The sequence below is a fragment of the Tachysurus fulvidraco genome, chromosome 11 (assembly GCF_022655615.1).
Source record: "Tachysurus fulvidraco isolate hzauxx_2018 chromosome 11, HZAU_PFXX_2.0, whole genome shotgun sequence".
Taxonomy (NCBI): domain Eukaryota; kingdom Metazoa; phylum Chordata; class Actinopteri; order Siluriformes; family Bagridae; genus Tachysurus; species Tachysurus fulvidraco.
The window spans coordinates 14,186,835-14,697,905 of record NC_062528.1 but is presented as its reverse complement, the minus strand read 5'-3'; the positions used below and the strand labels follow the sequence as shown (position 1 = coordinate 14,697,905).

The 511,071-nt window shown below is 37.2% G+C and overlaps 18 protein-coding genes and 2 long non-coding RNA genes across 51 annotated transcripts in view; 10 read left to right on the top strand and 10 right to left on the bottom strand.

The window, feature by feature from the left end:
- Window positions 1-2,376: 2,376 nt before the first annotated feature.
- rab4b (RAB4B, member RAS oncogene family) lies at window positions 2,377-10,669 on the bottom strand. 2 transcript variants are annotated; one of them, XM_027148152.2, is made up of 8 exons: window positions 10,473-10,669; window positions 5,550-5,630; window positions 4,750-4,864; window positions 4,605-4,667; window positions 3,774-3,928; window positions 3,410-3,505; window positions 3,086-3,248; window positions 2,377-2,416 (listed from the first exon to the last, which is right to left on the bottom strand). In XM_027148152.2, the coding sequence occupies exons 1-7, from the start codon at window positions 10,486-10,488 to the stop codon at window positions 3,133-3,135; spliced, it is 642 nt and encodes a 213-aa protein (XP_027003953.1). In that variant the 5' UTR covers window positions 10,489-10,669; the 3' UTR covers window positions 2,377-2,416; window positions 3,086-3,132. The 2 variants fall into 2 exon arrangements, with proteins under 2 accessions (XP_027003953.1, XP_027003954.1); XM_027148153.2 differs by lacking the exon at window positions 10,473-10,669 and adding an exon at window positions 7,178-7,332.
- Window positions 10,670-45,361: 34,692 nt separating this feature from the next.
- rhoub (ras homolog family member Ub) lies at window positions 45,362-50,565 on the bottom strand. Of its 2 annotated transcripts, none has more exons than XM_047820857.1 (3): window positions 50,174-50,565; window positions 48,861-48,916; window positions 45,362-46,977 (listed from the first exon to the last, which is right to left on the bottom strand). In XM_047820857.1, exons 1-3 carry the CDS (start codon window positions 50,370-50,372, stop codon window positions 46,522-46,524), a joined length of 711 nt encoding a protein of 236 aa, XP_047676813.1. In that variant the 5' UTR covers window positions 50,373-50,565; the 3' UTR covers window positions 45,362-46,521. The 2 variants fall into 2 exon arrangements, with proteins under 2 accessions (XP_047676813.1, XP_027003850.1); XM_027148049.2 differs by having other exon boundaries at window positions 48,861-48,919; window positions 50,174-50,561.
- Window positions 50,566-51,725: 1,160 nt separating this feature from the next.
- On the bottom strand, window positions 51,726-68,087 carry rtn2a (reticulon 2a). Of its 2 annotated transcripts, XM_027145665.2 has the most exons (10): window positions 67,888-68,087; window positions 65,486-65,539; window positions 64,414-64,893; window positions 63,452-63,640; window positions 57,145-57,352; window positions 56,903-57,041; window positions 55,931-56,000; window positions 55,159-55,205; window positions 54,766-54,824; window positions 51,726-54,661 (listed from the first exon to the last, which is right to left on the bottom strand). In XM_027145665.2, exons 1-10 carry the CDS (start codon window positions 67,916-67,918, stop codon window positions 54,586-54,588), a joined length of 1,353 nt encoding a protein of 450 aa, XP_027001466.1. In that variant the 5' UTR covers window positions 67,919-68,087; the 3' UTR covers window positions 51,726-54,585. The 2 variants fall into 2 exon arrangements, with proteins under 2 accessions (XP_027001466.1, XP_027001477.1); XM_027145676.2 differs by lacking the exons at window positions 63,452-63,640; window positions 64,414-64,893; window positions 65,486-65,539; window positions 67,888-68,087 and adding an exon at window positions 60,704-60,859.
- A 1,591-nt stretch (window positions 68,088-69,678) lies between these two features.
- On the top strand, window positions 69,679-75,385 carry ppm1na (protein phosphatase, Mg2+/Mn2+ dependent, 1Na (putative)). The gene is made up of 5 exons (XM_027147981.2): window positions 69,679-70,475; window positions 71,674-72,245; window positions 73,909-74,026; window positions 74,256-74,370; window positions 74,465-75,385. Exons 1-5 carry the CDS (start codon window positions 70,058-70,060, stop codon window positions 74,574-74,576), a joined length of 1,335 nt encoding a protein of 444 aa, XP_027003782.2. The 5' UTR covers window positions 69,679-70,057; the 3' UTR covers window positions 74,577-75,385.
- A 2,011-nt stretch (window positions 75,386-77,396) lies between these two features.
- si:dkey-202g17.3 (4F2 cell-surface antigen heavy chain) lies at window positions 77,397-88,805 on the top strand. The gene is made up of 8 exons (XM_047820745.1): window positions 77,397-77,765; window positions 78,484-78,648; window positions 82,757-82,827; window positions 83,026-83,103; window positions 83,219-83,274; window positions 83,420-83,615; window positions 85,387-85,494; window positions 86,288-88,805. The coding sequence occupies exons 1-8, from the start codon at window positions 77,399-77,401 to the stop codon at window positions 86,708-86,710; spliced, it is 1,464 nt and encodes a 487-aa protein (XP_047676701.1). The 5' UTR covers window positions 77,397-77,398; the 3' UTR covers window positions 86,711-88,805.
- A 1,934-nt stretch (window positions 88,806-90,739) lies between these two features.
- ptgir (prostaglandin I2 receptor) lies at window positions 90,740-119,592 on the top strand. Of its 3 annotated transcripts, XM_027146814.2 has the most exons (4): window positions 90,822-91,336; window positions 91,749-92,614; window positions 113,573-113,707; window positions 114,049-115,145. In XM_027146814.2, exons 2-4 carry the CDS (start codon window positions 91,778-91,780, stop codon window positions 114,052-114,054), a joined length of 978 nt encoding a protein of 325 aa, XP_027002615.1. In that variant the 5' UTR covers window positions 90,822-91,336; window positions 91,749-91,777; the 3' UTR covers window positions 114,055-115,145. The 3 variants fall into 3 exon arrangements, with proteins under 3 accessions (XP_027002625.1, XP_027002615.1, XP_027002603.1); XM_027146824.2 differs by lacking the exons at window positions 113,573-113,707; window positions 114,049-115,145 and adding an exon at window positions 119,450-119,592 and having other exon boundaries at window positions 90,740-91,336; XM_027146802.2 differs by having other exon boundaries at window positions 90,833-91,336; window positions 113,573-115,144.
- A 2,440-nt stretch (window positions 119,593-122,032) lies between these two features.
- Window positions 122,033-129,100, bottom strand: calm3a (calmodulin 3a (phosphorylase kinase, delta)). 2 transcript variants are annotated; one of them, XM_047820458.1, is made up of 7 exons: window positions 128,972-129,079; window positions 128,908-128,938; window positions 125,488-125,518; window positions 124,997-125,140; window positions 124,748-124,854; window positions 124,352-124,487; window positions 122,033-123,154 (listed from the first exon to the last, which is right to left on the bottom strand). In XM_047820458.1, the coding sequence occupies exons 2-7, from the start codon at window positions 128,908-128,910 to the stop codon at window positions 123,126-123,128; spliced, it is 450 nt and encodes a 149-aa protein (XP_047676414.1). In that variant the 5' UTR covers window positions 128,911-128,938; window positions 128,972-129,079; the 3' UTR covers window positions 122,033-123,125. The 2 variants fall into 2 exon arrangements, with proteins under 2 accessions (XP_047676414.1, XP_027002640.1); XM_027146839.2 differs by having other exon boundaries at window positions 128,908-129,100.
- A 388-nt stretch (window positions 129,101-129,488) lies between these two features.
- On the bottom strand, window positions 129,489-133,102 carry si:ch211-261a10.5 (potassium channel subfamily K member 13). The gene is made up of 2 exons (XM_047820732.1): window positions 131,753-133,102; window positions 129,489-130,829 (listed from the first exon to the last, which is right to left on the bottom strand). Exons 1-2 carry the CDS (start codon window positions 132,111-132,113, stop codon window positions 129,877-129,879), a joined length of 1,314 nt encoding a protein of 437 aa, XP_047676688.1. The 5' UTR covers window positions 132,114-133,102; the 3' UTR covers window positions 129,489-129,876.
- A 100-nt stretch (window positions 133,103-133,202) lies between these two features.
- Window positions 133,203-139,846, top strand: slc37a4a (solute carrier family 37 member 4a). Of its 3 annotated transcripts, none has more exons than XM_027147849.2 (9): window positions 133,203-133,337; window positions 134,189-134,475; window positions 134,858-135,090; window positions 136,352-136,595; window positions 137,679-137,837; window positions 138,034-138,119; window positions 138,210-138,323; window positions 138,587-138,725; window positions 138,890-139,846. In XM_027147849.2, the coding sequence occupies exons 2-9, from the start codon at window positions 134,328-134,330 to the stop codon at window positions 139,054-139,056; spliced, it is 1,290 nt and encodes a 429-aa protein (XP_027003650.2). In that variant the 5' UTR covers window positions 133,203-133,337; window positions 134,189-134,327; the 3' UTR covers window positions 139,057-139,846. The 3 variants fall into 3 exon arrangements, with proteins under 3 accessions (XP_027003650.2, XP_027003651.2, XP_047676689.1); XM_027147850.2 differs by lacking the exon at window positions 133,203-133,337 and adding an exon at window positions 133,757-134,030; XM_047820733.1 differs by lacking the exon at window positions 133,203-133,337 and adding an exon at window positions 133,952-134,055.
- On the bottom strand, window positions 139,585-142,928 carry trappc4 (trafficking protein particle complex subunit 4). Its single transcript, XM_027147851.2, has 5 exons — window positions 142,717-142,928; window positions 141,547-141,721; window positions 141,322-141,425; window positions 140,355-140,481; window positions 139,585-140,259 (listed from the first exon to the last, which is right to left on the bottom strand). Exons 1-5 carry the CDS (start codon window positions 142,925-142,927, stop codon window positions 140,181-140,183), a joined length of 696 nt encoding a protein of 231 aa, XP_027003652.1. The 5' UTR covers window position 142,928; the 3' UTR covers window positions 139,585-140,180.
- A 3,358-nt stretch (window positions 142,929-146,286) lies between these two features.
- sgcg (sarcoglycan, gamma) lies at window positions 146,287-155,555 on the top strand. The gene is made up of 8 exons (XM_027147606.2): window positions 146,287-146,690; window positions 149,925-150,119; window positions 150,236-150,337; window positions 150,982-151,069; window positions 151,446-151,562; window positions 153,475-153,547; window positions 154,073-154,196; window positions 154,727-155,555. Exons 2-8 carry the CDS (start codon window positions 149,925-149,927, stop codon window positions 154,892-154,894), a joined length of 867 nt encoding a protein of 288 aa, XP_027003407.1. The 5' UTR covers window positions 146,287-146,690; the 3' UTR covers window positions 154,895-155,555.
- Window positions 155,556-156,781: 1,226 nt separating this feature from the next.
- sacs (sacsin molecular chaperone) lies at window positions 156,782-181,343 on the bottom strand. 3 transcript variants are annotated; one of them, XM_027147567.2, is made up of 11 exons: window positions 181,088-181,343; window positions 179,561-179,815; window positions 177,867-178,017; window positions 174,723-174,813; window positions 174,262-174,347; window positions 173,340-173,451; window positions 173,096-173,242; window positions 171,499-172,984; window positions 171,255-171,346; window positions 170,642-170,668; window positions 156,782-169,237 (listed from the first exon to the last, which is right to left on the bottom strand). In XM_027147567.2, the coding sequence occupies exons 2-11, from the start codon at window positions 179,581-179,583 to the stop codon at window positions 157,680-157,682; spliced, it is 13,773 nt and encodes a 4,590-aa protein (XP_027003368.1). In that variant the 5' UTR covers window positions 179,584-179,815; window positions 181,088-181,343; the 3' UTR covers window positions 156,782-157,679. The 3 variants fall into 3 exon arrangements, with proteins under 3 accessions (XP_027003368.1, XP_027003385.1, XP_027003377.1); XM_027147584.2 differs by lacking the exon at window positions 170,642-170,668; XM_027147576.2 differs by lacking the exon at window positions 181,088-181,343 and having other exon boundaries at window positions 179,561-179,927.
- A 1,776-nt stretch (window positions 181,344-183,119) lies between these two features.
- Window positions 183,120-198,476, top strand: tnfrsf19 (tumor necrosis factor receptor superfamily, member 19). 2 transcript variants are annotated; one of them, XM_027147791.2, is made up of 10 exons: window positions 183,120-183,276; window positions 183,889-183,998; window positions 184,288-184,398; window positions 189,339-189,517; window positions 190,140-190,225; window positions 194,576-194,737; window positions 195,290-195,415; window positions 195,534-195,636; window positions 196,217-196,470; window positions 197,635-198,476. In XM_027147791.2, the coding sequence occupies exons 2-10, from the start codon at window positions 183,897-183,899 to the stop codon at window positions 197,637-197,639; spliced, it is 1,128 nt and encodes a 375-aa protein (XP_027003592.1). In that variant the 5' UTR covers window positions 183,120-183,276; window positions 183,889-183,896; the 3' UTR covers window positions 197,640-198,476. The 2 variants fall into 2 exon arrangements, with proteins under 2 accessions (XP_027003592.1, XP_027003591.1); XM_027147790.2 differs by having other exon boundaries at window positions 195,531-195,636.
- A 1,394-nt stretch (window positions 198,477-199,870) lies between these two features.
- Window positions 199,871-219,230, bottom strand: mipepa (mitochondrial intermediate peptidase a). The gene is made up of 19 exons (XM_047820624.1): window positions 218,392-219,230; window positions 217,066-217,239; window positions 216,638-216,726; window positions 216,460-216,546; window positions 215,390-215,453; window positions 214,786-214,968; window positions 214,177-214,333; window positions 213,979-214,027; window positions 213,278-213,338; window positions 213,137-213,189; window positions 211,000-211,153; window positions 210,788-210,865; window positions 210,282-210,486; window positions 209,813-209,922; window positions 209,623-209,697; window positions 209,406-209,522; window positions 205,662-205,783; window positions 205,258-205,331; window positions 199,871-200,969 (listed from the first exon to the last, which is right to left on the bottom strand). The coding sequence occupies exons 1-19, from the start codon at window positions 218,539-218,541 to the stop codon at window positions 200,869-200,871; spliced, it is 2,103 nt and encodes a 700-aa protein (XP_047676580.1). The 5' UTR covers window positions 218,542-219,230; the 3' UTR covers window positions 199,871-200,868.
- Window positions 219,231-221,028: 1,798 nt separating this feature from the next.
- On the bottom strand, window positions 221,029-229,658 carry LOC113643136 (TRPM8 channel-associated factor homolog). Of its 13 annotated transcripts, none has more exons than XM_027147226.2 (11): window positions 229,495-229,658; window positions 228,027-228,141; window positions 227,337-227,537; window positions 226,513-226,640; window positions 225,331-226,029; window positions 224,241-225,238; window positions 223,230-223,324; window positions 222,904-223,117; window positions 222,227-222,466; window positions 221,773-222,110; window positions 221,029-221,455 (listed from the first exon to the last, which is right to left on the bottom strand). In XM_027147226.2, exons 5-11 carry the CDS (start codon window positions 225,948-225,950, stop codon window positions 221,213-221,215), a joined length of 2,748 nt encoding a protein of 915 aa, XP_027003027.1. In that variant the 5' UTR covers window positions 225,951-226,029; window positions 226,513-226,640; window positions 227,337-227,537; window positions 228,027-228,141; window positions 229,495-229,658; the 3' UTR covers window positions 221,029-221,212. The 13 variants fall into 13 exon arrangements, with proteins under 13 accessions (XP_027003027.1, XP_027003034.1, XP_027003075.1 ...); XM_027147233.2 differs by having other exon boundaries at window positions 225,331-226,026; XM_027147274.2 differs by having other exon boundaries at window positions 228,027-228,138.
- Window positions 228,824-240,794, top strand: LOC113643187 (transcription regulator protein BACH1-like). Its single transcript, XM_027147290.2, has 5 exons — window positions 228,824-229,051; window positions 231,119-231,373; window positions 232,606-233,805; window positions 235,341-235,547; window positions 238,028-240,794. Exons 2-5 carry the CDS (start codon window positions 231,134-231,136, stop codon window positions 238,397-238,399), a joined length of 2,019 nt encoding a protein of 672 aa, XP_027003091.2. The 5' UTR covers window positions 228,824-229,051; window positions 231,119-231,133; the 3' UTR covers window positions 238,400-240,794.
- A 2,935-nt stretch (window positions 240,795-243,729) lies between these two features.
- On the bottom strand, window positions 243,730-405,742 carry cadm2b (cell adhesion molecule 2b). Of its 8 annotated transcripts, none has more exons than XM_027147669.2 (12): window positions 405,317-405,741; window positions 307,236-307,262; window positions 284,953-285,102; window positions 269,300-269,452; window positions 268,545-268,682; window positions 261,505-261,666; window positions 259,313-259,403; window positions 257,797-257,975; window positions 251,757-251,780; window positions 246,606-246,728; window positions 246,378-246,483; window positions 243,730-245,926 (listed from the first exon to the last, which is right to left on the bottom strand). In XM_027147669.2, the coding sequence occupies exons 1-12, from the start codon at window positions 405,375-405,377 to the stop codon at window positions 245,821-245,823; spliced, it is 1,320 nt and encodes a 439-aa protein (XP_027003470.1). In that variant the 5' UTR covers window positions 405,378-405,741; the 3' UTR covers window positions 243,730-245,820. The 8 variants fall into 8 exon arrangements, with proteins under 8 accessions (XP_027003470.1, XP_047676789.1, XP_047676788.1 ...); XM_047820833.1 differs by lacking the exon at window positions 405,317-405,741 and adding an exon at window positions 334,128-334,210; XM_047820832.1 differs by lacking the exon at window positions 307,236-307,262 and having other exon boundaries at window positions 405,317-405,742.
- LOC113643417 lies at window positions 374,303-378,662 on the top strand. Its single transcript, XR_003440786.2, has 3 exons — window positions 374,303-375,314; window positions 377,137-377,264; window positions 377,344-378,662. It is a non-coding gene; the product is annotated as an uncharacterized LOC113643417 (long non-coding RNA).
- Window positions 405,743-435,924: 30,182 nt separating the features above from the next.
- Window positions 435,925-511,071, top strand: part of gbe1b (glucan (1,4-alpha-), branching enzyme 1b) — a 96,623-nt gene continuing 21,476 nt past the window's right edge. Inside the window, exons 1-14 of one of the 2 annotated variants that reach the window (XM_047820499.1) lie at window positions 435,925-436,104; window positions 446,702-446,871; window positions 447,974-448,089; window positions 452,493-452,618; window positions 453,775-453,910; window positions 456,623-456,713; window positions 458,936-459,145; window positions 475,259-475,374; window positions 475,758-475,885; window positions 479,382-479,480; window positions 488,508-488,618; window positions 491,127-491,298; window positions 501,118-501,302; window positions 501,993-502,082. In XM_047820499.1, coding sequence (XP_047676455.1) covers window positions 435,944-436,104; window positions 446,702-446,871; window positions 447,974-448,089; window positions 452,493-452,618; window positions 453,775-453,910; window positions 456,623-456,713; window positions 458,936-459,145; window positions 475,259-475,374; window positions 475,758-475,885; window positions 479,382-479,480; window positions 488,508-488,618; window positions 491,127-491,298; window positions 501,118-501,302; window positions 501,993-502,067 — 1,896 coding nt within the window. In that variant the 5' untranslated portion in view covers window positions 435,925-435,943 and the 3' untranslated portion in view covers window positions 502,068-502,082. Of the gene's footprint in view, window positions 436,105-446,701; window positions 446,872-447,973; window positions 448,090-452,492; window positions 452,619-453,774; window positions 453,911-456,622; window positions 456,714-458,935; window positions 459,146-475,258; window positions 475,375-475,757; window positions 475,886-479,381; window positions 479,481-488,507; window positions 488,619-491,126; window positions 491,299-501,117; window positions 501,303-501,992; window positions 502,083-506,924; window positions 507,056-511,071 lie in introns of those variants that run through there. The other variant, XM_027146689.2, reaches the window with a different exon arrangement.
- Window positions 510,188-511,071, top strand: part of LOC113642908 — a 2,886-nt gene continuing 2,002 nt past the window's right edge. Inside the window, exon 1 of the long non-coding RNA XR_007144342.1 lies at window positions 510,188-511,071. This exon is cut by the window's right edge and continues 766 nt beyond it. This is a non-coding gene — a long non-coding RNA (uncharacterized LOC113642908).

Genomic DNA, 511,071 nt, shown 5'->3' with positions numbered 1-511,071 from the left:
TTCAAATCTGGTGAGAAATTATAATATTTAAAGCTAAATGACCTAATTTGACCAGAAGCTATAAACTGTACAATTGTTACTATAATAATAATTTTCTTTTGCTTTAATAGAAAGGTGTGTATAAGATTGTTTAATTTTACTTTGTCCACAATATTTCCAATTATTTTTTTTAAATAAAATAAATATTAATAAATAATTTGTGACTAAGATAAGCAATAACAACTAAATAATAACTGTGACTAAGATAAGCCCAAGAGTTGTGCAACCTTTAAAGTCACAAATGGCATAACAACAAAAAAAATGGACAAGAAACGTACTCACTGTGTAACATAAAAAACAAGCAAACTTTACTTAGAGTAGTTGAACTTTAAAATTTAACAAGCACCCTCCCCCCAAAACAATCAAATAGACAAGTTCATTATTATTTACATCATGGATAATTCAGATATACAGTATTCATGGGTGAACAAAAACCACACTGGTTGCTAAGCAACACATGAATTTCTGCAGTACATGAGCAAGTCTTTAAACTCCAGAGTGAAGACAGATGTAGTCAGAGACACGGCTGACAAAATCAACAAAAATAAACCAGGTTTCATTTTTTTTGGTTAGCAGTATGTGTTTTGAGCATTTAGCTGTTTGATTTATGTATAAGATCGTTTCATTTACAGCAACAATCAATCTGCTGAAGCATGTGTGCTAATTTACTGTTGAGAAATGCTGCGTGTCAAGTGATTTATTGTCTGTAAATACCCAGCTACAGTACAACATTTCAGAACAGGTTAAGTCGAAGTTGAATGGAACCCCACTGAATGATTTCTAGCACTCGAGTCACACACATCTAGTCGGTGAACCAGGGCCTTGCAGGCGGTGTGAAAATTTAATTTAACTGCTTTTGCATTTGACCGTTTTCACCAACTACATCGGTTAACGACAGTATCATAATTTTAGACCATTTGCTGGACTAAACTTGATCCTTGTTTAGTAAGTAATGATTACTCCTTAAAATAATTGTCACTATGTAATAATTAGATTACTGCAATTTTTACAATTCTATAGGTACAGTATATTAACAGTCAAAAAGTGCACTTGCAGAGAGAGAGAGAGTGTGTGTGTGTATGAGTGAGGAGAGAGAGAGAGAGAGAGAGACCAGCACATCACAATATTTAAGACACAGAAGCTGAAAAAAGATCAGTGTGAGAAAGGAAGAACAAACAAATCTAGCCATTCATACTGTCATTCCCCTGGTTGAGTGTCTTAGTGAAATCATCTGGTCTTGTGAAGATGATTTCTGGTCCCTCTGGTTGCGTGATGGCTCTTGACTGCCCATGCAGGGCAAAAAGCTTCCTAAATCTTTATTCTGCATTTTTCTACATTTCTTTGCCAAATATATATATATATATATATATATATATATATATATATATATATATATATATATATATATATAGATATATATATATATTTTTCCTTGCCTTGTTACTTCATATTATAGTGCTATATTTTGGGGCCATGTTACAGCTTGGAGACAGTGAACTATAAGACATCAAGCTGTTTTTCTATTTAAGGATAAATCAATAAAATACAATAAAATCTATTCTATATCCAAAAGGTCAGATACATCACACAGTAAAGCAGATAATAATGCAGTGTAAAGTGTGAAAACCTACACAAGCCGTTCTGCAGTAAACCGCTGATATGCACTAGATAATGATCAACAATCCAGGACGGGCAGATCAATCATCTTCCCTTTGTGCTTAAGAGTTCTCAGCTGCAATTTTTTTCTTTTTTTAGGTGCATAGGTGATGCAATGATCTATAGAAAATAGAATTATATAAGGCTAAGCGTACATTTACTGCCCCGGCACTAAATACACAGATTTTTCCGTATGAACAAGATCATCTCAAAGCCAGGGCAAGGATGCAGTATTCATGGAAACAGTAAACTTTCTCCAAAACTGGTCTGTGCACATAGAATAACTAGTTTAGCCTGGATCCAACCAGCCACCCTGTTGTTAATATCTCCTAACATCTGGATAAGCCTTAATTTAAACAGGGGACACGCAAGTCAACTAATGCGCTGATGTAGGTGACACTGTATGAAATATAGAGAATGTAAATCATCTAAACTTTAGCCCAGTGCACAGAGATTAGGCTGATGACTATGTACTCTACATGAACAATGTGAGGAATCACAGGATAAGGTTAAATCTGCAAGAATCCTCCGCACCACCTTTACCATCCCTCTAGTTTGTCTGAGGTGGTTTCCATGACCTCCAAGCAACTTGCAAAGCTCGGTGATTGCAGATTCAGTTTGCAGATGGACTCCATAAAAAGTGATCCAGATGTTTCTAGGTGTCTCAGCAGGGTTTTTTTGGGGGGGTGGGGGGTGGGGGGGCAACGACACCCAGACACACCTGGAGCAGAGAAAAAAAGACAATGAGCAACTGAAAACCCATCATAGACAAGTGATAACTGTGCAGATCAGTCCTTTGGGACCCAGTGTGCTCTGTAGCTGAGGCTAAACATTCAGGTCTCAGGAGCAAGTAATGATGTTTTGTAATTTTGTTTTGTGTGTGTCCTGATTGCGGTCCATAAATAGAAATATATATCCAGGCTTACCTTTTTTATATATTTATATATCATATTGAACACAATAATAAAAAATAAAGTAAAAATCTAACAACACTAAAGCTTAGAACAGCTTTTATGACATTAAATAAATTATAAATATCTTTGGTTGTTTCATATGACTGGAATTATTTATGCTATATCAGAAACCTGAAATTGTATTTTTAATTGATAAAGGTGTGTAATAGCTGATGGTGTGTAGGTCATTTATTATGGTTCAGTTTAGATCTTACGACCTACAAACAAATTCTCTCCTATCAACCAGAAGGTTGACCATCACACGCTTCCACTGAGACCTTCTAGGATGGCACTTTTCTGCCATCGGACTTTGCAAAGTGTGATCGCAGTTTGATTGCAAATGTACATCAAATGTTTAACTGGAAACAGTAATCTGGCCATATGGATGTTTTGAACATAAGAGCGAGATGCTGGGTGTGAAAAATCTGTGACCTGACCTGAAGCAGGAGAGGTTGTGTGTGGAGAGAGGGAGTGTGTCCCATCCCTAGCAGTTACATTGCTGTTTGGTCTGTGCAGCAGTGCCACGTGGCTGCCTCAACTGCCTCAAGGATGCGTCACCATACTGGATACCAGAGCCCATTCTTTCAGGGTCAAGCTCACCTAAACACAAGGACACGAACAGACAAGAGTCAGACAAAACAATACACTTCATATACAACACAATAAACTGTCAATTTTGTAAACACAAACACTAATGGATACACAAGGATGAACCTCAGTACAGAATTTCTATGCAGATATTTTTCAGACTGTTTGCTTACCAGACTCAATCTTATTAAGGATCGTGCGGGCACATTTGAGAAAACCCTCTTCAACATTCTCCCCAGTTAATGCACTTGTCTCTAAAAACATCAACTCTAAGACAGAGAAACAGGCACAACCACAGAATGAATGATATGAGGCACATCAGAAGGCTGTCAAAGGTCAAGAGTAATGCTAACGCTAGCCACAAATACTACCAGCACTATGCTTCACTGTAGAGGTGATGTTCCCAAGGTGATATGCTTAGCTTCATTTTAATATTAGAATAACTCTCTTTAGGATAAAATGCTGGCAAATCTGCCTACTGCATCCTACCAAATTCCTCAGAAGTAAATACATCTTAGATAAAAGCTGGAATATTACCATTCTCTTGGGCAAAACGAGATGCTTCCAGAAAGGTGACCTCACGGTCTGCATCCAGATCTTTCTTGTTTCCGCAAAGGATGATGACAATGTTGGGGCTGGCCAGTGTCCGAGCATCTGTCAGCCAGTTAGTCAGAGCATTGTAGGTCTCTCGACTGAGGGGTAAACAGACCACACAAAATAGGAGCCAATTCATAAGAACTGCATTGAGACACAGGAAACTAAATGTTTGTTTAGATCAACAATAATCACAATACCAAGTGGCACAATGCACCTCCGCTTCCGTGTGGTTCTTATTACTAGCTACTAGCTAAGCAACAATTAAGTATGGCTCATCTTGCATGGTGCATCAGTAAAGGTATTATGCTTTTAAGGTATTATAAATTCATGCATATAGGGGAATATGTGAGAATCCAAGAGAATGTGTGTTAGAGGTCTTCCATAATTGTAAGAGGTCCGTAGAAATGCTCAATTAAAAACCGATTGCTTTACCCAAAAACACAATCCTATTAGTTTCTCTTTTACCACCATCCATTCATCTGGCACAAGCAATAAAGCCTAGCAAACAACTAGATCTTTGAGCTGCGGTCTTATGCACTTTATTACAGGCTTGTCACTCTGCATCACACTGTTCTCTTCACTGCTATTACTGTGACAGCATTGTGGCACCCTAGAACAGAGCGCTGCATTCATGCTCTCTGTGAATTACAGGTGTAGAAGCAAACAGCTGAGTAAAGCCACATGGACCAATAATTATGTTTTTTGGTTATGATGGTTAATAATAATAAGCTGGAAGCAAATCAAGGATTCTAAATCAAGTGCTCAACCTACCTTGTGATGTCATAGACAAGAAGAGCCCCAGCGGCACCCCGATAATAGCTACGAGTCACAGACCTATGAGATGCCATGAACAGGTGTCATTCAACCATCAACAGAACCCAGAGTTATAACTGTGTTACCAATCAGAAGCTTTAACCTGAAGCGCTCCTGTCCTGCTGTGTCCCAGATCTGCAGTTTGACTGTTTTTCCACCAACGTTGACGACCCTTGAACCAAATTCCACCCCAATGGTGTGATTGGAGTCTTGTTTGACTGGAACATTATACATCCAGTTAGAGTAAATCACATTTGATAGCGCAGATGTTGAGCTGCCAAAACTTTTTTTCAGACACCATGTAATAAATGTGCATAAATGTTTGCATAAACCAAACCAAAGGTTTCAAAAGGAAGATTTCTTATTTCTTTGCATTATTTCTTATTATTATTTCTTATTATTTTCTTTGCATTCATGAGCACCGACGCGTCTTTCAGTTAAGGCATTTGTTTATGGTTTAGAGTTATATACGGACAGACCGGCCCATAATGATTTTTAAATAACGAATTTTAATTGTCATAATGAATAGATATGTGTTGGCTTGCTATCTTTATTTTTCATATGCCAATTATATTAAGCAAATTTCTTCGTCCCTGGCCTAGTGGACTAGCACGTGGATACGTTTTTTGGGAGAAACTATGGAGCATTTTTTCCATCCAAATTCTAGGTTTTGAAATTGATCTGTAAAGTGTATAAACACTCAGAAACACTGAGTTTTCAGTTTTTTCCTGAAAACCAAAGTGTGTTAAAAATTTACACAGAAATTTGTGTACCCAGCTTGATAAATGCCCATCACTGTCACAATTTTCCTCATTGTTCTTGTCAGAAGGTCAATATGAATATGAAAAATATAAGTGTTAGAATGTGGTTGTAAGAAATCATTATTTATTATTAAATACTTACACTTGTTCTCAATAAACTGATGAAGGAGGCAGGATTTCCCAGTCCCTGCACTGCCAATCACAAGGAACTTAAACAGGAAATCTGAAACCACAAGACAGCAGAATACATCCAATATAAGAGAGGAGAGAAGAGAAAAAGCAAAGGGTAATGATGTCATTTTTGTAATATGACCCAGCAGTTTCCAAATGTGCAGCTGGACTAAATCAGAGCTTGACCCTGCCTACGCAGATGAGCACCAAGTCACCTTCAACCTGCCTGATCACATAATGTCCCAAAGGCTCTTTTTCCTGGAGGAGTAGGGGGTCTACAGACTCGCCATGGACACAGAGACCATTCAGTCTGCCAGCGGATGTGAACAGACCCAGTTTAAAATCAACAGTACAATCTTAATCAGAGAAATGACATTTTGTATGACAAGTTTGTTTTTCCTTCTAGAAGCTGATTTTGAAGCTAGTGTGTTGACAGAGATAAGAGCTCCCCAGACGAGAGAAGAGCAAGCAGTTCTTATAGATCCTAAACTCTATTTGGATGACATTAGATTGGCATAAGAGAGCAGGGGAAATATAACCTACTTTGTGATTCTTAGACAGGGATTCTGGGAGCCAACCATTCTCTTGGGCAAATCAGGATGCTTCACAGAAAGTGACCTTTTGATAAATTGAGCAGTCCTCTGATCATTTTAGTCCTGTTAAGATACATGTCTTGCTTTGGGGGAAAAGTCCTACTTGACTGATAGAAATGTAGATGTCAAAGCTTTTACATGTGATGCATGCATTTCCAGGTTCCTAAAAATATCACAACTCACTAAATCAGAAGGTAATATCCATCTGATGGAGCTTTATAAAATAGGGTAAGTGAAAATATTTGTATTACAGAAATCACTTTCAGTACTAAAATCCTAATATGGCTCAGTTTAAAGGGGACAACAATAAGTATTTTATAAAGACTGGGAAATCTTAGATACATGAATTACCATTATGCCTCACATTCAGATACTGCGCACACACACACACACACACACACACACACACACACACACACACACACACACACACTTTTTTCTTTTGTATTAAACGCATATTTGCCCCATGTCTTACTTGTCTTACCAAATCAGTCAAAAAAAGGTAACTGAAACTCTGCTCATCTGCTCATGAAACTCAACAGAAAGTCTGTGGTGTGTCAGAGCACTTATCTGAAGACTTCTGCAATATCAGTTTTTTGAAAGGCCCAGACTGTAATAATGATCAACACACCGTATCATGTTACGTTAAGATTGTTGCTCTGGGAGACACAAGATTGACATTGATTTTCTTCTTTATATTGTTTTGTGCCATTTCCACTGCTTTATTACAACCCTGGTACACAGATGAAGCATTATTCTGAGCTGTACAAAATCTGTGATCTAATGTGTACAAAAAAGACAAAGAAAGATAACTATTCTTTTACATTCCTAATTTATGCTCTATGGTAATATTTTCAAATTCCTTTAATCTCTAATCCCTTTCTTCAGCAATGCAGAAAACTTAACCCCAGGGTCACCACATTATAGTTTTAGAACTGTAAAACCTTCAAGTTACTACTTGTTTCTGCAATTGTGCATACTGCATTAAAATAAGATCTTCTCTTACTGTATGAGGGATCCATTACTGATCCATGTTTGTGATAAGCCGGGAGAGAATCTTGACTAAAATCACTTAAACAGCATTATTACAGAAGCGATCTATTCTGTAATGGATGTTCTGTAACGTATGCTAGGTTTACATGGATGTGTACTCTAACAACAAACCTGAATGTTCATGGAAAATGACGTTAGTCATACCTCCTTTCGTGTAATACTCCTACTCAGTACACACTGCAAAACAAGAGTCAAGAGGGGGGTTTTTCTTGTGAATCTGCATCGTGGAAACACAATGCATAAAAACGACAACCCAGTAAAATAGAAATTAGCAGAGTGTGCTTACTAAACTTTTAACTTACTTTAAAATATACATAGCTTGGGTCATCAAATTTAATGTAGTATCACTGACGATGGATTTCTAACAAAAGCCTGAATAGCCGTATACTACGAACATGGAGCCTGTACATGACCCTGGCAAAACTAATGCTTCATTAACTTCTTCTTTCCCCATCTAAGCTGTGACTGCTGAAAAGAAACTCAACCAAGAAGGAGAGTATTTACACAGCTGCTGTGCAAACAAAGAGATTTCCGTGTTTTAACTCGATAAAAGCACCAAGGTGACAGTCAAGCTTATCAAGCTTACATAACCAGCCTAGACTGTTCACCACAAGCGATTCTCCTGTGATAAATATATCTTCTTTCCTATACTTTAGTTAGTTCCTGTACTCTAGTCCTAAACTTTTACCTAATTTAGTAAACAAATGTAAAATCAGTAATAAACTAATTTAAGAACAATTTTATAATATAATTTAATTATTTCTTAGATAAACATGACATGTTATTGACAATCTTTAATACAAGATGTTTTCTGACGTCCTGACATATCCTGTAATAGTAATTGAGTTTAGTCAGATTTGTGTCAGGGATGCTGGGTCAGACTTAACAGGTAATTTGTATTCATCATACACCAGCTCAGATAAGGCAAACATCATTACATATCTCACCAACTTTAGGTAGGAAAATCGCTAACCACATAGCAGGCTAGAGCAAGCAGCCAATCAGGAGAAAGACAGTTCACAAGATAAAGAAAAGGATGGAGTTGAGCAGTCTATACCCAAACACATAGCCACTGAACAGCTAATTTATCCTTAGTGGAATTTGTGTCATATCAGCAACAACTGACTAACTGGAGGTGTTTGTGTATTTTTGTATTTCATACTTGTTTATCAGGTGAGAACGAGTCATCTGAGACGTCTGATCAGCCTGCATGGGAAACCTAGATACAGCTCTGTGTTTTGGCTTGGATGTTAGCACTACCCTCATCCTGAAGATGTTTTTATGGGGTGGAGAGCAAAACCAGCTTAAACACCACAACACACAAAGAACACAGGTTGATAAAATACATGTGACCAGATATGAGGGTTTTGTCCTCTGCACTATATTTTGGTTTGAGTTAGTGAGCTTGTTAGTTTTTTAATTAGTAGGTTGTAGGTTTATCTATTAGCATCACAGATGACTTTGCATGAGATTGCAGTGGTGCAACCGTAAGGTTGTCACCGTCAAACTGATGTCCGCAATGAAGTATTTGTTCTCAGAATTTTTCTATAAAACTGAGGAAACTGCATCACTTATTCACACCCTTAAAGACCAAAACACTTGGGCTGCATTCAAAATCGCATGCAACTGCATAATAGCTTGTCATAACACAACTGGAGTCAGAACCATTTAGGCACACTACTTAGTACACATTGTTCAGACATGAATCATTTCAAAACGTGTGCACTTGCAGCTGAGAAATTGCAGCGAGTCACAAACCACGTTATGAAAATGTCTCCTGAAAGCAGCTTACAATAGCATTTTTCTACAAGTGAGGATAAAATCCCAAACCTTAAATCCAGCAGCGTTTCCTTTGTTCAAGACAGTACAATGCACAACAAACAAACAAACAAACAAACAAACAAATAAATAAATGTAAAAATTCTCAAGTCACACACTCAAGCTACGAAAGCGATGCATGCTTCATCTGGAGAAGTGAACTAGCTAAAGAAATCAATAGGACAATTACAGAGCCTCAGTAAGATGTACATCATTCCCTGTAGGTGCTCGATTTCAGCAGGGGAGGAAAAGGATGGGTCTTTATGCAAGCTGAAATGGACACCTACATGAATATTTCATTATAATACAAATACATGAAGCAATAAAACACAAGAGCTTTCGGGATGGAACGTGTGAATGTGCATAAAATTAAAGACAATTAATAAAACTCGATATGACAGACGAGTTACACAAAATACAACATGAAATCAAATTGTACCTGTATTAAGTTATTCATATTTTTCATGTTAAATCGCTATGGACTCGTGATCTAGAAGCAAGTTCCTGTTAATCTACTTTCCTAATGAATTCAGTCCCAGTCCTAATCTTACTGAGCTGATCTAGATAAGAATGTACACTGAATATTTGGAATAGATGTGTGTTGGCTCGCTAAATGAAGGACGAAAGTAAATATAAACGAGCATGATTTGTGCTAGCTAGTACAACTAAACCCTAGTACAACTAAACCCCGGTACAACTAAACCCCGGTACAACTAAACCCCGGTACAACTAAACCCCGGTACAACTAAACCCCGGTACAACTAAACCCCGGTACAACTAAACCCCGGTACAACTAAACCCCGGTACAACTAAACCCTGGAACAACTAAACCCCGGTACAACTAAACCCTGGAACAACTAAACCCTGGAACAACTAACCCATTAAACCCTTGCAAAATTAAACATCAGGGAAACAGACACTTTCAGAGCTTGGAGGTGGAGACAGTTGAGAATGATTATAGTTCCAGTTTTATAAACATTACTCTTCTGCTGTCGTGACCTTCGCAGTATCTCTAATGTTTATATAACTAAGGTAAAAGATGCAGCTAGGCGTTAACAGCTGTTACACCTGCTAGCTAGAAACTCATCAGCTTTAAACATCAGCTTTATCCTGACAAACAAACACGAGCCCATTTATATCATAACTAAAGCTTTCAGTTTGTAAAGCAGACAAACTGCATACAGCAATAACACTGTCAGGTTAATCAGGAGTCAGACATTTGTACTGTTTTAAACCGAGGAGACTTTTTATGCACACGAAGGCAGGATGTTTGTTGTCATATCTGGTATATATCTAGCTGTCAAAACCCCAAGAGGTTCCTGTTGATGCATCAACAAGCTAGCTGGATAACAGGACGGGTTGCTATAGAGAGCTACATAACTGTTTGCTAGCTTGCGCGTATGCTAACTGGCTAAAGTGTATAACGTTACCGTATGTCTCTGACATGGCGACCACACGTTTAAACCAAGCTGAACTCGACGGCGTGGCGACAGCTTTTCCTCCGAAACTACTCTGTTGTCACTCCGTTTGACGGCACTCAGTCTCCAATGACGTTAGCCACAATGCTAGCTACTTTCCTCTACCGCCACACCGCTTCCTGTTTTACAACCAGCACAGTGCGTCCACGCGTTGAATGCGTCATTACGCACGTTATGGCTACGGCGTCAAGGTGACTCGGAATCAGTTCAATTTGACTCAGACCTCATAATAAGAAACTCGACTTCGTAACTCTCCGTCCTGTGAAACATAACCTGTGATCTTTACGCGTAATCACGGATTATACTCCCAGATTATCTCTGTATACTGTCTGTTTTATACAAACATCTTAAAAGTGTAACGCGCAAAACGATGTTTTTAGTGAATCGAATCATTTAGTTCTGAACACTGAAAATACCTGATTTTTTACACAGCAATTAGGTCATAAATTATACAGTAATGTTATTGAGTTGTAATGTTGACCGTGTCACTACAGGTTTGTTTTATTAGCAAACAAAAAACAAACAAAATCTCAAATTAGAAAAATAGACATACAATTAATTTGCTTAGATTTGACCAGAGGTTAAAGCTTAAGTATTGAGCATAAGTATGTTGTGACCTGACCTGATTTTATGTCGTACAGTGTAAATACACTATAATATACATTTCCAACGCATGCAAGCTTACACTAGACAAAACACAGTGATAAGGAACATTGGAATCTAACTTTGTTTTGTTGAAATGCAATGTAATTGTTCGAATTATTCTAAATGATATCAAATGAGCAATGTGTTTGTCTTTCATTAGATGGCCACATGGTGGCAGTTAAAGTATTGAAAATCATTCTTTTTCCCAACACACACACACACACACACACACACACACACACACACACACACACACACACACACACACACACACACACACACACACACACCACCAACACGATGCCTCACATTCAGATACTGCACACAAGCACGCACACACACACACACACACACACACACACACACACACACACACACACACACACACACACACACACACACAAACACATAGAGAGAGAGAGATCTGCATTACTATCCCCATCTGTCTAAGTCCCGAAACGCCCCTGCAATCCCAAAACCCAAACCCCCAGTGAGTTTGAGAAAGATTACTAAAACGATAATTTCATCAGATGCAATAATGATTGTGCAAAAAATCTCAAGATAACAGTTAGACCCACCTGACAGTTTAACTAAAATGCATGTATTTAGGATTGTACTAAAATTGCCTAACTTTTTTGTTCTTTTATTGGAGCAGATTAAAAACAAATGGTATTCCTCACTAAACTTTTTCCTTAGCTACTTGTCAAGACTGCTTGGTGAGGATGACAAAGAAACAGATCTTATGTTATTGCTTCATTCTTCTCTCTCGTTATCTCTCTCTCACTCTCTCTCTCTCTTTCCCTCTCTCTCTTTCTCTATCACACACACACACACACACACACACACACACACACACACACACACACACACACACACACACACACACACACACACACACACAAACACACAAATCTTCTGAACTCCCGTCATGCAGGATTGCCTGGAGCAACAGGTGATAAATTACAGCCTTCTACCGCTATCTCTGTGGTTTCCTCCCTATCTTTGTTCTCATGAGACAGAACCCCCCTCCCCAAAACTCTTTACTTATTTTTAAAAGCTCTTTTTTGTCTCAGAGATTAAAAGGAGGAGGAAGCTTCGTGTGAGGGCAAGGATGTTTTCTTAAGGTTGTCTAAACTACGAATAAAGGAAAAGAGGGGTGATTTTGCTGTGGCCTCCTACTCTGGCATACACCAAACCCATACGTTACAAGGCTGTTACACCTTAGGGCCAATATTGTTTAGACTGCAGAGGAGCCTAGCAGTTGGCCTTGGACACACTCGTTAACACAGGAGAGACAGATTAGGGTTAAGTGGAGTCTAATTCTGAATTGCACACACACACAATATCAGCACACATATACACTGGAATGAGAGGCATGTTGGGACATGTAGCTGAAATGACCTCATAGAAGCATGAAAAATGAAGACAGAATGTGTGTTTGGAACATTGATCTAACTTTAAATGATGGTGTTAAAACAATGAATCATTTCCCAACTTGAATCAGGTTACAACAGTGAGTCACATCTTCATTGAGAGATATGACTAATCTGTGTTGTGTTTGTTCAATCTTTCTTAAACGAGACTGGCACAACCTGTCAGCAATCAAAGAAGAATGGGATAAAGAGGTCTTTCTGGTTTAACCAACATATCAAATAATAAAAAGGTCCAGCAGACTACATTTTAAGCCTTTGAAACATTATTCCTCAGATTAACGCTTCACAAAACAGTCTCCTTGGTCTGTATGCTGTGTTCGGCTTCCTTCTCAACAGACTTTTGAAATCTTCTGTAGGTCAGGAATATCTTGAGTTGGAGAAGTTTGGAAAAGTAGCTTTCTGAAAAAGAAATGTTTAAATGACTCGGTTTTCTGCTACTGCAGCATATATTTGTATCCATCCTGTATGCATTTCCCATCAGTGTAAAAGAAAGAAGTAACTGTAGCTCCAAAAGGAGTAGGTTTTCGGTGACCCTGCCATCTCGTAGGGGCAACCAGGTCCGGCAACTGGCCTACAACATGTGGAGTAAGTCTGCTTGTCAAAATGTTTTGGAAAAAAAAAAGTGCAGGTCTAATGCACAGTCATCATTCATGGTTGCAAACCTCACTGAGACTCACAACTTCTTTGAGAGATAAGGCTAATCTTTTGTGTTTGTTCAGCCTTTCTAAAAGGAGGCTGGCACAGCCTGTCAAGAGTGAAAAAGATCTTTTTCTCATAAAGAAACAAGAATGGAATAAAACAGAAAAGGAAGTCATCCTGATTAACATTCATTTCAAGTTATTTGAGAGTGTAGCAGCTCAGACGATACAGAATAGATCCTCTAATTAATGCTTTATAAACCATTCATTCATTCATTCATTCATTCATTCATTCATTCATTCATTCATTCATTCATTCTCTACCGTTTATCCGAACTTCTCGGGTCACGGGTGCTTTATAAACCAAATATTAAAAATCTTCTGAAAGTGAAGGAAGTGTAGTGAAATGTAATCTCTCCCAAGACTGCTGTAGATTTGCAGTTTTGTGAGTCGATATTGTCTTTCTCTTTTATTTCTGCAAAGGCTGTCATTTAATTTAAGTTTTTCATTAACATAATGCACACTTTCACCTATTCCTACTTGCTGTTTACTGCCCCACCCTTTTTATTTGATGGACATCCTGCTAAGAGCTAAACACCTCCCATTGCAATTATCCAGGCTTTCAGGCAGTTCTCAGAAATACTTCTGATGAAGAATAAACCAGGCTTATGATGTTCTGGCCACTGGTGCATTATTATTGGTGCATTAAGAGATGTTTGGTATGCTTAAAAGAAATAAGGTGAACTGTTGTGTAACACATTTAAGCCTCTCTCTCTCTCTCTCTCTCTCTCTCTCTCTCTCTCTCTCTCTCTCTCTCTCTCTCTCTCTCTCACACACACACACACACACACACACACACACACACACACACACACACACACACACACACACACACACACACACACACACACACACACACACACACACACTCTCACTCTCTCTCAGCTTTATTCATTGCTTTCAGTCTCGTTTTATGCTGGCATTTCAGTCTAACCTCAGGCCAGCAATTCACAGAAGCCTGACACAAAGGCAAATCTGCATCAGGTCTCTGAATGAAAGAAATGGTCTGGAAGTCCATTGGCTGAATGAGGGGCATTCTGGAGCAGAGTGTGTGGCCAGTGAAAGGTCTGCTGGGAAATAAAATGCTTTTCGCTTTGTGTCACTCTCTTTTACTGCTTTCTGTAGCCTGTGGGGGGAAAAAGGGGAAAAGGCCAATTCGTTCTCACATCACTGCCATTCACACTGTTCAATGGAAAACTTGACTTTCACGGGGATGCAAGAGTGTGCAGGGGAACTACTCTCAATGGTGTCTCTATAAGCACTATTATGAAAAAAATTTTCTCAGAGTAATGACTGGACATAGACTATAGAGCGATTGTAGAGGATGTTTTGGAAAAAGACTACTGATAGTAGTCAATGTCTGAGATAAACTGGTATGTTCTTTTGTAAATGAAGCCAGAGATCATGGCTTCTTATAAACCTTACTGTATTTTAATAACCTGCTGTATTTCAAGTGTGAAAAGATCATGCTGTTAAACCTTTTGTCACAGAAAGTGTCTAATAAGGCATTGTATTACATTATTCATTATACACATTTCCACAGTGTGTACAGCTCAAATCTAGGAACACCGGGTGGGACACCAGTCCATTGTAAGGCTATATTACAAAGAAAATGCTAAACGGCTAGAAGAAACACAGAGACCAGGACATTGGCTAGAAAACTAGTGATATTAGCAGTTAGAAACATGTGTAATAAATAGAAATGGAGCTAGTTCAAATAAAATATAGAAATATTAATAAATATATTTATAGATGTATTTCTAATAATGCAACTCTGTAGACACTGCAATTGAATGTTGACCTTGAAAGGCACGATTTAGCCAATTAGCTATTATGAGCTATTTTAAAGAAAGATTATTCCAGATACAATTATTCAATTAAATAATTATATTTAACCATGCATCATTACAAATGATGAACCACACATATTAAATATGCACACAGGGATATATCTAAGTGAAAAGCATTTCTGAACATCACTTTTATTTGTGTGTTAATGTCTTAAGGGCTTTGTGATATGGCAAAAACTACAATATTTATACTTGACAAGAAGATACCGAAGGTACTGAGTAAGCAACACAATATTTAGGTTTGGTAAAAGTTAACCAAAACCAGCAAGCCCATGCTTAAAAATATACATATATATTATTTTACTTATAGATTACGGATTTAGACATTAAATTTAAAAAACAAAACAACAAGGACAGTTAACATTCAGTGCAAAAACATAAATCAATATTCAGTTAACTACTCTTTACTGAACGTGCTGATGCTGATGATACATCTAAGATCTCAGAAGAAAAGCTCTCATTCACAGGGACTTGTATGCTTGTATGTTAGATGTTAACGTAGTTGAATTCTAATGATAATTAGATTGAAATAAAACAAGGAAAATCGTGCAGTAATTGTTGTATGATATATCCTATGTTAGTGCTTAGAAACAGTCAATATGGATTTCCACCACAAGAGAAGAGAAGTTTGCACTTTCTGCTATTTGGTAACATGGCAAGAATTTCTTAGATGGTTACATAGACTATGGTGAGACTATAATATAAACAATAGGAACTTAGAACCTGTTTTACACTTATTTTAAGAGAAATAGAACTAATTCAGGGAATGTTGTTACTGGAAAATAATCAGCTTCAAGGTGATTACTATTAGATTTTATAGATTTTGATAATCCAATATAATAAAATGTTGTATATATTGTAAACATGAGGTGAGCTTGAACTATGTGCTAAAACCCTAAATCTGAGAAACATGAGAAAATATCTGTGTGTGTGTGTGTGTGTGTGTGTGTGTGTGTGTGTATGTGTGTGTGAGAGAGAGAGAGAGAGAGAGAGAGAGAGAGAGAGAGAGAGAGAGAGAGAGAGAGAGAGAGAGGAAATGGAAACACAGAATCTATATGATATTGGACTGAGTGGTCAGTAGATCAGTGGGTATGGGACAGGCCAAGCCACGTCCACTGCTGGAAAGAATGCTTTCACCTCCTTACAATCACTCATCGCTATCTGATCTTCTGCAGGCTTTTTTGTCCCAGTGATGACTTATTGGTTGGAAACTGCATGACTCCTCCATCCTCCCTTCAGGCCCTCCCCTAAAGACACACAAACAAAAACACACTCACAAATCTGCTTTCCGTTCCTCACACCATGCTCCACTGCCCTCAGGGGAAAAGGGTTGATCGGGTCAGAGGGCCAAAACAAAGCACAGGTTCTGGAAAGATGTTCTCGCTGCTTTGGCAACACAACTTTGAGTCACAGTTGCTTGCTTACATGAGCCAACTGAATAGAACTGCAAAGTGAAGAACAAGCATGTCACTGAGAGCAGGAGCGGAAATAGAGATCTCACAAATGACCATGAGTGTTTTACTTTGAAGAGAGTACGGCTATAACAGAAAAAGTGCAAGAATCAACAGCGATACACTTCAGTCACCTTTGTGTAGTGTTTACTTCAATCAGACGTCCTGCCAAAAATGCTTTTAGATCTCAGCCGTGCATGAAAGATTGTGAAAGGAAAGGAAGAGGATCTGCTGCAGGAACACAACCCTGATGACATTATACATCTCTTAAACACTGTTTATGCTAAGTTAACAAAGCCAAAAGTTCAATTCAATTTTATTTGTGTAGCACTTTTAACAGTAAACATGGTCACAAAGCAACTTTAGAGAAATACGGCTGTAGATTTAGATCTCTTCATTTGACACCTTTAAAAAAAATTTAAATAACTAAGACCCACATTTAATACCAGAATACTTTAGAGCTGTGGATTAAAAGACCACTATACAGTATGGCACCTCTTGGCTTGGGAGTTTGATCCCTGCCTGGAGTTTGCATTTCCTCCTTGTGTTTCAAGGGTTTCCTCTCAAAGTCCAAAGACGATGGACACACAACCTAACTGACTATATTCTAATTATTCTTTATATCCCTCTTTTGTTTTACAAGCACACTAGACTGCACAGATGTGTATAAACGTGTCATCTGAACATCTGCTTCATCGATGAGTTCAAAATTGCAAATTTGTTTCAAGCTTAAGAGTAGATGAATTAGTTCAATATCTTGAATACCGAATATTAAAGATATTGCCTTCTTTGTTTTAAAATTTTCGAAATTCCAAAATTAATTTTAAGTTATTAATGAAAAAATCCCGGATTTTCAGTGTAGCCTCAGACATTTGGAGCTCACTAATTATTTATTTTCTATACAGGGTGAAGCTAAGCACACACCTTAGTGTGCTACTGCATTCTGAATAATTTCATAACATGCTGTATGAGTGGTGGTTGCATTGCATAGCAACTGAGAAAGAGCTGCTTCCAAAACATGTTCTCTTAGAGAACAAATGTCAAACCTGGGAGTCAAGAGTCAAACCTGAACGCAAGCTTCAGGGCACACACCTGCACTGTTTCCTTACCATATTACTGACCACAAACAATATTTATTGCTTCCAAAGACAGCTGACCTGTTGACTAATTGCTGTTGTGAAACTCATGGTTTAATCCAACGATCTCAATTAAAACCATCCATCATCTTCTGATATCCTCCCGACAAGCTGGTATTGACTGAACGACTGGATGCAACTTGTAGAGGAATCCAGGACTGATGTCATGTGTAGAATGTAAGGAGTTTGTGCAAGGCAGAGATCATGTTTCAAGCATATTGTATGCAATAACATACAGTACATTTCTCCATCTGCAGCATGCAGGCTAGAGCTGTCAGAGTATTCATGTCAGGACACCACATGCTTCCAATTCCTTTAAATCTAAAGGTGCTACAGTGCACTTTATACAGAGATGGTAGTGTCATAGATCTCTCAACACTGTCTTCAGCGGATCTGACTGTCGGAGTTATATGATTTACTTATCACTTATCGTAGAAACGTCTTTGCGCATTTTGTGTCAGCAAGAATTTTGCTCCATTTAAATTAAGTAAACATGGCATTGTCTTGAAGTGATGGTAAAATTAAGCTCTATCTCTCTCTCCATACCAGTTCTGTAAAATAAATGTAAAAAGGTGTGACAATCCCTAGGCAAGAATATGTTTTTTTCCATCTGACATTTATCCTTATAGAAGTTAACACAAAAAAACAAAACAAAAAACATGCACTCACAACTCTTTCTGTATCGCACCTGTCAGTCAGTAAATCTGTGAATAAGTCCCTGCTTTTAGGGAGTTTATTTCCATTTTTATGAATAGAGTCATTCATTCATTCATTCATTCATTCATCTTCAGGTCTATCCTGAAGATCCTGAAGTCAGTTGATCTGGAGGATGTTAAGGAGTACATCCTTGATTGGGATGCCAGTCCATTACGGTGCACTTCACACACTTACAAGCCCTCATTCAGAACTAGGTGCAATCTAGAGTCACTATTCAGACTGCAGGCATTTTTTAGGAGGTTGTAGGAAACTGAAGAACACAAAGGAGATCCACATGGAAACGGGGCAAACAGGGGAATGTGGAGCTGTGAGGCAGCAGCTATATCTGTTAGGGGTAGCATCTTGTTCAAATTATGCATTTTAATAATCCAAATAGCCTTCTCTCAGTCATACACTTTTTCATTATTCTTTTTGTTCTTTTTTCATGAATCTGTTTCCGCGTAATTATTTTTTTCTGTAGATAAGCTGTCTAACTAAACATGATTTGTTCTGTTTTTTTTTCCCCAGTTACTGTTTTTAAAAGTACACTTTCAAAATTTCTAATGCTCACCCTTTTATTCAACATACATAACGTTTGCACACTGACGGCTCAATGGATTGATTGGAAGTAGGACTGATTTTTTAGTGTGTTTAGAGCAAGCCTTGAATATGAAATGCTTCATAGTAACCACACTAGCTTCAGATGTAAACTCAGTGGTCTGACCCCAGTTTCCTCTATCCAAAAAAAAGCCTCCTCTAGATGGCTAAAAAGTACATAAAACAGAACATTGTGTACGTGTGACGTGTGATAGCAGTATTTTAGTGTGTTTGTGCAGGTGTGTTATTGTGAGGAATTGAGTTTGCTTAATCAGGTGGTTGCCTGTGTGTGTGTGCGTGCGTGTGTGTGTGTGTGTGTGTGTGTGTGTGTGTGTGTGTGTGTGTGTGTATGAGACAAGTTCCTGCTTGAGGCAGCACGTGTAGAAACAGTTGACCTCATAGTTTGATTATGAGATAACACTAGTGAGGACTTATTGAAAGACTTCAGAAATAAACGTGACTCGACGTTTGCTAAATTATTTTTGGAAAGGCTGATTTTTAATTGTTATTCTGGTAAAGACATTTTAATAAAAGTAGAACACGTAAACATTTGTACTTTTAGGGATGCAAAACTGGTTTAAAAATTCCCAAACTGAAAATAAATGCCATGTACCATTCTGAAATGCAACACTATCAAGAAAAAATGATACACAAGGAATACAATCATCTAAAGTCCAGCAAACTAGACTTTTAACTATAGGATTAAGGTATACACCCAAATCTCCAATCATGTGCGTCACATACATTGTGTAAGTCATGTGTCCACACTGGGGACTTATGTGAGATGTAGTACTATTAATACACAGGTCTATAATGGAATTTATTTATTTTTAATAAATACAAAACCAACTAATAGCACTTTTATTGAGAATTCTAGCTCTTACACATCATCATCACATCACTTTATATCTTCTCTATAACAAAATCAACTGCATTTCTTTTCTTATTCACTTATTAAAAGGAAAAAGAGGCTGACAATGATAACAAGCTGTTATTTCCTCTCTCTCTCTCTCTCTCTCTCTCTCTCTCTCTCTCTCTCTCTCTCTCTCTCTCTCTCTCTCTCTCTCCTCCTTTTTCTCTCTTTACCTGGTTACACAATTCCACTTAACTATATATTGTTATAGAAGCTAAATTATTTATAATCACCCTCTCTGCTGTTACCCAGATTAAGATGGGTTCCCTTTTGTTTCTGGTTCTTCTCAATGTTTCCTCCTAATATCTTCTCATGGAGTTTTTCCTTGCCACTGTTTCCTCAGGTGTGCCCATTAGAGATAAATATAAATACATTTTGTTGAATTTTCCATGGTTGTTCCACAGCATTATGGGAATTAAGTGTAATTATAAAGTAAACTCATGTGTCAAAATGTATGGATGATTTGCTAATTACTGGAAATGTAATTATTGGTAATTATCTGTAGTATAAGAGGAATAGTTTTCTACATGATACTGTTGTTACATCATGCCCGCATTTTCCAATTTAAATAGATTATTAAATAAATGAATTAAATATGCTATTATAGAACATAAAATGATATGTGCTACAAAATATATCATCTAAGATATGTTTCTAATATTTTGTCCCTATACTAAACAGTATCTAAATTATCTACAGTTTCTGTTTAAAATTTCAGCGATAAAAGTTCCATATGCATATAATTATAATTCCTCTTTATTAGTTCTTAACAGACCAAATGTCATATCAACAAATATCAGAGAGCAGGAATGCAGAGACACATGTCTCAGGATATTTTATGTTGGTCCGTGATGGCTTTTTATCAATATGATTGGTTTTTATCACACAGCAAAATTAGAACAAAAATGTGTAGTCTAATTTCATTTCGATGGAATTTATGTACACGTAATTGATAGAAATGAACAGAGAGGTCTTAGCAGGATGGTGGAAAATATTTCTAAAATGGAAAAAACCCCACTTAATCTGCTTTAGTCATACAGATGTGGAATCTATTTAGGATTTGACATGTATAATGTTTGAGACATGCTTGATATGTGAAGCTAAAAGACATGGACGTGCTTGTACTTGTGACTGATGATTTGTTGACACCTCTGTCAGATGTTATCAAAGAGGGTAAGTTTGATGCTTCTGTTCACGCTGGAACATTCGACACTGAAGTATTTCACAATTGCAGAGTGAATATGGCTTCTCGATTGATTAAACATTTTTGAATGTTTCAAACATTTATTTCTAGTAAGATGCGAGATAAAACAATTTCAAGTTTAAACTTGCATTTAGAAAAAAATGTGAGAAAACTGGGTTAATAATCTTGTGATAAATGATAACAAATGAAACAAAATTCAAGATATTTTCCCTTGAGACGATTTGTGTGGTGATATTATAGCATGAAATTCCCATCAAGTATTTTTAACATTGTATTTTTATTTGTAACAAAGTATTTGCAACATTGTTTTTTTCTTGCAAAATCCAGCAATATATTTTTTAAAGGAAATCATGTGTATGCAGTTTTGCAGAGCTTTGTAAGTGTGGGCTGTTGGTTTATTTTAACGGTGCTGCTTGCATAATCAGGCTTTTGCTACACTAAACAGACCGCTCCAGATTATCTCAACACTACGTACCTCTTTGTCAGATACTTTGTGGGACTTTTCACACACACACACACACACACACACACACACACACACACACACACACACACACACACACACACACACACACACACACACACACACACACACACACACACACATCTTACTATACTTTCTGAATGTATGTAATGGCTCCGGCATGTTCTCGTGTGTGTACGAGAGAGAGAGAGAGAGAGAGAGAGAGAGAGAGAGAGAGAGAGAGAGAGAGAGAGAGAGAGAGAGAGAGAGAGACGTGTGGCTCACTCCACCGCCGATATCTTCTCTCCACACTAATGATGTCATTGTGCCCCAGGTGTAGCCCACCTGGACTGCATGCTCAGCCTGCATGTTTGGACCCGAAGCAGAAACCCCCCCAACCCTCTTTCCACACAAATTGCCCACTCACTCTGCTCTTACCTTCAAAGGGCTGCTAATGTCCTCTCCTCCCCTTAATCTTTCCTTTTCCTCTCCTTTTCTGTGCCAGAAGATGACTACAGCTTTTATGTGTTTGAGCATTGTTGCTATTATTATTAATAATAGTGATCACGGAAGTGTCATCACTCAGGCCTATTATTTAAAAAAAGAAGGCATTGATGGTGTGTCTGAAGTGTGTGTCACGGGTGTGCTCTTGACTCTTTATGTTCTTCTGTTTTTTTATGTTCCATTTTTACGACTATGTTGCCAACTGTTCTTCATTACCTTGCATTATTTACCTGGTTTTGCAAGCATACATACGATCTGTTCCAACTGACTAATTTCATAATTGAAAACTGCATTGTGTAATTTTCATTATGGGAAATAAATTTTTTTGCAAGCCTGTAACAATAATTCACAGTCAGAGCTGTAAATGTTGTACACCATCATGGAAACGTCAGACATCATCACTCTTGGCACTCTTGGTAAATTGACAAAATTGACCACAAATTTAGTGTAAAATTAGTCAAGGCACAGTTGGCTTTCAGTGTGAGACATTTGAGCTGTTAAATGCTTCTAAACAACACATCTGGAATAGAATATGTAATTTAGTTATTTTATTTTTCTACACCTTCACTGAATAAATCTTAAATAGATATAAGTGATAAGGAATCTATACATTTTACTGAAGCAAGTGGACTTGCTTCAGTAAAACAAAGTGTATCAGATTTGGGCTCTGTAGGTGGAACATATGAGAATTAAAAACTCTAATTTCTATTTTCCAGCATTAGTTATTTGTATCACTATGGTTCATCCTATTGAAGCCTACCTGAAGTCAGTGGGGCACAAGGCAGGGGACACCCTGGATGTGGTGCCAACACATCACAGGGCTCAAATACCCCCGAACACACACACACACACACACACACACACACACACACACACACACACACACACACACACACACACACACACACACACACACACACACACACACACACACACACACACACACACATACACACACACACACTCACACACACACACACACACACACACACACACACACACACACACACACACACACACACACACACACACACACACACACACACACACACACACACACACAGGGTGACCTTAGGACTAATCAACATAATTACAATCTCACATATTCATAAAAGAATTCAGAATTCATTACTAGGAAATTTAACAAATGATGAGCTTCTGATTCAGTCTTCACTGGATATATAACCTTACAGATTGAAAAAATCTAATACATTACCTCATTGTATCTCACCTACTGCATAGTTATCATAGTATGATCCAAATTCAATTATCAACTGAATTCAACACACTCCATCCTTATTCTTTGTGTTTGGCCTGTAGTTCTTTTCCTGTGTGAAAGCTTCAATATGTGCTAAGTAACAGGTTGGTCTAAAATCATGCTTTTAATTAAATCCTGAAGGCCTTAAGCACTAAAAGCCTGGGGTTAGATTAACACAGTCTCTTCACCCTGAGAGCTTTGCTGGTGAGCAAATAAAATGTTGAAAAGACAATGGAAAGAGGAGAACTATCATTATGACATGGGGAGGGTTGATGTGCTCTTTCTGACCCTGAAAGGTTATTATTTTGAGCTCTTCTCTTCTCTGCCATTTTAGGTGTGGATGTCCCACACCCTCCGAAGGCAGCTCAACACATCTGCACTATTAGTGGCAATTCAAATGAAAAGACTTGGACAGGTTGCCCATTTACCTGTCGACTATCCAGTAATTAAGCCATACAATGAGCCAGTGTAAAGTAAATTAGAGAGGGGAGAAATAATGTCATAAAGGATTTTCTATTATTTCTACATTTCTATCTAAATATTGCCTTTTCTTCTTGAAATAATTTCACACACTCTGTTACAGTATAACTATTATTTAAAAAAGCTTAACACCAGAGAGAATGTCCTAATGCCCTGGCTTTAATTACCCCATACTGAGCACTATGGATGCTATGGGGGGCCTTGAGGAACAAACACAGTGGGATACAAAGAGAAGTTTTTGAAAAAACGGCTTTGTTGCCTTCAGAATTATTTCGGGAAATTTCTAGTGCTTTATTAAAACGATTTCCATGCACTGGAATCTATAGGTTATGCGGTTATGTATGCTTACCTGCAGAATAATGTACAACCATCGCACTCTATGTTATGATATCAGCAATAGCTCATTTCTAAATAGATGCACTAAACTGGGTTATTTATAAATATCTTTGGAGTATGGATGAATGGTTTCTACATCTGCCTTTAGGATTTGTGCTTTCCATTTCATTTCCAGTACAGAAAAACATTATAAAAACTGGAATCTTCTTTTTTTAGTACTGTGGCATTTTACAGAATGGAAAAACATAACTTTAAATGAAACCTTTCCAAACAAAATGGCATTTTGCCCAACCCATAGTTTAGCTTTATAAAAAATCTAAAGAAACAGCTCATTTTGTAATTATCAATTTACATCAAACACTGACCTTTAAGAGATTGTTCATTAGATCATTTCTTTGATTGTGTTATGTTCAAGTACACATTTTATCCTCTGCATATACTTCTGTTTTGAATCACAGACCAGAGACCACCAAGGAATTTGTATTCTGTATTAAGATGGAGAAAAAAACTGAAGTAATCATCTGTGGAAAAGAGGAGACAGAAAAAAAAAGCTGTATGGCACATGTGCATGAGCCTCTGGGACACTAATTTATCAGCATTTCAGAGAGGTGCGGCTTGACTAAGTGATTAGTGGGATGGTTTGTGTTCTTTGTGCTATGGTGACAGGAGGGCCAGGGCTTATTTTTGTGGCTTATGCCTGCAGGCATGGCGATTCAGCTTCTGCCACTTGAGAAACTATTCAGAGTTTGGTGACCAACCAAGAGAATGAAGTCTTTTAATCAGCACTCACTTCTACGCCCTGCTCAGTCTGTACCTTCACCTCAATCGAGCTGACAAAAGCACAATATCATGCCCTCTCTCTTATCTCTTATCTAACCAACATTAAACACCAGAAAAGTATCCTTCTGTAATAAACCATCAGGCGAAACAAAACAAAAGAATAGTAGATTTACAGTCATCACATCACAACATATTAACTCCTTTGTTGGTCCTCAGAGTGAGCAATTGAATAATTTGTTTGTTTTTACCTCTTAGTAATGTTAAAAAAGGGGCAAAACATTTCAGGGCCACATGTGCACTCTCCAAATCCTGCCTCCTGAAAGCCTCCCTAATTACACAACCCTTAAACTCATACACTCAACATAGTGGGATGACTAGTAATGATCATTTTTTTATTTTTATATATGCTGTGAGAATAATTTCATCCTGTATCTGCTCATAACCTGGTTTACACAAATGTAAGTAACAGAGAAAACATTACTTACACTTATCATAGCAGTTCAGTGTTATCTGGAAACTGGAGCCGTTCACGTGTGTGTCAACTAAAAGCCCTACCTGGCACAACAAAACAGTTTGAATGAGTCTGAGAGTAAAGTGTTTAGTTTGTGTTAAGCCCATTATCAATGGATAAAAACCAATCCTCCTGCCTCTGGCATCCTATAGACCTGTTGTACAACACTGTATATAACTATTGTACAACACTGGATTAACAGAGCGCCTTGTATCCTTGTTCTTGCATGTGTAACAATGACTCACTTACTGTATTTTCACAGTCGCCAGGCGCCTGTTGTCTCTATGCAGATTGCTTATACAATTCTTTTAGTGAGACAATCTTGTGTAAAACCTTCCAGACAAACCCGGAAATCCTCAACCAGAGATTTGTGAAGTCATTTCTGTTTATATATACACACGTGATTCTTTAACATTAAGCCTTTCAAATGACTCATACGACATGTGCAAGAATCAAAGAGCAAAACACAAGCAACCCATTAGGAAGTTAATCGCAGGAAGTTTTTCTTTATATTATTATCTATTAAATCCTGGACTCCAACCACTTCACCTATTGGTTTAGATCATTGACATTTCTGAGTGAATAGAATCATGAAAGTATACATTAACGTATAAAATAATTGCAGTTCTTACAGCTATTATTAAAATATTTGTTTTAGTGACTTAGTTCGATGTAAACAAAGTAAAAGCCTGTGAAATTACAGGTTTGGTGGAGTCTGCAATCATCTGCACCACAGATATTCTCAGTTTGTTATGTTTTAGCTCAAGGCAAGCACTGTACACTATATAACTTGTTGAAATTTTAAACACCCTGCCAGAAAAAAGGGCTTATTTACCTGTGTATCTATGTGCATAGGCCATGGTAAGCACCAGGGAAAGGTGCCAGGGAATGAAACAAAGATCTGTTGTGTCTTATGCGTCCTTTCCACTATGATCATATGGAAACTTTTGCATCGAATTTTTTTTATAACACAGGAACTCCTTTATGTTACAGAATTGTTCAAGTGAACAAACGAAAATCATACTACAACTAGGCCTGTTACTATAGTAACAACTGAGTGAGAGAAAATCCCTGTTGATCAATGGTTCATAAAAAGTACTGTGACAATACCACAACCCTCCGGGAGCCAAATAAGGAAAGGCATTAGTCTTTCTCCTCTATAAATCACAGCAGCACTAGCTAATCTTGGGCTTCAGTGAGCTCATGTATGTGTAAGAGGGCAGACAGCGCTTTCCTCTGACTGGGTTACTTAAGATAGTACATGATACTACAGTGACCCAAAACTCTCCATAAATGTAGTTAACATCCGCTACATGTCTATGTTATTCCTTTATAAACACACACTCAAGAGTCGTTACTCCTACTCATGATGAACTCGTGTTAACACATCTAGTGCATCATAACCTTGTGACAGCTTCCTGATCCAGCCACAATAGTGATTTTGATTTTGAACTTTTTTTTTTATGATTTCTCCTATGTACAGAGACTTTTAGCACACCCTGTAGTATTCCAACCAAACTTGAGAATGTTGGGTGATATGGATATAGCACAAATGTGACTGGCAGTGAAACACAGCTGTTCAGCTAAGCTGGTTGAAAGGTCCTTGGGTTTAGGGCAGCGATATCATGACCAAACTATATCTATCTTAGCTGATATGATAGGAACTGTACATTAAATGTAGATTTTGTAGAGAACATCGTCTCTGTGAGGTGAAGCATGTTTAAAGCTTCTGAGAAATCTGCCACCTGTATTTAGCTATTAATAACTTGTAAATTGCACTATTCATTCTTGAATTGCACTATTTTTAAATCATAAAATAGGAACCTCTTTAATTATATTAAGAACAACACACACTTTACTATAGACTGAAATGCTACCCAGGCTCTAACACTGATAAGTGCTGACCTCTATGGAGGGAACTCTAGGGCATGTGAATACAACATGTAAACACACACTCTGTCTATTAAAACATTATTTGTGTTCTACAAACCCCATCCCAATGCATTAGCTTTATAAACACATCTATACCTCCTGGATACATACACAGACCTCTGCCTGACACAAGTGATCATCCAATTAGATAAACTACAGGGTTCATGGAGGGGAAACCAGTGAGTTGGCCTCTCTCTCAAAACCACTGTTGCACATTTCCCATGCGTATGTGGTAACCTCTGACATTTGACCTCCAAAATGGCTAGGTTAAGCAGGACCACCCGGGCTAGGTTAGACAGGGACACCTCAGGGGAGTCGCTTCAATCTGGGGACAGAGGGCTTCTCAATCGGGTGGTAAACTGAATACGGTTGTGGCAAGGGGGATGGTGGATATTTTGAGTGTATATGGGATCTGTCTGCTTTCACTGGGTACTTGATCTCTGGAAGGTTCATGAAGTGCTACAGGGAGAGCCGTCAGTTCCTAAATAGGGACATCTGGTTCTGTGGGCTGGTTTATAGCGGTTTAGTGCCAGACTGCAACAGAGGATGAACTGACTCTAACAAAAATGGGACAATAATGAGGTGCTGAAGCAGATGATTTGGAACTTCTTAAGGGAGATTTAAAATTTTTAATTAAAGGGTACATGGCATACCAAATGCTATAATGCATTAATGTTCTGTTATTATGCATAGCAATGTGAACAATAAATTAAACAATGTTTCAAGTCTTGCAGAAATGATCACAGTTGAACGATTTAGCTGTCTTATGTTTCACTCAGTATTGATGTATTCATTGATAAACACACTTGTACTTCGCTCTGGATAAGGGCGTCTGCTAAATGCTGTAAATCAGATAACCACCTTTTTTACTACACAATATTCCTGAGAGACATTGCCATCCTAAGAGAGAGATCACTTCTACACATATTTAAACTGCTAGCCTAGCAATGCTGCCCACTTGGAGGAGACGCTAACTGTGAGTATCTCATGAATAAACAAGAAGAAAGAAGAATAATAGATAAACTCTACCACCCAGTGACACATTTTCTGATAGAAAAGCCTATAAATAAGCTTATTGCATAGTTTGAGGACAGGGAGCTGTATATGGTAGACTAAGGTGACTAAATCTGAAGCGTTGTGCTGTAAATCTTAGTTTTATCACCTGTCATAAGATACTCTTACAGCCATCTCACAGTAGAGTTAATATCCTCATAAAGCATGTCCCACAGTGCCAGTTTGTTAACCCATATTGCCCAGTTATTCCAGCACAGCACAGAAATTGACCTTTTTTATGACCTTTCAGAGGCAGACTGACTGTTACAATTTACAGAATATTTAAAGAAACAGCAACCGTTCACATTCACAAACCATATCAAAGCTTTAATCAGTCCAATCAAACCAACAGGGGTTACAGAGAGGAGGAGGCTTTCTCTGTAGGGGTTTCACATGAACAATGGCACAGGTACAGGTGATGACAGATGTTTGTGAATAGATCAGATGTTGAGATGAATGGAAAGCTGACGACAGGATGCAGGAATGTGAAGGCAGGTAGAAGAGAGGCCCAGGAAACAGACTGAGATGGAAATATCTGCGTCTTGGAACAATGGAAGCCGTTTGTGGACAAGGAAGGAAAAGCCTTAAGGGGAGACTGACAGAGACAGACAAACCCTGCCTCGTTTACCTCCATAATAGCACATTCACAGGAACAACACTCACACTGCATTTGAGTGTGTGTGTGTGTGTGTGTGTGTTTGTGTGTGTGTGTGTGTGTGTGTGTGAGAGAGAGAGAGACACACACACAGAGAGAGAGAGAGAGAGAGAGAGAGAGAGAGAGACAAGAGTGAGAGAGACACTTCAGTGCATACCATTCATGAAGGCAACTGAATATGTGTATACATGCACAGTCTGCTTGTGCTTGAAGGGAAGGCTGATTAAATGATGCCTAGATGAGGTGAAATGTCAATCGCAATCTGAAACACATAAACATTTCAAACTACACAGGATTCAGCCTTTAGCCTGCTGCTGCAAAGGGTAATTTAATTCACTGTGGTTAATTATATGGTAAAATGAGCTTTGTTCATGACATACAGTAGCAGAAACAGATAGCAGAATGCCAGCAACCATCTCAATTACGTAATGAATAAAAACAGACCATAACCATAAGTGGGGCAACATATAATCTCACTGAATAAAGATAGTTTGACTAAACTACAATTTAATACATGAGTATTAATTTATACTAGCAAAATTACATCTTTTGCCATGTAACCAATTAGTTTAGTTTTATTTGATAATTTTGAGTATACCAAATATCAAGTTGGGGTGTGAATCCTACCTCCACCCTGTGAGCATGTTCTATGCAAGTTCTTCCTGATCTTTGGAGGTTTTCGCTGGGAACTCTGGTTTCTTCCCCAGTACAAAAACATGTGTTGTAAACTGACTGGAACTTTTAAATTGTATGTAGTGTGTGTGCAGTTGTTCCTTGTGATGGTTTGACCATTCAGGTTGTCCAGGATGTCCCGTGCCTTGTGCCTCAAGTCTTCTGCCATTGGCTCCACCAATGACTCAGACTAGGATAAATAAAGTAGAAAATTAATAGATGGATATATTTAACCCTGTGTAGAATAAGATTCAAATACACTTTATTTGTTTAAGTTAATTTTACACTGCAGCACTTTAGTGGACATTTAAGATAATCATGCTACAGTGTGACATGTAACTAACCAGCGAACAAAAGTCAGTATTTTAAATCCAAATCGCAGATGGAACAAAGATGAAATGTGTGACCTGACTCCTGATGATGCCACAGCCATACTCTCAGACCGGGAGACTTCATCCAATGAGCCAGAGCAAGCTAGACTTTAGAAATGATATGACTCATAAGGCAATTATGATATACTGTAATTAAGATATGACATGATACATTGACATGATGTGATAGCTGATATGACCAGCTACGTTGAGCTTTTTAGATACACCCTGGACGAAGTGCCAACCTATCGCAGGGCACACACACACTCTCATTCACTCATGCAATCACACACTATGGACAATTTTCCAGAGATGCCAATCAACCTACCATGCATGTCTTTGGACCGGGGGAGGAAACCGGAGTACCCGGAGGTAACCCCCGAGGCACGGGGAGAACATGCAAACTCCACACACACAAGCCGGAGGCGGGAATCGAACCCCGACCCTGGAGGTGTGAGGCAAACGTGCTAATCACTAAGCCCCTGTGCCCCCCAGGATTAGTTTAATTTATTCATTATTTCCTTATTCTTTCATAACTGCTTTATTCAGAGCCTATTTCCAGAAATGGTGAGGAAGGAATACTGGGATCCCAGGCAGTGGAACTGAAATATGGCACTATTTTATTTTTCCTGGCTGGAGTGTGCAACTGATAAAATCACAAATCAGATGTATTATGGTGGCCTTTCTGACTATCAAATAGATTCAGCATTTACATCATTGTGACTGGTTACTTGTGGCTATTATAACTATATACTTTAAATAACAAGTTAAGGTAACTGTATACTAACTGTACTCACTGTATTACAGCTCTTACTGATGATAAAGATTTCCGCTTCCCAAATCCGAAGCTTAACCATTCAGCGAAACGTTAAATGTGGGCTCAAATCAGCAGAACAATTCACTTTCCGCTTAGGGGTCAGGAGTGTGTGTGAACTGGCAGGGAGCGGTAGTCAGCAGGGGTTTAGGAGGCTTTGCTGTTAAGGAAAGCAGCAGGTCATCAGTCAGTCTCTAATGGTGTGTGTCTAACGCAGCAGATGGGCCCGGTGTAACATGAGAACGCCGCTGGATCTCTCCCGCGTCAACACTTCCACTGCTGACCTCAGGGCTGTTTAGTTCAGTCAGTGGGAGAATCACAGATGTTGCAAATGTTTATGCAGTTTATATGAAGATAACTTACGCGTATGATCCACTCAGGTCGGAGTTTATGCTGTTTGATAAAAAGCAAAGTAATGTTTTTGGAGTGCAATTTTTGGGTTTTGTTAATTGTGTATTGGCAAAATGTTAATGAACTTCAAGGCAAAATCTCATGGATTGCTGCCAATATGGTGAATCTTCACCCATTTGCAGTGTACATATCTGACTGGGTGAATTCTGAGTTTTACAGGAGAGTCTTACCTGCATTCTACTAGCAGGATGAACTCTCCATTGTTTTTAGTGCACTGTCTTTAGAGCTTTTACATTACCTGACAGAGAGATGCCGTTTATTATCTGTTAAAATAGAGAACTGAAAGAGCGAATAAACTACAAGTGACACAAGCTTGTTACTAATGTGTACATAGGGTTAATGGAAGTCCCAGAGAGATTAACTATTCAGAAACACTGATGTCAGTGTTCACACATGAATGTTTGTTCTTAGAATTTCAGACACATCAAGTCTGTTAATCATGAATGGATACAAAAGGGTTCTTTATGATTCTACTGTTACAAAACAGAAGTATGTATCGGACTGTGTGAAATAAATTGTCACCTCTTATCACAGCTGAACTGAAAAAGATTTCCCATGAGAACTGTCAAAGTTCACAGTCACCTCTTCTTGTACAAACTTGATTTGAAAGTATAGTTAACAATCATTTTTTCTCAAATGGAAAATTAATTTTACGATAAGACACATTCCAGTACAAGAAGAGTGCTATATGGAAATGTCTGATATCTTTCCTTTAGCATTCCTTTTGCCTTTTCTTCCATTATGTAAGCCCATTTTACAAGACCATCAACAATTCCTGGGAGAAAGATATATGTCACAAGTCCCTGACACATTGAGCTTTCATAGCATGTATCTGTTTCTACAATCAGTCGTTTATGAACTCACCCCCTGCCTGTTCCCAATCTCGGGAAAGTGTCCTAGAAAAATGAATGCGTCTGTCTGGATCATTGAATGATGTCACTTCACAGTCAGGCAGTTGAGCAAGGAAGGGTAAAAGAACATCTGCTTTCCTCTGGGCTTCATTCATAGACAGTTGTGGTCCCTTGGTCATGTCTTGCAGTAAACATGAGAACTAAGTTGTTGTAAACTGCACAGCCAGAAGCATTCACAAGGAAACTAGCTAGATATGGGGAAGGCATACAGTAGGCATATTGCAAAAGTCTCAGGCACCATAAGTTTTTAATTCAATTCAATTCAATTCAATTCAATTTTATTTGTATAGTGCTTTTAACACAATGCGCATTGTCTCAAAGCAGCTTTACAGAACATAAGAAACATAATACAAAAAGGTTAACTTTATACAAAGATTAATATAATACAAAAATTCAAGATTAATATTAGACTTATATTTAAATGTGTTTGTATTTATCCCCAATGAGCAAGCCTGAGGTGACTGAGGTGACTGTGGCAAAGAAAAAAATGGAAGAGGAAGTAATCTTGAGAGGATCCAGACTCAAAAGGGAACCTCATCCTTATTTGGGTGACACTAGAGGCTGTGATTATAAATATACAGTCCAGGAATTGTATATTGATTAAGAGGTTGTTGTCTTCAAAGGCCACCTGGAGTTGGCATCTCCACTTAGAATGTCTGAATACTTCATGAAGCATTGAGCAAGAGTCCAACTGGAGCTGGTACATCTCTAGATGCCTCAGGATCCTCACGGGTTGGCTTCTTCTCAATGAAGGTCCAAACATTAAAAAATTATTTTTAGGTATTAGGTATAACCTACAAAAACAGTAGTAAATGTGTGTCAAAGTCTCCAGAAGAACTGTGGCAGGTCCTCCATGATCCACAACAGCCAATATTCACAAAAAACTAATTTCAGTGTGCTTGAGCCTACACTATGGAGAAAAGCAAAATATTTACTACTCTAGTGTTGTGAGATGCTCTTTCTAGTAGAACCTTATGTAGAAAACATTTAATTTTGCTATTTTTAAGGCATGTTTGTTTTAAAGCATTTCTTATAACATGCCTAAGATTTTTGCACAGTACTCTAGACGTTTCAAGCTATTAACACCTGATAGGATTTTAAGCTCAATGGACCTGTAATAATCTATAATTATACCATAGGCGCAAAGTTAACTTAGAGAAATCCCATTCCTGTTTCCCTGTTTGATTAGCTATAGAGCATGGTTATATTGTATATTCTAATATTATATACTATTATATAAATTATCCTACAACATATTATAATGTCAGTATAGAGTCAGATACTGAAACCTGTGTCATGTTTAAATATAAATGGTACAATCTACCCTACTAACAGATATTTAGTTGGCAGGATAACAAATGTGGGTAATGTTACATAATTAGAATCCTAGTGAAATAATTTTCCATGCAGTTGTGTCTTTATAAATGACTTAATATACAAATATCAGATACGAAAACCTGCGTATCAGGGATGTGATTGGAATGGTCATGAGTTGGAATCCCAGGTCCACCAAGCTGTTACTGCTGGGCCCCTGTGCAAGGCCCTTAACACTCAATTGCTCAGTTGTATAAATTGAAATAAATTGTAATTCACTCTGATAAAGGTGTCTGTTAAATGTCGTAAATGTAAATGAGCATTTATAAAAGCTAGTCTAATAGCAGTTGTGTACTGTATACACATAACTGTTGTATATAGAAGGCCTGCTAGATTATTAAAGTAATGATAGTGAGTTTAGTTCATTGGAGATAGTAGGAGGACATAGAGGAGTTTGCAAATGGATGAATTTTTATACAGGACATTACAGTAGATTCATGGGCAAAAAAAAAATCACAAATTAATTTATCAAAATAGATAATATTGTATCAGCATAATATAATATATACTTTAAATAGCAATTTAAAAGGCACAATGAAGCTTAAGCAGAAGAATGGGTTCGGTTGGAATTGGGAAGGCTTTTCAGACTTTCTGGCAGCAGAAAGCTCTTAAAATGACAAACTACTCCTTAAAGGTTCACACAAGTACATGTGGACACTATGCTGATGGCATATCTATGGAAATGACCTCTTCCTACTAGGTATGGCTTAAGACAAGAGTGCTCTTTAGGCTGCACCCAAACATTACATTGGGTGAAGAGCAAATAGACTCCTGATGTGAATGTCAACATGATGCTGAAGGTTACTTTGTACAAACAGTGTCCACAAAAGGCTGTAGACATTTCTGTCTGGGAAAAAGACAACAAGAACAAGAAAAAGATTAAGCCATATGTCTTCTATTCCCTAATATCTCCTACTGTTGCTAAAATTGTTTGCTTGGATGTCTGGATATCTAGGCGTGTGGGGTCATGCTTGTTTATAAAAGTTTCTGTCTGGCTATAAGATTCAGATGTACAACCAGCTTGTAAATATTTGAGTTTCAAAATGAAATCAGACACTACAGTTCTGGAGTATCCAGGATATTTGTATTTATGAACACCAGTATGTAGGATAGCAATGTATGTCAGTGTGGGTGTGGACGGTCTGGGTAAATGTCCACAAATTCGTGCAGGCACATGAACAATTGTCTGAACGTCTGTGTTGGTGCGGTTTCTTTGAGTTGATTATGCAAGAGTGTAGGGTGAGGTTGTGGGTGCTGCGCTCCCTTTGCTCTGACATGTTGGATGGAGGAGGCTTTTGTTGTTGGCGCCCTCCCGCTCCTCTGATATCAATGGGCTCCATTGATACTCACAGAGGGACACTGTGTTCCTAATCACTGTCGTCCTCCCACTGTCTCCAACTAGCTTTCGTTTGGCCAATTCTGAAATACTCCCTTAAGTTCACCTCTGAGTTGACGTCATGATGTGTAAGCACAGCACCGTATCAGGTCGCATCAACTATTCCAGAAATGTTTGCATCTGAATTTGCATCCAGATGCAAATTCGTGCACATGAGCTCATTAATACAACTATAGGGCTCATGTGACCAAACTATAACCTCAGCATGCCCTTCTGAAATTCAAAAAAGACTCCATACAGTGACAAAACCTCTTATAATAGATCTGTTAGGACAGTGTATTACCTCACCATAATGAACAGCTCATCACAAGATATTAGGGGTAATAAGTGATAATGTTCTAGAGGGTCACATGATACAAGAACTGCATCAAATCCATTTTAGTCTATTGTACCGTGCCCTTTATAGACACTGCATTAGATCAGCTATTTGAAAAAGGAATATGACCATGTACACAAACCAAACAAGGCAGTTGTGTCTATATATAAGCTGCTAAAGTACAACTCAGTTGCTAGGTAGATATTTACAATATATCTATCACTATGACAAAAAAAGAAAATCATATTCCTGAATAACGTGATGACAGATATGATTACTGTAGGAATCCATAAATCATTCATCAGAGATATTGTAGATCTATCTCTGCTAAAGACTTCATGATCTGAATATAATTATCAAATAACAACAGCCTGTTATCTATCTATCTATCTATCTATCTATCTATCTATCTATCTATCTATCTATCTATCTATCTATCTATCTATCTATCTATCTATCTATCTATCTATCTACTCAGGCATATGGCAGAGGAAACTATAATTTCAGTCATATATCTAACTGTAAAACCATAAAGCAAATAAAAATACAGCTGATGGAGCAGTTTGGAGATGCTGACTTAAGTTACAAATCAAAGAAAAGAGATAGATAGAGAGATAGATAGATAGATAGATAGAGAGAGAGAGAGAGAGAGAGAGAGAGAGAGAGAGAGAGAGAGAGAGAGAGAGGTTGTAAATAGAAAAAAATAAGGCTGAATATGCACTCCTGGGACAATGTCTGAACCTGCTTTTGTCGGTCAGGCTTGTAAAGAAAGTCTAATGGTCATCTACAGATAGCTAGCAATCTAAGAGACATTGCCATAAAAGACAGCCTAAACAAACCATTGAAACCTGATTCAGAAGCCTGCTATACTAAAACCTGAGGAGTTATATGTGTGGGCCAGATCCTGTGATTGTGAAGGAGCTACAGAATTCACAATCTTCATTAGTGTACTTTACAAAACACTCAATATAGAATTTTAAGTTGATGAAGTAGATCCAGGGTAATTACATGTTTTACATAAGAGTGGGAACGGACACACACGGCGCACATTATCTCATGGAAGACTCATTTGTTTGCAGTCGAGTCTCTTTACACAGCTATGGGCCACATGTGAAAGGCCAAGGTCAACATACCTTCTCATAGAAGGAAGTTCCTCGCTAATGAGGCTAATTACAAGACGGGGTAAAAGGGAGAGTATGAAACCCTTTGCTGTTTGTTTAACCAGCATTCCTACTCATTCTTAGTCTTTCCACATCCGTTTTTCTCTAACCAACAGTTAATAGTTATCCATATTACTATTCTACTTACTCATAGAAAAGTACAGCCCATACAGGCAAGAACACGATGTGAACACGTCAACACACCCCTTCTTCCTCACTGTGCCTTTGAGCAAGAGGCAAATTATAATAGCAAGCATTAGCGTCATCACCACTTACACATGCTTAAACGGCACTAATTGAACTTCACCTTTATGTTGTGAAAACAGTTTTTTTTGAATACCTCACCCAAAGTTAATCACTGTAAAATTTTGGAAAAAAGAACACTTCCTATTGAGCCTGTAAAGCCAATTCAGCTAGAACAAAGTCATTTCTTTTTCAAATAAAGGCACGTTTAAATACCATCTTCCTTCATCTAATCAGTATTTTTTCCCTTAATTCCACAGGGACACATCAGATTCTCTAACGTCATGTGAATTGGGCATGATATCTTGGACATATTATAACTCATGTGTGGCAAAATTACACCAATATGTATTTTCATATACAGTATATAATATAATATAATATAATATAATATAATATATGTGTGTGTATATATAATATTATATTTATTGCATATATAATATATTGTATATATAATCTTTCTGATTCTGATTCTGATAAAGTAATAGAGGAATGTATAAAATTGCTACTATCACTTCAGCTGATGTTAACATTCTGGTATTTACTTGCTTGTGCTAATGCTAAATTCACTAGGTTAATAAATAAATGAATGAATGAATCAATCAAACAAGTATACTTTCTTATTGCTTTCTTAAATATTATTGCACTAGAACTTTCTAATGCAGATGTCTAAGCAAAAGAGCTTAGCACTGCGACAAAATCAGAGCATTTTTGCAAACTAACTAGCGTCTAACTGAATAGTTGAAAAAATGTATACCTAATAAAAAGTAATTACTGTTAAAGATAATTATTTTAAACCACAGTAGAAAAAGTGATGGATTTTGCAACATAATGGGTAAAAAAGAAAAAGATGACAATAAAAAAAACAACAATTAAGTCTCCACTTCCTCTTTAAAGATTCAGTAAGGCATTAAGTCGTTGTGGATGATTTCATGATTGGGGTGTTATTTTTGTCTCACTGATATTACATTTACATGTATGGAAAGTAAAGAAAAGAGATATTTTAAACATAGGTAAAGTGTCAACTCCCAATGTTGTGCAGGTTGTAGATTCATTTACTGTAAATAATTTAATTTAAATAATTTAGTGTATATACAGTAAATTATTTAGATTAAATTATTTACAGTAAATGAATGATGAAAATGAGACGATAGATCAGAATATCAGTATTCATTTCAAATAGCACACGAGGATGTGATAGCTTAGCAGTTAAGGTGTTTGGCTAATGATTGGAAGGTTGTGAGCTTGAATCTCAGGTACATCTCAAAGTAAATTATTGTGTTATCCTAGGCGCTAGCTGACCGCTAGATAGTTTTTATGATAAGAAAAAAAATCAATGCTGTTTCTCATTTAAGAGCAATAAAAGCAATGAAATGAAGTTTCCTGAGATGGGTTAATGTATTCTTTAAGAATCTTGAAGAAATGTTTTCTTAGTTTTAATATTCAAAAATTCACCAGAAAAAAGCCTAAGTGTTAATATTTTAAAGAGATGACAAAGCATCACTTTAAATGATGAAAGTATTATTTATATACAATATTGTATTTCAAACACATCTATCAGAAATACTGCAAATAAATGTTGAGTTTATCACCTAGCTACAGAGTACAAGTCTAGCACACTGATAAAAGTCTTTACAGTCACATAAAGTTCTTTCCTGCTTGCTAAATTTAAATCCAAGTGAAACACAGCAAAGGGAAAGTCCAATGTTCTTCTATTGTAAATTATTGTATAGCCCATAGAAAGCTAGAAAGCTCTCTCTCTCTCTCTCTCTCTCTCTCTCTCTCTCTCTCTCTCTCTCTCTCTCTCTCTCTCTCTCTCTCTCTCTCTCTCTCTCTCTCTCTCTCTCTCTCTCTCTCTCTCTCTCTCTCTCTCTCTCTCTCTCTCTCTGCTCACGTCTCATCCCTCTGTGAGGTTTCACCTGACCTATGTGACCCACACTAATCATTGTTTTCTAGAAAAGGAGAGATGGGGATAATCTGACAAAAGAGATCAACCCACAGCTTTAGCTTAGTTGCAAACAGAATGACTATAACATAAAAGGAAAATAAAATATGCTTAAGGGCCTCTCTGTGAAACTTTTCTCATGTCCGTCAGGAAGCTAGGAAATGATTCAAGGACTCCCCTAATTCATCTTCAGAATATAAAAGTACATAGTAAATTCAGATTGACAGTACAATATGAAAATGTGAATGAATACCTTTTGTAGCACAAAACACAATGCAGCTGTACCAGTGCTTTAGAATCTTTGTTTCTGTAAATATTTTTAAGCTTTGGCCCACCGTCAAAGAACAAGTGGGCAACGAAAAGCGAATGGGAGATATAGATTTGCACCAGACACTCATATAACTGCACAACAAGGGGACAAGTGAATTATTTTCTAAGTACTTCTCTGTCAATGACTAGCAACATTCAGAGCCTAAAACTAAAACGTGGGAGGATTATGGAGAGGGGGAGTTTAGGACAAAAGCATAGAGACAAAAAACATACTTCATTTATAATGGTGCTAAAGCACTGCACAATCAGTCAACTGAATCACACTTGGAAAAAAAAACATATTTACTGAGAAACATACAAGCACACACATTTCTAACATGCAATGACCATGAGTGAGATGATGCCAGTCATAAGTCAAAAGAAAAGTCCTGTCTTTTTTCCCATACAGTGAAAGTCACTGAAAGATAAATGTACTTTGAGGAGATATGTGACAAAAAGAGAAAAATGTAATCATCATCAAAATTGTTAATTAGAAATTTAATTAATAATAACAGCATAATAAGTAAGGGTTCAGTACAATGTAAAAAAAAACATAATTAAAGACTTTGAATCATGGTTTAGACCTTAATTTTCACAGCCGGTAGCTTAACTCTGACTTAATAGTGCACATGTGCAACACATATCCCTGAAGGCATGTTGTGAAAATGTTACTTTTACCCTATGTAGGTTTTCTTTCAAATAAAGGCCAGAAAAACTGCCCCTTTAAACGTAAACAGACTCTCCAGTCTTTCCTTAACTACCCCCTTTTCCTTTCAATTGGGTCCCAATGGCTTAAAACAGACATGAAGTCTGGACTGCGTCTCTGACCACAGACATGCTAACGGACAGGGAGCATCCTGTCCAGGGGGGAGTGTAGGGTTTGTCCTTGGGAGGTTCAGCAATGAGGTCAGAGGACACAAGCTCTGTCCTCAAGTTTCAAAGGCGTTTGAACAGGGCAGTGCAGTGGGGTCAGTTAGCACCGACCCCTATCGAGGCATGGCACTTCTTAACCTGACAATGCACACAGCTAACTAATGCCTTCCCCTCTTATAATGGGCTGTAAGTGGAAACGATTAGCTTGCTCGTTTTGTGGCATTTCAGTCTTCGTCATAGAGTCCTGCTGTGGAGACTTTGTACATGTGCACACACAAAAACACAAAGCTTAATTTGGTTTAACAGCAATAGGAGGAGCTGGCAACCCTTTCATCAATCAGTCAGCACATTTCACCTGCACGTTTGACCTGTATAAGCAAACAAGGCCTCTGTGGAAGTTTACCACAGGGCATTGCACAAGTTAAGCCACTGGCTGTGGATGTAATGGCTGTTAAAAGAGCACTGGATCTGTTAGTTCAGGAATCAAAGAGGAGATGAGAAAAGAAAAGGACATTGTTGAAGCTTTGCATGGTGGATAATTTCTAAAGATTGTGTGGTGAAGCTATGTTGAGGCCAAATGAAGGGTAAATTAGGCTAAAGGTAAAAGTATTGAATGGCCATAAGAGTAAAAGAGGAAAATGGACAAATTCAGGCATGCTTCACACAAAGGTTAATTTGTGAATGTGTTGTGCACTTTCAAGGATAGTTTACTCAATAAAGGATAGTTTATTAAATGTGTCATGTTGTTAGGAACAGTTGGGAACAATCAGACAACTAGAGATTCTCCTGTATTACCAAGTGTTCTCTTGGTGTTTCTTTTATGTAAACACTGCCAGGTCTTTTTCCAATCTTTAACTACCCAGGTTTGGCGAGTCTGTACCCAGTGCCCAGCTAAAATGAGTGGAACTCATTGTGGTCTTGTACAGTTTTAGTCCATGTTCCTCAAGGTTTGACATGTTGTGTATACCCTATTTCCATAATTTTCTGTTGACCGGCAATCGTTCCCCAGAATACTCCACATTTATCAAATGCATTAAACTCTGGAAAAAAGTGGTTTTAAAGCCGGCTATGAGGATTCCCAGACAGTGTGGTTTTTAATTATTTTATATCCTAATGCAAATGTATGACATATTCTCTATTCTAAATTTGTCAGAAAGGTTCAGATTAGGACACTCTTGTAATAGAAATAGATATAAAAAGGTAATTCAGCATGCTGCGAATACAAAAATACACAGTGCCAGTTTGGGCCCAGGATTTGTATATAATGTATATGTATGTACTTACAGTATTTTGTGTGTGTCAGTTAATGGTTGGTTCAGAGAGATAGTCCAGTTAGCACCAGGAAGTATTAGGGGAAGCCATGTCTAATGTCTGGATCAACATGAAGAACAAGCACCAGTTATCAGAATAAGGTTTAACTGCTGTGAAGTTCACACATATGTGTTATGTAGATCAGGCTGGGATAACTCCATGCTCTTGACCATGAGAGTTAAATTGTCCTTACAAATATATTATAACAACATTTACACTTACAACACTTTTAAATGAACTATATTAGTATAAGTAAACGTTTTCTACATTTCCCTATGACGGACAAGTAAACTTTTACAGATAAAAAGACATAAAAGCAGCTGCTTTAGTCACACAAAAAAATACAATACACAAAATGAACATCTTTATAACCCACTTACCGACTTTACAATATATCAATTGTAGCAGAGTACTGATTTATAATCCCACAATCCTCAGCCATTTAGGGATATAAATCTACATCTAGATCCGGATTTCAGTAAAGCTGCTTTGTGATAGTGTCTATTGTTAAAAGTTCTATACAAATAAAACTGAATTGAATGAAATTAAAATATGGTCAGATCATACAAAGAAAATATATAAATGACTCAATTCATGGGTTCTTTGCATCTTTTGTGGTCCTTAGCTTTTGGCAAAGATTTGCCTGCTGATTGGCTTGTTTGTCTTAAAAGACTTCAATACAGTCTCAGACCTGGTCTATGAAAGCCGTTTATGTTTCTCCTGTGCAGATTTGTACATGTGAAACTGTACATGATCTCTCTAAACTTGATGTGTTGACTGTCTATCTGATTTACAAACAGAGGAGAATGCTTTGATGGCATGAGATCTTGGCAGAAGTTGATGTTCTATCTTCCATCATCTGAGAGATAAAAGACAGCTCGTTTTTGGCTGTCAAACAACGAGGACAGAAAAGCCAACAGTTCCACCGGAGGTTTAGAAAGAGAGAAAGGGTAATAAAGAGAAAGTGTATAAAAAAAAAAGGAAGAGCAAGGTTTGCATAAAAGCATGCAGCATGACATGACATGATTATTTTAAGTCTGTTAATGATTAGCTTAATATGGCAAAATACTTATATCAAAATGTGTATATACTTACATGGAAAGATAGGCTGAGAGAAAAACGTGAGAAGAGAAAAGAGTAAAAATCAACTGCTTGTAAGAGAATGCATGTTTTCTGTAAGAGTAATGTACATATCAAAGCTACACACAGAAACATACATGAATACTTACATAAAGACACACACACAAAATGCACATGCACACCAACCCTTGTATGGTCACAAAACACGAAGCAGTCTGCATACTCACTTAGGATGAAGCAAGAACATGTCTCACACGCCATCCAATAGTTGCAGAGCATTTACAGAGAGGTTTTGTTAACCGTAAACCTTATGTGGTTGTCCTGTGAACACAATGAGCATAAACACTGTAACAGTTCTGCAACTTTTTTCTATCAATGCAATGAGACATCAAAGCAGTGACTTAATCAGATAGAACACAGACTAGTAAGAGACTAGTTAGCTTGCAATACTGTCCAGTAATAAACCAGTGTAATGAGACAGACTGTAGGTCAAAGGCTGTGTTATTGTCCCTTAGGGATGGGAGGAGTGGAGGACACCACCTGTCCCTTGTATAGCCGTGTTTGTTTCTGAAAAAAATAACGGCGTGAAACCGCTGTACCCTCAAAACTGTGACCATGTGTTGTGAAACCAAACCCAGACATGATGTGCGTCTAAGAGGAAAGCCACATTGAGCGCTGTATCATTTGAAACCAGATTTGTTTCAGGAGCAGAGCTTCACACATGTGACCCACTTACTGCTGGCCCTAATCTTACTAACAATTCTAGACACATCACATTCACGTCATGCCTACGAAAATGCAGACTAATCCTAAATTCACCTATACAAATCCACTCTGTGAGATCAACGTGACTCTGAAGAACTTGATTTCTTCAATCCAGGCTGTGACAGCAAGAATTACTAGAGGTAACATCAGTGCTAAGGATGGATTACATGCTGTTACATATACAAAGAGATATATACTAAATATATACAAATGTACTAGAGACAGATGTTCATGAAAACGACTTTTTCCTACAGTAACTGTGTGAACATTACCTGGAGCTTTTGACATATATGAAAATCTTTCTAATTAATTCTCCAATTTAAACAATAAAACAGTGTGGATGTGCTTACTTAGTTTCTGTTACAACTAATTTATAAATCTAGCTTTAAATTGTAAATCTAGATCTATAATTTCTAGCTGAAACAGCTGAACATTTTATGCTACTGTAAAAACAAGAAAATCTCTTGTACATGTGTAATGGTTTCTTGAGGTTGAGCCCATCTGTCCCTCTGCCTGTGTCGCTTCTCCTGCCCATCTGCCTCTCACTAAAAAAAATGAACGGGGGACAAGTGATTATTGTATCCCTTGTAAAAATCCCTTTACTCTCTACATGAACTTGAACTCTTGAACGGTTCAGCATAAATCGAAGCATCTCCTGTTTGTAGTAATCACATATACACTACAAATATCGTATAGAGGTTACTTTGAAAAAATGTTGGAATACTCCTCAAAGATATTTGAATATTGGTTACGGTGGGTATCTCTGGATGCTTTACAAATCATTTCTATTTCATAATGCTAAATTCTTATTAGAGATTTTTACTGCAATTGGATTGCTAACTAAGCAAAAGCAGTTCATATAAAAATGGCTCGCTTGCTTATGAAAAGCATTCATTAAGATTTTCCTGCATCTTTGTTTGGCCTTGAGAAAATACACACTATATTGTTTTAAGTTGTTCTCCTCTGCAATTGGCTTTTGACTCAGACAAAACAAAGCCCCGAAATTGCTGGTGTAGACATAATCACAATGGAAGTGCTAGCCACGTAGTCGTCTTAAATTAACGCTCCGTCAGACAGTCAGACAATGCAGGGGCTGGGTACGGGCCACTCGTTTCAATATAACAAACTTATAAAGGTTTGTTTTCTGAGAACAAAAAAAAATGTCATTTTTACTATTTATAACAGCCTCCAGTAGAGATGTTTGAGATTGATTATATAATCTTATATAATATAATCTAATAATATATAGATTATAAATATAATAGATTATATAATCTTAATCTTATATAAGATCATTATAAAAAAAAGATTTCAGGGTTGAACACAAAGTTTAAAAAAAGATGTCATTTTCAATTTTAGTTCAAAGAAGCAAGTTTATTTGCCATAATAAACCATAACTGAAATGTGTACCATAGGGTGTGATCATACACGAACAGAAAGAATTACATAGTTATAAAAATGTATAAATCTACTTGGATTTATAGTGATAAAATTATGGCACTGACACATATACTGTACAAACTAAGCACAGTCAATGTCATTTTAACTGTTTGATAAATCTTTGCTGTACGGTTTATTGCTATAGGTCTTCAAACATTTCATAGAGAAAATAAATGGCTTCTGAATAATAAGAAGCAAACATGTCCCATTCATCGGATAACCAACACAATTACATTTAGACCAAAGTGAGAAAATGCAACATGGGAACTGCATATTTAGGCTGGTCACACGTCACAATACCTCACTGAGCATTAAAGCCTGTTGTACCACAATGACAAATGTTAAAGCCAGCGTGTTAACCAATAAACCACCCAAGAGCACGACCATGACCATGAAACTGAGGTGACAGAACCATGACAAATAGTCTGGTGCTGGTCAAATAAACCTGATCCAGTCATCAAAGATTTAGTGAAGATACCTGCAAAAATAAATTATGAAATAAATGCAATAAAACACCTGATACATTTTCCTTGACATTAGAGAAGAACTGATAGTTTGAGTGATCAGTAAAAATGTTCCCGGCTAACGTCCTATATGCTGATGAGGTGACTGAAACGAAACATATTCTCAACACTACAATGTTTTGTCACATGAGAAGCACTTAACACTCCCAGAAGTCTTGACTGAGTGGCAATTAACAGTAACAGCTGTCAAATCAGTAAAGGTGTAAAGCTGACATCATGGTTCCATGAGCTCAAAGATGTGCAGTAAAGAAGTTTAGGGGTTCATAGTGTGATACTAAGCAAAAAGTAATATATATAAACACAATGAAAACAGCTCAGAGATCCAGTGTTGAAATGCAAGTGAATACAGTTACATAAAACAAAACAACACATTCATTCACACATTTAACAGACATAAATAGAATTATTTGTGCACTTGATGCTGTACACTACCATCCAAAAGTTTGAAATCACCTCAGATACATGGATAAAATGATTCGTCTTTGACGTTAGCGCTATGGAACTTTAAAGGTTTTCATTGTTTATGAAAAAAAAAGAAAAAGAAAATTTGTCCTGAAATGTGACTAGAATTGTAAATGATTATTGAGACTACATTATTGAGTTTCTTATTAATAAAATTCATATAAAAAAAGATGTGGATATTATGTGGAAATTCTAGTATTAGGATCAAAAACAATCAAATCTTGACGCTAAACATTGTTGTAGGGCGCTAGGACAGCGTCAATGTCGTAATAAAACATAATAATAATATTAATACGCTTTCCTTAGAATATTGCGAACACCATGGCGATTTTATAATAATGTCCTGCTCCGTGATTTGCCATAGTAATCACCCATAATGCAAAAAACTTGTGTCTTAATAATCCTCTTATAGATTTGGCTGCCATTTTATTAGACAATTGTACATCGATCTATATTGTAAAGTTTTGTAGTGATATAATATATTTTTGCTATATCGCCCAGCTATAATATCCATCACTGCTGTCAATTATGCATCATTTATTGATTAAAATACTTCAATGCTTGTTTGGTTTATTACTCAGGTCTAAACATATTTCACATAAAATAATGAATGTTGAATCAAATGTAATTTATTCTGAGGGATTCCAAACTTTTCAACCGTACTGAATGGCAAAAAAAAGTGAAGCGTAAAATTTGTCTTGATTCTTTTTTAAGAGATCAACACTCGCTTTAGCTCCAAGTTAAATTATTCTTGGAACTGGCCAGAGTTCAGAGTGGCAGAGATAGCTGTAACTATTCAAACAGCTTATCGCTGAGACTTGATAGCTAAAGCTGATACGAGTAATGCTTCAGCCCTCACTTTGGTGAAATAATCTCGCTGACTACACACTGCTTTCCATAGACACACACTTTACACTCACACCTCTGTGAGAGCAGCTCCTGATCAGTCCATCTGCTTGAGGCACTGAATGAGTCAAGAGTCTGTGTCACTTTGTCCATGTGCGTCGATGACTCACAGCTTGGCTCGTGTTATTGGATACACACATATTTCTTCCACCAGGCCTTGGACAGCATCTTCATCTTATCGGCTGTACTGAGAACCTTGCGTTCCCGTCTGGCGCGTCTCTCAGACTGGCGCAGGCCAGCAGAGATGGCAGCGTCAAACACATCTTTAAGGTTTTTCTGCGTCAGAGCTGAGCACTCTACATATGTCACGGCGCCAATCTTGTCAGCGAGGGCACGGGCATCCAGCTCAGGTACAGGCTGTTCACGGCGCCTGGCTAGCTCGATCAGCACCTTGACATCCTGGCGTAGGTCGCACTGCGTACCCACCAGCAGGACAGGGGTGAGCGGACACCGCCGACGGATCTCAGGCACCCATTTCTCATACACGTTCTGGAAGGAAGCGGGACTAACCACGCTGAAGCAGAGGAGCAGAACATCTGTGCGGGAGTAGCAGAAGTGCCTCAGCTTATCAAACTCATCCTGAGAGAAAGACAAATCATGAGAAATTAATATAACTCTATTGTAAAAAGTGTGACTATATCTAATATATGAAAATATACTTCAGTGGTCATTTTTTCTGTAGCGATTACTCAAGCCATGCAACATCAATGTGTCAGGAAAACGGGTGGGATATGCAAATTTGGGGGCATTTCTGCTTTGTATATTTATATAATCTGAGTTTCAAAGTCAAGGTAAATATAAAATGATCTGTCTAATATTTAATACAGAAACAGAGACAGGTGCTGTAAAGATGTCTTTAATTTAATTTGGTTTAAAACTTTCCCACAGTTTTCCCATACAAATCTTTACATGTTCTATTGACAAGGTTTCAGAAAAACTGTAGCAACCTCACGATTCTGATGTAATCCTAAAACCTATGTTGGAATTGTAAATCTATTAAATATATCCATCAACAGCACGTTTTAGAAATTGCAGAACCAGTTAACTCTAACCTATCAAGTTGGCAAAACCTGAAACCTCCCACAAGAACACGGTGTTCAAGCAGCAAGTCTTTTAAACCTCTGCCAAGGCGTGCAGCTCTGGCACACCCTACACCTTTCCTTTATACCGTGCCAATCAAGTAAATTAACACTATAGGTCCACAAAGCTTTAAACAACAGGGACTCTTAAATCTTTAAGAACACCGACTTAGCCTGGCTCTGACAAAAGTGCTTAACCCTTCGCTTTCCGATCTGAAATGCCGCCATTTATATAAATCATCTTGCACAAACTGGTTTTGGTGGACTTACCTGAACTAACATATGAAGTAATCTTATTAAGGAGGACACATTGTTTTTTAGGACACCATTAATAGTATCTTTGATTTTCTGCATCCGCACTTTCGTTTTTTTCCCCCTTTCCTCACCTTTCCTTTTCCTGATACCTGAGAATGTAAAAGTTCTTATCTGCCAACCGTGTTTGCTAAAGCTTGCCTTCCTTTACTGTACTGTATTAGAGGGCAGAGCCTTTTATTGGTTAACCCATACATCACACAAAAGAAAAACTGTTTGCAGAGTGAGATAGTTTCAAGACTGCAAATGAAGAGATTTAATGCAGTGGAAAAAAGGCATAAAGGTAGTAAAGGCATAAACCTGGCACGAGGAACTGAGCCTGGAGGCAAAACTGGTGGTTGAACATTTCTTCTTCTAAGCCTGTACAGCTCATATACAGAAAGGTAGAGAGAAGAATGGGGACAGCTGAAAAGCCCCCCCCCCCCCCATGTCTCTGTGCTTGCCACACAATACGGTGTGCTCTCTAATCTATTTTAATTACCTTAATTACTCTTGCCCTTAATCACTTGTCAACCATTTTATATACCCTCCACATTCTGTACTCCTGAGCTAGAAAAAGTTAGGAGATTGCACCAACAAGGAACAACAGAAATGTGTTCTCGAAGGCAAAGCCTAGGAAAATATATTCTAAAATATGTGCATCAGTAGATCTTCTAGGTTTTGAAACACACACTATAGAATTTCAAGGACATGCCATTAACATTAACCACACCAATGTACCTTAAAATTCTTGTTTAGTTCCTTTTTCTCCGAGAATGTGAATAGTATTACAGAGTCTGTTCGGGGTCAGTTGGAAAGTACACTGCTTCTCCAGGTTTCACTAGCAGTCAGTGCTTATGAACCATCCTTTCTGTGGCCTTGACAGCCCTGAAGTGTCTATAGGTAAAACACTGCACTCCCTTCATGAACAAGTCTGCCCCAGACAGGGAGGGTGCACATACATTCAGGTGAAGTCTGAGGGAATCACTGAGCAGTGCTCCTGTCTGAAATGTCTGAACAGTCTGAATTGTCTGAAGATATGATGCACACATCAGTGTGTTTGAATACAAAGGGCAGTGGAGATGTCTTTACCTGTCCAGCCGTGTCACAAAGTTGCAGTCGTAATGGCTGTCCATCAACTTGTACCACTGCTGCAATAGAGAGACAGAGAGGAAAAGAAAAAGAGGTGAGGCAAATTTGCATCCCATTGACAGACACACACACACACACACACACACACAGACAGAGAGAGATTTGCATGCACTGATTCACCTGACCCAGTAAAATCCAGTGTGCTCGAACTTTCTGCAATAGCTCAGCTAAGGAAATATTCAACCTGGTGAACTGCCTACACACACAAAGAGACTTTTCCTACAGATACAAAGTAAAACCCGCCGGCTTTCTCAGTTGGCAGGCTGCATTGTGTAATTGTGCTCAAATCCCCGTCATCTGATCTGCCTTTGATTGTGCCCTTTTCCCTCTGAAGTGCCACCTGTGCTATTGCACAAGTGACGCAGTTTCGAGATGTCAGATCTGGTTTGAAGTCCTGGACAATTACATCACTCTTAATGCTCGGGGTCACAAACTTTCTGCACCCATTAAAGGTAAAAAAGACAAAGAAACAAAGAAACAAAAAAAAAAAAAACACTGCCACTGTTCAGATATTAAAAGCAATCAAACTGAGCAACTTATTCTTGAACTTTCCATCATGAAAAGCCAAAACAATTCAAAGTGTTAAATGATTGAAAGTATTTTAATCGTGCAGCACTCTTCAGTTTATCTGAATTGCAATTTTGCTCAAATTAAGGAGAAAATTAACTATTTCTTATATTAATAGTATTGAATAGTCTTTAATGTTATATATACATTACATACAATACATTGCATAGACAGACAGACACAGAAAGACAGACAGACAGACAGACAGATAGACATACAGACACAGACAGACAGACAGACAGATAGACATACAGACACAGACAGACAGACAGATAAATAGATAGACACAGACAGACAGACAGACAGACAGACAGATAAATAGATAGATACAGATAGACAGACAGACAGACAGACAGATAAATAGATAGATACAGACAGACAGACAGACAGACAGACAGATAAATAGATAGACAGATAGACAGACAGACAAATAGATAGACAGATAGACAGACAGACAGGTAAATAGACAGACAGACAGACAGACAGACAGACAGACAGACAGACAGACAGATTTAAGGCCAACATGTTCACTGTAATTGTTGTGGGCTCTTCATTAAGGAGAACTGCTGATAAATGAAACTAAACCAAATTTGAGTCAGTGTCACTTTGTAACACGCATATTCTACATTCACATCCCAACACCTGCTTTATAACATCCCTCATGTCATAACCACACGTTTCCTTACCGGAGAAGTTATCGAAGGCAGTCGGCACGTATCTGGTGGGATATCCGTTAGTGGTGTAACTGACCACCAGGCTCGTCTTGCCCACAGCTCCGTCCCCGAGCAGCACACACTTCAGCAGCCGCTCCTGGGAGCCTGATGTCCGGCTGCACGGCGGCTTGTGTGGCGGAACCGGAGGAGCCATTAAAGGGTTATAATCCATCTTTACACACGAAAGTCTAATGAAAATACGGACGATCAAAGCCTCAAAAAGACTCAGTGTAGCCGAATAATCATGATTCCTCCAGCATTGATTGCTTTATCTTGATATTATTCAGTATTTAAATCCAGACAGTAACAGATCCATGTACACCACAGTGAACTACATGCACGCGCTCACTACAAGGCACTTTAAACTATTGCTTTATTTAAATATCCCCACCCCCCGTGGCTCTCCGCCTATCACAAGCTTTAAATCGAGTCTAATTAGACTATCTCCTCCCATATTGTTATGTCGCATGGTTTGAAACGAAGCGCGTGAGGTGCTGTTTCTTTACTGGCAGATAAAACGTGTTAAAAGGCTTTTCACTCGTATCAGAAAGATCTGAAATGTAACCTGTTGAAAGTTTGCATAAATACAGGACTGTTTTGCAACTTGTTTCCAAAGAATTATTAAGAAGTGCAAGGTTATATCATATAGGTTAATTTGCGTATAATAAAAATCTTCAGAATCAGCTTAATTGCCAGGCATGTTTTCACATGCGAGGAAGTTTTTGTTTTAGTGACATAATCTCCACAAAATTGTGACAAAATTATATGTGTAACACACACACACACACACACACACACACACACACACACACACACACACACACACACACACACACACACACACACACACACACACACACACTCATAAGTGCATGTTTGTTGATGAGGATCGTAATAAGGATCTGCTGTTAAATAGAATAAATATACAAACATTACCAAATATACAAACATACTACAGAGTTATTTTCCTGCCACAATATGATTTATTGTCTGTAAAAACGATGGCTCTTTTTAAAAGCACTATTACAGAAGCTAAACTTTATTAAAGGTAATTACATGAAACGTGCTGTTTGGGCATTTACTTGTCATTTACTTTGTAATTATTTACTATTTGATTCGTGCTCCTTTGTGCATCACTTCATTTCTTTCTAATCAGGATACAAATTTGTTCGTGCAAAATACTGTAGATCATGTGTGTAGGTCGTAGGACATTTTTGTTAAGAACCTATTTGCTTTAGAGGTGTGTGTGTGTGTGTGTGTGTGTGTGTGTGTGTGTGTGTGTGTGTGTGTGTGTGTGTGTGTGTGTGTGTGTGTGTGTGTGTGTGTGTGTATGTGTGTGTGTGTGTGTGTCTCCATCTGGTGGAGACTCTGAGTGTTTTACGTTTGGTTTATTTATAAATTAGATGTAGAGATGAATATTTTATATCTGCAGAAACATAAACATGAGGGGAACTTATAACAATACTTTGACACACAATAACACACACAAACTTGTATTGCTGCATGTATGAGAAAAGACCACTCGTAATTTTAAGACCACTTTAATGTGTATTTCCATCATATTATTGCAAGAATCAAGATTTGTCTTTGCTTTTTGAAAATACAAAAAAGACCATGTTTAGTATTTTAGGATAAAAGAAAAAATACGGAGGTGTTCATAGAGCAAACGTCCTAGCATTTATACAGCATGGTATCTATTTCCAGCCCTAGATAGGCGCATTTCAGTAAAGTTGATTGATTTTCATGATCTAACACACATTGTGGTGTCTTAGAACAGGAAATTCACAAATCCATGCTGTCTTCTAGATGTAACTATAACACTGCTGATTTTGCTGTGCAGGATCTGGTGAGATATAGAACAATTTATTATTTGACTAAGTTAAATACTGGTATCAAATTTTTGTTTATTAGTTTAGGAGAATATGATGAACGTGTGAAAAACAGTGCAGAATGGTGGAACTTGTTTGGGCACAGCAAGCAACCACAATATCTCTCTGATTACATTTATAGCACTCTTACAGTATATGAATTAAGATTACTGCATTCCTCTATTAGGCTTCCAGTAACAGATAGCAGTGTCTGTAGAAAGCTGTCCAAAACCAGGCCCAGATATTTCCCAAAACAATTAAGATCAGGTTTATAAAAAAAAAATAAAAAAAATAAAAAATAACAAAGATAAGGGCCTAATTTAAGGTTTGAGGGAGAAGCTTGATCAATATGCAATCACAAGGACTTTGTTCTGACACTTTGTAAGATCATAGAGTTACAACACCGTAGAGTTACTACCTCTGTTCTAGATCACATCTGGCACTAAGTGAGTGTTATTAGCATTGCAGCAACACTGGATGTCTATTCCTAATAAACTTTATTCTTTAAGATTAGAAACAATTTCTTTTAGAGACATCATATACACTGTAATCCAAACCATATGACTGGAGTCACACACATCAGGTCTCCGGTCTAAATGGCAGCAGTAACACAACAGCAGTCATACTGCTTTCCACTTTCTGTTTGGATTAGAGCTCACATGTCATCATGCACATCATGTGCATTACCTAGTGATGAGCTTGAATTTCCATTTGAATTTAGAGCTTTGTGTGTATACTTTGGAGGTACAGCATTCTCATCACTATTTTTATGCATGTAAATATTACACCGTATTCTTACACACATCTGACGAGCATTAGATGAACAGAGATGTTCATTTAATGTACTTTATACTGAAGGGGATGTGTTATCGTAGGGAAAACACTAAATTGTGCAAGACAGGTGGTGACTACAGGGCTTGTGCACTAGAGAAAGGTGAAAAATATACACTTTATGCTAAAAGTAAGTGGACACACGACCTTTACACCCATATGAAAGCCAAACTGTTGGAAGCACACGATTGTATGGGTGTGTCTCAGTCAGCTTCCTAGATTAGTAATCATGGCACCGTTCAGATAACGGGACATTTTACGGACTGTATTAATCGTAAAAGCCTTCCAGTGCACCAGAACCTTTACTCTTTATATAACAATGCCACGAAGCACCGCATGAACCAAGTAACATCAATACTGAAAATGACTGCATATTTTCTGAAGCTTCTCCGACTTGTAAAAAACGATGGACGAGCTCTCAGCCAATTTCGATTACAAATTTAAGTAGATTGTTATCATATATTTAAACGATTACTTACGTTACATTATTATTTCCATTTACTGGAACTAAGAAGCCTAAACCTGTTCCAGCATGATAATGGGCTTGTGCACAAGGTGAGCTCTGTATGGACAAGTTTGTCGAAGGTTGAGATGGAAGAACTCAAGTGGCCTGTTACAGATTCCTGACCTCAACCCTGCAAAACACCTTTGAGATGAACCGGAACACTGACTGCACACCAGACCTCCTCGCCTGACATCAGTGCTGACTAATGCTCTTGTGGCTGAATGAACAAAAAATCCCCACAGCTATGCTCCAAACTCTAGTAAAAAGCCTTACCAGAATATAGGACAACAGCAAATTGAGACTAAATCTAAAATGCTATGTTCAAAAAACACACATGGGTGTGATGGTTGAATGTTCACATACCTTTGGGCATACAGTGTATCTCAATAAAGAAAGTTTCACTTGAGGGATTCAGAAAGGTGTTAATGTAAACAGAGTGTGTGTCTAATACAGTGGAGATATTAGAACCATTTATTTAACCATAATAACCCTCAAGGAACCAATTTATTTAAGAGACAGATGTACATCTGTTCACTATAGCTATATTGTAATGTTGAAAGAAAAACATAATTTTCTTATTTTAAAGAGGCATTAAAATAGCACAAAGAAAATGTTGGAAAAAGGAAATGATACAGGAGTTTTAATAGATCTCAGATCTCAGGATGTAACAGGATAAATTCGTAAGATCTTAACTGCACATATGTACGTGTACACAGATATACACATGACATTCTCATTAAAAACTGTCAAATGTGAAGGATGATTCAGTAAACTGGGCCTGGGGTTTCTTGAATTTGGCTCATCATTATGCAAACCCCAGTCTCTTATTTTTAAATGTTCTTGTGCATCACCTCATATGTTCAAGTTTGTAGGTTCGTTGATGTCGTCAATTTCCTCTTTTCCAGACAACTTTCAGAAATCCACTGATTGATTTCGAGGCCCTGCTACTTTTGTTTGTCGTCCCGCGGAATCTCATCATGCATCAAAAGAGTCATTTTAGACTCTTGAAAAACCAATGCTACCTTCTCTCCTCTAATTCACTCTTTTTTTACACAGTATCTTATTAGTCCCTGTTCTAGTAAATCTGAAAGTGGCGCTCTGAAAAACAGAATTGATTAAGACATCATAGTGACAGCCTATTGCTCCACCCTAATTTTCTTTCACTCCACCTCCAAGACGCCTCACTGGGATTTGGGTTTGGCGCCGCCTGGGGTGGGATCAGGGGCAGGGCCACCACCCTGGGCCAATCGATTCAGGCTGCATTGGAAAAGAGATACGCAATACCATTGCACAAATTCACTTAAGTTGTTGTTAAGCGTTTATTTTTTGTAAAAGAGAAAAAAATAAATATGAAAACTCACATGTCCTTAATGTTGTCAACATGAGCTTGAACCTTTGCAACCCAGTTGTCCACTTTTTCCTAAGTGGGAAGTGATACATGATAAGACCACTCTGGCAGACCAATAAGTGGTTAATTACAATAAAAATAAAAATAAAAATAATAAAAAAACAGTCTGCATGGTCATAGCTTAAAGCTAAAAATGCTGTAATATATAATATTTCTGTTATATTTTAGTGTATGCACATGATATAAACTGCATACAGGCACGCATTACATCACACACTCTGGCTTCTTAAACAGGGCACAGAACAGAATATCTGAGTGGATTAACAAACTTTGTGATTATACACCAAACAACTAACATATAATATTTGGAATATGATAAGTTAAATAAGAAAAATATAATTAATACCTGGTGCCGGTTGTAAAAGAGAGGGACAGAGAAGATAGCAATCACACCTATGGGAAAAAAAAATCCAGGCAGTACATTAAATACTGTGGTGTTGTAGCTTTGATTTGTTTTAATCCTCATTGTTACCCTGCAAATTCATTTGTAATTAATGTTTGCGATTACTAGATCACATTTAACAATGAAAGCGACATTCATATTTGTGATAAAGCTATAATTTGTGTACTAAAATACACTATATTAAAGTGGCATAAATCTAAATCTAAATATACTTGGTGGCATAAATCTAAATAAATAAATAAATAAATAAATAAATAAATAAATAAATAAATAAATGCACCTCCCAAAAAATGAATCTTCCAGTGTGGAAGATTTATAATAAATGCAAAACGCTTTCAGTAAGAATATAAAATGGGTCAGATTGACCTGAACACCACACAAGATTTAAACATTACACAGTGTTTTAATAAATTGTTTGGAGAACTACAAATTTGAAATGAAAGAGTCATTTGAAATTAGAAATGTAGAAAAAAATAGTACTAGCGTGGAACATTCTACAACACACTAGTGACAGTGAGCAGAAGATTCTTCTTCTATGTAGAATTTTTCTCTAGCATTAAAAAGTAGGATCCACTGGGTAGCATAGAAAATTTTCCATATTTGTTTTTCCATATTCTACACTAGTAATTACTTTTCTAAAAGGAAAATATGGAGAGAACTGATTTCTCACAGCCTTAAAATATTGTCTGATGTAAAAAAAAACGTGTGCACATACCGATAATAAGCAAAGTAAGGCCATTGCAAAGAGCTCCCAGATACGTCACCAGATACATCAACAACAGGAACTGCAAATAAAGAAATCATTCATTTAACGAATACACATAAATGTTCGAAGAGACACTCAAGGCTCACGTTACTGTCCAACTATGACCAAACCCTGGTCTTTGGAGGGATTTGTGGTGGAAGATGATATTATCCACTGATGAGCCTGTCAATCAACAACAGGAGTCTCACTTAATATTAGTCAGTGTGTTTATTCCAGTACAACCAACTGAAACTAGAAACCTCTCTTAACCCTCTACTTTTGGACTGCCCCATGACACATACCACTCAGGTCAGAATGAGGACCCAAGGATTCTGTGCTTGCTAAAAGTGTTCCTGTGCCTGCTGAACACAGTACTGGGTGCAGAGATTTAAGTTACTGTATATATGATGGCTAGAAGAATGGCAGTCTCTTAAAATGTTACGAGTAATCAACTGGACGTTTAGGACCCTGGTTTTTATGATCAAGGATTAAAAATATCTAGTCTAAGAACAATTCTAATAAGGCTATATTAACATGTTTGGTTTACCCATTCAAGAATTTTACAAAAAAACAAAACAAAAAAAAACCAACTGTGTATATCTGCAAAACATGTTGTGAGAAAATAACTTTTTCAATGAAATTATATTCCTTTGGGGTGGAATTGTTATGGCTTCACAGAGATGTAATATTTCGCCTGTGCTCAGAGGGGTGTTGATAGGTGCTACATGGAGTGGGTACAAAAATACAACTACACAGGCAGTTTGAATGTTTCAGAAATAAAACTGGACATAATGGAAATAAACTGGTCTACATCCAGCCAGACTTGTAATACACCATGGTTAGCTAACATATTATGCTTGTTATGACACTAATTCCCACAGTCTACAACCAAAATGGTTATCGCTCCTTCTTGAATAAATGTTTTCTATTCATGAATCTCACCTTAAGAGAGTCAAACAGGCAAGCTACGAAGATGAGGCGCTTCAGTGTGTCCAGAGCAGCAAAGCACAGGAATATAGCTCTCTGCATATAGTGTTCAGCTTGTTCTCCAGACAGACCGATGTCCACTTCTAGATAAGATCTGTAGAATATACATACAAAACAGATTCACGTAATGTAGCCATTCCTTATTACAGTCCCGAAGTGATTGAGACAGAAAAAAAATGAGAAAGGGTCATACTCACTGGAAGGGGTGTGCCCCATCTCTGAGCTGAAAAGCATGCAGCAAGTTGCAGTAGATTCGCACAGAAATGGTAAAGCACACAATAGCCAGCGAAAGAGTGGAGAGCACAGTGATGATACTGAGCTGGAAGAGAGACAGCAGGCCCACCACCAGGCCGGTGAACACCATGCCTGTCCGCTCAGTGTCTTTCCAGTAGATCAGATCCGTTACTAAGGAGAGACAAGAACATGGACCACTGACCAGACCTTGTGGTGTACCACAGCTGTGGCAGTGATGTACATAGCATGAGTGGCATTATAGTAAATGTTGCACTGATAAGGATATGAGATCAGACACCACAGCATTGCTGGGGAATTTTATAGATGTTTTACCTAACAAGCACTTTATTAGAGCCCAACCTTGATGGACTACCTTTTAGATGGCCACTTTATCACTGTACAATTCAGGGAAATCTTCCGCTAGCCTTACATCAGTGTCAACATTTCAGTCTGTACCGACACTGTGGGATGCTTTTTTTTGTTGTTGTTGGTGAATTGTTAAACATCTCATATGTGACACTGTGGTGATTAAAAGCCCAAGCAACAGTGATCTACCACTTGTAACAGGGCACTAATAAGGCAGGACTAAGTTAGTGTCACAGCATTATACGTAAACCAGGAGGGACCTTTAAGGTGGTAGTCCTGTGGTAGTATCTCAGTGTACAGTATAAGGTATAGCAGATGAGGGCTGACAAAGTGTGCAAAAGTAAATAACTGCATATCAAAAAAATGACCTAAATAGTAAATGTACATGATAAAATGACTGGTGTATGTACATATAAGCTAATATGCAGGGATAGCAAACAAAGTGATACTTAATATGCATGAGTAATACAACTGTGAAAACATAAAATACTTAAAATTTCCAAAAATCGATTCTGCTTATTCTCAACACTTATATTTCTGGTAAATATGGCAGAGTGAGCAAGGACAGTAAGGACAGACTTTAGGGTTCTCTGGGGCTAAATATAGCCTCAAGAAAAGGGTGGGAAATTCAGAATTTAACTATAGCTACAAAAGCACCTGTTGACAGAACTCTAACAGCATCTAGCCCCCTGTCAACACCTCGCCTGTCTCAGAGTTTCCAAACTGAAGTCTGGTGGCACAGTGCAATCAAGATTTGCATTTATAAAGTGACATTTCCCCTGTTTTCTGCATCCTTAGATTGATTAACTCATAAAAGGGAAATCTTGGGTGGGACTCGTAAGATATTGCAGTGATTATGATTCATTTATCTTTCAACTCGCTCCTTTTGAAGATATTAGCTTTCGGATTTCAAAAGAGGCATGCACAATGTGTGAATGTTATTAATTGCCTTCTAACCACATTTCCTTGTCTGGATGGATTACAGAGGCTCAGCCAATAGACGACATGTAGATGACATCTCGGTAATCTGTTGCAAATTACATCAGTGGTAATGCCGTTCATGCCTGGCCTTCAGACGTGAGTGACGGAGTGCAACAGCAGATTGAACATTTATAATCAGCTACTGTAAGACCTGTAAGACACTGAGTACACATACACCTGCCTGTTGTCTAAGCAGGTGACCCTGCAGACTAATTTCACGTGGCTCACTTTAGTCACCACACACTCCCTTCCATCTGTGCATGTGCACGTTAAAGCTAATAACATGATTGGTGTTTACCTAACGTGTTAAATGTTAAAATGTTTAAAACTATTGAAATACACAATTGGTCAACAATATAATTATTCTCTTCTTTAATTTAGTTTTCTAGAATCAGTTATGTTTGAGAATTTTCTATTAAGTATTTAATATTATTAAATAATACTATTTTTTCTCCTCTTTTTTGTTAAATAGTATTTTTTTTCTATAAAGGTTAACAATAAAATAGAAATATATAACAACAGAAAGTACTTTATAGTTTTGTTTGTTGTTTGTTTGATTCTTGTTATTTAAATGTAGGACTGCTATTAACAAAAGATTGATATGTGATACAGAATATAATGATTGTTTATCATCTGTTATTGGCATCATTATGGACATATTCCTGTCTTGTATTCCAGGTATAGCTTTCAGATCTGCTCTATGACTGAATACATTATCGTGCATTATGACAAAGTCTTTAAATATGTGAATTGCCGTTACACAAACTTTTATATACTTAGATATAGACAACTTAATAAAATGATTATATCACTTATTTGTTGGCCAGATTTTGTTGTTGTAACAGAAGCTTATATAGTTCATATATCTTATCCCAGTCAGAATCCATTGCATATGCATATGTACGATTCGTTAATGCATCATTATAAGTGGAAACATTAATTATACACTTTCTAGATGGTGAGATTTATCACGTGATTCATTTATTAGAGCTTCAAAGATAACAAAATATTGTTTTAAATTCGGATAAATTTTAATTCTGAATATAAGTTACAAATGTTACAAATAATATAACTTTAAAGATTTCAGATTGGTCACATATAATGGACATTTTTCTTTTTTATTTAAAAGTATATGATTTTGCACTGCTGTGAATACTGCTAAAGATTGCTAATTTTCCTCAAAGCATTGTTAAGTGTTCTAGCAGGTAACTGCATTTGGGAAACTGGACCTTGCTATATTAAATAAATAAATAAATAAATAAATAGATAGATAGATAGATAGATAGATAGATAGATAGATAGATAGATAGATAGATAGATAGATAGATAGATAGATAGATAGATAGATAGATAGATAGATAGATAAATAAATAAATAAATAATGCATTACATTCTCCAATCACACTGCACAAAGACCTAATCCCAAAGGTTCGAATTTTGATATTCATTCTCAAACATCTGCAAGCTCGTGTTCTACAGTATATGCTTAGAAAACAGCCAACTTAAGATGTCAAGAATAAATGTACTGTACGTTAAATCAAACCAAGGTGCAGTAGATAAAACAGTATGATGCTACTGTGATGAAGATATTAGTCGCAGTAGGACAATATAACAGTGTCCTGCTTTTTATTTATTTATTTATCTATCTATCTATCTATCTATCTATCTATCTATCTATCTATCTATCTATCTATCTATCTATCTATCTATCTATCTATCTATCTATTTATTTATTTATTTATTATTGTGCACTTCCATATTTATTGCTTAATGACATGACAGAAAGATAACACCAAGGCCAGATACAACAGATACAACCCTTAATCCTTTTAAACACGCCCATCAAGTCTTCACATACACACATGTGCACACGCATACACTAATGAGAAGTTCTTGATGAATTCTTTCATATTTGGATTATTTCTTAGCAGTATAACACACTCCTCCTCTCTAACTAACTGTCTGAAATGAGCAGAAAAAAAACAAGACAAGCCCAACTGCAAATTCTGCAACGACACTCCCACAGGAGACCAACGTTCTCAAAGCAAGCATAATCAGTAGAGAGCTGAAACTAGATCAGAGTAGTCCAGGTTGAGACTTACAGATTTGTTTAGGCTTAATTTTTTTTGCAGCAGTAACAACATTAAGTTTTTGGGTACTTTCAAGATTCCTCACCTTTGCTGGCCATTTCGTGGAGCTGCTGGAGGTTGAGGCCTTTCCTGCTTGTCTCTGCCTCCTTGCTCTGCTCAGACCAATGAAGCTTTTTTGGCCTGCACTCTGCTAAAGACAGCCCCCCATCCCACCAGCTAAAAATAGCTTAGCTCCATTATTACCGTCCAAACCAAGAAGACAGTGGTGGTTTTATGTGCACACAAGAGGGGGACAAAGAGGCACGCTTATGCATACACACCATGATGGACTGACAGTGAGAAACGCCAGATACAAACAAGTATTCTGTATCAATAACAAACCATACAAGCAAGGTCTTCATGACATGTAGTATGTCAACTGAAGACATGCAGATTATGTCCATTTGTTTCGTACAAAAGAAAATGCCTATCTGGCTATAGAATGGTGTATTTATTGCATAGTTCAACAGGGCAAAGTAAGCGTTCATCCTTGTAAGAAGAGAGTGGAAGCCATATTGAATATTTCACTGCTTACTACTACCTCACATCTGCCTTTGTACAGCCACCATGCTGGATCTGGCATGTGTATACTGTGTGTACACACTCCATCTCTCTCTACTGTGTGTGAGTGCAAACATTCAAGCAAGCAGCAGGACCCCAGCATTAGAACATCATCCCAGCAATCTCTAGGGACTGTTGCCACGGAGACCCAATTAAGCTTTGTTGGCTAAAACATATTCCCTTCCAGCTAGTGTTAGGAATCTTGAAAAGAATCCTGTCTCCTGTTTAGTGTGCTGACTTCATGATTTTGGTGCTTTGTGTAGATCTGGGTCTCCAGGCTTGTTCACAAAATGCCGCCGTATCTGCAGGATTTCAATCAGCTGAAAAGAGCTAGCACTAACAGCCAGCTATGATTAATTAATAAACAAATGCAATCAACTGTGGCTCTTGCTTGGCTGGAAGGCAGATAATATTTGACAGCTTGTATATCTGTTGAGTATATCTGACTAAAAATGATGGACCATAATGATACATTACATACAGTAAAATTGGTCAAATTAGTCGAAGAAATGTGAAAATAATAATAATAATAATAATAATAATAATAATAATAATAATAATAATAATAATAATAATATATTTTGTTAAACAGTAATTCTAACAGGCATAGTCTTGAGTGAAGTGAAGAGTAACTGAAACATATGACAAGACAGGCAAAACCAGTTTTCATAAAGCATCGTCTCTCTATTTATTTACTTTTTTATTTATTCGCTTTGAAGTAATATATGGGCAACTTGCAGGCAAAACCAGTCAAACACAGAACCCCTTACACACTGTAGTGTATCTTCTCTCCTCTTTAATTATAGCAGGTTTCAAAGTAAATGTGGCAAAAGACAGCAAAGGGAGACAGGATCTGTGTTTGACTGAAACAAAAGTACTTAATTTCATACTTCATTTTAAATTTCAATTCTTCAGTCACACATCAGTCAGCTACAGATTTCATAACACCAATTTAAAATCAATTTTGATTTTTGCGTTTAGATTGAAATTTCCAATAGCATGTTTCTCAGTTCATCTATGAGATTAGGCTGGGCATTATGATGATGTAAAATCGATATTGTCACAATCACAATCACATGGATTGACAGTACTCGTTATTGTCAGGGATCAGCCCGGACTTTCTGGCCATGTGCTACTGTTGTTGTTGTTGTCACGTGTCTGCCCCGCCTTTGTCTGCTCCTCCCTGTCTCCACACCTGATCCTAATTGTGTCATCATTGTCTTTCATATATAAGTGAGCCGCGTTGCCGATGGCAGCGCGGAATCATTAGTTACGTTTAGTTACGTGTACCTTAGTCATTGTTAAGTGTCGTCATCTGTATTGCTTTAGTTCTCGTCATTTACTGTCTTTGTCTTTATCATTTGTTAAACCCCATTCATTTGAAGCTATCCTGTGCATGGGTCCATCTCCTTCCTTCCCTGGTTGTGACAGTTATAACACAATATTAATAAACAAATTAATACAATCTCTGATTGGAAGTGGCAAATTAATTGATACAATTATATAATAAGACAATAAAAATAAAAATACTGTTTTTTTTACAGTATTTTTTATGCAACACTCCTATTTTATTATATTTTTTTTACCAAACCTAAATCTTGTGATATACTGCATAACAAGGTATCATAGAATGAGGCGATCAGTGCTATGAGAATGCCGATCCATTCTGAGACGATCAGTGCTATGAGATATTTCATCTGAAGGCTAAGCCATTGGGTTTGCAGCAGTCACTTAATATATTGTGTGTTTAATTGTGACACCCAGGCTACTTTATTACACAAACATGATTGCATCAATTCTATTAACCTCACCTTGAATGTATGTTTGTATGTGTGTATAATTGTATGTTTTATTATATACTACATTATCTTGCTGTAGAATATGCCTGATACAGTATATACTACTACTACTACCACTACTACTACTACTACTACTACTACTACTACTACTACTACTAATAATAATAATAATAATAATAATAATAATAATAATAATAGTTATAGCCTTTGTTAATGGGGTAGAAGTCATATTTCCTTCAGATTTTTTAAACTAAATTTACTTTTTAAGCTAATGTAATACAGTAAAGAATATTTAGGAGAAAGTCACCATCAGGAGGATCCTAGATGACCTTTCAGAAAGGCTCTTTAAACCCATCAAAGTGCCCTGTGTTTGATTCATTACTTCAGAATGAACCACACTGACACTAATATTTAGTCTATATTTTTAGTCTTACCTGCGATCTGGATGTGTATTGTTGGCCACTCTGATAGATTAAGTGTAGAAAACCACTGTTCCCTGGTGGGCTCTTCCTGAGTGTTTTGATCAATGGGATTTTGTGATGTTTGTGGCGCGTCTCCCTCAGTTTGCGATGTGGCTGTGGATTCTGTGCCAACATATGGCTCTGATGACTGAAGCCGTTTAGCTGTGGAGATGATAAAAAGGTAAGCTACCACTCTTTAGATGGAATTCATCCCTAGACTGTAACTACAAAGGTGGAATCATACAATTGTACAGACTTGTCTTTTTGAATGCTTTACAATTTCCATTTACTGCTAAGCGGGATAAACAGGAACACTGACTGTACCCCAGGCCTTTATACCTAACAACGACACTAATCGCCTTAATACGTGTTCCGAAATGTATTGGAAAAGTCGTCCCAGAAGAGTGGAGGTTGTTATTAAAGTCTGGCATAGGATGTTCACCAAGCATATATGGATGTGACAGGTCAGGTGTACACTTACTTTTGCCATATAGTGGTACTGATCTTACTAATGTTTGGTAATAGTAAGCAATTTAAGTAATATACTGTACAATTGTATCAAATATTGACATACACTGTTTACATATTAAATTTTTAATAATTGTTTGATTTTTATGGCTGTCCTCATGTTGGTTGAGTAAGTGTGTATCTGAGGGAGTCAGATGAAGTCATGTAATTAGTTTTACACTGTAGTGAGTGAATCATATCAGATCACCAGTCAGAAAGCATCAGGCAGCTTAAGTGCACATACACATATTCATACACACATATCTATATATCATAAACATTTTAAAATAGCACATATTCCAAGTTTTATCAGCTGATCCTATGTTAAATGATACCTTTATACATTATACATAGAGTCTAGCATACTAAATTATTTATATATATTTTTCCATCATGGTCTTAGTGAGGACTGAGGTGTGATATCGTACCTTCACAACTCTTTGTAACATAGCATGTCTCCTGTAATGTGATCTCCTCTATTTCGCACTGTAATTCATCATTAGGAGCGTAGTCTATACCCTGAGCAGAGGACTCTATAGTTCGACTGTGGCTCTCCACTGATTCAGGAAGTTGGTTTTCCACAATCTGCTCCTCCTCCTCTCCACTCATGAAGGCAAGGGGGTCCCACTCGACAACGGGGGAGTCTGGAGGTAAAAAGGTTTCCACAGTGTCCATACGACGTAATGAGCCTTGTCTTCCTCTCCCTCCTGTTCTCCGTCTGCCTGAGTCTCTCCGTCCGGAGCTCTCGCCCTCGGAGAAGGCAATGTATGAGAATGTGAGCTCAAAGGAGTTCTGCCGGGGGGTACCCCACATGGAGGAACTACTAAAGTCATCTTCAGGGCCTTCTTCATCCTCAGACCACTCCCGTGCTGTTAGGAGCTCCGGGAAATCTGACTCCTCATTACCACCTAGGGCAAAAATGGGAGCAGTAATATCAGTGCTGGTGTAGGAGTAGCAGCATAGAACAGAAGAAAAGGTCTGGACATGATGGTAAAAATCCACTATATAATTTAACAATTTGTTTTACAAACCATCCTAAACAGTCCAGTAATTTAATATAGCTTAAATGATGACAAGTACCATGTTCAAATTAAATGTGTCGCTGTTACTACTGCTTGGTTTTAATTTGTAAGCTAACATTAGCTGACTTGCTGGAGAGGTAACGTTAACTAAACTAACTACTTAGCTGGCAATCAAAAAAATGCACCGCATTGATAGCACTAAGGAAAGAAAAGTGAATACTGAAATACCACAAAGAATGAACAAAAAACAAGAAGTGTTCCATAAATATATTTTCAAACATCTTCACTCAGCTACTTTATAATTTGGTAGGTCATTGTGTGCACATACTTGTTTAGCAGCATTAGCTAAGCTAGCCAGCTGCTATAACCCAGCACAGAACTAGGGCTGCCAGTTACATAGCTGACTGAGCAATTGCTAATTGGTGTCTAATGTTCATAAAAGGGAGACTAAGCCGCTAGAAAGTTAAGTAATCCTTACCATCTGTACAGGGAGGAGTAGAGTCAGGTGTTGAGGAGACAGAGCCAAACTCCTCTGAAACAGAAGAACATAACTTATTCCCAAATCCCTTACCAGCACACAAACACTGCCATGCTTATTTGAACCAAATAACTCATAATGTACCCAAACAACTCATACTGTACCCGCATAACCCATAATGTACCCAAACAACTCATACTGTACCCACATAACCCATACTGTACCCAAACAACTCATAATGTATCCAAATAACTCATACTGTACCCACATAACCAATACTGTACCAAACAACTCATACTGTACCCACATAACCAATACTGTACCTAAACAACTCATACTGTACCCACATAACTCATACTGTACCCAAACTACCCATAGCGTACCCAAACAACTCATGATGTATCCAAATAACTCATACTGTACCCACATAACCCATACTGTACCCATATAACCCATACTGTACCCATATAACCCATACTGTACCCAAACTACCCATACTGTACCCAAACTACCCATACTGTACCCAAACAACTCATGCTGTACCCAAAAAAAATTGTGCTGTGTATCCAATCATCTTATATCAGTTTACAATTAATATAATATACACAAATAATAAAAATTACACATATTAGCTTATGAACATGCAGATATTCACATTGAGCATGTAGTTAGATTATAAAAAGTAAAGACCTATGTTGGAGTAAAACACCTTATCTACATTCACATCTGCATTCACATCTGCATTAACATATTTGCTATTATTTGAATCTGAAAAATATGTCCACATGTCCATCCTTTACAATGCTAGAGGGGTGCAGGGAACCTGGAGTCTATCCCAGAAGACTCGCTGCCCAAGGCAGGTGATACCCCGGACAGGATGTCAGTCTATCACAGGGCACAATTGCATACACACTTTAGATCATTTAGAGATGCCATTCAACCTACTGTACAATGCACATCTTTGGACTGGGGGAGGAAACCAGAGTGCCTGTAAGAAGCACCTGAGCCACACACATGGGGGAGGCAGAAATTGAACCCCCAAACTTGGAGGTACAGTATGAGGCAAATGTGTACTCCGTACTCACCAAAATATTGCAAAACATTTTGTCCATTAAGATTGGGATAAAAGATAGTGTGGACTCTTATTCTGCATAATTACTGTAAAACTTTTTCAGTTAATATTTAAAGCTTTCCTGGAAACACTTTCATGAGACAACAGAGAAATGAGAGTGGATTGATATCATAAAATAGTTTCAAGCTTCATATTTATTGTCAGAATAATACTGATGTATTTAACTCATTTTCTGGAGAATGAACAGCGTGCAAATTGGACACAATGTCACTTTGTCACTTTACAGGCCTATGTAACATAATCAACATTTAAAGCAATGATGTCTTAAGTAACGTGCATAATTCTGGGTTTAAATTACCCTGAAAGTTACCCTTAATGTTCTTTGTGTCTACATAAGACAGGTGTTACACTAGGTGTTACAGAAACTGAACTATGACCAGAAGTTTAGCTATGACCAGACGTTTAGCTATGAAAATGAGGTTTCTGACAAACCTATTCAGTAATAACAATAAAATGGTAATCAGAACATAAATGTCACAGATTGGGGAAAATGGTCAAATTGTTTCTCAGAAAAAATAAAACAGTAGAGAAAAGTAGTGCTATAAACTGTATCTTTTCTGGTTGCTTGGATTGGGGTGGAAAGGGATGAGGCTACTATAAAGGGTACACTTATAATTCCCTTTAACTCGAAAGGGGCATGTACTGTAATGCACCTTTAAAGCTTTACTCTAAACAGTAATTATGTCTTTTAAATATATAAAAATGTACTATTCTGCTATTTGATTATATCATGTTGCTTAAATATGAAAGGCTCCAGTTAATATGCACTGTTCTGTACATTGCATGCATAGGAGAGGCCTTACTGTAAGTGAGACAAAGCACACACAGCACCCATGGACCCACCCGTAAGTGCAGTTCAATGTGAATTATAACAATAATAAAATACTGGGACAGCACAAAGGTGGGAAAGCACACAGTCTGCTATCAATGCTATTAATACATGTAATGTACTCCTAACACATGTAGACGTTGTACAGAGGCAAACATCAGCACCAGAGCATCAACACAAACAAATTAGCCAAACCAGGCATCATTATTAGAGGAGGAATAAGAAGAGGATGATGATGTTTTATACATTTTCTCAACAAAGACAGCTGGAAACGAAAAGTTGTCATATACAACCAAACCATACTAAATAACATGCCTTTTTGCGCACTATATTGCCATATTAATTAGTACTTTAGTATACACTGCTGTATAACACATAATGCATGTACAGGGAGGAGAGGATGCTAAGATGCTGCTGATGGAAAAAAACAAAGATACTCACTGCAGTGGGAGAATCCTAAAACCTGACCCATGCTCCATCAAGGCGCTGCTGGGCCTGACCGCTCCTCTCTCCCCCCTCCAGCGCCCATCAGTACTCACTCATCCGCTGGATTTCCTCTCTTCTTTTCCAGATCCCTCACATTCTGCTGTTCCGCTCCTCCTTCACACTCTCCTCCTTTCCACCCATCCTATAACGCGCCTCTGGATCGCGCTACCTCCTTTTGGTTATATGGGTTGCCAGATTGGTACGAACTGCTCGTTCTCTCTCTCTCTCTCTCTCTCTCTCTCTCTCTCTCTCTCTCTCTCTCTCTCTCTCTCTCTCTCTCTCTCTCTCCCTCTCTCTGTCTTTGTGTGTGTGTGTGTGTGTGTGTGTGTGTGTGTGTGTGTGTGTGTGTGTGTGTGTGTGTGTGTGTGTGTGTGTGGTGTTGTGATTTGTTACAGTCTATGGAGTACTTTGGCACTATAGTGAAAATACAGAGGATAATTCTTTTACCATTTTTATTGTTATTCCATTCAGTTTGGGAATCATTTGAACCAAATGATCGAGATAATCTAGAGTGATTCTTGTCCTTTTAAAGGATACATCCAGAAAGACTTGCATATCACTATAATTACAATTAACATGTGGTCATGCAAGATTTATTAACGTAATTGAATTCAGATTTTACATTTTCGGTTTAACCATCTTCAACAAAATGTTCTTCTATTTTTATTTACCTAAACAGTGTGATGCAGCAGCGCTTTAGTCCCTTAGTCTATCCATCTGTCTTAAATTCTTTTTCATATACTCTACTCACATAGAGTATCTAATTCTTAATGCCATAATGTTTGTCACCTAATAAATAACTGGCCAAGCTGAGCTGAATCTCTGCTGTAACACCACACACTGTGTAATATAGCTGCATTGCATTATGGAATCTTGAGTCCAGCATTTGTTGTCTACATTACTTTTATGCAAATATTTTGATGTATATAAAATACATTCTCTTAGTTCTGGCTGAGTTTATATTCCCCCCTTTATGTTCCCAATATGTATTTACAATTCCATTCAATTTGATTTTCCAAATATATTACATTAGAAAAAAGTATTTTTTTGTTTGCAGAAACTGAAAAACAATATGCCTGCTTGTGTTTACAAAAATAAATAAATTGGAATTGCTGTGAACATTTGATCTTGAAAAAAAACCTCTCAAATTAAATTTTTGATTAAATAAACATAGTCTCTGTGCTGGGAAAATAATGATCAAATAAAACAATGACCTCTGTAGCAGCACCTGAAGTGTCATTTTAGGCTTAAGTAAAGCTCCAAAGTTGCCTAAAATAGTTTGCACAAACAATGCAATTCCATTAGATGCACATTTAATAGCATGCTGATTTTTCTGAATATTTTCACATTTATTCTTTACATTTTTGTATAGTGTCATGATGCGGGTCACATTACGCATTACTTGTTTTAGCAGGATGTGTCCCAACTGGGTTTATAAATACTAAATGGCATTAATACTAATAAATACTACATGGCATTAAAATAATAATATATAAATAGTGGCATTTTTCCAAAATGCATTTCAGAACTTTGCATGTTTAAGATTGCATGGTTGCAGCATCTCAAGTAAATCTATGCCATATATGTGGCTATGAAATATTTATATACAAAACATTCATCATACACTATATCTGCATTCTGTTTTACTGTCTGGGCACATTATAAAATGCTGACATGTTCATGAAGAGCAGGAACATAACCTAATCCAAGCGCATTACTGTAGAAGGGATTATCAAGAGTCCAAAACAAAGAATGGGAGAGACAGGGCATACAGGGGTGAGCACATTGAGGGATGAGTGAACAGAAATAGCCTGGACACAGCACTTGGAGCAGAGAAGAGAGCCAGGTAAGCTGCCCAGGTTCAATACTGTAAAACTGACTTTGACTATATCTACCTTCTGCTTTATTCAGGTACCAAAAGACAGAGTTAAAGATTGTGTATTACAAATGTTCCCCAGCAAAAACTCTTCAGGTTTTAGAGACATTTCATATAATCATTCTTCTTCAAAACTTAAAAATCATCAAGCTTCAGGCTGAAGCACTGGACCTGTTACAGAGGTCTAGAGGGAGGAAACTAAAGAGTAGAAGGAACAGCAGGAGGATTAAGAGAACAATCAAGGTAGCCATGAGGACGGCAAGGCGAGCTAGCACCGTGGAGGTTCCCTCCTTCCTGCGACAACTGGTGAGGGAGACTGAAAAGATGGTCACTTTCTTTTTCAAGGGAGGCCAGGTGGAACAACAAGCAGAAGACGATTCAGACTCTGAAGATGATAATGATGATGTGGAGGAGATACCCAGCCCTTATCTGGAGAGGCCAGTGCTACAGAAGCATACTGCTGAGGGTGAGTCTAAGTGGGGCATTAGCTATGCCTTGGCTAGCATGCAGGGATGGCGTGCGCAAATGGAGGATGCCCACACATGCATGCCTGAGATGACTGAGGGCTTGCTGGATTGGAGTTACTTTGCTGTGTTTGATGGGCACGCTGGAAACACTGTGGCTCAGTATTGCTCCACACATCTGCTTGATCACATCCTTACGACAGGTACATATTCTATTTTATAAATGAAGACACCCGTCACACATAAAAGATCAACTTGGTCTCTTAGAGAAAATTAATTATTTTTGAAAATATTGTGATCATTTTGTGATCAAAATGTGATCATTTGAGAGTATCTCCAAACCAGTATCTCGTTCTCAAAACTGGTTGTCTTTTAAGGAAAAGAGGCAGGAACAAACAGTTCTGCTTCAGAAGGTGACAGGCCTAAATTCCAGACGTGAAATTTCTAAATAGGTGAAGTTTTAAATAGAAATCTAAAAAATAATATGAGTAATGAACTGCTGTGAAATATTGTGAATCAATTTTTATGACATGTTCTTTGTAATTATATGGGAATTATAGGTCTAGTGTCTTTCAATTACAGACTGAAACAATTGATAAAATGTTTCAAACCCAATTTACTGTACCTACTAGTGCTTCTGTAGAATTAACCCCAAAGATTGATTGTATACAGTATATATTAAAAGTCTAGAAAGTACAGTTAAAATTACAGGTCTTTGTGATGTAAAAAAGAGGCCAAAACAAATCATGCCAGATCTTATTTCCCCACATATTTTATATGATATAGGAGCCCAAACTATTCAAAAATCAAATAGACACATTTAGGTGGAAACAACTAACCTTGTTTTCTAATAAAGCTAACTTTATAATGGAGCATGTGAGAGCATTCAGGATTAAACAATCACATTAAAACTGAGGCTCAGAATGGATTATCATATACTTGACTAAATGCATGTAGTAATTGTGATAACTGCAGATAAAGATTAGCTGTTTCTGTAGGTTCTTGGTTTCATCCAATTGCTGAAGCTGAAGTGCTGACATGATTTACATTGGTTTTAATTTGTTACATTACAAAAACCTGCACACAACAGCGGTATGCAAACTTTTTATATCCACTGTAGATCTTTTTTGTGTAACTTGCAGATTTATTAGCATGGCATGAGAAAGTACACAAGAACATGTGTTCTAAGGTTATAGGTTATAAAGGGTTAGATGTTACATAAATAAGCTTACTAATAAGTCTTCAAAGATTATATTCCAATCAGTACATTTTAATGTCTATTTTATATTGCTGCCAAAATGTATCATTTTCTACATGCGTTGAAAGACCTCAAACTCCTTGATTAGGATTATGAAGTGCTTCATGTAAAAAATACTTCATGTGTCTTTTCTCCTCCACCAGGTGGCATAGCTGCAGAGGAAAATGTGGAGCAAGTGAAAGACAGCATCCGAGATGGGTTCCTAGGCATTGACCGCCACATGCATCAACTTGCCCGCACCAGTGGCTGGGACCGCAGTGGCTCCACGGCAACAGCCGTCATGATCTCTCCAAGAAACATCTACTTTATCAATTGTGGTGACTCCCGTACCTTTCTGTGTCGCAATGGCCAGGTGGTCTTCTATACGGAGGACCACAAGCCCTGTAACCCACGGGAGAAGGAACGCATACAGAACGCAGGTGGCTCAGTCACGCTGCAGAGAGTCAACGGCTCCCTGGCTGTGTCCCGCGCCCTAGGAGATTTCACCTTTAAGGAAGTGGAATGGAGGACACAGACAGAGCAGCTGGTGTCCCCCGAACCTGAGGTCTATGATCTGGAGCGCTCGCCTAGCGATGAATTCCTAGTGGTGGCTTGTGATGGAGTTTGGGATGCCATCAGTAATGAAGAGCTGTGTGCTTTTGTGCACAACCGGCTTTCAGTCTGTGATGATTTGAGGGAAGTCTGTTCACAGGTCATTGACCTCTGCCTCTATAAGGTTAGAAAAAAAACTGTCATAAAAGACCAACAAAATTAGTGAGCAAGCAAAAGATGCTTGCAATATACATTTAAAGTGATTCTATACGATGTTTTAAGGTGTTTATTGGGGTGTTTATCATAAAATCTATGGGATCTGCTTTTTTAAAAAATACAGTATTAACATTTTTAAGCTCTGTGCTTTTCTAGACATCTAAGATTACAAGAAAATATATTATATAGTAAAATAAAAAGTTAGTCCAATATTTCCTATTAAAAGTGATTTAATATATAATGTTCTTGGCTTATTTCATGCTGACTCAAGGAAGATTAAAGTTTGTAGGATAACTACAGTTCCAGACCTCGGGTCTTTAGACAGACTGATCAAATCACTTTATTTCAGCTCAACTTTTGTCATTGTCAACATGCTAGACTATTAAGCTGACAATAATCATCAGTGGTGTCGCATTGAATTTTCACTCTCACCAGTAATGTAGGAGAAATTTATTTTCTCTACATTCCTGCATCCGTCTATGACAATCCACTAATTAAGAGTCTAACTATAATTGTTTTTAGTTTATTTTTGTTTTAGATGCATCATTTTATTTCAATAAGAGCGTGAACGAGTTCAATGTTGTATTATAAAAGAAAAAAAAAACGAATAAGAACCAATGATTTTTGATGTTTCTTGCTCAATATTCTTTTGAAAGGCATTTTGTTCTTGAATTTAATTAAGAGCTAATGATTATTATGATTCATTATATTGATATTATGATTGTATTTAAAGCTTGCTTATATCACAGGAAAGTGAGACACCAATGGCATTTGTTCTCCCTAGTGGCCATATAGAGAAAATGCATGTATATATTGAGAAAGAACACATACTGGGTAATAACCCCTACGTGCTATACATGCATACTGATATATGCCCACTTATTTTTTTCCTAATAATTCTTCTGTCATTTAAATGGATCTTCAAAGTTTTGACCCCTTACCAAACCAGCATTACTATACTAAACAATTTGTCAACATTATTCATATTATTACTATTTAGGTAAGATATTTACCGTTTGGCCATTTGGGACACAGCTCTTAGTCATTTAGGACACAGCTCTGAATTCTCTCTGAATGTAGGCACTTAGGTGAGATAATAATGAAAAATAATTCAGCACAACCTATGTTAAGAAATGTTCTTTCACAAGTTGCTCAACTAGTGGCTTCCTCTAATTCCTCTTTTAACTAGTGGCTTCCTGTAAATTCTCAAAGTTTTAATAAAATTGTTTTATGCAGTCACATCTCACAGATGATAAGTAGCAAGTCAAGTCAAGTCAAGTCAAGAAGCTTTTTATTGTCATTTCAACCATATATAGCTGTTGCAGTACACAGTGAAATGAGACAACGTTTCTCCAGCATTTGCTAATTTGGTTTTATAGTTCACCTCATTTCACCTCATGTCAATATTCAACATCGTTCAATTGTTCAGTTTTTACACAAACAGATTCTAAACTCTCGTGTTGTTGCTGGGTCCATACATACATTCCACACACTTGTACTGGATCGTTTTAACTGTTACTTTCATTTTAGATACATAATACATTTTAGACAAACAACTGAAATACCATTTATATAGTAGATATACCTGTGGCACGTCAGTTACACTGATGATATTTTCTCATAAATTACAGGGAAGTTTGGACAACATGAGCATCATCATCATCTGCTTCAGTGGCTCACCTCAAGTGACTCGTGAAGCACTGCAACGGGAAGCAGAGCTGGAACAACTCATAGATTGTAAAGTAAAAGGTTATTTTCTCATTCTGTACTATAAACACACACACACACACACACACACACACACACACACACACACACACACACACACACACACACACACACACACACACACACACACACGCACACGCACGCACACACACAAACACACACACACACACACACACACACACACACACACACACAATAGCAAAACTTTCAGTTAAACATCTCAAACATCTTCTTATCATCATATACACAGAAATCATTGAAGTGATCAGGACTCAAAATGAGGAGCCTGACCTGCTTCATCTGATGAAGTTTCTGGCAACTGAAAACATCCCTGGACTTCCACCAGGAGGTGGCATCACAAGCAAGTAAGTGTATTTATGCATTGACACATAATGGATGATTCTAAATTATTAGAGAAAAAATTAATTGACTTAATGTCTTATTTTTTCTCCTTCTTAGGAGAGACTGCATAATTGCTGCATACCAGAAATATTCAGCAGCTTTCAGGACTGTTCAGGACCGAGCGGTACGCCCTGAACCGACTGAAACTTTCATGCATACTTCTACTTAGAAATAAGACAAACATTGAAACTTCTATGTGCAGAAAATATCCAGTCCGAATAGTCATTTTATTTGAGATAATACTGTTTAAAATTGTTGATTACTTGTATAACAATATTGGTGTGATATAAAGAACAGATCGATCAGCAACACCACGTTGATATAGGCAGAGTTGCTGGAGTTTAATTATGGAGTTATATGTCATTTCTTTTCTTTACTCTAGGATATTGGTGGCTCAGAGGATTCAAACTAATGGTGGTTGCCTTGGAAACTACATCAAAAGCCTCACTTTCACATAGCAACAGACTCTATCATGAAAAACATGACAGATGAACTTTAATATGATAAAAACAAAAAAAGTTAAAAAATAAATAAATAAATAATAGCTGGGAATGTAAAATGCAGCCAGGCCCATAACTGCAAATATCTATATCTATAAGCAGGGAAATAGGCATTTCAGCTGTCACTCTTTCACTGTAGTGACTGTGAATCCCTGATTATGCAGATTCTTCTTGTATATACAGTACAGCAGACAGAGAGCAGAATCTATATAATGTAAATATTACTATACATTCTGCAAGAAATTATAAACATTCATATGGAGGAATTTTCAGGCATTCTGCTTTAATATGGACCAGCAAAGATACTATACTCTCCAATATTACAATATGATAAATTGAGATTCTGGAAAATGAGTTAATGTCTGAATGTGTAATGTGCACCGGTGGAGAAAATACTGCGCATGACTACAGTAACATTCACATCAATGTGACAAGCATAAGGACAGAGACAGAGACAATGACTCACACCCAAGAGAACTAAACAGACATTTTATATATATATATATATATATATATATATATATATATATATATGCTAAATGAAAGAACTGATATGATATAAGAATAATTAATGAATAAAGGATCACAAACTTTATTATTTTATATCTTAAGAGTATATAATTTTTATCCCTACCCTAGTACACATTTCATATATAATATGTTTTAATATAACATGTACTGTATATGTATAGGATTTGTTAGCTATTATTATGCACTTGACATGTTTTTGTCATGTTTTTTGTACAGTATATTAATTGCAGATTTAACATTTAACAAATTAGATACACAAAAACATTTATACATATAGTGATACATACAGTTGTATTGAAATGATACCATAGACTGTGTGATCGCCAACAAATATATCACATTTTGAATTATCTGTTCTAAATAAATGTATTGTTATTGACTCATTTTTTTATTTGATCCCTTACTAATAATCTTACATATGGTTTTGCAAAGGAGTTCTAAGCCGAATGCTATTTTGTCCATCACTTTATACTGCATCTAAAGCATTAGTTTGCATACTACACCTAAGAATGTATTGGAAGAACCAATGGAAACCAGAAAGCTGTACACAGAAATCATTCCTACAGTACAGAATATTTTCTTGCTAGCAGTGAAGCTTTTGTCGTGTGACACGAGTTATTCTTAGACAATAATCTCTTGCATATGGTGTGATACATCATTAGCTTGTAATCTACACCTGCAATCGGATTATAGTGCGTTATTTTTTATATACATTATATATATCATACTATACATCCTATATACAGTGCATTTTCAAGCAAATGGATATTCATTCAATATTACTCTATGCAAAGATTAATAGAGTTTCATACTATGACATTGCATTCTTACATACACTAATTTCCCCTGCAGGTTTTATTTATGTTTAGTGTTTAATTTAATACTCAAAAAACTATTTCATAAGTAGAGTAGGAATACTTCCTAGAGTAGGAATACTTTATTAATACTTCACCTAGCAAAATATCTACAAGCTGCATCCTGTAGTTGTTAGTAAGTAAAATAAGGAAGTAAATAAGGAAGAAAGTAAGGAAGGTAGAAGTATTCAAATAACAGATCAAGGCCCAGTCTCAGAGTTGTGGGCCGCACATTTGACACTCCTGGTCTAGAGCCAACACTTTAGTGTCTAATATCTATAGAATGTGTTACTGAAGCATGGCATGTCTTGTCACCTCTGTACTAATTACCCAAGCCATACCTTTAGTGCTGCTTCTTTTCATTTGTATTAGAAGTGCAGCAAACTAGAAAGGAAATCAGAGGCACAGTGAATGCACAGAAACATTCAGTTAAGGAAAAGTACCATAAGTAAGACACACAATAATTCTGCTGAGAAAAGAAATACTGTCATCAAAGAAGGTAAGTAATGATGAGCTTTCTTTTCTTATTGCAGTAGGAAAATGCTTTGTGTATATTTGAAAGCTGAGTGTAATTAATGTGTGTAAATGCCTTCTATTCATGAGGATGAAAAGATGAAAAGCCTGTTTTATACACATTATTTATATATAAAAGCAGCTTGTGTTTAATTTTTTGTCATTTTATCCATTTTTGTCAAAGATTTCCACTCAAAATGCCATGAAATCTCAAATTTAATAAGAACATACAGTAATGCCTATGTGCTTATTATTAACTTCTTATTTTTGTTTATTAAAATCAGTGGAATAGACTGTATGTGTGTAACTATTTTTAGGGTTTCAGGAGAGTAAACTTTCTTTTCGAAATGTTTTCGTTCACTTCTGAATGCCCAGAAAAAGTAAGATACGAACCCGATATAAAAAGGGCAAAATAATCAAAATAATACAAATATTATTTAAATACAACTAATACACTTCCCCTGTACTCTGGCTAGACAACGATAATTGAATTCTGCTGACGTTCATGAACTTTGGTTATAACTCTCAATCCTGACATTTATCATATATAATCTTTTTCATGGTTACCTGTCTCTGTGTCTCATTAAAGCACAATGCCATTAAAAGTAGAGGCTGGTTCGGTCTATGGACGCATGATTGGCCCCAGCCTGGCAGTCAGTCTGGGGGCTTCAGAGACACTTCCTCTTCTCATCCCAGAAGATGAGCCGGAGCAGAACTATTTGAAGCCCCTGACCAGAGCAGAGCTGGAGGCAGCAGCTGGAGGACCAGGCTGGAAGAAGTTCCGCTCTCGCCTGATTCTTCTCTTCTGGCTAAGTTGGCTGACCATATTGGGTATTGCTATCACCGTGATTGTACAGAGCCCGCGGCCTGTAGCTCATCGCCTGCCCTGGTGGCAGAAGGAGCTTTTCTACCGCTTACAGCCTGCCCTGTTCATGGATGCAGAGACAAGTGCTATAAGCAGTAAGTAGCTGCATGCCAGAGTGCGACCAGTTACAGAGACATAATAACCATTCTTAATGTATAACCATACTTTATTGTTTAATATTATGAATATAGTATGCATGATACATATATTAAACCTATGTGACAAGTTTAACTGCTAACATTCAGTCTTCATTCATTCACTCACCGTCAGGAAAGCACATTATCTCGCATATACACACAATATAGGCAAAATTTTGTGGACACCTAACCATCACATGCCATCACATGTGATTCTTCCCTACAAATTCTTGACACAAAGTTTGGAAGCACACAACTGTATATAATCTTTGTATACTGTAGTATTACAATTTGTGTTTTATGGAACTACTATACAGTATATTCTGTCTTATAATGTTTTATTCTCTAGCCTCATATCATGCTAAATGCCCTAATTTAGTCATTGATAATAACAGCCAGTGATAACTAGCCTGGTTATGCTTAGCCTTAGCCAACCTTTAGCTTAGCCAAGTATTTTTTACACTTAGTTAAAAAGTGTAGCTCTTTCTCTGAGGCTTTGCTGTTTCACTGTTTACACTCTGCAGTGAGTCAGGATTGCTTATACCAGCCTGTTTCAATGGCCAGTCTGTGTGCACTGTGTCTGTACTTTGTCAACATGTTCCTGTGTTTGAAATCTTGGGTTTATTAATTATATTTACAATTGCAGCATTCTTCGTTATATTCTACTCCCATACAGGAGTGTCTGAGAGGCTGCCATACCTGAAGTCTTTAGGAGTTGGAGTTATTATACTGGAGGGATTATTCAGGCCGGATGTCTCTGTCTTAAACCTGACTCAGATTGAACAGAGACTTGGAACATTATCTGAGTTCCACCAATTCATCACCAACAGTCACGCAGCAGGTATATAGGAAATAATTGAAGAGCGGAGAGGCCTTAATTATTATTATTATTATTATTATTATTATTATTATTATTATTATTATTATTATTATTATTATTGGTAATGTAACGAGGTGGAGTCGTAAGGATCCATTTGCAGCGTTTATTTAAATAGGCAGAACAGACAGGCAGGGTCAAGCATGGCAAACACAATGTCAGAGAAAGGCAGATCGGAGTCGAAGAACAGGCAGGAGGTCAGGGCAGGCAGCAGAGAATCAGAGAAACAGGCAATAGAAACACGATCAAAACAATCAGAACAGACAATCGGGAAACGCTCGGAATGACTGCTGAAGCAATGAGATCAAGTTCGTTTCCTTATTTAAGCGTGTCAGCTGATGGGGAACAGCTGGCGCCATGATTAGGTTGAGCGGAGTGTAGTGGGAAGTGTTGTCCGGGAGCGCTTAGTATTCCGGAGACAATTCTCTCCGTTGTGAGTGCGGAGGTGAGGCAGGTGCGACGTCGAGGTCTGCCACGAGACCGGGGAGCGGGCCTGTCCGGGTGTCATAGGTGGAAGTCAGCTGTGAGTGAGAGGTCCAGGATGTCCCCTGCCTTGACCCAGGAGCGCTCTTCCGGGCCGTACCCCACCCAGTCGGCTAGGTATTCCAGGCGGCCCCGTCGGCGCCTGGAGTCCAGCAATTCGCAGACCTGGTATGCCTCTCCCTCATCGACCAAGAGGGGTGCTGCTCTCGGTGGTCCCTCCGCGGGTTTCAGCAGCGAGGCGTGAAAGGTGGGAGATACGCGGTATGACGGGGGCAGTGCCAGGCGGTAGGAGACCGGATTAATCCGTCTGATGATTTGGAATGGGCCCACAAACCATGGGCTGAGCTTACGACAGGGCAGATGGAGGCGGAGGTCGCGCGTGGATAGCCAGACCCACTGTCCGGGTTGGTAGTCGGGGTGCTCAGGGCGGCGTCTGTCGGCCTGTGCTTTTCGCCTGCGAATGGCTCGCTGTAGCTGCCGGTGTGCCGTGCTCCACGTGTCCTCGCTGTGACGAAACCACTCGTCAACGGCCGGTAAGTCGGAGGGCGTGTCGGACCAGGGAAACAGAGGAGGCTGAAATCCTAGGACGCACTGGAACGGGGTTAAGGCTGTGGTGGGTTCGAGGAGAGAATTCTGAGCATACTCATCCCACAACAAGTATGTGCTCCAGTCGGTCTGGTTATTGTGGCAGTAAGAGCGTAGAGACCGGATGAGGTCTTGGTTCAGCTGTTCCGTCTGTTCGTTGGCTTGCGGTTGGTACCCCGAGGTGAGACTGATGTTCACGGTGAACTGGGGACCCCGGTCGGACACAATATCCTCGGGTAGGCCATAGTACCGGAAGACAAAATTGAACAATGCCTCCGCGGTCTCGAAGGATGTGGGAAGTTTCGGCAGGGGAATCAGACGGCAGGCTTTGGAGAACCGGTCGATCACGGTGAGGATAACCGTGTGGTTGTTGGAACAGGGAAGGTCGGTGACAAAATCGAGTGCAATGTGGAACCAGGGATGCTGAGGCATGGGCAGAGGGAGCAGTAAGCCCGCAGGGAGCTGATGAGAGGGCTTAGAGGTATTGCAGATCGTACAGGCTCGCACGAACTCGCGCACGTTTGTGGCTAGATTCGGCCAACAAAACTGGTTCTGAGCCAGGTGTATGGTGCCTGTGACACCGGGATGGCCAGAGCTGGGGTTGGAATGTAGGAGCTCCAGGAGGCTCATGCGCCAGTTGTCGGGCACATAGGAGAGGGGTTTGAGGGTAGTTAGCAGGTGGTGGTGTGTGGGCGTTGGCCTGGGTAATCTCGGTCATGATGTCCCACTGGATGGGCGCGAGGATGTGGGCCTCGGAGATGATGGACTCGGGGCTCGCGTCCGGGCCTTGATATTCTTGGTCCCTGGCCTATAGGTCACCGTGAATCAGAACCTTGTGAAGAACATGGCCCACCTTGATTGACGGGGATTCAAGCGTTTGGTGGCGCAAAGGTACTCCAAGTTCCGGTGGTTGGTGAGCACGGTGAACGGGTGTACCGTGCCCTCTAGCCAGTGCTGGCCTGTTCAGTGTTCTGACCTGTTTTGCCTTCCTGTTTTTTGTTTTGTTCATTAAAATAGTAAAACTGCAATTGGATCCTCAATTGCCTTTGTCTCACCGTGTCACATCGTGACAGAACGACTCACCCCATGGATCCAGCAGAAATACTGTGTTGTCTTTGTCAGGAGGACTCCCCGGTCGAGGAATATACGGAGGTATTCGTGGACCTGTGCAATCAGGTCAACTTCGACGAGAAGGCGCTCAAGGACATTTTTAAGCATGGACTAAAGGACATCCTGCGGTATTTGATGCCGTCTACCCGAGAGATAAAGACATTCTCAGAGTTTGTCAACTTGCCGTTGCTCCTGGGCGGGTCCACGCTAACCTTGAGCAGTGTAGAGACGGAAGCCGGCCGTAAATTTTTTTTTGGTGGGGCAGCGAGCATCGGGGTCCGTGGGCTACAGAGCGGAACCAGCCGAACCGCCCGGGTCAACGGAACCAGATGGGCCAACCGGGTCGAGGGAACCAGCCGAACCGACCAGGTCAACGGAACCAGCTGAACCGACCGGGTCGACAGAACCAACTGTGTCGATGGAACCAGATGGGGCAACTAGGTTGACGGAACCAGCCGAACCGACCAGGTCGACGTAACCGCCTGGGTCGACGGAACCGCCTGGGTCGACTGAACCAGATGGGCCAATCGGGTCGAGGGAACCAGCTGAACCAGGTGGGCTAACCGGGTCGAAGGAACCAGCCGGACCGACCGGGTCGACAGAACCGAACGGGTCGACGGAACCAGCCGATCCAACTCCCTGAACTCTCTGCCTGGCCTGAACCTATTAAATGTTCCCCTCTTATCTGTCCTGCGTTTCGTTTCGCTGGATTTGCCAGCCCTTCTACCTCCTGTCCCGGTTTACAGGCTCAGAGCACCATCCTGGCCGCCAACTCCGTTATGGTCCCTGGCTCGGCCTGCGGCACCACCTGGTCTCCAGTCCTGCTCTGGTCTCTGACTCTGCCTGCGGCACCACCCTGGTCTCCGGTCCTGCTCTGGTCTCTGGCTCTGCCTCCGGCACCACCCTGGTCTCTGGTCCTGCTCTGGTCTCTGACTCCGCCTCCAGCACCACCCCAGCCTCCTGCTCTCCCGGCTCCGCCCTGGCCTCCTGCTCTCCCGGCGCCGCCCTGGCCACCTGCTCTGCCGGCTCCGCCCTGGCCACCTGCTCTGCCGGCGCCGCCCTGGCCTCCTGCTCTGACGGCGCCGCCCTGGCCACCTGCTCTGCCGGCTCCGCCCTGGCCACCTGCTCTGCCGGCTCCGCCCTGGCCACCTGCTCTGCCGGCACCTCCCTGGCCTCCTGCTCGGCTGGCGCCGCCACTACACGAACCCGATGGTTGCGCCTTCGCTCCACCCTCCTGGAGGGGGGGGGGGGTTCTGTAACGAGTCTGTCTGTGTTTCCCCTTGTTTCTGTCTGCTGTCATTTCCCTGCTGTTAATTGTTGACCCCGCCCACCTATCTGTTACCATGGACATTAACTACACTCATTCTCTTCCCCAGGTGTCTTGTCTTAGTCTGTGATTGCCTCTGTCTTGTGATTGGTTCTTGTTCCCTATATCTACTGTTTGTTCATTCCCCTGTTGTGAGTCGTTGTTTGTTGTATTCTATTGTCTGTTCCTGTTCCCTGTCCTGTTCAGTGTTCTGACCTGTTTTGCCTTCCTGTTTCTTGTTTTTACATTAAAATAGTAAAACTGCAATTGGATCCTCACTTGCCTTTGTCTCACCGTGTCACGTCGTGACAAGTAAATTGCTGACATACATTTGAGGCTACAAGTGAGGCTATAGAAGATACACTGTTTTTCTGAGGACCATCTCTTTCTACATGAAAACAAACTATGCACATAGATATTAAACCATTACTGTGCAGTAGGTGGCAATGTTCGGCCATAAGTTAACACACCATAAAAATTGATATCTGTGGTTGCCTATCATCAGTGAGTCTGTAATGATCGAATGTTATTGCATAACCTAACTGATATTCAGTGTAAGTATATATACTGTGACTGCATTTAATTCAGGTATGAGGGTCATTCTAGACCTCTGCAACTACAAGGCAGAGATCATATCAAATGCTTCAGATTATGTCCAGGTAAATATGCTTCAATCATTTAAATGTGTTTACTTTGTGTGTGTGTGTGTGTGTGTGTGTGTGTGTGTGTGTGTGTGTGTGTGTGTGTGTGTGTGTGTGTGTGTGTGTCTGTGTGTCTGTGTGTCTGTGTGTCTGTGTGTGTGTGTGTGTGTGTGTGTATTACTCCACTAATCTGTGTTATTCACTTATCTCTCCTAGGATTCATTAAGGTACTGGCTCGAGCAAGGTGTGTCAGGATTTGAAATCTGCAATGTAGGCACTGCGTTTACTGAGAAGGTAAAATAATTCTAAGGATTAACTGGCATGATGCGTTCATGGTGGGAAAGAGAATATCTATAATTTGAGTGCAACCAGAATACAAGTAGTGTGTTTCTGTAATTGTGACTTTCAGACACTGCAAAAGTGGAAAGAAGTGGTCAAGGAGTTTAACACGGATGGCAATGAAAGGTCTTAAGCAGTCATTTTAGACCTCACTGTAAAATATCTACATTTGTTCAGAAAAGGAAAACTGCAGTGCATTGCATTTACCAACATATGAATTTTCCACATATTGCTGTACATAACTGAGTGTATCTCCTTTTTTGTTTTACAGGATAACGATGGTGAGAGAAATAAGTGATTCTGTTCCAGGGCTCAATATTTCCGAGTCAGCAATAAACAGCTCTACGTTTGAGTTAGTATCAAAGTTTCTGATTCCTCCATCCTCACATCCATTATCAGCTTCTGAGATAGCTGAAGAAATGGAGTCCATGTTGAAGAACCTCCATGGAGAAAGGCCAAGCTGGAGAGTGAGTGGATTCCTTGTTTAATATTCACAACCAAAACAGGGCCATGCTTAGTTCACTGGTTTTAAGATAGATTTCATAACATGTGAAGTAATGTGAATGATTTTTCTTTCAGTGTGAATATCCTGTACTGTATTTTTGATATGCCATTCTCTTTACATATGGTATACTTTATACAATTTGTAACATTAAACATTCAAAATGTCATTAGGGGAAAAAAAAGGTTTGTTCACTTCTTGAACAGGAACTGCACATTGACATTGTATTCTTCACTTTATGGCATGGTTCAGTTTTAGAGCATTACAATTCTAGGAAAATGGATAATTCTCTTAGGACCCACATTGTTTGATGTATGACTGATAGTTAAGGGGTCACTTTCCCAAAAGCAGCACAGAGTAAAAATCTTTTAAATGTACCGAGGGAGTTTCACATCAAGAGCTTTTGAATTAAGTGGAATTAATTTTTTTTTTCTCATCATACAACAATACTTTATACAGCACAAGGCCCGTATAGCACTGTACATATACAAAATACACAAAAGTGTGGGATTGAACAAATAATTAGATGTAATATTTATTTATCTAACAATAAAAACACGGAGTAATACATGACCTTTGCTGAAACAAATAGCAACAATGCAACAATAGCAACACTATTTTTAAGGAGAGAGGAACTGCAATTAAGAATTAGAAACAAAATGCCTCAAGTTACAATCTAATAAATACAATAAAAACTTATAATTTTTTTATCATCAGCTTTCAAACCCAACACAGTATTTTAGCTGACTGGTTACTTGAAAAAAATACTTTGGCAGAGCTGATTAATGTATGGAGGAAAACACATTGCAACTTGGGTTTTCTAAATTTGAACCAGTGCATCTTCTGTAACAGATTGTTGTGCTTTATCGAATTGCTTGTATTTATGTAAATGATTTGGCTGAAGGCAGCTCATCAGACAAGAAACCTGCTAAAGGGCTAGAGCTTAGGAAAGGGGAACATTTTCACAGATAAGAGAAAGTATGAGTTAATTTTCTGCAAGTCAGATCCAAAACAGATGTATCACATGAAGCAACTATAAAACAAATGACTTTTTGGTCTTTTTTTTTTTTTTAACCATAAACAAATCATTACGCATGAAATGGTTAACTGTTAATGGTCCTTATCTGGAGCATTGCAAGCAGAGAATTTCACTGGACCTTTAAAAATTGTTGCATACCCCAGCCTTAGATAGCATGCTATGTAGGAAATACTGATTTTACTGGACAACAGTCACAACATGCAGCACCTTCATATATATTTACATTTCCAGCATTTGACAGACACCCTTATCCAGAGCGACTTACATTATTTCTTACTTCTATCTCATTTTTATACAGCAGAGCAATTAAGGGTTAAGTTCCTTTCTCAGGGGCCCAACAGTGGCAGACCTGGGATCAAACTCACAACCTTCTGATTGGTAGCCCAACACCTTAATCACTAGGCAACATCATGCCTAAACTAGGCTACCACATGCCCATGCATAACCACAATTTTGATTTTGCTGTTAAATATGTTTGTACTGTATTTTCTGCCAGACAACACTGGGGTAAGTCATCTGCAAGCTGGTGGTGTTTCTGGATACAACATTCATGCTAATTGTTTTCAATTGAGATAAAATTGACCCTGGCGATGATCTCAGCTGTTTACATGATCCGCTGTAGGGTTTTGCATTATTAGTAAGTGAAGTGATTTCATCTGTATGTGATTAGGCGCCCCGCTGTTTGTGTGTATTCCAGGTAGATGGGCCTGTATCCTGGAATCTGCAGAAAATTGTCATGGTTCTGATGATGACCCTGCCTGGAACTCCTGTTATCAGACATGGTGATGAGATCAGTCAAGCTCCAGTAAGCATGCCGCCTTTAGCCAACTCTATGCTGTCAGTATCAAACAGGGTCATTTCTGAATTTATATGGGTCCAAAGTAAAGGGGAAGAAATGGGCAAGTCTTGTTTTGATCTTGGTTTAACTAACCAAAATTCTATCTCTTAATACATACCCTATTTTTATAACCTAATAATCTAAAATAAAGTCCAAATGAGTTATATATAAATAAAAGAAACGGAATGAGACAAAGTAGAGACATGAGATTTTACATGCAAGCGCCAGGTACACTGGTACACTGGGTTGCATTGTAGCCCTATAGCTCCAGGGTATTTCTAATTCAATCTTGAGGTTGTGTTACTGTTTGTGTGGAGTTTCACATGCTGTCTGTGTGGGATTCTTCAGGGTTCTCAGGCAGAGACAGAAAAATCCCTTTTCCTTCTATTTCATCTCATTTCTGTCTAATATAAACACAGATGGTGGTGGCTCATTGATTAAGGTGTTGGGTTACTGACAGGAAGCTCTTGAGCACAAATTCCAGCCCCATCGATCTGCCACTTTTGGGCTTTTGACCACTTAACTGCTAACACAACTGCTCAGCTGTCTAAAAATTGTAAGTCACTTTGGATAAAAGCACCAGTACAAGATAATGACACTATAGTGATGATAATAATAGATCTCATTTTGGATTTATTCTTATGTTTCCTGGCCCACGTGTCAGTTCACATTATAAACCTCAGTGTTGAATTAACACACACTTAAATTTACTGCTACAAGAAATTTTGATTTTTCTTTTTTTTTTTTTTTTCTTTTGCAGAACCCACATCACCCAACGCATTCCACAGCTCTGTTCCACTCTCTGAGCCGCATACGTTTTCATGAAGAAGCTCTCCTTTATGGCACCTTCACCTTTCTCACTTTCAATACCACTTCCCTCAGTTTTGGTTCCACAAACTCCACAAACTCCACAGCCACATCACCTATGGCATACCTGCGCTCATGGGGGTGTGTTCATTTCCTGGTGCTGTTTAACTTGGGTTCAGAGTCTCATGCTCTGAACTATAACTGGACATTGAGTGTTCCTGAAAGTGGAATGTTTGTAACTAGCACAGGTCTGAATCGCGTTGGTCCAGTGACTCTTCAGTCCATAACACTCCAACCTTACGAAGCCATTGTCATTAAGCTGTTTGAGACAGACCCTGATTTCCGAGAGGCAGGAAATAAGTACTCTTATGAGTAGCTTGAAATACCAATGGAGTTTATTGGAGTATGTTTATAGTATGTCTATAGTTTCTTCTTTTAACCACATGAGGTCACTCTATTGTACCTGCTACAGTATATCTTATGTTTCAAACATTTGGGTGTGACAGAGTTTTAAACAAACAGGATTTTGTGGTTTTTCACTTTGTGACTTCTCCATTTCCCTCAGATGTACCGATTATTAATGACGATGTGAATTCACATTATTCAGAATATTGACCTCAGACAAACCACCATGGCCAATACACATTCCCTCATTTCCTGAAGAGCTCACTTTCATTCCCTTATTCAGAAAAGATCTGTTTTAAATTATTCTGTTGTGCTCATATCCCCTGGGAGTTAAAAACCACATAAAACAAAAATTCATTAGAATACCACAATTGCTGCAAAAACAGATTTGCCTCTCTGTGGACCTGCATGACCATGGTATTGAAGGCAGATTATATTCAGACGTCATTTATACACTTGTAAATAGACTTTTCTGTTCACAATAGGAACTCAAACCCCCTTTTCTTTCAATTAATGTAAAATATTTCAAAACTATTGGTTTGATATTGATTTGATTGTTTTTGATTATTAATATTCTACAGACTAGAAAATTGTGTGAGGTTGTGATGCTTGGTTGTGAGGTTGTTTCAACGATGCACAGTTCTGCTTATCCACATCTTCAGGGTTTGCTAATGAGAGTCCTCAGTACATTGTCAATAAGACTGTATGAAAAGTTCAACACTAATGATACAGCATCAGATAAGTCAGTTCCTGTGTCATTAATGTCAGAAAAATGTCTCAGACTTTCATCTACTGTCTGCTGGTATTTCTCAGATTATACACTGAATATTGCATTATGTAAAAGGCAGATCTATAAAGCATGGTCAGCAAAGTAAAGGTATCTGTTTCAATAGGTTTGCAACAGTCAATATATCATTGCACAGACAGAGCTGTTCATACCTGTGCTAAAGTTAGAATTCACAGACAGTCTGCAGACTGACTATGGCATTACACCATGGTGACCAATTTATCGATTGATTGGGTGATACAGTAATCATTTTTGTCTTTTAAATAATTAGAAGAATAAAGCCAGAGGGAACAAGATGTGTATTGTGACAGGAATTGCTCAAACTATTACTTTCCCATGTGCAGAAATTATGAAATTATGACTACGCCTAAAGAAGAAGTGTGAAGTTTCCGTTCTCTTTATCTCTTGTGACATCTATTGGCAGAGTAAGTGTTTATAATTATTTTTTTTATTTACTCTTTTTATTTTCTTTGTGAGGAATAAATATATCTGTACATGCTATGTCTGCTAATGAAATGAATGCTATCTTCATACTAATGAAACAAAAAAGTCTGCAAAAATGGAAATTCTAAAGCATGCTTTATTCCAAACACAGATTCTATATTAAGGTAAATTCCAGACAGACTTAGCGGTAGTGAAACTCAGATTTCATCAAAGATGACAATAATGGGTTGTTCACTTCTCTAGTAATAATCCTTTATTTTGGCCAGAGACAGCAAATTGTTTGGGTTTTTTAGTGTATTAGTTTTTCCTTCTATGTCTCCAGTCTGTTTTTAAGATCTTCATATTTCATCATCTATGTAATCCTGTACCTCTGTCAAATGTACCAAATCTACCAGAAACCTAATTAAAGAATACACCATATCTTTTAAGAAATCATGCAGGTAATTGTGTACCTGACCTATCTGATTACAATCATAGCATACCATTCTGATTTTCTTTGTTGTTTTTTTTCTAAACAAATATTTCAGACCTACTAATGGAAAGTGAAGGACATACTTTACGTCTGAAAAACCTACCGTTATTATGCAGTGAAACTGCTGTTCTGAGCTCCTTTTTTTAAGGGTTAAGACCCTAGATCATTAATCTTAGTATAAGAAATTTGATAAATAAGTGGGCTAGAAATAGCACAAACATTTTCTTTCATGGACACTGCAGTTAGTCCAACTATATTCTGTTCACTGCCTGAATAAACACACAAACATGGGAAAATGGAGCAATTGTTGTTGTCAGGAAATCGGGAAATGAAGAAAAATTAGATCAGTTTATGCAACTGATGTTTCTGCAAATCACACAAAACAACACTGAGGAGAAGTACAACTTATATCATTACACATTGAAATTGTTGTGATATTTATTTGGTTTCCTGGGATTCTTCAGCCAAGTCAATCTAGCCAACTATTCAGCTGTTTATTTAAAATCACTATTCTGTTTTGGTCATTGGGATATGCAGCCATAAACCATCTATGAGATTCACCAGGGGTATAGCAATTTAATCAGTAGTGTGTTGCTGACGGCCAATTTGAAAACAACAAAAAACCTTTTTCATATGTTACTCCATATAAGTAAGCCTTAAGATATTTTACTGTACTAATTCAGTGTATAAGTAATGACCTCATGCTGAAGTGGAAGATATTGCTTTCCAAGAAAAAAATTGGGATTTCCCCTAAGAATCAAGGGCCTAGACTGATGAATAAAATGACACTGATCTTATAATGGCAAATTCTGAAAAAGCATATAACTTAGTATATCTATATATAATCAACCACCACCTCAATCTGAGTCATGAGAAAATGAATGTGGGTTGAAATTAAACATGCACCATGACCAAAACTAGAAGACCGACTTGTTCCAACATTTAAGTCTACAATATCAGCAATGTCAGTACCATAACTAAAAGAAAGTTTTCTGTGATAAATAGCATTGCAGTCTTTTCAGACAGCAGCACTTCCACTTTTTTATGTCGCTTTTTTTTATAAGACCATTTCCTCGTTTACAAGCAGAGATGAATGAGGAATGCTGTATGAGATTTTACCATTAGACCCTGAAACCAAGCTGTCCTTTTATTGTAACCAGAAACACGTGTAAGTGTTTGCAATGAGCTGATAATGTGGGCCATTAAACCATTTCAAAATTAAGAACTAAACCAACTTCCTGTCTAAAAAGCAGCAGCACTCTTCGTTATCTGCTACACCACAAATTTGAAATGCATGCTTATAGAATATGATGATGACCATGAGAATTCAAATAGATAGCCATGGGAGTATGTGTACATAAACCCTGTAAATGGCAATGGGTCACATACACACACAGGCATTTACACCTTTTTATCAGTGGAGTAGCCAAAGAGAGTAAACCATCAGTTGTTCTGTACAATTTGCCAGCCCCGCTTTAACCCATATGCAGCACAAGGGACCACTATAGGACCACTACAGGCTATGTGTTATTTAGGGGTGAATAGGGGTTGACATGTATGAATGTATCAGATGTTGCACAGCAAGGTTTGCTGGGTTTTAAGCACGGAACAATATTATTGCACACATGTACCATAATGGTCAACCTTGGATCTTCATTGGTCCATGAAGGGTCCACTGCTACATTTATTTATGAAAACAACACAAAAGTAAGCCAATTAGAAAACTATTTATTGATCAGGAAGCAAGAAATTATTTACTTGCTGGCAAAGACTTATTTGATGGTCTCTGAGTTTGACAATCTTGGTCTGTTTTGGCAGCTTGTAGATGCTCAGACTAAGCTGGATTTATCATCAATATAGGAATATGCACTACAACATCTCTAAGAAATCTAAAAGGTCATTTCGTCATTAATAGCAAAGACTGTAGGACATTTAGCTACAGTAGCTATCACATCGGTGAATTGTAGCACAACAAACAAACACATGAGCAAACTTTTTACTTTAACAGTATTACTGTAACTCTTTGGAAGCATAACACAGGATTTCTTCAGTCATTTTTGTTCCTTGCACGAAGACAAACAAATACTGTAATACCATTTACATGTTGATGGAGAAACCATAAAAAGTATGGGTAGCTATATTTTTAAATGCATGCAGTACTCTGTTACACCTTTGATTGCCACCCAAATAGTCATCTGATATACCCTGGTCATCCGAGTGTAAAAAAAAAAAACCCTAGTGATGGTTTAGATGAATGAAGAATTGAAGGTATGAGTACCTCGACAGAGAAGTGTAGTTGAGATATATGAGGCAGGGAAAATGTTTGATAGTGGTTAGAGACAGCAGTAGTTAAAGGCAGTTACAGTCATTCCCCATTACGCAGCAAAATAAGCCATCTTTAGGCTGTTGTAACCCACTGGTTCCTCTGCTCCGTCTGTCCCTCTGACTCTGTTGCTTGTCTCTCCTCCCTGTTTCTCACGTCTATAACACACGACTCATACAGACAAGCAGTCGTTAGAGCGAGACACAGGAAGCGGCGCGCGGCGGAGTTTAAACTTTAATCACGACCGAACTATAGCGTCATTATCGTGCGTAAAAGCGCTTGAACCTGTTTACTTGCTTTTCTTGGAGTTACTGTATGGAGCTGCTGTTACAGATGTTGGATAAAACTTAAATGAAGAGGAAATTACACTCAGTGCCGGATATTGTCAACACCATCTCGTTTCTTGTATCGACGGGGCTTTTTTTTTTGTTTTAAATGTATTTATTTCTTGATTTATTTTTCTGTATAAGAGGTTTGATGGCCGACGCATCTAGTGTACAGATGTAGAACCGACTCGGCTGATGGTCACAGTTTTTTTAGCAGAGATATAATAATGAAATTCCGCTGACAGGTGCGTGGGTTAACTTCTTATTTTCGACTGTAACGAAACACAAAACAGCTGGATACGAGGCTTATGTCCAAATGTATATGGTTCATTATTTTGTAGTAGAATTACGGACTAATACATAGTCCTAGTTTGAATATGAATATTGCTCCTCTCATTCTGTAACCTACTGAACTAATTTATTACCATATATCCTAATATTCTTCAGGTAAAGAGTTCATTTTAGACCTTTATAAAAAATAAAATAAAAAAAAAATAAAAAAAAACGATTCTTATCATATGATTCAGATTGACTCTTTTATATATTCAGAAGTTGGCTTGTGTAATACTGTACTATATAATACTAAAATTTGCTGATTTAACACTGCTTCCTTTGTAGCAACTTGACTTGTTAACTCTATTCCACTCTATTCCACAGTCTTCTATGCTCAGGGTCAGAGCAACTCAATGATGATCCTAAACGATACATGTGAAAATGTCACGGACATCGAAGTGCAAAAGAACCCTGGGAACCTGGTGGTCAGTGCCATCATGTTTCTTGCTGGTGTGGTGGGCAATCTGATAGCTCTGGCTATTCTTGGGGTCCACCAAAAAGAACGACGAACCAAATCCTCAGTCTTCTGCATCTTAGTAACAGGACTTGCTGTAACAGATCTGGCAGGGACGTGCTTGCTCAGTCCACCTGTGTTTGTGTGTTACACTCATGCAATCTCTCTAGTGGGCTTAACTGGTGACATGCATCTCTGCAGCTCCTTTGCCTTCGCCCTGACCTTCTTTGGCTTGGCATCTATGCTGATCCTGTGTGCCATGGCAGTGGAGCGCTGCCTGGCCATCAGCCACCCATATTTCTACTCCAAGCACGTGCGGAGGCACTTCGCTAAGGTTGCGCTCTTCCTTATCTACCTTTTCACAGGTGCCTTCTGCATGCTGCCCATCTTTGGTATTGGCCGTTATAAGCAGTACTGCCCTGGCACATGGTGCTATATAAAAATGGAGGCTGTTGGTGAGGGTGAAGAAGAGGAGAGACGCACGCTCGCCTTCTCCCTCTCTTATTCCCTTCTCATGGGTCTGCTCATTACTGTTGTGTTTGTGTGTAATGGCTCAGTCATCATCAGTCTGTGCCGTATGCACCGAAGCCAGATCACACGCCGAGGATCCGTGGTCTCGACAGGGCGCAAGAAAAGGCTTAGCACCTGGTTTGGCCAGGGTGAGGAGGAAATGGACCACCTGGTGCTGCTGGCATCTATGACTATCATATTCGTCATTTGCTCCTTGCCTCTCACTGTGAGTACATGAGCTGTTTAGATCACACACTAATTTACTAGTTAAAGTGAAAGAAATGCAATGGGACATGCAGCAATATGTTGATACATAGTTATGCACACTCTATTCAAAGTGTACAATATTATAGGAAAGCTACTATAGATAAGCCGGTAGGCATTAAAAGAATTACTTGAGATATGTTATTTTAAGCACAGAGCTTAATTTCCTATTTTCAGTACCTTTTTTAAGGGACCAGATTTATAAATAAAGCTGAACATTTGGTCAGTTTTGTTAGCTGTAAAAGATTGTCTTTTGTTAAGGTGATAGTAAATTGTTACCAGTTGTGAATTGTTTATTCTGTGAGCATTCAAGTGAGATAAGTCACTCTTAACAGTGCATATCATCTCTGGATATGACAAAATGTTAAAATTCTCAAAAACAACCAAGAGGATTCAAGAGCAAATGGTTTTCCAATGACACAAATAATCATCTCAGAGTTTACTATTTATGTTACAGTAGGTGTAGCTCAATGTGTTGAGATATTGCATAACTGATGCTAGAGTACTTGTATAGTAGGTCTAACAGCCTGCTGTTATATCAGCTCTGTTTAAGTCTTTCTTATTACTGAAAGTTTCATTACGTGTCTGACAAGCCTAGAGGGGTGGAGTTCTAGAGGCTCGACTTCTAAAGCGTCTCCGTGACAAACATGTATAGAAATCCTATATTAGGAGTAGGCCAGGTTTTCATTTCACTGCATGTTCCTGAATATGTGAAAAATAAAATTTTGAATTTTGAATCTAGTGGCTTGAGTATAAAATAGCCTCTGTCAGATTCCTTCCCTGTGTATATTTCAACTCTACTTTGTTAGAGAAGAAAAAGGATAAGGCTTTTGAATTATGTTAGTTAGAAATAGATTTCCTGTTGAATTTTCACAGTGTTGACTTTTATTTGATCATCACTGATTATCAGATAGTGAAGTGAAGGGAAGCACTGCACACACAGATGAAGAGATGGCAGTGCTGATTGCGGTTAAGAATAAAAGACACAGGGATTGTTATAACGTACATGTGCCTTGGGCATCTTATATAGTATTTTTTTTTTTGTATTTATGCTAACAATTATTGACTATAGAGCATCTGTTGCAGTGCCAAAATGTTCCCCGCCCTGGATTCATATATGCATTGAATTGGACCACCAATGATAAGATAATATTTAGAAAATACATCTCTCTCTCTCTCTCTCTCTCTCTCTCTCTCTCTCTCTCTCTCTCTCTCTCTCTCTCTCTCTCTATGTATTTGTGTTTTGACTGCTTATCAATGTATGCCAGGTAACTAATATTGTTGCTTGTTATGTAATACTTTGCAGTAAATGAAACACAAATCGGTTCAATCAATATGGGTAAAGCAATACTTGCACCAATAGTTGGGATCTTCCTTTGTTTGGGGAAACACTATAGCCTTACTATTATTATCCTGTAAGCAGATAGCTGCCCCTTTGTAGTCCCTTTTCAGACACCAAACACACACATATAAACCACTCATTCATGAACTCTGGAAAATGTTAGTACCACACTCTGGACATTTATGCACATCACACGAATGCCAAAATAGCATCTAGTGTGTGTTGATGCAGCAGTGGAGCTTGAAATATTATGCTGTTTAACTTCTCAGACACTAAGACTGGAAACTGAGCTAGAGGTGACTAGAAGAAGAAGCCCTTTTTTGTCCAAGATACATTACAGAGCAGTGAAATTCTTTTCTTTGCCAATCTCAGCTTTGGGACCCAGGGCCATTATACTAGAGCAGAAAGAGTTTTGCTCAAGAGCCCAACAGCAGCAGCAGTTCAATCGATCATGTGGCAGTGACACAAAGCATAAAATCATTCATATAGGTTAAAAGTTTCACTTAAAGTTCACATCAAACATCAGAATGAAGAAAGGAGAAACAAACTGGACAACTGAAAATAAGAAAAAAGAAATCACCAGGTCTTTTTTCCAGTCTTCAGCAGTAGTGTGAGTGTGTGAGTGTATCTTATTGTGTCTTATTATCTGTTTTACCATGAATTATTCATGAGTACATCCGAGATCTATTAACAGAATTGCTAAAACATATACAGAATAAGGATAACTTGGAATCATGCTATGGTAGGATAAATCCCTCTATGGAGTGTACTGTACCACCAACAGATGTGCCTGCTGACATGGGAAAATTCTACCAGAGACTAGAAAATATAGAATAGTTAATGAACAGTTTAGGAAATTAAAAATAGTTTAATGGGTAATGGCTTTAATAGGCCATGCAAGATTAAGACTTAGATTAAGTCTTAGATTAACCATGTCAGATTATGCAAAGAGTCCAGTACATAGAAACAAGGTGTCAGATGTAGCCAAGGGGTGTACTGAGACCAAGTGACAGAACAGCAGAGTTACACACAAAGATAAGCTAAGATTCTAGGTGGTACACATACAAACATTTAAACAAATAAATATAATTTATCCAGAGATGGTAATAAGAGATAATGACAGCAGAAGATAGCAGACAGATGTGTCAAGCCCATTTGATGCAACACGAGAAGCTGAAAGACTTTTGGGGAACTGTAGAGAATGTGGAAAGTTAAATGTAAGAAGAGAAATTTTAATAAGGAAGTATGGTTCCAAATGATAACATTGAACATTGCCTACACATACTCATGGGCCACTTTATCAGGAACACCTGTACATTTATCCCATCGGCTAGTTATATTATAGCAGTGCAGTGCAAAAAGTGAATAGAATTTTAATAAAAATGTTCACATCGTGCATCAAACTCCGTGGATCAAATCTGCCTTGCATTAACAGTTCAGAGTGGTAGTGGTCCTGGTGTAGCGGTGTGGGGAATATTTTCTTAGAACATTTTGGCCTTTTAATAGCGATCAAGCATGAGTTAAATGTCATAGCCTATTTGAGAATAGTTGCTGACCAAATGCATCTCTTCATGGCCCCAATTGATCATTATTGTCTTATATTGACTGCTTCCAGCAGGGTAATGTGTCCCCTTACAAAGCATACTGTAGGTCATCTCAGACAGGTTACATGATAGTAAGTTCAGTGTACTTCAGTAACCTCTCTAGTCAATGGATCTGATTCCAGCTGAGCACCTTTAGGATGTAGTAGAGAGTGTTTAATGTAGAAGCAATGGCTTGTGTTAGACATGTTGTGTTCTTGGCTATAGTGAAGCAACACATGATGAAATTTACCATGACAGTATAATTAAAAAAAACGCAGGTAATGAAGATGATTGCTTTCATGTGCAGCATTTCAGACACAATAGGACCAAACATTTTGTATATTTTTGCTCTATACTATAAATGAAAATACTTACCAAAGAGATCACATCTGGACAGAGTGCGTTATTTTATATAGCAAACACAGACAAGCAGTATGATCCAAACAGCAACATGTACCAGTGCTTTTATACTAAATATCAGTACTCTTGGTACACTGCTTGTCCAATCAAATTAGTTCACCATAGCATAACTGTGGCCTTCTTCTCTGATATCTGTTACCCAGCCTTATGGAAACTCTTCTGGCCAAATGATCACAAATCCATATGATCACTTTTAAAAATCTAAAGAAAAGTCTTCTTTGATAAACGGAGACTTTATCTAGGAGCAAAGAGGGCATGAACTCCATATTAATGAACTTAGATTAAGAAGCTATTTTTTTTTTCTTTTTTACTTTTGTCCATATAGTCTATATAGATTTATGAGCATAAAAGGCATCACAGCTGTCAGCCAGTACAAGATCATGAACAGACAATTTTTTAAATACACTAATACACTTTGTAATACAATTATTTGCTAGTTATATTGAAACAGTCAGGATCTACTGAGAGATCTGTCACCATGAAACGGTCATGCGGGTTGATTCACACCTTTTACAGTCTTTTAATGTGTCTTTATACCTGCTGAAGTAAATATGAAGAACAGTTCTGCATTATGCAGAACATGATATCACTTTGACCTACAGGTGTTTTATTGCAGCCTTGAACATTTGTCATCTGAGCTTAATTTATAGCTCACGCACTGTAGCAATAGCTGTTTGCTTAACAAACGAACACCTACATTAGCCTTGACTCTTATTGCACAGTGTCATGTACTGTTTATTATTAATTCTTTGCAACTGGGGGAAAAAAATAATGGACAACGAGCCACTAGTAAATGTCACCTGTTGTTATCTGTTTATTTTTTCTTTTTTTTCTTCTTCTATCTCTAAGCTGTACATCTTCTAAAGGTTAAACGTGCACGAAAGGTTCATTAGGACAGGTGGCAGGGTCGGTAAGCCTTTTTCCATTGCAGAGGCGAGCACTCATTATTTTCAACTCACTGTTCTATGAAAAAAACACCATTCACAGATTAGATTAGTCTTCTTATATATTGTCTAAATACATGAGCTTGCATGTGGTAAACAGCATCTTTTCCAAGTCATGTCCGCAAAGGATGCAGTGCACAGCGTGCTAACAGATAATAGATGTTTGTACAGGTGATACTGTACATAAGACAAAATAAATTTGGATTAATTAATGTGATGTTTAACTAAAAGACCAAGCCTTTTTCTAACATTGATGATCAACAAACCGTTACCTAGGAGCCAAGTGTTAGATATTATTAAGATGTTTTAGTGCAACCCTTTGTTGTTTATTAAGTTCCGAATATATTTTGAGGAAGTACTGAGTGAGGATGTTTTTAAAGAGTGTAGACATGCATGTTTTTATAAGAGTTGCATTTGCAGCATTCGATATTACTGTGATTAGTGTTCTATTACGCTGTAGAAGAAAAGCAGAAGCCAGTTTCTGTACATGGTACAACCTTCCACTTCATGATTAATAACTTGTAATTATTAACTTATTAATTGGTACGTTGACTTAAAGTGGCTACTAAAGATGAGTGGTGAGTGAGTGAGTGAAACTTCAGTTTTTACTGACCTGTAATAATATCTAGACCACTATTGTACCATTATTCACTACTTCCACTCATTCCATTTCTTACTTGCAACACTTAGAAATGCTTGTGATGGACTTCCATCCCATTGAGGTTGTATCTCTGCCCTTCTGCTCAATCTTGCCCAAGATACAGATGCAACCATGCCCAGGGTAAAGTGGTTAGAGAAGATCAATTTTTCATTTTTCAGACTATAAAAAGTCCCACAAGGTTCTATTTTAAACCCTATTTCTATTCCTCTTATATACATCACTATATTCCTCTTATATACATGCTGAAGATGCAAAGTTATACTTATCAGTTGGCCGGACTCAGCAGCACAACAATCACCATCACATCAACAAAGTAGCTTTCACCATCAGGCTGCTTTCTTTTATTAGCTAATACACTGCTCTTTAACCCTATTAAAATTGATCAGCAGCTCTTACCGGTGGTTCTTACTAACTGTTGTGTACTTTAAAGAATATATAATCAGTAAGATCAATATCAGAGTAAATGCATTAGAGCATAAAGAGCTAAGTATGATATAGACTGTGAATAGTTATATATGAAGTAGAAGCGTTAGGCCTTGTTACCTGTTATAGGAAATGTATTACATGAACTGTGAAAACCTGAATTCAACACTGATCTTCCTGAATCTTCTTGTTGCCTAGTGAATACATGAATGACTGAAGAGTTCATCGCTGCAAAGCCGAAATCGGGGTTTTAAATAGAGAATGTAGTTTAAATGGAAAGACCTTTTAGACTGCAATCAGCTATTGTTTGTTGATTTGACATCTTGCTCATTAAGGTACCCCAGAGAAAGGACTTTATAATGATCGAGTAAACTGATTGATTTCCTTTGTCTAAATAAATAAATTGATTCATGGCATTTGATCTGCTTTTACAAATAAAAGAAAAAAAGAAAAACAACATTGAGAGACACATTGGTCCAACATCAAGCAGGGAAAAATTTATTTTTTCCTGCCCCAAGGGAACGCCTGTTCTGTTCCAGACCTGTACATTTCTGTTGTATGAGTTACTTTGCAAAATGACTGTGTTGAATGATGATTTGCCATCTGGCATTGATTTAAAACACGACACAGTTGGATACGGTTTCTATGAACATGCAAATGTTCCATTTTTCCAAAGCTTACAAAAATGACCGTTTGTCTTATTCATCCATCCATAACTCTTTATTCATATTGCATGGAATAAAAGTAAGTAATAAAAAGAATGTGTGAGAAATAAAACATGAAGGAGGTTGTTATCATAGGAAGATAATTAATGGTGGAGTGGTATGATGAAGCCCGACGTGAGCATGTGGTTATGGTGTTGGGCTACCAATCGGAAGGTTGTGAGTTCGATCCCAGGTCCACCGAGCTGCCACTGTTGGGCCCCTGAGCAAAGCCCTTAACCCTCAATTGCTCAGCTGTATAAAAAAAATAGATAATGTAAGTCACTCTGGATAAGGGTGTCTGCCAAACACTGTAAATGTAAGTTTGTTTTCTACAACAACATGCCTCAAATACTTTTATTCTCGCACAAGATTTTGTGAACTAACTGATTAGAAATGACCATACATTTTAGCCATTTATAATTACGTTTAATGTAAAACGGTTATAAGTTCCTGTTATCCAGTCATTCCCTAATATCCTTTTGTTTGAAATGACTGAGAAAAATTCCACTTGATACCAAGAAGAAAGCCTAAAGATACAGCTTTACATATGACACTGACACTGGAGGCTCCTGTCGTTAACAAATAACAAATTATATTATTTATGTTAAAAATAAACAAATCACCAAACATCACTATACTATGATAAGCAACATTTTGAGAGAAATAAAAATAATTACTGTCATTTTTTTGTTCATCTGAAATTATGTTTATTTATTTCTGGCTTTATTTAACCACTTCTCCAAAACCGAAGAAATGTCACTATTGGTTGAATTGATTGAATAAAATAGTTAAAAGTCAGGGTTGGTGTGGATGACATGGTTGGTGTGGATAACCGGAGGCATTCAATGAGAACCAAAAAAAAATATTCAGAGCTGCTCACTTTCATTAGTAAGTAACTTCAAGTAAGTTCGTGTAAATCCCAGGATATCGATCAGCAGTTGTGACTAATTGGCGATTGGTGTGTGGTACAGTAATCGTGTTTCCAGCTCGATAGAATTAATCAAAGAAACTGAAGCATGAAGGCTGAACTGTTGTTGAGGATAACAGGAATGTTTTAATGAATTTTGATTATGTGGATGTTATGGATGGCTGGAAGGCAAACTTTCATGGACCAAGGCCCAATTACACAGACACAGACACACACACACACACACACACACACACACACACACACACACACACACACACACACACACACACACACACACACACACACACACACAAACTCAAACACATTCACGTGCCACTGTGTGAAACGTAACTGTAAACATTATTAAAGACATGAAATACATGAATGAAATATATAAATGTTATATAATATATAATAAAAAACAATACATTGAACCCACAGAATATCTTTTCCCTTCAGTTTTAATGGATTAAGACTGTGAGAAACATTTTTGTCATAAAGTACTGCACAGGTTCATAAATAATATATTTTAACTCTCCATAAACAATGGTTATTAATGTGAGACATTTTTATGACTTGCTGAAGATTTACAAGTGACCAAGCATTTATATTTTATACGTAGTTGATAGATAATGGGGACGTTTTAAAATAGTTGACGTATTTAATAAATTATTTTGTTTTAAGTTCTAAATATAGAGTCAATGTTACATTTCTGTGGATTTATATCATACTGCCCATGTCTTGTTTGCCAGCCAGATAAAATGTACTTTTATAGTCACATAATGAATAGAAAGTGACCAGGTCCCAGAGATTTCTCTTATCTGAAAGGAGTGTAAAGTGCCTGTTTACCTTATTTAATGTCTCCTAATTTATGAGTAGGCCTTTATCTTTCTAGACGTTTATTATGTCCTAACCTACTTTAAATGTTTAAGTATTTTATATCTCTAAAATGTTCCTTTCCTTTGATAAAACAGTTACTGAAGATTATTTACCTTTATTTTTCCAGGAAGTCTCATTGAGATTAAAATATCTTTTACAAGAGAGACCTGGCCAAGGTAGCAGCCATACAGTTTGACAACATATTAAACACAAAAATAAAAAGAAATATTAAAACATAGGATCCTCTCAACAAAAACAATCACATGCATTCATTACCACTTTCTTTACGATGCCTTTAAATTCACAGATAGACACCAATTTCTCTAATTTTAAATCTTTTTGCAAATTATTCCATGCCAAAGGTCCAAAATAGGAAAATGCAGTTTTCCCCAGTTCAGTAAAAACTCTAGGTACATTTAAAAGCAAACTGAAGAGCGCAACTGGTAACTGCCAGAACTAACACAAAGAAGAGTAGATTTATAAGATGAATTAATTTCTACTTTTTATAGTGTTTGTTTTAATTTGAGGCTTGAAATACCTCATTTAGCTATATCTTGGGACCCTATTATAATTTAGTTTTGATTTTTTTTTTCCGTCACACTTCAACTTCCACTTCCACTTCAAGCAAGCATCTTCACCTCTCTTCTGTTGAAAACTCCAATCCACATCATCTGTATTTGAGGTAGTTTAGTTGCATTAAAACTGTGACCATTGCATTTCGATGCACTCGCTATTTTTAATAGACATAAGTGAAGCACAAACACCCAAACATTCAGTGCAATTGCACACTCTATGTGCACATATAATTGCACACAGAATCGTCTGTTACGGTAATGCATTCTGTATGGTGCTTATCTGGAAATCTCGAAGATGTTTTTATTTAGCTGTGTGTAATTACAGATGCCCAACTACAGCTGTCCTCATCCCACATTAGCAATATTTTTTGTATGAATATTAAGTTTATTGATAAAAATAAAGCATGCTGTTGAGCCGGTAGTACTGTCATAAAATATGAGGGGTGGATTGAGTGCAATTTGTGCACTGTGAATCCTTTGGGGTCAAAGACAGTGTGAACTATCGAGGAACTGTGGATTAGATGGTGTGTGTTTGTACATGTACAGCTATTGTGCAATGTGACAGCTGCTGCTACAGAATTTTACTGGCAAATCATTCCACTGGCAGTTCACTCCAGAAAGTGGACAGAGCTTTAGATTTGTTCAACATGTTGTTATTAATACCCGTTGGTGATGTGTTCAAATTTGACTCAATTGAGTCTCCCCAGTGGATGATATAATGATATGCCAGACAGTGTAACATCTGGAAACTACATGTTTCTAAGGAAATTCCTCTAAAACCAGGAAAGGCTGACATTCAATATTCTGGAGTCAATATTACAATATTACAAAAAAAACTGTTGGGAATGAAGAATGACTTTAGACTTCTGTGGTGGTGTTTAAATACTTCAGACCACAGAAGTGCTCTGTTCTGGAGCCAGGCAGGATCTAAAGTGGCAAATCCTTTTCAGAGGTGTGTCCATATGTCAACCGTTTCCTTCTCCTGTAGGCTATATAACAGGTGTCTACATGTTCTGTTTTATTTTTTTTATTATTTTTTATTTTTTATTTTTTATGCCTTAGAGTTTGAAATTGTACGGCACAGTTTATGCCTCTCTTTTATGAGACAGCTGTATATTTATTCAATGATACATAGATAATAGGGTGGTTTATATGTATATATATATATATATATATATATATATATATATATATATATATATATATATACACACACACATATACTGTATATATACATACGTACTGTACATACATATAGTCTTTCCTATGTTTATGGCAGATAGAAATGTTCTGAATTATGTGAATGTTACACTCAAATGTTATGGAAAGTTTCTGTGAATAACATCACGTTATAACTGGAGCAGGGATTATTTGTTTACTTTTACTTTGTTGTATTGTGTAACCAATTATATTTATTTTGCATATACTGTATACACAATAATGTATATGAATATGAATATGATCAGTGTAAGGGCAAACTCTAATTACAAACATGAAATGCATGTTAAACATGAACATTGTGAGTTTGAGGTTGAACTGTGTTTGAGGTTGAACTGTGTTTGAGGTTGAGACTTTTGATCTCCTATTTGTAGTCTAGTGTTGACTTGGTGGTATGAGAAATCATCCAACTTTGACCCTGAAAGCATCTCAAGAGTAACTGAGATTTATTTGGAAGTAGTCTGAGCGTTGAAGCTTTAGGTTGAGGTTTGTGTAAATTCAAACACAAAGTACCCGACCCTGTACTCTCAATAGTAAGTAGCGGAAATGGTTCTTTAGAGCAGTACCAAAGAAAAACTATTTTTTGCATAGGACTACATTATAATGATATTTCCACTGTAAACCAAAGCTACTTTAGGGGATTCAAATCTATATTGTAACAAATAATTCATAACAATTATTAACATAACATTTATTAAGTCTCTCTGTTTTCCAATACTGTATATTCACTGTTATAATACCGACCGACAAGTTTTAATCCGACATGCTCTTTGTGTGGCCTTGAAGCGTACATCTAAATATATTAAGTGCTAAAGATGCACACGACTGTCCTTCTTCATAATTGACTGTCTGACTTGATCAGACTAAATATGTGCAAAGCCTGCTTCTCTGATGTTCATCAACACTTTGTTGGTCATGGATGTGTCCGATACAGAAAACCTGTTCGGCTCATTAGATGCATCAGCAAATCCACTTCCTCTCTGAATTTACTGTAGGCTAAGATAAGGTTAGAGCTATTAGCAGATTGGTTTTTAATTAAAAATGTGCATGATTTTAATATGCATGAAGCGTTAATTCCGAGACTGATAAATATAACTTAACAAATACAGTGTTTATTCCGTTCTAAAAGAATTCACATAAATGTTCTTTGAAAAACTGAAACTCTTCCATGTACGCTTAAAATTTTTAGCGCATATCAAAATAGTGACCTGTTCTTTATTGGCTTTGTCAATATTTGTTGTTAAACAAATATTCTGTAAAATTTATTGCTGGTGTGTCTTTGTGATGAGTAACGAAAAACAATCTGCATATAATTTAGCCACAAACAGCAGACATCCATAAAACTTTTTTGATGATGTTACTCCTTATACAGTATGTTCTACCACTTGATCAGAAAAGTTACACTATCTTCTCGTGCATTCTTTTATTTTCCCAGAAAGCAATACTCCACACCACAATCGCTGGAAGCTTTCTCTTGTCATTTGTAATGTCTATACCTACGGTATACCAGTAGCAACACCAGAGTGAATGAAATCCCTAACCAAATTAGAAGCCATAAATGTTAATGATCAGCATTTTGAATCCATGGAAAGTACCTTAGCTGCTGAAAATCCTCCAAGTCAGCTTTCTTTCCTAAAAGCATATTGGCTACTGGACTTATTTCCATTTTGTAACTCCATTATCATATAATATGCATTTGGCTCTACAGACTCTTCCTGCATGGAAGCAGAAGGTGATGCTCTGCCTAGCCACACTGTCTTGAAAAACAGACAGGCAATAGTGTGATTGGCCTGAGCTGCTCTGGCCTGAGCACATTTCGGTTCATCCTTCTACTGAGACCCAGTTTCGTGTGTCCACACTGTCTTTCTTTTGGCAATTAAGACACAGAGCCAGCATCTATGCTGATCTGGTTGTTGTGCTCTGTGTTTCATATTAATATCCTCTGTGGTTGCAGTTGGAGCAGTTTTGCTAAGCACTCAAAAGTCAACTACCCGAATTCGAGACTGTTATGACACTCTTGTGTTCATATTATGTTATCATTTTATTACCACTCTGGAAAAAAAATTCATCATGCTCCTCAAACCATTTTTTTAAACAATTTTAGTAGTTGGCAGGTTCTCCTGTCAGAGCCACTGCTATCAGGGAACACAGTTGCCATGAATGAGTGTGTACCTGGTCTGCAGCAATGTTTATGTACTGTAGGTGGTACATGTCAAAGTTACATCAACATAAATGCCAGGATCTAAGCTTTCCCAGCAGAACATTTTCCAGAGCATCACACTTCCTCTCCCAATTTGCCTTCTTCCCATAATGCATCAGTATCTAATTGATTGTTTTCTGTATTCGTAAATCATTACAGGTATTCTTAGACTTCTTTGTAAGCTGAGTAATGATTAATTGTAAGCTACCCTCATCTCAGACTAAAACCAGTCTGGCTCTCATCAACAAGGCATTTCTGCCTACAAAACTAGTGCTCTCTCTGTGTTCTTTTTAAAGTATCGAGACTGTTGTGTGTACATGTTTGAAAATCCCAGGAGATCTTTCAGCACTTTCGGCACCAACAACCATGCCACAGATCATTGAGATCCTGTCAACCAAGAACAGGCATGTAAGGCCACAGTAGACACAGGCTCACCAAAACTGGGTAGCTACTGTAAAGACTGAAAAACAAAAAGATTATTTTCCATAGTCAAAGTTACTGAAATGAATATTTTTCCAATTCTGATGTTTTTTGTGTGATTATACACTGAAACTTTTGTCCAATATCTATGTGAATTTATTTATTGTGTTGCTGCCACGTGATTGGCTGGAACATCAATGTCCTACTTTCACTTCTGTAGAGTACGTGCAAGCAGTTCACTTTAGGCTCTGAGACAGGCTGCAGGATGTAGACTATATTTGATTACAAGCCAGTATCTTTGACACAGATTAACACTCAGCGATCTGGTCTGCCTTAAAGGGTCATTTGCACATCGTTGCCAGGAAGTGGCTGCACTTGGGCCAGGCTTGGCATAGCACAGGAGGAGGGGTACGTTAAATAATCACAGTTGCACGCATTTCATAGGGAACTCAGTAGATTCCACAGTGAAATGATACCAGATTTAGGTACAACTTAATGTCTTTAGAACGTGGGACCAGATAGAAAGATAAATTATAAAATACACAAGAAATGATGCTTAATGTAGAATGCCAATGTGTGTGCAAGTTGGTTTAACAAAGGAAACAAGAAAAGATGTGTGAATGGTTTACCTCACCCGCAGGTTTTTACAGAAGTGTGACTGGCTTGTGTTGTGTTGCTTTGTATTCTTAAAATGTTCAGTTGCCTGCTGAAAATTGGCACACACTGTGTACAGTTCAGTAACACATTAGCTCTATTTTGATAGGAAAAAAGCAGTGATGCACATTTTCTAGTAGTTCATACATGAAGTTAATTACCCTTTTTTTTGTTCCGGACATTACCTCATCCTTATTTATACTATTACATTTACAAGTAGATTTAATGATCAATTATCCATTATCTTTGTTGGAAGGAAGAGTAAAACTGTTTACTGGTTACACACTTTATACACAAGGATTTCATTTTAGAGTTCTTATGAAATGTTAATATTCATATTATAGTGTAAGACTTTTCAGTTGAAAGAAAGGTTCTGAAGTAGTTGCATTGCCATGTGTGCTGAATCGACTCAAATAAAAACGGTAAGTGCTTGTTGGCGCTTAATAATGCAAGACAAGAAAAACAAGAAGGACATGAAGGCAAGAGCGTTAATTGCCATCTTTTACAGGGAACAAATATCTGTTACGGGTTTAAGAGCACATTTCACAGTTCATTCCTGTCTAACTGGTACACTTAACACGCCTTATAGGAAGTGTTTACTACAGTTGCTCTCTTGTATGTACTGTATCTGCCTTTAATTTTAACCCTGTAATCTTTCAGGACTGATCACTAGGTGCAGAATCGCATTCTCCATTCTCATGAACACATACCTGTCTGTTTAGTCTTTATATAGTTACTGAATAAGATACTTTACCATGAATAGTTCTTAGATTTAGATGGTTTGGACAAGTACAGAGGAGTGAGATGGTTATTTTGGAAGAAGGATGTTGGAGATGGAGCTGCCATGTAAGAAGGTCAAGAGGAAGGCCAAAGAGGAGATATATGAATGTGTTGAAAGAGGACATGCAGGTCATTAGTGTGAGAGTAGAGGATACCGAGGATTGAGTTGATTCGCAGATGATTCGCTGTGGTGACCCATAGCAATAAAAAATATATATTAATTAATTAATTATATATTTTTTAATTTAAAATAAATAAATACCAGCAATACTTGTCCAATTATATTAACGTCTGTTGTATAACATCAAATATATTGCCTCGCTTTTATTTGTATGTGTGAATGTAGAGTATATTACAGCACTATGCAAAAGTCAGAGACCACCCATCAATCAGGGCCATTCAGTACTTTACTGTTAATTATTTGGTGCCAATCAATGTACAGTACATTTATTCCATTTTCAGTAAAACATCCTTTCATAATATCTTTTTGCAGGCTATGTTTGATCTTACAAATAAAATATGTACAGTATGTAACAGTACTCTTTGTACTGTTGAATAACTTACATTACTATCACATTTGCGTGCCTTGTTTTACCTCCTTTTTTATTTATATTTTTTTAAACCCATTGTATGTACCATCAGTGGTATTGTGGCATCCTAGGCTTTCCTTCTCAATGTTATCTGTTTAGCAGAACCAAGTAACATGTCAGCTGGGTGTTTTTAAACTGCCTTCCTGACCTGGGCACTGTACCAACTACTGTAACATCATTACAGAACTGACCCGGTGCATCAATGTTCAATTTATTTCAATATCAACCCTAATTCATAAGCAAGCTAATCCAATTGTACAGTGTTTATCACTTTTTTGTGGCTGGACATCATGTGACATCATGCACCTCATCATACCAGCACTGTCTTATGAAATGAAATGCACCAAGGTCATAAATATTGTAACATGCAGTTAGAATACAGTGGCTTCTACAGCATTAAAAGAGTACAATTTCCCTCTAGATTGAAAAGATGAATCTTACATGAGACTTCGGGACCTGAGTGTTATTGATTGGTCTTTTTTCTACACTTAAATGTGGATTCTTTAACCACATTATTCCATTTGTAACCAAAGCCTGGTGTTGTTTCTTGGAACAGAGTTTGTGTGTAATTTTATATTCTGTGGAGTGAGCAGAATTCAGTGTGCAGGAACGTCTCAAAAAAAGGCCATCACTGCCTCAACTAGATAGCAGTTCACCCACAGAACAATTTCCTTGCTTCTGTGATCACCCTTTAAGAGCACTTTACATATTTAAAGCAATTGTGGGCTGGGGCCAAAAGCACATTCTTCAGATTGCATTACTTAAGTATGCAAGTTATTGATTGCAATAATCTGTTGATCTCCAAAGTGTTTTGAGCTGACTTCTGTAAAATCTAAACATAGAGCTTCTCCTATTGTACCTTCCTATACAGCTAGTGCACAAAGTCCATATTAAAAATATCTGCAAAAAAAAAATGCTAATTATGTCCTAAATTAATTTATACTTATTAAGAAAGTGACACGTGACGGAGTGATACAACACCTGGAACCTATTGCGTGCAAATTGCAATTTCAGAAACTGATATAAAGGGTTTTTTTTTTTAAATACTTATTTCTTACACTAATTCACACATATAATTGAAGCATTCAGGATATTCTTTCAACCCATCATGTGATTGGGTTGTGATTTGTCTTGACTGAATCGATTACGTAAGGAAAACATTTTGATGTGCTTTTATAAGAGAATAACGCATGGTTTGCGCAACAACCCACTAACTATTTAACACTTTGCCAACACTAACACTTTCTATTTATATTTAAACAAATCAACTAATTATTGGCAATAATGAAATTATTCTGGAAATAAAAAAGAAGACATGAATCACGATGGGGGTTTAAGATTAAAGCAAACTACATCAGACTACTTCAACTGTTGTAAGATTGTAAGAGTAAATCTGTCTGGTGAAGTTGATGCTAAAATCTATGGAATAAAAACACTGTCAATAATAATCGTACGTAATTCAAAGCATTTGTGTGTAATTTTTAATTTTGCGGAGTTGGATCCCAAAATTTACGGCCACGACAGTTTACAGATACGAGATTTTGTGTGTTTGTTCAAATACAACTCCAAAATGTACGACTATGACAGTTTACACAAAAAACGCTTGTTTTCACAACACCTTTTTTTCACACATGAAAACGGTCTGCAAAACAACTGTCAAAAATACGTCATCACGTTCACAGACATTACTATCCGAGTTAAGATGAATCGATTCCACGAAGTGCGTATGCGCCCGCCCTCTTTTAAACCACTGCCGCCAAAATGGCGGATCAGCAGCCAAGCGCTCACTCATCGTCAGTGTTGTATAAAGTATTAGAAAGCAATACTTGAGTAAAAGTACAAGTATGATACTAGAAAAAGACATTGGTAGAAGTGAAAGTCACCTTTTAGAATACTACTCAAGTAAAAGTCTTAAAGTATCTGATCTTTACTGTACTTAAGTATCAAAAGTCATTTTCTGATATTTAATGTACTTAAGTGTTTGAAGTAAAAGTAAAAAGTAAAATTTCAGTGATTTTCGGTAGGCATAAGAGCAGGGGCGGTTCTAGGGTTTCATCTTTAGGGGGTTTTAGCCCTCAGTAAGAATTTAAAACAAGAAGAGTTTTATATTATATATTTTATGACTACATATTAAGCCAAAAGTTATGGTATTATTTAATGGCAAAAGTGAACACCAAAATTTTATGCATGATGTAATGATGCCAGTCTTGACTCAAATCAGTTCATGTATGTGTGTATTCTCTACAAACAGTGTGTCCAATGAATGCAGTCATTAGTAAACTTATATTCACAAAGACCAAATCCATAAATGTTATTTTTATTTAGTATTGTATAGATTGTTTGCATTAATATTTTGTTTGTGCTACAACTCTGGTAATAAGAATAGTGACATTTCACTGCTTTTGGTAGCTGTATTTGCAGCTTTCCGATTAACGTTATACATTAACGCCTCCAGCTCTGACTGCGCTTGCACGCTGCGCGTACCTGTGCTTCTCTGTACAGCGTGCAATGCAATCTAGGAGCAGTGATTCACCAAACCTCCCTTATTGCAGTCACACACATTTCTTCTGATTTTATTTTGTAGTAACTAAGATGCTTAGTGGAAATATAATGGAGTAAAAGTATACATTTTATCTAGGAAATGTAGTGGAGTAAAAGTGAAAGTTGACATAAATTTAAATAGCGAAGTAAAGTACAGATACGTGACATTTCTACTTAAGTACAGTAACAAAGTATTTTTACTCCGTTACATTACAACACTGCTCATCGTCTCAGGTAAGTTGGTTTTTCCTTCCAAATTCGGACATGTTTAAGGGTTAGTTATCACTAATAACAGAGAGGAGTAATATTACAGAGATAGGTTAACTATAGTAAGTAAGATTAGCTCTCAGAGTAAGGTTACATTAGGTGCTTAAAGAATACAGCTGTTTAGGAGGTCATCACTGCAGTCTGTAGCGTGATGAAATAGGCCTACATAAAAGAATTAGCAATTTTAAGTGTTAACTTACTAACAGCTGTGTACATGCACTGGAATACACAGGTCATGCAATATAAGTGTTCACTGCTTAAGTGTTAAAGTCATATTTTATTGTTTATCAGGTTCCATTAGGTGACATCTTGCACTCAGCCCTGAATCTGGTGTCGATGCTGACCAACATCTTAAGTGTTGGACAACAGAAAATGGGGAACCAGTCCAATATCAGTGGACAGTCAGCACAAGAAAGAATGTCCAAGTCAAATGGGCAGTCAGTGCAGCAGGAAATGGCTAGGTGTGAGGTGTGTGTGTCTTTTATGTAGGCCTATCTCATCACGCTACAGACTGCAGTGATGTGCCTCCTAAGCACCTAATGTAACCTTACTCTGAGAGCTAATCTTACTTACTATAGTTAACCTATCTCTGTAATATTACTCCTCTCTGTTATTAGTGAGAACTAACCCTTAAACATGTCCGAATTTGGAAGGAAAAACCAACTTACCTGAGACGATGAGTGAGCGCTTGGCTGTTGATCCGCCATTTTGGCGCCAGTGGTTTAAAAGAGGGCGGGGCCCATGCGCACTTCGTGGAATCGATTCATCTTCCCTCGGATAGTAATGCCTGTGAACGTTACGACGTATTTTTGACAGTTGTTTCGCAGACCGTTTTCGTGTGTGAAAAAGAGGTGTTGTGAAAACAAGCGTTGTGTCTGTAAACTGTCATAGTCGTACATTTTGGAGTTGTATTTGAACAAACACACAATCTCGTATCTGTAAACTGTCGTGGCCGTAAATTTTGGGATCCAACTCCGCAAAATTAAAAATTACACACAAATGCTTTGAATTACGTACGATTATTATTGGCAGTGTTTTTATTCCATAAAATCACTATCTCTAATGTTGTACTTCTACTTGTATCTGACTCAGTTGCACACTTAAACCTCTAACCTTTCCCCCAATGGATGAACAAAGGTTAGTACAACCAGAACAAAGTAGGTCACAAACGCAAACACGCGAAAACAAGAACATGTTGGATGCATTTAAAATAAATGTTCAAAAAGCCCTAAAGAAAAGACACGTGTAAATATTTGGTTGTTTTATTATTATTACATATCATTTATCATGTTTTTGGCATTTAGCCAAAAGTTAACTGCCGAAAAAACCTACTACATTGTCTGAAGGGAATTTAATGCAAGTCCAACCTTGTTCCTGAAAATCTACTTGCCATTCCAAATATAACAACACACCTAATCCAACTAAGCAAGGTGTTCAGAAGCTTTTGAACACTACAGAAAGGTGTGTTACTTCAAGTAGGGTTGAAACCAAACTGCTGAAGATTCCTGATCTACTGGTGACAGCACTATAATTACAAAATGCAACTTTATAAAACTATATAAGATGGTTTCACTTTTGTGGTGTTCACTGAAATGAGTGTTGTAACTCGTGGATTAGGCACATTTACTTCACTTCTTTATAAGCCATAAAAAAATTTTTTTTCTGAACAGAACATTTGAAATAAAAACTTATCTAAAAAACTAAGCCTGTATTCATCAGCTTTTGCTTTGTACATTCAACAACAGATTCTGGCTGTGTGCAATTTTCTGGTCTCTTCTGGTTCTTTGTGTATGTTACGTTATATGGTGGGTGTATGTGTTTGCAGTCTTGTGGCTTTATGCTCAACTTAGAAGACTGCTGACAGAATTCCCTAAACAGGCTCTCTAACTAATTTCTTTTCAGTGAACCACACTGTCAATTTGTTAAAAAAGTGCTTATTTAAAGAGACCTTGAATGTCCTATGGTGCCCAGGCAGTCTTGCCAGAACTTGATTAGTAGGCCGCAAAAGGATAGAGAGCTTCTGCTCGAAGACCATATGAGGCCAGGGAATGTGGTAGGGCATGTTTTCTGGAGTTGTTTTGACAACGTACAACGGTGACAATCACTGGCTTCTTGTAATGTCACACAGATGAGTTGGTAGCCACTGATTCTGTATTGCTGAATAGCTGTCAGAGCAGCGCTTTGTCCAAATGGTATGACACTTTACTGACAACGTCATTAACATCACTTAGTGGCTTATGGAAATTTGTGTAGCCCCCAGTCGATGGTAAAGTGGAAGTAATTGATTGTGGTACTGAAGTATGGAAGTAATTGATTGTGGTAGGTATACAGTGTTCCATGGTGGTACGTTTCAGTCATTCTTCTAGATCTTATATGTCTATTGCTGTTCCATTTGAAGTACTATAAGGTGCCACTGACATGTCAGCGATGTTATGTCAGCAATGACCCACACCCTAAATAACTGCATTATGATTCGTGAAGGTGTAAATAGGATTCTAGCATACATTTAGTCTGGCATACATTTCCATTACATGTTCCTGTAAATGTCAGGTGTCAGTGATGTGTCATCAATTCCACCGTGTTCTTGTACTAAAACAAGCAGTGCCATCAGGAAAGAAGCTATGCAGGCAGATTTATGCTTCTAAACAGAAACAGCATTTGCAGCTCCTGATGGGATTGGTGGAATTGTGTATCGGATTTGAATAAACAAAACAGCCACATGTGCAGGTGCTGTGGTCTGGAGAAGGTAGTCATGACCTATGCTATCTATGCAGAACACAAACTGTCCAGAAAAATAGACTTCAGCTACCATATGGACATTTAGATGTTTGCTGTGTGACAAGACCTTTCCCAGAAATGATATATGTCACCTGTCACACTGCTACAGATGAGAAGGCAAACAGCAAACTCTTAGAGAATTGTGTGTCTGTATTTTCTGTATTGACTATATTATTACTGCTCGGTTTTGTTTTTAATTATTCTTTGTATCTTCAGGCATAGCATGTGTACTCTGTCAGGTTGTTGAAACTTATGACCATCCCCAAAAGAACAGTCCATGCCAAAAGACTAATTAGTATGAGTTAGCCAGCCAACAATCCCCTTTTCTCAACACATGTATCAAATGCTGCTTTGTATTGGACTGGGAATCTAAACTCCTCTGTTTCAGAACAGAGTCAAATAAACCATATTTAGACCAAACCAACCTTGCTATGTCCATTTGTTTTATTAGCTGTATAACAGACATGGTTATGGAGCAGATCAGATCTCAATGTGGCTAAAGATATAAATCCGGACACAGTCGTAATTACTGTAAAGATTAGCTGGATGACAGGAAATATACAGGCAGTAATGTTAATATTACCATATTATAGATGTTTATGTTTAAATTGTGTGTGTTTCCAGAAGCAGAGATGTTGTCCTTACCACAATTCAATACTGTGGATAGGTTGCACATCCTGTTCACGATCAGACTATAATAACACAGATTCATCTTTATAATTTGGTTTTCCTGACAATACCCGTCTCATACAAGTCAGACACAGTTAAACTGGCCTGTCAAATCATATTATTGTACAGTGCCTTGTCTCACCTTACACCTGCCAATATGACATGTTTGGCAATTGCAATCATCCAGAACTGTACACAAGATTTGAACGTTTACAGAATAAACATTGAAGTAATTAATAATAGTTAATAAAGTTTCCTAGACATGGAGAAGTTTAAAAGAGGTTCAGTATTCAGTCATTTTAAAATATCTTTCACTTTGCAGCACATCCGAACTCATTTTTTTCTCTTTTTATGTCTCTTAGATTTTTGGTTTTGTCAACGCCATCAGCCCAGTAGGCAATGACCAACAGAACCTCCTGGCTTTCCGTTTCTCTGCCCTTAACCCTGTGGTGGACCCTTGGGTCTTCATCATCTTCCGCAAGTCTATCTTCCGGCATGTACGTTCGCTATTACAATGCTGCTTCAGCAAGGCAGCAGTGAAGAACACAGCCCCAGAAGCCCTCACGCCCCGCTTACAGAGCAATGTGCCTGCAGAGTCCACTGCTCTCCAGAGCAAAATTTACTCTAGCATGCCTCAGTGAGAGCTAACAGCAAACCACTTTATCTTGCTCAGGGCCACAGTGGACTCAGAACGTATTTCAGAAACACTGGGCATTATGTAGGAATACACACTGGATTAGATGGCAGCCCATCACAAAGCATCATCTAATTACACACATGCATTCTCACAAACAGGCAATTTTATGTCTCTAATCTACCTACTGGCATGTTTTGGTAGGTGTGAGGAAACCAGAGCACCCAGTGGAAAGCCCTCATGGACTTGGGGAGAACATGCAAAACTAGAGCTCAGTAATGGACCAGGACACATTGGTGTGGATACAGTGAAATGGCAATGCTTCACACTACACCTCCGTTTTTTTTTGCACTATTAGGAGACTTCATGTAGAATACATACTCAGAAACTACTATATAGAATAAAAGCAGTTCTGTATAGAATGGTGGACTGTATGTACAATAAAATAGATGTAGGAATAGGCCTTCTTAAAGCCTATGTGTGCACAAACCATGTTTGAACTAGATATTACTAGATATTTAGAACTGTAGAAAGTTCTGTATTGTATCATTAATAAACACTGAAGATTAATAATAAATGAATACATAAATATTTAGCAGCACTCATCTGACATTTTATTAGGGACACTTTTACCCCTGCTTGTTCATGCAGTTATCCAGTCAGCCAATCACTCTGTGGCTGCACAATAAATAAACTTATACAGATAAGCCTGCCATAGTCAGTCACTGATATGACATTTTTTCCTCATTCTGATGTTTGATTTGAATATTAACCAAAGCTCTTGAACTATATCTGCATGATTTGACGCTATTTCTATGAGATCGCTTGAACATGTAGTTTTACAGGTTTTCTCAGTTACAGTGAGTGGGTGTATATTTCCGTTGATCACTTTAATAATATTTCTTCACCTTTAAGACATTACTTCTGTGGTATTCCTCTGTGCCCTCATTTCATAAACCATAAGAATTCGAAACTCTTAGACTGGTGATTGTCTTAATGTGCATTTGTATTTCAAATAAAAAAAAATGTAATTTTATTTGTCACATACACATACTGTACATTCAGAGTACGACATGCAGTGAAATGCAGTGAAATCCTTGCACTTCCCTGTTTCCAAAGTGAATGTACGTAGTATTTTTGCATTGTCTCATTTCATTTCAAGGCTACAATCACAACACATCTATTAAACACCTGGAACAGGTAAAAAGTATCATGTGAGTTTTACTAGGATCGAAACTGTACTCTGCATTAAGCTAGAAACCAAGTGAAGTGTTGAAAAAAAAAAAAAATATATATATATATATATATATATATATATATACATATATATATATATGTATATATATATATATATATATATAAATATATATATATATATATATGTATATATATATATATATATATTGGTGAAAGCAATGTTTTTTTTTGTTTTTGTTTTATGCATTGGTCGTGGAACAATAAATTACATTGAATTGTAATATAAAATCTCTATAGAGTTATAAAGGCCCTGCTTCCTATTCTTAGTTTTTTTTTTATATTTAGCTCCAAAGACTTGACTGTCTGCAGTTCAAACACATTAACTTCTCATTTGAACTTTTAAACAGTATTGTGTACATCACATCCATAAATATTCCATATCTTCTTAATCTACAAATTTATTCAAAAGTGGCAAGATATTATAATTTCAAAGCACATTTGCCCAACTTCATTTATTGAAACCAAATGTTAAATGTTTTTCGGTGGTTGTTTTTATTCCTGTTTCTCAGCACAGACAAAAATTTGCACTTTCCGTTAGCTGGTCACTTGGTCTCTGTGGTTCGTTGTTTATAATGTGACAAAGAAAAGATTTTAATACAACATGTGTTATGAATAATTTATGTTGTTTAAATCTTGAAAATCATTTTTGTGGTGTTTGAACCATCTCAGTTTTGTCTCCTGAACTTCTCTTATAATTCATAGTCTGTCTCAGACAACGTGCTGTACAGATGCTTCAAATGCTGAACCCAATGCAAAAGCTCAGAAAGAATCACAACTACAAAGCATGATGTAAACAGGAGATACTTTTATCTTCAATATTTGGCTGTTGGAACATTTTTCACAAATGTGTCTTGTGGTTTTTGTACACGCAGCGGTTCAGGAAGTACTAGCATTGGTACCGGCAGTGGAAAGCGTTCAGCTGGTCTCCTGAACGTTCAAAACAGACACATCCTACACTGTGTATACAGTAAAGGTTTTGTAGATATGTTTTTAGCGCAATATAACAACCACTTGCTGTGACACATCAATGTAAACCTGGTTATCTATGAAATATACTATTGATGTTATTTGATAAATTAATTTTTGTGTGTTTGTTAAGGAAATCCTAAGTGGTGTATATAGCAGTGAAGTCTTTGTATGTATAATAAATGCTCCATCTGTTCTGTGTTAGTTTTGTCTGCTATTCTTTTTCTGATTTCATTTAGTGCAAAAGTGAGATTTTACTTGCTCAGTCATGGAGAGTTGTAAAAATAATAAACACTTCCAAAAATTATGCAGTGGTCTTAGTCATTTACTGAACACATCAGTAAGGATCATTTGAGTTTTGATTGATCTGGTTGCAGTATTCTCCTTGCAACATGTGGAAATATAATGGTCCAAAAACATTTGCAGTCAGTGTAAATAGTTCATCAAAACCTCAAAGAACAACCACAATAAAAAAAGTGACATTAAAAACAAGTAAAATGATTGTTCTATAGAAAAAGAAATTTCCACATATCAGCAGTAAACTCTACATCAGAATCTGAACAGCTTTCATGTATAAGCTTATATTCAACTTCAGGATTTTTTCTCCATTGTTGTTTTTTAAATATTCCCTCGCTAGATTATGTGTGACTGGCTCAGACACGGCTCCTATTGTCAAAGTACTTGTGAAAGCAGGGAATATAAAGCCCTGAACACACAGTACCAATTTTCAAAATAATGGGCTGGAATCCGTCAGCAGTCCTACATATCTGTCAGAAATTATGAATCAGACTGGTTTGTAGTTCTATCATAGCCTGCCAAATGAAAACAGAGTGACTTGAATAAAAGCAGTGACTTGATGCCTCCAGCAGGGTGGTACAGAGGTCAAGCACCAGCCAGCAACTGAGGAAAAGCAAACAGACATGAAACAAAAGAATGCACAGCATACAGGAACTGGGCTTTCAGGCAAAGTCAGTTATGCCTCTGACAATCACAAACAAAGTTTTTTGTCCATAGCACACCACAAATACGCCGGCATGACGGGACATGCTTCAACAGATGTACAGAATATGAGCAAGACAAAAATAACATCTGCTTTCATTAAAGCAGCCCGAGTTGCATCTGAATCTGCCAACAATTCTGTTCAGCTTTATTGACACTCTGTTTGAGGTCAGCCTCAGTAGGAAACATGTCACTCAGTCACAAACTTTATGAAAAATGTACACCATGGTGACCACAAAAAGGGAAAAACTCCCTGGAGAGGAAACTTTAAAAGGAACTACTTCTGGGTAACACCAAGTAACAGTGCAATAATAAATCATGATGTCTTCTAACTGCATAATGTATTAACTGTTAGTGTGTTGTTCAGATGTTCAGAATCAGTGTCATAGTTAATGTAGCATCCACAAGAGGTTAAGGTAGGTTTTTTAAACCCTGTCTGACAATTGAGCTCCAAACAGCAACACTTTTCTCCTACAAGTTTTTAATTTTTTAATTTTATTTTTTAATGTAATCTCAAAGACCTGCTAACATTATAGTACCAATGTAACTGGAAACAATCACAAAATTTCCATACACACAAAACAGAGCTGACATTATGGCTATCTATTTAGTATAGGCTGAGCAATTTAGAAATAAATCACTCTTAGGAATCAGTGCTTGACTTTCTACGATTCTGAGAATTCGGCCGTCTTAATAATCATCAGATCTGTCTGGATTGCAAATGACATTTATGCAGGTTGTTCCAGCCGGTATTGTAAACCAACATGCCCTTAAAGTAAATTTAAAAAAAAAAGTAAAAAAGACTTTTACATTAAACTTCACAATGTATTGGCAGGAGAAAGACTGCAGCTGTGGCCAGGCGCTAAGGGAATAACGTTTGCCATGCATCTGGGTGGGAGGGTTGATATACTCTCTCGATCCTGTCAATCATAGCAGCCAGTGATGGGCACTGTGAGTTCATTTATATGAAATAGGGCAGATACTGCTTTCCTCTGAGTGTGTTACACTGCCATGATGCCACGTGATGCCACGTGAGAAGCAGTTCAAACAGACGCAGAGGTAGGCTAAACATGTTCCTGAGAATGCACACTGAATGGTATCCATCGCGTTATTTTGTTTGTTTCTGGTGAGTTAACTAGTGGGTTTTTTCTAAACCAACTTGGAAAGCAAATGGGAAAAAATGTGTTTGCCATCATCTGTACAATGCAAAAAGATGTGATGGTGCAGGAGAATCACATATACTTTGGCAGCCAATATTGGATTACATAGCAAACAGCTTGATGGACATGACATTGCAGTATTTAGCTTTAGTCAGACTGTGTTTACCCACATGTGTGTTAAACTGGTTTACCAACAGGCTCTTGGCAAATACAGTGCAATATTAGAATGTTGGTTAAAAATATTTTAAATATATCATTTCCAGAGTTCAGGTTTGTGTAAATGGTAGGAGATGTGTAAAAAAAATCAAAGAGGTCATCATCATGTTACAATACATTGACAGTTTAAGTTGACAATGTTCCTAATAGGTTGTATTATAGGTTGACTGCATTATAAAATAAACAGTGAATCAAATTGCAGACTCGGCAGTTTCATAAACTCGGAGTCATCCTTTAAAAAAATATATATAAAAAATCTTGATGTCTCCCACAAAGATGCGTTCTGAGAACCGAGAAATCTTCAACCACATAAAAAGTAAACTTCTAGTTACAGAGAACTCTAAAGAGCTAGAGACAGCCTTAGAGCAGTATGCCGTGGTTTCCCTTAACGTAAGTGATGTTCTCATATTGAAAGTAATGTGTGTGTGTGTGTGTGTGTGTGTGTGTGTGTGTGTGTGTGTGTGTGTGTTCTGTGTTTTGACTTGTTTTCTCCACCATTTGCAACAAAAGTCAATAAAACCTGACAGCAGCTTTGAGAACACCACATAGCCTACATAGATCTTTTCCCCACAGTCACAACAGCGGCCTTTACGGTTCAACATCAGGGAAAAATTTACTCTTTTTTTCCACTGTGATTGTGGGTGGCCATATTATGTGCTAATTTCCAACCTTATTTATTATTTCCAGGTGTGCTTGGATTTACACTTTCTAAGTGACTTTGCATCAGCTTTCCTGTAATCTGTGATGGTTCCTTCTCATTTCTCTTGTAGAGGTTTTTCCTCACACATATAGATCAATTGTTGTGGGTCCAAACATGTCCTTTGCTAGCTAGACCTACACGAGAGAATCCATGTGCAGAAGATATCTCTCAAATAGTTTACTCCGTCTGCACAGGATACCGAAAATTCTGGTTAGATTTTCACAAAGTAAAGCAAATGAATTAAAAAACATGGTGGACTTGACTAAGCAGCATTCATTTATTAATTAATCACTTTTTTTCTGGACAGATATGTGCTGGATCCAGAGGCAGATGGTATCTCGGGGCAGATGGGATGTCTGTCCATTCGCACCTCACCACGTTGGCTAGACTAGAAATATTTTTCAAGGTTGATGAAAGCTGGAGAACCTGAGGGGAACCTATATATAAATTCCACACAGAGAGTAAGCTAAGCTCAGGAGTGAACCTGGGACATGAAGCTGTGAAGCAGCCGAGTAAAGCCAAGTAAATATATAACATATATCCGATTGTACATAAATTGAGTAATCGTACTAGGTTATTATACTTAAGAATTGTTTTAGCATGCTTATATGTTTCTTCAGTGTTTTGGAATACTTGTAATTAATGAAGCAAAAACTTGTTATTTCTTGCATTCTGACTTTAGTTAGATCTTGAATACTCATTAAAAATGTCAGAGATCTCAGAGGTCTCCTCTTTTGATAGCTTACGACGGTATATTGTAGAGAAATAGACCCTGACTTAAAAAAAAAAAAAAACTGCAGTGACCTGTCTCACTACACATTGTGGCTAACAATAAAGTCATCCTTGTCAATCTGAATATCAATAAGTCACATAACTGCAGTGAGGATGAAGACTCCTGGCTCTATCCTAATTTTTTTTCAATTCAACTTGCTGGAGTAAACCACACCTGAGGGCTCTCATTTAACACCCCTAAAAGGGATGAACTCCATGTAATTTGGAAAAAAGCATCTTCTGGAAAGTTTCTCTAATTCGTAACTTAAGTTTAATGGCTATATTTTGCTATGGTTATTTATGATATCATATTTCTGATGAATTTATTATCAGTAAGTAGTGTTAGTCTTACATGTGAGGTTGGGGAAGGTGTTCAAGCAAAATGGCAGAGTCGCTTTAAGATAATAATCAACGTCTATCGGTTTTAAGTAATACAAGTTCTGTTAAATTAATGTGATTCTTTTTGTGTGCCTGTTTACCTTCACTTGTGTACATTTTAATCTGGATAGTTTTACTTATGACGTATAAAACGTATGATTGACCTACATATACAGTAAGTATACATTTCTTTTAGGTATAAATTCCCAGTAGTTTTTCCAAGCCTTTGGAAATTATACTAATTCTGAGCATCATCATCACTTAGAGTGATAACTATATCTTGTCACTGATAAGAGGAGATACAATTCTGTACATAAAACTAATAGAACAGCTCCCTCTGGTGCACTATGTACAAACATTATTGCCAATATTGAGCTCATAACTGGAGTAATTAAATCATGGTTTTGAGCATCTAAACCACGTTCAGACAGTGCTTGTCTCAATAAGCTGGAACACTTGTTTCATTTAGCTTTTATCTAAAGCAATTTACAACAAACAGCTTATTGTCTTGTCCAATCGACTGAGGGTTAAGGGCCATGCTTGCTAAAGAAACCAGTAGTTCCTTTCAGTAATCCTTCAGTCAATGTCTGAGAGACTTTCAGCCACTACTTCTTTGTATGAACCTACAGCTAGTAACTTAAGTTTATTATGTATATAAAATAAACAGGCTAAATGTACACATTTTTCATAAAAAAAAAAAAAATTTTAAACCGTAATAATTCACTTTATTCTGCTCATTTTGTCAGCGTGGTTAGTTCAGCTTCTGGGTCCCTGGTTCAATTCGTGGCTTGGGTTACTCCCACCTTCAAAAAACATGCATCTATCTTTGCTAAAATAAAGACGGATTTGCTTTGTGATGCCCCGTCACTGTGATGAGCTGCAGATCCACAGTAACCCGACCCAGACCAAACAATTGAAGATAAGGTAAATTAATGAATGTGTGGAACATCCAAGAAAAATCCAAGCTGTAGTTTTGTGTCCACTATAAACAAGTGAAGAAGCTGGGAGAGGGAAAAAGTGCCCCTATCAAGCTCAGATAATAGTTTAATCTTGTTTAATATGAAGAAAAGTGCACAATAGTTGACTGGATATTACAGGACCAGAGATTTCCACAATAAACTGCAGAAATTCCACTATTTCTCTTTTGAAATGACAAAGTTTCTATTGAGAATAGTAATAGAAATATAAAAACCTCCATCAGGATATAATCCTTAAGAAAACTTATTTAAACTTCTAAAATTTCCTTCTGCACACAGTGAAAATAGGAAAGCATCTTGTGTCATATTTGGCTAAACATGCACAAGTGCACCGTGTCTTGTCAAGACTCTGAGCTTTTCATTTACCACGGCTCTCTAGTGAATAGTACAGCTTAAAAAAGTAGACAATCCAGACAAACAAAGGAACTGCAGAAAAGAGACAGTGAAAACATGAATGCAAGCATAAAGTATACATTTATTTTTTTTTATTGGAAAACATTATATATATATATATATAATGTGCATATTATTCATACACTTTTCACATGTTGAATCTTTGATCCTCTATCATTTGTACACCTGGACAAAAACCATTAAAAGTACCTCTCTGAGTAGAACAGTATAATTCTGCATCACCCACAGTAAGATCACTGGAATAATAAAGACCCTCAAAGCCAACATTACTTAGTATAAGTGATACTAAATCAACTTTGTCTTGCTCTAATGGACCCTGGTTGTTGTTTTTTTTGTTGTTGTTTTTTCCCCAGTCGTACTGCAAGCAAAGCGCAGATGAGATTTAGAGACTGAACAAGAAGCTCTGACGAACCCACAAAAGCAAGAGACAAACGATTAGTTATAGGAGTGGCATCTCCGTCTGTAAATGAACATACTTTTTGTTTCAACACCAAAATGCAAATAATTTTGTGTGTACATATTCATCGGTTTATATATGTCCTAAGTCACTAAAAGTTTTGAGAGAAGACTGTGGTTTAAGAGTATATGGCACATCTCAAAACCATGATTAAAACAAACACACAGATCATGCTATTACAACAACAGGAGATGCAAAGTTCACCAGACAAGCACGGTGGAAAACGTTACATTTAAAAAGCTCAACACTGATAAATAGCATTGATGACTTAATCTCCATATTTTCAGTCACACCATTTGCATTAGTCAACCTATATTCAGCTCTTCAGTCCATGTACTTTATACATCAGTGCCTGTGTAAAGTTTTGAGCCAGCACACACAACCGCCCATTACAACAGACCAACCAGTCAAATCTAGCTGCTGGCCAACATGAAAATTCTGCTCAGTAGCATCAAACTTCAGTGATACATAATCTGAAGATGTTTTTTTTGTACACATTATGATGTATAATACAGTATCTGTGTATAAACATCCAGTTGTGCTACCTTTTAATTTTTAGACTGGATCAGTGCAGTAGAGATAAGAGTCGAAGCATGACTTCACCACAAAGGGCGCATGCAATTGTTATCTAATTGAATGCAGCTTTTATTAAGCCGCAGTTTATTCGGTTATTTGAAACGTTTTTGAAGAGAAACGTTGACCACAGCCTACACATGTATGTCATTTCATTTTTAAGTGCTGCGGTCTTCAAATTGTGGCAGACAAAGAAGTCTGTTCCGAAATGGCTCATGCAGTTATGCTTGGTCCATTCACATCTGCTGCGATTTTTCTCAACAAATTACACTAGTTTTATTTCGGTTGGTATCTGTAAAATTTGAAATTCTGTATTTTCACTGAAGTAAACTTCTGATCAGTTATTTTCTAAAGACAAAGTGATCTTAGTAGGACAAGCGATGTAAAAAGAGAGACAAAATGGAAAACAGCCTTCACTTTGCAGTCATCATTTGCACAAACTCTGCAAAATAAAAAAAATAAAAAACAGAAAAAAGCAACAGATTAGTTGTGTGATCAGTTCAATGGTTTCAAATTTGTTTCCACTAATGTTATGATTTAGTGTTATGATTAAATTATCAGTGCAAGTATCCAGACAATCAGATTTTGATCTAGCATAATACAAATCAACATTTAAGATACATACACATCTTTCACATGGCTTTGACAAAAACGAATTCAATCGGTGTTAAACAAATACAAGTCAAGGAATTAAACTTCTGATGGAAGATAAGGTCATGCAAGACTTGTTTCAATACAAAGAGTATTGCTTGAACTTATAAGTCACAGACCTCAATTCACCATTCATTCTTATGGACTTTGGAGGCACAGCTAACCTGGCTGAGAGTTTGTAATTTTGGGGCCAGCAGATCTGCTCTAGTAGGAAGTCACCATGGTGTTCCAGGTGTAGGTGAAAGCAGATGCACAACACAAAATCTTGGTGGCCCTATTTTGACCATGAGAAAGACACTGTGGCTTAGTTGCTTAATATTTGGCGATGTGGGAAGAATCAGTGGTGCAGTATGAAACCTATATAGAGGGAAGTGAGATTTGGTGGATGATCGCAACAAGAAAAAATTTAATTCGGAGCTCATCTGTGCCCCAGTGAAACCACAATCCATCCAAGCCAGTAAGGGTAGTAATCCATAAAAATCTCTCTCTCTCTCTGATAGAGCTCCTCTTTTTTTTGTTAGAGAAGTCTTAAGCTCAGATGGAATCTGTGTGTCTGTCACTGAGACATGTTTCTCTACGTGGTGTTTGCGGTCCTGCTCTATGCTGTTTCCAGACTGTTGGAAAGCTTGTGTAAGCTTAAGTAAGTTAGCACTGTAGCTTCCAACATCAATTCTAACATAATCTTCGTGATGAATCTTCAGATGAATCTGATCACCAAGCATAACAACGTCTGCCAACTGCTCAAATTAAGATTCAGTAGTAAGGAGCGTGTCTAAATTCACCATAATAGAAAGATGGCTGTAGAACAGTTATTTATTGCAAATACTGTGCCATTTGCCACTACATGCCTGCCTCAACATGTGTGCACAAGTACAAAAGAATATCTAGGTGATATTATGAGAAGCAAAAGTGAAGTGACAGGTCTAACAACTAGTGTTCACTGTAAGAAAAGGTCAGAATCCGTGTGTGCCAGATACAACCAGCTTACCTTCATAATTCACCTGCCCATCACCATCAATGTCAGCCTCTCGAATCATCTCATCAACTTCCTCGTCTGTCAGCTTCTCGCCAAGGTTAGTCATGACGTGGCGCAGTTCGGCTGCACTGATATAGCCATTTCCATCCTAGTAGACATGGAATGGTAAAAGATAAATCAAAAGCAATTACAATTAAAACCCAACATCGACAAAACACATTCAAATGTTTAATAAATAACTGGTGAGAAGGTGACAAGCTTTAACTTGTTTAATTATATTGCTCTCAAATATAACCATAAATGAATCTGATGCTGAGAGAGACTTTACATCATCTGCAGTAAAGTACTATAAGGCATTTTCAGGTTAGTGAGATAAATCAGCCTTTTAGCTAATTGGTATTTACTCACTTTGTCAAAGACTCTGAAGGCTTCTCGAATCTCCTCTTCACTGTCGGTATCCTTCATTTTCCTGGCCATCATGGTCAGAAACTCTGGAAAGTCTATTGTTCCATTGCCTAAGGAAAAAAACATACTTTGTTGTCATAAGGCAAATCTAAACAAGTCATAAAAAATGATGTATAAAGCTGACATACTCTAGATCTTGCCAGCTTAATGAAGTTAGCAGGTAAGCATAAAACTGCTGTACTGCAGTCTCACCATCAGCATCGACCTCATTGATCATGTCCTGCAGTTCAGCCTCTGTGGGGTTCTGACCAAGTGAGCGCATCACAGTTCCCAACTCTTTGGTGGTGATGGTGCCATCTCCATCTTTGTCGAAGAGGGAAAATGCCTCTTTGAACTCTGGTGGATTAGATCAAGTCTTTAGTCTCAGTACCAGCAAACAAATATTTTGTGCAGCCTCATATTGATACAAACGTATAAATAAAATCAACAGATTTTCTAGGTACAAATAAAAAAATATTCATTTGTAAATAGCACGTTTATGTTAAAACAAAGAAACAAAATTGCTTTCTATTCTGTTTGCATGGAAGTTTAAATATGTTTAAATATTTATTCTATACATTTATTTTTATGAAAGAAGAGGGGGGGGGGTGTGATGTTTGTGTGTTCAAGGAGAACAGAGGTCTTTTAGGCACATCAAAAATATTAGTCATGTCATGGCATAAAAACTAAAAGCATCTACTTGCCTGCAATCTGTTCCTCAGTCAGCTGATCTGCCTGTAGCAATGAGAAAATGATAAATGCAGTGTCATTATCAGACTCCAGTTGTGCTGAACTCCCACACACGTACAACTCTGAGTGTAATGAAGGACATGTATAAATTCTCTCCATCTTGAAATAGCCACTCTGAGTATAATTAGCGAGTGCCACTAAAAGGGTCACCGATGTAGCACACGTAAAATTATAGCACTTCTCTACGACAGTTCATTAATCAGCTTCTAAAATTGGGTGGCTTCACTCTGTGCTTTACTTAGTTACACACTTCTATGTTTCAGCCCAAAGCAACATCATGTTTTTTTCCCTCCGCCATCATCTAGACACCTCTGACTGTCTCTTTGTGGTGTTTCAAAAGAAGTGACTTGTGTTTTTGCTGATGTTCTTTTACAGAAGGGCAAATAAAGGGTATCTATTGTAGAAATAACTGACATTGTACCTCCACTCACACAATGTCTTCTCAAAAAACCAGATCATGCAAAAACTAACCAGATATGACTGAACACAAGACAAATCCAAATATACAATCTGTATACATCTGAGCAAGTATTTGCAGTATCTAAGCTATTAAGATTTAAATAATGTAGCTTTCAAAGACGATATGGATGTTTACTGCGCATGCGCCATGTAAAGGATTGTGAGTAAATAGGAAATAACATCTCGACTGTTTCTGTTCCCTTATACAAGCCAGATGTTGATCAAAGACTTTAAACAGCGTCTTAATGACTGAATCCTGACGGGTCTCAGGCTTGCCTTTCAGCAGAACGTGCCTGTATTGCAGATGTAGACTGTGAACTTAAATGTACCTGGCAGCATGGAATTATCAGCAAGCTCACAATTAGCTCTGGTCCAGTTTTTTTCCTGCACCCAGCTAAACATGGCTAGCCAGTTTAAAATCAGTGACAGCTCAAAACCAACCTAGAAAAACATAACGCACCTGTCTCACATGCCACAAACAGTGTCGTATCAGATGATAGTGCTCTTCCACACACGGCATTTAATCTGCATGCAATCAACTGACCAAACATTTGTAGCATCTTCACTATGAAGATCCACGCAATGGAACAATGCTACAATAGCCTTCTCGTATATATAGCTATAAACTCTCTATTCTGAACGTTTGGCTCATCTGGAAGGGTACTTTCACACCTTCTCTGAATATACGAACAAATTCATATTGAATTTTATATTATGTCTCATCTGCTGGCAATAAAATTCTTTCTGCCATTGTGAAACTTGAAAAAAGAAAAAAAAACAGCAAGAGACGTTCAACCAATTCTGTTGTCTGGAACCGATCACCATCTTCAAGTAACTGGAACCTCAAACCACCTTTTTGAGGAAGACAGCCAGGTTGATACAAATTCTGATCTGCTGTATGTTGTATCATGTGCAGTTGCTCTCACTGACAACATTTGTTTTTTCACATGATCACAAGACAAAATTTGAAAGCTGTGACCAACACACTTGTATGAGCAGTTATGTGCTCATTTGCACACAGGAGCAGTAGTGAGACCAGGCAGTGATGTCGGACAAGGAGGCCTGGTGTGTAGACGGTGTTCCAGATCATCACAATGTTCATTGGGGTTGAGGTAACAGCTCTGTGTAGATCACTGGAGGGCACTGGAGTTCTTCCACTCCAACCTTGGCTCTTCATGGAGCTGGCTTTGTGCACAGGACCATTATTAAGCTGGAACAAGGTTTAGGGCTTATTTCCAGTAAACGGACATTAATGTTATAGCATTTGGCTACAACGTGTTTTCCATTTGAAACAATACCTCAGCATGTTTAAGTGCTTGAATATTACCCAAAACAGCCAACAGTGTTTCAGAGAACACAGACTAACATGTGAACTAGCCAATTACAGTGAACCGCTATGTTCTCTCACCCACAACTATCCAATAAGGATAGTCGTTTCCTAGCCAATGAGATGCCATGTGTGTTTGGAGTTACACTATGCACATTTGAGCCGAGGTCATCCATGAGTAACAGACAGATGGAGGGTCAGAGGGAGAAGGTCAGTGGGGAGGAATCTGAAACATCCGAACGTTAGATGAAACGATATCACACACTCTTAATGAAGGAGACGCCTTAATGTCACAAAGCCAGAATAATGCTACTGATAAACTGTTATGTTTCTAAACACAAGAGAGGGCTGGAAAAGGGAACAGTGCACCAAATTACAGCCAGACACATCGACAAACCATATTTGCTATTAAGCTGCTCATGTAGAGCAATACATGGGACAAACGTCCCAGAAAGTGTTTCATTAAACAGACACAAGACTCGTACAGGATGACTCATCAAAAAATAATAAATAAATAAATAGTTTCCTTTAATATGACAAGCTATGAATTAAAAGCAGAATATATCCAAGCTATTGATTTATTCCATTAAACAGGCTTCCAAGACAACAGATTCAGGCGTATTTGAAACACCAGTATTTATTTTTAGGAGCACTTAATGATGGAGAGATGCTACCTATAATGTACACAAGTGTGTAGGCCTAGGTTTGATGGGACAGACCTGACAGTCCATTTAGATATGAAGATCTTGTTTAGGTCACACTGTAGATTAAGTGAAGTCAGATCCATTTTTAATGAGTTAACTCGTTCACTTCAGCCCTAAAAGGCAGCTGCTTTATTCCTCTGTTTATTCCTCTACTGCAGATCCAGTGTCAGGGTGCTGCAGATGATTTGGTTCAATGCAGAGGAAAGGAGGAGGAGAAGGAGGAGGAAGAGGGGAGGCTGCCAGCTAGCTCAAATCACATTTGTATGCAGTTTCTAAAGCCATTATATTAAAGTGCTGTGCAAAATGCTTCACTTTAAACAACAATTATATATTTTAGTAACTTTATCCGGGATTAATAATATCCTCTATATATCAGAAAAAACTATTAAATGTTTTATTCATCATAACTGCGCGTGGGGAAATTAGCCAGCGCGTTAGCATTAGCATGTAGCCGGTGGAATTTTCTAGAAAGCTAGCTCGTTACCTAGCAATGTCAGGGTCGGGTTTGTTACCTCAATTAAACTGCTAACCCGAGGAAGCTAACCCGCCTGTTATTAATTCGCACACCCAAAGGAGACGAGTTTACAGCACGTAAAATGAGCAAGCTAACGTAACGGTTAGCCAGATACGCTAACTGAGTCACGTTAAGACAGTTTAAGCGAGTTGGTTAACTAATATCTTCCTCCCTAAGATGTCGTCTGTACTGGCTGGTCCACAGCAGCCATATTTAAATTCTGTGTGCGCAGCTCAACGTCTCATTGACACAGAGTAAACAAATAAAACATTCATTACAATTAGCGCGTTTTACAGCTTAGTTCTGTGTCTGTGCTGATGTTTTATTTACTGAATTACTGTAAGATAAAGCCGCAGATCCTCTTACTTACCATTGTGTTTGATATCCGCAGTAAATACAGACCCGGGTTTATCAGACTGAGATAGGACTCTCTATCCGGTCAGGTGTTAAACACAGCTCTCGGTAAACTTAACGTCTTAAAATATCGGACCGGAAACTGAGGTGAAGCTCTCTAACTCCTCTAACAAACCGCAAACCGGGAGGAAGAAAAGGAGGAGGAGGAGGAGGTGATCCGCCCTCTTTCACACTGTATCCCTCCGCTAAATGACGTAATTCATTAACAAAAGACAACTTTAAAGATAACAACAACAACAACAACAAGAAGAAGAATAATAGTTTGTTGCATTTTTTTTATTTCTTTGCATGACATAGAACAGCATTCGTTTTCATTCATTCATTCGTTAATTAGTTTATCTTTATCCTGGTCAGGGTTGTTGTGAATCTCAGATGTACAGTACTCTCTCTCTCTCTCTCTCTCTCTCTCTCTCTCTCTCTCTCTCTCTCTCTCTCACACACACACACACACACACACACGCACACACTCTCTCTTTCTCTCTCTCTCTCTCACACACACACACACACACACACACACACACACACTCTCTCTCTCTCTCTCACACACACACACACACACACACTCTCTCTCTCTCTCTCTCTCTCTCTCTCTCTCTCTCTCTCTCTCTCTCACTCTCAATCACACACACACACTAAAACCCAGATTGTTACAAATGTAGTCATCAATATTACATATTATATAACGTATATAAGTTTTATATATAAGTGTATATATATATATATTTTTTTTTCTCTTTCAGTTTTTTGAATCTACACTCCATATTCAGAATACTGATATCATTTACGACTGAATGAACAGACTGGTCATGTCCCTCTGCTGCAGAAACAGTTGGATCGAAGTTATACAGTCTAGAAACTGGAATAGTTGATGAAACTGTTCAGTAATTCTCATATCTGAATGTCCTTAAATTGGAGAAGTAGCTGATTAGACATTACGGCTTGTCTCTTGCAGGTAGTTATTTAACATGGCTATGCCACCCATCACCTCAGGTAGACTATTATGTTGACAACGTGGACAGCTGCTAGTCACATAATGTGAATTTTCTGTCACATGATCCATTGGCACCTTGTGCTCCCAGAAATGTATTTTTTCTGTGACACGCATTTCACTTTGGCACACAGTCGGTAATGTAGAACCAGCACATCTGCATTTCCCTTGGCTTCGCTTTACCACATGGCAGTTCCAGTGTTGGCTGAAACAGCCGGCAGTGATTGGAAGCTGTTGAGAATGAGATGTTTCAACTTTAGGATACATGAAGCAAGTGCAGCAGAGCTGAACAGGCTGGTGTTTCTTAAAAATAGTCCCCGAACAGCAATTCAAACACAGCAGCTTGCCCAAGATCCAGTTCAACATTGCTTTGATCATTATTGCAATAAGGTTAAATAGAGAATAGGTACAGCAGACACCAAGAAAGATTACTAAGATGTTGGAAATCTGGTAAAAATAGTTTGCTTTGTAGTGCCCTCGCTGTCCGCTCACCATGTCCCCAAAGCCCGTAGTGCTGAAAGTCACAAAGCAGAAGTATATCGACTCCAGGTAGCTCCAACCTTCCACAGCAGAGTAAAGTCCTGATGCAGCACATGCTACCAGAAACCAAACTACCAACAAAATTAGTGCTACATCATAAACTGAAGGCTTCCAGCACTCCTGCCCATGAGATGTGCCACCTGGTTGTATGGTGAAATGAGAAGTAGCAGTATTTTGCCTACTGCTCCACAATTTGCGCTCATGGCATCTACACAACACATGTGCTACAAGAGTGATGACACGTTCCAGAAAGAGATTAAACAAGAGGATGGCTGCTGCACATCCTACCAGCCCAAATATAATGAGGAAGATCTTTCCATAGGTGGTGGATGGCGCTGCCAGTCCATATCCTAAAAACAGTAATCGATAATCAATAATCAGAAATCTGGTATAGAAGGGACTTTCCCACAAAATATCAAACATAACAATCATTACAGTACTAACATATTACTATAAATCATGACCCAGTGTTGAAGCAGAACATTCAAACTGAACGTTATGCTGTTCCATTTATACACATTCACATCTCGGGGCAATTTTACATAGCCAGCCTGCCTACCTGCATGTATCTGGATAGTGAGAGAACCTGAAGGAAACCAAAAAATCACACAAAATTATTGTATTTTGGCCCAACCTGTTGTATGCAACTGTTAGTGCTCCCCTTACAGAAAGGATTGGCTGTTTTAGAAAGTTCCCTTTAAACAGAACACAATCTAAAATTTCTAAATCGGTAATGGATCCTTAAGATTATATACCTACAGCAAATAAACTGTCTTTAAACAAGGAATCTTATAGCCCTGGTTCACAGACTTAGCAACCAGATGAAGGAAAGATAAAGCTGGAATTATGTGAAGAAAATCAACATGAAGCAGTGTAACCAAAGATAACTGCTTTTAAGACATATCATGTCATCAATCTTGACTTGACAGAGTTTAAGGTTGATGGTATCCTAAGTCTCTAACCAAGTGAACCAGTATTGATGAGAACAGAGACAAAGCACTTCTGTATGTCATTCAGTATAGGGCATCTGCCAAATGCCATAAATGTAAAAGTACATGTATTGCACACAAGTTTTGGTCAGTAAACATTTAGTAATAAAACTTTTATTTATAGATGATAATTATATATTAAAAGTATAATTATAGTAATTACATTTGTAGGAACTAAGACATTTGTAGGGACTATCTCACAAAAAATTTCATAGGACATTGGTTTTTTTTCATAAGCTCCCATAAATAATATGAAAGAATATGTACATTGCACTACTACTTACCAATGGTGGATATTACAGTTGCCACAAAGCATAAGGCTCCAGGAAAGTTCCAGAAAGTTCTCTCACCTTGCACCCAAACCCCAGCATTATTAGCTTCCTCATAGTCCTTCAGCAGTATATGTAGGTCTTGCAGACTCACTCTGTGCTCCTGTGCAAAGTCACCTATTTTCTCTTCCCATATCTTGTGTGCTACAAGCTCTGATGGTCTCTCCAAGGCTGAGAAGACAGCAGCCCCAAAGAACATGTACAGGACTAGGACTAATCCCAGTAACAATATGCGGGCGATGTCTATATTGACCCACGGCCACAAGCAACTACAGCAGCTGCTCTCCCTGTTGAACTTCGGTGTGTGCACAATCATTGCACAATTAAAGATCAATTACAGAATACAAGATGGAAAAATTCAAAGCTGTATAAATAATATTTAATTTCCAGCACTGCCCTCAGTTCTATCCTCAAGTCAAGGGTCTATATTTATCATTACCTGTTAGAAATACAGTGCAGATAGCAGAAAGTCACACTGAGACACAGCTGTGCAACACATGTTCCTACAGTGCTTATGTACATAAATGACGTTTATTAGTCTTACAAGCCCACAATTAACCTCAGCTATCCATGGTTTATGAGGCTTATTTTACAGTTATATTGCAGGTAACAATATTAAGGCTAGTACATCATCTCTGTAAAGGTGTTTCTCTGATCCACAATAACACTGCTTCAGTTAGAGACCATCTCAGAGATCACACAAATATCAAAAGCTTTCACAAATACATGCTCATAATGAACATATGCACTGTGTCGAACATTGTCACAAATTGATTAGGCCTTATAGAAGTTGTGGGAAATTTACATGCAAGGTTTTTAACATCTTTCAACAACAGACTGCATTTATCACAGTGTAATTGTTTCCTTACATGATGTCCAGTAAAAATAGAGGTATCAAACCTTCCTTTTTAATTTGATCTATTTAGAAAATGTTATGATTGATGTTATGAAAATGGGAGTTTGTAAATTAGTGGAGAAGGCGTTGGACTACTGATTGGAAGGTCATGGGTTCAAATCCCAGGTTCACCAAGCTGCCGGTGTTGGGATCCTTAGCAAGGCCCTTAACCCTTAATTGATCATTGTTGTATAAATTGAAAATAAATAAAAATGTAAGTCACTCTGAATAAGGGTGTCTGCTAAATGCCATAAACGTACCTTAGGTAGTCGAAAGCTATTCTGCATTTCACAAATTATTTTATTTAATTTCATTTAAATTTTTTATTTACAATTTAATTGTATATAATTAATGAAATAGATGTATATGTTTATGTTAATTTACAATCTGCTACTATTCAAAACAGCTATGAAACCTAGCATAATTATAACAGGAATTGCTTTTAGCCCATGACGTCATAGAACTACATTACCCATGATGCATCAGCTCTGTATGAAGTGACAGGGCGACAACATTGTAGCAGCTCAAGGAACTTTTATTGTCGTTTGAGCTTCAGGACCAGATTCTGATAACACAAAGTTTATTTATGACCTGAACGTGTTAAATTGCCGAGGAGTTTTAGGGTACAAAATGTCTGCTTTTGAGGTAAATTTTACTTCCCGGAAGTTTCCGATTCCTAAACTACTATTATCTGGGTGTAATAGTTTTGTTGTTTTTTTTTTTTAAACAACATTATATATTTATAATATAATTCATTAGATGCAACCATGTGTTGTTGCTGACAGTCCTTTGCCTAACAGATGTGATGATTTTTTTGATACGTGAAACGTGATACAGGCGTGAAACATTCATTAACGTTGAAGTAGATTAACTTTTATTTCATTTTATGCACAATCACAGTCATTTATATCACATACAGTTTGTCACGTGTCCTACCATTAAAGGTAAAATCCACTCTGAACAACCTGCATATTAATCTTTGTAATTACCTTTTTGTTAAATAAATAAATTGCATTTTGACTGCATTTTGCATTTACGTGCATGAGTGAGTGTGTGCATGAGCTCAGTCATGTAAATATTATCAATAAAACCTAAGAAGCAAGCAGCTAAGATTAGCTACAGCCTTAAAACATTCCCACAGGACAAACTGTGACCTTTAAAGCCAACCTGACTTGCTGGTCTGTTCACGCCCCAGAGATCAGGCCTATCTCATAGCAAGACTGGACCCCAAAGTAAATCATTAAGCTCCTGAGCTGTAGCTTATTGTTAATACGAATCCATGTTGAACTTTAAGCCTGCACTAAAATCGGACAGCATTTCACTGCACGAGATGAAGAGGTGAGAGTGTGTACAGTAGGAAATAGTACGTTCATGCTACATTCATGTTATGTCTGATATGACTAAGGATTTATTTCAGAATCCATCCTCCGAGTGAGACAGTACACCTCCAGGTTGACCATTAACCTCTATTGATTGCAACTTTTTCTTCATTCCAGTGCATTCTGCAGTGCTCAGTGGATCCTGATGCAAAGTTCATCTCTGTGTGCTAAACGTGTTGACCACTAACATTTGTATTTGGCTAGAAACAGTTCTGAAGGCTCATTTGTCATTGTTGCTGGATAATTCAAAAGCACTATGGCGAAGTCTGGATATGGCTACTACCGGACTACTATTTTCCTTGCCATGTTTGTGGGCTATACACTCTATTACTTCAACAGAAAGACCTTCTCCTTTGTAATGCCTTCAATAATGCAAGAGATCAAGTTGGATAAAGATGACTTGGGTAGGAGCACATCATTTTATCAAACTAGTTATTCTTACACTAATGTTGTATGCATCTTATCGTTCTCAGCTTGAGTACATCCACAATTATCTGGTAACCTTTACCTAATAAGTCTATAGTAAGTTGAGAGTGGGGTTAACTTTCCATTTTCCACCAATACAATCAATCTCAGACCTTTGGCTTTGTTGTAGTTGTGCATGTTGTATGGTCGGCACTTCTAATTATCTTAAAACAAAAGTTGACATCAGTTAAGCCAACCTGAAATGAGAGATGACATCGTTTTCTCATATCCTGTCTCGCACATTTCAGAGACTCATTATTATATATAATGACTCTCCATGCCAGAATAAAGAATTCTTTGTTTTACCTTTGAATGTCACAGGTCTTATCACCAGCAGCCAGTCTCTGGCCTATGCTATCAGCAAGTTCATTAGTGGGGTGCTCTCCGATCAGATAAGTGCACGATGGCTTTTCTCCAGTGGCCTTTTCATGGTGGGTGGCATCAACATTCTGTTCTCACAGTCCTCCACTGTGGCCATGTTCTCTGGGCTCTGGTTCCTGAATGGACTTGGCCAGGGATTTGGATGGCCACCATGTGGGAAAGTGCTTCGTAAGGTATGGACTTATTATCAGTAATAAACTGCTAAACCTCTGCTGTGGCTGCATCAGAATCTTAAAAAGTATGATAATTGTATGTAGGTACTTAACTCACCATGTATGGAACGGCATATTAATTTTATCAAGCAAACCTACAATAGGCAGGGTCTCAGTAGAAATTTTGGGGCCCATCACAAGTAAAGCATTGTGGTTTCTGCCTTATTCAATTTTTTTATTATTGAGGAGAATTTTCATCCCATAGATTTCCATTGGGACTCTATGGACTATCCCCACTGGACATACTGTGTTAAAAAACTAAATGTAGCCCATCTGTTGTAATACACAGGGATGAAACAATACAAATCTATTATCCTGTGAACAGAAAATGTGTTCTAAACATATACATACAGAGATATGATTAAATGGTGCACTATTTATATTTTTTGTCTTTCATCATAAGATGATAAACGCTTCCTTAGCGATGATTATTCTGGCCTGGGATTTTGTGTATGATTTATCTAGAGTGTAGCTTTGTTGTGTTTGTTTTTTTTATTGTTATAAATGTTGGCCATCATTATTAAAAGAAAATCTTAAACATACAGGCATTATAACAGGTGGGGCATAGTGGTAGGGTTCACATGTAAAAATAAATAAAAAATTACTATCTATACCAGCGGTGTCCAATCTTATCCACAAAGGGCCAGTGTGGGTGCAGGTTTTCAGTCCAACCAAGCAGAAGCCACACCAAAGTCTACTAAAAGCTAAGAACAACTGATTAAACAGGTGAAATCAGGTGTGGCTTTTGCTTGGTTGGAATGAAAACCTGCACCCACACCGGCCCTTTCCAGATAAGATTGGACACTGCTGATCTTTACCATACCTCCATTTTTCAATGCAGATAAAGTTGTTGGAGTAATGTTAGGAGCACAGTACAGATGGAGATATTGGCAATGGTCTACACCGTTACTATACACAGCTTGACAGAACATTCTCTACTCTTAATAAATGGAACATGTTCACCACTGCTCAGATATTATTTATGTGGTTGATCATTTTTAGCACAGCAGGGACACTGTACATGCAAAATGCATGGTGGGTGAAATTACCAGTTAGTTTAAGGGATAAGGTTAATTACCTGGAGCTTTAGCCAGTGTAATAATTTGAATGCTTTTCTTGTTTAATGTACCAAAAGCTATGGTGCTCTTGACAACCATTTATGAGTATGACTTTAAAGGAATGATTGAATTTACCATGAATAACTCTGTATTCATTTCCTCAGTGGTTTGAGCCCTCTCAGTTTGGGACGTGGTGGGCAGTGCTGTCCTGCAGTATGAACCTAGCTGGTGGACTGGGGCCAATCATTGTCACGCTTCTGGCTGACAACTACAGTTGGAGGTCTACTCTATCCATCTCAGGCCTGACATGTTTAGTCATATCAGTCGTCTGTCTACTGGTGATCCATAATGAGCCTAAAGACGTTGGACTGCCCAGTATAGAGATTAACGCAAAGAAAGGCAAAGCAGGTTTGATCATGTTTGTCTGTTTATATAACATACACAAACAATCTGTGTTAGTATGCTTTGCTTGCATTAAGCAGTGTTCCAGTTTTTGCTGATTTAGGGCATTTCAAATCTTTACAAGCTCTTAGTAGAAATCAGTTGATAAGAGCAGCTTGCCACCAGAACATGGCCACTTCCTGATACTTGATACGTTAGAAAAAAATATGAAGGTGACTGAAAGATTTTATAGACAGTCTACTTTTTGTTTGTTTTTTCAATGAGAAAAATGCCTGCTCTTGGACAGTTGAGTAATTGACTCTGTACCAATGTATCCCTCATGTGAGGTAAACATGGACAGCATTGGAATCTGTGTAATAGATCAGAGTTAGTCTGTTGAAGGTCACAGTAAAATATACTCACTCATAGAAGCTGTATCAAAGCAGATCTTTGTTTTGGTCAGAGTTTAATTCAAACCTTGCTTGGTTACTCCTCACTGTGATCAGCTTATTGTCAAAAGTAAAAAACTGTTTCTAAGAGTCACTTCAGTTGCATGCAGAATTTAGCAAAAAGTCACTTGTTACTGTAGATTTAGACCCACTGCATTCACTGGAATACTAAATCTGTAGCATGTGTCATCTTACTGCAAGCAAAATTCTGCTGTGTTTTTTTTGTACCAAGACAGCAATCTATCCCAGAACATTACTCCATGGTAAACATCTATGGAAATGTACATAGCACATTTTCATAGCTCATTAACATTTAATGCTTTAAAGAATGCTTCAGTCGTCTTCTCCTCCTTTTCTTTTTTGTAAATCTACTGTAGCTCCAATTCTGAATTATTCATTTTCATTAATGGGACTACTAATATGAGAATCTGATTCTGAGTCTGATTCGGTGATGTTTAACAACTCTGGAATAAAAATTAGAATTACTTTTACTGTGTGTCGAGCCAGTGTTCATCACACAAGCATTAGTATGCCATTATCTCATGACATGAGATAATGGCATACTGATGTTTCAATTAAAGAGGATTTTAGTTCCTCTGTTCTGAGGTTCTGCACATAAATCAGTCATGTTTTAAAAAATTATATTTTTGTCTGATTTCAGTCTCTAATATGAATGAGAGCACCTTGAAGGAGTTCCTTCTGTCACCCTATTTGTGGGTATTGTCATTTGGCTACCTGGTAGTGTTTGGAGTAAAGACTGCTTGCACAGACTGGGGACAGCTCTTCCTCATCCAGGACAAGGGCCAGTCAGCACTGATGGGTACTGTGGATTGGTTTATTGAGGCATCTACCTTGCTTAAAATATTCAGAATACTCAAACGCTTTTTTACAGATATTTTTCAACTGCTGTATTTGCAAGAATCAAAATATGCCATACTTTATTTTAACATGAGAAAACAGCCCTGATATTAAGGTTTCATAGCTTGAAGTGTGACATGAATCTGACTTTTTCACAGGCAGTTCTTACATGAGTGCCTTGGAGATTGGAGGGTTGGTGGGCAGCTTAGTTGCTGGATATCTGTCAGACAGGGCTGTAGCACGGGTGAGTTCAGATTTTCAGGCTCGGAGACATTATTATTATTAAAAATAGTCTTGAAGAAAAGTGTTCTGTATTATTTTTTGTAATATCTAGCAAGGACTGCGTGCATACGGTAATCCACGGCATGGTCTTCTACTGTCAATGATGGCAGGAATGTATGTCTCCATGTATCTCTTCCGAACCACTGTCACTCAGGAAAGCTCAAATGTAAGTTTAGGACATTTTCAGTCATTTAAAACAGAGATTATATTTCTACGACTATCACGTTCTGAAAATGCATAAATCAGTATATGTGTAATGCTGCATTTGTGGTTTTGCAAATTGGACTGATATTATTTCACATGTTTGACATGTAGGACTCACACTTACTTGCTTCATAACTTATTAAGTCTGAAACATGGAGTTCTTTAATTTATTCAGCCAATATGGAAAACTGCAGTAACATTTGACTTGTTTAAACTACCACACAGATTTGGATTCTCTCTCTGGGTGCTGTTTTTGGCTTTTCTTCTTATGGACCAATCGCTCTATTTGGAGTCATTGCTAATGAGAGCGCTCCTTCCAACTACTGTGGAACATCACATGCAATCGTAGCCTTGATGGCAAATGGTAAGTTCTTGCAATGAAACTACTAAAATGTAAATGACGCTCATGGGGCTTGAACTCTTAATATTTTCTTTCATAAATATGAATATTCATATTAAACAAATAGCTAATGAATATTTTAGCAGAAACATTTTAAAGATGTGTTGGTGGATTTGTTTTCTTGCCAGTTGGAGGTTTTCTGTCTGGGTTACCATTTAGCACTATCGCAAAACACTATGGCTGGGGTACAGCATTCTGGGTCGCAGAAGTAACCTGCGTCATCACTACGGTTAGCTTTTTCCTTCTTCGTAACATCCAGACCAAGATGGGACGTTCTCTGAAGAAGACTGATTGATCTTTGATGATACTGGAGCTTGTCTTGAATATAAAACTCAATTTGTTGTTAAAAACTCACAATTTCCATAAACCTGAACAGCGCCGGTATGTTCAGTGTAAAGTGTTTTGTTAAACTGTAAGTACAGTTTAATGTTTTATGCTAGTATTGTAAAAACAAATAATTGTATCATCCGATGAAATTGGTTATTTCACTTTTTTTTTTCTTTTTTTTTAAAAAAAACATTCTTTTAAAGGGAATTCTTTTCTTTAGGGAAACTTGCTCTCATCTGAGGAAACTGGAAGAAACAAATACATACATTTAAACACCATGTCAAAGTTTATATACACACACTTTGTTTTGTTTAATAGCAAATTAAGGGCTTACAATTAAAAAAAACAACAACCCCAAAACATTCCTTTAAACAGAATTTAGGATGCATAATTGTATGTATAATTTGTATTTAATCCTCTAAATAACTTTTCTACTTTCAACCCATAGTGAATAGTTTGAGATGTAATTATAAAGTCAGTATTTTGATACAGAACAAACAGGTGAAAAGGTATTTTATTATTTACATATTATATTTAATCATTCCAAGTTTTAAGTCAAAACCACTTCCGGCATGTCATGACTAACTTGTCATTTAGATAACTGTGAAAGAGGCTTTACAACTCCAACTGAATTGAGGCAGTTTAACATGGTTCTACCTCTTTATTGTTACTATAATGTTGTATGTGGTGTTATGTAACTGGAAGTTTTTCAATAACACAATGAAAACATTTATATTAAATAAAGATGTTAAACACCGGATTGTGAAGTTTGATTTCAAATCTTACAGTGGAATGGCATGGTAACTTGGAACAGAAAAAGTTGGAACATACTGTACAGTATGGTGCTAGAAACACAAGACAGTTTTTGTTTTTTTTTTACCAATAAATAAGTACTTTGTTTCTGCCATTCCAAAAAATCTGGTCCATTTGCTGTAACTGCTCCCACTGACTTAATCCATTAACACACATCTGGTTTATCCACCTTTTTTTTTCAAAGATGCTTTGGGTATTCCACATAACAGGAAATAATCCATTATATACAGTTGGTTGTCGAACCTAAACAGTGTTACATCAAACATGTAGCTCTTCTGCTCATGAACCTGTCCCAAAAGTACCAGCCTTCTCTGCAACTTCCAGAGCACTCTTTAGATTTTGGTCAAAGAGTTCACATCTGAAATAAAATGAAACGATATTCATAAATACTGCTTTTGGATGATAATGGTAATGCCAAAGAATAAACTACATATGTAACCCTAAAGCACCAACCTGATGGGCATCTCCAGGGAGTAGAAAGGATTCTTTAAGGCAAAGTCTGAATAGATTTCATAGATCTTTCTCAGGAGCGCATCGACACCAGACTGGCGAGGGTCTGCTAGCACAATGAACTTGATCCCTGTGAAAGTGAGACTGAATCTAAATTATTTATATTATTATTATTAATAATTTGTCCTAACTCGTCTACCTCATCTGTCTGAGAAAAGGAAATACTATTAAACAGATTTTTTTAAGGTGTTTGGTAAATCTCAATTAGAAGTGACACTGGGTACTGGGTTAAGAAACAGTCCAGTAAACAAATATTACTCATAGAACATCCTTTCTATTGTTAAAAAACTGGCACTTATAATGGGCTGGAGGATTTTCCTACATCACACTCCCATGTATTTTATTCCTTACTTATTTAATATTTACATTTAATGGCATTTTTCAGACAACCTCATCTAGAACGATTTACATTTATTTCACTTATATGCCATGCACTTCAAACACTTTACTGCCTTTTTATACACCTCATTCTCTATATTGTACTTACATACATCTGCACTATTGTATTTATGTGTACCTATGTATACACCCTACTGTACATTCTGCATAATATTTCAAATTCATGTATGTGTGTGTATATATGTTTAGTAGACTTGCTTATTCAGCTTGCACCTTTTTTAATGCCATAAACTTATAACCTTCTACTTGTTCTTTTACAAAACTGTCTGCACAATTTTTTTTAAATGCCATAGCCTAAGAACCATTTACTTTAGCCTTTATATTTATTTACTGTACATATATATCTATATTACATACTGTACATTTATCTGCATTTTTTTTTTAACAATTGCTACTCTTTGCACTTCTGGTAGATGCCAAACTGCATTTCATCGCTGTGTATCTGTACTATGCAATCACAATAAAGTTGGATCTATCTAGCTATCAAATATATATAGTACATTATGCTTACCTGTGAGTGTCTGAAAACAGTGTAATTTAAACACATCTGTCTCCAGCATTTCGATACCTGAGCTGCCGGCCTCAGGAGACAGCTGTGACCCAATGGCAAATAGCCTACAAACAGGTTCAGTAAAAATAGGTTACGTAAAAATAGACTTTGCAGCAACAGTTTTTAAAGTTTACCATGTCTTGACTGGAAAATAGAACATCTTGTATGGTAATTAAATGTACTTACGAGTGGAACATTGAAGCCAGCATGAGTTTCTCATTGGAAGTTAGTCGTGCTCGGCCAAACTTGATAGAAACAGGATAGTTTGATGGATCCTTCAAGTATTCCAGTATTTCCTTCCCTTCTGCTGTGTATTTGCCATTCACATCCACTCCATTGATAGAAAGCACAGCATGACCAACTGCAGGAGAAACAAGACGACGACAAAAAAAAAAAAAAGTAATTCATACCTGTACAATCTGTTTGACCGAAATGTACAAGTGGATGACAATTAAAAGTCGGCAATAAACATATGGATATATAGCTAAGTTAGCCTGTTAGCAATAAACACCTGAATATACAGCTAAGTTAGCCTGTTAGCAATAAACACAATAAACACACAGCTATACAGCTAAGTTAGCCTGTTAGCAATAAACACACAGATATACAGCTAAGTTAGCCTGTTATCAATAAACACAAATATACAGCTGTTAGCCTTTTAGCAATAAACACATGAACATACAGTTAAGTTAGCCTGTTAGCAATAAACACAATAAACACACAGCTATACAGCTAAGTTAGCCTGTTAGCAATAAACACACAGATATACAGCTGTTAGCCTTTTAGCAATAAACACATGAATATACAGCTAAGTTAGCCTGTTAGCAATAAACACAGACATACAGCTAAGTTAGCCTGTTAGCAATAAACACCTGAATATACAGCTAAGTTAGCCTGTTAGCAATAAACACAATAAACACACAGCTATACAGCTAAGTTAGCCTGTTAGCAATAAACACACAGATATACAGCTAAGTTAGCCTGTTATCAATAAACACAAATATACAGCTGTTAGCCTTTTAGCAATAAACACATGAACATACAGTTAAGTTAGCCTGTTAGCAATAAACACAATAAACACACAGCTATACAGCTAAGTTAGCCTGTTAGCAATAAACACATAGATATACAGCTGTTAGCCTGTTATCAATAAACACACAGATATACAGCTGTTAGCCTTTTAGCAATAAACACATGAATATACAGCTAAGTTAGCCTGTTAGCAATAAACACAGACATACAGCTAAGTTAGCCTGTTAGCAATAAACACACAGCTATACAGCTAAATTAGCCTGTTAGCAACAAACACATGAATATACAGCTAAATTAGCCTGTTAGCATCTGCTCACAGCCCACCTCGGATTCCATCCCGCTGGCCAAACGAAACCACCGCCTTCTCGTCATGAATCTTGAGTACTATATCAAGTGGAAAGCTAAACGTTTTCTCCACTTCTGACCGAGGAACATAATTGTCATATTGGTAAATAAGTCCACCGGCCTTGTTCACAACATAAACACTGAATATCGCCATCTCGCGATTCAGAATGAACAGCTGATGCGGACACATATCACGTGACACGCATCACGTGACCACGCTGCAATTACAGTGTCAAAATAAGATAACACCGAGGCGTTATGCAACTTCTGATATTTTTTATTGTTTTCTTTTATTTATTATATAATTTAAATACAACATAAATTTTGGGTTTGGAGGTTTTGCACAGTGTCTTAGCTGTACCTAGGACTACATGTGTCTGTGCAGAGACCTTTAATGTTGTAACTGGAATCTGCTGAAGCTACTCTCACACCCTCTATTACCACTGTTGGGTGGGATTGATATATATACTGAATATCGTAGGTGGGGGACTCAAGTCATACGAGACTTGAGACTTGCTTGACTAATATTAAATAAATCACGTGTCGCTTACTCCCACCCACCTCTGATATATATATATATCATACTGAATATATATATACACACACACATATATTTTGGTCTCTCAAGGTTTGAAGACAGGCAAGAGTGACATTCCCAAACCCCCAGCAAACCAAAAAAGAGATAATGTAAGTCATTCTGGATAAGGGCGTCTGCCAAAATGCTGTAAATGTAAAATAATCCTGATTACACACACAGGGTCCTTGGTTAAATTCTGAGCTCAGGTTATTGTGTGTGGTGTCTCACATGTTCTTCCCATGTCCACTGGGTTTCCTCTAGGTTCCCATTTTTCCTCTCCCTGTCCAAACAAATGCTGACTTATTGCAAATAATAACTGCCACTAGCTGTGAACGTGTGTGTGATGCCCTGCGACAGACTGATGTACCATCTGGGAATTCTCCTGTTTCATTCTCAGACTACAGCAGGGTATATTTCTAATGAAAGCCCAGTTGATTCCTGATTAGAATATTGGTAAATTTCTTTATTAAATTAAAATCCTTTTCAGTAAACAAATAATGTAACAACAAATTCTTTAAATATATTAGAAATTAATTAGAAATTAGAAATATATTAGTATCTGGCCAAACTGATATAAAGTGACTTATCACAAACATTTGAGAAAATGTTTTGGAAAAACTTTTTAAAAATTGCTAAAAACATAGAAATTCTACAGCACTCATCTTTTTGCCATTAATGAGAAGCCCCAGCCCACTAGCTTACCTTTTTAATAAGCTACATTTTGCACCATTGCACATGTTCGCTTCGCATAAACATTTGCGCATTAGGTATGTCCATCCTTCAAGTTAATCTGACTATACTACTGTAATATAGATATAGATTGATTGACTGGGGTGATGCTTAAATTTCTATTGGACTATTATCACTATATAGCGTTTACACTTTACATAAACGAAGCATTCTTTAGCCTACATGATAAATATAAGCATGAGCGTAAGCCTATTTAAAGGCTCATACTGAATTGGTACTACTTGATACTCTGAGTCAGTAACATAATTTGTGACTTAGGCTGTTATGACTTTTTAGAACATGACAGCAGCCTTTGTATCTCAGTGTACTTCTGCTATGTAGTAGTCACATAATGGTAAGAAACAAGCTGTGACTGAGGGTAAGAATAAACAGGCGACCATAAACACATTTATGATGTCATAGTATTGCCAGTGGTTTTAACAAAAGCCCTCTAAGCAGTGAAATTATTTATTAAAAAGGATAATATTTTTAATTAAAGGTCTGAGAAAATATACATAACTCCGCTATTATGGACATTAATGACACCATACCTTCACTCTAAATGTTATAGGTTTACATAGGTTTAGCACCAATGATGGCATTATATAGGTGTCATAGGTAGGTCTAGCTGTTTAGAATAATTGTAATTAGTTTTGGACCCAATAAAAGCAAATTTTTACTATAATCATTACATTCATTTGTTACTTACTAATTCAAATATAGGAATAATCACACAAATGTGCAGGAACTAAACTCTATTATTTCTTAAAAAAAAAAAAAAAGAAAGAAGAAGAAGAAGAACTAAAATTAAATAATGTCTTATAAGTTATAATCATCATTAATAAACCATGATTGAATATTGTGTGCATCAGTAGCATCTTTATACAACATATTATATACTGTACATGTAAATAGCTTTTTAACTTTTGAGAGTTAGTGTTGAAATCTAGAGGATGTTTGGTCTAAAAGGTCCTCATTAAGATTTCTGAGTGTATTTGTTATCTTTAGCTGCAGGCTGCGGTTGACTGCTGAATGTCAGAGTCCCGTAAACACTGTCTTTATAACTTACAGACAATCCTGAAAAATAAAGCTTGCAGCCAAGGCCTTCAATTGTTCCTACTGCCCCAGGCTTGGGGGTCTGGGTACCACTGAGTGAGTCTGAGTGATAATGTGTATAGTCAACTATTGATTGATGTTTTAAACTCTTCCACTTGTCATTGCACAGCAGTACCTCCAGTCTTACTGGAAAAGCTTTCACAGGATGCACACTATGAATGCATCCTTTGCCTAATAAACATCCCCTCCTGCTTAACAAATTCACATGATCAGCGTTCACACCACAAGCTCTCAGAATATATAAGACATAACACTCTAAGTGTTATGGTTTTGGGACAGTTAGTGGAAATGTATTTTGGTGTTTAATATTCAGAAAATTCAGCTTACTTCATAAAAACTTAAATTTAAAAATAATAAAAACAAGGAATTATAAAAATAATCAAACAACTATTTTCTTGTTTATAGCTTTATAGATATTCATTCATTTTCAGCTTCTTTATAATTTTCAGGGTTGTGGTGGATTCTATCTTGGGAAAACTGAATGGGAGGCAGGAATACACCCTTGGATGGGACACCAGTTCACAAGGCACATCCTCATTCACACATAGAGGCAATTTAGAGTCATGTTTTCTGGAGGTGAGAGACTGGATGGCCAGGAAGAGCCCACATAGACCCACATGGACATAGTGAATATCATGTGAAACTCTACACAGAGAGTAGCCTGAACTCACTATAGATACATGGACACTGGAGCTTTAGGGCTACTTTAACACTACTCTGCCACCCAAAAAATAATAAAATACTGATGATTGTGTTCAGCATTACTTAAATTCAATTGAATAGACTTAACACATCTTAGTTTATGCATGGTATAACCTACTCATGCTATAAGCCTTCATCTAGTATGTTTTTTTTCATCTGACAAACTTTTCTTTCAAAGTGCTGCAACAGTTTTGACAGTGTGTGGGAAAGAAAATTCAGACTTCTGCATGAAAGACAACACAAAGACACCCTCTGCATAACAACCCGCCTGAAGCCACCAATACTATCCCTGATGCACACATTTCTATTAATATACCCACTAGTTTTAGAATGACCTGTCTCGTCATTCACCAGCTCTCCCAGTGGGCTGGCTCTTTTCTCAGGCTATTTGGAAGACCAGACTCTTATTAGAGATGCACAAACTTCACTTGCTGAACCAGAACTCCTGCTTAGAGAGTGACTCCCAGATGTGTCTGAGCCAGAACAGGGGAATGTATCTGACTGTTCTTTTCCCTCTTTTTCCACTCTCCTGTAGAGCCACTCACTAACAGTTTCAGTACTGACAGCACACAATACTGAAATGGTCCTCTGTTGAGCTGTTATATAGCTATAAGAAACTGATTCGTAATCGGAGAGGAGAATGTTGAGAGGAGGAAGTGGGGGTGAGTTGCTTCTCTTCATGTTTGGCTGGAGCTGATCCAGAATCAGATTTATGAGAGGCAGCTGCTGAGGGCTTGACGGACAGACGAGTGCAGGGATTCCTGTGTTGCTGCTGCCGCTGCACAGAGGACAACCAGGCTGTGTGTCAGTGCACAGCACAGTAGCAAGGGTAAGCAACGTTTCCATTTTCTCTTCTTCTTATACTTAGTGTGGCTATAAAATAGTGTTTCATTGTCTGGTTTGGCTCATGCGACAGTGCTTAGCTGAAAATGATATCTGTCTTGGATTTCTTTTTTGAGTACATGTATTAATGCATGTATTTAAATACAGTATAAGTAGTGTTTAAATATTAATTATTTTTTTATTTCTTCCTCTAGTAAGCTTTGTTACCATAAATGGAAAATAGTGCATTTAATTTATTAAAGAATTGTGGAATTGTGTTTTCTTGGTGACTGTTTGCTTAAGTGCCCAATTCACTAGACATTACTGTAAACACTTTCTATATGTTGTTCAGTTTCCTTTAACATTAGGAGACCAGTCTAACTGACTATTTTTAGCAGCTTTTGGCATTACAGTGTAGTGGAGTTATGCAGACATGATTAAACCAAGGGGGGTAGAAACTTCATGGAGCTTGCTGTTTACCCTCTGTTTCTTTCCATTAGCACTTATCTCACTCTCTCTGTTGAGTGCAGTTTTCTCTTCTCATTACTAGTATCCTCCAACAGCTCCACATGGACGAGAGCAATTTAAATCTCCACAAGCCTTCATGGTATTTCATCAGGTCAGGATTTTACACCACAAGAAGTCTGGAATCTCAATTAATGTTAGGACTCAGTTTTTCAGAAGACAGTGTGTAGTGGGTGTTATAATGTTCTTGTCTTGGCAGCTATAATGGAGTGAAGGAGAAGTAGAAAGCACATAAGAAGAAAATTTTAATGGAAAATCCATGATCGAGGGATAGAAACAGTATGTTGTTTGCTTTGTTTTTAAACAGGGTTAGGGAATATACTCAGATGTTGGAGTTGGATAATGTGAATTTGATCTATTTGCATATACAAGGGGATATCCATCTATTAAGCTCTGAGGAAAAAATGGAAAAAGTGAGAACTTGAAGTCCAAAACAAAGCAATGTTTGGATATGTTACCATGGTAAGGTTGGTTTTATTTGTAGATTCCAGTCCTGTTTAAAAAATTTTTCCCACACCACATTGCTTTAATTTTAGACCTTATCACATTGTTTCATGCCTATTAAAAAACTTATACAATTGTGATATGGTACAGAGGAAGGCAATTTCTTGGCAATAGGTTGAGTGGTTTGTTTATTGCAGATGGTCCTCTCCCTGAGGAGATCCTTTTTTTGTGTGTATTGTGAAAAAGAACGTATTTATCATTACTGGGTATGTAAAGCATGTGTGACAGATCCTGAGGAGAGCCTGGATTCTGGTTAGGAGAGATATTTCATATCCAGTGGTCTAGTGGAATTCGTTTCCTGTGTTGTCTAGAATAGCCAGATATGCAGTTTTCTGTGCTCATTTACTTGATAACATGTATTGTCCCCTCTAAAACATCTCTACTAGCAGTTAAACTGGGGAAGACACAGACTGCAAACATTTCGGCTGTAAAGAACCAATTTCTGTTATGGAGGAAGACTGATAAAGCATCTGTTCCTGTCACAAGAGAATTATGGGTTTACAGTTTAAATGCTGATGGTGAAAAATGTGTTTATTGAGATTTCCAGAGGGAAGGAGACTTTCCAAAAAGTCGGGAAGTTTCTACAAAACCTTTTTAAAAATGTAGGGACAACTAAAAGTAGCAACATTTTTGCTGAATCTTTGACTGAATAAAATGTTGTTAATTATAAAACTCCCAACCATTGAAGACCTCTGAGATCAAAGATATTTGAAAAAATGAATATCGAAGGACATACAATATTTGATTAGATTTCTATCTTTAATTTGCTGATATTTACATCTAAATGTGTTAAAATGTAAGTGAAAAATGCAAGCTATATGTGACTTTGGTATATGACAAATAAAATTTTATTTTGACAGACAACCTCATTTTAAAATAAACAAAAGTATATGAACAAATAACCTTAACAAACAAACAAACAAACAAACAAACAAATAAATAAATATCACTTTATATTTTTGCTTGCCAAAGCTAATATCCAGCCAAAGCTGCATCAAGCTGGTGACATACTGACATTATCAAACTGTTGCGTTCTTTTTTTTGTCATGCTTTTCTAGACATGTACCACAGTTTCTTTAGGTTGTTTTTAGGGGGTTCTCCTTTCAGTTTCCTTTTCAGCAGATGAAATGCTTTTTTAAGGACTGGTGATTGACTCAAAAAGTCTAAAACCCTCCACTTTTTCCCATGTTGAAGTTGGCAGTGTGCTTTCGGTTATTGTTTTGATGCATGATAAAGTTTCTCCTAATTAGTTAATTTATCTCTGAACTGGCAGGCAGAACATTTCTGTAGACATCTGAATTCAGTTATATCATCAATAAATGATTTACATCATCAATACAGATTAGTGAGCAGCCATGGAAGCCAAAGTCATGACACCACTGTGCAAGTTCAAAACACAAAATGACTAATTTATAGAAGCAAAACACAGGCACACTCTAAATAAATAAATCCATAAACCTTAAGGGATCTCTGGGCTGTCCCTTTGAGGGAACTCTTAAAAGTTCTATGAGCTGTTGAACCATTTGCCCTTAGTATTTGATGAATAAGATGGTTTCTTCAGGTACAACAGCTAAATAAATTTCTTCCAAGTAGCTTTTTGTACAAGTGCTGCCAAGTGCTCCTGGCAACCCACCTTTCTACAGAGATTTATTTCTAATTTTAAAATATCACACACCAGGTCCAAATAGCCCTTGGAGACCTCCTATTAGGAAAGCACGTTGCTGCATGTCTGGAAAATGGTAATTATGTTTTTTTGGGGTCATTCTTCTGAATATATATTTTAGAATGTAAGGAATATGAAATAACCAAGCATGCAGTTTTTGGAAAATAATAAATAATGAAATGGTATGATATGGCACAAGGAGAAATGGATTTTGCACACTCTGAACCCTCCAACATTAACAAACACCAACTTATGTATATTTCATCTGTATAGAGACAACTCAAAGCATTCTGTCCTGGAGACTTTACCATGTTGCAATACTTAAAGGAACAGCTTTTACTCTGAATGGAAGCTATGTATTTGAGTAATCCAGCCGAGGTTGAGGAACTGTCAGAAACAGAATTCAAATAGAAACACATAGAGTTACAGACATGGATATTTGGAGCTCTTCCTGTTTCAGATACAGATAATGTCATCTCATAACACCCGTACTACGCATGCACTACACATACAAATACACAATTTTTTTTAATTAATATTCCTCTGCAGATGGTCCGTGAACAATATATCAGAACTACAGATGAATCTGGTGTGCCAAGGCCAGCTACTGACTCTATCTATAAGATTGGTATATATGGTTGGAGGAAACGTTGCCTTTATCTGTTTGTCCTGCTTCTCATCATAATCCTGGTGGTGAATTTTGGACTTACAATCTGGATCCTAAGAGTGATGTGGTTCAATACTGTAAGAAGCATTTTATAATTATTATATATAATATGCATTTTATACCACACTATAAGCCAAGACATACTCATTCAGAAACAGTATAAGATTATTATATGTTATTTTATGTTTTTCAGGAAGGCATGGGATACCTCCAGGTCACAGAAGATGGGGTGAGATTGGAGGGAGAGTCTGAGTTTCTTTTTCCACTTTATGCTGAAGAGATTGACTCCAGAGAGGTATCATTAGTCTTCTGCCTGTACATGTGTGTTTTGAAAATGTGCTTGTTGACTTTATAACCTAATTAGAAACATGTGAGACAGGTCTTTAAATGCAAAGCTGAAACAGGAAATAGCCATCTTAAATATCATTGTGATTTTACGTAAAGGTCTCAAAAATGTGAAGGTGGAATTATAGAGAGACTTTTCATGAAAAGAAAGTGGTGTATATGGCATATGGGGCAATTCTTTACACAGAAAGGGGATTATGTACATCCTTTAATCTCACCTCTTTCCCTCTCTGCTCACGTCACTGCTTTTAGGAAAGGGTTTATGGCTTGTAGCAGCTGGGAACATTTATTGTTTGTTCCTGTGGCTAAACGGCTATGGTTTCAGCATGTTCTGTTTATCTTTTAGCGCACTTTTAATTAAAATTTGAGAGTTTGCTCTTTTGGTAAGACAAACAGCCTCACAACTTTCAATGAAATTAAAACTGTTCCAATTAATTGAATTATGTGTTCATTTACGAATGCAAATGATTTACCCTGTTTAACTGTGTTTCTGTAATGAAATGAAAACATTTGCACATAATTCACCTCTTCACATTTGCCAGTTACTAAAATAACTGTTATATTTGATGTTAATTTTACTGATGTTTCTTTCAGGATTCACCTCTTTTGGTGCATTCAACTGATAATGTGACTCTCAATGCCCGCAATGAAAACGGAGATGTAACTGGAAGTGTGTCTGTAGGTATGAAAGTCTTCCAAATTCATTGTCCTCCAGTTTTTTGTATTGTGTTGTTTTTATATACTTACATTTTTATTTATTTATTTTTATTACAATTCCACATCTTGCTAATACTTAAAAGTCTCCTATTTCCTATTTAATTCTAAACTATATTTGGTCTTTTTTTTTTTAACCGTTAGCAAAGAGAGCTGAGTAATAATAGACTAATACAGTGAGTCATATAAGGGACGTTAGTTAGTTAATTATGTTATTACACTATAATAATACATTGTGATTCAACATACAGTGTCAATGAACTGAAACTTTATTATTTATTAAGTTAATTAAGTTTTTGTGCAGTTTTCTTTGTCTATGCATAAAAAGACAATTTCCATCTCAGGTCCAGAACAAGCAAAGGCCTTTGGGCAACATTTTACAATCAGCTCAAGCGACAAGACTCTATTTTATGCTGATGAAAAGGAAGCAGTTGTGGGAACAGGGAAACTCAGAGTTACAGGTACTTTTGGTCATTTTAAAAAGACACAAATGTAAAGGTACTTTGCTTCCACTTTAAATGTGGTACTTGTGCACACCCTCCCTATCGTCATCACAGTCCATGATATCACAGTCAGCACCGATAACCTTACATATTACAGTCACATATATTTTGCTACTAATCTAAAAATGTTATGGTGTTATGTTGTAAATGTTTATAGCTGACTTATTTTTTTAAACATCATGGTAACAGAACAGTTTGGCCTATCAAATGCTACTTGACTACAAATATTAATTTCTTTTTTCTGTCTTGTTGTTTTTATGGCTTTCACACAGTTCCTAGGTTTCAGTTCTATTTCTAGCTTATTTTCTTGGGAAAGCTCTTTGCTTCTTAAAGCATGTTAGAAAATAATAAATGTATTCCTCTAAACACACATTTGTCAAAATGCCTTCTTTAGTATTCTCTTACATACTTTGCTTCAGTTGTAATTTGGTGTAACACAGAAAGAAATTCTGGAGTTCTTTAAATTCTAAGTCTATAAATCATATCAATAGAATGAAAATATTCATAATAGGTATTCATAATATTATAATAATTAATATACATAATATACAATTCATAAATGGTGCTGACCACAGATTCTATGTCAAATCAATCTTTGCACACAGTAATTCACCAAAACACCAACTTTACTGAATTTTCCAGATGTTTAGAAAAGTCATTTATGGACAATTAAATTTAGCATGTAATTATAACAGCTTCATTCATTTAATTTATTATGGTATTGTTTTATTGTCATGCACACCCTCAGTTCTTCTGTTCTCCTTGCCAACCTTCTCTCTGGAACCCTTACTGGGTAGCATAATTTGTGGATGGTGGCTCAGACAGCCTTATAATTATTAGGTCACACTTTACAATTCTAGCTCTTGACTGGCATGAAAAGTTTCTGAAAGAAAGGTTGCATCCAGCTGATATACAGCTATATAATTACAAATGTCTATCATGTACTATCCTTATTTGCTAATCCAAAGTATTCATGTTAAGGCAGACTGCTCAGTGCATAAAAAGAATAGTGCTGCTGGGCTGTTTTGTTTTTCTTTCCTAGCATCCATCAGTCGAGTTCAAACACTAAATAAGCCAGTCTCAAGGCTCCAGGCCTTAACAATATCCATCTTATATCTCATGACACATTGTTAGACCACATTGTATATCAATATCGCATTACCATCCAAACAGCCCTGAGCTAGTTAGCCTTTTATTCTCACTATGTTACTTTAATAACAGATGAAAGCCCTAAGCATGCTCATGACTCTAAGCAGGCAGGCATCACCCAAGTTTCATCAATCACATATTATTAGATACCAATGCAATTTACCCCATAAGTGATACTAGAGGACACAATGGTTCAGTGCTTTAGTGCCAAGCTCTAACAAAAACAGTTAAGCTGTCGGTGAGGAAAGATTGTGATTCGTAACACTCACACAGACCTAATCATTGTAATAATCTTTATTATATAAATATATAAATAACTTTATTTTCGAGTCCAAAATCTTAACATGTTTTAAATTCATTCACTGTCAGTTAAGAGCTATATCATGCTCAGGGTTGTGGTGAATCCAGAGCCCTGGGAAAACTGGGCATGAAGCAAGAATACACCCTGAAAACCATGTGCACACACTTTGACACATTCATTCACATCTTGTGGCAATCTTGTGAGTCCAATTCAAATACAAATATATATCACTGCAAATCTCGAGGGCTCTTACATCCTGAGCTCAGGGTACTATCTGTAGAGAGTTTAAAAATTATTTCAGAATTAACAATTTATTTCTGACTAATAAAGTTACTACAAATCTAGGAAAATTTATGGAATCATATATGAACATATGATCATATATGTTATTTGATCTAAACACACTGTTTTATTATTTAGGCCCACAAGGTGCACTTTTTGAGCACTCTGTTCAGACGCCATTGGTCAAAGCAGAGCCTCTGAGAGATCTCAGGTGAGTGTGTGACAACTGACTGAACATGGAGCAACCTTTCATTTTTGCAAATGTTAGGTTTAAAGTCTGTTGAAAGTGGTTGGAATTTAAAATTGATGGTTGCTATTTTTACAACTAAAAGTAACTGGGATTCTGAACGGGTTTACTTAGAAAAAAGTTATAGTTATTTGTGGTAGATGATGACTAAGAGCTTTTCTGTGTCATCTGGAAGTGATCTAAGCTGAAGGAAAACTTTCATTTTCCATAAAGGAACTTCTAACCTAAATGTTTTAATAAAGCATAGCTGATGAGGATTGTTATGAATAACATTAGTATGGCAATTTCATTCATTAGCATCAGTTTTAGTAAGTTTGTACTTCTAGATTCTTGAAATGCAATATGCATATATTTAAATTATAGCACGCTATCTGAAATGAACAGCTTTCTGATGTAAGGCATGTTCTTGCTATGCATTCTTTGACTTGATGCCACCTTGTGTTTGAAACTTGCACTAATATTTCCTCTAATGGCTGCTGTGTCTCTAAGGTTGGAGTCTCCTACCCGGTTTTTGAGCATGGAAGCTCCCAAAGGAGTCTACATCAAGGCATCAGCAGGGAATATAGATGCTGAATCAAGTCTGGATGTTATTTTGCATTCAACTGAGGGTCTTGTAAGTGCACACTCATGCAATTTAAACATATCAGCTAATGTCATGAACATTTTGATTTAATGAGCACAGTTTGAGTGTACAGGGCTCTTAACATTCTCATCTTCATGAGTGCTGTCTCAATCATTTTTGTTAACTGTACTTTGTTATGTGACAATAGAAGAGATTATGCATACAGAAAATGTCTGTACAAAGCAGTTAACATGGTCAATATCACAAATTTAATTTTAACATTGAAATAGAGACCTAGAAATAATGCAGAATATTGAATATTATAAAGTAAAATATTGAAAATATATATATATATATATATATATATATATATATATATATATATATATATATATATATATATATATATATGTTTTAAATAGTTCAAAATTCTAAAACCTCTTTGTTTCTAAATGAAAAATGAAATCCCAGAATTTCAACATAGTCTGACTTTTTGACCCTGCTGTTTATCTGAGACCTTTGTAAATATTTAACTTCAATGGAAAAAAATTCAAATCCTCATGGAGTCACATTTTCTGCAGCTGGTTTTAGATGCTGAGACCATTCGTCTTCCAAAGTTACCCTTGGGTGAAGCAGGACCACCAGGTGACTCTCCTGGGATGTTTGAAGTCTGTGTGTGTCCCAGCGGCAAGCTGTTCCTCTCCAGAGCTGCTGTTTCCTCTACCTGCAGTGAGAGCCAAGAGTGCTGAAGTCCACAGCATCTGTAGACTGATATTCACATAATCTCCTGCAGAAATCTCTTGTTGCAGAATTCTCAGGTGGAGTGCAAAAGCACAATTTTGCTACTACAGTGACTTTACAGAAAATGAGAAGAAGCACATCATTCTCAGGTGGTGAAAGCTTCAACCTGAATACTTTACGTACCTGGAATACATCTATTTCAAGGTCACCAATATAATACCATTGTTTGTGAGTGAAAATTATCTTTCACTTTTATTGCCTTTTTTCTCTTTTACCAATCTAGGCTGGGCAAAAGGGGCTGGTCACCAGCGTACATCCTATGCAATATGATTTTTTTAGTGCAATACACAAAGCATGTGCAGTAAATTGGATTACTTTTAAAGAAAGAACAACAGCAAAATTAACGTTTGTCCGCAAACAATCAAAATTATCTTCCATAATATGGGCCTACTGCAAATATCAAATTCCCAGTCATGATTTGAGTAGTGTTGAGATTTAAATAAAGTAATATGAATAAAATGATATTTTTGGAAATAAAGATGGTCCAAGTAAATCCAGCCACAACATGTACTTTTGGTTAACTGATCAAGTAGTCTTGGATGGGTTTTTGGTGTTGATGTGTGATAGGTTTCTTTTTATGTTAATAAAGTATTTGATCTTTATCCTGAATGACTCAGACTGCCAATGGCTCCACATTTTCGATTCGTATTACTTGCACATATCAACAAATGCCATTATTTTCTACATAGGTGATCGACTATAGTTTTTTTGATGTAATTGCAAGTAAAACACAATATAAAATGTACTGTACTGTATTCAATCTAATGCTTTCTACATCTTTATATGCAGATGATGGCACAGGTAGGCCTACATCCATATATCAGTGGCCGTCTAGACTAAGAAATAAGCATTAATAAATTGCCTTGTCATTTACCGCCTTCATGTTACATTCAAAGTGTGTGATGATGTAGCTTTACCTTTTTTAAATGATCAACAAATTCTGGCTCAGAAAAATGCATGCTTTTTTGGAGAGGTCTACCATTTTTTCCTTTGTATTAGCTCTGGAATTAGCACATATTTTCATGTAAATTGTAGCACAATCAAAAGAATCATCACTAATTTAATGCACTATTCAAAGTTTCATGTAACATCTCATTGAGACAAACATTACTAGGAGGATCATTTACGTAGTAAAGCTGATGTTATTTATTAGCTGTATGGCACTGTTAAGATACACCGTATTATAGGATATACATGAAGAGAGCTAAAATCAGTGGTCTCTGTGATTGATTTCAAACAATAAGCTACAATAAGGCATGAAATAGGTACAAAAGTAAGAAATACAGACAGGAGATCAACAAAATGCATATGAATCCTTATCCAGTGTTTTAGTTGCTGTGGTCTTTGATGAAAAACACACAGGACAAATTATAGCTTTATTCTATAATCAAAAGAAGAATCCCTTAATTTGCAATAGGTTGTTTCACAGTGAATGGGAGAAGGAAATAATCCAAAGAATATAGACAGTGTATTAAAAAAAAAATAAAAAAAAATCTACAATCCTATACCAACCTCCGTTTGTGATTTTAAAGATCATATTACTAACGTCATATGTGTTGAGACTTGTAACAAGCACGGAGGGGTTTAATGGAAAGCAGATCTTTCAATCATAACAGACTTGTACTTTTTAGCAAATACAATGTTGTTGAAGCAGTTTTACACCGTGCAATTATATATGCTTACTACTTACTAGCTGGCAAAGTAAAGTAACTATAATAGCTTTAGTTGTTGTCTACACTAAAACCAGATTGATTGTACTAAAGTGAGTCTTGTTTTTTTACATCAAAGCATTTTATTCTTACTTTGTGTACTTATGAACTGCTTTGGCCAGATAATTTTTCACTGTTAAAAAAAAAACCAACAACAACAACAACAAAAAAAAACAGAACATCTGATCATTAATGAAATTTTGAGAAAGACATGTTGAAAAGCTATTGGAATGCAGTAATCCTTTGAGAATACTAGATACAACTCTGGAATATTAAAAAAAAAACTGTGGTGCTACAAGTATGGGACTAACAGAGTATGTTATAGTAGTCTGGTTAAAACATATTGGTTAAATTTTTACTGGACTAGATTATCTTTATATTAAGAAATTCTTATAGACATTTGTATGCACGCTATGGTAATTTCTATACTGTACTGAAAATGTATACATCCTGAGTTGACAGGACAATTAGGCCGTTTTTTGCATTTTTAATGTACCACTGTTAAATTCACAACTCATTTCATGTGTAAGTCTCTGCTCAACTATTTTTTCCCCTCAAATTTCAGCAATCTCACAAGCGTTCCTTAATCAACAGTGCTGTGCAAATGCATGCAAATTTCCGGACAGTCGAATAGATAACTGTGGCAAGAAAATACGTTTATATAAAACATGAAGTAAAAACGCAGCATTTTCTCGTCGATTCTGTACATAGGATAACACAAACTTTATAGTAAAAAGAAAAATATTGCTATGCCTTTTAGCGTTATGTACACTTGCATGTCAAAAATGTTCACACTATAAAGTAAGTCAGAAAAACAAAAATATTTTCAGGCTCAGGCATCTGACTGGACATATACAAGCAAGATATGCAATAAGCATGAGGATTTAGCACCATTATTGGTACTGTGCATAACTATCATATGATTTTGCTTGAAATAAGCAAAAGCAAATCCATTCATACTTATTGCACAAGGCCACCATTTGTGTTGTTTCTTGATGTAAAACTCAGGTATTTTTCTGATGCATCATATTTTTTGCTGCACAAAGCTTTCTAGTTTGACAATTATTCGAGCTGTACATTCCATTACTCTCATTGCAACCTCTGAAGTATACCTATCGTTAGGAATCTGAGGAAAGGGCAGCAGGTCAGGATAACGGGTTCTGAGGCTGTCAACACCATAACCTTCTAAGATGTTGACATCCTTAGTCAGTCCATTTAGCTGAGTGTTGTACTCTTCTACCTTCTGTGCCAATGCCGTGGGTTTTACATCTTTGTCCGATTTCCCCCTGACTGCATAGTCTGCAGCAATTAATGCTAGCTTGGTGGCCAGATAGCACTTGAAGCACACCCACTCATTTGCATTTTTATGAAGGTCATTTCTTGCAGCAGAAAAGTTTGCTCTGGCTTGCCTTAGCCATCTTCTTGCTTCCACAGGATTTCCAACTGACTTAAATGAAGGTGGCACAAAGAAACGACCAGAATGTGATGATCCAGAATAACTTGCAAACTGATCTCGAAATTGGTGCCTTTCAAATTTATGGCTTGTTGCTTCTTGGTTCCATGATGTGTAAAATCTTTGAAAAGAGAATTTCTCTGACTGAAAACGAGTGGATGATGCAGAGAAGGTTCTTCTTGATGTTCTGTCTGTTGTTTGCTCTGCTTGTGCTTGCTTCTCCATCCTGCTGATCTCATTTTGTAAGTGTTTGAAGACCTCTGTGGCAACATCAAGGTTTTCTGCATTTTTGTCTGGATGCCACTTAAGATACAATCTTCTGATAATCTTCTTTCTTTCAGTTTCAGCAAGTTTCCAAGCCTGTTCTACAACTGAAGTAACTTCTTTCAGAATTTCAGGTAATGCATTAATCCTAATCTTTTTAGGAGACATCTTTTTTGGTGGAGGTATGCGATTTTCTTTGCCATGAAAAGTAGGTGGTGCCATTCTTGGGCCCTTAGAGGAACTCTCTGATGGGCTTGTTTGTGTTGCTGGTGCACCATCTCGAATGTTGGTGCTGTCATCTTGCCTGGAGAATTTATATAGATCAAGGGAGCTTACAATTTTGTATTCGCTATATCCAATGTCAATTTGAAAACATTTGCCAAGAAAACCTGGGTTGTCATCCTCTTCTCTTTCTACTTCTTGAACAATAATGGCATATGTGTAGGTTGGCTGATAGGACCCTAAAATATCTCCTCCTTCGGAATCAACTAGATAGCCCACATATTCTCCAGGATAGAAAACATTCATTGGGTCCATTAGCAGTAAATGATGTATCTCTGCAGGTATTGGTGTACCAGGAAGGGGAAGCTCAAGCTTTGAGGGCTCGGTTGAGTCATACTTTACACCAAGATTGTCCAGCTTTTCTGTTATCCTGTATATGTCATTGCAGCCAAGCATAGCAATAAGATAGGAAGTGTCAGAAATCAGATTGTCCGTAGCAGACTTGATAGTCATTGCAAGAGCAAGAAGAAAATTTATGTCTTTGCTATCCGAATGCTGAATATAGAGGTGGATGACGGATGTACCATAACGCTTCAAAAAGGCCAGAGTTTCACTACGGCTGTGTTGAATAGGACTGCAGCCTTTAACTCGCAATGTTGTCTGTAGCTTTTCAAAACAAGATACCTTCAAGCCCTCGCAAAGTGCTTTGCAGAGCCGTATGGCTTTTTCCTCATTTACTAAGTATGCATTGTCATTCTCATGCTTCATTATTCTGATTAGTCCTGTGATAAACTGTTCAGAGGAAAGTAGCAGCTGAAGCCGACCCTGAAGTGAGCAAAGTGCTCCAAACTGGCACATTTTCTGTGATGATTCATCCAGTTGTTCCTCTAAGATACTACTTAAAAGTCTTGGCCTCATTTTTTGTGGAAGTAACATAATGAGCTTAGTGTGGAAAGCATGGTCTTTGCCTAGGTAGCACTGGCTCATATCAACAAGCATTTGCACTCCAACATTACCCTGTATTCTGCTCTTATAATGTGGTGCATCGTCAAAGACTAAACTGTTTGACTTGGCAAGCCGACCATCATGACTTGGTAGATAAAACGTAAAATCTTTGAGAGTCTCTAGATCTTTGCGAATCTGTACAGGATCATTCTGGAGACTTTTGAAGAGTCCGGAAACTGCTCTTTTTACTGTCCTCATTTCATTTGGGTCAAGCTGCTTACCTTCAGAACTTCTGTATATGCGACACAAAACTTCGACATATTGTTTTGTTGATACAATGTCCTCAGTGCCCATTAATTTGAACAACTGGTGAAAGGTACCAAGTTCAAGTGGAAGCTTGTACAAATAAGGCTTGAAGTCTGATTCATTGTCCAGATTTATCACAACCTCCTCTGGTTTTAGAAGTTTCCAGCCCTCTTCAACCATAACAAATGCAACCCCTCGCAACTGATAACGGAATTCCCGTTTATCTGCGTTTAGGAATTCATAGGTTCTCCTCAAGACTTTATTTCTTGTTTTGACTGTGTCATCATCCACGTTTGTGATGCTGCAAATATTTTTGCAGTTGCTAATGACCTTTTCCAATGGTGGATCTGAATTGACATTTAACATAGTCAAAACCTGTTCAAGCTGCTCTTGGCCTGAAAGGGTGGTACCCTCTTGCTCTTTTATGCTTGCTGGGGTAGCTTTTTCTGGTAAAATAGGACACGATGTCCAAAGTAATTGCATGACATCTGTTTGTTTAAATTTTGGATTAACTTGAGACCCATTGAAACGAATTAGAGGAAGAGTGCCACTGATTTCTTGGTGTTGAGGATGCAGTCGTACAAGTTCTGTTGGTGCACGTTCTGGACATAAAAATGAGATCATTGAGAGTTCTTTGAGAAATACACCCTCATACAGATCTGTCCTCTCACTGAAAATGTGATTCAAGAGAACTTCAACTAGGGCCTGAACTTTTTCATTAGACCAGTTCTCTGTCTGTGCCTTGATGCTAATTTCTTTTGCAAACTGAAGAACTTGTTGCTGAGACACAATATATTTTAAACCTATTTTGCGTAGGAATGTAATCCATGATGGCAGGAGTGAAGTTCCATTTTTTGGTCTCAATACTTGCTCAATTTTCTTGAAGAAGTCCACAGGGATGAAAGATTTTGGTGGAAGCATCACTTCAAACACTTTTACAGTCTGGTCAAAAAAGGCTTTGGCAGGTTTTAGTCTGTTTGTTGAGTCAAAAATAAATGACAGATTTTCCAGTTTTTCATAGAGTTGATCCTTTATGCAACATGACTCCTCCATTGTCAATATCCTTTCCTTCAAATAAATGAGGTGTTGGATTTTGCCTTCATGTGACAGAATGTCAAACTTTGGAAGGAGGTGCTTCAGGTAGACTTCCAGGTCATCAATTGGCTTGCACTCAAGAAAGGTATAGAGTTCTTTCAGCTGTGGATTATCAACTAGAAAGGCTGAGGATGTAGTGTGTGCCCATTTTTCCATGTCAATTGATGGAATGCTTTTGGTCAGAATATTACAAGCTCCAAAGTTTGCTATGCTAATATGCTGTCCACTAACAGCTCTATAACATGGGAGCAATTTCAGACGTTGCACATCATCCTGACATAAACTTGTCAAATTAGAGGTAAAGTACAACAAGAGTGCTTCACAGTCTTTGTCAGTCAAGCTCCCAGCTCTGAAAGTAGACGTCTGAATCATGTACTCAAGGGTTCTTAGAATGCTTGAAGGATTGTCTATATTTGCCGTGTACTGAGCTAGTAAAGACAATATGGGACTCTCTTTTGCACATATTTTATTTACTGCTACTTGTAGGCATCCTGCTTTCATCAGGGTGTGGAAAACCTTTTCATTTTGCCCATTGGGGAAAATGCCAGCATATATTAGGCTGAAGGGTAACAGAGCATCATGCTCTGGTACAATTAATTTATTGCTTGATACCATAAACTTGATCCCTGGTAGTAAAGCCCAATCTTTAAGGATCTCTGTAGCTGTCTCAAATTTTGGCTTGACCTCTGTTGGGTCATCTTTGATGCCAATATTTTCACTAATGAAATGCCATGCACTTTTCAGCCATGATTCACTTGCATAGTTTTCTCTCCACTTCACAGGGATCCTGGTTCTGTACTCTCGAGGTAAGACAGATCCCAATAAATCTCCAAAACTGCTTATGTCAAAAACCTTCGCCACTCCTGCTTTAAAGAGAATGTTGGTATATCTCATGTAGAGTGTTTGCATGAACAATTCTGTCCTGGAGGAGACAAGTTCATGATGGCTTGTTAGGAATTTAGGACGTTTAGAGTCAAACACTTGCAGGATGTTGTCCATTGTCAAAAGCAGTGGTAGACCCTCTATTTTGATGTCATCCCCCTCTATATCTTTAAAGCAATAGTCCACAAGCAGCTTCAGACTGTGGAAAAGCTTATAATTTGACTGTTGAAGTCGACAAGGCAGTTTTCCAACTTGACAAGATGTGTCTGGGGATGAAAAGGTCAAAAGGAAGCATCGGACATCATCCGGTGTCACGTAGCTTACTGGAATACCTGCATCTTCCAAGCAGAAGTAGAGACTGGCTGTTTCATCACAACTGTAGATTAAATTGAAGCCTATATCCAGAAGCATGGCCTTTAGCCTGTAGACATTTTCTGCCACTGACTTACGTGTGCTAATATTGTACTCTGTATTTTTCAGGTGCTGCAACTCATCTTGTAGCAAGTTGTCAAAGAATGCCCTGCCTTTAGATGAAGTTGATGTGTTCACCCAGGAAATGTATAATGCCGAGTGCAAAAGATCACTGTTATCCAAATGTGGTGCCCTAACAACAGGCAGAAGTCTTTTCAGTTCTGCATGAATACACTGATAGATTGCCTTCACCAAACAGTACCAGTCTGGTTGAATGTCCAGTCTGTTTACTGGAAAGAAAGACAAGAACTTCCGCAACATATCTTTGACTTGGTGAATTGGTGCTCCCTGTAGAACTGTCACTGTGGGATCATGTCCAGGGAACATTCGCCTTTTCAGTTGAATTAGCAGCTCAACGTAGGCAGAGGCTATTAATAACATCATTAGATTATTGTTCCAGTCACTCCTTACCCCAACTCCATTATCATCCTTCCACAAGTTTCTTCTGGCAGAATCCAAGGCAAAATGCCCATTCACATGAAATGGCAAGCCTGTCTCAAGTGCAAGTGGAAGAAAACAGAAGGCTCTATGAGCCTTTTTATAATTGTGACTAGTACATGCTGCCACCCCACCACGGGGAAAAAGTGTTATGTCCTCATTTTTGTGGGCCGACACTACACTTTTTGAAACTTTTTCCATATCAGAAAATCCTGTTCTGTTGCATACCAGCCAGTTTGTTGAGTTTCCATCTGAGTCTTCAATAACCATTGTGTATGTTATTTGTTGTACTGGGATTTGATTCAGCTGCTTTTTCTTTGTCACACTGTCCACTACACTGGCATGGAACTGTTTACGCTTCAAGCGATCACCATCTGTGATTTTTGCAGTGACGGAATACAGTGTTTTAAATTCTCCCGTCCGATATTCTATTTCACATATTGAAATTTTTTCCATGTGATTCAAAAACATAAGTAGTTCTGCACCATCTGTCCGTAGTTTGTCCAGAAGATTTTGTACCATTCTATCTGACGCAGGTACTGAGCTAATCTCAGAATGTTTTGCCATTTCTACAGTGCGAATAGGAAATCGAAACATTGTGCTGCGCTCCAGCTTGAAATGATTCCCCAAATATAGGTTCAAGACATCAGAAAATTGAGACCTAAAGTCAGAATCCAGATCTCTGAACATTCTTCCTGGGCTAACAGTTGTTGCTCCAGGTGCAAAACGTGCATGTGGGTCAAAGATACAAAGGATGTCATTATTTGAAATGAAAGATGGACAATCAGTGATGTGGTATACTGAATTGAATCCAATACCGTACTGTCCAGTTTTGCCAGGGTTTGCCTCTTTGGTACCTCTGCCAAGATTCTGAATACCTCTGATATCATCCTCTGTAAATGGTTGATTGTTGTACACACAGAGAGATGGACCTTGCATAGGCACCCATTTATCATCAAATATTCTGTCAGTTGGATGGGTCCTGGGATCGAACACAAAGTATATCTCTGTTGCTTTGGCATCATCTGCATTTTGTAGAAGCTCTTTTAGCATCTCCTTCTCTGAGGGGTATGCATTGAGGATGCTCTTGATTCGGCTTGTGAGTCTCTCCTTTTGCCCAAACTCACTTCCAAGTGTGGTGAAGCAGATATTAGAAGCATACCTTTCCAATGCTTTATGCCGTTTTGGAATGGCACCTAATTTTACTGCCACCTCTCTTGGGATATCTCCATGACAATACTTCACAGTTGTATCTCTGACCTTTATCCAAGGGCAGTCATTGTAGCACAATGATCTGGAAGGTTGCAAAGTGAGATTGCTATCTGGTAAAAGTATCTGTCCATAGTTGCTTTGGCAGAACTCTTGATTTTTATCTCTAATTAAACTCCATATTCCTTCACTGATGATTCTACGACATAGCTGAAAGTTGTCCTCTGAGAGACCTCTTCTCCCACATTCATTTTTAATAAGTTCTAGAACAGCTGAGAAGTTTTCAACTGTGAAGTTTGGAAGAACACCCACAGTTTCAAAAAGCTCACGACAGCTGTTTCTGTACTTGTTGGGAAGTTGGTATAGATATGGAGCAGCATCAAAATTCAAATAAAATGCTACTTTTGATGGATTTACATATGTGTTTTCCACTAGAATGGAGCAAAATGTTTTTAGATCCTCCAGAATTTCTTCCTTAACATCTTTGGTCTGCATCATCTCTTCATATAGATATTTGTAGCAAGCATTTGTTATGTTTTCTTGATATAGTGTGACACCATCAAATGATTTTGATAGTTCTTTAAGCTGACTGATGACTAACCCAACAGATGGCTTTTTTATCAGTCCGAGATAGTCTTTCACAGCCAGACACATGGGGCCACACCCTTTAAAAGATGGAGAGTTTTCATTCAGGATTGGCTTCATCAAACATACAGTATCCTGATGGTCTGTTGTAAAAAGTTCTGTTGCAGAAAACATTGTAGACTGTGGGAAATTATTTCCATACCAGGGAAGAGAAAAGCCAGCAGGCTTAGTCAAGAATGGAAGGAAGCTGATGGCTTGTAACTTTGCAACATATTCATTTGCCCATGGGTCTCTCATTTTGAGTTTTTCATCAATCAAACTAAGCAGTATACTGCTCCTTTGGCATGCAGCAGTATGATCAACTTCATTAAGAACTATAACCGATTCAGCACGCTCTGTCAGGTCTTCCCAGGAAAGGTCATCTTTGACCATGCCCAACTGTACTAATTTCACCAAGCATATTGGATTAATATAGTCCTTAACAGTTCCTTCAGGGAATCGCCCATCATCACTGTTGTACAGTTTTGCAACTCTTCCTTCTGGATGTATCAGCCGAGATGGCAGAACAAGACTGTGTGATGGCCCTGAGCAAGGAATGCAGGGGGTTTCTCTTAGAATAGTTGCAAAATCCTCCAATTTTTCATCGAGGACATAATGCATCAGGGGGTCACGAAGGTCTTTGTCTATGTCTTGTATATAGGGGAAAAATACATCTGTGAAGAACTGTTTCTCTGTGAGAGTGTTCTCCAACAGTTTCCCTTTACAGCCAGCATCATCAAAGCCTTCTTTGACCCAGTCTGGCAATTCTACAGCACAGAGATTTTGCGAGCCACACTTTTTCAGATATTTCATAAATATCTGGAAAGCAGCAGGTCCAACATCAGGTTTGCAGAGCAATGTGTCATCCAAGAACCTAACATACTTGATTGACACCCAGGTTTTGCCATCTGAGAAGACATTCGAATTGTCTTGATCCTGGCCTTTGGCAATTTCTTGGTATACTCCTTGGCAAATCAAATTAAAGTCATCATGCACAACTCCAGGGTCAGGCCAAGCTGCATAGTAGTGATAATCAAGGAGTTCCCCATTTTCGGACATGGTACGCAACATATTAAGTGCAGCCATGTATGCCTGCACGATCACATGTCTCATGAAAATGGAGTTCCATTGTCCTTTTGTGTCCGTCTTCCATATTTCCTTCCGATTTGACGTAACTGCAAAACATCCATTTATATGTACTGGTAGTCCAGTTTTTATTCTGAGAGGTAAATAACAGAACACCTCTCCGATTGGGCTTGCATTTGTCCGCAATGTCCATTTTCGATTTTCTTCTTCAGAGAGCAGAACTGCTATACCCCCACATGGCACTAATCCTAGTCGTTTTCCACTTTCACTCAGAGAAAATTTCAGAGCTTCAGTCACATCCATACATGAAGAGATGAGCCAGGTTGTGGTTTCGACACCCTTCTGAGGAATTTCATCAGTAAGTCTCCTGGTTTGAGAGCCTTTGGCTGCCATCTCAAAGTATGCAGATGGATCTTCTTCTGAACCTCTGAAAAGTGGCGACTGTAGATCAAGAATACGTCTGAACACATTGTGGTACTCCTCAACCACAATTCTGATGATAGAGCCAGATTTAGGAATATCAGCAGGTACTTTGTTGGTGGTTGAAACTTTTTTCATGACCTTGGCTGCAGATTTCAGAATACTAAGAGGGCCATATGTCGCTTTGGAAGACCACACACTCTTGTTTATTGTGACTACATCCTGTGCAGCAGCAGGATTCGACTCCTCAGATTTCAAATACTTCAGGACCATTGTCCCAACATGCTGAGTGAAAAGAATAAGCCGATGCCCACAGATGCTGAACTCATCGACAAGTGAATATATATCAGTGGTGTTGTAGTATATACTGCTAATTTCACTTAAAGCTGCTTCATGTTCTGTTCTGAAAGGAAGTCTGAAAAGAGTTCCATCATACTTGTAGGGGGACTCTTGGGACAGAGGAAGCTGGCAGTTGAAGACATTAAGAAAAGGCTTGAACTGGTTAGGAAACTTTCTTAGTCTTTTCTGTTGTTTACTCCAGTTGATTTTGATGCCTGGGTTTGACTTGTCCCTGATGTGTTTGCTAATGTGATTGATGTTTGGGTCAAAAATAATCATAAATTCTCTGCTCATGATAATAGGTATGTCTGTCACATGATATACAGAGTTGAACCCTAATCCAAATTTGCCTACTTTGTCTGCTTCACATCTTTTCAGGGATCCACCCAGTCTCGTTATATTGAGGAAGTCTGTGTCTGAGAAAACAGCATTGTTATACGACCACAAAGAAGGACCATGGGAGATAATCATTCCAGGGTCCAGTAGGTTCTCTCGTATATCAAGATTTTTTCTCATGTCAATCAGAAAACTGCATTCAGTAGCATTTGCATCATCAGCATTTTGCAGGAGCTCTTTGAAGATATCTGCAACAGATGGATATTCCTCTAGAATGTTTTTTATTCTTACTGTTAGAGGTTCCCGCTGGCCTGATTGTTCAAAGCCAAGGTTCTCTGGATTTATTAGTCTTGTGCTCAAACATGGAACTCTTAACCACTCTGCAGTTTTCATGGGAATATCGTCATGTACAAGGATAATTGGCTCTGAAGTATCATCAAGTAAGTCGTTCAAATCATCGACTTTGATATCACAGTATGCACATTCATGAATTGGTTTCATGATTAATTTGCTTGGATCTTTGTAGCATAGAATTGGCACTGGCATGTCAATTTCCACTGATATTTGATTGTTGTACAACCACCGTAAGATATTTACCAAGAGTAGGATATTATGTTTAGATTCTTCCTTTGTCATTTCTTGTTCACTTCTGTTCTTGATTGTTGTAACCACATTAAGCACATGGTTAGGGTCAATTTCATCAATAGAACCACATAATTTGAAAAGTTTGTGGAACTTTGCAATGGTTTTTGGTAGTGAGTACAAGTAAGGTTGTAGATCCAAATCTTGGACAGGATTTAGAACTGTGAATCCAGGGGAAGCAAATGTTTTTCCAGTCCATACCCAATCAAAGGACAGAGACTTCACTGCTTCTCTTGCATCCTCTATGTGAACTTGCATGAAACCATAAATTTCAAAGAGGATCTGTTGAAACTGATACCAGTCCTCTGTGGTAAATACCTGCGATTTGTGCCAATCATTTACTGCTTTTAAATGTTGGAGCACTTGGTCAACTTGAGGCTCCATGGATAGCTTAAGGGCTTTTTTCATGCCACCAGATATTCGTTCTACCAGTGCTATTGAAGAGCCAACAAGCACTGCATGAGATATATTGCACATGTCACAGAGAGAGGAAATATTACAAGAGTCTCCTTTCCAGATCAGAGACTTAGGATAATTTAAAGGCCTGTCCTTGCAGACTGGTACCCATTTCAAATTTTGGAGGGATGCTTGAATTTCTGATGACTTCACTAATTTTGTTTGTTTGTTTAGGATAGTAAGTAGTGTTTTTGCCTTCTTCAAAATAGATTCCCATTCTGGATTAGGGCTTCCCCCTAACTCTTCAATTTTCTGGGCAACATGAAGTACATCTTTTTCAGTAAGTTGCACCTCATTCTTGAGCCCTATCTGTCTTAGTGAATGAAGAACATCAGGAGATGATGTGTAGGTGTTTGGTGGAAATCTTGTCTTTTCCTCCATGTAGAACAGGTCCTGTAGTATCTCCAGATCAGGATCAAAAAAGTCCATTGCTGCAAGAGGTTTTCCACTAGAGGAATACATAAAATTAAGAGAGGAAAGCCATGAAATCACTGCTTTGTTTTCATTTTTAAGAAATGATAAATGAGTTAGGGTCCAGAGCATGATGCTTTCCATTTCTTCTTTGGTGTAGAAACCTTTCTCAATGTCCTGAATAATGACCTTCAGCAATTCAGTGGTTTTTACCTGTTCCACATTTAACAGTCGAATTAGACGAATCGCAGCCTCATCACTGCAGTCAACCACATTAATGGATAGTTTAACATCTGGAGGGTGTTTGGCAGTATGTTGCAGTGCTTTAGCACCTTTAAGGAAAGTAAAAGATGGGGTGTCTTTGTCTGAAAACTTGCCCATTTTCAAAAAGATGGGAAGCTCCTGAATTATACGTTTCTCCTTTTCAGTTACATCGTTAAGACCAGCTAGAAAGCCTTTGAGGGCCACCTTTTGATTGACAGTGAGGGATGAAACTTGGCTAGCCAGTCTCTGGGACGAGGTCCTGTCCATAATTTGTAGCACAGTGCCTGGAGATAACGAATGGATGTAATTTTTCAGGAGTGGGTGTTGCAAACAAGAATCCAAGTTTTGTAAGACAACCCCTCCAACTTTCTTTATCACTTCCAGCAGGTCCTCAGAAAGTGCACTCTCTTCTTCATTCACAACAATGATAGGAGATGGAGTCTTGAGACGCAAGAGCTCCAAGGATTCCATACTGTCATTTAGTGGCACATTTGGAATCAGAGGCATGTCTTCAAACATACTAAGGTCATCAGCAAAGTTAATATACAGATGTTTCCAAACCATTTGCAGCCAAGATACCAAGGGATGCTTCTTCTCTTCATCACCAGGATACCACTGAACAGAAAAGTCTCTGGAAGGCCATGTTGTGGTAAGGACTTCTTTTATGAGACGTGCTGATTTTTCTGGGGTTAGAACATGAACCTGAGTACAGGGCCTTCCTAGAAAAATCCAAGAGACAAAAAAAATCCAACTAATTATTATTGATGCTTAGTACAAATTCTTTAAAACAATGATGCTTATTTGGTCCTTATGTCCTGTGAGCAGCTACCTGTGACTAGTGGAGTTATATAACTTGGAATTTTATCATATTTGCCAGCATAATTTGAATAACTGCATGCTTACTCAAAACATTTATGAGATTACTGCCTTTTTAATCATCAATCCATGTTTGTGTTGTACATATTTCAAATCCTCTGACTACAGTTGCTAATTTAGTACAAAGCATACCACTGCAGTAAACACCAGGATGTTTAAAAATAATGGAAGCATCCATGGAATGGTTAAGTTATTGGCTGATTTGTGTTTAGATTTAGCAGCTTGCACCTATACATCTGCACATACAGTGGAATATAGTGATTCGGTGTGCACAGGTTCACTGAAACTGCACATATTGGAAAAACAAGCATCACCTCGTCATTTTCCAGTGTTCATCTGTCCAGTTTCTGTGAGATTGTGCCCAAAGTACCTCAGATTCCCATTTTTGGCTGACTAGAATGGAACCTTCTGCTACTGTATATCAGACCATATGCTTTTGTTATGTTGTACATTTGTACCTGCTTTTCTGTTTACCATGGTTATAAATAGTTTAGAGTTATTATAGCTGTCCTCTGATCTGTAACCAGTAAAACGATTCTCCTCTGACCTCTCTCATCAACAAATTATTCCTACCTGCTCATTGGATGTTTTTTGATTTTGCATCATTCTGTTTAAAATTTACAGACTGTTGGGAGTGAAAATCCCAGCAGAGCAGCAGTTTCTGAAATGCACAAACTAACCTGCCTGGCACCAATGAACACATTCAACATGAGATGGTCAAGCAAGGATCACATTTTTACCCCATTCTGATGTTCGATGTGAACATTAACTCAAGCACTTCACTTGTATCTGCATGATTTTGCTCCCACATGATTAAAACTATTTCAGGAATGTGCAGATGCATAGGTGTTCCTAATAAAGTGAACATTTCAACAAAAAATTACGTTTATAATTATTCAACTAGCATTCAATTCAGTAGCATTACTATTGAAAAATGCTTCCATTATTTTTTATTTGATATAATACACATTTCAATAAGTACACACCATAGTTTATACAATCACAGGTTAAAGCACAATATACAAACAGTGAAAGTACATGTATCATGCACCACATGCTGTAATCATACTAACACGTTAACACCGTACTGTTTTAATTATTATTTTTCTTCTTTTGGTCTTCACTTTTACATAGTATAATAATTTACAACAGTAATGTAAAATTTGTTAGCACATGGAAATTAGTTAGTTTAAGGAGGAGAATTAAGGATTGTCCCACTCCACGGGCATGACACAACATTTACTCACCTGAACAACCCCAGAGATACTGCTGAACTAATATTCAACATCAGGATCAAAATAAAAACACAGTTACTCTCACAAAAAGAAAAAAATGTAAATTAAAAAAAGTGAATTGTATTAATTTTCTAAAAGGTCAATATAAAAGAATGATTTAAATTTTACAATGTAAATGCAGTATAAATTCTGTGACAATGCACTCAGATGAGAGGAATGCTGTTCTCTGCCAACACATTATCACCTAAAGTTTGTGTCAGCAGCAATTCCTGGAAAAAAATGTTGGCTGGCACCAAAGGTTATCACGTTTCTTTTAACAGGCTTAAAATAGCTAATATGTGATTAACACTACAGAAGGTAACCGCATGTAGTACTATATTCTGAACTGTGTACAAAGAACATATCTGTTCTCAGAAACTGAGGGGACCACAAAAAGTGCAGTAATTCCTAAACTGTTCACCTAACTTGGGTGTACTTTCAAAGTAAAGCTTTTTTATTATTATTATAATTTCAACCCAAAATCAACATTTTTGATTATTTTAATCAGGTTTAATCTGGCTCACTCATTTTGGACACACCGCCATAATAAAATGGTGTTTATGATCATGCTCATTTATATATTTACCTCTACTTTTGGCTGCTTCTTTCAGGCAATTCAGGACTTCTGGGGAAATACTTTCTAGTATAAATCTTCCTTCCAAACCAGGGTAAAGGGACCTGTTGAGGAATTCAAGAACATTGTTCTATAAAATAATAAAAAAAAGGCTTTCAATTAATGTAAGTCTTTGCTGAATGTTCAGGTAAAATGTCACTACACATCTATCTGAGCAAAAAAAAGCAACGATCATTAAAAAACTTTAACATCATACCTTGGATACTCTTCAGAGGCAATATACACAGCATCCTTGTCACTCACAGAGGAAGAAAATGCAATAAATGTCTCATTTTGCAAAGGCAGCAGCTCTAGTCCAATAAGGTCACTGTAACAGCCATCACTGAGGATAAATTCAAGCAGAAGTAGCTTCTCACTGGATGACCCTTTATGCCCAGTTTTCCTTAGCATCTGCCGTGCAAAAGAAGGAGTCACTCTTTTTAAGCTGTCAGATTTGGTCAAAAATGTGGTCAAGACAGCAAAAGTACTGGCTGGTACTCTGGCCAGCATCATCCCTGAGTTCTGGAGGTATGTGATTACTGATTCGATGCTGTCGTTTGTACTATCTAACTCTAAAAACACTGCATCATCCACTTTGACCCAAGAGTTGCTGAGAGAGTAGATGACTGGCTCCTGGAGCAAGTCATGAAACAGAGACTTGAGAATGGGTCTCCAGTGTGATCGTATCCTGTTGGGATCTGGCCAGGATTCATAAATATTTTTAGGAGAAATTGAAAAATCTTGGTCTTTCATGGTCTGAATTCTACTAATAGTCTCCATAATGAGCGTGTAGTATGCCTTTGGAATGACTGTTGCAACAAGGAGTTCATTCCAAAGGGCTGCTGGGTCCCTCCACTGGTCCACCTCCCGCCATTTGATACTCCTACGGTTATCAGTCAAGCCAAAAAAACCACTGACATGCACTGGTAACCCTGTCATACTCTCTTCTCCTAGGGGCAGTGGAAGAAAGCAGAATGCCCGCCCTGAGAAGATAGAAGTTGCTCCCTTGTCTTCATCATCAAGAAGCTTCAGTGGTAAAGCTATGCCGATAATTGGGATGAACTTTAGATCATCTGCAAGACTGTCCAGTTCGCTACACATGCCTCGTCCTCCCACAGCATTACAAACCAACCAAGTGGTCTTCTGAATTTCTTTTGAAGTTTTATCCTGCACCTCAATACTGAGCTGGTATGTACTGCAAGTGACATAATTAACTGGAACACCATTATTATAGCTGTCAATGGCCTGGCATAGAGTTTTCAGAGAGTTTGTCTGCTCAAATTTGTGTTCAGAATTCTCACCTGCTGAGACTTGGAAAAGCACCCGTTCAGTACCATCTGACTCACGGACATGCAGAGAGACCTTCTGTACGCTCTTCAGGAAGAGCAGAACCGTGTCCGCATCAGCTTTGAAAGACTCAAACAGCTCTAGAACCTTCTCTTTATTGTACACATTGCTGCTTAGTTGAGAAGCCTTCATACGGAGTGGGAAGCGAAAAAGCGTTCCTGGAAAGTTGCCGTCTTTGATGGTCTTTTCAGAGTTGCCAAAAATGCCAAAGTACGGTGCAAACTGGTCATTCAGCTCCGTTATCTCTTTTATGTCTGTCTTCAAGTTCCAGCACTGTCCAGACTCATGGACTCCAAACAGCATCTGATGAGGGTCCAGCATCCCAATTTGATCCCCACTAAATATACTCGGGACATCTGAAAAGGTCAGGAAATTCATCTTTATTGTGTGAAATGAATAGTACCTAAAAATTATATTTTTCAAAAGTCGGTATCTGATATATGAGAATTTGACTGCACTACACTTACCTGTTATGTGGTAAACAGAGTTGAATCCAATCCCAAATCGCCCAACTTTCAATGGGTCCTCTCTTTTCCTACTCCTAGCAATTTCTTGAATCCCATTCCAGTCCTCTGTCGTAAAAACTGCATCGTTGTACACGTACAAGGCCGTTCCTGGTAGAGAAGATTGCATTACAATAGAATAATAAGCTTAGTACAATGAACACAGATTCTGTACATCAAATATCAAATTAAAATTAAAAATATTTACCTTGATATTGGGCCATATCAGGTGACCAAAGTGACTCGACCCCATACTCATTCTCATCATACATAAATTTAACCTCTGTGGCTCCTGCATCCTCTGCATTCTGAATCAGTTCCTAAAAGAGTTAGAGATCAAGAGCCAAGAAATGATCATTAGAGCTGGTTTATTAGGATAATAATTAGAGTATGTACATAATGTTTGCTTTAATGCTATTTTTCTAAGCTATTAAGTCAATTACGCAAGCCCATTTATTTGAAGACACTGAATTCTCATTTTAAGACTTAGCAGGGAGAACTTATGACCACAGTGAATACGACACTGACATATTTACAATTTTATAAATATTTCAAATCAAAATCTAGGTAGATTTCATGTGGTTTTCAAAAAAAGTTATTTACAAATGGGTGACAAATTAAAGGAAAGGCATGAACCTTGTAATGCTGTAGGGGCATTAATTTTGCTGGCACAAATCCACGTGTCCATTTAGAGACAAACATCACTGCAAATCAATACAAAGCTCTGCCTGATCCCCTTTATCCTATGATAAAACATTTCTATCCTGATGGGAGTGGTCTCCTCCAGGATGACCCCACCCGTTCTAAAGGGATCACTGAATAATTGATGAAAATTATGTAAATCATACACTGTGGCCTTCATAGTCACCCGATCTCAATAGTAAATAATTATCAGAGATTTTGGAACCACATGTGAGACATCATTTAGCACCACCATCAGCAAAAAACACCAACTAATAGAATATCATTTAGAAGTATCATGTTCATCTCTCAAGGACAACTCCAGAGACTTGTAGAATCTGTGCTAAGGGTAGTTGAAGCTGTTGTCATTGCTCATGGCCCATCAAATTATATTTCATTTCGCATGTCTAACATTAAGTAGATTTGATATTGATAATCACAAAACCTACTTTCAGTATTTGTCCGCCTTCTGGATATCGCCGTAAAATGTCTTTAAGAAACTCTACCAAAGGTGGAGTGGTTTGCCCAAACCTCCCTGTAAGAGAGCATTTGTCAGGTAAAAATATTTCTTAGATGGAATAAAATACAGGAATGCAAAAGTTTACATACACCGACTGCAAAAGTAACAAGATGTTTAATGGGAAAGTTACAGTAAATAAATTGTATATTACCAAAATATACATAAAGACATTATTGTAAAACGATCAAAACATCATTTTTGATTGTGATATACATTTATTCCAATTTTTTGCAATGTATTTATGGCAGGTATTTTTTGTAACCTAGGTTAATGAAAATTAGTAAGTACTAATAAAAAATTGTATGAATACTAAAGCCATCCTAATTCATGGGAATATTTAACTGTATTTTTATTATGCATGTGTTATCTATAAACATTTTCGTAAGTTACCACCGCCTCGTAGCCCTCTTCCATGCAGTGTCATGGTTATTTCTGGACTCCCTTGTAGTACCAAAGATCCAACTACAACTCCGTCCTTGATCTATAATTAAAAAAAAAAAAAAGCAGATTCTCTCAATATCATGTCATCAGTAGAACAATGTATTGGTAAAATTTACAGTAAGCTTATACATATGTGGATTGATTATCAATATTTTGGAAAGGGAGTTTGACTCTCTTTGAGACACTGGCACTCTAGTAGAGGGTCATATATAATCTCAGTATCATTTAACTGAGTTACAAAGCTCCTCTAGTTCATTTTGAGCATCTGATCACGTTGGGCAATCCCACTCTGCAGCAGAAGGGCATGTAGCTAAGTGAAGCCCCAAGGTATAAAATCAGCAGAAGGGTTTAGGAAATCTTCAATATTCTGTTCAGACAAGTCAAAAGGGCTACAGAATGTTTTCAAAGCAAGCGTTTCTTCTACCTCAGCCGCAATGCTCAACATGTTCTGGCACACACAGTTGCAGCCTTAAAAAACTGATCAGCAAATCATCAGTGTTCCTCCCAAGCAATCTGTTGCTTATTATATATTTCTGAAGAGATGCTGACATAGTGGCATCAAATTAATATAATGAGGTAAAAAAAAAAGGCCACGAGTAAATATTTTGAGTATTGGCCATTAAATATTATGCTGTGACCATGAAATACCAATATATAAATATCATACTTTATACATGGCCTCCAGTTATTTAGCATGAATTGGCTAATAATATAATTCATTTGATCTCATTTTAAAACGAATAAATGCCACACGATACACATTATATTGCCGAAAATATGTGGACACCTGTACAATCATACTCATATGTCCTTGTTGAATATCACATTATAGATTTAGTTAAAGTATTCTTTCCACAAGATTTTGGATTGTAGGCTATGGGGATTTGTGTTTATTCAGCCACAGTGCATTAGGACAGAGTAAAGACACTGATGTCAGAAGAGGAGGCCTGGTGCATCTAACTTTGCTTATAGTGTTTGGGGAAGAGTCACATATAGGTGTGATGGTCCACAAACATTTGGCCATATAAGTGTTTTATTGCCTTAAGAATAGATCTTGAAAAACTAGGCAATATATTAAATTATGGCTTCGCTTTATTACAAAATATTCACCAGAGATGCACTTATTTCCAGGGATTTCAGAACAGCGTAACAGATATTGCGTCATCGGATAGGCGTGCCCTATTTGATAATCTAACCCTAACCCTAACTGTAGTTTTTGGTTGTTTATTTGTTTTCTAAATAAATCTACCCGTATGACTATTTTGTCCTTCATAGTATGCTGTTGGTTTTTTTGGAAAGAGGTCGTTTTTCCAAGACCTCCGGAAACACGCCCACTTTACATCGTGGTAACGAAACCCCTGGAATTTAGCGAATGCCATATTCACCATGTTACCTAAAATCCTAATTTTTTTTTTTAAGCTCAAATCTGATGCTACTGTTGAGACTTCAAGTGCTTAACCCACAAATTCTCAGCTCTTTGCTTGGACTGTGTCTCACTTCTATCCCACGTTGGGTAAATAAATTCAATCTTCTAAAATGTGATACTGAAAAGAATAATTGCAATACCGATGTAAATCCATAGTTAATTTCAAACATCACTCTGAGTACTTAGTCTAATACTTGAATGAATAAAATCATTATATGGTGCCATTACATTCAGTAACACAGGGCAGCTTACGACTGCTGAGCAGGTTGTAGCCACAGAAGACGTTTGCATGTACAATCTGAGAACATCTCAGACAGTATTTACATCATTTTTGCTGACGTTGTTCTTTCCATTTTATTTTCCCTGTTTCACTGCTCGGCAAGTTGGGAACTTGTCACAGCATCTCCAGCAAGAATCACCACAAGCAAAAATTCCAAAACTTATTACAGATGCTGGCTTATCGCCAGTATCAGAGGGAACTGTTTATTATCTAGTAAAATGCAGGGATATATGAAAAACGAATCAAGAAATATGAAGTCAAGACTTGCTCTGGCAGTATTTGAGTTGAACTTTAACTGTGAATGGAATCTCAGCCTGCTCCCAGATTATCTGCTTGGCTGTATCTAGATCTACAGACTGCTTAGGCTGTGATTATTTTTTGATTGTGACATAAGTAAGCTTCAGGAGAGCTCACCCACCTGTTCTTTTCAATCATAAAGGCTTCCCTGTTTTAAGGTCGCATGTTATGGCAGTCAAGGCAAGCAGTGAAAATTGCCTCAGGTCATATAGTCTAATTCACATCATAGTCTGTACTGTATTCCTACAATTACTCAGACCTTTTTATTATTTGGACATAAATTTATTATCCAGTCTCATATTTATGCAAACTATTTGCATTGGTTTAATTTCGAACCACATGACTAGTCCTTAAATCAGTTGAAGTCACTTCAATAATGTAAGATATACATTTTTTTATTTTATTTTACAACTGCAAATATTAAAACCTGCCTAAACCATTACTTACCTAAACCAAGTCATATTATTGTTTTTATTTCAAGAAGGATTTGAGAAACAAGCTTTAAAAGTGCCTTAAACCTGACACATAATTCTAACGATTTATGACTCTTACAGCATTCGAATAACCTTTTATATACAAAAGTTAAAGTTCAGAGCTCTCCATCAATTTTCTTTCACCTATTAGAAACATTACTCATTCACATACAAATAACTGTAATCAAATGTTTACTACTGTGTGTCAGAGAACAGAAAATTGAAAATATTCTGGGAAAAAAAATTACAGGCCACATTACAGGCAGGAACTGCTCCACCTCTCAATTAATCAGTTATAGAAGATTATAAACCTAATTATCAGGCTGCTGAAGTGGTCAGCTTAGTTCAATGGTGTAATATCATAGTTATAATGTAATAGTGTAGAGTGAAAAAATATAGGTTTTCAAAAAATAAATAAATAATGGAATTACAGTGAAACTATAAAATGAAAACTCTAATTTTAACACAAATAGAAAAACACAAATAAGATAAACAAAAATGCAAACAGCAATGATATCCTGTACTTTTAAAATATCCTTATTATTCAAGTAAAAGCTTTTCCATATAGCTTCAGCAAGCATTTTTGCTTTAGAGTGTGCTCATTGATTATTACTCACCACTTTTCCATTATGAATCAGCTGCTGCTCACATACAGGAAAATTGGTTTCTTGGTATATAAGCTGCTTGATTTGCTGGACTGCTGTGGACCAAGGGACTTGGAAGACCCTTCGGCCTAGGTACTCATGTCTGACTGTCACCAACAGCAACCTGAAATGTGTAAATAAAAAATTATATTGGTTAAAAACATGATATTTATTTAATGATAATATAGAACATAAGTTTGTAGAACAAAAATGTATCATATCTTGTACGAGTCAGTGGTCAATTTAATATGTGTCTGTGCTTATGTTTAGACAAAAGTATTTCATTTCAAACTAAATATTACGGGAGGCCCTTTTAATCTTATTACTTTTTTTGCTGAATAGTCACCACTACATTTTGCAGGCTTGACAGTAAATCGTTAAGCATACCACTTGATAGAAATGAATGACTTTCACTATGACATTAGCTCTTATACACAAATTCAATTACCCTGGAAGTCATTAAGGGAAAGCTCCTTAGAGTTGCATGTGAAGCAGTTTGCCTGCATGGTAGGGCTGTAAAGAATGGACAAATTGCTGCATTACAGTTTAATCTTAATATATTGTAGTTTTGATATGTCTTGAGATATTAAAGTATGCTGGTGAACATGATTCTTGATTTAATCAAAATTCAAATATTAATCAACTAAACAGGCACAGAAACACTTGTATACACCACAGAATGCAGTTATATACCTGCAGAAAGCAATTATAATTATTATTTTAAACCAAATAGTAACATGCAAAGGCCAGTAGCAATTAATACGCATAAAACTGCATCTCTGCCTGATACGCATGTCTCCAATAATGCAAATTCTAGTACAAGCTGATGCTTTAAAAAACCTACTTAATAACCATTAACCCAACCACAGCAGCCAGAATTCGAACACATAATCTTCTATTTTGTAACTCAAAGCCTTAACCAGGGAGCCACCATAACTATTGCCAATAAATTCAACCATGTCTAGTACTGAATTAACTCACTGAAATCTCAGAACTACTCTGAATCTGTCAGCATAGATGTATATTTGTTTAGCTGCCATTTTTTGTTTGTTTGTTTGTTTGCTTGTTTGTTTTGTACAAAAGTATATCTTATTTTATATTATGTAACCCTATAACATACTACAGTATTTTAATAATAATACATTGAATAGATTTTGCTGTGGTTTTCCATACATTTCATTTCATCCAGCACTTGTCTGGCAACCCTGCTGCCACTAATATCCTGTCACATTAACAGCCGTTTTTCAGTGTAGAAAGTATCCAGTTCATACAAAATATTGCCTGAATGTTAGAGTAAAGGACATCCAAAAGTTTTTAATCACATGAGCACAAAGATAGAGGGCTTTAGAGAGGGTGCGGCTTTCAGATGCATGATAGCTTTCTTATTATAGTCCTATCAGGACTGCTACATGCCTGCCATGTTATTCACACTGCACTGTTCTGCTATTTCTAACCATTATTTTATTTTATTTTTTTTAAAAAGGTGAAAATAAATTCTCATTCTTCCTTGATGCTTTGTTTTCTCATTAGACAGCAAGCATTAATGGACTTGACAAAAAATATATAAATAAATAAATAAATAAATAAAAATAAAAATCACAGATATATCCAAACGCAGCAAATAATAATAATAATAAAAAAAATATTGTTTTATTTGATGTAGTTACCAAGAGTCAGGACAGGTTGCCATCTCTGTTCTGCTCCTATTCACTCTGATTCATTCATTCAGTTCAGGTCTTCTGATGAGAAAAATAAAAACCTCTGTTTGTGTCAGCCCATGATTTTCCAGTCCAACGAAAGGTTCATGTATTTAGCTGTTTTTTCCTTTGAGACCCGCCTCCCTAGAGGTCCTGATAAGTTGTCATCTATTCCCAGATCAAGTACAAGTTCAGCACCGGTCCATTATCATGTTTTTCACGGTCCTGTGAAGAGAAACATACAGCATATGTGAAATAAACACATACTTCCTCCATGGTTGCTCATACACACCGTTTCTATTAATGGAAGTCTGCTCCCTAAACCGTCCTGTCCCTGCTACCCTACAAAAGAGTGTGTACATCACTGAGCACTACATGCTTCTAAGTCTGCAAGTGTGCAGTTTGGAACACAGCCCCAAGTACCAAGCTAACTGTCAACGCGTCTTTATCCCGCTAAGCATGCTGGGACTTGGAGTACAATTAAGGCTGAGCGCGTTTGCTTAGGAAAGTTTTAACGCGTGAATGCGATCATTAACACCACCTCCAGAGAGATGTCAGAAACAGCACAAAACAACAACAACAACAACAACAACAACAACAACACCACAAATAAGAACAGACATTCAAAATGCGTATACATGCACTGTGCAAAGCATTAATGCTCAATACAGGACAATAAGTGGTATCTCCCATTTGTGATTATTATACACGTATTAACCAAATACAGCATATTTAAAATCTTCTATTGTTATATATGATCAAGTGTCTCTAACAAAAATAAAATAGATCAAGTAAGCAATTACATCTGCGCTATTTTTATTTATGTGTATCTCTGTATATACACCTTACTGTACATTCTGCCTAATATTCACACACACACACACACACACACACACACACACACACACACACACACACACACACACACATATATATATATATATATATATATATATATATAGCAATGCAGAGCACTTCTTGTAAACTCCTGCCTCTTAATATATGCTCTGCCTTTATATATATTCACTGTACATATGTTTACATATATACCTATATGTTACACGCTGTACATATGTTTACATTATATATATACCTATATATTACATGCTGTACATATGTTTACATCTATATCTGCACTTGTCTATTTGCACAATTGCTACTCTATTCTATCTATCTATCTATCTATCTATCTATCTATCTATCTATCTATCTATCTATCTATCTATCTATCTATCTATCTATCTGGCTTATTCTTTCATCTTTGTATAGACTATTTGGTGTGCGCGAGAATCTATGGCGCAGTAATGATGCTCTCATTTTTGATGACATCATCTAACCTTAGCACAAGGACGCTTAGCATAACATCTATTAATAACTTTGTTTATCCAGAATCACAATCTTTACTGTCATCACTAGTGTAAAATATGCGATGAATAAACAAATATAGCAATGCTAGGGTTATAGCTAGCACTGTACTGTATGATATTGCACACTCACCACATCCTGCTCCATACAGCTTCAGCAGCAGCATCATTCTCCTACAGCCCTGCAGATTTCACTCCCAGGTTTACCTCATCATCTAATGCGCATGTCACGGGTAATTTGAGGCCAAGCACAGCCAGTTTGTGGAGGTCGGCTTGTTTAATGAATTTATAGCTGGCAAGTGTAGGCTGTGATTCATGTGGACATGTACAGTAAATCCCCAGAGGATGAGGCTCATTCTTCTGCATCTCCTGCATCAGTGATCCTTGAGAGCTCTTAAAGAGGCAGGAGTTTACAAGAAATGCAAACACACAAGCTAGCACATAAATATTACACACACACACACACACACACACACACACACACACACACACACACACACACACACACACACACACACACACACACACACACACACACTTCTAAAAACATACAAACCACTTAATAAAAAAATCCCAGTTCTAATTTAGTAGCTAATTTTATTTTGTTATATAGGCTAGGTCTTGTCTTTCATAGAAGTTATCTGAGATAATCTAGAGTTCCCAGTCAATTAGCATCAGCTACTAGTCATTTTTGTGGCTAATGGCTAGAAATGTGTGTAGACGGTGTTGCTGTTGTTGGAATGTTCAATCATATACAACTCCAATACATATGATATGTATGATATGAATATATATTTGTTTCTGGTGTGCTAATTTGTTTAGTTGGATTGGTTTCATGATAATCAGGCAACCAGTAGAGGGCAGTATAAGCATTCACATGACTACAATAAAACTAATACTATAAAAATAAGCTAATTATCTAATTAGTGCTGCTGCTGCTACTACTACTACTACTACTACTACTACTGCTTATTATTATTATTATTATTATTATTATTATTATTGTTGTTGTTATTATTATTATTATTATTATTATTATACTAATAATAATATCTATTTTTTAAATATAAAAGTTCATTTATTAATTCTTCCAGTAAAAACTGTAAAGATTGAACTGAAAAACTGTATAAATTATTTCTATATGATTATTATAAAATGATTTTATTTGGATTTACTGTTCTATGTTTAAACGTGTGTTGTTAGTATTAAATGAATAAAATTACATTTTCAAACTGTTCAGATTTCTTGATTTGAGTTTGTTTTTACTGCTTTTACCAGCATGAAGAAAAAGGAATGTGTTAGTTGCACCAGGGAAGTGGATATAATCCTCTCCCAAAATTTCACCCCTTCTCTAATCTCATTTCACACTCCTGTATAAGTTCTGCAGACTGACTTAATCATATTTATTACATGTTGCAAACTTCTCTGTATATTAGGATGATTAGAAGACCTATTAATCCAGTATAATAGTGCACCTTTTGGTTGATTGCACATCAAAGTGCACGCGGTCAGCCAATCGCCTGTAGAGCGCGCAGATGAGCGAGGACTTCAGAGCTGGAACATCACACTGCACACACACACACACACACACACACACACACACACACACACACACACACACACACACACACACACACACACACACGCTACAGAGATCCTATGAACACCGAGCTAGGATCTTACAGCACACACACTACAGGGATCATATGAACACCGAGCTGGGATCTTACAGCACACACATGACTCGTCTACTTGCGGTTACCATGTTTTTAGGATGAAAATTTAGGAAAAGGTGCATCAGTGAGTTCAGTGTGAAGGGCGTTTTGGTCTGGTTAAAGCTTTGATGATCGGAGATCAGATTATAAGTGGGGTCTGATCGCGCTGTCTTTGATCTGAACAAGGAGCAGGATCCGGTGCGCGCTCTCTCTCTCTCGCTCTTCTCTCTCTCTCTCTGTCTGTTTCTCTCTCTCTCTAGGAGATAGATCTCTATCCTCTATGCTCGTCTCTCTCTCTCGCGCTCTCTGCTCTCGTCTCCTCTCTCTGTCTGTTTATCTCTCTCTCTCTCTCTCTCTCTCTCTCTCTCTCTCTCTCTCTCTCTCTTCTCTCTCTCTCTCTGTCTGTTTCTCTCTCTCTCTCTCTCTCTCTCTCTCTCTCTCTCTCTCTCTCTCTCTCTCTCTCTCTCTCTCTCTCTCTCCCTCCCTCCCCCCCCCTCCCTCTCTCACTGTCACTAACACACACACACTACAGAGGAATATACTGAAAGATCCTCCCGGACTACATTACTGATAAACAGACCCGAACTCAGGGACTCTATCACTTATGGTAAGACAATAAAATCTCTACAAAACTCTCTACAACAACACTTGAAAAGACACTTGCACTGTTTTAATTTTTTTTTTTTTGGTTTTGTTTTTGTTGAACCTTTAGGATGGAAATTGTAAAATGATCACTTTTAGATTTACTTTTGGAAACATTGCTTTGAATATCTATGAGTGCACAATAATGATCAACATGTGTTCGTTTTATTTATTTTGGTGGAAAACAAGGTAAATTAAATCATTTTAATATCAGCTCATCTCTTCTGTGTATTCTGTGGCTCTGGATAATAGTTTCAGCCACATGAGGTATATGAAAATGTAAATAATTAATAAATGTACACATTTTTATTATTGTATATATTTCATTGTTTTTTTTTTTCCCGGAAACCTCTGCTGCAAAAAATGAAATGAAATATATTTATAAAAATCTTTAAGTTTAATAGAAATGAAATGAAAACACATTTTTCACATCTTTTGACTATGCAAATATTGAAATTGGCATTACTATACATGTTTATATACATGTTAACATACATTGCACATATATTGTGTGTATTACGTGTATATTTATGCTTTGTATGTTTTTCTTTCATGTGGCGTTCTTTCATAATTGGAGTCGTGTTAATGTTGGATGTTAATGTACATGAGGATAACTTCAGCATGACTCTGGCATCAAGACTCAACCGCTTTCTTCTTCTGAAGACACTTTTCCTGCACTTATTACTAGTAGGTTTCACACACATCCCAGAAACTCTGATGTGTATGTGTAATAAATGTCAATAAAAGTCCAAAACAAATTAATTAGATTTAGATTTGTATGAAATATAGATTCATTTTTGATGCATGTTAACGGAAAGGTATTTGATCCTGACTCAAGATGCAGAAGTAAGTGTCATGACCATATTCCTCTAGGATTTAGCACAGCATGGAAATGATCCATATAATGGCTTTGATACGCTGTGTTGAAATGCTGGAATTCTTAACCATGGGAGATTGTGTTTTATATCCCTGTAAGGTTGCCATAATGGCAGAGGAAAGAAGAGCATGCAGCGAGCAGGAATACAAGGATCAGTTCGGGAACTGCATTGCCTGCAGGCAGTGTGATGCAGGACAAGAATTATCAAAGGTTTGACGTGTTTTGCTCTGTTTTTTGGCCTGTTTCATGTCTCTGAGATAATGTAGCAATATTTTTTGAAATAATTTATTTGCTTATTAGAAGGGCTTTAAATCACTAGTTGACTTCAGCTCAAAGTTTTTTATACGTTAAACAAAGTTCAAAATGTACAGCATTACAGTAATAAGATATAAGATGTAAGATATTGATATAACAAATTAGATATATTACATTTAAAAGAGATGAATTCGCCAGATTAATGTCTTGAAGTTTATGATGTGTCAGAAGCTTTACAAAAGTGTCTCTTAATAAATAGGCTCATTGAAAAAAATATAGCTTTAGAGATAGGATGTTGATGCTTTGAATAGTGTGTCCTACTTAATTATTTACCGCTTCCTTCTTGAAAAGAGAAGATAATACACTGCTGTCCTTTGTAGATTGTTGGCCACTCTTTAAACAGTTACACCCATACGCCTGGGTCTCATCTGATTCCTTTGCTTTTGTCGGCATTTTGAAAGACCCTTTTTAATTATTATTTTTTTTTTTATAAGGCCATGTTTTTTGTGAAGAGGAGCTGCTGTTCCACAGGTGTTAATTCATACACTTGTATTATAAACTTAAATAAGGGACATGAGAGTGACATAATTAGACTTTTTTTTAAGACTTTGGTACTCAAAAATGTGCACTTTAAACTGTTGTCAGTTTATAGCTATAAATAATATGGCTAAGATCAGTAGGTAGCTTCATTTCCCCATGGGAATTCCAGCTGGGTTTGCAGATCAGTATTATTTTTATGCTTCCTATAGTTTCCTGAAAATAGGCTTTTGTGTTTATTTGGTTTGGGATGAAACAGGGTAATTAGTTATATATTGTTTAAGATTAAAACGTATATGATTTTTACTGGGCAACACAGTGGTGCAGCAGGCAACATCACAGCTACAGGGTCCTTGTTTCTAATCTAAGCACAGTTTATTTTCTTTATGACGTTTCTGTAAATGTTCACTCTGTGTCCATGTGGGCTTCCTCTGGGTTCTCCAGTTTCCTCCCACATGCCAAGCTATGCCAAGTTTCCTTTCGGTGTGAATGGGTGTATGAATGGTGCCATGTGATGGACATGTGTCCCATGCCAACTGTTTCTGGTATAGGCTCTGGATCCACAATGACCTTTAACTTCCTTTACGTAATGATAAAATGTTTTATAATTTTCAATAACAGCAGCTCTGACAGTAATCCATAATGTGTGTATTCTAATACTTTATTGTTTCTATAGTAAAACAGTACGCAGCGACTTGCATGGCAGACCTACCACATAAACAGATTTAAACAATGTGGTATTACACAGTGAATTCAGTGTCAGCACTTTGTAACAGTCAGAAGTAAAGCTTTGCCTTTAGGATTTCAGACACTGCAAAGGCTTCAGGACAGCAGCTTTGTGGTTTCTTGGTAACATGACAAGCTGCATTTTTTCATCTTATTAACTCCAGAAGAGTGGGGAAAAAGAGAGCCTGGTCCGGGAAAGAAAGTTTTTAGCTGCAGTCATATATTACCAGAAACCATTTTCCACAGCAATGAATTTGAACGAAGTAGGGTAAAATGTACAATGTTTCATTCCTTAATAAATAAATCATAGTGTTGATAAATTTCTGGGTCATACAAGGAATAAACACTGAGACATGTTGTTATAGGAAAATAATCTCCCCATCGTAGATAATAGTATTTCCTGTTGTTTTATTAGTCTTGGGTATAAGATTATAATTTTGCTTATATACTAACATCATATACAATTTTTTAAGATTTTAAGATTATTTATTTAACCCTCAAGGGGAACTCTTAAAGGTACTGTGTTGAACCGTAACATTGTGTGTCTCTAACCCTTAAGCATACAAAGAACTCTTTTTAAATTGGAATAAAGTTTGGAAGAACTCACATTCCTCCTGTGTTTCATCAGTCCTGCAGATGTTCTGATTAGAACTGTTATTATCTAACATCTTCCATAAACATTTTTTCATTCCTACATCCATCTTGATACATCCTACTCCTAATCTTCTTACTAAAAGATTCACCACTGAGGATAGTTTAAAAAACAGAGCTCTACTTTTAATTCACACGTCATTGTGTCTCATTATGATAGATTAAGATCAAAATTAAAGCCATAAAAAAAGTCCTGTAACTCGATCAAAGTTCACCCTCAAGCTCTTTGAGAAGGCGTGTAAATTGACAGGTTTTTCAGTAATTGAGGGAGTTGGAGAATTCTGCAGGGCCTGAATAAAAGCCCTTTAAACATCAGTGTGTCTGAACACGCTCATGCTTCACCCAGTTTTCTCTTCAATTGCCCTACTTCCCTTTTTTTTTGCTTGACATCTTCACTACAGTCAGATTGCGAGATAGGAGCAGAATGATATCTTGTGGGTGCTGATTTAGAGAGTGCTAAGATTGTTCAGAGCTCATAGGTGGTGTTTTAAGTGAAACTGGCTTTTAGTTGGAGAACATTTTTATGCATCCTGACATAGAGCAGGTTTTTTTTATCATATGATATCGTTGTTTTTATTTTTTAGCGATTTGCACAAAATATCTACAGGTGGCAGTTTGAATTGGATGATATTGGATGATACAAATACACATGCACCTTAACCAAAAAAATGTTCTACATCTAGATTAATTAACATTTAATTTGGAGGTCAATAAACTGTCTAAGCCTTTTCTCAATGCAGCAAAAAGTCTCTAAAAAGACAAGTTAGCGTGGTTCCAGACTTGCTGCCGTTTATCTCCCCAGACATGGCACAGTGCCCATGAACAGAGCCAGGCTATACTTGTTTTCTTTCCTCTCTGTCTTTGTTGTTCAGCCCTCCCTCCCTGTTCCACAGTTAGCTGAAATGCCCCACTGAAGACAAGGGCCTTATATGGGACAGGCAGGCAGCAACAGCTGCCATTGTACTTTAACACCTCCGCCTGTGTGTTTTGCTGGGACAGTCTATGCCAAGAAGGCCAAATTGGGCTTCTTGGCTTCAGAGGCTGAAAAATGTCTGATTCCTGGTGTTCTGGCGTGGGTTCAGGGCAAATCTCCCATCATTTACTCTATCTGACAGGCCAGGAATCTGTGCCCACATTCAGAGCCCTGTGTGTGTGTCCAGGATGGGAAACAGTATCTGGGTGGAGAGAGAAGGCCACAGTTTGACACTGACCTTCAAGTTAATGATATATGATCCTGTGTGTAATGCAGCTCTGTGTGGTGGAAAATGTACTCTCACTAGAGAAAGGGCAGCTGGATGAGAAGACGCTACTGACTGATGTCATGCCACAGAGATCCTTTTACTTTCTTCTCAGCTATTCACATCCACTGGAACATGAAAACTGCTGCCTTTTTTATGATATGAATTAAGTGAACTGTATAGTGTATTTTTTAAGGTATGACGATCATTCACAGTTTGGAATCACAGACCAAAAGACATTTAATTATATTTTTTAAGATGTTCTCTTATATCTCTTATCGGCATGTGATATTATACAATAGAAACTAGGGACTCACAATATATCCGTCCTTTGATGAACTATATTTTTTTGCAAAGGAAACAATTACCCTAGATAAAGAGAAGATAAAAATGAACTCAATTATCTGCTAGATGTCATTAGACTATACAATATTTATATGAACTATAACCTATTATACCACAAACTGTGAACTTTAAATGGTTAAAAAATATGACGTGGCAAGCCGTACTGAATGCTCTATGTTCTGTTAGTTACATAATATGATTATTTCTTTACCAATATTTTGAGAATTAGCAATTCTATAACAATATGGTGATTAATATTGTATGTTTTGAATATCAACATTTGTTGTCACACTATAGTAATTAGGTTTTACAGAAATGTGTGAAAGCATAGTTTACCCATAAATATGGATCATGATTAATGCTAAAATGTAAAGACTAATTTGTACAGCAAATCTGGTCATTTAGCATTTGGAAAAACCTGTGCTTTTTCATGAAGCAGACAAAATACAGTCTGTTTTTTACAAACTGTGGTAGAAGACACTTAGGGTGCCATGTCATGATCAAGCTGCACAAATTATTGTTCCATTATAAAACAAAAACTAGCTAGGAATATGGCAAATATTATATGGAATGAGGGAAATGTTCTGCTCATTCAGTATTATCAGTTTGCTCACAAAAATATTACATGCAAATAAATGCCCTTTTGTAAACCTTAAATCCTTGGGGATTTTTTGAGTTCTGAATTTCCACATTTCTAAACTTCAAGCTAGTTTTAAAGTGTAAAATGTTGGAACGCACAAGTGCTACACTTTAGAAAAAAACATTTCCAGACATAGGAAAGATATTTACCTTTAACTATGATTCTATTGAGACACTATGATAACCACAGAACTGCACAGTTACTCTGTGAACCTTGATAAATATAGATCTTATATCCAGAAATATATCCATGAGGTTTTTCAGCTGTAGGCTATCTGCCATTAAAATAAATCATCAGACATGTTTTAGAGATTTTCTTAAAATGCTAATGTCACCTTTGATGTATAAACAACCATTCCCTTGCTCTTTAGTGTCTAAATCCTCCTTGTCAAAGAGACTTTGCTTTAGATGAAGGGAGGTCACATGCAGAAAAAAAACCCATACACAATAAACTCACACTAAACCAACAATAGACATCCCCGTGGGCCTTTCTCATTATAATGCCTAGTCTTTCACTGGCCCCAGAGCCGAAGGCTGCCCATGGATCCTAAGAGAGTCAGGGAGATTATTGCCAGTGTACGATGGAGTATGAAAAGAAGGACGGCTTTTGTTCGCTTGGAGATCTCGCGCACACCGGGATCATTATTTCATTGCTGACTCTTGTTAGTCCACATTGACGCTTTTTTGTAGTCTCCAACCCCCCTTTCTCCCTACACTGGCCTCTCTCACCGGTGGGATATCTTCCGTTAATCCCTGCAGGAATGTGGCTTCGGCTATGGAGAGGATGCCCATTGTGTGCCCTGCAAGGTTAGCCGCTTCAAAGAGGACCAAAGTTCGCAGAAGTGTAAACCATGCCTTGACTGTGCCAACCTCAACCGATTTCAGAAAGCCAACTGTTCCAGCACCAGGAACGCTGTGTGTGGTGAATGCCTGTCTGGGTGAGTCTTCTTAAATTTTTAGACTGATCCGATTTCCCCCCCCCAGATGTCTATATAAAGACACTAAAAACATTCAATCCAGATCTATATGTTCAATTAACCCATAGGGAAAAATGTCTTTTTCACATCTTTGTGCTCCCTACGAATTATCTCTGCCTCATATAGTAAAGTGTAAGAATCATGTAAATGTAGTGTTCCCTCAAGTGTTCCCTCTCTGGTCTGTGACTATCTGCAAGGTGGTATGAGTGATTGCAAATTGTGATTGGATTTTTTTTCTGAAAAGCTCTTTAAGGCCAAGAACTCACCCTCGAGCTTTAGCAAGGCATATAAAAGCCTTTTGAGGTTAAAGTTAAGGTCAGAACCAAGATACTAGAGTAAAGGAAAAGCCCAGACATGCACACAATGCTAAAGCATGTTAGACTTTTTACAAAGTAGTTCATAATGGTGCAAATATATCTCATCCCTCTAGAGTGCCAGTTCATTGCTGATTACCCCTAATTAAGTCAATTTCATGTCCACTTGGAGGAACTGTTCAGAACTTTTTTCCTCTTCTTTCTATATTGTAAAAGGTCAACACACATAGATGCTTATTCAATTCTGTACATGTCCCTACACATTGCAGGTTTTACAGGAAAACAAAGCTAAGTGGATTTCAAGACATGGAGTGTATCCCGTGTGGAGATCCACCACCCCCTTATGAGCCACATTGTAAGTACTCTAATAGAACTTGATTTATAAATCTCTCAATTGTTCTCTAAGGATGAGGTTTTCATTATATGACCCATCTGCACGATATATAGCTCTATTTTCCCCAAACATAAACTGTCAGAACTATCAAAGAACCTTATTTTGAGTTTCTTGAAATCTGCTTTTACATCTCAGCAGCATTACACTGACCTTACTTTCTGTCATTTCTTGTTATCATCTGCTCCTTTTAGACATCGATGTGCATAATGTGTCATTTAATACCCCTCAGCTATATAAAACATGCTTATTTATTAATTCTTGACCTTCTCACCATTGTGAGTTAATAAATTGTGATCCAAATCTGCTGTATCAGTGTGTTCTCAATTAACAAACGTACTAAACATTGTTCCGATATTGGCTAGCTGTTTTTGTGCTAGCTACGTTGTTCAGTCACACGCAGCTTTACAGAGGAAATCAATCAGTCGTATTAAAAGAAAATATACAATTACACATCAACAGTATTTATTCATTCTTTAGAGCATCATGCAGTAGCGCTAATGAGTCTCGTTGTACCATAACTGAGTTACAATGTGGAATCAGGTGTCTTTCATTGCTACAGGAGATTTGAACTATGTTAAACTCCTCATAATCGAGTGTGACTTCCTGAAGGCTCAGGAGTGAGCAGCTGCTTCTTGTGCAGATTTTGGCAGTGTGTAAGAGAGAGAATTTGAGCCAGGTTTAGCAAGCCTTTGTTAGATACATAGGCTAAACCACAGCACTCTTGCTTCTGAACTTAATGTAAGCTGTCTCTTACAGAATCTTATAACTTCATGTTGTGTTGACAGAGGTTGATAAAGAAAAATGTAGTCAAGGTACCAGATGCACATTTGTGGGAGTTTGTCTTCACACATGCCCGATTCTAGAGACTCACAATTCAATCGAAGCCAAAACAAAATCACAGAGGATGAACAGCCCACCTTTACTTTTCTGCCCTGCTATCTGACACAAAGTGGTGAAAACGTAAAGGCCAGATTACTTTAATCACAGCGTGCAGGCCTGAGGCTAGCACACAGCTGCGCACATAGGCCTGTTTTTAGAGATCATAAATCTGAACCCACTCCAGTCTCTCCATCTCAGGAACAGGGGGAGGAAAACAGAGAGGCATTTTATGGATTCTTCAGGCTGCTTTAATGTATTGCATCTGCTGTTGTCTCTTCTTGTCACGAGAGAACTCTAAATATTTGGCAAGACTCGTATCCAGTTGTCCCGTCTAGCCAAATGAACCGATGTTAAGCCAGATGTGAAGCCAGTGGTTACATGAGACCTATGGTTAAGGTGATAAGATGTAAAACTAATAAAAATAGGCATCGAATGTCTTTATTTTCGTGTTCTAAATATATATATATATATATATATATATATATATATATATATATATATATATATATATATATATATATATATATAAAGACAAGACATGATTTAAAACTGTTGGAATGAGGTCATGTTTTGGAATAATGGTTTTCATACTTGAACAAATCTGAATGAGTTCACAAAGGCCTTGATACTGGGAACATGAACAGTGCAAAGCAGAGATGTTCTCTTGGACTGTAAAACATTCTGTTTCCAAATATGTTTTAATAATGTTCTTGGCACATTTCAATTGTCTCTAATAGAGACGTTCATGCTCCTTCATGTAAGCTCTCATCCAGTGAATATCTGATAAACACTGAAGCCTGTAACCTTAATATACAGTACAGAATGCTCACAGGTATAGATGGCTAAAACAAATGAGATAAAATAACATCTATTTTACAAGTAAAATACTAGAGATGGTTTTCCTATTAATAATTAATCTGGAGTGTCATAGTCATCCATTGCCAGGCCTTCATTTGGACATTTTGTCAACCTCAAGTGCATGTGTATGAGTTTGGCATTCTCCAAAGTCAACAGCCGCAGCGCACATATCAAAAGGAGTAGTCTATTGGCATTGAGGCCAGCTGATAAGATCAGCAGGTGAGATCTCTTCAATGGGCCAGCCTTTGTCTGTTTGCTGCAGCTGTGTGGGAGCTGATAACACTGGGAGAGGTTTGGATTTAGAGAGAGGGAGAGAGAGGGAGAGATGGAGAGAGAGGGAGAGATGGATAGAGAGAGAGAGAGAGAGAGAGAGAGAGAGAGAGAGAGAGAGAGAGAGAGAGAGAGAGAGAGAGATGGGGAGGGAACTGAGAGGAGAACAGCTGGGACAGATTTGCTGGGACAGAGAGACAGCAGTTTGGACTGAAGTCCCTGTCATTGTCATGCCTGTTTAATAAGCAAACATTTACGTAATAGGCGAAGAATTCCTATGGCAGTGAGAGAACAAAACTTTTCAGTATTCTCTACTTCTGTTCCTGGCAGCGTCCCTGTGTATCTTTTCCCCCTCTGTTTTTCAGCATCTTTATTTTACATATAGTTTTCTCATTCTCACCTTTTATAAATTCTGTCAATATACAGTAGTGTTCAGTTTTGTAGAGATAACAGTCTCCCATTCCTTTAAAAGTCGAGACAAATGAGTGTTTAATTAGACATAAAGACATAAATAAAAATGTTAAGATTTTACAGATGTACAAATTTTAATTGAAGCTACCGAGATTAGCTTGAATTAATTAATTCATACTAAATTAAACACAGGTTTAAGGATTATTATCTTGAATTAGATTGTTTTTAATGGAGCACATTGTGTTTGCATCTTTGAGAAAAAAGCTTAAAAAAAGTCTATCATCAGGAGGTCACAAGTTTAAATCCTGACATCTAAGTTTAAATGTATTTACATATTTATCTACCAGCTAAAAATGAAATGAGGATACATTCTGTGACAAAATCTCAGAAAGAGAATCTCAGGTTTTGAAAGAGACTGTTATAAAGGTACAATGTTGTTGTACTTATTATATATATATATATATAATGGAAATTGAGGTATGAAAATTTATTTAAAAAAATAAAAAACACTTTTTGTCATGACAGTGAATAAACAACTATGAACCCTTACACACAAAATGTTGATTATACAGTACATATATTTGTCTACTAACATTTTTTAACTTTTCTATATACTTTTTCTTTTTAACTCCACATCATATTACCTTTGAACAGATTGTGTATTGTTTACAGTTCTATGTTGAAAGAGTTTGAATTTGCAAAAGGCCAAGCCCAAATTTACTCTGTGATTAATGTGTTCAAAAACAAATAAAGAATGGTTGTGTGCATCCATTGAAAATCCCTTAAATAAATAATCGGTTAATATTTAACCTCATTAGATACCGACAATAGTCTTACACAAAGCAGCTTCAAAGCACCTTATCTTTTTCTATCAAATGCATGGTTAATGCTTTGAAACACTGAAGGCGGACAAAATGATGGAAATGCCACATGAAAGAAGGCTACATTATGAAGGGACTGAAAACATACAGTATTCTCTAATATAAACAAGAATTTCAAAGCTTGTGCAGAGAATTGATGAGAAATGATGAGAATTGCTTACGCTGCAGGTGTACGACAGCCACAGCAACCAGAAGCAGTTTACTGTGTTAGGATAGACTGTGAGCAGAATTGTAATGCCCTATTCAGAGAAGAAAAAGTGGCCTTGATAAGAAGAGCAGAATTCACTGAGATGGATACATACATTTCCTTAAATGATCAGAAATTTTGCATTTAAAAACAAGCATATTTTTGCTGATAAACTGATGTATCGGGTCTTCTGACACAATAAAAATTACCTAGAGATGTTACGATGTTGGCCAGAATGTCTTCAAAGAAAGCTCTGCATTTTTCTAGAGCATGTGACAGGAAAATTATGCTGTCAATCAAATATTGTGACCTTTCTTTAATTGGTCTTGCTTGAACTGAATTCTAGATTTGACACAAAGGTATTCATGTAATTCGGGCGTTTTCCCCACTGTTTTGCTCAGAGTAATGATGCGTACGGTTATGGGGAAGGGAAAGTTCTAGAGCATGAGGACATGGAGGGAGTGAATAACATGTGGCAGATGTTTTCTAATGTTCTGCGTACATTCCCTCACTCTGTCTGTACAGATGCTTAATAACTGAGTCGTCAGACCGGCAAGTAAAGGCCCGACTGCCCTGGGGTTAGGGGTGAACACTCATCTCAGACTAAGAATGTGCTCCCCCAAGTCCCCTAGAGCTTAATTCATAGTCTGAATTTTGAGAAGAATGAATCATGAGCAGTGGCATTATAGGAGCATGCATTTTAACTTGGATATAATGTGTCAAATAGATATTTAAATAGAAAATAGCTTAAAATAGCTTAAAATAGAAATTATTAAATACTTGTACTTAGAACTGAAACTATTTTTGTTTTCTCATGATTCTCAGGCATTGGACGTGTGAATCTGGTGCCCATCCCTTCAACAGTGACGAGCCCCAGAGACATGGCACTGGCTGCAGTCATCTGCAGCGCTCTGGCCACTGTCCTCATGGCTCTGTTTATCCTTTGCATCATCTACTGCAAGAGACAGCTTCTGGAAAAAAAGCCCGGTGAGTAAAATGAACTGACAAGACAATTCTTCTGAAAACATTTCTAAAATATAGACACTGAAACCATTTCTTAGTTAGATTTATTAACTTAAACCTATCGAAAAATAATTTACATGTGAGATTTGTAAATAGTTACTTTTCTGTCCTGAAAGGACCCATGTAAACACATTTTCAAAATCTGTAACGTCACATGCATGACTCACGTGTTGTAAAAAACGTTTGCAAGACTATTATTACAGTTGCTGTGAGCTGCTCATGATGAGGGTAATAAGGCTGTTGTTGCACTTGTTACTGGTTACTCCTTACTGCTGAGAGATACGGACGAGGACGGCAGTGACTTGCACATATATCATGATCTGTTATGTAGGAAAAAAATGATGAAATCTGTTATATATTATATCGGAAACAATTTCTTTTCCGCCACACCTTCAGGAGTAAATCTTTATGCATACAGTAAATACAATAACTGAATATAGAGGTACAATTTTAGATATAATTCTAGTCTTATGTGGATTATAGTATTGTAATAAACTCTTTAATTTAATGTTACAGCATCGCTCAGATCTCAGGATGGTTCCTTGATTGGAGCTGAGTTGTCGTATTTGGATCGACGACAAGCACTGGACTTTTCCCAGCGGTCCTGCTGCTACTGTCAGCACATCCCTGAGCAAACGTGTGGTGAGTTGCTGTGATGTACACAATTACCACAAAATACTGTGTAGTGAATATGGCTTTAGCTTTTGTATGGCTGTCATATTGCAATATAATTGTACAATATATTTGTGTTAATTAGCAGGTCCTGTGCATCTGCTTCCCTCCGTGTGCTGTGAAGACACATGTGGCCAGAGACTTGGCCGAGACAACAGTCCCTTTCAGTCACAAAGCAGTCTGAACGAGAGGTATGAGGTTATAAGAACCAGTCGTGTGTGATACAGAATGATTGGTTATCTTTAACCTGATTAGTTTTGTTGTGGCATCATTTCCATGGTTTATGGTTGATTCCATTGATGGGGTGATATTGGTAGGACAATATGGGATGACAAGCCTGTTACTGATAGTAGAGAAGAAAATTATTGATTTAAAAATACCTATATTAAATTGTCCTTATTGTCTGTATGGATGCATGATTGTCTTCTAAACAACTAACCTGATTATATTCAGCCCTGTAATTCAATTAAGCTCAAAACACAGCCATTGTCAGCAAAACAAAACAAATATTAAGCTTTTGTTGATAAATATGTACTGGTTAAATTCATGCTTTACGTTACATGTTTTAGATTTACAATGTCTAAATGACACCTTCTTTATGGTGGAATCACTCAGACACTGCATTCAAGATTCATATTTGATTTACGGGTTCTCCAGAAATCCAGTTAATATCCCGGTTTTAAACAGATATTAGAAGACTACAGATCTATACAAATGCATTTTCCTGTCATGTTTCACATGCTCTTACACTTCTTTCATTTTTTATCCCAGACTTGTACGGCAGTCAGCATGGAACAGCCAGTGTGATTTCGAACAAGCTGCTGAACCTCTTCCTGTGGAGTTCTCAGAGGAATTACCACTCATGGAGAAGGCAGTGGACAGGACTCATCTCAGGCTACAGCCCACAAATAGCAGCAACTCTTCCTCTGAGGAAGATATGGACGAACTAAGCTCCACTAAGCTCTCTTCCGAGCTTTTACAGGATGGCAGCTGTTTGGTAGAGCAACATCTGTCTACAGTGGAAGGTAATTGCTCCATGAATGCACATATTTCAGTCACATAGCTATTTGCTAATAGACAGTAATGGGAAGCTACCTTGCAATTGCATCTCATCAATCTACAGCCAAACAACCATTTTGATAAGATAGCCAACATTTCAGTTACATTGACCATTTACCAAGCAAAAAGCAACTTTATTTCTATATATTTCTACAAAAAGCAACTATATTTTGACCATTTTATATTTATTGTCTAAACAGGAATATACCTGTACTTAACACCTAACACTGTCACTCCTGATTAGAAAACTGTTGAAAGTTAGCTTGAAATAACTCCATAGCTTCATTTTACCTCTTCAAGATAACCAGAAAATTGAGCTTTCATCCTCTGCTTCGTCAGCACAGTTTGATGAAAGTGCACCTTTAATGCGAAAATTATTTTCATGGTAAAAGAGCAAAATGGCTGTGTGAGAGCAAAAGAAAAGGAGAACAGTAGACAGAGATCTTTTGAAAGTTAAGAGCAGAGGAGAGCGTATTTAACAGCCATTCTGTCTGGCCACTTTGACAAAGTGCCTTTGGCAAAAAATATCAAACACCAAAGTAACAAATGATTAAATTTTCCCTTGGAAATAACCGTTCATTTGAAGGTGTGAAACATCTTGGTTTGTAAAAACATCACATTTCATTACAGTTTCTTTCATTCATTCATTCATTCATTTTCTACCGCTTATCTGAACTATTCTCGGATCACGGGGAGCCTGTGCCTATCTCAGGCGTCATCAAGCATCAAGGCAGGATACACCCTGGATGAAGTGCCAACCCATACACACACACTATCATTCACTCACGCAATCACACACACACTACGGACAATTTTTCCAGAGATGCCAATCAACCTACAGTACCATGCATGTCTTTGGACCGGGGGAGGAAACCCTCCCTGCAGCACGGGGAGAACATGCAAACTCCACACACCCAAGGCGGAGGCGGGAATCGAACCCCCAACCCTTAGAGGTGTGAGGCAAACGTGCTAAACTACTAACCATGGAAAGAATCCCTAAATTAACTCTCTCCTAGAAGTGTAGTGTTATATGTGCATTATAAAAGACTAAAAACTTAGGAATTGTTATTATTCTAATCAGGTTTTGTTTTCTTAAGGCTTTTTCATGAATATTTGTTCTTCCTCTGTAGAGTGACCTGGCTTTATCTAGCTCACGTTCATCCCTGAGAACTGCCCTGGATGTGAAAAGGAGGCACCGAGGAAGATTCCAGCTCAGATTATATGAGGCCACACACACACATGCACATCCTGAAAGCCAGGTGATGTGGTCTATCTCCCCAGCAGCCAGTGGCCCATGGTTATCCAGCTTAAATCAGACCAGACGCTGTACATAAACATTATCATGACCCATAAAATACCCAAAACAGACTGGGGAACCCAAACAATCAACAGAAAAATCTTCCCCACACTGAATTGGACGTGACCTGTAAAGAGTTATGATATGAAGCTGAATCGGATTTTTTTTTTTTTAATTGCAAACAGGACTTTCTGCATGGAAATATTTTGAAGACCCATGACTGTAAAAAATCTGAACACAACTGAAAGACATTGCTGTGGCATTTTCTAGTTTCTTTACCCTCTTGTAGATACTGTATTATAGAAAATAGAAGGATAATATTTTTCTAATGTAGATAGTCCAAGGTCACATTTTCATAATTACAGTTAACGAGCACTTGAATTCATTGCTGAAAGTAAGGAACTTTATTGCTCTTCATATTTGTAAATAAATAAGCAATGATCACGGAATTGAACAAGAGTCATACATACATGAAAATCTATTTTAAATTTAATAAACTTTTACAAACATAAATCGATACAAAAATGTGAAGCTCTGGAATTTACCTGGAATTTAATGTTGTTGGTTATGGTCTGTACAGCAGTCTGCAATCTACAGCAGTTTCTTTTTTTATTAAGTCTAAAGGATTTTCTGGAAATCCCCAGAAAATTCTCAACAAGAATATTACAATAAAAAGAACAAAAAAAGTATATATATATATATATATATATATATATATATATATATATATATATATATATATATATATATATATATAAAAACAAAAAAAAAACAACCAACCAACCAAACAAACAAAAAAAAATAATTTAACCCTTTCATACACAGTGTTAATACTTATGAGCAGTCAATTTAAGGCTGTTTGGAGGAAAATATTAATGATACAGTAAATTATACCTTATAAAAAAAAAAAAAGGTACAGTAATGGACTTGAGACCGTTACTGTAAATGAACATGAACGATCCAGCCTTTTTTCTCTGGTTCATCTTTACAATCTTTATACACTAAATAATCCCAACTTAATGGAAATGGATTTTATTATCACCGTAGATTTTATTTAAACAACATTTATTTTTTTTTTGTTTGTTTATTTGAAGATTCTATTGCTATATTAATTCCAGGTCTAATACATATTTTTAAACAGCTTGTGCATGAAAGGGCTAATAGGTGCTTATTAACTTTAATGACACTTCTGAGGTATTTAGGGAACATTCCAGAGGTGCTTTGTAGAAGGGTGATAAAGCTAGTATGGAGTTTGTGATCACATGTCTGGGGCTGTGAGTTAAGGAGGTGACCATGATAATGATGAAAGGATGGAGATTATTTAACAAACAAACAAACAAACAAAAAATTAACAATCACAAACTTGACCAGTTGTTAATTGTGATAAGTCCCTTAAATTCCACTAGGAATTTAAAACTGTATATCAGGTTTTTGGAAGAAAAACAAAAAACAAACAAACAAAAAAAAAAAAACACAGACAGGGCAGTACCTGAGTGACTAAACACGAGTAAACTATTAAACTGATCAGTAAGTATTGGGTTTGCTTCTCTGAGGGCACCTTGGAAACCATATACTGTCCTCTATGGAACCCACAGCCCTCAGAAAAGGTTCCAGACCCCTTAGAAGAACCCTTAGGTCAAAATGAAATCTTTGAACAGTTACACATCTCATAGAAAATGAAAATTAACTCATGCAGGATTTCCACTGGAAATTGGTTCTCTTAGGGATTTAGATGTACATCTGAGTGACTAGTAAATGAGACGTAATTTGTGCACATTACGCGTGCGACAGATGGATTCATTTCATTCTAATTATTCGGTTCCTTCGCTACCAAATGAAAGCACTCCTAATTTAACTCATCTAATAACAAGGCGTTTACAGGCTGAAGCTGTGGTGCAGTTCATTCTGAAGTGATTAAGCTTATACTGCACATTTGCCTTGATTTCAAAATATACAGTATGTTCAGTGGTGGTTTGGTAAAACCCACTGGATGTTGCTGTAGATGAATGCTATTTTACCAAAACTAGGCTGTTTTAATAAATCTTAAAATATTCTCCCTTTTCTTATGTGGGGTTAGCTAGACTTTAAATGGTTATGCCTTTATTTGTGCTTGAGACAAATGTAAAAGGGCAAAAAATTATACAGCAAAACATTTTTTGGACACAAGACCATCAGACCCATATGTGGGTCTTCACCAAACTGAAACCACAAAGATGGAAGCACACAATTGTATAGAATGCCTATGTATGCTGTAGCATTAATTTACTGGAACTGAGGCACCCAAAACATGTTCCAGCATGATAATGGCCCTGTGCACAAAAGCAAGCTCCAGGAAGACATGGTGTGCCAAGATTGATGTGGAAGAACTTTAGTGTCCAGCACAAAGCTGTGACCTCAACTCCACTAACCCTGACTGCATCCCGAGCTTTCTCGTCCCATATCAGTGGCTGACCTCACTAATGTGCTTGTGGCTGAATGAACAGAAATTCCCACAAGCATGCATCAAAATCAAATAAAAAGTGTGGAGCAGGGAACTAAATCTGCAATAGGATGTTCACAAAGAACATAACGGTGTGATGATCAGGGCTCCATATAGTTTTATCCATTTGGTAAATGTTGGAAAAACTGATGGCTATTCTGCTTTGGATATTCTTTACACTAGTAATAAAAAGCCCTAATAAAAAAAAAAGCCAATTGTTGCACAGTGGCATGTTAGTGCTATGCTACATGTTTTGTATTTTATTTGCTGCCTCAATTAACACTAAGATTTGTATTGCTAAACATGGCATAAATAGTAAATGAAATGGCATCTCTGCTTAGTCAGCTTAATGTATGCTTGTCAGTGTAAGACTCTATAGAATTGTGTTCTTAGTGGTCTTTAAATTCAACACCTTCCAAGAAGCAACCGATCTTAGTGTGGACGGTGTAACCTCAATCATTTCAGAATGGACTGCAGTCTTGCTGTATTAGAGAATGTAAGGCTGTGACCCTAGCCGTTCACTCCTTCCCTAGACAGCCTGAGGTGAGGACCTTCCTTTATTAAGAGGAGGCTTTGAGAGGTAGTGATTTATCCCTCTGAGTCCATGAAGAACGTCTCAAAATCTGGGTCCAGGTCAGAGACGAGGGCATCGACAAAATCCTCGATGGATGGGCTTTTCTGCAACATGCCTGCGTGACAAAAGTAAAAAGAAAACTTAAAAAGAAAAATAATTTATATATCAGAACTAAGTATTCCTGTATTAATACGTCCTAAGAACATACAGCAGTGTAGGTCAAATGGATAACAATACGAGGAAAGGAAACAATTCACAATGTACAATATGCATTCAAACTATTGATTTGAGTACAGAATTTCCTCTTTCTCTTACACACACACACAAAGCAGCTCCCTTACAGCACTGCTGTGACTGTATGTGTGTTTCTGCAGTCAGCCTTCTGCCTCCTGAACTGTGTGTGCACTCATTTTACAATTCCATGGCTCTCACGCTTTGAAGTCTGCTCATTTCCCCTTGAAGGATTGCCAATGTAAATAGGCCCTCATCCCCACCCCCTCTTTCCTGCATGGGTCACCTCCAACACACACAGAGATCTGAACCTACAGGCGCACACTGTTAAAGACACCAAAATCTAAATATCCAGAATCACTTACACCAAAGAACCCAAACTAGGAACGGTTTCAGACTGTCCGTGTTAAACTGACACAATCCGTAAAAACTCGGCTTAAAATGACATCATCTCAATCTTCTGTGGAAAATCAACCTTATCTAGAGGACCATACACACACAGTAAAGAAATTTATAGCAATATATCTAATCAGTAAATATTTCAGTTGACTCAGTAGACTCCTGAGTGGGTTTTAATAAGATTGATATGCAGAGGGCACTAGACAGTCTGGTGTATCAGTGCAATAGACTCAACTTCAGTCACACCTTACCCTGGGGCAGATGACTGACACACACATATGTATGTGCACACGTGTGCACACACACACGTGCAGAAAACTTTAATTCCCAGAGCACAAGCTAACGTCAGTTAACATTATGTCTGAAAACCGTAGTCACTAAACATAGGAAGTGTGTTTCTGAGTCATCAACAAGGCTATGTGTCCAGGGTAAGAATGACCAGCTGAAATATTAATAAGTGCAATGTTGAACACTCACACTTTAATCGGAGGGTGAATCTGAATCAAGTGACCTCTATTTAGATGATTGCTGTCTCTTACATCATCATCACTTTCTATAATAACTGCAATTTCCTGATTTTGGTCAAGATGGGTCTAGTAAGCAAGATTTAAGAATTTCTTTTCTCATTGTAGACAAAACTCAAATTATTACCAAAGCCCCACCACAAAAATCAAACAAAAAAACAAAACAAAACAAGGGTTATTGTTAGTACAATGACTATAATACAATGACTTTTGTAAACGCTGTGATGGTACTAATGATTTACAGAAATAGGAAGTTAAAAGCCAACCTCACCCATTCAGAATATTTTTATTCTTATTTTTTATACGTCATTTCAGAGTATCCTATTTTTTTTTTTTCAGTCACACAACTGACTGAATTTCACATCCAACACAATTTGCCAAGCACATTTCCTACATTTGGCTGAATATTTATTTATTTACTGGCAGAGCAGGAAGATGCTTATCTCTGTGATTGGTCCAAAGCTCGACAGCTTGGTTTAATGATGACTCTTGGGGAGTAAACTCACAATAAAAAAAAAAAACAACATAAAAACTCGACATCAAAGTGTGAGCGAGAGCCATTTTTTCTCAATTAAGCTCCATGTAATAGCATGGTATCACTCCAGCAGGATCTGCCACACCTTTAGCTTTTCGATGTCTACACTGTGCTGAGGCTTAGCTGGGCATAATCAGGCATGGTATAACATGACTAGGGTTGTCCTGCTTTGACTGTGTGAAGTGAATAAAAGCAAGGTTTCAGTAAAAGCACACTTTGTGATCTAACCACTACAAAGTGGCGACCTGGTCATTCAATACGCTGTAAAGCTGAAAGACCCAGCTGAAGGAGGTGTTACTGATCAAATCCTCTGAACATGAGACACAACTAACAACAGTGAGTAACCTGAAACATGTTTTGTAACTGTTTGAATGTTGTTTCCTCTAAATGCTGGGAACAAAACGTCTTTGCACTACTGAGAGTTCCTAATATCACCTTTAATATATAGGAATATGTACTGGGAATAATGTGGAATTACTGTGTTTCTCACGTTCATTGATTTGTCTCCACCACAGTTAAATTTGCCTACATTTAAAACATGTCACGAGTTGTACTCCATAACATCATATTCCTCCTAAAGGCAAACTACTTCATCACAGCTTCTATAATTATGGTTCAGAGATAAACCAGCTTCAAAGGAGTCTAAGAGCGGAAAATGGGCGTGCTATAATTCATAATTATGTTCAGAAGAATCAAGTAGGCTTTTGGAAAAGACTTAGGAGATGTAATTAAATTATTATAACTTATGCCACACATTGCATATCCACTTCATAAGCTACAAATGCAAATTGAAATCTTGTCAGAGAGGAAAAGTGAAACATGGGTTATCATAAAACTCCACACAAAGAGAAACTAGACACAGATACTGTTCTTGATTTAAAAGGGGAAAAAAGCCAGACTTCTTGCACACAGCTCTGCACATACAGCTCTCTGTGCTGCTGGCTTGGGAACACAGGGCTTCAGTCATCATGGCAGTCAGTCGATCGTTTTCTGCTCCCCGAGCTGCCATCTAATCTGTCCTGGACTTTTCAGCACCAGGAGCCTGAAAGCCGGTCAGGAATTGGTGCATAGCCAGCGGCGGGTTTATATAGGGTTCTAGGATGACTGATTCCACTCGAGCTGCTATGGAAGCCAGGCCCAATGGAGCAGGGTGAAACTGAAGAAGTCTCTCCACTCAGCTATACATGGACAACAGTAAATCCTGACAACGCTGAGGAGGTTTGATTTTCTGTCTGTCTGTCTGTCTGTCTGTCTGTCTGTCTGTCTGTCTGTCTGTCTGTCTGTCTGTCTGTCTGTCTGTCTGTCTGTCTGTCTGTCTGTCTGTCTGTCTGTCTGTCTGTCTGTCTGTCTGTCTGTCTGTCTGTCTGTCTGTCTGTCTGTCTGTCTGTCTGTCTGTCTGTCTGTCTGTCTGTGAATGATGCTGGCTGAGGACCAAGTGAGTGAGTAAAAATATTACACAGTAAATACATGCTGTGAGCTAACAGCTCTCTGAGCTCTGAGAAACCTCTATATTTTCCACAATAAATCCATGTTATGATCCATTATGCCGGCAAAGGGAATTAAGACTTGCTGCAACAAGTGCTGCTTAATCTATGACCACAAGTAGGAAAACAGTCGTGACTCAATTTACAAATGTAAAATTCAATAATACACGTACTGTTTTATGACCGACGTACTTCCTAAAAGGTAGTCACAATGATGTCATACTACTTTAGAATCTTTAGAACCAGTATAGCCTGTGGTGTGGTTTAAAAAAAAAGACACTGCTGTTTTCCTGACTCTAAACCACATGGTTTCATCTTATGAACTTTGACAATCAGCCAATAGAAGTTAGAGTAAACTGTTCATTAAGGTGAACCAGACAACTTGATTTCTTTGAATGCAGCTACAGTACATAGCTTTTAGAAAATCTACTTAACCAATAATCTTTTTTCATTATCAGTGATTTTTTTTGCACTGGTTGTAAGCAGCACTGGGAAAATGGAAACAAATCTAAATTGTGCTTATTGAACAACATTAAACTGGCCAGCTAGGGACTTAAGTATAACATTATTTTTTACCAAGATACCCTCATGTTGGATAACTACTAAGTCATTTGCTATTTAATTATAATGTGAAGTGATAAAGGCTTTTTTATTACTATTGTTTGTAATTAACCCAAGTAGCCAGGTTTGCTAGCAAACTAGCCATCCTTAAACCAGAGGTGTGAATTGGGACTAGAATCTTGAAAGTCCAAGAAATACCACAAGGTTTAACACAGCAACGTATTCAACATTCCTTGTCCATTTACAGCTTTCAGTAAACTGCGCTTTACTTGGGTATATCACTTATTCATCTTTAGTATCATGTTTTGAGATTTCTATGAATTGACTTGTATAAGTATTTATTGTACAACATATATGTACTTCAATGACATGTATATATGAATTGTTTTTAAACATCTTTGTTTAAAAAAAAAAAAAGTTTCTCTGAAAGACTTCTTTTAAGTATAAAAATTATTTCTGACAATTCAACGGATCTGAACGGATCAATTCCAAAATCTATTCAGTTTGTCTGCTGGTTGTGATGATAATTCCATTTAAATCCTACATTTAATCGCTCGTTTTTGAGACACAGCACTTGGGTGAACCTTGGACACATAGACAAGCAACCAAAAATGCAATACCTCCACAATTTAGTGGCAAAAGGCATAAAAACAAAAAATAAAGACTCACCTTCCACCATCAGCATAGGCTCCTTCCCTCCCCCATGAGCCAACATCTCTTGGCGGTAGCGCTCTCCAGTTTCCCTGACACAAAACCAAGCAGACATTTTCAGATAATAGAGCCAGCATGACCAGCATCGCCAGCAGGCCATGGCCTTTAGAACAGACTCTTCAGAATAGTTCAGTGGGAAAAAAAAAACAGGTATTAACTGACAAGTAAGCTGAAAAAAACTAAACCAAACCATTTAGCAGGAATGGGATAAAATCCAAACAAAGCCATGGTGGTGTTTTCTGGAACTGATTAATGATGACATTTCTGCTATGGTGGTTGATTTTCATGCAAATTGTACATAGTACATACAGACTTCAGGTAAACAACCTTTATCTCTGGTATAAACGAATGCACAAGCACACCTGTTTAAGGGGTCCTTATGGAAACACTGCCTCCAGACCATGGAGGCTACAGCTCGAGACATCAGGTAAGAGTAGTACTTTGCCCCATAACCAATGAGGTGACTGAATCTCAGCTGCCATGCCTGTATTTGCAAAACAAAGAGAACTGATTGAGAAATTTGCTGTCAAATGCACAGTTTCAATCTTGGATAGTGTTTATGGTTTGTTTTTATGTGTTGTCTGGGAGTATGTTTCTATACTGTGTGCCTGATTGCATTCAGGCCAGGCCAAGTAGCAATGTGAAAGTAAAGCCCCATTACCATTCAATGCTTTGAATGGCTCAAAGAAACATTTTGGCATGTTGTTTTAAACAAGGCTAAAAAGGCTTTTGCAGAAAACAGTGTAGCATTAAACAATGTTCCAACATTTGATGGGGATTAACTGTTTTTAGAGGTGAGGAAAAAGCTGCAATTTAAATCCAGCCCGTCATGAACCTGTTGTGTTCAGAAAAGCTCTGCACTGCTTTTTATTAAATCATTACAATACCAATCCGCTCTGATATTATTCTGGCTCAAACGTGCTCCTTTGGTTCTTCTACCTTTTAACATATGGATGTTTAATTACATAAACAGAAAACCTGCAAAACCATTAAACCCTTTTGCAACATACTTTGTGTTCTTCGTGTTCTGTGTTCAATGACCACTTCTGAGATACCAAAGTGTTTACACAAATTTCCCAGTACGTAGAAGCTTTCGGAAAGTCCGGAAAAGTATCTAATTTAAAGCGTTCATTTCCAGATGCGGGAAAACTTGTGGAAATTCACAACACATTTAAACTGTCTTAACATTTCCTCATTCTTTGTGCATAAATATTATACATTTTACGTTTTCAGGATACAGTTCATTTTAAGCATTTTAACATTAGCAATAAAAGTGAACAAAATACTGGGAAAAACGAAAAAGTCTTAAAAAACAAAACAAAAAAAAAACCATATTGTTCTTAATGACAAAGAAGAAAGAACCATGTAATACTCGTCTGCATTACAAAACATTTTTAAAGCAGGACTGACTTATTTATTTTGAAGTTTAGCCCCTGTGATGTCCCAGTTATATTTTTAAGAGCTTAGCAGTTCAAAGGCATTGCTGAGAGACAGACACAAGCAGAAACATCCATTACACTGCAGAACAACAGGACATTTAATCCCGTTTGAGACGATGGGAGATCCATGCTTAATGGCAGGCTATACTATTACTAAACACGAGATCTGTGTGCTATGGGAAAGAGAACTATACTCTTAAAAATAAATGTTTAAGAGACAGTAGTGATGCATACTTTAAACAAGACCATTTTATTCTTGATACGATTGAAAACTGATCTTGAGCAAATTAACAGACTAGCAGGAACACTATAGTTCAGCCAAGATCCTCTACGGTTAAAATGCTAACAGGTTGTTTGAAAAGGATGGGCTTATTCAAACATTGGGAAGAGAGTGGGAGAGAGTGCTGTAGTCACATGAAATGTACTCAAGCTGCAGAGTGTCAGGCTGACGACTCCCATCTGGCACATAATGACTTTCAGAAGTGTAAACAGCACTCAAGGCAGGGACCTTAACATGAAAAAACTAAACTCTAGCGATAACCTAATGATAAAACTTTAGATGATCAAACAGTAAAAATGCTAAGGCACTCTTAGATCAGCTGGGTTTTGGACATTTACTATTGCGAGCTGGCTTAAATACCAATGTATCCCAAGTCTGCATATTATACATACAGGGTGAAGACCCTGGTCAGAGTCAAAATGGATCCAGAGCCTATCCTGGTCCTGGATGGGAATCCAGTCCATCATAGGGCACCATGCACATACATATGTACACACTTATTCTCACCTAGGGTGAATTTAGGGTACTTTTCACACGTATTACTTCATTAGCTGAATTTAGCATGTATTGTTTAATAAATTTATTGTAAAAACTTTGATATGATAAAATTACTAAATGAACTGAGTAGCACATTTTTGAGAATAGAATGTTTGAGAATAGCTAAATTGCGGTATTTCTAAACCCTTTTAATTTTTGATTCAACAATCAAATACAGGAAATATCCTTTAATGGATTTCCCTTCTCTTGTAACATAATTGAAACAGCTGTTGGAAACCTTATTCTTTTTATTTCAATATCTTTAATTGACAGACTTAGGAATCTATGACTTTAAGTAGTCTGGTCTTATAGTATTTTATAAAAGTAAGCAGTAATGAAGTGTAGAATTAGTGGTCGAAGGGATTTTATCCATCGTAGCTTTGAAGGAACCACTGACAGTCTCTTTTATTGTTGCAAAATATGCTTGCGAGAGCAAAATGGGAACAAACTATTATCTACATTCCCCAGAGAAGGAGACAAAGAAAAGTCTGGTGATTTAAGAGATGTTAAACACACTGGAGCAATTAAAGGAAATATTTAGTGTGAGAAGGCTCTAATTCCCCATGGTTTCATATAATTACAGACTAGGAGAAATTTTAAGTGCCAATCCAAACTCAAAAGCATACTTCATACTACCGGCCATCTCTATGTTTAACGTTTACTGCTAAGGATCTGCAAAAAACATTTTCTTTTTTAAATTGCTCCCAAGTAAGCTTGTCAAATTCTTCCTTTAGGGAGTTTTCATTCATAGTCTAACAATCAAAGTGTACCACTGCTTTTACAGACAAACCTAAAAAAAAAAAAAAAATACAACAAAAGGAAAAAAGAAGAGAAAGAGGAGAAGGAGGAGAAACATTTTAATCCTATAAATGCTTGGGTATTAGACATAAAACCAATGCTCGACAGTCCAAATTCTCACCTCTGATGCGCTTTTTGAACTCTTAAACTGAGCACATGTGTAAGATGTTATTAAAGATTAGTCAGGGAAGGAATTCGAAACATTCATTAAGTTAAATAGCTGTAATGGATCATAAGATTTTAGACCACCTGTAGTGTGGATAATGTTAAATGTTCAGTCACTGCGTCATTAACTGTCCAATGTAACTATCCACAGACAAAACTTGTAGTCTTGCTGTTTCAACATGTAGATTGCGAGAAAAAAAAGAGCATGCAAATCTCCAGGTTTTGACAAATAATGGAAAAATCAATAATGAATTATGTTAGTAAGCTGTTGGGTGAATAAAAGCCTACAGAACAGCTTGAGGCTTTAGCCTCTGGAACTGTACTAGAGACAAATGTTATTTTCTTAACTGGTGTTTTAATGATGGAGAGCACGGTCACTGTCAAATGTCACTCCAAAATGTCCCAAAGATATTAAAGAGTGTTGAGAACTGGTAAAAAGTGAAAGAATCAGTATATGATTGACATCATTTTCAGGAAATTAGTTCATGAGCCATCACAGCTTGTGGATGGAGTGGAGTCTCCAGGAAGAAACCCCTTCCATCAGGTTAGAAATGTTTCATTGTAGAATAAAAGAAAAACCTTTGCAATGATTTGCAGTATCTCTCTACCCTAAGTGAACACAAACCACAACTGGTATCCCTTTAATTTGTCTCTCATATCTCTTCCTGTGATATATCTGAACATACAGTATATACTTTTTAAAATCCAACACATTAAATTCCAGCATACAATATTATCAGTGTGCTTTACTGATAATGGAATACAGATTATTCCTTTCATGATAACAATTATAGAGTTTTAAGATCAAAATCATCATCGTGTGTGTTCGCAATTCAACCATCACTACCTCTACCTGATGAACTCTCATTGAGCTTGTGAGTACTTACTGTGTTTGGAACATAAGGTAAGCCGTAGTATTTCTGTTGCACGTCTATCAAGGTATCGGTTGTTGACCGTTTTTGGGGTTTGCCATGATAAACCTGGTCCAAGGCTGCATAGAAAACCTGAAACACGGATTTAATGCAACAGTGTGTTGAATGGGATAATTATTAGGTGAACCATGAATAATGGCCTCTTGTTTTTTAAATGATGTTTCAGAAAAACCTGAAGTTGTGTATCAGCAGCACCACAGACTTTCTTGGATTCACAAAGTCGTGATACCATGCTCTCAGGCAAAGGCTAGGAGGATATATCCAAAGGAAAAAAAACAACAACAAAAAACTTATAAGGATTATGCATAAGGATAAACATCTGTTCTGATAAATACTGCATGTGTATTAAGTAGATTTAGTACCTGTCCTGTCTGATAGTGGCGAGCGAATTGGTTGATCACACGGTAATCAGTGGCAAAGTACTCCATTAGAATAGAAGGCACCTCAGCGAAATCAGTGGCACACCTCGTTCCTGTGAAGTCAGAAAGAAATAACATTCTAATTCAGAATTTCTATGATAAATGTCAATTTGCACCGCACAAGCAGGCCTTAACTTGAACCAGTCATTTCAGTTACCATGAAGTGGATCTTTATTTAGTCATTCAAATGAGTGCAACGAGTCACACTAAGAAAACAAAACAAACAAAACAAAACAGAAACCAATGGGGATACAAACTTCTGTGCAATTCTCTTTTCTCATTAAATGTTAAAATCTATTTATGTTCTACAGTAGTAGCTGCTTTTCTCCCCCTTAAAAAAGTGAAAGATCTACTTATTATCTACTTAATATTTGTAACCAGGGATTGATGTGTGTTACTGTATGCATCTTACCGGTCACATGCTGGTAGTGTGTGCGTGCAAGCATTGAGTGCATGGCGTGACCCATTTCATGAAAGAGGTTCTCCATCATGGCAGGTGTGAGAAGAGTAGGTGTACTCTTTGTAGGATGAGGCAAGTTCAGCATCAACACCACCACCGGCAACTGGTACTGCCCATCGTCCATCCGCCGACCTCCACGGACTGTAAAATGGCAGTCCTGGGTATCAGATAATAAGGTCAGATTCTTTATGCTAGCATTAGAACCTAAGCTAGAAACATAAACATGGCATATGTGTTTAGCCTCTAAAGTAATTATTTAATTATAACTATATTATACTGAATTAACTTTAATCTCAAATTTGGGTCTTGACATTTGTACAACACACAATATTATTGTCAGTATCTCTTATGGATATGTCATATCTGTCAGTGAAGTGAACTTAATATGGCTCGGTTTTTTATAGCCTGGAAACATAAATGGTATATGAGATGTAGAGCGTACGTAAGTTATACTTCACCTGATGAGGTTTGTTTGGCCTATAGAAGAAGTCACAGTAAATGTATCCCAGCAATCCTTCAGATTCATGTACCACTGCCTGAGGGTACAATTTAAAATGACAGGTCGCTGCTCAGCATAATAAGCATTAAGGAAAGTCACACTATGCTGTCTTTTGTATGAAACTTTTTCCCAGTCACCTAATCTAGCCCGCAGGTGCAGTGTATTGCTTACCAGTTTGCGCACATCCTCGCTCCACACTTCTCCTGCACTAGGCTGTTCAGCCAAAAGCGACACACCAAAGAGCTGTGTAAAAAGGCTGTTCAGACCTTCCATACAGGCTCCAAGTGAGAAGTATGGGCTGTATAGGCTCGGCTCAATGTTAAACCTGCAACAGACAACAAACACTGTTCAACACGATGGAAAAAAATACACATTCAGTTCCCAAAGCGTAAAAACTGTTCACCTTAAATGTCAAAAAAAGACAGAAACAAATAGAGAAGAAAATAATAGAAAACGCCACTTTTTAGACTTTTAGTGATTTTTGTCACACATGAACCGTCAATCACGTCCTGGTATGGTGAACATTAAGGTAAGTCCTCATGACACTGGACACATATTAACCTTGTAATACACACTTGTGCAGATTTGAGCATATGGAATAATGTCTGAACATATGTGTGCGATTCATGAAACACCCTATGACGTCAAAACGAGTGGTGATTAGAACATGATTAATAAAACAGCTTTAGCATGAAACAAACACACTAGTCTTTTTTACATACACGTATTTTATTATGTATACGCCATGCCAATATGTATCCTTATATACATCTAAAATTATTTATTTTTTATAAATAATATAATATATTTATTGCCTAATTGATGCAGCTGATGTGACCGTAAGCCAATACAGAAGAGCATTAGGTGGGCTATCTAAGATTTGATGATGAGAAAAAGAGAGTAATTAAAAATGGGCGAGTGATTTCATGTTAGATTTGCTTTTGTCCAAGTTGTGGCAAAATAACATTTACAAAAATGCGCTCTTATAAATATTATGATTATTTTTATGATTATTATATATACACACTTTTATTATTATTATTGTTATGTTATTTTTATTATTATTTATACACTACTACTATTACTATTATTAAGTTGTTTAAGATTGGAAAAAACTGACCAGATTTCTAATCTTACCTGCAGCTAGTTGTTTACTCTATTTGTATCCAAGAATCTGATCTGGTCAGATTTATCATAATTTCAAGTCAGAATTTTAATTTTTTCTTTCTTCTTCTTTTTTCTTTATTTATTTGAATAAAAAATAGGTGAGCCAAGGACACAACCGAAAGGGGGGAAAAAAACAAAAACGAATAAAATAGCAGCAATGAGTCATAAAGATCATATAAAAGTAAAAATGCATTTATTTATTTTATTTTATTTATTTAAAGTGTGTTCATTATATGAGCCTTTGATTATCCCAAGACTTGGTACCTTGTGTAAAAATGCACCTATTGCTCAAATGATGTATCACTAAATGACGTGTCACTATATAATATCTCGGTTGATCAACTGTCAGTTTAAATTCACCCTCACTGCAGGTCAGTACTGAAAAGTACAATTAATTTGGCAGGTTATACCAAATGCAAAGTTTGTAGATGACTAGTTCTGTTGAAATGGACCCCTGTTAAATTCTATTACATTCTTTACAGTATATCAAATGAGCTTATTCGCTGTTTTATGTATACACTCTGTATTAATGTATAGTTCTAGATTACCAAGTAGAATAAATACGGCATGAAATGTATCCCTTGATTTATGAACAGCTCTTCATGTTTTGGAAATATTTCAGTCTCGTGTAGCGGAAAAAAATTAAGAAATTGAAAGAGTCTAAAAAACTCAAGAACACTTCCTTTCCTCTCTCATTCAGACAAAACTGCTGCCAAAAGCCCCATGTTGGAAACAGCTCAGAGGTCCTAAAAGCAAGAATGCTTGCAATAAAAGCCTGTTAACATGTCTGCCAGTGTAGCAGAGGCTCTAGTGAAAGACTGAACAGTGCAGCCACAGCCGAGTTCATTAATAAACTGGAGACAAGCACGGCTATACAGTCCTAAATCTCAGAGCCAAATCTCAAACAAAGGGCTTCAGCCACCGTCAGCTCTGTTAAAAGAGGACAGATTTTAAGACAGATCCCAGGGCTGAACTCTAACTGTAATCATCTCAGGATATATAGATGAATAGCTTTTAGGATTAGTATTTTAATTAGAATTTTAACCAATAAACACAACGCAACACAACAGTGGAAAAAAAAGAGAGATGTGTTTCTTTATAGTACTGTTATAAAAAGACTTCAATAGCAACCTAAACTCACCTCTCGGCCCGTACAACACCACTGAGATAAGGGTGATCCCATGGCATAAGGTCCTAAAGTGCAGAGACACAATGCACTGAATGTGATGCAGCTACAAAATCATCAAATAAATAATCGAATAATAAATAATTAGCTGCTTACTGTATTCCTGGGGTTGAATCTGGACTTCATGTCTCTCATCATTTGAAAGTCTTTTTCAGTCCTAGTGAATAAACATACACCAGAATGTATCTGTCCCACTCGAATGTGAGCATGATCAGTCCTGATTTAACATTTAGTGCATACTGTCACCTTGTGGAGAACATTGGCACTGATTTGTGCCTGTTGCCAATATTTGTAAAGAATGAACGTTAACATATAAAAGATTTCTTGGAATACTTACACTAGTATATATTTAAATAAGATCAGGTACATCTCCAATGACAAGAAGCCCTGAGTGTGAACAGATGCCTTATGTACTACTATGATGTTTAGATGATTATTTATTCTATGAGAATTTTTCAGTCATTAGCACAGCAAAGTGAAAATGGGACGAAAAGCTTCAGTTTCAGAGGTTTGCAGAGGTGAAAGCGATAACAGACAAACTCGAACGAAATTGTGAATGTAAGCAACCCAATAAAACAGTTTAAGTAATTTGAATGACAAAGCTGAATCATTATTTGCTATCTGACTCCCAGGCTCAGTTTAACATGAACTAAACCCAAGGCATAATCAACTCAGCCTAAGGCACTAACCACTGCTTTTTATTGCATTTTATTAATAATATCTAAATCAACTGAATTACAGGTAATTATTTTATAGTGTCTTAATCTTAACCATCTGGTTTGGCTGGAAAGCTTTACCTGTCTTTGAGTTTGTCTGTCAAAAGCTGCAAGAATTTCATCACAGTGTCTGTGGAGAAAGAATAATAGACTTTAAAACAATAAGCTGAGTTTATTCAGAGTAATGTGTTTTTTTTTTTAAAGTATATGAATAATTAAAACCATAAAACGTTCATTCACAAGTAGAAAGATCACAACCTTTACAAAGGATTTTAATACCTGGGCTTTTGGCCATCGCTCCTTTTAAAGCCCTGTGTTCATAAGATTCATATCCGACCAACTTAGCCAGTTTATATCTACAAGACAGCAGTTCCTCAAGGGTGTGCATCATTTCTTCATTTGGGTACAGGAAAATCCTGTAGGCAACTTCCCGTACCTGAACTCACAAATACACAAGATATAGTCATGCATCACTGCAAGATATTAAATGCCAAATGTTTCTGTTTCAGATCCAGACGGCTTCACTTTATCTTAAAGAAATCTAAACTGGATTTACGATAGAATTGTTCATATATAAAAAGTACAGCTTATAGCTCCTAATAAGGAATATTCACATTTAAATTATAACGTTAATAATGTTCATTTTGGGAAAATAGAATAAAAAAACAACAACAAATTCATTAAAAACAATGAAAAATCGTATAGCAGCTTTAGAAATTTAGCAGCGAACAAACATTGTGAAACGTTTTCACTATATAAGGTGCTTGCCTACACTTCTTAGGCTGCCTTACCTTATAAAATGTGTCCTAATGTTTTTTTGTCTTTCCATATGAGTTATAAATAATACTAAGTGTGATAAACACAGTCGCACTGAGTGTAAAACTGTACCAGATCATCAGGTGCATCAGCGTGCAGTCCTCCAATCTGGACGTATTTCCCTTCATTAGTAAATTGCTGGATGATGTGTTTAGGGAGAGCTTTCATGTCTATTCGGTTTGGCATGTGGCATCCCATAAGAAACTGATTATTAAGATCCAACAGCCGAACATTCAATTTGACTGCTTCTTTCCTCTGTCAAAGAGAAGAGATGGAGGAGGGGAATAAAAGAAAATGAACAGAAAATACATAAAGAAAATACCCAAAATAAATAAATAAATAAGTAAAACCCGAGAGGTCATGCTGTTATAGGAAAATAATTAATGACTGGTGGTGTAATGAGCCCAGTACAAAGCTGCATTACAGTTACAACCCCAAAGTTGAATCTAAAAATGTCATTTATTCTTCTTTTACAATAGCAGTGCCAAATCTATCCTTGTTTATGTGTAGAATAATTTCTATCTGTTCATGGCTACATTAAACCTTATGGAATGTCCATGAAACCAGTTCCTGTTGTCAGGTGTAAAGAGCTACACAAGGAATCCTAGTTGTAAATGATTATTCATTCAATAGCAACAAGAAGTTTCTGATTTAGATGAAACTGGGTTAAATGTACCTGTTTTTCATCCAGGTGAATCCCACTGATCTCAAAGTCAAACAGGAACAGCTCAGCTACTCTCCTATACAGAACAAGTGAGAAAAAGTGTTCAAATTCTGTTTACATTCTCAAATAGAATAACTGATACATCATACTTTTTTTTAAATAGTGTATAGTTTTATGCAGGGGCGGTTCTAGGGTTAAATCTTTAGGGGGTTTTAGCCATCAGTGAGAATTTAAAACAAGAAGAGTTTTATATTATATATTATATGACTACATAGTAAACCAAAAGTTATGGTATTATTTAAAATGGCAAAAGTGGACAATACAATTTTATGCATGATGTAATAATGCCAGTCTTGAATCAGATCACTTCATGTATGTATGCATTCTCTACAAACAGTGTGTCCAATGAATGCAGTCATTAATAAACAAATATTCACAAGACAAAGACCAAATAAATAAATGTTATTTTTATTTAGTATTTAATGGATTGTTTGAATTAATATCTTGTTTGTGCTACAACTCTGGTAATAAGAATAGTGACATTTCACTGCTTTTGGTTGCCGTCTTTGCGGCTTTCCGCCGGTTAACGTTATAGATAAACGCCTCCAGCTCTGACTGCGCGTGCACGCTGCGCGTACCTGTGCTTCTCCATTCTAATAAAGCAGACAGCTGAAGACGCACTTTTGAAAGACTAAAACACACGCATGTAAAAGCAAAGTAAAAAAAATCGCTCTTGGATCAAACTGATAAATAATTTTCTTTCCCATCGACGACATGTCCTGCATTTTAACGTCATTTTTATTGTTTATTTATGAAAGTAAAAATTATACTTTTAGTTTCAGGGTGTCTGAGATCACAGACAGGGGGCTGAAGCCACATTATAAAGGGCCTAGAACCGCCCCTGCTTTTATGTCAGGTTAAAATATTCATTGCTGATGCCTTTTTCTAATCTTGCAATAAATATTTAACAGACAATATTATCAAAATGAGCAGGTATGTTGTTGTTTTTTTACACTGACAATATTTCCAGAGATTGAAGAAAAATTTTATAAACAAAAGAGTCACGATGTGAAAAACTGCACCTTGTTTCTGGATCCAGTTTGGCCCTCACATCTTCGTTATCCAGCAGCTTTTTTAAACTCTTACACAACTCGACATTCGTATTAAGCCTGCGAAAAAAAAGACCAGTAGACGGTTTGTAACACAAAGCCACGATCTAGATTTCTCTGAATAAGTGAAGTGTGTTAAAAGCAGACGTACTTCTCCACTGTGGTACCGATCTGTATGCAGGTTTTCTCTGCTGCTTCTCTGTACTGTGGGTCAGGATGGGCCACTTTGATAAAGTCTGCCTATATATATATATTACATAAAACAAGAGTCATTGTAATTTGTATAAATTTACAGTTAAGGCATTTCTGATTTACGTTGGTTCTTTAACGCACTTTATCATAAACACTTAGCCCTGTCTGTAAGTTATTAATGCAAAGCAATTTGAGATTTTGAACTTGAATAATCAAAGTGCTGTATATAAATACGTGATTACAATAATAATGATATTCTAGTTAGAATATTTACATTATATATAGCACAGCCTTTGATATTTTATTGTATGTTATGTGTATATGATTTCAGTGTTCCTGTATAAATAAAACAATGAATGGATGAGTAAACATATGAGCCAGTGTTACCAGATCAGCTACTCTGCATAAACTGTCCGAGAGTTTATCGAAGGTCTCCACGGTCACGCGGCCGGGCGGTGTGCTGCAGGCTTTCTCCACCAGTCGCTCGGTCTCCTGCAGAGTTTTCTCTTGGATCACCTCAAATCCCTCTGTGCAGCTCAACTCTGGAACGCCAAACAAACCCTACACCAGCATAAAACATACATGAATTAAATGTGGATTTAAAGTTGCAGGCTCACATACAAACTTTAGAGAAGAATGATTGCAAACAATATTCAATGGTTTACAAGAAATATTTACTCCACACACATGTACACTGCATTACATTATCTTTCAGGTCATGTTTACGGCAACACGTCTATTCAGAACTAGACTGAAAAACATATATCAATTTTATTTTATTTCTATACAAAAGACATTGTCGCAAAGCAGCTTGACAGAATATATAAATACAGGACATACATTGAAAATTTATAAAAGTATCACTTTATCCCTAATGTGCAAGCCAGACTTAAAAGTGAACCCATCCTCATCTGGTTTACATGGAATATCGTGACGTGACGTAACATACGGCTAAGTATGGTGACCCATACTCAGAATTTGTTCTCTGCATTTAACCCATTCAACGTGCACACACACAGCAGTGAACACACACACACCATCTGGAGCAGCCATTTATGCTGTGGGCAGCCATTTATGCTGCGGCACCCGGGGAGCAGTTGGGGGGTTCGGTGCCTTGCTCAATGGCACCTCAGTCGTGGCCTGCCCGAGACTCGAACCCACAACCTTAGGGTTAGGAGTCAGACTCTCTAACCATTAGGCCACGACTTCCCAATAGTGTGATTATAAATAATTTCCTTCTATAACTGTGTACTATAGGATCATAAAGTGTAACCAGGAAAGTCATTGCAGTTTTAATATGAACTGTTCACTGTGACAATTGCAGCCATAAAGCTATCAGAGCAATTGTACAAAAAAAGCATCTTCATGGTTTCTATTTTTTAAGATTCTGTCTACAGTAATCTCATGTGTCTGTATGCTGTCCATATGGGGGGGGGGGGGCGCATCTTCAGCAGCAGTGAAAGAGGAAGGGGTCAGAATCACTGGAACAAAGATACTGGGACACTAAGACTGTGGACACTGAGACTGTGAATGCTACGACTGTGGACCCTGAGACTGTGGGCACTAAGACTGGACACGGAGACTGTGGACAAGGAGACTATGGACACCGAGATTGTGGAGACTTAAACTGTGGACACCGAGACTGTGGACACCGAGACTTTGGCTACCTGACGTAAGGCTGTGCTGCTTGTGAATGCAGGTCATTTTCCATACCACATTTTGTTGAAGCAGATCCAGTCTTCTGACAGCTTTGGCGTTGAAAGCAGCTCCAACAGGTGACCAGGTGGTGACGTTTCTCCTCCACAGCTTTAGAGCCACTCTGTGCTTTAACACGCTCATAAACACAGCTTTAGGTGCTAACATGGCTGTATAGAATGAGTCAATACACTAACATGAATGGGAGTCTAGCCACGTTATACGACCTGTCCTTAGTTTAATGCGTTTTATTATCAGCATTCACTCATCACTCATCACCACAACTATCTTACTATCTAAACTTACTTTATTTTGTATTTATTAACCTCATCAGTAACTAAAGGTTATTCATGTGGATTCCTGCCAGACTCCAGTCTACATCCCCAAACGCGTGTAATCAGACATTAAGTGCACTACATAAGGGAGCACAAGCCTCTATTGTAAACCACGTGTAAAGCGCACTACTGTAGGCAGGAATGAGACGTTTAGGACTCCACCCTAGATCACGTGTGGTATGGATTTCTTCTTCGTATATTTGCAAGTGTGAAAATACTTTCAGACCGTCAGCGTATAGCGACGCCTAACGACACTCCAGGCAACAGCAGCTTCTTCAGGTATATTGGTGAGTTTATCAATAATCTACAAGCAGAGGTATTCAACTAAAATTTAAAGAGGTCCAGTAAGAGAAAATTTCTTGACGCAAAGGTCCAGATCATAATGTCTAACTAGTTAGTGTGATGTATATTTAAGCCTAGTAGTTGTATCAACATCTGCAAGCAATCAATACCTGACTGTCAAATCATATAAATTCAGTACAATTCAAAAACGTTTTGACAATATTTATTGTCACGTGACAAAGAACTGAACATATGTATGATTGTAGATCTGTATAAAGTTCTCTCATTCAATAAATAAAAGTAGGGCTACATTTCAATATAAGAGAAAATAAATAAAATGTGAAAATATCGTGTATGTTTAAATAAAGTGCTTAACTTTCCCCTTTATATCTCAGTGAGAGAACAGAGCTGTAGCTTGGCTTGGGTTAGGGTTGTATGTAGACCTGGGAAAGCTGTCTCAGGGACGCTGTCTTCAGATTTGATTGGATATATTTGTTCAAATTGTTTTGTCTCATAATGGCGTTTCACATTGCCACTTTTAATAAGTGCCACGGTTTCTGAACATGAGACACACCGGTTTAGTGTGAACAGAAATGAGTCTGTCCATTCTGGAGTAAATGTTTTCGCTGTCCACTTGTCTTTTTTTGGAGAGCGTCATTTGTTCTTTATTCTCCCTTTCTCCGTCTCACTCGTCTGTTTCTCTCCCTTTCTCCGTCTCAATACGTCTGTTTCTCTCCCTTTCTCCGTCTCACTCGTCTGTTTCTCTCCCTTTCTCCGTCTCACTCGTCTGTTTCTCTCCCTTTCTCCGTCTCACTCGTCTGTTTCTCTCCCTTTCTGCGTCTCACTCGTCTGTTTCTCTCCCTTTCTCCGTCTCACTCGTCTGTTTCTCTCCCTTTCTCCGTCTCAATACGTCTGTTTCTCTCCCTTTCTCCGTCTCAATACGTCTGTTTCTCTCCCTTTCTGCGTCTCACTCGTCTGTTTCTCTCCCTTTCTCCGTCTCACTCGTCTGTTTCTCTCCCTTTCTCCGTCTCACTCGTCTGTTTCTCTCCCTTTGTTTTCTACATGTATCGCTATCTGCCTTTCATGTGTAACTTTATTTCTCTCTCATCTGCCTTGCGCTGTTGAGTCCCAGTGTTTACTTCAGGAATGCACAGATTTGATTGGCTAAGTGGTATCACGTGGGAAGACTTAACTCGCATGCAATTGGTCTGTGCGTTTCCACTACCACTATTGTAAAGATTGCAAAAGCTGCGCCGGTTAAAATAGAAGCGTCCCGTAAAGTTTTACATCGTAACCTTTTGTTTTGGCTCTAGGTCCGGGTCCGGATTGGACAGCTTCTGGGCCCAGACCCGGACCGCGGTCCGCCTGTTAGCCTATGATCTACAGTATATCAATGATTTCCCCTTACTGATAAACTTAATTTACAATTCTGTCATATTTGTGTAAATAACCCCTCTCAACCCGCACCCGCACCCGCAAATAATAATAATAAATAAATAAATAAATAAATAAATAAATACAGTCTCACTATCATTGTGTAGTTTATAAATTCTATTCAATCTTCAAAACAGGTTTTACCTTCTATAATCTTTACTGTTAGAATTATTTATTAGTCATTGACTATCTAGAACACTGACTAAATGCAAGCATTGATATACTAAAATAATGAGTTATTTTGAGCTTAAGACAAAGAGGGATGAAGTAAAGTTCCGTTTAAACAGGTATTTTTTTTTAAACAGTTTATTGGTGGCAATATTTTCCTAAAAACACCAGTTTTTAAATGACCCTTTTTGTTTTTCTGCTCGTAGATCTCACACTAAATTAAAAATAATTCACTTAAAATCTAAATGTTTACTTTTGCATTTATTTATGTTTGGGTAATTAAATCAAATCTAACAATGACTATAATTATATTCAATTCAAGTTTATTTGTATAGTGCTTTTACAACCGACATTGTCTCAAAGCAGCTTTACAGAAAATAAACATAGAACAAAAGGTTAATATAAAGAATAATATAAAGATTAATAGAATACAAAATTCAAGATTAATATTAGATATATTTATTGGATTTAGTTCCATAATAAATCAATTGTTTTATTTGCAAACAGCATGAATAGATCTGGCTGATTCTACAGGATAACATGTTAAATACAGTGCATATGTAAGGAAATTAGCTACAGTATACGCATGATGGGAGTATAGCATACTGCAGATGGGGCAGTTAAGCATACTGGGCCATGGGATGGTCGCTCCACACAGGCAGACTGCTGAGCGTTTCCTCTGTGCCGGCCTGAATGGGCCAACCCCAGGCTTTGAAGAAAGCAGCCAGATTCATGTTCACTACCTTCGAGAATGTTACAGCGTACAAGTTCATCTTTCCAGCTTGGTCATTTGGCACATTACTGATGCTGTGATAAGCTGCAAACACTTTCTTGAATGCATCCCAGCCAAATTTTTCTTGCAGCTGCAACAGACAATAAATACACATGTGCAGAACAATAAAACAGACCGAATATGGACTCTAAAAGATTGAGTAGTTCAGTAGTAATCATTTAGCAGCAATATTGGCAATAATTTACATAAAATGTTTCTGATGAAGCTGAATATGATTTTAAAAATATATTACTAGTTAAGATGTGGCTTCATGCCTGCATATTTGTTAGCATTTTCATGTTTAATTTTGTATGTAGAAAAGGTACGTAGGTTATAATTAGATTTAGAGGCACAGATTGGGTACAGATTCATTTAAACACAGTTACTGCATAATGTGCAGTTGTTTACCTGCATGTATGTTTCCAGGGCTGTCCAGACACTCCAGTTTTCCAGTTTCCTGCCTTCCTTGGTGTAACTCTCAGCTCGTCTCTTTCTGTTTTCTGGAGTCATGTTCGGATGAGCTTTTGCCCTGTTCACCCCCAGCACCTCCTCATGCACATACACTGACCACAGATTACAGGTGCACTCAGTGGTAAGTGGAGGGAACTCCCACACCGAGCGCTGCTGATTATGGCCTAATTCATGAATAGCTCCCCAAATACCATGTGTACGAGCTGTCTCTGGGTTCACGAGTTCTGCGACAGACTCGGAGTGAATCATTACAGGGTAGCCAGCATGCATGTAACCTGTAAGAAAAGGACAAGGGATTGGGGATTGAGAAGTTTCGTTAGTCAAGCATGCTACATCTTTCTCAGTAGCTTGAGTCAATATGTTGGTGCTACTGGCAGATTCCAGTACAAACCATGAGAGATCTGAACATCAGCAACAAAACGTTCCTTGCGTGGAAACTTGGCAGGTTTTGCGGCTAAATCAGCCACACCCTTCATGATGGAATCCCAGAGAGCCGCCACCTCATCAGGACGGTCCAGTTTACGGATGAATTCAGAGTGTAAGGTGATGATTATATTCTCAAACTCCAGTTCTGCCCAAGGAGCTGGTGCGCTACGGATCTTCTGCACCCAGTCTTTTACACTGGTTTGTCCTGATGGAAATGTCACATTCACTAATGGCTTTAGTGCATAGAAGTGGCATTGCAACAGACTACTGTAAGTGACGCATGTACGAGGGAGTTAATTAATCTGGCTATCCATGCTAGGAATGTTAAGTTTAAGCTAAAAGAGTGACAGACAAGTCACCTTGTTAACCTAACCTTATCCAAAAACAAAAGCTTTTCCATTAAACTGTATTATTTACAGTAGGTCTGATTTGCAAGACATTTCTGCTCAACGGCGCTATGAAAATTGATCAGTTGTGAAGTCATGTCTGCATATGGAAAATATGACAACATTAGGCTTTTTTTTTCTTTCTTTCAGATCACCATCAGCTAGTCAGAGTGTTTGATAAGAAACGCTATTAGCAAACTCCTGTTTTAGTTTCAGTCATTGTTGGTGTTACGAAGTAAGTGACAGTGGCATTTACCAGACTTGTAGTACGGTGCTTCTATGGCTGTTTGTACAATAACCTCCGCACCATCCACTTTGCTATGGGGTGGTGCGATCAGGTATAAAAGTCCACCCCATAAATTCCAGACCTGCACCATGTCAGAGTCCAATGCAAATCGCTCGTGCACTACAGGAGCACGTTTCAGAACATCTAAATTTTCCAAGCAATCTGTCTGACATCCAGTCTGCAGCTGTAGACATATAGTGTAAACATGAGCGTTACATTATGTCTACTTTGGTGTTGTTACTACTTAAATGATCGTGAGGAATATATACATACTACATACTGAGTAGTGCAGTTACCTGCCAACCTTTGCCTTTGATTTCAGGAGGTACTGCAATGTAGGTTTTCATTCCAGGGGAAAGATACAGTCCTGTGCTTATCCATTCTTCACAACCTATAACAATTATCACAGAATATTACACAGTCTCATTTAGCTCATTTGGATTAAAATGACCATAAAGTCAGAATCTCTCGGGTACAATCACGGATGAAAAGCTAGACTCAATGACACAGAGGTCCAGACGTCACACTTCATATTACACATTATGTAGAACTCTACCTGACTACTATAAACTAACATCGGCTATGATATACATATGCATGTCGGTTTATGTGACATTTTATATCAAATTGTGTGCATTTGAGGGCAATTAGTGGTTTTTAAAATAGAATTATTTCTTGATATCTTTATAGTTCTTGAAACACGGTGAGTTAAATAAGCTTGTTAGTCACAGTAACATTAGCTCATCGTGTTAAACTCCAACCTTATTAGCTGGCTGTAAATAAATATTTAATGTTTACCGTCAAATTTAAGTTGTTATATTGTGTAACATTCGTCATTAGTTACACACTGAACATGAGTGCATTATTTGCTCTTGAACTGCAGCCAAAGTCTCAAGTAATGCACTTTAAGTATGATCAGCACAGGATGGCCAATTTAGATTATTCTCTCAGTAAATATTCTCTTTCAATCAGAAAGATTTCATTCTTTCTGGAATCAGAGCAGTTTATATAACAACGGAAGGATACTATAACAGAGATTAGCTAACGATTTGGAACATTGTGGAATTTTGATCATGGTTATGACTCTGAATGTGCTTTATTTGGACTGTATGTGGTATTTGAATAATTGTTCAATTTAATTACATGTTTTTGCCTTTAGACATTGCCGATTGCAATGTTTGGATTATAAGTGAGGTTATTAATGAGGGGTCGATTAAGCTAGTTGTAAAACATGTAATTATATAATCAATAAATACAATCTGCTAAAATAATTCATCTGTTATTATTACAGAAAAGAGAATCTCTACCAGATGTATCTGCCTTGATCCTGACTTTCGCATTGGAAACTGTAGGCAGATCGGGTATATCGGAGATGATGTACGGCAGAAGTGCATCAGGATCTCTGCACACTTTGTACACCTCACTTCCCACATGAAGCAGCAATTTATCTTTGGTATTTTTCACAGGACATGTATCGCACACCTGTGGAACTCCTGCCTCTTTCACCATATTTGTGAGCAGTGAAACCATTGATGTATAGGAAGAGCTGTCATGAGCATTCATGCGGAGATAACTTGTGCAATCATTTCTCAGTTTCTGTAGACGGTTCTCATCATGTTTGGAAAGATCCTGGCCCTCGATGACATGGCTAGCAAAGCGCTGTAGCGAGTCACGGAAATGGTATGGTGTAGCACTGGCCCCATCTCCTGTTAATTGCTGGGCTTTATACAAGCCACCGTGCAAGGTATTACCCATTAGGCACAATCCCATTTTATTGAGGATACGGTTTCCTGGGCAGTCAGTCATCACATTGAGGTGAGGGTGGCACTGGGCCCAGTACCAAGCATGACCTCCAATCATAAGACCTCCACCCTCAGCAACAAACTCCTTGATCTGGTGACGTTGGGAATCATCGTAGGAGGTACAGACAAAGACACTTAGGTCTTCCCTAAAAGTGCTGAATTGACAATTTAGCCCTGACTTGCTCAGAACACGATGGGCATCTTTAAGTTGGGGGATGATTCCGATTTCCCCTTTGCGTCCTTCATCAAGCCAGTTGATAGCGTTGATCAAAAAGGTAGACAGTGAATCACGACCAAGGTAGCTTTCATGGGTGGCCACGATTATTCTCCCCTGTCCATAGTAGGCCCCAGCAATGAATGTTCTACCACATGGGGTAAGTGCAATAGGGAAGGCTAAGGGTCCATGTGCCATCACTTCGGACGCTAAAGCCCCACCTTGAACATCAAACTCCGAAACACCTTCTAGTAGGAACTGTAGGTCATCTTTAAAATCCTTTCCAATCCTGGGAATAAGCCAATATAAACAAAGTGTGATATTTGAAACAATTGCACAATTTTTTTAAAAAAAAGAAAAATTTACATTTGCTTTACTTACGAAACTGCCAGCCAGCTGGAAGGAATTTGCATGGGAACAGGAAATTTGCCGAGCTCAGCTGGAAGTTCTGAGAAATAGATTCCTGCCACACTGCACACTTTGTTGCCTGGGAAGCAGAGTAATGTATTTTCTCCTGGATGGGATTGAGCCCAACTGCAAGCCTGACCAGCAATGAGCAAGCCTCCCCCAGATTTCAGGAAGGTCACTAACTCTTTGGCACATGAATCGACACTGTAGGCATCAGTCACATACACTGCTATCCCGACATTTTTGAAATCTCCCATCTCAGTTTTCAGAGAGGAGTAAGATAAATTCTTTGCAAGGGAAATGAGACTCTTTTGAATGCCTACAGTTGTGTTTTCAGACTCAGTTGGCATAAGCCAATTCAAGGCATTCTCCACCAGGACTGGGAAACGTATTAAATACTCCTCATGTCCCAACACTACTATTCGTCCTTGGCCATAGCGAGATGCAGCCATTAGGACCTGACCTCTTGGATTCATTGACAGAGGAAAGGCATTGCTGCCTATTAGCACAAGGTCACTTGGCTCTGCAATCCCTTGGAAATCAAGCTCTTGAATGCCTTTCATAAGGGCATAGTAGTCAAACTCACGTGCCATTGTGCTTTAATGCTGGAATGATTAATCTTTGGTACTTCTGCCCTGATATAATCTATGAAGTTGAAGAGATGTAGTACTGCTGAAAAAAAATAAAAAATAAAATTAAGAATGGTCACAATGTATTTCAGCCCTAGAGGTGTTACAATCTAGAGATTTGGATCAATGCATCCATTTAAAAAGGCAGCCTTCAAATTACTCAATGCAACAATCATAAATCAGTTATTATTTAACAAAAAAAAATATTTGTGATGTGTGAATAATACACATTCTCTACATCATCACCTTCTTTACATCACATCATTCATGAATTAACAGCAGGCCTGAGCCAGAAGGTGAATAAAGTACACATTTCAAGCCGAGGATACAAATATCAAATACTTTCACAGCAGGTTTAGTGTAACCGTAAATCAAAATCATGTTGTAGTTCTACCGCCTGACAGCCCATGATCTAAACTGAGATAAGACTGATTACATATTAAACAAAACTTGTAATACAAGATGACAAGTAGTACGGAAAATAAATGACATAAAATCCTTTATACCGAAAGGGACATTAACTCACCTAGAAAACGAGTACAGACTGCCTCTCCCTGCTCTTTCAGCTAGAACGTGTTCGCTAGAGCATTAATAAGGCTATTTAGGAAGGGCAAGGGCACTGCACCAATAGCTGATTGTTTGTTTTGCCAGAAGCTGGGTGGAGTAACGGAAACATCTCTTAACATCACTGTATTTACAGCCTTTCCTTAAAAGGTCCAGTTAGTGTTTTTTATTGATATTTCCATGAATGCTAATCTAAAATCACCAAATGGACTAGTTTGAGTATTTGGCTAAAATTGAATATGATACAAAGCCTCTTGATGCAACAATTTTTATAGTGAACATCAGAGATCCTACATCACATCATTTGATTTAAATCATGTTATACATTTGTCATTTACCCATTCATTTACTTGCCCTGTTCTATATTCAGCCAATGAATACAAGAAAGTAACCATCTGACTGATGTAGTTTTTTAATAATAATAATAATAATAATAATAATAATAATAATAATAATAAGCAGAAAAAGAATAGCAAGTATATAATTTGGATGGACTGCATTTCTTTAAGCACGTTAATCTTTGAATAAATTAAACCGTTTCAGTTAATTTGTTACTTTGCAAATGTTTGCTTTGGTAAATGTTTGTCACACAGTCTGTAATGAGTCAGACTGCTGCTGAACATACTAACGTTGAAACAAAGGTAGCTTAAAAAAAACTGGTTAACAAACCAATACATCCAGTTTGACCTTAATCCCAGAGATCTGAGCATTATAAAGTGCACACATTTTACACCACCCATCAGTATACACTTGATTCAGGTGTGTCTCTAATTACAGTATACTCACCTTGTAGAAATTAATAGCAGAGAATGTTCACAGAACTGTTTTCTTTACACTGTGAACAATCCAGAAGACGAGCAAGAGCAACACAGCAAGCTCTCAGAAAGAACCAGGAAGACACGTCTGCATGACTATGAGCATGTGAATAAAAGCCAATCATGCGGGTAGAAAGAGAGGTGGAGTCTGGAATTTTCTAAATGTGGGTGACTTTTGTTTGGTAGGGAGAGAAAAAAACATAAAAAAAAATGTCTAAAAACAAATTATTAAAAAAAAAATTAAACAAAATGAATAAATATATGTACAAGCCATACATGTAGATCTGCTTACTTAAAAACAGTATTGAGTACATTGACCATTTCCAAAGGCATTAAATTGATGTTAGTATACTTATACTTATACCTATACTATATTTAGTATAGATATTGCAGCTCAATAAACAATGCAATGCAGAAGTTCTACACAGAATACTGTAATATAGATATTACATCTACTATAGAATATTTTTTCTGTCTACACTGTAACTACACTGTAAATATTAGAAGTGTATTAATGTAATGGTTTGGACTGAAGCAACAATTTAAAACAATTTAAAAGGCAAGATTTGCAATTAATTGAGGCAACAATGAGAAAACAATTATTATATTTAATTATATCGATCATTATCAGAAAAAAAGTACAGACAGCTGTTGGTATTACCAAATATTGAATCATCAATCTCTTCTCAGAGCTCCCTTCAGGGACACGTTACCGGATCCTGAGGACCAACATAGACAGACTCAGGAGGAGCTTCTTCCTCCAGGCAATCCAGCTACTGAACAAGGAAGAAAAACTTTTGCACATGACAGTTTCTGTTTACATATCATACACTCTATAACATTCCATTTTATTTACATTACATCATTCTATAGACTACTGTTTTATTGTAAATCTTTTTTATTATTATTATGCATGTATTTCTTGTGTTTGTTGTTGACGGTGTTTTGTTGCAATGTGGGAGGAGGAAGTACAAACATGCATCACTACATTCCATCACATGTATGTAACCTGTGTGATAAATAAAAAACCTGAACCATCACTTAACAACGTAAATCATACTGTATTGTGTGGAATGCTTAGGTTTACACCCCAAGACCTAACATAGCATAAGACTATAACTTAAGACTAATGTAGACCCATGTTTTTTGCTCAAACAGGCAACATGAACATTTGGTTTTATTAATTCCTCATGGCTATCAGTGATAGAAAGTTTTCTCTTTACCTGTATCTTTCTGATTAAGCAACTTCTTATTATTATTTATTTATTTTTTGTATTTGTAGTAAAATTGTTGGTCTACTTTTCCAGTATGAATGTTAATGTTTGGAAATATTGCATTGAAAAAAATATAGTTAGAAAATACTAAAATAAAAAGACACTAAAATACATTGTATAATGTAACGTTTGTAATTATTACGAGAGATTAGCTGTTATTAATGTTAATAATGATTATTACATTTAAAACGGTGAATATAGAGTTTAAGTCCTGAGCATGTTTACATTCTCCCGATCTGGCAACCACGTTTAATCACATGACCCCTACGTCTTCGTAACTTGTTCAGCTAGCTGGCTAGCTAATGCTTTTTATTATTTTTGTTGGTTCTGTTCATTTCTGCATTAATGAACACAGTATTATGGCTAGCTGAGGATTTTATATGACATTTTCTCATCTCAGGTGATATGTCAGGTTAGTTATTACCGTTTCCTTTTTTTTTATTGTGCTTGTTTAATGAGTAATGCAGAATATACGCAGGATTGTTCCTGTTAACGGAACCTTCCTAAAGAATTGTTTTATCTGACTCGGAGTTGATTCTGTTAATATTCTCACTGTTCGGTTTGTGCTGCTTATAAAATATCAAGATATAGTTACTCGGGAACCCGTTAGATCCCAGCAGAATCATTTAGAAAGTGAAATATCGCAGTTTTTTCGGATGGTCATCGACTAGCTCATGCATCTTAGCTAGCTGTGTGCATTAAATGTACAAAGGAACCGAATTCCTTGTGTGTCAACTCACTTGGTCAATAAACCAGATTCTGATTCCGCAAGGTTTTATCAGACCAAAATAAAGTTATCTCGCCATCATACTGTATTGACTATACAAAACCTGAACTTTACTCTAAACTATTTACCTTAAAATCCGCAATAATGCCACTTTTCCTACTCTTCTAAGCCAGCGTCTGGTTTTCAGATGTCCGACAGCAGAGCGGATATTAAACAGATGACTAATTTATGTGATCAAAGGTGTGTTAAAACGGACGGTTGCCACCGAGGCCTGCGTTTTACTCAATTCACACGTGATCCAATTAATTAGCAGGCGTGTTGTCTCAAGGAGGTCACTGCAGTCCAGATCTACATCAGCATTAGGAACTATTTACACAAGCAGCATGACAGCTACAGCATACACAGTATTTTTCTCGGTCAAGTCCATCATGAGATAAATCTGCTGTGTTAGATCAGGGATGCATCAATACAGTTACATGCATTTCACAAACACAAACACACAAACACACACACACACACACACACACACACACACACACACACACACACACACACACACTCTCTCTCTCTCTCTCTCTCTCTCTCTCGCTCACACACACACACATAGTATTAAGCCATTAAGGGAATTTTGATATTTTGTTTAGCTTTTTATTACTACTAATGCTGCTAGCATTAAACTCCTCGTGATGGGTTTTATGGTTTATAGAGTTTCGTTTAAATAAAGAGCAGAAGAAAAGGTAAACATGTGCACAGAGCTGTATCAGGGAGCGGTCATTGAAAAAACGTGTCACAAAGTGTAGCCTCTGGATAAAGAAACGTATAGTGCATGCATGCACATGAATATTTTTGAGTGAATTCATGGCACACTTTGTTCTATTTTTTAACGATCAAACTTGGGTCGCACAGCTCTGTACTCAGGTCAAAACTCACACTAATATGTTTTGGTTTACTTTAAATATAAATGCTGTACAAAGCTGTTTTATTTATAGGTATGAAACACCATGCTGTTGAATTCTTGATTAGAAGGTTGTTTTTTGATAAGAAATTTTGTGTAACAGCAGCTCTGAAAGCAGTTTCGACTGCATTTCAAATAATAGGTTTTTATTCATGTTCTTGTTATATTTCTATGTTTCTTTTGTTAGATTTTTATAGATACAGCTATGAATGATACTTGGCATAAACTGAGAATATTGATCGATGAAAATTCTGTTGCTATAACAAAACAATATGCTGAATAACTTACAGTAGCAAGCAGTGTCTAGGTAAATGGCAAGCTGTGCTTTACTTTTTAATTAATTAATTTCTTATTATAATTAAATCACAAGGAAGAAGAGAGACTAGTTCGAGAATAAATGTTAACAACCGCAGTAACATAAGTGATAACAGGAACATATTTAAGGCGTTCACATCGTTAAGCATAACTAGACTCGGTAAAAAAAAAATGCATTAATAACCTGCTGCCCATTCATTTATTTTAATAAGTTAAAATAAGTAATCATTGGGAAATTGCTTGAGGAATAAATCCACCTTTGTCAGTTATTTCACATAACTTCCTTCACGTTACAGTCCTAATTTAATTCCGTATTACATTAAGATTCACTGTTTAATTAGCCACCTAATTTTGCCCACATGTTGAATCCATTAACCCCGTTATGCCAGGTGATCTGTTAGCAATAGCTGTTCTTCTTCTTCTTCTTCTTTTTTTTTTTTACATCCCTGTTCAGTTTATTCCTATTTTTGGCTGTTCTGCAGGTGAAATTCTGCACCATGTCTGTGGATGGCTCCCGGACGTCAGTGTTTACCTTCCAGTCAGCTGTGCACAGTATGCATGTCCTCCGCTGCCTGGATGAGCAGAGACAGAAAGACATCTTGTGTGATGTGACGGTGGAAGTTGAGAGCAGGAGCTTTCGAGCCCACTGCTCAGTACTGGCTTGCTGCAGCTCCTATTTTTACACCAGACTTCTAAACCACACGGGATGGAACTCGGTCATCACTCTGCCCGAGGAAGTAATCATTTGCTTTAGTAATTACACATGCAGCTTGATAAGTGGATATGATATAACTTATGATAAGCTCCCTGAACAAAAGAATTAGTCATGTCTCATTTCTTTGCTAATGTTGGTTATATAAGGAAGCAAAACACGATCGTCTCAAGATAGTTCCTGTCAGTTTTAGTCCACATTTACACTGACAGGGTGTCTGTTTTGAAGTTTCGCTCGGGTTTCCTACATATCTCACAAGTTTTATATGGTATTATGGGCCATAAATGGCTGCCTATGCATCCTACTGGACATACAGAGTGACACATTTGTGTCTTACTAGTTAAACTCAGAGTAACCAACAACAGGCAATGTGGTTTTAAGATAAATTACCTTCATCCTGGTGTTCAGTAGATACAAATCATTTTCTGTTCTTTTCTTCTTTGAAGCTTATTAAAGGAAAGTGTTTTAATAACTTAAAGGTAGGGTCTCCATTTGTTTGAAATCTAATGTTGACATTAGAAATCACCAAAACAAACACGCCCCTAAGGGGTTTGGGTCCCACCCCTGTATCGATAGCTCCGCCGACACATACATACATAATCCAGCTTTATCATAGCTGAAGGGAAGAACAATACGATTGCAGATAAACAAACAAGCAAAAATGACACACAAACATAATCATGCAAAGGACGGCATATATTAGTTCTGTGTAACAAAGCAAACGCTCGGCGACTTAAGTAAAGTTGAATTTCCGGAGTCAATAACTCCTGAGTTAAACGCTGTTACTAGCAAAACGCGCTTGTAGCTGCCTTTCTATATTACTACGATAGAAAAGAGGTGTTATTTGTGTAGTAACAGTGTTTAGCTCAGGAGTTATTGACTCGGGAAACTCAAATCTGTGAACTTCCCGCTCCAGTTCTCTCCAGCGCTGGAAAGCTGATCCTATATTACAGGTCCTACTTCTTGCCTTATCGTAAGCCTTTCTTCGCTTTCTTTCTTTGTTTTTATCCTCCATGTCAATGTTAAAACCGCTTACTGCTAATGTCACACATGCGCACTGAACACTCTCTCCACCCATATTGACAAGACCCGCCCCTTTCTGCTCATTGGCTACAAGTTTGTTTTGTTTTTGTTTAGTTTGGTGGCCCAATGCAGTTTTCTGAAGCATTTCTCAAACAAAGGAGACCCCACCTTTAAGTCTGTTGACACGATTTACATTATTGGATGTTTACTCCATTTATGTTCTTAAATTTGCAGGTCACAGTAGAGGGCTTTGTGCCTTTGCTGCAGTTTGCCTACACTGCAAAACTTCACTTCACCAAAGAAAATATCCGGGAAATTCACAGATGTGCTGAGCTATTGGGATTTCACAATCTCGACAAAGCGTGCTTCGAGTTCCTCATTCCCAAGTTCTCTGATGGCAGCGAAATGTCTCAGGAAGCCAAGAGGAAGAGCAAAAACAGCAGTGAGAGCAGAAACTACAATGAAGAGTCACCAGCTGCTAACAGAGCCTGCAACAGTACAGACGAACAATGCACTAACACCGAAGGAGATGGGGTAGCTCTGGAGTCTGGAGCACAGACAGAGCAGAATGTACCACCTAGCGATATAGTGTGTTCTAATGAAAGTCCTTCTGTCACTTCTGATAAGAATATTTTAGATTTACCTTCAGTCTCATTCCAGTCTGCTACTGACCACCAAGCAGAACTGTGTTTACAAAACTGTGGGCCACAGCTGGTGCCATCTTCATCCATACCTTCCGCTGAAGTGTGTCCCTTTCTTTCATTGCCATGTAGCAGTGAGAGTGACAATGTGCATCCTGTCACAGCTGGCTGCGATGGTGGCATTTTGAATGGACTGACAATGGATGATGTTCAAGGTGAAGTTTTAAACATGCCAAATGTTGCTGAAGGCCAAATTGAGCAGCCTGTAACAGATTTAGAGCCAACGTCGGAGTGCAGCCAGTTGTGTCCCCTGTCCTCCAAGGAAACAAGTGAAGTCTTGGACAGCATAGCGTCAGTGAGCAACTTGGAAAGCATCGGGAGCATCAACACAGAGACTTTTGACTCCCCTGAGCAAATATTCCCTAACTCAGGACACAGTGATAGCTCCACAGAGAGAAGCACAGTAGAAAGGGAGGTGGCTGAGCATCTGGCGAAAGGGTTCTGGCCAGACATGAGTTCCACTTTGACAGAGCCTCCAGAGCACATGGAGCAGGCAGCTGCTGGAAATGGCCCTGATTTCCACTGGCTCAAACACCTGGATTTAGGTGCCGCACCCGATGACTGCCCATTCCTGAGAGACCTCAACTCCAAGGAGGATCCACCTTCATTGTCGAACAGTCCATCCAGAGAAACAAGCAGAGAGAGTCCATTTGTGTCTCCTATAAACTCTGGTGACAATTCTGAATGCGAGCACGAGGACGACTCTGTGGTTAGCAGCGAGCCATCGTGTGAGGTGAGTTGGACGATTTGCGTTGTAGGTGAACGAAATCACACGTACAGCCGGATATTTAAAATAATACCTAAACACTGACCCTTTGTAGCTTAGGTTTGGGTTTAATATGTTGAGAGTGCGTTTTAAAAAAAATGTTAGAAACAACAAAACTTAGCATTTTGATATTTTCTCACTAATAGTGTTTATTTGTTGTACATTTACATAAAACCCAATCAGGAAGGATGCTGAAGGAAAATAAAATATTAGAGTGGGAGGGGAAAAAATAATAAACCAAAGCGGGGTTCAAGGAGCTACATAATATAATACAATCTCAAACAAATGAAATGTAAGAAAATTAAACAAATAAGAATATAATAAATGAAGAAAATGAAATGTTTCCCCTATGATATTACTGGCAGATATAATACAATATATTAGAGTTTCTCTCTACAGGTTTACTTTAATCAACAGTTTGTTGCTTATTTGCAATTGGTAATTGTTTGTAACTAGTACTGCTAAAGAAAATATCAAACCAACCATGATAAATATTTACACAGTTTTAGGTGTGGAGCGGTAAGGCAAGGCCTGGGAAGCAAGAAGCAAAGTCCTGGCTTTTTCCAGCTAGTGTATTCTTCTACACAGCTCCCATTAATGGTGATCAGTCAAATCTTTTTTCCTGTGTGATCGATATAATACACGCACAGACCAAGGGCAAGCAGCCAGACATGCATTCAGTTTCATAACCCAGATTACCTAGTGTCTAACACTCGTATCTACCTGTGACAAATAGAGGTTTACTAGCAGTTATCTTCTCGTTTTAGACTAGTCAGATATTATGCTGTTCAGGATGGCAAGAGTAAATGGACATGCTTACAAATTGCACTTTAATGTATATTCATAATCCTGGCATTTCTAAAAGTGAAGCTGTTGATGTTCCTATGCCCTTACTGATGCCCACTCCACAGGACTGTGAACTTTACTGCCAGACAGATACGATACCCTTCACACCCTGGACACAACCTCTTTCAGCTCCTCCCTTTCAAGGAGCTACATAGGAGCTTTCAGCTCCTCCCTTTCTTTCCCTAGGCAATCACATTGATTAACAACTCACCATAATTATATTCCCTGCTTCATATCTATAAGTACTGTATTATCAGAACCGTCAGTCATCACATCATCCGTATACGTTACACACACTACTGCTGCTGCATATTGCTCAAAAGCATAATATTGCACAATACTGTTATTAGCACTACCATGCACTTCTCACACTTCATGTACATAACTGACCAGTCGTATATTCTGTATTCATATTTAATACTCGTGCTGTCTATATTGTATCTCATCGTCTGTATTGTATTGAATAGTATTGTCTTACTTTTGAGAGTCACAAACAGCTGGAACCAAATTCCTTGTGTATGTCAACATCAACACACTTGGCCAATAAACTGATTCTGATTACTGGCACACTTCATGAGCCTCTCTCTCTCTCTCTCTCTCTCTCTCTCTCTCTCTCTCTCTCTCTCTCTCTCTCTCTCTCTCTCACTCTCACTCAGGTGGACTTGCCGTTCCCTGTTGAGCAGATCTCGAGCATGAGCAGGCGAGCTTTCCTGCAGATTCTTAAGGAGCAACGGCTCACACCCGAACAGCTGGAATTTGTGCAAGACGTCCGGCGGCGAAGCAAAAACCGCATGGCTGCACAGCGTAGCCGGAAGAGAAAGCTAGACTTCATCTCTAAGCTTGATGGAGAAATCAAGAAATTGGTACATTTTATGTGTTTGATAGAACTTCAAGTATGAGTGTATTTGCAAGAACAAAATTTAAAGCCAAACTTCTAACTGGAATATGCCTAAACATGCCTAATTCACTCCATGGTGACTACTTAGGGAGATTTGCAATTTTATTTCATTATTGAAAGTCTATTGTAGAATATCTGTTGAAATCCCACAATGCACTGCAATAGATAAGTATCCATACAAAGTTGCGTAATAGTTTGAAGGGTGCGGTGCACTCACATTGCCCTTTGCAGAAATAGGAAGTAAGTTTGCTTTCACATTTGGTCTTTTTTTTCCCTCAAACCCCAGCGCAGATTTTACACATAATCCTTTGGGAAGTGACCATGCGGTGGGTGGAATGCGACTGCTTTTATAGAGCGTTGCTGCCTGTTTATTTTTGGTCACAGTGGAACGCTTCCAAAATTGAAAAAAGTTCAACTTTTCAGAAGAGCACCGGATGACGTCAAGTGCTTTATCTCCGAACAACCAGGTTGCAAGATGGGAAACAAGCGAGAAAAACAAACATGGAGTCTTGTTAGTGAGAGAATATACGGAGAATTATGACATGTAGAATGGGAAATATTTCAGATTTCTGTGTCGCGGTAGAACTAAAAATATCAAGTTGGTTATTGTGGGGAAATTCATCATTACATTATGTGACATCCCACTTAGGCTGCATACAGTCAGGTTACACAAGCAGCTCCTCTTCTCTCTCACAAAGCTACAGCAAAGACAGTCCACGCTTTCAGTGCCAGAATAAAATGAACCTTTATTTAATCTTGATTACTACTGATGATAAATTTAATACAGGTAGCAAGCTAGGTGATTTAGCAAGGATTGGTGAAAACATTGTTGTAGTGACATTGTGTTGTAGTGGCTTTCCTCCCTCTTTTTCATTTCAGCACAAACAATGCTCCAGGCAGCACTTTTTTTCTGTCTGTGTGAAAGCAGAGTAAGGTGACAGTTTGGATATGGAGCAGGTTTAAAGGAGTCGTATACATCATTCCCACCTCTTTCAGTAAAGTCCAGAAGCCAGGTGGCAGCATTCAGTAAAATAAAACTTTTGGATAGTAGCGTGTCAGCAATAAATAAGTAAACTTCTGTAATTAACTGCACGACCTGTACCTGATGCCACAAACTTTTTTCAAAAGCAAAAGGTTGTCATACCAAATATTAACATTTAGCTTTGCTGCTTTTTCAATTGTATACTATATTTCTTCAATGTTTAAAAGTACATACACACAGTGTCCTGCCAGATGTTTGTTGACACCTGGCCATCACACCTTTTTAGGTGTTTTGTGAACATCCAGTCCCAGATTTAATCCCTCATTTGCTATTATAATTATCTCCACTCTTCTGGGAAGGCTTTTTTAGGATTTTGGAGCGTGGCTGCGGGGATTTGTGCTCATTCGGGCACAAGAGAATTAGTGATTCAGGTACTCCTGTCTGGTGAAGATGCCTGGTAGGCATTCAGCATTAAGATTTACCTCCGAAGTGTTCAGCCAAGTTCTCCCACTCCTACCTTAGTCGACCGTGTCTTCCTGAAGCTGTGTTCCTGAACAGGTGTATTATGCTGGAACATGTTTAAGGCTCTTGAAGGACAAAAATAAAAAAAATATAGATTAGAAGGACAGAAATGGGTGCAGCTGAAACGTAAATGTGTGTAAAAATGTATAATAACTCATAACTTAATTATTTGACTCAGTTTGCTATTAGTTGCTATTTACTATTAAGGTTTACTATTAGTTAGTGAAAGTAATAAATGGGATTATTGTACAAAAGCCAAATACATGATATAAGGAATGTAAAAAGACTAAATTAATTAGAATGGTGGTTCTGATGTTACATATATATCCTCCTTTATATATATATATATATATATATATATATATATATATATATATATATATATATATATATATATATATATATAATATAAATCTCCATGAATTTTAATTAGTTTCACGAAAAGCTAATCTAACCTAAAATTTCAGAGTTTTTAGAAACAAAGACAAAAGGTCTGTCAGGTAGCCCAGGGGGACCCAGTATCTATATGTGTATCTCAATATATACTGTAAATATTGTTTCCTAAACTTGACATATTTAAGATGTCACCATTTTGTTCATGATAATATAAAGATTAGATGAATATCAAACGAGCCCTAAAGGATATTTTAGTTAAGCACAGTTTAGATGACCAGTTTTTAATTAGTCTCTGAGCCACATTCCTGATCGCTTTAACATTGATCGAATGAATCCACTTACTGCCACAGTTTATAAATAAACCCTGTATCTCCTGTGAAAGACATTTAGACAGATACAGCCTAGGATGAAAATAGTGTAACTATAAAATTCTAGTTAATGAAATCCAAATAACTGTAGTTGTGCAAAATAAACTCTATTTATTTATCTGATTTAATAAAATGGAACAGTTGTTGAATTCACTTTTGTGTTCTTGTGTTAAACAGAGGCTTCAGAAGGAGAAGTTGCTGCAAGAACATAACCAGCTGAAGCAGAGTATGGAGGAGATACAGCAGTCTCTCTCAGGTCTGTGTGAGAGTGTGTGCGCTAAATCCTCTATGCTGCCAGAGCAGCTGCATATCTTAGCCAGGTATCTGTCTCCAGACTCGCCCAGCTCGGTGCTCCTCACACCTACTGCCTCCCCAAACCTGCCCTGCCTCGAGGCCTGGGGCAGTGAGCCAACTCAGCCTGAAGTGAGCAGCGAGCCAGGTCAAGCTAATGGAACAGCTAATAATAATAACAATAATAATAGTAATAATAACAATAATAATGTTCATTTGGGCACTTTTCCGAAGCCCAATGATGATCCGCAAACATAGTCATAAAAATCAGACAATACAAGGAGCCAAACACAAGCAAATACAATACAGGTTACAGGCACTCTAACATAATTAATGCTGAAATACAGACTCGTGTATCGGAAATTTCTGTATATAATTTTCACATTTTCAGTATTTAGCTTTGTATTGACTAAATTGATCATGAAGACATGCAGGCTGGAAAATCAGCTGTTTAAAGGAAATGATTTCTCTGGGTGTCAGCGTTGAGACCTAACTGCCAGTTTGTATGTAGTGAAGTTCCTAAAAAAGCAACAGTGAGCAAAAAGGATGAAATGAAATCCAAAATCACAGAAGGTCATCCGCTTGTGAGTTAAGGTCAGGATGTTAAGTTGATCAAACCAAGCACTTGGGGGGAAAAAATATCTGTATGTCATATTTAAAAAATATATATATTTTTTACATTCAGTACTTAATTTCAGTAACATATTCTCTGTTGAGGTTTGTTGCAGCCAACCACGTGAATTTATGTCAGTTAAAAAAAAATGAAGAAAGTACCTCACAAAGAAAGGAAGGAGTTTTCACAGAATCGCTTTGAATGTAAAACAAAACATAACCACTTCAAACTGACGTTCCATTTATTAATTGTGACCTAATCGTTAATGCTTATTTATTAAAAGATAATTATTATAACCATTCAGTCATGCTGGTCACTTATCCGGTCCTCTGTATACAAAGAAGTGTAGTTGAGTAACCGTTTTATGAATTCTGCTCTGTGTGGAAGAATAAGATGGCAACAGAATTTCATAGAAATTGCTTTTCTTCCTTTTGTGTGCAGTAATAGGAAAGGCTTCTGTGAAGAATTGTTTTGAAATGTCTGCATTATCTACACAGCTGTGCAGACTTTTCTGTAGTGGCTATAACACAGCAGATAAATAGTAGAGTCACTAAACCAAACGTTCCGTTGTAAGGCAGATGATAAGGAGGTACAGTAAATATCAACTCAGGCTTAAGCTGCATATGTACACTGATCACAGGCAAATAAAATCAGCAGTGTAATAACCTTATACACTGTGCCTCCACATTTGAATCAAATTAAGCACATTATTTAAACGTGTGTCATTCACAAATCTCAGACATTACTTTTAGAACCATGTGTTTAGATTGTTGCAGTGTTTTCGCCCGCATTTCGTGACGCACTGCACAATTGAATGTCATTAATTTCTAGTCATTCATTTATTGCAATTGTTCCAATATAACTTAGAAAATGAATAAAGAGCACACGGAAGCAAACTGGGCACTGTTGTTCATATTCTTATATATGGTGCTCCACAATGTTACCGACATTGGTACAAGTTTGGTTTGGTGTGTGACTTCATCCTCAGTTGTGCTATTAAGCATTAAACCTAAGAGTCTAACTCTTATTAGGGGTCTAACCAAAATAATTGCGTGTGTGTGTGTGCGTGTGCGTGTGTATGTGTGTGTGCTATTTCTCTGATTTAAATGAAGGTAGCTAGAAAGGAATAATGATCATAAAGTTGTAAACTTTACTGCCAGGCTGTATACAGTGTAGATCTTATAAGAACTTTGCATGACTTTTCAATATCATCAACATTTCAAAAAGATTAAACAAAATCCCATATAATCAAAAATCTGCCTTCAGTGGTAGAAGTATAACACTGTTTCATGTGAATTGCCTTTTTTGTGCAATAATAAACCTCTGTCATGACTATAAGAATTAACCTTAACATTATCTCCATCCTCACAAGTTTAGTTAGTCTTTATTTTCCCTTTAACTGAAACGAAAAGATCTGTAATTACTGCCAATGTATTTAATTTTCACCCATGAATTCAATACTCTAGTGGTCCAGTAGTTTTCACTCAGGAGTAAATGTTTTGGTTGTGTAATAATAATTCTGTATATTTTTTTTAGCTCTTTAATTCTTTCTTATTTTTTTCATAATGTTTATGAATAAATGTATAGAACTAAATTTGCACTGTTACTTAACTTTTCAAATGAAATTTTAGCATGGCTTAATAACCGATATTTGTATTGTATGTGCATGAGCCAAATCATATTCAGAGGTAAGGATTCTTAATTATCTAAGAGTCTGCATTACAATTTGGAAATCTTAGTGTTATCAGCACATCCACCTTATGCACTTTGTTATACTGTACAGTAATTACATTCCTTTTAATTATGCTTGAATTTCGATTTTCATAATGTAATGCATCCATTCAAATGTAGCACAATAGTCTCAGCACTAAAAGCATAACATGGTTACTAAATATAGTGTTCACTTGTGCAGATATACTCATTAACAGAGGGATTTGTTACAGGCTCTAAAATAACTGCCATGTATGATTATATGCTTTATGCTTATGAGCGAGCAGTGTGTAAATGGCTTGTACTCAATAAAATTGAACCTGTAAAACACTTTGTTTTCATTATTTTCTTCTGCCAGGTCACTGGGTTGCACGGTTACAGTGAATGTAAAAGCTGGAGAGGGTAAAAGCCTCTGGGTGAAACGCCAGTCGATCACAGAGCAGCAAACACACTTAGGGTCAAGTTAAAGTTGCAAATCCAGGGAGTGGCATGTGGGTTGTTTGGGAAATGGCAGGACACAGGCAGCACACAGACTATAACCTGAACCCAAAAATGACACAGCAAGATTATTTGTAACATTTGTTTACATCATGGTGTCATTTCCACAGTCAGGAAGTGGCAGAATATGTGTGATGTCACACTATATTTAAACATATGTGTGTACATGTATGTATTTCTCTCACAACACACAAATAGTTTAATAATAGTTATATTTTATATATAAATTAATATATAATTTATATACTGTAATTATCATTATATATATATATATATATATATATATATATATATATATATATATATATATATATATATATATATATATAATGTATTTGGGGTTTTGAATGATAAAAGTAAGCTTTTTTTTTTAGTTTTAACAAACTAATAGAATAATATGTTAAAAAGCTTTAAGTTATTATCAGCAGCTAGTTTTGTATTTACACTCAGACCCAGATGTTTTACTTCATTTATATATTAATATTTTAGAAAGCTTGCCAGAAGGGCCGAGACTAGAGACATGCACTGTGACTGTGATCCTTCATAGCCTTAAGAAAAAAAGTCATATGAGCAGGAGGTTTTTACTTTCACACTGTGCCAACTGGTCAGATATTCTGTGTGTGAGAGTAGATATAAAAAGTCAACACAACCCTGTTAAAATTACAAGTTATGCAAACTTCAACTGATAACCAAATCTAAATTGTTTTTTGAAGCCTTAGACTTTGGTTAGAAAGATTTGTGCTTTGTGTTGTGTTGTGTTGTGTTATTTTTCTCACCTTCAGCTGTGTCAGAATCAGAGATGGGGGACTCGAGTCATATGACTTGACTCGAGTCAGACTTAAGTCGCAAATTTGAGACCTGAGACTTGCTTGACAAATATTAAAAAAAGACTTGACTTGACTTTGACTTGACATTCATGACTTGAGACTTACTTGTGACTTGCACATGTATAACACTCCCACACCTGGTCTATAAGCATCGCTATAGATCTTTGTTTATAGATACATCATGATCAAGGTTTAAATAGTGTACAGTACTGCCTGTTCTGGGGAAACTAATTTATACTCTTTAATTTCATTGTGCAAGCAAAGCAAACTTTCTCTTCCTACTTTAATTGAGTTTATACCACGGAAGTTAGTTTTACGTATAGGATCAGAACAGGGTTTGTGAGCATGGATTTCACAGGGTTTGTTGCTTGTTTTATTTTGCTTGTTGACCTTTACAACCTCTCATAAATTTTCCAGGCAAAAAGGTCTGAAATACAGTTTGGTTTAAGTATTTTTCCGTAATCATAAAGTTGTTAACTAACTCTTAAACACTGCCACACTGTGCTGATTTAATTTCTCTTCAAAGTCTGTAGTCTGTTCTCAATTAAGTTCAAACTAATGGGGATCAAAACACTATTAAAAACTCAATCGCTTATCTTTAAATGTGTAATTGCAATGTGTGCTGCTAGCACTTGGGGGATTCCAGCCTCTTACTTTAGATGACTTGTCAAGGTGATCTCATTCATTTGCCTGTCTGATGTATAATAACCTCCGCCTCTTTTTTTTTTCCTTTAATGAAGTGTCAGTCGCATAAAGCCTCAGTTATCCTAACATATATGTAGACTTGTGCAGATGTAATGCTGCACTAGTACCACAACGTCCACCCGGATTCGTAACTGACTATCTCCATTACTGTAACTTTTAATTAGATTGATAAAGTAGAATAAGAAATGTCAAATACCATTTGAGATAAGAATTCCCCCTTCACTTGGCTTGATTATTATTCCCCTCACTAATCAGTTCCTTCCCAAAAACACCATACATTCCAGTACTGTGACTGTGTTTATCTCATACTAAATAATCTATAGCCATTCACTCTTTCTCAGCGGGTCATGGCTTTATGATTATGTATCTTCAAATAGCAAGAGCTTTTATCCACAGTAACTGAGGCGGAACATTTCCCTAGCATAACGAAAAGCACTTCAGGGTTTAAAGGGAAACTCCACCAGGTAATACATTAAATATGTTTCTTTTAAATTTCTTGTGATGTGTTTAGAGACTCTGGTACTAAGCTGTTACTGGAGCTGTCTTTTTATCATTCTTGTGAGACATCAGTAGACGTGAGACTCAATCACTTTGCAGGGTAACAATACTATTAATACAGTTAAAATGGTGTTTTAGATAGCAGAAAATATAAGTGATACGAGTCAGGTTTCAGTGTTAACTCTTGAAAACAATAGAGCAAGATGTTTCTTTTTCACTTATCAATTTTCTTCATATATTTAAAGCCATATTAATGAGGAATCCAGAGTAGGAGTAATGTAGAAAGCAAACATTGTACTCAAAGTACCAGTAAAGCAATGCGGTTATATGACAGGTACACTGCATTACTACAGAGACTTGACTCAGCTATTTAGTGATCTATGAGATGATGAACACAGTGGTATTAGTGGTATTAAGGTTAAAAGCAAAGCTTTGGAAGCAGGCCTGTGTGAGCAGCTTGTACAAAAGAGGAGCTGAGACAGAATAAAGCTCTGCCGCTTTGTTTGTCTCCTCAGAAATCTTTTTCTTTAGGTAGAGATAAACAAGGACTAAATGCCTTTGGTGATGCTGTTGGCATGTAGTTGAACCAAAGTAAAAATAGACCAGCTTGGTGATAAAATATGTTTTAAAATATCTTGCAAAGAGTCCTGAACACAACCTTCCTCTCCATGCAAATGTCCAAAATCTTCCAGAAGCGCTCAGCTAAACACTCAACAAACTGGAGAAAAAGTCGCAGAGAAAGCAAAGTTATTTTATTTCATAAATGTTTAAAAAGCAAACATGGACAGAGGAAAAGGTCTGTGTTGTATTAATTACTTGCTAAGATTTGTGTGTAGAAAAAAACTATTCAGAGTAAGTGTAAGTTTTGTAAGTCTGGCATTTGGTATGTACACATTATGTGAGTCCTGTGGTAAAGTATTATGCAATAGTGAGATTGCAAACTATACAGATGAGAGTGGACTAGTGTTGCCCTTTATTTATTATACACACGGAATATTTGTTTTCAGTCGGCTAAGGATAGCTTACCACTTCCATGACATTCTCCTTGAAACTGTTATAAAACATGATGATTGCCTAAACAAGAGTGATGTCGTGTAAAGCTACAGAGGTAAAAACACATTACTGATATATGTGAATGATGAAAAATATTACAATTGGTTCTTTATGGTCATTTGAATTATTGATTGCTTTGACATCTGGAGTTGGTGTTGATTTGTGATGTATGGAATGTTTCATCACTAGATGGCAGCAAAAAGCCAAACTAGCTAATAATAATAATAATAATAATAATAATAATAATAATAATAATAATAATAATAAAAGGTAACCCAAATTTAAATACTTTCCTGTTGGTTTTCTTATCTGGGTCTGACTGAAGTGACAAGACGTCTACACACATTCATCTTTGCATGAAAAAGAGCAGATATAAGTGCATTTTACTCTGAGTACCGTTTTTTTTTTTACAGTGGCATAGTTCATGTAATCATGTAAAAGCAAACCTCACACTTACTTTGTAATACAGTCAGAAAAATGGAAAACAAAGAAACAAACAAAAAAAAAGGAACACTAGACAAAGTACATTTTCATACAAAATGTCTAAACTCATATGTTATAAACAGTGAAATAAAGTATGAACATTTGAAACATGTTTTAAAAACTGCCTGATACCGAGTGCTTCAGTGTGTCATATGTTTCATTGTGAACACAAAGGCAATAACGGTGAATGTTTTGACCTTCTAAAGAACTCGTCCTGTTTACTCACACGCCTAGAAAAGCATAATAATAATAATAATAATAATAATAATAATAATAATAATAATAATAATAATAATAATAATAATGAACGTGTACTTATCCATCAGTTTTGTAAAATAATTAAATAATACAGAGGAGAAAAAAGTACAAACGTGAAATTTTATGAAATGTTTGTAACTTAAAATAGGACAGTAAGGAGGAATAAAGATTTAAAATTCAGTTAAATAAACTACTAAATACTGAATTATTCACATTATATACATGCCTTATACTAGGGGAAAATGTTACTAATGTGAATGCATTTATAAAAGTATGGACCACTTTAAATTACTCTGAGCAGATTTTCTGGACACAGAATAAGTCAGATATTCGGTGGAGGGAGAATCCCAGCCTACAGTGTCATATAATCAAAAGGCTTAAACAATGTCCAGAAATTAGGCTGTGCATTGTCTAATATACAAATGTTCATATATGGGATCCCATATTTTAACAATATTTTCCACCAATAATCACATCAGCAAAGTAATGTACAGCAATATTAACAAGGGGAAATCTGAAACTACATCATAAATTTATCAGTTCCCATATTGGGAATGAAATGATCTGTGGTCAAGCAGACAGACAGAAATTTTTAAAAAATAACAAAAAACAAACAACAGCAACAAGAAAAAAGCAGCTATGCTCGTTGTCTGATCCTGAGACTGTCTACACCAATGATATTTAACAATGAGTTTGTGCTTATATGTGTTACATTTGTTTTTCCACATTTAAAAATAAATTAAGGGCCAAATATGAAAAGAGCAAAGATATACAGACATATATAATAACACAATAAGCTATATGTTTGTTTCATTAGGCCTGGAACAATTATGAATTGTGCTTTCAATTGTTATCACTTCATTTTTCATTTATTTTGTCAATATTTTGTTATCCATATATTACATAAATGTCCATGTTCAGTCTTTAATCTTTATATAACATTCTTGTAATGGTGTACACTTCAGAGGACACTCACTTTCACAATGTAAAAAAAAAAACTAAAAAAAAAAAGAAAGAAAAAAGACAATAAATATTCACATTATGCAGCGCACATATTCTTGCCTTAAAGCGTAATTATTGGCAAAGCCAAGGTTTTCCGACTTGAGATGAACCACATTTCTTGCCGCTCCCTGGTAATATCTGCAAAAGGTATATAACAGGCACAGTGAGGGGGGTAACGAAAGCAGTATTCAATGGGAAAAATAAGTTTACAAAAGCACAACAACGAACACAGAACGTGTCTGTATATTTTGGCACTTGGCAACTCAAACAAACTGATTTCTATGAGAGGATGGCGAGTTGGAGGGAGGAATATGATGGTTTGAGCCTAAATGGACCTGGTTGTACAGTAACAAACTCAACGGCTTTTTGTTTTTGGTGATTAGACTGGCGTTATAAAATGGCAACGCTCTCTGGTGTCAATTTTGCCCACATTAGAGGCTAAGTAAGCTCCTTTAGGAGTTTGAGGAGGGAGACCCGGAGCCCCAGCAGGCTGCACCGAGTGACTTAGCGCCCTCCCCGGGCCGGCTAGCAGCGTTGCCATGACAGTTACGCAACAGAAAGGAAGAAACAGAGGTGCTAAATGAAGTACTCTTTCTTTTCCTCTGCATGTGCGTAGTTCCCCTCCGCATTGATGATGGCCGTGTCTGCGTCAGGGGCGTCCTCCGCTCCTTTGGCCTCATTGGTTAAGTATGTCCCTGTCCACACAGTCCCACATAGGTCACAGACACGTAAGGAACAGCAGTGGACAATGTTCAAGCATTTTAGCACACTCTCTAGGCCTCAGGAGAGGGCCATGGAGAGATGAGGCGATGCCTACCTTTATGCCTGGCCAGATAGCGGCCCAAGACGATGATGAAGCACAGCGTGATGAAGACCACCACAGCCACCACTCCTCCAATCAGTGCGTGATCAGGACCATGTTGAGTCAACGCATTTGGGTCTGGAGGACAAAAGAAAGAAGAGAGATGATCTCTGAAATAGTACATTATAATTTTTTTTAGCTTTTGAACTCGTTTGATTTAAGAGTTCATGACAGCATTTCTGTTTTGCATGTTAGGGCATGGTTTCTGACAGGTTAAAGCAGTGTTCATTCTGGTACACACTTTTCATTGCAAGTCTATTCAGGACACCACTGAGTGCTTTCCATCTGACTTCCATCCTAAGTACATCTGGAGAAACGATCTGAAAAATGTGTCAAACATTTTTTTTCTTCTCTATCCTATGAAAAAATAGGCTTTCTAGGAAGTCTTACTAAATTTACTGTGTTATCAATAGCAGTGCTGTTTCTTCATTAACTGTTTGACAGATTAAGGTTGTGAGTATGATTGGCTGATTTTTTAAGTTACTGGCCTACTTTGACATTTTTATGAAGCAACTTTCATGGGTATTTGTAGAAGTTTACAATTACAGTTAACTGAAAGAAGTGCAGTTTTTGATAATGGGTGTTAATTTACAGTGCTTATAGAGTTTTTCCCTTTAGTACAATGTCAATTCATTCAATGCTAGTTAAATACAGACTTCTAACTACTGCTATTAATGCTGTAGATTATAGAGAAGAACACGGGGAACCGGGAGCCCTAGTTATTATTAATCGTTGGTCATTGATTGTGCTTGTATCCGCTTTTCTTTTTTAAACTTTTTTAACTTCACTTCCTCTGAATCACAGTATCTTTGACACAATATGGCATCATTATGCAACATATCAACAAACCCAGAATGACTTGGTTAGGCTGAACCATGTAGTTTTGTTACACCACTCAGCAGCGCTAGCCACTAGGCTTTTTGTAGAAGTGCACGATTTAGATCATTCATCTAACACACACACACAAAAAGCAAAATGTATTTTTACCGGGTTGAACTTAAATGCACCAAAATTTTAAAAAGGCAAATCGCTCAAAAATGAAATGACTCAAATATTTATCTTGAAAGTTTTCTCTTTACTTTCTGTTTCAGAAATAACTCACAAATCAGAAATGCATGACACTGCTGTGTTATCTGGCACAGCTCTCTATATACACACGCTGAGTGAAACACTCGGACGGCTTATACAGAGGCGCGGCCAGGTGCAGCACGTACAGGCTGATCACCTGCGCGCCGTGTGTTGCATAGCAACCAGTGTCGAGGGGGGGTCTGTAATAAAACCATCGTGCAGGTGGTCACGGATTTGTCTGAGTGGGCGTGTACGGTGTCTGAGTGGGAGCTTATGTATATATATATATATATATATATATATATATATATATATAATTATTATTTTTTATTTTTTTTTTTTTTTTAAGAAGGGCCTTTGATTTATATGTATATATAGCTTTATTTACATAATGGGATGTTTAAGCAGGGTCAAATCCTAGAAAATCAGAGAGCCAGAAAAAAATCCCAGGTCATGCTGTTAACGTTGAGCATTCTCATGTTGCCTATCAGTGCTAATAGATGGTCCACCTTTTTTTTTTTAAGTAGAAAGCATATTAAAAATGGCCTCTGCAAATAAAAAAATAGACTTCTGCTATAACATTTCCTCTGGTCTGACTCAGCCCTTAAAGAAATATGACCAACTTTAAAAATGTCTGAGCTGAGGGTTAATTTGTCTCTCGGGTTTAACTTTGAGCGAGCGGATGTTGGTGAATTCCGTCATCTTTGGAGCTGTGTTGATTAATTGTCACCTGGAATAATGACTTTCCTTCCCTGCAGCGACCACTGCAGCAGAGATAGCCCTCTAGTGCCTCTTGTGCACTCGCTGCCTGTCGTGTTCGCCATGACCTCTACCTTCTAAGGACGCTATGAAACGTCTGCTGGTCATTTGGTTCAGGATGTTGTAGGTGTTTGGCACCTTTGGCCCTGTCCACAGCCCGAGCGTACTGTTTCAGTGCTTATGTGAGCGTGTAAACTTTAACTATGTGTCTTTACTGCGGTGCTCGCGCGCTCTCATTAGTTCATAGTGATGAATGTGTCCTGCTGCTGCTGCACTTGGCAAAGTGACCCTGAGAGATGAGAGGAAAAATGGCTTCTGCAGTGCCATATTTAACACCCATATAAACCCATTTACTCTAATTAACATTTAGACTTAGATTTGAAGATTACATGGTGGACTGGACATTGTTTAAGTAAGTGCTGATGATTTTGGGATGTTTTAGTTTTTAGTAAAGATTTTACAAATACAACTTTTAAATATTTTGTTGTATATATTGATTTAAACAAATATACTCAATCTACATATTCACCTGATTATATATTATTTACACATATACATTATATATTATTATATGTAATTATAATAGGATTTCTTCTACACTTTATCCTAGTTAAGTCATTTTTCCATTGTCCCTCCCACCAATTAGATCTGATGACAGCTAGCAACTGGGAAAAGTGAACTCTAGCATGAACTTCTAGAAGCCAGTGACAGCATATATCTAAACTGCTGAACTGCTTAGAAAAGTTCTAACAATTGATTGTTGTTTTAAAATATATTGTTGAGTATGTTCATCATTTGGCAGACCAAGGTAATGATTTGACGTGAATATAAGCCTAATCCTAGGTTATTAATAATGCTTTTTAGTTAGGTATATTACTTCAGGCTTCATTTCTTATCATGCTTACATATATATCGTCTTACTGTTAATTCAATTAGCACTGTTTATTGCTGTTACACCAAAACATCTTGTGACCTGTAACACTGCATGTTGATATAAATACACAAGTTATGCACAAGAACAAACTCAAAAGCTTTATGTGCTAAAATATGCACACTGTGCTCCTTCTCTTTGTTCATTTCCTTAGGTGTAAATAGAAGTGGAGCACTTGAGTAAAATCCAAATCAAATAAACGATCTGCTCTTTATACCTTCACATGCATCTACCCTGGACATGCTGTTTTATCTACAGTATATGTGTAATTGCACTGTGTTTATTGCCATATCTACATTATAAGCTGACCATCTGCTGTCATAAAGACAGTGTTCAACTATTTTTAATGTCAAGTTGACATTATAACCAAGGCAAGTGATGGATTTGTACATACACAAGATTGTATTATGATTAGGGCCAACTGGTACACACAGTCATAGTTGGGCTAAGTGCTCACAACTTTAAAATGTGGCTCAATTTTTGTCATCTACGTGGCTTAATCTGGATCATTGTTTACTTTTAAGGAACCAAAAACAACAGCAACAATAATACAGTGAAGTTGAGCCTGATTTCTTTCTAGCTCAGAATGTAGATTAATGCATGGTACCTCTGACCAGTTCAGTCAAGTGATGCATGATAATATGTCCCATGGATTTGATGGGCTAATTTACTTAGACCTACTTCTTATACACAGTGAAGTTACACACTGAAATATATTAGCAGCAGTATTATAAAGAATCTAGGTGGCTAATTGATTTTTATAAAGCTTTTGAAAGCAAAAACTGTAAAGCTTAAGATTAAGGGAAAACAAAACCCATAGGTTTTAAGTGGTTTGAATGAAAGGCTCAAAATGGTTTCATAATATTTAACACAGAGTTACTAATAAACAGTAAGACAATTTAGCCCATTGATTCAGTATCATCACCAGACAACACTGGTTCTGACAATTTCTCAGTTAAATGTTCGTGTCAACAGACTAGATCAGTGTTCTTCTGGTACATAAAGAAGCATCATATAATAGTAATGTGATGTCAAACAAAACATCAAAACCAAACACACTTATTTGAATTCATTTGAAAGTATGCTTGCTTTTATAGTAACATTCATACATTTTTATCATGATATAGTAATAAAAGAAATTGCCATAAAACAAAATTTATATTAGTAAATGTAGGCATCAACTTCACATCAAAACTGACAGATCTGAAGCCTGTTGGATAAAGCCTTTATGAATATTTATGTAGATTTCTGTTAGTGTTTACAAATGGCTTATGAGGATTAATGTAGTTCTGTGAATACTGGCATTATGGGAAGTGAAATCTGACTTTCCCTTATCAACATGAACTCATATAGTACAATATTAATAAAGTTTATAAAATGATTTCATCTTAAATTTATGCAAATGAATATATTTTTTATTTGAATTAAAACAAATTATAATCGTATAAGATATTGCCAAGTAATATACTAAAGGGAAATGTAAGCAGCTTAATATTTTGTTTCCATTCAATAATTTCAGTCAGGAAAAAAAGATCTCAAACACTCATGTATAACATAATAGTCTCTGGGAAATAAGGTGTGGGTGTGATTAGATCCTAAAAGCAAATTAGAATTTCTAATTATTTAAATAATTTCTCTTCACAGACTAACAATCTCTACAAGTAAGTTCCAATAAGATAATTAGACCAGAATATACCAGAGTTCTTGCCATAATGTAAGACATAACACATACACAAACATGGTAGAAATAAATGACTACAGGGAAACATCAATGGACCAGAACAAAATACACGTAATGCTGCATATAGCAGAACAGAATCACTTTTTCAAGGACAGTGCCATGCACACGCTGATGATATGAAAACATGCTGTGACTCCTACATCATTTTTCTTTGTGTTTCACCAACATCATTTTATAGAGCTTGTTAGCTCAGTGGCTCCATTTCAAGTCCTAGTTCTGAGCTTATTCCATACTATATGAAATGTAACAAGACAACATGAAACTGTTCCTGCTGGGGAAGTCTATGGAAGCAGTTACTAGATACAAATATTTGTTTTATGTATACAAAACATTTAAATTTCTTATTGAAACAATCAAGTCATGATTTTTGGACATCCTTTCATAGCTTAAGCAAGTGTTAATCTAGTACAATGGACTGATTTGCTGGTGGCAGAAGCTTCTGAGTTTTGAGGGCCTCTCGTGGGAGTGATTGGAATGGAGCACCATGGCCTTTCTTTACGTCACCCCAAGTGCTCCCATGCAAGGCAATGACCCCAAGCTCATGCTATGAAGAAGGTTGAGTTGCCACGTCTCGCAATGACCATACACTGAACGAGGCGATAGTTACCTGAAGTACCTGGTAAGTTTTTGGCTGTTGCCATGGATGCAGACAGAGAAGGGCAACAAGGGAAGACGTGGGTGAGGAGATCAGGAAATCAACAGTGGTGACACACACACACACATTAACACACATAAACTTAAGAATACTAATGAAGACAGTAAATATTAGCATGCTTTCAGAGAATTAGAGAGCACGTAGCAGGCTGGGACAGTAAAGAAACTACAAGCATGTTGAAGAACCCTATACAACACATTGTTATTGTAATGCTTACCTACATTGTTGGTGACAGTTTATAGCTATATTATGTACATGTATGCTACTAGATTTGTGGTGAGTCCTGTGAACAGCTTTTCCCATGTGAGCTGTGGCTCTCTTTAGCTCCTACCCAAGTTACCCATGGCCTCTAGGTTGCTTCTCTGATTAATGTCCTCTTTACCCAGTCACTGACTTTTGGTGGATGGCCTCCTCTAGGCAGAGCCACTGTTGGGCCTTTAAATTTTTAATAAATGCAGGATAGTCAACGTTAATGTCAGTTTTAATTACCAAGCCGTGACTGACACCTTTCCAGAATTTTCTCCATGACTTGTTTGACAGTTCCCCAGTCTTCATGATGATGCTTGTTTCGTTTTTTTTCTAACAAACACATGGTCCTTCTTGTGTGCTGCTGGACTCCAAGCATTGCTAGACTTTAATTATTAATTAACTAATTATGTGACTTTGGATGCCAAGTGGTTTCACAAGAATGAATATTGGAGTTTCACAGCAAAAAGGATAAAATAATAAAACATTCATTATTTATTACTTCAGTGTGATCCCAGTGAAGTCCATTTCTTGTGCAAAGGTATATATTCTTTGAGAATATAAGATGAACTAGATGAACTACAGAACCAGAAGGACTGATTGTTTTTATCTCTTTTATCTTTTATCTTTTACATCTAAGACAGACTGACACCTGGAAGTTTAGCTTTTATCTCGGTATAGTGTCACTAAAAACCTTTTAAACCAATTTATATGCTTAAAGAAAAAGAAAGTGTGATGTTAAAAGGTGGAGGTGAAGAAAGGTGGCAGCAACCATAGAGACAATGTGAGAAAAGAAAGTGTTAGAGAGAGAGAGAGAGAGAGAGAGAGAGAGAGAGAGAGAGAGAGAGAGAGAGAGAGAGAGAGAGAGAGAGAGAGAAGGGCGGGAGCAGCTTATTTGATTCAAAGACACTATACTGATCCAGACCCATTTGCTCTGCAGACTGTGTGTCTTCCCAGCAGTATTAGTCTGAACCTCTGAGCTTGGCTTTACACCATCTTGCACACACTCCCAAAAGTATAAGTTTACTGAAACAGTAATATTCGTTGCCTCTTTCCCGGTGAGGGATGTCTAAAATGCGCAGCTCCTCCATTTTTAATGAGGATGGATTTAAGCAAGTTTCCCTGGCTTAAGTTTCAAATAAGGTACATTCAGTTCATTGTCTGTTGTGTGTAGTGTTCTTCTGGGATTTTCCCTTCATTCAGGTTACCTTCACTTAGTTCCTTAAATATCTGGATCTTGTAAAAAAAAAAAAAAAAAAAAAAAAACAAACAAACATAGTTTCATGCTCTTTAGCTATATTTTTTGTGTGTGTCTAAACACCATAGAGATGTAACAATTTTTTTGATGGAAAAGGCTTTGTGTGAAAACAATTTTCTAAACGTTTGCATGCCTCTCAGTGCAAATATACATAATTCCTTTTAGGCTATCTCTACAGTCTAATTAAAAGATGTCTCTAGTGCAACTGAGTGAGGACATCAATTAATAAATATTTCACTGCTGAAGGCAATTGATGCACTTCTTTTTTAACCTCCCAAGAGATATTAAATGCTGATGCTGACTTGGAAAAAAAAGTTCAAGAATAGTTTTATACACATATAGCAGCACAGTTTGATACATCTAATTTGAGGAAAATGAGCCTACTGTTCCTGCTGAGACTGTTATATGATAATGAACTATATTACAGATATATAACCGATCCTTTCTGTCACAAGTTTTGTTCCTTATTATCCCCAATATATACATATACAGCAATAGGCTTCAATAATCTATGTGATAAACATGGAAATGAAGGGGATACAGAGGAGCAGAGATTCATCTTTGTAAACAAAAAGAGTTGAGTTAGTCTTATGGTAAAGTAAATAATTTCTAATACAATCTTAAAATCGATTTAAAATCAATCGTACAATCTATTGCATTATTCAGGGTGATAAATCACACCAATAAGCAACCCCAGGCAGCTAAAGGAACACTCCAAACCCCTCTGCTTGTAAACTTTCATGATTATCGAATTCCCTTTTCTCTGCTTTAGTCACAGTAATTCCCGGGGATTCTGTTGTGCAGCCAGAATAAATTGTCACTACTGAGATTGCTAGAAAAATCAGACATAATTCATACAGAGGTTCTACTGTACATCACGTGAGGAGATTACTGTATCTTTGAAACCTCCACTCATCTAGATCTACTAGATTTTGAAGCATGTGCAAGCCATTGATTTCTTCCACTCCAGCTTTGGCAAACCATATTACAGCATCCAAAGAAGCCCAACTTTGTCCAGAGTTGTTCAGGCAGCCCACAAACATATAGTGTATCTAGCTTTCTGTGTAACAATGTGTATTACACTTGTTAATCTGTAATTGTATTGCTAGGTACATTTATTAATCTGTATGATCTACATGGCTGTGTAAATTTTTTTTTATTAATTTGGACAATATATAATTAGTTCCCTGTATGGCTGTGTAATTACTATACACTAAATGTGATTATCTGAAAAGTTGAGTGAAATCTGAATGGCCAGCGGTAATGGCTATTAAATGTTTTGTTTTTTTTTTAATGATTTTTTTTTTAATGAACAAGAAAACCATTTTGTTCACTCTAGCTAGTACAGCTTTGTGCTCTGCTTTTATAATATTACAAACAGACACAGTTTTGTCATTTAGCTGTACATTATAATGTGACACAACACAAACTCACCAACAAGGAACCCTGAGAAACTAAGTCTAATCACCCAGTTTAACACTTTATGACATAAACCAATAGAGCGATGTTGAGACCTCCACATGTAAACTGATCTCTTTTCACAATGGGCCTCATTTATCAGTTCATCAAATCATTTAGTAAAGTAGTAAAATGTTTTTATGGGCTAAACTAAAGAAAATGTTCCCACCAGCTTTACAAAAGTTTACTGCTAAACCTTCTTCATAAACAAGTACATCTGTTAATAAATTCCAAACAAATATTAATACATGGAATATTAATAGCACATCTAATTTACTTTTAATGACATAAAAAAATCCAGAAAAATGATCGTGCAGTAATGCAGCTCAGCCGCTGCCCCACAGCAGCTACCACCTCCTTCTTTAATAGTTTGTCACTGACTTCTTTATGCATTTGTCTATAAATTGCTGTTTAATTTTATTACCCTTTCGTGTGCAACAAACATAAATAAATAAGTTAAACTTGCCAATTATACGGCTCAATGCCTAGAAGCTAAGTTCTACAGTTTAGTCAGTTTCTTTCTAAGTAAACTTACACAAAGGAGTTTAAAAATATGACCCGGTGTTGCCAATATCTCAGTTTACCCCCGAGTGTTGAACATCAGACTGCAACATTCATGTTAATGTGATTGGAAAATTCATGTTTCTGTGATATAGTACAGCTGCTTATTTGTGATGAATGAAAACTATACTCATCAGGCTTTTTAATCCTGGGAGGATGGATGAAAAACAAAGAGATGGCAATCAATAGCAAGTATCTAATTTCCAAGACTTAGCATATGGGTCATTTGGGAGTAGGTAAAGGAAAGACAATCCTATCCAGATAACACATCTTACCATATTGCATATGTTGAGTGTTCAAGGTCCAATTTCTGTGCTTCTCATTACAAAAGGTTATTGGTATTTTACATTGTCCTGGGAGCAGTTTCCACATGGAAGCCCTGTCATAAATATCAGCTTTAGGAAGCTAATGGTGCACAGTTTGGGTTTAGATTGAGTCAGGCTTCAAATGAATGCTGGCATCTAATTTTCAAGCCATCATGTGCTTGTCCCTCCTTACAATGATAGTCCTTTCCTTTAAAATATTCACACAGGTGAATGCAAAATCTTTCAGACGAACTGTTTATAAAAATGTTTCTTAAAATGCAGAACTGGAATTTTTTTGACTCTTTACTGTTTTATCAAATCAATATAGCAGTTAACGCTTAAAAGATAATAAGAAACAGAATTTAAATATTTTAAATTTAATCAAGATTTTAGTAATTGCAAAAAATGTCCACATGATGTTGCTATGATTTTGTCATATCATATAATTTCCATCAGTTTACATGTCTAGATTGTGAAGTTCACGATTGGTAGGCACATAAAAATGCTGAAATGCTAAATGGAGATGAATAGTGCCTGGGTGACTTCAGATGACATTTATTGCCTCTTAGCAGTCATGCCATTAGCAAATTATCTTCATCCAAAGGCGACTGTGTGTGTGTGTGTGTGTGTGTGTGTGTGTGTGTGTGTGTGTGTGTGTGTGTGTGTGTGTGTGTGTGTGTGTGTGAGAGAGAGAGAGAGAGAGAGAGAGAGAGAGAGAGAGAGAGAGAGAGAGAGAGAGAGAGAGAGAGAGAGATGATAAATGTCTCATTGGCACACAGAAAGACATTCAGATGAATTAGAAGCAAAAGTAATGTTTAATGTGAGTGAGGGTCTCTCTCTCTCTCTCTCTCTCTCTCTCTCTCTCTCTCTCTCTCTCTCTCTCTCTCTCTCTCTCTCTCTCTCTCTCTCTGTTTCTGCCTGTTGAGCAGACGATAAATGCAGCTGGATGTGCTGGCTGGTGGAGGTTTGATGAAGTCAAGGGTGAATCGTTTTAACTTTTACAGATCACTGAGATGTGAGTACACTGTGCTGCTCTCCATTAGTGAAAATAACCTTTGGCTATGACCTTTGCTGGGTTTAGCTTTTTTTGTCTGGTCCCTTCACTTAGCTATATTATTCTACACACTTTACTTCTAGCAAGGTTCATTTATTGCCAAAATGGAAATATTTATTGTGTACAAAATGAAGATCCTCATCAATATGATCGAATAATAAAATTCATCATTTAGAAGCAATATGCAAGGAGGATTTAAAAAAAAATTTAATTGAAACCTTTCATCATTTGTGACACTTTTACAATTTCACTTAATATATCTGTCTTTTAAATGCCTGAGGTTTTAGTTAAATTCGTTGAATTGATTTATTGGTCACATTACAAGAGATGGTACAAATGTACCCTAAATAATAAGAGAGAGAATTTTTAGAGAGAGTATAAAACAGATATTGCTTGCAATTCAGCCTGAAATGTTCCATCTTTTAAAAAAAAAAAAATACTGGGAGAAAATCGCACCTCACAGAGAATGGTCTATGTCACGAATAATTACCTCACAGAGAATAATGACCTTTGACTAAGATATGAAATGGAAAATGCAGTAAATATATTAAATCCTCAGCACAGACAAATCGCGAATAATTCCTCCACCTTTGCATGACTGCCTATATTGCACTGGCATACTGTATATGATTGACCCAGTCGCTGGTCTGTGGCTGCTGATTTGAAATCTTTGTCCATGGATAATATTCTTTACCTACGTCCGATTTTTATCTTGACAAATGTTTGTGTGTGTTAGTAGCCTTAATTAAACGTTATATCTCACACAGCACCGTCTGCAGCTGAGGATCAACTGATATCTCAGCCTCACCATTAAATACTGCCTCCGACAGCACTTTTCCCTTTTTCCATATAACAACACTAAACTGGGTCAAAATGAGTTATGAGTTATGTGTGTATTAAGGGGTGTGTGTGTTTGTGTGTGTGCGTATATATCTTTTTTGTGTGCTGTGATCGATTGAAAGACTATAAGTAAGACAGAACCAAAGTAAACAGCAGAATACAGAAATGACAATTGAATAAGAAAAAGTATGAAAACACAAAGATGCAAAATGGAACCAAATTTTTGTCAATACTGTATGTAACTGTTAGCATTTTTTAATAAGAACTCACCATACACAAACAGAACATATTCATCACTGTTGGTCCCAAGATGGTTCCTTGCCTCACACCGGTATGTGCCATTGTCTGTTTTATTGAGGCTTGTGATGATTAGTTCTCTGCCTTCCACTATCATTCGCTCGACATCAGGAAGCACCCCGCCATCTTTTGTCCATAACACTCGGTCAGGTCTACAACAATGAGTATTAGCACATTTAGCACACACTCTTTCATCATAAGAAATGAAATGTATTACTCTATACTGTATATTAATAATATTCTTTACTCTGTTGTGGTAAATTCTTTCATGCATCTCAAGTCGTTCATATCTTATATATTTTAGCAAAAATATTATATTTATATTATATATATAGGGGAGCATGAGAGGATATACCAATTGTGTAGCAGGAGTGCAACGCATAAAGCCAGTAACATGGGAACAGATGTCATCTCAGTGTCTCTGGGTGTGGCATGTTTGTTGGTGGCAGATGGTTAAAGAATGAAAATGCATCATTTGGTATTTTTACAGTCTTCAACAGTCTAGTTTTATTGAATCTGTGCCCACTGTTGCCTCTGAATGCTGGCTTGGTTAGATGAAAGTTCTGGAACCGAATGTCATATTCAGCTGTTGTAACTCATTCACCTCTAAATCCGACGTGTTGTACATTCTAAAGAGTGGTGATTTGAGCTACTGAAGCCTTCCTACCAGCTCAAATAAGTCTGAACAAATAATTATGGCCACTTCTCATCAACATCCCCCATTAACAAGTTGTTTTCATGTGCAGACCTGCAGCTCACTGATTTTTTTTCTCTCGCACCATTCTGTGCAAATCACAGGACATAAGCAGTTTCTGAAACAGCTAAACTATGGTCACTGTGATCACATTCTCCCCCTATTTTGATGTTTGGTGTGAATAATCTAATCTATATTTATATCAGTTGACTGATTAGATATTTGCAAGAATGAGCCAGATGGTACTGCTAAATTCTATATAACAATGTCTTAAAAAAAAAATTTAAAAAATAAAATCTGTGCATTTCATTTAACAGTCATTAACATTGTTAGTTGTTTCATTCACGTTTGTTCCAAATTTTACATTAGAAATATCATTAGCTGTACTAAGTCCTGCCTTATGAAAAGCAGTGCATTACTGAAGCAACCTGAGTGCTTGGTATAATAAAAGCTTGCTTGTTTAAGACCTGCATAGGTTTGATATTTAAAGCTCCAGTAAAAATTACTGTCTCGCCCTTTTATTATTTTTTTGAGTGAGAATCTTTTAAAGGTCAGGCCTGTGGCTTGGAAAGGTCACAGAATTCACCATGCTTATACAATATCTCTGTAATTATTTAAGATTTAGCAACTAACTATAGGTCTCCTAAATATCAAGGTTTTATGATTTATTATAACATTTTTCATGTGGTGGAGAAAAGCTCCTTGTCATTTTCTGGAATTATTTGTACTCTTTAAACTGAAAACAGAAAAAAAACAGCCAACAAATGAACAGCCTTTCACTAGTGATTGACTTACAAGGGGTTGCCTTTAGATGTACACTCCAGTTTGAAGTACTGTCCTTCCTGTGGCACGATTAAAGATGGAACAATCTCTACCTGAGGTGCATCTGTGATGGAGAAAAACAGTTCAATTGGCAAGTAAGAATCGGGGCAGTTGGCAAACGTGGACCTTAAATATTTTATTCATACCTTCAATTAATCATGGAATAATGTTTATTAGATAAAATATGAAACACCTGCAGTACAAATACATGTTAAATTAGATGGAAGATAGTGTTAAGACAATAAATTATGTCTTACATTATTTGATGGTTGTGAATTATTTTTCCAATAAAGTGTATATATTGTAAAGGATATACTTCAGATTTGAGAAACAAATGGCCCATCAGATACCTAAATCTGTCACCTACACAGCTAGTCTTAGTTTTCACATCCAAACCACCCCAATTCCATGTATAATCAAAGAACAATAGTCGAAAGAAAAAGTCTAAAGGTTTTGATCCTGTTGCACCTGGAACACTCAAACACTGTGCTGATCAACTGTCTGCCATAATTACGGACATATTTGACTGCTCATTGCAGCTAAAAACTGTTCCTGGCCAAGACATCAATCATCCTCCCAGTCCCAAACAATCCAAAGATAACTTGCCTTAATGATTACAGACCAGAAGTCCTCACCTCTGTTATTATGAAGACCTTTGAATGACTGCTGATGAGATTTCTCAAACTCAGGGTCTTCTCAATCCAAGCAACAGATCTCTAGTCAATGCAGTTAATACTGGGTTTCACGCCGTATTAAAACACCTACAGGAGTATACACCCTTCCTACTCATCCTTAATAACTCATCAGTGAGCAGAATGACTTCGTTCAGAGAACTGTGATTGCACAGGACCTGAAAAGGGAGATGCATCCATGATCCATCAAGAAGAAATCTCAGCAAGAATGTATTTCTTTCAGCAATTGGGAACGTTCCATCTACTCCAGGCTATTCTGGTGCAATTCTGTCCTGCCACCATAGACAACATCCATACGTCTGCCGTCACTATCTGGTTTGGTGCAGACTCCTCCAGAGAAAAGAGGAAGCTGCAATACACTATCAGGTAAATCACAGGCTGCGGTCTGTCACCAATTGAAGTCCTGCACATCGTCAGGACAAAGAGACGAGCAGGTAGAATAATCAGTGACACCTACCTCCCACTCTGCTAATTACCTATTCCAAAAACTACCATCAGGAAAGTGATTTCACTCTCTGTTAACAAAAACTGCATGCCATTGAAGCAGCCTCTTTCCACTGACAATGTCTATTATTACACAGGCTGCAGCTAGGCAGCGTTCAGTAATCACTACTATGTTGACCTGCTAGTAACAAGCAAGCTCACACTAAATAATTGCATTCCTAGTTCTCGCACTAGATTCTTATGCTGTTATCATTATTACTACTTTTTTATTAATATTGTAAAATATTACTTATATTGTTATTCCAATATATCTTTGCTATTACATATTACATCTCATTATTATTACATATTACCTATTAGTACCTATTACATTATTATTATTATTATTATTATTATTATTATTATTATTATTATTATTATTATTATTATTATTATTATTATTATTATTATTATTATTATTATTATTATTGTTATTATTATTATTATTATTATTAGTAGTAGTAGTAGTAGTAGTAGTAGTGGTGGTGGTGGTATTAGTATTAATATTGTCATATTAGGAAGGGAACTGTATTGTTTTTGTCTTGCGTTGTGTTGGATATACTGTGTTGAGACCAAACAGCAAGAAAAATTCATAATGCATGTAAATGTATATGGCAATTATAAATGATTCAGAATCGGCTAAAATATATGGTTAAACGTATATGATTAAATAATCAATAAAGACCCATTCATTTATTTATAATATTATATATTTATATTAAAAAATTTAATAAATCAATAAATAAATATGAAAATGCAAAACATATTTTAGACTGCAAATTTCCATCTGGTGCTAATTTATACCCAATTATTTTTTATATACTACTCTAATGTTTTTGCAACATATTGCATCATGGAACTGTAAAAACCTGCTGATTAAAGTAGAACTTTAGCTGCTTATCTGAAATCATTTCTCATCTAGACGGTTATTATATTGCTTAGGGACGTTGGAAGGCTTTCGGATCATCTCTGTCCTAAGATGTTACTCACAGTAGACCTCCAGCACCTCTGTGACATGGTGAGGAGTTGAGTTCAGGGCAATGTGCTCCACGCTGCAGGTGTATGCAGCTCCATCATCTTTCTGGTCCACTTGGAGTTGTATAGTGCTCTTCACTGTGAAAGACCTGCCTGTGGCATTCACCTCCTTCACACCTGAAACAACACACACCAATGAGAGCATGTCAGAGTTCTGCCCCAGTTTATAGCACTCTTTCTTTAGTGCCTGCTTTACAGACCACATTGATTTCTATTCTCTTATTTCTTTTGTCAGCAGAACAAAGCAGCAACTTGCAAGTCTTACAAACCAACTGGGTCCTGGTCTGAAGCTTTTCAACATTCCAGTCAGACATTTCTTGAAATGTATTATAAAGCCAATGGGTGAAAAAGGAATGGGAGTAAAGCACCACTGACAATTTCCCACTTGTCAGAGGGGTGTAGAAAAGGACACTGATACAGAACCACTGTCCAGGATTTACACCAGAGACATTCCTGTCCACTAACCATGAAAGCCATGGCTCAGCAAAATGGGTCCGTGCAAACATTCCCCTGGAGGGTCTTTGCCAAACAGTTCACTGCACAGTACTCGGACTTGCCCTCCCTCTCTCTCTTTCTCTCTTTCCTTCACCCATACACACACACACACACACACACACACACACACACACACACACACACACACACACACACACACACACACACACACACACACACACACACACACACACACACACACACACACACAAATCTCCTCTGTCCTTGAAATTGTCATCCAAATCTCGTTTTTGCCATCTAAACAAAATATTGATTTTATTTCCGTCTTTTTCCCCCCCTCCATACTCTTGACATCTTTCGCATCTAGATAAGCATTGGTAAACAAGAGCCGGCCAAGTTTGGTTCTGAGTGGGCAGCTTGATGCCTACATGTATTGATTCACCTTCTATCTATAGGTTTCTTTAACTGGTTTCTTCAGTTAAATCACCAGCAATTTGTCAAAATATATTTGTCGATATTTCTTAAAAAGATAGCTTGACATTTTAGAAATGAATCATTTAATCTATGCAACCACGGACGTATTGAACTCATAATGATGTTTGGTTCTATTAGTGTGCACTGCCTGACTCAGACGTAATGATTGAACATTGACCTTAACAGGAATATGGCTAAAAACCTTGAATATCTTTAACGGTTAATGTTCTGTTTATTTATTTGCATTTTAATGATCATTTGTGATTAATCCATTTATTTCAGTAAAGACTTTAAAAGTTAACTGAAATCATGATTTAAATCCCTAAGAAACCAATCACATGTGATCGTGCCAAACAAAAAGACTCACTGAGAATACACAGGGATCAAACTCTGAAAGAAATCAAGCTAATAAGGGAACTTTAAAAGCCAGATGGTTGGATTGTCATTACAGTAGACAACAGAGAAAAGTCAACCAGTATTACACGTGTTGAAAGGACGCAGAATGTTTCCAAAATGTTGTTAGTACGGATTCTGGGATGAGCTTAAGGCAGTCTTTATGATTCTTTACAAAGGTTATGTAATGGGGTAGAAAGTGTAGGACGACAGATTGGGTGGACTACAAATCCCAGGAGTCAAGATGGTATAAAAGGAAGTCAAACTTGGTGACTTCCTCTTTGTGTACCATGTGCTATGAAAAGCTGTTTGGTGTTTTCAAGGCTGTGTAATAGCAGATGAAAAGACCAATTTATTAATGAACAGTATAGCAGTCTAGAACTGAATTGTAAAGTGTCCTCATGGGAATAGTGTTGAGTGGTGACTCTGAGAATTAAACAGATATATTTAAGAGTACAGATGATGCATGATTGCCGTTTATGTTTACTTTTATTGAAAGAATTGATGGCTTAATGGTTATTTGTTTTTTTGTTTTGTTTTGTTTTTATCTTGGACCAACTGATGACCGGGGATGGGGGTTGTGGTTTCCTTATATATGTAGTGTAATCTGTTAATGTGGGGGGAAACAACTTTTTTTGAGGGTTTGAACAACTGGTTTGAGGGTATGATTTCCTTTTGCTGTGGAGTGTGGATTCAACAGGTTTTGGTTTTACTTTTAATTTGAACTAGTAAAGCTCAATCTTAGCAAAACTGAACTGCTGTTCATCCCAGGTGATTCATCTCCAGGTCATGATCTTGCTACATCCTTACACAACGATCTGATCTCCCCTTCAGCCACAGCTCACAACCTTGGGGTAACCATGGACAACCAACTGTCCTTTTCCTCTCATGTTGCTAATGTGACTCACTCATGTCGGTTTCTTTTCTACAACATTAGAAGGATTCGGCCATTTTTGTCCACACAGACTGCTCAGGTACTTGTTCAGTCTCTTGTCATTTCTAGACTGGATTACTACAATGCACTGCTGGCAGGTCTACCTATGAACGCAATCCGTCCTCTGCAAATGATCCAAAATGCAGCTGCCTGGCTTGTTTTCAACCTGCCAAAGTTCTCGCATACCACCCCGCTGCTGCGATCCCTCCACTGGCTTCCGGTAGCTGCATGCATCCAATTCAAAACACTGATGCTGGCCTACAAAGCCAAAAATGGACCAGCTCCCTCTTACCTCAAAGCCCTCATCACTCCTCGCACTGCACCCCGCATGCTCCGATCTACCAGCACCGCTCGACTGGTACCACCATCTCTCAGGGTAAGAGGCAAGTATACTACAAGACTCTTCTCTGTTCTGGCACAAAGGTGGTGGAATGAACTTCCCCTAGAGGTCCGGACAGCTGAGTCACTGGCTGTTTTCAAGCGACGGTTGAAAACCTACTTATTCAGGAAACACTAGCACTTATTTTCTTATCTTTTGCAAAAAAAAATAAAAAATACAACCTTTGACACTTTTTCATTGTAACTTTGAACAAATGTTTTAAACTCATGGTATCTTAAGTATGTAACCTAGTGAACCAGCATTAATGTATTCGATGTTAGAGATTTAAGATTATGCTGTAAATGTAAATGTAAAATGTAAATGTACTAGTAGATAGGCTTGGGAGCCCTGTTGTCTGCAATGGTTACAAGATAGTTCTTTTTCTTTCTTTGTTTTTGTTTGTTTATCTGATCTTTTTGATTCTTTCTGATGCTACTTGGAAATGTTGTAAAATAAACATTGTCATATTTGCAAAGAAACACACTGTAGTGGTTACCCTTAAATTTTAAGGTTTCTCCTCATCCCCTTGTGGGATGATGAGGTTACAGTTAGATTAGTCATTGAGGCAGGAAGGTGACTCTTGAGCATTAAAACTCTTAATAAGATAGAAATGTATAAGATAGAAATGTGTACCTTCTCTATTTTTTGCATCAAATATACACAAAACTCAATTCAGAATGAAAGCTTTAAATAAATGTGTGCTATTTCTTCTTGATATCTGCAACAAGTCCGGATCTCGAGTAGAGGCAACTGAAGCTGGAGTATAACAATGATTAAAGGCAGTGCTATCCATTGAAAAATAGTTCAAAACATACAGTGACTTTAAAAGAAAAGAGTGTAGACATGAGTGTATATTTAGTTAATAATGTAAATGTGAATGAAATTCTTTTCACATGCTCTGTTAGAATTCTGTCAGCATCAGAGAAGCAAACTTGCAGTTAATATCTAATAAGAAATCAAATTTATTCAGCAATAATGAGTAAAAAATAAGTCATTTTGAGAACCATTCAGTCATTGAGACAACAAAACAATATTTCTGCTACATTTACTCATTAATCAAACATCGTAAATGTCATAACTGATGGAAACAGGCTTCTGGTAATTTAATACCTGCCCTTTGGTTGTATTCATTTAAAAGTTTCATTCCCGAAGTCACTTGTAGTCACAGTAACTTGCATTGTTGTTGCAAAATTAATCATTTAGCATAAACACCACCCTTCATTTTGCATCTAAATGTAGAAACACCCAAATTTCTTCTTCATCATATATGCTACTCAAGCATTGATATCGGTGTTACGGAGTAGACTCGATCGTCTACAATAGATCTAAACACAGACAGAGATTCTTTTAACAACATAAACCCTTTTGGAATTTAAGCTTTTGCCATTGAATCTCTGATTATTTGAGGAGACCTAAAGAAAACAAAACCAGCTGGTATAATAATTTATGTACTGTTTGCATCCATAAATCTATTTTCTGTAGCCTGGAGCTTCTCCCAGGGGACTCTGAGCACAAGACAGTGAACATCCTGGATGGGTGCCATCACACACACCCATTCACACACACACACACACACACACACACACACACACACACACACACACACACACACACACACACACACACACACACACACACACACACACACACACACACACACACACACACACACACTCACATTTACACTTTACAGACAAATTTAGAGATGCCAGTCAGCCTACAACATGTCAATGGTTGAAGAAAACCGGAGTACCTAGAGGAAACCCCTGATGCACAGGAAGAACATGCAAACTTCACAGGAAGAGTCACACAATTAATCACAGACAGGAATCAAACACCCAACTCCAGAGCTGCAAGGCAAATGTGCTAACCACTGACACTATGCCCCCCTGCCCTGGCATATTGTATATTAGTATATAAGAGATGTAACGAGAATATTCTGCTTAAATTAAAGAAGTAAAGTTGAAAATGCTGATGCTAAAGTACACAAAGTTGTGCAAATTCACAGCACCGACATTCCTTCAGCGAGCTGTTAAAATCTTTTACTCAATAAACTTATTTATCACAACTGATATTTACACGTACATATTTAACAAGTCTGTGCATTGTTCAAGTTTGTGTTTGTGAATATTTATTCATCTCATGCGATGTGGTTTATTCTATGTACTGTGAGCAACTGTGGAACTGTCTAAACACAAGCTGCAATTTTGCACCCCACCTCCGTAACAGACGGACTTCACACTTTCTATTTGAGGATGGATGTCTTTGAGGTCTTCCAAAGTGTCTTTCATTACAATATCACCACCCACTGTTAGGATTTACACCAGATGACAGAAAAAAAAAACGTGTGGTCACTTTCTTGAATGTGAGAGAGGGAGAGAGAGAGAGAGAGAGAGAGAGAGAGAGAGAGAGAGAGAGAGAGAGAGAGAGAGAGAGAGAGAGGGTGCACAGTGTCTTGATGGCTTTTCCACGGAGCTGTTTTAATTAAATACAGGAAAAATACCTTACAGGACAGTCTTGTATAATAAGCAAGGTAAAACTGGCACAACTAAAATTAGCATTCAGGAAATACTCATCTAATTGTGTGCTTCTCCCATTGGGACCCATCTTGAGATATGTTAAAAGTTTCCAAAATTGCTTACATATACTGCACTGCAAGTTTGACCAAAGTTTCAAATTATTCTAGATATCTAAGCACAGGATGTACCTACAGTATCTTTCTGCATCCTTCTGTGTCAAATTTATTTAGGCTTTGCCCAAGGTTCTACAGATCATATCCTCTCCTCTACACCAGATTTGATCACGGATTCTTTTGAAAACTAGTGAGTGACATAGAGGCGGAATGTGATGCTGTGCTGCAGCATCGTGCCGGCATTTTACTGCACGGTACGTGAACACCATTTCTGAGTCAGGAACTCTTATCCACGTCTCAGGCCATCAGTTACTCATGCTCCATCAACCATTCGCCTGCTTAAACCCTTAGTGAAATACCTAAACCATATTTCGCCATCTCTGCAGGGTGGATGTGCCCATTGAAGTGAAAATAATTCCTATCCAGTGCCTTCAACTTTAGTGTAATGCACTAAAACTCTGCTGTAATTTGACTCATAAACTCACATAAATGGATCAAAACTTATCCTTGAACATGTGGCCGAACGTTTAAAAATATCAGAGTTAATCTAAGTAAATCACAAATGCCATCCTGGACTCAACTATGCAATGTCACGCTTCTCAGACTTTATAGTATTTAATATTATTGTCCTCAATAAAGCAGAAACAAATACAGTGGGTTCCTGGGATAAGGCCTTAATTTAATAAAACCCCAAATAACATATTCTAATTTGCATGTGTGTATGCTGTTAGTGGGAGTGCTGTAGGTCATTTTATAGGTAGGTCATCATTCATAATTGAGGTGACATGAAAAGTATGAGGAGGAAAACTATTGAAAAATATAACATGTACCTTCCATTGTGTGTGGATTTTATTCATACTGTAAATGGAAATTCATCTAATCTTGTTGGCATCAGAGTACACAAGGACAGTATAGCATTGTAGTGATTGTGCCAAAATCGATACTTGACTATGTTACCCATCAGCTCCTGCATGTCACATGATCCTTCATGTCAAATTTCCCCATCACCCTCAACTGTGTACAATTTTAGCCTGATGACTACAGGGATACACACAGGATACACTGTCCTCTGAAGAAGTCGTGGCCTAATGGTTAGAGAGTCTGGCTCCTAACCCTAAGGTTGTGGATTCGAGTCTCGGACTGAGGTGCCCTTGAGCAAGGCACCGAACCCTGAACTGCTCCCCAGGCGCCGCAGCATAAATGGCTGCCCACTGCTCTGGGTGTTTGTTCACGGTGTGTGTGTTCACAGAGAACAAATCCTGAGTATGGGTCACCATACTGAGCCATATGTCACGTCATGTCACGTCACAATCCATTGAAAGCTTTTTTTCAAGTGTTAAATCTGGACCTTTAGAGGTGTTTTGTATGTCTGAAAGCATACTGGAGAATATTCAGTACACTCATTAGATCGCACAATGTACTAGATTGTATTTGTTATACCGATGATAAGCTCTCTTTTCATTATTATATAAGAATAATGAGTAGGTGACCATTTCTTGACAGCTGTTACACCAGTTGATTACATGCTGCTAAACCCCAAACCCCAAGTTTTTCCAACTGTCCTGTCAAAGTAATTGCAATTTTTTGGTGTATATTGAATTCATCCAAGTGAATAAATGTCAACCTTTTTGTTCAGTGCTCTCTTAGGACCAAGACTGGTGTGAAAATGTGAAACTGTGCTATGTTTCAAATAGGGCTGAATTGTCAATGACCCTTTCTTTATATACCTTGCACCTCTTTATCATTTCTGAACCATCGGATGTCAGCGGCTGGTTTGCTTCCAGATGTTGTGCATGTGAGCGTGACATCCTCTCCTTCCACAGCAGGCTTTGTGAAGCCAGTGATTTCTGGTTTCTCTGGCACTCCTGGAACAAAAATGATATTGTATAGTGTGTTAGCAGAAACCACTGTTTGCTGAGTTATAAAGTACCACTATAAATTTACTTTCTGTTTATCAGAGTATATACATGCATTGTGTCCTTGTGAAGGACAACCCAATGTGTCTGTGCCAACCTTAGCCTCTTTATTCATTCTGAGCCATATATGCTGCTACTCTTATTCATGTATTTTAGCCCTTGCCCTTACTCTTGACTACCTTTTCTTTGGATAATGGTCTTCTCTGTGCTTGACCATTGCTTATATAGCATACTTTACAGTCTAGTTAATGGTACACCACATGCATTTTCCTATGCGAATAATGCAAAGCAACCATTTAAATTATGCCTCTTTGATGGAATGATGACATTTGTAAGTGTGTTTTTGGCAGTAGTCTTTAAGGTGATAGAATAGGTAGTCAGATTACTGGCTCCATATATATATATATATATATATATATATATATATATATATATATATATATATATATATATATATATATATATATATGTCCCTGCTGCTATAGGAGGGATGCTTCCATCAAGAGCCATTAAGCTTGACTGAAACATACTGATGAGTATGTGAACTACAGTATGAAAACATTTACCTAGAACAGTGAGGAAGGCCTTGGAGGTCTTGATGGGCATGGTGAAGAGCGAACACGTGTATTGTCCCTCATCAGAAAGAGTCACTTCAGTGATGCTGATGGTCAGCTCCTTCCACGAAGCTCGAACCAGCTCAATTCGGTTGTCCCTCAGTGCTACAATAAACAGACACACAATTGTTATTGTTTGACATTGACCAATTAGTCAGGACAGTGTCCCCCAAAACAGGGTAATGTCTTGAACTGTCAGAATAGTTTTTAAAACACAGCTTAGGCAAAGAACTGTACAAGAATTAGTATTACTAAAGTCAAACTTTACAAAAAAAATGGCTAATTACATATTGAGCACTGCTATACATGTATTGTTATCTTTTGATAATTAAATATGGTATTTCCAATCGTTGCATAATCTGCAGAGAAAAACTCTGTAGTAGTTAATTTTCATCAAGGCATCTTATCATCAGGGCTGCTCAGTTTGAACTCCTCCACATTCCAATTTTTTGCAATTTAGCCATTGTGAATATAACAGCACATATTCTCGAGGGTCCTCTGAGGCTGAGGAGTCCTACTGATACAAAAAAAAGACCAGCTGTATCCTCACTCTAGCTCAAAAGCATTATCATGTGCTTGTATCGTCTGCAGTTCAGAATTAAGAGCTCTTATTTCGATAACCTATAATTTCATATAACCTCATTTCAGCTCCATGTTGTGTCCAACAACTCATTGAGATTTCATCCTATGAAATGTATTGAATTTCAAGACACAGCTTTGTTTAATTGAGATTCACTCTTTCACGATGTTCAGACATTCTATTGCTGAGGATATCTGTTCAGAGATGTTCATTTCCCTGCCTGCATATGAAAAAAAAGAAAAAAAGTAATTTGTGCAAACCCTTAAATAAGGATTAATGCTGTATCTTAAACACAGCAGCTGAATTTAAAACGACGGCTTTCGGAGGGATGAATCTGAGGGATGAGTCTGCTTGAATTCTGCCTAAGAATAGATGGTTTATGTGAGATGGCAAGTGCTGGAGGGGGTTTTGGAAGCAAAGGCAGCCTAGGCAGATAAAGGCGAGAAGCAAGGTGATCAGGTGTGAGTTAGCTCAGCACAAGACAGAGCAGCATTGAAGCCCAGAGAGACAGAAACAGAACCCATCAAAGCCTTGGAGCAGATGACACACTTCCACTGGCCCACATCCTTCTATCTCCCTCAGACACAGAGAGACAAGGAGACAGATGAGAGAGTAGCATCCCTTGTTGTTTCCAGAAATCACACAAACACATGCATACACACAGAACAGAAAGTTGATGATAAGCCTAGCTGAGGCTCAAGTTGCTTGTTTGTGCTGCAGGCAAAAGATAGCAGCTAAATGTTGAGGATAGTGGAAAAGATGTAGCATTTTATTTTATTCAAATAACACAAAGATAGCATGCTGGGCAAGTGGTTTAGCAGAAGGTACAGGACTTCAGATATTTAATAGAGAAGTGCCTATAGTAAAAGAAATGGTCTTTGGATTTTGTCAGAATTCCATGAACAGCTTAAAGATGTACCAATAAATGCCAAATCTTAGACTGTCTTTTTTTGACTCATTGGGGTTAAGCTCAGATCATAATTGTAAATCCATTGATGAGGTATATATACAAAGGGTTTAAATAGCCCTAAAGACAACTGTTATCAATTCAAACCAGGCCAAACATAGCCGGAAAAAAACATTCCTCCCACTATAAGGATTGAAATGCCCAGACTGAGCCGTGATCTGTCATAATCTCAGTGAAATGCCAGCACCCGACAAAGCTCATATTTTTTTTTACAGAGCTTAAAGAAGTCAAAGTGATGAAATGGATGGTATCAGGCATGCTCCTGATTTCCTCTGTGCCATTTACTGCATTGAGAGAACATCATAAATCCAGAGAGCTGACCTTGTGTACTCTACCTCTGTCTCGCTGCTGATGAAGGTCTCAGTAGACTCAAATCTGAGCCTCTGATACTTCTGATATCTTGGCTAACAGGAAAACTACCTAATGTTGAAGCAGCCATGCAAATATAACATTATTTTATTCCATAAATGGCCTCATAAATGTTTTCCCTTCTCAGAGATTAGACATATTGATTTTAATAAGTCCAGCACTGGATGAAATGCAAAATGGTGGAGAATGATATATCTATGACATGATTGTAAGCATTTAAAAAGGAAAAAATTAGATTACAATCATAATAGCAAATCTGATATACTGAACCTTATCATCTTGTGCAAATGATGAACATCTTAGATGAGGGGTGTCAAAGCTTCTCACTTTGGAATTTGGACTTGATTCACACTTATGCTGCCAAAATCACACCAAAAAAAGAGCCAAAGGAGGGAGTCCAGCAGTGTGGTGGTGTCTGTTCCAATGCAGCTGGCATATTGGTCTTGATACTAATGTGTTTAAAGAAGCCAAGCTCTTCCCTCTGTGCAATTAGACTGCTTTAACTGCTGGCTGCAGACGGTCAGTGTGTGTGCAGGAAGTGATGATTACTGGAATCCAAGCTTGTTTCTTGCTGTAGACAGGATGTCGCTACCCTAAAACACTTACAACCAGTCAGCACTTTGCTGCAGGTGGTCAGTGATTATAGGATAAACAAGATCCAAGAACGATGATGTGTATATCGGAAAAAGGATCTTCAAATAGATAAATATGACACACACATGTATGTACACACACACTGCATATACATATTTATATATATATATATTTTTACAATATTTACATGTATATTGATTGGCACACAGAAAAGTATCCATTAGGTATGTACTAAAAGTATACGCAACTTGTGGGCGCAGTGAGCATCATTGCTGCCTCACAGCTCAAGGTGAACCCTGAGCTCTGATTACTATCTGCACGTTTCTTTTGTTTTTTCCATGTTTGCATGCCAAGTGCCCTGCAATGAACAGGCATATAATCCTTGCATACACAAAGTTGCACGGATTATTTCTCAATCCATCATGGGATATCCGAACTACCTCGGGTCACAGAGAGCCTGTGCCTATCTCAGGCGTCATCGGGCATCAAGGCAGGATACACCCTGGACGGAGTGCCAACCTATCGCAGGGCGCACATACTCTCATTCACTCATGCAATCACACACTACGGACAATTTTCCAGAGATGCCAATCAACCTCCCATGCATGTCTTTGGACCGGGGAAGGAAACCGAAGTACCCAGAGGAAAACCCGAGGCACAGGGAGAACATGCAAACTCCTCAAACACAAGGAGGAGGCGGGAATCGAACCCCCAACCCTGGAGGTGTGAGGTAAACATGCTAACCACTAAGCCACCGTGCCCCCCTATTACAAAATCAATTATATTATAAGTTTATTTAACATTGTTGGAAGGAATCTGCAGTGTCTGTACTCAGGAATTATGTTGGATTAAAGCTGTATATTTAAGTTTTTTAAAAGAAAAGTTTTCATGGCAGAGAACTTGTCCTTTCTGTTTTCTTTCTAACAAGCTGCATTTTTATTGCCTTATTAACTCATAGAAAAATGACTGGGAACAGGGAATGACTGTTCTGTTTCATGTTGGGCTGCATTACACGACCCCTGGTTGATTATTTTCCTCTAAAAGCATGCCTTGTCATGTTTTATTCCTAACTTACAGTGCGCCGGTAACAATAACTAATGCAATAAATCTGACATATGCCTCTGAATGCACTTGGGACATTCAGAGCCAGCAGTTACGGGAAGAAAAAAAATTCCTGTCCCTTCTCCAATGTAACTCAGAGGGTTTAAATCTTTCCCACTGAACATTAAAGTTTTTTCTTAAACATGCTTTTGAACATGGCATCTACATCTGTGTCATTTATGTCATGGTAGTTAGAAAGAACTTGACTACGTATCTCCAGATATGTGAAGTCCGCAATTTGAATTAGCATTCAAGGTCCTGGGTGCAACATTTTTTGGACATAAATCATTGAAATCATTTTTGAGAGCCAAAGCTGAATTGATCCCTTAGCGGCTATTCTAGAGAGAAATGAATAGATTCCTTTTGTTGTGGCTCTTCTCAAAATTTCTTTCTTGTGTCATCTCAGCAAGTTTTTCTGGCTTACTCATTATTGATGTATTTTGCATTTTGACAATCACTACTGAACTCTCTACAAATAAAACTGAATTGAAAATAATGCATATAAGTTTTATAAGACCACCACCGATCTCAAGTAAAAAATGTGGTATGTCCAATTTAAAATAACATGGATGAACCTCAATATATTGAGTGAGTTAATATTTTCTCCCTGGCTAACCTGCCGTAGCAAATAAAATATCATAATCTATCACTGTATCATAGTATTCAATGTATCACTTGCTAATATATATGCCTGTAAGCTATGTACACCATGAGAGGCTGCCAATTGCTAATAATATACATGCTAGACAAGCAGAATGTTTATTATACATAGGATGTTATTGCTAATTTATCATTATCATGTATGACACTACAATTTTAAATGCAGTTTTCAGTAATTTATTACGTATTATCCAGTGTAGAATCACAGTGTGTCCATCTAAACCCATAACATTTGTATGATATTCTGAATACGGCTCTTTACAATGTTTATAATGTATTATCCATAACAATTAAATTAATAATAAAGTTATCCCAAACAATTATCCAACCTAAAATGTAATGTACAACAAACTTTTATTTGCTGCAAATTTTAACTTGCTTTTTCTAACAACGCCTCTACACATGTTTAAATCCAACACTAATAACAGACTTATAAAGAGGCTTTTTATGCATTAACTCATTACCCAAATATAGAGAAATAAAGCTTCAACAAACTTAATGGAATTAAGGTTTCCCTTTCTTAATGACTGAGTTAATGCTGTTTACCAGAAGACTTTTTAAATGTCATACAGCTCTATATATTTTATTTGTCTATTGTTAATGGTATAACAAGTCCATTAGGAATCCATTTAGCTCTGTGTAAGATAGAGAGCTTTAAAATAGGCAATTACTGTCAGTGTGAAAGGAAGAGGTAGGCCGTGATGGTGGTTTTAAGGTGTTAGATTCTGAAGGCATGTGAACAACCGAGGCATATTTTACTAATTTTGTTGTTGCTGACTAGTCAGAAAAAAATTGGACATACGTTGTTGAGGTAATTAATCAGGTGCTTTATAGAAAGCAATAAGCAGTATGAGGCATTTTAAGGAATGCTATTGTTGCTGTCCCTTTACAAGTGCTTTTAAGCATTGTTCTTTAATAGCAGATAGACTGTGATGACTTGTATAAATGTGACAGCAAGCAGGGCAAAGGAAAGTGTATCAGTGACATATAATCTGAAGTGGACTCCAAAAATGGAACCCTATATTTATGTTTATCTTTAAAAGAAAAAAAGACAAAGTCATAGATAATAAATAGACATAATTTTAAGATTTCATTTTTGGCCTTATAATTAGATTCTTTGATATTTCACAAATGTCTGGAAGAACGTTTGGAAGAAAAATATACACAGAATGGTATGGAGAAGAGAGGCTTAGGCTGATTTCTTTCTAGTTCAAACTGTAGATTCAGGCAGATTACACAGGGTAAAATGCCCCTAGATAGGATCCTCATCTCACTTGCTATTTTTAATACCTCACTCATAAATCAATTGTAGTAATTTGAAATGTTTGCCTCACACAATTCTTGGTTTGTCATTGATGAGACCTTGCAAAATAATGCTTAAGCATTACTAATATTATCATTATAACAGTATTACTTTTGAGAAATATCAGATTTTACCCTCTCATCTAAAATCATGACCAACCATCATTACATATAATTAAGAAATACATGTCTGACTTCACTCAGTCCAGGGTGTATCCTGCCTTGATGCCCGATGACGCCTGAGATAGTCACAGGCTACCTGTGACCCGAGAAGTTCGGATAAGCGGTAGAAAATGAATGAATGAATGAATGAATGAATGAATGAATAAATGAATGAATGAATGAATGAATGAATGTCTGACTTAGAGTCAAGCTAATATATTTGTAAAAATGTTCATATACAATACATATATTCCTTCTTTTGTTGATTTCAACTCCCAATTTTTCTTCCTCTAATGAGACATAATGTACCATGGATCTTATTAATTAGATCATTCATTAACCTCATCACTTTCTAAGCATTTTGTTTTGTCATAATCTCGTATAGCTCACATAATTTAACATTGCAAATGGCACCATATGATCCCATATAACATTTGTTAATTTGCAAGTGCAATGGAATTAATAGCGCTTGCAAATGGTGGGCACATTGCTGGTGATAAAGAATAATGGAGTAAATTACATGCCAGGTCAGGGGAGGAACAATATGTAAACTTTGCGTGTGCTATTTGTTCCTTTAGCCGTGGTGAGTTTAGGTCTCTAAGGGACTCCTGCAAAGGTAAACAAAACATGAACCTTGCCACAAACACATAATTACCAGTCCAGTGTACTGCCAATTAAAAGCAGTGAGAAGCATCAACAAACTGTTCAAATTGAATATTAACACAAAATAAAAGAGTTAATAACTACCTCTGAATAAAATCCTTTTCAAAGCCTCTATTTAAATGCTGTTGGCATTACCAAATCTGTTATTTTGATCACGCTTTCTTTTGTAGACCATCAAGTAAATCGGTTTAGATTTTTTTTTTAAATAAAGTTTACATGATTTACACATCCAAACCTTTAGTAACTCAGTGCTTTTCCTCCAAAATGGTGACGGATGTCAGTAACAAACAGCATTCAAATTCTATGTTATAGCAATAGACCATGCTAAAACAATCCTATTTCTCTGATCTTAATCTCTGCTAATGCTCTGGTTATCTTCTTTCCTTTTCTCCTGACATTCTTTCCTGATGATGCAGAGAAAGGACAGAGTTTGTTTTTAGGGTTACTGATTGAGTTGTCATGGCATTGGAACATAAATGTGTTATTACACAACCTTATATGACTTGTCTTAGGTTTTTTTAGCTATTTCTTTCTTTAGCTGATCATTTTTGGAAAATGTATATGTATGTTCATGTCATTTCTCAGAAAGGGTTTATATAGGTGTCATTTTGCACTATGAACAATTCACATAAGGATTTAGTTACAATTTTACAGAAGATATTGAGACAAAAATGAAGATGATGGTGGAATATGGTTACTCCAGGTATATTAGCTTTGAAAGACAATGTAGTTGCACTTTTGTCCTTGCCCTAAAGAGCTCATTGTATGCTAATTTTTGTTTTGCATGATAATTGAATTTTTGCTCATAAAATCTAATGCACCGTCCATGGCTGTCTGAATCTCCTTGGCTAATGACCAATTTAACGAGTCCATTAATGCAGTAATTTTGAAGATAACAACATTCTAATTGCCCCAGGCCAATTAAGAGCCCACTCTGCATTTGACCTTTACCAGTTGTGAGCTGAATGTTCCTAATGAATTCCAGGAAGCATTTGAGTGGCATCAACATTTGAGGTATGCTTTTAAAGCACAAGTCTTGACCCAGGTTCATTCAGTGCAACTATCCTCAATTAGACCTGTACGGATTCATCCAATGACTTTGTATTGTGTTTCAGACCTTTTACATCACATCTTAAAGTGTAGGTATTCATCTGCCTTTACATTTACCTCCTTCCATTATCTCAGTCTTATTTCATCGTAAAACTGCACATCAATTATTCAGTACCTATTATACTCTGCAATAACAAGCACTTTACATCTCTCATTAAAAAAGTGTGAAATGGATTTCGGGCAGGTTTTGCAGGTGTTGTTTTTCGCCTAAACAGGACACGAACAGACGAACCAGTAAATCACACAGTGTTGTGCATCGGTCTAATTTGTGTTTTTTTTCTGTGTGATGAATCATAAGTTGGTTGCACATTAATAGCGGAACACTAAGGGATACATATGGAACGCATTGATTTTTTTGCACTGTGGTAACTCATCATGGGGGTGCTTCTTTCATTGTTCACCTCTAATGGCTGTAAGGTAAGATGGATGTGTGTGCTCTCGTAATACACACACAAACCACAGCGGTCGACAGTACCATGTCTCGGGCAGTCTGCAGACACCACAGTATGGATATCCTACCTATACATAATTCATGAGTACAGACAGAAAGGACCAGAGAGCAGTTTATTTGTCTCTTCGTCTGATCAGCACTATGACCAAAGAGGCTTGTAGCTAGGATCGATTTTAGTGCAAGTTTCAGAGAGGAAGAACACCTCCACATGTGTTTTGTAAGGGACACACGTACATGCATACATCCTGACTCTACACTTTGAAGCTAGCACTTTGCTGAGTAGGCTGTTGTCAGATTTAGACCTTGTGTGGGTGTTGCCTCACGCAAGTTCATGAGTTATAGTCAAGCCAGAAGCAAGGTAAGGGGATAAAAGAGAGTGAACTAGTCATCTCGCTCTCATCTCAACATTACTATGTAACAAAAGAGCTAACACTTTACATTAAGCCTTCTTTAACTGATTTATTCAATTCTTCAAATGATTTAACACGAGTTACTACAGACATAGCATGACAAAATATAAGTTAATAGAAGTGACTTAAATATGAAAAAATATGATATACTTGCATACTCTGACATTCGTATTATTGATGACGATCAACATGAACCCAGACTTTTATTAAATTAGCAGTTAACTTGCAACATTCACTGTGAGGTTCAAGTTATAATATTTACAGATGGAGTTCAGCAACTTAATTTGTAATATTCTGCAGTATACATTTGGCAAATTGTAAGGACAAATTAATTATGGACTGAACATTCATCGCTAGTCAACTCTGTATTTTATTAACGTTTTAACAGGGTGGAAAGTGTACTGAGACATTATAAAAGTGAAAGTTCAAAAACATTAATACTTTTAAGAGAAGAGAGCTTTGTTATTCGTAATGAGTACTTTTAAAGTCTAAATAAAAATGTAATGAGTGAAAAATTCTTTTTCTGGAAGTGTAATTAAGTAAGTGTACAAATATTCAATTTCACTAGTTTAAATACCCCAAAATTATTTTAAGTAGTGTAACAAAGTACAATTATTCAAGTGTTTCCACCTCTGTACTGGTGAATAGTAAATAAAAGTGGTTAAGGGAACCTAACAGTACAATATTGCCATTGCAACATTTGTTTGAAGAATAATGTGCTATTTCGATGCATGAACCTGAAATGTCGCTCCGACTGTGAGCCTATAGGCCATATACAAGCTTTGTAGCTTATTCAGATGAAGTCAGTCAAGACAGCTCATCACTATGCGAGAGAATAAACCTAATCAACCAGGTCATCGTGTTTGATCCCACTATAATGCAGCTAATGCATCTGAAGTGACTGGAAGCGTGTATGTGCCCCAGGCAAAAGTGTCCGAATTATAAAATGCTGAAATACTTAGCATGAAAGTAAATGTCAACTCTTTCATACTTGCTAAAATGGAAAAGACTTGGAAAGAGCCAGCATTGTGAAAAAAAAAAAAAAAAAAAAAACATAATATGTTTGCTGACATTTTACAAAATGCTGATTAAATGTTAAAAAAAAAAAAAACTGTATGTGATTTCCCCCAGTTGCACAGGGTGGTAGTGCACATCCCTGTATCTGTTATTGACTGTCTTTTTGAAATTCATGTGCTGTTTGCTACAAAGCCTAAGAGTGGATTAGCCTCTCTTCAAGTCATCTTGAGCAAGCCACCTCCACCTCACCTCAAATTTTGAATGGTAGAATAAGCTACAAAAAACAGAAAAGCACTTTATTATGGAAAAATAAAATTCTAATATCTCTCAGTTATCCTGATATGCAACATACTGTATAATGATCAGGCTATGACTAACTATCATGCAAGACTTTAGCAGTCACACTTCCTATGAGTGTGGCAAATACATTTAAAATGCATTATACAGCATACATAATATCATATAGTACCTGTCATAAGCTGTATAACTGCAGTTAGTTATGTCTATAACAAAGCATCAGCATACTTAAGAATAAGTTAGAAAGTCCAATTAAAATCATCATAATGTCCATGCTTATTTCTGAGTAATTATACAGGCTTGGGCATGAGTCATATAGGGATATATAGACATTTAGACACATTTTAAACATTTTTTATAGAAATATATGTTTGAAAGGAATGTCACTTTAATGAATACAAAATCACAGTTTTTAGCCAGAGCTATGGCATGTCATTTCATACCGTAGAAGCAATTAAACAGGCTTATTTTAGCCATTTAACACATTTACATACACATTTCATGTTTTCCATATTTTGTATATATACCACACACACACAAACCCACCCACCCACACACACACACACACACACACACACACACACACACACACACACATATAAAACTACAGCCAACGGGACAAAGGTCATCATGATGTTCGTATCTAATAGATAATGATGCCATTATAACGGTGCTATTTTATTGTTTTTATGTTTATCACAAAAGATTATCCAATTCACAGAGTCACAATCACTACAACCAGTGATATCTTGAGCATGCATGAAGGTCAATTTCTTTTTAACAGCTGGTTGAATAAATAATGTATCCCATTCGTTAACAGAGGGGCATTCACTCTGATTAGCTGCGTAAACACAACATGATGCTTTTTTTTTTTACCCAGGCAGACACTGGAATTCCTGTTTGTAATTTCTTCACATATTCAGCTGGATCACATACAGCAGTTGCTACAGTTCATTGCTGCTCTTGATTTTTGTCATGTTTCAGACAGAGGCCTGTTAGCTCCTAGCAGCAAAATGACATAGTTCTACTACTCAGACATTTCAAAAGGGGATGAAAAGGAGCACAGACATGTCATTATTTTGGTAGGTAACTGAGGTGCATGGGTGAGCTATCTAATGGATGGATGATTAAGGGCTTCGGGTCTGAGAGTAGACTCACTGCCCTTTAGTAACACAGCACCATTGAAATCCATGCAGACGTGATAAGGATTCTGGCTATGGTGAAAACATTTACAGCCGTGTTCTTAACCTCTTCATAATCTTCACATGTACGCATTTGTATAGCCCCAAATCTGGCCCTTTGTATACAGATGTACTAAATATTCACACTGCAAAATTCTGATGCAGGAATGGATGACTGTAAATGAAAGCCAACAGTGATAGTCATTTTTAGATTGAAATAAACCAAATGGTCTCACTAGCACTTTTCTATTAAGCATATGTGGCTTAGGCGATTGGTTGGTTGGAATTACTGTATTGGATCTGTCAGCCTCTGGGGGTTTATTTCATCACTCTTGTGCCAGCAGGCATTGAAGTGAACATAGTCGATACCTTAAGCTGATCATTTGAGCTTTGAGCATTGCTTACTGTGAGTGTAATGTTACGCTGTTAATGTGATGAATGTGCATGTGAATATGATGATGTCACACCTTTAGCAGCATGGGCCAGAAATGAGCTTTTGACAAATGGGGATTTAATGACATGCCACAGAGAAATGTACATTGCACTAAAAAATTAATATAGTGTGTAAGAAAAATATAAAAATAGCATGAATACAAATCTAAAGATGTTTATGGATGTCATAATTATTCAAATTGAAGGAACAAAAACAGTGTTAAAATTGATTTTTGGTTTGTTTGACTCAAACATAACTGAAAAACAGTTTTGACTAACTTTATTGTTTTTGTAGTTTGTTTGTCAAACTTCCTCAGTTTTGTTCGTTTTCTAAATGTATTTGGTTTTATCTTTGTTGCTTTATTATATATAACTTTCCTTGTTTTGTTTGATTCTTTCTTTCTTTCTTTCTTTCTTTCTTTCTTTCTTTCTTTCTTTCTTTCTTTCTTTCTTTCTTTCTTAAGATAAACAAGTACATACAGACAACTTGACAACTAGACAATCCTGCATCCTCTTCAGACAGGAGATGTTCAGATGCAAGGCGTAGATCTAATTGTGGCTATTTTGCCTCACTTTCGTTCCCTCTTTCTATCTCTCATGATATCCTTTCTCTATAAGTGGCCTCTCTTATCAGCTGGTGCTCCCTCGGGAGCTAGCTCATCCCTCCAGCCTGCTGCTGACAAAGACTCTTTGGTCCCACAGAGAGCACAGGTATAAATGTGTATGTTTACATATTTTACAGATAATGTGCTCGGTTTTGGTGATGGCCAATTATAACTCGGAAAAGATCTTCCCAAGAATTTAAGACTTTGATCCACAAGCTAACTGATCAGCAGGAATTAAAAGAAGCATATGTGATTCCTGAAAGCACTTACACCGGGAACCTTTGAGGCAAATATACCTTTGGGAAAACTGGCAGCTTTTTGCCCATATGTGACTAGAGACAAAAAGGCTAAATAAATCATGCTGCAAAATGGGTGACAGAATAAGTCTCTAAAAGACAGCCCCAGCAGGTTGTATATTTCTGCAGGCTGTGTGCTTGTAAGTTTGCCAGCACAACAAATGGCATTTCTCTGTCCCTGTTTGTCAGTGCTTTCTGAGGGCCGCTACTCTCCTCTTCGGGCCATTCAATTATCATCAGATTCCACTAGCAAAAAGGACAGTCATCCCAAGAAGTCTCTGGTATGGCCAGTGAGCCTCTGTGTCTCTGTGATATCGATCACAGACCTGTCAGTTTTACTTCACCTTAACAACAGCAAATCTGTCCTCATGCCTACACACGAGAAGGCACTAATGGTTAGTTGCCAAGCAAACATTGTGCTGAAACTTTAGTGCACTTGCCAGGTCTCAAATCCCCTTTAGAGAATATCTGTGTAGTTTTAAATTTCCTTGGACTTGATTTCCACGGACCCCACGGCTAGTGTAGTGACTGAGCTTTCATCTCATGTCTGGATCATTTAAAAATACAGAGAAAGGAAACGTGACCTCTGTTTAAAATATTTGAGGACCAAGTAAGATGGAATTCTGCCAGTAGGCTCTCATACATGTGCCAGAACCTTACAATCTGATTACTATCTGGCCACCAAGCTGTGGACAAGATTATCAGTATTTCTACTTCAAGGCATTAAAGTAATTATGACTAAAGACATGGACTAAAGGATAGGTCACCTGAAAATTTTGTAGATTTACAGTATGTGAGATGGTACTTCAGTACTGTTCAGGCACATTTGTGTACCAATTGCTGCTTTGTAACTTTTTTTGTAATAGACTAATTTGTAATCATTAAAATGTGGAATAAATTACAAATGTTGATAAATCAACAAATGCTAAAAACTCAAAACCAAGATCATTTGCAGCGTTTTATCTAAACCCCCTTTGCACAAACTCTTAAAACTGTTCAGGCTGCTTGTTCGACTTCCCAGAGTTCTGTGTCGCAAAGTTTGCCTTTATCTTAAAGCTGATAGAGTTTTGTAGCACTGAATCTACACACCATGCTAAAACACACTTGTCACTTTTGTTCTAGCACAGTACACTATTACAAATATATGTGTATATTTTTTCCCCAGGCAAAGCAAAGACTTGAGCGTACATGAGACACGATACATTCTTTTAAATGTGAGAAATCTTTTTTGCACTCACACTGATGCACACAAAATCTTAAATGTCAGTGCAGCAGGCTAATGAAGCTGCTCTTTTCCACCAGAGAAACAGCCTAGTTTTTTTGTCAGAGAGACCTGGCCAGTGCCTGCTCCAAATTACTTCCTCCAAAACATTGAAAAACTACCTACATAGTAGTATGAGGGCAATGTGTATTGAACAGATTGAGGGAAATTGTCTTTCCTGAGAGAATGACATTCAAAGGTACTGAGATAATTGGGAAAGTTACTTTGTACTCACTTTGAACATAAGAAATGAAGCTTAACATGAATTTTACAGCAAAATGACAATGAAGCATTCACCTGAATAACACCCAACCTGAATAACTTATCATATTTTTTATCATTAACATGTGATCATCAGTAATGTCAAGATTTATTTTTGATGAAAATCATTGATTTTTTTGAAAAAATATTATTATGTAAATATCTTTTGTCGACATGTTGATCTAATTCCCAACAGCGGTTTCCTAGATTACTAACATTTTGGTGCAAGTGGGATTTAATAACGCAGCAACGTATTATTCCAGTTTCAATGCTTCAAAATTTGCACTAATAGCACCATCAATGTTACTGTTCTGATCCATTCTTGCAAGATCATCTTGCTGAATTGTGTCACTGTCATATGTAACTAAGACCGAAACTTGACCAATATCCCTTATGTTTTAGATCATTTTTTTCCCAATGGGTAAACATCATTGTAACTGATGCAACGTCCACTTGTGAATAATCACCAAAATCACCAAGCATGTCTTAAATAAGGACAATTGGAGGTTTGGACCTGACTCTGTTACAATGCCTTAAAGCTGTAATTAGTCATTTTCAATATAACTAAAAATCATAGCTGCAAATAATTGTTAATACAAGTTATATAAAGATGTAGATATTTAACATACTGCTAAAGACTTACTGAGTGTGTGTGTGTATATATATATATATATATATATATATATATATATATATATATATATATATATATATATATATATATATATATATATACTGTATATATGTGTGTGTGTGTGTGTGTGTGTGTGTGTGTGTGTGTGTGTGTGTGTGTGTGTGTCCAACTGAACACTCTGAATGTGTTAAATCAACACTTTAACATGAGATTTTATTGTGAAGGGAAGAAGCTACAGTCCTATACACTTGCTGATAAAATTATTGCATCAGGCCTACCAACATATTTGCATTTTACATACAGTAGGAGCTCTGCACTTTACCATCAGACTATGCAGGAATGCAATTCTACACCAAAACAGCAGTCAAAATAAATAAAGGCCCCCAATAAAAAAATGACAGCTCAGGAAGCTGATGTAAGAATCTTGAATGATTGACAGTTGTGCCAATGTTTTCATTGACCCTCCTCTGGAAGGTCTGCCCCTTTCCACCCATCTCATCTCATTGTAATCTCTTTCCTTGACTTGATTTCCTTACATGAAAGACTGATGGTGCCCTCACTTTCTGTCATGATCAATGGAGAATGTTCTTGACATTGGTATGCTGATTAGAAATGGAAAATAAACTAGTTTGTAACAGTCTATTAGAGTTCCTTGAAATAAAATATATCAGCATGTTCACATTAACTATCATTAGACTATAAAACAGGATCACCCCATTAAATTACGTGAACTTATTTCTCTGTTTTTATCTCCAAGTGTCTTGACAAGATTTAAATATTTTATTTAAAAAATGAAACTTGAAGCAATCCAGTGTTTGGAGTACCTGTGAGCTGAAACAAAGCTTATCTTCAGGATGTGTTTACGCATGTTTTTAACCATCTCTCTTACAGTGTAGATGGATATGTAGTTAAAATATTTATGAGGTATTTCACTGACTACTTTCAACTGAAAAAGAAAAACAACGTGATGTAGGCATATGTAGTCTAAAACTGAACACTACAAATTATTTGAATAGTAATTATAATTTTACATTGATTGTAAATATTTGCTTCCTTGAGCAGGGAAGAAATGTCATTAAAGCACAAATTTTCAACAAAGTGCAAAGTAAAAAGTTTGAATAAAGGAAAAGTTTGAATACATCTGATCTACATAATGTTCCACATGACTGGGTTCTCATATGTCTCCCCAAATGGCACACTTTCCCCAAGGTCTCCAGAGCAAAGGCTTATAAACTGACCCAGTCACACTGACCTTTCTTGTCCCCAAAGAAAAGGGTTTGCTGTGCAGGGTTTGACCACTGGAGGGAGGTGTTATCGTTGTAATCCACACGGCAGGTCATGTTGGCTGTGCTCCCCTCCACCACTGTCACATTCTGGGTGACAGGAAACTGGCTCTGACTGCCTGCATTGACACACGAAAGAGAGAAAAACAGGAAAATAAATTATTCTTAGTGACTACTGCAAGGACAGACCTGTGCATTATAGCGCATAGTCTATATACCTTTAATCATCTAAAAATCCATCAAAAAATTTTCTTCCATAAAATAATTCTCTGGTAGTGGGGCTCATAATAAACATCTGTAAAGAGCTGAAAAATATGATGATGAATGTTTCACAGTGTACAAAATGCAATTTATTTCTTCCTTATCATTAGTCAAATAAAATAGTCATTCTGACTGAAAATAAATGTCAACACTTCAGCATAGGAGGAATGGTGGTGGGTCATATCCAAGATATCCATTCTCAGCAAACATGTTTCTACATAATTAGTGAATACAGAAGAACCACCTTTTATGCTATGAAGGTTCACAGGGAACCTGGAGTCTGTTCCAGGGGACTCTGGGCAAAAGATAGTAAACAGTCCGGACAGCAGGGCACAATCGACACACACAGACACACCCATTTACACACAAAGGACAATTTAAAGATGCCATTCAGCCTACAAAACATGTATTTAGACTGGGGGAGGAAACTGGAGTACTCTGAGGAAACCATAGAAGCACAGGGAGATAATGGGACAGGACGGAGACAGAAATCAAGAGTCAACCACTAAAACACTAAACCATCATACTGTATGAAAGCGTATTGAAAAAGTACCAGAAAAATTATGGAGGGAAAAAAAAGCAAAAACAAAGTAAACTGACTGATTTCTCAAAAAATTATAAATATCAGGAATATTTTAGTTTAAAGGAAACACTTACAGTATAAGAAAATAATGAGAGTACTACAATAAACAATAAACTGGCAATATTTCCAAATAATATTTGTACCAACTACTCATATGCACCTTTAGTAGCTAATGCTGAACGAATTTAAATTAAATTTGAGTTTGGAAATACAGCACAGGTTTATTTTTGATAATGACTGAATATAACTTGAAGTGATACATGTGTTTTTTTAAAACTGCATTCATGTTCTGACACAAAGAAGCTTGTTACAGGTAACCAAGGCTGTATTTAGATACTGTTAATTGTGACTGATGGCTAAACTTATAATACACATGAGAATCCTTCAGCTTCCAGCAGCCAAGAAGACAACACTGAATGTAGTGTACAGAAAATCTATAGAAAAAATAAACATATACACAACAGTGTCTGTACACAGTCAACAATGTCTCACTTCACAAGCACAGTGACATTATTCCTGCTTTTCTTTTCATGCACTCTTCTCTCCCTCTGACGCTCGATCAGCAGTAATTGGTAGCAGGGCCTAATTAGACCAAGTCATGTTTGCCTGGCATCTTCTGTTGCTGCAGCTGGGCGCTAAATTGACACAAAATCCCAACCACGACAAACTTCGATCTGTGCTAGAGACTGCTTCTTTTCTCTTCTAGGAGTGGGAGAAAATAGCCTAAATGTTTGTTTTAATGTCCATATCTGTGTGTGTGTGTGTGTGTGTGTGTGTGTGTGTGTGTGTGTGTGTGTGTGTGTGTGTGTGTGTGTGTGTGTGTGTGTGTGTGTGTGTGTGTGTGTGTGTGTTAATACAACCGTAAGAGTGAAAATGTCTATAGAAGCCGCCCAAGCCAAGCATAATCACGTTCCCTCAGTGGACTCTGTTATGTCTTACTCCACATTTGTTCTCTTTTTGTTGCTGAAAAGTCCCTTAATTGCACTCTTGGCTTCCTCTCCTCTCTAACTTCTTCTTTTTTTGTTGTGCATAAGCCAAGAGTTAAGCTTTTTACCACAGAGCTTATTTTCTATTCAGTTACACCATGGCACTGTTAAATTCTTGCTTCTGTTCGGTCAGAAGGTGTTCATTAGTTTTCTATAACAGCAACTCTGAGTATATTTACTATAGATTTGTAACAACACTGTTATTTAACAATGTCTGAACAGTCCTTTTTTTAAATGTGCTTTACTTATGCCATATTTTAACCTTGTACCAATATTAATACACATTTTACGTGTTGTTTTCTATCCATTCATGAATGTGAATGTGCAATATAAGAAATTCATTGTACATTAACATTATCTATATTCATATGCATAAACTAAATATTCATGTCATTTTTGTAATGGTGAAGTAAGGGTGTCAGTGTCAGGAGAAGAAGAAGAAGAAGAAGAAGAAGAAGAAGAAGAAGAAGAAGAAGAAGAAGAAGAAGAAGAGAAAGGAAGAGGAAGGAGATAAATAAAAAGTGTGATGTGCTGTCATTAATATGAAAGTGCTGTTGAATAAGAAAAATATAATGCTTCTTGTTTTTTACTGGTTTTGTTACTTCTTAAAAGAAAATAATCAGCTTTGTACGGCTTTTGGTAAGAAAGAAACCCCTCCAACCCCCACCTTCTTTGATTATTTGCTTCATCATTTTGTATACCTTACACAAAATTACACGTATCATAACCTTGTTAGTGCTCACCACAGCGATCTAGCGAACAGACAAACTAACACGATGATAACTCCTCTTACTCAGAGGTCAGTGTGTGAGCATCTCTCGCATTACCAGTGAGTTAATCCTGTGTTTTGACAGTCTCTGAGCAGCAAGGAAGCATCACCTGGGCTTCCCACCAGCATATCTTATTGTTCTGCTCTCATAAAGGTGACATTGGATCTGCCTCTAACATGGACCGCATGCTATGTACGTGTTGTAGGCACTGTGGAGGATTCAGCTTTCCTCATCAGTCAGGAGCAGCAGGAGCTTTCAAGGTGTGAGATGCAGCAATCATAGACTCTGGGGTTTGAAACTTACACATCTCTCTGTCTTGTAGTTTATCAGGAAAAAAAAGATTGGGATCAAGAACATGGATCAAACACGCTTAAGGTTAAATCCCTAGGTGAACAGTAAAACACTACAGACAGATGTTAAACGCAAGTATATAACAAAAGAGTGTCATTAATTCTCTTCAATATTTTGGGGGAATAAACACTGGCTAAAATCCACTGCAGGAAATAAATACAGAGGGATTTTATTGAAATGTGACCTCTAGCTATTCTATAGGTTGCAAATTAATTAAAGGAATTCAACATTGTTGAATTCCATCAAAACAACTTATAATAAACACGTTATAATGAAACGCATGTTAAAAAACCTCACACTAAACTTTTCTATTTTGTTTTATTTATTAATCTACATAACAAATAGACATAAAGACATGAATATAAAAAGAAAATTAATTATGTTTACTTTTCCCTGAGGTGATACCTGGGCACGAACGAACCTACACTTGAAGCGATATTGACAATGTTACTAACAAATAACCATTATATCTTTCTTTCTGAAAAAGTAGTCACATCTCTGAAAGGATTAGTTATACAGGTTTCATTTGCAAACAACTTTAAATGGAAAATTAATGAAACTGCATGAAACTGCAAAAATATGTAGGAATAAATATTTCCTGACTCCACCAACAGCTGCCCATAGTCTTTCATCATAAATGATTCTACAGTGAATTGGTTTTCTGGTGATTTCTCAGTACAAGAAACATGCTGAAATTCTATTCTTAGAATCACATACAGTATGCATTACAGATGCAGCTATAGATTAGGTTATATGTTATATATGTTATGTTAAAGAGATTACACTGTAAAGAACTGAATGTCCCTTTTAGACATTTTTATGCTTCGTTTTCATACACTGTCATTTGATTTTATATTTACAATCCAGATGACTGCCTGCTTTTGTCAACGTTAAAACTAACCGGCAGTTCATCATGGGAATACAGACAGTGTCCCAGCAGCCAAAAACTACACCACATGAATGCTTAAAAATAACGACAACCAGTAAGTCACGCAATAACGGATTCCGTGTTCTAGCATTTTAGATGTTATATAAAACTGTCTTACATTTCAGTAATTAATTCTAGAAAAAAACTAATTAAAGAAGAACAAAAGAGAAGGATTTGCAGAAGAACAAATTTTAACAGTTTTAGACAGCATTTGAGAAAGCTCTTATCTCACATCTCGTTATACAGTATACTGCTAGAATTTATGCCTCAGCATGTAACCAGCCTACTAAAAAACAGAATTTCAGAAGAAAAAAATTAAACATGTGATAATTTCCACACCCACAGTAAGTGAACTTGAGCAGGAGATTGCGAGTACACAAGGCTGCGCATGATGGATTTCAGGCTGTTAGGTCAGCAGTGTGTATTGCCAGTGCACTGATATTGAACACAGAATTTCACTGCATCAGTTAATAACAGATATCGATATTACATCAAAAGGGAGAGTATTACAGCACAGCAAGCTCACTCAGGCTTAATCTCAAAACGACAAGATTGTGCAGTGGCAAAATTGTGCCGCATGCCTGGTAGCAAATGATGACATCTCACATAAAAGGATTTGGACCTGAAAATTATTTTCTTTTTCTCTTTACTGAAACCATAGTCTTCAGCTGGTAGACAACTCTAGGTCACTAATCATAGAATAAAAATATTTGGAAGCAACTAAATATTGCCTTTTGTCTCAGTTTAAATGCTTTAGCAGATTATGTTTTATTCTTCTTATGAGTTTTTAAAGAAAAAAAAAATAATATTATATATATATATATATATATATATATATATATATATATATATATATATATATATACACGTATATGTGTGTGTTTCTATGTTTATGTGTGTTTTTGTGTCCTGTAGGTTAATTTCTAGTTGTGAAGAGTATTTTGTGTACTCTTCTAGTTATTTTTGTGTATCTTTTTAAAAAGGCCACACTACATCTGGCAACTAGACAGATAAACAATGGGAGAAACCACACCATGGTCATTTCTCTTTGTACTTGTTTTTAGGGTTTATGAGAGATTTGCAGTTTTTTTGCTGCTGTTGTTGAAGGCCTCGAGTAAAGATTACGTCTGTACACTGAGGATTAAAATGACTTTATAGGCCTACATTGCGTTTTTAACTGGTATGTAATCTGCTCCTCTTTTGCTGCATTTCATCTGCTCAATTCAACAGAGTTATGTCTGACTGCACAAGTCAAAGCATTTATATTAAAAGAATTATTCCAAAAATGTTGGAATATATTTGTGTTACACAAAACTGGTAAGTACCATATTTTCATTTAATGTGTTTTTGTGTAATTATCTTTATATATATATATATATATATATATATATATATATATATATATATATATATATATATATATATATATATATATATATATATAAGAAAATAATCACCAGCTCGTGAGAGTGATGCCAGTGTGATACCACCCCAAAACTGAATATTTACTACTAACAGCATGGTCTGGCATGTTTTATTTCACTTATACTACAGCAAACCTACCAACAGGAATGACACATCCTCCTTTTATCCATGTATAGTTACATATAATGGTCTGAAACATCTATAAAATTAGTTCATTCTTGTTAGGACATACATTATGATATCATTTACATTATAGAAAACCCGTAAATATCAATTAAGTCAAAAATGTCCTCTGTCCTGGAGACTTCAATGTCCATGTCCTTGTTCCAAAAATGTTAAATGTCAGAAACCTTTTCTTTGTCTTCATGTGTAGCATCTTAAGGTTAATTCACTTCATTAGCAGATCAACTTCATGTATTTAAGCATATAATTTATTTGATGTATGTTTATATTACTGTGAATATCAAATGTCAAAAGATTTGCATTGTGTTATTGACACTGAAGACATGTTTTTCTGTCCAGACTTTTTAATAGATTTTCATGCGACCATTTGGCAGTCTGTCAAAAGTCCACAATGTCAGAGTAAATATATTTCAAACAATTATGTTTATATACTAATGGATAGCTCTAATAAATGAGAAACATGTAATCAATGGTTGGACATTTTAAGTCTTGAAAATTTAGATTAAAAATACAAAACAGCACTAATTAAGGGGGGGGGGCACGGTGGCTTAGTGGTTAGCACGCTCGCCTCACACCTCCAGGGTTGGGGGTTTGATTCCTGCCTCCGCCTTGTGTGTGTGTGTGGAGTTTGCATGTTCTCCCCATGCCTCGGGGGTTACCTCCGGGTACTCCGGTTTCCTCCACTGGTCCAAAGACATTCATGGTAGGTTGATTGGCATCTCTGGAAAATTGTCCGTAGTGTGTGATTGCGTGAGTGAATGAGAGTGTGTGTGCCTTGCGATGGGTTGGCACTCTGTCCAGGGTGTATCCTGCCTTGATGCCCGATGACGCCTGAGATAGGCACAGGCTCCAATCCCCGTGACCCGAGGTAGTTCGGATAAGCAGTAGAAAATGAGTGAATGAGAGAGATCACTAATTAAATCCATTTATTTCACTTACAGACCTAAACATTTTTAAATATGGACTTTAGATGCTTCTGAATCGAGACAGTATCTGACTGACCGATATAAAAAGATTCACAGGAAGTTATGCTGAAAGATACCCACTTATGTTTGAATTTATTGTACCCTAATTTACTCTCTTTATTAGCTTGTGTCGGTTTATTCATTCATTCTTATTTTATCCAGCCATCTTTTTTGTCTTCTCACTTTATTCAGCTGTCTTTCATAAAAAATAAAAAAAAGGCTTCTAACAAAAAGCTTCTTTTTTTTCTTTTTTGTTACTGTCTACTGCTGGGGGAAAAAGCTGCCTCCTGCTACTGCTCTGCCCAGTCTATTGTTTTGCTGTGTTACAGAAATAGAGTCCAAAGCCTGTAGCAATATAAAACTGTCCTCAAGTGGACAAGTAATAGCAAAAGTAGCAGGATTTTTAACACTCAACCTTATGTCCCAGCTAACAGAAAATGCTATAAGAACATTCGTCATGTATTCGACAGGTACGAAGAACCAAATGTTCCAGAAATAAACATCTGTTGTATTAACTGGGTTCAAAAAAACACAAATTCATTAATGAGCCCATGTGGGATGCCAAGGCTCCAGTGTACTTGACCAGTCCCATGTTCTTCTTGTCCAGAAGTACATTTAACTAGGAAACTAATGCAATTAAACTCAAAGCTATGACAAACTAATTATGTACTATGGAAATTCAGCAAGTTATTTTCTCTGGTAATGAAGCATCTTGTTTGCACGATCGACAAAAAAAAACAACAAAAAAAAACAGAAAGTCTTTTGCTAACATTTCAGCTGTGAGCAGTGAGTTGCATGTAGGGTCACCTTCATTTCTACTTGATGACTGAATTGTTTACTTGTGAGATAATGTGAAGTGTGTTGCAATAGCAGTAGAGTTAGCGGTTTTGTGGGTACTGTATTTTATTCAGATTAGTCACTCTTGACAAATATCACTTCAGATTACTGATTCTGATTGTCGACCAAAAATATTTCCTACCAACAGCCGGACCATATCGCTGGTCATATGTGTAGTGTAGCAGGTGCCAGGATTCTGATACACTAGCAAGTAACAAGGCATCAAGGTGCTTTGGACTACAGAGAATTAATATTATGAATTAAGTCCAAATCAAGCAACTTTATATTTAAACCAACTTACAAACATTTTATTTGTGAAAGTCAATAGGCAATAGAATAAATGCTGGGGTTGATATGTTAAAACAAATTATTTTCTATTTGTTATATGTCTCCACTTTTCCTGGGTACATATATATTTATTCTATTTTATTGGTTAATATGATGGTTTGATTTACAGAGTTATTAGAAGGTTTGTCACCTATGTTTCTAATCCAATAAAAACTACCCTTATAAAAAACATGAACACATCACTCTGTCCCTGGTCTCCCTGCATCGGCTTCCTGTACAGTACAGGATTGATTTTAAGTTACTTTTACTAGTATATAAATCTCTGCATGGCCTTGCACCATCTTACTTATCAGATTTGACTGAACATCAAACGGGAAGAAAATTGAGATCAACAACTCAAAATTTACTTAAAATTCCAAGGACCAAGTTAAGAAGGAAAGGGGATCGCGCATTTGCGGCAGTAGCACCTAGACTTTGGAATAGCTTACCCATGTATGTCAGGGATGCTGATTCTGTACACGTTTTTAAAATACAACTGAAGACATACTTGTTATCCATGGCATATCCCTCTTGTTGAAATATTTTTTATTATTACTGTTAATGTGTGTATTGCTATTATTAAAATTGTATTTCTTTTTTATGTTGTAAAGCACATTGGTCAACATGTGTTGTTTGAATAGTGCTATGCAAATAAAGTTGACATTATAGAAATATACAGTCATTTTTAAACTAAATGTTTCTGGAATTTGGCAAGAAAACAAACAAAAATAAATTAAAAACACATAAAATCCACATGAATATTAAGAGTGAAAACATTCTTGGAACCACTGTTGCAAAATGTTCTGTTAACTCTTAGTTAGCATTTTAATCCCGCACATGCTAATCTGTATGATTACATGTCACTTATTGTTCAAATAGAACAAGTTGAAGATAAGATCCGTGAGACAACACAGCACTCAAGCTTGTGTGACTCAAAGTGTTTATTTCCTTTATTTCTTTTATTTTTCTATATTTTTTTCTATTTGTGACGTTTTTAATGTACAGAAGTATATGAAAATCATTGTTTTATAGCATTGTATTATACAGTCAACATGTCTTCCGCACATCTACTGAGAAGTGGCAAAAATCACAACGAGAGAGAGAGAGAGAGAGAGAGAGAGAGAGAGAGAGAGAGAGAGAGAGAGAGAGAGAGAGAGAGAGAGAGAGAGAGAGAGAGAGAATGGGCCATGTGGTCCAAAAAAGCTTTTTTCTATTTCAGCTGACTGAGCCACATAATGGAAATCTGGGCCTTGATGAATGGCCAGAAGGCAGTGAAGCAAAGCATGGCAGAACAAACCATAGACTGCAGGCACAACCAAAAAGCTAACAAATAAACTGCATAGCACATGGAGGGAGAAGGTCTCATCTCAGTTCATTACCCACTGATATGAGCCCCCATTCTCAATCTGGACTGATGTAGTCTTTATTCACTATATTAAAGTTGACATCAGAAGTGTACAACAGAAGTAAGTGTGTGTGTGTGTGTGTGTGTGTGTGTGTGTGTGTGTGTGTGTGTGTGTGTGTGTGTGTGTGTGTGTGTGTGTGTGCATGTGTGTGTGCATGTGTGTGTGTGTGTGTGTGTGTCACATCACTGGGTGTCATGGGATACAAACAACCCTTCATCATGCTGTTACTGATTCTCAGGGCTACTGAAAATCTAGATAAGAGAACAGCAAAAGCTTCTCTATAAGCGAGTTAATATCAGTGCGATGCAAATCCGAGCAGGGACTTCAATAGATTCATCCAGTCGTATTTCAAATGACTTTTTCACAGATCTAGCGATAGCCCTTGAGACTGCAAGTCAACTATACAAGTGCTATTTTTTCTACTTAACACTTATGAGAGAAGTAATGAATGGTGCGCTTATCTGATCAATTCCCGTTTCATGGCTTTACAGCTCTGAGCCAGCAGCAGATTAAATGAGAACTAATGGGAGAGGAAATATGATTTGGAATTCTATGTGATGGGTATGTCTGTCAGCTGTCTTTAATGGGCATAGCAAAATTAACGTTCAGCGTTTGTGAAGTGTCCTCATGCTGCAGTAATTAGACAGAAGATGAATTACCTTTCGTGCAAAGGTTTCATTTTCATACACACCCACACACACGCGCGCTCACGCACGCACGCACACACACACACACACACACACACACACACACACACACACACACACACACACACACACACACACACACACACACACAGCTATACAAAATATATAGGCACTCACATTCTGAAAAGGCGAAGCTCTTTAAAGCCAAGCCTATAACAAACACGCACACATGCCATTTATTTTTGAATGCTTGTGCAAGAAAACAAACTTTCTTAATTAACAGGTGATTGACAAGCTCTGACAAGGATAACCACATCTTTAACCTGATTGGTCAGATGTTGGTGGTCGATAATGTTTCCTTTTAATCTTGTTCACAGTGCCTAGAGCACAAATGAGACTAGAGTTTTTTCTCTAAGATTGGTATTTTATTGACAGCTGTCAGTGTGAAGAAAAAGGTCATACTTAATTACTCCATGTTACACACCCTGAAACACCATAGCTATGTTTATATTGAAATGCTTGTGGTGTTTAGTGATCCGGGTGCTAATTTATTGATGGGTGCTGTATTTGTGTTGTTCCTCTGAGAGATTAGCAGGTCGTGTGCCTCACTGACATTACAGTGGTACACAGCTACCACAGTTACAATGGTGTGTAATAAGAGAAAAATGTCAACAATCTGATAATAATCAGAATTTGCTGTTAGCACATTATCATGAGAAAACAATGTAGAAATTGTGATGACTGCAAAAATTGGATTTCGTAATACAATGCAGCGATACAAAGCAGTTGTGTCTAAAGATTGAAATGTGCTAAGTTACATCAGCTACTTTACTTGGATAGATCACAATATACCAGATGACAAGCATGATGGAACTGATGGTGGTATTAGTTTATAAACAATTTAAAACTTTGGAACCTGATCTATTTTGAGCAGAGTCTACAAACGAGGCACTGAAAGAGCTACATAGACTGAGGAATTAAAGCTCTGCTGCATCACTTACTTTAGGATTAGAGTTGATCCAAGGGCTAAATCCTATTGGCAGAACTATCGCGGTAGATGAACAGCATTGTGTGTTCAAAACCAAAAATAGACAGTGCAAACAAAAATGTAAAGATTTTACTACAATATCATTCTTGGACACTATTGGAAATTGCATGTTAATTATAAAGATTAATATGCAAGTAGTATAAGGATTTTTTCCCCTTAAATCTAGTGATGTATAGTATATCTTTCCAACTCTGATCCATGGTTGGCATCTATTCTTGGCCTTTTCATCCACTCTCACATCTACCTCTACATCACTATGCTAATGATCCTCAGCCCTATCTGTCATTCCCTCCAGTGGACTCCTCAGGCTGCCTTCCAGATATTTCATCCTGGATGAAGGACCACTTTTTCTAACTCAGCCTTTCAAAGCTAGGGATTGTTGTCAGACCTGCAAGTCCCTCAATCCAATACAACATCAAATTCAACCTAGGTTTATTGTTGCTACTCCTATCAAGGTCCGCCAGAAATCTTGAAGTAACAATATATGAGCTGTCTGCTATCATGGACCACACTGTGTTTATTTTTCAAGTCCTGAAGGTTTGAAATGTATGTACAATCCATACCTGGAGTTAATGACACAACTCGTCTAGACACTTTGAATATATTTTTATTTTGCTTTATTGCCTTTGGCAGACACCGTTATCAAGAGCAACTTGTCTTCAATAAAACCATATTCTTAAACGACAATAGGAATAGGTAAGGGTCCAAACACCATCAAGCTAGACCTCTATTAGAGAGGAGTTAGTGTGAGAGTGAGTTCTGGCATAAAAGCTGATTACAAGTTGATCTCTGTTCTGTTCTCCTTTTCCTCTAAAGTAAGTTTAAGGATTCAGTCTTAGTTCTTAGATCTTCAATCAACCAAAACACACACACATCATAAGCTTCTCTTTATCTACTGAACGCCTGAACCTCAAGTTTAAGTCTTTGATACTTGTCTGTAGAGTAAGTAATTGAACTTCACTCAACAATTTAGAGTAAATGCCATTATATTGTATTGATTGTTATAGAGTTTTTAACAATAGTCACAAAACTGCTTTACAGAAATCCACTCATCTATTTTCTGAACCATTTATCCTCCCCATCGCAGGGGACTCACGAAGGGAGCACAAGGCGCATCCCAGTTCATCACATGGCAAAAAGTCAATTTAGAGATGCCAATCAGCCTACAGCACATCTTTAGACTGGAGAGAACCTGGAGGAAAATCCACAAAGCACAGGAAGAACAAGGGTGGAGGCAGGAATCAAACCTCCAACCCTGTAGGTGCGAGGCAAATGTGGCTTATTTCTAACCACATGCTCCCAGTTTTAAAGAAATCCTTAGTGGTTAGCATGCTCGCCTCACACCTCCAGGGTTGGGGATTCGATTCCCGCCTCCGCCTTGTGTGTGTGGAGTTTACATGTTCTCCTCGTGCCTCAGGGGTTTCCTCCGGGTACTCCGGTTTCCTCCCCCGGTTCAAAGACATGCATGGTAGGTTGATTGGCATCTCTGGAAAATTGCCCTTAGTGTGTGATTGCGTGAGTGAATGAGTGTGTGTGCGCCCTGCGATGGGTTGGCACTCCGTCCAGGGTGTATCCTGCCTTGATGCCCGATGATGCCTGAGATAGGCACAGGCTCCTCGTGACCCAAGAAGTTCAGATAAGCGGTAGAAAATGAATGAATGAATGAATGAATGAATGAATGAATGAATTATAATATGTTCATTTAGGTGTTACCATGGTATACATTTTAATTCACTTTATAGAACTTACAAAGTCCACTGAAAACATTAAGTTACATTATATATTTTGAAATGCTTACCAAAATCAGTTTTTCTACATTCAGATCCCAAAACTGTTTTTAGATGACCTGCATTCATTTCACAAGTTCATACCCATGCCATAATTAGAAGGATATTTCTGGAGAATTTGACAAAATATTGATCATTGTTTCATTTTATCCTGACAATAGCTTATTTTTTGTAACGAAGCATGGTATCGTCCTGTTCGAATAATAAAGAAATTATGTTCTGTGAAAATCTTTTTTTTCTTGAGAGAGTCTTCAGAGTCAAATAAATATTCTAATTCTAACATCAAAAGACTAGATTTTAAGCTTTATTAGAATGCAGATTTATGTGTATTTAATTAGAGAATTTTGAAAAGGTTTCAAAGCAAAAAAAAAAATGTAATAAAAAATAAAAAACAAAACTCAGCAATCAACTGGCAATGATTCTATCAATCTAAATGATAATATCCATTGTTATAGATTTTTTGTTAAAAATGCCAGGTATCTCATTTGCCTAATAGAACAGTAGCTATAAATTCTTATAAACCATCACAACATCAAAAGCCTGGTTTTTCATGTGTTGAATTAGAATGCAGTCTCACTCAGAAATGGTCAGGGTTTGATTTATTTCTGACATAGTAATTAGATTGGTGGCAACACTCTTTACCAGTGTGTCAAAAGAAGGTGGTCTTCAGAAACTTGCCCTATATAAAGGCCTAATACGAATTCCCCAGTTGTAAAGGAAGAAAAAATGAAGAGACAGAATAGCCCACCGACCAGAGCGCAAAGCTGACCTAATTATTAATCACTGCAAATGCAGCGACATGACACTTTTTAATTAATTGGCTGACTATGTGTGGCCTATTTGCCAACATGTTTGGGGAGCAAGTCTTACAGCATGGCTACAGACGTGTTATATTTAATTAGGACTGGAGGCTTCTCTTAGCACAAGCCCCAGAGTGGGACGATCAGGGCTAGTGCTCTCCCTAGGGATGCTTCGACGCTGTAATTTTTCAGGTCACTTACGCAGACAATTGCAAATTTCTAGCTAAATTAGAAAACCCATCTAAAACAACCATAAGGCTATCTAGTCTCGTAATGGAGCTTTAGCAGCATTTTTTTTTTTTTTTTTTTTTTTACGAGCAAGGCGTCTTCATTAGAATGTAATTAAAACTGTGTTCCTTTCTCATTTTAAGTTTCACCAGGAGAGATTTAAACAAATCTCAGCTCGCATCAGTAAATTCTCATGTGAATTAAGAACAGTGAATGGCAAAGACATCTGAAATTACTTGATCTAATGGCAAGGATTTTTTCTCAAAGATAGACTTAATTTTGAATAATCTGTGATTGCACAGTTAGTGCTTCAAGAATTTTTCCCTGTGGCTAAATCTCTGTAGTATAACTGTATGACTTTTGCCTCTCAGTTATAAAATGGATATTGTGGCTTATTTGATGCAATTTTAAAAAATCAAATCAGCATTGCTTGTGACTCACTAGAGTATATTCCAAGAGATGTGATTTCTGAGATATATGATCAATAAGTAATCAGAGAAAATGTCATTACATGTATTGAGTCATGTAACTGTAAATATATAAATGGAAATTAAATTCCGTGCAAGTTTCTGGGCTGTCATTATTAAAAATGTAGCAGTGTATACATGTTGTTTAGGCACTTGTCACACCTGATTTGTTTTCCTTGATCTAATTAAAGTTGATGCCTGTAAATAACTGGTATTTTCATTTGTCTAGAATGAATTGCTTGACTAATAATGTTAATGGCAACATAGTGCTATATTTTATTAGCAAACATGAGTAGTAAAGCATATTTCCTTTTTACAATTGTATTTTTAACTAAGGTACAATAAAAAATATCATTGTACTTCATTCATTCATTCATTCATTCATTCATCTTCAATAATAAAAAGCCTTTGTCCTGGTCAAGGGTTGAAGTGCATTACTAATTATGCACTGGGAACACTGGATACAAGGATGCAAGCCAAAACCAACATATTTCATGGTGGCTTGCACATGCATAAGTACACACATACACCCACCTCCCATATACACACTTGGGACATGTTAGGGAGGTGGGAGGAGTCCAAAGAACCCAGAGGAAACCTGGGAGGTGGGAGGAGACCAAAGAACCCAGAGGAAACCTGAGAGGTGCGAGGAGACCAAAGAACCCAGAGGAAACCTGGGAGGTGGGAGGGGACCAAAGAAGCCAGAGGAAACCTGGGAGGTGGGAGGAGACCAAAGAACCCAGAGGAAACCTGGGAGGTGGGAGGGGACCAAAGAACTCAGAGGAAACCTGGGAGGTGGGAGGGGACCAAAGAACCCAGAGGAAACCTGGGAGGTGGGAGGGGACCAAAGAACCCACAGAAAACCTGGTAGGTGGGAGGAGATGAAAAATCCCAGAGTAAACCCACAAGATCTTTATAGACCAGAACTTCAGTTCTGTTTGGGAACTCAGTACCCAATACACTGCCTAGTCCAGCCAGCTCATCATTACAAATATTTAAGTAGTGAACATTTATAAGCAGCAACACACTTCTTATGTAGTTTTCATCCCTACTTTTCCTCAGATTGTTCTTTAACAATCTTTATATTTATCATTATTTTATTAAAAAAAAAGGTCCAGCTACCTCAAAACACAACATGCCATTCAGGCTATAAATGATATAAGCCCCCACAAGCTGTTTGGCTAGCTAGATTACAGTGGGGCTTCACAGAAGGTGGATATCTCACTTCTGTTCACACACTTTTCCATTTCCCCATTTTCTCACCTATCTCGTCACCTGCCAATTTTCACTCACCAGTCACCTCTCCTCTATCACGAGATAGCTACCCACAGGAAGCCTGAAGGCCAACCATTGAACCTCTTCAAGCTGCTGCTCATGCTGCGTTACAGAGCAGTGTAACACAATCAGCCCTCTTCCACATATATACTACTCATAGACACCCATGATTGGCTAGTGTCACTGTAATTGCACGAGAGAGAGAGAGAGTATGCAATCCCTCACACCTTGAGATTAGTCAATTTTACTCCCTCGGCTCTTAAAAATGGATGGCTTTGACATCTGTTTATTAGCACAGTCTCAAAACTGGAAGATAAAGCAAACCACCTGGAGCTGCTTACATTATGAAATACAAAATACTGAACATTACAGTATGGGAAGGTCACTGGACAAAGACTGAACTAGTCGTGCATTTCAGTCTGAATTTCATATGAAGATTTAAAAAAGATTTAATATTAGGGTAGCAACAAATTTACAGTCAAATAATGAGTGACTGCATGTCAAAATCTAATATCTTTAGGGCTTTATGTATTTTATGTGTTCCTTTATTCGCATGTGAGTGGTGATGGACACAATATTGTTCTTCTATCAGTGTGGCCTTTCTAGCTTTCACAGGAAATTGCAGCTAAGATGGATTTTGTATGTGATCATAGCTCGTTCAGCTTTAATAGCAGGATCCCGCAATAAGATCATAACTTAGAGATAAACACTTCACACGTAATAAAATAGTGCTTTTCTGTTTACTCTCTCCCACTTTGTGACAGCTGTTTGAAATTCAATTTGGGCAGATATGAGAAAATCCATAGGTAATTATATAAGAGCCAAGACTCCATTACTGTTGCTTATGACTACTGTAGAATAAATCAATCTTAGTTAATGACTTGTCAAGAAAGTATTTGATTTATCTCAGGTTGACAGTGCTGAAGAGTGCAAAAGCATCTTATTTTATCCAGAAATCAACCTTACCTATGAATTAATTTTTGATTAATTATATTTTTCTTAGACAGAGGGTAACCTTATATGTGAACCATATATTTAAAAGTATAAAATCTGTAAATTAAAAAAATTATTACATATTATTAGTGAGAATCTGTACTATCATTTATTGGTTAAGCCATTAATCAAAAATATATTTTACATGGTTTTTTTTGCCACATGATATTCAGAATTGGAAGTTGCTTAGTAAAGAATAACCGGATTCTGTTATATGAAATATGCACACATAAAATCCAGCACTAGAGACACACAAATGCCCCTATTAATGCAAAGGCTGTGCACTATCCTCCTTGCTAAATTATCACCATGGGTGGTACGAGTCAGCGGAACAGGGAATGAATTTCCCGCCTCTAAGAATAAAGCCCTTGAGTGCTTTTCTCTCTCCTTTAAAGAGAAGGGCACAGACACGGCAATGACACACAGCTGAATTGTAATAGCTCAGTGGTTTAAAAGCACTTTAGACACCCCTTTAACATGGAGACAGACCCAGACACATTTCCCAAAAGTACCGTTTCGGCCACTGCTAAAAGCCTTTTAAAACGAGTTAAAGCAGGCAGCCTTCACACAAACTCTCATGTGAAATTACTGAGAAAGAAGGGCACATGTTGTGTCTCGTGCTGCATATCAACCTAGGCAAATGTGAACATATACATATCTCACTTTTCAATCAAAAATCCTCGTTGGATTTCAGAAGACAAAATTGACTCATTCTCTTTATCACTAATCTCTAGTCTGTTCTGCCCATTACCTGGAATATGAGGTTTTTTCATAGAACATTCTTCTAGGCCAGTGTATGGACAAACAACGATAACAGAGTCTGTCTTCTGCCTGTAAGTTATTTATAACTTTGATTGTTTACTGCCTAGAGGTACTGAGATGCATGTGCTGGCAATATTCCATCATGAAATGGAAAGCCCAGTAGGATAGGCTTCATCATATAGGTTTCGAAATATAGCTTTACTTTAGCAGTAGGGATGAGAAGGAACCTCAGAAAGTCAAATTAAAGCTGCATCTTAAAAACATGCGGACATACTTGTGAAATGAATGAATCTTACAGCAATTAGAAATGATGCCAAATGAAATATACTGTAGAATAAAATATATTAGTTCTAGGTTCGTTCATCTCGGAATCTAAGCAGTGACTCATTCAAAGAAATCCGCTCAATATAGGCCTGAAAACATGGATATATTATTCATGCAACCACAAAATTCAAGCGGCTAAAAGAGCCTTTGTTGTATTGCTGGGGATGACCTGCTGCTGTGCTCAATTTCACTCAACTTATCAGCACAACTCCTTTCATATCCCTAGAGGAGTGTGAGGTGCAATTTGCTGAAAGCAGTAGGGAAATACATGAACACAGACTGTAGAGAAGATCTTCATTCAAAATGTCCACTGTTTTCTCCCATTACACAGATGAGTCAAGACTGAAAATACGCTAGTAATACTTTTACTCTTAAATAATCATTTAGGGACTTTCATGCTTGAGCCAGATTAATAGAAACATGCTGTACACAGATTATAACTAACACAAAATGTTTTGAAAAATGGTGATTTTTTCAGTGATCAAAGAAATAAAAAACAGGCAAGAGGCTCAAAAACTATAGATGGAGTACATACCAAATATGAATGCAAATGAGATTAAGAAAAAAAAGGAAATCAAGGTAAAGCCATGACAAATCCAATGACAAATCCAGACAGTCGCATTCTTTTTAATGTAGAAGTAAACACAAACTTGCCAGGAGCAGGAGTAGACAAGATTAGACTCAGAGCTTGGTTAGAAATGTTTTACAGAAAGTGTGAAGAAGTGCCTGATTTTTTATTTTTTATTTATTTATTTACTAAATATATGTCACAATTAGGCTATGTTTGCACTGCCAAGTTGAAGCGCCACTAATCTGATTTTCTGTGACACTGTGATTTTCTGTGATTTTTTTTTTCCACCTACTTTTTTATATGGTTCTATATACATTGTATATCAAATATACAAAACTGACATGTATGAATGAGTTTTGTCAGATCAGAATTCCATGGCTTTTTCTCAACACTTCACTGTCATCATAATCATCCTATAATGGAGGACAACAACAAAAATAAATATTTTTAGTAGAAAGATGATTTAATGGTTTATGTTGGAAATCGATTCAAGCTAAACTGGAAGAAAGCCATGATTTGAAACAATTGCCCCAAAAATGTTCACACACTGGGCATTTCAGGGACAGGTGCGTTCACAATAAAGACAGATATGGGTTCGGATATACACCAATATGCTAGACAGAGCTAATCCGACAAAAAAAATGGAATTTCTCAAAAAGCTTGTAATGTGGATGTAGCCTCACTAAATCGAGGTCATCCAATTACTACTCTGTCTTTAAATTGAATAATTGTTCTTCCATCTAAAGTAAAGCTGTCTGTGATTTGAATAAGCAGCTAAATTCAAAAGTCTTCACAACTTATAAACAGACATTTTAATTAAAGTGCTAGTATGGCAGTGAAAGATATATTGCTGCGGACATTAACAACATTTTTAGACGACTATACACATATTTTAAATGTTTTTTAATCGGTCTATTTAAAACAGGGATTGATTCACAAACAAAACACTGTGATCTTGGGTTCTAATCAGGTTCTCAGGTACAAATAAAAATTATAAATATTATATATATATATATATATATATATATATATATATATATATATATATATATATATATATATATATAATGTTATATATATGTGATATAATTGTTTATAATGAAACAGAGCCCATTCTTTGTGAATCACTTTACAAATCCAAGACAAAATGGCATATATATAAACAAGATTAAATGTTTAGAAGTATTTCTGCATGATCACAACAAGCCTCAAGTTTGCCAGGTTTTGCTTAATTTGATATATTTATTTGACCTAAAGAAAAAACCTGTGATTTGAAGAAGCAACTTACAGGTTAAATTGAGTTCATAGGTCCATGGAGATTTGAAGAATTATGTCAATTGATAGACATTTTAATTAAACGGTTAAGATGGGGATGTGAGATGCTGTATATTGAGATGGCCACCCACCCCACATAATAGATGACGACTAGTGCCCATGTATTAAAATATATGTACTGGATATAGCTTTTATTAACTGAACTACACCTAAATGGCAAATTGAGCAGCAAAATAAAATAGTGTGAATCTCACAAGGATTTTCTGGATTTCTCTGGAAAAACAAAACAAAAACTAAATTAGCTTGTTTGAGTTGATGAATTAGTAAATCCGATAGACATCATCTTATCTTGGGATCTCGCCCCCTATTGCACGTTTTTCGCCTACATGACCTACCCAACAAAAAGTGGTACAGCTCCCACATACTTTGACACACAGAGGTGAGCCTCATTGGAAAGAAGAGATTCTCTAGTTTCAGATACAAGTGTCAGATTGATTCAAGGCCTTACTGGCACAAAGTTACAGAGGCTAGAATGGAAGTTTTGATTTCCGCCTGGGTTGTTTACCTGATAAACTGATTAATCTTATTTCTCTGGAACATGTTAGGGACCAATAACAACTGAGGGTCATAGCCACATGTCTTGGCTTTCACCAAAAAAAAAAATTCAAGTCAAAAGACCCAAAAATGGCTTCAATAAAAATATTTTTCTACGGACATGTCCGTCCGGTCATGTGTTTTTGTGTACTTGTTTACTGTATAACTTTGAATTAAAAGACTGCATGCTCAGTTTAAAAGGCCCAAAACACACAGAGCCTCTCTGTCTACAAGTCTGGTGTGAAAAATTCCTGTAACCTGACACCCTGAGCTGTGAGAGTGAGAAAAGGTCAAGGATTGCGCAATAAACCCAGTGCGCAGCTTTTTCACGCAGATCCAGGCAGCGGAGATGGGGCATGTTGCATATCGTTGGAATCGTCTCCTTATTGGCTAAAGAGCTGTAGAGGTCCCGCCCATTGCTATTGGAAGGAGTAATTGTCAGTCAAAGGCGGGTTCCCAAAAATGATGTCATGACATCATTGGCTTCTCAGCCGTCTATCTCTGCAATACAAGCGCCGATTGGCTCAAGTGAGGGCTTGTTTGATTCGTTAGGCCCTGGGCTATAAATATGATTTAGAAATTTAGAATTTTTGAAACCCCCAATGAGAAGTTAGAGCCGAAAAACAAGATGGTGGCGCACTACTGTTTCCAGTTTTCGGAACACAAACGGAATACTTGCGAGGCGACCAAAGCGTTTTGGATTAAAAGGCTTACAGATTTCAGTTAATTGGACCTGTGGGGATTTTTGTGGAATATTTGTTTTGGAATATATTACCCCAGTGAAGAAAGGGAAGCGTCTAAAGGTAAGGGAAAAACTGGTCTAGCGCCACCTAGGTCAGTTTTCTGCAAAAATTTTGAAAAGTATGACGGCTATGAATCATATTATGCTTTGTGTGTGGGCTTAAGAAAATCTTGAGAGTATAAACTTTACTAGGTAAATAGGTTTTTTCGTGTTTTTAGAGGATTTAATGCTTTAAAGCTGCAATGAGGCTTGTTTCTGGCTCATCCCCTAGTGGTCACTTTGTCTTCCGTGCCGTGCAGGGCACGGCGGTCCTAAAGAGCAACATTCATACAAACAGACACTAGAACACAATAGCTTAATGCTAAAAGAGCTATAGGTGAGAATGCAGGGGAACTGCATGGCTGTAGTTGGCAGAGACGGAGACGTGGGTGTGGATTTCAGTTTGGGAATTCTGGGAATTAAAGTTCCCAGTTTATGGTGTGTCTTGGATTGGAATTGTTTACAGCACAGCGTAGTGGATGCTCCTTGAGTTAAATGAGCACTCTGGTTTTATCATGTATCGATGCCAAAATAACCCAAATCATATACTATGATGTGAAAACTATAGGCATTGGTTCCTGAACGAATGCAATTAATTAAATAGTTAACTACATGCAAAAGGTCTTTAAAATATTTAATTTGGACAGTCCACTTTAAACACAAGAAATAATCAAGAAGCTTGACAGTAGATGCTTATGAAACATCTTTAAAAGCATATAAACAAAATTCTATATCCATCAACATGATGCCATGAACCAGGAATGGACAAATCATAAATTATTAAGAAGAATAGTTAGCCCCCTGAGCAAGCTCCAGTGTACTACCCAACCCCATGTTTTGGTTGCCTAGATGTTAACTAGGTTAAAAATGGTAGCTAATGTTATTTAATAACTTATGATGAGATCATTTTAGTTAAATGCATTAATTCTTAAGGGAAACAAATGAGTACATGATCACTCTAGCAAATCATCTAATGAAGCACATTGTTCATGCAACCTTGACAAAAGTCCTTGGCTTTGAGGGTTATATGGCTATCCGTTATTCTAGTCTCACAAGCACTTTCACTTTCTCTCTTTATATTGCACTGATATTTTTCCCCCCCATTTCCTGATATAGTTTAAAAAAAAAAAAAACACCTGTAGCTTAAGGTGCATTATGTGTCATGCTACTATTAATAAAAATGAATAGTCCAGACATACAATCTGCTTGTCACTGGTGCCCAGGCAAGATATTTTCTACCCGTTTCCACTACCTGTCTACACAACACCATCCAACATAAACCTTTTGCATTTTGCTGAGACCCATGTGATAAACTGGTTCCAGACATACTAAAGAAGATTTGCAGAGTCTATAAAGAAGGACTATCCAAATAGTTCTACAATGAAAATGGTTTCAATCCCATCTATAGACTTTCACATTGATTTTAAATTTGAAACAATGTGCACATTCTCCTAACAGTGGTCACCACTGGGTTAGTTCTAAATGACTGTAACGGTTCATAAAGGCTTGTCCTTGGGTCAATTTATCAAACATCCCTGGTTTGCTTTCTATCCGACAGATGCTATGTAAATGCACCTGAGCTCCTTGGGAGATAAGAAGAGTGTGATTGGAGCATAGTTTATTGGGAGCTGTGTTCAACATAAATCATCAGGCTGCAAAGACACAGAAGACAACTCACCTTTCGCTTTGTTTTTTGTTGCTGCCTCTGAAAAAAAAGAGATAGAGAAAAAGAAGAGAGAGAGAGAGATAGTCAGGCAGATTGTTAAAGCAGAATACGCTGTTCTACACATACATTCCTTTAATCTAGCCTTGTTTACATTTAAGTGGTATTCCTTGACATTGTGTTCTTCTTTCTGTCAGGCACTCTGAAAAGAGCTTGCACTTGAATGCATATGTCTTGTCCTTTCATTATGCCAGGCCTTCTGTTTTGCATGCATTTCTGCCATATATACTTGGTGATGAGGAGCATAATGGTGATATTTTACAGCATGCGCCATCTGCATAGAATTCTTTGCAAAGCTTGCTGAATAATTAAGTTCAACCTTTCAGAGTCAGCATGAACAGGGAACATCAAAGGATGAAGTGAGCCTAAAGAATGAAATGACACTGAAGTTAGCATCATGCTGAAATGTGACAAAAGAATAGCACAATAGGGCCTTTTATCATAGTTCCTAGGAATTTCTTACTTCCCACATACTTCAAGAACTAAGCATGAAGAAGATATGCATTAGGCAGAGCTTTGCTAATTATAAAAGCATTATCTACTTTACACAAAGATTTTTTGACATGAGATATTTTCTAAAAGTAACAGGAGAATGATATAACACTCTAATGCTATACTGCTATAAAGGGTAGATCATCAATATGACGCCTTCCTGCGAAGGATTTGAAGGACTAATATCTTTAGACAATAGACTGGATCCGAGCCTAAAGGGCTACGAAGCTCACATTACTCAGTCTGCTGTGAGAAAGGCACTGGCATACCGTTTAAAGATTCATTGTTTTTGACACTCGTTAATCTCTCCTGTACCTATGCCCTTCCCATGTTCCCTTTTACATTTAGGTTATTAATCTATGACTCCATGCGAGATGTTGGAATGAAACAGTGTTGACAGAGTCAAACTCCATGATAAGATTCGCCTTACTGTGGGCATAAAATGCTTGCCAATTCCTGAGAAGAATAACAATGGGTCTCAGCATGCTTTTAATCGAATTGTATTTGTTTTGCATAAAGATGGTTTCTGTTATTTTTTGCTATGTGTGACTAAAAAAGACTTGACATAATATACCATAGAAGTTTTTTTTATCCAAATAGCTTTACGTAACGATAACGATAATGTTAACGATAGCATTAATGAGGCTACATGACAACAGCTTAAGCATTTGATGATAATTAATACAAACCTATATGCATAAACATAAATATATGGCTTAATCCAAAATGTCAGCTGTTATTACAACGATATAATACATTACTTCATTCATTCATCCCCAGAAAGTCATTTATCCTGGTTAGTTGATCTGGAGCCTATCCCAGGAACTATCCTATGGATAGCAAAGAATACAGTCTGGCTGGGATGCAGGCCATAACAGGGCACCAAGCACAGATTCTCATGCTGACTTACATACATATTAATCTATAAAGAGGTGTTTGGTAGCCTAGTGGCTAAGGTGTTGGGCTACCAATCAGAAGGTTGTAAGTTCGATCCCAGGTCCACCAAGCTGCCACTATTGGGCCCCTGAGCAAGGCCCTTAACCGTCATTTGCTCAGTTGTATAAATATGAGATATTGTAAGTCGCTCTGGATAAGGGTGTCTGCCAAATGATGTAAATATAAAGGAAAATTGGATTTTAATCCACCTTTCAGCATGTTTAAAGGTGGGAAGAAACCAGACACAGAGAGAAAACAAATACACAGTAAGAACATTTGGAACCTAAGTTAAATATCAAACAGGAGAACCTGGACACCATTTTGGATCCTGACACCCAAGCTGATGTATCAGAATGAAATACTGTATAGGTTTTGCTGTTCTAAGACAACTTCTGGTCTATAATATAATGTGGTTTGTCACTTAATCATCATGACACAACATGACAAACATCAAAACCAAACTCACTGTATTTTAGGGTCAGAGACAATATACAGTACACAACTAATGAAGCTCACTTTTCTTATTGGCTTAATGTAAATGTTACATGTAACTGATATGCAAAAAATATATTATGCTGCAGTGGCACACTAAATTTCAAACTAAATCACTAACCTAATTATCCAGTTGTTATAAGAAATTGAAATTAATGAATATTTTATGTCATCTAAACAACGGATATTGTCTCAAAGCAGCTTTACTGAACACAAGAAAAATTGTATTTTGAAATAGTATAATGGGATAAGCATTTATAAACCATTATGTAGGTTAATGTCGCATAGCTCTGTGAATACCAGCCTTAAATAAAGTTTTAACCGATGTTAGATTGGTCAATATTAGAATAATATTAATGTAAATAATGCTTCAGTGTTAGTACTTCCCAATATCCATCCCTTAGTGCACCAGTAATCAAGGCATAACTAACATACAGAGTTTATCTCTGGAAGGCTTCTATTATATGCTCAGCGGTATGATGAATGTCCTCCATGCCCGCCCGTCCTTAAAAATGCATTAAAACGGTATGCTTTGAGAGGAGAATGGCAATTAGGCTGCAGTCCTGGAAGGTCCTTAGCCTCCAATGCTCCATGGCACACTCAGATCTATGTCTCTCTCTTTCTATCCTGTTCTGAAACCTGCCTGTGGGGGGCAGGTCCCTGTGGTGATTAGTCTAACCAACCATGAGAAAAAAGGCTTTGTCCTCCACCGCACAAGATCAGGGCCCATCTCCCTCACCCTGCCAAACAGTTCCATCCCCTGTGGTATATTGTCTTCAACTGACCCCTTGTCCAAGAGCAACTCATCATCCTCTGCTCATAATTCCACTATCCGCTTTTCTTGAAAATGCTTTACAATAAACTTCCAGACTATGTTTACGGAATAAGCAGTGTGCTTGTCCTCTCAGTGCCCTTTAAAAGAGCACTGACGCTCAGTGCTGATAATTAGAAAGAGCTGAGGTATGCATGAAAAAACATGAGACTTCTTTTGCATTTTAGGTCAACCTGCATTCTGCTTGATATTAATTTATCCACAGTTTCTCTGATGAACCCAGATTGCATATGTTTGAATACATTTACCTAAAGGTTTACTGTAGTTCAGTTGAAGCATGATTATATAGCTAAAAACCACAAGGATAATTATGACACGTTAGAGGGCAGAGATATCAGAGAAAATATTGGAAATCTTCAGCCTTGGTACCGTAAACATGTTTACTAATGTGTTTTTCATGTTAGGGATTGAATGTTATGTCGGCTAAAGTAGGCATTGATTCATTAATTGATTGACTGATTGATTGATTGATTGATTATTTATCTATTTATTTACATTATATTGTCAAAAGTATGTACTGTAGATACATGAGTATCAGACCCATATATGGGTTTCCCCCCAAAGAAATAAATATTGGGTTTATTTATATATCTTGTATCATTGCAATTTTACTTTACTGGAACTAAGGGACCAAGACCTGTTCCAGCATGACAATGCCCCTGTGCACAATTCAAAGTCAACAAAAACTTAAAATTAGTTTGCCAAGTCTGGAGTGAAAGAACTTGAATGTCCTGCACAGAGCCCTGACCTCAACCCCACCGAACACCTTTGTGTTTGTGTTGGATGAAGTAGAGTGTCAAACCCACGCCAGGCCATCTTCATCAGTGCCTGGCCTCCTTAATGCTCTTGTGGTTGAATGAACACAATTCCTTACAGACACGCTTCAAAATCTATCGGAAAACCTTCAGAAGAGTGGAGAATATTAAAATAGGAAAGGGGGACTAAATTTAGAATTGAATATTCAACAAGCACATATAAATATGATGGTCTGGTGGTCAGGAACGTTTGGCCACATAGTGTAGTATGTTACTATAAATAATAAGTAGGAGCATCTGAAATAATTATTCAGCTATTATGAGCTATCCAGCTATTTTTGCTACTTGATAATGATCTGTGAAATCCTAACACTAAATGTCTACTTGCTATAAATTTCTCTTCCTCATTCTGCCCTAAGGGAATGCAAACTGTAAATAAATAGATATAAGCAGATACACAGACTGATGCACATTTCCTGGCATTAATTATTCAAATAAATAAACTTCAGAAGCAAGCAGAGATTCACTCTGAGATATTTTCAGAATCTGTATTATAATCAAAAGAGAAAAATAGATGAAATATACCTACTGTATGCTACCTCCATATTCACCATTAGATTTTTTTTTCCTGTTAACCAGTTTGGCTTAATGTGATTGAAGAGGCCCATTAAATGAATAATATATAGGCAAAAGTGCCCTCTACCCTCATCATCCAGCACTGTGAGAGGTGACGTTCTGCCTACTGTCACCTCCATGCTGTTTCCTTCACCTGTGCTCACCTTAGCATTAATATTTTATCACCTCTGGATTATTGATGAATCATGAGCTGTATGTAATGGGAAGTGCCACAGGCCAATTACAGTAACAACTGAACACAATGCACACAAAGAGAAACCCCATATAAACACTTCAGACTTCCTCATGGGGACACTTAACACTATATTCTTGTAGAGTTTTGTTTTCTGCTTTGTGCAGGAACAATGTTAAAACTTACTGTAAGAGCACAGAGCTGTAAAAATAAATCAGTGTATAATGCCCAATCGTACTGAATTTGAAGCTGAATATAAAAATCACATTGAAAGGTCAGTCGCACATTTGTACAATACCTCCGTGACTCTTTTGTGGACTCCAGAGGAGAAAATTGTACAGTATTTTAAAGAAATTACACCTAAGTACATATTGAGTGAAGAAATTAAAAAGAGAAAAGGGGAAATACAATAAAGAGGAAAATTGCATGTTATCACACCATATTTCATTTCTTTCTCTTTTTATTTCTCTGCACTAAAGAAAGATTTGAAAGTGACTTTTGGGAATACAGGGAGATCTTGGTAAATGTCAAACCAAATAAGTTTTGTGGCTGTAACTAGAAAAGGCTGTAATTAGAATGTGTATTTACCCGAAAAACTACACAAGGAACATGTTCCTAAAAGGAGATAGACTTTAACACCTAATCATCAAGTACACAGTAAGTAAATGATCTCTGTCCTACTGTTCTAATCACCAATATTGCAGTGTTATATTGGTAACTATGCAATATTGGTGATTAGAACAGTAGGACAGAGATCATTTACTTACTGTGTACTTGATGTTTAGGTGTGAATCGAAGCCAAGCAGGTAGAGAATGAACTAATAATTCATATATATTTATAATATATTCATATTTCTTTGCTAGTTATTCCTTTCTCTGAGTTAACATTCTTCATCATGCCAATGTTGCATCTTGATTCTGATTCTGGCACAGAATGGTTATAATTGGTTATAATCAGTTCTACTTCTTGTGTAACTCGGGATACCGAATGAAACGTCGATTTGCCGTAAGCACGACCAAGATGAGACCATTTAATTTATGATAAAGCTAGGAACCTTATCAAGGCTCATAGCACATAACTCCAGATTTCTCAAATCTCTCTGGTCAAAAGATTTTTAGTAACTTTATATAACAGAAGCTCAAAATCACAGCTGCAATTTATATGGTGCTTATTAACCTGCAATTACTTCAAATGAGCAATATAAAAGGGATAAGTTAAAAAAAAAATCATTAATATATTGTTTCCAGTAAAGAAATATTTATTTCTCATTATAACAGTGTTCAAAAACGAAGATTAAAGTATAATGTTTCACTCATTACTAAATTTAAAACTGTAATCATTGCCAAGTTACTGTAGTATAAGAGAAATAAAACACTTCAAAATGTGTTTTATTTCTTAGGTTGCTAAAATTCATCACCAGCTTTCCACTTGGCTGCCATTTAGACCTAAACTGTAGACTTCAAATCCACAAAAGTAAAGCACAACTATTCCCACATGCAGCATTTTAGTCCTCACCATTGTCCTGCCAGCAGCCCAAATACCTTCATTACCCAGAAAGACCACATTACTCAGTATGCAGCTAGAGTAGAGAAAATTACTTTGACATTAAGCGTCTTGTCCCTTTGCATGCTGATGAGGGACAGCAAGACAGAGGGGTAATAGTGATGGAGGATTCAACCTTCTGCTGTCCTTATCTGACATCTCCTTGGAGGAAAGACAACCTGTCAACACAACACCTCCCGCTCGGCCCAGACTTATGCTGACAACAGAGACGACATTAGTGATCGTGTGCCTGTACACACATAAAGCATCCCTTTGACATGCAGAGCGAAATAAATTAGAGAAGAGAGGTATTTTACCATTCCCCATAGAGCTGTGTACAAGCACATGACAGTTTGCTTAATTAAAAACCTTACCTGAGAAGGATTTAATAAGGAGATGACTACAGAGCTAATGATTTCCAAATAGTTGCCTCTGTGATAACAAAACGTAATTGATCTTAATCAAGAACAGCTAAACAAAACAATAATAAATCTCTGACATAATTAAAATAGTCTTGGTCTTAACTGTGCACTAGTAAGGCCTGATAAAGTACTGTACTTCAAGGAGATTAAGACAAGTAAAAGAGATTTGTACAGTATTACATGTTTGGGAATTAATTTAGGTTTTAATTACAATTAAGCTTTCTTTATCTCATTGTAGACGAGGTTAGTTAGAAGGTGTCAGCGGGGCACTTCCAGACTGATGCTCATTGTAGTGTCACAATAGAAAGTGAAAATTAAGTAAAAGTATGCAAAAATATGTTTACACATGATGAGTTACAGTTACAGAAAATCTTTTCAAATGAATCATTTGTATACAATGTTCATTTTTTCACAAGCACCTTTATTTTCTCACATGGTGTTCACATTTGTTTTGTGATCAGATATGCAGTTGAATTCACATACACAATTCCAGTTTAAATATGTGAAATGTACACCTTTTTAAATATATGAGCATTTATTACCTACACAATCATGGGGGGGATAAAACCCTTATGATCACGTAAAATCGTTCCAGCAGGTTCGAAGAGATACATAACACCTACATATGTCATTCAGGACAGTTGCATGTTGCCATTAATTTTGCTGTTGGGCTAGCATAACATGTGACATGACATAAGAAATAACTTTGATTTTTGTTGGCAAAAGGTTATAATGCTCTTTGAGCTGACTTACATTAGCACATTATGAAAAAAGACTTTGTAAGACCATGACAATTTAAAGACAGTTATGTAATATTTTCTCTGACCCTAAATTAGAGTAAGTTTGGTTTTTATGTTTGAAATGTCACCTAGTGCTATGACTGACATAGCAGAAACACACTCAGCTACAAAGCTAGTTGCCATGTCAAATTTTCAGGTAAGTCACACCAGAAAATGTCATTAACCCTGACAATGCCACATCCGGGGCTGGGAACCGATGTAGTGAAGTTGACTTTGCATTCTGTATGGGTGGAACACTTTTTTTATGCCTGTCAATCACAGCAACACTAACCAATTGCAGCGATCTTTGAGATTGTGTATGTGTGTGACCAGCTCTTTTAACTTGTTTAAAAGCACACACACTCTCACACACTCACACACACTCACACACACACACACACACACACACACACACACACACACACACACACACACAGTACTACCCAGACAGTGGCAGGATACAGTCTCTTGAGACAGTCCGTTCCTTCCCGATCCCTTGGCTCAAGTTGTTTCATGTCACTTTGACCTTCGAGAAGAATGTGCCCTAAATGGTTCCTCATCCATGCACACTGTGACCTTTCTAGCTCGAAGGCTTTTAGCCGTACCTGCTGCACCACACAGATCCACCACCTGTTCAAAAGCCAGCTATCAGCACGCTCCGGCACTGAATGGACGCTATAAAGACTGCAGGCTCTCAGTCACCTTGACAGTCAACAGCTCGAGACGGCAGAAATCAAAGTCTCACCCTGGCTTTTGTTTTTACAGCCAGGTTCTTGGTGTCAAAAAAGAGATATAAAGACAGAATTGCGATCAAATAATAGGGCAGTTACTCTGTTTAATGGGTTTGACTTTTTTTTAAAAGTTATCCAAGATCATATAAATGAAAAGAAATACAGCTGTGAAGGAAAAATGGAATCTCAAACTGGAATGCACTGGAAATGACTAGCTATGCATCTAATGCCCCAAGGTATAAGGAAAGAAGAAAAATAAAACATCCAATAAAGAAGCAAAGTAACAACTCTGCCTCTCTGTCTGACCCCATTTGCACCAGCTTGATTTATACTGGCTTTGTATCTGGATTGTACCATTTTATGATTTATACACTATTACTATTGAACTTTTATTGACTAAAAAAAAAAAAAAATTAGTTGTTTTGGTTGTCAAGTGTAGCTTTAAGAGATGGATGTTTTTGTACTGTATAGATGACACATGGCCACCTACATATGATCGGTGACAACTGCTTTGAAACAGTAAACCCACTGCTTTTCTATGGAGCCTATAGGCACCAACTGGATTTGATGCATTGGCCCAGAACTATATAAAGTTCACTCAATTTCAACTTTGACCCGATTTACGCTGACCTTTTCAAAGTGCACACGATATGTTGGGCCTTAAAACGTAGTAGAGCAAGTTTTCTCCAATTTTCTACAAAGGACAACCAAAGCCAGAACCTTTTATTCTTTGAGATTTGCAGAATGAGCTCGCCTTATAAATAATCTGTTTTCAAGCATGTCTTGATGATGTAGTACTTCTTCAACCTCAAAGTAAATAAACTTAACATTTGTTTAGTCATAGATTGTAATGCCACAATATGATTATTTTGGTTGTAAAATAATCATCTGATATCACTAATTAAAGAGTACTTTAATAGGCAGCTTTGCTGTAATCTACTGATTTTACATTCCCAACTTCTACACTGCATACTGCAACAATTTTAGTACAATTCTAATAGTCACTGCACATTCTTTAGACAAGCACTGGCTCTTCAGATATTTATGGATTTACTTTTTACACACACTACCACAACTATTGTTTTTTGAACTTTTAACCTCAGTTATTTCTATGTATATATCATCCATTCTTTCTAATTTGTGGTATATTGTGAACTTAATTTGCACTGTTAATTCGAGAACTGTTAATTCTTGTGCCTGTTGTGACACAATATTTCTGCCTAGTGATTAACTCTCTACTCTACACTACTCTACACTACTCTACTCTACACTACTCTACACTACTCTACTCTACACTACTCTACTCTACACTACTCTACACTACTCTACTCTACTCTACACTACTCTACACTACTCTACACTACTCTACTCTACACTACTCTACACTACTCTACTCTACACTACTCTACACTACTCTACTCTACACTACTCTACTCTACACTACTCTGCTCTACACTACTCTACTCTACACTACTCTACTCTACACTACTCTACTCTACACTACTCTGCTCTACACTACTCTGCTCTACACTACTCTACTCTACACTACTCTACACTACTCTGCTCTACTCTACTCTACTCTACACTACTCTACACTACTCTACACTACTCTACTCAACTATACTCTACTCTACACTACTCTCCTCTACTCTACTCAACTATACTCTACTCTACACTATACTATTCTACTATACACTACAGCAGTGGTCCCCAACCTTTTTTTCGCCACGGACCGGTCAATGTTTGATCATTTTACCGCGGCCCGTGGGAGGTGGGGGGTGGCGGCTATACAATTAAATTAAAATAAAATTTTTTTATTTAATTGTATTTAAACATGCCTTTTTAACTCACTACAACGCTAAATCAATGAGAACCCTGAGCTTGTTTCTTTGCAATGAGACGGTTTCATCTGGGGTAATAGGAGACAATGACACCCAAAGTGTGTTGCTTATGTCCAGTTTATTCCATTGTTTTGTTTCGGTTGCCGTCACTGCAGAAAACCCCGCTTCACACAGATAGCTTGTCGGAAAAGTGCTGTGGTGGCAATCTCAGGGTATTCCCCCATGACTTTAATCCAGAACACCGGCAGAGTTTCTAACTTTCTAACGACGTCTGTTTCGTGCTAATTTTTGCTAATTTGTGGGTTAAATTTGAGCAAACACAATATACACGTATACCAAGCACTGTTAAACATGAGAAAGTACCGGTGAACAGAGAGAAGAGCGATACACACCTTCTCTCCACCAAAGCTACAACGCCACTGCCGCTTGCAGCCTCTCAGCTCCAGACGTCACCTAAACCCGGCCCGATACCATGATAATTTGTGCATGCGCGGGATTGGTGCGGCTTTAGGTGACGTCTCTCAGCTCCCGGTTAACCTCTCATCCATGGAAAGTCGCACAAACCCGAGAGAAATACACCACAGTAAATAAAATGGAAATAATTTAATGTTCCTTGGGTGGCCCGGTACCATTTGGTCCATGGACCGGTACCGGTCCGCGGCCCGGGGGTTGGGGACCACTGCACTACAGAACTCTACTCTACTCTACTCTACTCTACTCTACTTTAGTCTACACTACTCTATTCTACTTTAGTCTAACATACTCTACTATACACTACTCTATTCTATTCTACTCAACTCAACTCAACTCCACTCCACTCCTCTCCATTCTACTCTACTCTACTCTACTCTGGTTTAATGGCCTTCAGCGTGAGAAAAGTGAAAAATTCTGATCAACAGTAGTGTCCTGACATGTAGCTAAAATAATAATGATCAGATATTACTAATTAGCTATATTTAAATTACAGAGTGTGTTAAATTAAATGACTATTATTTTGGAGCCAATAAAATCAATATTTTATTTTTAATATTAGATATTATCATATGTTATTTATTTGAAACATCCCTGATTCCATTTTAATGTTAAATAAATACATAAATTCATTTTTTTTGTTAAAAACTTACACAGTTTTCACTGCACTTGAGACTACAAAGTGTAAATCAATTGTTCAACCAAAAACAAGTGTAAATGATGAGTAGATGACAGCTAGACGATGACCCCACTGTTCTTCACACTAACAAATTGTATATTTTCCAATCCACCTCCAAATACAGGTCCTCAACAGTTTTGAAAAAGTTCAAAGTGTTCTTGCTATCAGCAGAGCTGACCTAACTCATGAAGGTCTTTATAATGAGCTAGGCAACCTTGAGGAGTACAAAAACTCTGCTACAGTGCAAATACTTCGATCCCTAAGCCTGGGGTTCAGAAACCCTCACCATAATGGTGGAATATGTGAAAGCAGGCATGAAGCAGGTCACAGACTTTTGAGGAGGTGTAAACAATATAACATTGTGTATCAGTGTGCAACACATAATGGTAATGTTAACAGTGCAGTAATGAGACTTTTCAGTAGTGAGAGTTTAAACTCTGAGTTTAAACAAGTATCTCAGTATTACACACCATTGGGGGTATAAAACGAAAAAACAAACAAACAATAAAATAACAAAAAATAAAGGGCTTTGCATGGTGGCACCATAATCAGCATTGCTTCCTCACAGGTTTAGAGTGTCCAGTGTGATTTTAAGCTCTGGTTACAATCTGTATATAGTGTTACAGGCTCATGTGGCATGTGTTTCTTCTAGGTTCTTTGGTTTCCTTCCCACCTCCTGGTAAAACATACTGGTAGGTGACTCTAAACTTCCCCTAAGTGTGTTTATGTGTGTGTTTGTGTGTGCACGTGCATGCATGTGTGTCTGTGTGTATGTATGTGTGCGTGCGTGTTCGAGTTTGTGTGCGCGTGTATGCACGCATGTTTGTATGTGTGTGTGTGTGTGTGTGTGTGTGTGTGTCTGGTGTCCTGATACTCTCCCGATCCACTGCAACACTGGCAAGGATAAAGCACTTATTGAAGATAAATAACATAAAAATAATGCAGTTCTAAGCTCTAAGCAAACATACAATATAGCATAAAAACCTTTTAGAATGGCCACATTTCTAAATAATTTTACCAATAGAGGCGTGCAGCCTAATTTTACAATGATACAATTATGAAACATTCAAACCGTCACTTCAAATTGTCTTCATTTTTTTCTTGGACTGCCATTTAATTGCTTTTTTTCCAGGCCATTTCTCAGATGCCAATTATATCTATATAAATGGGTCTACTCCAAATAGAAACATATAAGCTGTCAAGTCAATGTAAAGATTTCTTCTTTTTCATGACAATAGGAATATCAGCACACTGCTCCTCCCCAGAGATGGTGTTTCCCAAACAGCAGCTCTAATATAACACTGTAATCACACATGAAATACATCTCTCTCATAATTTACATTTGATCATTACTGTACTACCAGCTGTCACATTAATTCAGATATGTAGCACACATTTCACAAATGTTTATGAACATTTACACAAATTTGTACTCAGTTGTAGACCAGTTTTTGACTTTCTTGGTTTTTATTGGCTAAATTAATCTCATTAAAGAATTAAGTGTATAAAGGAAAAATTGACACTTTCTCAAACACCTTTGTTTGCCAGCAATCCATCCTCTAAGGGAACATTTAGCAGATGTTTAGATGTGTCTTGCCTCTGTGCACACACTCATTTTATATGTGTCCTTGGCATACGTCGCTGACCTCGAACACATGGCGAGACTTCCAGGATAGATCCCTTAGAGACTGAAGGGCTTCAAGCAAAATGACTTGGGCGTAATCCAGATATGTCAGAAATTATTTCTGTTTTCTTTTTGATAGATTTGTTATTCTGCATAAAATGGAAGAAAAGGAAGTATATGCGGCTTTAGAAACTGTCACTCTTTTGTGCTACAGCTCTTTGTGGAGATCACGACAAACCCAAAATCAATCAATCACAAATTCTATGTATGCTAATAACACTTCTTTAAACAATTTCAGATGAACACTTGAGAATCTTTTGCACCTTCACTGAATAGATTTATAATGCTCAGTTGGTTTTGCTCAACCTCAGTAATTCATAGTTCGTATTGGTTATATTTATGCAGGGAAAGTTATGTGCATTCTGTGATAGGTTAAGTACATCTGAAGTCCATTTTCTGGATTCATCATTCAGATCGTGCAAACCATGAGTGTGGTTCACGTTCCCACGTTTTAGATCTTTTTCTTTAGTACAAGGGTTGAGGTCACGGTGGAGCGAATAAACCACCACCTTTAAACTCAAGCACTTGTACTTAAAGCCAAAAAAATTAAATAGAAATTATGGACTGAAAATCTATCTATCTATCTATCTATCTATCTATCTATCTATCTATCTATCTATCTAATCTATCTATCTATCTATCTATCTATCTATCTATCTATCTATCTATCTATCTATCTATCTATCTATCTATCTATCTATCTATCTATCTCTCTCTCGCTCTCTCGCTCTCTCGCTCTCTCGCTCTATCTATCTATCTATCTATCTATCTATCTATCTATCTATCTATCTATCTATCTATCTTTTGGAAGTTTTGAGATTTGAGAGATTTAAAGTATAAGGTATCACACTGGTAGGCACGAACAAGAGTAAAAAAGGTTTCACAATTTATTGTGTTCAGCTGCGCAGCAGGACCCCACACTCCTCATGTAGCATGAGAGAGGAAAAGCCCTGATCATTGATTACATCAAGATTTTATAGACAGAATTCAAACAAAGAAGACATGTAAAAGCAAAACATCATCAATCATTGGCTCAAAACAGTGTTGTATAAAGTACTAGTAAGCAATACTTGAGTAAAAGTACAAGTATCGTACTAGAAAAAGACTTTGGTATAAGTGAAAGTTACCTTTTAGAATATTACTCAAGTAAAAGTCTTAAAGTATCTGATTTTTACTGTACTTAAGTATCAAAAGTCATTTTCTGATATTTAATGTACTTAAGTATTTAAAAGTAAAAGTAAAATTTCAGTGACTTATGGTAGGCATAAGAGCAGGGGCAGTTTTAGGATTTCATCTTTAGGGGTTTTAGCCCTCAGTGAGAATTTAAAAACAAAAAGAGTTTTATATTATAAATTATTATTATTATAAATAAAATATAATTTGGTATTATTTAAAATGGCAAAAGTGGACACCAACATTTTATCCATGATGTAATGATGCCAGTCTTGAATCAAATCAGTTCATGTATGTGTGCATTCTCTACAAACAGTGTGTCTAATGAATGCAGTCATTAATAAACAAATATTCACAAGACAAAGACCAATTCAATAAATGTTATTTTTATTTAGTATTGATATTGCATTAATATTTTGTTTGTGCTATCAACTCTGGTAATAAGAATAGTGACATTTCACTGCTTTTGGTTTCTTTTGGTTGCCACCGTTATAGATAAATGCCTCCAGCTCTGACTGCGCGTGCACGCTGCGTGTGAATGTGCTTCTCCGTAGAGCGTGCGGAGCTGCGTAATGCAATCTAGGAGCAGTGATTCGCCAAACCTCCCTTATTGCAGTCGCACACATTTCTTCTGATTTTATTTTGTAGTAACGAGTAACTAAGATGCTTATTGGAAATATAAAGGAGTAAAAGTATACATTTTATCTAGGAAATGTAGTGGAGTAAAAGTGAAAGTTGACATAAATTTAAATAGCGAAGTAAAGTACAGATACGTGACATTTTTACTTAAGTACGGTAACGAAGTATTTTTACTTTGTTACATTACAACACTGGCTCAAAATCACTGATCAAGCTGATCTGGACCTGCCAAAGTCTGCTAGAAGGCCTACTAGAAGGTTTACTGGAAGCTGTTTATGCCTTATTCCTGACAACTCGTCTCCAGTCCCCTCTGCCCTTGCCATAATCTAAGAAAACAACCACTGGCAATGACAGTTTATAGCCACAACAGCTACAAGGGAAAAGCATAGAAGGACAAGGCCTTAAAAACAGTTTTAATTTTAGATCTATCTATCTATCTATCTATCTATCTATCTATCTATCTATCTATCTATCTATCTATCTATCTATCTATCTATCTATCTATCTATCTATCTATCTATCTATCTATCTATCTATCTATCTATCTATCTATCTATCTATCTATCTATCTATCTATCTATCTATCTAGTTTGTATTGACATAGATTTGAGCAGGACACCTTGAAGTTACAAACAATTATAATGCCTCTAGAATTAATACTACTCCTCACTCCGGAATCATGTATAACTGAGATGCACTCTTTTATAAATCTTTTAAATAGTGCTTCATTCTGTGGTTACAGATGAGGTCTGAATACCAATTACACAACTGCACAATTTTGGTATTAAATCTCTCAATTAATATTGAGCTCAACTCTAAATACAGCTCCGATAGCGAAGCCAAAAAGCACCCGATCTCACCATGACTTATTAGAAGCTGATTATTGAATAAGTCTTTACAAGCAGGCTACCTAACACACAGATTAACTGCTGAAAGAAATCCCAGAGTCTAACAGAAGATAAAAGCTAGTCTGTATGTATTCATCTTTAGAAGTCTAGTGTGAATGTAGCTGTGGTCTTTTTCTTATTAAATTTTATTGGATCCTGTGAGTTAAACAGAGTTCCTCTTTTTCTGAACACAGCACTTCGAGTACAAAATGTTCTGTATGCAAGTGAGTCAAATGAAAGATCATCTTTAAAAAAAAAAAGCCTGGTCATGAGACACTCTGCTGGCAGCTTCAGTCTCTCTCTGATGCCACATGGCCTGTGGGTTCAGATTCACAACAATCATTTAACTAGGCCCTGGAAATCCAAGGCAACTGCACGTTTCACTAACCCCCTGTTGACAGGGTGATTCCCAATAACTCAATTTCCAGCTCATAATTTACTCTCAGTGCCCAATGAGTCTCCTGCTCAGCAGATCTATAGTCTAAACAAGGGCAAAGAACTTTTTTTGGCCTCTTTTCCACACGTTCATTGACAATTTATGCTTTTTATATGGTCTATTGAATGGATTTGGAACATAAAATCCACCTACAAAGGTGTTGCCTTCGATAGTGGGTGTCAGATTTATCACTTTCTATAGGAATATCGCATTGCAATTTTACACCCTACCTTTTTTTCAGTGCACCCCTGGTTGCAGTCATCAGTTATAATCCTTCAGTAAATTATTGAGTGACGGCAAGGCTAGCCATATGCTGCAAAGCAAGATATAGGAGCGGGGACACACACTCAAGGTCAATAGATGTGCCCTGCTGTCTAGCTTGGTTGGACCCGACTCATATAAAATATAACTTAGCTATAATCCATTTCTTGCAATCCATTCAGGCAGTTTACCCACGCGGACAGCAGGATTTATAACACAAAATGAAAAGATTCTCCTTCTTGAACAGTGTGCTTTTAATAAATATCTACCAGAAGAGCTTCAGGGTCGGCTGAAAAATATAAAATAATTCTCTTTTCTTTTTTTTTACAAATAAAGTAGCACTGTTCTCATCTTATATTTTCTTAACTTAACTTAACTTAACTTAACTTATATCATCTTATCTTACCTTGACTTGACAATGATTGATATCAGAATTTGCATTATACAACAACTTGTTTGCATGTAACATGTCTGCAATATTCTCCACTGAAGCTGAAGTTCCAGTGGTAAAATATGGAGATCTTTACAAACATTTCATAAATATTAATATGTCTTTTTTGTTGTTGTTGTGACATGTTATTCTATTTCTTTGTTAATATTATATATTTATAATATATTATATATATTATATATTTATATATATTATAATATTATAAATTTTATTTGATTCCATCTGAATGCAGGAAAAATGCTAGTTAAGGTAGCCTTCATGTAAAGCATTACAATTTTAATTTAATTTTACCATCTGGAATCCTGACAGCATGTTTTCATTAATATTATTAATATTAATAATATTAATATCTCATTTTCATTCCTAAAGTTGATTTTAGGAAACTTAAACCTTGACATCTTTTGACTGTAGAGTGAGTGGAACCCTGTCACCTTCTCGGTCCTGTCCCTAATGCCATGCTGGCCTTTATCAAGCCCTTCTACACTGTGTGCCCTAAAGCAGAAAGCCAGTCACCGAGCCCTTTTTCGTCTGACTGAATGTGAGAATAGGCTGCTTTTTAATGGCTCCGAGCACTTAGCATGCCAGCAGATGGGAATCCAGTTGGCAGTGCTCTCATTAATGGAGCTCCAAGCCATCCTCCTTCTCATGGCCACCTGTCCGACAGGGCCAGTGCCATTCCAGCACCTGGCCAAGCCATTACATGTTATGATCAGGGCTCAAGATGGGAGGCGTCGAGACTTCTTGCTTCATTTGTATGAGTGCTGGAGGGGGAAGTGGACTAATAGTGGCATATGCAGTCTCCTTTGGAAGAAGGCTGTTTCCACTGGAGCGACAGAGCTATAGACTACAAGATTAATGTCGATCACAAGGCTCATGCTTAGTGGCATGGCACACAGTTACTAATAAACCCAGAACACAAAGTCAATGCTAAATGTGCAAGCTTGATGTTTGAAGAACAGTGAAGTTGAGTTATTATGAGGATATATGTGATTAATAATGTGAATTATTTTGTTAACAATGATGTTTCCACAGTAATTGGATTAGTGCAGTGCAGAAAACCAAGATAACGTATATAAAGTATGGGAATAATAATGTGCCTATAACTGTGCCTCGTAGGAGGCCATATTGTTATTCTAGGCTCTGAAGAATCTCCATTAAAGCAAAGGAACTGGTAATGGTCTGTCACGTAAGATTTAAACCAGGCAGTAAAATATCTGTTTTTGATTCTGTCTATTAAAATACCTTATATAGCATCACCTGCTTCAGTCAAGTCCAACAACCTAGACACAGTCGGAAGCAGCACTCCTGTAAACACCAATTCTGTAATACGGTGTTGATTAAATCTCATTATGCTTGTTAATGATACTTAACCAAAACATAACTGTGGGACAAAAACTTTCTTCAAAATGTTGTATGTTATAGATATAAGGAATTGGGAAAATAGTCCAAGCTGAGTGAAGCTTATCAATATAAAAGCATATATGCTCAACAGATATAAATCTAAAAACATTTGCATGCCATTGCATTGCATATCAGTGCAAATCAAAAAAGTTATGTTTCATGATTTTTTTGTGCATTAGTAAAAAGAGGTTTCTTCACTATTGACAAATGCGTTTAATAAAGGCTTCATAATTATGTAGAATTTGAGTCTTGAATGAGTCAATTAGATGAACACCATCAAGTCATTCCTTTTGTCCAGGAACAACTGCATTTACTGGACTGAATAAAGAAAAACGGATGCTAGCATCAATTATTAAACAAAAACCTATGTATATAACAGATTTATTGTAGGCTTACATTAATTAATTAATTAATTAATTTTTTTCTCAAAAGTTTGTGAATTGCATGAGTCATATTTACATTTGAATGCATGCCAGTTCTACTTCTGCACCCCTTGAGAAAGTGAATCATTTTGGTCTTGACCGAGATTTGCTCATCTCTTGTACAGATTCTCAGTATTTAAATCAATGAATCTTTTGGTCAAACTCCAATCACATTCAGAAAGACAAGCAAGTCAGCAAGTTCAATGAGTTTAAGCTCCTTCACTATGGGGATTTCTCAATATTAGTGCTTGATTTGTACCTAGTAGTGGCTGAGGATAAACATTAGCATTTTTCTGAGCATATACATGCAATTATAAAACACAAGATATAAAATATAGATCTAAGATAAAGATTTTAACACAAAACAGGAATGATCATTGGCTATTTTAGCATTGATCATTGTCAACATTCTGAACAAGTATGTGGAACAAGCTGCACCGCTCAAATTAATTAAGGGATCACTTCAATCACACATTGGCTTTCAATGAACAATGAAAAACATTCAAGATGAAAATCTTTACTTTTATACATTGTGTAATTCGTTGAGAACAAAATGGTGTTGCAAGGGTCAATAAAAACCAACCATCAATCTGTTAAAACTGGATTCAAAATCACAACAAAAATTTAAGTAAAAAATGAAAACTACAGGCTACCCCAAATGAATTTCATCACAGCACAGTCATAATGTAAGTCAGTAGTGTGTATAGCCCCCATGTGACTGTTTGCAATCCTGACAACATCGGGCATGCTCCTGATGAGATGGCAGCTGGTTTCATGAGGATCTCCTCCCAGACCTGAATCAGGGCATCATTGTGCTCCTATACAGTCTGTTGTGCTACTTTATTCTGTTGTGTGGCTATTGTGGATTTCGAAGCTCTGATACAAAACATCCCAGAGGTTCTCAGTTGGATACAGGTTTGGGGAACGTGAGTGGCAGTCAATGGCATCAGTGCCTTCATCATCCAGAAACTGCCTACACACTCTGGCCACCTGAGGTCTGACATTGGCTCTGAAAATTTCATCCTGGTACCTAACAACAGTAAGGGTACTGTTGTCTAGCATGTAGATGTCTGTGCAACCCTCTAAGGATATTCCTTCCTAGACCTTCACTGACTGAACTGGTCAGGCTGGATGATGTTGCATGCAGCATTATGTTCCCCATGACAAATTCATTTACGTCTGTCACATGTACTCAGTGTGAACCTGCTCTCATCTGTGAAGAGAACGAGGCCCCAGTGGAGGACCTGCCAATTCTGGTGTTCTCTGGCAAATGCCAATCAAGCTTCACAGTGTAGGGCTTTGAGCAAAGGCACCACTAGAGGATGTCGAGCCCTCATGCCACCTTCTTGAAGCCTGTTTCTGACAGCTTGTCAGAAAACCAGTGCACACCAGTAGCCTGCTGGAGGTCATTTTGTATGCATTGGCAGTGTCTCTCCGGTTCCTCCTTGCACAAAGGAGCAGATTCGGTGTCTCCTCCATGCTCTTGAAACTGCTGGGAGACACACCAAACCATCTGGCCACAGCACATATGAATGCCATCCTGGAGAAGCTGGACTGCTCATGGGTTGCAGGTACTGCCTCATGATTCAAGTAGTGACAAGAACCCTATAACAAAAACTAAAGACTAATCAGTCAGGAAGGAGAAACAGAGCAATCATCTGTGGTCACTTTCACCTGCACCTGTGAAACTGATACACAATCACTTATGCTTCCTAGACAGATTGATATCCTTCAAATTTAATTGACTTGATGTTATAATGTGATGATAAAGTATTTCCTTCATTCTTTTGAGCAGTTTATATCATATCATATACTGCAATATACAAAAATTGCAACACATTCTGAAGGTTTCAAGCTAAACAAAATTCTCTTCATTTCCTGGAAGAACAATTTTTATTCCTTTGATGATGGCATACAAACAGTAGTTTGTTCCACAAGTTTGTCCTGGCTTCTACCTTAAACATGGAGCCAAGGAATATGGAATAGACAAATTATATTCCATGAATATTTGTTCAAATATGCTACCAAACCCAGGCTACTATGTATGATCACTTTAACGAAGCAGCTATCCGAAAACACTGAAAGCTGCATCAGTCATGTTAAGAAGAGTGTCAACTGAAAACAATGTCTGTGTTCCAGCGGAAGAGCCAGCTGGCATTTTGTGGACTGTTTCTAGATAGCTAATGATGGGTGTCTAGTCTCTCTCTCCCAATCTCTCTCTATCTCTCTCTCTACCCCCACACCCTTCTTCAAAAACTCTTATATTCCTAGACCTTTATGTAACAAGGCTTTATTTAGACTATACAAGCCCAATAGAATACTTTTTATTTCTCATAAAAAAGAGACATGCCTCCTTGCGGCAGAAGATGCCATAGCGGCACTATTATTTTATCTGCTAAACAAGAATAAAACAAACTGAATTAGAATAAATGGTGCAATCTTGCTTAGTCCCTTCAGGCGTCTGTGTTTACTTAATTAACATATGGCATGAACAAAAATAACCCAGATGCAAAAAACTGTATGTAACATATTTACGGTGCTGACATATACTTTAATGCCAATAAGCAAACTGGTGGCTTCCAGCCAACTTTCTACTTTCTGAGGTGCGATGGATTTCTATAAATGTGTACTGTATCACTGCACGCAGAGATGTGCAATGGCTCAGCAGAGACACCAGTTCCAGCTTAATGCCCACATGGGTAAGATGATGTGTTTTGCCCAGGTTTGAGCTGATATCATAGAGGAACAAACATCTTACTAGAGGGATGACCATGAAACAATGAAAGTACTACAAAACAGGAAAGAACCTTGGTATCACTTAAACTTCAATCAAATCACTTAATTAAGTATAAGGCATACAAATTGCATACACTAAATATTCTAATACACTAAATGTGATTAATGCTGTTTAAAAGAAAATACTGTTAACAGATGTAAATGAAAGATTCACGTTTGAAGCTTTGCCTATTGAATTGTGTGTCAGTGCTCATTGACATCAAGCTGACATCAACTATAAATCAACAATAAGTTCTGTTTAATGATTTTATGTGCATGAATAAAAAGAGGTTTCTTCAATATTTACAGTAGAGTTAAAATGGCAAGTTTTTGTTAAAAACAATATATGTAAAATTTGAAAAAGACTTGACATTTTCCATTCACAAATGATTCATTATTTTGAATGAGTCATAAACATGAACAGCACTGAGTCACCGTTTGTCTAAGCTTCACCACTGCAAAGCACAATAACATTCACTGATCAAAAGACTAAAATACTTTAGCATCAATAAATTGGTAAAAATATATAAAGGTTTATTTACTTGATAAGTGCATGCTAAACCTACTTCTGCACCCTTTGAGTTGACTTTCTTTAGATTTGGACTTTCTTGTATGGTTGTGGCATGAATTGACCTTACTAACTCGGCATAAGGACGTTGCTTAAACGACATAAAATGTAATATATTGGCCACTGAGTGTGTTTCACATTCGATCTGAATACTTGAGTTCACACCTAGAACCAAATGGGGGTATTTGAGTGCTCATAATTTGAGGTTTGTGTTCACATCTAAGGATTTCAGAGTGAACTCATTGTGCAGTTCAATACATCACTTTTGTGCTGTCAGATCTGCAAAATAGTCAGACCTACAGTAGGTTTATCCATTTACTGTTCTTTTCTTGAGGTACCAGCACTCACCCCTTAATAACCATTTTCCTGCCATCAAGAAACTCAACATTTAGAACCACCATATGGATTTTAACAATGTTTATTAGGTGAATCTCAAAGTCCATTTTTAAAATGACCAGTGATCAGTTCTTTGGAAAAAAAACACAAAACTTAAAATTGTGAAAAAACCTGAGGCAATGACATTGTCACCATAAATAGCATGACTCACAGAGCAGAGGGCAGACTCTGACTTTAGAGCTTTGCTTGAAAATAAAGAAAATAATGTTTTAGCATTGTGTCTTAGCAGGCAAATGCAAAGTCATTGTTTGGACAGAAATGGGTTTGAAAATCCCATTGCACTGGCAGATGTGACACATACTGGTGCACTACTGTACCCAATGGTGTTGACACATTCATTTGGAAAAAAGTCTGGCCTGGCCAATATGGTTTATACACAACCAAATATGCAATACAATGCCAATTTATTAAAAAATTAGACGTCTGTTTGTGTGGAAACAGAGCTTTAATCCTTCAATCATGATAAACAAAGAGAACCAAGACACTATCCATTATTATGCTCAAGACCATGTACACATGTTATAAAAGACACAAATGCATCTTTCTTATGGGAAAGCAAATGAACTGTACATAGAACATATACTGGGAGAAAATGAATTGTTTCAGTGAAATCATTATCTTCTAGGTCAAATAAAGGGTATTAATGTAAAACAAATTATACCACTTTTACAGCTGGAAATAATGGACTCTTTTTGTCTAGCATTTAGCCTGCAAAATCTTGCCAATATAATTAACAAATTATTGTTTACTCATGTGGTTAAAACTATTTACATTTTTTTATTATTCTGTGTGTGTGTGTGTGTGTGTGTGTGTGTGTGTGTGTGTGTGTGTGTGTGTGTGTGTGTGTGTGTGTGTAATGTTATATGTATATCACCATTTGAAGGGTTTTCCTGGCTGCCACACATACATTATGTGTATAAAATTTTAAGTAAACAATAAAAGGGCAAATGAGAGAGAGGGAAGGTACATCAGAGATGCTTGTTTATGATCAGTCAAACTAATAGGTCTCTCTGGGAATGGTGTTTACAATATTTATCTGCCTAAAATATATCATGTGCTCACCTTCTCTCTTTCTAGTCAAGAGAAAATAGAGGAATTATACCTGTTTACTGGCACTGAGTGTGAAAGATGAACAGCGACTGAGTTTCCCACAACACACAGATCATTGTTTAAATGGCAGAGAGAGCATCATACTGAACACAGTCTCTCCGGTTACAATGCTCTTAACTTTGCAACACTTTTGGGAAACTTAGCCCAGATCAGCAACTTTGCACTGTTTTCCCCCTCAAAACCAGTGTCTCTTTCACTTGCTTTGTAGCTTGGTACATCATGTAATTCAAAGCTGTCTGAAATGAAAGCCATAGCACTCTTGGTGATTCCTCTGCCAAAGACTAACAATCATCAGATTTGCTCATGGACCATGCAGACTGAAAAACACCAGCTTCTATTTGATCATCCTTGTCATTTCTGCTGTTCCAAGGTTGGCTTTCTTGGCCTCAATGCACAATTATATCATTGATTTATTCATTACTTGCTTTTATTTAATGACTCAGATTTAATAAACCCTCACACAGATGGCTGTAAATATGATTAATATAGAATACATACAGTCACAATTTACATAACCATATTGGCGAGTGTACTCTTAAAACTTACTTAAAGCTAAAAAAAAACACTAAAATACAGGAATGATGATGTGCCCATACAGTCAGAGTGATTGGGTTAGAGAAAGAGAGAAGGATAGCTGTATACTGTAGTTAGAGAGAGAGAGGAAAAAAAAACTAAAAGTTTTCTTTCTCTTCTCAAATAGTCTAGATGGCCATTAAATTATTAAGCAGAGTAGTTTTTTACTCAGTGCCCGAAAAGATAATTGTAAATCATTAGGCTTGCATGAGTGCACTTTTTATAATAAATAAAAAAAATTGAGATTTACTTCATTAATAGAATCTTCACTTCACAAATAAACTTCAGAATAAATCTTTAATAAACACAACACATCTGACTAAAGCTGTGTTTAAACTGCTGATTTGAGATTGTTTTAATACGGATTCTAACACTAATCTGAATTGACACTGCTAATAAACATGATACATGGTGAATACAATAGCTTAGTAGCTAGTAAACAGTTAGCACAACTACCTAGCTAGTCTCATGCTCTTAAAATAAGAATTGCTTGAATTGCTGCTAATGCCACATTTGCTTTATTGTTTCATCACCATAACTTTTTCCTGCAAAGTGTGCATAGGCAGTGTGTGGGTTTCTACACAGTACATACAATTTGATTAGAAGTTTAGAACAAAAATTTGTTATTATTTATACACATTATTTTTAACACAGAAGCAATCCTAACTTTGTATTTTATAAATCTAAGTTCAGAGTTATCTTTAATTAGAATTTTCAAGCATTCTTCAGGCGAAGTCATATCAACACACTTGGTTTTGCCTGAATCTGACCTGTCTCTGTCTCTAGTGATCTCTGGGGACATAATAATGAGAAGACTGAGCATCTTGTTCGAGCTATGTACACTCCATGCCACAGCTACTGTACAGCAAAGATGAAGATACAGCAAACAGCTGAATCCCAATACATGTTGCTCACCTGCAGTCATAAGCCACCCTTGTGCTATAACTGGTGCTAGGCTTTTATAGTTTATAATTGCTTTTATAATTTATAATTGCTTCAATGGCTGCCCTGGTGAAGTAGTCAATAATCACCCTTTGAATTTCTGCAATTGTTCATTCATTTGTGAAGGATTTGTCATAGATTTGAAAAACATAACCTAAGGCTAATAATAAATTAAAATGCTGTTTTTATAAAGTGTATGTATATTTGGTGATATGGTGATGCTTTATCCAGTGGACATTCCACAAGATAATGTGTAACTATAATCGATTATTATCAGTTATTCATCAGTGAAAAAAAATTGTAACCAATAGGCATCTTGGGAAATACTGTAAATATACGATTAAGGGAAAATAGTGAACTTTGACATGACTTATTTTCTAATTGGATAAAACCAAAAAGCTATTAATCTGGGAGTCAGTAGCTTAACACATACCTCTGCTTTTCTAAAGTCACTGTAATTGGCTAGAGTGACAGAAATTCATTAATTAATTGATTTATTCATTCATTTATTCCAATTAAAGAGCAGGGCCAATTATGTTCTCAGGGACTCCCTGGTGGAATGGAGTGGGAATTTGTAGACAATGTCTACAAACATATAGTAGATACTGTATATGTATTTGCAATTGTGATATGCAGTGCAGTTGTGATGTAGTTTGAATACCAGAGTACTGTATTATTGTTTTTGTCAAAATGTGATCGGTGAAGTGGAAAATACTCTCATTTGAATCTTAGTGTATTGGGAAGCTTTAGCAATTGTTAATGCACATATTTGTCTTTTGATTTATTACTAATGCTACTAATGTTTTTGCCATTACTGCTTGATTTTCTATGATTAGATGATTGCTCAGGACAATACAAATTAAGTTACTAATTAATTACTGGATAAAAAGTATTATATATAGACTTTTAAGGATCAAAATCAATGATTCACTAGTCATAATCCCAATAAAACATAAACATGACATTGAAAATTCACAATGCACATGAAAGCAGTCGGGTTATATTTGGCCTGGCAAACACTATTTATTTTTCAAGAGAAAATACTGGGCCACTGTGTCTGCTGTGGTGATTAAAAAGAATAATTATACTGAATTATTCTAATGGCACTCCATACAGTTTGGAAGGAGCTGATTTGTTGACATGCTAAGCAACCATTCTAATCCAGGCTACCATTACCAACAGGCCTATTATATTTGATTATTATTTTCCATTTAGGAAATGGTAGGAGATTACTGTATATGAGTTAGGTAATGAGAAATGAGCAAAATAGCCCACAGCAAAAGTTACTTTAAAACATGGTTGAAAGCTCCAGCCCTGCAAATGCATTTACCGTGTGCTAGTTATACACGCAGTAAACAGACTAGAACAGTCTCATTTGAAAATGTTAAGTATAGCTACATGTATGCACTAAATAGACATTACTTCCATTAGGCTTATATTACAATCCAAGATCTGCATTGCAATAACTCACTCGGAAATAGCTAGAAATACATGCCTCTTCTTCCCTTTCAAGTTAAGCTAACTCAAAAGCTTCTATCTATTTTCAGCTCAGGCTTGGGGAGGATAATGTTCTCTAATAGTCTGGAAATATACAATTTCATCTACTGCTCAATAATCCTCCTTTCCCTAACATCTTCCCAAGCACCGTCTCCTTATTTCTACCAAATGAAAAAAAAAGTAAAGCATACTGTATACTTCCCCAAACTCTGGGTATAGTTGGCAGGGCAGTACGCATAATGTCAAATTAGTCCTGACAACGCGAACGGAGCAAAACAATTTGTGTTCTTTGCTGTGGCGGACAGCAAGCACATCAGACGCTGACAGGTGGGCGCACCAAAATTATGGGTCCCAAGGGAAACACGGTCTATGTACTTCATTATTCTGCTCGCGGCCCAAAGAGAAAAAAATGCACTCGATGCACTTTTTTTTCCTTGCACATACACCCACTATTATTTCTGACACCGCTGGGCTGACTAAAAGGCACCTCTGCAACCCAGATGACTGCTTGTGCATGCATACTGCAGAGAAAAGTAAGGTAGATCACACCAACTCAGAGGAACTTTTCCATTAAAAAGGTGTGGGTGTTCGAAGGCTGTAGTGTACGTTTTTTTCCAAGGCTTCGCAAGAAGACAATGTGGTTAAAAGAAACAAATAAAAAAAAATCGCAAATCCATTCCATCAAGATGCTGCAGCAACATGTGCAAAGTAACACAGGGTATCATTTGGGTGCATTTAGAGGATATTAGGGATTAAAAAAATGTTCCTTAGTTCTATTTTCATACTCTTAACAAAGTTCTGTTTAATCTGGTCATGTTGAGTCATTCTAAAAAACACCAGTTTTTTTTTACCTTATCTTTGCTGATGGTTCAGGAAAACACAACAAAATGTCATTTCCAGAATAGTTTTCAAGACCACTGTGAACAGGAGACAGGCTTACCTATGGACAGAGAAAATAGAGAATTGGTTATAATAACATGGTCATGAGACAAATAACAAAAGGAATTAGATAGGAAACCATATATGATGTTGGTTAATTAAACATGTTAGCATGCTAATATTAACTTTATTTTATTTTCATGTTTAGTAGCAGTGCAAAGTATCCTTTACATTATAACCTACTATAAATCTTGTATTAGTCTGTTATGATTAATGCACAGCTATATTTATGAAAGCAAGCATTACGTGGTCAGATTTACTATGTTGTTTTTTTTTTCTCATTAACAAGAAATTTGATCACTGTAACTACAGATGCATTCCAAAAACGTCCTTTGGATTTGAATCATACATTCAATTCAAATGAATTTTAATTGGATAGAGCTTTTAATAATTGTACACAAAGCAGCTTTAGAAACATATATACTGTATATAAATTCAGGACATATGTATCCTGGTAACACAGTAAAACCTGCTGGAGATGATATTAGAAAGAGACCTTGAGAGTACCTAAAAGGGGATTCATCCTCATCTGGGTGAGACCAGAAAGAGCAATTATAAATAATTTCCTTCTATAACAGTATGGTATATTACAGTATACTATATGGTCAGAAAGTGCAATTGCGTAACCAGGAAACTCATTTTAGTTTTATATTGTTAAAGTTAAATCACTTCTTGTTTGGAAGAGTGTAAAACAAGCCTTGCATTTTATCGGATTTATTGCACCATCAGTCATTTATCACCACAGCCTGCAGTCCTAAAAGTGCAAACCTGATTTCGAGTCATTTCTGCATTTCAACCAAAACTAAAATGTTTCCCTGAAAAAAAAAAAAAAAAAAACCTTCACATTTCTGTGAATAAAATTGCCTGTGGTGACAGTTTGCTATTGAATCATGTAAAATGAGATGTTTTGTGAGTCAACTGCGTAAACATGAAGCGACACTTCTGTGTGGGGAAAAGCTGATGATGAATTCTGTTACATTTTCCGCAGTCATTTTCCACAGGTGCATTTGTAGTCATTTAAAATTTTGCAAAGCCTGTGATTTTAGGACAAGCATGATATACGGTTTGTTGTACTTTGTAAGTACTTTCTTAACACTATTTCATCATAACCGTTGACATGACAGTGAAGTCAAATCTGAGTTTTCACTTAATTAATCTACATATGGAGAGAAACTTTCACAACAGCAGACAGATGTAGCTAACACTGGCAAATCCACTCCAAAACACCACTAATGCTGACAAGAGTGAGAGATTTTTTTATCTTGTGATGGAATACGTGTTACATTTGGACAGCAATATGTCTGCAAATTTTGGGTTTGGAGACACCTTTACCATATGGCATGTGCAATTATGATGAAGATATACAACTAAATATGCTGTTTGAATAAAACACACCACAGTTTGCTTTTATAGGAAGTTAATCAACGATGGAGGCCTCACAGAAGGCAATTATTTTTATATAATATTAAAGGCCAAAATGTTTTAGAATCTCTTAAACCAGAAGCAACTTCCCAATTTAGTTCACTTGCCAAGTTAGTACAAGTTTTTTTGTAATCCCGAGCAGTTTTTCTTTTACCGGCTTCTCCTTTACCCCGCTTTAGTACAAAATCCTCTGTCCTAAGACTTTCAATAGTTTTCTTTGACTTTTTTTTAATTCTTTTTGAAAGTACATTGCTTTACGGTATATATTTGTGTCAGAAATGCAGCTATTAAAATAAGAGAGTGAACCAGGAGCAAACTTATCAAACTGAATACTGAAAAAACTGTGCGCTTTAAATGACCTCTGCAGTATTATTCTATAATAGATGCCTATAGAGATAATAAAGGTGAGAAGAAAAAAAATGAAACTGCACAAAAAGTGACTTTGAACTCAGTATGTTTTCACCCTGTGACTTGATTACACGCCTAAATCGCATTTAATTAAAGCGATTAAGCGGTGGGCAGGAAAATTTTTGATCACACTGTGAACATTTGAATGTTGTTTTGAAAAGTAAAGCCTTAAATAGAGTTCAGTGAAAGACTGAAATGACTCATTCATAAGTTAATGAACCTTACCTTGTGCATAGAGATCAATGGGCACTAGGAAAGCAGTGGGGTGAAACCCATTAGAACTGCCTCTAGTGCTCCAAACTTCAAGTTATGACTCAAATAGGAGTAATCTGAGATGGCAGAGAGAGTGTGGCGCTTTATAATATGGGGGTAACAAACCACACTTTTGAATTACCTGGTCTGCTGAAGGCCCAATTATCACACATTGACCTGTGAAGGATGGGGATTATATTATAAGTGATTACAGTGAAAGTGCAGTTTCTTAGTTTTGACAATGTGTGGAAGTTAATTTGGCCTTTGTCTCTCTGGTTTCATTCTTTCTGCGTGAAGCCAAGCGTCCAACGCTGGAGCCGATCCATGTCTGCTAGTGCCACATGCTAGCCCTGAAGACGAAGCTATTGTATGTATGGCAGAAGAGCTATGGAGTGAATAGAACAGAAGTATTGTGGGTGCAAGTGCATGTGAATCAATCTGGGAAATTACAAAAGCAGAGAAACGAACAAGTGAACTGGAATAATGAGGTAATTCATCATAGCTTGTCACAGCCTTGCACTAAGGGATAGAAGGAAGGACACAGGAAAAGGAGGAGAACTGAAGGGGGAAAATGCTATTTTCTTTTCATGTACACCATGACTTACTAACAGGGGATTGATGTTAAGTTAGGCAGGAAGATATAAAATTCGGATATTATTTTTAAAATATCTCATAGGAAACGGACAAAAAAGTTGAACACATGCTTTGAGTGTAAAACTATCAGGTCGAGAGATGAATATACTTCAGTAGGTCATGAAGAGTAATTTGTTATATCATCAAAGATTCATCATTATTACATGCATGTACCTTGGGTAAATAATTAAAATTGCAAACGAATCTTAAAAAAGTATGGCAAAGTGGAAAAGCAGAGAAAGCACAACTGTGTGTGCGGAAAGTCTGAGCTATTTAAAATGTCTTCAGACTTGAAATGTTTCTGCTTAGTTTAGTCATAACACAGCATTGTTAAATTTAATTCACACTTGTTTGACTCATTCACAGGGATTTATGCCATACTCTCTTCATAATGCCAGGCTAGTAATAAATTGATTTTAAAAAGGCTGAAGTTTTCTGTAAGGAGACATTTATTTACTATTTATGGAAGGAGTCTCCAATGTCAGTAGCAGTCTGAACGGAGGACTTCGTGATTTCTGGTTTCTTATTAACAGAAGATAAGATAAGATAACTTTAATACAGAGAAGGTAGAGAAGAGATTGGTGAGGGAACGACTGTTTATAGCTGCTAAAATATAATTATACAGTATATGCTACATGATATAATAATATATCATTTATAATTAGCATATGTACAAAAACATGGATTTTTTTTATATTTTTGTTATTGACCTTATACTGTTTTTATTTCACACTATTTGTGATGATTTGAGGTTTTTTTTTTTATGTTACTCATCTTACTTGTGCTGCTATATCCACTTCAATGTCCCCTATGGTGGATTAATACATTTAGATATCATTATCTTCTCATCTAATCTCTCACAATTTCATAACATAAAATGGAACTACAGTATAAGCTCTTAAAAAAGTATGTTGTTTTTGATAAGACAGAACTTGTAATTGTTAGCAAATGAACGTGCTTTAAGAAGAATCATACAGGTCAGGACATGCCGATATAGGAAAAGAATCCATTTTGGAGTGGGAAAGGATCACACCTATAACAGCAGCTTCCATCATGTTTTATTCCTAACGTGTAATTACATTAGGATTTCGTCCAGCTAATAAAACTCATTACTTAATAATTACATTCAACTTATGCAACCGATATCGATAACATATCGGCATTCAGACAAATTCACACAAAAAAACAAGATGTAGTTCATGATCATGGCTGAATCACAAGAAAAACAAGCACCATGAGTTCAGCCTACATTCCTCCTACATTTCTCATATCCTCTGACCTTATGAAGAGCCGGTTCAAATCTCCAGAGCCGTTGCGATTCTTCATTACCAGTGTAGAAACACTTTCTGTCTCAGACAAAGCACTGGTCAGACAAAGCCGGGAGATTAACTTCAGACAGAGAAAGCATTCATCTTCATATAATATTGCAGTATCTCTCCAAAGACGACTGCTTTATACGTTGTGCTTTGTATAATAACCACACACACACACACACACACACACACAAACATATTATCATCTTACTCTCTTCACATGCTTTTGTATATGCATATACATGCTGTGTTTGTTTACTCCCAGGATGCACGCCACTGTGATGTGTCTTTAATGTTCAGAGGTGAGCAGTAGCCCATGACATCTGTCTGTATGTCAGTAAAACCAAACCTCCTGCTGCTGAAGTGTCTTGAGCCCAGTGGCAATCTGCAGGTCATGAAGTCTAGCTGAGGAATGAGTTGCTATTAAAGCTATTGCCAACAGCCTGAAGCTTAATTGCACATTATTTTATTCTATTGTACAACATAACTCAGACTATACTCATTAAACTCAATGTAGAGTTCATGTGCTTTGGGGAGTCAGACATCCCTTACTGCTTACCTTTAAATTTAGTTTCACTGTAGTTACTCATTCATATGCTTCAAGAGGAAGAACTGAATAATAAAGGAGTTAAATGGGATTATAATGATTGTCTGTTTCGTGCAGATGTAATGGGTTTTCTTAAGAAAGATTCTACATCGCTGCAGAAAATATGTGTGAATATCTAAAGAATATTTTGTTCAAATGCATTTCTGTTCACTACAAATGCTCACTTTAATGCATATAACAAACTTTTAAAGATAGAAACAGAGCCTCTGATTATGCTTGGCATTGTTCTACTTAAATGTAGTACTGGCAGTTTCTGCCCATGTTCATGTGGGTTTCCTCTGGATTTATGCCACCTCCCCAAAACATGCTGGTAGGGTGCACTGGCAATGCTAAAATGCCCACAGGTGTGAATGAGTGTGTGAATTTGTGTGTGGTGCTCTGCGGTAGATTGCTGTCCTATCCAGGCTGAATTCCTGCCTTGCACCAAGTGTTCCCATGATACGGTTTGGATCCACTAAAACCCTGCAATATGTAATATGCAATAAATTCCACATGTATATACGGAACCTTTTTTTCACACAAACACAAGATTTAGCAGGTGGAAGTGTAATATCGAGTATAAAAATACATGATGTTTAGTTCCTGCTAAACACTGTGAACATTTACTTATCCGAGGAGATGCACCGGAGAAACTCATTAAGTAACAGATTCCAATTATTTACTCTACTCTCTGTGTCAGAGCACAGAACAACTATCGCAAGCTTAGTCTGCTGTGTTAAATCTGCCACAATGTAATGTCTTGTCAGTTATTTGACTGCCAGAGCTGCCCAACATGACACAAATGACAGCACCACTGTCATTATCCTGAAAGCACTAGAGCCCCTAAACCCAAAAAGGCAATAATGCTCCTCTGACTCCGAGCACTCCCGCTTCTCAGCTCATTCCACAGCAGATCTGTTGGTTCTCGAGCCTCACTGACCTTGGGCCTTCTGCATGACTTCCTTCTTTTAAAGCTCACCTCTGCCTGGCATTGGCACACACGCATATCTGTCACTGTCCACTTCACTGATATCTAGAGTGAAGGAGAGAGACGTGCATGACTGATGGAATCAGACAGTAGACCTAGAGGAGAGACAGGTGCCTTATGTTCGTCCTGACATTGATATGTACCGAGCTTCCGACATCATCTAACCTGACACTGATCAGTGAATGGTAGGACTTTTAAAAAATGATACTTATTAGATTTTAGCTTTGGTAAAGCAACAAGAAACAGCAACAAAATCCTCTGGACCACATATAGAGTACACATAAGTTTGGGAAATGTAACTGTTTGGTCAAATAAATGTTGAACATCACAAGGGTCAAAGAAGTGGAAAATGTAATAAGGCTCCATCTTTTAAACCTTTCATTTTCCTTTTTTTTTGTTTGCATTAATAAATAAATTGAAGCTTAGCAATAATTTCATTGCTTAGAAATGTGTTCAATATTATAATAGACTTGGCCACCTAAAGTCTAAAAGAATAACTGTGTCATTAAATTGTTCATTAATTTGTGCATTCATTCATTACTTTTTCCAATTTATTTGCCCACATTGTACTTCAGTGAGACACTAATAACTTGCATATTAGAGATATTATGAAAAAAAAAGAAAGACAGAAAGAAAAAAAGAAAGATTATTCCACAATCACCTTATGATTAACATAATCACACTATTTATACAGGTACAAATATCACCTGTATATTTTATTATGTATAGTGTATATTTTGTATACAAGTCATAAATTTGCAAATACAGAATTTCCCAAACCTGCTACCATATTTTACTTTTAAGAAATTCAGTGATGCTCATATTGGAGAAATAACTTTAAGATAGATGACTTTAAAGCTTGCTTGCTACTCTACAGGAATGGGGCCCCAGTGGCAGCAGCTCTGTGAGTGATTTTTAATCAGGGAGTATGACAAACGCTAAACTCGACCCTCTTCTCCTCTGTCACTGATGGCCTGCAGGCTGCCTCATCTCCCCCCGGTGAGCCTCTGTAAAGGAGAGAAGCAAAGCCATTACAGCAAGCTCTGCAGCAGTCTTATCAACTCGCCTCGACTTCTCCTGCTCCTCTAACTCACCCACAAAGGGACTACTGTATACAAAGCCTCCAGCCCTGGGAGAGAGTATATTAAAAAAAAAAAAAAAAGTCCAACTACTAGCTGTCGGAGTTGTCATCCGTCTTTATCATGGAAAGATCAGCACCTGACAGAGAGTGCTAATCTGTAGGAATGGATCTTTTCAGCTCTTCTTGTTAGAAACAATTCATCAATTGCACTACATTCATAGTGCCTTGTAAGTTGTAATTCTTGAGCTGTAATAAAATCATATAATACTTTGCAATGCTTGATGCACGAAGTGAAAAAAAAAAACAACAAAATACTCGGATACCCTAATGCGAGATTGATCGTGTCTCATTTAGCATCTCATTTAGTACATGAGTTTGGGCATTGGTAAGGAACCTGGTTACCTACATATAGGGACAATGATGACTCAAATTACAATGACAATACTACATAATTGCAATATATAATCACCACTGGCATTTATCAGCAATAGCCCTGACTGATGTCTTTCTGACATTTTTTTTTCTGTGGTTATACTTCAAGCAGGACCATAGGCAAACTAGAGAAAGACTTAAAAGTAATTAGACTCAAACAAAACCCTATACAGCACATCCAGTATAGTCAAATAGAGTCAATTCTAGAGTAAGTAATCATCTGAGAACCCTAACAACAATGACAATCTATTTACATTTGTAACAAAGACAAACCTGAGATTGTTTGCTCTTTTATTCAAGATGAGAGGCTATAAAAATATGACATCATTTAAGGGAACATAGTGAGCATCAATAACTGTATTTAGCAGTGCACTAGAAGATAGAGTATTTTTTGCGATACAGACAGCCTTTAAAATGGCCGACTCTGTTTAGTGCCCTGACTACTGAACTAGGCAGCTGGTTGAGATGATTTTATCTTGATTTGTCTTAACCTAATATTGCTATAACCTAATTCAAAAAAAGAGAAGTTCTACATTACACGGCACACAGTGTGCATGACCATGTCGATTTGATGTCACTCTGTAAAGAGGAAGGAACAGTTAGTTGAGCAGATCACCCCAAGTTGGTGAGTAGAAATTTCAAGCTGATGGAGTGATTTTACCTGTTGTAGGCAAAGAATTACAAGCTGACCTTGAACACAACATTAGTCAGTAAATACTGCAGGAATATGTGTTTTTTCTCCCCAATGGCTTCATATCTGACATGTTTACAAAAGTACGGAAGGTGAGAAATCTTCCTCTGTAATCCACCTTGTTGTTAGAATCGTGTTTGTTTTTCTAATAGACAGCTTGTGGCCGGAGAGGGTATTACAATTGATTAAAATGTTGAACAATTAGATTTACTTGCACACACTGAAGGTCATGACGGTTCTTTTCCTTTCATAGCTTTCATTTTAGATGATGAAAGTTCTCTTTTGTTTTTTTTCTGCATACTTTACTACATATAAAATAAAGTCCTGATCTGAGCCATTCATGTGAATTCACAATTGCTTGTCCTAATACTCTGCGACAGCAAACTGAATAGTGGAGACACAGATGGCCCTAATCATTACTTGCCAAAATTGTGATGTGTTATTGTTAATGGACCATTACACTTTGTTGAGCAAAAAAGAAATCAAACGCCATTCTCCATTAGAGCTTAATGGCCACCTTTTCATCTTGGCAATAGCAGGCATCTAAATACTGAAGGCTGCTCGCTGCGAGGGTGTCAGGAGCAGCGGTGACTCTGTGAACTACACAAAGCTAATGTCTTATGCATTTTTAAAGCCAGACAAATGCAAGGGAAATAGATGATTTTTATGTATGCTGCCCAGGCGCACTCAATCAATGCTAATGTTAAAAGCAGAACGTGAATGCAAATTATTCGGCAGTGGAATGAACAGAATGAGTATGTGGGTATATTGACAATCGCAACATTGCACAGGCAATAACTCATCCTCTATACAATCATGTCTGAGAGCCAAACTACGTGCTAATTTGCTGAGTTTTTCTAACTGTGAAGTCTGTTAAATCTAGCCAGGGATATCACAAGCTCCAGGGCAGCACTGGGACTCTGCTTGCCATATCTCTCTCTAGGCTCGCTCTTTTTAACTTCACACCAGCCATCATTATCTTATGCAGTCTACTGACATGACACAATTACAAGGAGAATAAGGTGTCCAATATTTTCTGTTGCCCTTTGCCTCCTAATTTCTCCTTTTGCAGGGCCCTCTCCCTCTGCAAGTTTATATATACCAACTTGCCTCATGGGCACATTTAAACTTTTACTTCCAATGGTGAATTGAAAAAGCCTCCAGTTCAAAGAGGTTAGAACAGAAAGTAATTCATTTAATACTGGTTTGAGATAGCAGGCATAACTTTTTAAATGTTCCACTTTATTATTCATATACGTCTATATGCTACACTATATTTGCTCAGAAATATCATGTAGAATAAATAGAACACGAGTAGGTGTGGTGTGCTTTATTGTTTGACTGCAGCTACTGTATAATGAACTCCTGCTACCTTTACACAAAATTGTTTTTAGTAATGTGATAATGCAAGCAAACAAACTGACCTTGTCTTTGTGCAAGGGTGACTTATTAATGCAGTTATAGATAGAGAAAGAACACATAAACGTTCAGTGGTATAATCATATTGTATGATATTATACAGCTGAGTGTAAAGGTTTGTAACCTCTAAGGGTTTTCAATGGAAAAAAATCCTACCTCTATTTTAGAGTTTATTTACAAAGCTAAAAATATTAATAATAATTCTAATACTACTAGTAATCATTTAACTTAATTATAACTTTTCCCATGTTTTGGTTCGCCTACGAATTCCCACCCATTATCCCGCTATGTTACAACCACCAGCTGAAGAGGGTGAAAGCAAACTCAGGCTTTCTTTGTGAGGAAGACGGAAAGCTCTCTCTGCCCTCTTCGGCATACATGAACTCACAGACAACCACAACTGGCTAATCTTGCTGTGTTTTTGACAGGAGACATAGAATATTACATCTCTCCCACCCAGACAGCGTGGCCAGTTTTACTCCTGGCTGTGGCATCATCAGATGGCTCCCTTCTCTACATCTCCTGTGCTGCTCTGTCATGGCACTCAAGAGTCTGTAAAGAATATTTTTAACACGAGTTTTACCACGACCCTTTCATTCTTTAGTCTAGCTCTAAAGAAGTCATTGTGCATTTAGCACAGAAGTAGGAGTGCACTGGTGTAAGAATTCACTCAAAAGTACGCTTCTATTAGTCCCACTTTACTTTGTCCTGAGTGGTCGAAATTTTTTTATTCTTGTTTGTGAGTGACTAGTTTGCTTTCTATCAGGAAAATATGCATACATTTTAAAATGCCATTTTACATGAACAACTATTTTGTGCCATGTAAACATTCCAAACAGTTAAAACGATGGCAGTTTTGCTGTGTGACAGTGCAACTATAATGATATCAATATGTAAATAAAGCCTAAAATCTTCAATTATAGACAAAACATTTAGCGGTTGTTAAAACTCGTGAAAATGAATGCAGTTTAATGATGGGTGGAAGGTTGAGTTGTAGGATCTAGCTGTGTGTGGTCATTCTTTCATGCTGAGGACAGAGTCTGTTCGCAGTCTAACTCTAATGTGCGGTGCCCTCAGCACTGCTGTTAATCTTCTACCACTCTGATGTAGGCTGGCACCCCTGCCTGTGTCTTCATTTCCACCAGATTACGCTGTACCTTGTCTGCAGCCTCCAGTGTTCACTTCTAAATTACTGTACCACTAAATCACCATGTAGCTCAAATGGGGCATTCAGAGGACTACTACAGAGATTTCTGCCTACCTACCCCCTTCGTTGTGTGTGTGTGTGTGTGTGTGTGTGTGTGTGTGTGTGTGTGTGTGTGTGTGTGTGTGTGTGTGGACACACTTCTTTCAGATCTCTACAACCTTTAGTGTCTCACCGTGCTGTATATTCTTGCTGAATCAGTCTTTCAAAGGAAAACAAAGCAGGTAACTCGCTGAACCAGAGATTGTAATCTTTTCTTGAGAAAAAGGATTGAGTGAAGAAAGAAAAATCAATTCTAAATCTCTGTGTCTTCAAATGCGGATGGTGTCTGAATATAATTGCAGCCAGTGTTTATTGTCAGCTTCACCATGACTGTGATTTATCAGCTAGCTGGAGTTACTGGTGGAATTTTGAATCAAACATTACACTTTATATAATCTGTGTCTAACCTGACTGCAGAGAAAGCAACAGTCAGCACGGTGACCTTCACATCTCCTTCCTCACTACAGGCAGAGAGATGTGTTTGGCTAAGCTAATTGCTCATGGAAGATAAAGTCATCTAGTCAAAGCCCACATGTTCCCTTGGCTGCTTCAGGAATGATGTGATCGTCTTCTTTCTCTTTATAATATTACGCTAGGATGTCTGTATCCAAATGATATTTAATTCTTTTATTTAACATTCATCCTGATAAGAAACAATCTGCTTCATTATACTGTGGAACCTGAATTAAATTTATTATGACAATTTATAATTTATGAGCTCATACTTTATTAAGCTGTATAACATACACCCATGTAGCACATCCACAAACCAGGGTGTTAAAGAGAAAAAGAAGCCATCTTAAATGAAATAAATTTCCCTTATACACCATGCCTGTTTATCATTCAGAGCAGTAAAAAAATGATTACATATATAACAGCAGGAAGCATTCATCAGACAACTAATTAGACAGAAGGATTGTCTACACACACTGCAATCTTCTCTACTTGCTCCCCAAAAAAGCCACTGACCAATTTCACTATTGCGAATGTAGAGGAGTTAATTAGCCTCCTCTCACTAAATAGACATAGCATATTAAATAACGACAAATAAACTCCTCCAGATTTTTTGCAGACTGAGAACCTTTCTGATGTGACAAATCACCCTGATGATGAGTTTAAGGAGGTCAATTGGGAGGCAGTAGACTGCCTTATTTTCCGAGCATCCAATCGTCCATATCTCCAAGGATCTTAGATGAAAAGAACACTTTAATATGCATTTAAAATGTTAACACATTCAGAGTTGCTATAGAAAAATAAAAAGGCAATGATTGCATGTAATGCACTGGTTATGGATATTCAATGCTAGGCTTTTCAGAGTAGCTCAAAATAGTCTTATACACCACTGCAGTGGATACAAACTGCCATCTTGGAAACCAGGAAGATGAAGGACTTGTAGAGGGGAAATGCACCAAATTGATCAAATTTATACAATTCATAAAATAGACAGAATTTTAAAAGTAAACATTAAATAAATAATTTCTATACATTTTTAGCCTAAATATATTTGTTTGTGAGGAATTGATAGATAGATTTTGAACCCTCTCATCAAAAATCATGGCGGTGATTTCTAGTTGAAGTACTTCAACTAATTAAGAACCTGGGAGTTATCACGTGCCTTTGTTGTTGTTGTTGTTGTTTTTTTTTTTTTGTATTCATTCATTCATTCATTCATTCATTCATTCATTCATTCATTTATTCATTCCTCTTCAGGAATGTTGGGTATGAGGCAGGGTATAAATACATCCTGGATGCTTCACACGTTTCTACACTTGTTCACACCTAAAGTCAAATTAGCATAGCCAATCCACCCACAGGCAAGTTCTTGAGATTTTTGAGGAAACCAGAGAACCTTGAGGAAACCCACAGAGACATGGGGAGAACATGCACAGAAACTCCACACAGACAGCAACTGAGCACAGGATTGTGCTGTAAGGTGGGAATTGCATGCTACTACAGTTCTGCATAAAAGCAGCAAAATCTTACTAGACTGAAAAAGCAAGAAAACTTTCCTGGAAGAATAATATATGCACATTTTCCACAAAAGTAAATGTGAGTGGAGACCTAGCACCGCCAGAGCTTACTGAGATCCAGAAATTGAGAGAAGCACAAAGTAGTGCACAGCCAGTGACAGGCTTTCCTATAACTTGCTTGTAGATCACTGATGTCTGTTGAAAAGCTAGGGAAAAGTTTGTGCTGAAAAAGCATATTTTCCACTTCGTTTCCCTGCAATGCAACCTATGCCATCACTTATTGGTGCACTAGAATGTATGTGTCTTTCACCATTTTTGGTTGGAAAATTCAATTGTGTTAATGTCTGTCAAGGACCAGTGCAGTCAATCAGGTAAGGTTGGTTTTAAGGTATGAAAAAAATTGTAAGACAATGTATCCCAAGCTGGCATTAACAAGCTATGGATGAGTTTTGTGTAGTCATAGTCAAAACTTAGAAGTGGTGCTACTACAAACTTTAGAAGTCTTTTGCTATGCAAAAATAGATCACAGTTTCTAATCTAATCATGCAGTCTTTTTCATAAAAATCTAAATCTGAGCATCAGGAATCTAATCTTACCAAAGTGCCCAACAAATCCTACAATCCTCTTTACACGTTCATGACCAAAGCCCATTGCTGCATATCAAGTGGCTGATCTCGCGCCGAGTGACAGAGTAATAAGAGAGTTATGATGCAGCAGATGTGAAACATAGTCTAGAGAGATGAACATTTTAGTGGTGCATTGAACCATAAAAATGAACGCTGACTCTACAGACAGACAGAGCTTCATTTTATTTTATTGCACTTTTCCCTGTGTTCTGCAGGACAAATAAATGTGGATGCACTGTATTGAAGAAAACATTCTAATATCAGGGCAGAGATCATCTAAGCCATATATCACTGGCTTGGTTAGGGTCTAATCCCCATTCTCCGAGGAAGCTGGCATTACAAGGAGCTATCTGGAGCTAGAAAGAAATCTGTGGCTCTAATGAGTTATCATAAACAGTTACAGAGCTTTAATGAGATCAAGATTCCCTATTGGCCCAATGTTTGTTCAGGGGCCAATGGGAGCTCTAATCCTGTCAGATTGATCTTTCATCAGGTCTTAAAATATTCCATCTCTCAACAAACAGGATATTATCATAATGACACAATGAAATCAACCCAACCATATGATGTCGGGATGAAAGTTAGATTTGTTCATAGTTCAGAAAGTTCTTGATTGAAGAGAAGTTGTCACATAATACACTTGCTGTGTAAAAAACATAATACACTTGCTGTGGAAAAAACAAACAAACCCCAAACCACAAATAAATATATATTTAATACAAATATAAGTTTACATTAAACTAAATATACAGTTATTAAACCTATTTTTAGACATGATTTCTAGGAAGAGGCGTAATAATCTGCATAAAGAAAAAAACTGTTAAAACTTGAAATGTGTAAAAGGCTGAATAATATAATATTTGATTTATTCTACTCTCAGATTATTCTAATCTTAGATTTGTAGATATCACTGCCGAAACAACATTACAGCCGTATGCCTAGCTATTGTTTATTTCTGACTCCATTTATCATACAGATTTTTTTTTTTACCCAAGCTATTTGTGTTATAATTTCTTTGCTGATTAAAAACCAATTTATTTAAAGCTATTCATTCCAAGTGACAGAACCAATGAATACTGTATGTGCAGTAAGCTACACAATTTAGTAAATGTCATGCTTCCTATCTCCATATGTCAAAACACACCTGAGGATATTTTGACACAGAGACATAATTGACTTTACTGTTATCCTTCCATCCTGACACATAAACTCCTACCACCCCATCGGCAGGTCTACACTTATATTATATCTTGTAACTGAATTCCTTAGTTTAACAGTACATTGTAGTTACTGAATATGTTCTAAATTGAATGAAATGGAGAATAAGAAGCTTTAATACATACCTTTATACATACACTGTATATACAGTCAGGGACAGGGACTGTTCAGCTAAAAACACCAAATAGTTAGAATTATTCATATATATTTCATCTAAACTGAAAATATAACAACAAATGTTTTCCCTAATGCATTCCACCTTCTGTTAATTTATGCCCACTCTAGCCTCTGATTCCCATTTCTTACAGTATACGTCGTAGAATATCCAACTCAATGTTTGACATGTGTCTTTTGGTATGCTTTTCTGCTCACCATGGTTATTAAGAGTGCTTATCTAAGTTAGTATATCCTTCCTGTGAGCTTTAACTATTCTAGCCATTCTCCTCCTCATCAACAAGGCATTTCCAACAATTCTGTGTAAAGCGTATAAATCCCAGCTCAGCACATTCTGAAATACTCAAATGTTTGGTACTGAAAAACATGCCACAGTCAAAGAGCATAGCATGATGGTTGGTATGATCTCAGACTGCTGAGATCATACTTTTTACCTATTCAGAGTGTTTAAAGTGAACATTAACTGAAGCTCTTGTCCTGTGTCTACATGACTGTATTGCATGCAGTGTTGCAGACACATGACTGGCTGATTGGATAAGATTGGATAATGTACATGCAAACTAATAAACTGGACAGTGAATGTATATCAACTGTTCTGCCTATTTAGGCTGCTTACAGTACATGCTAGGAAATCTATCAACAGTTAAAGCTCTAGCTTGAGCTCCTTTTTGTGTTGATCTAAAACAGAGGCTCACTAACAAAATTCATTCGACCTGCACTGTCTTCCATCTTGTTTTTGTGTGTTTTTTTTTTTTCTTACTTCAGCTGCTACTTGATTGGTCAGGTGATAAAAAAAGGTTCTTGATGTCCCTTTTTTTTCTTCAAGTTTTTGAAGCACTCAGCTATGAGAGAGGAAAAAAGTGCAGACGACAGCATCATTTAAAAACGGCCACATTCTAGCAGCCGTACGGTCACCTCCCACAGGATTACATTTAAATCATGCACAGGAAGTTGAGTTGAGGGAGAAAAGGCTAGACTGCGAATAAGGTCACAAGCCTTTTAATGCTAACTGACTCTGCATCGAAATAGTCTGTTAAATTATCTATCATGCCACTTTGCTTTATTATATAAGAACAATAATGTATTTTGCGGATTTAAATTCCATTACATAGAGGAAATTTGTTCCGAGTACAGCATGAATGATGAGCGTGAGTATTCATTTTCAGGATTTGTTAAAAAAAAAAAAAAAAAGACACAATTTGTGTAAGCAAAAATACTCTCATTTGACCCTATTTCTTTGACTGACAGTGCTAACGTTTTGCTGTGTGCCTAATACAGAAATATATTAACTTCAATAGATTGGTGTGGGAGGAAGTAAATAAAAAAGTACCTTCCGCCTCTCATGGCTATGAACACAGGCACTGAGACTGAGAAGATTATTAATTAACACCCACACTACAGATATACAGAATAAAACTGAAAAATCTGCTTTTCTTTGAACGTGCCTCCTACACACATACACAGACACACACACATGGTTTTCTTACAATCCTTGTGAGGACCATCAGTTTATAGCTGACTCTAAAATACTGATATTGTGTAAATTGTGATATCATAGTACAATTTCTCTGATGGTGCAGATATGATGATCTTTTTTAATTTTTTTTTTTTTGTCATTTCAAACAGAACAAATGGAGTTGATCTGATGTTAATATACCGTTTTGCTGGAAGATTTTTAGATAATCCTTTGACAATGCTATGGAGTCCAGACCTTCTGCTGTCAGTCAGAAGACCTGGCTACATGAGACTATCCTAATGGCGTCCACAAGGCCAAACACTTCAGATATTCCTATAAAAACATGCCCACACACAACATTATTGTATATATGTAAAACAGTACTGAAATGCCAATATCTATATGCACCTATCCTTATTTCTCCACACTTCTTTATTCCTTGATCAATATGTTCGATCAGACTGGATAGCGGTTATTGTCAGCATGTCTAGTAACAGTACAAATATGTACAAACAATACAAAACAAATTAAACAGCGATATTCCTCTAAGATCCAATCCTACTCTAACTTTAGCTTTAAAAAGTACAGTCAATTCTTTAGCAACAGATGCTGGTAAAATCGCACCCAGTAAAACATGCACATTCAATGCATACTCTCCCTATGAGAAAACAGATGTTTGCCTGTTCCGCACTACAGCGTAAACCCAGAGGTATATTTAGCATTAAGCCACATTGTACATTATTTATAGAAGTTGTATAAAACAGCATAGTAAAAATAAAATTGTAACGTAGGGCGTATAACAAACTATATAAAAGCAAGCTTACAGGTAATGCTGAGGTTTTAGATCATTTGAGAATTCTGTTGAATTATATTCCCTGTCGAGGAAGACTCTCTACAAACATTGATATAGCAGTAAAAAGTAGTAAAAAAAAGCCATAAAAATATTCCATATGCTAAATATTTGCAAAATGTTCCCCTGTGTTATACAGAAATGTGACATATTAAAGGAAAAAATGACTTAAAGTGCATTAGTAAGGTGTTGGGCAGCCGTAAGAAGCCAGAACAGACGACAACATGAAAAATGCTTCACAATAGGATAAAGGTGATAACAACAAATAACTGAGTAATCAATCAATCAATCACTCATTCAACTTTAAGTTTTTGCTAAAATAGTATGCATCTGTATATCAAATATTAATCGGAAAGGTCTTCAATTAATGGCTTTAAAATGAAAAGCAAAGACAGTTTTTACACAATTTCAGAGCTTAAATGTTTCTGATCAGTTGCTCACAGGGTTTGAAATATTACATATGCCAGTTTATGTATGGGAAGTCTCACAGTTCGACTACAACAGAAAAAAGAGCATTTTGCTGCTATATATCTGCTCCAAAAGCATTCAGCATGGATTACTGCGCTCTGTACGTAAGCACTCTAGGTTTCTGTCTCTATTTCCCCAACTGGAATTTCAGCCTTCTCAGAATATGTTCTTTCACACATAATTATTCAGAAAGCTGGCAACTGTACGATTGTGTTTGTCTAAACAGCAAAGTCTAAAGCCATGGTCTTATGTGAGCATTCAGAAAATCAGACAAGCTTTGGCTGCAGCCCCAGAACGAGCATCTGTCAAAACAAATGGACCTCATTTGGAAATAAATAAATAAATGAACTTAGTAATCCATGGAAAATCATATCCATAAAGATATTTCACACAAAAAAGGCAGCAGTGAGGCCAAGATGAACGTTATTCTCAGATTAATCTCTGAACTAATGCCTGGTGCATGCATCATTTAATTTACAGCCAAGAAGTGGAATAAAACAGTATTGATAGAGGTGCGATTGTGACAAAGCTTTAAAGCCCACTTTTAATTCATGAGTACATTGTGTCACTTTTAATTCAGGAGTACAATGCGTCACATCCCTTTCTACAAGCCAGAACATTCATGTTTTGTTCATTTTTTTTATTTTATTTTTTGCTTGTGGTGTTCCTGAAGTGTTTAACAAATCAGTGTTGATTTCTTTGAAATTGTAAATGCTGAGATCTCCTTTATTTCATCAAATTAATCTGTAAACAGTTAAGTAATGAGTAATAACAAATAATTAAATTTTATTTAACCCAAGTTTAATCATTTTAAAATATTTAAATCAAAGAAAGTAAATGTTCATTCAATTAATTTAATATAATATTGATTAAATATTAAATCTATATTTATTATTAAATATTTCACATTATTTCTAGACCTCTATTTAAGTGAAAGCAAATTTAGATTGATTTTTCTCGGACGTCTATTGAAGCATGTGTTCAGATAACACACAAAATAAAGACTTGCAAAAACTTGAGGAGTCCATGTCAGCTCAGACTGTCATTAAGCATAAAAGGAACATATATATTAATGCTGAAATTCACATAAATATTTCTATATAATTATTTTTACTTACTGTGTGTGTGTGTGTGTGTGTGTGTGTGAGAGAGAGAGAGAGAGAGAGAGAGAGAGAGAGTGTGTGTGTGTGTGTGTGTGTGTGTGTGTGTGTGTGTGTGTGTGTGTGTGTGTGTGTGTGTGTGTGTGTGTGTGTGTGTGTGTGTGTGTGTGTGTGAGAGTGTGACTGATCTCCTGGAGTTTCACAACAGTCAATGTCTACAGAATAGTTTACACAGATTGGTGTGATAAAGCAGCAGTTCTGTGGGTGGAAGCGCCTCATTGATGAGAGAGGTCAGAGAAGAATAGCCCAACTGTTCCAGTCTACAGTAACTCAAATATCTGTATCTGATTCATCAGTGGACACAGCATCTAAAACTGGACAGCTGGAAGTTTTTCCAATTTTCAACTTCAATATTTGTATAAAAGTGTATATTTCATTCGGTACTGTTGCGTCTCTTATGCAAAATAGGATCATTCTGTTATATAACAGTAAAATACGGTCTTAAATTATCACCCAAGTTCCTTTCATGTGCCAAATGTCCTACTTTTATATAAATTGGCAAATTATATGAAGTCCATTTTCCCTTAACACTTCATATTGGCAGCATTTACAACTGACAACAACTGTTCAGCCTGACTTTGGCAATAAAGAAGAACACTCTCTCTTAAATGCAGTTATTGTGCCTAAACGAACGCTCACAATAGTCATTCCTTCATTTCTCCCTCCTCAATGGCCTGAATGGAGCTAATTAGGTCACTTTCTCCATTAGAAACCTTGTTTGGAGATTGAAGAGCTCAGCCCATCTGGCTAATGAGTTGATAAGGTCTCAACTCCTATTAAAATATCCACCACTGAGGAGAATAAAATATATTGAATTCTATTATTGTCTCATTTAATCCAATTTACTTCAAATACCCAGATCGTGCTCTTTTGAAGGAGATTTTTTATACATAAAGGAGGCCTAATGCTTTCATTATTAACTAGACCACTCACCTCTCCTGCTCTACTCTATTCACACATACAGTTGGGTAAAAAAAAAGTTTGCACACCCGTTCAAAAAAATAAACAAGGCAAATGTGTTAGGTTAAAAAAAAGAAAAAATATATATATTTTTTTTACATACACATCTGTCAAATGTAAATAATAGGCAAATAATTTAGAACACTATTAACGCTAAAACAATTTTTTTTATTATTCATATTTAACAAATACAAATCTCCTGTGCAATTGTTCTCTTTTACTTGGAACAACAAACATTAGTTTCTTTTAAAAAAAAAATGAATGTTTTTTTTGCTTCTTTTTCCATTTCAAGGGTATTATCCCTTACTATTGACTTATGTCATAAACATACCAAGCTTTTTTTATCCATTCATGGATATATCAGGGACTAAAGTTCCCACTCACGGTAAGACTAGCATGCTGACATGCAGTTCCTAATAACTTGTCCTTCTGAATTTGTTCACCTTTCAGTTTCAGCTGATAGAGATCTAGTGCTCCACCTCCTCTGAGTCGAAGCTGTCTGATCTAAATTGCTGTAGACCTTATCATTCTCTGTACGTGTGCCAGCAGTGCACTAAGATGATTTTAGGTGAATGTGAAAGGCTTAATACAGACCAGTCTACAGACCTCCAGGTCTCTCATCAGTGCAGGTAGAAGGTTTGCCAGGTAGAGTCATCTGTGATATTCAGGTGATATTCACATCAAGAGAAAAACACTTTTGAGTATTTTACTAAACAAATCTAAAGGTTTGGGATAACAGGATAGGCTGCTTTCTGCAGCAGTGTATGAAAGCATATTTACATTTCTGGCATTTAGCAGACACCCTTATCCAGAGTGACTTACAATTTATTTTAATTTATTCAACTGAGCATTTTAGGGTTAAGGGCAGTGCTCAGGGGTTCAGTAGTGGCAGCTTGGTGGACCTGGGATTTGAACTCATGACCTTCTGGTCAGTAGTCCAACACCTTAACCACTAGGCTACCACATCCCTCTAACATTTAGACAGCTACAGTATGACAAAAAGGTCCCTCATCTGATCCACACTGTAGTATAAAAATGATTCAGATCAGAGAGGAATGGTCTAGAAAGAAGTCACAATGTGTGAAGGCTTGCCTGCAGTAAAGGTGCCAGATAAACTACAACAATCCAAGTGTGCTCATACATGTGTGGTCTAAAGACAAATTACAGCAAAAAAACAAAAAAAAACAAGACAAGTCACTTCCTGAGCCATTCATTCAAGGTTCTTATATTATGAGCATATGTGGAATAAATAAAAATGAAATGTATATCTACGTAGTAAGCAAAAAACTTTTCATTAGTGATGAAAAAAAATGGAAATGTGAAAAAAGGAACAAAAAGTTTGATAAAAAAATACTGCAGGTAAATATATAAAAATGTAACTAACCCATTCAATTGGTTGACAATATTGTGATATTTTGTCTTAAAAATGTCTGAACCAGAATATTTGAAAAGAGAAATACATTTTATTTATTGATTGAAGAGCCTGCTGCACTCATACAAATAATTGTTACACTGCAGTCAACCCAGCAGTGATCCTTTTCATGTGTCATCACAATAAATAACCTTTATTTGTAATAGTGATATTCTGTATTGTTGCACAGATTAAAACTGGCTAGGTGTTTTTCACATGGCACAGTGGCTTAATGCTTAGAATGTGTGCCTTTTGCCTACTGCAAGAGACTAAAGCTATTAAATCAACAGGCTCTGACACTTTCTGAGGTACGTGCTGGTCAGATAAAACTTCCTGTCTCGACTATAGGGTTTTCTCTCACTATATATAGCCTGATCAGTGATGAAGCACAGCACCAGAGAAAAAGAAACAGAAAGCACAAAGAAACCTTGAGACTGACAGTTAGAACACTGTTGATCGGCTTCAGATCGGACAGCACAGAGTCTATCCTTAACAATATCTCCGGCTCTTAGGATATATAAAAAAAAGAAAATGAGAATTTGTTCAAATCTTCTTAAGTCTTCTTCTTCGTCGTCGTCTTCTTCTTCTTCGTCTTCTTCTTCTTCTTCTTCTTCTTTTTCTTCTTCTTCACTGTGTCCTTGTGTCACTTCATTTTCTTAATTTCTCTATTTATGGTTGTCATTGTTGTGTTTCTTTCTCAAAACCTACTCCTCCAATGATAATGTACTATTTGTATAGTATTTTCCTCACATAACATAGGCACGTCTTCATAGAGCATCTCTCACAATGCATCGGGAAGAATGCGTATCCTACATTTAATGAGGGACAACAGTGAATAGAGCCTGTGCACTTCCTTTCCACATACACCTACACACCAAAACCCTGAAGCGCTACGATGACAGTATGCATAACTACACATCCTTCACACATCCGGAGACACCATGAGGATGCTAAACTGTATGTCTGCCCAGTCTAAATATAATATCCTTTACACTGTCTTGGCTAAAAGATATCATAGCAGACTCAATGATGGTAGTTCAAAGAACAGCAAATTGAGTCCTCCGCTCCAATTGGCTTCCAGTACTCCCATCTGCCCCATCTCTACACACACACATGTGCACACAGATCCTTTAGACAGTCTGAATTATGCCATCATGGTTGATGGAGGCGAATTGAGCAAATTGACCAGTAATTGTGATTGCTGATGGTTCAATCACCAACACTCTAATTTCAGAGGTGGATTCCTCCGTATAATATTATACCCCATATTGACCAGGTCCTGATCCACCAGGTTTCAAACATGTTCACAAATGACCTAACTGTACCAAATAGCAATTTTTGTACAATTCTATTCCTGTAAATTGGCCTCAGTAAAAGTTTAAAATAGACATTGACATTGATCCCTTATTTCTTTAAAAGGCAAAAACAGATGTCTAGACAAGGACATCTGTCACTGAGGACTTCAAGTGCTTTCTATTCCTTTATTCTAAAGCTGCTCAGTGGATAAGCTGAAACGTAAATGTGTGTGTGTGTGTGTGTGTGTGTGTGTGTGTGTGTGTGTGTGTGTGTGTGTGTGTGTGTGTGTGTGTGTGTGTGTGTGTGTGTGTTCTCCTCATTACCTACACAGATTTTCTACTACCCGCTGCTCAGTGCTGGGCTACAAGAACACACTTCAAAAATCACACTTTTGCTTTAATGCTGATCAAAACCAGATAGCATAAAATGAATCTCACACAAGTGTTATATAAACATAAACCAGCAGACTGCCAGTCAAATGTGTTGTGTCATCTTCAATTCTCGCAATTTCAAAATCTTCCATACACTGATAATGGGATTAAAGTCAAGACATGAGATACTTCATGAAAGGCCTTCTTGAGTTATTTTAGCTGTAATGTTTGCCATCGTTGTCTTGTTAAAATATTTGTCTGTTTCCCAGGCTCAGTTTCTGACCAAAGACTTTCTTATTCATTATAAAGTTTGAAACACGAGGACGTTCAGCATTTCTGCTACATGCATGCGAAAATATAATATAAATAAAGAAATAGAAATACTATTTTGTAACTTGTATTTAATTGTAGAAAGAAACTGACATACAATATGAACCAAAATGCTTATAACAGACACACACACACACACACACACACACACACACACAAAAGCACACACACACAGACGCACACACACACAGACGCACACACACACAGACGCACACACACACAGATGCACATGCACGCGCACACGCACGCACATACACACACAGACACACACACACACAGAGACGCTCACACACACACACGACACACACACACAGACACACACACACACAGAGACGCTCACACACACACACACACGACACACACACACACACACACACACACACACCAAAGTTGTTCTACTGCGAAAGAAATTCTTTGCAACACTGAAGACTTATTAAAGTCTAGCACCTTTGCCTAGTTTATGAATAGCTCACAGAACAGAATCTTCCAAATGCCTGAATAACTCATAACAGAGGAAATGTAGACCTATTAATATGCGACTGACTTGTTTCTATCCAGCACAGAAAATCACTACTGTTACTGAGTGAATATTAATTATGACCATGTTTCACATAAGCTGTAATATCCATTATTATTGATGGTACTAAAAATGAACAATTTATTTTTTTTAACCTTTGTAACTTATTTCCCCTGGTTAACATCTTAATAAGATGCAATGTGTACAATGTATATTGCACATTTTTTAAAATAACTAGAAAGAAACACAGAATCGTAATTATGCCTTATGCATTCGTCATACTGTACATAGCATTACAGCTTTCCAATCAAATCTGATGAACAAAACTAAACTAGCGTACTATAATACTACCTTTGAAGGTCAATTCATTCACAAACACATCATGTTCGAATTTTCATTTCAAATTGTCTTTAGTTCTATGTTTTGTATGTGCGGCAAATAGGAAACTAGAGAAACAAAAACAAGGATGATTAATAGATGTTTTATTATTTAGTGCAGTAGATATCTCTTGCTCCTCTTGCTATAAAACACACAACTAATTGTCCCAGGAGAGGTTCTCAATGTGCTCTCAAAATACTCATAATGAAATTCAGGATGACCTGAAGCCAGAAGGAACAAGAGTTACACAGAAAACAATAAGCAGTAAACTGTTTACAAGCTGCTCATGTGTGGCCCTTGAGTAAGGCCCTTGAGTAAGGCCCTTAACCCACTCTGCTCCAGGAATGCCGTGTCATGGCTTGACCTGTGCTCTGACACTCACTTCTTAAAAAGAGGGGATATGTTTAGAAAAGAATTTCACTGTGCTGTAATGTATATAAGTAACCAATAAAGCCTCCTTTTTTTAAAATAGAATTCTTTGGCAGTAATTCAGCTCCTCATGTTTGGAGCAAGAAGCACAAGGAAGCATATATGATCCTAACAACTCCATACACATGTGATGTACAAAGGTGAGAGCATCATGACATGGAGCAGTTTCTCTGGAATTACAGGGAAACTACAGCAATAGAGCAAGACATAACAGAGAAGAGCTTATTCTCACTGCTCAAGATATGGGGAGAAGATGGACGAAACAAACCAACAAGTTTTTTTTTTTTTTTTAGCAATTTTCAAATAAAATTGTATTGCCTAAATATTTTCTTTATATATTTTTTGCTTATAAATACATACATTCGTTCATGATAAATACAAGGTTAAATTACATTTAATATATTTAAAAAACCAAAACATAAGTGTCTAAATATTTATTTCCCTTATTTGTTTGCTTCACATCTGTAACTGCAGCTCAGGTTCTTGTCTGTGTTGTTTCACATGTTCTCACTGTGTCTATCTGGGTTCCACTGAGTTTTCTAGGCGCTACACTTAATTGCTAGATGTCTGAATATGTGTGAATAAATGAGTAGTATGTTCAGCGTGGGTTAACAAACCATTAATAAGTATTTAGGAAGGAAAAAAAACTGAAGCTTTGATAACCAGCCTTTCCAGTGAATTACTGTGAAGGAATACTTCCTGCTGCTACATCTGTTCTAAAGTGGCTCAAATAGTATTACAGATCCTCGCCAAGTAATCGGCAATCCAGAGGAGGAAATAGGAAATGGGCTCGGCCATTACCTGAGCCTGTAAATGAGTGAACCTCATCAGTCTGGCGCATCCTGGCACAGCCGCCTCTCATGCTCTCTCGGCCCTGCTCTGCCTCTAATGATAAACACCATTAGCCACTGTGCGTGACGCTAATGCGCCTATCTGGGGAGAGCAGGCCGCCACCAGGATAAACCTGACTGCCTCGCTAATCACAGGACTTGTTCTTTCTCACCGGCATGGCACATACGCAGAGCAAAGGAGAGAAGGAGACAGGATGGTATGTTAGGCAGACCGGTAAGAGGTCATCATCATTTAAGCAAAGAGGAGAAATCAAAACAATGGATGACATTAATGTTGTACAAACCTAAAACATTTGTTTTATAGTAGATGTTATCCAGCCATATGTGATTAGATACTTAGTGGACAAGATACATAGTCATTATGCTGGGAATTATGATGGCGCCATTATATTCTAACAATGTCAAGGTTTTTCGAAGCCAAACTCCCATGGGCCTGTTTAAGAAAAAGAAAAAAAAAAAAATCAAATGGATTTGTCAAATGGATTTACAACTTATCAGCAACACACAGCACTGCTGGAACTCATAACTGCTGTAATGTTGTTTTGTTACCCTGGATGGAGCCATAAATCATTACAGCTCGCATAGGAGGCTTTTCAGACAATGCCATCCAGTCGCAAAAAAAAAAAAGGACAACAAATCCTGTAATTTATCTGTTTTTCTGCATACGCTCATAAATGAGGACAAAAATAGAAGGCATACGGAAGATAAACAAGGCTCAGTCTAATCAATAAACACAAATTCTGCTTAAATAGATCACATTACTCGACTTAATGAGAATGAAGAGCAGCTCACAAATTACAGAGTATGTAACGAGTGTGAAGCGCTTGGTATTTCTTCACGTTAAAACTATATCTCTTGTGCAGTAACGACATCTTCACCTGGTCTCACTTATAAAACAGAGCAATTGTGTGTGTGTGTGTGTGTGTGTGTGTGTGTGTGTGTGTGTGTGTGTGTGTGTGTGTGTGTGTGTGTGTGTGTGTGTGTGGTTTTGAACAAAGCTGTCTGACTGATGCTACAAGACTAGCTAACATCTTACTCCATCTCTTTTTATCAGTCTGTGTGCCTCCTATGTCTATCCATCGCTTCGTTCCACTGCTCGCCTTCTTCCCCATCATTTTCCCGCTTCCTCCTGAGCTTCCCTGCCGATTCCTGGAGCTCTGCCGGGCTGCTTCGCAGGAAGCCACATAATCAGAATCAAGTCTTCTGTGAAGGAGACATTTGTCTTCCTTGAACCTCGCTCTATCTGCCATAAGCTAATGTGCACTCATTGAAAAATGACTGGTATTTAGATTGTGCCAATCAAGGTGCATAAAAGACCTGCTGCTGTACCAGGAATCTCAGTAAAGGATGGATGTTGATCTGTTTGTATAGAATGCAGTGTGTTGTGCTTGTTCCACAGTTGTGTAGTGTTGTGTAGAGTAAAGTGCTGAAGGCAAGCTGCATGTAACAAAACTGAGAATCAATACTACAGACTTTGCTTGCAAGTCAAGTAAGTGATGAGATATAGACTATGAGTATTTCACATACCACTCAATAGAGTTTTATAAAAACCTCGGAAATCTCAGTCTATAGAAAAAGTAAACTAATAGTGATTATCCAAAGAAACTGCTTCAAGCATTTAATATCATCTTACTTCTTATACATTGAAAAGATTTACTTTTCCCAGCATGAGCATGAAATCATTACACTTTTTAAATGTGCTGCAGAGTTTCAGTTCGTATAAAAACGGTCCTGAATTCAGCACAGATCACATAGACCAGGGGTATTCGATTAAAATTCAAAAAGGTACAGTTACTAAAATTTCCTCCCAGCAAAGGTCCGAATCTTATATTGCCACCTAAAATAGTGTACCCTCACTAACGCACATACATTTCTATATAATTTATTGTTAAATTTTAAGTGTTTTCAAAGTCTGAACTGAACTTGTAATCCTGTAGTTGTCTTTACTACATGTCAAGTAACAGACAACAGACACTGAATTTCTTCTGAATAAAATAAATAAAAAGTGCAAACACGGCTTTGAGCAGCCTGAACTTAGGGCCTATATTTAAAATAATGTAAAACATTCAGAATCTTTTGAATAAAATAAAAGTGCTTTTAATCTTTTTAAAAAAATTAAACAAAAGACTTTTGAGCTTCCCCTTTTTAAACATTAACTATATTAATAACACAGGAACTTGGGCAAAAGAACATTTCAAGTAAAATAGAACAGGGCAGAATTTACTGAATAAAAGAAAAGTGCAGAGCTTTGAGCAGCTCCCTTTTTCCTCTCTCCTTTCCACCTCTCCTTACTCCCTTTCCATCTTCTGTTCCTAGTGAGAGAAATGGGCCTGTAACTGTCCTGCCAGCAGTTTGAATCTTAATTGTCCTGCCAGCGTAATTAGGTGCATTACTGCCACCTTCTGCTCTGGAGTATGGAACAGAAACGATCTACGTTAACTGCGCATGAACGAAAGATTTATCTTTTTATTAATATCAAAGAGCTTATATAATCTTATAATATTAGATTATAATAAGGAGATGCTTAATATTATTAATATATTAATAATATTAAGCATCTACTTATTATAATCTAATATTATAAGATTATATAAGCTCTTTGATTTAGCTCCTTTTTATTTTATGAGATATCTCACAGAAATTAGCCCATCCTAATGCTGGGCACAATCCCACACACACTCTCACACTCATTCACACACTATGGATAAATTAGAAATACCAATCAGCTCAAACTGCATGACTCTTAACTGTTGAAGGAAACCAGAGAACCCTGAGGAAACTTAAAGCACAGGGAGACTCCATGCACACAGGGCAGAGGTGAAAATCAATCCCCCACCCCTCAAGGCAAACATGCTAGCCACTAAGCCAAGAAGAAGAAGAAGAAGAAAATGCCAAATATTTGAGTGGGTGTGGTCTGAGTGGGTGGGGCTTGGACTCATCCCAGTCATTTTAATGATTATATTATCCTGATCCAAGGCAGCTGACTGAGTCCTGTAGCTAATAATGTAGCTCGAATGATTGAATTTCATGTTGTCAGAGCTGTCAGTTAGCTCAAATATGCTTAAATTCACAATTGAACTCTTTAATACTCTGTTGTATTACCTACCCCACCATCCCAAACTGCATTCTCTGGCACGTGATGGTGCAGTGCTTCAATGCAAGCTGTTGAAATTGCAGCTTAGACAAGTGTGCCCTAAATCGAGTGTGCAATTTGCCTTCATTTGTTTACCAAGTACACAATGGAGGGCAAAAAACGCAAGAAGTCAGCAGTAATCAGCAGTAAACATGCCTGCATGTTGTGATGGTGTGGCAGTTTGTGTTTGACAACTGTTTATTTGTGTGCTCGAGAGGCAACTGGTACATTTATTTGTGCGCTGAGAGAGCACCAGTATGATGGATGTGGCTCGTCTCGGTGTGTCGCTTCTCCCACTTGGAGCAGCCTGCACTCCTGCAGTTTGGCCACGGAACAAATGTGTGTCTCCTAGCGCTGCACACACACGCTGTTCCGAGTGTGGTCTAGCCCCGGGTTAACACAACGTCGGGGCAAGCTTAGCCGTGTCTCACCCCTCCGGACTGGCATCGCCAAAGCAGGTGCTAATGCGTGTGACAGAAGGATACACACATCGTCCAGACTTCCTCAGCTGCGAGGCAGTGAAGAGATCTAATTGAGCCACGGGTTTCCATGGAGAGCAATATGTTCCCATGCTCTGCCGTGGATTTTGTGATTCACTGTGAACTCTGGTTAACCTCCGGACTCGATTTGGTAATTTCTTCGTGTTCTGCAGAACTTAATAAAAAGAGGACTACCGGAGGCGCTGAGTGCAGAGGTCGTGGACAGGAAATGTTTGCCAGCACCCACATGATGTATTTAGATGCATTATGGTGTTTAAGTACATTTCAGACTTTAAATTAAAGGTGTGTGTCACATGGAACCTAAATGGCATGCAGTTGACTGGGAAAAAAAAAAAAACTAGTTTCATATAACATAACAAGTCATACAAAATATTGAGACAGACAGAACATGATGATTTTAGATCAAATTTTAAGGATCCATTGTGATAAAAGTATAAACCCCTCGAGGTAAAGGATTTGAACATGCATTATGCAAGGATGCCTCAATACCATTTTTTTCCCCCAGGTCAAGCGCATGCTTTTTTACTTCTCGCTATATCTGTATCTATCTATAACCAATACATTCATTCATTCATTCATTTTCTACCGCTTATCCGAACTTCTCAGGTCACAGGGAGCCTGTGCCTATCTCAGGCGTCATCAGGCATCGAGGCAGGATACATCCTGGACGGAGTGCCAACCCATCGCAGGGCACACACACTCTCATTCTTTTTCATTTTAGTGACTTTAAATGACAAGCATTAGCTAGCTACACTAGTTAGGTTACTAAAACATTAGTTGCTTGAATCAAGTAGGATTTTTGTGTCACTTCAGAAAAGTGCATTATGTCAAGCATGTGGGTTAAGCTGCTGGGCTACAGATCAGAAGGTGGTGAGTTTGAATCCCAGGTCCAACAAGCTGCCAATGCTGAGCTCCGTCGATTTTACCCTTGATTGCTCAATTGTATAAAATGCAAGTCCTCTTGAATAACATTATGTTATTCAAATGTTGTGAATATGCTTCATTTTCATTGTGTCAGAATTCCTTTGCCGCCAATGATCATCCATAACACTATACTGTACAGACTCACCTTGTGTTGTCTGTAGACATTTTTCTCACCTATATTTACTAGAGTTTTTGCCGTCTGCTGCTGTCAACCAATTCCACTCGCCAAATTTAATGTTGGTAGTTTTTTTTAAGAAAATACTGTACATAATTCCTCCTTCTTGATGTCTGCTTTGCTTTTACTGCCATCATTAATAGTGAAATACTTCAGATGCCAGCTCTTTGTAGTGATCACAGTATGTACATTAATATAATACCATGTGCAATATCACATCATGTGCCATATCATAGTATGTGCAGTATGTTTTAGTTCCCTAGCACCATTTTGTACTTTTTTTGTACTTTTGTATATATATAGAATATTTTTCATTCATATTTATTTCTCTTGTGATATTTATTTCTCTCCTTCGGGATTAATAAAGTTCTACCTTGTCTTGTCTTGTCTTGTCTTGTCATATCTTATCTTATCTTGTCTATGTCTCATATCACACATTACACTTGCCTCAGATGTTGGAGTCAGAATATTATTTTGGAGTAAATGACACAGACATACTGTAGAAAGTTACAGCAACAGAATGCCACAATCTGTATTTGAACTATTTGAATTAATATCTGTGTGTGTTTAGTAATCTAAATGTCTGTGGATCATCTGTATGCAGGTTTAACTCAGAAGTGGTCATTGATTAAGCCAGAAGGATATTTTTTTATTAAACATATCACTTTCCCTGAAATTCTAGAAAACACTAACAAACCCCAGAGAACATTTATCTCAATCTTCCTTTAAAAAATGAGCACATTATCTATACACATAACCTATTCACATTTGCTTACCTTCCTACAGTATTTGTATTGATGCAGCCCCTATCAGAAACAGGCAGCTCTATGAAGCATCGACACTAATGTCTTCAGTCAGCATGTATGTGTTTGTACTCATCAAATCGCTGCACTGGATTCTTGACAACTTGAGCGATCATCTCATTTCACGATCCTGTTAATGTGCCTGTCGATTAGTAGACGTCCCCTCCGGCAGCACCGATTTTCTCTTTCCTTTCCTACCTGAACTTGTAATAAAGCCTGAATAACACATTCATTTTTTATGACCTTCAAATCATCTCCATATGCCCCCAAACACCCCAAAAAAGCTACAAATTTGACTGATACCTTGAAAAGCAGCTAAATCAGCACTGATTTCCTCATAGATGGCTCTCCATTAACCTTTTATTATTTTTCCATACATTTTTCTTTTTCTTTCTTTCTTTCTTTCTTTTTTCTTTCTTTCTTTATTATTATTATTTTTTGCTTGCATGTTGACTGGAAGCACTTTCTCTTTCTCGCTTTCTCTGTTCTCTCTATCTTTCTGTCTGTGCAAGCCACAGGGTTTACAGTAATCAATGGTGATGAATGGAGAGGAAGGCTCTCTTTATTCTGCTCCTCACTGAATAGAAAGTTTCCATTATCTCTCACAATGTATTCACTCTATCAAAGTGACAGGGTTGAGGCGAGCCACACTCCATTGCCCTCCCCTTGTGCCCTACCTGCCTATGTAGGCTTGCTTCAAAAGCAGGAGAGAGGGGCGAGGGGAGGTTTAAAGCAAAAACTCCATTGAGATTGGTGCTATGATCTTTAAGTCCAGTCCAATTATGAACGATCGTTTGTAGCATTTCTTTTTATAAAAAGGATTTTCCAGAATTGCAATTCAGTCATTTCAGGTTTGTGGCAGTGAATGCTATGAGAATCTCCAGAAGATGACGCAACACGAAAGGGATACTTTTTGGTTTTTCTTGTTTGTTTTTTTTGGGTGTTTTTATAAAGCAAAGAGCACAGAACAAACAGCATCTCCAACAGGAAACGTGAAGATTCACTGATTCCGGTTCATCGCTGGGAGCAGATTCGTTTTGAACCAAAGCTCAGAGTTGACTTTTTCCCTATCAGTTGAATATTTGGTATTTTGCTATCAGCATATTACAACAGACACTATCCTCCCATACATTACATATTCTCATATGCTGTACGTATCCATGCCCTGTATTTGTATATAGTGAATAATTCTATTCTTATCTATTTATTGTATTTAAATTTTTTTTGTATTTTTAAATTAAAAGTCCAAATGTTTCCAGTGACCCTCTTGTCATAAAGGCTTCAGATTTGCTTCAGCTCACATGGTTCTGTGTTGTGTTTTTACTTCCTGCCTTCTGATTGGTGTAAAAGTAAAGTCATGTCCTGCTGCCTTGCTGAGAGACGTTGAGCTGAATATAAAGTAGTGGTCCTCTGGTAGAAGGGTCACGCACTTAGCAGAAAAAAATTTGACCCAGATCCTCCCGCTAACGCTGAGGGAAGGGAGGGACCCATTTTCCATGCTATGTAAGACTGCTTTCCCTCTAGTTGCCATTAAGCAAAGTATAATAATCCCAAACTGCAGCTTTTCACTTCTCTCTCCCTCATTAGCTTTTAATGCTGTTGATCAAGGAAAATGACTTTGTACTTTCCTTTACCTTTTTAATTTGCACCAAGGTCAATTAACCCTCGCTATTAAAGTAACATTCAGCGTGCTTGGCCTGAGTCGAACAGAACGCCACCATGCCGTCTCTGACACAAACTGGGTCTCGTAACCATGGCAAAATATAGTGACATAGAAGCAAATAGTACTGATGTAGCTTCACATTCCATATGTTACATTACTTTAGGATAGGGTAATTTCTCGCTTGGCTTACATGCATTAGCTACAGAGTCCTTGTCATTCTGCATAAACCTATTACAGAGCCAGACGTTGAAAACTACCCATATGTCTAAAAGCTTTTTCTCAAGGGTAATACACCCTGAAGGTAATAAGATGGCATAGCATGCAAAATACTGTTCCCAGAACCCAGGAAGGGTGGACGTTTGGATCATCTATAATAATGCTACAGCATTAGCGGCTCAAAATGTGCTACCATAAGGATAATAATAATAGGAACAGATGTGAAAGCTGGCAAACTCCAATGTAATAAAACGGACAGCCTCAGGATAGTAAATGTTATTATTAATATTAATACATGACCAAAGAGCTTATGAATAGCTTTTCAAATGAACTGACAAATTCAATCTTGTCCCTTTTTTATTATCTTCATGCTATTAATTAGTCAGAACAGTTTCACTATAGTGTGATCACTTTAACAGTATCTGTATGATTGAGTCCTCGCTTCTGATTGAAAATACTGTAGAATTCAATGAACAACAGATATTAAGAACTGGTGCATTTTAAGACGTACACGTTCAATTGCTTTCATTTGCCATTGCACTGTACATGACTTGTTAATATGGCACATGTTTTGAGGTAGTATAAAACTACCATAATGGTTAGAAAGAATATGCCTGACAATATGAAGTGCACATCTACAACCTTGGAGTGTTCTGAAGTGCTTCTTTTTTTTAGCATTATACTGTAAGCATTAGGCTTACGCAATTTTACCAAAGAAAAAGCTTTTAAACTGACCAAACCTACTGTTTCCTGCACACCACTGTGAGTAAGTTGGAAATAGCTAATGTAATCGCTAAACTACAGTACAAAGGCACACTATGAATCCAGTTAAATACTACCAATGATAGCAGTGGAGTTAAATGCTTGATTCTGATTGGCCGGATGGTGCTGATTAATTTTTTATAATAGTGGCTCGGACAATAGTTCCTGCAACCAAGGTGTGGTACATGAAAGGATTTTAGTGTAATTGTTTATGTGGTGAAGTTTCTTTTAAGAAACCGTTAATTTAGCATTTTTTGTCTCCAGTATAAACATTTTGTAAGAGCTAGATGAAGAGCTGTAACTTTACGTTTAGAAATTTGACAGATTCTTTGTAAAAAATAGAGGCTGGTCCATGAGTGACACTATAGCTGGTAATAGTTGTAAGCTGTTCAGGGAAGTGGAGGCTCAAGCAGTTGACGCTCTGGGTTGTTAATCGGAGGTTTGGAGTTCAAGCCCAGGCACTCACTGCTCCAGAGACGGTGTATCATAGCTGACCCTGTGCTCAGACACCAACTTTGTGACCCCAACTAATGGCACACAATCACTTTAAAACATAACACTACTCCATCCTTGATTGTTTTCCTATAACGGCATGTTACGTCATGATTTATTCTCTAGATTTCACGGCACTAGAATGTTCTCTAGAATATCCTATCAAATGTCCGGAGGCTTATATGCTACCCTGTTGTCTTTGCAACAAATACAGTATAACAGGCATTATGAAAAAAAACTCAATAACCTGGTTATTATCTGTTATTTGGAGAACACAGAACTTGGGCGAGAAGGCTTTATTTGGAAGCAAAAAAGTCTTCTCTCTCTATGATGACATAACCAAAAATAACAGAAAATCGCCTCTGCCTATTTCATGTAAAATAAAATTGCAACCCCTATGTAAATGTCATATAAGTTTATATTCATTTCTGTTTATTTAACCCAAGTTTACTGCAAGCAACAATGAAGAAACAAAGATTATTTTTAATACACTAATGTTATTGCTGCAATTGAGCAATTCGTTTTAATTCTACAGGAAAGAATGGCTATATTTATAGTTTACAGAATGTGGAAATGTGAAAAGGTCCTGGCAATAATGATGGAGTGGTGAAAGGGAAACTACAAAATCAGCTTATCTTTGTTTTTAAATGCTAATTGGCCCTGGCATTAAAAAGTGAGATAATATGTGCTGAAATGTCCCTAAATGATTTCACTTGATTCTGTTTTGTCTGGTAGTGTTTCTTTGACTCCACTTTGCCTCATATATTATTACAAGCGGTAATAATATAATTCCTTTTGCACTTTACTATACAAACATATTTGATCAAATACATTAATTTCGGACATTCAAAGAGAAGATGAAAACAGCATGTGGTCTTTGAGGAGAACGACCTTCTGATTTATACACAATCGCTGGAACGTACAGTATATGACTTTAGAAAGGACATTATTTATAATCACACCCTCCAGTGTCACTCAGATGAGGATGAGGTTCACTTTTGAGTCTGGTTCCTCTCTTTCTTCTTCTTCCATCTAAAGGAGTTTTTCCTCACCATAGTCGCTTCAGTCACCTCAGGCTTGCTCATTGGGGATAAATACAAACACATTTAAATATAAGTCTAATATTAATCTTCATTTTTGTACTATATTTCTTATGTTCTGTAAAGTTGCTTTAAGTCAATGTCCATTGATAAAAGTGCTATACAAATAAAATTGAATTGAAATAAAAACTCATTAAAAGTGACCAAGTCATTAATCATTAACTTTGCACAATGTCCTGATAAATGAGAACTTTGAGAATATTATGTTTGAGAGATCCACTGCTCTCTCTGCATCTCCATCACAGAACCACAGTGATTGCTTCTAATCTGTGAGTTTTCTGGAAGCCCCAGCCCAGATCCAGATTCCTGCACACCTAGGTTTCTGTTTCAGTCTCTTTCATCATAACCTTATCCTCTGCCTGTCTTACTTTCATTTCCCCTCGGACCACAAGGCTCAGATTTATGAGCCCTTCTCTTGTTACGTCTTTAAATAAAATGTGGGTTGGTGTCTTGGAGGTGGTTCCCAGCAGAGACGGTATACGAGGAAGTCTGTTCCCTGGTCCACCCTCAAAGGCGTGTTCCACAATATCTGGCAGAAAGCGTGAGAACAGCCTTAGTGTGTTTATTTTAGTTCATATCTTGTAATTAGACATGGGAACATTAACCTGCTGAATCTCATGCTTGTAACACTCATGTGGACCCTGGTGTGGACACAATTTTTCTTTTTCGGTCAACAGAGAGAGAGAGAGAGAGAGAGAGAGAGAGAGAGAGAGAGAGAGAGAGAGAGAGAGAGAGAGAAGATGGGAAGAAACTGAGTGAAGCAGTTATTGCTAGTCCATTGGAGGAAGGAGAGGGGGAAAAAATCTACCCAGTTCTATGGAAAGCAATTACTGAGGAAATGAGAGATTTACAAATAAAGAGCCTTATCACCTCTGGCCATACAGACATGAGAACACAGGAACCCATTGGATGATGGAGGTGGCTATGAAGGTGGTCTGAAATAATTAACTAGGTAGGGGTGGATACAATAAAGAGAAGCCAATTGGAGTTGAGACTCAACTTCAAATATATTTAAATGCTAATGTAAAAAAAGACTGATCAATGTGCAGTTAAATGAACCCATGTAAATGTAACTGTCTGTCCCAAAACAGTCAAATAAATTGTAAAAACATCCAGCATCAAATTCTTGCCCAGCCCTAGTCATCAGCAGAAAGATGACTATTTAGAGTAGACTTGGAGCTGAAACACGATTCGCAATCAACCAAAAGAGCACTTATGAGCAAGCAATCAGTAATGCAATTCGTAATATAAATGATATGATTAATTTCAATTACAACAGCTGTCGAAACACAACCGAACTAAAATATAACTCTCAAACATATGCTGCAGGGTCATGTTTGTCCTTCATACATTTTCGAACATTTCTTCTCCATTTTTCTTCATCAGTTGACGGAAATTGTGTTGATAAGGGCGATATTTGTTCAGGCAGCTCAGCACAAGGTAAATTAATTTCATTGAAGCCCTCTCGGTCTGAGAGGATCATTCATTCTGCCAGTCACGTCACTAAACAACTATTAAATCAATTTTAAAAAGATCATGGTTTACACAAGAGGACCAAATAACCACGCGGTGTTTGCATTCAAGTGTGAATTGCAGGGATTTAATTAGAAGTTAATTTGAGTCATTCTGCTAATACAAACAGTATGGAAATGAGAGGCTGCATCTGTGTCGAGAGACACTTCCTCAGTATGTACTGGGAATGACAGACAGGAGAGGACAAACTACAGGAGCAGGAACACACACTTGGTCCCTTATGTAGCTGCTGGAAAAGACTGTACTGAACTAAAGGAGTGAATAACTGAGCTTGTTATTTTCCCTCATATCAGCAGTGACGGCTGGTGGCGAGATTAGCTGTGAGGGCTAAATCTAATATCTATCAGCAGTTTTTTAATTATTAAATTATTTTCTGATTAAATCTTAAATGATTGAGGTTGAGGTATTGCATTAAATCATAAGGATTCATCAATTATCAATTATACTGTAACATGGTGAATCACCAACTTAAAATAAGGCTCTCTTTTCATACTTATAACAATTAATCATTTTTTTTATACCAAAGGCAAAATATATTTTACTCTAGTGAATAAGTTACTGGCATGGCAGTAATGATATGAAGAATTTTTTTTTGTTGTTGTTATAGCATGTTATTCAGCAGTAATTTGAACATTTGCATGATATATTGAATGGAGCCTTACGTGAAAATGCCCTGGAAAAAAAAGTCCATTTAGATGCATTAAATCAAAATGCAAATGAAAGCTAATTATGCCACGATGCTGAGGTGTGAGCATTCCTGGTGTAATTATGCTGAGAGAGCTCTGCTGAAAACTCAGATGACACTAGACTGCTCCGCGCCAAAGCCACTGTGGAAAGCGGAGCACGTTAACGCTGAAAAGTGGCACGAATTAAATGCTCAAATACACAACTCTCGCTGAATGCCAAGTGATGAAAAACATCACAAAAGAGGAGAAATGTATGGTAAACTGCAAAAATCTTGTGTCTAACCATTTCATAGGCCGGATCAAAAACAAACACGAAACAGGAGAAAAATGACTCAGGCTACACTATAGAGCTTGTTGAATGTATTTGTATTCTAATATATTCTGCTATAATTAATGAAGCAAATGCTTTTTGATATTCACTTTTGTAGTATGGTAAAAATATATATGTGTATATATACACATATACATATACATATACATATGCCATGCAAAACACTAAATAAAAGAGCACATTTTTGCACTTGTTTATATCCATGCTATATAAAACTAACCCTGTCTCAAGACAGGAAATAGTGCATTGTTCTTTCAGTGGTCTGCTGCCTGCCATTAAGTGTTCTCATCTCTGACAGCAAGATCCCTTTATATAGCACTTCCATCTGTGGTGTAGAGCGTCAGCAGGCAAACACTGAAGGTTACAGGTGCCAACATATCGGTGGAGGTCAAAAGCATTCATATTAACTTGTTTCTGGTTGCGAAAAAAAGGAAAAGGTTTAAAGAATCTTATAGTATCTACATGAAAAATTCATAATGCACATGATTAAAGATTTACCCATTACGTGGGATAACTTCAATAAATATTAGAAGCACAGAGCAGGCAGCAGAGCAAATCGATGTAAGTAAAGCAGCAATTCAGCAACACAGCCTATGAGGATAAGATCTCTGGTGGTCAGAAGATATTCAAAGATCAATTGCCTTTTTCTCAAATGAATCTATGCCATCCTTGTAAAAAATACACACACAAGGGTTGAATTACAACTCAAGTGTAATGGGAGTGTTTTTTTTTTTTTTTTTCACATATCTTGTGCCAAACATTTCTGAGAAAATAGGGTTTAAGCAGCAAAATTTTAGCCGAATGCAACCACATAACCGAGTGCATCAAGCTAACCAGTGCTATGCCCTGAGGGATATATCACTACAGATTAAAGCTCTTAGCTGGTGCATACCTGTTTTCACCCATCAATGAATTACTAATTATTATCTGATCTGAAACTGTAAGATATTAAACTATACTATAGTCTGAATCTAAAAAAAATGGAAATAGAGAAGCCTGTAGAACCTGCTTAGGATCGTTACAGAATATATTAACAGTACACTGCAGAGCATTCATGTGAAGAACAATATGAATGCAAGGGAGGGAAAAGAAATCTATACAGCCACAGCATGATAATCTACATTTTCTTAACTTTTAACAAAAAATTTTAAGCCATGGCAGCCCTAGCTAATTTCAAGCATGGCAAATATAAAAAGGTTCTAATCAAAACGCTGAGCAAACCCTCCATTTTCATCAATGCACTGTTTCATCTTGTGTTGAATACCAATGATATGGCACTGCGCTCTATTCCCCTCGGGCCAGAAGTGAATGTGACTCCCTCATACACAACCTCATCTGTATATATCATTTCTCTTCTATTCTTTTCAATGCACATGTCTTTAACCAAACACAAATGTCAGAAAGATTTATTGCAAGTTTTGTAAGCACATGGATTACATGAATTACTGACTATTTACATTTATATTAATTTTGTATTTCAAACCTGCAACACGGCTTAATTTAAACATGCCAACCTCTGGCAGATGGTTTGTAAGCTACAAACTACAGTCTGATTAAGTAATCGATATGTATGTAGGTCATCAGAATACCAAGTCGGTAGCTGTAAACACATCTTGTGGTATTTTAATCTTCAGGAAACTGATCAATGTACAACAAACCACTACAGATATATTGCTATCTTTTATTGAAATAAATAAATCCCCCTTAAAAGAAAGTATTGGCCCTCTTATTAAGTATGGAATAAGGTTAATATTTAAAGATGGTGTTTTTATTGTGTATAATATTTTAGTTCATTATAGTTTATGGACACCTGACCTCACACCCAGAGGAGTGTCCCTAGGTCCCTAGACCACTGCCACAAAGTTTCTAGTATGCAATTTTATTTTTCTACAATCTGTATGCTGTAGCATTAACATGTTCCTTCACTGGAACTTACAGTAGTGGCCCAAACCTTTTCAGTAAGATAATGGCTCTGTGCACAATTCAAGCTCCATAAATACATGGTTTGCCAAGACTGGAGTGCAAGAACTTGTCTGTCCTGTACAGAATCCTGACCTCAATCCCACTGAAAAACCTTTGCAATGAACTTTAACTCTGACTGCACCCTATACATTTTCCCCCAAAATCAGTGGCTGCATGAGCACAAATCCCGAATCAAACTCCAAAATCTTGCAGAAAGCCTTTGTTGAAGAGTGTAAAGTATTAAAACAGCAAAAGGGACTAAATCTGGAATGAGATCTTCAAAGTGAGTGATGGTCAGGTGACCACAAACATTTGGCTATATAGGATATACAGAGAGAGATTATGGCAATTTGTTTACATTTATATATTTATATATATAATCTATTATGGATGTTAATATTACATTTGCTTTTCTGGGAAAAAATATACAATGAGTAAATTTTCAAGCATTTTCTCTTGTTATTTGCATAAATGATAGCATTATAGACATTTATTTTATGCAAAGTAAGGTTCAAGAGCAAATAACAAAGAGGACCCAAGTCCTTTTGCATGCTTTTATGCTATTTATAAAACCTTGTAAGCTTTAATGATACTATAATTCTTTTTTTTTTAATGTGGTGCATCAGAGGCAAATAAAATATGCATGCCAGCTAAGAAAAACCTGTCTGGAAATTCTGAAAGTACATACAGGAAGAAAACATGATTTAATATTTATTATAAGGGTATTAATACGTACGGTCTAGAAGCTACTTCATTTCAAGTCTAACTTACTGAACAGCATTCCCCAACATCACAAAGTTCATAATTAATTTATGGAATTATACTTAAATAAAAAGAGGCATTTTAAATTAAAATAGTGCTGACATTAAGTGGATCACTTTACAAAAATGTGTGCTTTGTTTATGTTATCTTAATTAAAGGCGTGCGTGTCACTAGCCCTTGAATCGCAGTGTGTAGAGGAAAATCAATATGACAGCCTGAACTTGCTTATCAAACTTTAGTGATTTATGTGCCTTTGATTAATTCATTTTCTTGAAAATGGGAGATATTTGCACAGCATAAATGTCATGTTGAGCAGCTCTCTAATTACTGAAACAAAGGGCAGTCATTATCATGGAATGGAGACTGTTTTTTTTTCATGGGCAGCATTCTGGTTTTGCCTACTATTAAATGTAGCTATGTAGAAAATTCTGCCTTTAAGACTATGCCACTATACATAATAATTAAAGCAGGCATGTCTCAGGACTCTGGTGAACTCACTTACAGCCTGGCTCCATCACTTTTATATGAAAAGTACCTACGTTCTACCTTCATAATACATTCATAGACGTTGCATACATATTTTATAAAGCGGTGTCAGAGGACTTATGTAAAGCTTATGTCAAAACTCATGAGGCAACACTGCAGATTTTATTGAATATGACAATCTGCCTATAGGCATGTATCGGGAGATAGGGGAAAACAGAGAAGCCAGAGAAAACACAGGAGAATCCTGGAGCTGTTAGACAGCAATGCTACCTGCTGCACTATCATGCTGGAAAGGATTATGAGTGGAACAACTGAAAAGTTTTCACCCTGTCAGCAGGATGTTATGAGTTTGTATCCTTATTATGGGTGGGATGTAAGGGAGCATAGCTGTCTATGCTCTCTGGGTGGGCTGATAAAAAGGTGGTAAATTCTCTTTTCCCTGTCAATCAAAGCAACATAAGCCTATCATAGATGTGTGTAAGGTCATGTATGCTGAAGAGTGCAGGTGGCGCTTTCTTCAGAGCCTTGATTTACAGCATGAACTGCAACTAGATGGAGGGATGACGCTGGATTGACTCGTGTCTGTGAGGAAGCCTGCTGGTCTTCACCCTCCTCTGGTAGCTGTCATATAACAGGTAACAGCAACAGTTTGTTTGGAATTGGCAAATGAACAAATTGGGGGGAAATGGGGAAATTATTGAATGTATTTACATATTATTTAACAATTGCATAGAGAGTGAAACTGAAGGAACGCTGAAGAACTCAGTCATTATTGTTAGAGCCATTATGCCATGCTATGATTTACATCTGCGTTACTTTATAATTTGCTTTGCTTGCCATTCACATAAATTTGGGTGATGTCCTCCAGGTAAACTTCTATGAATATATTTCTTGACAAATATACTGTACTATAAACACAAGAGCAGATGGAGTTCTGGATGTCAGCAATCCACAAGTGAATTGTTTTCACACACCTCGTCAAACTCCCTCTTAAACCTTTTAATTTCCCTTTGAAAGCACTTTTGGCAGTCAAGGCTATTTTTCACACAGCAAACTTTGTCGCATATGTTTCCCAACTTTTCATCGCTGGCTGTAATTATCTGTAATATATTAGTGTTCACACACAGCAGCCCCATCTGTTCCACTCTTAGACAAGCTATTTCTCATTACTTGACTCACCACCCCCATTGTCAGTGTTGAAGGGTGGGTGACCTCTGGAACTGTATTTCTAACCCGAGAGCCTAATTACCGAAAGGCAAGTCATCCACCACACAATGTAAGCCACAGTTCATTTATTATGTTAATGAGAGCTCTGGCTTTTCTGTGTGCTGCCTGACAGGTGCACCGAAGTGTGCTTCTCAAGGGTTTGTGGAAGGCTGCGCTTCATGCGTGTGCTCATATAAGCCTGTTCTCTTTGACAGCCAGAAATCAGACTGACAAGTAATATGTACCAGGAGAGAAAGAACCTACTGAGTGTCTACCATGATCCATAGTGATGTTAGTGCATGGCTTTACAAGGATCCTTGAACTTCATTAAAGAGATGCTGGGTTGTGTTTGCTAATTATTTGTGTCTCCAGTCAAACAAAGTTTCAGGGTGTGCATGTGTATAGAAATTAGACTACGATAAATTATTTCCAAAGAAGAACTGCTTATTGGTTATGGATGTGAAATACCGCATGATCATTAGAGCTTTTCAGGGTATGTTTTGGGTAAAAACAAGACCCATGCAACAATCTGGGCCCTACTAAAAGGAACAGCAGTGTTACTAAGCAGAAGCACTCTTGAACCTAAAGCACTTGGGTAGTAAGTCGACATCCCCAGTGTCCACTTTGGCTTTCAGCCAACAACTCAGCATCTCCACCATGTTACGCTTGCTGGAAACGAGCCCTAACCACAAAGCCACTACCGCCCTTTAAAAAAACAGCGAGTTCATCAGGATGAAAATAAATCTGGAGAAAGCTATAGATTAGGTTTTTACACAATTCCCTGTAGTTTGCAGTTTACAGAGCAAAACATCAGCAACAGCTGACATGTAAACTAAAATAATGTAAACTAAACTGATTTCATGTAATGTGTTTTAACAGGGGGCAAAAATCTTTACAGCTTCTTGTGCTGATTTGAGATGGTGGAAATTAGTAGATCAAAATGTTTGGATATCATTTTGCATTCTGAAAATTAGTTAGAGGCATACTGTAAGCAGTTGGTAAAATTAAAGAGTAGTGTTCCTGATTTTATTTTCATTTACTGCTACATTTTAACAGATAATTATTGGATTAAAACTGTTCTATGTTTAGCCAGCTACTTCTGAAATAAACAATACTGACTTCTTGTACTCTCCAATATAATACAATGTAAATATATATAATTCATAAGCTTAAACGCCTCTGTATAATCTCTCTATGGCATCTTCATCCCATGCTTCAAGGGACAATTCATTTGTTCCGGTTTCCACACAGGCAGCCTGGTAGGTAACCTGGATGACATGTCATCGGAAATGACCACATTGGCCCAGTATGTGCAATTATTGCACTGGGCTGATCTTCAAACAAGCTCCGGAGTCCTGGTAGCTCTCTGGAACTGCATGGTAATGGAGATGACTGGCTCTGTGAGTCTCATGCTGGCCTCAGTCAGTCCAATGTTTGTAATTGCTGCATGTGTCACAGAGGGAAACGGGACGAGGCCACACGGAAGAAGAGCAAGGACAGATGGCTAGGGGATCAGACCGATGCAGGAGATATGACAAGGCACAGCTCACCTCACCACAGGTGCCTGACAGTGTAGGAGGCTCCCGCCAAGAGTCCATAATCTCTCTCCGGCACTGTCCGCCAAGCTGCCATCACGAACATGTTCATGTGGTCTTACCCACAGGTTGACTGTTTTGTGTGTGTGTGTATGTGTGTGTGTGTGTGTGTGTGTGTGTGTGTGTGTGTGTGTGTGTGTGTGTGTGTGTGTGTGTGTGTGTGTGTGTGTGTGTGTGTGTGTGTGTGTGTGTGTGCTATAGATGACTCAGAGCAGGAAGACTGGACATTAAAAGAAAAACAAAACAAAACTATACTTAACTCACTGACTCATCAGCTACATTGTGCATTGTGAACATTTTTGCCACTACAACAGTAACAACCTGATCCCATTATCTATACTTTATTGTTGGTTAATTTCATTATCTTTCCTGTTGAGTCATATCTCTGACTCTCTGTTCTGTTCAGTAGAATATGTATGAACATTTGTCCTCTGCAAGAGGGTAATTTTAAATACCAGCAATCTAGCACTGGTCCCCTAATGGGTGGGATTCAAACTGGCATTAACATGCAAGGAGCACCAAGGTCTTAGGTCCTGAGCCTTCAGCGTATGGCACTTAGTCGATGCAAAACACTGAATTATTTATAGGAGAAAGAAATAAATTCAAGTCATGAGACATAAAAACCCAAGTGTCATGGCCAGGCTTGAGATTAACCCTGAGGTGACTGGGAAAGTTGATGATTGTTAATAAAGAATGAATCTTCATCAGGAAATCTATCTCGGCATGTTCAAGCTCACTTACTGACTAGCAGTTTTAATTGGAGACATACTGACAAAATGGTGATTTCTGGTATTTGGTTAAAGTATTAATTTATTCATTTATTAATACTTTAATAGCCAGAAATCACCATATTTTATGTACTTGAGAATATATATACGAAGATTGTCATGCTATGTGATGTTAATTATTTGTTAGTTTAGTTTAAATCTTAAATCATATTTATCTCAAATTATATAGATCACAATCATATTTATTGTTTTTATATGGGGTTAATCATATTTACAGAAATAGCAAGCCATAAAAGGTTTTCTAATATGAGTCGATATAATTTACTTTGCACCAGGGGCGGTTCTAGGATTTCATCTTTAGGGGTTTTAGCCCTCAGTGAGAATTTAAAACAAGAAGAGTTTTATATTATATATTATATGACTACATAGTAAACCAAAAGTTATGGTATTATTTAAAATGGCAAAAGTGGACAATAAAATTTTATGCATGATGTAATGATGCCAGTCTTGAATCATGTATGTTCATGTATGTGTGTATTCTCTACAAACAGTGTGTCCAATGAATGCAGTCATTAATAAACAAATATTCACAAGACAAAGACCAAATCAATAAATGTTATTTTTCTTTAGTATTTAATGGATTGTTTGCATTAATAATTTGTTTGTGCTACAACTCTGGTAATAAGAATAATGATATTTCACTGCTTTTGGTTGCCGTATGTGCGGCTTTCCGCCGATTAATGTTAAAGATAAACGCCTCCAGCTCTGACTGCGCGTGCACGCTGCGGACGCACTTTTGAAAGACTACAACGCACGCGTGTAAAAGCAAAGTAAAAAAAAATCACTCTTGGATCAAACTGATATATAATTTTCTTTCCCATCGACGACATGTCCTGCATTTTAACGTCATTTTTATTGTTTATTTATGAAAGTAAAAATTATACTTTTTTTGTTGGTGGCTGAAATCACAGACAGGGGGCTGAAGCCACCTTATAAAGGGCCTAGAACCGCCCCTGGTTTGCAATATTAAATGCATTACAGTGTATTTCATTGTGGACACCTTTTAAGTTTTACTTCAGTGTAATTTTGAGCTACTTCAACTTTTACTTACAATTTTGACACAATGCCCACATTTCCATTTAACTTTGTTAATTGCGTTCGCTCCAGATATCAGATAGATAGATAGATAGATAGATCGATAGATCATAGACTAGTCTTTCACCTTATGGATGTTTGATACTATGATTATTTTTTTCTAGCACAGTAGACCAGCCTTCACACTGATGCATATTAAAGCTGACACATCATTGCTCTTTGAGATTCTGGTTACAGTATACATTCCACTCTCCATGATATTTTCCATGATGCTATACAATTATACAATTCCATTCTATACAATTCTTTATTAACATGTTCTATTTATTGTGATGTTTTGTACTGTTAAATAAATAAGACTGAGTAAATAATCAAATCAAATCAACAATCTCATTCTGCATTATTGTTACTGCGGTTTGTCCTTTGCACTGAAAATAAATAAAGAAATCGGTGAAACTATGAACAGCAATGTTCTTGGTTTAAAAATGGTATTTGCATTAGCTCAAAGCACAAACTCTTCTTGATGTAATTCTAGCTCTAATCCTTCTTAATTCACTCGCTGTAGATTTCTAAATGTCCTCTGAGGTGAACCAGCGTATATGACTATCAGTTCTATCATAATAGTTTGCATAAAAATCTGATGACACATACCTCCTGAGCCCAAGAATGCATGAGCTTCTAATAGGATTATACAGGTATTAGGGAGAGATGCAAATACCTAAATCCAAACCAATCCCATTATATTCACTGACTAAATTTCCAGATGCGTCTATGTATTTTTTGCTTTTCTCTGTTACAGTCAATGAATCTGTTTTATGCAATGTTGGTGGTATATTTTTTAAAAATCCGAAAAATTAAGTATTTTTGGCGGGCAATGATAACTTCATTAGTAATATATAACAATGGATTTGTTGTGGATTACTGAAGCCATTCCTATGAGAGGGAGAGAAAAAAATATTTGATTATTATTGTATTAATAATAATAATAATAATAATAATAATAATAATAATAATAATATGAAACAGAGTAACAAACAAAACGTTATTTCAATAACTCCTGATCTTCTGGGATATTTAAGCCCAATAGACTCTAGAGTTTATATAGAATGGTACAAAAACAATCACAATCCAGTTCTGTGCGTGGAAAGAGGTCAAAGAATATTGGCCAGACTGCTTCAAGCTGACAAGAAGGCTACAGTATCTCAAATATCAACCATGTCGAACACTGAGGCAGACTTAATCAGGTTCAACTCTTGTAAGCCAAGAACAGGGCACTTGAATGAGACTACAGTGGACAGCGACTTACCAGAACTGAGTAGCTGAAGACTGGAACCGTCCATTTTCAGTGAATGAGGAGGGCTTCAGGTGTTCCTATGGCTTTGAGAGTTTACTCTGTTAAGGATCCTTAGCTATTAACCACTGGCTCAATCTAGCTAAATGTGGAACATTTCTACTACCCCTGTAAATCATAGTCACGCAGCCTCCTACCTCAAAGTTACCTCACTCTTCACATTGCACCTTGCACCCTCTGATCTACTAGCTTTGCTTGACTGGTCCCACCATCACTTAGGGCAAGAGGTAGGTATACAACAAGACTCTTTTCTGTTCTGGCTCCGTGGTGGTGGAATGAACTTCCCCTAGATGTCTGAACAGCTGAGTCGCTGACTAACTTTAAAGGACTTGTGAAGACCTTCATCTTCCTGAAATACTTCAACTAGTGCTTATTTCCCTGTTTGTTGTCATGTACTTAAAAAGGAAGGGTGGGTGGGGGCAACATCCTTAGCCTCTAACCTAAAGAACGAGTATTGATGTATTCATTGATGGAGACTTCAAAGCACTTTTGTACGTCGCTCTGGATAATGGTGACTGCCAAATCCGTAAATGTAAATGTCATTGTAAATATCAATACAGGGTTAGTTTGGTTCATTCTGTGCCATCTATTCAGTTAATAAATTAGCACAAATAATGTTGCTTTACTGAGGCTTTATTTTCTATCCAACATGATACTCTGGAAGTCAGCAAACTCAAGGTGTTAATGAGAGGCAGGTGCCAAGACCACAGAGAGCCAATGTGACTATATTTCGCAATAGGACAGAAGTACCGTTGGCTGGACAAGCTGTTAAAATGACATGTAACAAGTAGAGTGAAAACCTGTGGTCTATGGGGAACTCAGTCATAATATCATTAAAGCTGAATGAAAAGTGAGAGCACACATTTCACACGACATACTCACACTCACCATGCGGTACTGAGTACTGAGAAAAAGCTTCCAATATCCACCATTCATAATCCTAACGTCACAATCTGTCTTCTTTCATGATTCAAAGCACATCACAAATCTCATGCAGCATGAAATACAGAGGAAACCCTGAGAAAGCACAGCTTATTTAACACTAGAATTCAAAGACACGTAGCAACAAAGATACTCAGTCACTTCAATAAACTAGCCATTTGTACAGTTATCTGTGGCTGTTCATTTTATACAGTTTTCTCCCAGTTTAGTCACAACCATGGAGAAAGAAAGCTCATACCTCCTCAAGACACATGAATAACTGTCACTTGTGTAACATCACAGCAGCTGAACACACTTCCGAGAATGTTAACTCTTGGATTTCTTTTTTATACATGAGGTAACAGATGCCCATGATTGGCTTAGCATAGCTTTGATCAACGCAGGAGTGAGGAAGGCCATCCGTTCCACCCTGAAAGCCAAAAAAAGGCTTCTTTTGGATTAGGTGGCTGTAACACTGTGGTGTTGTAGCTTTATGAAGGTCTTGTGATTTTCTGTGATTTGGCTCAAGCTACAAATTTTTAATTATCTCACTTTAATGAATAATTTCATGTTCTATTGCAATTTTCAGGGCTCTCCTTAACACATAATCATTTTAATGATTTAATTAAAAAAAAAAGGTAGATAGGAACAATAGATGTTGAAAGCATAACATTATAGAAATATATAAGTGAACTTGGGGGGGTGGGGGTGGGGCACGGTGGCTTAGTGGTTAGCACGTTCGCCTCACACCTCCAGTGTTGGGGGTTCGATTCCCGCCTCCGCCTTGTGTGTGTGGAGTTTGCATGTTCTCCCCATGCCTCGGGGGTTTCCTCTGGGTACCCCCCGGTTTCCTCCCCCAGTCCAAAGACATGCATGGTAGGTTGATTGGCATCTCTGGAAAATTGTCCGTAGTGTGTGTGTGTGTGCCCTGCGATGGGTTGGCACTCCGTCCAGGGTGTATCCTGCCTTGATGCCCGATGACACCTGAGATAGGCACAGGCTCCCCGTGACCCGAGAAGTTCGTATCAGCGGTAGAAAATGAATGAATGAATGAATAAGTGAACTGCTAGAATTTAGCACCACTGGCATAATGTTTTTTTGTTTTGTTTTTTCATTTAAGTTGCTTTCTAGTGGAACATGGTTACACTGACTCAAATGGCAATGTTTTTATTAAAATAACTTCAATTAAGAAGTATCATCTTATGCTTTGTTTTATTTTAAAGGAGTCTGAGATTTATCTGTGATGTGTACGGTACTGCAAAAAGAACTAAACGATTCTTGTTCGTTCTAGTTCAGCTTAGTTATTGTGTGATGTGTTATTTTATCATTTTAGAATTTTATAAAACTTTTTATTTTAGAATCTTATAAAACTTAGAAACACCCCCAAAATGAAATCACACATTGAAATATATATATATATATATATATATATATATATATATATATATATATATATATATATATATATATATAATTTTTATTAATTACTTTTTATTTTTTACACCCTGCTACATTCATATTCACCGGACTTCTGATTAAGCACGCAGGTTCTCAATCTCACACACAAGCACATACACATTTAATGGATTCAGAAAGTATTCGGACCCCCTTCACTTTTTTCAATTTTGATATGTTGCAGACTGATACTACTATTGCTCAATTTCATTTGTTCTCATTAATCTACAGTCAGAACCCCATAATGACAAAGTGAATACAGTATTCTAGAATAGAAAAAAAAATAAAATTTTGTACTATATGTATTTATTTATTTATTTATTTTTGTCTTGGAAAAGTCCTGGTTATGCCAAATGTCTTCCATTTGAGAATTATGGAAGCCGCTTTGCTCTTGGGAATCTTCGGTGCAGAAGAAATTTTATTGTAGCCTTCCCCAGTGTCTCAGTGGCCTCATTGCTTGGTTTTTGCTCTGATATGCTTTGGCAGTGGCATTTCTAGAACTCTTTTTTGACATTGTCATTATGGGGTACTGAGTGTAGATTAATGAGAAAAAAGTTGATCAATAGTAGTATCAACATAAAATGAAAAAAATTGAAGATGGTTCAAATACATTAATTGTACACACACAGACACACACATATGTATACACACACACACACACACACACACACACACACACACACACACACACACACACACACACACACCCAATAAATCTTTAAAACTTTCAATAAAACAAAACCTTACAACCAAGTTACAATACCAGGTCTTTTTATCTGTATTCACTGTTCAGGTACAGGTTTGAACTTGCCTAGTTTCTCTCATGATTCCAGTGATTAGTCCGTGTCTAGTTTGCCCTGTTTGCTGATTGCCTGACTTAAGCCTGCCTTAGACCTTGAACCCGCCTATCATTTTGGATTTGCCTGAACCTCTCTTCATGAACAGTAACTGCGAATTCATCCGTCTCAGGATTTCTCTCATGACAATGATTTTGAAAGGAAAAACAGTTTGACAGTTATTTTCACAATTAAACAATGAAGGAAAGATATTTCAACAAGCTGTCCTTTCCTAAACTGTAAATATGAAGCAGCACAGCCATGTGCAATTTAGCCCATCAGGAAAGTAGTGTTTTCATTGTGTTTCTACATATTGAAAACTAATGATTGCCAAACTAAGTAGGGATTTAGCAAGATTGCTTAGAACAGCGAAAGCACTACGTGAATATGCAATGAAAGAAACTTGCTGTATACTTGGTATTCACTCGGTATACACAGGTCGAGTGTATGTGTGGCTGGATAAAATAATATGAGGTATTTTCAATTAAAACTGCCAATGCACCAATGTGCAAGTGCAATTGAAATCATCACAGAGTGTTTGCCTGGTATGCAAGCCTACTATTTAAATTCACCATGAAAATTCTTTATGAATTGTTTTGAAGCCAAAAGCAAAACAAATCAGGACATCTAATGATGCAAACCCCTAAGAGAGTGATGCCTTAGCGACATTTATAAAATCCTTCATCCTTTTGTTGCATTAAAATTGGATGATTCACATTTCGTTCAACGATGCAGCTTTTGTTAAATTGGCTTTCTAAGACAAAAGCATACTGTGACAATCCAATGTTGTTTTTTCAACTGATGTTATGAATGGCTGTTATGAATGGTTGTTATCATCATCCTACACAGTTAACATCACCGTGTCATATATGTGTTAAATGCCAGAAGTACATAAGCTATTCTCCTTGACTGCATCTGATTACACATCCAAGGTGCCAGGCCAATACTTTTAGCAAGACTTTGAAGACAATGATATATGACATATAGCATGAGCTGTATCAGTCAAACAGAGATGCTTTCTTGGTAGCCATTAAAAAATGTATGGCTGTTCAAAGGCAGTTAACAGATGCTTGAAGCAAGCTTCTCTTTAGGCATTCTTCTCCCATCTGTTCTTCTCTGGCAGTGCCATTATCAGTAGGGCTATTGGCTCTGCGCTAAAGCACTCCATGGGAAACGGTTTGCCCTGAGCTATGGGGAACTAAAAACAAGACCCCAAGAAGGGCTTTTAATTTTGTTCCTATTAATGAGTTGATGTCTTTATGCTGCATGGAGGATTAGTGCATCTAAAAATCCAAATTTATCAGTGTCCACTCTAATACATTTTCTAATTTCACTTCCTTGGTTTCTACTGATACCATACACAGTTTGAGGGCACAATTCCTATGAAATGCCCCAAAATGACCTGTGATTACATAAGAACAAAATCTCAGAGACCTTTTCTAATCATCTCTAAACATTCAGACACAATTTGTTGTTCTTTGCCTGCAGTGAGATTGTTTACAGCAGTGTGAATATAGACTACTGTGACAGTTTTATGAAAACAACTCAATACTTATGATTGATATTCAAATTTCTGGCTTCTCAGCTCATGAGGTATTTTTTTGTTTGTTTGTTTGTTTATTCATTAAGATGGCAAAAGCATAATAGTTGCAGGAAAAATTGGATCAATAAAACCGCAAAGCAATGCACTCAGCATATGGCTCCTATTGACTGTGATGCACCTGCAGAAATTTAGCCTCTTGCCTTATACACTGTATAGGGGATATTGCACACATCAGTATTCAGACCTCAGACATAACTACAGACTAGAACGCTACTCAAAAACCTTGCAGTGAGAGCTTGTGCCACCATCGAAAGCAGACTGCAAACAGCTGGAGTCATGTACAATAACTAATAATGGATGATGCTTTGTATTATTTTATAATGTGACTACATGTCTAAGTTTAGTGTCGGGAAAATGTTTGGGATACATGCACAGACAACTCCAGCTATTTAAATAATATTTCACTGATTCAAACACTGACCTGCTGAATAAAACAGAAGATACACTGCTTCAAGGGATGTAGATCAGATTCAGCAGCAGTAAACACTTACACAATACACAGACATTGGGGAAAAAACCCACACAAACAAATATTTAACAAAACACAATAAAATGTCTGTTTCATAGTGTCAAGTCAGTTATAAATGTATGGAAGTGTAGTAGCTTGTAGGTTTGCTAAGGTGAACCCTGTGAGCAGAAACCAGACAAAAGGACTGACTCACTGCATCACAGAGACTGATACTGATTCATCCACCTTAGTGACTCGGTCACAAAAAAAACCAAACTGTATCATATCATTTCGTATGGTTTCTGATTTGAAAGTCTTTGAACAATACATAAAAATGGGATTTTTCTCATAAATACTGCTTATCTAATGTAATGTGAAACAGTTAAGCTTAATCAAGCCTACACTTCCACAGCTGAAAAAAAATGTACTTCCTCTTAATCTTGAATATAGAAGCTATAAAAGTTTAAAAAAAAACTCACTCAAGCCAATACGTTAGCACGCTACATTTACAGTGTCTAGCAGATGCCCTTATCCAGAGCGACTTACATATTTATCTCATTTTTATACAACTGAACCTTCCAATTGGTAGCCCAACACCTTCACACCTAGGCTACCACATCCCCAACACTACACGTCTAGCATGAGAAAAATAGCAATTGACTACTGGAACCTGGAAGATTTCCCCAGATCTTTAAAGTCTGGTGTTTAGAAGCACATTTGCTTCACAATAAGTCACACCCATGATGGCCACAATGCAAACCAAGTTCTGGAAAAGTTACAGTAATTTACTGGCAACATGGACAACCAGAACATGTACAGTAAACAGTCAAGTACAGTCTTACAAGTTCCAGTACATTTCCTCTATACAGGATATGACTGAGCTACAGGGTCTTGCACACACATCCTTCTGATCTGTAAATCAAAACTTTAACCACTGAGCCACCATAAATCTCAGTGTTGTTCAAGGCCCATTGATTCAATCACTTCTACACTGAATTAACTCCACCGAAAGATTGCATTGACTCAATACATGTTAGTTGAGCTGGTTGTGGTGGGATAGTGGTTAATGTTTTTAGTTACAGTACAGTTCAGGATGTCATGTGTTCAAATCCCAGAATTACAAATGAGCCTTTATCAGCCATATTATGTGTTTGTGTGTGTGTGTGTGTGTGTGTGTGTGTGTGTGTGTGTGTGTGTGTGTGTGTGTGTGTGTGTGTGTGTGTGTGTGTGTAAATTACTGTGTTATTTTATATAAAATATGTTATTTTATCCAATTTAAGATTCTTTATTGTAAATATGTTTTACATTTGTTTACTATACTGATACCCCAAGTTGCCAGTATCTATCCATTTTCTGTACTGTTTATCCTACACAGGGTCATGGGGAGCCTGTAGCCTATCCCAGAGGATTCAGGTACAAGGCAGGGGACACGATCGCACACATACTCATACACCTATTCACACACTATAGACAATTTAGAGATGCTAGTCAGACTACAGTGAGTTTTTAAAACTGTGAGAAGAAACCTGTACCTGAGGAACCTGAAGGAAACCCCCGAAACACGGTTAGAACAATTCAGAAACAAATCCGCAACTCCAAAGGTGAAAACATGCAAGCTACAGTGTACTGAGCTGTAGACTAAAACATTAGTGTGCCAAATTCAGAATAAATATGATTCAATATACCGGCACTAATACAGGACAGGCGTGCCGCTAAAATAATTCATTCACATGCAAACACAGTATACTCTCAGCTAAAATCTGGCAGAGTTTCCTAGCTCATTCAGTCTGGGCTACAGAAATCACCATGCCGACTGGGAAGTTCATATTCACTAGATGATTCCAAAACATATCCACGGCTACAGAGAGCAATGTGACAACTAGCTAACAGCAAAACAAGAAAACTTCCTTTTTTTAGACACAACACACAGACTCACTAAAAGCTTAGCCATGATTCATTTGACTAGATTCTAAAGCACAGCTTTTGTTTCATTATGAGCCTCTAAGAGTCGGAATGGATCATACAAACACTCATTAAGCTGAACTTTCATATTGTTGAATTAAAAAAAAGAAATAAAAAAAAAAGAAACCAAAGACGTATGGAGCCAATGCTTATTTTAGCTCTTATTTGCCAAGTTATTGCTGGCCATTACCCCTAATAGGCTAGTTGCAATATTTTATAATCAATGGACATGTCTGCACAACTCCCACTATCTCAACCAGTGCAAACACTAAGACTCTACTTTGCAGTAAAATTGCACACAATCGCACATATCTGCATTTTATATATAATAGTCTAACTATTCTGCTACAGGTCTGCATTCATATATTATATTTAGTGGTCAATTTTCTATATAAATTTTATTTTTTCTACTTGTATAGTAAAATTATATTTTTATTGCAATTATGTTCTTGGTCTATTTTGATGATGTGAACAGAACATTAAATAAAAAAACATTTCGATGCACGTACATTACTCTAATTGTGTGTGACAAATAAAATTGAAATTTGGATGTTATGTTTTACTAAAAGCTGTGTATTGTATTGTGGTTTAGTAAGGAGTCTACATTCTGGACTCTGCAATAAACAGAGATTGTTTATGCACGTACTGCTTACGGCCAATTTTGCTTTCACTGTTTTATAGACACAGATGTCCAAATTCACATTTAAATCTATTTTCTATGTAATGCATAAGGCTGATCTGTTACTGTAAAATATGCTCTCTCTCTCCCCCTCTCTCTCCCTCTCTCTCTGTCTCTCTCTCTCTCTCGCTCTTTCTCTCTCTCCCTCTCTCTCTCCCTCTCTCTCCCTCTCTCTACTTCCCAGAAAACTGTGAGTATGTGCCTGTGTGGTGGTCTCTAACTGATGAAATTAAAGAAAAATGTCACAAATTGAAAACTAATTAATAAGATAGAGCTCAGGGAACACTTGCAACAGGAAAGACTGATTGTTCCATTAGCACTCAAAAATGATCGTTTAACCTTGTGGCTGAATTTTGCCCCCCTGTAACTCACTTTGGCTGCTAATAAGTCAAAGCTGATGTGAGCTGGTATGGATCAATAAAGCATTACATAGCCCTATAAGATTCTGAGTTATTTCCAGGTAAAAGGCTGCAGGATGTGAATTACATACAGATTAAAAGAAACAACACACCTGGTCATCGTTGGTTTATTCTGGCTGTTACTTCAATTTGTCCAGGGAAACAATTTATAAGGCATGTTGTGTCTACAGGCATAAAATATAAACTAGAACTTTTTATTCATATCACCAGAGGGTTCAGAATGTTAATAACTCATGAAATAGCAGAGGCTATTGTTTACCACTGGCAGTACCCATATCTCTTTGATGTCATTTCTATTCATTTGCATCCATCCGGACATAAAATATGGAACAAATCCCCAACCTTGGGGTTAACAGTAAACAAAAACTATGACTGACGCAGGAGACAGGCTGTATGATATAACGCATGTTTTGTCACAAATCAGTTGTCCCAAACCTAAGAGATAAATCCTAAGGTTCCTACTGTATTCATTTTAATGGAGAAAAACACTCATATATATATATATATACAGTATATCTCTTGTTTTTATATATTTATTCTTTCTATTGCAATTATTTCTGCTTTATTGTGTCTATTTTGTGTCTTTTTTGTATTCCATAATTTTATTTAGTTAATTGGACAAAGGACAGTCGTAACAGGCATTTCACTCCATGTCGGATTGTGTATGATTGTGTAAGTCAAATTTGAATTTAAATTCGATTTTTTTGAATTGAATTGATTTAGTAGTAGTAAGTGTAAAAATACCCTTGAAGCCATTTGAAAATGTAAATTGAATGTGTTTATATCCAAACAATTATTAATGATATTACCATGTAAATAAATTCTTCTTCTTCTTCTTCTTCTTCTTATTATTATTATTATTATTATTATTATTATTATTATTATTATTATTATTATTATTATTATTAATATTTCTAGATTTATTTTATACTAGTAAATAAATCCTAGGAAAGAGGAAGACATTCATGTATAACATAAACCTTCTACATACAGTATGAACACCATGTACTGAACAAGCTACAAAAATGACACATATCACGGCAAAGTTCCAAACTATACTTCAGTGCCCTTAAACTGTCATCCTCATATTACCTTGGCTTCAGGTTACAGTTATTGTAAGATGGCATCTGTGAAGCTGTCTTCTACAACAAAGAGAAATGAACTCTCGGGACATTCTTCTAGCCTGCTGATCACAGAAAATGCTCAATTATTAGAGAACAAAGGCATGTTTAAGGAGTTTGTCAGGAGAAATGAACGGTTCCGTCAGAAAGTCGCTTATTCAGGTTCTATTGGAAGCAGTTTAACTTTTGCCACAGTGAGCCACGGAGAAGGGGAACTGAGACATTTGGGAGACACCTGAGATGGTTTTAAAAATGTGAAATTAAGAAAAATCTAGAGGCGCACTGAGGCCATTATAAGATGTTATTAGAATATTTACTTTTGTAAAAAACAAAATATTCTGAATGTCTTTGGTCTCGAGCTCAGTTTACTGTATGGTTAGAGATTCAGATGTTCTCATGCGTCTCTGTGTGGGTTTCCTCCAGTTTCCTCCCACCATCCAACAACTTGACACTAGGTGAATTGGCTACAGTTAAGTATCAGTAAATTAAAATAGATGCCACATTTTGTGTGTGTGTGTGTGTGTGTGTGTGTGTGTGTGTGTAATGGACTGTTGTTCATGGTGTATTATACAGGGCTAGGCATAAGTCTAAACAGGATAAGGCCTTACTACAGGGATGAATGAATGAATGTAAAATAGGGCTGTCAAGTGTCACGCATTGAGAGTGACGGTCACGCATTTGGGTCTTTTCTCACGCTCTCCCGCCACACATCGTATTTCTCACACAGAAAAACTTTTTGACTATTTATCATATATTTAATAAGCCGCAGCGCCCAAAATGTATCAGTCCGCACCGCTGTCTCTATGGGACCGGGCAGGAATCAAGCGCGTCTCAGTTCTTAGTCGAGCCTGACACTTATCAGCCAATCAAAAAAAGAGGCTACACAATAGCCAATCAGAAAATAGCACTATTTGGGTAAGATTTAACGCAACAACCAATGAAAAAAACATATTCATTAGAGAGGGTATTTTCGATGGTCAGTTTGAACAAAACCTCAACACGAAACAGCTTGTCACTGGACGGGACATTGTCCTCAATCATGACCTAAAAATGTCTGGGCTTGAGCCGAAATGTTTTAGATGGGAACAACATTACAAATGATAAAGGAGTCCAAAAAAGCAACAAACACTTACAATAAACAACACCAGTCATAATCTCTCTCTCTCTCTCTCTCTCTCTCACACACACACACACACACACACACACACACACACACACACACACACACACACTCAAATTAAGTGGAAATTGAACAAATATTTTGCATTTGGTTAAAATATGGTCAGTGATCCTGGTGAAAAACAGTTGTATTTATTTATTTGTTTGTTTGTTTGTTTGTTTGTTTCAGGGGGTTGATGGGGGGTTGGAAATGTCACTCTTACCTGTCTTCAAAACTTGAGCGCCCTGGTAAAATGTTCCCATAAAACAGATTATTTAGCATTTGAAATAATCAAGAACACTAAGTCAGAACCGTAACTTTCTGAAATTTATTTGAACTTTTATTTCCCTGTCTGGTCTCTTTCTTCTCTACATGCATCTCCTGCCCTCTGGGCTCTCCTCCATCTGTGAGTACGGAAACATTGACTCTTCCCTGAACTTCCGACAGAGAAAGTCAAACTCCTAATCCTCGAATCCGATGCTTCAGCATTGCAGACACAACGCAATCCTGCAGAGAACCTTTGATTTTCCTCACTTCTTGTTGTCCTCCACCGCTCAGTTTCACAGGCTTCAATATGCAAGTCCTCTGAGAAAGGTGCTAACTGCCAAATCTGCTCTATCCTCCATGTGACAGAATTGCTGTCCTCAGTGAACTTTAACCACAGCAGCACACACTAGCAGTGTACACGCTAGTTCGTGGCTGTTATACTCAAGTCTTTTCCATCTCTAGACCACTGCTGTTCATCTGTTTCCATGGTTTCTGATTCATTCTGACCAGATAAGTTCATTAGAGTTAAGAATCTATTTTCACGGTCGTGAAAAGCAGACCGTTATTACACTTAAACACATTGATACAACTGGAATGCATGGATGGGGTGTGGAAAATGTGTCAATTAATCACAATAATAAGGAAAAGAGAGAGTTATAACACGACTGCTTAAAGTGTAACAGAGGTCACTGCTATTGTATAATAGCCTAATCACAATTATTTTCATATCTTCAGACAAAAGTATGCATGTAGTCAGGCAGAATGTGAACCAGGCTCATCGATATAAAAAAAAACTGCTGAGTTTCATATTCAGAGAGCGTTTGCAACTCTGATCTAGCATTTAAACAGAGCCTGAAATAAAGTGAAATGTCTGTTCGATTTTACATTATTAACACAACACATGCTCATGTCTACACTCTCTTATTCAGTTATTCATTTATATTATATTTCAACATAGTCTTTTGTCATAGTTTTCACCCTGAAATCATTCACATGCCTTTTCCTCTTTGGACATTGCATGTGATATAAATCAAGCTGTTATTCTTTGCAAATCACCTGCAGCATGAGCATTATCTGCTATGTCCAAATTGTGCACCCAAATTAGCACGTTATTCTGGATGTTGGGAAAACAAGGTCTGCAAATTTGGATGTTAATTTGCACAATATTTTCACCCGCAAAGATGTAATACAGGTGCTATTAATCATGTGGATAAGCAATGCCCATACCCATAAATGCACTTTATGGATTTTCATATGAAATTAATTTTTAATATGACTTTATAACAGCCAGTCCAGGATTTACCTGGAAACTACTCAAATATAAATCTTAATGTACAGAAAATACGACTTGCCTGCTTTTTAAACCCTACTTTGAAAGTGCGGATTGATCCATCCACACATCCTTTTTTTTCAGATATGTGCAGCCCAGTCCTATAGTAAACAACTTGTTTACAGATACCAACCATCTACAAACCCTACTAATTAATATGGAATTATCTCAATGCACTATAGCTTAGGGAACCTAATGATAAGCACAATTTCAGAACATTTTGCAGAAAGAAAATTGGAATCATTTCCAAAATATAACTAATAATAAATACTCTGACAATTATATTAGGACAAAAAAAACCCAAGCAAAATAACCTTTCAAGAGTCGTATTGATGTGGAAGTGCTTCAGCCTAATGCTTTAGCTATATTAAATATTAGCATACTTATTACTACCAGTGCCATTTTCCTTTCTGCTCCCAAAGTCAAAAAGTAAAAAGCTTCTTTAAGTTTTAACTTAATATCCATAATTCAAAACAAGCTGGCTGGCAAAATAACAAAGTGTCAAATCTTGTGTTAAAATAGCGTTACACAGAATCAGTTAAAGCGTGTGCATACAAAATGCCACGCAACTGCCAGAGATAACGGCGCAATGTTTGAATCTTACAAACATATGATGTTTGAGATAACTGCTCTTTATTAAATGGATAAATAATTCCATTACAAAACCCAGCATACGGCAAACAGCTTTACTCTTCTAGATCTACCAGACTTTAGACTGATTTGTTTAAGAGATGTTAAGTTATTTTTGTATTTTTTTCAAATGCAAATTTAATGCACACATGCAAACAGGAACTTTTTAAGGTCCGTGCCACCGCACAGAAAATATGGATCCTGGCATTTTTTAGCTTCCTGGAAATAACCACAATAAAACAGGACTCTATTGTATGGAAAAACAGACGGTATTAATTAAATAAACAGTATAAATAGGCAGAAATAGAAAGCGCTGCTGTATGTCGCTGACTCATTCTCTTGAGTAAAAGCGAGAGCTGTTTTTTTGGGGGGTTGCATTACATGACTTTCTGGGTTATATAACTTCTACTGAATGCATTTTATCTCTTAAAATAAATTCTAAAATAGTATAAGTTAATACACTGTGAAATGTCATCAACATCAAAAGCTTTTTTTTAAGAGAGATTTATACTCTCTACACACTATGTCAGTTCTCCAGAACATTCTCAATTCTTTCTTTGTCAGATTCAAACCTCTCTCGTTCTTTCTTTCCTTCCTTTTCTGCCAATCTGTGTCTCACCTTTTTCCACATGTAATTTTTGCCGTGTGAAGCGTTACTAACATTCGAAAAAAATTGAGCTCAAAACATTCAAATGATTCAAATTAGCAATAATAGTAACAGAGCTATAGTCAGAAAAGCTGAATTTCTCTCTCTCTCTCTCTCTCTCTCTCTCTCTCTCTCTCTCACACACACACTCCCTCTCTCGCTGTGTCTGTCTCTCAGCTTAGTGGCTCTGAGGGCATTTTTTCCCTAGCACATCTTGCTCCTTGGCTCAGGGCTTTGCCACGCTCACAATCAGTATGCAGCTTCCGTGCGCAGTGCTGATCCGTCTTTACGAGGACATGGAGTTGCTGTGCTTTTATCCCCAGCCTCCACCCGCCCCCGGCTCCTTCACTGACACCTTCACTTGCAAATCCGCAAGCGATCTATCTCTCCTCCCAGACCTCTCTTGCACCCGTGGGAACCTTTACAAAGATCAAATCAATACCAGGATATAAACATGCATCAAGTGAAGTTTGTGTTTCTCACTCGTCATGTCTTGGTGTCGAAAGTTAGGCTCCCGAACATAACGTTGCAGCTGAGCGGAAACGTGAAAGACACATAAAACCACAGAAAGTCATGAGCGGAACAGTGAAAGTATGGAGGAAATTTGCTGTTAATTATGAAATCATACAGTTTGTCTGATCATGAGGAATTGGTAAGGATGTGTATGAGGATAATCATATATCAATGTAGGGGTCTTGTTAACAAGACTGAAAAAGTCCAAATTCTGATACGACAAACCTATATTGAAGTCTCACCTTGAGAGAGTAAAAAGCACAGAGTCTCTTCCTGTAATGTGTAATAAGGTTAGAGAGCCACAGTTCTCATTCTGTGGTCTGAAGATCCTCAGGGGTTTGTGAAGTATTGGTGATTTTTTTTTTTTGTGGTTTTGTAATTTTGTTACAGTGGTGGAAACCACAATCGAACCATTATCAGAGCTATTATGATCATAAATAATGCCAACCGAGTCTACTGACAACGTTAAATCCGGTTCAGAAAGTTTCGAAACAAAGTGGAGGGATCCCTCTGCCACTAGCAAATCTATACCTTCTTGTTACTAATTTGTTTGCCAGAGCTTCCCTTAAAATATAGTTCAAACATGAAGGAAGCTACTGAAGGGGATTTCAGACATTTGACCTTGCTGTGACCTTGACCATATTTGGATCAATTTCCAAATCAGTTCATCTGTTGGTTCCACTGACGATTTAAATGGAAAATTGATCTTGAGTTCCTGACCATGAACCATTTGCTTTTGAGATATCGCACTAACAAGAATCTCAAACAGATGGACAGCCAGAAAACTGTCCCTCCCCTAGTCACTAGAGGAAGCATAAAAAACAAGCAAAATATTACTTGGGGTCTGATTTAAAGGGGTTCCTGAGTGTAAAATGATTGAAACCCCAGTTCTAATGCATTTTGGCCCACCTTTCTCTTCATAATCCTATACATACTGGATTTATGCATGAATTATCCTCTTCAAATCAGACCTCAGGCTTTCAATAGGGTTCAAATCCCGAGAGTGCAAAATATTGATTTTATGTTCTCACAATCACTTGTGTGTGATTGTGATAAATGTTTGGCATCATTACATTGTTTAGCGATCCATCTACATCCAAGCCCTAACCTCTTAGCACAGATTGGCATGTACTTGGGAAAAGTTCAGGTTCGGAATTCTGTGAGCCATCGAATGTTGTGCTTGTTATATGCAAGCTTTCCAAACAGCCTTTTTTCATGGAGGATGATTTTGAAGCAACCCCCGGGAATAAACTATACTCTGCAACTCTAACACTGCCTTTTTTAGGGCCCTCATTGTGCTCAATGGTATTTCAAGCTGTTATGAATTTTTATATATCGACTACATGACTTGTGCAAGTCAGCAAATATCTCCTGTAAGATGGAATATGAGCTGTATAACCTCACTGATAGACATAATGAAAACAATGCAAGGACACAGACAACAATGTCGTTTCTGGAAACTAAAATCACACACACACACACACACACACACACACACACACACACAAACACACACACAAACACAAACACACAATATATATATATATATATATATATATATATATATATATATATATATATATATATATATATATATATATTAAAATAAAACATAGTAAATATTTCCAAAGAGGTTTTTTATTTCAGCTATATATTGTTTATGTTAAAATATTTTTTTCTGTATAAGCTCGTAAAAGAAAATTCTATTATATTAAAAAAAAATGAGAATTATTTCTTTTATTGGATAAGTACAGTATATGGTTTCTCCACTTGTGATGATGTGCATCTTAAAACGCCGGGACTCCAAAGATTGCAAATTTCCGTTTTATTTCACTATTATGTCGTCAGCAACACCCTTGTGAAGAAGCTTTTGCCTCAACCGTCTCTCTCTCTCTCTCTCTCTGATTAGATTGAATAGTCTCAGCAACTGATTTAAGAACAGAAATCAATTACAGCAATCCTGCACGTCTATATCACAGTAATACACGCTGGATATGAAACGGCCTTCGCCTTTTCCTGTTTAATCTGTGATTACGCCTTCAATTTGTTCCGGTGTTATCTTCCTCCACTTTGTTGCCATACCATCATCATTGAGATGTATCACCTCACACGGCTTATATTACGCTCGCTCCAAATCTCTTAATTGCTGTTTGACATAACAGATGAAGTCACAGCAAAATCCCCTGTGCTGAATTAACTTACCGTCTCACAGTGTTCATTTGTGTCCAACCGGGCTTAAATGATCACTGTAGGTGGTAATTCAACATAGTATTAATACAACCCTGGGGATTTTGCTCTGACCGCTAGGCTTGAACACACATTGGGGTTTTATCAGGACTGTTTGGTTTGTCTAGATCGTCTTAATGAGGACATGCTAGAAATAGCACTGAAAGAAAACTGCACTGGATGTGCGAGTAGGAACGCAATGCTGAGCTACAGCAGCTCCATAATTGCTCAGTTGGAGAGTTATAATAACTAATACAAAGTCCAATGTGAGTTCTCATTCAAGTTGACAAGATGGTGAAGCCGCTCATCCTTTATCGCTCTATGTAGCAACAGCTAGACGGGCGTCTGCATGTTCGCATTGGCAGATTCGAGTGCTGATGGCTCTGCCGATGGAGAGAGGCCGTTCAAAGAGACACGTTGCGCTGAGGATGGCACAAAGTAAATGAGATTCATTGTCTGGCCGCTGTCTATGCACTGAGAGCGCATTCAGCAAGGAGTGAGAGGAGTGAGAAAGGCTGTTTAAAGGTCAGGACTGCAGACAGCTGATGTGCCAAGCGTCCAGCTTCATTTTGAGCCAAATTTGATATTCTGGAGACAAGAAAGAAAAATAAAGAAAACTAAACACCTAAAAACAGATCCACTGGACTCCAATTTGGGGTAGGTAATGCCTCTTGGCTGAGGTAGATGCTATCAGTAAAAAATAATATGTACTGGTGCACTCTCAGTGCATTGTGAAGCTTCTCTTCTCTGCTGGTTTAATGTTTCAGTTTTCAGGGTCATAGTCTGCACTACAATCTATCATCTGTGTTTGTTCAATCTCGTTAAGGTAAACTATTCCTCCTGAAGTATTTTATTTATTTATATGTGATGGATATAATCATTCAGATGTATCACTGTTAAAGGCCTTGTAACCTGCTACTTTACATACAACCGATCGATGCAGAAAGAAGATAATGGTGTCCCAAATATTGACTGAGTGCCACCCCTAAGGAGCAGAGCCGATCTTAAGGCTGCGCACTACCCCTGCAGGCATGTGCCTGGTATTTGTATGAATGAACGAGGTATCTCACTATTTCGAATTTATTTTAATATTTCAATTGTAATATTTCAGTATATAAAAAGGCAGAAAATAATATTTACAAATGCACTCAATAGCATAAGCTGTGAGCTGAAAGAAGTTTAAAAAACATGAAAATGATCTCGCTACTGTATGTTAATGGGATTTGTGTTTTCTTTTTTAACACGACCATAGTAATAGCTTTTTTTTGCCCACTGTAAATCAGGTCATGTATCCCTATCTGTGGATAATCGAGGACATGACTGCATATGAAAAATAAAGACAATCACATCTATACTCATTGAATTATTCTGTCTTTATAAAAACAAATGTCCCTAAAACTAAGCAAAGTTAAGTATGATCTGATGATGCCTCTGTATAAAATTCTTCGCTTAAGCAAATGCAACACTTTTATCATATTTATGCATATGCATAAAAAAATCTCATATCTAATGAAATTCAAGTAAAGGGTTTTTTTTTTTTAGAGTTTGACAGCCGGAGGTCGCAGAGCATGGGAACATACGCAAAATCTGTGTGAGTTTCACTCGTTTGGCGAATGGCCTGATGTGCTCTCGGGTGATGTGCTGCTTTACGATTGACTGAGCTCTTTCAGTCAATATTCAAGGCGCCTTTCTCCATTCTGAGGACACATCCATCAGCAACGAGATTCAAAAAGCAGGTAAACAAATTTATCTGGGCACATTAGCATGTGTCTATTAAAACAAAGCACTGCAAAGGCTTATAGGGGGGGGTGTCTAGCTGTGGTGAGGGTGGGGGAGTGGGGGAAGGTGCTGGATTTGGTTGAGGATTTGCTGTCGACGCCGTTTTCGAAAGAGGGATTTTAATGAGGATTTTCATTAGTCATTTTCATTAGCGACTATTCGTGCGTGGTTGTTTTACGTCAATGTCGTCTTTTGATTTCAGGGTGGTTGTGTGTTAAGGTCTTGTATTGGAGGATGTTCACACTGCAATCTATTCAGTTGAAAAGGTTTCACTAGGAGAAAATAATAACAGACTGCACTGAAGGTAGACATTGACGATATGCGCTCAGGGTGAGAATAATATTCTGAATGTGACCTTCAGTATACACAGACATGTAACGCATTATAGCATTAGATATGGAATAAATGACTGCCAGCCTTATTGGGCAGGAGAATGTAAATAACTATCATGATGATGTAGATGGTCCAGATGTCCCACATATGCACAAAGCAGATGGATGTAGGTGTGAAGACTATTCAAATCCATTCCACACTTAGACGTCTAGTGTTTTTAAAGGAAATAATGCACGGTCTTGGATTTCTCACAAATGAGGTGCGCAGGCGGTAACGGCGTCTCATCCTCACTTTATTTCTGACTGTCAAAGTATAGCAAATGGTTAATTGGATAGTTCTCCCTGAATAATAGAAAGTGTTATGAAGCTTTCGTTAAATGCGATTCAATGAGATACTAAGAAAAAAAAGGCAATTAGGAAGCACATCTTCTAGTATGGCACAGTGGTCTAGGACGAGGAGTTAAAAATGATGGGGTTCTGTTTACTAAACGAGTAGAGGATTCATATGCTTTTGCCCAGTGCTTTTTTTTCTGACAGTAATGTGCTAACAATCAGATACGACCGTGCAGCTTTCTGTAAACAGCCAATTAAATCCCTTGATATTCCAGCAGACAGGAGTAGCCATTTAGTGCTATTTAAATTTTTCTTTATCTTGTTTTTTCTCCAGCACTTCAATTCTATACAGATGGATGGAGAACTAGACAGAAATGTAGAGAGATAGATGGATGCATGCACGAACTAATGGATTTATAGATGGATAGGTTTTTGGCCTGGCCTTGCAAAATCCATCTCAAATTCGAATACACTCTCCTACATGTGATATTGATGTCCTACTGTGTCACCGAAGAAGGAAAACACTAGATGTGAAACGCTCTGTGGTGTTTACTGGTGACAACGTGTGCTCAAAAACGATACAAGCAACGACAATGACTGATGAGGTCTGCTAACAGAATACTGAATAGGATCCTGGTAACATGGCTAGGTTTAAAAATATTCAATAAAGACCCAGAAGAAAAACAGTGGACTATGGGTATGCATCAAATCACAGACTATGTCCTACATAATGTCCTAAATCAGCCACGGATGTTTTTCCATAAGTGGAAATGACAAATTGCTGCACAACACGTCGTGTCTATTAGCCACAGGTGAAGATTTAACAGTCTCATGAACAAGTAGCGGTTTTAATATCCAAACACTCTTCCCTAAACTTTTCGCTCTAATTACATTCTGAGTATCAGCACTATTAAAAAAAAATCCATGCCATGATAATTTTGAAGCTTCTTTTGCTATGTGCAGCAAGCTGCAAAAATGGAACAGACACTGGGAGACGCCGGACCCAGATCAGACATTTCTTTCATGTGTGCCAGGTAACACATTGTGACCTGGCATCTCACACACATTCAGAATATCAAACAAAATTAAATCACAAAAATAAGTTTAAGATGATTTTATTTATCAAATACAGAGCAGATGTCTGTCAGGTTTAGTTTTTTTCTTTACAGACATTCATATACTGACCACTTTCTCCCACTGTCCTGGTTGTCATTACAAAATATCATAATTTTTTTTAATTAAGTACAAAAATAAATCAAAACTGGAAAGAGAATGAGCAAACAAACTGAATCAAAGGAGTGTTGGGTGTAATGAAATAAAAATATAAGATTTGGGGGTTTAATTAATATTATATAATATTTAGGCATTTATAACACAGTAATTAGTCCCTATAAAGTAGTGTGTCACAGTTTGACGTGTTGCTGTTGCACAGTTCCAGGATCCCAGGTTCGATCCTGAGCTCAGCCTGTTTGGGATTTAATGTGCCCACGATGGGCTCCAGATCCTGAGCATGATAAAGTGGCTACTGATGATATCATTTATGCAAATGGATGTTCAACCCTCAATTCAGCAGGTAAACCACCCACCTAGCAAAGCTGCTATTCCTTTTAAATTTTGAGCCGAAAGAACTCGCTATTGTGGGGGTTTTGCTTTGAGATAGCAAATGTTGGTGGTACAGTAAACTTTATTTATGATGGAGGATAAATATTCATAATATAGGAATCCATCAAATATGATTTGTCCATTGAGAATTATATTAATGCTACAAAATGGCTGAAATAACAAATAGTTGTAGAGTACCATATGGCAACGAGGGAACAAATTCGGACAAGGCTATAGCTTGTTGTTTGTGTGCGTGAGAATACACAGGTGAGTTGCTCTCTGGGTAAATAGAAACTTTAGTCATGACAAGTTTATTTAATCAGAACATCAGGGTCAGGATGGTTTAGAATATTTTTACAATGAAGTCTGAATTTGATGTGTATTTTATTCTGGCCATATGGTGCTATATACCTTGTGATTAAAGACATACCCTGGGCTATGAATTTAGGCTTTTGAATTGGAAATTGTCAGTAAAGATTGATCTCAGTATAAGCATTATAAGACATCTAAAAATTAAAAAAAAAAAAAAAAGACAAAATAAAAAAGGGATATAAATAAATAAAAAAAATAAAAAATAAATAAATAAATATAATGAGCATATTCAAAGTTCAAACAACTCACTCTATCTCAATTAATGGTATAACTTTAATGTTAAACACCAAAAAACCCAAATATAATCGTTATCTCTTTTTCTGTCTTCTCTGTGTCTGCAGGCTTCAACGAGAAGCTAATTATCATGTCTGCATGCCCAGAGGTAGGTGATCTTATTAACTGACTGTGTCACAGAACCATTTATCAGTAGAGTTATTATGGCCTCCTCGAGCAAGCTATATATGTCTTTCATTAAGGAAGTCTTTCAAAGACACACTACTTTTTCTGAATTTGCTGTGAACAGCCTCATTAAACCTGATGGAGAGAGAGAGAGAGAGAGAGAGAGAGAGAGAGAGAGAGAGAGAGAGAGAGAGAGAGAGAGAGAGAGAGATGTCATTCGTGCCTGGGCCATGTAGTTATGTACAGCTGAGATAGCTGCAGCTTTAGCAGAAGATTAACTATGCTATTTTTGGATTAATCATTAATATAAACAGTACAGAATGTTATCGGGTCAGTTCCCAACAGACTGGCTGTCCTTTTGCTGCATCATCAGAATTTCAAGAAAGCACATGCTCATGTTTATGTGTTTATTTACTATGGGAATAAATGTAATAATTCAGATTATCAGTTGTAAGCCAGAGAGAAGAGAAACAAGCTGGGGGTAAGCCATCTTAGGTGACTGAAGGAGCTTGTGATCAAAAATAATGTGAGTAAAATGCGAGCAGTCATGAGAATGAAAACATACCAAAATGCTAGCTGTCAGCATAACAGCTCATGTCTGCTGCCCAGCGTGTCTCTTGTATGGTGCCGTTTTTTTGTTGTTTTTTTTTTGGCTCTGCTCTCTGACTGATCCATGTAGATGCAGATCTGTCAGCAAGCACAAAGCAGTGAGGCTCGGTGCCTGCGCACTGCCAGTCTCCTTCCTCCACTGGATTATTTATAGCATAGCTCCATGGCCAGCACTCACGGGTTTAAAGCCCATTCTTTCAGGATAAGCTAACTCTCTGGAGCAGCAGAGGGGGGCATCTTTAAGTGGCAAATAAAACGCTTCCCTCTGATACACCTAGCATGCCAAAAAAGATCCACCAATAAGCCAGAGCTAACAGTGGTGCTCTAGTGGCATCGCATCCATCCACATATATAGCTAGGCCCTTTGGCATCTCTGCAGTTATATTTGAGGGGGATTTTTTGTCCCTCAGGTCCAATTTGTGTGTCACATTACATCTCTAGTACAAATGTCTTATTCTATGAGTCACTAACTAAGGTGGGGAAAAGGCTCCTCTTGTGGGGATTAAACAGGCTAGAGCCATAGAAAAGCAGATGAAACCCTGACCTAAATGTCTCATCCCAAAAGGGATGTCAAGCGCTGAGCTTTTTATAGCAATTATACACAGTGAAGATTCGCAGACATGTAGAGTCAGTGGGACAAAAGAGAGCTTCCGGAAGAGTGGACATATAAGTGTAATGATTTATTAGGTCATCCTAGGAAATATTACATTCGTCAGAGAAAAGGCTAATCTGGTTGATTCTGTTAGCGTTAAAGGAGCTGTTTGGAGAGTTCATAATTTGAAGAGCCCTCTGCTGTTCACAAGGTGAGTTGCAGTCACAGAAACAACACCTCTGTACCCTTACTCACTGAACATGCTGTTATGCCAAATGTAGAGGAATACAGGAATACAAAAGCAGTAAAGAAAAAAAAATATTGAAATTTAGCACTTCACTGTTTCCAAATATGCAGTCTGAATCCAAGACCAAACAAAAGTTTCAAATGAAATGTTCTGCTAGAAATACACATAATGAATTATTGTGTTTCTCCTGTTAACAACCATCTGCTGATGTCTACAAGGTGTTTTGGCCATTACAGTGCCCTTAATTTAATTCCAAGCTGAAAGAAATTGCTACGCTGTAGTCAACTATCCAGGGAATAAGACTGTACACTGAGAATTCAGACAACACTACAAAATGGCTGACATGCAAAACAGTGCACTATATGGTAAATAGGAAATCATTTCCAACACGGCATGTGCAATGCCTCATGGGTTATCTTTTATAGAAAAGGCACATTTGCTGCTTATCTTTGCTCTATAATAGAGTTTGAGCTCATTTCAGGCCCAGAAAAAGGCTATGTATACAAATTACATATACAAATAACTTCTGCTATTATATAAGTTACAAAATATACCTTTGGTGTATAAACTCAGATATACACTATTCACAGGTTGTACACAAGTCATTTACAATATCTTATTTATCTTTCATCATAATGAAGTAGAATTTGAGCAATATTTCTGCAGCAAAATGACTCAATAATAAGTTTTGCTTCTACTCATATGTACCTCTTTTTTGTGATTAAAAAAAGCTAAACATAATATTGCATGTTGCCGACCTACCTAGAAATAAAATGCCTACATGGGCGAAATCCAATCCGTATCTATATCAGTTTTGTCTGTCTGATGAATGATATTTAATGGCAGACAGTCCATCTACATAGATTAGAAAGCCCCAGGCTTTTTTGTTTTAATTTGTGGGAGTTGGCTCAAGTTATTACAACCTTTTATGTATCTGTTGTGATGCTGGAATGTTCTCTAGCACAGAGTGCCCATTGCTGGAGATCTACCAACATGCTGAGATTAGATCCAACACACCTGGCTGTAATATTCAGATGCTACTAAATCCCTTGATTAACTGGATCAGGTGTGCTAGATTCAGCCTGGACTAAAGCTACAGGAAGTCCAGGACTCCAAAAAGCAATCCTGGGCAGCTGTTAGGATGCTGGAGTTCCCTTGGTAATTAACCAATGTTAATCAAAAGAAGAGAAATAAAACAGCACTAACTTCAAGGAATGAAGAATGATCCGGGGATATAATGATCACCTGCTGGCTCAGAGTTTCAGAAAACTAGAGAGAGGATAGAGCTATGTTCACCTCCCTGGTTTAAGTTTGGAGCACAGATTGCAGTCCACATTTCTACAATCCACTGGATCCATTTTTATATAACTGCATTTTTTTTAACATTCAAATCACGTCCAATCCAATTCTATAAGCAATCCACTGTATCCACGGATCCGGATGCGTTAAGCTACAGTCTCAGTTTCTTCTCCCGTTCTGGACAAGCCTTTACGCATCGAGGAGAAAATCTCTTATGCTTTATACTAGGACGACCCCAAGATGCAGACGGCTGCAAATACCGCAGTGTGATGGGAGCGCAAATACGCACTGCCACTGGAACCGTGCGCTACTGTACTGTACAGTGCGACAAAATACATATCCATATGTCATGTAGTATTCGGACAAACTATTTAGGGATGATAGTATACCGTTTCTGACCCAGTCCGACTTAAATCACTGCTCCTGAATCTGGCAGAACACGCCACTCCCTTTAAGACTACTGGTACAGATTTCTTTTCTTGCTTAATTCCAAACAAACACATATAGGGATGACATGACACTAATAACTACCACTTCATTAGGAGCCAGAGTATTTTTCATGCCCCCCCCCCCCATGCTGAAGATCAATACTTAGACTTAATTGACCCCTGTTTATTTGTGAAAGTAGAAGTTGTATAGAAATGCACAAGCTAAGCTCTTTCACTGTCCCTCTGTAGCTCTCCATCATTACTGCAACTTCGCACCCGACGGTGATGGTCAGTGTGAAAGGATGCGCAAAACTCACTAAAACTTCTAACGCGTGTTTATGTTCTAAATGTCCCCAGGATCGCACTTGAGTAAGAGTGTGTGTTTGCGCAAACACAGCCACAGCCAACTCCCTTCACCGCCGCAGGCAATAAACGGGGCATCCTCGAGCTCTCACCTTTAACGACAGTCCCGCAGACGCTGCAGAGCACGAAGAGCAGGTGCTGCTTCAACATCATAATTTTGTTTTTTTTTCTTGCTGTCTCCCTTCAGCCAAGTGCGCCGGTGTCCGTGGTGCGTCTTCTTCCCTGCAGATGACGGTCTTATCCGGCTGGGTGCGCACTTTTTTTAAGACTGGGAGCACGCGGACTCCACGGATTTGCCGTGATGCGCCCGGAGCGGAACGGAGCGGTGCGGAGCCTGCGCTGTAGCCGGCCTGCAGAGAGACGCTCCCGCCACAGTGATGAGTAAAGTGCCGCTCCAGCCACCACAGCCGTAAGCTCTACCGTGGAGCGCTAAGCCCCGCCCACTCACGGGTTGCCAGAATAATTACCAGAATTACTTTTTTTTTAGAACCAGATTTCGAGATTTAATTCCAGCCTCATCAACAACTGTACTGTATTACTTTGTTGTATCTTTGAAAATATTATATAATATATTTTATAGACTTATTTAGTCATACTTCTTTTTTAAATAAGCAATTTTAACATTAATGGTCTGTTTAAATGTAGTACCTGTCATCTCAATAGACATGAATCCATGCTATTTGGCAACCCAGACCGACGCCCGTTTGACAGATAGAGACACCTGACCAGAACCTCAGCCTCGTGCTGTCTCCTAAAAAGAACAGTTCAGTTCTTCCTTCTGAACTTCAATCCATGTAAAAGCAGCATATTCAGCAGCTTAAAATAAATACATTACGGATCTGATCCGTAAATAAATACAGTCTATAAAGATTTTCAGCAAAAAAATTATAATTTCCTCTATAGAAGAAGAATATAATAAGAATTATAATTTCCTTTATAATAAGAAATAAGAAATCTAATACTCCTCTATAATAATAATAATAATAATAATAATAAGAAGAAGAAGCAGAAGAAGAAGAAGAAGAAGCTGAAGAAGAAGAAGAAGAAGAAGAGGAATTTAGAGAAAGAAGAAGAGAAAGAAGAAGAAGAAGAAGAGGATGATGATGATGATGAATAATAATAATAATAATAAGAAGAAGAAGAAGAAGAAGAAGAAGAAGAAGAAGAAGAATTTAGAGAAAGAAGAAGAGAAAGAAGAAGAAGAAGAAGAGGATGATGATGATGAATAATAATAATAATAATAAGAAGAAGAAGAAGAAGAAGAAGAAGAGAAAGAAGAAGAAGAAGAAGAGGATGATGATGAAGAAGAAGAAGAAGAAGAAGAAGAAGAAGAAGAATGCTTACACAAGCAGGTTATCACAAGTGGTCATGATTAAACCACCAAATCCACAATATCACCATGCAATGATTGCTAAGATTCTGCAGATCACCAGTTTATATTTTTTTCATTTCTGTGTTCAATGACATATAAATGTTCAGTTTTGTTATCTCGGATTTATATTGGTAAATTTTTGAACAGGGAACTGAGCCCTATATGGTAATTTATTATACCCCCCCCCCCTTTTTTTTACCTGTTTTATTCATCTAACCGCAGACATCTGTTTTCTACTTATGATTCAAATGCCATAGCATTTTATGTATAAAGTTTAGTAAGTACTCCTTCAACCAGTTGTGGGCATAGGGAATGCTTATGCCAGCTTCAGAACATTCAGAATGCCTCTCACTCATACACAAAGAAATAACGATACAAGTATTCAGGCACATCCTGAAGGTCAAATCCATCAGCATGTTGATAGAATACTTTAAAGAAATGTCTTGGTAAAGGGCCTTGTACAGTTGTTTTTAACAAATAATGAAAAAGCATTTTCTGACAAGAGCACAGCAGAAGCTTTCATGACCCCATTAGTAATGTTAGTGTCATTATGTTTGCTGCTGTTTCAGCCTCATTGAAGCTGATCTTGAGTTCTTATGATATACTATTAGATAAGCAGCTGGAAAGTGAAAGAAATACCCAAAATATGTCATTAAGAAACTGAATTTTAAGAATATGGCAAAATTAAATGTTGTAAGTCCTAACATTTTCAGCATGTATATAAAATATATGTTTTCTTTTGTTGGGCATGTAATTAATTAATAGATAGATAGATAGATAGATAGATAGATAGATAGATAGATAGATAGATAGATAGATAGATAGACGGACGGACGGACGGATGGATGGGCAGGCTTGCGTTTGGACGGAAGGTCGGACGGATAGATAGATAGATAGATAGATAGATAGATAGATAGATAGATAGATAGATAGATAGATAGATAGATAGATAGATAGACGGATGGATGGACGGATGGATGGACGGATGGATGGACGGATGGATGGGCAGGCTTGTGGGCGGACGGAAGGACGGACGGATAGATAGATAGATAGATAGATAGATAGATAGATAGATAGATAGATAGATAGATAGATAGATAGATAGATAGATAGATAGATAGATAGTCATCTATATGAGCTAGTCAGCTACAGTATCTGGCAGGAAATGCAGATGGAATAAGTTAATGTTAATGCAAAGGTAGGAACACTCTTGACTAACAAGGAAAAAGGGTTTAACAGACATAGCAGAGTCCCATAGCAAGAAATAAAATGCTAGTAATACAATATAGAAAAAAATGGACTTATCATGGTCAAAAGTAATGAAAGGATGATTTGCACAACTATAGAGGACAGGTCACCTGATCACAGTTAACAAAGAGGATAGTTTAGTTAATAGTGAATGTCCCCACACACACACGCACACGTACCACACGTGCAAACACACACACACACACACGTACACACACACAGAAACACACACATACTGTACACGCACACACACTCACACACACACACTCGTGCACACACACACGCACACACACACACACACGCACTCACACACACACAGGCACACACACACACACACACACATTACAAATTAGTCCTTTATAATAAGTGCAGAGAATCTGAACAATATCAAAATTCAAAATAACAGTTGAGACAAAAAGTAATGGTCATTTCGTCCAGCATATTTTCTCAATATCATTGAGCCTGTAACAATTGAAATTGGTGATGAACTTTCCTACAAAATGACTTTACAGCAGGATACGGGGTCATTGCTTTGTCTCTATTATGAGTGAAAAATGGGCCCTGAATTTAAGGACACCTTCAACCCATTTAAATTATGTATGCTTTTTACCAGTCATACGCATGTTTTTATCTCACCTTCATGTTCTGAGCATCTACTGTGACAAATTATCTCAGCCTTGTGCGTTGTACACATTACAAATTGTTATGCTGTTGGGTAAGTGCTGGCGCTGTATGAGAACCTGATCAAAGTGCATATCCACGGATCTCTTAAAAAACATCTCATGAATATGCAAGACTTCATTTGGATGAATGTTGCATAGACCAACTATACTGCTTTCTCTCTTTTCCACTAAACTATAATATGAAGAATAACAAAAATTGTTGTCATCTGAATAATAAAGAAAAACTTTGAAACTGTGAATAAAAAACATGAAACTTGATAAAATATAATAATGTGATAAACTAATAACGATCAGTTTGTCAATAATCCAAGCAACAATTCAGTACACCTTAAGGATGCCTTGTTTTTGATGTTCTCGTCTGTTCTATGCAGTTATGCTTTTATTTCGAGTTATTTTCACTTAGACAAATCTGCTGTATGAATCCAGTGCAAAACATCCTCCATCTCGGAGAAATGAATGTTCAGATTCATCATTGTGAAGCCGTCGGGCACATCGTTAATTTGAAACAACACTCACAATTTCTGATTTTATATCCTATTGTCTTTTAATACTTTAAAATGTAGAATGCTTTTAAAATGCTGTAAATCTTGTTCTAAATCTGTTCCTGCTTGCAGTTATGGTCTGGACTGTTTCTACAAGTGCAGTAAATGGATTTCCAGCTTTGCAGCATCTTCATGTATGAATAATAATGCTTAAGGTGAAGCAAAGCATTGTGAATATCTTTCTAAACATGTCAAATGGTCGACTGCAGGGCAGCCCTGTTTTACTAAATTTACTGCACTTCTGACATCAGGGAGGAAAAGAAGTCTCACAGTAAAGCTGCTGTAATGTGGCTTTTTCGAACCACTAAGAAGTAAGACATCTGCTTGAGAATCAGGCTTAGCTTCACTATAAGGGTTGTATAAGAAAATCAGTGCAAGCTGAGATGGGTGGTGAGACAGAGACAGAGAGAAGAATAAGGAGGGGGCTGAGAAAGAGAGAAATCTCAAGGGTTTTTCTGCAGTGAAAAGCTGTACCATGCTGACAACTGTGACAGTGGCTGGCTGAGAGGACGGGGTATAATGTAGCATGTTTGTCAGACACAACCGGACAATACTCCAACAAACCCCACAGGCATTGCAGAGTGACAGCATGCCATGTTTTCAGGCCACAGGAAGAGACAAAGCTTCACACACTGCTGTTTCATTACGTGGTTTAAGTAAACCCCGAGTCCATTTGAATAGCTACAATGTTTTATAAAAGTCTCTAAATGAGTCACTTACAGGGAAAGTAAGGAAGGGATGCAAGCAAATACTAATGAATTATTTAGAAAGAACAGATGACATGTTTTCAAAGAAGACTTATCAAATACAAATACGAGGTATGGCAATATTTAGTTAGATATTTATTTCTATAGGTTTTTGCTTATTTGCTTTTTGTTATGTTTTGTTTGTTTTATAAAACTTGCCAGAAAGGTTTACTGGACATCTTGTGTGCATCAAAACTGGTATGCTAATGAAAGAAGAAAAAAATTAATTTTTAATTGATTGAGTGGTCATATATAAAATCTTTTATAAACACGACTGTAAGTAATGACATTAAAGATTTGGATTCATCCTTAGTAACTTTCTGGTCAGGGCCAGGATTGTTTAAATCTGGCTACTACAGGTACATTTTGTTATATCTCTTGATACACCGAACAAACTAAACCAATTAAATATATAATATAAAATATAATCTCATTATATATTACATATTAGATGTAATAAATTCATGTTCATTTAAAAAAACAGTCAAAGCCAGAATTCACACAGCATATCAACATTGCTGCTATTTTTTCCTCTGGTTATGTTCCTACAGTGTGTGTTTCAAGGAGCTTAGTAGGGTTTATAAATAAATAAAGAAAAAAATACCACACCCACTTTGGGTATAAATCCAAATACTGACATAGATATTTGGAGCACTGAGCAGATACAGATGCAGTTGTATCACTGTATTACAAATATACAGTATATGATATTCATATGTCATCCTGGATATGTTTTGTTTGGTGTTTCTATATTAGCATAGAATTTGTGAGAAAAAAACAATAAAATATATATTGCATATATGAAGGTTAAGATTACCAGACGAAAAATAGATCTTGTCATATCTGCCTTGGTATTCTCAGTACAAGATTAAATATAAAGAGCGTTATCTTCACCCTGTTAGTAGGAAAAAATGTTGTGTCATTAGTTTGCACAAACTGCACACTCTGGATCTCTGAGATATCAACACTTTCATTTGAAAAGTATTTCATTTGAGATGTAGTTCCCTCAAGTGGTTAAATGTATCTAGTGAACTTGTCACCCATGTTCTTCAGCATTCAGAAAGGAGTTTTATCAGGCCTTGCGTATGAGCTTAAGGGGATTAATTTTACGTGTATATCTAAAAGTCTGACAGTTTCACTACTGGTTATGAGGTATACTGTGTTATCATATTTGCAATGCTAATCAGACAGACGAAAAAACATTAAAATAGCAGACAACAATAAAACATGAATTATATTAATAACTTCAGTGTGAAAAATAGGCTAATCTGAAAAGCCTTCAAGCTTGGGGTGCTATTTTTTTCTCCTTTTTTATTAACCGACAGAAAATGTGAGATAGAAAAGCAGACTTGAAGTCAATAGACTGGGACAGAATACAAAATCTAACACCCAGTACTAATTGGCTCCCCTGCCAGTGTTCTAATCACGCAATTTGAATCTCGAGATCTACATTATCTGAAACAGAGTCTCCCAGAATGCTCCTAAGTTGGTCTACCATCCCCAATGGGTCAGTGAAAAGAAGGAGTGTGGACAAAGTTACTGCCACTTTATATGTGGAGAGATGATCACTTTGTGTTTGCTAGCATACACTAGTGATAGCCCATGGCAGCTGGCTTTCTTACAGACCACTGCATGCAAAATGGACCGATTTCATGATTTAATTATCCACAATAGATTTAATTCTCCTTCTCTCTTCTCTCTCTATCTCTCTCTCTCTCTCTCTCTCTCTCTCTCTCTCTCTCTCTCTCTCTCTCTCTCTCTCTCTCTCTCTCTCTCTCTCTCTCTCAGTTCGGACTGAACTGAGATAAGAGAAATGACAAAAGCATTGGTCCATACAAGCTTTCACAATGCATTTATGGATGGGGACCATGTTCTTAATTTGTGTTGTGTCATTAGCATAGCTAACTATTTGCTTTTGAATCAAACACAATCCCATAGTTTAACTTCATCAGTCCTTCCATTTTTTTTCCTTTTGTATTTTAAAAAATATGGAAAAACATTTAAAAACAAAAGTAAACCTGTTAAGTAAACAAACAAAAAAAAAAAATAACAGAAAATTAAATTGTTCATAACTTTAATAATGATTTTAATTAATTTAACAACATAGAAATGAACAACTTACTGATGAATACTAAAGGTATCATACTCAAACTCTGCCAAGGCCATGACAGTCATTATTGTGATCGCTTTATTATAATCTAGTCTCTCAGTTTACACTAATAACCTACAAATAGACACAAATAAGCTCCCAATAGGAGTAGAAATAAATGTTTCTATGAAAAAAAGAAGGGCTATCAGAAACTATTAAACTAAGGACAAACAGAAACAGAATCTCCCACAATGTTACATGTCCTTAGTAACATTTTTGTCTTTTCTGTTTTGTCTTGGCTGTCCATTCATTTCCATCTGCTATACTACAGGTCTTGTGTAAATCCAAGATATTAAGTTTAAAGTTCTCATGTGCAGAAAGAGTCCTTTAAGAATCAATATACAGTGAAATATATATCCTATGGTTGTACAGTACACTCATACCAAGACATAATGCAAAAAAATAGAGCAAAGTAGAAGAATATGGTAGAGTGGACATACTCAATAGTATATCTTAATAACATCATTTGGAAGGTGATGCATATTCAATACAAGGACATTCAGAGACAGAGTCTGATATGAGTACAGTACAATGAGTGATGCATGGTAGGTGCATGGTTTCTGGTCTAATGTGAAAGGTGAAAGGACAATTTCATTGTAATGTTGTGTGGACCTCTTGTTTCACTATGTGATATATACAGTCAATATTTCAATATATATATATATATATATTTAATTTAATCTTTGGCACATACAAACTGCTTAATAATTTGAATTAATCATCAGTTAGTCAGTTATTTTACACAGACATGTTTGCATGTTTCCTTACCTCTGATCTGACTTTATTCCGAATAAGCACACAAAAGTGAACCCGTAATGAATGACTAAACAGTTTCTAATGATCTTTCTGACACAAATTCATTTTAGGGATGATTTATAATTACTGAAGAGTGTTTGACTTTATTAGATAACCAGAATCCACTTAAAAAGGTAAGTGTTTACATGCACTTGATTAATTATTACACTAATGATCATAATACTAGTGTCTAGTAATAGAGTACTTAACCATATAATTATTCCTCTTTCTGTTTCTTTATTTTACATGTCATTACAAACAAACACAAATGCATTTGATTAATATGAATTCTTTGAATAAAACTAATTGATAATTATTTTTGTTTGTAATCTTCAAATTTACAATTATACAATTATTACACACTGCGTATTTATGAACTGCTAGCAAAGGAAAATATACTTTAATAGTAGCTGTCCACGTAAGGCTACACAATATTTTATTAAATAAACTAATATTTTGTATTATACATGATTTAACAGACTGCTTAGTTACTTTTAAATGTTTAAATGTTGTCTTACATCAGATTAATTAATATTAAAAATATAGATTAAGACAGCATGGAAAAGCATGTTTTTAATATTAATTAATCTGATGTACTAAGCAATGTAGAACACAATTGCTATTACAGTAGGTAATGGCTAATAATCTTACCTAACATTTAGTTATGCCAATAAATTAGCTGATGCTTATTAATCTGTATTCAGTAATTATTTTATTATTAAGTGTAATTGTGAAATTATTTTGCCCCTTTAACTCCAGTTGTCATGACAGGATTTGTGTATTGAACTCAGGTTTATAAAAAAAAAAAAAAGATAAATGAAGCTTAAAGTAATCACTTGCCTTGACTACTTGTGAAGTAAAAACATTTTCTAAGTATAACCATTTTGAAATGTTTACTAAGTTCTTATAAATATTGTGGCAATTTCACGCAAGTAAAAATTATATTTTTGCAGGTCTTTTAAAGGTGTGTAAATAAATTCGAACGCATGTTAGAATGCAAGAATTTCATTCTTGCTATTCATTGTGTAGTTCCGTAAGTGTCACATGGGGCCTGTGGTGCAAACATATTTGCTAAATGAATTAGGAAAATGGTGACTGGGATGAAAATGAAAATTAAATAAATGTTATTATGCAGTGTTAGGTTATGGCCTTTTTTTTTCATTCCCTATTTTTAGATAAAAGTCTTGGAATGAATAATATTCACACTCCTGAGTACAGACATAACGAAATCAAGTGGTACATTGTATACATGTTAAGAGCTCTACAGTTAAGTGCTCACTGGTTCTATTTATATGTAAAATAAATTTTGTGTTTATTCTCCATATTGTTTCTCATTACCCTTCTAATGTGGTTTTCGCTTTTATCTACTCTGTCTTCAGCTGATGCTGAAGTGACAGCGTTAATGGACAAATGCTGCAACCTGTTTTGTTTTGATGATTAGTCCTATTGCCATCTGTGCTGTTTTAAAGGAGTAACCCTCCAACAAGCACCAGAATGAAACCCTGCATAAGAACAGATTTTTCACGGCAATATGCCACCGGCTAGAAAACTGGATCACCCACGCTTCCTTTCTTTACTGTGGAATTTTGAATTTTAATCACTTAATTATTTAATACTACTTGACTTGAAGGCAGATGTTATTAACAAATTTCTTCAGATTTTTTTTTGCAGTCATTCTGAGTTATGATGGTCTCACACAACTAAATAAAGGTTTGTGGCTATAGTGTGAATCAATTTGTTATTCATTTAAACATCAAGCTTCTGTTCTATTTAATTTGAAATTCTTACATAAAACGTTTTTTGAAAATACTACACTCGTGAAAGTATTAAAGGATAAAATCTAGAGTTTGTCACATTTGTAATTTAGTTGTCTGTCATCTGTAGCTGAAAGTTTTGTCAAGTGTTTGACTTATTCCTAAAACTGTCCGTCAGTCATGTTACCAGGTGCTTTGGTTATATCTATTTAATAAACATTTTCACACAATTACATAACATGATATTTGGCATGTTCAGATCAGCTAATATTCTCCATGCTCTATATAAATAGCTCAATCTTGTGTGTGGTCCTTTTTGCGATGGTACGAATACCTTGTTAATATTTTCACAATATTTTTGGACGTTCAGTTAGTTGTTGATGATGATGCTGTTATTGAAAATATTGTTGTTGTTTTTTCCCCCGATATATCTATTTTATGACATATTTATACTACATAACTGAGGACAGTTGAATGAAACCAAAGACATGTGCTGTAGGTAGATTGTCATCTCTATATTGTCTGTAGTGTGTGAATGGGTGTGCCACTGTGGGTTGATTTTGCCCTGTGGAAGACAGACATCCTGTTCAGGATCTACCCTGCCTTGTGCCCTAAGTCTCTTGGGATAGGCTCAAGGTTTCCAGTGTCCAGCAGGATAAGTGCTGTAGAGAATGGATGGAGGGATGAATGGATCTACGGATGGGTGGATAGACGGATGGACGAATGGATGAATGGATAAATGGACGGATGAATGGGTGGACTCATGGATGGATGGACGGGTAGATGGATGATGATTTTGTTTTGTTTCTGCTGTTATTTTTTCTATCCATTGTTTCTTAAAAACATGTAAAACTTATGTTAGCTAATCATCATTAGCCAGCTCATTAACTGTTTCAATAGTTTTATAGTTTTGTGCAGTATACAGTATTTCAAACATGTTTAGTGCCTTATTCACTGCAAAACGGTATTTAATGGTATCCAAAAACAAGTAATGTTTGCACTAATTTGCAAAAAAGTGGCATCTTTTATCCTTACTGTCTATAGAAAGACACAATATCTACTATCTTCCTTCAGAATAAATGAGGCCCTGGTATTATAGATTATTTTTTTTTTGGTTGTTTTTTTGTAAATGTCAAAAAGAGCAGCTCCTGTGCTGAATTCAGTGCAGTGCCTCATCAGTACTCTTCTCTCAGTGCCAGTCCCCTGTCCACGTCTCCTCCTCCTGGCCATCTGTTCTCGGCTGCCAATCTTCAGCTGTCCTGCTGTCATGAACCTTCTTCCTGCAGAGGTAGTGACAGAAAGGACACCATTCTCTCCATCCTTAGACATAATCATTCTTCCAAGCATTGGATTAAATCCACTAGTGTTAGTCATGTTTACAGGACACTGCATTTTGAGCCATCAGATGTCACACACACACATCTATACTGTATGTTTTATGGAGCTTAAATTAAAGATAATGGGAGAAATTAGAGTTTTTGTGATGTTCATGACTTACTGTAAAGCTTTGTCCAATTCAATTACTTCGACTCGATTTGCTGAGTCGTTCTTCGTCTTGCAGCAATTGTGAATACACCTTGCTCGCTCTTAGACTCTAGCAGCTGCTTGTGCGGTGCTGTTGTGAACGTGTCCAGGTGTTCTATTGTGAGCAGATGACAGGCACAGCCCTGAACTGACTGAAGCAGCAACTCTGAAATAAATCCTGGGAACAAAGCCTGAGAGAACTGGGGCCTTGCATTATGCAGTGAGGTAAACGTGCTTCTTTGTCGAACGGCATGCTCTTGTACTGTTGACAATGACTGAGACAGCGTGGTCATGCGGTTTACATCAAAGAGACCATTCAAGGTCTCAAGCTTTCAAAGCCCATAATGTTATGATTTCATTTCCATTTTAATTCTCCATACGCTAATAGAGACACCACACACTGACTGCGTATCTCAGCAGTGCTTCCGTAACATCTTATATCTATGCAGTACCACTAGGGTTTTGGTTCAAACTACTGTACGTCTGAAACCTCAAGTAATTATTTCCCATTTAATGACATGGAAAAACATGCGTTTTTAAAGTTTCCACTTTCTCAAGAGCTTACACTTTGTTTGAGTTTTGGATTATGCATGATTAAATGTATTATTTATAGATGTGTAAAATTTTAATCAGGGAAATACGACTGTCTGAGGTACATGCAATTACAAGCTTTGCTCTCATCAAAGTGAGTTAAAATTATTTAAATAAGTAATGAAGACACAAGTAATGTGCTGTAATGGTGTTCAGAAAGCAAAATAATGAAAAAATATATACATTCTCAAATTGTGCAAATTGCATTCCTGGTTGTGTAGAAGGAAACTTTTTTATTTCTTCTTTTTTAAAGACCAATGTCTGTCTTCTACTTTCATCATCTCTTTGAAAAAAAAGTGATTACGGCTAGGCATGGAAAGAGTTTGTTTACTCAAGTACATTAGTATGTATGTGAGGGTCCCCTGCCTTTCCTCCAGATCTTTAAGGCTGAGAAATCACCTTGTGCTTGATCCGGGAAAGTTACTGAATCAGCAATTAAAGATAGGCTGCCTGTTTTCAAAGTCAACACTGCTGTTTGTTCCATTCTTCTTATCTTAAAAGTTTTACAGGAGTACAAGAAGTAGCGAAAGAAACAAAAGAAACCGGGTAAAAGTGTTTATAAACTAATATGACTAAATAAGTATCACCTTTCTTCAACATCTGTAACATCTGCATAGCCACAATGAATACTTAGCAAAATCTGGCACAATGTCAATCACAGAATTAAAAAAAACATTCAGCAGCTAAACACTTAAGCCAGATGTGGCGATAATAAATCAACTTGAGGACATCACACCTTGTCTGTAAAGTAAGCGTTTCAAAACGTTCCTAAGAGCTGGCCAGTTTAGGTTTTATTCTCCCATGCTAGCCCCTCTCTCTCTCTCTCTCTCTCTCTTTCTCTCACACACACACACACACACACACACACACACACACACACACACACACACACACACACACACACACACACACACACACACACACACACACACACACACACATATATATGTCTTCTCTGATGTTCTGACATGCCTGTGCTATGACCTACAGTATCAGTGCCTGCCTTTTGATCAGTCAGCAGTCAGCAGCTGGCACTTGCATTATAAGACGGAACATTCTGTTTTCTTGCTCTGTGATGCAAATTAGATTTTTAGCACAGCATGACATCTTTAAATTGTTTGTGCTAAGTCTGCTTTATTAATGGACATGGGTTTCAAGGTATAATGTAGAGTGTATAGGGATTTTTAGCAGGAGATTGTATTGGCTTAAAACTTAAAACATGCTCCATTACCACAGAAGAAAACTGTGCATTAATGTACTCTCAGCATCTCTAGCTATTATGTATCAAATATATATTGCTGTGATTTTTATTAACTAAAATGTTGTATCAAGTTTATTTCACATTTATCCACATTTACTATGTGTAATAATAGATACTTATTAAGGAAGTGAACAAAGATGGCAGTAAGAATGTACACACAAACAACACAGTGGCAAATTTCTGTATCTGCATCAAACCAGGTATTAAGTATGATGAAATTACATTTGTTAAATGGAACCCTGGGCTTTGTTAAATAGGGACATGCTCTCAGGATTGTATGTATGTTTTACATGTTCTTTCCATGTGTGTAAGTTCATTCCTGGTTCTCTGGGTGTGTGAGTGGCTCCCTACAATTCATCTAATCCGGGATGCATTGTCTTGCCTTGTCCCAGTGTTACCTTGATTAACTCCACATCCTTTGTGATCCTGATGAGTCAGATAAAGCAGTTAGTAAATCTGAATGAACATTGGATGTTTTTATGTCTATTATTAGTCTAAAATTATTTGGAGAGTCTGCCATGCAACTACCTGTAAACAAGCTGTTATTACAGAAATGTAAACCTCATGAATATAAACCTGGAACGTTATATCGAAGCTTCTGTTATCAGATATTAATTAAACACTTTCTGAAAAACCAAAACCGAGAATTAAACAGAGCTGCGGCAACAAGAGCGCTTATAATAATGTCATATAATATGATGATGTATTTGTGTCCTACTGTTCCTGTGCTCATGTGATTCAGTAAATCGTTAATGTGTAATAAAGTCCAGACTGATTAGTTAGACACAGCACGTGATAAAAATAAACACTTGTCAATACAGCCTTTAAACCCTCTTATGCTTATTTAACTTGCATGATGAAAATGACTCATTTATATTTGAAATATGTTCACACATCTCACCCAGTACCATTATATTGTCACTGTCACTCCCTGCTATATAATGACCTGGCAATCATGTCTAATCAGTGTCAGCTGTGAGAGTTGATGTTGAATTATATATAATAGTACATTATTGCCACACTCTGAACACCCACCTCAAGGCCACCAGAGCAGCAAATTACTTAGTAAGTCATTATAAAAGCAATGTTTTCAGCTTGTGGCTTATTTTGAATAGTTCCCGTGTAGATAATGTTCCCTGTGTAGATAATGCAAGGTCACACAGGAAGGATGATGCTGTTCTTCCTGGAATCTCTGTAATGTCTGTATCATTTTAGAGCTGACAAAGGACATAAAAATGCATGCAAAACAAAACCTGTGACATACAACTCAGTAAACAGAGAGTATTTCTACAAATCTTTTAAAAGGTGTAGTCTGTTTATTTTTATGATGTTGTGTTTAGGAAAAAAAATGGAATTTCAGACATAATGCCTTGACTCAATCCCAAATATGCACATCTTGTTTAATTAAACAAATCCACATATTGTTCTCATAGACTCATGATATGTAGCCCAAGAAGCTTTGATTTCATCCTCCCAGGTTGCCATTAGGTGTTGGGCTTAAGACCTTTCAACCAAGTATAACTCACTCTAAGCCCTGGCATTTCAGCGATGGCTCAGACAAACCCTCTGCTCCCTGATCCCTCTGCTCGCTGAAATACCATACACGTTAAGCTACTGTGTCTGCTGGCTGATTGATACTTGCAGATAAAATGTCAGAGGGTAATTTCTGACAGCATTGCTTTTTTTTTCAAGCCTTAAAGTATTGGCTCATAGATCAAAAGACCTTCCCTCTTTGCACACCTGAGAATTTATAGGACCATTAGAGAGGTTTGCAGGTTTGTTTCCAAAAGACTCAAAATTGACTTTTGGCAGATGATAGGAATGTATGAAATATTAAGGTAAGGGTGGTCATATCAATTAGTTTCTCAAAAATCTGCAGGATTTGTAAGGTCAACAATGTTAGATTTTAGCCTTAGTTTTAACTTATTTCAAAAGTTGAAGTCGACTTTCCTTTTCCCCCCAAGTGGCATTTAGTACACATTCAATAGCTTATTCAATTTGTAACACAAAATGAGAACTAGCACTCTGATTAGTTTAATGGCCTCAGTTAACCTGCGATATTTTATCACCTCAAACAATGAGCTTGATAAACCCCGATCTGATTGTGCCACAACATCATTTTATTGAGGTATCAAAGCATGTCCCATTTTCCTGTGACATTATCCAATTGAGAATGAATAGAATGTGCACCTCATCAACAGTTGTAATCTTCTAATAGAGTCAATGTATTCCAGAATGGCTGCGATCGCATCAGCATCAGCATCAGCTGGTATCTCTTAATCAGTTCAAAATCAAATCTATAAAATTGATTTTATTTTCTGTGATTGCTCATGTTGACAATAATTATAACCCCTGCCACAAAGCAGCACGCAGCAAAACTACTGACTAAAAGTCGCCTTCTCTGATATAACACACTCAATGCTTGTTGTGCATTACAAAGCCCAGGAGTCTTCAGGGACTGGATTGGCTCGTCACCATCTGTGCTATGATTCCGAAAAACAAGTTTGTGCAGAGAGCTACTGGGGAAAAGAATGACAAGCCTTCACCTTATCTGGTAAAAACAAACATGCATAAATAATGTGATGTGTATGTCAAAAAATGGGTGCAAGCCTGTGTATGGACAATGTGGAGGCTAGGGGCACAAAATCTAAAGAGCAAATCCAAAACTCTCCTAGACCACAAAGGCATCATATTGATAATCCATCCATTAATTTTCTATACAACTTGTTCTTAACAGGGTTGGATGGACCCTATCGCAGGGGACTTGGGGCACAAAGTAGGGAAGCCCTGGAGAAGGTGTTAACCCATCACAGCTCTAAATCGTACACTATGGACAATTTAGAGCTATTCAAATCAGCCTAAACTGAATGTCTTATTAACTACCAAAGGAATCCAGAGTACACAGGTGAAACCCCTGAATCACACAGAGAACATGTTAACCCTGTGCACACAGAGCTACAGCAGGAATAAATCCCCTAACATGATACCGTAGGTCTGAGACAAAAATGCAAAGTTGTAAGCCAACCTTGGCCCCTGTTAATAACATAGTCCATTATATGGCATTGTTTCACAGTAATGTCTTGAATAAAGCAGAGTTTTGACATGCTTCCTCTCAATGCAATCAGTATTTTGTATTGATTTACTGAAACAGATGAGGGACATTTGTAAATCAATTTTATTAGAGTGTAATATAAAGTACATATTTTTATTATCTGACAATCCTTTATGTTGTCAGTCTTCTAGGACTTCACATTTAGTGGAAAAGGTCTAGTCCGTCTAATGCTGTCCAATATATGCCTGCTGCCTGACTGGCATTGCACCTGAACCTTGCCTTTCATCTTACAGATTGTGAGATGCTCACAATTTTGTGCTAAATATGACCAGATTTTGAGGTACTGTAGTTGGGCCACTAGACTGCAAACACCACACTGAAACCTGGCTGCAGGAGCAGGTTGTGGCAACACCTAATTTAAGCAGGGTCATCTCTGTATGACTTAGTCATTACTTAGTCATGTTTGTACCTCGACACATTTGAGGGATTGTATCTTATAGTTGGCTTGGAAACATTTTCAGAGCCCCATTGAGGAGCTAGCTATCTAAGGCTGGATATAAAGAAGTCTGGACTGACCTTTTCAGCCTGTCACCACCGTGACCCCCATCAGGAAAAGTGGAAAGAAAATGAATGCAGAATAAATTAATGAAAATGTGCGTGTATGTGCCATTATGAATTTGCTCTGACCACATCACTGTTGCCTGCACTGTGGTTGATAGTCATTAGCATCCGGTCAGCTGATTTTGATTTTGAAATTGAGAAGGAAATGATGCTTCTTCAAGGCCTCTACAATTTAAAGCCTTTTCTCAAGTAAGCAAAGAAGAAGGAAATAAACTTGCCAGATCTCTGGAAGAACATAGACTGCTCCATGCCATGCACCTGCTAGTTCACAAGCTGCTTTATAATCAGAAACATGCCTGCATTGACCATGATAATATGGTTGATTATGATTTGTTGCTGGAGGACTCATCCATTTGATTGCATGATGCTTGTTGCCTCGTACATGAGCCAATGTGTGTAAAAACTAGGCAAAGTGAGCAAGTGTGTATTTTTTTACTAATATTATGATGTGTTGGTGTGTGTCCAGTGCAGCCATATTAAATCACTTGCTAAAGTGCTTCATTCTATTCAGCATTTAGTCCATTTGAATTGAATCCTGGTGTGTATTTCCTCTTGCTGTGGTTTGCAAGTGAACTTGTGTGGTTTCATTGTAGTATTAAAGTGATTTTGAACATAATTCAGCCCAACTGCAGGAAGTAAACCATACATGCTGTGTATTCTGGACTGCAGGAAGCATTTTTTTGTAGATGAGAGATGCTAAACTGAGCTGCGAGCCACAAACTGAGCCAAAGGACATAGCTGTAATGGTCTATCCTGTGATTTATTGAGCAGCAGTGTTCTCTGTGTTCTCCGTGCTTGGGCAATTTTTATGATTTTTGATTGGTTCACTACAAAATATCTGGAATATAGTCATAGTTATATGGTATTTCCTATTATAAGGTTACAAACCAAATATACAGATATTAAAGGTTTAAATAACTTATTCTATTGTCAGGTCATTTTGCTTTTTGAAATTGTCTTTAAAATATCTGCAAATAGAACAACTCTTTCAAGTTGGATATTAGCTTTAAAAAATCAGAAAAACGTTTAATCATTTTATATTTGATTTATAGTATAATAGGAAATAGTAGATAAATGATACTATATTTAAATATTGTCTCCTGATAAGGTGTCATTTTTTTCATTGTTGTTTCAAAGTGCTGCATTTCTGATCAATGAGGTAAACATGTTTTACCTGTATCTTTTCAGCCCTAAACTCTTCTCAATTGACATGTTCTGCCTTTGTGTTTTTTTTTAATGATGTGAAAGGAATCCAAACCAGATAAAAAAAACAAACCAAAAATATCACATTTGTTCCATTTGTAAAGTATAGCATTTACACTCTTATTAAAGTGGTATGGCTTATCTGTCTAAGTCGGACATTGTAGTGTGTTTACTATTGCATATAATTATGTGCCTTAATTTCTGAATTTTAGCGTAATTTTCAGTGATATTCAGATTTATGCCAGAAACAGGAATACATGGAAACTATTTCACACATTTGTCTATTAAATTGCTAACTCTTTACTAGGTACATGCACATCCAGTTTGATGAAAAGTTGCCCATCTTTCAAATTCTGATCCTTTGTCTGATTGGAAGTGTTTGTAAGTATGCTTACATATTATGTTTCAGCAGTGTTCTTATTTGCTTATAATTCAGCAGAACTTTTAGCATTTAGTGCTCAGCTGTAGATCTGAAAACTAACCTAAATGAAGGAGCTGCTCGACACTGAAGTGGACCTACTGTAACACTCTAGCTGTGTCTGAGGTTTGAGTCTATCATGCTTCGTTAGAGTGGACAATGGCACTGTCAGAATAGAAATCCCTACTCCAGGAATGCATCATTGCTCTCTGAGCCACCCAGAGGTTATATAAAATACAATTATTACAGATCCTGGCCAAAATGGCAGCCTTGTACAGTCTGAAGGTGAAAAGGGTAGAGGACAAGAAAGGTCTGTCTGAGATTGTCTGTGTGCCTGATTGGGTTGTTGGGTTGCAGATATGCTTTGCATGGGGAGAGAGAGAGAGAGAGAGAGAGAGAGAGAGAGAGAGAGAGAGAGAGAGAGAGAGAGAGAGAGAGAGAGAGAAAGAGAGAGAATGGGTAGACTGTCACTGTGTTTCAGGTTTTGTCTTCCAAGCGCATTTTAATGCATCCACTTCTGTGCATTTTCAACAAACCCTTTAATTACTATCTGTAGGAGAGCAAGAACTCCACCGTGCTTTCACCGCAAGACAGGTCATAGCAGGAAGAAGCAGAGCTCTCTTAATTAGTTGGTTTCATCAGCCTATAAATAGTCAGGTGTGTCAATGCTAAACAGAACATTTCTGGGGCTCATTCCGGGCTTCTCTTTAAGTGCCATTATTCAGAGGCACTGAAATGTAAAGATAGTACTAATGTCTGGTTGAGCCACACTGCCAAATTCACATCAGTTTTTCTCTTTTGAATCAGCTGGACTACTCAGAGTAAGTACCGTTATGTATAGTAAATTTTAATTACATACTTGCAGATTATAATAATATAAATCAACTTTGCCCTGATGGTTTAGCAAATAGCATGTATGAGGTATAGCAAATATGTAGAGGTGCTTTTATCAGCAAGCATCATACAATTTCATAATAATTAATGACATTTTTTAAAGGAAAATAGAAAGCAAAGGTTTTTCTGCTAATGCAAGAGAAAGAGTGATATTGATTAGCATGGAAACAATATTGAGCCTGTAAGTATAATGTACATAGACCCATTGCACTCAGACTAAAAAATAAGGCTCCATATTAAGAATTTGAGATAGTTGATTAGGTAATGAATAGTTAATGAAGTGTATGTTACCAGAACCACTTGTTTGATTTTGACTGATAAAGCTAAATTGGATTTTTTCAAGCATTTGTTATTACTAATTGAAGACTTCATTAAATGAGCAAATGCCACTTGAGTTAATGTTGTTTAATGACTCTAATGTAATTTCATGCATTCATTGGCTTGCAACTTTTTTCCAACCTTTTCTAATTCCCTAACGTTATTTACTAACTGTTTTAAGCATCATTTCTGCCCTGGCCATCAGCTCAGGAGGGCAGATTCATTGGTTCTTTATGCAGTTCTTTGGATAAAAGCAAAAACAACAGCTGAAAAGTAAAAATGTGATTAAACAGAAAAAGTGAATGCAGTATTATCTCCATATTCTCATAGCCTGAATTGTGTTTTTTTTTCTTCGCCCATGCTGACTCTTATAATAGCCACATGGTATTAACACTTACTGTTTTTCAGCCTTCATGGTGAGTTAAAGCCGTTCCCTAGAAACCAGTTTTACCACCTCATCAAAGGGTCAAGTGTTAACAGTACCATTTTGCTGCTGCAGCTTAGCAGGCTGAAATGTGTAATTGTATTTTGTGAAAATCTTGCTGCACAGGCGTTGTCTGGCACCGGCTGGCTCTGTGCAATGTTAATGACCCTGAGACTATGCATTAATCGCAGGCTTTACCTCTGAGAAAATGATGTCTTCAGACTGGAAACATACTTGTCCTCCAAATAGAGCTAGCTTCCTATCCACTGATTAGCTCAGCATTTTTGCTAAACATTTGACAATGGATTTTCCACAAAGCGCAAATGAGGCTCATTTTAGATCAGAAAATGATGCTTAGCTGCTCAGGAGTGTGTTCTAAAACATTCTAAAGAGCATAAAGACATAGAATGATGTAGAATTTTACAAGCATTGTGTAGTTGTTGTAGAATGTCTCTGTTTCATGACCTTTAAAATACAATCTATTAGTTATTCATTAAAGAACTGAGTGCTTAGAAGAAAACCTAAAATATTCTTGTTCCCAGGTCGGGATGCAACAATTAATGTTAATCCTCGTTCTACTGAATATCTCATTGCCATGCAGGGTGTCCTGCCTTCTTGTTGTGCCTTTAAAATCTTTTCTGGTATCACACACAAGTGTTCATTTTTCACTGTCGTCAGTAAATACATCTAAAAGCTTTAAACAAAATGAAGATCCTGCATTAAAACAGACATACTGTCATTTGAGGAGGTGTCATTTAGTATATCTATGCAAACATGAATTAGCCTGACAGCACTACTTACATCAGAGAGCCTGAAGAGAAAACATCCTGGAGTGATCACCTTAGGGAAACTTAGCTGTAAGTAAAAATACTATTACTTTGCAAGGAAGTCCTCTTAATAAGTGTATAAGTAACACACATTATTTGCTAATACAATAAGAAGGCAATACCAAAAATATGAATTAAAGAAATCATCTAGTCTTTTTCCAGTGTTCACCTGAATATAGTTTCAGTTAGTCTGTGCCCACTTTAGCCTCAAATCCCCAATACTGGTGGACACAACAGTAAGCTGATCTGGTCTTTTGCTCTTGAAGTCTAGCCATCTCAGAGTTTTCTGTATTGTACAGTATGTTCTGAGATGCTTTTCTGCATAGCACAGTTGAAAAAAGTGGTTGATTTATTCTTTTTTATTATTGACTAGGGGTTCTCCTCCTAGGGAACTGCTGATCAATGGATGTCTTTTTAGTTAGTTAGTTAGTTAGTTAGTTAGTTAGTTAGTTAGTTAGTTATTTAGTTAGTTAGTTAGTTAGTTAGTTAGTTAGTTAGTTAGTTAGTTAGTTAGTGTGTTTGTTTGTTTGTTTGTTTGTTTGTTTGTTTTTTGGCAGGAAGCATGTTTCTGAATAGCAGAATCATTGTAGCCTAGATTCTATATAACAATATAAGTTAGTACAAAAAAAAATATGTTCACTTAAAAGAGTTTGGTGTGGGTTTACTGTGTTAGCTAAATCCTTTAGAATTGCACTTCACCTCCATGAAATCCAGGAACATCACCCTTCTTCTCGCAGTTAATAGCTTCTATTAGAACCTCTACCCCGCCTCTCGTTCACTCCCATCTGTCCTCTCAAAGCCAACTGGCTCTTCCACTCTTGAAATTGAGGTCTGGAATGAATCTTATCACCTCTCATTAGCCTCATCCCCATTCTGCTCAGCTCCTGTTACTGCTCAGCGTTAACCTTCTCACATAGCCCAAAAATGCTGTCGAATCTTACAAGGGAATTATGGGTAAGCAGTCGTATTTCAACAATGTCAATCCCTGACATCTCATTCCATTCCTAAAAGCGGCCAGTTATCTGATGACATGTCCATGGTGTTTTAGCGCCATGAGTGAATTGAGTATGTTTGGATACACGCCGGACGTTTATGTTTTCCATTATCCCGGCTTTGTAAAACGCTTTTAAAGTACCAGATCAATCAAGTGGGTGCTATTATGAGGTTATTTTAATGAGAAAAATGGCACTTAAAGTTCAGATGGAATTGGCTCCCTCTGAAACATCGCCCTCTTGGATTAACCAATTTTTGGACATTTAGTTTAACAGTGCAGCAGGTTTTGTGAGTATTTAGAAAAAGTAGATGGAACTGGATTGTACTTTTACTGTTTTTTCTACGTGTCAGCCAGACATACTGTTATAATACATCTAATAGAAAAGTGCTTTAAGGTCAAATCTGGTTTAGCAGTGACACAGCGACTTGAGTACATCTGTAGTTTGTGCTCGTTTTGTACACTCTTTCTCATTGTGTGTAGGAACCGACTCCACCTCAGACCGTGCTAATCCACTCAAGTATTCTAGAAGAGGGGCCTCTTTCCCCCAAACCCACTACAGGCCTCTGTGCAAAGTGAACAGGACTATGTAATCACAAAACATACCCACAGGTATTGCTACAGAGCCGAAAACCCTCTCACAATCATTCTTATAATGAATGCTCGATTCAGCACAGAAAACATCCCTCAGTGCTTTCACCTTGTCCGTACCAGGTGTACATCCCAGGCCTACAGAAAAATGCCTTTGATTATGTGGATGTGATGGGATTCGCAGGCAGCGCTCTGAATGTGCTCAGACTGAGGATGAGCACTCAGCTCAGGCAATGGCAACAAGGAACACTCTGGATGTGTGTGTGTGTGTGTGTGTGTGTGTGTGTGTGTGTGTGTGTGTGTGTGTGTGTGTGTGTGTGTGTGTGTGTGTGTGTGTGTGTGTGTGTGTGTGTGTGTGTTTTCATGCCTGGCAAATGAATGCCTACTTACTTAAAATGTTAGAACAATACATTTTGGCACATGGACTCAGGTTGAACCATAAAATCCTGAATATGTTCAGGGTCTTGAATTTGATGACAGAAATTTAAGAACATGCTTGACTGCGTTTTGGAGGTTAATACCAGATATGAGTTTTTTTCTGAAGTGCCTGCCTCCCCCAAAATTTTAATGCTGTGAAACAGAACAGCAAACAACCCTTTATGTTCACTAAACCGTCTCTAAAATGGGTTGGCTTAAGTTAACACCGCCGAATGCTTCATTCCATATATTGCAATTGTCATGAGAAAATCTTTCATATCAGTGTTTTTCTCTCTTTTTTCTTCATTTCCCCTTGTCTGCAGGGAACTGATGGCTATTATATTCTGATAAACAAACAGAACGCTCTTTTTATTTCAAGCAAAAATGCTTATAGTAGTCAATACCATCAGGAGCAGCGGCGTCTGTTTGAAAAGCTGTTGCTCTATAAAATGTTTTCTCCCAGATCTGCATGAATCAACATAACGTTTATAATGAGTCAGACAACGAGATAAATGTGTGATCACACACACAGGTTCTTAACAACATTAAGTCATTCTGTTGGTATGGCTACAGCAATATATAATAAGATAAAAATTTGTCTATGTTATTTAATAGAGTGTATATACTGTATGTATATGAGTGAGATTTTAAGGAGTTTAGAACAGATTCATGCCCGGGGAGTTTCTCATGTTTCCCTGAGGCATTTCCGTATCTCTTGTATGAGTACATGAAATATTTGTCAGTTACCATTTGTCAAATTCTTGCTGGGTGGTAGATTTATTCATCCCTTTATTGATTAATCGAGTTTTGTATTTATGCATTTGTTCGGTTGGTTGTTTTTTTGCACTTGTCTTAAACACCAAAGGGTAAAGCACATAGTAACATGGATTAAACATAATTTAAAAATGGTGAAGTGCCTCCATCCAGCCCAATCCCGTGCACACCTGTGACCGAGCCAGTTCACATGGCTACCATACCAGCAAGCTCGGCTGAGGCCTGTGCGAACCGGCTGGTATCCAAACTGGCGGATACCCCGATGAGGTCGGTTCGCCAGAGCCTGATGGGTTGTCGGAACCAACCGGGTCACCGGAACCAGCTGGACCGAACGGGTCACCGGAACCAGCCGGGTCGCCGGAACCAGCCGAGACGCCAGAACCAGGCGGGTCGTCGGAACCAGCTGAGCCGACCGGGTCGCCGGAGCCAGATGGGTTGTCGGAACCAACCGGGTCACCGGAACCAGCTGGACCGACCGGGTCACCGGAACCAGCCGGGTCGCCGGAACCAGCCGAGACGCCAGAACCAGCCGGGTCGTCGGAACCAGCTGAGCCGACCGGGTCGCCAGAACCAGATGGGTTGTCAGAACCAGCCGGGTCGCCGGAGCCAGCTGGACCGACCGGGTTGCCGGAACCAGCCGGGTCGCCGGAACCAGCCGGACCAACCGGGTCGCCGGAACCAGATGGATCGCCGGAACCAGCCGGGTTGTCGGCCTCACCAGCCGAACCGGCCAGTTCGTCAGAACCAGATGAGCCGACCGGGTCGTCTGAACCAACCGAACCAGCCGGGTCGCCGGAACCAGCCGGTTCAATGGAACCAGCCAGGCCAAACGGATCGACGGAACCAGCCGAACCAGCCGGGTCGACCGAAATGACTGAGTCAGTGAACGCAGTCGACATGGTTACACCCAAGCTCCCTGAACTCTCTGCCTGGCCTGAACCAACCAATTTACTTGTATTATCTGTCTTGTGTTTTGTTTCACTGGATTTGCCAGCCCCTCTACCTCCTGTCCCTGTTTACAGGCTCAGAGCACCCCCAGCACCACCATGGTTTACAATCACGGCCAGCTCACTGAGCGCATTGGCAGCCCTGCCCTGGTCTCCAGCCCTGCTCTGGTCTCTGAAACCAGCTGCAGCCCCGCCCTGGCCTCCTGCTCTCCCGGCTCCGCCCTGGCCTCCTGCTCTGCCAGCTGCACCCTGGCCTCCTGTTCTGCCGGCTCCGCCCTGGCCTCCTGTTCTGCCGGCTCCGCCCTGGCCTCCTGCTCTGCCGGCTCCGCCCTGGCCTCCTGGTCTCCGGCTTCGCCCTGGCCTCCTGCTCTCCCGGCTCCGCCCTGGCCTCCTGCTCTGCCGGCGCCGCACTGGCCTCCTGTTCTGCCGGCTCCGCCCTGGCCTCCTGTTCTGCCGGCTCCGCCCTGGCCTCCTGCTCTGCCGGCTCCGCCCTGGCCTCCTGCTCTGCCAGCTCTGCCCTGGCCTCCTGCTCTGCCGGTGCCGCCCTGGCCCCCTGCTCTGATCTGGCTCCACCACTACACGAATTCGACCCGCCCTCCCACCCTGGTTGTGCCTTCACTCCACCCTCCTGGACTGGTTTCTGCAGACTTGGGAGCGCCTGGAAGCCGCTCGTGGGTGGATGGGTGGGGGGGGCTGGTTCTGTAATGAGTCTGTCTGTGTTTTCCTTTGTTTCTGTCTGCTGCCTTGCCATGTTGTTAATTGTTTGCTCCGCCCACTTCTTGGTTACCATGGACACTAATTGTACTCAATCTTTCCTCCAGGTGTGTTGTCTTTGTCTCTGATTGTCTCTGCTTTGTTATTGGTTCTTGTTCACTATATCTACTCTGTTTGTTCACTTCCCTGGTATTAGTCGTTGTTGGTATGTGGTGTGTTCATGTCCATGTTCCCATTTCCTGTTTTGTTCCGTGTTCTGCCTTGTGTTGCCTGCCTGTTCATCTGTGTTTTGGATTAAAACTTTAAACTGCATTTGGATCCTCACTCGCCTTTGTCTCACCGTGCCTAACCGTGACAGTATGTATGTACTGTACAGTATGTATTTATGTATGTATGGATGGATGGATGGATGGATGGATGGATGGATGGATGTACGATTGTACACTCAAAAGCTAATAGCAACATATCTACAGCCAATCAATTAGAAGCAGGACAATGTATAAAACATGCAGGTCATTGCCTAATAATAACAATAATATTTATTTGACTTTATTTGAAACACTATTTGAAATTATATCATATATCATGGAAATGACAGGCAGACTTAGCTGTAGAAAGGGGGATGCTAGGATTTTGATCAAGACTGACTTGTTGCTTTCTTAACCATTCAAATGGAACTGAAGGCTCATAGTGGCTCAGGCAGAAGTGAATAGCTTTAGCATGACATCAGGAAGCATCAGCCAGCTGATCCTTCACTCCTTTTGTCAAAGCAATATGATCCAAAGCATTGTGGATAAAAAAATAAATAAATAAAGAAGTGCATAATGGATAAATCCTGTGGCCTTCTCAGCAGCACATCTTTGTCCCTGAGCTCCAGGAGTTGTCATGGTTAGTTGGCTAGCAAATGTTGGCATAAATCAGCTAGTGAGCCCATGTTAAATTGCTTATCCACTGTCACAGTTGTTGTCTAGTGGGAGTGTACATGAACACAGTCTTCTTTTTGCTCATCTACTGCATATATACTCAAGCATTTTTGTTGTTACAAAATATAGAATCATGACAAAAAATGAAAAATATTAAAAGTCACTGATGCTGTGTAAATCACCAAAAAATTGAAGTCCAATTTCAAAGACATATTCTTGAGGTGCTACATTCATAATGAAGTTATACTACATCTTTACAGCACAATTGACTTCACAGTCATAACAGAAGTCTGCAGGTCAGTTCGGGCCAATGAGACTCTGACCTTTATAAATCAGTTCCCTGACTAACCCACAGAGGGCCCTGTGTACTGTCCAGGAACTGTGTGTATACCTCTGAACTATGGACAGTGTGGGTCACTTTATTCACTTTATAGGGAAAATGTACCTTAGTAAACATTCCTCTAAATTTTACAGTCACTGCCCATTAGATAATTTTTAACCAGAGTTCCTGGGTTAATGACATTCAGTTAACCCCAGGCCACCAGCCAAGGTAATTGCAATAGAAAGTAGACTTTATAAACAAGACTGTTTTCCCCCTTTTTCATGTCATGAAAATGAAAATCCTGAGCTAACTATTTTTTAAGATTTTACTTGAGTTTATGTGAATTCATGAATATTAGGATAGTTTAATATTTTACCAAGCAGCATTATTTTCTGGTCTAAATAGTACAGCAGTGTGTTACTAAACACATTTAATGAAACAGCTTGAGAGAAATTATGACTTAATTAATGTATCATCCTATAAGGGGTGTAGTCAGCATCAAGACAAATGCTGACCCTCAAAATGTTGGTGGTAGATAAAGTACTTAAAATTCCCTGTGATGGTTGTTGGTGGTGATGTCTCTCACGAGGATTTTGTCATCAGCTGCTGTTTTTCCCTTAACTGATCTGTCTAGAGTCATCTGTTAAGCAAACTAATGATTTTTTCTTTTTCGGGACATTCCAGATTATTGTATTGGCCTAATGCTTGTGCAATGGTTTTCTCTCTTTTATCATCTTAAAAATTACTTGATTTTCTCCTATAGACAGCTCTCTGATATTGGTTGGTTTATCCTTTTTACCAACAATTGCATTCTTCCCCTGTAAAAACCAAGGGAAATTTAAAATCTATTGTTTCATAAATATCATTTACAAATTATAATTATAATATATATGTATGTCTTGTGCTGTGATTGTGTTCATAAAGTACTATTTTATGTTGATGCATTCTATAAAGAATGCTTTAGAAAATTTTCTGAAAATTATGCAGGATTTATTTATTTATTGCTTTTTTAGTATCAGAATAACATAACATAATATACCCCCCCCCCCTTTAAATGTCCTGAGAATATTCTATGTATTTTGAAACATAAAGTGGAGATGCAGTTCTTGTGTTTGTGTTGTGAATCATAATCATGATTTATTTTCAGATTCACAAAAGTGGTTTGTTACTGTTTTTTTTTTTAAATGAATATGCTACATATAGGGTTTTATCTTTCTCCTTATACCTTACCTATCATTTAGATCTTTTCACTGCACTTCCCTTCCCTTCGGCCCAATGCAATAAGTCTTTGTTTACACATATGTTCCCAACAGTCCTCTCATCCCCAAACTCTCATTCCCCAACTATTTAGATCTTTTGACAGTCTTCGTCTCTTTAATGTAGTGGATGTGAATGTCTTCCCCTCAGAACAATGCACCCCTATATTATATATTCATTTCTGCCTATCTGTGATTTTTCAATCAGCAGCAATTATAGGCAGGCAGAGTTGGGGAAAGTTCCACTGATTAGGCGTAATTCAGCAAAACACACACATTGCAATTCATAAACACAATAATTACCAGCGTGCTTTCCATCTTCAAAGTTCATAACAATATACCATATATCAGTATACACCAGTGAAATTTAGGAACTTAAGCTTAGTCACTGTTATAGGAAAGCAATCAATGACATGTACAGTAGTTACTGTACACTTAGCACCCTGAAAGTTAATTATTTTACTATAAAAGCATGTATTTAGTCCTCTTAGCACAGCAATTTGCCAATGATTATAATGTCTCATTTACTAATGAATGACACATTGTGCTTTTTGTCTGCATATTAATATTTATGGCCATGAAGCCCATTTCTCAGAAAACAACAAGGCCTACAAACGTTACCACTCCAGACTACAAAACCCAAAAACCACAGCAGGGTTCTCATTCACATTCACCTGACTTAAACGGTACACCTAATCACCATGTTACACCTATATAAACAGATGACAAATAGTTACTCCTGTCATTTTTCATGTCTTTCTTTTTTCCAGGTGCTATTCCAGGTTTGATTATTTGCCCTTTTTTTTATTTACGTGTTTGGATTGCCTACTGCTTCCTGTTTGCTCATCATATGACCCTTGTCTGTGTTTATAACTTTACTTTGCCTGAATGACATTTCTTCCTTGATTTTTATTAAAAACTGGTCAACTACACTTGCATCTGTCTCGGTTGTGACATTGGTACATTTAATATGAGAGAACATCCAGGACACAAGTCATGTTATCCCTTAGTTTATAGTAGCACTAAACAGTAGTTAATAACTATCACCAAACACATCTCTTTAAACTTCACAAATCGGCAATTACTCATATTGCTTTTTTTTATTACAAAGAGCAAACTGCAGTTATAGAAAATTCCTCAACAGTGTCTGACATCAGAATTGATTGAACCTATGAAACAAACATAGAATAAACCTAGGTTACATACTATATATTATCTTTCTTACAGAACTAATAACTAGCTAAAATGATTTAAGTCTTGGCATCAATACAGACAGCTAAATATTTCACGGCCAAGGCTAGCACGTAGCAACAATCTGACAGACATAAAATACAGTTGTTATCACCATGACCTTTTTATCTAACCTCCTCCCCTTCCACAAATATCTTATTCCACCTTATTCATGAATCATACATACCATACCTTCTAAAGCAAATGAGGAATATATGTAGAATATTTAGCTCTTTGTGCACAGCTTTGACCTTCACTTTCCATATTCATGAATATTCCATTGCTAATATTTAAATGATTGCTCCTTTATAGGTCTAGATGACCCCAGCTGGCAATAATCAGACTGGCTTTTGATCACATTACCAGTGAGACATCATAAGCTATGTGAGTAATACATTTTTTATTACGCTGCCATTTCAATGATTGAAGACGAAATTTGCAGTTCATTTCGTCGAGCTTTCCCAGGGAAGGTGACCGCTTCCCTAGAAAGCAAATGAATTCGATGAGCTTTTATACACCAAAAAAAAAAAAAAAGCAATTAAACAAGGTCACATGTCTAGAGTATGTTCATTATTTTTCAGAGCAACACTGTAGGTTTAACACTGTCATACTTTGTTGTAACTTGCGTATATATATATTATATAATAGATCGGAATGAAAATACAATTCTTTATTGGTCTTGATTCTAAGAACACATCTGTATACATCCTGTACTGTATATAAGTCCACCAGCAGTCCTTACTTGAGTGTTGATTCTTAGGTATCTGGTACTTTCTTGTGATAATCTATGTTTTTTCTTTCTTATATTAGGAAAATAATAAATCTAAAAGCACCTATAATGTAAAAAAACACATATTTATATGTATGGATTTAGATAACAGTTTGCACAAACTCTGATCTGAGCAGTGATTTCAGTTTGATTAAGATCAGTGCCAAATGTTCAAAGAGCAATATCCTTATCTGCATGTTTGTCAGTTTGTTTGGATTTTGCTTGGAAAACTGCATTCACACACTCTACTGTTGCAAGATTTTAATTGGAACATGTTACTCTTCCTTATTCAATGCTTTTAAAATGTGTAGCGATATATTAATTACGAAAACCTTTATATGATCTAAAAAATCATAAATACCTTAATATTTTCTTTTCTTGTCTGTTGCTGGTACTTTCATAGGCACTGCAGCACAAAATAATGGCATCCTTCTGGTGAAAATATATGCTGCACTTTTTCCCACAGAGTGTAATCTGTAAAACTGCTATATTTGAAAATAACCAAACCATATGTGCTTTCTAAAACGATTAGAGAAAAGAATTGCAGGTAGCTTAATTCCATGGGGAAATTATATTTTGTGATTCAAGAAATTATTTAGGATTATCTTCCACCATTTCCAAATCTACACTTTTATGAAAATATATTTATTCCAGATATTAACACTATAAACAATAACCGTGTTGCACATGTTCTCCCTGTGTTTACATGGGTTTCCTGTGGCCTTTTTTGAGTTCTTAACAAAATGTAGATAGGTTTAAACAGGTTGAATACATAGATGTTACATTACATGTTACATTACATTAGTACTTTTTAAGTGTGTGTGTGTGTGTGTGTGTGTGTGTGTGTGTGTGTGTGTGTGTGTGTGTGTGTGTGTGTGTGTGTGTGAATGTGTTGGACTAACAACCCTAATCTGGAGTGGTTAAAGCTGTTACTGAAGAATGGATAAAAGAATGAATGAATTAACTACAGTAACAACAATTAACATACTAAAGCTATCCACTATATATGCTACAATCTATACCCACCTATTACTTATTTTATATGCTAACATGCAAACAAATCAATGTGGAAGACTTGTGTATAGTATTGGCAAATAGATAGATAGATAGATAGATAGATAGATAGATAGATAGATAGATAGATAGATAGATAGATTCACATTCACATATAACAGCACAGAAGTAGAAGAAAGTAATATAACATTTTAAATTTAACAAATTAAGAATACAAATATTTAAAGCAGAAGAAGCAGAAGAGACAATTGTACTACACAGATTTTTATTGTTTATGTGACATGCACGTGATCAGTATTTCAACAGTACAAAGATGAGCTCGAAGCCCCGCCCACTTGCTAAATTCTAAATGGTGTTCAACAGCTCCGCTGCTGAATCACTCGGCTTTCGATTGCTCACGCCTGAAGCGAACATGGCAGATACAGAAGCTCAGTTATCTATTCCCGAGTTCAGCACCCCTCTACAAATGGACCCTTACCTCAAACCGTATACAAAGGACTTTGAAAGGAGGTAACGTGTGCTTTTAAGTATTATTTGCATGACACTACGTGTTCGTAACGGCCCTCGTGCACTCAGACCAGACTAAACGCACAGCAGCTTGTCTTTGACCCCTGTGACTTCATCCTCTGATAACTTCACCCTAAAATATGTGTTTATCATTTATAATCGCATTCATTGCTTTGAGGGCTGCAAACTCTGCAGGGATTTAATATGTAAGATGTGTTGAAGAGCTTGTGCAACCCTAAGATTTCAACACAAGGTTAAATTGCACAATATCAGACATGTGCACATGACCTACACACATATTAGTTGGTACCCTATGTAGTACACTTCAATAAGGACTAGTATGTAGTTGGGGTTTATTTGTTTCATCCAGGTTCCTTCCTTTAACTAGGCTACATGGTTAGCTAGCTGTGCTAACAATGCGAACATCTCCATTTACCTGTTTATTGCACGCACTTAACGGGAAAACAGCCACAGAGCTTCATTTGCCCTTATATAAATATGTAAAAAAAAAAAAATATATATATATATATAAAATTACATTAATCCGTTTATATATAGATTAAGTGAGCTGATCTGTGTCACGTGTTATGCTTCCTGCGAGTTTGACAGCTGTGACGTAACAGTTAAGACACGCCCCCTTTTAAAGGGCACCGTCAATGTTATGTCTAGACCTGAGTCTGTTTTCCAAGTAGAGTCAGTTGTTGTTGTTGTTTTTTGTTTTATTATTATAATTCTTTACTTTGAGAAAAAAAACACGCCAACGATATGTGGAAATGTTTATTTACTCCCTAAATAAGACTAAACACAATTATTGTACCTGAGAAATGCACACACTTCATTAGCAGTTTTATTAGGTGTGTGAGATGGGGAGAGTTACCACACTGTCCTGTGCTCTCTGGTAAATCATGGGTTCAGTCATAATAAAGTGTCGCACTATATGTTATCGTCTGGGATCCAGAAATACTCTGGGGTCTGTAAAGCACAGACAGTTATGGAAATCACATTATTGAAGTTATTATATTCATCAGAGATTAATATAACAATACAATATACAACATAACAGCACGATACCACATTTAATTTTATGATACAGAAACCTTGATCAGCCAACACCGATACTCATCTGATTTTTTTTTCTTTAGAAATAACTGTTTTATTTTTATACGCTTTACCATGTTTTACTTTTAAATGCTTAAAACCAGTCAAATATACATAGCTAAAACTACAGCTTATTTTTTCCACACAAAAATCAATTTTTGGGTTTGTTTGTTTTAACTCAGTACCGATTCTGGGTTACTGATTAGTGACTGCTCCAATATTTGTTACTGGGTTGCTTTTTCTAGTCTGTTTACTGATCACTTTAATTGGGTTTAATCCAGACATACTGTATAATACCAACTTGAATCTAATCTAACAAACTGTTTTGGAAAATAAAGACTAACAACCTGAATGGCTCCAAAAAATAGCCAAGTGTAAAGTGTACACAATTCAATAATAAGTTTAATAGTTAACTGGTTCAATTTTGTTGAAATCTCTGTTCTCACGGGGTCAGTTAGTTGTTTTTTTTCCCTTCGGGTAAAGTTTGAGAACTCCTAGTTTATACTATTCCAAGCTACCCACCAGACTTTTATGACAATTTATGCATAATGGTACTTAAAGAAGATCCACACATGCTTTTCACTCAGGATGTAATACATTTTGTTTAGTAGCTCTTAACATGCAGATTGTTCCTCTTGAACCTAATGTACTGTCGTGTTTGAAAAGGTTGTAGATGTATGGAGGACCTGGACTCATGGCTTCACCTGTGAAATTAAAAAACACACCTCTTCATTTTTAAATAAATATATAATTGCGGAAATAATTACATAAACAAAAGAATAAGGAATACACAGTGAATAAAGGCTTAACATTAGGATAAATACAACAAACAGAATACACACATTCTCTCAATACTCTGTGTATAATAATTTCAATAATTTCATCATAGGTGCTTGGTATATAATGAAATAAAAAACAATTAAGGTCTTAATAATTATTGAGGATTATACAGTAAAATAACTATAATAATAAATCAGATAATTATTTACTTTTTTTTACAATACTTTTACAGGTATGTGGGGATATCGAGGAACGATAATTGCTAAAATACTAATTATTACATTATGTGTACATCATATGTCATATTTTCTGCTTCAAATTCCCACACCCCAATGTAAAATGCCTTCCCACGTCCCTGTTCATATAGTTTTCTATCCTTTTTTAATTTTATTTTTTTACTATTTGTTACAGCTTGTTAAAGTTAGAAATACAATTTTTTTTAACCAGGAACTTGACCTTATACTTAATATGGTCAGTTACATCAATAAACAGCAATACAACACAAAATGTCTGTCTAACATTGATTTTTAATTAAAATTGCAATTAAAATGTCTCTTTGACACCAATAGTTATATAAGAAAAATGCACACCCATCATTTTAAAAAAATATATTGTTACTTCATGATTAATTCAGTGATTTAATAATAATATATTTACTAATATAAACCTCTAATCATTTTAAAACCATACTAAAACCAAAGATAAAAGTACTCATTTTGTTATATGCAGGATTTATCTATGATAAACATGCCCCTATACTGACTCATCACTAATGGTTATAAAAATTATGATTGCATAACAACATTTAACATGACCTAAATGAGTTAAAAAAAACTTAATATTCATGGATGTCAGAGAAATATCTGTAATAATTACTGAACCTGTGACATTTGTGCTGTTATTGCCACAGAGACCTGTGACAAGGTAAAATAGACTTGCTTAATTATTTTTGAAGGAGCTAATGTCTCTGAATAATCTAATAATATTAAAGGTTTTACTTCTTTCAGCTTAAGTGTTTTTAACAGTTCGAAGCAAAATGTGTTTCAGAGGATCTCAAAGGAACATTGTCTTATTTACAGATTATATGCTATTCTTAAATAGTCCTCCTGGTGGTCTAACGGTAGGATCCAGCGCTCTCATTGCCGGGGCCTGGGTTTGATTCCCGGGCAAGGCGCTAACCCATCTACTGAAGAGTTAACTCTCAGGGCGGGTCCCAAGCCAGGATGGTTGCATCCGGAAGGACATCCGGTGTAAAACCTGTGCTAAATCTAATGTGCGGCCCTCGTGATCCACTTTGGCGACCCCAAACAGGCAGCAGCCAAAAGAAAAAAAATGCTATTCTAAAATAGGGTGACATATTGCAGAATATGAACATTTTTCCTCTCGTTAAATAGCTCCTCATTGACTCAATGCTAATTATTACAGGTTTTACTGTAGCACAGATACAGCAGGCTCATGAGGACATCTGTAGGTCATTGCCCAGGAGCAAAGGCTAAATTTCTACCCATTGTCCTGAGTCTGTAGAATGTGATAACCTGGCTGGCCAACTGCTGAACAAAACCAAAAGAAGCAAAAACAGTTTATCCCCCCTCATGGCTCTTTCATGCATATATTTAATACTGAGGTTTTCATATAATGGAATAATTAAGAGAATGAAGTCTGATTCAGAAGACATAATTGTGTGCAGTGAGTGAATACAACAATGTTCTTGTTTTTGCATACAATTAGGTAACAGGAAACAAATAAAAATAAGTACTTTTTTTGGCTTGCCTTCATTATAATTTGGGGTGGTGGTGGTGGAATAGGTGCTGGGGAAGGGGTATGTGTGGTGGCTCAGAAAAACCCATTATATGCTGTTGTGACTGAATTCTGGAAATTTCTTGCCAATATCATGCTTCTCTGCTTTCATACAACATTAACATATTTTTACCAAATAATGTAGTCTGCCTAAAGATGTCAAAAAAGTTGGATTTCCACACACCCTGAATGTCACACTTTGATTGAGTTGCTAAACCTGAGCCTAAGAGATTTAGTATGTGATCAGATATCGGCTGTCAAAATGTCCACGATGCTCCTGTGCTGTCAAATTGTCATGAAAGCAGAGAAGAACGCTTATACGCTCTGTTCAACAAAATGTAAAAATGTTAAAATGACCTAATTAAAAGACAAGAATCTTAGCCAGCAGAACAGAAGTCACTAGAGACAACCACGAGGCTCCCGTGTCTCAAATGTCTTCCAAAAACTAGTAGTGACTTGTGTTGAAAATTATTGCCACCGATGTGAACTTTTCCCTGCGCAATAAAGTGTGCATGGTTGCTTACATGGTTGTTTCCTTTCTTTTCCCCTACATTCACTCAAATAATCAATCTTCTATCATTATGCAAACCTCATGGACTTTTTGGGCCTCTTTGAGTAGCTTTCTGTCTTATGGTGCTTAACAGAAATGATAAAACATTGCTTTTAAATGTTTTACATGCAGTTTTGCTAACAGTTGGACATCTGAAACTTACAAATCAACAGAGATCTTTAAAACCATTGAGACTCTTTCCATAAATGATTTTCTCCTCAAAGATAACTTCACTAAATCAAGAAATAATGTGGAGCATCCACCATACAGGTCCCTGCGTTAGCTGTTACTATAGTAATAATGAATCATTAAAAAAGTGGGACCATTAAATATGAATTAATTAAAAATTTGTAAATGTCTGATTCTTAATAGTGTATGGTTACCTGGATGATCAAAGATTGCTCACACTTCAGAAAAATCCTTCACGTCCTGCACATCCTTTGCTTTTAAAGGATCTTCTGCATATTTGAGCCTTTTCCAATAGAAGATGTACGGTTTTGAGATCCATCTTTTCACACTGAGGTCAACAGTGGGACTCGTACACGACTTAAGAAAGGTGCAAATGTTCATTGATGCTCAAGAAGGCAAATGCTATTTATATATTGTGTTGCCTACTTGAAAATCAGTGAATAATTGATTGAACCTTTTTTAATGTTATGTCAGAGTTGTATATGACTAGTTGGTGGGAAAGTGGGTTGTTCTAACAGCAGTGAGTCCCGCAAGCTGCAGCGAGTAAGTTGTTCATCAAGCCTTATGTGACAGAACCCAAGAGAACAAGCAGGATTTGCCATTAAATTCAACATCCCAATCATAAGTATGTGCAGTTTTTTCACAATCAGTACAAAGCAGATTCTTTGGTGTACTAAGAGTTTTTATGAGAAACTCAAAAATATTCATTCTTGGTAACAGGCACTGATGAAGCTGTAGCATATAGCATTTTTTGGAGTAGGTCTGTGGAATAAGTTTCTCTTGGTCTTCTCAACTGCCTACTCGATTGCTGTCTGAAAAGCTTTTCTCTCAGCTGTGTGAATATCATGAATGCAAGTTGTGATGTGCATCTTAAACATCCGGGTTTCACATTTCAGAAATCCTGCTTTTTTTCTTTGTTTGGAAATGTGAAATATCTTATTTTTCTGTCATGATTATCAACCAGATATTTTGATGACGTCTTCATGGAAACATGTCCTTCATATTTAAGCTCACTTGGCCTTACCAGGTTACGTTGTTCCTTAGTGTTCTGTCCAAGAACAAAATTGAACACCCCTGCTGTCCTCTAATGCCACCGTGTTGACTGGACTGAAATGTTGGCCGTGTCAGCCTGGCTGTGTTCTCTGTGGTGAGCTCACATTTTCTCCAGCTGTTCTCTTCACTCAGGCTTGCGTTGAACACCTGTGCACATTATAGAGAGAGGATGAGCTGAATACTTAAAGACTGCTGGCGAACATGCAGGCCTTTTTTGCATTTATTCAGCCTGGAGTGTTACTTTTTTCCTTTGAACTGACTATGAGAAGTTTTCTTCTACATTAACATTTCCTCGCTGAGTCTGGAGATATACATCAATAATTGCCAGTTATTCTAGTATTCTTACTAATGTTCTGTACTATTAGCACTTTCCTTGACTTATCACATTTGATTCTACTCCTAATAAACAGAATAAGTACAATTATGTTGAATTGTAACATAATTAAAGATCTGCTAACGACACAACAGTTCATCCCGGCTGAGGTGAACAAATACTGTATAGGGCAAAAATAGATGAGCAGTGTTATTTTGCTTTTTATTTTATTTATTCCTCTAATTTCCCAAAAATATGCAGGTAGCTAGGGCTCAGTTACCCATAGACTTCATCCAGCGTGTCTTTCATGACTCGAACCCTAACCAGGATTATGTAGTGTCTGAATATGAATGTGACCTATTTCACAAGTATAAATCATTGAATCTGAATAAGAATTTAGTCAAAGTGAGTGAGGTGCAAGTGATTATAGGAGCAATGGAGGCATGACAGGAAGTGTTATTGCCTCACAGTTCCAGCATCCAAAGTTTCCTGTCTAGTTAGCTGACTTTAGATAAACTCCCTCAAACCAAAAATTATGCTTAATTAATTAAGGGGAAGAAAAAATGATGATTAAGATTAAAATATGATTCATTATGAAGACCTTAGGTGGGCCTTAACCTCTCACCAACTCTTTCTCTTTGTGAGAAAGTCATAACACGGTGTCCTGTTTTCTGAACCTTGAACTAAGATGTTTTGTATATATTTAGTAGATCTCTGAGGGTTTGCTAAGTTGAGAGTATCGTTCCCTTCAATATAAACATAAATGAACTGGCATACACTTCCTTTTACTGCAAGAAATTCTCTCTTCTGTTTGGTCAGTAGGTGATTCATTTTGTGCAGAAGCAGCTCTGGCTTTAGCATCAGCTGCAAGGCAAATGGCTTAATGGTTATATTAGTTCTTATTCTAATATTTTTATGGTAACAGCTTCCAGGTTAACTTGTATGGGAGACATGCCAAATAACATTTAATGTAAATATGATTAAATGTGATACAGCTATGATACAGCGCCCCTGGAGCAGAGAGGGTTGAGGGCCTTTCTCAAGGGCCCAGCAGTGGCAGCTTGGATATATATATATATATATATATATATATATATATATATATATATATATATATATATATATATTTATATAAAATTTTATTTATTTATAAATGTATAGTTATAACTACCATTGGTTTATAGCTACGATACAGGGTATCCAAGATGGTAACAGTGTCCGTTTGATGACACGTTACACCTCCGTGTCTTTGTTTGCTTGTCTTTTGCTATAGCAATACACCCTGTTGTGCTGTTTATTCATTTTTCCTGTATGGCATTGTGGTTAAAACTCATATTTATTCTAACCAGTAAATTGTCTAAAATGATGATGTGGTAAAGAAAGTTAATGTGTTCACTGCATTGCATTGGAATTAAGGCCAAGAAAAACTTTATTTTACTCTTTTATGTAGCAGGGTTCTTATTTAAGCAGGGTGGTAAAACTTTTGTTTTAAAACTTTTTTATATTTTTGTAATTTGATTACGGGGAATTTAGTAGTTAGTGACTGAATCCCAACTGTGCTTTAACTGTCTAAGGTTACTCTTGAATGAAGATTAAGGTGTGTGTCCCCATGTGTGTGTGTGTGTCCCCATGTGTGTGTGTCCCCATGTGTGTGTGTCCCCATGTGTGTGTGTGTGTCCCCATGTGTGTGTGTGTGTCCCCATGTGTGTGTGTGTGTCCCCGTGTGTGTGTGTGTGTGTCCGTGTGTGTGTGTGTGTGTCCGTGTGTGTGTGTGTGTGTCCGTGTGTGTGTGTGTCTGTCCGTGTGTGTCTGTCCGTGTGTGTGAGCACATGTGAAGGTGTGTGCACATTTTGTTTAAATTCCTAATGTTTAGTTGAGGAATAAATACATATAAATACTTCTGCTTGGTGTAATCAATTACAGTATCCAATTGTCTTTTAGTACATTGTGCCACACTTTCAGGACTTGCCTTTGAAAGGAGCTCAGTGTGATTTGTCAAACGTGTAAGAAATCTTAACACATAATGCCAGAACTTCACAGTACGAGATGTACTCTGCATTGTCGAAGTTAAGGAATTATAAAAACTCACATGCAAAAGGAAATTAGCAGTGTGTGCATTCTGTGAGAAATCTAGCTGTTTAAATAAGAAGGTCTATAACAAGCACCACAGCCCTTTTGCTTCAGAGAATATGTAGGGTAAGCTAAGGTAGGAAAAATGATGGTTTAGGTTGGAAGTGTCATATAGGAAACACACTGAAGAGGACATCAAGGACAACATCAGTGTATACCAATTGTGCACTCATTATTACTAATAATAAGGCTGGCCCAAGTTTTGATTCTGCAGCGGTTCAGTAATGACTAGGTTGGAATTCAGCTTCCTCTAAATTCTCCTTGACAGGCTGATTGAGATGCAGTTTTGGATGTCTTCTGCAGACTCTAATCAGCTGGGACACGAGCCGGGGGACATGCCAAGAATATCAGCACTTTATTGGGCGCCACTAAGCTAATCCTCCACCCAATTCACAGCGTCTGAGTTGTTATAATAGCAGAGTCTTTTAGGATCACCAGTTCAGACAGAACAGACAAAAGCAGGTTCATTATTTTCTATATGTTTTCATGGCTTTCGGGGCAACACGAACGTATATTAATATATAATAAACAGTATAAAATATTGGTTTATATTTACAGCCAATAATTGTAGTAAATTATTTGAAGGAATTAATTTAAATTAAACACATTCTTTCCTTTATTGCTGTTAGTCATGATATTACAGAGAAAAGAAATATACCATGTTGAATAAACAGATCGATCTGTATTATAATAAAAACATTTTAAATAATATAAAATGTAAGAGATGAATGTAGACTTGGTGTTAATGTTACCTATAACGCTGATAAAGAAAGTCTTAAACACAGAAATCAGATTTATAACCGCTGGCACTGGGGATGGTAAATGTGAGATTTATTTGTGATCGCTTTATTTGTCTATTTAATTATGTATGCAGTTCTTAAGTACTGGGAATTAATTAAAAGGCTTCTCATCAATGAATTTCAAGTGTTTAAGGTTGGAAAGCTTCTCCAATATGAAGTTATTTTCCTGTCGAAAATAATTGTACAAAAATGTCACACAGTCTTGATGACACTGGGGATTAAATTCTAGCTAACAAATAACCAATATATTTGTGTTTATGTACACCGGATAAAGGTCTTCACATCCCTCTTAAAAATCAAACCATAATCATTCCATTTCAGAACTTTTCAGAACCTAGCAACTTAATATGACCTAGTTGCAAAAGTTTGCACACCCTTAAACTAATACTTTGCTGAAGTACCTTTTTCATGTTATTCCATCACTCTGGGTTTCTGAGTAAGTCTTTCAGCGTGACACATCTTGAATTGGCAATATTTTCCACACTCTTTCTTGCTAAAACATTCTAAAACCATTAAATTGTACAGGCATCTCCTGTGCACAGCCTGCTTCAGGTCACCCCACAGAGCTTTAGTTGGGTTCAGGTGTGGGCTCTGGCTAGCACATTCAGAAACATTGATCTTTTGATTAAGACATTCCTTTGTCGATTTGGATGTGTGCTTTGGGTCATTGTCATGCTGAAATGTGAAATTCCTTTTTATCTTCAACTGGCTAACAGACACCTGAAGGTTTTGTACTGAAATCAACTGGTATCTGTTCATGATAAAGCCCCAGTTCTGGCTAAAGAAAAGGAGCCCATAAGCACGATGCTGCCGCCACCGTGCTGCACCATAGGTATGGTGTTCTTATGGTGATATGGTTTCTTTGCACCAAACATATTTTTCGGAAATTAGAAATTATTATGAGTCTTGGAATGTATTTCATTGTTTTGCCACGTGTATTGCGCTGTCTGTTTTTGCACTGTCTCTTATCTTGTTTGCACAAGTTTGTAAACATGCACTTTTATATAGAACTGTGTGATTGTACTTGGTCCCTAGTTCTTGCTTATTTTTATGAACCTCTGCGTCTTTATGTAGCACAATGGTTGTGGAAGAACACTGAATCATTTCACTGTGTACTCCACCAACTAGATGTGGTACAAATGACAGCTAACAGTGATTTTCTCACACTATTAAACATTATGCTTTGCTTAAGCTGCAGTAAAAAAGAGCCTGAATGTATGTACTTACTTACTATCTTTTGATTGAATTGAGATACATTAACACAATTATTTCTCTTGTAAATTCAACATAATTTGATCATGTACTGTAATTTCAGCCCTGAATAAAATCTAACTTTGCTCTAACCCTAACTGAAGATCAAACACAGGTTACTTAATACTCTGGTTATAGTTCCCACAGTCTGAGCCAACATCCTTGTAAGATTTAAAACATTAATACTACTTTTTTCCATTTTTACTTTAGGGTCATTTTAAACTGGTTGAGATCCTTGCAATATTGAAACATGTTTCTTATAGTTTAGTGTTGTGTGTCGTTTTCTCTATAGCAGCATCCACCATAGACAACAAAATTGTGTACACAGTGTACTGCTATGTTATAAAATAATGATGATTAAAAAAGGTTTCCAAAATGTCATTCCAAGTTCCAACAGAAAGGTACCACATACTTTTGAACAGATTCTCTATATGTTACTCTTAGTGTCCTTGAATTATATAATCTGTATAATCTTTCACTGATGTGTTCTTTTGTTTGAAGCCTGAGGGCCATCAACCCTATTAATTTTTTACAATATTTACTTAGCCCTTCATGTGTTCACGGTGGGAATACTGAGGTTATGTCCTAGTCGATTCTTGTTTATTGATGCGTATCTTCCCTTGTGTCTGTGTTTGGCAGATATGGTTTGTTTCAGAAGCAGTTGATGCTCCTGGAGGAGGCTGAAGGGGGCTTTGATCAGTTCACACGTAGCTATAAGACCTTCGGAGCACACCGCCTGCCGGACAACAGCCTCGTCTTTAAAGAGTGGGCTCCAGCTGCTGAGGCTCTGTTCCTCACTGGAGACTTCAGTATGTATAAGTTGATTTCTTCTTTTACCAAAAGGTTTGCAAATTAAAATTTCATCAGCACAGCAGCATTCAGTCGATTGTGTCATTTGGTCAATGTTACTGCCTAGATTAAAAATTCTTTAGTTTCCATCCTTTTTTGCCAATGGTTCCCTATTTCTTTGTCCTGCTTTCAAAAAAGTAGGCCCAAGTATACACTTTTATACTCTACGCAGAGCAAAGCTAGTTCAATGACACAGGGAAAAAAACAAGGAAAAAGCCTTTTTAATATATTCTTTAGGTGATTATTTCATTGAAATATAAATGAATACTTTTGAAATCGCTTTAAAGTGCTTGAAATGCTTTGTGAATATAATGCCTAGGAGCTATTATCTGCATTACATGTAAATTCTCATTTCATAATAGGATTTTTTTTTAATAATGCTGGAAAACAAGAACAAAAGGGTTCTTGTGTATAGCTGTAGATGGAAGGGAAAAACATTACTTCAGTCATCTTTTAAATTATAGCAATACACAATATTTAATAACAGAGCTTTGGGTTAAAAATCTTTTTGTAAATTCAAAGAAGTGATTTTTTTTTCTGTTAATCTGAATTTTGAATCAGTGACGATGACGATGTCATATTTTCTTATTTGGAACTTAAGACAAAAAATTCGCTGCCGAAGTAAACGTTCTGTTGTTTGTAATCGAAATCTTTGGCATATTTCTAATTATTCTTTAAGAAATACGGAGCATAGCCGGTGTTTCACATCATCCTCATGCCGAATCAGCACTGATATGTTTGCAAAAATGCAATTCGCTAAACCACAAATTAAAGCAAGCTTCTATTATTTGAGTTATTTTTGATTTTACACATTTACACAGTAGTTCGATAATGGACGTTTATAATCTGATAAAGCAGTGCATGCTAATTAGCCAATTATCTATACTTTGTCAAGAAAAAATAAACCTGCATCTATCACTTTAAGAACTGAGATGTAGTGCTTTTCTTAAAACATTCTCATGAATTTTAATACTGATGTTCAATATTGGCTGTACGTTTAATCTGTGTAAAGTGTTTTAGATCGAAACTGATGTTCTTTTTTTTTTTCTTTGATTAAAATAGATGGCTGGGATAAATTTTCTCACCCATATAAAAAGCTAGAGTTTGGGAAATGGGAGCTGCACATACCACCCAAGGAGGACAATTCACCAGCTGTTGCTCACAATTCCAAGCTAAAGGTAAACCTTGATGTTTGTGTGTTTTCTGGCTATATTGTAATAGACCAATAAAATAGGCTACTGTGATGAATTGCTTGGTTCATCTTTCCCTGTTAATTCAGAGTGATGCTCAGATACGTTTCACAGCCTAGGTATATAGACTATCTTTGCAATTTTAAGGAAGGATTAGTGTTTATTTGAAATAACCCCTTTATAAGGATTATTTTTTCTGTCAACTGTTTACATTATTATGATCCCTAATGAGAGCTGCTGAAGGAAAAAAAATATTCCTTTACTGTATGTGCCATAAGCAGTAATTTAAATGTTTCGGTAGCTCTAGCCATAGTTTAGTTACATATTATATAATAAAAAGGCTTATATTGAATGAACTTTTAATATAAATGCTTATCATCAAGGGAATTTAGGTAGAAACCACATGATAGCATTGTAATTTGTCCAAAATCTTAATTAATCTTTCACAGATCACAACTGATTCACAGTATCAGTCAACACCTCACTATCATACTGTATGTTAAAACCCGATGGATCGGTAGAACAGTTTGTTTATTGTGAAAATGTGCAAATGTAAAGGTTTAAGTGGAATATATGTCATATTGTGTCGAAAGTCCATAAACGCTTCAACGTCTAGTAGATATTCAGTAGTGGAATCAGTATGAAGATTAAGGTTTCCCTAGAAATGGGATCTTGATGACACCAGTACCCATGACTCTATTAAGTGTATAGTGTGATGAATCTTGGCGGGAAAAAAATATGTTGATATGAGGTGAATGGATAGTGTTCAGCAGGTTTGATTGTATTCTGGCCTGTGTGTTGCAATTCTATGCATAGGTCAGGCAGCATACGATAAGAAGCAGATTCAAAGCCTGGCACTCCTTTCTTCCTCAAGTTGGCGACTGGGCTAAGGCTTGGCTAAAAAATCTTCCAGTAGAATAGTTTCACTCACAGTCTTTTCTAGGTTCTTGGATCTTATTAGAGAAACTTAATACAATTAATATTGTTCTACATGCTATTCTGCACTATAAGATTCTTCAACACATTTCATTTCCGCCCCAAAGAAAATGCCAGCGACTTCCAGTTATTTTAGCTACTGTACCTAGCAGCTGCAAACACTTTACACTGATTTTTTTTTAATTTAATGTTGAAGCTAGATTATTGTATTACATACATCACCTTTTTATTATCCATAACAATAGATCCATAACAAATGTTAATCAAATGATGTCAATAATAATTAGTGGTTTGACTTGCTGTCCATCTTACAACATTTTACTCAGTGACGGCTGACAGCCGAGCTACCCTGTGCTAGGTTAAAAAAACGTAATCTTAATATTACATCTTGTGATAACGTTAACTCTGCTAGCTCACCAAATTAGTTTCACAGATTTTACACACTGAATGTTAAAATGTGTTCAAGTGCGATTTAGAATTTAATTTAATGAAAAGGGGAAATTAACAACGGTGCCACTGTGTTTTATGTGGACAAATTACATTTGATTTAGCATGTTTACCTTACAGATTATGTTATCTCTCCTCTACATTCAACTCTACTTATGCAAATTCCCAAATGGTTTCCTATTTATTTTATGTGCTTGATACGTGGCGTACAATCACAATCCTGGAATTGTTAACTACTATTACATATTTGGGACACATACAGTTATCTGATTACAGTATTCATTCATTCATTCATTCATTTATTTTACACCTCAGTGGTTGTTGCAATGAGAAAATACTGTAGGCTCAAAATTCCTTCAATGCTTCAAGCTGGTTTTCAATTAATATGCATTTATTAGAAAAATCTTTAGCAACTGTACTTCAAGATATGTCAAAATGGGCATTTTTATTTGATTGCTTGATTATTTCACATGGCTAATTAAAAATGTAAATAGTAGTGGAACTTCTCTGACAGCGGTAATAGTTACGAACTGTTGCTGAACATGACAGTCGTTAAGACCATCAGTTATTATTAGTGCAGCTATGGAATTAAAGGGAAGCTTCACACAAAAAAAGACAACCTACAACCATTAACATGAAAAAAGACTTCACCGAAATGCTGGCTTTAATGTTTAATATTAATCATTAAGCATAATAATATTAACAATTCTTACCATTATTTAATAGTAATTGCTAATATTTCTAATTTATAAATGCACAAGATTTGTGTTTATTTATTTATTTATTTTTTTACATGTGTTTAATGTTTGTGAGTATTACATGGCTGTCATCTACACTCACTCGTTCTGTCTTGTGCTGCATTCCTTCATTCATCCAGTGGTTTGGCAGTAATTGTAAAAAGTACAATTGGTGAGCGAGTACATGCCGTGTTCTCCAGAGAGATGCTGCTAATGACCGAGACGCAGTGGGATGCTGCTCTGTGGGTCACCTGCAGGGGCCAATGGGCTAGTCATTACCTCTCCATGGTATTTGAGAGAAGGCGGTGTCAAATGATCCATCCTCAGAGAGCGAAAGAGAAAAAGACAGCGCCTTGGGGTGTATTCATGCTGGGAGAAATGCTCCAGCATCGATCTGTGGTCCCATGCTGGCTGTGCCGTGACACTGCATCACCACAGGCAGAGAAAAGAAAAGCGAAGACTTTACGTATGTTAGATTAGAACTGCAGACTGCACAGCCAAACAAGTATCCTTGCTTTTTTCTGTTTAGTGAGTATTCGAGATCAGCACTGAGGCTCAAATTATGACTGTTATAAAAACTGACACCTTTCTGTTAGTGTGTGCACATACATATTGCAGCCTGTGTGTGTCTGTGTGTCTGTGTGTGTGTGCATGCATACATATTTGAGCCTGCGTGTGTGTGCATGTGTGCATGTGTGTGTGTGTGCGCATTCATTTTGGAGCCTGGGTTTGTGTGTGTGTTTTTTATTTTCAGAGAGGATTATACTGTAGGGGTGTGTGTGTGTGTGTGTGTGTGTGTGTGTGTGTGTGTGTGTGTGTGTGTGTGTGTGTGTGTGTGTGTGTGTGTGTGCACGCATATACATTTTGGAGCCTCAGTTTGTGCGTGTGTTCTTGTGTGTGTGTGTTTGATTTTATGAGTGGTTTATAGGTGTGTGTGTATGTGTGCGCGTGCACACTTATATTTAACAGAGAATTTATTTAATTTATTTTGTGTTGTCTCCTATATTGCACATTATTTTTAGATTTAAAATGAACTTTCAAGTTGCACTAGTGTTTTACTCAAATGCGGGACATTTGATAACATCCTCCCCTCCAGAGATGAATAAATTTAGTCTGGCTATAAATAACTTTCTGCAAATGATGCGCCAAGGATCAAATGACTCTTATCTTTCCCTGACAAAATGCTTTGTCTTCCTCGCATTGCCGAACAGCTTGTGAAGCATGGATCAGATTGCACAAAGGAAATCACAAGATTTCAACACTTGCAGTAAATGTGCTTTTAAATAACTTTGGTCAGAAGCAATGTTGGACCAAAATCTTCTCTGTGTAGAATTAATAACCGTTAGTCACACTGATAAGTTAGTGTGTCATTATACAAACACACGTCCACTTGTGTGCATGTCTTCCTTTTTTCTAGAAATACAGTACAGTATATATCCTGCCATGTGCATAGACTTGTTTATCAGGTATAGAAACATCTGGAAATAGAACATATATAAAATGTCATGAAAAAATACTGAAGTGCTGGGAGAGTATTAAAAATAGTGTTGTTTAATCAAAAAGAGATTGTATATCTTACTGTATTTTTACCTGAAGGGAAAAAAATGTTTTGGATCTACTTTTCCCCAGTACATCAATAATCAGGTCTTCTCTCCAATTTAGTTTGTTCTGTGATGAATCATGAATCTGATTGAATAGCACAATTGGATGAAATCTGAAGCAATGAAGGCTTGAAGAATTCATTCATTCATCTCTAGAACAATTTTTCATGATTTTACTTGTGACATATTTTTACTTGTAAACTGTACAGTATTTTGTTTAACACTGTTTTACAAGGTTGACATAAATTATATTTCCTAAATAATCATTAAATCTGTAAAAAATGTAATTATGAATTAGGCTAGAGAACAGAACAGAATGCTCCATGCTCGTGAAGACCATGCTCTTTATGCAACTCCTGGTCCAAGACATCTATCATCTATTGTTTACCGAGTTTTTACATTTGAATTTACAGCATTTAGCAGGCACCCTTATCCAGAGCGACTTACATTTTATTTCATTTTTTTTTTATACAACTGAGCAATTAAGGGTTAAGGGCCTTGCTCAGGGGCCCAGCAGTGGCAGCCTAGGGGGCATAGGAATCGAACTCACAACCTTCTGATTGGTAGCCCAACACCTTAACCACTAGGCTTCCACATCCCTACCACATTTTACCTGCTTCTGAATGTGTGATTGCACTTGTCATAACTTCTAATTTGTCATGCTCTCTAGGTGGTGCTTCACACCAAAGAAGGAGAGCGACTGTATCGAATTTCACCTTGGGCATCGTATGTTACCCAAGCTAGCACATCAGTTGTGTATGACTGGGTGTTCTGGGATTCACCTCATCCTTATGTGGTAAATTCTTAAAGTATTTTTATAGATTGATTTAATTTTTTTTCTTGGTAGTGGTTAGAAGACACTACACATTGCAGACGTTAAACTGCAGTTGTATTATGTACTGTATGAAGGTGATACTTAGGGTGAAACTGACAGTTGTAAAGTAAAAGACATCTTGAACATTAAACGTCCTTCACAGGAACCTAGACATTAATAAAGAATCTTTCTAAAAGTTTTTTAACATAACCCAGCCCATAATCCATAATCCTTTTATAAATTTTGAAAAATGTACACTTTAGTTTTAGTGACCTTAGAAGTTAAGATATTATGGGTTTTTTGAGTACTTTAAATGAATAATTTAAAATATTTTTAATACCCTTAAGTCACTGGCATATATGCTAGTTAATCACATTTTGTTTAAAAAAAACCCAACCTTGTAACTTTCAACCTGTTATTCATTTATGAGCAAAAAGGAGAAGCTTTTTAAATGCATGTTTTCTTAGATTCAGTGTTCAAAAATGTTATTCAAAAAATCAAGTCTGATTTTTAACGGTAAGTACTAAATGTCACACTGATTGTGCAATCACCCATGAGTTCTATTTTTTTTTAACTTTGATAAGCTGTTTAGATAGAAGGTCATAAGTTGTTGTTGCTTATTTAGTAATATTTAAGGTTATCATTAGAGACGATTTGTAAAACTTACTAAACAACTGATATTTGTATGGGAATTTCATATACGTGTGCTGTTCTGGGAAAAGCCTTCATATTTTCCACCTATACAATATACTGTTTTCCGGCCTCTAATATGTTTCCCTTTTGCATCTATCACAAGCATAAGTAAACCTCTAGCATATTCAAGTCTGCTTAACCTCAAGATATAAAGGGAGAAAATTGCATAAAGATTACATTTTGAATCCGTTGAAAGACACCAGTATTTACAGTTTAATAAATTAAAGGTATCAGAAAGTATTATAGCTTGTTTTTAGTCCAAAGTCGTTTTTAGAAAATTTGGTTTCTTTAACAGAATTTCGACTCTGCAACATCTGATGTTTTTTCCAGAACACATACATTTTCATGGTTAATTTTATGTTTACCCAAGCCTAGTCTAAAATGCATAGTTTTGCACATGCAGTATTTATTTGGAGCTACATATCCACCTTTTCCTGTGCTTTAGCATAAACATCCCCGACCACGGAAGCCTCGCAGTTTACGGATATACGAGTCACACGTTGGCATCGCATCCCCAGAGGGCAAAGTGGCATCCTACAGCAACTTCACACACAATGTGCTGCCTCAAATAAAAGACCTTGGTAAGACATTTACTTCTAAACCACTAAATCTATGAATTGGGTGTATGAGCTTAATTAACATTACATCACACTAACAATCTCAGTCTTCAGGCCTTATTAAAATGACATAAGATCAAATGCAGTTTTCTCTGTGTCTTTTATAAGTCCTTAGCATTTTAGTTTAGTGTTCTTTCTCTACTCTGTGCCTTCTCTGGTCTGTCTTTCTGTGCTAGTTTTTCTGAATGCCAGGTAGGTTATTTTCTATCTGCCCAGATCCCTCCGTCATCACACTTGTCCTGAGTGGCAGCGGTGCTTAACTCAACCACCCTGACATGCGGAGGATGAGCCGCAATTGTGCGCATTATAATCCTGATCCTAACTATTCAGTCAAGTCTCTATGAGCCTCTTCTTCAGACCCTTCTGCAGGTCAAAAAGGCACTTACAGGCACCTGTGGCATGTAAAGTGGTCATTAGTGTCTCTTCTGTGTAGTTGTGCTTGTTTTGTGTAGATTTGTTTGTGTGTGAGTTTTCAGATGGTACTCTTGTGGTTGGACAGATAAAGTGACCTTTTCGGACCCTTCTGCTAATAATTTTAGATGTAAGAGTTCGAAATGTTTTCAGTTTGCATGCTGTGTTCCAGGGAATCCACATGTCCTTATGTGTATGGCCTGATATGACCGTGTCTGATTTTATACAGAAAGAGAAAGGATTGCCTATTAAAGCTGGTTAGTACCAGAATGATGACTGTGTTGCATAAATTGGAAATGTTTCCTCCCTGGATTTGTCTGCTTTGTCAGAAAATAATGATATGCAAATTCAATTAAAGTTTGGCAGTCACCAAGTTTGCCACGATGGAATCCCATATGCAAGATGGCAAGCATCAAATAGCAATTAAATGCCACCAGCAGCCACAGTTTTATGGAGGCCTTAGAGAGTCTTCTGTAATGTGACATACTAGTAAGTGATGGAGAGTCAAGCATGTTGTCATGCTGTGATAATTATTGGTTAATATACTTCCCTGCTAGTGAGGTTAGGTATTCAGAAATCTTGTCAGAAAGATAATGCAAGCTCACTGTAATCATACTACATAAAAAGATTGCTAGCATCGGGCCTCATTTATTGAGCTGGACATGAACAAATTTTGTTAATTAAATTGTTCATGGTAAAATTTAGATAAATCATGAAAATATTGTTATTTCAGGAAAATTAACTCCTGGGGTGTTAGAAACTTTACGCACTGTTTAGAATGGACCACAATTTCATTAAATTGAGCTGGCATGCAGTACTACAATTTTTTTAAAAGATTCTGGTTAAATATGATTTATTCTTAAATTGCTTTTTTTTTCAGTTGCATCCTGGGAAGATTTGTGCATTTTGTCATTTCATATTAATTACTTAAAAGACAGAAATAAAATTAAGTTATTAAGCTATTGTTAGAAGTAATGGCGCTCTAATTAAGTAGGGAGAATTGACTGGAAGAGTTAACACATGCCTCACAGCTCAGTAAACAGAGTTTTGTGTGCTGAATTTCACTGAATGTAGATCAGCTGTGTCATGAACCACCTTAGTACGTTACAGAAAATTTGCATTTCCCATTATGATAGTACAAAGAAAATCAGAATGAAATGTTTATAAATCAGGTGGGATTTTGACTTCAGTTTGGCTACAGAATTATTGTCTGATTGATAAATGAAGCCCAGTCTGAATAGATACTGTACTTCTGTTTAAGTCAGATAACTTCTTACAAAGGATACAATTATCTGAATTTGAGGCTGTTGTATTTTAAGGATGTTTCAGCTTTAGCAAGAAGTGTCGATTTACATTTGCAGTGCATTTATGAGCCAGTTCAAAGCAAGTTTGCTGCCTTATTGTACTTTACAACCACACCAGACACAAATATATAAATATTTACTTTACGTCTGAACTTATGTCTGAATATTTAGTCTGAGTAATTATGTAACTTTAAGACCAGGTTTCACGCTCTGGTTGTGAATACTGTACTGCTGGGTCTCCGGAGTTAACTTTTTGCTTGTCTCAGAAAAAGCTCTCAAAGATGCCTCAGCTTCCCAGCAGCATAGAAACGTGTTTAAGAGAGAGAATGTGTGAAGGAAAGAGTGAGTGCATGCATATGTATATCCATGAGCCAAGTGAGGCTTCCTCAGAGGCTGCAGCACTGTCATCATTTCAAAAAAAAAAAACTTTTCTGAAGCAGCACAAAGAAACTAAGTAAAATAAATAAATAAATAAACCACTCTGCTCTGAAAAACAACAGTGCGAGACTCGTCAAACCTGCCTCTTGAGTCTTTTACCATACAATTTCAAAGGCCTGTCAGTGAGGAAGCAATGTGACTAGAGACTGTAGTCATGTTTCTGTACTAAACCGGGTCATGAGGGCTCCACATGACCCCAGAAGTCATCCCTTTACTGTGTCCCAGCGGCCACAGCCTGCCTATTGAATTTCAAGATATAGGGGAAGTTTATCTGTCAAAGATTTTCTTGGAATTGAGAATATTCAGGAAAGGATATTTTTCTGATCAAAGAAAAAAGAAAAAGTTTGCATGTATGTCCAGTGTCTCGAAAATGGTTTTATTGGTGATCTACTTTACAGCAAGCCACTAACCTTCAGATTAACATTTGTTTAGAAATTTCTCCAGTTTGATTCATTTTAAATTTGTGATGTCAATATAATCTATTTTTTGGTATGATCACCAACATGGTTTTCCTATTTTACAGGTTACAACTGTATTCAGATGATGGCTATCATGGAACACGCCTATTATGCTAGCTTTGGTTACCAAGTCACAAGTTTCTTCGCAGCATCTAGGTAAATGTTATGTACTGTAATGCTTTTAAAAGATGGTGTAGCACCAAAGTACTCATGCTGAGTTTGGTTAATTTTTATGCTCCGATGCAATACAAAGTAAGTCACTTAACTTTGGAGCTCTAAATGAGGCACATCATTGTTTGGTTACGCACATTATCACACCCTGATAATGTCTTTAGCTAAATACACTTTCCCACCAGAGCAGAACTCTCTTAAGAAAGATTGGGATGACCTTTTTCAAGCAGATTTTATATCTGACATGGCAATCTTATTGTAAAATTTATGGTTTCAGGGTTTTTTCCCCTTGTTCTCTTTTTTTCTTGTTGCTATTTAGTTTTCTATTGCCAAATAGTCTGACTCGCTCTTATAAAACTTAATAAAAAAAAAAACACATTCCAGATCAGGGTTTGACTATTGAATTTGACATAGGCAAAAATCTCGATGACACAAAATGCACACACAAGTCTTTTATTTGATAATATTCCTGCACTGTACAACCTATCAGTAGTGCATGCTATTTGATAATCATTCATTCATTCAAGCCATTCATTCATTCTTTCATTGTCAGTAACCAGTTTACCTTTTTTCGAGTCGTGATTCAGGAGTATGTCCGAAGAATAATTGGCACAAGGCAGGAACACACGAATGAAGCACAAGACACCGCACAAGCACATTTGTTTACACCATACTGTAGAATGTAGTGTCACCTTTCTACCTACCAGCATGCTTTGGGAGTAAGATTAATCCCCATTAACGCTACTCTTACAAGCCACTTCTGCTTTACACATTTAAACCAATACTAATGTTTGATGGTTAAATAGTGCAGCTGTAGCGATTCACCTCTGCTTTTCAGTACTAATTCTACTATTCTTTCCTCACTGGCACACCTCACACCTTCTATGATTCTCAGCCTAACAGCATTCATCATTGCTGTCTAAAGGCTAATGATAGCATTTCTGACTGACTGAGGTGTTTTATGCTCAGTAGTAATACTACACAACCATATGCATGATTTTTATTCATGCATGATTTAAAATCTCTACTGTACTTAGTGGAAAATATGTGTTGAGATGAGTTAGGCTGTCCTTAAATTATCCCTGGTTTGGATGTTTAACAATAAATCTGGTTAGTATTGGAATTGAGGCATTTGAGTTTAGAGTATTTATGCTTTTGTTTAGCTCCGCTGTCCAAGAACTAGAAGTGCTAAAACAGCAGAGCTTTTGTGTAATATCACTTTCTTTTTGCTGTGTTTTACCGCTGAGAGCAGCTCTGCATAATTTGTCATGTACGGCTAACAGCATCTATTAACACACAGATTCATCACTTTTCACTTCCTTTATGCTTTTCATATATTCATAATCGATAATCATCAGTATATTTCGTCTATGAACTGTGTCTTAGGTCCTACAGCTGTGTCTCTGAACGGTCCTGGGAGACTCTGATGGGATCCGTTAATCTCCCTGTAAATACATTTGGCGCTAATCCTGGAGAGTGGCGCACGTCTTAGATAAAGGAAGATCAAGCAGGGATGCTTCATTTACACTCACGAATTCGCCAGCTATCTCAGCTAGAGGAGAGAGCTTAAAGCCAGAGTGTAATATATACAGAGTAATTTCACCCATGATTGATCTCTCATGGCCATTTAAAAAGTGCGGCGGCTGGATGCTGGGAAGCGAGGGCAATGTCACTGTGCGTGGCTTTTTGCTGGTGGTGGGGTGGAGTGGAGCGATGCGATGATAGCCTAAAGGACGGTTAAGCCTTCAAGGAGCAATTACACAAGTGGGATGCATAAGGAAGTGTCAAGTGCACTCCATCTTGCACTTTCCTCTGCAAAGAGCATCGCACTTGAATAAAAAATGTGACCTCCACTCTGTCATTGTATCGGCCTATGGTTGTTTTTATTGCTGGGGGATTTGTTTTGGGTTCCGATATGTTAAGGATACAGCGAGATGGGAAATTTACACCATCGACTCAAATATACGCATGTCATGTATTACGTAGTAAACATGTCGACACGTGTAGCTGTCTATGCAGAATGTTTTTGCAGTGAAAGAGCTACCATGCTTAAGGCTTAATATTTATGGTTATAGTTTCATGCTTATCATTTAATTATTTTCTATTTATAGTGGACTACTTATTACAATATCTTATTACCTTACAGTGTTATCTCGGCTTCCACTGATAAGTATTCTAGCTTTAATCTAAAATCTCTTTTCCTCTAGCCGGTTCGGCACTCCGGATGAACTGAAGGAGCTCATCGATGTGGCTCACTCTATGGGCATCATGGTGCTTTTAGACGTGGTGCACAGCCATGCTTCCAAAAACACAGAGGATGGTCTTAACCATTTCGATGGCTCTGATTCATGCTTCTTCCACAGTGGACAACGAGGGGATCATCCTCTTTGGGACAGCCGACTCTTCAACTACTCTAGGTCAGATTTTATTTTTGCTGTGGTCTGAACTGAAGGCTTCTTTGATATGGGTTGTATTGTACAATAAATTAACTGACACATACAGTACATACTCACCTACACACAAGACCTACAGTACATACAAAGATACGCACAGCCATTGTCTTAATTCACTAAATACTGCATCAGCTACTGTATATATGGTTGAAATGACAATAAAAGCTTCTTGACATGACTTGAAGCTTGACAAAGTATAGTTGCAGAGTGCAATTTCAGAAATCGTGGCACCTTTCCGAAAAATTAATAAAAGATGCAAGGCTCGTACAGGATGAAGTATAGTTTATTTGAAATTTATCAGTAATATGTGTTTTCAAACAAAATGATTTTTTGGTGACTTTGCTCTCTTCCTTGTCTAAAAAGGTCACAGTATATTTTAACTATTTCTTAAACTTATACTCTCAAAAGTATCTGGTTTATATATAATGAAAATGTCTCATCTATTCAATTCAATTTATTTGTATAGTGCTTTTAACAATTCCCATTGTCTCAAAGCAACGTTACAGAAGTATGGAAACAGAAGAGGGAGAAAAAGAAATAAATATATAATAATAAGGAGAAGAAAAAATAAGGATAAAAATAAATAAATATATACAATTAAAGTTTAAAATTAATTTAAAAAAGATTTACTTAAAATTTCAAATACTATATATATATAAAATCCCTAATGAGCAAGCCGGAGGCGACGGCGGCAAGGAAAAACTCCCTGAGAGGATATGAGGAAGAAACCTTGAGAGGAACCAGGCTCAGAAGGGAACCACATCCTCATTAGACACTACAGTGAATAATGTAAATGTTAATAATGTCCTTTTTACAACAGTTTATAATAGTGCAACCAAGAGCTCCTGAGGAACTAATGGGTCATCATAAACTCTGAGTTCAGCACAGACCTGATTTCTGATAAAGACCAGACCATACAGCTGACTGGCAAAACATTAGTTCAAAAAAAGGCATGACCATCTCCCTTCATACACAACCCCATGATACACTGGCTGACCATGCAGGTCAATCCCTGGCAAGGCGACCCCTGGGCGACGAGACTCCAGCCAGCGGTAGAACATCAGGATTGACAAAGTAGCTCCATAAGAAGAGACGATCAGGCTAGGAACTCTGAACACCGGGAGCTCGGGAGTGCTATATGTAGCTCAAAAGAGAGAGAGAAAAATAGTTAGGTATGACTGTAATCAGGTTATGGATAATGTAAATTATGTGCAAAGTGCAGACAGAGTCTCTGGCAAGACTAGCTATGACAGCATAGCTAAAAGGCTAGAGACAGAAGGCGTGACAGACATGAGGGCTTCTTGGGATGTAAAGTGTCCCACCACTCAACAGTCTGCAAACCTGAGCGACTTGAGTGTGGTAAGCCGACAGCATCCAGACATCCCAGTTAACCAAACACTCTATTCCCCTCTATACTCCTTTACCTAAGAAAAGCTATTCATAGAAAGCTAGACTAAACAAATGTGTTTTTAGCCTCGATGCTAATTGGAACACTAATTGGAGGTCTGTTTCAATACTGTGGGGTTCTGTGAGAAAAAGCTCTGCCCCCTGGTGCAGCCTTTTGTACTTGAGGTATTACCAAATAGCTTGCACCTTTTGATTGAAGTAGGCATGACGGATCATGAAAAAACAAAAGATCTCTCAGGCAGGAGACCATTAAGTGCTTTGTAGTTTAATAATAGTATTTTATAATCAATGCGAAACTTGACTGGAAGCCAATGTAATGAGGATAAGATAGGGGTTATATGTTCATACAGTATCTACTGGTTCTAGTTAACCGCTGCATTCTGGACTAACTGTAGCTTGTTTATGTTCCTACTGGAACATCCAGACAGTAAAGCATTGCAATAATCCAAACTAGAGGTAACAAATGCATGATCTAGTGTTTGTCTAATAAAAATAGTTTTCTATAAAATATTCTATTCTTTTGAAGTGTGCAAATAATTCTGGACTCGAGAGTACTGTACATAGTGTGTGTGTGTGTGTGTTTATGTAGGCATATATATATATATAAAATTGTGTGTGTGTGTGTGTGTGTGTGTGTGTGTGTGTGTGTGTGTGTGTGTGTGTGTGTGTGTGTGTGTGTGTGTGTGTGTATGTGTGTAAGGCCCAGTACCTGGGAACCAGTTGTGATTGTCTTTTGTAGTGTTTTTATTATAGAATAGTGTTGTGTTTTCCTTTTAGCTTTCATTGTTCACTTACTTAAGCACTTTGGGCCATGCATCATTTCAGCTGTACTTAAACTCCCAGAGCCCTCTGTATGTGTATGAGCTGTGCTTCCAGGTTGTGTGTGTGTAATTAATAATGCTGTATTGAATTACACCAGCATAATTAGTTCTCCTCATCAGCATTTTTGTTTGCTTTTGATCGCACATTTATTTCTGCTTATCTGAAGCAGTGTAATGTTCATGTAGATTGCTTTAAATGTTTTCAGAAATGTTTTGGTTATGAATAATCATATGAGTCTTTTTCTGGTTTCGGAGCCATTTGTCTTAAAAAAAACAAACAACTTTTTGTTGTAATTTTTTTTTCTTAAAAGGGACACTGCGGTGCTAAAAACTACAACACTGGCAGGGTAGCTGTTAGTATTGTTCATTTATCTGTGTCCATCACTTTCAAATTCTTTGATATTACATAACTCTATAGTCCACATGACAATAGTTTGGTTAATGATTGGTTATTTAAAATTAGAAGGTATCTTAAATAGAGAGCTTTGTATTAACAGAAGCTTTGAGCACATGGTGCACGTTTCAGCAGATATCATTTGAGATTATATAATGTCACGGGCTTCTATATTAATTACTAAGTAACTGAGTACATAGTACATAGACACCTTCAAAATTAATTCCATGGAACACCACGGAACAGATTTATTTTACAAACATAATTAAACTATTCACATCTTAGGCTTAAATGTGTACAGTAATATTCTGGCTATTTATTGGAGCCATACAACCATTTATTCTTGAAATTTTCACAAACAGAATACGTTTCTATTAAAATTGTCATTAAACCCATGTAGATACACTGTAAAAGTATATGAGCACCTGATCATGTCATTGTGCTTTCTGAACATCCCATGCTACATTTTACTGTTATGATAACCTCTTCTGGGAAGGCTTCGAGTCGATTTTGGGGCATGGCTGTGGGGATTTGTGTTTATTCAGCCCCAAGAACATTAATGATGTAAGATACTGATGTTATACTGATACTGTTGCAGTTTATCCCAGTGGTGTTCAGTGGGGTTGAGTTTGGGGCTCTTTGCAGGACGCTGGAGTTCTAGCTTCTAGTTTTCAGTTCTAGGACTCTAGCTTTGGCAGACTATGTCTTCAATGAGCTTCATGGAGTCAAATCAAATCAAATCAAATTTTATTTGTCACATACACATACATACAGGGTACGATATGCAGTGAAATGCTTTATGCAACTGTCCGGTATAAGAATAAAGAATATCAAAAAAAGGAAAAAATTAAATGAGAATAAAATAATAAGAAAGTATAAACTATAGAAAACTGTGTAAAAAAACTATATAAAAATATAAAATATGTGGAGAATATGAAATAAAAAAGTGACCAGGTGCAGTATGGTGTGTAAATAGTGTATAAAGTGGCACTGTGCTGTGCAAGTCCAGAGTGAAAGTGTCCTTAGAATGTCCAGGTGAATTATGGTGTGTAAATAGTGTATGGAGTGTATAAAGTGGCACTGTGCTATGCAAGTCCAGAGTTAAAGTGACAGTGGCAGTCGTGCACTAGGATGGCGCCCAGGACCTCCAACTTGGAGGTGAGCGCGGAGGGGAAGTATGAGTGTGCAAAGAGACATTGTCATGCCAGATGGAACAGTTTTGGACCCTTTCATATGAAGTGGAACTGTAATCCTATAGCATACGATGGCATCCACATACATTTGGCCATAACATGTATTATTTAAACACCTGTTTCATGTATTAGAATAGAATTAAACGTATTCTAGTTAAATCTGAAAAAAAAATCATAATTGCTGTAATGATGGTGTGATTCACATGTGATTCCCATGACTGTAACAAAATTGTTAAATTTTGGACCCTTGACTGTGCTTGACACACGTCTGAAGGTCTCCAGATCACCAAGATCTTGTTTTTTTAGCAAATACAATAAAACTGATCAGTGATCTACATTATAGGAGTGTAATTTATTCAATTTCCTTCTTAAATTGGCAGTTTTTTAATCATGAATTTGTCTAGACTACTTCTACTCAGCATACCAAGAAATTATTCTTTGTTGTCTCATTTTCACTTCTCGATCCTTAAGAGGTGATCAACACATAAACGTTGTTTTGCCGTCAGCTCATATCTCACACTTAATTAATGTGTTCTCGAACAAAACCTGAGTGCATCAAGTGCTAACAGTAGAGTGGTGTGTGTGTGTGTGTGTGTGTGTGTGTGTGTGTGTGTGTGTGTGTGTGTGTGTGTGTGATGTGAGATACTATGTCATTTCAGACTGTGTAATTTTATAATTGGTGATAGTTACGTATTGAGTATTTAAGTGGTAAAAAAAATACATTATATCTTAATGCTGCATATAAAAGTAAATAATATATATTTTTTTAAAGTCTAAAGTGTAAAGTAAGTCTGTGTTATTAACAGCATAATATTTATGCATGAAGATTGCATTGCTCCATATGTCTAAAAAAAGAGCTCAAATTATTTTACATATTGCAACAGAGGTTGACTTGGTTAAAGTACTTTGCTGCAGATGCAGAGCTTCATACAGAAAATGTAAGTCAAAGCTTGATACACTGAACATACTGTTGTGCCAGTGATTTTCAGTGTATTGAAGGCACTGCAACTAAACTGTATGCTGTAAGTTTGTGAGATGTGATGTTGATGTGGGTTATTGATTACAGTAGATCCACAATGATTAGACACCTGATTGTGAGACTAGCATAACTCTGTCAATGAGTAAATCATTTGTTAGATAATTGCCAGTCATTTATTGCCAGTTTCATTGTTATGTTAATTCACTTCACATGGGCCCCACAATGACACGGTGTCCTCACTATGATCTCTATTAAAACTCAACAATAAGATATCAGTCAGTTTTTGGTTCACACTGGCAAGCAGGTTGTTTTCTGCTGCTGTGCTGTCTGCCCTGGCTCAAATTTAATCCAACTGAAACTAGTCTGTTATTGAGAGAAGGTGTCCAACTCTTACTGAAAAGTAAGCATCCAGCGGCCATTTGTGCAAATAAATATAACTCCGTTCTGTTTTTCATGTCAAAATAAGAATTTTAGTGACAGGCATTGGAAAGAAATTGATTTTGTATACTAAAATATTTAGCATGGCCCACCCAACTACACACACACACACACACACACACACACACACACACACACACACACACACACACACAAATACACACAAATACACACACACAAATACACACACAGACGTAGCAAAAAATGCACCACAGACTGGACGGCATTTTTAGGTTCTTATATTAGATGATAGCAGTTACAATGTATATGTCATAATAACATGTATATGTCCCACTGTAAAATATATAAACATCACTGTATTACCTTTGTTAAAAAATGATTATATATATTCAATTATCCCCAGCAATTAAATGGTACCTAAACACGGAGTTCTTCATGGATTTTCTTAAGGATTTGTTAAATAATTAAGGGTTCTTATCCTGCAAAAAGGGTTCCACTCTGAATCCTTTATAATAATGAAACACTCTGTTTTAGGCTTTTACATTGAGTTTTTTAAGGCTTTCCTCTGAGCGCTCTAGAATTGGTCTAAGGAATCCAGTGAAGTGTGTCGTTAGGATATGCTTTACCACATCATACCTAATTTGCATAGAACTGAGAAAATCTCAATTTAAACGTTGCTTGCCACTGTCTCCGAAATCACAGCTCTGTGCTACACTCTTGCTTGGGAAATGAATGGTTTCCTGTTGCTTTGTCACTTGCTAGTATGACACTGACTTAAGCAAAATGACTGATGGTGGGTTAGACAGCTCAACGACGTGTCGGTCAAACGTGCCAAAGCTGCAGGCTGCTCTGCTGATGTCACTGATGGGTTTTTATTCACTCTTCCAGCATTATCATCACGCTAAGGACACGGCCCACATCACTCCTTAGGGTGTGTGCTAGTGCTGTCATTTTATATCATTTATCAATCCATAAACGTTTCATTATTTCAATGGATTTCATAGTGTGACCAAACGCTAGTAATAATATTGAGCTTGGTGGATTCATTTTGAGCTACCGTATTATCTTCGGATTGGTTTGGTAGTCTGTTATTCTGCTGGATATGAATAAAAGCTGACATAAAGACAGACCATTGTCTTGGTCATTATAACAAAAATAGATTTTATTATAGATTTAATGAAAGGCAAATGACAGCAATAGAATTAGTGTCTAACTGTGAAGTTGGAATGAAATCTTTAAATTTCACTTTTGAGTGTAACCAGATTTTAAAATACTAGATGTTAGATTAATTCTGATTGAGCTACATGCAAAAGAGAAACATACTGTATGTTGGTTCATTAAATGTGGTTTTCAGAACTTTATGTAGTTAAAGATGTTTAGCATGCATTCCAACAGTCTGAGATCTGGGATCATGTTAAACTTAAAACAGAATAGTAAATTTTTATAACACTGAAGAATTGACACAAAGAAATGAAATTCAGTGTTTTAACTATTCAAGATTCTTGATGCTCGAAGAGTTTTATCTCTTCCACTGAAGCACGTGTTCAGATGACTGATGGATTTGGTTTATGGATCATCAGGATTTGCACAAACCTGTGGATTCCGTGCCAGCGTGAGTGCATGCCGTAATTACAGCAAAAGCAAAACCAAATGCCAAGAAAGTCTGAAATTGATAGAAAAGTTTCTAGAATTTTTCTTCTCACTCGTTAAAATACTGAAAATATAATTCCTAATGAGAAATGTTGTGTTTAGTTGGACAAGAATGCAAAATAGAAGAAAATAAGAGACTTTTGGGCCCCATTTTATATCAAGTATCTTTGTTGTGCGTCTTAGTTAAGATGAGGACTTGCTTCTCTGTGTGTTTGGGGCTGTAGCAACTTTAATCACTGTCAGAACGAAGCAGGTCTGAAAGTTGTTGTAAAAGAATATGTTTCTTCTGGATGTTGTATAATTAAACAGTATAAAAAAGGGCCTTCGGGTGTACGGCATAGAGCATCTCTCGGTCAATCTATTCACTGGCATCTCTGATTTTTCTGCCTGAATCGCTTCGATGTGATATGAATTCTGAACTGAGGATTCTGTCTTTGATGAGGTGATTTATTTTTGCACCACATCACCACCACATTTAGACTTGGTGCAGAAAGTAAGAGTATAATATTAGGCCATAGTGGTTAAAAAAAAACATTATTTCGAAAAAGGCTTTTTAAACATGCTTATATCTCCGGAACAGTTCCAGACATCACATCAGCACCAGTACTGACTCCTATAACAATGTGAATAATAGATGCCTTTCAACAGAAATCTGTCTGAGGCTTGGTGTCATTATAGGTTCCATAAGTATTGTGCATATCTGTCTTTCGCATGTCCTGACCTTAATGTCCTTTGCGCTGCACCAAAAACTTATTTTCACTTCTAGTCGTGTTCATTAACTGTCTCAATCATTTCCCAGCATCAGCAAGGATCTGTGTCACCCTCATGGAGTCAATCAAATGTTGTTTTGAACCTGAGTTTAATAAGTGGGTGCCAACAGCTGCCACGGAAAAACATTACACCGTGTTTAGTGTCAGACAGCACAGGGATCAGTTAATAAGAGAGCCTAGCTGGAGTTTCATTACTTATTGAGCCTGTACTGTTATCAGAGGGACTCATTAGAAGGGCTGCAGACATATGCCACGACCGCCAGTGATCTGAAGAGTCATTTGTAAAACCCCAAAGGATGGCCCTGGTGTTATCGCCGCTCCATAACAGATTTTTTTTTATTTTTTTTTTCAGCTGATGGTTGTTTGCATTTGATTTGGGGTCAAACTCCCTTGTTATGTTCCTTTCTGCGGAGATGAATTGTGATCGGAGGCCGGAAGCCGGGAGCGAGCGAGTATGTGGTGCCGCTTAATCAAGAGACTTTGATATTGATGATGAGAAGGAGCTGGCAGCAGTCCCATTAGTAGAGGAGAGAGGGGAGATTGACTGAGATTTTGTTAGCCTTCTTGTAAACTTTCCAAAAATGCCTCTTGCTGTTTGCTGCCATGTGAGACTGGAAAGAGATTTGAGGTTCAATGCACCGTAGTTATCGTGGAGCAATTTCCCCTGAGTTGAGATTCTTATAAAATAATTCTAGTTACATCACTGGATAAGCATAAGCATGATTTAGTAAATGAGATAATAAGAAAAACAGTGAATGGAGAAGCTTTTGCTTTGACATGCTGCTGAGGATGATTTAGATTAGCAGTTTTATGGGAGTACATTATGAGGACATGTACATTATATGGCTAAGTGCTGTGAAACAACTGTTATAATTATTAACTAATTATTTAGTCATTGCTAAATAGCTATGCTCTAGAACCGCACCATTCATTATTAACCACAACTTCTCATATCTATTTAAAGTGTATTTCTTTTCATATGCACAGACTGCATTTAAATGCATTTGCAGCAAGAATGACTGCTTCATCCCTGAATGCAAAAGATGATCTCCCTGAAAGCACAGATGAATAAATAGCAAGCATTCCACCTGTTAAGGGACCAGATGCACTGGCCTTAACACAGATACAGGTATCTGCTTTAATGCTCACTTATCCTACTAATAAAACAGGCATTAAAATGACTTCTAAAAACAACAGAAATCCACCAGGATTGGGTCCTTAAATTATATTGAAATGAAATGAAAGAATTTCTAGTACGGATAAGACAAAAACATCTGAAATAATTGTCAAGTAAAATAAAAGATCTGTCCAGTAGCAGACAACTCTTAAAAGCGATGCGTTAAAAACACTACAATCACAAGCCCGACTCGCAGAATGAGTTTTTGTCATCAGTCAGTGCACAAAACAAAAGAGAGCACATTTGCCAATCACAAACACCTTTAACAGAAGTGTTTATGCGAGTTTCGGATTACTGAAATGTCTGAAAATGTCCGGATGTCTGAAAGACGTTTTAACTTAATGCCATCACATTTAACATGGGTGCTTGTTGCTATGGCAGCCGTGATATGAGGAAACTTGTGAAGAACTCAACTTCACTCCCTGAACTTTACAACCCCATACAGTGAGGGGATTTCAATTCCTTCAGCATCACATTGCTAGCACAGCTTAAACATCCTGTTTCTCCAGAAATATTCTGAGCACACTGCAGTTTTTAGTAACTCTTTCTAATTCATAAATCATTTTACATAAATCATAAATCTTTGTATGTTGGCAATGAATTTTCATATTCTTTGTATATCTTTATTTTTCTATATGGTAATGACATCTCCTAAAGCTCCAATAATGTCTTGATATCTAATCATGTGGTAGCACTATTTAATATATTATAAGGCCATATAGTGCACTGTATAACCTTTATAACTAATAACTGACTCATGAATAATTTTAGTGACTGTAATATTTAATATCAATTCTTAGAATAGTTAAGGTCATTGTCACTATATCATTATTGCCATGATGGACAGGATGCATGAGTCAGAGATGAGAGACTGTGAGTAATTGTAAGCATATACAGTACAGTGCATCTATATGGAAAGTGTATCTTTTACCAAATACAGGATTCTTCTCATATGCAAATAAGTTAACATATAGACTACATATACATTAATGGCATTTGGCAAGTGTTCTTATCCAGAGCAACATATATTTACCTCATTTATACCATTTAATTGATCTGGGCCTTGATCAAGGGATTTGAATGACCTTTTAACAACCTTTTTACGACCCCCTAATTCCGACCTGCTCCCTAGCTGTCCCCAAATCACACAACAGCTATGAAAAGGGTAACGTGCTTCTGCTCTCACAATTCATATAAACATACTGCACTCTTCCACATACACAAGCACATGAACTTCTACTAGTGCTGTTAGGATTGGCAGGTAGAGAGAAAGTAACGCCTCCCATTTAAAGCTCAGGACCTGTTTTGTTTCCTGGGAGCCATACTGTAAATATCTTTGGAGTTTCTGAGATGCATTCTACCAGCGATAGGGCAAATCTTTTCATGCTGTGCCACTCAAGACCCCAGAGGCTCACTGTTACTTCTGTAAAATCCACATAAACACACACAAATATAAAACCCCTCTGTCGTAGCGAAAAACATAATTGCATCAGTTGCATTAGAGGTTCACATGGTCTTGATTTGGACTTGTTTTTTTTTTTTTTTTAAACACCATATCACTTATCACCAAATGTAGTCTGTGGCTAATGGGTAGGTTCTGCTCTGGCTAAAGTTAATCCGTTATTGAAAGTCAATGCAGCAGGTAGGTCATTGCAGCTTTCCTCAGGCAGTTGGGTTAGTACATGGACTTAACCCCAGATATGTTAGAAAAATGCAAAGCATCTACCACTGCTTATCAGCATTTGTATGAAAATGCATTTATGAATGCTTGTGAAATTTGTCTTTTTAATGTTGAGGTAACTAGCCTAAAGGCATGAGCTTAGTTGCTGTGCTTCTTGTAATAGGATTTCTCAAAGCAGTGCAAGAACACTATGTGAAAGCGAGTAAATTAGAGCTTCAGGCCTGTTTTCTTGTCACCCTCTTGGCTAGCATGGTGGCCTGTGCCCTGTCTGCCCAGCGGAGCGAAGTCCACTTCAAATGTGTGATTTCAGCCTGCTGTCTCTCTTTTGGTTCATTTGCATTTCTCTCCATTCTGTTGCTTCATTTGCATTTTTGTAGAAGTTTATTAGAATTCTACATTGCTTTACTGATGCCTTTAGTTTATTTAGGACTAGACAATAAGGTGCCATTATAAGAGAGAGCACCATGGCCTTACTTGATGTGCTTAACTAGTAATATTGGATCATGTGGCAACACTGTGAATGATTTCCTATAGCGAGTCTGGGGAAGCTTCAGGCAGTGTCTCTTTGTGTATTGTACAATGCCCAAGACGCCCTTCTCAGTTATAGAAAAAATTGTGCTCAGAACATTTATTATATTAACACGCATTGCACATTTCTCCCCACCCCATGCATCTCTGTGTGACTTAATAAACTTTCTATTGAGACAAATGTCTGAAATCAGCAGGAGACACATCTGGGTGTCAATAGAGAATGCTAATTTTGACAGTTTTGCACTGCATCCAGAAATCTCTTTATGACACAAAAATGACACTGGGATGGCACATGTCACATCGTTTTGCCCGAGCATGATTCATCCCTTAAGCAATAAACATTAATCCGCCATGCCTGTCTCTTATTGAATGAGCGAGAAAGCCGTTTTGCCAGCACTCCAGGAGCGGCGTGTGAGAAGCGTGAAATGAGACGCCTCAGTCATCGTTTCCCACAAGGCCCGGCTGTTCACCATTCCTCAGCCTGTCAAGTTCCGTCGTTTCGCCGTTACGCCTCTTGTGAAATGACCTGTCAAGGTGGTAAATTTATTTGTTCTTATCTGCTGGTTGACTGTAATGTTGAGGATCTGGGGATTTCAATCAGTTCTCGCTCAGTCTCAGGCTGGGTTAGCCAGGGTGGAGTCACCACTTCAGGGACGTAGGATGCAAATAAGGCCCTGCTGCTGCTGTGGTTAATGAAGTCTGAGATTTAGCATTATTCCCTGTGATTTGTCTTCTCAGTGTAAAGGAACCAGGCTACAGTATAGAGCATGTTCTGTGAAGTGACAGGCATGATTTATAGATTGTAGAAATATTACAATGATAATTTCAATTTATATAATGTCTTTCTTACATTCAATGATACTGTACAAAAAGCTGAGACGGAAGGAGAATTATCAGTGAATACGCTGTGTAAGTTAGTCACACAGGTACAAGAACATAGTCTGAGGAATACCATATGGTGAAATATAGCTTGAACATAATACTACTGTACATATTAAGTAATAAATTGTCCCTGCATTTTACATCAGTAACTCTGTACCATTGTCTACCTTAATTCTATATTTTTTATAGGAAACTATAAAATAGTAAGTGGTCACTGTACTGGACATTTGTAGTCGGAAGCATAAAATCATCACTACTATCATCATTATTATTATTATTATTATTATTATTATTATTATTATTGTTGTTGTTGTTGTTGTTGTTGTGAGTGCATGTGAGTGAGGGCATGTGTGTGTAAGGTAGTACCTGTGTGTGTGTGTGTGACTGTGACAGTCAGTCAGTTGTGGCCTCAGTGCCTGTGCTGCGATCGATCTACCACAACCATTTGCATTTAAGTAATACAATAATGCATCTCCTGTCTCTTCTTATTCGTCCCTTATCAACAGAGGCAGATTGAGCTCTCTTACCTGCCTCTCACTGGCTGACCCACTGTGAAGCTTTTTCCATCATTTCTTTAATGATTAAAATTAGTGCAGTCTACCAACATTTGTTCCCTCATTTCCTATTTACTCTGCTGCTCTGAGTGGCCCTTGAATCTCTTTGCCCTCTCTGATACAGATTCATTACTAAATCTACTTCCTGCACCAGCCAGCTTCATCTTGACCCAAACTCCATCATTAACACCTGCTCATCTGTTATTCTGTGCACCAATTTCCACCTCATCAGTAAGTTCCTTGAATCAGGTTTTGTGCCTCTGCCCCTAAAATTGTTGTGGTGACAGCAATTCTTAAGGTTCTTGAACACTTCTAACCTCCCATTCAAAAAAAAAGAAAAAAAAGAAAAAAAAAATGCTAGAAAACAGAGTGGTGGCGACCCAGTGACAGAATTACCTTGCCTGAAACTACCTCTTTAAGCCTTTGTAATCTGATTTCTGTCATCTACCTAGCATTGAGACAGCGCCTTTCACTAATGGACTGCTCTCAATAGACTTCGGTGCTCTTATACACATTCTGTTAGACCTTCCTGCAGCCTTTGTCACAATAAAATAACAAATAAAAAAACTTGCTCCTTTGACTTTCTTTGACTCGGTAGGGCACAAATATGGTGAGAGAAAAGATTGTGTATTACATATATATCTTTGCAAGCTTCAGAGTCTTGCCTGACAAATGTTTTACCGCTGTGAAGTATGTTAGTTACATCTGTTGGCATTTTATCGTTCCACGTATACAGCAGTCAGTTTTTACAATAGAATTTCTGATTGTTTCACTTCTGAGCTCTTTGCATTGCTTCCTTTTCCATTAAACAGGTTTGTCTACAGTTTGTGTAAATAACTAATATATTTAGTCTCAAAAGTCAGACCTCAAGATTTTGTTCTTAAACATGGCCAATTATTACACACTTTTGACATAATTATTATACTTTCAAACACATGATCTCTTTTGAATGTTAGGTTTTTTCCCTTGGTGTTCAGACATAGAAGCGCAGAGAACCAATCAAATTGCAGCTTTACAGATTCTGAAGCTGCTGGCCAGTGTACAAAGGTATCAGGTTCTTTGTAGGCCATGAACAGTGTCAAAGGCTGAGAGAGCCTAGAGGATTTCTATCGACAGAGCATCCAGGCAAGGTACAGAAAACATCAAAAGATAAAATATCTAAAAGATCCCAGCATCTGAACAGGAAGGACATTGCTACTGTAACGCAAACCTTTTTCTAGCGCTTTTTGCACCTATACTTTACATCTCTACTTTTGTGTGCTTTGATTAGATGGTGTATGCATCTTTATCTATTAAAAGTTTCTCCTCCAAAGGCAAAAAAACGGATGATAGAATAAATAATCCACCTCATTTGTGTTCTTTACAGCTGCTAGTGCATTTCACATGCACTCTGTCTTGTGTTGTTGATGGCATGTTTCGCATCTGTCAGCAATTTGGCCTGAGAAATATTAGCACTAGCGCACGTAAAATCTACAAGGTATTTAATTACCAGTCACAACTGTCACTGATAGGCTTTTTGTCACTTCTGTGTATTTTTCTTCTATATGGTGCTGTAGATCTTGATTCCACAAAAATCCACAATAGTTAAGGCTTAACTAAATTCGCACTGCCAAAAAAAAGCTGGGATTTAGCAACCCATGTTACTGATAAAAATAGAGGTATTTAATGGCAATCAGTTTTTGGAAGTAAAATAATACCATTCAGTGTTTCTCAGCCTTTTAAGGGGGCCACTTGCTCTCCACAGAAAGCTGCTCTATTGATTAATAGCCATGCTTTAGGCTGTAATGCAGTGGTGTGGTTTTGTAGCGGGTCCACTGCTCACCGTAGCTATTCCCTCACTCTCTTGAGAACACGGCGTGCGCCGGCTCTTTGTGTGGTGTCAGACAGAGGCTAATCTATTCATCACACACCGGCCGGTGGCCGCTTCAGCTCCACGCTTATCGGATCACTTCAGGCCCCTCGCTGGGGGAATGGGAACTCGCTGTTCACACCTTCTTTTATAAAAGCAAACCAGGGATATCTACATCAGCAGTTTTAACAAACGGCAATCTCTCCCAGCACCACTCTACCCCCAATGCTGGACCGATTGTGGAAAGCACAACCGCACTGAGAGGCGTGTGTGTCTGTGTCTGTCTGTATGTGTAGATGGGTGAAGGGAAGGGTTTGCACTTTTCCAGTATACTTGTATCCATATATTTGATTTAACATACATGAATGTACCTGACTAGCTCAGCAAATCAGAGAATGCTGAGTGTGCTGTGTGCTGAGGCGACGATGCATCACATGACTCTAGATGATAGTTTGGGGCACCTGATATTGTATTAATGTTATCTGATCCCTGACAATAGCACTGCAGACTTGCAGGTGGGATGGTGAGTGTCAGATAATTGAAAAGATGCTGCATTGTAATATTTTATCACATTCTGGTCTCTGGCACCTTTGTCGATCTTTTTTTTTGAAAAGGGTTTGCGATCACACAGCGTTGAACACATTTTAGGAGATGCAGAAACAGACTTCATATGTTTTAGCATTAAATCGTTGCTGGCATGCTTTAAAATGAACAGTCAAGGACAGCGTTTAGACTTAAAACGGTCACAATTTACAGACGTGATACATTAAGGACCCTTTAATTTGCTGTGCTTATATGGATGAGATACTTTAACCTATTTTATGTGCAACATGCATAACAGTCAAGGACCATAGCCATCACATTTTAGCTGCGTTTCCATGGCAACATGCCCATTACTCAGGGATTACTCATGGAGAATGAAGGTGTGCAGGATTCTCAAAATGGTTAGTCACAAGTATTCACTAGCAGGATCCATCCAACTCATGGATATGGATTTTTTTTTCTCTCCTCTCTGCTAAACCTCATGATTGGGATAATTGATTTTGTAGCTCACCAGAATGTTCATTTCTGCATTCACTATAAAGATTTTACAAGCAGGAGAAGATCTTATTTTTCCACTGAAAACATTAGTCATGGCTACTCAACCAGCCAAACTAAGCAAATCTTTTGGTTTGATAGTTTTTTGGTTATTTTTTTTTCATCCTGACCAGACCTGATCTGTAGACCAACCAGGTCTTTATGGTAGAGTGACAATTGAACTGAATGACACTCAGGAATGATATAACCTGATTTCGTGGTCTATATCTAGAGAAAAGTTGTTTCCAGAACTCGGTTTGCAGTGTTACCTCAGCATGGCTCAGCAACCATGACACTGAAATTCACAACAAAGCAAGGGCAATTTTTAGACAAGCATTCTATAAAAATGTAATAACAAAACAAAAATGGAATCAAAGGAATGCAGTGAATGAAAAGTATGTGTTGTTGTTCTTTGAATACAGCATAATCAGACCTATATGTTAAAGATATCAGTCCTATTGATTGCATTACCAGGAACTCTGCTTTCTTTAACCAGAATATAAGCTTTCCATGACTATCCTTTTCAGTAGGTCTCAAAGGGTGAAATGTTGCATGACTTACAGTGCCAATCATTTTGAGAGTCAGTTCTGCAATTGCTCATACAAAAACATGAGCCTTGAATCCCTGGTTCAGAATATTTAGTCACATAGTTTTTTCCCCAAAATGGAGCCTTATAACTTTAAAATCTGCCTGTCTGTCTGTCTGTCTTTCAGCTGGGAGGTGCTGCGTTTTCTCTTGTCAAACCTGCGCTGGTGGATGGAGGAGTACCGTTTTGATGGATTTAGGTTTGATGGAATTACCTCCATGCTCTACCACCATCATGGTGTCGGTATGTAAAGCCTTGTTTCGTTTCATCATTAGAGTAATATCGTGTGTATAATTATATAATATTGTGTACAACCCATATTATGTACCAATCATGCTAAAAATGATATAAAATTCATTGAAATAGCTAGTGAATAATAATCTCTAAAGCAAAGAATTCCTTTTTTCCTGTTCTGTGCTGTTTTTCCTTCAAATCTCTGGGAACTTGAAGAAAAATTGGAAAATTTGATAACATATGATAACAAAAGTAAATAATTAAAATTTATTTTATGGGTAAAATATTTCATTGAGGTATATCAATCTAATAAGTGCTGTATATGAGCGATGCAAAACTAAATGTACTTGTCAATCTACTTGTATCTTATTTTTAAATTCTTTTATACTAAGGTTCAGGATTTTCAGGCTCATATTCAGAGTATTTTGGGCTCCAAGTTGATGAGGACTCACTAGTCTACCTCATGCTAGCCAACCATATTCTACACACCCTGAATGAAGACTGCATAACTATAGCTGAGGTATGGTGGTTTTATTGTGTGTGCCAGTGTTTGCGTTAAATTTATTCTTATTTACAGAATGTACAGTATACTAGTTCTTGTAGTGCAGTGGTGCTATTTCTTTCTCCTCATTACTCCTCACAGGAAACAGTGCTATCATCCTACATCCCAACAATGCTTCTCTTCTCGGTTCACTACCCTTCTTGTCAGCAGAGCTACATTAGCCTATGTCCACAAAGAAAGAATTAACCTACAGAGTCAAACAAGCAGAGCGCATTAAATTAGTGCTCAGTGGCGGTGTCTTACTATCTAAGAAAACACTTGCTCATTTGACTCACTTCTCGCTTTTTTTAATTAGAGAACAATAACTTGTTGAGATAGTAACTCAGCTTTATTTATAAATCCAACTAAATTAGGTTTGTTTGTTTTTTATTTGTGTGTATAAAATGTTGGTTCTGATAGTTTAGCATAATCCTAGTGCTTTAGAAACTAACAATAATGATAATAATAACACGGTAACAATGGTAATTGCGGTAGTTGTTATTGTTCTTGTTGTTATGTACTGTATATAATAGTAAATTGGTTCATTTGTGATGTATCTGTCTTATACCCAAGCTTGCTGCACAGTTTGCTTCACCACTAATCAAAGGATGAGTTGGCAGAGCAAGCTTGAGGACTACATGCTGAAAGATCTGCTATAAAAACGTCCACTATGAATTAAGGGAAATAAAGTATAGTTGGAGAAACTTGGCTACATAGGTGTCTCTAGATTCATAGATCCTAAGTTAAAAAAAAATACAGAATATAAGTGTGATTGTTTTTTGGAATTTTCGCTGCTTAATATGAAAGGCTTTGAGAAAGAGGTGAAGTAACTAAGCTGGTATGTTAAGAAAGCAAAAAACAAAGTTTCAGCATGAGGAAAAGTTCATCCACATAATAACATAAAGGTAGGGAGTGGCAGGGAAGTGGTAGATTTTCTAAACATGCAAATGTGTGGATTACTAACATAACTGAAAAAATGTTGTGGGGAATTTTATAATTTTGCATTGAAACCTGATTAATGGAAAAGGTTGGACCAAGAGCTGATCCCTGTGGTATACCTTGCTGTATGTATTCAGGACTTAAAGGTGATATTGTTTAGTAATGTAGCATTAAATGTAACACAATTTAGTGTTTAGTAATGTAGCATTAAATGTAACACAAAAGCGGTATTGATGTCAACAATACTGAAAATAATAGGGAAATAGAAAACCGTTGTTAAAACTAAGAAAAATACAGAAATAATGAAGCTGAAGAGGTCATTTAAGGCAAAGAAAAGTGTTGTCTTTGTTCCTTGAAGTCTACAAAAGCCTGTTGAAATGGATCATAATGATTGTTATTGATTAAAAAAGATTACAGTTAAGAGGCTTCAGACATTTTTAACAATTTGGGTGTGAAGAAGAGTCAGGAAATAGATCAATAATGCTTCAGGTTTAGCACTTTTCTCAGTGGTAGGAACAGAATCATAACCAACTGGCTTGATAATGAGGCAGTGTACAGAATAAGAGCACAGATGTCTGAAAATACTTGCTAATAGAAGAGGCAGAAGCAAGATCAAACAGGCAGATGGATGAATTAGATTTGTGTCTAAGATCAGAAATCAGATTAGAGACGATGAGAGAAAAGACAGACAGAGGCTTGTTTAGAAGGTTATTATAAGATATAAGTGCTGAGTGGAGAGAGAGTGAGGGATACTACTAATATAATTAATTACATTTGTCTTGAAAAATCTAAGCAGAAAGAATGTATGGAGAGATGATGAAATAAGAAAGTTACAGCCAGTACCATTAAAACAAGAGGTAATAAATAATGAACAGGTGTATAATCAACAGCTGCTCAGAATAAGCTTCTGAAGCCAGATTCCCTGTAAATTTAGTCAAGATGTCAGTCAGTTAGGGCAAGTCGTGGCCTAATGGTTAGAGAGTCTGACTCATAATACTAAGGTTGTGGGTTCGAGTCTCGGGCCGGCCACGACTGAGGTGCCCTTGAGCAAGGCACCGAACCCCCCAACTGCTCCCCGGGCGCCGCAGCATAAATGGCTGCCCACTGCTCCGGGTGTGTGTTCACGGTGTGTGTGTGTGTTCACTGCTGTGTGTGTGCACTTTGGATGGGTCAAATGCAGAGAACGATTTCTGAGTATCTGTCACCGTACTTAGCCGTATGTCACTTCACTTATAAAAGTGCAGACTTTTTTTTTGCACTGTGCAAGCATGTCTCACTTTCAGAGAGACCACCTGGTCAAGTAAAGTACTGTATATCAGAAATAAAGTAAATGATCAAGACTGAGTTGAGCTGAGCTGGAGATTTGAAGATTAAGAAAGAAAAGTTGCTCGAAAACGCTGATATTGCGGCAGGAGGTTTCAGAATTCATACAACGTTAAGGAATGAGAAAGCAAGCAATAGCTTTAATGAGACTGTCCTTAGATACACTGATTAAAGTTTCAGTAGCAGGTTCAAAATGGTTTACATTTAAGGTTTTTTCTTTTTCATAATAGACATAGCAGGGCTGAGGATGAAAGGCAAGGTAATTAATTCCCTCTATAGTGCTAGAATTGATGATTTGCTAACTTTATCCATAGCTAGAGATGGCTGGGACAGTATATGGAATATGATGAGCTATGAACAGTAAGACAAGATCTGGTGGAGCAATGGATTTATAAAAAGCATCAGGTGATGCCAAGTGATCATAAAGGTAGCCAGAAAGTAAGGACAAGAACATAAGCAACAGAAGTTGTAGTTATTCAGTTGTATACAAACTCTTTACTCAGACTCTCTTGACCAACCCTACCAGTCTCTTTTGATCAGTTACAGTATCACATTTGGTTGTTCATGCTCCAAATATTTTCTAGCAAACTCAGTTTGTTCTGTTCCCCAAAATATATCCAAATTACTCAAGCACCCAATGTGTTCTTAGGGTAATAAATTAGGCCATTACAGCCTGTAAGCTTCTATCCAAGCACTGGTCCAGCCTGCATGGAAGTAAAAACTGCCTGCTTTTTTTTTTTTGGTGTACACCATAGCCCAAATCATCTGAAAAAATAACAAAAAAGAACAAACAAAAAAGGGGGCAAAGAGTAGGCATCCAGTAGAAACCATGGGAAGCCTCATTTATGAACAAGAAACCTCTCACTCTGCTATGTTAGCCAAGCCACTTACACCATACACCAAGTAGTCAAGTGAACCATAGGGAAACAACAAGCAGTAGAAATCCACAATATGCAACCATTTGTAACTTAATAAATTAGTAAATCTCAGTGAGAAGAGAGCTTGTAACTGAATAAGTAAAGCAGAAGCACCAGTGGTATGCAGTATATATGAAATGAAAAATAAGGAAAGATATTAAAATAGACAAAAGCTAAGAACCAAATAAAAGTCCTTACAACCTACTCTCAGCTGGAGGCTAAATATAACCTTTCAGATATCAGAAATCATTATGGCAGGAATTTTTTATAAATTTTATTTGATTTTCTGTTTCTAGGATGTGTCCGGAATGCCCATGCTCTGTCGACCTGTTCAGGAGGGAGGCTGTGGCTTTGACTACAGGCTGGCCATGGCTATTCCTGACAAGTGGATCCAGGTGAGTTTGATTTCATTTAAAATCTCATGTGATTATAACAGTGCTTGTAGATTATAATATTTATCTGGAATGTTACCAACCAGCTGATGCATTTTCTTAAATATCATTGCATTTAAAAATGTCCTTAAATGTTATTAACAGAAAGGCAATGCTCCGATCTAGACAATCGACTGTTATTAAGCTCTATTATATTTCATAAACAATGATATAATTTCCTTCAGTGAGCCAACTTTTCTTTGTACAAGATAGAAGTTAAACTATTCATTTTGGAATGGAGGATAATGTAGGTGACTTAAGTTACATAAGTCACAATCACAGAAGTAGGCAACACATCCTGGAAAGGTCAAATCTTAGCAACTACTGTATATCATACAAAGGTGCCTGTCCTGGAGGCCAGAGAGTGTGATTTCCCATCAGATAGAATCACTGACCATGATACAGTTGGCACTCATTGTGTAGATGTTTTACTCTTAGGATTGTGAGTCGGTGCAAGGGTTTTCAAGTCTAGTTGTACAAAGTCTCCAAATTCTCAAATGTTGGGAATGTGCAATCTTTTACTTTTTATATAGACCACCAGGTATCATACATTATCATCAGCTTAGTCCCGTCTTTTTTGTTTTAATTTAATCCTAATTTTCAAGTTATTTATGTTTTGATATGTTGATTTAAATGTCATGTGTTCTTTCTCCCTTCCTTCCTTCCTTCCTTCCTTCCTTCCATCCTTCCGTACATCCTGTCTTTCGTTCTTTCTTTCTTTCTTTCTGTTGGTCTGTTGGTCTGTCTGTCTGTCTCTGTCTACAAATATGCACATTTATTATTTCATGCATATCCAGGACAATTCGCCTGATCACTCACACTCTCTGGGGTTTATAATGATTTATAATTACTCTCTGGTGTTTATAATGATTTATAATCACACGGGTGTTAATAATGATTTATAATCACACTCTCTGGTGTTTTATAATGATTTATAATCACACTCTCTAGTGTTAATAATGATTCATAATCACACTCTCTGGTGTTAATAATGATTTATAATCACACTCTCTGGTGTTTTATAATGATTTATAATCACACTCTCTGGTGTTAATAATGATTCATAATCACACTCTCTGGTGTTAATAATGATTTATAATCACACTCTCTGGTGTTTATAATGATTTATAATCACACTCTCTGGTGTCACCCAGATTAGGATAAGTTTCTTTTTGAGTCTGTTTTCTTTCAAGGATTCTTCCTCATATCATCTCAGGGAGTTTTTCCTTGCCACCATCACCTCAGGCTTTCTCATTAGGAATAAATATAAATATTAATTTAGACGCAAGTCTAACATTAAACCTTAAAATATTTCTTAGATTATGTAAAGCTGCATTAAAACAGCATCCATTGTTAAAAGTGCTAAACAACCAACTAAAATTGAATTGAAGTGAATTGTTTGTGGGGGGCACGGTGGCTTAGTGGGTAGCACGTTCGCCTCACACCTCCAGGGTTGGGGTTCGATTCCCGCCTCCGCCTTGTGTGTGTGGAGTTTGCATGTTCTCCCCGTGCCTCGGGGGTTTCCTCCGGGTACTCCAGTTTCCTCCCCCGGTCCAAAGACATGCATGGTAGGTTGATTGGCGTCTCTGGGAAAAATTGTCCGTAGTGTGTGAATGCGTGAGTGAATGAGAGTGTGTGTGCGCCCTGCGATGGGTTGGCACTCCGTCCAGGGTGTATCCTGCCTTGATGCCCGATGACGCCTGAGATAGGCACAGGCTCCCCGTGACCTGAGGTAGTTTGGATAAAGCGGTAGAAAACGAGTGAGTGAGAGTGAGTGAATTGTTTGTGTCTTTACCCTTTTTTGCTGCCTTTGGTCAGAAAACCCACATTTCTTACCCATGATTATTCTGAAACAGGCTGGTCCATCAACTCAAAATTAATATTTAAATATTTTATAACCAGGCCCTGATATTCCTTTGACAGCTCCTTGAACGTACTGTATTGAAGTAAGAATGATGATTTATCTGTGTGTTAGTGTTTGACAGTAATAAGTGGATACTTGTCCTTCTCCTGCATCCTTTTCAGAAAATCTATGGCTAATTACAATGGGGGAAAAAACGATTAAATTAACAGCTATGTCAAGTTTCCTGTACTTTTTTTCTTCTTTGCAGCAAGGATGCTTTTGGGTAGACTTGTAATTTGAAAAACCCAAGATGTCTAAAAGCAAACCTTAAGAGATTTCTATGCAATTACTGTCAAATGATGACCTTCCATTTTCTTCCAAATGTCAAGGAAATTTACTGTATCTTTACAAATCCCTATCATTCAGATCAGTAGTTTTGTGCATGAATGTGTTTGTGGTGTGAATGTGTAGAGGCTTTGAAATAGCTGTGTATAATCTTGTTGTTTTATAATGGCCTGTATGTGCAAAGCTCATTAAAAAAAAGGCAACAGCAAAAACCCACAAACATAACAGCATAAAAAGAGAAATACAAAAGCAAAACCACAAACCCAGCAACATAGCTACATGCACAACTAATCGGAAAGGTTTTGTTGAGGTTGTTTTATTTGCTCTTGTGGTTTGTTCATGTGTTTTGCTGGGTTACTGCCATTCACACCTACACTAAGGCAACACTAGGAGCGTTATTTGTATTTGTAACTTTTCTTACTTTAGATGCTTCTTTGGATCATTTTCAGATTGTATATTGTTTTCTTAACAACGTTTATTTTTGAAACCCTAAAGAGAATGATTCTTGATACTGAAAATTGATACTGTACCATTTTTACCCTTTTGCCTGGTACAATTTCATCTCTCTGTTTCAATGTAGGAAATGTAAAATGTACTGTGTTTTGTACAGTAGTACTTGATGATTACTGGTTATAGTACATAGTAACGTGAAAAGTGGCATGCATACTTTGGCATTTAATGGTAAGAAGTGACATAATAATTGTAAATATAAATGGATGCTTAAGTAAATACATGTAATTCTGGCTAAACATAGTGAGTAAGTAGAGGGGGAAATGCTAAAATTATTCTATATTGACTTTTAATGAAAATGCCGTGTCCAGGCATACTACCAATATAACACGTTGCCATAGTTACCATACTGGAAAGTAAAGTGCTATTTGCAGCAATATGGGCTTTTAGGCGCTTATTATGTCCTTATTGTTGGGTAACCTAGTCATCTCCTCTATATTAACATATACTATATAAACAAAAAAAAAAGATTGCAGTCTTATTTTACAGAATAAAGTTGATGTGATACATATAGACCAAGTCTCCTGTGGATGACAGACATGCATTACTAACCAAAGCTACTCAAAGTACAAGACATTTTTTTTTTCCCTGGATGAAACAGCAGGTAGATCTTTCATTGCAGATGACCTCTTCCTCAGCTACGCACTGCTAGCCATCTCTTTGCCGCTCCCTCAGTGCACCAGCCCATCCGCTTCACTAGCTCGTTCCGAGAGCCTGGTCTAGCCCGCATTTTTACCCCCAAACCCTTTTTTCTACATTTACTTCTTCATACAAAGTTGCCCAGCATGCAATATTTATTTAAGGCCTTTCATCCGACGCTGCTATCGATTTTATTCTGTTTCGGGTACCTAAGAGACATTGCGGGCCAGTGCACTAAGACGGCCAAAGTTTTGGTGTGTTTGTGTGTGTTTATGTGTGTGTGTTTGAGTGTTTATGTGTGTTTGTGTGTGTTTATGTGCAATATCTCTCTTGTGAGCTTGCGTATGTTTTGACATTGTTTGGAAAGGTTTTAGTTATAGAAGCACAGTAAACTTGCCCATGTCACAAGGGAACTATGAAAACTTTCAAACTGTCAAAGTTAGAGTATATTTTATGAAAGCGTGAATTAATTACTTGCAGACAGGACAAAAATTATTACAGACACGGAAATAATTGATCTGTCATATAATGAATATAGAGTGCATTTCTTTAATATTCATCCCACCTTGAACATTTTGTAGTGTTACAACCTGGAACTAAAATAGAATGAATTGATATTATACGTCATGTATAATGTATATCATGTATGTCAAGAAAAGTAGTTCACCCCATTGCTTTAAAAATGAGTTCCGGTGCAGCCATTATTTGAATGTAGCATAACTGTGTGGAGTTAAAGTGTTGTGTGATCTCAAAATGAGTTTGTTAGACTACAAACTTAAATTAACAGTAAATAAGTTCAGAAAAAAGAAAAGAAAAAGCCTGGAAAGATTAATTTAGTTTAATTTTATTTAGATAGCACTTTTACTGAACAAGATGCATTATGAAATAAAAAATGCAGACCAGACAAAGTATAGATAGATAGAGATACTGTATATAAGCAAAAACAGCAAGCACAAAAGTAATAAAAGTTGCAGTTATATTGAACTCTTGGGACAACTGGTGGGTTTTAAGTCCAGATTTAATAAGAGAGCGATTCTGATCATCTTTGTGTGTGATGATTGACAGGTACAGCAGAGGACATTTTTAAACTTGTAAATGTATGAACTTGTCACTTTGTCCAGATTAAGTTTCTGATGTCACACACTCAGAATTTAGAGATCTTACAGTTTAACTAAACGTGTTTTTTGGGAAGTGAGAGGAAACCGGAGAACCTTCTGTAAACCATTGTGAAGAACATTGAAACTCTCACAGTCAGTAACCTGAGCATCATGACTGCAACATCGTGCCACCCAATAATTATCCAATCATTAGAAAAGGTCTTCCATGAACCACAGCATCCCAACATTTCAGATTCAAATTCAAATTTTATTTTTTACGTACACAACCATACACGGTACAACATGCTGAAAAGGAAATTGAGATAAAAAATATTTAAATATTTTAAAATAGAATTTAAAAAATAAGATAACACACAAAAATAGAATAATAATAATAAATGCATGAATAAATTTAATTCAATGTACAATAAAGTGGAAGGCTGTTCAAGGTATAGACAAAATATAGAGGAAAAAACTTAAATACAGTATCGGTCACATTTGACATGTGAGCACAATGACAGATGATTATATAAGATTATATAAATGAGAAAGAATATACTTTTGTGTGCAAAGTTTGTGCAGTGGGTGTGATGTTATATTGTATTTTGTGAAGTTTGTATTGTGTGTATTTTTTGTATTGTGCACACACACACACACACACACACACACACATAACCTTTCCTGATTAATCAGACTTCTGTCCCTGCCAGAGTAATGGTTGTTCCCCTCATCCTGTGTGAAATTAAGATGTTCTATTAGGAAAAGCCGATCAGGCATGCAGCACAAGTTTGGCCAGATTGTATCTGATTACCACTCCGAAATTCTATTGCTTCTAATGGATAATGTTACAAAAGCCCTCTAATTTAGCAAGCGCCCTTCCCTGCAGCTCTGGTAGATTGAAATGTAATAGAAATAATTAGCTGGAGACTGGAATGAGGTGTATTACCAAGGACGGGAAGAAGGGAAACGGTGTCTCTTGGTCCTGCGGAGCATCTCTGTATATAAGTCATCTCTGTCTACAGCGCTGTCTCGGTCTAATCAATTCTAATATTATTATAACATAATATGTCTCTGTTTTATGTCAATAGGATAGGATTCCCACACAACAGGAAGTGTAATTCAATCTGTGTGTTATGTTAATTGGTGGAGATGAGGGTGGTGTATAGCAGCAGGAGATAAAGACATAGAGTCTTCTCCCATTCAGGCTTTTCTCTGCTAGTCACCAGGGGTTCTGATTCTCCATCTGAAACTCTGGACTTTGTCCCATTTTTGTGTTTTCAAAGTAATTGCTCTCAGTGGGCTTTCGCATGAGTGAAGTGCAGTGTGATTATTTTTTTTTCCTTTATTTCACTTTCTAGCTCTGGGCAAGCAAAGTTTGATCATGCTAAGGTTAAAGTGGAAGTAAAGGGGAAACTCTTCGTGTGTGTTTTTATTAAAAGGAGGAAGAACTGTGAATGAACTCTATATTCAATTCCATTTCATTTGTATAGGGCTTTCAAGGGAGGTTATCGTAAAAACGTTATAGGACTATAAAAATTATAAAGCTTAAAATGAGGAATATGAGGAAAAAACCTTGAGAGGAACCAGACTCAAAACGGAACTCATCCTCATCTGGGTGACACCGGATCATGTGATTATTAAGGACCTTCCTTCTATAACGACATACTATATAATCAAGTATGTTTGTGTAGCCAGGAGCTTTCAAGATTTTATTAGAGTTCTAAAACCATACTTGTTTATGTACCATGTGTATAAAGTCATGAGAGTTTTTCGTCACCACTTGGGAGCATGTATGTTTGGTCTTAGCTAAGAGCTAAGCTAGAACGTAAGACAATTCACAAAATTTTATTTCTGGATTTGGAATGTGCTTCATTTTCATTTCTTTTTTTTTTTCTTCCATAATAAGTGGTCCAGATAAAGTTCCAACTTGTTTCAACCAAAGGTTGTGCTCACTGAGAATGTTGTGGGAATTATACATGATAGAGTTAGATGTCAGGAGTGAGACTTTTTCATCTGATCTTCACGCTGTATAGTGTAATTATCAGACCCTAAAAGTTTTCTCTGATCTGATTCATTACATTCTTACAGTACCTTCAGATACAGGTCCAACTCAAATTAGCCAGAAATGAAAAGTTATATGTGTTGGTTACAGAAGGGTCCAGATATGTTAAGCATTTCAAACATCTATCCAGGGTTTTGCCCAAAAATAATCCTGCAGTATTTTAAATAGAGTCATGTCAGGAAGTTCAGCATGTCAGACACGTGAATGTTTATGTCCCTCATTTCTCTCACTGGGCATCAGGTCCAGCTTGCTAGGAGAAGCAGACATGGCCTTCTTCTAGTTCTTTTGTTGTGTCTAAAGTGCTTGTTTGTGAAACACCTGCTATCTTTTTTTTTTATTATTCTCCTATCGATTGTGAATTTGTGGGGTATTATAGAGGTTTCCCTGTGTGTCACTCTCCTGTCCATCCCTAGTCACGATGAACACAGACACACTGACAGGCTCACAGGGTGCGCAGAACATTCTAGTAATCCTGATTATCTAAGAAGTCAGAAAAAGATGATTCCTGTTGTAAACTGCTGTCTGTACATTTCACAACAGGAATCATCTTTTTCTGACTTCTTAGTTGAACTTTCTAGTAATCCTGATAACTCTATAGTTCAACTAAGAAGTCAGAAAAAGATTATTCCTGTTGTAAAATGTACAGACAGCAGTTTGGGTGGAAAGAAGTTTGGAAAATCTAATTTGTCTTGAAAATCCAAACAAATACGGCACATACAGTACCATATCCCCAAAACTCATACGCTAGCTGCCTAGCCTACAATGTCTGAATGCTAGTCCAGGATGGGAAGCTTTCTGAACATGATTGACAGCAGGTAGAGACACCTCATTTTCCTCATAAGATATTGATGGTTCACACAAATTGTTTTCCACTCATACAAACAGCCTGGGGCAGCCAGGGAGACTGAACTGTTTCATTAGAGCAGATATTTTATCGACTTAGAAATGAGATGAACGCTTATGCTACGCTCAAATACGGTTGTGTTTACCATGTTTACAAGACCTTTCCATATAAACAGCCCTCTCTTGAGGTATATACCACGTCAAAATTTTGCTGATAGTTTACAAGTTGCTATGCCGTGCTGATGTTTATCAATAAGGTGTCAGGTGCAAAAGTTTGGTTTATGAACTGATTTCTTGATGCTAAGTGCAGTTACTGGTTAATTGTAGTTGTATGTTGTGTCTTCTTTGCAATTTATCAACATGCCTGAGGGAAAGTCAACATTTTTGTTAGGTCTGTCTCATGTCCAGTGTCTTAAGGTAGTATGCAGTATGTGTGTATTTCTGAGTATATTTTTTCAGAGTTTTTTTTGTATTTAAATTTTATGTAAATGTATTGTGTGCTTACATTCCCACGTTATGCAGCATGCAGCAAGTATTCAGATTATGCTTTTAGCTTAGCATAACGTAAGCCTTTGATGGTCTTGTTCTGGCTTTTAAGTGAAGCTGATCATTTTAAGCAAGATTATAACATACCTAATTAACTTAAATGCTGCAGGGTCTCTTGGTGGTCGAGTGGCAGGATCCCGCGCTCTCATTGTCATGGCCCGGGTTCTATTCCCGGGCAGAGAGCTAAGTCTCAGTCCCAAGCCTGGATAAAATAGTTGGGTTGTGTCAGGAAGGGTATCCGGCCTAAAACGTGTGCCAAATCTAATATGTGGTCCACATATGTGGATCCGCTGTGGCGACCCCAAACAGGGAGCAGCCGAAGGAAGGAAAAAAAAACTTAAATTCTGAATAATTTATAAATATAATTATGTGTATATCAAGCCTTTAAGTTCTATATAATGTTCTGCCTTTTGCATGTGAATGAGGAAGCTACACATACAGATGGTAGATTTATAAGATCATAACAAGATTTTAGTCGTACAGATGTTTGTGGTTCCTGGGAGTCTTGTTTCTAGTAGTCACACACCCAAATTTCATGAGTTCAGCAGTGTTGAATTTACGCAGTGGGATATCCGGCATAGAGCAGGTCTAAAATGCATGACTGACAGTGCTGCAGTAATAATGGAATTCCATGCAGACATTTAGACAAATACTAGGGGGTTGCTTTTGAACAAATGCATCTAGAAGCAGTTTCCAGTCCATGTTTGTATAGTACGTTGCTGTTCAATAAGAGAGCAGTGTTCATTCATCATTTGCAGAGAAGATTTTATTACTTTCTGCCATCTCCCTTACTCTACTGTAATCCTGACCTTGAGGCACATTATCGCTCAGTAGAGCTGCAGGAAGACTGCCGAGCAGGGGACCGCAGCAGGGAAATGAAAGCTAGCTCAACTGAAATCAAAGACACAGCCAAATGCCTGTGTGTGTTAGACCTGAGAAGGAGCGCATGGAAAGAATGGGAAGTAAGGATAAGAGGCATGCATCCATGAAGCAGTGTGGGACTCAAATCTCTCAAATCTCCAATCAGAATATAAAATATTGTTTTGCCCCCTCTTCCCCAAAAAAACTGTGATGTGTGGTCTTTCTTTTGTGTGTTTTCCCCACAGATCATAAAAGAAGTCAAGGATGAAGACTGGAACATGGGCAACATTGTGCATACTCTGACCAACAGGCGCTATGGGGAGAAATGCATCGCGTATGCTGAGAGCCACGACCAGGTAGGGCCTCCGTAACCCTCATTCCCCAGACAGGGCAAAGAGGATCAAATGTAATCAATGTGTTATTTGGGATGGAAATTGGTGTCACCATAGGTTGAGAGACTCTAGGGGCGAGGGCTGAATTAGAAACCAACATGTCTGCTCATTTGTGCATTTACACGCTCCACAGCTTTAAAAAAAAAAAAAATCTATTTGCTTTCTTTTCATCATCATCATCATGAGATAACAAATGCAGGTGCTCAAATCCTATAGTGCGGGTTTGGCACCCTTATACTGTACATGTGAAAGCTCAGAAACCATCACCATGGGATAGTTACAGATTCCACTCAGATCGTATTACATGGAACATGATCTCCATTGCGTTTCATTGTTTCATAAGTGAGAGAGTGAGATCAGAGTATTTAAATAATATGCTAAAGCACGGTGAAGCAAATGATGAGGTAGAAATGCACCTTGAATGGGGACTTTAAAGATGCATGCATCCAAATTAGTAACCGCAATCTAAAATACTTAAAGCCCGATTTCAGGTGCTATGAACATGTTATGTGTTTTGTTTTACTTTTATAATAGTGTATTCTAGCATAGAGGTGCAAATTTGTAATAATTAAAATGCTATTCTCAGACTCTATATTGTAATCCTTGAAAGTTGTTTTCTGCAGCTGTGTTTCGCTCTTGTTTATTTGCAAAGCCCGATAATACTGATTGCTGCTCAATATGCATTACCGCGGTAAATATGAGCTAAAACTTGCATTAGTGAAGCATTCATCAAATTTGCATTTCCAACTTAGTTTATGTGTTTGCTTCTTAGCTAATTTGCTTTTCGCTTTTCCATTCTTCTACGTTTCCCTAGCTTACTGCATGCCAGCGCTACTCAGAAAGTGAAGGCTTTATCTTGTCTCTGTAGTGCACAGGAAGGTCTGCCTTGTCTTTTTAAGCCGCCAGTCTCACAGCCTTGAGGAGAGTCTCAGAGGAGGACACTATCTTCTCAGCTGGCTACAGGAGTACATGACCACCTGAGCTTAGTGTAGGAACACAGACGCTCCCTGAGGCTCAGAGCCAATCAGAGTTGTGCTTTGCGCTGACCGTAACCTTTGTATGCTCAAATCTCATGGCATGTCTCTGCTTTGTAGTCAGTGTTTTTTTTTTCACAAGTGTGCCACTCAGGGACCCACTGTCTCTTGTTTAAAGTTATCATCTTCAGACGTATTGAAGACTTAAACTAAATGTGGCTTATTTTCCCACTCATTTTAGCTCTGATCACTGTCACGTTCACTGTCAAAAACGTCCAATGTAACCGAATCAACGTCCTTATTAATATGTCAAGTTTGGAGGCACAGTGAGAAATAGTATTAGAGCTTGTAAATTTGCAATTGAGCATGACAGTATAGGAATGAACAATAACACATGCCAGCAATACTCTGTCTTTTATTTTTATAACGATCAGGATTTTATATGTCATTTATGTCATTTACTAATTATTTATTCTATCATGTTTACATGTAAGGTTCTTTTTTCTATTTGTACTGTAGGAACAAATTGTGACTATATGGATTTATCAGGACTAAGTAGGAATTTAAGGGATAGAAGCAACTTGAGTATTCAAGGTTGTGAATAATGATGAGGGAATAATTTTACAATATCATCCACCTTTTTACGTTTTTCTGAAAATTAATATTCAAATACGAATCAACAAGTAAAATTGGAATATTCTATATTTAAAATTTATGGAAAAAAACTGAACTGAAAAATAAAAAAAGACCTAATTAAAGGTCTCATATTCAAGGCCATAAACTCAGCTACTGGCAAAATATGCTAGTGAGATAAAATTCTATATTAGTAAGCTAAAGTAATCCATGCTACAACCAGGACTATTTCCAAAAGCACTAATTTGAGTGTTTCATCGCCAACATGGGTAAATACATAGGCAATGATTTTCAGATAAATGTCAGTAAATCGAAGCATTTAAGAGGAGTTAACAAGCTGCCCCACTACACACTGGACAAAGTGTAATATGGCTCATTAACAAAAATTATTTTTATATCTCCCTGACATAACGGTTTTATTTAAAAAAATGTACAATTAACATCATAGAAATTATTTGACAAAGCAAATTCTAAATGTCCCCAAACCTACTCACTCAAATCGATTCATCTGAAAAGATTTAATTAGATTGAAATATCAAGCCTTTTATTAAAATGACGATATAGTGACTGGTTCATACTGTACATTTTCTCTACCTGTAACAAGACATCGACTGATTTCCACGCTCTGATGCTATGACTCCTTCAAAATAGCAAGTTGTCATGTGTTTACACTTACACATAATCTAATCCTTTTTTATCAGATTTTATCCAAACCCATCTGACTGCTTAGCTTGACAGCAGGTTCAATGCAAACTTTGTATCCTAGAATCCAGACCTTGCTTCAGTGACAGGTGACACTGATAAGCCGGGATTCATAATCATTTCATAATCACACAACTAATGTAGCACATGTGTTTTCTGACAGGCTCTGGTAGGAGACAAGACCCTGGCCTTCTGGCTGATGGATAAAGACATGTACACCAACATGAGTGCCTTAATTCCCATGAACCCTGTCATTGACCGGGGCATTCAACTGCATAAGATGATCCGGCTCCTGACGCATAGCCTGGGAGGGGAGGGCTACCTTAACTTCATGGGTGAGTCTATCTATACACACTAACTACTTTTTAACTAGAATTTTTCTATTTATTAAGACTAATTTCCAGTGGAAACTGATACCACTCTATCATTATCATATATTGGATTAGAGTGTCTTCCAAGCAAAAGTGGTGTCACTGACTTCTTTCAATTTGGTAGACTTGAGCACCTAAAAGTACCGGAAATGTGGATAGAAATTCACTAGTTGCTTTTCTGCTCAATTAACTCATTAGACATTTAGTTACTGGATAGTTTAACATGGCATTTGTAAGATTAGACATTTTCTTTTTTCCCGAAGCTTGTTCAGTGTCACTCTTATGCTAACAAAAACCTCAGCGATTCTCCTCTTTACCTTTCACAGATTCTCGTCTTCACACGTTAAATTTCAGCATGTAAAGTAATCCCTTGCTGTATTTTAGATTCATCTTCTCTTTATCAATATACATTACAAGCTATTACTTAGTACTGTAAATTGTGTATACGATAGCATGAGATAGCACTTTTATGTACTGTTTGATGTCTGCATTATAAAGACCACTAAGCTTTTTGTTATGATACTGAAACCACAGCTGAGTATCGATTACACTCTCTCCATATCTTCTCACATAGGAACTAGACATGTTCTATACGTTCTTGCATGGTGTTCTAGCCCCACCTACTGATCAGGTGAATGGCCGTTCGGTGATTGATGAGCTACAAAACCTGTGAAATCATGCTGAAATTATACATTTAGGCAAAGAGGGTCATCTGAATTTCTAAAGTTACAACAGTCATGCTGTGAAATGTGGAGTCATACTAGTTCATTTCAACAAATCTTCTTTATTCACTTTTTTGGCACGCACTAGTATGGCTGACTTTATTCACCAGCTGTTTGTTATTTTTTCTAGTCACGCCTCTTCAAGGTGTGTGAAGATACATGCCTTTGAAGAAAGAAAAAAGTGAAAGAGTTTCAGGATAGAATATATCCAAGTTAGGGTTTTAATATCGGTATGAAGCTGATGTCGGTCTTGTCCTGTCTGGACATAAGCTAGATTTTAGGATGACTGAAACAACACTAGTATTAGATCTGAACTTTGGACATTTGTGGAATAAATAGAAATTTAAAGAGTGATAGAACATTTTATAACCCAGAAATTGAGTACTGATCAAGTAAAATAATAGATCTTAGTATATCCTACTATAAATAGATACTAACATGGAACGAGTGTAACAGTCATATTGACAGTAAATGACCCACCGCGTGGTTTCGTTTAATTCAGTAATTAGTAGAATATATATTATGTGCTCCATATGCTAATTTGGCTAAGTTTAATTAAATGCTTACTAATAAGTAAACTATGAACATAATTCCAAATGTAAGTAATAATTATTTCCAATAATTCATTAGTAAATTTTAGATTACCTGCTAATTAATATTTAATCAATTAAGCATAACCTGATAGTTAAAAATAGTGCATCCTTATCCTTATTTACTGATACAAATAAAAAAGTTGAAATACTTGGAAAACTTATATATAATGTTTAATTAATCATGGATCATTAATTATTAAACTATATTTTACTTGCTTATAAATAGTTAAGCATGCAACATTCCTGCTCTGCAAGCTTAGCTGAATAAAAATAAATAAATAAATGGATTGAATACATGACTTCTAATTAAGATTATATACAGAGGTTGTGCATAGCAAACAGACTTATTTGGGTCTGTTCCCTTTTCTTTACAAAACCGATTGGTTTACTAGCTAATGATTAAAAGCTTTTTCTAACAACTTTTAATATAATGTGTATGCCACTGGATTGAAAGAAAAGTTTAGGGCATCACATCTTGGATTGGCTTGGTTAGGGCTCCAATTAACTATGATATGATAAAGACTGTGGGTTTGGCAGAAAGCATGCAATAGGGTGTTCTAGGAGCTAGTGATGGAGAGATAATTCACAGAAAGTCTCTGGCTACGACATTTTAGGATGCCATGGCTCACGTTTGAGATGCTGAGCCAATTAAGTGGTCCAATGTCGCACCCATCCTGGTTGCCACTGACCAGCCTGAAAGTGGATTAAGCTTGCAATGTCTAGTCAAGTCAAGCAGGTTTTATTGTGTGTATATATAGCTGACACAGTACATAGTACAATGAAAACAACCTTTCTTCAGGACTATGGTGCTACATAGAACAGCATGGGGATAAATAAGACAACACAGAGCTAAGGTCTAAAAGGTAAAGTGCTTTGTTTGGAACCTATACAAACAATACAATAAAATACAAGACTGATATGGAAAATATAGCACCGACCAGACCGCAGGTAGTAATGGCATTGTGCAAATAGAGAAATTAGAGGGTTGTAAACATGTGTACACTTTCAATAGCAGAGTGACTTTTGTGCAAAATGTCATTAAAGTGATCGTGTATAAACAGCGTAAACCTGCGCGAAGTACAGAGTAGTGCAGGAATCTACAGTATATAACGATCATCCATGTGTATCAATGTTTACCTGTATATTCTGTGTGCACACTGCATCTGCCAAATGAAATTGTATACCATAATTCCTTGCCACAGGTTTACATTGCACTTAATTGCACACACATCCATATTCTAGGATGCTGAGATTGCATTAATTGCAAATCGTTTTCTCTTTTATCTACAGGAACATGATACAAGATATTTTTGTTGCCTTTCCTGGAAGTGCATATGATGTAAATTCTGTCATTTGACACTTTGTTCTTGTGCAAGTCCAATGATTCTCAACAAAAAACAGTTAGATTCCAAACTACTTTTCCTGAACATCTAAAGTAACACTGAAATTATTAATTGACTTTAAATTAACTTATTATTAACTACTAAAGTTAAACGTTAAAATGAAAAAAGACTTATGTTGAACTGTTGGGCTTTTAACAGCTACACAGATAAAGCTTTCAGTAGAAACTAGCTATTGTAAACAAACAGTGAAATGCCCCAGATACTAACAACAGTTAACCAATCAAATGCATGGACCAGAACTTAACTGTTAAATAATGTATCTTACTCTAAATAATGTGTTTCCTCTTAACATGATGCATGCATTAAGCAATAAGCATCCTGCTTTTTTTCTTACCCATACCTTTCAGTTTAGTCATTGCTGCCTCTTACCCACGAGCCAAGTCTCGCTGATGAAGTTCTTCATGACACATGCAATTGTTATCTTTTTAAACTGCTGCTTATGTAACATCACAGAGATTCTGAACACGCTGAACATCTCTAACTGGTTATAATATGCATGATATTCATACATCAGCAACCTTTTCACCAAGTTGGCACCATCTCCCAACAATAGGATGATATTTTGCAGTTGTCACCCAGGAGTCCTCATCCTATCGTCCAGACACGTTTAGTCGAGACATCAGTGTCTCTGTGGTGCTCATTACCAGCATTCTTCTATCGATTGCTAATTTTCTGATAAAGAAAGTAAACATTGATTCCAAAGCTACTACATTGTAAAAGCCCTTTTAATGCTTTCACTGTGCACAATGCACAAGTGCAAGATAGAAAAAGAGATGGAAGGGGGGAAAAAAGAAGTAAATATAGGACCCCATGTCATGTCAATGGATCAATGTGTGTGGAGTCATTTAACCAGTGCAGAGCAAGAACAAATTGTTTGAGCAAGCAAATCAATTTAAGCCACTCTCACCACACCAAAACCCATCTGTTTACTCTCTGGCAAATAGGGGAGCCTCATGAGCTAAAAGCTCCACTTCGAAGCAGCAGCCATGTTTGTACACAGAGACAGATAAGCACTGTAACAGAAGTGTGAGCTAAAACACACTCCCTCACACATGGGGAGTCAGCAATCAAGCAGTTCACTGGCTCCAGCTATAAAACAGCGGGTAAACAGGAGGAATGTACTGTATTTCTACAGATGGGAAACTTCTCAGATCATCTTTACTGTCAAAGAGGCAACCTGCTTTGTTGTGCTTCCAAGTATGATAGTTTGTTAGTGGGTTTGTTTGTTTTTCTTGCAATAATCTATATGAATCTGCTATAAGGATCTGTCCTGTATAGACACATTATTTTATCTTAATTAGCTAAGGTAATAAAGAGGTGAGTGGAGCTGTGAGTGAGATATGTACAAAGAATACACCAGTGTTTGTCTTCAGGAAATCCTGTAGTTCTCTGATCTATGTATATTGCAAAAACCCAGAGATACACTGGAGATTGGTTGGTCAATGTTAAAGCTGTCACTAGTTCAAATCCTGCAATTGACAGAAAGTCACTGTTGATTTCTTAAGCAAGATTCTCATGTACACGATGGATTTCTTTTTTTACTATATTAGAAACGCTTACACTACAACTACACTGTCATTGCAGTTATCTAATCTGCCAATCATGTGGCATCACCACAATGCACGACATGATGCAGATTAAAGGAGACAGATCCAGAGTGTATCTAGAACTGTACAGACAAGCACACCAGTACCCCCTCGCCTCTCCCCCTGCCGAGCGCTCACCCGATTGCACGGCATGCGCTGCATCTTAATTAATTTTACTGAATAATCATCTTTGCACAGTGAGTGTACAAATGTGAGATGAGGAAAACTTTTGGCTTCCGTCCACTCCGCCAACGGCATTCGAAGCGCCGATCATTACATAGATAAGATTTAGTTTTGGTTTGTGAAAATAGTTCATTTACATTTTGTTGTTGTTCTTCCTGACAGTCAGACTACTGAAGCCTATTGAATATCTGAACTCACTGCAGTAAAAGTCACTCTCCAAATCTGAAGTGTCCTGTCAGGCAGCAAACCTCAAAAGTGATCTGTGAATAACAGGAAATGATGCTCCAGCCCTTCTGTACTGCCCGACTAACAGAGATAAATACAGTACTACATTGTTCATAGTCTGTTATATGTGTTACATCATATTGTTTTATCCATATTGTATTTCTAAAGTGATAAAGGCACTCTGTTGACGTAGATGTAGGTGTTTATCTTCCAGACTGTAAAATTATTTACATTTGTTATATATTTATTATCTTATAAAGTAGTTTATATTATAATATGGAACGAATTCAAAGAAAAGTCATGCAAGCATTCTGCTGTCTGAGGAAAAAGCTTCGGATAACTGACAGCTAGGATCCTTCTACTTTTCTGAGACATTTTTTAGAAGTTTGTTTGAGAGCCACTTTTCCGAACTACTTCAGGCAAAGCTTACAAGTGAATAAGCATATGATGCTGAATACGGACCTGAACTCTGGATAGGTAATGGATCAGAAAACAAGCTTGACACGCAACGTGCATTTAAATACAGGAAATAAATTGTCTTCATGTCCGTGATGTGATGTTTCAAATAACTTGCATTTGCTAGCAGAAAGTCACCTTATTAAGAGGTGACGGTGAACTAGCAGCTGATATCCAGAACTCTGATGAAAAACGAATGACATGTAACCGTGCAAACGTGTATAAATAAGTAGTAATATTGGTAACATGTATATATGTAGAGGGGAAAACGTAAATCTTAGATAAACCTAAATCTTAGATAAACTTAAAGCTGTGGCATAACAGCTTTTTTTTTATATATCTAGGATCTTTCTGTCTGTCAAATCCAAAAAGCACAGATGCATGCTGGGAGATTTTTTTTTTACTTTGACTTTCAAGTCGTTCACCTTCACTAAGCAAACACTGGCCTCTAACTATGCTTTCTCCCTCTGAGTGAAGACTACATTACTGAAGTTTCCAACCTCAGTCCGAGTTTCTCTGTGGGATTTATGGGGATCTTGGCAGACTTTGTGCTACATCACAAAATAGCATGTTAAAGGTGTTTCTGTTCTTTGAAGCAGGATTGTGGATAAACTCATGGAATAATTTTTAGATTCGAATGTCTTAAACTGTATCCGGTGTGAGCCATGCATTTATACAAGAGCTGAAATTTTGGATTTTGGATTGAACTTAAAATTCTAAATATAATGAAATATAAAGCTTTCAGCCAAAGGAAGATTTTTTTCAGAGCTTGCATGTTTGGAAGTAGACATGACTTAAATCAGAATGTATTTTATTTATTTAATTTCTTTCTTTCTTTCTTTTATTTATTTCTTTTTATTTATTTTATAACACTACCATTATGTGCCCAGAATGACTAGAAAATATGAAGGAGGAGAACCGAGCTAGGTAATGCTGGCACTGTGAGCATGTCATAAATAAACGCTGTAAATGCTTCACACAACATGGTCTTGGTTTGTCCCACGAGCTTCATATATGAGTGCTCACTCACGCCTGTTTGAAAGTAAAAACCTCCTGCTCATGCATTCTTATTGTTTCATTCTGCAAGAACCCTGTCCCAGTGCACCCGTCTAGTCTCATCTCGATTCCCTGTAAACCTTTCTGATAAAGTTACAAAAAAAAAAAAAAAAAGTTTAGAAAAATGAAAGCAAAGAACCAGAACAGTGCTTTTCCTATGTGTATCTGTATTTGTTTCCAAATTCCGAATAATGTATTTGTATTCAGTTACATCCCCATACAGGGTCCATACAGTACATGATAATGGACCCGAAGCCCATCCAGGTTACATTCCTGTCTGGTGTCCAGCTTTCTCGGGATAGACTATGGCTTCATCATGAACCTGACCAGAAAAAAGCAGTTACTGAAGGAAACTGTTATCCCTTATGATCATAAGTGCTGTGTGTCTTCCATTTGTACACAGAAGAAAGGAAGTTTTTGAACAAAAGTGTGAGAAAAAGTTCCTCCCAGGATACATCATGTAATCAGATGGAGGGAACAGAGAGTAAAGAACGCAGTTGTCTAAGCAGGCTTTGCATTCTGCTTTGGGAAGTTGGCACACAAGCAACACGGTGGGAAGTGAGCATCCTCTGAGGTTTTGTGAGACTGCACTGTCTTCTGCAGCTGTTATTGTTCATATTCCCTGCTTCTCTCTCCTACATTTCCATATTTTTAAGGATTTCAAATCAAGTCTGTATCCAGGGATTAAGAATTGTCTATCTTGTAGTAAAAACCGTTCATTTTTCTTTCTTAGTTCTTGCTCCCTTCCATATTCTCTCCATCTCTATTCCTTTTTTTTCTGTCTCTCTGTTGCTGACTCACTCTCACTCTGTTGCATTTTCTTGTTCGATGGTGACAGATTTTCGACTTGCTAATTCATAAACATGCGTAACAATGCATGCATAATGCACAGTTCGCTTATTGTTTGATGCTTCTTTAACAGCTCGCTAATGTATTTCATTAGAAAGCTCTGCCACTCCCCTGTCCGTTCTGCTCCGTCTGGTCACTCGCTTTCATTCCTCTCTCCTCCCAACGCTCTCCATCGCACTGAATAAACAACACACTTCATCACCATTGTTTTGCTCCCATTCTCTCGCTCGTCAGAGCTCCTCCGCGCCCCCTCAGAATTCAATTACCCGACTGTTGTTTTATGATGTTGTCTTGTCAGCTGATGACGGATTCATTATCTCATCACCCTGCTCGACAAGCCTGTCGCCTCACGCTTTCTCATTCGCTTTTATTCCTCTGTTCACGTTCTGGATGAAAATGTATTCCTGTCCTACTCTGCAGCCCTCCCCTGTGATCTCCTTACTTCTCTCCACTGTCATCTTCTCCAAGGCCAGTGCTAGAAAGTTCTATACCCCACAGAAGCACAACCAGTGTAATCCAGCTACTACAAATTACCAGCATGTGAAACTGTAATGAAAAGAATCAGTTAGCAAGTACAGATATGACGGGGACTTTAAATGGACCAGTACAAAATAATGGCAGTGATAGATGGAGTGATGGAATTCCAAATCCCCACCTTATTTGAATGAACTTTTCAGCTTGAAAACTGGTTATGCATCTCCAGTATCCATAGCTGTTATTGCGCTTTGTCTGCATTAGGAGACTGAAAGTGTTGCAAAAAGTGTCACAAACTCTTTCATTGTCTTTCTGAACCTCCAGCTCACTTTTCATGATTCTTCAACATTCTTTCATATTTTTCTCTTTTTTGTATTTCAATGAAAACTAATTCCCTACTACTATAAATCACACGATACACATGTCCTTCTCCTTTGATTTCTAATGGATGCATCAGCAGCTCTGAGATTGTTGTTTAGATAAAAGAGGTGTTTTGTGATGAGAGTTTGTGAGTGACAGTATTAAAACTGTCACTTTACATGCATGGGTAAGCTTTTTACAGCAAAGTCGGCTTGGGTTTTAATTAGATTATTGCTAGACATTTTAGTTAATTTGCCAATTGTTTGTTTTAGTTTTGGTTTAGATGACAAATGATGATATAAGACTAGTTTTCCAGGTACACTTTGTAAAGACTTGCCTTTGTTCCTGTTTTGCGGTTCTGAGCTCTTAACTTCACATGTTGGTTTGGTTGGGATTTGGAATCTTGGACAGTTTTTGTTTATTAACTGCCTTCTCTGGCATTTGCTGTCCATGTTGTCCATAATAAACTCTCTGGATCATACTGTATGCGTTCATTAAGTTATTATTTTTTATTTTTTTTACACTGAAAAATTACTGTAGTTTTTGTAAAAAAAAAAAAAAAGAAAAGAAAAAAAAAGACATGGCTAAAAAAAAAGGCTGAACACTTAACGGATACTGAAGGTTCTATCTTTTCACATTGTTTAAATTCCTTGTATAGAACAGTTGAGTTATTGATTCGTTGAGTAGTTCCAGCTGCAAGGTTGACATTTATGAGTTTATTAAGTTTTTTTTATAATATAACACCTTACTCGAGGACTTATATGGTGGATGCGCCATAGAAACATTTATTATAATCAGTGTCTTGGTGACCTCGTCTGCAGAAAGCAGCAGTATTTATTTTGCTGCTGCTATATATATTGAGCATTTTTTTGAAGGAGTCTCAAGTGTCAGCACTTTGTAACTGAGGTAAAGCTGTAAATCAAATATTTATCAAATCCTGGAAATGTCCAGGACAGACGGCTTTGTGTTGGGCTGTTTTTTGTTTTCTCATTTGTTTCAGGCTTTTTTGTGGGGTTTTTTCTGCAAGCCTTTTCTTTTGTCTTATTAACACCCACAAAGCCCAGAATGGATCAGAACCCAACTACCTTAAAAAAAATTTTGAGGGAAGGATCATTTAGAAGTAATTGCACAAAAGGGTTGGGGTTAGGGTTAATCAACAATTAATCGTGAATCTACTTTGCATTGGGCCACAATACGTAGTCATTGATTATTTCCCTATAACAGCGTACCCACTGTGTTTTATTCCTTAGTTAAATTTGATGTCAGATTGCTTTCCAAATTTGCTCACTTAATAAAGCCTTCACTCTTCATGGATGGATGTATGGTTGGACAGACAGACAGACAGACAGACAGACAGACAGACAGACAGACAGACAGACAGACAGACAGACAGACAGACAGACAGACAGACAGACAGACAGACAGACAGACAGACAGACAGACAGACAGACAGACAGACAGACAGACAGACAGACAGACAGACAGACAGACAGACACTCACTCACTCACTCACTCACTCACTCACTCACTCACTCACTCACTCACTCACTCACTCACTCACTCACTCACTCACTCACTCACTCACTCACTCACTGAAAAATGCTGCAGCACCTTCCTTGGGAAATGAGCACATTAATTAACTTTGCAGAGACTTTGTGTAGTGTCATCTGGCCTTCTAGTTCTAGCTAGTGCACATTATACTAATCTAATAAAAACAAACTCTACAGTATGCATTTAAGAGGAAAAATCATGGATTTTGAGTATATCCAGGTGATCCGTCTAGGTAATTGTCTCAATTAAGGAAACATACAATTTGTATATATACTGTACTTTCACAATATACAGTATGTGAACTAACATCTCCTTCTGTTTGCAGGTAATGAATTTGGCCATCCAGAGTGGCTGGATTTCCCACGTGTTGGGAACAATGAGAGCTACCACTATGCACGTCGCCAGTTTAACCTAGTGGACACCGATCACTTGCGTTACCGTCAATTATACATCTTCGACCGGGACATGAACCGCACCGAGGACAAGTATGGCTGGCTTGCTGCATCACCAGTAAGACCCACAGTGTCTATTTTTCCTTCCTTTTTATTGCAGTGTAAAAATGTCCATACAGAATAAACTGTATAACAATATGTTCCGTTTATATTTAACAATTTCTCTGCAACATAATCCAATATATTCTATTTTCACATTATATAATGAAGTCATTTCTCTCACTATTCATATATCTTGTGTGTTTATGGATCTCTCCTGCTCTCTCCCACTTTGTTTTTTCACTATATATATTTCCTTTTACTGTATCACACTCAGTCATTGACACCAAGTGCACATGATACTTCATTCACTTCTCTCAACAAAATCAATTTCATGGCCCAAACAATCCAGACGGCCTTTTAGTCGTTTTATTTATTCCTCTTCCCCATTCCTAACCTACCAAAACTCTGTGGCTTTTAGAAGCAGAACCCAGCACTGCATACAAAGAGCCACATTAAGTCATCAGCATTGCCAGATACACCAACTCAGGTCTCGTCCCGTATTCCACCCCGGTGACTCGTTTTAGAACAGTGCAGAAGCGTGATGAAAAAAGAGGGAAAAAGCATGTCTTTCAGCTTTCAGTGGCTCACTTGCTCAGTTTTCAGTAATGGGATCATCCAAACAGAGAGCATGCACTGAATAGGCAAGATTTAAGAGCAAGACCTTGGAACTGATTCAGTTTTTTTTCCTGTATGATCCATGGTGCAGATCACAATGTCTTCACCTCATCAGGAGGATGTGACCTTGGGGCCGTGGTGGAGTGTGGATTGTAACTGCTGCTAAATGCATCAGTAAGAAATGTGCCTTTTTTTTATATTCAGATTTATAAATTTGATGGATTCTTGCCATAGCAACATAAGCAACTGCTAAGTGCACTATGAATGATTATTTTATAAAAACTTTATTGTAATCTAGCTTTAGACATCAATGCTACCCCACTCCACAGCTCTAATCATCAGTTGCTTCATTATCACCCTCCCCTTCATGCCTATCATTAGCTATCAATATCAATAATATCAATATCCCTTTTCCATTTAATGAATCCTCCACTCTATAACCACTTCCTATGTAGCTTCCTGTACCTTATCATCACACCTCTCTTTTCCATTCTACTACTGGAATTAGACACACACAATTTCCTCTGTTCATCCCACTTTCCTCATCCATGGACCTCTATCATCTTCTAAACCCGGAAAGCTATCTTGCCCTTTTCAATCGCATTTTGAAAGTTGTTGCACTGCAATCAGAGCAAATTAAGGGCAACAGACTAAAAGTGGAGGAAATCACAACTCAAAACAGATCTCGTCTCATACCACACTCACCTTTCCAAAGTTTCATCTCACTGTTACTTCTGCTAAGATCCATTGGAAACCCCTGCGCAAGATCCTCACGAGCTCCACGACATAATTTTCTTTACTTTTTAACCTGCCAGTCCTTCTTCACCATCCTCCTTGTAAATTGGTGACTTGCTACCTTTTTCATGGGAATACTGAAAAAAATTGTCAGAAGTTCACTCCTAGCTAACACTAGTCTGCACATTTAAGAATTATTATTAGCTCCATGATTAGCACTAGATCGGCCATACTGTCATTAGTCCTCATTCTTCTCAACAAGATGCACTTTCAATCCTTAGGAGTCTTGAAATTTGTGACGCAGCATGGCAATGCTTTGCTTCCTGTCTGGATGCATGGTCATATGAGGTGACATGGGATGATCTATATTTGGTCCTGTCAATCTCTCTGCTGGTGTCCCACTAGGCTTAATGCTTGGTCCTCTTGCATTCTCCCTCTATAGTAGAGCTCTTGGTGAAATCATATCCTTGAATGGGTTTTTATACAACTGTTATGTGGATGACAGCTTATCAGCTGAAACTTAATGGCAGCAAAACTGAACTGCTGTACATCCCAGGAGATGCACAGGATCTTGTCTTCTCCCTCGACAACTCTGTCTGTCTGCAGGCGACCTTAGGATCAGCATGGACAATCAACTGTCTTTTTCCTCTCGCACTGCTTATCCGACACACACATTCCAATTTCTCCATTACAACATCAGAAGGATTTGTTCTTTTCTATCTACAGAAGCCACTCAGGTGCTTGTTCAGTCCCTTATCATTGGACAACTGCAACTTGCTCTTGGCAGGTCTGCCTCTGCATAACATTCAACCTCTTCACCTGAAGAGAATGCAGATGCATGACTTGTTTTCAATCTTTCCAAGTTCTCCCACACCACCCTTTGCAACACTCCCTTGACTGGCTTCTTGTAACTGCCTGCATCAGATTTAAAACACTGATTCTTGACAACAAAGCGAAAAATTTACCAGCACCCACTTACCTTAAAGTACTTATCACACCCCGCATTGCACCACACTCTCTCTCTCTGGTCCTTTAGCACTGCTTGACTGGTCCCACCGTCTCTCAGGATACAAAGAAGGCATGTTTTGAGACTCCTCTCTGTTCTGGTGCATAGGTCCTGGAATGAACTTTCCCAAGATGTCTGAACAGCTGAGTTACTTACAGTCTGAAGACCTACATCTTCATGACACCTACGTCTTCATGAATTTAAATTAAGACTTTAATTAAAAAATGCTTGTGTTTTCATACTACACTAGCCTCCCCTGCAGGGTTTTTAGACTGATAATACTTTTAGTCTGTGACCTAGTGAACCAGTATGAGGATGTAATTATTGGCAAAGACTTCAAAGCACTTCTGTAATGTGCCATGGATAAGGTCATCTGCCAAATTCCATAAATGTAAATGTTAATGAACATCCTGTAGAAATGTTTAATTGCCCCCATTTTGCAGCTCTCACAAAATGTACCGTACATTATGGCCAGTCAGCAGTCTTAAGACGATGCTTCTTGAACAGTATTCAATTAAGCGAGAAGCAGCTTGATTTATCCAGCACCAGTGTTTGATAATTAGATGTACTCACAATATATAACACTGAAATGTAAAAATGCACTTAATAAAATGATGGATTATAATTGTATATATCCTATAATGTATTAAATCTATATAAATATGACAAATAATTAATTAATAATATTGCCACTGTATCATCAATAAATTTTTCCCCACTTTGGGAAGATCAAAAGTAAATGGACAAATTGTTAATAAAAAAATTGCTAAATTTATTGAATAAATTAAAGCAAGCATTGCAGATTAATGTTGTATCAGGTCTTCAAGCTATGTTTATGATCTCTTTCCAACAGAGCTCATCAATTAACAAACACATCAGAATAATTGCTTTATTTCAATTCCAAATTATAGTAAATTGGCTATATGCAATTCCATGACCTTCATTTAATTTCACTTTGACAACAAGGGAAAAACACTATTTCCTACTTACTGTATGTTAACATTTTTGTGTGCCTGATTATTATTATTAGTAGTAGTAGTAGTAGTAGTAGTAGTAGTAGTAGTAGTAGTAGAGTAGTAGTAATTTTATTATTAGTATTATTATCTCTTTTTTTTTGGGGGGGGGGGTGAAAAAAAAACACATTTTGGTCACTTCTTCTCAAGAATAATCTGGCAACTTTGGAGACATGAGCTACAGAAGGTGTTTTACATAATCATAATAAAATAATAATTTAGTAAAATCAACACTCAGAAAATTTTCTTAAGCAGCTGATAAACCAACAATGAATAGTCATAACTTTACACATGGAAAATAATTATAGCTTTTGAACTTTAATTATTGGCTTGGGTCATTAACTCTGAGTGAGTCCCAAAATAAATATTTTAGTTGCCTTATGTCCCTTATAGACCTATTTGGTTGCAGCCAAAAGTGATGTGAATAGTTAGTGAAACAGAAATCTTCTGTGAGCATTAATAAGCATGCAGCATCTACAATGGACAGGTTGTTGTGTTCCTCGAGCAAAGCACGGTGGGTTACAAAATAGCAGTTTGTAATTTCTTGATCCTTTACTGACTGCAAGGCAGTTTGCACTGTCAGTAAAATAAATAAAATAATAATAATAAAATTAAAAATAATTCATTAGCTGTATTTTAAGAGGATCTTGAATAAAGTGATATCTAACGTAATAATGGAGGGTTTAATTGTATTAATGGAGATCTGAATAGTTGCTTTGTGGGGCTTAAGGGACTTGCTTCTAAAAGATTCAATCTTTTAACAAAAGTACCATGCAGACCAAGTCATTAAGTCTGCTTAATCAAAAAAAAGGGGGGGGGGGGGGATTTGCCTCCTGAATTATATGTGGATGTTGAGGTCTAATATGTTAGCTTATTTTCGTAGTGATGGGAAATGGTTCAAACTGACATTTAAAGCTTGAGAATCTGACCCTGTGCTAGATTAGGGTTTAACCCAATGCTCTATCTTTTGTGTCTTCAGCCTTTATTACTAATTCATTCCCTTTAGACTCAGCTGGATATTTATGGAAGTAACTGGTGTCTTTATTTCAGAACTGGAAAAAGTACTACTGGGTTGGATGTGCCGGGGTGCGTGTATGAAGTTCTAAAAGAAGGGCAGGCATCCAGGGGACTTTGTTTTGAAAAGGGCTGTTTGCTGGACACTTTTGAAGATGACATACAGAAAAGTTGCAAAGGCCAGAGCACTGTTGTTAGGTCTTATTCATGCCTCGATGGAATCACACACACACTTCCACCATTATGTAAACAGGGCAACTGGACTGTGACTCAGTCTCTCTCTCTCTCTCTCTCTCTCTCTCTCTCTCTCTCTCTCTCTCTCTCTCTCTCTCTCTCTCTCTCTCTCTCTCTCTCTCTCTCTCTCTCTCTCTCTCTCTCTCTCTCTCTCTCTCTCTCTCTTTTCACCACATCCCTGACTGCACACATGACACACTAGAATAACCTTTTGTCTTGTTGAATTTAAGAAACACTCAATTTGTTTCAGCATTTCTTCACTCCACACAACCTGGTGATTTTCTTTTCTGTGGAAGAGCTGTAAAGCAAAGTAAAGTTTTTTATTTGTTTTTTTTTTTACAGAAAAACAATCATAGTTTTATTACTACAACAGGATAAGTGTTTAATTATAATATTTTTAGTGTTACAGAATGATGTACTAATAATCCACTAAATCATTGAACATCAGTGTTGTTCTTCCAAAATCAGATATAAATTATTTTCATTTTTCCAAAATTAGATATGAATTATTTTTGCAAAATGAAAACAATCCTGATGCAGAAACAAATCCCAGTAAGAGCAAAGTCTAATCAATGAAAGTACATCATTTTTCAGTTTTCTGGTCATAGATATCTGGAAATAACAAGAAAACCAAGGAACTATGGATTAAATTGTGAGTTTTCACAAACAGTAGGTTTGCACAACTTCATCAAAGTGTGCGTCTTAAACCGGCTCCTTATACAATATGATTTTTGTAGGAAGACAGCCAAGGCAAGGTTAGAAAGTTAAATAAAAATAAAAATGAAATAAAATCATTCCCACATCTTTTTGGTGAAAAATATTTATGGATTCCTAATGCTGGGGTGTCAAACTGTGTTATAGGCAGAAAAACAATAAAACAAAAAAGTTTCCTCAAAAATCGCATTTAGCTAAGAAACTGTAACATTTTCCCATGTTACGCTACTATACAGTTTCACTACATTGTGTGTGCTGCACTTTCCAGTTTGTCTGATTTATGGTTCTGTTTTCTTCATTTCTCTAGGCATATATCAGCACAACACATGAGAGTAACAAGGTGATCGTGTTTGAGAGAGCCAATGTCATTTTTATCTTCAACTTCCACCCCGCTAACAGCTACAACAACTACAGAGTGGCAGTGGGACCACCAGGAAAGTATCCTTAACCAGATTACGGTGTTGTCATTCTCTCTGTTGTTTACACAGAACAATCTAGAAACAGTTTATTATGATTTAGTATTAAAGGAACTATACAACTATACTAAACAACAGCATTTCTCTTTCAGCTTGGTTCCATATAGAGCTCCTTTACGAATTAATGACACGTCCCAAAGAATCCATGAGGACCTTTTTTTAAAAAAAAAACACATCTAAAATCGAATGTTTTCCACATATAGCAAACATATACGTAATTAAAACATTTACCAATGGAAAAAGCTGGAAGGAGCTGGAAAAAAAGGCTTCCGAAAGCCTTTCTGTGTTCTGTTGAGGAATGCTGTAGATTTGTATTTAGCATGAGTGGCAGAGACTCTTAGCGCCTCCGCTAGCTGTCGGAGCTTAAAGGAGATGCTGGTACTAGAAATGACATGGAAGAAATGCAAAGAGCACCAAGGCCACATTCAATAGCTGTAATTATAACAGCAAGGGGATCTCACACACACACACACACACACACGCTGATGCTGGGAACTTCACAGTGCCTTGCAGTGATTTTGTTTTTGCACGCATGTGTACAAGGTAACAAACGACACCGTGAGCTTGGTGACACACTGCTGTAAAAGGCGATCGAGAACAGAGGATACAATTAGAGCAGAAGACAGATGAAAGTGCCACTCTGACTCGGAGGAGGTAAACAAGGCCAGCCCAACAAGTGCAGAGTGCTTTTTCATTAAACCCCAGCCTACACATACACACACTCACTAAGTTACATTTGAGAGTGCCAGGCAGAGTCATGTAGTTTTGTGTCTTTGGATTGATTTCAAAAGTGTATGTGTAGGCGGAAAGGCCCATTGGTGTTGCCGCAAAAAAGAAAGAGGTGCTGGACAGATGGCATCTGCTGATATTGGCCATTACAGAGAGAAGAGTGGTGTACACACACACACACACATTTCAGAATCCAGGGTCAAGATCACTTCGGACTGTGTAGTATGTGTATTCTGTAAGAGCTTTGGTTTTTGTGTGTTTGATTCTGCATCTATTGGAAATTTCAGAAGGATTTAATTGCGGCTAGTTAAATCTTAACAACCCTAAACATTAACTCTCTTAAACAATATCCTTCCATTATTTGGTACATTTATTTATGTGCCAGGATACATGACCCAAACATACCAGGAATGTAAATACCTAGACCCTTAAAAGTGCCACCCTAGTAATGAGCAAAGTAACTGTTGTAGTCTAGCAGACTAGCATGTTCAAACTAGCTCTTTCAATTCCACCATGCAACCTTATGTACTGTAACTCCTCTACCGCTGCTACCTTCTAGTGGGATAAAGGTTCTTGGTTGTCAAACTTCCTCTCTTAACATATAAATAAATAAGTAAGATAGTTTGAGATAAAATGTAAGTAAAGTGAAGTTTTCCCCCCCGAGTTAAGCTCACCAATATAAAGAGTCGCCATTAAAATTCTGTCAACATCAGTATTTGACAGGCACTCAAAATCCTGTGCTTTATATTTTTTTTGTATTTCTCTGCTTTTTTTTTTACCTTTTTTCTTTATTCTTGCCTTTTCTCAATGGGTGCATTCTTGAGGTCTTTAATCCATCCAGCTGATTGGAGACTCATAATTCCCAGTTGGGTTTCGTCATGAAAGAGCTACTTGTCAAGACTGTTGTGCTTTTGATAGGACAGCAGGCTGCTGAGCTGGTGTCGGGTCATTCCTTTTTTATTATCTGTCAGACACGTTTACCTGTATGCCGCTCCATATAATTCAGCCATATCAGTAGCCAGGCCCCCGGGCAAACATGTCTTACATCAGGAAACAGTTGTCTGACTGTTTTATGGACAATGTAATACATTTGATTAACGTCGGTATTGTGTGTGTCCGTGTGTCGTGCGTGTGTGTGTTAGGAAGCAGCTAAAAGCATTGTGATTGTTTGAGCTCATAAGCCTTTATGAAGGAACACTTTATTTGGAGGTTATCTGCACTGGGCCTTCATTAAACAAGCCTTGCATAAATCTTCCATAAAGTAGTGCTGGAGGATTTGTGGGTGGAGATTTTTGGAAGTTAACTATTATATGAAAACGTGTATAACAAAGAACCATTTCATTATAATTATATGTAACCTGTTAAAACTGGCTTATCTGTAACCATTTTTGTCTCAGCTTTGAGCCATGTAAAAAGTGTCCACCTTTTTGGAATTTTTATATACTGTACGGCCAAGGTCCCCTTGAGGTCCAGCAACAGGACCCTGCACTCGAAACGGTTTCCACAAAGTTAGAAGTGTACAGCTGTATAGAATCCTGATGTATGCTATAGCATTGCAATTTCCAACATGTGTCCTACACAGAGCCCTGACCTCTGGTTCTGAACACCTTCTGGGTGAACTGGAACACTGATTGAGTGGCAGGTCTCCTCACCCAACATCAGTGTCTGACCTCACTGATGTTCATTCTTGTGGCTGAATGAACATAATTCCCCACAGCCACACTCAAATCTTTTGGAAAGCCTTCACAGACTAGTGGAGATTATTACAACAGTAAAGGGGGGACTAAATCTGTAATGGGATGTGCAGCAAGAAACTATGGGTAAGAAGGTCACTATCTGCTTGATGCATGAAAGTGGATGTAAATGAAATTGTGATGGCCAATTAAACTGAAATACTACATATACTATTACTACTACTACTACCTTTACATTTACAGCATTTGGCAGACGCTATTATCCAGAGCGATGTACAGTACATAAGTGCTTAAATCTCTAACATTGGATACATTAATGCTGGCTCACTAGGTTACACACTTAAGATACCACGAGTTTAAAACATTGTTCAAAGTTACAATGAAAAAGTGTCAAAGGTTGTGTTTTTTTTTTTTGTTTTTGTTCTTTTAAATGCAAAAGATAAGGAAAGAAGTGCTAGTTGAAGTGTTTCCTGAATAAGTAGGTCTTCACCCGCCCATTACCATTACTACTACCATTACTACTACTACTACTACTACTACTAGTACTACCATTACTATTACCATTACTACTAGTACTGCTACTACTACTACTACTACTACTACTACTACTACTAATAATAATAATAATAATAATAATAATAATAATAATAATAATAATTGGCAGATCTATTTATACAAATAAAATAGAAAAAATAGAAGTTTTAAAGTAAAAAAAAAATCTATACCTTCTACAGCTTCACATCATTCTGAAGCATATGTGTCACCTGAATGACTGGAATGGTAATGGTCAAATATAATAATCATCTTAAAGCTTCGTGTATTTGCTTATAATGTTACAGTAATATTATTGGAGAGTCTATATACAATGATATTTGACAGAGACAACTTGCTCTTGATTTCCTTAGTCACTACATACAGCATATAAGGTTTGGCATGTTTTACTGCGTATAAACTGTAAATGAGAAATGCATGTACTGTATTTAAATACAGGTCATTATTTATAGTCCGTCTGAAAAGTGAAGTTTATGTTGGTTACAGATAGAATTATTGTGATTCCCTCTATTAAAATGTATTTGATTGTAGCTTTCTAATCTGAGAGCACTGAGACATTGCACTGTTTTATCACTCCACTTGTCTGGGTTTGCTGCATACAATTCTAGCAATAGTTCATTACACTGAAACAGTTGTTTCTCGTACTACAGGGTGTTAGTCAGTCTGTGTGTTGCATATCAACACAACACTTTATCCAGCTGTGGTTTCTTTGGGAATCTTTTCAGTGATGGAGCAAAGCTAATAAAATCATAAAAAAAAGAAATATAATAATAACTAAACATTTGGCCATAATGTGTCTAAAGTGTCAGTTACTCATTATTAATTTCTTGTTTAAAGAATTGCCATACTGTAATATCACATTTGCAGTCATGTACTGAATATGAGCTCACAGGCTGTGACTTCGACATGACTATGATCGTATCACCGCTGGGTTGCTCATGTGATCTTGCTTACTTATACACAGCGCTGCTGAATTCCTGATTCTGACAGGAAGTTGTCACAG

Coding starts and splice junctions, on each gene's coding strand:
- ptgir (XM_027146802.2), top strand. CDS start 91,778: ATGATGATCCTAAACGATACATGTGAAAATGTCACGGACATCGAAGTG. Junction 92,615..113,572: donor TTTGCTCCTTGCCTCTCACT/GTGAGTACATGA, acceptor TATGTCTCTTAG/ATTTTTGGTTTTGTCAACGC.
- slc37a4a (XM_027147849.2), top strand. CDS start 134,328: ATGGCGAAGTCTGGATATGGCTACTACCGGACTACTATTTTCCTTGCC. Junction 134,476..134,857: donor GTTGGATAAAGATGACTTGG/GTAGGAGCACAT, acceptor TGAATGTCACAG/GTCTTATCACCAGCAGCCAG. Junction 135,091..136,351: donor GTGGGAAAGTGCTTCGTAAG/GTATGGACTTAT, acceptor TCATTTCCTCAG/TGGTTTGAGCCCTCTCAGTT.
- calm3a (XM_027146839.2), bottom strand. Junction 124,855..124,996: donor CAATGAGGTCGATGCTGATG/GTGAGACTGCAG, acceptor TTTTTTCCTTAG/GCAATGGAACAATAGACTTT. Junction 124,488..124,747: donor CCTTCAGAGTCTTTGACAAA/GTGAGTAAATAC, acceptor CATGTCTACTAG/GATGGAAATGGCTATATCAG.
- mipepa (XM_047820624.1), bottom strand. CDS start 218,541: ATGTTAGCACCTAAAGCTGTGTTTATGAGCGTGTTAAAGCACAGAGTG. Junction 213,339..213,978: donor ACAGACAAACTCAAAGACAG/GTAAAGCTTTCC, acceptor TTTATTCACTAG/GACTGAAAAAGACTTTCAAA. Junction 209,923..210,281: donor ACACTACCAGCATGTGACCG/GTAAGATGCATA, acceptor CTGACTTCACAG/GAACGAGGTGTGCCACTGAT.
- si:dkey-202g17.3 (XM_047820745.1), top strand. CDS start 77,399: ATGCCATTAAAAGTAGAGGCTGGTTCGGTCTATGGACGCATGATTGGC. Junction 83,104..83,218: donor GCACTGCGTTTACTGAGAAG/GTAAAATAATTC, acceptor TGTGACTTTCAG/ACACTGCAAAAGTGGAAAGA. Junction 83,616..85,386: donor GAGAAAGGCCAAGCTGGAGA/GTGAGTGGATTC, acceptor TGTGTATTCCAG/GTAGATGGGCCTGTATCCTG.
- LOC113643187 (XM_027147290.2), top strand. CDS start 231,134: ATGTCTGTGGATGGCTCCCGGACGTCAGTGTTTACCTTCCAGTCAGCT. Junction 233,806..235,340: donor GCAGCGAGCCATCGTGTGAG/GTGAGTTGGACG, acceptor ACTCTCACTCAG/GTGGACTTGCCGTTCCCTGT. Junction 235,548..238,027: donor ATGGAGAAATCAAGAAATTG/GTACATTTTATG, acceptor TGTGTTAAACAG/AGGCTTCAGAAGGAGAAGTT.
- trappc4 (XM_027147851.2), bottom strand. CDS start 142,927: ATGTGTCCGCATCAGCTGTTCATTCTGAATCGCGAGATGGCGATATTC. Junction 141,426..141,546: donor CTGGCTTCAATGTTCCACTC/GTAAGTACATTT, acceptor ACCTGTTTGTAG/GCTATTTGCCATTGGGTCAC. Junction 140,482..141,321: donor CTGTTTTCAGACACTCACAG/GTAAGCATAATG, acceptor TCACTTTCACAG/GGATCAAGTTCATTGTGCTA.
- LOC113643136 (XM_027147252.2), bottom strand. CDS start 225,950: ATGGCACGTGAGTTTGACTACTATGCCCTTATGAAAGGCATTCAAGAG. Junction 223,325..224,240: donor GATCAAGGCAGATACATCTG/GTAGAGATTCTC, acceptor TAATTGTTATAG/GTTGTGAAGAATGGATAAGC. Junction 222,111..222,226: donor TGATGTTCAGATCTCTCATG/GTTTGTACTGGA, acceptor CTTTTCTTACAG/GTTACATGCATGCTGGCTAC.
- sgcg (XM_027147606.2), top strand. CDS start 149,925: ATGGTCCGTGAACAATATATCAGAACTACAGATGAATCTGGTGTGCCA. Junction 151,563..153,474: donor AGGGAAACTCAGAGTTACAG/GTACTTTTGGTC, acceptor TTTATTATTTAG/GCCCACAAGGTGCACTTTTT. Junction 154,197..154,726: donor TGCATTCAACTGAGGGTCTT/GTAAGTGCACAC, acceptor CATTTTCTGCAG/CTGGTTTTAGATGCTGAGAC.
- rab4b (XM_027148152.2), bottom strand. Junction 4,668..4,749: donor GCAGGACAGGAGCGCTTCAG/GTTAAAGCTTCT, acceptor GGCATCTCATAG/GTCTGTGACTCGTAGCTATT. Junction 3,506..3,773: donor TCGTTTTGCCCAAGAGAATG/GTAATATTCCAG, acceptor TCTCTGTCTTAG/AGTTGATGTTTTTAGAGACA.
- si:ch211-261a10.5 (XM_047820732.1), bottom strand. CDS start 132,113: ATGATTGTGCACACACCGAAGTTCAACAGGGAGAGCAGCTGCTGTAGT. Junction 130,830..131,752: donor AACTGTAATATCCACCATTG/GTAAGTAGTAGT, acceptor TACTGTTTTTAG/GATATGGACTGGCAGCGCCA.
- rhoub (XM_027148049.2), bottom strand. CDS start 50,372: ATGGATTATAACCCTTTAATGGCTCCTCCGGTTCCGCCACACAAGCCG. Junction 48,920..50,173: donor TGCCTTCGATAACTTCTCCG/GTAAGGAAACGT, acceptor TCTCTATTGCAG/CAGTGGTACAAGTTGATGGA. Junction 46,978..48,860: donor TTTGTGACACGGCTGGACAG/GTAAAGACATCT, acceptor TCTTTCTCTCAG/GATGAGTTTGATAAGCTGAG.
- rtn2a (XM_027145665.2), bottom strand. CDS start 67,918: ATGGGTCAGGTTTTAGGATTCTCCCACTGCA. Junction 57,042..57,144: donor GATGGGGCACACCCCTTCCA/GTGAGTATGACC, acceptor TATATTCTACAG/ATCTTATCTAGAAGTGGACA. Junction 55,206..55,930: donor CCTTACTTTGCTTATTATCG/GTATGTGCACAC, acceptor TTTTTCCCATAG/GTGTGATTGCTATCTTCTCT.
- sacs (XM_027147567.2), bottom strand. CDS start 179,583: ATGGCAACCTGTCCTGACTCTTG. Junction 173,243..173,339: donor TGATATGGCCCAATATCAAG/GTAAATATTTTT, acceptor CTTCTCTACCAG/GAACGGCCTTGTACGTGTAC. Junction 170,669..171,254: donor AGAAGCAGCCAAAAGTAGAG/GTAAATATATAA, acceptor GTTGAATATTAG/TTCAGCAGTATCTCTGGGGT.
- tnfrsf19 (XM_027147790.2), top strand. CDS start 183,897: ATGTTGGATGTTAATGTACATGAGGATAACTTCAGCATGACTCTGGCA. Junction 183,999..184,287: donor TTTTCCTGCACTTATTACTA/GTAGGTTTCACA, acceptor TATCCCTGTAAG/GTTGCCATAATGGCAGAGGA. Junction 195,416..195,530: donor CATCCCTGAGCAAACGTGTG/GTGAGTTGCTGT, acceptor TGTGTTAATTAG/CAGGTCCTGTGCATCTGCTT.
- cadm2b (XM_027147669.2), bottom strand. CDS start 405,377: ATGATGTTGAAGCAGCACCTGCTCTTCGTGCTCTGCAGCGTCTGCGGG. Junction 285,103..307,235: donor AACAAAAAACAAAGCGAAAG/GTGAGTTGTCTT, acceptor GTGTCAATGCAG/GCAGTCAGAGCCAGTTTCCT. Junction 246,484..246,605: donor CTATCTGGCCAGGCATAAAG/GTAGGCATCGCC, acceptor CTGTGTGGACAG/GGACATACTTAACCAATGAG.
- ppm1na (XM_027147981.2), top strand. CDS start 70,058: ATGAGGACGGCAAGGCGAGCTAGCACCGTGGAGGTTCCCTCCTTCCTG. Junction 70,476..71,673: donor TGATCACATCCTTACGACAG/GTACATATTCTA, acceptor CTCCTCCACCAG/GTGGCATAGCTGCAGAGGAA. Junction 74,027..74,255: donor CATAGATTGTAAAGTAAAAG/GTTATTTTCTCA, acceptor TCATATACACAG/AAATCATTGAAGTGATCAGG.